The following is a 573,012-nucleotide window of genomic DNA, read 5'->3' as shown; positions in this document are numbered from 1 at the left end:
AACTGGTTTGGAGACAATTTCCTTGTCAGGTCTAACACTCTGTAAGGAACCTGCTTTGGAGAGCAAGGAAACTGTGCTCTTACTGTTTTCTTTTCCATCTTTGTGCCTCCACTAAAACTGACCCAGAAAGAATGCCATTTTAAAATTTCATCTCTGGTGTGCCTGGGTGGCTCAGAGGGTTAAACCTCTGCCTTCGGCTCCCGTCATGATCTCACAGTCCTGGGATGGAGTCCCTCATCGGGTTCTCTGTTCAGCAGGGAGCCTGCCTGCCTCTCTGCCTACTTGTGATCTCTGTCAAATAAATAAGTAAAATCTTTAAAAAAAAAAAGAAAAATCTTTAAAAAAATAAAATAAAATTTCATCCGTAATAATCAAGGGGAAAACACGCCCCCCATGTCATGAAAAAAAAAAAAAGTGAATAAACAAAAACACCATTTAATCTAACGTCAAAATTTCCATCTCACATGCAAATTTGTAACTTCTCCCTTTTCCCCAGTTTAGGTCTGATATGGGCTCTGAAACACAGAGCTGGGAAGAGGGGAAGTAATCCGCTCTTCACCTCTCTTTCATCTACTTCCTCTCCATATGGCTGCTTTCAACTACACAAAGCCATAAGAGTTAAAGGGGCAAGAAGCTACTTTAACTTAGCTGGTGCTGTCTGCAAATCTTTCTTGACTGCCCAATAGAATTGTCTCCTCCGACATGGAGGATGTCCAAAAAAAAAGCTATTCTTTTCTTTCCTAGAATGCTGGGGTGGTCAACTTTTTCTGTCCACTGTGCCTGGAAATTTGGTCAAGTGTTATTCTAGACGTTTCTGTGAAGTTTTTTTGGGATGAGATGAACATTTAAATCTGTGGACTCTGAATAAAGCTGATTACCTTCCACAGTATGGGGAAGACCCATTCAACCAGTTGAAGGCTTTAATAAAACAAAGACTGACATCCTCTGAGCAAGAAGGGATTCCGCCAGCTGACTGCCTTTGGACTCCTCCCTGAGTCTTCAGCCTGCTGGCCTACCCCATCCAAGTTTGGATATGTCAAGCCTCCACAATCATTGTGAGTCAATTTCTTAAGACAAATTTCTCTCTGTATACACATATCCTGTTGTCTCTATTTCTCTGGAGAATCCTAACTAATACAGACGCTTTTGCCAGTTTTTCAGAGACCTTCACTGAGAATCTCCACCATGCCCCATTTTGACCCTAAGCACTACTGCAGGGGTCCTATTTCTAGTAGGTTGCTGCTGAGGACCCTTTTGCCACCAAACAGCCCTGTTAGGCAACGTTCTGTCAGGACTAATGCTGCAATCCTCCAACTAGGCCAAAGGGGACAGAAACCCTGTCCTTCCATGGAGGGACGTGCAGCCCTTCCTCCTCACTCTACCATCCAGAGAGCTTCAGTGTCTGGTCATCAGACTTCTTCAGACACTACTTGGGCACAGGTTTTATGCACCCAGGTCCTTGGGGGCACACTGGCAAGTTCTGTCCCATGTTGGCTCCAAAGCAGGGTGGGGAGGCTCACTTGACCCAAACTTTAGGAATGACTTTAGGACTTGTCAAGGTCACCAGCCAGACCGCATATGGGAAAGGTTTCCCTGGTGGTGTGGTGACACCCACATTGAAAAGGTGGCTGTCTACTGTGAAAGCGATTTCTCTGTATATAACAAAGGAACCAGTTCAGTTTGGCAATGAAAACATGAGCTTTGGAGTCAGGCGGATCTAGCCTGACCTCACCTATCAGTGAGCAATAGGTGAAGCATGAAAAAACCAGAGAACACAGCATCTCTAATACTGGCTGGTTGGGTTGTAAATTAGATACTAAAACGTTCGCAAGGTTCCCAGGCACCCAGCAGGTACTTCATTCGCAGACAGACACTGAACTAAAACAAGACCAAGAATAGAAGGAAACGCGTCCCGGTGCACGAGCGAGCGCTGAGCGGGAATGCTGCACCGCGGGTTCACCAGCTCCACCGGATCCCTCAGCCCGGGAGGTGTTACCGCCAGCAGCCGCAGCGAATCACGCGGCGGCGTCTAGATGGGGGCGGGACTTCCTATCTCAGGGCGCGCGCGCGCGTGCGTGAGTGCGAGCCCCGCCCCGGAACTGCGGTCGACGCTGCAGCTGAGGGACTTTGCAGGAGGTGTGCGCGGCGGTTGGCAGGCGTATGAGGGAACCGTGACGGCGTCTCCACGCGGTGAGTACCGGAGCCGGAGCGGGGCTGGGGCCGGCCCCCGGGGCTCGCGTGGTGGGCCTGTCTAGGACATTGGCTTCAGTTCTCGGGTCCAGAGAGAACGGCCGGGGGCCCCTGCTGCGGGCGTCCAGGCCCGGTGGCGTCGCCTCTCAGCGTCGAGCGCCGGTTGGGCTTGAGGAGAGGCGCGGCTGCGGGCCTCTAGCCCCCGGTGCCTGACCACCCCCGCCGCGGTGGAAGCGGGTGGTTTGCCGTCGTGGTGGAGCTGGGGCCGGGGGTGAAGCCTCTTTGCGCGCTGACGTGCAGAGCCGGTGAGGCGCCATGCCCAGCGGGTTCTGAAGTGCGTCACCTTTTTGCGTCGGTGTAACGACCCCCTGGGACAGACACCTTCATCATCCCCATTTACAGGCGAGGAGACAGGGGTTCACAGGCTCAGACGCCCGCCACGGACCCGGAGCCGGTCCGCATTTGAACAGCCACGTTTTACTTTTGGGCTTCCCTCCCGGACCTGTTATTTTTCTTGGATTTTCTGGAAAGGGAGACCGCGGATGGAGTGCCACTCAAACGTCTCCGTTGAAATGGGTGTTAAATCGCTCAAAATGTCACGGAAAAGCTGGATGGGCCAAGGCCAGAATGGTGAAATAGGCGTTTGCCTTCTTGGGTCAAGGCTTGAGCCCTTGCAGTAAAGCTGGCCCCCTAACCCCCACCCCCAAACCAAAAAGAAAAAATAACAGCAACAGCACCCCTTCGCGTTCTTAATTTGGCCTTCAAAATGACTTGGGTATGGCAGGCTCCATGCTCCATGCTTTACATAATTTTATTTCTTTGCATAAAACATTTTGTGCCTTAGATTATTATTGGGACCCTCTCTCATTTAAAAGATGAGAGCGCTGAGGTTCAGGGGGGATTAAACACCACTGTCCAGTGACACCCACGCAGTAAGTATTGGGTCTGGAATCCCGCCCAGATCTAGCTTGTGTCTGTTCCCTTCCATGTCCAGTTTTCCCTCTGTTCCAGGCCAGGCGGCCTACTTTGTTGGTATATTTCTTCTCTTTGATCTTCAGGGTTCTCTGTGTCCTCACTTCTTTGCAGGGCCGATACTCTGTAAGCTGCTTAGAAAATACTTGTTGCCTCAGACCCCTGCGCTCTTCAGTTGCTAACCTAATGGAACGCTTGTCTCCTTTTCTTTTCAGCAACCATGAAGTTGAAGGAGACAAAATCAAGGCCAAAGGCACCAAGCTTTGGCAGATTTCAGACAAAGGGAATCAAAGTTGTGGGAAAATGGAAGCAAGTGGAGATTGACCCAAATATGTTTGCAGATGGACAGATGGATGATTTGGTGTGCTTTGAGGAACTGACAGATTACCAGTTGGTCTCCCCTGCCAAGAATTCCTCCAGCCTCTTCTCAAAGGAGGAGCCCAAGAAGAGAAAGGCACAAAGTGTTTCTGGAAAGGAAGAAGGAGAGTCTAGCTCCTCAAAGAAAAAGATGAAGTTCAAGAAGAATAAAGACATGGAAACTGAAGGAATCAGTGCCCAGGAAGAGTTCGAAGTCAAAGATGCTGAACCAGAGCCTCAGGGAGATGGCAGAGTTTGTCCTGATCCACAGGTAGAGGAGATGGTATCAGAAAGCTTAGCCCAGACTGTTCCAAAAAAGAAAAAAAAGAAAGGGAAAAAAAAATTGGAGCCTTCCCAGGGTACTACTCCAAAAGTGCCCAAGAAAGCAAAGACATGGGTTCCTGAAATGCATGACCAGAAGGCAGATGTAACAGCATGGAAAGATCTATTTGTACCCAAGCCAGTTCTCCGAGCACTCAGCTTTCTAGGCTTCTCTGCACCCACACCAATCCAAGCTCTCACCTTGGCACCTGCCATCCGTGACAGATTGGACATCCTTGGGGCTGCTGAGACAGGTAAGGGCGTCCTTAGCTGGCCAGGTAAGATTGCTTTTGGGTTGACCTTGTGGCTGCTAACAGTTTGGATGGCTTGGGGAGAGGGGAGTTTGAGAACCAAACCACAAATGCATTGTTGAATAAAGGTGTTTAGAAGTCATCTAGCTCTGAGTTCAGATCTGTTACTTTATGATTGGTATCCTGGACAGGTCGCTTTATCTCAGTGACACCTGTAGGTCCTGTTATAAAATGAAGATAACACCATTGCCTATACTATTTTTCCCCCTTCTTTATGGGTTAAATGTAAATGCTACAGTAAAGTTTACACAGTACATTGCAAGTCATTTGCAAATGGTAGTTTTTTCCTGTTCTTGAGCCTTCCTAAATGACTCAGAAGGGTAAAGTAGGACTAAGATTAGCCCTCTAAAGAGGTACATCTTCATTAATTCTCAAGAGTTGTCCAAAGATAAAAGGGCTGCTTTGGGAATTGCTGAGTTTATCATTATTGGAAGGATTTGAGTGTGCGATAGATAACCAATAGGCGGATTTTGTAGGAAGATGTTGGCATGAGGTGACTCTTGGGACTAGGCATTATTTAAAGATCTTTCATTCCCTGGGCCATTTTAAGACTTTGTGAAGCAATGACAGGTTGACTTTAAGTCACTGTTTGGAGGGAGGAACTTGTACTGCCTGGTACTAAAATCCAACTAGACCAGCAGTAACCGATAGAAATATATATATATAATGTGAGCCATGTAGGGATTTTAAATTTTCTAGGAGCCATATTTTAAAAAGGTAAAAAGAAAAGGTAAAAGTGAATTTTAATGCTGTATTTAATTAATTTGTAAAAATTTCAATATATAATTAAAATTATTGAGATTTTTACATTCTTTTACACTAAGTTTTCAAAATGTGACGTATTTTGAATTTGCAGCACATCATTTAGAGTAACCACATTTGAAGTGCTTGATAGCCATTCATGCATGGCTAGTGACTGTTAGATCGTATGACGTAGAAGTAGACGATGTAGACACTTTGTGCCTTGGGTTTCTGGAAAGGGTGATCCGGAAAATACGGGTGAGGTTCTGTAGAAGAGTCACGTAGATGGAAGAGTAAGGAAGCCTCAGGGGAGTGGAAATAATAATAGTAAGAACATTTTCTTCGCGTTTAAAATCTGTCCTGCACTGTGTTAAGTACATCATATTGATGAACTTGGTCCTCAAAATCACCCTGAAATAGGTTGCATTATTATTATCATCTTACTCATGAGTAAACACAGCCTCACAGACGACAGTATCCCTAAAACAGCAGCTGAAAAGTGGTAGTGCCTGGATTCTAGACTAGGTCTATGTGCTATTAAGCATTCTGCTGCTTAGATTTATTCAGCTGCATTGCTTTGTGCAAAGGCCTGGAAGTGGGTTTCTGGGAACAGAGCCAAGGTTGTATGAGCCACTGTGGCTAGAGCCCGACATTTGGATTCAAACCACTGCTCCTTTCAGGCTATCCCGGTGGAATGCTGTGAATCTGCAGGTCCAAGACTCAAAAAGACTTGTGGGGCTGTGGACAGACTGCCACCCATACAGTTTGAATATATCCATCAGCCCAAAAGATGCTTTGGGCCCCTTTTGAAATCTCTCCTGGGTCCCGCTCCTGTTCATCCCCAAGGCAACCTCTGATACGCTTTCTATTACTTTAGATTTTTGTTTTCCAGCATTTTATATAACAGAATCATACACTAGGTAGGTACTTTTGAGAGGGGTTGGGTGTTTGGCTCTTTCACTCAGCATGCTTTGAGATTCAACCATGTTACTGCAAGTACCAGTAGTTCATTGCTTTTTATTGATAGTTAATATTCTAGTGTATGGATATAATACAGTTTGTTTATTCATCTGTTGATGGATATTTTTGTTCTTTATAGTTTTTGGCTATACAAATAAAGCTGTTTATAGGGGCACCTGCTGACTCTATTCATTAAGCCTCTAACTCTTGATTTTAGCTCAGGTCATAATCTCCATGTCCTGTGATTTATCTTCATGTCAGGCTCTGCACTCAGCGTGGAGTCTGCTTAAGATTCTCTCTCCCTTGGGGCACCTGGGTGGCGCACTTGGTTGAGGATCTGCCTTTGGCTCAAGTCATGATCCTGGGGTTCTGGGATCGAGCCCCGCATCGGGCTCCCTGCTTAGCAGAGAGCCTGCTTCTCCTGCTCCCTCTGCTGCTCCCCCTGCTTGTTCTCCCTCTCTGTCAAATAAATAAATTAAATATAAAAAAAAAAAATTCTCTCTCCCTTTCCTTCTCCCTCCCTGGTGCCTGCTGCACACTGTTGCCCAGGAGGTCTTTGTCTCTTCCTCCCTCCCTCTCTCCACCCTCTTTCCCACCCACCCTTTCTCCCTCCCAAATAAATAAATAGATAAAATTTAAAAACAAAAGCTACTGTAAATATAGCTGTGTTAGTCTTTGTATGGGTATATGCTTCAGTTTCTGTTGGGTAAATACCTGTGGAATAGCTAAGTCCTAAGGTAAATGTAATTTTTTAGGAGTTTCCTAAAGTGATTATAGCATTTTACTTACCCACCCAGTTAGAGTTTGAATGGGTCTCTGTCCCTGCTGATACTTGGTATGTTCAGTCTTCATTTTAATTAATTAATTTTTTATTTTTTATTTTTTTAATCATTTATTTCACAGACCGAGATCCCAAGTAGGCAGAGAGGCAGGCAGAGAGAGAGGAAGGGAAGTAGGCTCCCTGCTGAGCAGAGAGCCTGATGCTGGGCTCCATCCCAGGACCCTGGGATCATGACCCGAGCTGAAGACAGAGGCTTAACCCACTGAGCCACCCAGGCGCCTGATATTGCAGCTTTAGAATAAATTTTAAATCAGGTAGAGTAAGTCCTCTTTGTTCTTCTTAAAAGTTATTTTGGCTATTCTAGGTCCTTTATGTTTCCATTTGAAATTTTTTTTTAAATAATTTATTTGACAGAGAGAAATCACAACTAGGCAAGAGAGGCAGGCAGAGAGAGAGGAGGAAGAAGGCTCCCTGCGGAGCAGAGAGCTTGATGTGGGGCTGGATCCCAGGACCCTGGGATCATGACCTGAGACGAAGGCAGAGGCTTTAACCCACTGAGCCACCCAGGTGCCCCTCCATTTGAATTTTTAAATCAACTTTTCAGTTTCTACAAAAAGCCAGATGGTATTTGGATTGAGACTGTATTGATTATAAAGCAAACTGAGGACAAATGACATCTGGATAATACAGAATATTCCCATGATTGTAGTATACCTCCATTTCTTAAGGTCTTTAATTTTTTTAGCAGTGTTTTGTAGTTTATACTGTATACACATTTATTATTAGATTTATCCTTAAATATTTCATATTTTTGATGCTACCGTAAATGATAACTTAAATTTTTCTATTTCAGATTGTTGCTAAATAAAAATAAATAGAAATATGTAGACTTCTGTATTGATTTTGTGGCCTGCAACTTGGTACCATCAAGTAGTTTTTTTTGTTTGTTTAAGATTTTTATTCTAATTTAGAGAGAGAAAGAATGCAAACAGGGGGAGGGGCAGAGGGAGAGAGAATTCCAGGCGCACTCTCCACTGAGCCTAGAGCCCAACACAGGTCTTGATCTCACAGCCCTGAAATCATGACCCACACCAAAACCGAGAGTCAGATGCTTAACTGACTAAACCATCCATAGGCCCCCCACCCCCCACACACTCTCATGAAGTAGTTTCTTAAAGATTATATCAGGTTTTATATAGTTATCATCCAGTCTAGATGCTTTTTGTTTATTTTTACCTTATTGCAATAAAACCTCCAATACAATTTTGAATTGAAGTGGTAGAGTGGACACCATTATTTTGTTCCTGATCTCTGGGGAATAGTACTCCGTTTTTCATCATTAAGTATGATGTTAGGTCTAGGTTTTTCATAGATGGCCCTTTATCCGATTGAGGAAGTTCTCTTCAGTTCCTAGTTTGCTGAACATTTTTATCAGGAATGTTGGTTTCTGAAATGCTTTTTATGCATTTATTAAGGTTTTTCATTTAGAGTCTGTTGATAATGGTGAATTACACTGATTCTGAAATACTAAACTAAATTTAACATTCCTGGGATAAACCAAATTTGGTTACAGTGCTCTTATTCCATTTATATATTGGATTTGATTTATTAAAGTTTTGTTGATAATTTTTGAATTTCTGTTCATGGGATAGTGGTTCGTAGTTTTTTTTTGTTTTTTTTTTAAGATTTTATTTATTTATTTGACAGACTTGAGATCACAAGCAGGCAAAGAGGTAGGCAGAGAGAGAAAGGGAGAAGCAGGCTCCTTGCTGAGCAGAGAGCCCGACATGGGGCTCGATCCCAGGACCCTGGGATCATGACCTGAGCTGAAGGCAGAAGCTCTAACCCACTGAGCCACCCAGGCGCCCCAGTGGTTTGTAGTTTTCTAGTCATGTCTTTGGTTTTTGGAATCAGAGTAATGCAAGCCTTGAAATGACTTTGAAGTATTCTCTTCAGTTTTCTGAAAGAGTTTGTATAGAATTGGTATTTTTTTTCTTCCTTAAATATTTGGTAGCCTTCATCTGTGCTTGGATACACTTGACTTTGTAGGGTGGGTTTTTTTTTTTTTTTTTTTTTTTTAAGATTTTTATTTCTTTGACAGACAGATCACAAGTAGGCAGAGAGGCAGGCAGAGAGAGAGGAAGGGAAGTAGGCTCCCTGCTGAGCAGAGAGCCGCATGTGGGGCTTGAGCTCAGGACCCTGGGATCATGACCTGAGCCGAAGACAGAGGCTTTAACCCTCTGAGCCACTCAGGCGCCCCTGTAGGGTGGGTTTTAACTTACAGATTTAATTGCTTCAATGTGTTAGAAGTATTTGTGTCACTTATTTTTTCTTGAGTGATAGGTTTCTTTGCAGTTCCACAAGTCCGTGTGTTTTGAAGCTCTGTTATATTTAGGTATATAAATGTTTAGGACTGTAGGAATAGTCATTCTCTAAATTCTATAAATTCTATAATAATTCATTCTCTAAATGAATTTATTCCTTTCATTATGAAAGGGCCTTCTTTATCCCCAAAGTATTTTTTTTCCTAAAATCTTATCAATCTGATATTAATGTATCTTTTCTAGCTTTATTTTGATTAATATTAGCATGGTATGTTTTGCATACTTACATTTTTTAAGATTATTTTTAAGTAATTTCTACACCCAGCATGGGGCTCAGATTTACAACCCTGAGATCAAAAGTCACATGCTCTATCAACTGAGCCAGCCAGATGCCCCTCATACTTGTACTTTTAACTTATTCATGTCATTGCATTTTAGGTGGGTTTCTTGGAGCTTCTTAGTTGGTGAACCCATCCTTGTGCTAGAGGGGTGGTATACCCCCAGTTCCACAGGGACAGAAGCCCTTGGAACCCTTCCAAACCTTGCCTTATGTACCTCTTCATCTGGCTTTTCATCTGTATCCTTTATCATATTTATTTTAAAGAGACTTATAAGGGGAAAAAATGGCATTCTTGTAGAGAGCATGTGTTGGGTCTTGCTGTTTAAGTCTGTCTTTTATTTGTTGAGGTCATATACATTTAATGTGGTTATTGATAATGGTTAAGTTGTAATTTGTTATTTTGTTATTTGCTATACTCTTTCTCCTTTTAACTTCTTTTAGACTGATTATTTTTTGTGATGGCATTTTATATCCTTTAATGATCTTATTAGCCGTAACTGTTGTGTTCTTTTAGTGGTTGCTTTTGGGTTTATAGTATATATCTTTATAGTCTATCTTCGAGTAATAATATACTATTTTTATATAGTACAAGAATCTTACAAGACTATATTTCCTTTTCTCCTTTACATTATTTTTTGTTTTACACTTTATATGTGTTAGAAATCCAAAATATGCATTTGACAAAGTACAGCATCCTCTCTTGATTAAAACTCTTAATAGTTTAGGGATAGAGGGCACATACCTCAATATCATCAAAGCCATCTATGAAAAACCCACAGCGAATATCATCCTCACTGGGAAAAAACTGAGAGCTTTTCCCCTGGGGTCAGGAACATCACAGGGATGTCCACTGTCACCACGGCTATTCATTATAGTACCAGAAATCCTAGGCTCAGCAATCAGACAAAAAGAAAGAAAAGGCATCCAAATCAGCAAAGAAGAATAAGTCAAGTTCTCACTCTTGGCAGGTGATAAGGTACTTTATGTGGAAAACCCAAAGACTCTGCCCCCAAACTGCTAGAACTATACAGGAATTCAGTAAAGTGTCAGGATATAAAATCGGTGCACAGAAAATAGTTGGCATTTCTATACACCAACAGTAAGAAGAAAGAGAAATTAAGGAGTCGATCCCATTTATAGTTGCACCCCAAACCATAAGATACCTAGGAATAAATCTAACCAAAGAGGCTAAGAATCTGTACTCAGAAAACTGTAGAATACTCATGAAAGAAATGGAGGAAGACACAGAGAAATGGAAAAACATTCCATGCTCCTGGATTGGATGAACAAATATTGTGAAAATCTGCAACAAATATTGTGAAAATCTAGAGCAATCTACACATTTAATGCAGTCCCTATCAAAATACCATCAGCTTTTTTCACAGAAATGGAACAAATAATCCTAAAATTTGTGTGGAACTAGAAAAGACCCTGAATAGCCAGAGGAATGTTGAAAAAGAAAAGCAAAGCTGATGGCATCACAGTTTCGGACTTCAAGCTCCATTACGAAGCTGTCATCATCAAGACAGTATGGCACTGGCACAAAAACAGACTCATAGATCAGTGGAACAGAATAGAGAGCCCAGAAATAGACCCTCAACTCTGTGGTCAGCTAATATTTGACAAAGCAGGAAAGAATGTCCAGTGGATAAAAGACAGTCTTTTCAACAAATGGTGTTGGGAAACTTGGACAGCGACATGTGGAAGAATGAGACGACTATTTCCTTATAGCACATACAGAAATAAGACTCAAAATGGACAAAAGACCTCAATGTGAGACAGGAATCCATCAAAATCCTTGAGGAGAATACAAGCAGCAACCCCTTCGACTTCAGTAACAGCAACTTCTTCCTAGACACATCGCCAAAGGCAAGGGAAGCAAGGATAAAATTAACTATTGGGACTTCATCAAGATTAAAAATTTGCACAGAAAGGAAACAAACCCAAAAGACAGCAGACAGAATGGGAGAAGATATTTGCAAGTGACATATCAGATAAAGGGCTAGTATCCAAAATCTGTAAAGAACTTAAGATACTCAATACTCAAAGAACAAATAATCCAATCAAGAAATGGGCAGAATGGGATGCCTGGGTGGCTCAGTCATTAAGTATCTGCCTTCAGCTCAGGTCATGATCCCAGGGTTCTGGAATTGAGGCCCTCATCAGGCTCCCTGCTCAGCGGGAGGCCTGCTTCTCCCTCTCCCACTCCCCCTGCTTGGGTTCCCCCTCTAACCCTTCTCTCTGTCCAATAAAAAAATCTTTTTTAAAAAAGTGGGCAGAACAGGGCGTCTGGGTGGCTCAGTGGTTTAAAGCCTCTGCCTTCGGCTCAGGTCGTGGTCCCAGGGTCCTGGGATCGAGCCCCACATTGGGCTCTCTGCTCAGCGGGGAGCCTGCTTCCTCCTCTCTCTCTGCTGCCTCTCTGACTACTTGCAGTCTCTGTCTATCAAATAAATAAATTAAATCTTTAAAAAAAATTTTTTAAAAAAAGTGGGCAGAAGACATGAACAGACATTTCTGCAAAGAAGACTTCCATATGGCCAACAGACACTTGAAAAAGTACTCAGCATCACTCAGCATTAGGGAAATACAAATCAAAACCACAGTGAGATACCACCTCACAGCAGTCAGGATGGCTAAAATCAAGTCAGGAAACAACGGATGTCGGTGGGGATGTCTGGAGAAAGGGGAACCTTCCTACACTGTTGGTGGGAATGCACACTGGTGCAACCACTCAGGAAAACAGTTTGGAGGTTCCTCAAAAAGTTGAAAACAGAGCTACCCTAAGACCCAGCAATTGCACTACTAGGTATTTACCCCAAAGATAGTGGTCCAAAGGGGCATCTGCACCCCAGTGTTTATAGCAGCAATGTCCACAATAGCCGAACTATGGAAAGAGCCTAGATGTCCATCAACAGATGAATGGATAAAGAAGACGTGGTGTATATATTCAGTGGACTATTACGCAGCCATCAAAAAACAGGTATCTTACCATTTGCAATGATGTGGGTGGAACTAGAGGGTGTTACGCTAAGCAAAATAAGTCAATCAGAGAAAGACGGTTACCATGTGACCTCACTAATATGTGGAATTTGAGAAGGCAGAGGTTGATAGGGGAAGAGAGGAAAAAATGAAGCAAGATGAAGCCAGAGAGGGAGACAAACCACAAGAGACTCAACTTCAGGAAACAAACTGAGGGTTGCTGGAGGGGAGGTGGGCAGGAAGGATAAAGAGGCTGGTGATGGACATTGGAGAGGTTATGTGCTATGGTGATTGCTGTGAATTTTTAAGACTGATGAATCACAGAGCTGTACCCCTGAAACAAATAATACATTGTATGTTAATAAATTTTTAAAAATCTAAAATACATTTTTATGTTTAATAATTTTTAGTTTGAACTTAAGTAATATGTTTAAGAAAAATCTTTCATATTTACCCATGTTACCATGACTTTCTGGTAGTCTTTATTTGTGCAGATCCAGAATTTCATCCGGTAGCATCTTTTGCATGGAAGACTCCCTGTAGTACTTCTTGTAGTTCAGGTTTACTGATGGATAAATTATTCAGCTTTTGGGTTCAGCCCAAAAGTTCAGCCCGAGTGTCTTTATTTTGCATTTGTTTTGAAAGGAATTTTTGCTAAGTAGACAGTTCTAGGTTGTCTTTCTCTCTCTCTCTTTTTTTTTTTTCAGGTCTTCAAATGAAGATGTAATACTGTCTTCTAGCTTTGATGGTTTTTTATAAAAAGTACTGCTTTATCTAAAGTGTTAAGGGGCTGTTTTGCTCTCTTTTTTTCTTATGCTTATTTTTTTGTGGGTTTTTTTTTTAACTGAGATCTCATTTTCCTTTGAAGATTATTTGTGAGAATTCTTTTTTTTAATAGGTTTTTTTTTTTAATTTGAGAGAGAGCGAGAGATCAAATTGGGGAAGAAGCAGGGGGAGAGGGAGAGAGAGGATCCTTTGAGTGGACCCTTTGCTGACTTGGGGCTCAATCCCATGAACCAGGCCAAAACCAAGAGTCAGGATGCTCAACAGACTGAGCCACCCAGGTGCCCTTTGTGAGAATTCTTTGAGGCCTATGATAAAGGGTTCTTCCTCCAGAGATCACTTACTTGCTTTTGTTGAGGACATAACTTTGGACCTACTATAAATTCTCGACTTGAACTGTTTTGTTTGTTTGTATTAACTGCCCAGAAGATGTGAATTTGGGTTTCGTATACATTCAGAGATTCAGTTTGAAAATGTTCAAGCATAGATAAATTTGTGCTAATTTTAAGTTTTCCCAAAAACTAAGAAAATTATTCTCTACTCCCATCTTCTCCACCTAAGGTCTTAGGAAATTAGAGATTTCCATTCTCTATACCCTAATGTGGTAGTGTATGTTACAGCAATGACAAAACACACAAAACTTGCTTATTTCTAGAGTTTCAGTGCTTGGATTTTGTGTGTAGCTCATATGGTGACATCAGGCCTCAGTGCTTGTCTGCTAGACTTTTTCTCAAGCTCTTAATTATAGATAACCGCTGTTTGCAGTGCTGTCGGGAAACCTGTGCTGAGTGTAGGAGCTTTGGGTTGTTTGGGGTAGCACTTGGCTATCAGGGTCCTTTATTCTGGGTAAAGAAAGAAACCCAAACAAAAAGTAAGTATATTTATTGATTCACACTGTTTTTGTTTTTTTTTTTACTTCTAAGGAAGTGGAAAAACTCTTGCCTTTGCCATTCCAATGATCCATGCGGTGCTCCAGTGGCAGATGAAGAAGAAGCCTACTCCAGCTCCAAGTGACACAGGAGCAGTACCTGGTGACACTAGAATGGAGGCGACAACTGAGTCTGGAGTCCCGCCTGATGAGATTGGAGTTGAGGGCGAAGTCCTGCCTAGTGAAGCTGGAGTGAAGGCTACAGCACCACCCAGCAAGGTCACGTCTGGAGTTGCTGTCTCTGACCAGGTGCTGCCCTCCTGTGATGATGATGCTGGTGAAGGACCTTCTTCTCTGATCAGGGAGAAGGCCATCCCCAAACAGGATGAAGACAAAGAGGAAAAGCTTGATGAAGAGGAGACTGGAAGGTTGAAGCAAGAGTTGGGTGGCAAAATTACCACCTGTAAAGCACATCCAAAGCGCCCTCTGCTTGGGCTGGTTCTGACTCCCACTAGGGAGCTCGCTGTCCAGGTCAAGCAACACATTGATGCTGTGGCCAAGTTTACAGGTGAGGTTTAATTCCATTTGATAAATACTTCTGAGAGGATCCTAGAACCTGGGGTGGCAAAGGTGAACAAGCTATGGCTCCTGCCCTCTAGGGGAAATCTCTCTCACCTGCCAGAGAATTAAGCCTTACAGAAAATTGTTTGAGTTAACACTTTCTCAGTTCTCCCAAGGATGGCGCATAGCTGGTGCCACTTGAGATGCGTAGGAAGTTAGTTTATTGGATATGGTGGATGCTTAAGGCAGGGGTTGGCAAAGTATCTCTTTTTGTAAATAAAGTGCAGCCTCACCCATTTGTTAACATAGTGTCTGAGGCTGCTTTTGCACTACCAAGGTAGAATGAAGTAAAGTTAGTAATTGTGACAGATTTAGCTCACAAGGCCAAAATGCTTACTATTTACCTTTAAGAAAGAGTGTGCCAACCTCTGCCTTGGGTACTAGAACTTACTGTCTCAGGGAATTCCTTTCGGGAAGGGCTGCACAGTGAGAATTTTATCTTTATAATAAAAGCAACAGTTACTTACCAGGCTCCTGCTGTGTGCCAGGCGCTTTGCTAAGCACTTTGCTGACATGATCCTGTGTTTTCTTTCCACATTGGATACCTTGAGAAATCCTCCACCAGAGAACAGAACAGACAGTAGGCATTAGAGGAGGTTCATCTTAATTCTCATTGAAGGAGATGGGCAGGGCTTTCTAGGGAGGTGTGTCACAGCTGCAGAGTGAGCTCATTCCCGGTATTGCTTAGTTTTCCTGGAACTTTGGGTAAACATGCCTGGGTTCAAATCCAGCTCTTCTGTTGTTGATAAAGGGGAGGGAGTAAGAAGAAATGAGGTTGGGGAAGTAGGCAAGGCCCAGATCTAGGAGTGGCACGGAGAATCAGTCTAGGCCCACTTTTTTAGCCTTCCACTCTGTCCCACCCTCACAAAGGGGAGCTGTCCTGGTGATTGATTGCCTTTGCCAATCTGGGGGCGCCTGTCCTAGTTGTGGCAGAAAATACACAGCCAGACTGGATAACAGGGTCTTTCATATTTTGTGTATCATAGGAATTAAAACTGCTATTTTGGTTGGTGGAATGTCCGCGCAGAAACAGCAGAGGATGCTAACCCGCCAGCCAGAGATTGTGGTTGCCACTCCGGGACGGCTGTGGGAGCTAATTAAAGAAAAGCACCCTCATTTGAGCAACCTTAGGCAGCTCAGGTAAGTGACAGTGCCTCCCCTTTCCCTCCCTTTTCTGTTGTGGGCCTGAGGTAGCACGGTAGCGTACGCACTGCCTTCTCCCTGTCACTAAGTGCATGGTGTGGAACCAGCTGGACTTTGGCCTCTAGAAAACTGGGCATGAGGGGATGGAGTCCCTGGTGGTGGTGGTGTGTGTATGTCTGTGTGTGTTGGGGGTGGAGCTGGTAGTTGAGTGTGCTGTGGAAATGACTCCTCAGGTTATGTGGGTCTCTCTGGATCTGCAGGTGCCTGGTGGTCGATGAGGCTGATCGGATGGTTGAGAAAGGCCACTTTGCTGAGCTCTCTCAGCTGCTAGAGATGCTCAGTGACTCCCAGTACAACCCAAAGAGACAGACGCTTATTTTTTCTGCCACACTGACCCTGGTACATCAAGCTCCTGCTCGAATCCTTCATAAGAAGCATACAAAGAAAATTGACAAAACAGCCAAACTTGACCTCCTCGTGCAGAAGGTTGGCCTGAGGGGCAAGCCCAAAGTCATTGACCTGACCAGAAGTGAGGCCACAGTGGAGACACTGACTGAGACCAAGATTCATTGTGAGACGGATGAGAAAGACTTGTATCTGTATTACTTCCTGATGCAGTATCCAGGCCGCACCTTAGTGTTTGCCAACAGTATCTCCTGCATCAAACGCCTCTCTGGGCTCCTCAAAGTTCTGGATATCATGCCACTGACCCTACATGCCTGCATGCACCAGAAGCAGAGGCTCAGAAACCTGGAGCAGTTTGCCCGTCTGGAAGAGTAAGTCAGGCCTGTACCCAGAGCCCAGTTTCTAGTCATTAGATCAAGGTTGCCAGGATGGGGAGATGATGGGAAGCTGCCTTCTGACCTGGAGGCCTTATCAGTAGATGGTAGCCCTTTTTCCCACATCCTGAAGTGGGCTTACTCTTACCTGATGCATTTGGTTGCTGATAATGCCCAACAGAAACGCTCTTAATAATGAGTAATGGTGACAATAAACATGTTGCTGTGGAAACACGGAACAAGAGTATCATGTTGACATTTTAGATACGTTATCACATTCATTCAGTTCTAACTTCTTTGAGAAGAAACAGAATAGATTTATTGTTAAGAACACAGACTGGGAGGGCCTGGGTGGCTCCGTGGGTTAAGGCCTCAGCTTTTGGCTCGGGTCATGATTCCGGGGTCGTGGGATCGAGCCCCGCGTCAGGCTCTTTGCTTGGCGGGGAGCCTGCTTCCCTTCCTCTCTCTCTGCCTGCCTCTGCCTACTTGTGATCTCTTGTCTGTCAAATAAATAAGCAAAATCTTAAAAAAGAAAAACGGACTAGAACCAGACTGCTTGAGATTAAGACCTTGGCTGTGCCACTTCTAGCTGGCCTAATTACTTCAGTGTGTTGCATTTTTCTCATAATTTGTGTAATAGAATGATAGTAGAAGCTAATCGAGAGGGTTAGTTAGAAAGATTAAGGGAATTTATACATATAAAGCATTTAGAACAAATGTTTAGCCCACAGTAGGTACTTGCTAAATGTTTTAATACCACATAGCATATATTGTCATTATTCCCATTTTATAGATTCATAAGATCAAGATCTAGAAAAGCTAATCAGCTTGCCCAAGATTTCTCAGCCGGAAAATGACAGAGCGCCCTCGGCCTCAGACCGATCAGACCCAGAGCTCGTGCTTTGTCCTACTGTGCTGCACTGCGCATCCCCTTTTGGGCGCAGTGATGCTTGCCAGTGTGCATATTGTCAGGATAGGGACTGGAAAAATTGAGGTCAAATCTAGATTGACTTTTGCCATGTGTTCTGTCAGGTTACAGAGTGATTAATTTCTAGAACAAATGTCTGGTTTACCTCCCTTGGAATATTGCTAGGTAGAAGTTAGTGGTTTATATGGCGTCTAAATGGCGGTGTTTGTCTGATTGGATGGGGGACCCCAAATGTGGGGCAATAGTCCGCTAGAAGCCAAGGCGCTGGCATTGAAAGAATTCACCTGAGGCAGAACAAAGGAGATGGAAGTTTATGAATATACCACAAGGGAGTGGGTAAGCAGGACAGCAGAGAAGAGGCTTTCTGCAGTGAGGCAGTGGATGGGGCCCTTTCTGAAGGGGGAAGATGAGGGAGTATGGCCATGTATGGAATTCTCCCTTTTTTGCTAACTGCCTAGTTGTAAGTAGCCTATTGGTCAGTTAGGGCCTGTGGATATTTTGAGGTGGGTTCCCTGATGGGCCTGTCTGTATTCAGCCAGGTGGTAGCTGTGGGCCCTTTCTTTCTATATTCCATTCCTCAAGTCTGTTTGCCTGCAAATGGCCTCTACATTTTATTCAATCTATTTTTTTTTTTTTAAGATTTTATTTATTTGTCAGAGAGACAGAGAGAGAAAGATCACAAGTAGGCAGAGAGGCAGGCAGAGGCAGAGGGAAAAGCAGGCTCCCTGCCGAGCAAGGAGCCCGATATGGAACTCGATCCCGGACGCTGGGATCATGACCTGAGTCGAAGGCAGCCGCTTAACCAACTGAGCCACCCAGGCGTCCCTACATTTTATTCAATCAGGAGATGGGAAACTATGGCCGGTGGGCTAAATCAAGTAGTTTTATTGGAAGACAGCAAGACCCATTTATGTATTGTCTGTGGCTACTTTTGCAGTAGCAGAGTTGAGTAGTTTCAACAGAAACTTAACCACCTGCAAAGCCCAAAATAATTTATAGTCTGGCCCTTTATAGAAAAAGTTACTACTTTTGACTTAGAGCAGTAGTTGAATATTTTACAAACTTGAATTTGCATCATTCTTCAGCCCTACCTCAGAACTACAGGGAGAAGGGATTCTGAAGAGCCCAGAATCTCAAGTTTTTAAGACACAGATCAGGTGCTTTTGACTTTCCTTGAACTACACATACATAAAGAAACTTACTGAGTGTTTACTGGAAACCAGGAACTGTTGTAGGTAATAGAACAGTAAGTAATGCAAAGTCCTTGCTGTTACAGGGTTTACATTCCAGTGGAGGGAGATCATAAATTGAAAAGCAAGTAATGTAGTTTGTCAAGTGGTGCTGAGTGCTGAGGAGTAAAGTTGTGCAGGGAGTTGTGCAAAAGCGGGGTCAGGGAGGTTTCCCTGAGAGGCAGGGGTTACAGCAGAGTGTGGATAAGGCAAGGAAACATGAATGTCTGAGGAAGACTTTGTAGGACCTGTGGTGTAGCAAGTGCAGAAGCTTAGAGGCCAGAGCATGTTTGACAAATTGGAAAGAAAGCGGGGATGTCTGTGTGACTGGAGGGAAGTAAGTGGGAGGGTGATAGAAAATGAGGTCACTGACGTAGCGTATGTATGGCCTCATTTAATTTACTGGAGGTGGTCTTTTATTATTGGCAGAGGGTGGCTGGTTGATTGTGGCCAATGAGACCCAGCTTTGGATCCTGGCTCCACAAGTGAATAGCCATGTTTGTGCCTTGGGAAGTTAATCTCTCTGAGCCTCAGTTGCTTCATCTGGCATACTCAAGAGGTGGTAAGAATCTGATTAATGATAGCTATTAGTTATTATTAATGAGCTTTGTCTCTCTACCACAGTTGTGTCCTCCTGGCAACAGATGTCGCAGCTCGGGGCCTGGATATTCCTAAAGTCCAGCATGTCATCCATTACCAGGTAGGAGCATCAGGGAATTTGTTTCATCGAATGGGGGATTTTTCAAGCAAATGTTTGGGGAGGGAGAAGAATTATTAGTCCCAGGGCCTCGTGCCGCAGAGTACCACTGGCATCTGGTGACTGACTGGCTGCTGCCACATTTGGAACATTCATGAGATTTATTCTCAGAAAACCTCTTAGCACTTCTGATTATCACTTAGCTCCTCTGTCTTTGATTTGGAAAAACTAATGGATGTTGCCGGTTAGAGTCTTATTTTCTTCCATGGAATGGGCATGTAAACTGGTTACCATGGTGTAGAGAAGTAGAAGAGTGTGGTGGTTAGGACCTGCCTGGGCTTAAATCCCAGCTGTGTAACCGTGAGCAAGCTCTTTAGTCTCTTTCTGCCTCAGTGTTTTTGTTGAATGGAAGTTATCACTGTATCTACTTTGTTAAGTTTTTATTAAGGCAGAGTAAGTTATTTCTGAAGAGTTTAGAAAGAGCCAGGGCATATTCTGAGCACTTACTAATTGTGAGCTGCCATTGATACTGAAATTAATATTAGTGCATGCCCCTGATAAGTTCTAGCGTAGAGTGGTGCTTAGGAGCTTCGGCTTCGGAGCCACCCTCGCAGGGTTCAGATGCTTGTGGTCTGCTTCAGAGTTATTTGTTAGCTTTGGGCCTGTTACTTACTATCTCTGGTTTCAGTGTCATTGTAAATTGGGAGTGATGATATTGCCTAACCCTATTACTGTGAGAATTAAATGAGCTCCTGCTGATGAAAACCCTAGCACGGTGTTAAATATTTAGTAAGGTATAGTTATTCTGACGTTATTATTTCATCTTTCCAATCTCTCATGCTTTAAAAAATCTTTCAGGGTGTAAGAGCGCCTGGGCAGCTCTGTCAGTTGGGCGTCCAACTCTTGGTTTTGGCTGATCTTATGGGTCATGAGATCAAGCCCAGTGGGGGGCCCTGAGCTCAGTGGGGAGTCTGCTTGAGGTTTCTTTCCCTCTACCCCACCCCCCAAGCACATTCTCTCTGTCTCTCCAATAAATAAATCTTCAAAAAAATCTTCCAGGGTACCAGTTCGGTTAGCAAATCTTTCTTCCTCTTCTTTTTGGAGAAGAGGCTGGGCCAGTATTTGTGGGAGATACCCACATGAACAAAATACAGTCTTAGCCCCTGAGAAGTAGCAGACCAACTAATGGAGATGAGATAACCACAGCCATCATTTAAGGCAGGAGATATTAGAAAGTTGCAAAATATAATGGGAGAGAGTGGTAACTTCTAGTTTGGGAAGTTGGAAAGGGCTTTCTAAAAGATGCTTTGCATATAAGGATGGGGAGGATCTGGGCATGTAGAGGTGGAAGGGAAGGAGGAGAGAATGTGGAAGTGGGCAGTTGGCTGCAGTGGGGGATTATGTGGGGAGAAGAAAGTGAAAAATGGCCAATAGACCGCATTTCTAGCACCATTATGAACAGGTAAGTACTTAGAGCTGCATTGGAAGTGGTCGTGTTAACCTGGGCTCAGTGGAAAAGACTGTTCTTGATTAGTGGCATGTGCCATGGGTGCAGGGGAGGGAGGGATTGTCAGCACCCACGCCACACCCGTGGATAATATATCCAGTATATCTTAGAGTAGAAGCAGTGGAGCCTAGGGGTTAGCATGGTCTTTGCAGCTGGACTGCTTCAGGTCAGATCTTGGCTCCACTATTTAGTTCCTCAACCTAGGGGGAATTGCTTAACATCTCTTGTATGTCAGTTTCTTTGTCCATAATGTGGATAATCATGAAAGCACTTCGTGTTGCTATTTGGGAGGAATAAGTGGGATAATACACGCAGAATGCTTGGAATTGCCTGGCCCATTGTAATCACTCAGTAAATGTTGGTTATAATTACCATGTTCAATCGTTCATGTAGAGTTAATGAATCAGTGGGGTTTCTTTAGTTAGAGTGGGAATTCCAGTCAGAGCTTCGACTCACAAAGATTGGAGTGGCAGCTTTGGGCTGGGTCAAGCAGAATGGGAAAGACTAGAGATAAAATAAGTGATTGTCACTGTTCTGTTGAACAGTGTTCTTCGGATACCTGGAGCTAGGGCAGGGGGCATGGGAGGGCAGACACTGCGCAGTGAGTGGGCTGAAGAATTAGGACTAAGGGAAAAGGGCTGGATCTGTCCACAGTGTTAGAGAGGTTTCTAGCTGCCCGACTCGGGGAAGCTGGTCCTGAGGGGAAGAATACTGTTGGGTGATAACCGTGTGTTGACGTCCTGGTTCCTCTGGCAGGTCCCTCGCACCTCTGAGATCTATGTGCACCGAAGTGGTCGAACGGCTCGTGCCACCAGTGAAGGCCTCAGCCTGATGCTCATTGGGCCTGAGGATGTGATCAACTTTAAGAAGATTTACAAAACCCTCAAGAAAGACGAGGACATCCCACTATTTCCTGTGCAGACAAAGTACATGGACGCAGTCAAGGTAAAAAGAAAAGTTAAAAATCTGGGTACTAATGAGGGAAGGGATCATGCTGTATCTTCAGACCTTGCTGTGAGGCTCTGGCAGTAGGACCCTTGGAAATTAAGGATTCTGCCAACAGCTAAATAGGGAGATTTGTTTTTTAAAAAAAAAGGTGGTTGGGGAGGGAGAAAAAAAGGAAGGGGAATGGGGGCACTGTAGGTGTTAGAAGGGAGAAAGGTGAGTGGTCAAAAACATGAGGAATTTCCTTCTTGAGCCCTTTCTTCACTGCCAGCCCTGGAGCCTCCACTACCACCATCCCCCTCCGCTGGACAAGGACAGTTAGTGTGGCTGCCTGGACATCGGTCGTTGTAGGGAAGTAAGGTCAGCTTGTCTGCTGAGGCAGATACTAAAGCTTTGTCACATCTCTGAAGCAAATGCCAGGAATTCTACCTTTGGGGTTTTGTTTTAACTCCGCAAGCATTCAGTGGAGTAGCTGCTGCTGACTATGGGCCACCATGTGTCAGGTACCAAAGCCAGGTGGGTTTTCCTCCATAGAGGTCCACTGGCTTGTGAGGGAGGCTGAGCCCATGCTGAATTTCAGGTACACAGAGCACCATGGGACTGGTGGGGATTATGCTTACATTGGTAGGAGGTGAGGTTTCCTCCAAGCTTCCTGCATATGGAGAGGTGGAGAGGAGATAGAATTCCAGGAACTGAGGGAGCAAAAGCATGGAACAGGTCAAGGACCCCTGGCTCCTCTGACTTGAAAGGAGTATTAGCCATGCGGGAAAACATGATGAGAGATGAGCTTGGAAGGATGGAGAGGACAGAGAATTCCTGTTAGTAAGGAGTGTTGGGAGGTACTCTCGCTTGTCATGGCTCCTTTCCCCACACTACAGTATCTCATCCATTTTGCCCGTGTTTCCTTTCATTGTGGTCTGACCCCAGCACCCTTGAGCAGGAGAGTTGAAATGTTTTTGGCAAGGACAACATGGAAGGAGAAGGAAGGTGGTTCTGTGAGTTTGTGGTCCCTGTGATCAGTCACAGTGTGACTCTAACTTAGGGCTGTTGGGGTGTGTCAGGGTCCCAGCTCAGCTATGGTAGCTATCTGTGGTGTCTAGGAAAAAGAGTTCTCTTCAGACACCTGTAGATTGGCAGTCCAACCAAGGTGGGCTTCCCACAGGTGGGGCTCTTCAGGTTTGTCATTTGGAAAGCTGGCTCTTGTGATTTCGTTTGTATATGCTCATGTAATGATTGTTCTCTGTGCTTTTATTCAGAGGCCTGAGCGCTTTCAAGGTAACACTCTATTCCCTTCCCTCAGGAACGAATCCATTTAGCTCGACAGATTGAGAAGGCCGAGTATCGGAACTTCCAGGCTTGTCTGCACAACTCTTGGATTGAACAGGCAGCAGCTGCCCTTGAGATTGAGCTGGAAGAAGAGATGTATAAGGGTGAGTGGGCTGGATTCCGGACTTGAAGAATACATTCAGCATTTTTCATTTGTTTTTTTTCCTTCAACGTTTATCCTCTTGGAACTTCGCCACTACCATGGGTCCTGTTAAAATCAGCAAGATGCCTTTTCCTTTGTGACAGGCCTTACACTTAGATGAGCCTACCATCTTTGACCTTTGTTCCCTCTGTCTTACTTGTTGGGAGCCTTTAGCTGCTTCCCTCATGTGGAAAGGTAGTGACATCAGGGGTAGGCTGTGCGGCCAGTGCTGGTCCATTCCCTTAACTGGCTGTGTGACCAGGTCAAGCTCCTTAATCTCGCTTTTATACCTAGGCTGTCATATAAAGATGCAGGTCATAATGTTCCTACCTCATGGGGTTATTGCAAAAGATGGCTTGAATTGATGTATATAAAGTGCCTTAATTGGTACCTGGCAAATGGAAGGATTTGATACATTGTAAGTTATTATTTATGATCATTATTGTTTCTACTACACCAGTCATCATCTCATCTGATTGCCATGGTCTCATGACATGAATGGAGCAGGAGTTATCATTCTTTTACATATGGAAACTAGGGTTCATGGAAGAGAAGCTGTTTGTGCAGGGAAATAGCTCCATTACCAGGCCTTTCCTGAGCCTGACTCTGAACCTGGGCAAGAGCCTAGGGATTCAGGGATGAATCTCTGTGGTCCCTGCTCAAGGAAGGCTCTTGAGTCTGAAAACTGGTGGAACCAGATCTTGAACTGATACCAGAGTAGATCCGGTATTCTTTCCAGCCCACCTGAGGTGTTGGCATCTCAGTGCCAGAGCCAACAAATTCAGATGCTGACAAGCTGTCTGCTCAGCATGGAAGCTGGGAACCAGGCCAGTGGGCGTGGTGACAATGAACTGTTCCCCCTGAGAGCTCAGGCTTGGGACCTGAGCTCCGCTTCCTGAGGACCGGCTGGCTTGGGGCCCTTTGGCTGTGCCTACCTATAGAGGTGCAGTCACAGTGCTGGTGGGGAGGGGTAGGAGAGCTGGGCTGCCAGATGGTGTTCACAGTCTCCTGGGGTCTTTGTACCTGTCGAGTCACCATACCCCAACTAGCAAGTAGCAGTTGGGTGGGTTGTAAAAGAAAAACCATCTTCCAGTCAGGAGCCTTGGATTCTAATCTGTTTGACAGCAAGTTAGCTAGCTCTGTGACCGTCAGCAAGTACCCTCGAGTAAAATGGGAGGTCATTCCTGTGTTAGAGGCTTTCTTTTGAGGAATGAAGGATATAATGGCCCTGAGTATCCCTTCCCAACTATGTTAGAAGTTAGCCAATACTAGCTTCTCTAGAGAACTTTTGAATCTTGATTCTTCAATAGTTCCAGAACGTTTTCCATCGCAAGTATCCATCAAGGGAAACAAAAAGTTTCTACAAATTATAGCGAATATGGTCTGTTCTGTATTGTCTCTTAAGGAAGAAAAACTGACCAACAAGAAGAGCGTAGGAGACAAAAGCAGATGAAGGTCCTGAAGAAGGAGCTGCGCCATTTACTGTCCCAGCCCTTGTTCAAAGAGGACCTGAAAACGAAGTATCCAACTCAGTCTGGCAAGCTGCCCACGCTCATGGCTACCCCAAGAAATGGTGAGTCTGCTTTGAGCTGCCTCGCCAAGCAGAAGAAGAAGACGAAGAAGAAGGCGCCGCCAAAAGAGCAGCAGCAGGAACAACCTCAGCCAAGTACAAGTGCAGATTAACTGCCCTCCAGGTCAGTCTGTTAGTGACTGCACATCGTTTCTGTTCTCTGGTTTTGTGGATAATCTTCTCACTTTGCCTTTCACTCCTCTGCCAATCCCAGTTACAAAAATCCTCTTCCATACCAGCCCCCATTGCGAGAGAGACCTCATGCACATTTGTGTTTTGGAGAAAGAATTCTATGCAGCAGCTTGTATCTTTCTGTATTCCAGTGTGTATAGGCTTCTTGTATGTTCACCTTGTTTTTGTTAATTAAAATTAGTCAGAACCAGCGTGTTAATCCCGAGTTTTTAGCCAGAATATAGCTGTCCTATCCTCTGGTGGCAGATTGCACGTGGGGTTGCACGTAGGGTACATCTCATCCCGTTGGATAGTGGGGATGGAGCATTGGGTCTTCCTCGCTTTTGTTCTGCTTTTCTCCACTGCACTCCACTCCACTCCACTCCACTGAAAGCTCTTTAGCTCTCTGCCATTCACGTTCTCTTGTCTGAGCCACGCTGCGGGGTGGGCAGGGAAGAGGTTGCCGTCCTTGGGTTCCAAGAGAACACCGGCTTCCTTAACATCAGAGCCATTTGTGAGGAAGCCAGTAACAGTGTGCAGAGTCTGGCATTGTGAGGCACTTGGGATCTGGTGCTAGCCAATTTCTGTCTCCTCTCCCGTCCTCTGTGTCCTGAAGTGGTTTTTGTCCACAGTCCCATGTGCTCTTTCTCTCGTCCTGAGCCTTTATACAAGCTTTCCCCTCTGCTTGCCTTTTTTCCCCATCCTTGAGCACGGCTCCGTATTCCCTAGGTTACCGAGCCTCCAGGAGGGCATAGTGTCCATAGTAGTTGTGCTTACCCTTGCTGTAGCACTTGGCAGACTGTGTTGTCTGCTAAGCTCCTTGACAGCATAGGCTGCTTTATTAGCCCTTGCAGCCCTTGGACTTAGGTCAGGGCATGATGTAAATACGTGCTGAGGGAATCAGTGACTCTTGGTGTCCCGTCTGCCCCCTCCTCCAACCCAGATTTCTCTAGGTTAGTCTAGGTGAGTAGCCACAATTGCTGGAGAAGCATACATTTCTTCACAGCTAAGTCTGGATTTCTAAACACATGTCCCCTTGACTTCATGGTTGGCAAGGTTGGCAGCTTGGCAGTTGTGTTCCCTCAGCCCCTCTGGGTAACTACAGTAGGACAGTTGGACAGAGTCAGGTTTCCTTGAGTGCTGATCAAGTACCAAGCACTGTTAGGCATTTTCATCTGTTTCATCATTTGGTTTCTAACAGGCCTCTGAGATATAAGTCCTAATACCTTTTTGTAGTTGAGAAAGTTGACACTGAGTGATTTAGACTTGGCTCAGATCACAGAGCGGCCAAGTGGCAGGCCTGGGATTAAAACCTTGGGTATTTCCTTGTGGGCATGTTCAGAAAACTGCTTCAGTCTTAAAAGGACAGCAGTGTTGTCAAGGAATGTCTCCCCAGGGTCACCAGTGACCCAGGGAGAATGCAGTAGAAAACAGCCCTAGTCTTTGAGATCATTTCTTGGGTGACAGCTGGTGGAGCTGCCGTGCTAGGGGACTCCATTATCCAGGTGATACAGTGGCAGTTTGAGCAACCCTAAGGAACCTTAGCAGTACCTGAGTCATGAGAAGCCTGAGGCTACTGGTCACCGGCCAGACAGACCCACTGATGTCTGTTGACATGCAGCCCTCGTCCTTTAACAGCAGATGCTCTTATTTTTTGTCAGGGTAAGTACTGTGTTAAGGAGAGTTAGTTTTAAAAGCTAAGGGTAGCATCCTAGGCAGTTCTGTTCTTTGACCTGATGATGTAAAGCTTTGGTGAGTCCTGTGGTTTCTTTGGCACCTTGAGCCCAAAGGCAGAAGTTCCTGAGTATCTGGAACTTCCACTAAATGAGAACCTGCTCTCTGCTAATCCACTCATACATATAAGCCCCATGGGAGAGTGGTGATCTTCAGTGCATGTCAGATACCAAATACTAAGAAACCAGGACAAAGGTTGTCATGGAAACCATTTTAATGCAGGAAAATGTTTCCACCAACTGCCAGGAGAAGCTGTAGGGCCTGCCCATCCCACTCCCCCTCCCCCCACCAGCTGCTCACTGAACCACAGCTGCTGCCCCCATTTTGCGCAGTGTGAGAACGGTTCTTAGACTTGTCTCATGGGTTCTGACACTTCCTTGTTGGGGAGCCAGAGTTTCCCTGCCAAGGAAGTACTTGCCCGCATTGCAGCACGTGTTCTGCTTCCCGGCTTGTAGAGCACTGGGTGTCTGGTCTCACACATAATCTTGTTCCACCAGTGATCCCGTGCTGCGTAGGTACGGTCTCCATTTCACTGATGTGGGAAATAGGGCTCAGAGATGAAGTTCTTGGCGGAGAGCTTGTGGAAAGGGAGATTCAAACCCAGGCGGGTCTGGCTCCAGAAGCCCTCTGTGCTTACAATAGGAACCCAGTCAAAAGCAAGGACAGTTTGTTCTTTTTGTTGCTAAACATTCCCATTTATAAAGTTCCCTTTGGAAAGAAAGTAATAAATGTGCAGTTATACAGACTCTCAAAGCAACTCTCCTGCCCCCTTCTGGTCTGGACAGAGAGGGGTTGGTGAGGTGGGTGCAGAACCGTCCAGGAGGTTTGAATGCCAGCATAACTGGCTGCTGCAGACAAGCAGAGTACCCTCCCCAGCTGGCTGGATTTGAACAAGTTCCTGAATTCTGCCACTCCCTTTTCAGCATCGGTGCTTGCCTCAGACCATCTGAGGACGGATGTGAGGGCAGAGAGCCATGGCTTGGATTAGACCAGTGGTTTTGTGGGAAAAGGGGGAAGCACATTGTAAGAACATGAGAATAATTTGCCTGTGGCATTCTGATTCGAAACTGATAAGAACTCTTCTGGAAGAGGGGCCCATGGAAGCACTGGTGGGCTTAGACCCGGAAGCACAGCATGGGAAGCCTGAGAGGGAATTTCTCCAGCCAGTCTGCCAAAGAGAAATCTCTATTTTTGTGAGCATGCCAAGAAGTGGCAGATGCTGCTTATGCCAGATGTGAGAGCCCAGTTGGAGGCGCGGACCGTCCCACAGACCCTCAGAGCAGCCACGGGCATTCAGCCTGGTGCCATGTTCATACCCTTTGGTTTGAAAATTGGGGATCCTGATCGTCACAAGTCACGTAACATTTCCCCCATTCTTCCAGTGTGTGTGTCGCAGATCCTAGCATTCCTACCCAGAGCAGGGTGGGACATCACCAATTCAGAGATCAAGGTCAGGTTTACATTCCTGTGGAAAGGTGACATGATCACTTAGTGTGAACCCTTGGGTTTAAGCTCCAGCTAATGCAGTAGGGGAACCTGGGTCCCTGCCTGGCATTAAAGACATGTGTCTTCACAAAGGTAGAAGAATGATACAAATCTGTTTGTATACAAGGCCTCAGCAGTCTGCTACCCAGTCCTTGTGTATGGTCTGGCTGCCAGCAGACATGAAGGGTGGATTCTCAGAAATCCCTGCAGAAGGGAACCTGCGAGAAAACACCCTGGATTAGGGGAGTACCCCATGGGCAGTTCCACACTTGCACGGTCTCCATTTCCTCCCACAGAGGAAGAGTGCTTGCTAGCAGTACCCCAGATCAGCTGGGCTCTTCAAGGTCCTTGGGGCAGCAAGGTGACAAGGCTAGTTACTAAGGGGAATGTCCAGGGGGACAAATGAAGGAGGCTGCCAGCCTGGACTCTTGGCTTCTAGGCAGTTTTCACAACAAATCTCCCTCATTGCCAGTTACCTCAGCTTGTCTGTTCTTTCCTACCTAAATTCCTGCCAGTCCACAACAGGAGCAGAAGGGGGAAAAGGGAAAGAAGCTGCAGGCAACCTTGCAAAACTTGTCTGCCCTGCCCAGCCGGAGTCTGTGGCTGCATGTACTGCTGCCTGGAGGATTACCTAGTTTCTACTTCCAGGCTGTTGGGGATGGCGAGACAGCTTCCTAGTCTCAGAGTGCCTTCCTTGAGCCTGTTAGGTGAGGCTAAGCTGCAGAATCCTGAAGGGCGTGCCCAAAAGCAAGCAGGTCTGGCCCTGGGGGGGGGGGGTGTGTGACACCACAACTTGAGCCTCATGTTGAAGGCCCCTTTTTAAACTTTGGCATAAAAATCCTTCTCCTTAGGTCAGGGTAAGAAAACACTCCCCTGGTGAATGTTTGGAACCATACTGAAGCCCTCACATTGGCCAGCTGGCCAACACTTAGTCAGCCATCCACCAAAGTCCAGTCTAACAGCTGATTGACTGGATTCTTTGCTGTAGAACTGGAAAGTCACTGAAGACAGCTGACCTGGAGCTTTTCCTCCCCATCAGAGAGGCACAGAAAGGAAACCAGAGGGCCCTGTTTTTTATAAAACAACAGAATGTCAGTACTGGCAAGAACCTTCTCCAGATGAAGAAATGGGTCCAGAGAGGGGAGGTGACCTGACCTGCCCAGGGTCTCAGGGAACTGGGAGCAGAGCCAGAGGTTCTGGCTTTGTAGCCCTGAGTTACAAAGCATTTGATCCTCCATGGAAATAAATATTAACAGTACCACTAAGTTACCACAGTCCATAATGGGTAGTCCTCATTCGCAGTGACTTTGCCCAAAAGGCTGTACATTTTCTAACTATAGTTTAAGTTGCTTAAAAAATTGAAAAGCCGGAATGTTCCATTGAGAATGCAGTCCCGTTAGGTGACAGGCTCCACTGCATGGCCTAAAATTAATCAACGTTTATCGGCTGCATAAAGGATGTTGTAGTGGGATGTTTTATAGAGCAGGTAAACGGAAGGGGTGGCAGCCTCGGGGAACACGTGGTGGTTCAGGGCCGTGTCCATCTCATCCACATACTCCACCTGCAGGGCGATGTTCAGTGCCTGAGACAGGGCTGTGATCTGGATGTGGTCACACTCCATGGCCATGGGCTCCACTTCCTGCAAAGGCCAAAACGAAAAAACAAACCCAGATTAGGGAGGGGGCCTGGCAGAGGACAAATGAGAAGTCCATCCCTGGCTTTCAGGGCCCTGGGTCTAAGCATCTGTGCTGGGAGATAATCTTCACAACAGCTCATCAGGTGGGTACTGCCATGCCTAGTTTCTAGAAGAGGAAACTGAGGAAGAGCAGCCGGAAACCCACTAGAACTGCAAGGCTTGAATCTAAATCTTTTAGATTCCAGACTCTAGTGGTATGTGAGAGGAGAACACTACTTTGAAGAATCGGGGTAGAGGTAGACAAGAATTTTTGAGCTTTAGCTTGGTAATGCACAGAACCAAAGAACTTCAGCAGACAAGGACGGTCATGAAAGGATTTCAGAGAGGGCTAGGCAAGTGAGTGAGTCTGAATGCTGAAGAGGCCACAGAGAGGCAGAGATGGTGGCAGGCTGGCAAGTTTGTCCCACCTAACAGGGGCGGCCGCCACTCCACTCCTGCTGGTTGCGGCCATGCAGAATAAGGCCCTGGGAGCTGGATCCCGAGAGAAATCCAGAGTCAGGAGAGCTGCCCAGGATTTAAATGTTGGCGGATCCGTTTAGATAAATACCCTCCATCATAAACAAAACACATCTTAAGACACACGTGACTCGGGGGCCCCTAACCCTGACCCTGACAATAACCCGAACCCTAACGTACGTGACTCGGGGGCTGCTACTCTCCAATTCTGTAAACAGGGCAGTCCAAGGCCCTCGGTTCTCAGATGAGAAATCTGAGGCCTGGATGGGGGAAGTAACTTGCCCAGAGCCACACGTTCAGGCAGTTTAAGTAGGATCTGTTTCCGGCTTGCTAATCTTGTTCTTCCAGTTACAAATGCAGATGCGACATCAAGTCCCCTGGCTAGGGATGATGGCACTCAAGTCTCCTGAGGGGAGAGGGGCTTTCACGGCACTTTCCCATGGCCCACACACTGACTGCCCTGTCCTCCCCAGTGTGTACAGTCCCAGGAGCTGGGTATTACACAGCAGGTCCCAGGGCTGGGGGCCCAGTCCCCAGAGCTTGAGACCCTGAGGACCTACATGAGTACAGAAATCCTTGATGTCCATCTCCTCATCAATGAAGTGTCGGAAGAATTCCGCGCGGTTCTTGATGAAGGCGGAGGTGAGCAGGCGCAGAAACTGCACGATTTGGTCCGAGGCGCTCTGGTCGTTGAACACCTTCAGCAGGCTGGACACTGAGCCGTCCTTCTCTACCAGCTCTACCACACTGTAAAACTGGACCCCGCCGGGCTGTCAGCTGGGAGGCACAGGCAAGACCGACCCTCCCCCACGGGACTCTCTGCATAGGACCCTCCCCCTCAATGTGTATTTCCATTTTTAAATCCTCAAATTGAGTTTTGGTCCCAGTCAGTCTGGGACCAAAGCTAAGTAGAGGGTGGAAATGTCCTGCAGTGTGTACCTTAGCCCAGAGTCCTGTCTAGGGGACAGCAATTGGGTCTCCTCCCGTCACTGTGGTGTCTGGGATTCTTATATATAATTTATAATTTAGCATCCCTCTTCACTAAGGGATCAGGAGTAAGGTGGAGAGGGAAAGGATGAGGGAGGCGGGGGGATGTTTCCAGCCTGAGAGCTACTGCCCCAAAGGAGGTACTTCCTTCCTATGGGAGGGCAGGGCCCTGGGTTCCCTGTCCCCGCACGCAGGAAGCAGCTGTCCTCCAAAGCCATGGGCTGTGGGGGGCTCCAGCCACTGCCCATTCCTCTCTGCTCTGCCAGCATAGAAGCACCTGGACCCTCAGCCGTCCTGCCCAGGTTAACTTACAGCATTAAAGAAGTTTCGGAACTTGTGCTCCTCAAACCCAGCAGCCAGAAGGTCATTTGGGGTCTGCAGGACACGTTCTTTGAACCTAAAGGGGGTAGACGGATGCTTACGGGGAAGTGATGATGGAGCACTGCTGTGACAGTGTCTTCCCACTCTCACCCAATGCTCCCGACACCTGAGGAGGGTGTGTCACAGGTGACTGCCTTCTCCCTTTCAGAGCACTTCCACACCACAATCTGGGTAACACACTGAGTTCTGTCCTCCCCAGCATATACAGTACCCATTTCACAGATTAGGAGATAGAGGTAGTCACTACCCACTCCGAGACATGTTGCTCCTAGCTTCCAAAGCTTCCTGAACTCTCTCTCTCCTTCCTGTCCCCATAGTTCTTGTCATATGACCACCATCTCTGGCCAGGGCCATGCCCAACCTTCCCATGCTCCCAGTCCCTTCACAGGGCCCTCCGGAGCGACCTAGCACAGCCTTCTCCCTCAGGACACAGCTCCTCAGCACAAATGTCCAAGGGAGGACCCCAGCCTAGCTCCCCAACCTCCTCTCCCTTCTCAACTTCCCTCCCACCCTAGGGCCACTCTCCATTTGCACTGCATTTCCTAGCACCCTGTTCCATCCACCAGCGGCCTGTACTTACTCTCAAGAGCTAATTGTTCAGTTTTCAAGATTTTTTCAGCCAGGTGTTAAAGACAAACATTACTTAAAGTATGCTATAACACAAAGATAAATATGCAAAACTCAGTTTCTTAACTATCTCTACCCTTGAGTTGCTGTTTGTCTGTTGTGTGTGGTGGTGGAGATAGGACTGGGCTGTGGGATGTGTTTATCTCTTCCTTGCTTCCTGCTCAGTGACCCCATGGTGGTAGCCTGAAAACCAGTCACGAAAGGAGTATTTATACCACAGAAAGGGTTAACACCACCACCAGTCAGGCCTCCCTGCCCCACGGCTGTGAAAGCTTTGTCGGCACTGGCCCCCTTTAAACCTGGCCCAGTGGCCCTTGCTGTCAGTGCTGGCTCATCCCTCTCTGCTCCCGGCGGGCCCCTCACAGTGCCGCCCCCTTCCGAGACCAGTGCTGGCACTTGGGGGCATGGCGAGGAGCCCTAGCAGCCCCTGGCCCCAGGACACGTGTAGCAGCAGACATGAGGTACAGAACAAGCGACTGGTCCGTGGAGGGAAGGGAACAGCCCGTGCTAGAGGAACCAAGCAGGAGGCTCTGGGGGGCCAGCTGGCACTGGCTGTAGTACAGTCTGTCCCCTCCCAGTGCGACAGGAAGGGGGTTTTCACAATGAACTAAAGGCCTGAGGGGGAGGCTCAGTTGTCTCGTTGCAGGGGAGGGGGCAGAGAGGAGAGGTGTGGCATGTGTGGAGCGCAAACATCTAAACCAGGAGGGGGAGGTCTGTGCTGTCCACAGTGGGTGGGGGGGACCCCCTGTGTTTGCATTTGGCAGCCCTGATGTTCAGCTGCCCTTGGGCTTTAGGCCCCTCCCTTACCCTCCCTGAACCCCCGCTGCATTCCCACATTGATTGCTCGCCTATGACTGCTGCCCCCTGTACCGAGGACTGATGAGTGCCACACAGGCCCAGCCAAGACCAGGCCAGGACTCCCACCCAGCAAGATGAGTGCGGGGAAGGAGGACGGCACTGGGACTTGGGCGAGGCTCTCTCTGCAGCACCACCAGCTTCACTGTGACCTCCCTGGGCAAGGCTTGTAACCTTCCCAAGGCTCTGTACTCTACCGTAAAATGGGGGTACCGCCACCCTGAACATCTCACTGCCCAGTGGACACTCCTGCGGGAAGGCTCGCAGACATTCTGGACTCGGCATCACCAAAATGGAGCTCCTAATCTTCCCGCCCCCTCTGCAACAAGTGGCTTTTCCATCCTGAGAACACTCTGGCAACACACTTAGCAGTCATCCTGGACTCCTCTGAGCTCGTGCACCCCACCTAACCATGAGCAAGTCCTGTTGACTACAGGAATCTGGAAACCAGCCCATCCCCTCCACCTGCCCATGCTGCCACTATCTTCTCCCTTCTCCGAGCACATCTCCCAGTCTGTCCTGTGGCTAGTGGCCAGCAGGCCAGGCGATGCTCTGGTCAGACCCTTAGAGGATCCATCTCATTCAGGCTGAAATTCAGGGTCTTTATAGAGGCCCAACGAGGCACTCCCCACTACCTCCAACCCCTACTTAAAACTGCAACACCCCCACTCCCCGCCTCCATCTTAACAACTTGGCCACCTTCCCCATCTGGTTTTTTCCTGTAACACTTCTTGCCATCTGACATCACATGCGGTCTGTTTTCTCCTGCTAGCTTGCCTGCTCCAGGCAGGAAGTTTCTCTCTTCTCTGCTGCATCCCCAGGGCCTACAGCGGGGTCTGTGTGTGGTGTCCTGCTAGGTGATGACTGCAGGGAGGGAGGGTGCCCTGGAAGGAGTGCGAGGGTGAAGCCCAGCATTCGGGGCTAGGCTTTGCAAGCATCACCGTGCTGAGCCCTCAAAACACCCTGAGTATGCAAGATTACCCACCTTCCACAGATGTGGAAACAGGCTTAGAGAGCTGCGGTTACTTGCCCAAAGTCACACAGCAAGTAAGGTAGAGGGAGGTCTGGCCTCAGAGCCCTGGAGGACACAGTAGGGAAAAAGCCCTGCACTGGACTGCACTGTCTTGACCTTGCAGAGCTGCAGGGAGATGGAGGAGGAAAGTGACTTGAGATAGGGGACTCCATCAAAAGGGACTCAGTCTGTCCAAGAATGACTCATTCCAAATAAAGAACAGGTGGCCTAATTTCTATCCCTTTTGAGGGAATCTATATTTTGACCAGGAGATGATTGTCTTAACCTAGTCATTCTCAATCAGGGTTGATTTTTCCTCAACCAAAGAGGTTTCTGATGGAGTCTGGAGACATTTTTGATGGTCATGGCTTGGGGAGGAAGGTGCTCTAGGGGCGCCTAGCGGGTGGATGCGAGGGATACTACTAACCACCCTATACTGCCCAGGACCACTCCACAAAAAGAATGATCTAGCCCGAAATACCAGAGGAGTGCTGCTGTTGAGAAAGCTGCCCTCACAAAGCAGGTCTGACACCAGGGTCCAAGGATCAAGCCTGAGTACTCTGACCTACGGCCACTCTGTGCCTGTGTGTGGTGGGGGAGTAGCTTCATCTGATCCTCTCAGGGCAGTGAGTTCCAAGATCAAGGTCTTTTAGCTCCTTGCTGTGTTCTGAGACCTGACATCGTCTACTGGGAGTTGGGGAGAAACAGAAGCCTGCCCTAGACGGACTGAATTGGTACCACATTTCAAAAGGTCCAAGCAGTTTGAGTAAATGGTGATGCAATAGAGGCCCTGACTTGAGCCTAGACACAAAGGTCTAAAGGGTGGCTCTTGGGAGCAGCTGCTGGACAGAGACCTTCCTCAGCATCAGGTCAAGACCCAAGGCCTGACTAGGTAGATACCTGGTTACACACCTTTAAGAACAGGGGCAGCTGAAATTACTCAGAATAGGCAAAGCGTTGTTTTCCTCTTGGAGTGAGTCTTCAGAAAGGCAACCAATGCAACCCACCTAGGCGGACTTAAGTCACTGGTTCCATCCCAGACCGCATGGCTGCCCCCACCCCGCCCCCACGGCAGCTCACTCTCCAGGTTTGGCAGGCCTGTGCCTAGGAAACCCCATCAGGGAGACCCAGGGCACCCAAGCCTGCCCAGCAGTCCCTACATCCACTCACTTGAGGACCTCCCTGCTCTTCCCCAGCAGGGACTCCAGGTAGGAATAGCCCAAGGCCCGGTAGAAGCAGTTCCCATCCCCCTTGGTCTTGCGGATCGCGGTGAACCTTTTGCTGAGTTCCTGTGGGGCAGAGAAGGAAATGTGGACGTCTGCACCACCATCACCCCTCCTGTCATGTCCTGTGGGGGCCAGGGCCCCTACCTCCCCCAGGTAGCACCTGCTGCCTCTCAGAGCCTTCACAGTCTCCCAGCTATCCTCCATCACACGGAAAGCCGTGCTGAGCCAGTCCTTGTGGCAGGCACCGAGTGATGAACGGGTCATGGCCCACCCTCCGGCAGCCTACAGTCTGGGGAATATGGACCATTACACAACTGACAGGACGAGAAGCTCGGGGGCGCGTCGGAGCAGTTGTATCAGAAGTCTAGGGAGGCTTCCTGGAGGAGTAGCACTGAGGAGCAGAAGTGGTGTGCATGGCACAGGGGAGGGATGGCTAAGCAAAGCCCTTTGGGGTGGGGTGGGGTGTAGCTGAGCAGTGAGCCAGGAGTTTGTAGAAAAGGCCGCCTCAGACGTAAGGAAGCAGTCTGGCCAGCCCTTCAAACAGGTCTCAAAAGGTGTGGCCCTCCCTAGGCCACCCACCTCCAGCTCTGCTCTGAGCTGCCAATTTCCCTCTGAAATGTCCTGGAGTCTCCTTGGGTGCCTCCTGGAGCTACAGGCGAGGTTTTTGATAGTAAAGCACGGTCTTCAAGGTGTCGGGGAGTCCCTACTCCCACCACAGCAGTGAGAAGGCTTGGGGTTGATGGGGCCCCTCTCAGCCCCACAGGGAAGGTCCTGCTCCCTGAGAACCGCATCTCATCTCCTGAGAGGGCTCCAGGGTACATGAGTCCCTGCGGCTGCAGGAGACAGTCCTCCCAGCGAGCAGAGAGAAGCAGAGGCATGCTGCCCCAGAGATGGACAGAGCCCAGGCTGCTGCTCCTGCCCTGGTTTTGTGAGCTGTGCCCCTGCACGCTTCTGGCAAACTCCTCTTCTGCAAAGCCCAACTGGAGTGGCCCTTTGCTGCTGAGATGCCCCAGCACTGTGGTTATGGATCCAGCTTATGAGATCCTTTTGAGATTCCTTTTCCGAATCCCACCTTCTCCACTGACTGGCTAGAGGACTGTGGGCCTGCCATTTAATATTTGTGCTCCCTTTCCTCAGCTGTAAAATGTGGATAATAAAAGTACTGGCTTTGCAACATTATAATGTCTCAGTAAGTAAAGCACTTAGGATAGTACCTAGCTTTAAAAAAATTTTAAAAATTGCTATATATACTGCAACCAAAAGATTTCTCACTGAGGCAAATGCCCAACATCAAAATATTCTGGGAGCCCTTGAATTTGCCTGGGAGCCTGGCCCCAAGACTAGGACATTCTGCTTTCAAAGTGGCACCTCGGACTCCAGTCCCAGCTCCAGCACATTAGCTCTAAGATCCTCTCCCCTGCAAACCTCTGTCTCACCTGGATTTTCCTCTGGTAAATCCTGTTTTCAGGATGATCCCGAAGAATTGATAGAATGTCACATTTTTCTGATATTAGGTTGAAAGGTGTTTCACTCTGAAAAAGAAGCAAAGCTGTGACAATTTCAAAGCCACTAACAGGCTTCCACCAAGTAGCTCCATAACATAGGGAATGGGACCTTGCCCCAAAAGGCACGTTACCAGTTATCTTGGATGTCAGTTCCCTGGACAGGGCGTCACGGTCGGCTCCATCGTGTATGGGTGTCCTGTAACTTCCGAATGGATTCATTTTAGAGTATAACCCCTTGACCTAGTGAGCCTTCATGCTGGAGTATGCGCTCTCCCCTTGTCACCTGTCCTTCCTGTCTCACTCACTCACTCTTTCATTAGCCACCAATTCCTGAACATCCAGCCTGCACTAAGCACTGTGGGATAAGCTGGAAATAGAGGTTAGAACATCCGGGTGTTCTACCTGCGGCACCACCTACCGGCGGAAGTCCATACTGCAGCCCAGCTGGAGTCTGGTCAGTTCCAACCCAGAGATAGCTTCCTGGCCCAGAGGCAGGGCTCTGGAGGGCTGAGAGGAAATCCACAGGGAGCAGGTAATGGCAGGAGGCGGCTTTGGAGCCGCCTTCGGAGCCAGGGAAAGTGCAGGAGGCATCTCTGTTCTAATAGTCAATTCCCTGCAGCCTCCTCTCTGTCTCAAGCTGTTTCTGCCCAGAGAAGTGGCAGATGCACCCCTGCCTCCAGCCCATCCCTAGACGTGCTCTGATTGCAGCATGAAAATAATGTACGAGGAATCGGTATTAAAGCCAATGACTCAGGTCATTTACTTTAAGAGAAGTGGCCCCGGTGCCCGGTGTTCAAGGGGACAGTTACACAATACTGCACAAGTGACCAGAGTTGGCCAACCAGATCATGACAAGTATTCTGGGGAGCTGAGGGAAGGCTTTCGGTTTTGGATAAAAGGAACAGAGACAGCATGTCCTGGTTCCTTCCTCCTCCTCCCTGCCTTCAATGCCTTCAATGCAGATGCGGTGTCTACATTACAGCAGCCATCCTGTGACCATGAGGCTGCAAGCTAGTATGTGGGAAACGGTTGGATGATCTGCTGCTATCCTAAGTCCAAGATGTAGAGAGTAACAGACGCCATGATTGTGCATCTCTGATGTGCCAAGCTCTGGGACAGAGACATACATACCCCATTATCTCATTTATTCCGCACTAGCAATTATACCCACTCTACTAACAAGGTCAGGTTCCTTGGGCCAGGAAGTGATTTAATCCAGATCTGGCTCTGAAACCCACGGGGATTCTACCAAGCCAAACTGCTAGGCAAACAGAGCTCAGAGTCTAGCTCTTGAGGCAACAAAGCTGCTAGAACTTACAGGAACACTATGTACAGGGCAGACTAGGGCCTCGGCATCATCAGGCCAGGTCCTAACCTCCTGCCCCTGTGGTCCCAGCCAGGCAGACAGCCTAGCTCTCTACCCAGCTCAGTGCCTAGAGCAGTGTCCCCAGTCTGAAGACACTTGTCACAGAGGGAACAAAAGATGGTTTACAGGTGATGTCTGGACATGTCAAAAGACGGGACATCTGGAGGAAAAGTTGTTCTCTTTTCAGTTTCCTTCAGTCTTTATAATAATCATGCCAAGGAGAAAGGCAGCTTCCAACATACCTTTAAATCCTTTCCGCACTGCTAGTGTCTTTCGGCCAGTGAGTATGGAGCCTAAAAGTGTTCCATTTTCTTTAAGCTCTACACCCAACATGGGACTTGAACTCACGACCCAGAGATCAAGAGTCACAACTTTACTGACTGAGCCATCCAGGTGCCCCAAAGGGTTCCATTTTCATTTGCAGTACTTTTTAAAATGTAAAACAAGTCAGCTTTGGGGGACACCCATCTGGCTCAGTCAGTAGAGCTGTGACTCTTGATCTCTGGGTCAGGAGTTCAAGCCCCTCATCGGGCACAGAGCTTACTTCAAAACAAAACAAAAAAGCCTGTTTTATTGACTTGGTTGGCATTTTTATGAGATGTGAACATGTTTTGATCTATTCTAAATCATGGAAGAGTTCCATTATTGGCATAACAACTGTTGCTGTGCGGTTCGTTTTGCACTCCTACTACTCTGTGCTGAAAAAGGACCCTGTAAGTTTCAGAATAAAAAAATCCACTTCTGCTGCCTTGAGGGAAAAGCAAGGTGACCCTCTGGTAGGTTTCAACACAGCCGGGGTGCCGGCCCTACAGCACCGTCTCCCTCACACTCTCGCTTCATTCCAGACTCCCATTACCCACCTCACTAACAAAAGGCTCGTTTCTAGAGACCGCGGACTTAAAACGTTGGCTCGGGTCTTTCTAAATGTGGGTTAAAAGCAGTACCACTGGTATTTAGTGCTGCTTCTGCCTGGCCTGCCCCAAGCAAAACCCCAGCAGACAACAGGTGGGGGAATGTGTAGTTGGCTGTATTTGGTCGTTTCTGGGAGGACAGTGACGGAGGCATGGAAAGGAGTGACAATGTAAAGATAAATAATGAAGACGGTAACAGTGCGCCATCAACAGTCAAAATGAGAATACAGCACTGGGTCAGGGAAAGGGACACGCACCCTGGACCAGGAAAGCTGATCCAGGTTTTCCACTGGCCATAACATAAACTTGGCCTGTGGGGCAAACTTCCTTAGGCTATTGAATTTAAAGGAAAAATATTAAAATAGCAGTTTGGGGCACGTCTTGGCCGCTGAGGATGGAGCCCATCACACTCGGGGTTTGAGAGTCCCACTGTCAACACTGGCTTCCCCTTCGTCCCTGTCCCATGCCCGCCTCATAGGTACTTCCTGTGGCACACGTTTCAATGAGTACCTTTTTATTGAGGGAAAGTATTTATAAAATATTCCCCCATAACCTCTTTTAAGTGTCCACCCATGGTTGTGCAGCTCTCACCCCCTTCCGTCCCCGGAACTTTTTCATGCTCCCCACCTGACACTCCACCCATTAAACACGAACTCCCCATCCCCGCTGCGGCCATCCGACCGTCTCTGAATCTGCCCAGCCCAGGGACCTCATGTAAGTGGGATCCATTGGTCTTAAAACTAGAGTTGTTTTATGTATGCCCATGTCTTTTTTTTTTTTTAATTTATTTGAGAGAGAGAGATCATAAGTAGGCAGAGAGGCAGGCAGAGAGACAGGGGGAAGCAGGCTCCCTGCCAAGCAGAGAGCCCGATGCGGGGCTCGATCCCAGGACCCTGAGATCATGACCTGGGCCGAAGGCAGAGGCTTAACCCACTGAGCCACCCAGGCGCCCCAGTATGCCCATGTCTTAAGTGTGCACAGATTATTCTACAGATACTGTGGCCTTTTTATTTTGCCTCACCCAATACTATTTTTTTTATTAATATATAATGTATTATTTGCTTCAGGGGTACAGGTCTGTGAATCATCAGTCTTACATAATTCACAGCACTCACCATAGCACACACCCTCCCCAGTATCCATCACCCAGCCACCCCCTCCCTCCCAGCCCCCTCCCCTCCAGGAACCCTCAGTTTGTTTCCTGAGATTAAGAGTCTCTATGGTTTGTCTCCCTCCCTGGTCCCATCTTATTTCATTTTTTTCCCCTCCCTTTCCCCCATGACCCCTGTTCCTCCCTGCCCTGCCTCTCATATTCCTCATATCAGGAAGATCATATGATAATTGTCTTTCTCTGACTGACTTAGTTCGCTTAGCATAAGACCCTCCATAAGACCTCAAATAGTCAGAGGAATGTTGAAAAAGAAAACCCAAGTTGGCAGCATCGCAATTCCGGACTTCAAGCTCCATTACAAAGCTGTCATTAAGACAGTATGGTACTGGGACAAAAACAGACACATAGATCAGCGGAACAGAATAGAGAGCCCAGAAATGGACCCTCAACTCTATGGTCAGCTAATCTTCGACAAAGCAGGAAAGAATGTCCAATGGAAAAAAGACAGTCTCTTCAACAAATGGTGTTGGGAAAACTGGACGGCTCCATCTAGAAGAATGAAACTGGACCGTTTCCTTACACCATACATAAAAACACACTCAATACTATTTTAAGATCTGCCCCTCCTGACAAACGGTTCACTGGTCGGTTTCCTCCACCACAGGTGATGGAGCCTTGGGTTAGCTCGGGCGCCCCCCTGTGGTCTCAGGTGGATTTATCGGGGCAGCGTGGGGCATGGGGTTTTCCAGAATGCCCCAAGTCTGAGGCCCCTGCCCACGACCCCTGCTCCCCGACCTGCCACCACCACCTCCCCACCTCCCCAGCTCTGGGGAAAAACAAGAGTCTCAAATGCCACGGAGAACTTGGGCATAGCCTCAAAGTACTAGCCCATATATCTGCCACAATGCTCTTTGGGTTTGACATTGGCTAACTCTTAATTGTTATTTTATTATATTCTAATCGTGGCTGAAAATTTCCAGGATGTTATGTTGAAAGGACAGGCCTGGCAATGTCCTGTCAGACCGAATCAGGACACCTGAAAGGATCTTAGCCTTTAATTGCTGGTGTGCGAATACATGCTAACTTAAGTCAGGCAGAGGGCAAGTGGGCTTGGAAACAGCGCTTAGCAGGTTAAGTCGAGGCCTGCATTTCAGAGTGAGAAAAGGACATTTCTGCCTGGGACCCAGCCCCGTGCACTTGGAAGTGGGCTCGGCATTCAGACCAGGTTTGAGTCCTCATTGGGAGCCTGGCCTCGGTCTCCCTGGCCTGGTTTCCTCCTGCAGCCTTAAAACCCCGGGGGGAAATCCAAGCACATGCCGTGGCAAAGTGGACCCCAGCCTGAGGCCACACCCCCTCCAAGCACGTGGAGGGTCAGATTCCCCATGTTCCTATTTTTTTCTCCAAAGCCTCTGCAGACCGAAAACCTTGCCATGTAACCCCAAGCACTGCTCCAGCAGCCTCAGACCAGCAAAAAGCCAGGCTCCTCCAGCCCTGCACCTGTAGCCCCATCCGTGCATCCAACCACTTTGGTTCAAAACCCTGAAAACTTCTGGTGAAAAGGCTTCCAAGTGGGGATAGGGAGCGGCCCCCGCGAGGGTGATGGGGAAGTTCCAGTCCCACAGCACTGCCTCCCTGCATGGAGGGAGCCCTCCCCACGTGGAGCCCCATGTGCCCTGCTGTTCAAGGATCTCCAGGTACCCTTGGGAGTACCTGGTGAGTACTGATGGGATGGGCTGACAGGCTGCAGGACAGGGAGGGGCAGAGCCAAAAGGAGTGGGCTCTGGTAGCTCAGTCCAGCTGGCCCTGAAGGCCTGTCTCATGAGATGACATGTGACCCCAAGCAAGACCCCTGCCCTCCCATGAGTTCTCAGTAGGCTCCTCTTGGAATACGTACAGCTCAAGGTCTGAATTCAGTCTCCCTGGGCTTTCATGAGAAGCAAAACAGGAGGACAAGAAAGCTCCAAAAGATTAGGGTCCTTGGTCCCTTTTGTTCAAGGTTGTACCCCAAGTCCTTGGAACATTCCAGCAGCTGGTGCCCAGCAGGTACTCAGTGATCACTTGCTGAATGAAATGAAACCACCGTTGCTGGGCATTCTCTATAGCAGGTGCTGTGGATTATCTGCTTTAGGCCTTGAAATATGGTTTACAAATGGACATGGAGGCACAGAGAGGTCAAGCCATCTGCCTGAGGTTACACAGTGAGGCAGTCTTTGGTAGGGACTTGGACCCTGCTCACCCAGCACATCGAAAGTATTCAACAAAGGGAACCTGGGGGGGGGGACTCAGCTGATAAATCATGTGACTCCTGATCTCCGCTCAGGTCTTGATCTCTCCGAGTTGAAAGTCCAAGCCCCGCATCGGGCTCCATGCTGGGCTTGGGGTGTACTTAAAAACAAAACAAGTATTCGACAGACCTGGGTGCCTTCCTGCACCTTCTTATCCTCCAGGAACAGAACCCACTTGACCCTCATGTGTGCCCTCTTGTCATTTCCTGCCACCTCCTCAATGGTCAGGACTCACACTTCTGCCTACAGAGCCTCTCTCAAGGTACCCTTTACTGCACAGCCCTGAGCCCAGGGCTCCGGGGTGCTGGTGGGCCCCAGTGGGCAATGCCAGCCCGCGGCCAGCCTGACTTTCTTCCGAGGCTGCTCAAAGGGCATGGCTGACCGCAGGCTGAGTCAGCCTCATTAACCAGGCTCCGTACCCCAGAAGCCACGACTCACAGCGTGGCCCGACCTCAAGCTATTGGCTCTTTCCCAGTAGAGGCCAGAGCTTCCGGGGGTCACCGGGACAGGGCTCAGAACCTGGCCAACCGCCCCCTCCTCTCAAAAGCTCTTTGTCACTTCCCAAGTCTCCCCGGGGCCCTAGCCCTGGTCTTGCTTGCCCTGGACTGGGGTCTCCCCAGTGGGCTGCCGCTGGAGCTACAAGGAAACTCCCTTTGGTCTACATTAGGACAGGATGGAGGATACATGAAGGTATAGAATAATCCATTTTTTAACTGATGAGTGATCACGGTGTTTGGAGGCAAAAGATCTAGGGAAGACCTAGTGTCCAGAACTGGCTTCCTGTTGTTGCTCTGGCAAGTGAGCAAATTCTGTGACTTAAGAACAACACAGATTTGTTAGCCTGCATTTCTGGGAGCTCTGGGGGAAAACCCATTTCCTTACCTTTTTCACTTCCTAGAAGCTACCTGCATTCCTTGGTTCATGATCCCTCTCCTTCCACTGCTCCTCTCGTGAGCCCTCGCGTGAACCCTCCTGCCTCTGCCCCCGGCCCTGTTATAAGGACCTTTGTGATGACATCACAGGCCTCACCTGGGTGATCCAGGGCCCTCTCCCAGCTCAGTACCCGTAACTTCACCACACCTGTGAGGCCCTTGTCGCCATGTGAGAGACCTTATTCACAGGTTCTGGGGATCAGGTGTGGAAATCCTCGGGGAGCTGTTACTCAGCCTGCCCCCTCACGTGCCCCTTTTGTGGTGTGCAGCTAAGGAAACAGGGAAGATCCTGCGTCGGGGTGCCCACCCGTCTTGGGTCACAGTTATTGGCTAGCCTTGCAGAGACCCTGAATTCAGATCCCAGCCAGTCTCTCATTTGACGCCTGGACTCACATCTCCTAAAGGAGCCTCCGATTTTCATCTCTGGCCCTGACCTCCCCCTGACGCTCTGTCTTCAAACAGCCAGGAGCCACCAGGATGTCTGGCCAGCATCCCTGAGCTACTGTGCCTCAACTTCTCTCTCGCTCCACACCTGCCTCCCCTCTGGGGTCCAGCTCCCCCAAAGGCCCCCTCCATCCAGCCGGAGCTCCCGCCAAACCCGGCACCCCTCTTGCTCTCCTTTTTTCCCCATCGGCTCTGCTCCTGGGTCAGGCCAGAGTTGCCACCATCTGCCTTCAGGAAGGCTGCAACAGCACCGGCTTCTGCTCCTGCCCCCCTTCCCCACCATCCTCCAGGCTGCTGCACATGCAAGCCAGAGAAGGGCACAACTGTCCTCAATTTCCTCCCGGGGCTCCCCTCATGCAAGAAAGGACTCAGCCTTTTTAGGACATCCTCCCAGGTCCAACAACAGCCAGTCTTGCTTCCCTCATGCTCCCAGGGATCCAGCCTCAGTGACCCTCTTTGTGTTCCTCCAACAAGACAAGCCCATTTCCACCTCAGGGCCTTTGCACATGCTATTCCTACTGCCCAGATGCTCCTCTTCTTAAGACTCAGGTGGCATCACCTCCTCAGAGAGGTCCTCCCTGGGCGCCCTGTGTCATGTCACCCCTCCCCCACCACCCTGACCTGCTTTATTTCTTCAGTGCACCGGCTACTACGTAGGTTCGCTCGTTTCCTTGCAATCTGTCTGTCCCTCTACTTAAATGTCAACAACAGGAGGGCAGGGATTTTGTATGCCTGTCAAGACCAGATCCCCAGTACTTGGCACACGGTCATGCTCTAGATGCGGACTGAGTGGGCGGGTGAACAAATGCCTGAGCTTTCAGCCCTGTGTCCGCCACACTGCCAGAGAGATGACCCAAGGCAGCCCCCTTGTACTTGCCCGAAGTATGTTACGGTTCTTGCCCCCTCCCTGTGGGCAGCATCCTGAAGGGGTGACCATCTCCCTGTGCAGACGCGGGAGGGAGGAGGCCAAGAAGAACCAGACACCTGGGCCCACCGACTTCCAGGACTCTGTTGTCAGAGGGACAGCTGCAGCTAGTACCTGGGCCAAGCGCCCCACGTGGGTCACCTCGCTGTCCTCACACTGCCCATTGTACAGACACACAAAGTACTGCTGGGTGAGGGGGAGCTGGGGGGCGGGAAGACCAACCAAAGCCTCTTGGCTTTCCGAGGGCTGGAGGAGGCATCTGAACTCAGAGCTGTGCGACCCCAAGCCACCATAATGGCCCCCAGCCCTCACACTCTACAGGTCCCCTGGAGCAGGGGGCTCAGGATTAAGGGATTTTAGACCATCCTCACACCTAATCCCCTGCAGACTGCCTGACCCCTCCCCCCATACTCTCGAAGGTGCACTGATGTAACACAAGGAGCACTGGACTGGGAGTCCAGAGGCTTGGGTTCAAGTCCCAGATCCACCACAATCAGTCCCAGTCCCTTCCTTACCTGGGCCTCAGTTTCCCCACCTACCCAAGTTCCAGGTTTGGCCTGGCTCAGGGTGTCTCTGGGGCCATTTCTGCTCCAACAGGACTCTGAATCAGGGGTTCCTCTTCGCTTTGCCTAGACCCCTAATTCATGTGCCTCACAACTTGAGGCAGCCTCTCCATGGGCGTCCTAATGCACACACCCTCTGTTGATCTGCGGGATGGAGAGCATGTATCGCGACAGCAGCTCCGGCACTTCCTAAGTCACTTGTGGGGCTGGGGGAGAGGGGAGGTCTCCGATGGCCAAAGTCCTGAGTGGGTGGCGCCCTGAGCTGCCCACTGTCCTGGAGCCTCCCAGTTCCTGTTCCCGTCGAGGGTGCCTACCTTGCGCCGTCGGGGCGGCACCCTCGGGGACACCGGGGACGAGAGCTCCAGGGACGGGGGTCCTAGAGGCCAGGCTGGGTCCCCTTCGCTGGACGTCCACGGGAGACGGCGGGGCCTTACAGGGCTTTCCCAGGAAGGACGGGGCCCCCCAGCATCCGTCCCGATTCACCCCTCCGAGGGGTCCGAACGCCGCGGGAACCGCGCTGGGGACTGAGCCTGACGCTCTTCCCCCGTCCCGCGAGCGCACATGCGCCCTGGCGGCGAGCCCGCCCACCGCGCCCCCCTTCCAGCTCCTCCTCCCCCGCTTCCCCCCACGACACTGACCATAGTGACCGGAGCCGTCGGGCCAGGTCCCGCCCCAGCAAGGAGCGATCCGGTGCGGGAGGGCGCCACGGAAGCCACGGGCTGGCTCCGCCGTTGGGTCGGGCGGCGGGGGCCTCGAGGGCGTGGGGGCGAGCGGAGAACACACCCGACCGCTCCGCAAACCACAGGTTAGACCTCCACTGTGTCCCAGCAAGACACACGCCCCGCGATTGACGTCTGAAGTGGGCAATCAGAAGTCGGGACACAGGACGTCACAGAAAGTGGGTGGGACTTCACGTGCCTTCAGCCTATGCTTTAGGGTTCATTTGACAGGGTGCCGCCCCCTTTTAAAGACACAGAAAGCTTTTAACTGGCAAAGGAGTTAGCCCAACCCAGAAAGACAGGTCTTCATTTGTAAAGGCTGATGGGCTTTTGACCCAAACTGCAAATTGAAGTCTTCTGAAAGATCAGTTGGCTCTCATTAATTCCTAAACAAGGCCACGTTTAAATATAGTTTGTTCAAGATCAGAGGACAGGTGCTTAGGGAACCACGTGCCCAATAACATTAAGTAAACTGCCTGCCCTTGTGTAGCTTCTAAATAATGTTTTACCCACTTCCAGCTCATGAATCAGTAGGTTACCAGGCACCCAATTAATGGTTGTTGAATGAATGAATTTTCAGGATCGTTGATGCTGTGCCTCTGAAATTGTATGGCTATCTATGTATGGCACAGACGTGAGTCAGGTTTGGTGACTCAGCCTGCATACAAGCTCATTATTACTGAACATCAAACACGGGAATATGTCTCATTCAAACATTCATTCAGCAGACCTCAACCCCTGGAGGAGATGCTGTGGTTGGGGGAGGGAGGGTTTCTGGGGAAGGGGGCACCTTTGCCCCCTTCAATCCAATGCCCATTGCATGTGCCCATTTTACAGGTGTTAATACTTCCAGGTGCGTGTATTAAGCAATTGCCCATTCCCACACTCGCTGTCCCGCCCCAGGCATCAGGCTTGACTCTTGGACGAATATCTGTCTTCCAAGTGCGTATCATTTACTATGATGGGGAATTTGGGGGTTAATCGTGGCTCAAGGAGCAAGAACAACAAAGACTAATTTTTATTGAGTACTCACTGTGTACTGAACACTGTCCTCAACTCTCGACCTGTATTATCCTACTTAATGTTCTCACAACTAATTTATGGGGATAGGTCCTATTATTATCATCCCTATTATCCCTGCTTTACAGATGAGGAAACTGAGGCACAGGACTATTAAGGTACTTGCCCAAATTCGCCTAGCATGCAGTGGGATTCAATCCCAGGCAGCCTGACTCTGGCAGAGTCTAGAGCTAGTCCGGGGCCCAGTGTTCCCTGTGAACCCCAGCTCAGTGCTCTTTTTTTTTTTTTTTTAAGATTTTAATTATTTATTTGAGAGAGAGAGAGAGAGACAGAGTGACAGAGAACACAGGAGCATAGGTAGGGAGGAGAGGGAGAAGCAGACTGACACTCACTGCTGTGTGGCCTAAGGTGACTTCCAGGCCCTCTCTGGGCCTCTGATTCCTCACTTATGGAGAGAGTTGGACAATCTGAGCAATTTCACCAAAAAAAAAAAAAGAGAGAGAGAGAGAGTGAGAAGATACTTTAAAAATATTTTTAGTAAATGAGCCTTTTAAACAAAAAAAATCTTACCCAGAATCTCAGTGTACGTGTAATGCACTCTTTTCCTTAACTGCCGCTGGAAAGAGCAGGGAAAACTGTCATCTCTTTGGTCTTAACAATCAGTCTTCTTCCTGAGCTCTCTGAGGGCTGCTTGGAAGAGAAAAACAGTCCAGTTGGTTTTCAGGCTGGGTCTGAGTTGGAACTGTGAACAGTCAGTCCTCTTAGGGCCTGCCCCACGGCTGGGTATAAACAAACATAATCTGGTTGGAATGGGCTCTCCTCTTCCCCGCACTGCTTTGACCCGGAGGCTGGCTGGGCTGTCTGGGTGGAGGGGTCTGGAGGAGGCTGCTACCGGGCCACAGGTTTGGAGATTAGGGTCTCAGCCTCCAGCAAAGTTGCTGGGCACATGGGCGCTGGACCCCCTCTCTCTCCCAGCATTTAGGGCTGGGCTCTGTGGCCCACGTGACTCACAGTTGAACTTCCCCAGGCTGGCCAGGCCCTGGGTGTGCTCCCAGGAGGACATTCCATACAGTGCGGCCCCAGCACACCTTTCTCATCCCCTCGCTCCCTCACTTTCCTGCTTACTTAAGTCATGAACTTAAGAGGATGGTTTCAAGTGCGAGAACCTTCCCTGTGCTTCCGCATCTCACAGCCTTTGTTCCTCGGGCGCTCCTATTTCCCAGGCTCTGTGTGAAGCCCTCCCAGATGGCTGGGCTGGACATGAATTCCTCTGAATGTCCTCCACTCTGTCCATTCTCCTTCTACGGTGTGGATCCCTCGTGGCTGTGACCTGGCAGGGCCAGGAGGATGTGATAATTATAGGTATGGGCAGTGGCATCAAGAATATTCGTGTCGTGATTCTCATGTAATAGCTCTTGGGAGAGCCACTCCTCCCTGCGCCTCAGTTTCCTTGTCTGTAAAGTGGGAGTGTTTGTACCCATCTCGAAGGTCAGTTGCAAAGACTAAATGTGAGACAAGGCCATCTGGAAGAGAGAGAAATTTATCAGGCTAGGTTAGCCCGCATCTCTGCTCACTTCTCAGATTAAACAGGACTCACAGACCCAGGAGAGTGATAGATGGCCCAGGGCTCTAGCCGACTGCCCCTCTGTGTGTTCCCCCAGGTCTGGGGTTTGAGAGCTAACATGTCTTCAGCTCGGAGAGCAAATGTTGGACCCCAGCAGCCCCCGAGGCCAGGGGGCGAATGCTATCGGGCTTCTACGGGAGGAGAGAGCAGTGGGTGTGGTTTACAGAAAGCTGAGGCCCAGGCAGGGTAGGGATCCTGGGCCTGGTGGGAGCGGCCAGTCCCGGCCCGGTCCTCGCCATGCGGATGTGGGGCAGAGAGTCCAGCTCCTGGACGGTGTGTCCCAGTTATGAGACTGGACTGAAGCCTCATGGACAGATGCGGAGCTGGATGCCTGCCCAGCCCTGCCCAGATGCCTGACCCCAGGAATAATAAGCAGGTAATAAATGTTCATTATTTCCAGTGAAATTTTGGGGTGATTTCTTACACAACCTCAGATGACTAAGACAGCCTTTCTTGCTCTCAGCCACAGTATGCTCCTCTGTGAAATGAGGTTAATGATACTTGTATCTCTGGGTTGCTGTGTGGGTAACCCCGGTTGCTTCTTCAGGCTCCCCCTGGAGACGCAGTAGGGGTTCCACCCCACCATCCTCAGTATTGCTGTAGTCAGACAAGATAATGTCTAATTGCAGATTCTGGCAAGTGCTAGGGAAAAAGCAGACAGGGTGTGGTGGGAGCCCATAACTGAGGGTCCTGGTCTCTTCTGGAGGGGAGGGAAGTCTTCTCAGAGGAGAAGGAGTTTTGGGCTGAAGTCTCAAGGGTGGGTTGGGGGAGGTGATGTTTGTCCCTCTCTTCCCTGCCCCCAGCACTCGGCTCTTTCTCAGCACTTCGTGATTCTGTCCTGCCGTGGATCACAGGGCATGATGACTGCTGTGTGCCTGCCTCGGGGCAGGTCCCAGAGCACAGGGACTAGGTGAGGACAGTGTGCTGAGATGGGGGCACGTAGCACGCGCTGCTGTGGTCTCTGGGCCAGAGCCTGGTGTGCAGGGATGAGGAGGGAGCGCGCAGAGCAGGGAAGTGTGCAGGGTCAGGGGAAGGCCACATGGGCACGACCTGGCAGCCGGCCGGGTGTGGAGTGGCAGGACAGAGGGTCTGGGGTGACGCTGAGATGTGCCCGTCCAGGGGAAGGAGCCATGGGGGAGTCAGCGCGGGACAGTACAGCCTCACTGAGCCCAAGCGGAGCTCAGGGCCTGAGAGAGTCCCATGAATGGCATCTCCCAGGACTTGAAGAATAGAAAAGCTCAGGGCTCTGTGATCCCTGGAAACCCTCTAGGCCTCTGGAGAGCCTGTGTTTACAGATAATGGAGCTCCTCTGCCCGGGCCCCAGGCCCCCCCCCACCCCCGCCCAAGCTCCGCCAGGCAGAACGCGAAGTGCAGCAGAAACACAGAGCAGCTTTCCTGGATCATCTGTTGTCCTCAAAGATTTTGGCAGGGAGAAAACATGCTTTTTTTTTTTTTTTTTTGGTACAAGAATAACATATTATGAAACATAAATGTGAATTAGCTTGTATAAAATTTCCCAATGAAACACAAATGTGCAAAGATGTTCGGTTCCCCTCAGGCCTGCGCACCAGGCCCCCCAAAAAAGTCTGGGTTCACGTTCCTCGGCCGTTAGAGGCATTTAGGGGAAAGTTCTAGAAACTTTATTCAGAAAAAGTACCCTAGTGCTGAGGTCAGCCAGACTTGGGCTCTGCCACCTGGGAGCTGTGTGACCTGGAATGAGTCACTGCGCCTCTCTGAGTTGAAGTATTCATTTCTTAGAAAAACCCTGTCCCTCCCAGAAGAACTTGGAGCCCAGGTTCCTCTCAGATTGGCTTTTCCACAAATGATTCTCGCTTCTCACCAATTGCTGAAGGAGAATTAAAATGGGTGCATATCTTCTAGGTGGCAGCATTTTGGCCAGAATAATTTCTTACATGAGATTACAGGGAAAAGGTGAAACCCAAGATGACAGGAATACGGGCGCACCCCTGTCCCCTACTGTGTCCTATCCAGGACTTGATAGTAAAATTCAATACAATAAGATAGTAAAAATCCTATAAAGGTCTTAGATCAACTTTCTGAAAACTTTTAAAATGATATGCTAATTCTTTTTTTTAAAAGATTTTTTTTATTTATTAGAGAGAAAGAGGGAGAGAGAGAGCACAAGCAGGGGGGAACAGCAGAGGGAGAGGAAGCAGGCTCCCCACTGAGCAGAGAGCCCAATGAGGGACTTGAACCCAGGACCCTGGGATCATGACCTGGGCTGAAGGCAGATAGATGTTTAACCAACTGAACCGTCAGGGCACCACAAACGATGTACTGTTCTATGTGGACGGCAAAAAAAAAGCCATTTGAGAGCCCCTGACCTCCATGAGCCAATTTTCTAGAGAGTGTAAGATCTTATTTTTAGTCAAATCTTCCCAAACCCATCCTCTAGGTAATCTATCCAGCCGTTTGTGAATACATTAGTAATGGACAGAAATGTAAACATTAAATTTAAATACGCACGTGCATACACACACACACACACACACACACACACGGGGTCCATCCCATTTTTCTATTCCCTTCCAACCCATCCATTCCAGTTCCATGTGTTAAGAGCCATGAGGTATGAAAAGCTTGAACAAGAGCAAGGTTCTGCTGGATCCCAGAGATGGGCGCCATCCTGGGTCTGGGGATGCTGGCGGCCCCCAGCTCCCTTTCCCCCTATTCCTTGGTAGTATCCCAGAGTGACTAGCCGCAGCATCATTGTGATCTGTGATGCTGTGGAGAGTGGGGACAGGGAGCTCTTCCCCGCACAGTTCCCCTGGAGAGCTCCTAAGCTCTTGGCCAGTTTATTAGGGCTCCCCCGGGAAGTAGTGGGCCCTGAGCAGAAGACACGATGACCCTGAGGGCCAAGTGGTAGCCAAGATTCCTCTGACCCCTGTGGACCTCTCACTTTTGTCTCCTCCCTGTTCCTTAAAAGTTTCACGTCGAGATTCAGTCCTTTGTTTAAGACACACATTCATTCATCATTACACTGAGTCTAGAAGGAGACCGTGCCAAGCTGCACACTGGGGCTGGGGCAGGTGGTGAGGGTGAAGCCCTGTCTGGCAGACCCAAAGCTAATATAATGTTATGTCACATCTACTTTAATAAAAGACACATAAAAACAAACATAGAAACAGAAAAAGATGAGCCTTTTCTCTTGAGAACGTCTCCTTCCAGTGGGGGAGTGTAAGCATAAAGGACTAAGCGACATCCACAAACAGGCAGGTGCAATAGAGAAATTTCTTCCAGTGGTTGGGAGGCCCGAGGTGGGCTCTGCTCTCTCTGCCTGTGGCAGGGGCAGCTGGGGAGGCTTCCTGGAGGAGGTGAGGCTGGAAGTGGCAGGGGCGAGGCAGAAGGGACCTTCCGCAGCAGAGCACATACTCAGATTGCAGCTTATCCCCCTTGACACCCCCCCCCCCCACCGGCAGCTTGAGCTTGGGGTTGCTCTGGCTGGAGGCATTGCTCCTCCCAGCTCACAGCCGAGCCCCTGGACGCTGAAAGCTGGGAGCCATCTCAGAGTCACATCCCCACATGAGGACGATGCCAAGCTCCGCTCAGAACAAACAAGACCAGCACTTCGCTGTGCACGGGATCCCCAGGGACCTTGCTAAAATGCCTTTCTCACAAGTCCCAGGGGATGCCCCGGTTGTAGATCCTTGGAGCACACTTGGGGTAGCAGGGGTCTGCACACACTCTCTCCATTCCCTCCGGAACTGTTAGAGATTGGAACATCGACTCCTGTTCTAGGTCTCAATTCTCGCTTATGTGTCCTTTAAGGAGACGGCTACGGGCCTTCTCCCCTGGGCTGTGCAACCTTAGGTGAGCGTTTCACCTCTCTGAGCCTGTCCCCTCGTCTGGAAAGAGGGGACTGTCGGTTGGAAGGCAGACCACCCACAGCCAGCATCCAGCACATGTTAGCTTCTGTTCTTCATGTTCTTTTTGTTACCAAACCATTTCCAGTTACAAGGACAGTTGTTCCATTTGGAGCCAATGAACTGGGGCTCCCAGCCTCACTCAACCACTAAGCGGCTGCGTGACCTTGGACCAGCCACATCCCCAAGGAGCTGCAGCTTCCCTTTCTGGAATACGGGACCCAGAAACTGATGCTTTCCAGTTCCTGACTTGTAGGGAGGACGTGGGGAGGTACAGTGTCCTGTAAGCAGCATTCTGGTTCTGCATTACCAGGTGCTCACTGCAGGCAGACCACGGGAGCCCAGCTCTCCTGATTCACTCATGCACCTCTCCCATCTCTGGCTCTGCACCAAGCCCAGCCAGGCATGGAGGCTGAGGAACCACAGAGTGGCAGCTCCGGCCCTCGTGTGTCCCCTTCCATGGTGCTGGAGAGCAGCTGGGAACCCAGGGCTCCCGCTGTCTGCACTCTGAATGCAGCGCCTACAGAGAACCCACGCAGCTGGTGGCCAGGGACAAGGGGGCACCAAAGGGCATGGAGATGCCTCATAACAGCAGTGGGGTGCATGCTGGAGCCAGGAACACAAGCCTTGAAGTAGCCCCGCTGTTCCCAGGCCAAGAGCAGGGCTGGGCAGGACATCCCTCCCCGGGTGGGGGGCTGGAAGTGAAGGCTGGAAGGTCCGGCGCCTTTGTAGCAGGGCCCGTGGCAAGATAGCTCCTTCCAGATGTTTCCCGTCATCCCCATCCGGCCAACTTCCTTACCTGGGGAATGGAACTCAGCAGAAGACACCACATTTTAAGGCTAGAGACCGATGGGGACTAATTCAGAGTCGAGCCAGAGTCCCTGAACTTGGAGGAAAGATGGTATTCAGGGAGCCAAGAACCCTGTCTTCAGTTTTTGAAGATGGTCCTGTAGGTGGGTGAGTTGACAGCCAGCCTTTTTCTCAGGGACACCGAAGGGAGGATCAGTGAGATGCCAAGAGAGTTAGTTTCCAAGTAGTCTTTCCATTTTTTCAGTAGAGCTTTCTTTCTCTAGTTATAAAAGTGAAACATGGGGGCGCCTGGATGGCTCAGTCTTAAGTGTCTGCCCTCGGTTGGGGTCCTGATCCTGGGGTCCTGGGATCGAGTCCTGCGTGGGGCTCCCTCCCTCTCTCTCTGTCAAATAAAAAAAGAAAATCTTAAAAGAAAAAAAAGTGAACCACGCTCATTGCAGAAGCTCCAGAAAATATACATACAAAAGCATAAAGAAGAAAACAAAAGATTAGAGTCCTGCGATCCAAAGCTAACCATGGTAAGCGTGGCAGAACAGAGCCCTCAGCCACTTCTGACTATCCTAGCACGCCTTAGGAACACAACTCATGCCCATCGGGTGGACCGGCTCCCCACACACTGGTGATCCTTGGGTTGTGGGGATCATGGAATTTGAAGGAGGAGCAGGTGTGTCCAGCAGCTGTTGCTATGATACTGTGTAACCAACGACTTTGGCTTCATTGGCTGGCAATTATAAGCTTTTATTTCTCATCCAGCGTTGGCTGAGGATTGAAGGGTTTGTGTGGAGCCAAACTGCGTGTTGGATCCGTGTCTGCTCCATGTGGCTCTCATCCCTCTGAAATCAAGGGGCTCCAGAGGTATAGTCTCTCCTTGGCAGAGCTCACTGGTGATAAGTCCCATTGGGGGTGAGGGTTGGAGGGGGGAGATCATGTTTTCAGCCTCTGATTATGTCATAATCCACTAATAGCCTATTGGCCAAAACAAGTCACATGGCCAACCTCCAATCAAGAGATGGAGAGGAGTCCTCGGCCCACCACGAGCCTCTGGCAAGCCCGTGGAAGGAGACACCACCGCGGGGGAGGAGACACCGGGGACCCCTGACTTGATGTCTTGCACTGGGTGGGTATTAACGCCCCCTCCTCCCGAGGGCATGACGCTCCCGCTCAGAAGCACTAGTTTAGTACATATCCTTCCACTCCTTTATACAGAGAACCTTAACCAAATTTGGCTTGGATTCAATTTTTTTTAAATCCCTATAGAATTTTTTACCGAATGGGCTTAGATTCTATTTTTTAAATCCCTCCTTTTTTTTCACTGAACTTTACATCCTATATTCATCCTTATACTATGTGTGAAAACATGTAACAATGGCTGCAGAATTATAAAATCACGACGTTTGGGCATAATTGGCCGAACTCTTCCTCTGAGATACTGAGGTTGTGCGCAGTTCGGTTACTTCAAGTAACTGCGGTGGACATCTTGGTCTAAACACTCCGCAGGCACCGGTAACAGGCGTTTCTGGGTTTGGCCCGCCCAGCGTCAGGTCCCACCTCCCGGTGATCACAGGGGCTTGGTGTCCCTTCGGGGGAGCCACATGTTTATAGCATTAGCACCGGCTCCAGCGGAAGGATTCTAGCCATAAATGATGTACCACCTCACTGAAACTCAAACATTTGACCCAGTCCTGGCCAATCAGAGGATGGATCTCCCCCTAGTTACAGAGATTAATTGAGGATTGGATGCATCGCCCAAGCCTGGCCAATCAGGGATTTGTTTATAGAGAGGCTCCTGACCCAAGGTGAGCCAATCAGAGTGAACCCTGGGATGTGTCCTCTCGTTCTTCCTCTGACCTTCACTTTGGAGAATGTGGAGCCGGGGTTGTTTACCTGGAACGGGAGAATGAAGCCAAGAGGTAGAACAGAACCCAGAGACAGAGACAGGATTCTGTTGACTTTGAGCCCTTGATCAAGCTGTGCCTGAAGCTAGAGTCCTTGGCCTTTCAGTTTTATAAGCCAGTGCATTCCCTTTTTGGTTTAAGTAAAGTTGAGTTGGGCTCTCTGTCAATTTTGAACCAAATAGCTCTGGTTTTTTTTAGATTAAATTTCTTGGCTTGGAATTTATGGAGCCAAAGGACATAAACATTTTTTTAAGCCCCTTGAGACCTCCAGTCAAACTGCTTTCCAGAAAGTTTATGCAAACAGTGTAAAGGTTTAGGGGCACCTGGGTGGCTCAGTGGTTTAAGCCGCTGCCTTCGGCTCAGGTCATGATCTCAGGATCCTGGGATCGAGTCCCGCATCGGGCTCTCTGCTCGGCGGGGAGCCTGCTTCCCTCTCACTCTCTCTGTCTGCCTCTCTGCCTACTTGTGATCTCTCTCTGTCAAATAAATAAATAAATAAATAATCTTAAAAAAAAAAAAAAAAACCAGTGTAAAGGTTTAGACACTAGCCTATCTTATAAGCATTAGCGTATTAGCTTATTTTTTTCTTAAGGGCAGAAATTATGTGATTTAATCTTATTTTTAGTGAGGTGAAAAAAATTTTTTTTATAGATTTTATTTGACAGACAGAGATCACAAGTGGGCAGAGAGGCAGGTGGAGACAGAGGGGGAAGCAGGCTCCCTGCTGAGCAGAGAGCCTGATGTGGGGCTCAGTCCCAGGACCCTGGGATCATGACCCCAGCCAAAGGCAGAAGCTTAATCCATTGAGCCACCCAGGCGCCCCAATGTTTCATGTTTATAGGCCATTTTTATTTTGTGATTTTCTGAATATGAACAATTGTTTTTTTTTTACTTTGTGAGCGCTCTTTAAATATCAAAATCATTGATCCTTTTCCAGATGTAGCACCATTTCCTCCCAGTTTATTGTCTTCAGATATTTTGATGTGTTCCAAGGTAGATGCATTTTTAATTTTTTAAAAGATTTTATTTATTTGACAGACAGAGATTACAAGTAGGCAGAGAGATAGGCAGGTGGCAGGGCAGAGGCAGGCTTCTGGCTGAGCAGAGAGCCCGATGCGGGGCTCCATCCCAGGACCCTGAGATCATGACCTGGGCCGAAGGCAGAGGCTCAACCCACTGAGCCACCCAGGCGCCCCACATTTTTAATTTTTTTAAAAATATTATTTATTTATTTATTTGACACAGAGAGAGGTCACAACTAGGCAGAGAGGCAGGCAGAGAGAGAGAGAGAGGAGGAAGCAGGCTCCCCACGGAGCAGAGAGCCCGATGTGGGGCTCAATCCCAGGACCCTGAGACCATGACCCGAGCTGAAGGCAGAGGCCTAAACCACTGAGCCACCCAGGCGCCCCCACATTTTTAATTTTTATGCAGTCAGATTATTTTCAGGTTTTCCTTCTGTGGCTTTTGTGCTTCCTGACTGAAGAGCAGGTCAACACAGACCAGATTTTCTTCTTTTTTGGCATTTACACACCCAGTATTTCTTACCCTGACCTGGGAGAGCCCTCTCATTGGAACTGCCCCAGTTCTTACTAAGAATGCAGATTCCTGGGCCCCCCACCCGGAATCAGCATCTCTGAAAACAGGCTCTAGGTATCTCCATGGTCAGCAAGTGTTGTGGTGGTTTTAAGGAACATGGAAGTTGGAAAGCAACCACCCAAAGGAACTGGAATGTCTTACTATGTACTTAAAGCTGAAGTCCGTTGACAGGTTATGAGCTCACGGTCTCACAGAGTGTCCAAGCCCTGGGCCACCTGGTGTCTTGGGGTCTCAGGGTCTAAGCGGGCAGTCAAATGAAGTGACATTTCATAAGATACTCAAACCCCTGCTTTTTTCTCCTTGAAGAGAAAAAAGACCTTGAAGGTCTCCTTGCAGCTAACACGGGAGCCAGGAGAAAGCAAAGGTACGAGGTCAAGGCTGAGACAGCTGTTGGACATTAAAGCCCGGAAAGCACGAACCCCGGTGTTGCGGGACATGCCTGCAGCAGCTCCGCTGCGCCCAGCGCCCCTTCTGTTGATTTCGTGGCCCAAGCCCCTCACGGGGAAGGCTGGGAGCTCCTAAAACATCGGGGTGCCCGTTGCAAATGCGGCCTGATGCCCAGGCCCCTGCCACCCCAGGCATCTGTTCTGCTCGCCCTCCTCCCTGAGGAGTGACACGGAACATCTGGAGCAGACCTACAAATGCACGACCGGTGCCCAGCATGCAGGGGACAGGCAGACAAGAACCCGACTGAAGAGCCATCCTCACAGGCAAAGCCAGGAAGCCAGAGAACCATGCCCTGGGCATATAGAAGGGTGTATGTCCAGTCCCTCCCGGGACGTTAGACAGGGTGGGGACTGTCACGTAGCCCCGTCATGCCGATGGGACACTGAAGTCCGGCCAGGGGGAGCTGGTGCTCGAGGAGGAGCAGAGCCAGCCTAGGCATGGAGAATTTGCCATTATTCTAAAGCAGGGGTTCCCAAAGTGTGGCCCTGGGCCCTGCGGCATCCGCCTCTCTTGGGAACATATTAAAGACGCAAATTCTAAGGCGTCTAAGACCCCAGACTCTGCCATCAAAAGCTCTGGGCGGCCACACTCTGTTTTCACAAGTCTTCCTGAGGATGGTTCGAATCTAAGAATCATTGAGTTGGCGTGTGTCCGCATTACAGGGAGAGTGATAGGTCACCTTAGATCTCTCTGGAAAGCCAATGTCGTGGCAAGAAGGAGAACTGAGAAACATTAAGAATGTGAGAGGCTCCTTGCAAGGGGCAGAATGAGTCCTCCCACCCCAGAGTCACTTGGTAAAATCCTAACCCCCAGTGTGTTAGGAGGGGAGGCCTCGGGGAGGGGAGGAGGTCACGAGGGCAGAGCCTCCACGAGTGGGATCAGTGCCCTGATAAGAATGAGCCCACAGAGCTGTGTTGCCCACCACGTGAGGGCACAAGAAGACGGCCGTCTGTGAGCAGGAATCAGACGCTCACCAGACCATCGATCTCCCTAAGTGTGAGAAATAAATGTCTGTTTAAGGCCCGAGTCTGGGCTCCTGGGATAGCCCAGGAGGACTGGGAGGAGGACCTGGGAGGACTAGGACATCCCTATGTGTGGCCTCTGGACCCAAGTCCAAACCTCGTAGCCCGGCCTGTGGACCCATGAGGGTCCTGCAGTCCACGTTCTCACCAGAACCGAAAGCTCCTCCCCCTCGTGTTCCCTTCTGTTTCTGAGCCCTCCCATGACCTTGGCCTTCTCAAACCCAACTCAAGCCTGACCTGAGATGTCCTCTTTGCTCCGGAGGCCTGTGAGATCAGAACTCGAAAGCATGCTCCCTCCTCGTTTCCTCTTTAAGCTGCTTGTAGGGACCTGACCACACTCAGCCTGAGGGTACGGAACTTCTTTCACTGATTCAGCAGCCAAATCTTTCTCATGCTCCCACCTTCCCTCCCTCAGAGCCTCCCGTCCCCTCTCCCAACAGCAGCTGGAAAACAGCGACCCTCGGTGTTCGTTGACCGCACGGCAGCATCTTTTCTGAAACTCTGAGAGTTAATTTGCGGACCACTGTCGCAGCTCGTTGGTTGCTCTTGGCCAACAACTTTTACCCAAACTGATAAACTGATGCAGACCTCCGGAGGTGAATTCTTTCCAGGGCTGTAGGGTTGCTAGGAGGATTCCACACCGTGACACAATAAGACCAAACCAGGGCATTCCAGGTAGACCAGGCTGTCCCCGCCCTGGCCTAAGAACGTCAGACTAGGGAGGGGTCCCCCGTAGACACACTCTCACCCAATCTTGCAGGTGGCAAAGCAGCCTGGAGAGGGCCTTTGCCTGGTCAAGGTGTCTCTGAGAGCAGCATTCGTTGCAGGCAGCTCTGGGACCCTTGGGAAGGCAGGAGGTCTGACTCGGTATTCAGCTTCTGAGAACCAGTGACGAGGTGCCCCCAAGAGACAAACCCAATACCCCCAGTCTTCTGTGCTCCCTGGTCTGCCATGCTCCCCGATCAGCTGTGGGCAAGAGGCGCTCCCATGCCCTCTACAGCCCTGGGTGGCTCTGTAGGAGAGTTCCTGTGATTCGGATATTCCTAAACATCTATCCCAAGTTCTTAGACAAATCCGCCGCTGGTTGTGAGCATGCAGCCTCCAACCGGGGACCTCCCCCCTGACTGCTGCTTGCAACCCAGGAACCGCTTCTCTTTTCCCCAGTCCCAGCCGCCACGCCTGCTAATCCCCCAGGATGGGGAACAGTGCCCCCATCCCCAGACTGCCTCCCACCCCCTTGGTGGGGGGGCTGTGGTAAGAAAAAGAGGCTGGACAGGAAGGAAGATGGTCTTGATGCTGGCGGGGCGTGCATGGCCGCTGGCTGGCTCAGCTCGAGCTGGAGCACTCTGAAGTCTGGGTGCCTGGAAGGGGAGTTCTGGGGACCGAATCTTGATCCCTTGGGCATTTCCTGAAGGAGCTGGGGTATCTTCTGGGGTTCTTGAGACGGTCCCCTGACCAGCATACTCCGGGTTCCATGAGCAGTGAGATAAATTTCACTGTCTCCATTTTGTCCAACATAAATTCCTGGGGGGAAAAAGAAATTTCTCTCACCTTCCGGTGCTTTGGCGCTCCCTTCCCAAGGACCAAAGCACCATCAGAGGCTACCTACACTTCCATTAACTCTCCCAAGTGCCCTGCAAAGGAGGTGGTATCAGTGACTCTTGGCCACTGTGCAAACTGAGGCTCAGAGAGGTTAAGTGACTTGCCTGGAGCTGCACAGCCCAGGGCTGGCAAAGCTGGACGACAGAGTCCAAGTCCTGCTGTGGCTTCCTGATTGCAGTTGCTCGCCTCTTTTCACTGCTTCCTCCGGGAAGCCCACCCTGTCTGCCCCTCTGAGAGGCATTCATTTCTTAAAGGCCTTCCACTTCCAGCTCTTTTCTCAGCACAACGCTGAGCACATGTGGGCGACTCAGTAAGTCTTGGTTGAGTGATTGTTGCAGGAGACCCCCGGCACCCCCTGACATCACCGTGTAATTTCTTCCTTTTTCTCGGGAGGAAGATGAAATTAACGCGGTGTGACTATTTAGACAAATGTGCCCTTATTGAAAACGAAACCATATCACAACGTGAATATGAATAACATGAGTTGTGCCCCAGGGGATGCCAACAGCGTGAATGGTGTCCCTGGAGCCGTGCCGCGGAGCAGCCCTGACGCTGTCTGAGAGCTCCTGAGAAGTCCTCGAACAGAGAGGCAGGCTTTCCAACTGTGGGCTGTTGCTATGGCAACCCCGGGGCAGGGACTCGCCCCTTTGGTGTTCCAGAGGAAAGGAGCATCTTGTGTTTGGACGTTCTCCCTGAGCCTGCCTCAAGTAAGGAGGGCTAGCTGTGACCTAGAGCGAGGCCAGTATTGAGGATGGCCCACAGCAGAGCGCGGAAAGGGTGAGTCCTGGCTGATCCAGGGAGCCTCGGGTCACACCATGCCTGAAGCCCACCCAGCCACGGAGCTTCGTGGTGATGCTTCACATGATCCAAACATGCTCCGTTAGAAGAGTCAAACCACCTCAAAAAAAGAACAAAGTTGGAGGACTCCCATCTCCTCATTCCAAAATTACAAATCATTACAAAGCTCCAGTAATCGAGACACTGTGGTATTGGCATAGGATAGACATCCAGACCAATGCAGTAGAATTGAGGGTCCAGAAATTTACCTTCATGTTTGTAGGCAATTGATTTTGACAAGGGAGAGGAGACAGTTCAAGGGGGGAACGATAGAGGGTCTTTTCCCAATAGATGGTATGGGGACTACGGAACATCTTTATGCAAAAGAATGAAATCGGACCCTATATCCCATACCGTATACCCAAGTTAACTAAAAATGGATCATAAGCCTAAATATTAGAGCAAAAACTATACATTTCTTATTAGAAAGCTTAGATGTAAATCTTCGTGACTTGGGATGAGAGTTTTTGCAATGTGCTGTGTTGTGCTGTCTAAAGACAAGTAGCCCAAGGGAAAAAAAAAATAGCTGAGCTGGATTTCATCCAAATTAAAAGCTCTTGTTCTTCAAAGAACACTATCAAATGAAAAGACAACCCACAGAAGGGGAGAAAATATTTGCAAACACATATATCTGATAAGGGACTTCTACCTAGAATGTATCTTAGAACGCAACAAATTAAAAAACCCCAAATAATCCGATTTAGAAATAGGCAACGGATCTGAGTAGATGTTTCTTCAAAGAAGAGATTTAAAAGCCAATAAGCGCGTGTAAGACACTCAGCCTCATCAGTCGCCAATGGCTCACGAAGCAAAATCCCAGTGAGATAGGGCTTCACACCCCATGGGATGGCTGAGTTACGAAAGACAGACCATACCGGGTGTGGACAGGATGTGGAGGAAGTGGAACCCCCGCGCGCTGATCGTGGGATCGTGGGATCTCGCAGCCGCTCTGGAAAACAGTTTGGCAGTTTCCCAATATGTTAAATATACAGTTACCATACGATTCAGCGATTCCACTCCGAGGTATCTAGCCAAGATAACGGAACGTACATGTCCACGCTAAAACCCGTATGTGAATGCTCACAGCAGCGTTATTCACAACAGCCAAAAAACCCGGACACAACCCAAAGGTCCCTCAGTGGATCTGGTCCACCCAGCGGCGTATTATCTAGCCCTAAAAAGGAATGAGGTATGGATTCGTACTATGATGGGGATCGACCTGGAAATCATTATGCTAAGGGAAAGAAACCGGGTGCAGAATGTATCCTTTTAGGGCGAAGAACTCTTCTGGGCAGTAGTGACGGTTGCCAGGCTCTGACTGAACTGAAAACCTGAAAGTGTGTGCTTTAAGGGGGAAGATGTTATGGCACGGGAATTGTGTCCCAGTAAAGGTATTATTGAAAAGAAAGGGGGCGCCTGGGTGGCTCAGTGGGTTAAAACCTCTGCCGTTGGCTCAGGTCATGTTTTCAGGGTCCTGGGATTGAGCCCCACATCTGCTGAGCAGAGAGCCTGCGTCCCCCCCCCCGCCCCTGCCTGCCTCTCTGCCTACTTTTGATCTCTGCCTGTCAAATAAATAAATAAAATCTTAGAAAAAAGAAAAGAAAAGAATGAAGACATGCTCTGTGCTCAGTAGAAGCCAGTCTGCCGACACACTCTCTGTACTGCAGCATAGGCGTCTGGCGGGCGGGGCCTGGTCCCGGGGCGGGGGTGGGGGGGGGGGGGGGAGGTCAGTGAAAAGGGGAAGCTCAGGGGACTTGATCCAGAGTCTGAGGCTTCCACTGAAGAGGCTCCCTTGGTCATTGAAATGTGTCCTCCCAGGGTGCAGGCGAGTGTGAATGTGTGACCACACCCCTGGGCATCTGTGTGTGTCTGCGGGTGTATCACGTGTAACGTTAGGCATGTAGAGAGCACATGAACGTCCGTGTGACTCTGTGTGTGTGTGTGTGTGTGTGTGTGTGACGTGCCAGGGTGGGGCCACAAAGAAAGACCAGGCAGAACTAGGAGTTCCTTTACAGCTGCCTCTGATCCTGCATCAAATGGGAGCTCGTTCCACGTTTGTTGAGTGACTAACGGACACCCCAAGACCCACTGCCGCAGGAGCCTGCATAGCCATGGACGGACGGGCGCACGGGGGCTAAACGTGATTGCACCATGAGCTGCGGCTCAGGAGGGACTCAGGTTGGAGACCAGCCTGGGGCGGCAGGGAGGCCTCACCCGAATCAGATTGAGCTTCGAGAAGAGGCCCATGCTCTCGGGCGCACGGTGGGCGGAGGGGGCGCACTGCCGGACCATGTTGTTGATGATCCTTTGCAGGTCGTTGAGCAGCTGGTTCTGCAGGAGGAGAAGGTGGAGGAGGACGAGGTTCTGGTCCTCTCCCAGCACCCCCCGCCCCCCGATCCCCAGCTCACTCTGGCCGGAAAAGCCACCTTCTCAGCCTGCTCTGTGCCCTACTCCCAGAGGGCCTTGCTTGCATCCCCCAACTCCAGGGCCCGAGCATCCTCCCCTGCCATGAGGGACATTGAACCAACTTCCCAGAGGGTCCTGCGGGCCACACCAGGGGCAGGGCCTGGGAAGGGTCATGAGGGAACCTGGAGCCCCTCAATCTGGGCAGCCCCAGAGTCCTAGACTTAAGGTCTTCAGGGCTGTAGCCAGCGGTGGTGGCCTTGCTTCCCATCTTAAAGAGAAGGATCCAGAAGGGGCTCGATAAACAGTAGGCAGTCTACTCCCTCTCTAACCCCCTTGGCTGAAGGTCAGCAGCGCGTAGATCCCAACCCTCATGTCTTCCAAATTAGGATCCCCTGGCGACTGAGAAGGCCCTGCATTTGCTGGCCACACTGTCCTGGTGGAGTGTGCCCCAGGCCTTGGTCCTGGTGTCTTCCCAGCAGCCCCTGAGGCTGGGAGGTCAGAGGCTCTGGTTTTAGTGAGGAAGGAGCCAGGGGCCAGAGGTTAACCAGTCCCCATTCCAAAGGCCAGGAAGGAATAGCTCAAGGGCTTAAGCCCAGAAATCCTGGCCCCTGGTCTTAGACTTTGGCCATGACTTACTCTTTCTGAACATTACTTTTCTTATCTGTGAAATAGACACAGGTAAGAATCCGCCAGCATTTAGGAGTGCCTGTCCCAGATGAGGTCTGTCCTGGGTTAGGGGCCTAAGCACTGCCTGGGACGACCATGGAGACGTAGGAATTACTGAAGATAGTGCCTAGTAACCACTCACTTAAATGCCACTGTTCTGTTATTAACCACAGGCTTTATACAGAAGGACTGGGCAAGCACCCAGCTTATGCCAAGCCCTGGGACTGGGCGGGGATCCCAGCTCTGGTTCTTGTCAGGGGTGTGAGTGTGTGTGTGTGGGGGGGCTGAGTGGGGGGGGGAGTGTGAGTGTGGGGTGTGTGAGTTTGTGGGGGGTGAGCTTATTGAGGAGACAGCAGCCCCCAGCCCTGCCCTCACCCCCATCCCGCAGATCAGACTCACATTATAGCTGTCCATGTCCTTCTGGGAGGTGACACGATGTCCCAACCCCCACAGCTTCCACTCATGATGACATCGCTTCTGCAGCTGACACAGCCGAATCTTGAGGCTCTGTGATGGGAGAGGCGTGTCACCCGGTGCAGCAAACTCTGCTGGGGCGTCTGCCCTGGGCTTGGTCCAGAGGTGCTCACAGCCCCGGCAGGGGGGAGGGGGATGGGGAAGGGGGGTGCTGACCCAGGGTGGGGGCGGGTGGAGGGGAAAGCTCTGGGCATCCCAGCTGTTCAAGGTACCAGGAAAGGCCCGAAAAGGCATGTCCAGGCTGACTGAGGTTTGAATGTGGACTCATGGCCCCCAGAGCCCCTTTTCCTCCAGTAACCAGAGCCAAGAGTCTGTGCGCTTGCGGCCCCGGGGGCTGCTAGGAGGGCATGCGGAGCAAGGCCGTGGTCGGCCTCCCGTGGCCCAGCCGGCTCCTGCTGCATTGGCCGCACCCTGCCGAGGCCCCGTGGGGCTTCAGTTCGGACCCGGGACATATGCAGGTATCCTCACTTCTCTGCATCTTAATCTCCTCCCATGGAAAGCGGAAAGAAGAGAGAAACTGGGTCTGAGATGCGAAATTTAAGGTGGTGGAGGAACACTCGGCGTATGCTTAAAATGAAGACAAATTAATGAAGATAAATAATATCTTAATCCAATGTTTTTAGAAAATCAAAGTTAATAAAAGTATCCACGATGGACAAAATATTAAAATTTTACATTAAGATGGGCTCCAATCAGCACCTGCTCACCTGACTCATCTCCCCTTGTCTCAGCCCTAGGAATTAAAGCACTTAGCTCCAGGTTCCAGCATGAGATTTAAATGAGATAAAGCGGGTAAACTGAGGCTAGCCCCGTCCTGCGCAATTCTAAAGGGTCTGGCTCTCCAGAAGGAAAAAGGTGCAAGGTGGTGTAGGTTTTCAGTGCGGCCACTAGAGGGCAGAGACTCTCTGCAAACGTCACACAGTGGTCCATTGCAAGAATCAACCCACCCTCTGCCTTCCTATCCAGGTCCCCTGCCCCTCCTGCGCGCCCCCCCCCGGGCCTCAGGATGCAAATTCATTCAGCCAGGCCTTTGCCTGGGCACTTTCTCCTGGCTGGAGTGCCTGGACCTCCTGGCCGAAGTTCTGTTTATTGTAAGATTAACCAAAAAGGAAAGAGAGGTGACTTCTTGGGGCACTTTGGCACCGTTCCGGGTCTCATAACAACTTATGAGCTAGGTTGCATCGCCATTTGACAGATAGAGAAACTGAAGCTCAGAGAGGGGCCACCCTTGCCCAGGGTTACGCAGCTAGTCAGAGACTGACGTGTAATTGGAACCTGGTCTGTCTGAGTCTAGAATTTTTCTTTTCTCCCACCAAGAACGCCTTTTGAACATAAGCCAAGCTTCAGGAAAGACCGAGTCAGCCAGCACAAGGGGAGAGAAAGGGATCCAGAGCAAGGCTCTGGAGTGACAGCGCCACCCAGACCCTCCCAGCAGCCCACCACTGCTCTGAGCCTTCCCCGGAGGTGCAGAAGGCAGGGGGACTCCTCTGCCCCCAGTCCTATGGGCTAAGGGCGACACACCAGGGTGCAGAGAGCTGTTACCGGGATAAGAGCCCTGTGGCTCTCCTCTAGAGACTCCAGCCTCTGGTGGAAGACCCGGCTCATCTCGGAGAAGGCTTCCAGATGCTCCTGGATGTCCTGGCTGATCGTGAAGAGCTGACCATAGTGCTCCACCATGGCCCCCACCAGGGCCTTGTCTGGTTCCTCTGGCTCCTCCTTGTGGAGGAGCACTTCATTGTGGCCTAGGGAGACAATGCCGTGGTGGGAGGAGCAGGTGCAGAGAGCCCAGCCCTCACCTGTCCCCTGCCGGGGCGATGCCACCAATGTGGCGGGAGTGGGGGCGGGGTTTCTGCCGAGGCCCTGCAATTCCAGTGGCAGCCCCACAGATGAGAGGCACCAGAAGAGCCCGTGCGGGGCTTAGCCCAGGACAGCAGGACGGGTCCAGCAACTGGCCAGCTCCCTCACCCATCGCCTGCCTGATCAAGAGATGCGTTAACATTTGAAAGGTGCCCTACCAGCCAAGAACCCAGATTCTGGAGCCAGGAGCCCCAGTGAGACAGGAGATGGTCTCCAAGGACCTGGAGCCTTCACCCTTCCTTGGCGCAGTGCTCAAAACTTTTTGGTGCTACTCCACCTTCCAGTCACATCTCCCAGCAGCCCCTGCCAAGTTCTGGTGCCGCAGCACACTGGAACGCACCATGCCCAAGTTCACCCTGCAGGGCTGTGGCTCCAGCCTACGTTCATGCTGTTCCCTCTGCCTGCAATGCTGTTCCCCGTTGCTGAACTCACTGGAGCCCCATGAGAGGCCACCTCTTCCGTGAAGCCTTCCCTGACATCCAGGACTGTTTGGGGGGGGCCTCTCACCGCTCCACAGCATTCAGTGCAGCGGCCCTGAAGTCAGACCAGAGTCCGAGACCCACCCCCACCACTTCCTGGCTGGGCATTTTGGGCAAGTTCCTTAACCTCTCTGAGCCTAGGTAACACAATTCTCAGATGCTCACACAGAGGGGTAAAAAAGTTTTCCAAAGAGGTGAGCACAAAGTTAGTTGATAGTCATTAATAAATGGTGGTAGTTAATAAATGGTAAGAATTATTCTTATTATTGGTGATGTTGAGATAATGATGATAAAAATATGTGTTTGATCGCCTTCCCTTTCCTAACAAGCTTCTGGCACTGACAACAACAGGCTCTGGTACTAATCAGGATAAAACAAAACACAAAGGCCACTTCTGGTGTCTGTGTAATTTTAGCGGATAATAGCAAAACAAACAACAAAAAAAGCCCCAAAACAAAGATACACAAAATAATAGCAATCCTAGCTAACATGGACTGGGTGTTCGCTGAATGCCAGGCTCTGGGCTACAGGCTCATGAAGGAAATGTTCATCTGATCTGCATAATGGGTGCTGCTCCCCTTGTACAGATCGAGAAACCAGGACCTTGGGGACACGTGGGTGGCTCAGTCAGTTAAGCGACTGCTTTCTGCTCAGGTTGTGATCCCAAGGTCCTGGGATCGAGCCCTGCTCTGCGGGGAGCCTGCTTCTCTCTCTCCTGCTGCTCCCCACTTGTGCTCTCTCCTTCTCTGTCAAATATATAAAATCTTTAAAAAGAAAGGAAGGAAAGAAGGGAGGGAGGGAGGGAGGAAAAGACCAGGACCTCGAGAACTTCCGCCCGCCACACCAGCAGCTCTGGTGGCGCTGGGGTTCACAGGGCAGGCTCACTCGGCACCTGTCCCCTTTCGTACCCCTGTGGCATCGGCTTTTGTGGGTCCTCCTTCTGCAGATGAGGTCAAGTCTCACAACGTGCCCTAGTCCCGAGGCTGGGAGGTGACCCCTGAGACGAACCCGGCATACATACCCTTAGGGATTATCTCAAGGACCTTAATCAGATAGTCTTCAAAAAGCTTGTGCTTCTCGACATCTCTCTTCAGCTTCCTCTGCCTGCAGAGACATTTCAGGGACAGCAAGACAGGGTTTAGAGTCCCCGAGGTCATGGCCTCTTGCAAGGCCATTCTGCGTGGATCTCTGGCTCGGACCCACACTGGGCGGGCTCGCCACCCCCACTCCCATCCGTGGGCGGCTGGCTTAAGCCTCCCCACCCCATGTCCTGATGAGAAACTGAGCCACAAGCAGTTCAAAGAACTGCCGTGGTCAGGCGTGAGGAAGGAGCACCAGGGAGAGGGGAGTCCGGTCTTCCTGGTGTGGAGTGGGGTCCTACAGAGCCTCCTTTAGAGGCCGGGCTGAGTCCCCCTGCGCCCCGCCCCCCAACCACCAGCTGGTGACCTGGCCAGGTGCTTCCGCTCTGTGCTTGGCTAGCCCATCTGTAGCGACGGTAACGCCAGCCCCTCCCACCCAGGCTGGCCGGGACCGGGGTGGGGTCCCCAGCACATGGCAAGTGAGAGACTGGGGACCCCAGCCCCCCCAGAGGGGAGACAACCACGTGCCGCTGCCCAGCCATGCTTGACTCTCAGGCGAGCCCCTGAGCAAGCTGAATCTCCAGTCTGTCGCCTGCTCTGTGCCCAGGCAAGGTCAGTGGTCAAGGGCAGAGGCAGCGTGGGACCTGCCCCAGTCAGAGGCAGAGCTTCCAGGGACTTCCCAGTCTCCGAATGACTGCTCGGGGACCCAGGGCAGGCCTCTCCGCCTCTCGGGCCTCACTTTCTCATCCATACGGTCCTGGAAAAGGCAGGGAAAAGCCATCTCTCCCTACAAATGCCGTGTGGACCCTGCACAACGTGGGGCTAACCCTTAGTGGGGTCGGGAAGCCCTGACAGGGTCTGACGGGAAGCTTGGAGCTTTGCTCCACAAACTCGCTCACAACCACGGCCTTTGCGTCTGATTCAGGCTTTCATGGGGCAGCCCGAAACTGATGGGCCGCCCCATAAAAGCCCCAGGGGTGAGGGCCAGGGTCACCCCATGAGGCGGTGGGGGGGGGGCGGCTGACAGCTTCAGTGGTTGACTTGAGAGGGGCTGAACTGACAGGTGCAGGGGATGGTCCCCCACAGCCCTGCTTCCGGGATGGGAGACTAAGCCCCGAGTGGGCCTGGGAGGGCCCAAGATCTGAGCTCCAAGGACCAGAGCCAAGCCCCCACCCCCTCCCCACCGCTGCCCCTCCTGTTTCCAGGGATTGCTCCCCGCCTTGTCCCTTCCCTGCTTGGCCCTGCTGTTCGCTTAGCCCCAGCCACCTAGCCTGGTGAGGGTGCTCCTGGGCATGGGCCGGGGCCCAGTGGGGCCTGAGACCTCTCGTACTTTGCCTGGAGCTGGCTGAGTTCCTGCAACAGCTCCTGCAGGCCCCTGTCCTTGTCGCGGGCAACGCTCGGGCCAGCCCCCTGGCTGGTGTCCCCGGCCACCAGCGTCGCCCCTCACCACTCTGGCTGCACAGGAGGACCAGGGTCACGTGGGCTAGGTGAGAAGACTGGTCAGCACTCTCTCTCCCGACCTTCCCAATGGCCTCCCGGAAGCCAGTCCACGTTCCCAGTTCGTGGAAAAGGAAACAGAGGCTCAGAAGGGGTCTGTGACCCGCTCAGGGACACACAGCGGGGCTGGATCTGAACTTGAGGCTCGTTGAAGCCGACGTCGGGGGTCTTCCAACAGGTGCCAGAGAGCGTTCCAGGGTGAGGGCTGGGTCTGGCTCAGAAGACAGTGTCACAGGGCGGGGACAACTTGGTGGCTTCTCCTACCCACCTGCCCCCACCCATTAATGCCTTCAGTGACATCACATATTCTGAGCGTGTGGAGGGCTCATCAAAGGAGAGTGGAGGCTGAGACAGACACTTTGAATGAGCTCATGGTCAGGCTGGGAAGGTGGCAGTTTCCACAAGGACTTGTGAAGATCTCCTGGACCATTTGCCCAAATCTTGTTCCCAGTTATGACCCAAAGGAGAAGAACGTCTCCTTAAGCCTGACATTCACTGGCCATCTGCTGGACCAGCCACAGCACAGGGGTCGGAGCAGGGAGAGAAGGGGCAGGGCTTCGTGGTGGGCCTTTCCAGCCCTGAGTATGACTCTGGGGTACAAGCAGCATGGGGAAGGAGGAGGGGGCCCAGCTGACTCCCTTAAGGCTCCAGGAGCTCCAAGCCATGGCCACCAGGCCGTGACATCATAATGCTAGTCTCTGTCCATTGCAGGACCCCCCTGTGGGTAAAGAGTCACCTTCTCCGTGGCCTACCCCTGCCTCCCTGGTTCAGTTCCCAAAGACAAGGGGGAGAGGCATTGGTGACCCCAGGGGGGACTCGAGATACTTTTTGTCCTTTCTTTCAGGCTGGTCATTCTTAAGACCCCTACTTGGTGGGCTCCCCAGATCCCAATGGCATGTCCCTGTGACCTCCTTCTGCCTGAGAGTGGACGGCTAGAGCTTGTGCCCTTCCCCAGCGAGGGCACTCAGCAGCCGGTAAAGGCTCAGCACCACAGCTGGCCCAGGGCAGGGCAGGGGGCAAGGTGAAGGAGGCTTCAGGTCCTCAACCTGGGACCTGCCCCCGCCTTGTGGCTTGGCCCTGGTACCTGCTGTTGGAGTCTGTGGGCCTGTGACCTTTGGGGGATCTGGGCCTGCTGCCCACCCCTGATGCTCCAACTAGCTGTCCAGGCCTTCCCCCAACAAAGGACCCCCGATCTGTCAGACCCAGGGCCTCCACAGAGGGCAGCCTGGGGAGTCACCGCGGGAGGATGGGGTTCACTGAGAAGAATGCTGGGAGGAGGGAGGGAGCAGGGTGAGGGCCAAGGCGGAGGGAGGAGCCCGGGCCGGGCTGGAGCGGAGACTAAGGCAGCGCCAGGGGCCTGGGGCACAGCTGAAAGGGCGCTGGGCAGGGCGGGGATGGGGACCTATGCGGGGGCACACACATCAGCGGGCGGCGGAGCCAGTCCCTGCCGGCCCGGAGCTCCTCCCTCCTTGACCTGAGCAGGTCTCAAGGGCGCGGTCTCTGTCGGCCTCCATGGTCCGAGAACCTCTGGGACATCTGAGGAGCTTCAGCGGAGGCAGGAAGGCTCGGGCCCCGCGTTCGCGCGTGGGGACAGCCGGTGCCCACAGAGGTCTGCGGCCCAGGGTCGTCCAGAGCCCGACGCGCCTGGGGAGGGGCAGGAGGGCTGGAGGAAGTCCTCCCGCGTCGACAATGCCGGAGGTGGTCCCCGAGGACAGGAAGAGCCGGGAAGGGAGGGGAAGGGTCCTCCCGGGAGAGGCAGCTGGGAACGTTCGGGGGCACAAACGGCGTCGCGGCCAGAGGAGAAGGTCAGGGAGAGGGGCTGTGGCGGCCACCGGAGAAGCCGTCCCGGTGCACCGGCCGGGCTCTCCGCGTGCCTGCGGCAGGAACCAACAGCTTCTCCGGGCAACGACGGCCGCGGGGCAGGTACGCCGGAGGCCACAGCATCAGCAGAGCCGAAGACCCAGGCCCGTGGAGCCCAAGGGCCCAGGGCAGCCCTGGAGATCCAGGCAGCGGGAACTCAGGGGGATGCCTCCCAAAGGAGCCCTCCCCTAGCCCCTTGCCATCCGCGCCTTCGTACCCAAGAAGCAAGGGCCTCAGAGAAGGCACCCGATTGGCTGAGCCTCGTCATGTGCCCGCCCCTCTGCTTGACGGACAGGCACATCATCGTAGGCGCTGCTTCGGCGGCTGGAAGTTGCCCAGAGCACATCCCCCCTTTGGCTGGAGGCTGGGAAGCGGGTGCGGAGCGGGTGCGCCGCACTCGGAGGCCCAGGGAGGCCCCGGGGAGTCTGGGCTCAGCTGAGGGAGTGGCCTGGTCAGATCGGCATTTTGGAGCGTGCCCGCGGGCTCGGAGTCGGGGTGAGCATTGTCAGGACACTTCTAAGTGCTTTCCATGCAGGGCCCAGTGTCAGGCAGCATGCCACGAGGCCAAGCGGTTCTTTCCCAGGGGAGAAACTGAGGCCCAGAGAGAAACTTGCCTGAGGCCTTGCTGTTGGGAAACTGCTGAGCTGAACTGTTCATCTAGAAAGTCTGGGAGGGTGGGCTGTTGGGACTCGGATGCTGATCCCATGGGGATCCCACAAGCGGGGACATAAGGTGAGGGGGGCTGCTCCCAGAGAGACTCCATTCGTGCCTCTGTCAAGGGCAGATGCCTGTGCCCCATCCCCCCCCCGGCCCTAAGCAGACACAGGAGCAGCCTGGTCTCTCTCTCTGGGATCGAAAACCCTAGGACCACATCTCCATCTCGTGTGGGCCCTAAACCAGTGGACCCACTATGGCCACAGGCAGGGGATTGTGGGTTTGGTGGAACAATTTACTTCCCAGGAAGGATTTTATTTTGGGCCCCAAGGGTCCCATACCCACACCAGGCTGGGAGACAAACTGTGGCAGTTCTGGAAATATGTCTCCCTACCAGGCCTTAAAGAGCGACTCTGCAGTTACCAGGGACTGACTGTGATCATCTCCTGCTGCCTGGCGCTTTACCTGGAGTCTCTCATTTACTTCTCGAGAAGTTCCTCCAAGTTCGTGGAAGCGTGGTTCCATTTTGCAGAGGAGAACACTGAGCGTCTACGGGGCAAAGGAACTTGCCAAGACACCGGGCTAATCTCTGGTGGCAGGACTGGCTCCGTAATTCATGGAGCTTAGTGCGACCTGAAAGGGAGGTGCTCCTGATTTTTAAAAATTAAGAATTTCAAGACAACAGTGGGAACCCAAAACTGGTAATGGACTCTTCTGAGCTCGGGCCCAGGGCCTAGCTGCTCTGCAGGGATTTGAACTCTTGCCTATAGATTCCAGAATCTGTTAACTCTACACCTTAGCCTGCCTCAGAGCCTCTGCTGGACTCTGACTCTTCCGCTTCCCCTCCCCACCCCTCTCCTCACCCAGCAAGCTTCAGACCTCGCCTCCCACCCCTGCTTCCTTGATGAGGGGAAAAGTTGGAGGCTGCGAGGAGCTTTCAACCAGATAAGAAGATCCAGGTGGAGAAAGGCTGGGGGATGCAGCTGGTGAGGGGCCAGGTCTCAGACCCCCCCAGATTTCCTCTCTCCCCTGGAATGTCGGGGAGGTAAATCCAAGACAAGGCTGTCTGTTCCAGACAACTGAGAACCTTGAAACCTGGGGGTACACTTCAAGGGCAGAGCCACAATTAAATGGTAATAGAGCCTCATGTTTTTAAGCCTTAACAAGGACTCCTGAGGCTGGAATTTGACCCCAGGGCTTGCATCTCCCAATGCAGCCAAATGGATAGCCAGATCAGGCCTCTGGCCTAGAGTTCCAACCCTGCCTGGCCTGCAACCCCAAATGTCCCCAAGGGGGACAAGACCAGCCCCCGGCCAGATGTAGGTGATGCTTAAGATGCAGAGTGAGGCCAAGCAGGGGTACCGCCTATGTGACCTTAGGAAAAGTGCATAACCGCTCTGAGCCTCCGGTTTAAATGGGACATGCAGGGGCGCCTGGGTGGCTCAGTCGGTTGAGCATCTGACTCTTGATTTCAGCTCAGGTCATGATCTCAGGGTCCTGAGTTCAAGCCTCCCATCGGGTTTCACACTCAGCATAGAATCTGGTTGAGATTCTCTCCCGCCATCTCTCTCTGCCCTGCTTCCCAACTTTGTGTCACGCACTCACTCTCTCTCTCTCAAAATAAACAAAATCTTTTAAAAAAGGTAAATAAGGAGGCCCTTGGGTGGCTCAGTTGGTTGAGCGTTTGCCTTTGGCTCAGGTCATGATCCCAGGGTCCTGGGATCAGGCCCTGCATCAGGCTCTCGGTTCAGCGGGGAGCCTGCTTCTCCCTCTCCCACTTGTGTTCCCTCTCTCTCCATCAAATAAATAAATAAAATCTTTAAAAAATAAAATGAAAAAATAAAAAAGAAAAGTAAATGTAAAGTGGAGATCATTACCACACCTATTATGAAATGATATAATCCACATAGAATGCTTAACCTCATCTATTTTTTATTTAAAAAAATCTCTGTTTGTGGGAGCGTGTGTATAGAAGAAAGTCTATGCGGGCCTTATTTTAGGGGCAAGAGGTGAGGGGAAACTTTTCTGCCACTGTAACTCTGAGGACAGCGAGCAGCCCAGAGCCTGGCACGTAGCTGGCATTCAGTCAGCCTTCGTTTTGATTCCTGTCCCTCCCTCCTCACTCCCTGAAGGGAGTTACAGTGGTGGGGACCCCCTGGGCCAGGACCCTGGCTAAGAGCCTTGCTTCTGGGGTTGGCTGGCGAAGCGACTTCAGGGAAGGGGTGAAGGGTGAGTGAAGGCTGGGCGTGGCTGTAAGCAGGGGTAGGGGGTGGGGGGGTCGTGGGTGGAGGTGGGTGCAAGGAAGCAGGCATGACCTATTAATTCTGCCTGGATTTTGCCAAGACCCCGCACTGCTTAACATCCCACGCCCTCATGGCGATGGGATCTCAGAACTCTGTTCCTATCCCCGCCTCCCGGCCGAGGTACTGAGGAGACAAAGAGCCAGAGAAGCCCAGGGCCCGGAAAGCAGGGCGATGACGCACCCTCTTCTGAGGCCCCCCAGCCTGGCTTCTGCCCTCCTCCTTGCCCGACAGCAGGGCGGGGTCCAGGTCCTCAGCGGGGGAATTACCCAGCAGGTCCTCAGACGCTCTGAGACCTTCTCTGGGGCAGCTCTCTGAAGGGTGGGTCCTCCTAGCAGGGAGCACCGAGACATTGGCCGTGACCCCAGGGTACCCAGTGGGAGCAGGACCTTCTTGAAGGATCTGCCCTCCTGAGAAGAGGTATGGGTTGGGGCTGCTCTGACCTGGGGCACTCAGGGCCGAGGCGAGGGGCGCATGCAGGGACGTCATGAACCTTCCCTCTCAGTCTCCATCAAGAATTTTCATGGCAACGTGGGGCAACACTGAGGCGCAGGGGACAGAATGGGCTTAGGAGCCCACAGACCTGCACTCAAATTACACCTCTCCCACGTTCCAGGAGCGCCACTGGCCATGCATCTCCTCGCCGTGGGCTTCAGTAAAGAAGGTCCGGTCAACGAGGCTTATTGGTTCTGCCTCCAAAATCACTCAAATCCGTTAACTGGCTCACCCCGGTCCAAACCCTCCTCTCTCCGACGTGGACCAACACAACCCCAACAGGCCGTTCTCCCCCAGCAGGGGGCTCTCCTTCAAAAGGAAACTTAACCTCCCTGCTTCTCAGCCCAAAACCAGTGCTATGCAGGTAAAAGTTGGGTGGTCGGCTGCCCTGGGGGGCAAAGCCAGGATTTGCGGTGCTTGCCAATTTCCAGGGCGTGACTACTCCCACTGTGGCTGATTTCAAGCTACTAATAGTTTATGGTCGCTGTTTACAAGAGTCCTGAAATTTAACAGGTGGTTTTCATGAGCAGCTGTTAGTGGCTGCCGCACCTGCTGTTTTAAACTCCTCCAGGGGCTCTTGGGTGGCGCAGGTGGTTAAGAGTCTGGCTCTTGGGTTCGACTCCGGTCATGATCTCAGGGTTGTGGGATCAAGCCCCGAGTTGGTTCCCATGCTCAGCACAGAGTCTTTACGTTTCTCCCTCTCCCTCTGCCCCTCTCCCCATGAGCTCTCTCTCTCAAGTAAATACATCTTTTTTTAAAAAGTCCTCCAATAATGACAAATGAAGTTTCAACTCTGGCTGGTCAGGTTCTCAATGGTCCACAGTGGCCATTCCTCCCACATTGGTCTTAGTCTTCCCCGATCCACCCCAGGGCCTTTGCACCTGTGCCTCCCTCTGCCCAGAGCACTGTTCTCCTAGCCCTTCACGGTGCTTTCTCCTCCTTGCCTTTCAGGTCTAGCTCAGGTGCCGCCATCTCAGAGTGACCTTCCCTGACCGTGTCGAACAACCCTGGTCTCCCCTCACTCTCGCTGAGTTCGATTTTAGTACTCATTGCTCAGGATTGTCTTCCTGGAGTGTGATCTCCACGAGGGCCGGGATTGGTATGAGAGCACCCCCACGGGAGTGTCAGCATCTAGAAGAAGAGTACTGGATGCCCAGCAGGTGCTCAGGAGACGCGTGGGCACAGGCAGAGCTCTGGAGATACACAACTCAGCGTGTGAGTCACACCTCCCACTAACCATCTGCAGAGCCCTCAAGGAGTCAATGTTCTCGAGCCTTGGTTTCCTCATCTGCAAATGGGGAGAGCAGTGCCTATGTGACACAGCTATTAGGATCCACAGACGGCTGAGCGTAGGGCACTCAGTACAGGCTCTGTTATTAGCAGAGCCTCAAAATGAGTGGTCTTTTCACTTGCATATATCCAACGACAGGCAGCTCATCCCTTCCCAAAGTAGCCTTGTTCACCTCTGGGTCACTCTGACCTCTAGAATATCTGCCCTTCCTTACGCAAGGGGCAGAAGTGTCTCCCATGGTGTCCTTCCTTTGGTCCTGCTTCAATGCCCCCTCCTCTTGCCCCAGTCTCTGGCTCTCACAAACACGTGATTAACATGGGAGCACAGATTGATGGAGCCTGTTTTGGTGCGGTAGGGACACAGAAAGCAGGCGTGATGTCCCTTGGCAGCCCTGCTCCAGGCATGAGTTGTCTGGCCTTCGGCGAGTCCCTTAACTTCATTGAGCCTCAGTTTCTTCCTCTGTAAAATGGGTTTAACAATAGTACCTCCCTCGTAAATACCATGGGCACTAAATTAGCGGGTAAACACATAGACTTACCACCTGGCACATAGGAAGTGCTCAAAAATCAGCCACTCCTATTCCTACTACTCTGTCCAGGGTCCGGCCCACAGTCTCCGGGTCCACAGCCATTTCTAGCGAAGGCCAGACCCTCTTCTTGAATGCTCTCCAGCCAAGCTGGAAAAAGGGCCAGTCTTTTTGGGTCACCCACCTAAAGCCATCAGACCCCTAGCCATCAGAACTGACCCACGGACAAGACTCAGCACTTTCCACAGTTCCCCCATGGGCTTATCTGACCCTGAGCGGTCACTCTATTTGCTGAACTCAGAGAGGAGGTCAAGGCCCCAAGTCTCTGGGACACGAGCCGCCTTGGAGACGAGTGTCCCCAGCTGGGGTGGCTGCTGCCAGCTCCCTGGGTGGCCTGGACACAGCCCTTTTTTAGTATCTTTTTTTAAGGGAGTCTCAGTGGTGCTGGATGAACATGGCAAAGTCCAAGCAGGGGTAGCCTCGAGAGGAAGACGAGAACCGAGCCGCATCCTGAAAGCATGGGGATGGTGACGGGGGGTGGGTGCCGAGTGGGAGACGAGACCAGATCTTGCTCGGACCCCACAGCCCGGGGCTGGGTCTGTGATGAGGATGGGCAGGCCCACCCGTGACTTTGCAGCTGTAGCTGAGGCTTTGGTCAGTGAAGGCCCCCAGGGGGCCTGATCTAATGGCAGGAGCCCTGGAAAACTTCTCTGGCCGGTAGAGGAAGAGGGATCCCAAGGGATTTGCCGTGGGACAGAGATTCAAGGTGAGGGAGGTCCTCACAGGCTGAGATGGAGGGGTCAGGGAGCAAAGACCGGGGAGCGCAGAACAGTCTCCGGCTGATAGGCGATGAGCAGATGGGGACCTCAGTCCTCTGGCTGCCCGAAGCTGTCCCTGCCAGCAACCCGAACAAGCCTGGAAGCAGATTCTCCCCCAGTAGCTGCAGAGAAGAACCTGGGCCTTGAGCTCGGCCTTAGGTAGACCCCGAGAACCCTGACGCCTGGATGGGGACAGGAAACGCTGTAAGAGACAGGCTAAGGACAGAGGCTGGATTGTGGGGGCATCCGCGACCTCCTGGGCATGAAGAGCAAGGTCAGAGCGAGATGGCCTTGGGACCATCACGAGACCTTCCGATTCTGAGCTCCCAAAGCCAGGAGAGCGTTTCTAGATGAAGTCCCGAGGGCTGCCTAGGAGGGCCATCCGTGAACCCCACTGAGCGTGCTGGAGGCACCAGAGGCTTCTGCACACACGGGTGTGCCATAGTGTGCGCAGCGTTTTCCCTGGGGGGGGCGGGGGGCGGGACTGGGCAGCTGGTCCTCAGGCCCTGAGAGGCCTTCCCAGTACTGGGTGTCCTTGGGCATCACCGAATGCAGTCTGTAATTCTCAGACAGCCTGCGCCTCCAGGTCCCGAGACTGCTGACCCCTCTGACCCGGGAACAGCATGGCTGGGCCTTGGCCAAGGTCAGAGGGGACCAGCTGGCCCTTTCTGAGGATGGACAGTCTGACTCAGTGCCTCTGGCCAGAGGATGGGGCTTGGACTTAGGGTGGCGGCCGTTTACCCCTGTGCTCCTTCAGACTCCCGCTGTCCTCAGTTGGTCACCACCTCTCCCACGGGCTCTGTCCTTCACAGTTTACAAAATCTCTTTTGCAGCAAGATCTCCCGGAGTTGTAGACCCATGAGGTCCCATACTCAGGAATGCTGAGTCTCGGGCTCTGACGCGGCTGCCTTGAAAGTCTCGATGATCTCTGAACAAGGGGCTTGCATTTTCATTTTGTACCAGGCCCTGCAAAATACGGAGGCATCCCACTATCTCCCCTCGCCTGAATCTCAGCCCAGGGGCAGCGAGCACACCCATCTTACAGGAGCAACCTGTGCGCGCCTCCGTCATCGGGAGCTCGCTGGCACGCACGCCCTCCCAGGAGCAGGCAAGGGACTGGGGAGAGGCTCTGCTGCCGGGAACAGAACTTGTCCTCCAAGGATGGATTGGGAGTATGCTCTGCTTTTCTGATCCCCTTACAGAGCTGTAAGTGCCTGTGAGCCCTGGAGGGCTGGGCTGCCTGTGTCCTCAGCTGTATCCTCAGGGCCCAGCCTGTTTAAGGTCCTACTCAGTCAGCGCCCCGTGAGTGTCATTAAGTGACCAGAGAATGGACTGGACCTAGAAGAGATGACATGCTTGCCCAAGGTCTCGAGCCAGGAAGCGGCTGAGCTGGGTTCCAGAGTGGGTCAGTGGACTCCCAGTCCAGTGCTCAGCTCTCGGCCACACAGCCTCCAGACTCTCTGCCCCCGCTTCTGGGAGCCATCGGACTGGTGTGTAGGGGATGGACATGGCTGCCAGATGGGAGCTGACCCTTGCCTGTCCCTTCAAGGGGCCATTTGAAAGGAAATCAAGTGTCCCTTGCAAACTTGCTGCGTACAGCGACATTGTGGGTGCCCTGCTTGGGTCTCCAGCCCTGATGACTCAGTGCCCGCCTTCAGCCCTCCACCTGCTAGCACCTGCGTGCTAGCCCCCCGTGGCGGGGCTCTCGCTCAAGCATCCTTTGCCACGTTAGAGGCCAGAAGTGCCAGGGAGTCTCTAGCCCTCAAACACGGACTGATGGGAGGAGCAGACACACCCCGCTCGGCCTCCTGGACGACTCTGAGGCTTCGATCCCATACTGGCTCCCAGAGTCCCGAGCAGCTGCCGCTGCCCACAGGGCTGACCGGCCCGAGAATATGCCCTTTGCTGAATTTCATCTCCTGTCTCACGTCTGCACCCCATGTTCTGTGCACTACCTCCCCACATACAGGCTAAACTCAAATTCTAGTCTCCTCCTGGGGGCCCCAAACGAAGAACACAGCCTCGTTTCTTTGGGGCTACCTTCCCATGGGGCCTCCCCGCAAACCCTCCTAGGTGCTGTCCGTTGTGTCATTTCTGGGGGCACGGAAGTGGGGCCAAGGCGGCTGGCCACCACGGAAACGGTTTCCCCTTCTTCCCGGGAACAGAGCCAGGAAATGTTCCCCAGCCTGTCCGAAGTTACTAGTGGCCGGGGACCACGAGCTGGTCGATGTAACAGGAAGAGTGTCTAGTCTTCCCAGGCCGGGCCGACAGAACGTTCTCTGTGTCCTCTTTCACACTCTCTCTCTGCTCGCCCCCGCGTGCACACGAGCGCGGAGGCCTGAGAAGGCACACGCGACGGTGGAGACACCCACAGACGCAGCCTGGGTCCCCATGTCACCTCGGTGCGGACAAGCCGTGAGCTGACGAAGACTAGCAGACTAGCAGCTGCCTGTAGATTTTCAAGAGTGGGAAACACACTGTTGTGTTGAGCCCTTGTAAATTTTGGGATTTGCTACAACAACAACTATTTCCTAAGTCAGAGGACGACAGGCTGGGCCTTGGGAGGCGGGCAAGCCTCAGTGTAGTCCCGAGCCTGTCGCTCACTGAGGAAGCTGAGGCCCAGAACCCCATGGTTAGGGAGTGAGAGAAAGGGCATTCGATCTGACTCCATACCCAGTTTGAAGTTCACAGGAGGACGTCAGATCTTTTGAATGCCCTCTCTCTCTCTCTCCAAATGTCCTTGTCCTGGTTGTCAGACGTGGCGGGGCTCTGCTATGGCCTCAAAGGTGCTGAGAATTGGGCCATGTCACTGCCAACGGCCAGGACCTGCTCGTGGGAGCAAGGACCCGGATGTCTCTGCGTGTGCTCCTGGGGACATTTTAGGAGCCGATGCCAGCAAGTGGGGAGATGTCTGGGTCAGTCTCATTTTTAGGCTACATTCTCGTCCCCAGGGTAGCTTCCCGCTGTCCCATCTTGAGAAAGAAGCAGCCTAGTGCTGTCTGTGCATGGGAACAGGTAAGGGGTTCAAACCCACCTGTCCTGGAAACACTCTATGACCCGCCGGACACGTTCGTATCTATCAAGGGCCCTGCAGCTAGGACTGTCAGGTATGGAAAGAAAAAGACAGGATATACAGTTGGATATGAATTTCAGATCAACAGCAAGGAATTGTTGAGTGTAAGTATGTCCCATGCCATACTGAGGATATACTTATACTTGCTTATCTGAAATTCAAAAGGAACCGGGTATCCTATATGTTATCTGACGACCCCAACCGCAAAACACCGCAGGCACACGCGTCAGGGAAATAAAGAGAAACAATGAACCGGTAGAGGTGTGGGCGGGGTCAAGGGCGCCGAGACCCAGCAGGGCATCCGGAGTCCAGCCGGACAGGTGCTGCGGCCATGGCGGACGGAGTCCAGGTCAGAACCGGGGTGCCAGGCAGGGGAGGAGCTGGAGAAATAAACACCCCTGGTTCCGCCCACTCGGCCTCCCATTGGCTGGACTCGTCAAAAGCCAGAGGGCGAGTCTCTCTGGCATAGCTCTGCGGCATAGAAGGGCTGGGAGCACCAGACAGCAAAGGAGGGGGCCAGCTCAGTCTAGAAAAGGAAACCGGGGTTTCTTAATCTCCCTCGGGCTCTGTCCCCTTGATCATGAGTACCGAGGATACTCCTTGCAAAGATGGGTAGGGACAGGGACGGAGTCGCAGATAGCCCTCAGGGCCCCCCAGTCCTCCGTTAAGAGGCTCTGTTAGGAGTCCAGCAAAAGGCGCAGAGCACAGGCCAGGCCGAGCGCTGGAGCCTGATGTCCACGGGGTCTCTCACCTGCGTGGCATTGCAGTGATGGGTTCCAAGCTCCTCAGGTCCCTGGGACCCTTGCGCCCAAAACTTCCCCTAAGATTTCTTCTGATGGGGGGGCCTGTGCTCTCCCGCCATCCAAGCCCCCTGCTGTCTCCACCCCGACTGGACCCTGCCCCCAGCGCACTGGCTGCTGTCCTCAGCAGCCACCGTCCAGCAGCCCAGCTGGCCTCCCTGGGAAGTGCAGGCAGGCGGGCAGTCACCTGCCTGGGCCTCCACACCACCTGCTCCCGCTGCCCTCCTCCCTGGGCCCACACTCTTCACTCTGTCCTGCAGAGCTCCTCCCGCTCCTCTGAGGGCCCTGAATGAGGTGGGAGTCACATCCACCCCCACACTTTCATCCAAGTATTTCCCAACACAGACACCTGGCTCCCTCCTCCCCCATCTGTCTCCCTCTCTCCCTCCCTCCTTCCTCGGCCTCCACCCCCAGTCCCTGGACCTTGCACTGGGCTGTAGAAATGAAAGAAAAGAGACCAATTCTGAACTGCTCAAAAACCTCCCTGAGCTGCTCTCGCCAAGAGAGGGTAAACCGAGAAGGCAGCCGTCTGCAAGCTGGGGTGGGCGCCCGCATAGACGTGGGGCTGGTCTTCCCAGCCTGCGGAGCTCTGCAACCTGTGGCAACCGCACCTCTAAACATGCGGACGGATGGACAGACGCACGGCCACAGGCTTTAAGGAATGGCTGGCCACCTGCGAACCCAGTTCGCCGACGGAGAAGCATAGCTCCCTGCCACCCTGGCGGGCTGGTCTCAGGCTGATACATGAGTCCGTGAGCAAGGTCTGCCTTTTGTAGGCCCCAAACACCCCAAAACCAAACCCCAAACCACCACACCCCCTTTTCTCTCCTCCGCACCCCCATACAGTCCAAGCCCTTGACATGACTCACAAAGCTCTCCCGATCCAACCCTGCCACCTGCTCAGGCCCACGTTTGCCCTCTGGCCACGCCCATCGCCTGTGGTTGCCAGGCGGGCCACCAGCCTCAGCGCTGTGGACCTTGGCTCCTGCTGTGCCCCCGGCCTGGGCTACCCAGCACCCACCTGTGCACCTACACACTCTTCCTCTGCCGAGACTCAGGGTGACCATAATCCCCTTTGCTGGAAGGCCTCCCCTCCTCCCTCCTCCCTGCCCCCACTCTTCCCTGATCCTATCCCTCTTCCCACCCCTCCTCCCTGCTCCCATCACTCCTCTCACTCCTCTCTGCCGCTGCCCATTCTGGTTTGAGGTTGTGCCTCCCCACGGGTAAGGCTCATACATCCCAGCAGCCCACACTGCTTCTGGCTCTTTGTAGGGCTCCTGGCCTTTAATTTGTGCCTTGAGGATGGAAATAGGAGTCACAGTTACTGAGCACTCGCCTCAGGCAGCCGCTGCCCTGGACTTTCCGGGTGCGTTACTCAGGTCAGCCCTATACCAGCCCCGTGAGGAAGGTGTTAGTTGTGACTCCGACAGACAGGTGAGAAGGGCCTGCTCCAAACTGGGGAAATCAGCTGCCTCGTGTACAAGACACTCAGTGGGAGCACCCCACCCCGTACACCCCTGCTCTGCAGAATCCACCCAAGGGCCCGAGGGAATGGGCGTTCGAGTCCAAGAGGGTCCAAGGGCCTGAGCATGCAGACAGGTGGAGCGAGGGTGGGGCATCGAGTGAAAAGAGGGACCGAGGAAGGAGTGCGGGGCTGGTCACGGGGGGACCTCGGAGACCCCATCAAGACGACTAAGCAACAAGCATGACCCTGGGCCCGTGTAGATTCTCCCAGGATCCGCCTTCCCCTGGGGGAGGCGGCAGCCCTCAGCCGGACAGGCCCCAGACTGCCCGGGTCATGAAGCCGGTCGCTGGGCACACAGCCCACTGAGGACTCTCTCCCAGGCCCCGCCGCACAGCAGACACCTGCTCCTGTCGGGGCTGGCCCTGCTGGCAAATATGGGCCCAGGGGCCTCGGCGGGAAGGGCGAGGACTGAGGGGCCACAGAACAGGCCCTGCACGGACAGAAAAGTCAGCGCCCATCCCAGGAGCCCTGCAGCTGGCAGCAGCACCAACCTGAGCAGAGCCCTGGCCGCGGCGGACGGCGGTGGTGGTGTGTGTGGGGGGGTGTTGTGCCTGGGTCACACGCTTTCCGACAGCCAGGCCAGGAGCTATGACAGTGCAGTTTAGAGCCGATGCTGGCCGGCATCAGCGTCCCCAGGAAAACTGGAAAGTGAAGGACAGAGGGAATGCACAGAGAGAGAAAGGAATTTTAAAGATCTAAACCCCGTACTAACTGAGTGAATTTGGAAATGCACCTTAAAGTCTCTGAGCCTCCATCTGCTTAATAAAATGGGGGAGTCACACCCCCACTCCCCAGGGTGTGAGACACATCCCACCCTCCTTCCCAGTGTCTACTCAAGGCAGGGTTCCCTGAGGCCTGGCGGGCTGGGGGGACAGGGTACAGGGGAACCAGCCTCCCTGGGTCACGTGCAACACGGCAAGCGTGCATGGGTGTGAGAGTGTCTCCGCGCACGAAGATCAGCGGCAAGCACGTGAACTAAATTGTGGCCAATAGCCATTATTTGGAAATTACATAGGATGAGAGGTTGGAGCCCAGGATTCAGGGACTCTTCCAAAATCATTCTTATCCCATTTTTTATTTCTGTTTTGAAAATATGTAGGGTAGGCTCGACTGGAATTCCAGCTGACGAGTAGGAATCCTGACCTCAGAGGACAAAGATTCGTGCGTGCGCTGACCTGTAGCTGCTCATTCCCATCTCACAGACACTCAGAGTTCTCAGAATAGCCCAGAATAGCCCATTCACCAGCTGGAGCGCCAACCGGTGGGGTAAACGCTCCTCTTTTCTTCACTTAAAGAGTGTGAGCTCTGTGCATGTGGTGTGTCTTTGCATGCCCGTGTCTGAGTGCACCAGCCGTCAGCAGGAGCCCGGCCCAGCAGAGGTGAGACCCACCGGGGATGGGGGCCCCTTTCCCGCTAAATGGAGAAACCCCAACCTTCACAATGACCACCAAGGCTGTTCCTTTTGCTTCGCTCAAACTGTGACTGCATTTCCCTCTGCCTGTGACCTTCAGGGCTGGTTTACGAGCCCCGTTCAAGGAGCCATTCCTATAACAGTCAAAGACATTTGAAATCCAGACACCTGGGCCCCATTGATGGCAGCTTTTCCTGAAGTCCGAAGCCACCCCAGGAGCGAAGGGGAGAGCCCTGCGTCTTCCCTCATTGGCTCAGGGCAGACCTCATTTTCTTCCCACCAGCCTTTCTCCCATGGCAAGCCAGGCTTCTCCCCCACAGCACTGCGGTCATCTGGGCTGTTAATTCCAACAGTTAACTCTGTGCTAATTCTATCCTGAGGAGGTGGTTCTCTGCTTTGTAGCGTGTTTGTGTGTTTCTCCTTTGTAGGATGTTTAGAACATCCCCGGCCTCTAGCCACTAGATGCCAGGAGCAACGCCCCTTCAGTTGTGGCTACCAAACATGTCTCCAGGAATTGTCAAATGTCCACTGGGAGGAAATTGTCCCAGTGAAGTAGTTTTTTCTCTGCCAATGCCCATCTCCTCTGTCTCTACAAGGAAGTTTGAGCTAATAACCACTACTAACATTTATAAGTCTTTATTCTAAGGAAGATATGGATCGGGGCGCCTGGGTGGCTCAGTGGGTTAAGGAAGATATGGATGCTTTCTTATGAGATCTGGGTACTGTCATTCTTCCTTCATTTTATATACCAGGAAGCCAAGGCTCAGAGAGGTTAAGGAGGTGGTCCAAGGTCACACAGTGAGCAAGTGGCAGGGCTGGTGGATGACTTCAGAGTCTGGATCCTTGGCCACTGGGCTCTGTACGGAGATCTGGTGCCTGGTCCTGTGCTGGGAGTGGCCCCAGCTTGACCTCTTGGAGTGGGAACAATGAGGCTCAATGACATTGACCCTCAAACTGCCTGTGAAGACTCCGGCCACTCACTAGGGCTTGCCGTCTATTATAAACCCCGTCCTCCCCACCCAAGCATCTCTGGGATTCACCAGGGGGTAGCAGGCATCTTGAATGCGCTCACGAGGAGGTCCAGCCCCGTTTTCTGGGCTCGTCTTCCTCTGCTGTGGTGGGCTTCCTGCCCATCTGCCCAACAGGCGGGAGGTAGGCTCCGCAGCACCCTGTGACTGTCCATCGCTAAGAGCGCACTGTTAGCATGGGAGGGGGCTGCGGAAAAGGCGGGAGTGGGTTTCTAGAAGCTGAGGCCTCCACAGAGACTGGCCAGCTCCTCTTGTTCCCGGCTCTGGTGCCCTGATCTCCAAGGAAGGCTGCTGGATCCTGCAAGCTCCTGCTCCCACATTCTTTGCTCTTCGGCTCTTGCAGTTCTGTGTGGGACAAAGGCTGCTGGGCAGATGTGTCACTGTCACCGAGGGCAGGCAAGTCCCAGGCGGGCCCCGGGGCCTCCACCTATAATAGTGGGGTGCTGACTCTCCTGTCGGGGGCAGCCATGCCGCAGGACCCCCAGGCCACCTCTCTGACCCATCACACCCAGGACCCAGGCCGTCCTCATCAGAGCAACCCAGGACCCTCCCCAGAGCGGCGGCGCTGGCTGACGCCTCTGCGAGGTCACATCGCTGGCCACTTTGGATGCCCCAGGAGCAGGGCCGGGGTGAAAGTTAAGCCTGGGAGCGGTCCACTGGCCTGGGGTGCCAAATCTGAGACAGCTGCGTGTCTGGAGTGAGCTCTGCCTCCAGAGCAGCGGGCCCAGGGCCTGCGTTCGAGAGGTACCTGCTTTACCCCCCGTTCACAGCAATTCCAGAGCCAATGGGTCCACGACTGCCCCGGCTCTAGCCGGATGGGGAGGGGTGAGCTGGGAGCGGCTACGTCCCATGGCCCTACGGCGTCCCACCCAGCCCATGGCTCCTCCCTGGGAAGGAGGCTGGGTGTGAGGGTCTGCATGCAAGGATCCTTTCTCTCCTGCCAAAGGGTAATAGGAAGCTCCTGGCCCCACCATGGACACTTCGATGTTCCTAGAAAACCCGTTCCCAACAGTTAACTTGGGTTGAACTTTGTTTCTGAGTCCCCAGGGATGACTCAGGCACAGTGAGATCAGGCCCTCCTGGAGGGGGCCAAGGGACCTGACCCACGGATAGGGCCAGCAGCCTCCAGGATGGGTCAGCCTCAGGCCCACCTGCTGCCTGAGCTCACCCGACCCACGGGAGACGCCTTTCCCTCCTCCACAACCCCCCGCGTGTGGCAGGTGCAAAGAAAGAAAACCCGAGGATGAGCGTCCCCTGAGTCAGGCTTTCTGAGCCCTGGGATCTTATCAAACCCCCTACGAGCCATTGGACGGAGGATGGTCACTCCCATTTTTCTCCAAAGATGAAACGGATTCGGCGAGGTGCGGGGCCGTGGCCAGGGCCCAGTGGCAAGGGAGGAACAGGCGGGGATTATCGGACCCGGTGGCCTCGCGGGAATCGGGACGGCGTGGCGCTCCCTGGGATTGCACGTGGGCAGTGTCTCCCAAAAAAGACGATATCATCTGCACAGGGCGGGCCAAGCATGTCCCAGCCATGTCCCTGCCAGGCCCAGGACACCCTCCAGGGGTGAGACAGCCACCGGCGGGAGTCAGAGCTCTCACAGATGGTCCTGGACTCCAGGGTTTCTGCTGGAGATGGGCCTTTCCCCAGGGCTCTGTGAGGTCGCTCAGCGCTGGCAGCCAAGGATGGTCGGTGGGATGTATGAGGGGTTTAGAGCGGGGAGCCATGAGGCCGGCTGAGCCCAGGGCCCTGCCATGTCTTTTTGTCCTGTGGCTCTGTCTAGGCTGCTCTTGTCTGGGGTCAGTTATGGCTGAGGAAGGCCCCAGCTGGCTCCAAGAGCCCCACGTCCCAGGATTGGGCTTCTACCTCGGATCTGCTCATTTGGGTGGTAACCCTTGTACGATCCCACCATTCCTCCCCTCGCGTGCATGTGGGGCATTGGAGAGAACAGAGCGGGACCAGGTGGCCCCTTGCCAGTCCCTAGGGCTCCTCCTCCTAGTAGGCGTCATCCCCACCTGTAGGCTGTTGGCAGGGCATGAGGCCGGCCTGCGCCTTTCTCCCGTCTGCGGGCTGAGCGCCGTGCGCCCACTCTGCTCTGTAGAAATGGGAAAGATCGGGGCGCCTGGGTGGCTCAGTGGTTTAAGCCGCTGCCTTCAGCTCAGGTCATGATCTCAGGGTCCTGGGATCGAGTCCCGCATGGGGCTCTCTGCTCGGCAGGGAGCCTGCTTCCCTCTCACTCTCTCTGCCTGCCTCTCTGCCTACTTATGATCTCTCTCTGTCAAATAAATCAATTAAAAAAAATCTTAAAAAAAAAAAAAAGAAATGGGAAAGATCGTCTGTCTTCTCTCCCTTGGCCCCCTGAGCTGGGAGGTTGAGGGGGTCCAGATTTTTCCAGAAGAAAGCATTGTTGGCTGCACCGCAGAGGACATAGTGTCCACTTTAAAGAAAGGAAGAGAAGGGGTGCCTGGGGAGCTGTCGGTTAAGTGTCTGCGTTTGGCTCAGATCATGATCCCAGGGTCCTGTGATCGAGCCCTGCATCCGGCTCCCTGCTCGATGGAGGGCCTGCTTCTCCCTCTCGCTCTGCCTGCTGCTTTTCTTGCTTGTGTTCTCTCTCTACTTCTCTGTGAAATAAATACACAAAATCTTAAAAATCTTGAAAAATCTTAAAATCTTAAAAAATCTTAAAAATCTTAAAAAAAAAAAAAAGGACGAGCGGCTGGGATTTGTCTCTGCTTCTCCTTGATCCCTTCTTTCCCTTTCCATAGATGCACCTTCCTCCCTCCCAGAACTCGGCCTTCGCGGGCACCTCCTCCCCCTGCCGTCTGTGCTCTGTCTACCCCCGTCCCCCACCCAGGAGGCTGTCCAGGGTGAGGACTGGACTCTTGTCTGTGCTTCATCTCTTGAAACCAAAATAAACTAATATCAAGAGGCAGCCAGGGCTGGGGGCCAGGATGCCAAGGCCACAGGGGTGCTTATTTTGGTGGCTGACATTCCATGGCTGGGTCAGAGCGGTCCCGGACTCGGCACTGACCCACATCTCAGCTCCCTCCTCCCTGCTTAGCTGGTGCTTCCTCTCCCCGCTCTCTTGCCCTCCTTCCTGGAAGAGGTGTCATTGTCCTAGGAAAATATGCAGGTGTTGGCATCCTCTCCGGGCCCTTCTGGGGTGTAGGGCTCTACGAACTGCCTCCCCATCACACGCGCATGCGCACACACACACACACACACACACACACACACACCCCTCCATTTATGGGAATTCAGATTAAAGTAAATGAGGAGGGAAGCCTGAAATTGATAGGCTAGGGGTGTGTGTGTGTGTGTGTGTGTGGCCAAGAATCAGGCTGTGGCTGGCAGGCAGGGCTGCAGCCCTCCCCCGTTCAGACCTAGAAGCTGTGTAGCTTGAATGTTAGCACAGACATTCAACACGTAGTGAGCCCTTACTACGTGCCAGGCACTGTTGTAGGCACTCACAGCCAGCAGTGAACAAGAAGACTATTTTAGATGGGAGAGATAAGCAATAAACAAATGACATAAATCTGTAATAAGAAAGGGGGGTATAAGGGTTATAGAGAAAAAGAAAACAGGTTAGGAGACTAGAGAGGGAGGGAGGGTGGGTTCTGTTTAGGATCAGAAAGTAGAAGCTTCCTGGCGCCATGTGTGGGCCCAGGGGGCTTTGTCTTGGGGGTCGTGTCCTTCCTGCTCCCTGCGGGTTGACCAGTTGTCTGCTTGTGGCCCCAGCAGGGGACCACCCCTCTTTTACCCCTTTTTGTCCCCATAAAAATGCTCCCTGGAGGGCTGTTCCAGGGGCCCACCTCTGGGGTCTTGGACAAAGTTGGTGACCCTGCAACGAAATGCCACCAAAGCCCATCAGAACAGATAATATAAAAAATGTCGGAATGACTGGAACTCTTATCTGCGCTGACGGGAATGCAAATTGGTACAACTTTGGAAAACTGATAGTTTTACTAAAGTTGAACACACGCCCATCCCAGGACCCAGAGACTCCCATCTGAGGTGCGTCCCCAACAGACATGGGGCATGCATACACCAAAGGACATGAGCTGGAATGTCCTTAGCTCTGCATTCCTCACTGTTGCAATGCCCACGTGGCCCTGCATCGTAGGGCAGAGAAGCTGGGGCGTAGTCTGGGTGCCAAACCGCATAGCCCTGAGAAGGAGTCTCGCCATGCACCATAGAACGAAAGAAGACACATGCTAATATCCTCCCTTTGCTGCAGAGGCTGGGTGTCTTCCGTTTGTGAGATTCCATTGAGCTGTCCACGTATGTGCACTTTTCACACGTACAGATGCTTTAATGAAAACTTGTAAGAAATCAGGGCTGTTCAGGCTTCAACTCAGATGAATTCATAAGGATGTCTGGGGTAGAGAGACGCCTGGGTGGCTCAGTTCATTAAGCGTCAGACTCTGGGGTTCGGCTCAGGTCATGACCTCAGGGTCGTGAGACTGAGCCCCCCATCGGGCTCCCTGCTGGGTGTGGAGTCTGCCTGAGATTCTCTTTCTCACTCTGCTTCTGTTCCACCCCCTTCACTTCACTCTCCTCTCTTTTTTTTTTTTTTAAGATTTATTCATTTATTTATTTGACAGAGAGATCACGAGTAAGCAGAGAGGCAGGCAGAGAGAGAGGAGGAAGCAGGCTCCCCGCTGAGCAGAGAGCCCGATGTGGGGCTCGATCCCAGGACCCTGAGATCATGACCTGAGCTGAAGGCAGAGGCTTAACCCACTGAGCCACCCAGGTGCCCCAGTTCACTCTCCTCTCTAAATAATAATAATAATAAGAAGAAAGAATCTCTGGGTAGAGTTGGGCATAGATAGGGTTAATGGGATTTCACTGCCGGGTCTGGAGGGAGCAGCCCATGATGTCAATAGACAAGTCTTGAATGTGGGCTTGACTGCAGGGTCAAGCCTCCCAACTGGGATGAGCAAGGACCAGGGGGAAAGCAAACATTCGCTAATGACTTTCATAACCTTGTGGGGTTCCTTGTTCTGCCCCAACGTTTGGATTCCCTGCTGCTTGGGGGAGGGCAGGGGACGGCAGGCAGAGCTGTGGCCGAAGCCCTGCTTTTTATGTCGGGCAGTTGATAGGATCTAAACCATCCCGTATACAGTTCCCCAACCCCCTGAGCCTCAGTTTCTGCATCTGTCAAGTGGGTGTGATGACAGCACCTGCCAGGAAGGTGGTGTGAGGACAGCAGGACGATGCCATTTACTTTTATTTTATTTTATTTTACTTAAATCTAATTCCTGAACATATAGTGTATCATTCGTTTTAGAGGCAGAGTTCGGGGATTCGTCGGTTGCATGCAACACCCAGGGCTCGTTCCATCCCGTGCCCTCCTTAATGCCCTTCAAAATGCCCTTCACCCAGTCACCCCAGCCCCGGCCGCACCGATGATGCCATTTGTTAGCGGACTCATGCCCCGGCCAGCCTCTCCCCCTGCGGGCCACCCCCAGAGCACTCTCTGTTCCCCGTGGCTCTTTACTCGCAATTGAGGCTCTGGGTTCTCAAAAGCAAAGCCAAGGCACGAGGTAACAGGATTGGGAGAGTGAGTTTCTCCAGCTCGCTCCACTGCGAGAGGTTTGGATTGGGAGCGAGAGGTAAGGCGGAAGGCCACTAGAAATGGGACGCTTGAGAAGGGTTAGAGAGCAGAGGGGCCTGTGCGCCACCCCTGAGGAGCCCATGGAAGAAGCAGGACCCCAGGGATGCCCTCTGTGGGCTCCGCTAGAACTTCTCCTGCCGAGGACAGTCCCCAAACAGAAAGAGGACTGGATGGCCCCTCACTGCCCTTCTCTCACTGCCTCCCCCGCATGTCCCAGGGGTCTGGGAGGGGCTGAGCGTGAGCTAACCTTGTGGGACCACCAACTACAGTAGCCTGGGGACAGGGCAGCCCCACCTGGGGTGATACATGATTTGGCAGGTGTCGGAGCCGAGTAGCTGGGGCACAGTCTGGGACTGACCGTGCAGGGACTAGTCCCTGCACCAGATCATACGTCCAGAACCTTAACCAGAACCCAGGGTACCCTGCATTCACTGAGATTTATTTCCAGGTGGAACATTCCAAGAGCCTTAAAGGCATCCTGAGGTTCTCTTGCATTTGACTCTGTAAGAAAGCTTCCTGGGAGATTGCAACTCCAGTATCCTCCAAGGGGAATGGGCCTTTGAAATTGACATTTTTTTCCATTTAGAAGAATAGACCAAGCGACACTTCCAGCCCCATCTCTCACTCCAGCCAGTGGGGAATGTAAGGGTTTGGCAGTGTGCCAGGAGCATCCTGGAGGCTCAGTGTGTGTGGCTGAGTTGAGGGCGGGGCTCGGGTTGAGTGTCCCAGGAACAGCGGCTTTCTTCCCCGGCTGGTGCTGGAGGGAGGCTGGTGCTGGAGGGAGGCTGGTGCTGGAGGGAGGCTGGTGCTGGAGGGAGGCTGGTGCACACGCTAGTTTGTTTGCTTGTTTGTTATCCTGCCCTTTGCAGCCCAGCCCAGCCCAAAGACAGCCTCGGCTGGATTCCTGAACCTCCAAGGCAGGCGCTGCCCCTGGGGCATGCTCAGCGGACTCTGCCAAGGCTGCTATCCCAAACCCAAGCACCCTTTCCTCCAGCTCTGTTCTGCTCCCACTCCGTTTCCTAGTTTGTCTTCTGCCTCCCCGCCTTCCCTCTGTGCTCCCTTCTTCCTCCCTGCCCTCTTCCCAGCCTCCCTGCCTCCCTGACCTTCCTTGTGCCCTCCCCCTTCAGTCCCTGCGCCCCCCACCGCTCTCTCCCTTTTAGTCTTCTGTCTTCCACACTCCCCTTTTCACCCCTGGATTAATCTCAGTGTCCCTCTCCCTTGCTTCCCTGTTTTCCCCAATTACCTCTTCCTTCTCCTCTCATGGATGCCTTATCCCCTCTCCTCCTGCTCCTTGTCCTTTCCTTCTTCCTCTCCATCACCTCTTTGTGTGTACTTCCCTCCCCTCTCCTGTCCCCTAGTGTCCCCTGCTCTGCTCTGTCTCCTAATCTCCCAGCTCCAGCTCCCCACCCTCTTTCCCTCTCTCTCTCTCTGTCTCTCACCCTCCCTGTCTCTCTCCTCTCTCGCTGCCTCCTGGGGAGTTCCAGAAACATACCCATATATGGCCTCCATGTCAAGGATCACAAATGACGACGTCATGTGAGGGCCAGTGCTCCGAGATGCTCTCTGCCTTGAGGTCCGTAATTGACGCACAGTGCAGGGACAGAAGGCGGGAGGGCAGCCTCCTCCGTGCGATCTTCGAACAGGACATCCGAGATGCACAACGTCTTATAGTTTGGCTGGCCATCGCGGGTCATGCGGTGGCCCCGAAATAAACTCCCTGCTTCAAAGGAAAGCGTTTCAGAACAGCCTGGCAGAGCAGCCAGGAGCTCGGGGCCAAGGCAGCAGGGAAACTCAGGGAGAATGTTCTGAATTCAGACACTCTCCAGAAAACCTCCTTTAGTCCCCCTGAATCGTGTGCCCCTGTTTCAGAGCCTGACAGGTAATGCATGCTTTCAACTTTCTTACACTGACGTCAAGAAAGATTGTTTGGCTAGGACTTGACCACCGAGCTCCTTGTTGGTGACTCCTTGTCATCAAGACTCCTGTCTGCGTCTCTCTCTCCTGTCTCTTGTGTTAACAAAGCATGCTGGGGACTCTGGCTTTGGATGTGGGGGAGAGAGAACCAGCCGTATGCATGCCCTGGTGCCTTCTCCACGGGACGCTCGCACAGAATATCCCTCCTCTGTGCACTTCTAAACATGGAAATGGAACAGGGTTATCCACGGAGCTCTTGTGGGTGCCCTGGACCTTTGGCAGGATCTGTGGGGGACAAATGACCTTCAGAAAGGCTTTTAGGTCAGGTGGGCAGATAGCTATGTTTATGCACGTGGTCATCAATGTCCATGGTGCTGAGGGAGGGTCTCTGTGGGCAGTTGTGCAGTTTCGGGGGGAGATAGCCGCCAGGGGCCGGGAGTTGTACTTGCAACGGCTTGGGGCTCAATGAAGGGATGTCTGATCTGCAGAGACTATGACACAATGTAACGAATGCGATGTTTGGTGAGATTTAACGGAGCGCCGTGGGATTGGAGAAATGCAGAGGACCTCGTGTGTGCGTGCCGGCTGTGCATGTGTGTGCACGTGTGTGTGTGTGTGTGTGTGTGTGTGTGAGCATGAGGACATATCCAGGGACGGGATAGCTTTCCAAAAGCTGGGTGGATGTCACCAGGCAGAGGGACAGGGAGAGAGACCTCCAGGCAGAGGGGCAGCTCCGGCAAAGGCAGACACGCCAAGGTGGGTCTGGGGTGTCAGCGGGAATGCAGAGTGGCTACAGCAAAGGGTCATGATGGGGAGAAATAGGGACAAAACTGGTGGGGAGGGGAGGGAAGCCAGAGTGAGATGTGGCTCCCACCAGGCCAGGCAAGAGGATGCAACATTTTCGGGTTGTTTTGGAGCAAAGAGGGTGTAGGTGGGATATGACTGCAGGGAGCTTCCCGGTAGCGGGGGCAAATGGCCTGGAATTGGGGCGGGGGTGGTGGAGAGCAGTGTCAAGTAGGGAGGCCAGGTAAACGACAGAAACATGAATCAGGGCAGAGGCCAGTCCACCCCCGTCCTCCTTGCACAGGAAGGATGGCAGGGGTCTCCTCACATAAGGGGCATGAGGCCAGGGTGGAGATGGCTCCAGGCCCCAGGCAGAGGCAGCTGGGACCAGCCTAGCAGCCACAGTCGGTGCCCTCTGCAGCGGAGGCTGGGGGCAGAGCACGGCGAAGCAGCCAGTGACAGATGCTCTTGTCCCTTCCAAAACAGTGGATGGGTCCCGACAGCTGGTGGCAGGCCTGTTTACAGCTTGGCTTCCTCTGGGAGCTGGCAGCAGCCCCCACCTGGCGCTGTTCTCCTTTGCATCATCCATTCTTTGCACAAACAGACCGGGCTGTGAGTGCGGGGGATCCTCCGCCCCCGGCGACCTTACAACAAACACAGCCATCCATATCCACGGGCGTCCGTGGAGCACTGACTGTGAGCCAGACCCTGGCCCAGGGCTTCGGGTGACTTCTCTCCTTGACTCTTCTCAAGGGCATCCTGCGTTAGAGGTGAACGTTACTCCCATTTCTCAGATGGGAAAACTGAGTTTCTGAGAGGTTCAGGGTCTTGCCTGGAGCCAGACAGCCAGGATGCGTTGGAGTTGGAAAGCCGATCCTGGCCTCTTGGCCTCCAGCGTCCACATTCAACGCCATGGCCTCCCTGGGGCCCAGCACAGCAGTAAACAGACCTGTCCCTGGCACAGTCAGCGTATCATAAGGTCCCCGTATATTGTGGACAGGCTAGATCCAAGAGAGTTTTCCCGAAGGAGGCACAAAAATATCTCTGGACCCGCCCAGTGTCCTTCCATTTGGGAGCCGCAGAGGGTCAGGCTGCCCAGAGGAGATGGTTGTCATGGGGCTGGCTTGTATCTTTTTTATCCTTAGCAGCATCTTTTGGACTAATTAGTGCCCAGGAATATCAAGGAAGCCCTTAAAAGCTTTGCAGCTGGGGGAGAGGTTTTGGAGAGCGGTAGTGATGTCAAAGTAAGGATTCTGCATTTGCCAGATTTTTTAAAGAAAGGGACACAAAGGAGAGGGGTAGACAAAAAGAGGAAACGTAGGGCAAGCCGAGAGGAGAAGAATGAAATGAAGGCCGGAGAGTGGGGGAGAAAAACAGAAAGGAGAAAGATTTTGGTGGGATCCTAATTCAAAAGATTTCCAGCCAGTCCTGGGGTTGGGCCTGGGTGAGACAAGCAGGGCTGGGAGGGCCCTCCTGTCCCGCACCCCACCCCAACCTTTCCACTGTGTGGCCTGGAGCTAGAGCTTCCAGAAGCCCCTGCTCCCCAGGGGCCAACTGAGGGCCCACGCTCTCCTGGAGCCCAGGACAGGGTTGGCAAGGTGGCGCTTGGGCTGCAGAGGGACAGAGCTGCCCCAGAAGCCCCGCCCCTCCTCACCCCTACTCCAGGCTGCCCGCAGAGGTGCAGAGGACTGCATTGGCTGAGCCCCAGGCAGAAACTGGATTGAGGCCTGGATTCTGCACCCAGACCTATATGTGGCCAAGTCCTGCTGATGGGCCTGGCTGCAGCAGGAGAAGGACAGGGAGGTGGACCAGGAGGGGTGTGGAGGGGCGGGCTGGGCAGGAGGGAAGAGAAGAGCCCTCCATTTGGGAGGCTGAGGCAAAGGCTTGCTGCCAGGGTCCTGGGGCGGCAGATTCAGGTCAGCAAGGCACATTCACCTCCCCTTCAGATGGGGCCCCCGTCTCCCCACAATCCATCCACTGGGCAGTGTCCGGGGTAAGGTAGGGTGGGAGCAGAGCCAGCTTCGGGCAGGTTCCAATCTCTGGTCCACCTCCCACCTGGCTGACCATGGCTGGTCCTGACCCCTCTCCTCTCCCCTCCCGGGGCCTCAGCTTCCCTTCCATACAATGGGGGAGAGTGTCCGTGTTGGGGGGTGGGGGTGGCTGGGGTCTGCTGCTGGGAGCAGTACCTCTCAGTAACTTCCAGCCCCGCCCGGCCCAATCTTGGAAGCCGGAAAGTCCTGGCCCAGGGGAAATCAGCAGCATCAAAGGGTTTGGGATTAGCAGAGTTGGGAGGGGCTTCTTAGAATCTTTAGAGTCTGAACAAAAGGTCCAAACTGCCATCAGCACTGCCCACCAGCAAAAACCCACCCTGGGGCTTTGACCTGCACCCCTCCTGGGGAGGGGGCCAAGCAAGGGGGCCTGGATTCCACTCCCCCCCCTCTCCAAGCCTGCTCACCTCTTCTCCAGAACGGAAACTTCCGGAGTGAGTGACCTCTGGGTGCTGCCCTGAATACTCATTGTTGGAGGATCCGGGGAAAAACGGGGCAGGCAGGCCTGTTCTCAACCCACTGTGCCGGCTGTAACTCAGTCTTCCCATCTGTACAATGGGAAGATCCCTACGCCGCCCCCACCAGGGACCGGAAAGGTGTGCATGAAAAAGACCTCCAGCCCCAGCTGTTTTTATGATTATGATTTTTATTTATTTACTTTTTATTTATTTATTTTAAATTTTATTTATTCATTTGAGAGAGAGAGAGCACCAACGGGGCAGAGGCAGAGGGAGAAGCAGACTCCTTGCTGGGCAAGGAGCCCAAGGTGGGACTCGAACCTAGGACCCTGGGATCATAACCTGAGCCGTAGGCAGACGGCCAACTGACTGAGCCCCCCAGGTGCCCATGACTGGGATTTTAAAGCAGTAGGACCCAGGAAGGGAAGAGAATATTTTAATGGTTCATGGCCACGAGCCCTCAAGCCGGAACTGTTGCCATAGCTTTTCTGGGGCCCCTCTGCAGCCTGGGGGAATGGTAGAGCAGAGAGAAGTTTCGACAGAAGATATTGAGCCCTACAAGGGGTGATAGGGTCAAGGACCCTGGGGGCAAGTTCCCACTTGCTGTCGGGATCACCTGGGGCCGAGGAGAGACCCTAAACGTTTGAAATTGGCAGAGGAGTGAAGCGCGAATTGCATGTACGCGTGTAAGGTGGATATGCCTGTATCCCCGTCTGAATACACACTCTGAGTGCTTCTGAATAGGCCTTTCCTCAAACCCACAGAACCCCTGGCCCCTGCTATTGGTTACATGGGGTGAGGACAAGGGTCAAGTCAGACTTGGCAGCCTCTAGTCTCTTCCTTGTCAGTTTTTCCCTGGTGCGCTTCAGTTTCCTCATCTGTAGAATGGAATCAATAGTCTTTTTTTTTTTTTTAAGATTTTATTTATTTATTTGACAGACAGAGATCACAAGCAGGCAGAGAGGCAGGCAGAGAGAGAGGAAGGGAAGCAGGCGGGGCTAGATCCCAGGACCGAAGGCAGAGGCTTTAACCCACTGAGCCACCCAGGTGCCCCTGGAACCAAGAGTCTTATCACAGATTTATCTCGTGGCTCAAACTAAGAACCCACGTGAGACCATAAATGAACCACAAGGGGAGGCATCACAGTGTTTGGCAAACCCCCGTTATGATCCGTGCTGAGGGACAGGTCAGAACGACAGCGCATCGTGCAGGAGCTAAGCTGAATGGTCCATGCTCCCTTCTAACACCCGAGAGACACGTGTGGACCCTAACTGGCATACCCGTGTGGGACCTACCGCGTGGCCGGCGCTGGTGAATGAGCTAAGTGCTCACCGAACACCCACATGGGTCACTGGCAGGCAGCCCCCTCAGACATAACTCAAGCCCGGGACTGAGAGGGGAGTGGACGGGCTGTAGCTCCTTCCAGAGCCCGGAGGACAGCAGGTGGTGTGAGCAGGAAGGGAGGAGGGGGCAGGAGGGGCCCTGGGGAGCGGAGGATGTGGTATTAGCGGGCAGCATCCATCCTGCACCCCGGCTGCTTTGGGGAGCGCCTGGAGACCTCCCTCCCTCCCCGGTGCTGACCCCATTACTGGCCCCTGGGCCCACTCATCGGGGCTCTGCAAGGGTCCTGGGGTGGGGGGCACAGCCAGCCTCACCTCCTGACCTAGAGAAAGGCCGGTTCACTGTTGCTGTCGCTGTCTTTAGATGGAGGAGACTGTCCAGACCCTTCCGAAGGAGCCTCCTTGATGCTGCTGGCAGGGAGCGAGGTCCAAGGTATAGCGCCCAGCAGGAATAAGTCAGAGTGGGGAATCCCAGCATCTTGGGAGCCACTGAATGACATTAGCTGATTTTCATGGGCCCCTGGCTGTGTGCCGGGCACTATTCTCCACGTGTCTCTGTGTTACATCATCCAGCTGACGACTTCCCCCGCTCTGTATGGTCTTCCCAGCCCCATTTTACGGATGGGCCAAGTGAGGCACCAGGGGTGGGAATAACCAGCTCCCCATCGCCTAGCCCATAAGCGGCAGAGCCAGGGTCGGACCCCGGCAGTGGGAGACCTGCGGCTGCCCCATCGGCCAGGCACGGGAATCTTCCCAAACGTAAATGTGCTTCCAAGGTTTGACTCATTCTTTCATTCTGCATCCAGCATGCCATACACATCTACTGTGTCTCTGGCCTTGGGTTATGTCCTTGGGGTCATGATATGAATGCGACACAGTCCTGCAATTTAGAAGTTTCTAGACTCCGTGGGAGGACAGGTCCAGAGCAGGCCGTTAGGGCCATGGAGGAAGCTCAGGATGCCTCAGACAGACATCAGATCAGGGAGGCCTCCTGGTGGAGGAGACGCTTGAACTGTATCTGGAAGGATGACGAACCAAGCCAGGAGACAGGCAAGAGGGACAGGAAGGTGGATGAGCAGGGCTCCATCTGCAAACAGCCTGGGGCCCAGAAGGAGCTTGTCCAGGCTCACACTCCTGACCCAGGTCCCTGGCTGAAGGGGAGCTTGGCGTGCCAGAGGATGGCTGTCAGTCCTGCTCCTTGCCCCTTGCCCTCCCGGCCATGCCCCCACCATCAGTCTTCCGATAAGACCTTCCAGGAGCCGCTCCTCCCATTGTGGCCCCTAAGTAGTCCAGAGACCCCACCCCGTGCACCGGATCCCGGGCCCCGCTGCCATTTCCCAGACAGATCAGCCAGCCCGGACTTGGGGGAAGGGAGGGAACAGGGTTGGAGGTGAGGGGAGATGGGGGAGAAGGACCACTTTTCTAATACTAAGCCTTGGCACAGCCCTGAAAGGCCCATGTTTCTATGCCCATTTCACAGATGTAGAAACTGAGGCCCAGCTTAGAGGAGCACTGACCACAGATGGATGGGGTTCTGCTCTGAGTGCTTTGGATGTGCTAACTCAAGGAATGGTCAGGAAGTCACTGTTGTCTCATTTTACAGATGCCCCCAGGGAGGGGGTTCCACTGGAAACAGTTTGCGGCTCTGCAAAGGGGTAAGGGAGGAGGAGGCCCCAGTGGTGGCCCTGGTCTCCCCGTTTCGAGCTGGCTGTGGACTGGCCGCCCTTGAACTCTACTCCCTCTGCAGGCCCCTCACTTGCCTGGGCAAAGCCACCAGCCTCCTGCTTTTCCTGGGAAAGGGCTATTTTTTTTTTTTTTTTTAAATCCCAATCAGCCTCCCAAAAGGTCCCTCCGGACTGCTGGCCTCTCTTCAGGACTCAGACCTAGAAGGTGGCCCAACCCCAGGTAGGGGCCTCAGAAATCAAACTAGGCAGTGTGCAGAGGTGGGAAACTGAGGCCGAAAGAAGGACAGGGCTTCCCGCAGGATCAACCCCTGCCTCTGACATGACACAGGTAATCTGACCACGTCCATTTAACAGAGGGACAATATGAGATTCGAAGAGACCACACAGCCAATAACCGGCAAAGCTGTGGCTCGAACCTGGTCTGAGCCCACCGGCTGCTTTATAACTGCCCCTTGGGCTGAGACCGAGCAGCCCCAGCGGCACTCCCCCGCCCCCACCGCCCCCCCAGGGCCTCTGTGTCCCTGGCAGGTGTGCCCGAGCCCTGATTCTAGTACCAACCCTTCCCCAGTATTTACCAGTGTCTGCATTTTGCATATGTGGGAACTAAAGGTACAGGACTTCCCCAAGGACCCCCGATGGCTGAGGACCTCAGTGGGAAAAACAAGAGAAGTCTGGGTTCACAGCAGGCGGGGGGAGTTCGCCCTCTCCAAGGCGGAGACACACTCGGTCAGTGTCCCTTCAAGGTCATCCCCCCCGCCCCTTACCTGCCTGGGTGCACCTTCCTTTGGGCCGGCCGGCCAAGACGCTGATGTGGGCCCCACGCACAGGTGCAGGTCAGGTGGCCCCGCTGGTTGAGGATGGCAATGTCACCCCTGCCCCTCAGAGCCCAGGTGCGAGCCAGTTACTTGGATCGTGCTCCTGGCATCCCCAGAAGGAGGGCTGGGGCTCCAAATCCCAGCTTTCCAGCTCTCTGTCCTTGTGCAGACCTTCCCTTTCCCTCCTTGAACCTTCATTGCCTCATCTGTAGAATGGGGAGCAATGATGCCGGGCCTTCAGGTCCTTTCAGAAGGAGTGGGGGGATAGAAGAATTGACATCAGTTCAGCAGAACAACGTTCCTACCTTCTCCAGCTGTTGTCAGGGCCCTGCCATGAAATGACTGAGAGGCAGGAAAGTCTCTGGATGCCACCAGACCTGCGGGGGGACGTCCTGGTGAGTCTGGAACTGGCTGTAGGAGACCGGTAGGTCCAACTGACTGTTATCTGGCCCCTCCCCCAGGCATCTGGTCAGTGAGGGGCAAGGTAGCCCGGGGAGCGCTGTTCCTGTGCCTCTGATCAGCCCATGCCAGCCTGCCTGGCCCGAGGCCACCTGGAGGTGAGGGGTGGGAGAGTTCCTGCCAAACGTTGCTTTAAGGCTTTTGTGGAGCCTCCGCCCCAGCGCACGGAGAGCCTCTACGATGTGGTGAAATGGGTTGTCTCACTCCCATCTTTACTGATAATAAAGGAAGGAAGACCAAGCAGGGGGAAGTGATTTAACCAAGGTTATGCAGCTTTTAAGTTGCAAATCGAAACTAGACCTCGGGTTCCTGACATGTGGATCTGAGATCCTGGTGCTCCCACGTGGTTCCTTATTTCCCCACAACTAATGCTAAGCTCTTTGCATAGGGTGGACCTATTAAGGTGGCCAGAGAGGACCATTTGGGACAGAGAGTTCAAGGTTTTATAGCACGAAGATAAACCAGATGTCTCACAGAGTTATAGAAGCTAAAGAACTAGAGAGCACTTGGAAACCCAAACCTCTTGGCAAGGGGACAACTGAGGCCCAGAGAGGGGTAGGGACTTAGCCAAGGTCACACAGCATTCTAGTATCAACATGGAGAACATAACCCAGGTCTCTGTCTCTCTCTGGTGTTCCCCTTGCCTCCTGGCCTGAAGCAGATGCCCTCAGATGGGGGTACCACAATGGGGGCCCTGGGGAAGCTGAGGGGGTCACCTCTCACTGGGAAGAGCCTACTCCCCATCCTCCTGAAGGCTGACCTGGGTCCAACCAGACCTCAGGCACAGAGAAGCAGGGAAGGGGGCCTAGGCCAGCTGGGACCCTGCGGGGCGGGAGGGTCAGAAGGCGTGCTCTAGGCCATGCTGACATTTAACGGATGGAAAAACCAAAAGCCTGGGAGAGTTAGAAAGGTGCTCACGGTGAGCTGGTCTGCGAACGGAAGTCTCCCGATTCCCAGTCTGTGTCTCTTTTTAAAATAAACAAAACTAACGCCGAAGTTCCTGCAGAAACAAGTAACACCCAAGTCAGGCACAAAATGACTTTTAGGTCACGGTGCCCCTTCCCCTCTTCTAGTGCGGGAAACTAGCATGGCCACCTGACATGTTGATCTAGAAAAGGGTTCTCAGCCCTGTCGACCCACTATAATTGTCAGGGAAGCCTTGAACTCCAGGGAAGCCTGGAGGCTTTGAGTCCATTGCTCTGGGGTGAGATCTGGGCCGCTCAAGATTCTTGACCAGACCTGAGACTCAGCATTAGGACGATTCTGATGGCATATGACAGAAAACCCAACCAACACTGGCTTAAACCAGAAGGATCTTCAGTCTCTACCTAACAAGCAGGCCAGGGTGGATGGACCCCAGTGGTTCAGCAGATCAACAATATAATGAAAGACCCAAGAAGGCCTATCATTCACTCTGTCAAACTCATTGTACCAGCACTGTTGCCCTCATGGTGACAAGATGCCTGCCCCTGCACCAACCATCAACTCCTCCAAGTTCAAAGCTGGGATGTAAGCAAGGAGTTATTGTCTTCACTGCTCTCTTTTTTATTAGGAAAAGGATAGTTGTTTCTAGGAGGCCCCAGCAGGGTTTTCTTTATGTGTCTTTGGACAAAGCTAGGCTTACATCCACCCTAAACTAGTCACTGGCCTGGTGACTAGTGTCACCACTAGGTGAGATTGTTCCAACGGGCTTGGAGCAATCATGATTCACCCGTGGGAGAGGGCACACCCTTGCCTGAACAAAGTCATGTTCTGCTGTCAGAGAAGCTGGGGGAACCAGCTGTTGGGTGGGCAGTCAAGGGGGTGCAGTAAACTTTAACAGGGCCTTCTCCTCCCACGGCCTTAGGAAGAGGACCCAGGGTCAAGTCCACACAGGAACTACTGACCACAGCCCGGAGGGAGAAGTTGTGGTAACAGAACACTTCTTGGAAGATGCAGGCACTTGCTCTGGGTCTCGAGGAGTGAGAAGGGATTCTGAGAGTGCAGAAGGGCAGGAGACAGGTCGACACAGAACAAGCAAGGGCACTGGGGTGGGGGCCGCAGGTGGGTTGGGGAAAGGTGTGTCTTCGCCTTACCTGGCAGAGCAGGTGTGCGGAGGGAGAGGGGGAAGGGAGAGCAAGAACTACATTCGAAGGGCCAGGAGGCCCGGGCCACGGGCACAGACAGAGAAGGGACTCGGGGGGGGGGGGGGTCTGCGGTGGGGGGGCTCAGAGAGGATGGTGGGTAGGTGGACGGGTCTAGGACAACACCACGAAGCCACTGCTGAGGCAGGCAGGAGAAGTCCAGGCCTGAGCCAGGCGGAATGGGCGCAGAGCCGCAGACAGAGGGCCGCGATAGATGACCAGCCAGACTGTGGCACAGAATCTTCCGTCCCAGACACCCTCGGGCCGCTACTCTGCTGTCTTCACGCCGGCAGCCTGCACTGGTTGTGATCGGAAAGCCCCAAAGCCCCGATCTGCTTAATAATAACTTTGCTGGTGTCTCACAGCACAAGAGTTGCTGGTCCTAGGGCTGTTGCAGGAATTAGAAGAGTCTCCACCAAGCACTTAGCCAGCTGTCCCTCGCCCACCCAACGGGCAGTGCCCTCTACTCCTGCTTTATGACTGATCCTTCCCCAAAGCGGTGGCTCCCCACGCCCTGCACCTGCGGAGGGTTTCAAAGAGGGCAGCTGGGTCCCACGCCCAGAGATTCTGACTTAATTGGTCTGAAACGGGGCCCAAGCACCAACACCCTTTAGAACCTTTTTATATACTTGTAAAAGTATAGACAAATATATACTTTTTAATTAATATTTTTCTTTTTAAAATTCCTCTTCCTCTTTTTTTTGCTTTTTAATTTTTTAATTTCTTTCTTTTTTTTTTAAGATTTTTATTTATTTATTTGACAGACAGAGATCATTCGTAGGCAGAGAGGCAGGCAGAGAGAGAGGAGGAAGCAGGCTCCCTGTGGAACAGAGAGCCCAATGCGGGGTTCGATCCCAGGACCCTGGGATCATGACCTGAGCTGAAGGCAGAGGCTTTAACCTACGGAGCCACCCAGGCACCCCTATTTCTTATTTTTTATAAACATATAATGTATTTTTATCCCCAGGGGTACAGGTCTGTGAATCGCCAGGTTTACACACTTCACAGCACTCTCCATAGCACATACCCTCCCCAATGTCCATAACCCCCCTCCCCACCTCCCAGCCCCCCCTCCCCCCAGCAATTCTCAGTTTGTTTTGTGAAATTAAGAGTCACTTATGGTTTGTCTCCCTCCCAATCCCATCTTGTTTCATTTATTCTTCTCCTACCCCCCTACCCCCCCATGTTGCATCTCCACGTCCTCATATCAGGGAGATCATATGATAGTTGTCTTTCTCCCATTGACTTATTTCACTAACCAAGATACCCTCTAGTTCCATCCACGTTGTCGCAAATGGCAAGATTTCATTTCTTTTGATGGCTGCATAGTATTCCATTGTGTATCTATACCACATCTTCTTTATCCATTCATCTGTTGATGGACATCTAGGTTCTTTCCATAGTTTGGCTATTGTAGACATTGCTGCTATAAACATTCGGGGGCACGTGCCCCTTCGGAGCACTACGTTTGTATCTTCAGGGTAAATACCCAGTAGTGCAATTGCTGGGTCATAGGGTAGTTCTATTTCCTCTTCTTCTTTTTATGTAGGTCCACACCCAATGTGGGGCCTTAACTCACAACGCCGAGATCAAGAGTCGCTCGCTCGACCGACTGAGCCAGCTGGGCGCCCCTACCCTTTAAGTAGAAGTGTCATTGCAGAATAATGTGGTTACAGAGGAGGGTACAGATCACACTTGAACAGGTTCCTTACGAAGGGAGCTGACCGATCCCGTAACCATTTAGGTCGAGAAATAGAGTGTGACTGGCTCCCCAGAAGCCTCCCTCATGTTTCCTCCCCAGTTAGTAACCAGCAACGGTCTGACTCCCATTCCCATAGCTTAGTCTGCCTGGAACTTTACATCAGTGGAATCATGGATCTATGTTCATTTTTGCTTGCTGTGGCTATGTGGGCTTCACCCTCTTGTGAGCGGTGGTGGTCTGTCTGTCTCACGGGTGCACGCTGTCTATCACGGAAATATCCCCCAGCACCAGTCCGCTCAAATGCTGACAGACGTTTGGGCAGTTCCACTCAGTTGTGTTATGAGTCATGCCGAGATGGATATTTTTGAACTTGTCTTATGGTGAATACATGGACACGGTTCTCTCGGCCATGGAGCTACGCGTGGAATTTTGGGGTCATGGGATGCGTTGGCTCAGGTTTAGCAAACACCAACGATTTTCCAAAGTGGTTTGACCATTCGACACTCCTTCCAGTGGTGGTGAGCGTTCCTGATGCCCCATGTCCTGCCCAACACTTGACAGTAGTCATCTTTTCCACTTGAGCCATTCTTTTTTTCCCTTTTCTTCTTCTTTTACTTAGAGAAAGAGAGAGCGCACAAGGGAGGGGCAGAGAGTGAGAGAGAATCTCAGGCAAGCACCATGCCAGCCAGGAGCTCAATGCGGGCCTTGATTTCATGATCCTGTGATCATGACCTGAGCCAAAATTGGGAATCAGAAGCTTAACCCCCGGCGCCTGCCTTCTTGAACCCCGCTGTTGGGTGGACGGTGGTACTGCATTAGGATCTTAATTGGAGTGTCCTCCCAAATGCTCAGAAAATCAAGCATCCTTACATTTGGTTTTTGGCCACTTGGATATCTTCTTTGGGATGTGCCTGGCCTAGTCTTTTGGGGGTCAGTTCATAGAGTCACAAGAATGCTGGGGAGCAAAGCACTCCACATAAGCATTGGTTCTCATGATCTGGGTCTACTGGTTGCTGCAGAGGGGCTGGCGTAGGCTGTAGGGCGCTGGGTCTGCTGGGTAGGGCCCCCCCCGGGCAGGTCGGGCTCAGGCTGCCCCAGGTTGGTCGGGTCACTCTGGGGCCCAGTGAACAGGCAGTGGCTCCCGGGGGGGCTCTTCTCCTGGCGATGCAGAAGGGAGCAAGCCCCACACCCAAGCACCTGTCAAGGGGCTGCTTTATCGTGCCCCCAACATTCATTGGCCAGAAGAAGTCACATGGCCAAGCCCACTCTCAGTGGAGAAGGGAGGGGGGATGCCCTGCCACCAAGGAGAGGGGAGGGAGTATTTGCCAAACAAACCAAATTATAACACTGGTATTTCGGATATTTTTTAAATGGCCTCATGTGGTTCTCGTGTCCTGCTAAGGCTAAGAACCATTGGCCTACAGCCACACTGCATGTCCAGCCAGTCAAAACAAAAAGCAGGCTCAGTGAGTTTACTTCATTTCCTAAAATCAGCTGATTCGACCAAAGTTCACTTCTCCCTGAGGCAATTTTTTGTAAGGTAGGGAGTCCTTGGAAGTCACAAGGCAAATGACTGCCGTGATTGATTTGAACTCGATCATACACGCCGAAGCAGCAGGCCCATGTCTGATCTGTCTCCAACATTCTCAGCCCTAGCACAGCACAGAGATGAGGAGAAATGCCAGCATGGGATGTTGTCGGATAACTGGAAGGAAGGGATGCAAGCCCTGCCGAGTGGGCTCCCCGAAGGCAGGCATTTCTGTCCGTTGGCAACATTGCTGTATCACCAGTACTTAGAGGAGAGCCTGACACAAAGTAGGTGCTCAACGAGTACTCTCTTGGTTAATGAAGCGTGCACGCACATGTGGACAAGCTGTCTGGAATGGAAAAATGATGGAGAGTGGATGAGTGGAGAGTTCATTGGGTAGATAGAGGTGTGAGTGGATGGATGGATGGATGGATGGATGGATGGTGGATGGGACAGTGGATGGATAAATGGACAGGTGAGTGGGCAGATAGATCATGGGATGGATAATGGTTGGATGAACCGATGATCAGGTTATTGGGTAAATGGACAGGTGTGGGTGGGTAAATGAGTAGATGGGAGACAGAAGGACACATGGGAGAACGAATAAATGGGACAGATGGGTGAATGGATGGATGGACCGTGAGAGAGGTGGGTGGATGGGTGAGTAGATGAGAGGATGGATAGATATATAGATGAATGGGTGTCTGGGTGGTTCAAAGGACATGAATGGATAGAAAATGTTTGTGAGCTTGCCAGAGGAAAGCACAGCCTTCGATGTTGGTGAACATTACTCTCTTGCAAAACTGTTAGTGACCAGGATGGTTTTGGTCTCCTCACAGGGCTTTCTGATTTGCTGCTTCCTCCTCCCCACGGAGTACCTCTCTTCTGGTGGCCGAGGTGAGAGGCGGGAGAGGATGACCACGGAGATCAGTGCTCGGGGCAGACAGCGTGCCATCGGGCATGAGGAGTACAGTCTGTATAGCAGCCTGAGCGAGGATGAGCTGGTCCAGATGGCCATTGAGCAGAGCCTGGCTGACAAGACTCGGGGCCCAACCACTGCCGAGGCCACCGCGTCCACGCGTGTCAACCGCCAACCTGCCCATTTCTACCCATGGACCAGGTGAGCAGGGCAAGGGCAACTGTAAGGGGCTGATCCCAAACTGTTCCTCCAAGACCAAAGTCTCCTGGTCTGTAAGGTGCATTTTTACACCTTAATGACTTCACATTTGTTATCTAAACCCTTCTGATCTTTGGGGGTGCCGAGCACTGTGGTAGGTATTCTACTCACTTCACCTCATTTAACCCTCTTGAGGACCTTCCAGGAGGCTCTACGCTATATTCCTATTTTACAGACGAGAAAACTGATGCTCAGGGGCAGTAACTAGTCCCCGGGTGCATAGCTGGTAGATGATGTTGCAGAGACCAGAGCGATCTGGTTACAAAGCACATGGTTTGGCTTGGTACCACTGGCTTTGTGTTTGAACGCCGTGAGGCTGGTGTTCTGAGTCCAAGCAGAGCTCCCAAACCCATCTATGCAACTTCGCTGGGAAAAAACATGTCTGAGAAGCAGGTGACATCTGCCCAGCAAAGCCACCCTACCTCCTCGTTCTGGCTCCCCCTCCCCAGCATGATGTCAACATCCCAGCGGCAGGACCACCCCACAGGGCAGCCCTGTGTTGTGCCCGTAGAAATAGGACATGAGCCACACCTGCAGTAACATATGCAATTTTGAATATCCTAATAGCCACACTAAAAAGTAAAGATGAACAGATGAAACTAATTTAGGTGTCAAATCATATTATCTCCACATGTCATTCGTATCTAGTCTTTGGAATCCAGTGTCTTTTGCACTCACAGAACACCTTGATTCAGCCTAGACATGTCTCAACGGCTCACTAGCCCCACGTGGGCAGTGGTTACCGTTCCAGACAGCGTACCTTCTTCGTAGGAGGAGGGAGCCCAGAGAGGTAATTGAGCATTGGATCTTAAAATGCTTTTAGAAAGGAAATATATAAAATTAAAAATGCTTTTGTTCATCACTGAGTCCAAGTCAAGTACGTATTTCGGGGTGGGAGACTGAGGGAGGGGGATTGCTGGATGATTGCGTTGTGTGGTCTTAGGACATGGGCCTCAAATCTCATTGTCTCCAGCCACCAACTGACTTGCTAGGTGGCCTTGGGCAAGTCCCTTAAGCCCTCTTGGTAACAGACAGAGACCATTTCTAATGTCCTGTCCCCTGAGGATACCCACCAGGTATTCCCCAAGTGACCTTGGCCCTTGCTGAGTCTGGACCTCCTCTGCCAGACAGATGGGGCAAAGGCCTGGGATGCCCCAGGCCACACTGAGCAGCCCCTTCTTTAAAGGGGAAGGCAGGTAGGTAGCCTCCTTGGGCGACTGAAGGAAGTAGGAAGGCTCCAGGTTACTGAGTTTCCCCTGAGAGGGTCCCATTCTGGAACCTAGCCTGAGAAACAGAAGCAAGGACCCAGAGCCAAGGACTCTTCATGGCCGGTGTTCGGGGAGGTCCTGGTTCCTCTTCCAGCTGGTTTAGCCTAAGTCAGACCACAAGTTCCTCTTTCTCAGGAGGAGATCAGATAGAGAGAAGAGCACCCCCCCCACCCCGGTGCATTTGCAGCCTTCGCTCCAGTGTGGGAGCCTCCCGGGGAGTCCTGGGGACACTTACAAGCATTAGCACTGAGTGGGCTCGTGAGGCCCAGGTCCTGACCTGGGTGCATGAGGAAGTAGAGACCCGCCATGGGATGCAAACTCTTACCAGCCTCCCAAGGAAAATGCTCTCACCGAGAAGGGAAGTGACTTACCCAGGGTCATGCAGCCCTCACCTAAATTCCAGGTACAGGTAACTTAGGGGACAAGGTTCAACGAGCATCTTCTCACTCTGGATGTGAGCTAAAACCTCCCAGATTCAGTTCTTCCCTTCCGTCTCTGGGAGAAGATGGGTCCTGCTGGGGGAGCTGAGCCCTCCATCCCCAGACGCACACCGAGGGCTTCCCATGTGCCCAGCACACAGCCACTCAGTTCATCCTTCCGGAAGCCATGCAAGGGTGCCGTTTCTGTGCCGGGTTTATGCACACGCGCCCCGCAGGGCCGGAAACGGAAGCGATGTCTGCCCTGCTTGGAAGTTCAGACACTAACCAGCTCTGCCCAAACTGCAAAGGCCTCTTTCTGTTCCTGTCCCCCCTCCACTTTGAGGTGGGCTTTGGGTCTCATTACAGCCATCTCGAGCCTACAGAGAGTCAGGGTCCCCAGCGACAAGAGACACCCAGCTCGTGCGCACATTCCCAGACGTGATTTCAGAAAGTACAGGACCCAATGGAGTCCTGTGTCCCTTTTATCCCCAAATATCACAGTTTCCACCCAAAGACCCAGAGCATCTTTGGGAACAGGACATCACAGGCGTCCCGGGGGCTGTCTCAGATTTCATGTCGCCTCCTCAGCAAAGCCCACCTCCCAGGTCAAGGAGGTCGCCCCCTTACTCGCTCTCTTGGCGAGCCGGTTTCCTTCATCACCCCGACTTACAGTTTCTCTGTATTTGTTTTGGCCTTGAGGGCAGGGGCCTCACCCATCTTCCTTCCTGAGAAGCCTCCCGTCTAGCGCACAGCGCGTGGCCCGAGGCAAACACCGAACAGCTCTCTGTGAGCGAATAATGAGGGCATAAAAGAATGTGAGCGAAGACGCAGCAGAGCACAGTGGAAAGAGAAGTGGGCTTGGAGGTTCGAACTCTTTCTCTGTCACTTACTGGCTGTGTGACCTCGGGCCACTTACTTAACTTTTCTGAGCCCCAACAGGCTTCTCCTTAAAATGGTGACGACAAAACCTAGCCTCGCCCAACTTGTAGGGTTCTTACGCAAAGCGAGTAAAACATTGGCACCTTCCTCACAACCCACAGCTGGAATCGACCTCCCCCAGCACCTCCCTGAGCACCTGCAGTGCTCACGTCATGACTGCCTCTGTTTCCTGGACGAGCTTCTGTGTCACTCTAGGAAGGCATTACCTCGCCTCCTGGGAGTGTCCCCAGCTACACTAGATGACCTCTTTGGGGACAGGGAACAGATATTGCTCATTTTATATCCCCAGTGCTCGGCCAAGAGCCTAGGTCACTGTAAGTACCCCAGAAATGTTTTTAGGCAAATAAGTGCATTTTGGGAAACCAATAAAATGCTCTACAAATAGACTTTATTGTTATCATCTCGTGACCAAAATGGCCGTGTAGACATAAAGGTCAACCGAGCCATGGGGATCCTAAACACGAAAGCAAGGTCAGCATCCTGGAGGAAATATAAGGCGCCCTTCTTAAAACTATTTTTTTTTTTAAGATTTTATTTATTTATTTCAGGGAGAGAGAAAGAGAACACGAGTTGGAGGTGGGAGCAGCAGAAGGATAGGGAGAAGCAGACTCCCTGCAGAGCAAGGAACCTGATGCAGGACTCGATCCCAGAACCCTGGGATCATAATCTGAGCCGAAGGCAAACACTCAACCCACTGAGCCACCCAGGTGCCCTTCTAAAGCCATTTTTTCCAACTTGCTTCTCTCCCATCGCAGTATAAGGGATGAAGTCAGAAGCATGCATAGGGACCATTGGCCAAGCCTTGGCCCACTGAGAACTCCCTGAAAGGCAGACCCAACTTCCCATCCCATAGAGAAGGAGGGTTTTATGCAATCAGGAAATAGGGAGCCCAAGGTTACAATGACGGACCAGCCAGACTGGGCCTAGGAAGCTGGGTCTTCCCAGTCTTTAAACCTCTGAATTTTTTTAAGGTTACATTTCTAAGAAGACAAAGGAGGAAAGCATGAAGTAGAAACTTGTCAAGTTGAGCTGCCCACACCTACCATGTTCTTATGATGAACAAATCGCTTTCCTGGCACCTGGATGTGAATGAGGCCTCACCCCTCCCCTCCCCATGTTTGCCATCTAACAAGGGTCCCAAATGTTCATAATGACCCATCAGGAAGGGTGCAGCGAAGAGGTTTGCCTCCGTTTCAGAGGGACACAGAGTGGGTCGTTCACTCAGTCAAGCAGGTGGGCTTTGTAGGATGAACAGGAGTTCGCTAAGCAGGCTAGAGGAAGCAGACAGCTGAGCCTCAGTTTTCTCTTCTGCAAAAGGGAGCCAATTATGCCTCCTTCACAGAATGGACCGGAGGATGAAAGGAGATGCTTTGTGCCACGTGTCTCTGTCACAAGGCCAAGCACGAGGCGAGCACTCAACAAATCCCCGGTGTGGACGGGAAGCAGAAGTTGCAGCTGTTTGGATTTCACGTTCTCCTCTACATGGGACTCCTCTCTGGCTGGCCCAGAAAGAATGAATTGGCCAGCAGGTGGGAGGCTGATTCCAGAGACCCGCGGGAAGGGTGGTAGAGGTGGCTTGACCACGTGAGCTCTTATTCTCTTTACCCTGGAGGGCTGGGGGCCGCCTCCCTGGGAACTTGAGGTCCTGCCATGGCACCGCACAAAACCAAGATTGCCATTTGGGATATTACCCCTTTAAAGACTTTTGTTTGTTTTGTTTCATTTATTTAAACGTATCAAGCACCTGGTGCGTGTCAGGCACTGTACCTGACTCCTGTATTGATGAAGGCTCAGTGTGAGGACCGGAGGAGAGGACAAATAGAGGGTAGTGGGCTTAGGGCAGACTCTTGTACTCTGTAGCTATCTCCCCCTCGAAGAGGCCTGCTTGTCTCTGCTGTTCAGCCAGGTCCAGCCCAATTCCACGCCCTTCCTGGGGCTGGCGGCTCACTGAGAAGTTAGGGGGCAGAAGCTGTCCTCGCAGCCTTGTTCTGTACCCACACCGAGCCTGACCTGTGTCTGAAGTTAGGGGCAGCTGGACTCCAGGACAGGGCCATCGGGAGCTGGGTGACAGTGATGCACTCCTGAGCCCCTCCCCCCGCCCCGACCTGCCCGCCCACGTGAAGGCCCGGGGCCCCACCTGGACCTCTTCTAGGGCATGACCTGCGCCCACATCCCGCCAGGTTCCTCTCACCTCTGATGACTCAGCCCCCGTGGTTTTCTCTGCTGGGAATTCCCCTGCTCAGGGCCGAGGGGAAGGGGAGCCTAGATGGGCCTCGTTCCCTCTCCAGCATGCCCATCCCTAAAGCCAAGTTAACGACCCCCTCCGGGGCTCCCAGGGGAGCTCCTGCTCTCTTTCCCCCCTTCCCAGTGGCCTGTGGCTGTTGAGGTCCTTGTTTCCCACCCCACTGGCCTCCAGACATCGTGGGGGTGCACACAAGTGTCCTACTGCCTAGCGTCTCCGGCGCTAGCACGAGGCTTGGGATGGACCGAGGAGGGACTGGGGAACTCTTGCTACAGGGCACTCAGTCTGCCTGCTTCCTCCTCCATGAAACGGGAACAACACAGCCCCCGCCTGCATCCAGAGGGTGGGGCGGCTGGAAGCAAGGCCCTGGCCTGCATAGTCTGGAGGGACACCCCCGTCGCCATCACTGTCACTCCCCCCAGCCTCGTGGCCCCATCTTGCTGCTGTCATTTTGCCATCAGAGATGGCCCTGGCTTTAGGGTGGCGTGGTGGGTTTTTTATCAGCACTTATCACCTTGCTAGAAACATCCTAACAACAGTAAGTGACGGGCCCCGGTGCGGGCGGCCAGAACTCTGGGATCCTGTGCGGACTGAGACCCAGAGTTTCGTCCAGACCACAGGCTGGGGGACTGCGAGCCGGGCCTGGTCCCGGGCTGCCTGCCACCAACCGCAGCGTGCATTCCTTTCCCTGGGGGGCGGGGTGGAGAGGCGGCCTCAGCAGGGGGCCCGGCTTTGCACCCCAGTCCCAGGATGTGGTCTCTTAGATCTGTCTGACATGCAGTTCCCATGTGAGCTATGGCGGCAAGGAAAACCCCGCTCTGGTCCTGCCCACGCACCTGGCAAATGGGGAAACCAAGGCACAGGGCTGGACAGGGCCTTGTGCAAAGTCGCAGGCCTGTTCGAGCAGGGGGGTGGGGGAGACTGAAGAGGCGAGAAGACCCCACCTCTGGGGAGCTCTGCACACGGACATGAGTCTGCCTCGGCTCGCCTCACTTCCCTGCTGCCGCCATGAGCCACCTCTCAGGGCCTCAGTTTCCCCGTCTCTGAAGGGTAGGGACAGTGGCCCCCACTCTAGAGGACTAACGAGTCAGTACTTGCGGGCACCGTACTCAAGCTAGCAGTGCTTGGGAGGAGTGGCTGGTGGCAGGAGACGGAGAGGGGGACAGAGAGGGGGAAAGAACACCATGAGGATGGTGAAGGTGGCCACCTGGTGGGCCCCCCGTCCCCAGGTGGCTGAAGCATAGGAGCAGGTTTTCCTTCCTTCTCTGCTCACTCACTCCTTCCCCTGTGACCTGGCCTTGCCGAGGGTGCCCACAAAATCTGCAGGTTCTGCTCCATCTTGAAAGAATGTGGGTCCTTGTCAAGGTCAAGGCAGCCCCTCCAAACACCAGCAGCAGTGTCCCCCTTGATCCCATGGGGCACCCCTGTGGGGCACAGGACACCAGGCCAGACCTGCTGTGGTGTCCGTGGCCCCAGGGCCCCGAGCTGTCACAGGTGTGGTCGGCACGGGCCACATGCCCTCTCCTCACGGTCACCCCCATGAGTCACATACGTGGAGTGGCCACCAGGCCTCCTTTCACCCTCTCATCCTCACCACAGCCCAAGGGGGGTGGGACACTGAGGCTCAAAGAAGCAAAAGAAAGTCAATTAAGGACGGATGCATGCCAAGCACCCCTGTGCCCGGATGCCAGCTGGGCTCACCGGCTCCAGCCTCCTCCGTCTTCCCACACTGGGCTCTGCAGGGAATAAAGCCCAGAAAAGTTCAACCTGTCTAATGTCCCATGGCCAGGATGTGCCAGAGCCTAGATCTGAACCCGTGTCAGTCTGACTCCATGCCCTGGCCGTGATGGCCTTTTGCACGAACTTCCCTACTGTTAGCTCCTGCCCCCAGGACGGCAGGAGCCTCTAACAAGGACCCAGCCGTGTGGAGGTGTGAGTACCGGGTCTGGCTTCCCAGCTATGCTCCCCCTGTCCCCTGCCCCTCCAAGAACCTCCTGCCTATCCCCACTGGGACCGAGCCTGGCCGGTGGGAGATGGAGCTCCTTTCCTCCCGGGACCTGCTGCTGACCCCTCTCGCATCCTCCCGGGTGAAGAATGTCACCTTGCTTCCTATCTGCCTCCCGCGTGGTTGGCTGGGGAGGGGGTCTGGGGGTGGGGATGAGGTTAACCTCATTGTTGTCTTATATGGTCATTTAAATCTCCCAGGACTTCCTCCAAGGGCCAAAAATAATCCAGAGACACAGCAGCTGTGTCCAGCACACGAAAGAGGACCGGCCATCTGCTTTGGTTCAGAGCTCTGTGTCTGTCCGTCAGTCTCTCCCCTCGCTAGCCCTCCATCCCCGCTCCTGCCTCCGGCCATGACCCGCTTCTCATATGCAGAATATTTTTCCCTCTTTCATTCCTGCCCTGCGCCCTCTAGGTCGACTGTGCCTCCAGAGAACCCGCCCGCCTCGGCCCCCAAGGGCCTGTTCCAAGGGGTCATGCAGAAGTACAAGAACTCCCAGCTGGCGTAAGTGGCCCCCTGCCCCCGAGAGCGGCCAAGTTCACCCTTCCAACTAGGGCTAGTGGGGGGCGGGGAGCGGGGAGCAGGCCTGCAGGCCGAAGGAAGGGGGGCGTTCGGGAGGGACCTCCCGGGCACGCCCCTCCCAGGTGTGCCCCCCTGAGCCCCAGCTGCCGCTGCTGAGCTGGACTTCGTGCTCACAGACTGTCAGCCTTGCCATGCCTGTGATTAATGCCTCCATGCCCCCAGAGTGGGCCCCGGGGGAAGGAGCAGCCCCCGGGGGACAGCCCTGGGATCCTAGAGACCCAGAGGAGCTCAGAGTGGAAGCTGATGAATTGGCCCTGCCTTCTATTCAGCCCAGTCTCCCCCACGTGTCACTGCGGGGATGTGGGAGCACATCCAATCCACAAGGCTCACACCCATGGGTTTTGTTTTGCTTCCTTGCCTCTATTTGCTCCATGGCAGGTGGTAAAATCCAGAATTAATCCGAGCTGTAGGAGGGGTTCTGTGCGCCTGGCCCAGGGTGCCGGGCTATGTGCGTCCCCCTTTTTTGCTCCCCCATATTGCCCCCAGAAGCAACTAAAAGCAAAAGAGGGGCCCCATCGTAGGAAGCCCTATTTCCTCGCTCCAGTTAATGTTGCAGAGAGGAGAGGAGGCAATTGGCCAGGGTTCTGTACCTCTTCTCAGCTCCTTCCAAACCCTGCCGTCCCCACTTTCATGGTGCCGTGGGGGGAATTCTAACCGTCTGGGCGATGGGGACCCGGGCTCTGCTCTCAGCACTGCTGCCCCTGTCTGTGTGGGTGACGGAGTCACCATCCCTCTCTGAATCTCCCCTCTCTGCGAGACAAGGTAGGAGATTGCAGAGTGCAATCCTTAGTCTCTGGCAGTCTGACGCCCCCAGCAGCCTCCCCTACCCTCGGGGCGGGGCTTGGGCTGAACTCCCAGAGCTGCGGGCACGTGCCCCAAGCGGGGCGGCAGGTCCCAGGAGTGTTCTCACGCATTGTGCACCCCCCAGGCCACAAGACCAGCCAGCCCTCCTCTCTTCCACTTCAGCCAGGGCCCCGCAGGAGACCTCCCAGGGGAGACAGGATACGTACCCCACTGGGGCTTCTCCTGACACCAGCAGGGGCTGCTCTGGCCGCTCGTAAGAAGGACCCAGCGAGGTGGTAGTGACGGCGTTGATGGGGACTTTGGGGCTTATCGGGTCGGTTACCCGTCGTGCTCGCGGGTCTGTCCCTTAACCAGCATCTGTGCTCTGACGCTATTAATAACCCAGAGAGACTGAGAGTCAGGAGGAAGTGCCGCGGGCCACGGAGGAAGCAGCTGGGAGGGTAAAGGGGCAGGCTCAGTAGACCCTCCGGGCTTATCCTGGCCCCTGACGTGGGTGAGGACCTTGGGGATAAGCCCAGCCACCAGTCTCACCTTCTCCATCTAGAAAATGGACCACTTAGGCAGAACAGTCCCCGGGAGTAGATCTGGGAATCACAGCAGTCCTGGGCCTCACTGATTCCAGGACGGAGGGAAGGGAGCTCAGTGAAGAAAGAATGAATGAACGAATGAATGAAGTCGCAAAGAAGTTTTCATTCACATTAGCCCTGAAATCTTCCCGATATTCGGAAGTTTTACACTGCGAAGGCTTCAGATTTATTAATCCTTCAAGTAATGTAAGTCCTTCAGCTGCTGAAGGTTCTGGGGGTGAGGATAAAGGATGAAGAGCAAAGTGGGGGTTGGAAAGACCCCCAGGAGATGCTCGCTGGAAAGAGCCCCCCTCGGAGGGACTCTGGTCTCAGAGCTGCTTAAAGGGTGAACTGGCCAAGGTTCTTGGTAAACGCTGGGGCGCTGGGCTGGACTCTGCCGCGGGGTTAGCTGTCCATCCCTTTGGCAGCTGCCAGTGTGTGCCTGCATCCTTGCGGTAGAAATGGTCTTGGTGTGACCTTGGAGGCAGCCCTGGAGGCCGCAGAGACAGAGGGGCTCCCTAATTCTCTTTTGGCCACCAACGAGCTCCATCTAACAGAGACCCCCGGTTTCCATCTGTGGAAGTGAATGAACTTGCCATGTTTCGGCCCATTTTTTGTAGACTTTCTCTGCAGGGTGCCCGCTCGGAGCCAAAGGCATGGAAGGGTCCCCAGATTCAGGGGTGCTCATGGGGGGCCAGACAAGGGTGATGCTTGATCAGAGCCCCCACAGTAACTTTTACAGGACAGTAAGTCCTCCAAACGCTCCAAGAAGGTGATTGCAAAGAATGTTTTGAGCAAGATATTTTATTTTCTTTAAAGAATTTATTTGTTTGAGAGAGAGAGAGAAATCATGAATTGGAGGGAGGGATAGAGGGAGAAGCAGTCCCCCTCCAGCAGGGAGTCCAACGCAGGACTCCATCCTAGGACCCTGGGATGACCTGAGCTGAAAGCAGACACTTAATCAACTGAGCCACCCAGGCGCTCCTGAGCAAGATATTTTAAAAATTCCCAAAGAAACAAGCGAAATGCTAATAGGGGAGAGGCCATCTTTTTTAAATAAAAGGAATGAAGAAGTGAAATAATTGTTGGGGTTCCTAAATTCTTAATTTTTCCCTCCCTCCCATCCCTCCTGCCTTCATCACTCCGTCCTTCCTTTTTCCACTTTCTCCCTCCCTCCCTTTCTTTCCTTCTCCCTCTTTCTTTCCTTCTTCCAACAAATATTTACTGAGCACCTATTACGAACCAGACACTGAGCTGGGCCCTGAGAGTGAAATCATGAGAGATGAAGGAAATAAAGACACTGTTTCTGTCTTCTTGGAACTCCAAGTCCAGTGGGGAGACAGACAGTAGTCAAACAACCATTCAAAGACATGCCAAGTCCAACGGTTACATGAGGGCTCATGACCGGAGGCGGGTAGAGACGCTGACCTGGGCCCCCAGGCCGAGGCTGACAGGCCTGAGGAAGCCGTGATGGATAGCGGATGGACGGATAAGCTGGAGGGTCCAAGGTCAGGGCCAAGGTCGGGGCTGAGTTCCAGGGCACACCCATGTGGGTTAGGAAGGATTATTCTCCTTTTTGAAGAGGATACTGGCCGCCGGAGGCCTGAGCACCCGTTCCAGACCAGCAGGGGCAAGCAAACCGAGTGGTCCCCTGGCCAGCACTGCCCCCGGCCACCCGTCGTCCTCTGGGAGAGAGGCCGCCCCGCCCCGCTTCTGCCCTGCCTCGGTCCTGAGGAATAACCCTTCCCTTCCTGTCACAGGCCTGTGGACCCTGTGCTGAAGGCCATCAAGGAAGGGGATGAAGAGGCCTTGAAGGCCATGATCAAGGCGGGGAAGAATCTCGCAGAGCCCAACAAGGAGGGCTGGCTGCCGCTGCACGAGGCGGCCTACTACGGCCAGCTCCGCTGCCTGAAGGCCCTGCAGCAAGGTGAGGCGGCAGCTCCAGGCGCAGCCGGCGGTGGGAGCAGGAATCCAGGGCAGAGAGTCCTTCCTTCTGGGGCTTCGTGTTCTTTGTTCCACAGATCTTGGCAGGGCTGGTGGAGCCAGGCAGGGTCATCACCCCCACTGCAGAGTCGAAATCACCAGGCTGGGAGACGAAAGTGGCTTGTCTCCCCCCCCCCCCGCCCAAGCTGCCACCTCTGCAGGCCTCTCGGGACAGGAGAGCCTAATTCCTAGAAAAGGAATGAGGGAGGGCTGACTTTTGGGGAGAGCCACTGCCAGCTTGTTCCAGAATGTTCCAAGGGCTGATCTAGTGTGAAAAATACCACAGCTGTGCCTAGGCCCCGCCAAGGCCATCCCTCACAGCTGTGGGAACCTGAACAAATCATGCCTCCTCTCTGAGCCTCAGCTTTCCCCCAAGCCAGATGCGTATCGGTAACACCTGCAGACAGGACTCAGCTCTGCCCTGAAGCAGCAGGAACCCTAGACAGCCCACCACCATATGCTAGGGCAGAAACAGCTGTCTGAGACAGAGCTTCTGGCCTTGGCTGGTGGGAGTATAAGGGAAGGACAAGGTCATTCAGAGAGGGAGGCGGCTCAACCAGGGAAGGCTTCCCAGAGGAGGCAGCATCTGAGCTGAGTTAATATGGCTGGGAAGCTGAAACAGCCCTGTGAAAGCAGTCAAGTCCAGGGCCAAGAGGATGGATGATAAATTTAGGTGGAGGTCACATGCGTCTGTCGTGGGAATTGGATGGAAATTGGGGTTATCTTTGTGCTGGGGAGGAGGGGGTATTTTTTCCTTTTGTGAACTTCCCACCTGTTCTCCCCAGCATACCCGGCCGTCATCGACCAGCGCACCTTGCAGGAGGAAACGGCCCTTTACCTGGCCACGTGCAGGGGACACCTGGACTGCCTCCAGTCTCTGCTCCAGGCTGGGGCTGAGCCTGACATTTCCAACAAGGCCCGAGAGACACCGCTCTACAAAGGTGAGCCCCCCAGGGTGGGCTTCCCCGGGGAAGGCTCGGGAGAGTAGGCAGGCAATCGGCAGCGCTGGGCCCAAAGTGCATCACCCTCTCGCTCCCCCCACTGCAGCCAGGGGTCTCCTTTGAAAGGACAGTCTCATTCAGGTGTAGGGTTTATATAATTGGGTCATTCATTCATGCACCTATTCAGGCCAAACGTCCCAAGTCCTCCCTTGGGCCAGGCTCACTGAGGAGCGCCGAGGGCCCAGCAATGAAAAGATATGATCCGTGCCCATGCGCTCTCCCAGCTCACTGAGCTTTAACACACAATGTAACAGCCAGCTAATGGCCTCAGAGAGCTCAGCCTGACCTCCTGGGAGCTTGGGGGAGGGCCCTAAGGCCGGCGGGGTGGGTGGGGGGTAAGCCCCCACAAAAAGGGGTGTTTGTGTCGAGTTGGAACAGGAGGGAGTTACCAGCTGGACAAACAGAGGGGACAGCAGAGGCAGAGGCAAAGAGGCATGAAAGAAAATGTGTACCTCTGGGATGTTTTTAGAAAAACCTAGAAACTCCTAACTCACTCAATATACCATCCAAGGACTTCGGCGTCTCTAGCAGTGCAGGGAGTCAAAATCCGAATGATCATAATAGCAGGCATTTACTGAGTGTTTACTATGTGCCAGGAGCTGTTCTTCCACTTAACCCTAATATCCATCTACGTATGAGACCAGCCCTACACGGGCGGTATCCCCATTTTACAGATAAGGACCCATGGCATAGAGACGTGGAACGAGGCCCCCAGGATTCTACATGTTCCAGCAAGGGCCGGACCTGGGATTTAAACTCACGGAGCTAGCTGCCAGCCCTATGCGCTGAGCTATGACATTTTGAAGCCTTCAGGTCATGCCTGCATGCTTAAGCAATCAGCCTCGGGGCTTACAAATATGATGGGACCTTTAACTTTGAAACACTACAGAAATCCCTGATTTTCCCATGTGCCTGGTATCTAGTACCTGGAACATTCCACGGGAAACAGGAACTGGGTAGCTGGTAACTGGGTCCCTTGTGCACCCATGGGGGACGTGTGTCTCAGAAGCCACATCTGCCTGGACACCAGAGCCGTGGCCTGGAGACGCAGCTGTCCCAGAGAGAACTCCCAAACACCGCAGTTCTCAGCCACGGCTGAGGCTCCGGGGCTGCATGCAATCCTCCACTGTTCTAGAACGTTCCATGCACCACCTCACCCAGGGCTCCCACAGGGTCCTCTCAGGAAGGTTTTGTGATCTCTGGTTTACAGGCGAGGAAACCAAGGCTTTGAGAGGTGGAGAGCTTTGTTTGGGGTCCCTTCTTACGCTCACCCCTGATCGACTCGAAGAAGTGGTTAATTTGGACGAGAGCCCAGCCTCCCTGGTGATAACCCTGCGCCGGAGCCGATGGTGCATTTAGGTTCTAGAAAGCAATGAGGCTGAATAAGGAGGTTTGAGCAGGTCGAGCAGACTTGAAGAGCTGTACTCAGGAGTCATATTTTACTTCAATTTAGGCGTTGGGTGGCTCAGTCAGTTAAGAGGCTGCCTTCGGCTCAGGTCATGATCCCAGGGTCCTGGGATCGAATCCCGCATCTGGCTCCTTCCTAGTGGGGAGCCTGCTTCCCCCTCTCCCTCTGCCTGCTGCTCCACCTACTTGTGCTCTCTTTCTCTGTTAAATAAATGAATGAACAATCTTTGCGTGAACAGCCTTGAGGAAGGGTTTCAAGCAGGAGTAGGACTGCACTCCTCCCCCTCTTCTGACCTTGGCAATGTGTAGGACTAAAGCAGGTGGCATTGCAGAGGGAAACAAGTTAGGGACACCCTGGAACCTCCCAAGGGACAGAGACTCTGGACCTGACTGCCTGAGCTTGAATCCCTGTTCTGCCACTTATCTGTGTGACCGTGGGCAAATCACTTAACTTCTCTGTGCCTCGTCTTTCTCCTCTGCGAAAAGGAATAATAACACGACATCCTTTAAGGGTGACCGGGAGAATCCTATTAGTTGGTCGTGTAAGGTGCTTGGAACAGAAGGCCTGGCCCATAATCAGTGCGCTGTGCATCAGCAAATAGTATTGCTACGAGGATCGCTATTATTTTAGGTATATTTCCTGGGTAAGAAGCAGGGAGGGACTGGACCCCAGTACAGACCTGGTGGGTATTCGTTGCGTGAGCAGCTGATGAATGAATGGGTGAATGGACAAATAAATGAGTGAGGTCTCGGCCGGCCAGGTCCTGCCAGGGCCCTGCTGACCTTCTGGCTTCTCCCTGGGCGCAGCCTGTGAGCGCAAGAACGTGGAGGCAGTGAGGGTCCTGGTGCAGTACCATGCAGACACCAACCACCGCTGCAACCGAGGCTGGACGGCCCTGCACGAGTCTGTTTCTCGCAACGACCTGGAGGTCATGGAGATCCTGGTGAGCAGAGGCGCCAAGGTGGAGTCCAAGAATGCCTACGGCATCACCCCCTTGTTCGTGGCAGCCCAGAGTGGGCAGCTGGAGGCCCTGCGGTTCCTGGCCAAGTACGGTGAGTGCTCAGGGCCCCCCCGGGTCACGCAGCACATCGGGAAGGGGCGCGGCCAGGAGGGACCTCCGGTGTCCAGGGGAAGGCGAGTTTAGGTGTCACCCTACGGACATGCTCTGATCCAGGGCTAGTGTCTTCTCGGAGCGCTGTGTCGAGAAGGACTCAGGGGCTGCGTCTGGGCTCGCTGGGAGACGTGAACCGAGCCACCGGGGACGCCTGCAATTAGGCACAAACCCGGGGTGGAGCGGGGAGTGGCCCACTACCACCTGTTTGTCATCTCTGATCTAGCCCAACATCCTCATTTTACAAATGAGGAATCTGAAGCCCAGAAAGGGGAAGTGACTTATTTACAGTCACTTCGTGAACTGGTGGTGGAAGGAGCCAGACTCTGGAGCTGCTGACCCTCCACCACTTCTGTCTCCACCATGTCACACTTCAAGGCCACAGGGAGCCTCGGACGACATTTAGCTCACCTCCTCATGTTATAGGTGATGGAACCAGGGACCGGGATGGGAAAGTGATTGGTCCAAGGTCACACCGCGAGTCGTAGAAGAGGTGGGATTTGAACTCGGGTCTTGGCACTCTTTGCCTGGGGACAATCTTAGTCACTGACCGGGAGAAAATAAAACACCGTGGCCCGTGTTAGGAACAGAAGACGCCCCGAGACGATGGCAGACATTCTTCTGGCCAAAGAGCATCATCGTTCTGTTCTTCCCCAAGAACGCCTTTGATTTCTTTTCTCTCCCTCCACGGAGGGCGAGACTCCCTCTCTAGCAACAGAGGAACCAGGAGTAAAGCCAGACAGACCCCTGGGCTTAGCTGAAGTGATTTGTTGAGGATGTGCTGTGTGTTAGACACTGTTGAACAGGAACACCGATCCGGGCAGCGGGGTTCTCTCCACAGCTGGGATGAGATGGCCGTGTCCTCCTCCCATTCGGCAGATGAGGAGACTGAGGCTCAGGGAGGTTAGAGAACCAGTCGTGGTCAGAGCCTGGATTCCGACTGCACGCCTCTTGGGCGCTGCCACACCCCCGTGGGTCTCGAGAGTTACTAGCATGAGACTCTGCTTGGATAAACCCCCGCTTCCCCAACACGTGCCAAAGCAGTTGGGAAAACAAACCTGGGGCATGTCCTTGAAACCGGGGACAAATCTGGACTGACCCGCTTGAGAACAAAGGGGCCCAGGCAGGGTCCTGGGAGCCCAAGCAAGGAGGCTGGGCAGAGGGCAGGGTGGTCAGCCGGCGGGGGGAACGGGTCGACTCCAAACATCTGTCCAGCTTCCCTGCCGGCAGTCTGAGTCAGGGGCTGCTCCCTGTGTGGGCTGCGTCCACTTTCGAATCCAAATATTTTTCTGGGGAGAGTGGGCGGCTTTGCTGGTGGGGTCCAGCTCCCAGGGAGCCGGACTTCAAGAGTCTGGACCTGTTGGGCGACTTGCCGCAGGGTGGAGAGCCGAACCAGCCCCTGGGCCCCAGTCCCTCCATCCTGGAGGACTGGCCTTTGCGGAGCACCTTCTCTGTCCGAGCCGCTGTAAGAGAGCGTCGTGGACTGTGGGCTTCCGGAGCACAGAGGGTTATTTCTCACAGTTCCAAAGCCTGTGAAGTCCAAGATCAAGGTGCCGGCAGGTTTGTTGTCTGAAGACTGGAGACAGGCTCTCCCCAGATGAGAAGTCAGGCTGGGTCTTCTCACTTGGTCGTCACATGGTGGAATGGGCCAGACGGGGCAGGGGGGGGGGTGCCTCTCTGGGAAGGGCACGAATCCCATCAGGAGCACAACTCCGCCCTCATCACCTTCGCACCCCCCAAAGCCCCCCCCCCGGAACACCACCGCACTGGGGATTAGGTTTCAACATATGCATTTTGAGGGGACACAACCAACCAGCCCCATAGCAGATATTTACTTATTTTATCTTATCTACTCCTGGAAGTCACCCTGATTAGTAGGCACTATTATTCCCAGTCAACAGACGGGAAAACTGAGGCCCCTGAAGGCTACACGAGGCCCCAGGCCTTTGCAAGCCACAAAACAGAAACTTCTGCTGATTCTCGTTTCTCACAAAAGCCTGTGCTCTTTCCCCTAGACCAGAAGTCAGTTACCAAAATTGAAAATCACCAGGAAGCCTGAGATAAGCAGAATGCTCAGGTGGGCGGCACTGTGGCTGACGGATGCTTCTGGTTTCAGTACTTGTGACACATAGCCGTGGTCTCAGCTCTGTCTCTCCCAGAACAAGGAGGGACTGGGGAAGGGGCTGTACTTCTTTTTGCAGAGAAGCCCATGGGTCTCTCCTCTACCAGCAGGAGATGGAGAAGATGTAGGAGATGAGGCTGATGGAGTCTGTCCTTGGCTTTATTCCTCACCTCCCAACATGCTCTCGTGCCCTCTGCAGAGGAGGCGAGAAGCAGTCCCTCTCTTATATTCTTTGCCACGGAAGGCGGAGAAGAACAAATCCCAATTAATTGAGTTCTTGGGGCCTTTCCTTATCAGGGGGCTCTGCACGCTCCTAGAGCCAAGGGGTTTCCTCGGGACCGGGCCTGGATCATTTTCACAGGGAGTGAGGGTGAAGAGCATGGCCTCTGCCGTCAGACTATCTGTCAGGGTCTCCACCATCAGACCATCAAGTTTTGTCTCTGCACCTAGGAGTTGGGTGGTCTGGGGCAAGTGGTGTCGGTCCTCTGCGCCTCCGTGTCCTTGTCTGCCACTTGCAGATGAGAGCTTGACCAATGGCACGAGCTGTGCTGTGGATTCAAAGAGAGAGCCCCTGTCATGCAGCGTGCTTCGCACAAAATAAGTGCTCATTAAACACCAGCATCATCGAGGCAGCTTTTCGCTTCTAAGAGGCCCCCCGGCTCTCACTGTTGCAGACAGGTGTTGTTAAGTGACCCCGTGTGTCACAGTGGTTGGCACATTGTATGACGGTGACCACCCAGCTCATGCTTCGATCTGCTTCTCTTTGGCCAGGCGCTGACATCAACACGCAGGCCAGTGACAACGCATCAGCCCTCTACGAGGCTTGCAAGAACGAGCACGAGGATGTGGTGGAGTTTCTGCTCTCGCAAGGCGCCGATGCCAACAAGGCCAACAAGGACGGCATGCTCCCGCTGCACATCGCCTCCAAGAAGGGCAACTACAGGTCAGCTCAGGCCCTGCCCCCCCGTGCTCCGTGGCTCCCCACCGCTGGAGCGGGGGCTCAAGTGTCCCACCTATGGGACTCGGGATGCCCAGGAGGGCTCGGGGTGGAGGGTACCTTCCAGGTAGAAAGGAGGAGGTCATCCCGCAGTTGGCAAACTAGAGCCGGTTCCGTTATCAACTTACTTCCCCCTCCCGATGGTTCTGTGGTTAACAGACTTTTATCAAATCTCTGGAGGTAGATACAATGATCTTCATGTTCTCAAATGAGGAAGCTTAGCACAGAGAGGTTGAGTGACTTACCCAAGGTCACACATCTCATAGATGGTCAGAGCCCAGATGCAACAAATGTCCCATCTACAGGCACAGGATAGGAGTCTGGCTATTTCTGTTGGGGATGCAAAGATAACCTCTCAGGCAATTAGGAAGCCTTCAGAGGATGCACAGAAGAATACAAGTAGTACCACAAAGAGTGCCCAGGATAATAGCTAGCCTTTCTTGAGCACTTGCTATGTGCCGGGCACTTGGAGCAAGACAAGAGAAGCCTGGTTTTCTTGAGGACGGATCTGGTGGGCAGGACACACACACACACACACGCACACACACAAAAGCATAACATAACGAAAGAGCATGAAGGCTGAGCTCCACAGCAGTCCTGGGCTGGAAGCAGGGGTGTGCTAGAATTAGCCCGTACCAGCTCACGGGGGCTGATTCTTCACGAGGGCAGCCTGAAATTTATACCACGGAAATGGGTGAATGCAAATTTCAGGGCCCCCTGTGCCCCCAAGGAGCCAGTGGTTAAACGTGCCTCAGCACCACCACTGGCTGGTGGGCTCAGGGAAGACTCCCCCAGCAGGCAGAACCCCCCAGCCGCTCTTGAAGGACGACGGGGTTCCGTGATATCCACCAGACCCGTGTTTTCCAAACTTGGACCATTCACAGACCTCCTTCCTGATTGTAGGCATCTGTACTCTCACTGCTGGGTAGATTTTCTTTTGAAGACATGTTTGCTTAAAATGAACTTGTTTTCAAAAGGAAACATTCATCACACTATTAAATCACTGAAATTGCCAATTTGCAATTAATAAAGAACACATTTAACATAAAATTCCATGGAGTGCACCCCAGAGGACACATTTTGGGCAACACCACCTGCCATCAGGCAGAGAGAAGGGGAAGAACACGTGGTGAACGTTGGGGGGTGTTGGCTGTGTTTGCGAAGGCAGACGGAAATGGGGATGAGAGTGGCATCCGGGGGAGCGGACTGGAGACAATGAGGCAGACCCCCAGAGCCCCAGGCCCTGCTCTGCAGGCTGTCTGCACATGTGGCCAATCAAAGATGCCCCCCCCCGTGATAAATGCGTGGAGGAAACCCCGCCTTCCCTGAACCCCAGAACGGGGTACAAGGCACACAGACTTGGGTTTGCCTTCCTGCTGAAGCTGTTGGTCATGGTGCTTAATCCTTCTGAGCCTCAGTTTCCTCTTCTGTAAAATGGGGGACAGTTACACCTGCTTTATGGTGTTGTTGTTAGGACTAATAAGGTGATAGGCACCACCTTATTATTTGTGGATTCAAAGAGAGAGCCCCTGTCACGCAGTGTGCTTCGCACATAGTAAGTGCTCATTAAACACCAGCATCATCTACATCTACCAGCTACAGAACGGGAGTAAAGCATGCCATAGAGTGCGGGGCACAGGTACTCCGCAATCGGCGTTCACGCTCTCCTAGGTGAGAAGAGCACGTACCGTCATTTTTCAATTCAGCCAGTAAAGGGAAGAAAGCACCAAGCCAGGCAGTGGCAATGGGCAAGACGGATGCTTTCTCTTCAGCCCCAGAAAGAACCAGCCTCAGTCAACAAACAAGGTTTATCTCAGATGTGACCCAGAGGGACAGATCCGAAGAATGAAGGAGACAGCACTTGGAAGTCTCCAGGCCCCCTGGCTCTCCACACCTCCTGGCACGGCACCGTCTCTCCGGGCTATTTGTTAAATGACACATCCCAGAACCACTAAACTAGAACATCCAGAACGTTCTGGGGGTGGACATCTAAGCCTCTACCTTTGAAAATCTCCCGAGCCAACCAGATATGGCCCATCACACCCTTGGAAGAATCACTGATCTAATACAAGGCCTGATTTTGCAGAGAAATGGGAAGCAGCTTGCCACAGAATGGCCGAGCTGGCTGGCACTGTCTCTTGGCATCCTTCCATCAGCCCCGGATCCCTCACATGGACCCCGGTGTTGGCAGTCTGACCCCAGCTGGAGGGGCAGTGCAAGGAGAACTGGCTGTGCCTAAGGATGACCAGGGAGCAAGGCCAGTCCCCTCTGAAACCATCTCTGTGAACAGCTTGTGTTCTCCCAAATCTGCTTTGGGCTCACGACTCTCAAAGCGATTTCCCTGGTCATCCTCCCCTCCCCCATTCCCAGGCCCCATTTCCCTCTGCTCTCCAAGACCTAGAGGGGCCAGGCCACTCTTGAGGGCTGCCCAACAAAGGATTAAAGCCGGGTTCCCAGCAGCTTCTGCCACCTGGCAGGGCCCATGGCCAGGCAAGTCCTGGGCCCTTCACTCCCGGGGCATGGGGCATTAATGGCCCTCTCCACGCCGACCTCCCACAGGCTGCTTGGGGATTTGGTGGGACATCCTATAGGCATTCGATGCATGGCCACCTGCCAAAACCCCAGGCGCATCTACCCAGCACGGAAAGAAGCGCTCTGTGTTCACCAGAGGGTGCCATCTCTACGTCACCTTTAACCAGAGGGTGTGACATTCAGGCATGGCTGAGAAAGGAGCCCACAGGATAAAGCATGTACCTAGTCCTTCATTTCCAGTTTAGCAAAGACACCTCATGAGATTAAAACTCAACACCTAGCAGACTTGTTAAGAAACGGCTGGTGTTGCATAAGACCAGATGGCCCAGGCATCCTTTAACCTGAGTTTAGGAAGCACCGAGACCGGGGTTCTCAGCCTTGGCTACACGCTGGCTCTGGAAGGCTCTAAAGTCCCGGATGTCCGGGCCTCACTCGTCCTCAGAGATTCTGATGGAAGCAGTCTGGGCCGGGCGGGGGGGGGGGGGGGCAGCTTGGGTATTTCTAGAAGGTGCCCAGATGATTTCACCGTTTGACCCTGTAGAGAATCAGGATCTTAGGGTCTATTTTGTGGCTGACACATAGCAGAGACTGGCCTTTTGGGCCTCACATCTGATGCCCTCGTTTTTAACTATTCTTTCTCTTCTATTTCTAATTTATATTACCTTGGCAACCTCCTTCACACTTGTTTGGGGAGGGCCTCCCTGGAACATTCCTGAGCTGGGTCTGCTGTGGTCTGGGGCTTGGGCTGGTAGGTGTGACCCTTCGCTGGGGAAGGGAGAAGAGGGAGCAGGGAACCTGGTCTCCCAAACACCAAAGGTTCTACGGGGCAGTGGGCACCCTTGTTCCTCTTCATGAGGTACACTTTGAGCCCTGTGGGCCCAAGACCTGCCTGTGGGAGGAGGAGGAAGGCTCCAGCCCTTCTCATGGGGTCCTGAGTGGGGCAGCACGGAAAGGCCAGCCCTGGGTCTTCCAGACGCCGACACTCTGCTCTGGCTTTGCCATCCACCTCCAATCCGACTTCATTCTCTTCCCCACCCCGTGCCTGGGCCTCAGTTTCATGTCCCATAAAATGAGAGGGCTGTCCCGCAGAGCACATTTACTTTCAGAGTGGCAGAGTCCCACAGAGGCGCACCAATGAGATGATTTTCCCACGTTAGTAACAGGACGATTCCCGGACCGTAGGCGGCTTCCAGCCACGTTCCCACATTCCGGCCACTTTCCCCTGCTTGGGCAGCGGGTCGCTGGAGGCCAGCCGCGACCTGCCAGCGCTACCACTCCCATCTGGCCGGCAGCCCCCGGGCAGTCGCTCTCGCTCTTCCTTCCCGAGCTCGGGCCTGCCACGGCTGTTAGGGAAGCATTTGTTGGCGATGGCTGTGGTCCAGGGCGAGGCCACAGCCCTGCCTTTGACCAGCACCTCTACGGAGTAAGGTCAGGCCTCCTATGCCTACACAAATAGAAATTAGGAGGCAATTAGCCCCCCTGGGTGTGTGAATTTCCTTTTGAGGTTTTAGAGGCAGATTTTAGGCAAACAGAGCGTCACTAACAATAATAAGACTTTCCACTGAGATCCTAGCAGGAGGCCACTGGCATGAGATTTCCAGGAAGCCATGAAGCCAGCATGCCAGAGAGGCATGGGAACAGGCCTGGTGGCACCTGCTTGCCCCACCATGGCCACCTCTTTGGAGCCCGAATGGGGCCTTGAGGTCACCCGCCAGCAAGGATTGGAAGGATTAGGGTCTGGGATCATGTCAATGGCAGGAGCTCCTTCTTGCTCGTGGGAGGGGTCTAGGGGAAGAGAGCAAAGACAAGGGGTCAAGAGCCCCTGGAAATGAGCCTCCCAAATTGCTTTTACGACCTTTGATGAGTTGCTGCCTCTCTCTGAGCCACGTCTGTTAAAAGGAAGGCCACAGAGCTACTCCGGCTACCCCACAGGGCTGCAGTGAAGGTAAAATGGGGTTGTCATGCAAAACCCTGCCTGCTACACAAGACACAGGGCAATGACCGAGAGTGTGGCCTGGGCCATCAGTCTCCTGAGATTCAAACCCGGGCCCCATCACTTACCGCCTGTGTGTCCTCGCGCAAGTTGCATACCGTCTCTGGACTTCACGTTTCTCATCTGGAAAAGCGGACAGTACAAGTCCTAGGGCTACTGGGAGGATATAATAAATGGGTGTAGATTAAGTCCCGAGAGCAGTGCCTGATTCAGCAGGAGAGATGAGATCCCGGGTTCCCAGGATCTCCAGCCTCAGCAGAGGCTGATCAACCCTCTCCAGGCCTCAGGCAAGGCAGAGGGCCTGGGGGAGGCTCGAGTCAGCCTTCAGGGAAAGAGGCAGTGAGACTCCTAGGAGAGGCGGGGGTACTCGTGGTCACCAAGAGCTGACAGGGGCCTAGAGCAGGAGTGGCTGGGCTGGATACATTTGTCCCCTCCTACCCCCCAGGACTTGGTAGCTCCACAGAGATGTAAAACAGCTCAGTCCTGGGGTAGGAGCAGGGTACATTTCTTGGTTTGCCTCTCCCGATACATGGCCTACACAAGTCCCTCCACCTCTCTGAGCCTTGACCTTTCTCATCTGCAAAATGGGGATGGCGAGACATACTTGATGGGTTGTTGAAAAGATTGAACCAAAATGTGTTTGTAAATCCCTTAGATGTCTCCTGGCATATTGTGAACTCTCAGATACAACTTTCACAGCCCCCCCAACCCCTTCCCCTCCTAGGCAGGGCAGGCGCCAAACTTTTGGCTCCAAACATCACCCAGGTTCCACTGCCTCCTGAGTTAGGTTTGTGGGCTTTCCAGTCAATTCCCTCAGATCACTGAGCTTGGAATGGGGAACACTCCTTAGCCTGATATAAGTCTGCAGGGATGTCTTGAAACCACAGTCCTGTCGGGCTGAGGTTTTGAGGAATTAGGACTCTGATGGTTACCGGTTCTGGGTCTGAAGCCCAGCTCCATCCCTTACTCGCTATGTAACTTTGGAAAGGTGGTTGAAGCTCTCTGAGCCTCAGTTTTCCTGATCTGTAAAATGGGGGATAGCAGCGACCCATCCTCCCCAAAGGGGTCATGGCGAGCAGGCTGGCTCCCCCGCGACCCCTGCTGGTGGGCACGTGCCACCCCACACGGCAGTCCTGAGCGGCCGGGGCCCGGGGCCGTCAGCGCCCCCTGCCGGCGGGGCCGCCCCGTGACCCTCGCTTGCCTGCCCCGCCCGCAGGATCGTGCAGATGCTGCTGCCCGTGACCAGCCGCACGCGCGTGCGCCGTAGCGGCATCAGCCCGCTGCACCTGGCCGCGGAGCGCAACCACGACGGGGTGCTTGAGGCGCTGCTGGGCGCGCGCTTCGACGTGAACGCGCCGCTGGCGCCCGAGCGCGCTCGCCTCTACGAGGACCGCCGCAGCTCCGCGCTCTACTTCGCGGTGGTCAACAACAACGTGTACGCCACCGAGCTGCTGCTGCTGGCCGGCGCCGACCCCAACCGCGACCTCATCAGCCCCCTGCTCGTGGCCATCCGCCAGGGCTGCCTGCGCACCATGCAGCTGCTGCTGGACCACGGCGCCGACATCAACGCCTACATCGCCACGCACCCCACCGCCTTCCCCGCCACCATCATGTTCGCCATGAAGTACCTGTCGCTGCTCAAGTTCCTCATGGACCTCGGCTGCGACGGCGAACCCTGCTTCTCGTGCCAGTACGGCAACGGCCCGCACCCGCCCGCCCCGTCGCGCTCCAGCCGGTTCAGCGACACGTCCGCCAGCGACAAGGAGCCCTCCGTGGTTCAGGTGGGCGGGGGCGCGCCTGGCGGGCGGGGCGGTTCGCGTGCCCAGGGCGCACGGGTGTGGACCGGTGGTGGATGCCCGCCCCTTCCCGGGCGGCCGGGCCGAGTGGCGTCGTAGGAGGCGCACTCTGGAGGCAGTGGAAGCCCGCGGCGAGCCTGCCTTAGAGGCTGCAGAACTCGGTTCACGGGAAACGTTACATCCTTTTTTTTTTGCTCTTCGGTCTTGGGGAGTGTAAGGAACGACAAGGGAGCAGGGGGTTGCTGGGGAGTGTGTCAAACTGAGGGGTCCGTCACTGGCAGCAAACCTGGAATCTGATGTCGCATGATCAGGATGGGGATGGATGGGAAGCTAAGGTAAGATGAAGGGCAGGATGGCCCAGAGGCAGGACCTGACTGCGGTTTTGGCTTCACAAGTGACAACTCTAATGGCTAATGGGAATCATTTACGGCCACCTGCTGTGTGCCAAGGAGTTTATATTCATATATTACCTTAATTCTCATTAAAAAAAAAAAAAAAAAACAACCTCCAGTTGTCATATTCCCATTTTCTAGATCAGGAAGTTGAGGCTTAAAGAGCTGATGGCCAAGCTGTCCCCCCTCCCACTTTTGGGAGCAGAGGCTGTGTTGATGAGGGGGGAGGGGATCGTTCAAGTAGATCATGCCACCAGTGCGCCCAGTGTCCGTCCTCGGATCCCTGCGCTGCCCTCCCTGCCCTCCCTGCCGTGACTTCCCTGACAGACATTCTCGCTGATGCACCGCCTCTGGTCCTGGGAGCCTGAGCCCCAGTGCGTGATCTCTTCCAGTTCTGTGAGATCCTGTCTGCCCCGGAGGTGAGCCGCTGGGCAGGGCCCATCATCGACATCCTCCTGGATTACGTAGGCAACGTGCAGCTCTGCTCACGGCTGAAGGAACACATCGAGAGCTTCGAGGACTGGGCCGTCATCAAGGAGAAGGCAGGTAGGGGCTGTCGCTGCGGCTACTGGCCGGCGACCCTGTTGATTCAGGCCCAGGACTCGGGGCATGGGACGGCGACTAACGTTTGATGAGCACCTACTGGGGGCAGAGCTCTGTGCCACATGTCACATTCGGTGTCTCTGTGACTCTCTCCTATAAAGGAGAAGACGGACCCTCTGAGAGGTGATGTCACCTGAGCCCAGCTCTCATGGCTAGTTAGTGGCAGAGCAGGGATTCAGACCTAGGTTTGACCAACCCGAGTCTCTCCGCCAAATCTTTCCAGGATGTTTTAAGTGGTTCCAGCTTGCTGAGGATTAGGGGGACTTTTGGAGTACGTTGCCCATGTTTGTGGGTCACTGAGAGGTAGTGTGGCGGGGTAGAGAAGAGATGGTGGTCTCGGACATTTCAAACTGCAAAGTACGTACAAAGCACCTGGGCATTTTGTTAAAAATACAGACTCTTAACTCGGCAGGCTTGGGGCAGGGCCTGAGAGTGCATTTCAGCATGCTCCCAGATACCGCCACGCTGCTGGCCCCCAGACCACACACTGGGAGCGGCACTGGTCGGGGAAGCCGGCCTCTGGAGCCAGGGGCTTGCTGGGTGACCATTCACGGGGTGGCTAACGCGAGGTTGTCTTGGAAAGGCAGACTCATCCCTGAAAGTGCTACGTCCTCACCTGTGAAATGGGTTTATACCTGCCTCATATACTTCCTTGGGCTACACAGATCAACGAGGGGCGACAAGAGGGAAGCCCCTTTGCCAGATCTTTTGAGTTGGCAGGAGCTGGGGTTATAGAGCACTGCCTCTGGTTTTGAAATATGCTACACGCTCAGCGTGGAGCCCAGCGTGGCTCTTGAACTCACCATCCTGAGACTGAGACCTGAGCCGAGATCAAGGGTCAGCCACTTGGAGTGCCTGAGTGGCTCAGTCATTAAGCATCTGCCTTCGGCTCAGGTCATGATCTCGGGGTCCTGGGATTGGGTCCCGCATCGGGCTCCCTGCTCCACAGGGAGCTTCTGCTTCTCCGTCTGCCTCTGCTGCTACCCTCTGCTCATGTTGCCTCTCCTCCCAAGATAAATAAATATTTGGAAAAAAAAAAAAAAGTCGCACACTTAACCCTCTGAGCCACCCAGGTGCCCTTCCAGCACCTGCCTCTTCTCCGGTCACATCGACCCGGTGTCTCCTACCTGCCAGCCGTCACAGATGCAAACTCCTTGCAGGTTGCTAACATCAGCATTTCTCTTTACTCTCCTCCCCCCAGAGCTTCCCAGACCCCTGGCTCACCTGTGCCGGCTGCGTGTGCGGAAGGCCGTGGGGAAACACCGGATAAAGCTGCTGGACGACCTGCCGCTCCCCGGCCGGCTGATCAGGTACCTGAAGTACGAGAGCACCCAGTAGCCGAGGCCGTGGACTGTTTCACTAAAGCCTCAGGGCGGCGGCGGCCCCGGATCCTGGGGGAAGGGACCCGGCAATGGATCGAGGCTGTGGGCGGTCTCCCGGCCAGCTGGGACCACCTCTGTGACCTCGCCAGGTCTCTGGGCCAGAGCTTTGCCCGGACCAGAGAACAGAATGTGTCAAGTAGGAGAAAAACTGTCTTCATTTTCAAAAACTGCTGAGTAGACCCTGGACCCTCTAGGCCATTGGGAATGGCGGAACCTCCATTCCTGGGGCTGGGGGGTTGGCAGGGGGGCAGGGCAGAACTTGGGGTGAGGGCAGCCTGGCCCCAACACTGGGCTGTGGCTGGAGCACTTTCAGGGATGACTCTGCTCTTCCAAGACAACCTTGCCACGGGGCTGTCCCTGTCCCCTCCCCCCTGTGCTCCACCGAACTCTCCACTTGACTTCTGAGCTTTCTTCCTGGAGCTGTGGTCTGGTGGGGGGTGGGTGGAGGCCCACCTTCAGTACAATAAACGTTGCACAGATGAGACCTTGCCCAGCGAAGTCCCTCTCATCAGACCCCCACCCCCATCCCAGGGCCTGGAGTCCTCAGCGCTGCTCCCTGCAGGAGTGGGAGCGGGGCAGGTGCGGGGACAGGGCGCTCAGACCCCTAGACATTCTCCCTTTGGTCTTCTGGAGGCCAGAGTGGAGCTGGTGGCCCAAGGAGAGGGGCGGCTTCCTGTCCTGTGAGCCCAGCGGTAGGGGTTTGGTTTCATTCTCCTGCTTCAATCACCATGGAAACGGGAGCTCCGTCACAAACAGGGCTTGGTGTCTACAAGTCTCCTGACACCTGGGATTGCCTTGCACACGCTTGTTTCCTGGCACTCCGTCTTCACGTCCTGCCTGCCCCTGTTTTGCTATAGAAGTCGAGATACTAGGGAGGAGGAGAAATGTGAATGCTGGCCACGTGAGCCACGGTACTGGAGCAGTGGCCGCTGTCATGGGGGCACGAAACCCTGCCCCTCCGCTGCTTTCGTGGGCCCTTGTGTGGCTCTGCGGGGGGTGCCCAGGCATTTTCTGGAGCTGCAGCCTGTGTTCAGGCAGGCGTGGTCATAGCACCTTCTTGGGCTGAGGCACCGGCACTGAAACCGGCTTGCCCAGTTTCCACGAAGCTGCACGCACCCACCAACATTCCCTCCGAAAGCGTGATGAAAGCCACGGGAGTCCAGGCCAGTCTGCGGGGAAACCAGAGCAGGTGACCTCGCCGGGAGCCCGCAACTGCCCTGCCCAGATTCTGGAAGCCTCTTAAGTGCAGTCAGATGTCACTTCTGGGCTTGGCAGGGTGAGCATCTGGCCGGTGGGGGAGCACAGCTAGAGGTCCAGCTCGGCCCTTGGCTTGTTCCTCTGGGGCCTCAGGGTCCCCATCGTCATGGTCCCCGGCGTCCTTGCCAACTCCTCCATGCTGGTTCTCCACAGAACCAGTAAGACCCGGTGTCTTCCCGAAGAGGAAAAGTCTGCCAAGCAGCACTTTCCAGCCACAGGTCAGAGGGGACCCGGCCGAGTCTCACCCATTCCTTCATAGTTCTGATAGAGAAACAGGACCAAAGAGGAAGGGAGACTTGTCCAGGCACACACAGCAAGTCCCTGAGGTTTTAACCCAACAGAGCCGTGCAGGCTTGCTCCAGGGGATCCTAAGGAAATCCCCACGGAAACCCGCATCCTCTCACACTGGAGATGTTCCACTCAGGGGCCCAGAGGCGTGGCCAGAGAGGACTCAGTGCATCGTCAGGGGAAAACCCTGACCAAAAATTGCCTTTGCCCTTTAGGCAGCCAGAGGGAGAGCCTTTAATCCTGGCTGGGGGCTCGGCAGTCCCTAATGAGTCAGAGCAGAAAGATGTGCGGGTTCACTGGGCTGCGACTGGGTATCAGGCAAACAAACTCCTTATAGCATTTCTCAGGTCCCCTGTACACCCTGAGTCCTAACAGGCAGTGACTGCAGGCACCAGGCCAGGTGGGGACTCCAGTCTGAGGGCGGTGCCTCCCGGAGGAGGGGAGGTTGAGAAGATAGGTGGAAGGGGCAGGAGTGCTCTCGGCCTCTGGAGTCAGCAGCCACGGACTGTGGGATTCTGGGTACCTGGGGCTGGGAAGCACCGGCGCCACACCGCGTCCTCAAAATACTGGTGCTCGTCCACACCGGGCCACAGGCGCTGGTCAGGGCCCCTCCTCCCCAAGCATCTTTCCCAATGTGGGCCTTCTCAGGTCCTGGGGGTGGGGGACCCCCACTTCTTTCCAACCCAGAAGCTGCAGGGTTAATCGTTAGTGCCTGGCCAGCGGGAGGGGGGCACACGCTGCTCCCAGGGGTCTGTTCTGATTGGTCAGTGCTCAGGCTGGGCTGCTGGTGTCATTTCTTGACCACCGCTGCTCCCCAGAGGACTTTAGAGCCAGGACCCTCTGCAGAAAACTCCTCCCCACCCCCAGACTTTGGCCTCAGAGGTGTCTCAACAGCATCAGCAAACATTCAAAATCCTGAAAGTGCTTCCGTTTCGTGGGCAAGACCACGTGCGAGCTAGTGCTGGAGATCCGAGGCTAGGAGGTGAGATCCCGTGTTTCCCTCTGGGCCAGCCCCGCTCATGACTCACTTGTAGGTCAGGGAGTCACCTGCTGCTGCTGTGGCTGCTCCCCCCGCCCCTTAAACTACAGCTTTCTTAGAGGTGTTTTTCCCCAACTTGCTTCTGCACGGGGAGTCACAGTGTCCTGGGCTTCTGTCCAGCCACTTCCTAGCAAAGGTTTCTGCTTCCAGAAGAAGCCTCCTTGTGTTTGAATTCATGCATCATTAGGTATCCCCTGGGAAAGGAGCCCAAGAGGGGCTATGGGGCCCCTGGCATGGTGCGCTGGGGAGCACTTGGAGAAAACATGCCCCTGGAACTCTGCTCCCCCAGGGAGCCAGGTGGCCCAGATGACCTAGAGAGGTGACTTTAGGTTGGCGCACTCTCCCTCGAGGGCTCATATCATCCTCACAACAACCTGTGAAGTTCTATTTTCAACCACATTCTTCTGATGAAGACATTTTGGCACAGAGAGGTTAAGTAACTTGCCCAAGGTCACACAGCTGGTAGGTGGCAAAGCCTGGATTGGAGCTTTTAACACCTTCTGTATAGCGCGGGGGGGCTGAGCCTCGTTGGAATGGATCTGGAAGGGCCTTCCTGATGTGCCAGAAGAGAGAAGGCACCTGCAGAGCAGACGAGAGCAGCGTGACGTGAGGGCTGGTCCTCAGGCCCTATCCTGGGTGCTACATAATTACTCCAAACAACCCTGCCGGTGTCACGTGGCTTCCGGGGCTCTCAAGTCCCCCAGGACCGGAAGATACAAACTGCCAGAAATCCACCGGCTTCCCGGTGAGCAAGCTGCCCTCTCATGGAGATGCCACACTCTACAGGAATCCTAGAGGAAAAGCAGGCAGGAAGGAGAAGGACCCTTAACAAGCACTAATCCTGGAGCTTTGGGTTAGGATTCTGAGGGCATATCTGGCCCCAAAAGAGACAGTCTCTGACTAGCAAAAGAACTGGTGGGTGCCTCTGTTTGCCATTGCTGGCCTAGTCCCCTGTTTCACGGAGGGGGAACCAAGGCACGGAGGGAGATTAATTTTCCAACATCGTGCTGCTAATTAGGGCACCATAGCCACCAGCTGGGGTAGCTCTGCTCCCGTTGCAGCTTTGAGAACGGGGCTCTGACGGAATGAGCAGCTTGGCGCCCCCTGCAGGTCATGTGCTCTCAGCCACGGAGCCACATCTGCGCACAGTAGGGCAAATCCCTGGTCATTATGGCGGTGCATGTCTCTCTCATGGCTGGGCCGGTTGGGCAGGATGAGGGCAAACCTAGGGCCACCCCGTGCCACCAGCACCCCCCTCTGGGCATTGTCGCAGACAGAGGCCCACATAATTCCATCAATGGGGCCCCTGATGGGTGCCAGGCACTGTACCAGGCCCAGGAATCAGGCCATCGGCAGGGCACCCAGGAATTGGAGTTAGCCCGATTTCCCCCGCCCCTCGGCTTGTCCACAAGGGGCCAAGATCCATTTTGTCCTGATTTCCCCTCTGACCAGGCTCAGGAGGGACTGCCTTGGCCCAGCCTCTGCTCTGAGGCCATAGGCAGAATGGAAGGCCCAGCAGAGGGGGACCATTCTTGCGCTGCCCCCCGAGCTGCAGGTGGGACAAGGAAGCTTCAGGGGGAAGGGGCAAGCCCCACATCCCATTGCAGGACCGGGACGGGTGCACCCTGGTACCAGCCTCCCTGTTCTCCAGAGCACTTTGGACTGTCTGGAGAACCAGGCCTCCCCCACACTCTGCTCTTGGACACGAGCAAGCAGAGCATCTCTCCCCGGGCGCTCCTCCCTGCTCCTCCTTCCTTTGCATTGAGCTGCTGGCCCACAGTGTCCATCGTCAGATGTCACAGAGCTCTCTGGGCCACTCCTAGCCTCCCCCACAGCCTCTGTGAGCTGCCCTCTGCCTGGACCCTGCCAGCATCTCATAGCCTGAGGACCATTCAACTCCATGACATCCAAGATGTGGAAACTGCAAAAGAAATGTCTTTATTCTTTTAACCTTCTTAATATTTACAAAAACCAAAACGAACAGAACTGAGATTGGCTTACACGGTGGGCGGCACGTGAACAGATGGGTAACCCTGGCTTCTGGAGCGGCAGGCAGGCCAGGGCAAAGCCCCACCACCCAAGACCGGCCCAAGGACAATGTGACAATCAGTCGGGCTCTGGTCTGGCTGGAGAGGGGCTGGCTGAGCCCAGCCCTCCAGCTCCCAAGGCTGTGGGAGCTGACTTGGAGACTGCCTTCGAGGTCCCTGCCCCAAACCCATCCTCCCCCCCATCCTGGACATACACAAAGGGAAGGCTCCCAGGAGGCCACACCACTGCCCAGCTCACTCTGCACGAGAAGTGCTCCCGGGAGGGGCCCCCAACATCTCTGCAGGCCAGAGGGGGGAGCCAAGGCCCTCCCAGCCCCGCTAGAGGTAGCCAAAAACATTGAAGATGGGCGGGGGCACAGCCGGCTTGGTAGGGATGGGCTTCAGAACCACGGGTCTGTACACTTTCTGCCCCGGCCCATCCACATCCTTGCAGAAGTGGGTCAGCTCCCCGTGGGACGCTGGACTTTTCCTCCACAGGCCCAGGCTGGGGACGGGGCTCTGCGGCAAGGCCCCTGGGGGGCCGGCGTAGATGGGCTGTCCATGGTACTGGAAGGGGCAGCAGCCCCAGGCATTGACACGGCCCACCAGGGAGACCCCAGACATCTTGAGTGGCTCCTTGCCAGCCGGTGCCCTTGGGGACGCAAGCACAGGGACCATCTCAGGATCCAAGGGCTCCAAGCCTTTGCAGTGTTTCTTACCCTCATAGGGAGATCCCTCCCTGGGGCCCAACTCCCCCTCCAGCCCCAGGGAGTAGCTGTGGGTGGGCCGAGGCTCTTCCCAGAAGGAAGCGGGCAGCTGTCTTTTCCTCATGGGCACCTGGCCAGGCCTGGCAGCTTCTGGATTCTGCCTCTGTAGGGTCTGCTCCTTAGAGAGACATTCCTCCCTGTAGGGGTTCCCCAGAGCCTTCTCCTTGCAGCCCCCCACCACGCCGGGACTGGAATCATGGCCAGGATCGAGGAGCAGCCTCCCGGGCGGGTCCTCGGGTCCCCTTCTCAGGTGAGGCTCGGTGCCCCTGCCGGGGAGGCCCCGAGGAAGCCGGGAATACTTCTGGGAGAAGCGTTTGAGCTGCTTCTGCAGGTACTTGCGATGGTCCACGGAGCGGCGGCAGGGCGCGGACTTGTCCAGGGCCGCCTTGATGTCACTGGACGCCAGGTTCACAAAGTTCAGGAGCATCTTCACGTCACTGTCGGATGCCATCACCAGGGGACCACGGCATGGGGCTTTCCATGAAGAGCGTGGGCTCTGCTGGTGGCCGGCAGCTCCAGGGACGGGCACAGAGCTGACCTAGGGTGCAGGGGACACGCCAGTTGTTGGCAGTCTCTCCAAACCCCTGAGCCCAGCCCTCCCCAAAGGCCCCAGGACCCCTCCAAGGGAAACAAAGTCCTGGGTCCGTGGGCCACCCTGTGAGGGCACAGGCAAACAGGCAGTCGGCCCAAGTCTGTGGCCCTCCGCTTGCCGCTGAGGCTCAGAGAGGTTGGGCGACTCGCCCAAGGGGACCCAGCTACAGGTGGCATCGCTGGGGACCGAGCACGAGTCTCCACCGGCCCAGCCCACCACGTCTCCCACACACCACGCTGCCAACGTGTACAAACTTGCCAGCGAGGTTTTTATTTTCTGAGCTCAGGCAACTGCTCCACTTTCAAGCAACGCCAAGCCCCCTCTCTCCCTGGTGGTGCCCTCCTCTTTCCACCCCCGCCCCCAGCCCGGCTCACACCAGCCCCCCTCCCCGGGTCCCCACGCTCCACCCACAGCGCTCACGCAGGACCCCTGTCTGGCACTCGCGCCTCGGCCTGCCTGGCGGGCTGATCTCAGACTGCAGGCAGCAGGACGCCCCCGTAGAAGCATCTGCAGCAATTTCATGCCTCCTGGGCCACCACCCGAGGCACCTCGCCCCTCCCTCAGGCCCCGGCCAGCCCCACGCCCCCACCGGGTTGGCTGGAGCCGCCGGAGCCTCCACACTGACCGAGGGTGCGGGCCGGCCCCGGGCCTTGCCGCCGCCGCCGCCGCCACCGCCGCCGCCGCCGTGGCCTGGCAGGTTCCCCGCCGCAGACCTGGGCCAGGCCCGGCGTGGCCGGCGAGCTCCGTGCGTCCGGCTGGAAACAGTCGTGCAGCCCTCGAGTGGGCTGGATGGAGGACGAGTCCCCGGAGCTGGGGGGCCCCTCAGGCCAATCAGGAGCGCCTCTCCAGATACAAAGCATCCCAATCAGGCGGCAGCGCCCCGTTCCCACATTCTTTGCCGTCACAAATTGTCACCATGGGGACCATCACAAAAAAGACAGCTCCCAAATGCAATCATTTCCCGGTAAATTTCTACCCTTCAGCCCCTCCTCCCCTTGACCTCGGTTCCCTGGTTTCTTGAGGGGGCACTGTGTGTGTGTGTGTGTGTGTGTGTGTGTGTGTGTGTGTGTGTGTGTGGTGTGTGTGTTTAAAAAGTCCAGGATCGAGGAGGGGCTGGACCCAGAAGAGATGGGCTTGCATACCTCCCCCAAAGGCTCCAGGCCTCCAGCCTCCAGCTGCCATGCTCCAGTGCGGACAGACAATCCCACGGGGTAAGCCGGGGCGGGCTGCTTCCCCCTCTGTCCTTGAGTGTTGAGTGTCTCTCCCTCTCTCTCCCCCCTCTCTCCCCCTCTCTGCCCCTCTCTCTGTCTCTGTCTGTCTCTCCCTCTTCCCAGCCCCTGCTCCCCCCTCCCCGAGGCACCAAGCCCGGGCCAGCCTGGGAGGGCCAGCAGCGCACTTATGCCGGGGAGAAAGGTAGCGGGGAAGGACTCTGTAACGAGGTGCCGGGATATCCATGGGAAGGGAGCCGGAGCTCTCAGGAATCTTGTCTTTATGTTTGCTTCCTCAATTGAGCTGCACAAAGCCTGAATTGCCCATTCAGCGCGGCCGGACAAAAGGCTGGAGTTGCACGGTCCCCTCGCATTTGTAGTCAAACAGTTAGGGACTTAAATCGAGTCGTCATGATGGAGAAAGAGGTGGACAAAGCCCATAGAATTGCCATCAGCAAACATTTTCCTGTGTCATATTAGCCAGTCTCCATGGCTCCCCCTGGCCTGGGGACAATGGCACAAGTTTGCACACTTGGCTACTGTCACCGTGCCAACGCCGGCGGGGTTGCAAGCGGGCTGCTCAGAGCAAGGGAGCCCTGAGCCGGCCGCTGGCCCTGCCCACTGACTGGCGGAGGGAAGGTGAGGCCGCAGCGCTGGGAGGGTGTCTGGGGGAATGCTGATGGGCGCGGCCTCGGTGGTGGCCCGCACCTCCTGCCTTTCTCCCCCCATGCTCTGCTCAGCCTCTGCTTTCCTGTCCTCTCCTTCCTCTTGCATTCTTCCTGCCCCCACTTGCTCTGCCGCCTTCTCCTGACCGCCGGTGGCCTATACCCCTACCACACCTTTGCATGACAATCTAAAATGCCAAGGACTCCTCTCCAGGTCCCCCGCCTGGAGTAGCAGGGGCGGGGCGCTCTGGGGACTCACCCAGGAGGATGGTCCCACCCCCTCCTGCCGGCCAATAGCGGCAGCTGCTGCCGGCACACCTTAGCCTGGCTTCAAGCCACCTCCCTCTCTGGCCTGAGGGTCCCTGCAGGCACAACAAGGGCTTGGAGGAGAGGGCCCTGCGCCCACCAGCTGTCACTCAGTTGCAGCACTTAGGATCCAGTGCGATATTCTCCACTGAGAGAGCTAGGGGAGCATGACTGACACGGAGGTGGCCTCGGGCTGGAGCACCCTGGACCAAGGGCCATCCCAGGCCCTGGAGAGTGACCCCCATCTGCCGAGCAGTGGGACCCCTAAATCACGGCGGGTTGTCTCTACGGTGGGACCTAGCCCAGCTGACTGGGAGGGTTGGGAAACATCCTTTTTGCTTCAAACCAGCCTTTACACAAGGCTACTCCGAGGTCACCAGCTTGGATTCCCTGCTGCCTACTACCTGGGGGGCAGGGGGCGCAGCTTGGCCAGGGTTTGAATCCCTCCATAACCTAGCACCGGCCCACTCAACCCTGTTCTGCATCACTCTCTGCTGGGGCACCGGCCTCATCCCCACCCATTCCCACCTCAGCCTCTTGCATGCTCTGTGTCTGCTTATGTGCCGTGGCCACGGGGCCTTGCTTGCTGCTAACATCGTTCCCTCACGGCTCAGACAATGGCAAAGGTCGGTGAGCTCTGTGCGCTCCAAGTCCATATTGTAAAAAATCATTCCATAGCTCTTAATATGGGCTGTTCTTCTCGGGTGTTTTTCCCATGATTTAAAGAAGGAAGGAAGAAGGGAGGGTGGAAGCCCTTAAGTCTCATACATGCCACGAGCTGCAGTCATGGATCACACGTGGAAGATCCCACCTGACTCCGTGACAGCTCAATACAGGGACGGTGGCTGCCACTTACGCACGAGGAGTGTGAGGTCGAACTGCTTTCCCAAGGCCTCACGGCCGGGAAGTGGCAACATGAACTTGAAGCCAGGCCAGTCTGCGGGCAAAGCCTGGGTCGGTCCCACCGTGTGTTGCTTCCCTGAGCGCCGACCCAGCATGAGACACTGATGAAGGGCTCTTGGGCTTGAAAGCATCGGAAACCAGATTTCATACGTCAGTCTTTCATGTCTTCCGTCCATCTGTCAGAATGAGACTCTTCGGGTGTGTGGAAGCTGCAGCTTGGGGACATTAGTCAAGGTGACAGGCAACAGCCGTGAAGAACTGTGGCCTGAGACAGATCCATGGCCCTACAGTGACCTGGCCACACCCGGGCTCTTGGTGCCTGCCACCCAGGCTGCGGAAGGCTCCTCTGTGTTCTTCTGTCCATAGGTCATACTGGCAGGTGGGAGACCTCCATAATACTGACTCTGCCTTATGCTAGAAAGACTTCCTTTCACAGTGCTTCTCCCATACGGTCCTGCATCTGGACAGGGAGAGACTGTTTTCCTTGTGTACATTTGGTGACATACCCAGAGACAAGCTTCCCAGCTCAAGACTGACTTAGCCAACCCTGTCCTCTCCGCATTCTTCAAGGCCCAGGTCAAACATCCCCTCCTCCAGGAAGCCTTCCATCAACTCTCAGCATTACCAGTGTCACCCTCTCCCATCCCTATGCGCATAGATTCAAAATGAATTCTAACCTCCTTGGTTTAACACAGAGGCCCTTAGTAATCTGACCATCAAACAGAGCCTGGCACAGAGTAGTTTCTCACTAAATGTTTCATGAGTTAACTATTTTGCCCATTCCACTGAATAGAATTTATCCTGCGGACTGGAAACACAGCTTCCTGCAACAGTTTGTTTACTGTTTGCCCCACCTCCACCCCTCCTGGGTGACCTCCATGAGAGCAGGGCACAACGGCTGATTCATCTCTGTACGTCCATGGACTAGAATGGCCATGGCATAGATCAGGACTCATTCAAAGACACTTGTGATCGCTGTGGTTGAACTTGACCACGAATCCTCTGTGTTCCTTTGGGACTGTGGGTGACTTGAAAGCAGGAACACTCTGTTCACCACCGCATCTCCCTGCACCAGAGAGGGACTCCCAAGTATCCGTTAAAGGCAAGTGAGCAGTGCTGGCTGAACTTAACAGTCCTTCCTGACCCTCTACTGTCACAGGTACCGGTCTCTGACCTCCCGGCTGTGCGGACCCCTCCTCAAGATTATTTACATGGTTCAGGGTCAGGGATCCCCAGCTTCAAGCAACTCCATTCAGCACCTACTGCGTGCTTGGGGACCAGAGGGCACAGCTTGCTCCTGTCCCCGATGAAGCTCCCTGGAGGGGAGATCAACTCTGTTCGGACGACGCAACAGCCATCTTCCATCTCCCCATCACTGAGAGGCACACCCTAACTTTCCCGGGTTTCTCAAACGGCTGGGAACCACCATCTAGAAAGTCTGGATGTCATCTGACATAACCCACTCCTAGAATTTAGCCAACACAGCTGCAGATCGTAACCGAAAGAGAGAGGGGACAGTTGACAATGACATGCACTGACCTGGAGGGGACCCAGGCCGTCATCTGAGGCAGCGGGCTCTCAAGCTGCGTTTACACAGAGAAGCCCAGTACCTAGAACAGCGATGCAGATGGGCTAGTTCAGATCTATTCACACACGGGAATGCATACTTCTGCTTATTTTGCAAACAGTGGCTTCCGATGAGGAGGAGGTTTTAATGACCTACGACTTTGGAATCAGGGGTTGTGGCTTACAGGTCTGGCATCCACCATCTTTGGCTTTGGTTGCGGAACCCATAGAAATCTTGACTTAGATAAGCAGCTAGAATGGGAACTTGTTCGGTCTACCTTGCGATCTCAGGATCGTCATCCAGCGAAAACCGTTCACCCAAGAAACTTCATCATCTAGTCCCCCGAGGCGTCATTAACCGGTTAACCGCCCAGGTTTACCAGTCACCAGCCTCATGTGTTAGCCTGTGAGCTAGACCTCGTTTGAGTATGTGTTTATTAGTATGGTGTTTAGAATATGGTATTTTAAGTTGCCAAAAATAACTTTGAAAGGAAGCTTTACTTTTCCACACCTGGGTAGAAGAGCTCGGTTCCAGAAGATGGGCCATCTTCTCATTTTGGCAGCAGAGTCAACAAGGCCCAGGCTGGGGACATTGTTCACCCAAGACGGCTGAGCCGGGTAGGAGCAGGATGAAGGTGGCCACTCTGTCCCGCAGCCTGCCACCCAGTCAGAGCCCGCCCTAGCCAGCACTCACCACTCCATCCCGGGAGGTAACACGTACTAAGCCACTTGCTCAGGGGATAAGGTGACTGGTCCGAAGTCCTCTGGTCAGTAAATGGCAGAGCAGGGATTGGGATGTGGGCATCTAGGTCCAGACGCTTGATGGTCACTGTTGTACGGTACGGCTCCCTAATGGCCCTAGGGGCTTCGCTAACCCAGAGACCCAGACGTGCCCCTCCTGACCCTGCAGAGTTAGGTCTGATCCCCTCAACCCAGGAAACATACAAATGCCACCTCGGAGGCCCAGCGGTGGGGCCAGCACCTCCTGGACGTGTGACAGACATCACAAGGTGATTTATGTAACCCCCTTACATAACGGGAGCATTTCTATCAAAGAGTGGCCGGAGGGAAGCTGTCAACCACAATCAGAATAGACAGGCTTTCCACTGTCTCAGAATGGAAGGCATCGGGTTGAAATAAGCCCCTTTGGGGCTTCCTGGCCAGGGGCTTGCTGCCCTGGCGACCTCCCCTCACAGCCCAGGCTGAGCACCAGCCAGGCGGGACCCTCAGGGCAGCTGGAGACCTCAGGATGCTCCCAAAGAAGTCACAGCTCAGCTCGCCAGTTCCTGCACCCCCAGTGGCAGCCCGACCGCAGTGACAAGTGTCAGTGTGACCATCTTGAAGGCTTGCTGGCAGAGCGGATCATGAGGATTAAGAGAAGGCGTCTGTGACAAAGACCAGTACAGTGCCCGGCTCAGAGTCCATGCCCTTCCCCCAGCTCGTCCCCCTCTGTGCTGGGGCCACAGCCACCCAGGGCAGCCCAGCCTGGGCGCGTCTCACCTATAAAGAGGGGCTGATGTGACAGGAATGACGTGGCAGTTGTGCCCCCGTGTCCCTGTCGGGCGAACCCCAGCGACCACCACCCCCTCCCCCTGATCCCCGCTACCGTGCCATGCGTTCATCACCTGGACTGTATCTCCAGGAGCCTCTCTGGTGTGTCTCTTCACCCCACCCAGGGCACAGGCGGAATGAAAAGTCCGTTTAATCTTAACTGCCAACTCGGATTTGATTGGTGATGGCTGGCAGGTGCTGGTGGAAAGATTCCGAGCCTCCCCCCTCCCACCCGCCCTGATGGGACTCAACAGTTCGAATGCCCTGATCAGCTAGTCATGTCTTCCGTGGACATGGATGTGGATGGAGATGGGCTGGGGGCCTGCACCCAGTTCCCAATCACAGGCTGCAAAGCCAGGGGTGCAAAGCCTGGCGTTCTGTCAGCCCAACCCCTGGAATTTTAATCAAGGGAACAGAGTCCTAGAAGAGGACCGGACTCCTCCAAGTCCTCCAGGGCTCCCCTTTCCTGCATCAAAGATCCTGGACTCAGTTCAAAGAACCAAGACCAGAGAATGGAGAATTTTGGAGAATGGAGGCAGTAAGAAGTTTAGGATAAGCAGGGCGGGGGACGTTGCCATGGGGAGGGTCCAGATAAAGTTAGGAAGAAAGGCTGAATCCCCCTTGGATTTTTGCATGCTGGAGGCACATAATAAATGCTGTTGAATAGAGGAATAAACCAAACACAGGGAACAAAATGACTGTCTGGTTTCTGGGCCACCATGGGGGCTCCTATAGCCAGTCACACAGCGTCCTGGGGACAGCAGATGCTTCTCAGCCCTCCTGGCCACTGCTGTCCCTCGGCTGCTCCGCATACACGAATGACATGCTGGACCGTCAGGGAGGAGAGGAGTCCTCGCCTCCCCGAGCCGGATTTCATAAGAGAAAGGTGAGGGGGCAGGGTCCCCTCGAATAGCATGATATGCCTAGCACTTTAGATCTGCTCTCATTTCCTCATCGGTGATAAATCCATGACTGAATACACAAAACTTTTGGCGGGGGGGAGTGTCATCCTTCTCCTTTGACGGATTAAGAAACTGAGGCTAGGGGAGGTAGAAAAGCTCTCCCTGACCACTGAGCGCGGTGGTGGAGGACCTGGGGTTTGGACTCAGTCTGTGCCTACACCACAGCACGCCTCAGAGAAGGCAGGGGACACGTGGTCCCTTCTGGTGTGTCCCCTCTACCCACTCCCTGGGTCACCTGTGCCAGTTCAGTAAGATACGGGGGGCTCCCTTTCATCATCTACTTTTTCTTTCCTGACCTCTGATCACAACTGTGGTCTGTAGCCCAAGTCCAGTCCAAAACACACATTTTAAAAATTCTCTGAATAAAGTCTTGCCGAGAGAGAGGGATGTCTGTGCGATCAGCAGCTCCCAGGCTCCCCCACATGGTCCTGGTCAGGTCGGAGGAGTCGCCACAGTGAAGTCAGCAGCCCCCCAGCAGCCCCCTCTCCTCCACCTAAGCAGACAGACTGAGCTCCATGGGCCAGGGTCATCAAACATCACCCCCGTGGATGGCCTTCCGGTGCTTGGCACGTGGTATGTACTCCTTGGGGGCACACATGGGCCCTGGAAGCAGAGGTACTGAATGTATCTTAAGAGTCAGGCCACGGGGCGCCTGGGTGGCTCAGTGGGTTAAGCCTCTGCCTTCAGCTCAGGTCATGATCTCAGGGTCCTGGGATCGAGCCCCGTATCGGGCTCTCTGCTTGGCAGGGAGCCTGCTTCCTCCCCTCTCTGGCTGCTGCTCTGCCTACTTGTAATCTCTCTCTCTCTCTCTCAATCTGTAAAAAAGAAAAAAAAAAAAAATTTAAAAAAAAAAAAAAAAAAAAAGAGTCAGGCCACGGCATTCCGGTCCTGCCTCTGTTAATCTTGGGCAAATAATTTCACCTCTCTGGACCTCATTTTTCTCATCTGTAAGATGGGGGCGATTCTACATTCTACTTCCTCTGCCGGCTTGCTGGGACCATGGAGAAAGACTTGGGTCTGACCAGACTGTAAGATGTACCAAGGGGTGGTGGAGGGGGAGAGAGAAACACCCATCGTGCCCAAGGGCTTGACCATATGTAGTTCCATGTTCAAAGACATCTGTCTGTGAGGGGCTGGCAGTGACCGTTCCCATCAGACTCTGAATGAGGACCAGTGGTTCTGGATGATAAGGGGGATGGAAAGAGGGCCCCAGTTCCACAGGCTAAAGGATGACGGGCGTGACTCTAGCTCTGCTGAGATGGAGTGAGGGGACTCTAGCGAGGGAGAGTGTAGGTGGAGGAGGAAGGGAAGAAGCATCAGACGCGGGCTTCCGGGCAGGTCCCTGCTCATTCTGTCCAGAGCAAGAAGCCAGGCAGTGGACGTGGGCTCAGCATGTGTCCACTGAAGCCTAGAGCTGGGTCCTTGGCCACAGCTCCGGGATCGGGAGTGGTGGGGGCCCTTCTCTCCTCTTCTGCACGTGCTGCCCGGAAAACCCGGTGGATCGCATGAACTTCCAGTCCATCATGCTCATTCCCAGTTTCCATCTCCAGCCCGGACCTCTCCTCTCAACTCCAGGATCCTACCCAGCGGCAACCTTGCCATTTCTCCAAGGCCCTTCAAGATTCTCCAGCTTTCCATGTCCCAAACTGAGCTCTGGGATTTCTCCCCAAGTCTGCTCCTCCCACGGCTTTTCCATCCCAAGTAATGGCGGCTCTATCCTTCCAGGCGCTCAGGCCAGGCCTCAGAGTCATCCCTGACACCACTCTCATCCTCCTCCATCAGCACACCCTCCGGACTCTGCCTGCAAACGACCTCCAGAATCTGACCACTTCTCCCCAGCTCCCCTACTCTACCCTGGGCCCATCACCCACCATCTCTCACCTTACTTGCATGGTTTCAGGGCCTCCTAACTGGGCTCTTTGTCCCCCTCCCCACACACAGAAAAGTTTTGCCAATATTTGCCCTAGATATTTGTCCTGAATATAACGTTAATTCTTTTTTAAGATTTTATTTATCTGTTTGACACGCAGAGAGAGATCACAAGTAGGCAGAGAGGCAGGCAGAGAGAGATGCAGGACTCGATCCCAGGACCCTGAGATCATGACCTGAGCCGAAGGCAGAGGTTTAACCCACTGAGCCACCCAGGCGCCCATATAATGTTAACTTAAATATTAATTAACAGGGGCACTTGGATGGTTCAGCCGGTTCAGCATCCAACTCTTGATTTCGGCTCAGGTCATGATCTCAGGGTTGTGAGATCGAGCCCCGCAGCGGGATCCATGCTCCGTGCAGAGTCTGCTGGAGGCTATCTCTCCCTCTGCCCCTCCCCCTGCTTGCACACTCTCGCTCTCTCTCTAAAATAAATAAATAGAATCTTTAAGAATAAATAAATAAATATTAATGAATAAAACCCAGGAGGACCCAAGTGAACATCGGAGAGTCACTATTCCCCCCCCCCCCTTCAATTCTGTCAAATTATTATCTCACTTGGAGGGAACATCCAAAGTCTGGTCCAAAAGAAAAAAAGAGTACAAAACTTCGAGAGAGGGGCAGGCTTCTAACTCCCAGGGAGAGTATCCTGGAGGAGGGCAGGAAAGCATCTGACGTAGCCTCATCCCTCCCCTCCCCGCTCCCACCAGGCCCTGCCCCAGCCGGCTCCTAGGAGCTCCTGCCCAACACCCCACATTGGGTGCTGCTGCTCTCTGAGACCAGTAAGTAGTGGCCAGGGTCTTAGATGCTGCCGAGAGACACAGGGGAGCTCCAGGCTCCTCTCCAAATCCTCCAGCCGTACCATGGCGCTCCTCTGAATGACCCTGTTTCACAGAGGAGGAAACTGAGTCACATGACAATTTGCCCAGGTTCACTCGGCTAGGAACCGGCACACCTGAGATCTGAACCCAGGGCTGAGTTGGGAGTCTCCTTACCTCTTCTCATTGGTTTCTTCCTGAGGACTAGTCCTACAGAGATGTGCCAGCGCAAGGAACAAGGGACAGAGTCGTATATGAGCTTCTCAGACATGCCCAAATCATCCCACAAGGGCCCCATCACCTCAGCCAGACCGAGAGGTAGCTATGTCAGGTAAACTGAGGCAGCATGCGGCTCTGGATAAGAGCTGAGCCCTGGGGCCAGCCTCCTGCTCCTGCTTCGGCAGTTGGCCCAGAGAACGCTGTTGTGATGGCTAATTGAGCGGTGGCCTAATTGTTTCCCCGGCAAAGGCTACATTTTGTGTATGGGGTCGCTCTCGGCCTGGATGCCCAGTCAGCTGACTCTTCCTTCCAGTCTTGGCCGTCTGCAAGGACCTTAATGGCTCGCTTAATGAATGAGAATCTCTTCTCTCCAGCAGGCCCCCTGAACCACAGCAGAGGCCGGGGGGGATCTTGGAGACCCTGAAAAACAGCAGGGAGTCGGAGGAGGGGACACACTTTGGGATTACAGACCTGGCTTCGGGTCCCACTGCTGACGCTTACCAGCTGAGTGAGCAAGGACGGGTCGCTTATCCTCTCTGGGCTTCCGTTTCCTCCCGTGTCAGGCAGCACCCACCTGCCACATCCTTAGAGGAGGTCGAGGCAGCACGCAGGAGTAGTTCCTGCTCCCCAACTCACACGCTCACCTGTGGTCAGCATTTCCATCTGTGGGCGCCATTCATTTCACTGATTCCCTATTATCAAATGAAGAAACTGAGGCTGAGGTTGCCCAAGCAACCTGGTGAGTTAGTGGCCCAGTCGGGACAAAAGTCCTGACCCGGAGACCACGGGTCCCACCCTTTCTTTTCACAGGCACGCTTGGCTCTGAGGAAAAGGCAGAATTGTCCTCTGAACGCTCAGCCTTTGCCTCAAACGGCCACCAGAGGGCGCCCTGGGAGTGGCTCAGGGTCTCCTCTGTCGCCCATAGAAGGAGCCCTTCAGTCTGACTCAACCCTCCGGACCTCCCAGGGCTGGAGCCTGTGCTTCCCGCCCGGCAAGAGCCCCCCTCCCCAGCCCAGCACCTTGGAGGTGTTCCAGAGCCCCGGGTCTTTCTCCTCCCCTGTCTCCGCCCTCCATGTCCCATCTCAGAATTATCTCTCCTCCTTTTCCGGAGTAGATGTGGGATCCTTGAAAACCCCACATTGTTTTTGTCAAGCGGGTGGTTCACACTGGGCTTCGCGGTCTCCTCACACTCGCATCCATCCATCCACAAACACCTGCTCAGCACCTGCCACGTGGGGGAGGGCAGCGGGGACCCATTGCACACAACCCCTGACTCATGGAGGGCGCCGTCCAGGGGGAGAAGGCGTTACTAGGTTAGCCTGTTAGCCAGGGTTAGCATGTTAGCATGGTTAGCAGAAGGTTAGCATGTTAGTAGAAGGGCTGAGGGCAGGAGCCCCAGAGCTGGCTTCTGGCGGGTGTCGGCCCTGGCTGCAGGCCTCAGGGAAGCGAAGGAGTTGGCCAAAGAAAGCCCACAGTTCCAAAGAAGGAGCCCCTCCCCTAGTGCTGGACACAGTCTCCGCATCTATAAAATGGGAAGAACCCCTGCTCTTTTATTCCCTCGTGGAGTGCAAGAACAGACAAGTGGGTACAAATGGAAACAGGTGGGGGACTGGGACACCACGTGAGCACAGGGGGCTGTGTGTCTCCGCACGGGCTTTCTTGTCTCATCCCGGCCTTGCTTGGCCTGGGGCTTCTGCTCCCCGCAGGCACGCTCCCTCACTCGGCCAGCTTGCAGGAGCCCCTTGCAAGACCACTCAGGCGCCTTGGTCGCTAATGAGAGTCCCCAGGGACGCTCGTGCTGCTGACCCTGCTGCAGCCACCCTCCCCTCATCCTTACCTTGCTTTGCCTTCATGACAAGGTCCCGGTGTGAGGCCCGTCACAATCAAAGCCGGAGGGAAGGAAGGCAAGACAGGCGGCCCTGGAGGCCATCTCGGATGGAGCTCCTGGAAGATGAAAGTCTGCGGAAGGGACCCCAGGGGGCCGTGGCTCACGAGGGTGCTGGCCAGGAGGATCTCTGAGTCCGGGGTGAAGAGCATCATTGGGACGTTGGCACCACCCGGTCGCCCCTTCTCTGTCTTTTTAGACAACACAAATGACGAGCTCTTTCCAAGTTCATTCTCCCAACAGGGTCCTCCCGGTCTGGGGTGAGGGTGGAGTGAGAGGCCGACCCCTGCGTGCTCCAGCAGCCCCTCCGCAGCCCGGGGAGATGGCGCTAAACATCGCAGACAGCACGCTGATGTCCCCACACCTGTGGTTCTGGCGGGACATACACTCCGTTCTGTATTCCCTGCTCGCCTCACTGTGCGGAACCAGATTTGTCCCTCTGGTTCTCCCGAACACACTCATCCTCCAGAGAGCGTTCTTCTAAGGCAGGGGGAAGATGCTGCGGCTTCCTAAACACAGCTCAGCTCCTGCAGACTCTCTGGGGGGCTCTGGTTCAGTCCAGGAGCCCCGCTGCTCCCATGCCTGGGCTCTGCGTCCAGGATCAAGGGCTCAGAAGGTTTGGCCCCTTGGTGAGTGGAACTGTCCCTCCTAAGCCAAGGAGAGGGATGTGGGGCAACCAACTACAGCTCCGAGGCTGAAGTCTCACGCGCCTACCGTGCTCCTTTTCCAGTGACAGGTGCCCTAAAGACCCCCTTTAGGCTGACTCCAGCTGGATTCGAAGGTTGAGAGCATCAGGCCTGTCAGAATTGTCTGCTAACACCCAGGGCTGTCATGGATGTGGAGAGATACACTTAAGCACTGTGGCTCTGAGTACACATTGTATCAACTTTTTGGAGAGTATTTTGGCAGGATCTATTATAACACGAAAGAGATCTGCCCTTAGACACCGCCCTCCCACTTCCAGGAGTCAATTCTACAGGAATTTGCACACATGGGCACAAGGCGTTGTGCCTGGGGACGTTTGCAGAACTGTTATTTGCAACAGCAACAGACAAACAAAAAGACAAAGACCTGAAACACAAACAGTGTGGCAGGTAGTACAGAAAGTTCTGGAGGCACTAGAAAGACTGTCATGCTCTTGGGGGTGCTGACTTAGCGGGACCTCAAGATGGAAAAAAAATAAAGTTCAGAGTTATGTGTCTAGTAGGACCCCCTTTATGTTACAAAAAAAAAAAGAAAGAAAGAAAAGGTAAAACAAAGTAAAAGGGAATGCTTGTGGAAAGCCTGGGAGGAAGGCACCGCAAGCAGATAACTGTACTGATTTAGGAAAGGTTGTAGGATGGGTGAGGTTTGAAAGGCATTTCATTTTTTTCAGTTTATAAAAACTTACATTTTTTGGAATTTTTTTTCTCAATGAACATATATGTACATAAAATGCTTCGTCTCATATATATTTGGTTTTGCTCCAGAATGCCCACCTCAGAGTAGTCCTGCTCAGAACCTCTTCAGTAGGTGATGGTAAAATCATTTGATCAACAAACATTTCCCATGTGAGCCTCTGCTCCAGAAGCTCTGAGCTGGGTCCCCTGGACAGGAGACACCGTGCGTACAGAGAAAGACACCTCAATGGACAACGACCTCCCAGCACGACAAAAGCTGCGATGGGGTTTTCACAGGGACAGTGGGAACAGGAAGCAGGTGTGATCAGTTTCCTTGGGTGAAATCAAGGGAGGCTTCTTGGAGGAAGTGGTGCCTTGCATTCTTAGAGATGACTGGGGCATATCAGATGCATCAGTGGGAGGAAAGTGGGGGAGTCTTGTGGGGAGAAGCATTTCTGGAGGGGAGATGTGAATGTCTAGTGCATTCAAGGGATCACACTGGGACGGTGACAGGCATGACAAGGGGCAGGGAAGAGGAGGCGGGGCTGGCCTTTCAGCCGGTTGTCACTCTGATGTGCAGGGGACTCAGCCAGCTGCCAGCAGGGGGCGCTCGAATCTCTTCAAACTACGGAATCTAGAGCCCACTGAAGGAGTTGGTCCCCAGGCTTCCTGGGACCTGGGGTGGACGCTGGGCTCTTGGGCTTCCAGGCTGGATGCTGAAGACAGGCGGGTGGACAGGAAACGCCACCGCAGACAGTGAGGAGAGACGGATGCGAGGGTGGGAGGGCGCCTGCCTGGCCCCCTGAGGGACCATGGGGCCACTGGTGGTGTCCTACGGGGCCACTCCGGAGCCCCTGGCTTCCGCAGCCCACCACAGCGACTGCAGGAATTTTGCTGCTTTCCCTTCCAAATGCATGTATTTGGGTTTAATAAGAAAGTCCGCTTCCAGGAGAGTGTGAGTTCATGGTGTCCCCGGAAACTACAGCCACAGGCAATGAATGACAGGGGGTCAAGGACAGCAGACAGGGCACCCAGAGGTCTGGGGTGTCTGTGGTGTGGCTGAGCCAGGTCCGTCCGCCACCCTGTCCTTGTTCTCTCTCTGCTCTTTGCTGTGCTCCTCCCAAGCCCGCACTCCTGGAGTCTTGGCTCCCACTCCTGAGCACCCCGAGGTCTTTCCCCTGACCTCCTGCAGACCCCCTGGAGCACTGCTCTGCACCCGGTCTTCTTGGGGACATGGGGCCACCGCAGGAGCCCAGGATGGCTGCGTGCAAGAGACAGACATTGAGCACGGCACAGCTTCGACAGCAATGGTCCCCCGCGGGAAGCAAAACAGGGCCACAGGCAGGTCGGCAAGAGCCTTTCTGGGGAAGGGACCTAAATTGAGACCTGAATGTCCAGTGAAGCCAAACATGAGAGTAGGAATGTCCCAGAGAGAGCCCCCGAGGCAGGAATGAGTGTGTGGCTTTCAAGACAAAGGGCGAGATTGGAGACCACCCCCAGACTTGTGACCTGGGCAACGAGCTGAGTGGCAGGTGGCGGAAGAGGTGACTTTGTGGGACACCCAGCGTTAGACGTGCAGGGGGAGTGCCCCCCCCCCCCCCGGCAGCTGGAAATAGGAGTTTGGTTCTCAGGGAGAGCCCAGGGGAGGGGCTCCGTGGTGGGCAGGTACGCAATGCCCGGAACTAGGTGAGGTTGCTGCCTGGTCTGGATTTATAAAGGTGACCGAGTGGTGACACAGAGGCCAACGCCATTGAAAGGCAGTGTCAGCTTCACTCCCTAGAAGCGGGAGGCCCCATGTGCCCTGCAGGACCACGGGGTGGGGGCGGGCACCAGGCTGGGGAGGAGGCCAGAGTGGGCGTCACAGCCTTTACCGGGGTCTCCTCGGTAAAGGCAAGGCTTGCAGTCACGCAGGTCGGGATATGAGACTGAATACTTGGGGCGGGCTGGGGACACAGGGTGGTTACCAGCTGTCGGGCTGTGGGGGACCAGTCAGGGTGTGGACTCCGGAGCAGTTGGAGGGTTTGTGCTGCGGTGTCCTCGCACCCAGGAATGCCGGACGGCGGGGAGTTGTAAACAACTTGCTGTTCATCTGGCCCTGTGATTGACAGATGTCACAAAATCTAAGGGAACACAGGACAGTGGCCCAGAGGACAAGGGACAAGAGGGGCTGGACCCCAGCCCTGGGGCCGACAATGTGAGTGAGAGGAGGAGGAAGGGAAGGAGAATGGAGAGCCCCCCAAGGTAAGGAAGGTATCCAGTTCAGAGGCGTGACCCCCAAAGATGCAAAAGAACAAAGAGTAAAAAGTGACTCTCACCCAGTCCCCCTCCCTGCGTCAGCCTCCTGGGTCTTCTCCCTGGAGGCAGCTGTCATTTCCAGCTCCTGGTGGCTCCTTCCAGAGATGGTCCAAGCAACGAACTCAAGGCTGCTGGAGGGAGACACAGCTCCAACACCTACCATTGTGTGTACGCTTGTACGCGGATGGTAGCAGGCTCCATCGGGCCACAGGACCAAGGGATCAGTCCACGCCAGTGTGCAAGTGAGCTCCTCATTCTCTTTATCGCTTGCATAAAGGCAGGCCCTTAACTGGCATCCCCAATTCTGGTCTCCCCCACCCAAAGCCAGACTGGTGTTTTCAGAGCTGTCTTTCAATGCCCGCGTGAAGCTCTCCTCCTTGGGAAGTGTGTCATCAGTTCATGGTAGCTACTAGTACTTAAAGCACCAGAGTTTGTGAATGATTTCATTCTTTTTCTGAAGGAATGACAGCGCCTGTAATGCTATCCATGTATTGGCTCTGGGTAGCTGAGAAGTGGAGAGTAGAGTCAGCTGCAGGTTTGGCTGGATCCAGGATTCAGACAATGTCATCAGGACCAGGTTGGTCTCTAGTTCTTCCACTTCCTCCCCTCTCCAGGTGTAAGCCCCAAGATTCACTTGGAACACTATGGGCACCAATCTGGTCCCTGTCCTAACTTTCAGGTCTAGGAAGTAAGATAAGAATCTCTTTCCCAGAAGTCTAAGTGAAAGTCTTACTTTATCTCTGTAACAGTTAGGCAAGGCTAAGCTGCAATGACCAAGAGACCCCCAAATTATGTTATATTATCTTGTGTTATTATATATGTCACATTATTATATCATTTTATATACGTTATGTAATATAATTTTGTTATATAAACTATAAAACTCTATTTCACTCTCTTGTAATTTCCATGGTGGACATTCCTGATCAGGTTGTTCAAGGATTCTGACCCTTTCCATCCTGGGGTTCCACCACCCTCTAGGGCAGGGGTCTGTAACTTTTTCTGTAAAGGGGCCAGATGGTAAATATTTTAGGCTTTGAGGGTCTCTGTCACACAGACATTGTCTTCTTCTTCTAATTCTCCTTCTCGTTCTTCTTCTTCTCCTTCCTCCTCCTCCTCCTCCTCCTCCCTCTCCTCTTTCTCCTGTCTCCTCCTCCTCCTCCTCCTTCTTTACAACCTTGAACAATATAAAAACCGGGGGCACCTGGCTGGGCTCAGTCAGAGGCACGTGCGACTCTTGACCTTGGGGTTCTGAGTGTGAGCCCCATGTTGGGTGTAGAGATTATGTAAATAAATACTTTTTTAAAAAACTATAAAACCCATTCTTACCTTGTGGGTTCGGCAAAAGCCATCCCACAGACCACACGCGGCCTACAGGCCTTGGCTGGCTGCCCTCTACGCTGAGCCTTGTCATCTGCCCCTCGGCCGCAGAAGGGAAAGGAAAACCAGCAGACAGCGCTCCTCCTTCTAAGCCCTGGCCAGGCAGCCGCAGGCATCTCTTCACCTCCTGCTCTATTACGTAGCCCCAGGCACACGACCAGGCCAAGCTCAGTCTGCATTGGAAGGACAGGAACCAGGTTCCTGTCTCAGTGATACGGGCCTCACTGGCTCTTGTAAAGGTCACAAGCTTACCACTTACTGAATCTGTGAACGTACAGTTAGTTTGAGCTGCATAACAAGCCGTCTTGGTCTCCCCAGGGCACCAAAACAAGGAACCCCCTACTGGGTGGTTCAAAACCACAGAGACGTAGCCTCTCATCATTCTGGAGGCCAGACGTCTGCCACCAAGAGGCCAGCAGAGCCTTGCTCCCTCTGAAAGCTTGGGAGGACACCCTCTCCTCTCCTAGCTTCTGGGGGCCACCTGCAGTGCTGGGCATTCTTTAACTTGTGGCCATATCACTCTGCCTCCGTCTTCACGTGTCTCTCTCCCTGTGCCTCCCCCATGCATCCTATCCGGAGCTCCCTCTCCTTTCTCATGAGGACCTCCGTCCCCAGACTTGAAGCCCGCCCTCCTCTGAGGGGACCTCATCTGAACTTGATCATGTCCCCAGAGACCCTGTTTTGGAATAGGATCACATTCACAGGTCCTGAGGACGAGAACTTCAAGATACCTTCTTGCGAGACACAATTCAACCCGCTACACGCGCCACTGAGTCTTCTCACTCCAGAGTGCACCATCCCACGGTGTGGGCACCGGGCTGGCTGATCCCTGACCGCGGCAGGGAGCCATGTGGGTCTCAGTGACAGAGTCCATGGGTTGCACCTGATCCTAGGGACTGAGCACTCTGTCCTGGGAGGTGTGAAAGCCAAACTGGGTTTGAAAGCGACTCAACTGAAGGAACTTAATTCACGTCCATTAACACACGAGCTCTCTCCTGGGCTGGGTGTCTCCTGGGCTGGCTCTCACTGTCGGCTGAGTGCCAGGAATGAAGGTGATCGCAGTCCTTGGGGGAGATAAATGAAAAAACAATTGGGAGTGCAACCCTAGAAGGGGCTGAGCACAAAAGGCTAATACGAAGCCAGAGGTGGGAGAGAGAAGGGGGTTGGGGAAGGCTTTCTAGGTGAGTAGGTAGAGTTGAGTCCATCAGATGGGAGAGCTGAGAGGCGGGTCTGGACAGACGGACTCAGATGGACACGTTCATCACTCAGGAGCCGTGGCAAAGGTCCAGGGAGTGGGCAGGCCCTGAGGGAAGTGGGGGCAGATCGAGAGAGAGAGAGAGAGAGAGAGAGGCAGGAAAGGTGAAAGGGGAGGGGAGGGGCAGGAGGGGGAGGGAAGGCAAAGGGAAGGAGAGGCAGAATGAGCTAACGGAACAGGGTTCAAGACAGAACAAAGCAAGCTGAGGAGGACAAGCCCAGTCTGACAGAAATGCCGCACAAATGAAGCCACTTGTTTTCAGTGAATTCAGAATTATATGGAAATACATTTTCAGATGGACTCGGAGAACCCAGGACAAGCTGCCAACGGTGGGCAGTGGCGGGGCGGGTCCCAGGAGTAGACGGGGGTGGGCAAGGGCGAGTCCAACTGGCACTGAGGTGACATGTCCCTGATTTTGTGAAAGTGAATATATGTGTATACTGTGTCTCTTCTTTGATGTAACACAGAGCAAAAGCACTGAGAGCCAATACGCAAAAAAGGCAGCGGCGGCCAGTTCTGGGTAGTGCGAGGAGATGGTGGTGGTTTAATCTTTACTCTTAAAATGAGCATGTACCATTTTTAATTTTTTAATTAAAAAAAAAGGGGGAGCACCTGGGTGGCTCAGTGGGTTAAGCGCCCGCCTTCAGCTCAGGTCATGACCCCACAGTCCTGGGGTCGAGTCCTGCATTGGGCTCCCTGCTCAGCGGGGCGCCTGCTTCCTCCTCTCTCTCCGCCTGCCTTCCTCTCTGCCTACTTGTGATCTCTCTATCTCTTCACCAAATAAATAAATAAAATCTTAAAAATAAAAAAAGAGGAGAGTGTTTTTTCTTAAAAACAAAAACCAAAAAAAACTCTGAAAGGAAAAATGCCCAAATGTCCATATTAACAGTGGTTCATTCTGAGTCGTGGGGCATAGGCTGTTCTCATTCTTCTATGAATCCAATTTCCCCAAATTAAAATGAGGCACAGGACGAGGGCCAGAACCTGAGGACCCCAGCCCCGGGGAGCCGGCCGAGCCCCCGGCAGCCCTATTACCCGGACTCGGGAGCCCCCCAGCCAGAGTCTTGTTGAAAACACACCAACCCTTCTTCCCAAGCCCCACACCAGTGCGGCTTTTTCCTTCTCGAGGCTTTTAGAAGAAAGAAGAAAAAAATCCATCTTCCATATGTTTATCTCACTCCAGGGAGTTCTCTGGAACAGAGAAAAGAACCCAAGGGGCATTTGTCTGCAGGGAAAAAGAGAAGAAAAGCGCTGTCAGCTGGAAAGTGTCTTCTACCCAGGGAAGGGCCCTCTCCTGCCCGGCCTGTTATGAATACGGACGTAATGACATTAGGCCGCCCATTAAGTCAGCAGCCCTGGGTCCCGCCACCCTTTATCCTGCAGTTACTGCCTCGTTTTTTCAATCACACTTTAATTTGAACATCTTCCAAAAATGCCTGGTGAACACAAGAGTCCAGGAGGAGAACCAAGCACGTTTCAGCCTGTCTTGTTTCTTTCCCCCGGAAGCCGACGGAGCGTGTTGCCGCTCAAGGAGTCTGCGATCGCTCCCCAAAGCCTGACACTCCGTCTCGAGGAAGAATCCTGGGAGCCCCATCAGCATGTCACCAGCTGTCCCTCATAATAACATAGAAGATGTATAGAGCTGAGAGGATCTCCCAGATCTAATCCCAGCCTCTTCACTGATGATCGGGAGAAACTGAGGCCCAAAGGGGCCCTAACTCGCTTGGAACGGAGCCAGACCCAACTCAGAGACTCAGATTTCCAAGCCTGAATCAAAACAGCAAAGACCTCAAATGGATATTGGTGCCTCTGTGGCGCCATCCCATCACTATAATAAATGGAGGGACCTTTGCCACCCAAAAGGCCTCACAGAGGTGAGGGGGATGAGGGCGGGGGGACTGGGGACAGCGGAAGGCGCGTGGGGCAGGTCCTGGGTACCTGCTTGCAGTTCCCAGAGTCGCCACCAGGTGGCCCCTGACATCGCCAACAGCAGCTTCCGGGTTCAAGCAACCTGGCTCCTCGCCCAGGGGCAGGAGGAGTGCAGAATGCTCAGGGTCCCCCCCCCCACCGTCCCCCTCACTGCAAATCTGACCAGATAAACACTGAGAAGTGAAGGTCTTCAAGTTTTGGGAGGTGCAGGAGCACCTGAGCATCTCGTCTCCTATCTCTGAGCCTTGCCTTACTCACCTGTGAACAGGTGTGTTACTAGCCACCTGCTCCATAGAGTTAGGATGGTGATAATGGGCACAAGGCCCATTTGGCTTTCCGGAAGTTTCCAAATTTCCGACTGCAAAGCAGATCCCCTGGGAGCTTGTTAATAAGCATCATCCAGGGTCCACCCCTACAGAGTTGAATGGAGAAGGTTCGGAGCTGGCAAGTCCATAGTGAGGCCCCTCCCTCCTCGCAGGCACGGGGCAATGCAACTGTGTCTACCATCTTCACACAGGATACTGGCGAGGGGAGCATGTGTCCTGACCCTCCGCCCTGGCCCAGAGCCCTCCCCACTGCACCACAGCTGTCTGCCCACCAAGCCACTTGCCACACCAGGGAGCCTGCCTGGAAAGGGGTGATCTGGCAGTGGGATGGGGCACGCTGGGATGCTGTCCCTTGGTGAGGGGTGTGGCAAGGCACCTGTGACCAGCCATGGCCCAGAGGTTGGCACTTGACGGTGACTGACTCTACAAATGTAAGAGGGTTTCAAGTTATTCCTATACTAACATCTAGGTCTCATCTAGGATTTCTAGAATGTTCTGGGGTACGGTTCGTACCACCATGCAGAGATCTGGGTCTGACCCATGCACTTGCGTCCTGCTGAGGCTGCCCTGGGAAAGCACAGAGACGGATTCTTTGTGCTTCGGGGGTGTAGGGATGGCGCTTGGTGAAGAGGGCATTTGAGCCGGGTCTTTGAGGAGGTGAGAGGATGACTCCAGGAAGTGAGGGTGTGTGGGAAAAGGGACAGAGGTCTGCCAAAGGCTGCTATTTTGACAGGGCTGGAGAGAAGGCACTGGGCAGTGGGTGATGGGGTGGGCGTTCTGTAGGGATTGTTCTGGAAGCCTTGTGCCTTGGTGACCAGAGCTCAAGGACAGCCCTCCGGGAAGGTGAGCCTGGAGCAGCTGGTCAGGGAAAGGCCTGGGAGGGGAGCCAGACAAATGGTAGGTGTCTGCTCTCTGGGACGGTTCCCTCCATGACACACAGGATAGATGGGAGAGGAACAGGTGAGGAGGCAGGCACAGGCTGTGAGTGCAGGGAGCACAGGTGGCTCTGGTGTGAGTGAAACCACAGACAGGTTCTCTGGAACTCCAGGACCACAGAGGGGTCGGGGGAGCAGGCAGTGAAACGAAATTGGGACCAATTCACTTTGTGACTGGGAACAAGTCTCTTCTCTCTCAGCTTTAGTTTCCTTATTTATGTAGTAAAAAATAACAAAAAAAAAAAAAGAAAAGAAAAGAAAACAAACAGACAAATAAAAATGTGGGTGAGGTGGCCTCAAAAGACCCTTCCAGTATGGACCTTCCAGAGTTGTCTAACAAGGGCATATCTTCATTCCCTCAGGAAAACACCAGCTAACAAGAATGAAAGAGACATCTACGCCACATATAGGTCGCTTCTGGACATGCCCTTGACCCTGAAGACTCTGAAGAGTCTATTTCATGTGAGTTCCAGCAAGGGCTGCTGCATATGGTTGCACAGGTTGCACACTGCACAACTCCAGGCACTGCTATAACTTTAGACCAGAGTATGATGGAGCCATGCTGTCTGCTGAGAGCATCCTGGCTGTTGCATGGACATGCCACACACAGACCACCTGAAATGCCTAGTCCCAGGATCCTGGATTCTAGACTGTGTCACATGGCAAAACCATCTCCTCTCTGCACCTCTGTCCCTTTCTCCATAAAGTAACTGGAATGAGCAGCCTCTGAGGCCCTGTCCAGCAGCTATGCTCACACTGAGAGGACCACTCATCCCTGAGGAATGCGCAGCAGCCCCCATGGCTGATACAGAGGTCATGACCATGGCCCAGAATCTTGACAGACTCCAACATTGAAAGGGCCACGTGGCCTCTCCTGGATGGCCCCTCTCTGCCAATCCTGGGAGCCTCCTGGGAGCCCCAGGGGACTCATTCTGTGCATCGGCTGCTTCCTCCTGGCCACGGCCGTGACCCAGGGCTTCATGACTGCCTTGGCTGCCAGGCCACCATTACACAACCGGGCTGAGCGTTTGCTCACAGCGGCACCTGACAGCTGGGGGGTTCTTACTCAAGTGGTCATTATCTCCTTTAAATAAAACATCTGGATTTGCTGCTGAGGAAAGCAAACAGGACATTCATTTCAGGGACTCTAGCCCACGGACAGGGTTGATGGGATTCGTTGCCTTGCAGGAACCTGGCCCATTACGGAGCATAAGTAACATAATGAGCAGCATTTCCTCCATGCCTCAGTCTGTGAAGTTCCTTTCACTCATTAAGTCATTCAGCAAACACTGGGGGCCGGCTCTGAGCTAGCTCATAGGGGTTGTGGACCGGAATCAGCTCCAGGTTTTGCTCAGAACTGCTCACAGCCTGCCTGGCTCCTAGTTCATTTGATTCTTATAATCACCTTGTGAGACAGGAATTACGCTCATCCCCGTTTTGCAGAGTGGAAAACAGGACAGGAAGATGAGGGGGCTTATCCAAGATCCCAGAGCTAAAGGCCAAGCTAAGCCCCGAAGGCAAGCAAGAGACGCCAGCCCCCACTTTCTTTGCCCCCCCCCAGGTGCTATGGCCTGGGGCCAACACTTTCCCTGTCCTCCGGTGTCCCTGTCTGTACAGAGAAAGAGCCCTGGGTGATGACGTGCACGGATCCTTTGATCCCACGTCTTGCGCAGATTTGGCAAACAAGGGAGTTTGCTTCAAAACTCAAGTTGGCAGATGTAGAGCTCTAAATCAGAGTAGCCCCTGCCTGACGAGCCAGTTGGGCAAGCAGGTGTTTGGGCCAAGTTGGAAATACGCACAACTCACCCTTATAAGCTATAAACACATCGCGATCCGAGTTCGTTCTGTCCATCATCCCACCTGGGAGTTGACGTCCACAGTTTCTGAGCCAAGTTTCAGCCCAGAAGCAGAAGTTCATTTCTCCCGCAGGGTCCCACGTTGTAAATCAGGTGCTGTGCAGGGAGAAAGGAGTGAGGGGCGGGGCCGCCGAGGACTGCGGGGTGGGGCGGGGTGTGGGGGAGGTGGCCACAGCCCACCAGTGAGCCTCCACAACACTGAGGGAGCTCAAGCTGCCCCATCCACCTGGTCAGCTGACCTTGACCGCGGAGCCTAAGCTCGGAGCACTGTGGTCAGGTGCAGGAGCGGTGGAGTAGAAGCCGCCTTGGGAATACTGGCCCTACAGTGGCAGGCAGCTTGCCCCTAGCCCCGCCCCCAGCCCCACCCCCACTCTCTAGCTGTTCTGTGTCCCTGGAGGCCCATCACTGCTTCTCAGTGGTTTCGCACAATGGTAGGCACCTGCATAGGATCAGGGTGCCGGAAAGTGAGGCTGGGCTGTCTATTCCCTGGCTCTTTCCCCACCAGTCAGGCTGCTCTCTCCCGCAGCCTCTGCTGGGGTTTTGGCAACCTCTCACCCTCCTTGCCCTTCAGGTCCAGAGGTGGCCATGGCTCGGAGGGTTTGTCAGCCCTAAGACACTGCACTGTCCCTTGTTGATTTCCCTTAGCCCCGCCCGTGACTTTGTGAATGTCCCCTTTCTCAGACTTGCAGCATTTCTCCCAGGATGCTGGCAATGCAACCATTTCTGTGCATCAGAGAATCTAGAACATCAGCCTTGAGATGCATTAACATTTCTATCTCCCACTAAGAATAAACCTCTGCCACAACAGTGACACAAACGAGACCCTTAAATAGTGACATTTCTGGGACGCCTGGGTGGCTCAGTGGGTCAAGCCTCTGCCTTCGGCTCAGGTCATGATCCCCGGGTCCTGGGACTGAGCCCCACCTTGGGCTCCCTGCTCATGGGGAGCCTGCCTCTCCCCCTCCCTCTGCCTGCTGCTCCCCCTGCTTGTGCTGTCTCTCCGTCAAATAAATAAAATCTTTAAAAATAAATAAATTCAAAATAAAATAAATAAAATAAATTTAAAAAACCAGTGACACTTCCCTGTCGCTTTAAACTTTTTAATTCCATATTTATTTTAAAAAACCCCGTTTTAGATTTATTTAGACCCGGTTTTTAAATCTTTAAATTTTATTTATTTATTTATTTATTTATAGAAAGAGAGTGTGCAGGAGGTGGGGGAAGGGGCAGAGGGAGAGGGAAAATTTTTTTGATTTAATCTTATTTTAATATTTTATTTATTTATTTGACACAGAGAGAGTGCACGAGAGTTGGGGGGAGGGGCAGAGGGACAAGAAGACTCCACACTGAGCTCAGAGCCTGGTACGGGGGCTTCCTCTCAGGACTCTGAGAGGGTGACCCAAGCTGAAACCAGGTCTTCACATCCATGTTGGTCCACACGGAACCAGCTCTGGACCATCACGAGCACTGGCGATGCAACGTTTCTTACAGAAGTGCTCCACTCTTGTCTCTGGGATTTTTTTCCCAAGCCACTGCCCACATTCTGCAGATTCTTGTATGCAGGCGTGGGCAATGCCAACTCCACAATGACTATCAACCGTCAGCAGCAACTGTAAAGCATGCCTCCGTTTCAGAGATGAAATAATGTGTGTGTCAGAATCAACGAAATATGAGTTTTAATTCCATTTGCCCCTCAGGGATTTTGTGGTTTCATCTGGAACAAGGTATCGTTGCTCAAATTGATTGACAGATTTGACGTCATCCCCCACCAAAACTGCAGCAAGTTATCTTGAGGATATCAACAAACCAGTTCTAAAATTTATTTGCAAAGATAAGAGACCAAGAATAGCCAATGCCACCCCGGAGAAGAACAAAGAGAACGGATACTACCCAACATCAAGCAACATCAAGATTGCTGTAGATCTACAACAATCAAGGTGGCGTGGAACAGGTGAAAAAAAAAAATAGATGGATCAAAGGAACAGAATAAAGAGCCCAGAAGTAGACCCACACATACAGTCAACTGCTCTTCAAAGGAGCAAGGACAACACAATGAGGCAAGGAGAGTCTCTTTAACATATGTCGCCAGAACAAGCAGACATCCACACGCAAAAAAAAAAAAGAAAAAGGAAAAAAAGAAAAGAAAAGGATCTAGACACTGAGCTTACCCCTTCTGTAAACACTACCACAAAATGGATCAAGACTTACTATAAAACTCAAAACTATAAAACCTCTAGAAGATAACATAGATGACCTTGGGTCTGGCTGTGAGTTTTTAGATTCAACACTATCCATGAAAGAAACAACGGGTAAGTTGGACTTCAGTAAAATAAAAAACTACTCTGTGAAAAAACAGTTGAGAGAACAAAAACACAGGCTATAGACGAAGGGAAAGCACTCACAAAACATGTGTCTGATAAAGGACTTGTATCCACAGTATATAAAGAACGCTAAGAATGCAATACTTAAGGAAACAAACAACCCAGTTTAAGAAATGGGCAAAGGGTCTGAGCAGACATCTCTCCAAAGAAGGTACTCAGACAGCAAACAAGCCTACGGAAAGAAGCTTCATGTAGTGCGTCATTAGGGCAATGCAAATGAAAACAACAAGAGATGCCATCACTCACCTATCAGAATGGCCCAAATCTGGACCATAAAAATCTGACAACATCAAATGCTGGCAAGGATGTGGAGCAACAGGAACTCATTCATTCATTGGAAATGGCAAACAGTCACTTTGGAAGACAGTATCGTGGTTTCTTACAAAACTGAACAAACAGGAGGATGGTTTAAGGCAGTACAACTCTTTCATATGATCCTATAACGGGGGATACGTTATATTATATGCTTGTCAAAACCCATAGAATATACAGTGGAGTGAGCCCCAATATCAGCTACAGGCTCTAGTTCATGGTGACGTGTCTAAATCAGCTCACTGGTCCCAGCAAGCGTACCACACTAATGCAACATGTTTAGATTAGGGGACAAGGTGCGTGCAAGGAGGGCATATGGGAAATCTCCGTACCACCTCCTCAATTTTCTCTAAACCCAAACCATTCTAAAAAAATGAAGTCCATTTGAAAAACAAGGAGGCACATTGATGTCTTCCTCCTTGGGCTGCTGTGAGGTTTGAACAAAGTGACGAGGGGCAAGCATGTGTAAAAGTCACCAACACCTGCCAACAGCTGAGGGTGCTGTCACATTGTCGGGTGGGCTGGGCTGGATTCTATCTCACAGGCAGCTGAGTGCCGAAGACCAGGGGAGCTTCTGAGTTTACGCAGACAGGGTCTAAATTTCTTCTTCTTCTTCTTCCTTTTTTTTTTTTTTTAAGATTTTATTTATTTATTAACAGAGAGAGATCACAAATAGGCAGAGAGGCAGGCAGAGAGAGAGGGGGGAAGCAGGCTCGCTGCTGAGCAGAGAGCCCGATGTGGGGCTCGATCCCAGGACCCTGGGATCATGACCTGAGCTGAAGGCAGAGGCTTTTTAACCCACTGAGCCACCCAGGTGCCTCCAGGGTCTGAATTTCAAAGAGCACTCAGTTTAGTAAGACGGAAGAGATGAACACAACTCACCTTAGGCGTAAGAGGCAGATGTCATGAGGAAATGGCCCAAGCACGAAGAAGTAGGAGACGCGGGACAGAACTGGGTCAGGGAGAGCTAGCCCCGGCAGCTCCAACACCATTGATAGAATTCGATAGAAGTTGTATGGTTTTTTAAATGGGAAAGATTTTTTCAAAGATTCATTTATTTATTTGAGAGAGAGAGAGAGAGAATGTGCGCGCAGTGGGAAGGGGCAGAGGAAGAGGGAGAGAGAACCTCAAGCAGACTCTACGCTGAACGCAGAGCCCATCTCAGGACTCAATGTCATGACCCTGAGATCACGACCTGAACCAAAACCAAGAGTCGGATGCCAACCAACAGCGCCAGCCAGGTGCCCCCATGGGAAAGATTTTTTTTAAATGAAGCGGGAGAAAACCAGCCATGCCAAGTGCTGGGATGAGGGGCCTTCTCAGCTCAGAAGCTTTAGATCCACCAGAGAAAAGGGCTAGAGTTCATGGGCTGGGTTCCCCTACCCCTCCATCCTCCTCCCGGCATGCCAGTGGTGGTAGGAGTGTGTTTCTCCTCCGTTCTAGAATGCCATGGCTGGCACCGCGTCCCTTCTGCTCTTGGCTTCGAAAGTTGCAGATCACGGCCTCCTAGGACGCAAGCTCCTTCCTTTAGTTCCTGCCCTTCCAAGAAGGCTTTGAGGTCTTGCGGTAGTTGGAAGGAGGCCGAGGAAGGAAGTATAGAACAAGAATAAGCAGGACAACTGGCAAGAGGGAGGAAGATGGCCGTGAGGGTTCACGGCCAACCGCCCTGTCAGTGGAGCAGGGACCTGCAAATGCCAAGCCAGAGGCAGCAGTCCTCTGGGCCTTCCAAGGGAGCCTCTGACTCAGCTGGGCTTCGAAGAAGACTGGGGTCTTTCCCTCTCGAGTAGCATTTCAGTGATGCAGTCAACTCTCTCCCAATCCTGTCTGCGCCGTAGGAGTATGACTCCGCGCTGGCCGTGTCACTTGCTTCCAAACAGGCTGTGGTGAGAGTGACCGTAGCAGCTCTGACCCTAGACCTCGACAGCTCCTGGGGCCTTTGGCTTTCTCCTCGGACCACCATCAGCACCCCAGGCCTGCGCGTCACAGGCTGGTAGGTGACCGCAGGCAGCAGAGGACGCCCAGCCACCTATCCAGAAATCAGCCAAGACTGGCTCATATCAACACAACAGCCCAGCCAACACGTACATAGACTGGGGAGAAAGAAAAATGGTTGCTTTAATCTCCTGAAATCAGGGCTATTTTATGCCTCTATAGCTAATTAACACAGATATGTTTTCTTTAATATTTTCCTATGGGTTTCTTTGCATAGCTATGATGATATATATTTGGGCATATAATTAGGTAGGCAGGGATTTTTCATTTTGTTTTATAGTCTAAGTATGTTTCCACATAACTACATGCAACTGAGGCGGGGGATTGGCAAACCATGGCCGGAGGGGCAAATTCAGTCCATCACCTCTTCTTACTAATAAAGTTTTATTGGAACACAGCCTTGCTCGTTAACGTATACATCGTCTGTGGCTGCTTTCAAACTACAACAGGGGGTTGAGAAGTTGCAACAGAGACCCTATGGTTCAGTAAGCCAGAACGATTTACCATCCAGCCCTTTGCAGATAACATTTGCCAACCCCTGTTTTAAACATGCTTTTGCCTAATTCTTTTCAAAATGATCGTCCGAGAAGAACTTTCTATATTCAGGACAGCACCCCATGTCTGCTTTTTGTTTTAATCTTTGTCCATTTTAAAGATGAGAAGCATAGTAACTTGTTTAATTTGGGTGTCTTAGATTACTCGTAAGCCCAAGTATTTTTTCCATGCTTTATTTACTTCCTGGATCATTTCTTTTGTGAATTCCCTTTTGCTCACAATCAGCTGGAGGATTGTGCTTATTTTGTTGACTGATTTATGTAAGCTCTTTGTGTCATTAAAATAATGATTTTTAAAAGCCCAAAGACCAGCTATTAGCCAATAAACAAGTAAATAAACTTTCAACCCACCGCTGTCATTACATGTCAAAAAGCCATAAACACAAAAGCCTTTGCAGAGGCACTTCCAGTCCCAAACCTATGTAATGCCCTCGAGCTCCCGAGCTCAGTTTCCTCCTCCACAAGACAAAACACAGAGTAATTTTTTTTAGGGTGTTCTCCTGGAAACTGAGTGAGAGCTGAGAACCACTCAAGAAGAGAGAGGGGTTGTTGCTATCCGTACTACCTGCTCAAACCAGCCAGCAGAAGTTAAAGCATCAAATATGTTCCGCCTGACCGTTTAAGGATGACATGGAGCCGTGGGGTTAAACCACGCTTGTGGCCCCAAGCCCCAAAGTCAAGATTCTCTCAGTTATGAGTGAGAAAAGGCCAGCTCAAACAGGTGTAAGCCAAGCAGGACATCCGTTGTCTCCAGTAACTGCAAAGTTCAGGGCTGCAGGTACAGCTGGATCCAGAAGCCCAGACAATATCACGAGCCCTCACTGACTTTTGCTCCATCTCCTGAGTCCGCCATCCTCTGATTTGCTTTGTTATTGGGAAGGCTGTCTCCTGTGGATGCCCATAGATCCTGGCTTACACTCAAGCAGCCCGGCCACCCCAGAACGAAGAGCAGACTTCCTATTCAGTGCTTCTAGGAAACATTCCAAGGCCAGACTCCAGATGAGGCTCACGTGTCCTTCCCGAACCAATCACTATGACCAGGGTGTGGCACCGGCTGAGGGGCTAGGTTCGCAGATGGACTCCCTGCCTGAGCATGGGCGAGGGTGGTTCCCCAGAGGAAAAGGAGGGGCTGTTGCCAGACCACAGGCACAAACCAGGGATCTCTGCAGGTGTCTGAGGGCCGACGCAGGGAGCCAGGGTGGGGGGGGTCAAGCGGTGAAGGAATGAAGGGACATTGCTTCAGGCACACCACCGGCCTGGTTATCCATTTTGTAGACTGGGCCTGCTGCAAGATTGTGTTTGGGGAACAGCTGCCCCTGCTAAGTGAGTTTGGACCTTCTTGATGTAGGCAGAGGGAAGCATATCCAGAGAAAAGGCTGAGCCTGTGTCCCATCCCGCTTTTCACCAGTGGCTAGTGAGGAATCAGTGGCATGGAGACACTGAGGATGTGAGCATCGCACTCCCAGAAGGGGCATTTATTGGGCACCTACTGTGTGCTGGACTTGGGATAACAGCAGGAACAAGACACAGACCTATCCCTGGGGGGCTCACATTCAAACTGGGCAGACAGCAACAGGAAAAGAAGAAAATGCCGTGCTGCCTTATTTTGTAGTCAGATGGGAAAACGCGAGAGTTAGGGTACACCTCAGCAAGCATGGCCAGAGAGCGCTTCTTGGAGAAAGTGATGCTAAGCTGAGATCCTTGAGAAGGAAACTCACAAAAGGAGCATCCTGGCAGAGGGAACGGCAGGTGCAAAGGTCCCAGGGTGGGACGGTGCTTTGTGCATTGGAGAAACAGATGCCAGCAGCTTTGGAGCAGAGCAAGTAAGCGGGAGAGCAGCTGAGGGTGAGCAAGGGGCCGGGTGGTGCAGTATGTCACAGGCCTTGGCAAGGAGGTCGGAGCCCTGGTCAGGTGCAGGGAGGAAATAGTCGAGGAAGACATGGCAAGCGGGTTCTACGAAGCTCAAGGGTGTGGCGATGACAGGGATAGGAAGAGAGTTTCAATTCCAGCTCACTTAGAAAGAAGACTTTTCCATCAGTCAGTGGTGTCCTACTGTGGAATCGGTAGCCTGGAGGTAGTGAGATCTCTGTCCCCAGAGGTATGCAACCAGGATACAATGACAGAACAGGTTAGAATGCTGGGAGTGGACGGCTCTGTGAGATCTGCGGAGGAAAACAGAACCAAACAGGATAATAATGCTTAGCAAAGTTTACAGTGGCCAAGGACCCACTTAAAACATTTTAGCAGCAGCCTGCTGTGATCAGAGCAATCGCTGGAAATGATTTATTTACATATAAAAATGAGACATTTCCCAACAGCCTCGAGACAGCCCCTGGGGCGCAGCTCTCATTGGACAGCGCCTCCCCCGGGGCCAGGATGCTCGGGCCTGCTCGCCTCCAGCCTTGGCGGGGGGCTGATTGCCTCTCCGAGGGGAGGCGGGGGCGCCGCCCTGCCAGCATTCTGGAGAGATACTTCTCCAAAATAAAACTCGCATAAGCATTTAAATGTGCGGCTGAGCATGAATTTCAGTCAACAATTTTATTCCAAGAATGCAAATGAGTCCCTGAGGGGCCAGGAAGAGACAAAATGCCCTGGTCCAGAAGCACTTTTTTTTTTTAAAGTCTTGAGTAGGGCATAGCAAATTCCACCCTCTCAAACCAGAATTGGGGAAACTGGGGCTCGGGGGTCAGATCAAGCTCAAAGATCGAGGAAAGGGCTGAGTGGGCTAGAATGAGCTTTATTCCTGTGGGCTGAGCATAGTCCCTGATGTAGGCAAGTAGCCCTGGGAAGGTCAGGTAATTCAGTCATTCCGTGGAACGGAATCGCTCAGTGAACTTGCGTGGAGTCCATACTGGGCACCAATGACCTGGGGGCAGGGGGGCGGGCAGGGATCTCAGCTGCCCTGGCAGCAGTATCTGGCACGGTATCTGGACCCCCTCTGGATGCCGCAGTCTGGCCTGGGTCCCTCCCCACCCTAGGCTCCTCCTGGAAACCCCAGGGGCCTGCCTACCTCCCCAACCTAGTGCTGATTAGCCCCGGGACCCAAGAGGTAGGGGCGCTGGGCTTTCCTTTCTCTGCTGGAGCAAACTGCCTGGTTGCCCGTTCCCTGGAGAATTATCACTCACTTGAAACAAGAAGGCGGATGGTTTCGTGGCTGCCTCCCCCAGCCTGGCAGTTTAACACCACCTGACTTCCAATTAGCATCATCAAGTTTCCCCTGACACCCACCCCCTTCCAGGCGCAAAAAAGTTTGCTCAAGGGCAAGGCACATTTTTGCACATTCGTGAGCCCATTGATTGAATATACATTTATCACCACCCACTCCGTGCCCGCTTCCTATAATGATAACAGTTATGGGGCGCAGGCGGGGGGTGGGGTGGGGGTTGGGGGGGGCAGGCAGCCGTGACGTCCCTACCGCGCACAAGGAGACCAGGCTCTAGAAAGCTCAGTGATCTGGGCATGGCTGCCTGCCCTGCAAGCCTTGGAGATGACGTTTAACCCAAGACTGATCTCAGAGCCTGGTTGCAGCAAGGGCATTCTCTGGGGGTTAGAAGAGAGGTTAGAAGAGAGGATCTGTGGAGGAACAGCTGGTAAGTGCTACTGAACTCGACAGATGTCGGCTCCCTCTGTTACTGGAGGTGCAGGCGAAGAGGTGCTGAGTCACCCAGGTGACGTCCCTCCAGAGCTTAGAGAGTGACGTGGAAGCGATGCCGTGGCCCCATGGACTCCACCATAAGGGAGGCACAGCTAGCCCTGGGGATTAGAGGAAGTGTGCATCCTGCCAGCAGAGGGAATCCAGGAAGGCTGCATGGAGAAGGGGGCTTGGGCTAGCCTGGAAGGATGGGAGAATTTCCATGGGAACAATTCCTGCCTAATCTACTAAGGTGCTGGCATTCTCTCTCCCAGGCTTCTTCCTTTCAGTGGGCAGAGCCTGCCACCTTGGTGGCCCTGGGTTCAATCCCCCAGACAGTACCAGTGCGCTCCAGGGGCCCGACTGCCTGGTCTCTGCTCTTTCCTTGAGTGCCCCTTAGGTACTCCCCTCTTCTAGGCTTCTGTGCCATTGATTGTGAGCCTCCCGAGGGCAAGGACGGGTCTCGCCTAGTACTGCAGGTGCCCAGTGGCCTTTACACGGTTACCCCTCCTCCTTCCTGCTAACCATGCCCCCACCCACAGACCCAAACCCTTTATGACCCTGAGTCCAAGCCAAAGAAAGGGTTCTGGAATTGGAGCAAGTCCCACTGCAGCTGGGAGCCTCAGTTCATCTGTAGACAGGGAGAAAACCTGTCTTCCCTGGACCGTCTTTCCTCCAGAGCCCCTGGAAAAGTCAGGTGAGATGACTCGGGTGGGATACCCTCTGAAAAGTATGGGGTCCTCTCGGACACCCCATAGGTGCACACACAGGAAATGGTGTTTTTTGTTTTTTTTTTTAAGAGGGGGGAGGGGCAAAGGGAAAGGGAGAGAGAGAACACTAAGCAGGCTCCAGCCCCAGCAAGGAGTGGACCCAGGGCTGGATTTCCCAACACTGAGATCGCTGAGATCGTGTGTGAGCTGAGCTGAAATCAAGAGTCGGATGCTTAACCGACTGAGCCAGCCAGGTGTCCCCAGGAAATTCTGTTTGCTTGTTTGTTTGTTTGTTTTTTTTTAATGAACTTTAAAATATTGGAAATCTTTGCTTGCGTTTTACCTATGGAAAGTTTTTTGTTTTACCAAATCCTCCAGCGCATGACCTCTAAATTATCTGTTCACTTAAAAATTGATTATTAATTATCAACCAAAAGCCTTGATGAAGTATTACCTATGCATGCCCCGTCCTCGGGGAATTCAGCCTTGTCCCCTTTGAGGAGCTCGCCATCCCAAGGGGAGGGGACAGCTAGCTATGGGGTCAGAGAAGAGGCTGTCACTCAGCCTAAGGGTGAGGGAAGGCATCCTGGGACCAAGGACATCCAGGCTGAGACTCAGAGGGGGAGTAGGAGCTACTGGGAGGGAGAGGAAACAGAGGGACAGTTTGCACAAAGCCCGGAGGAGTGCGGGAGAGCGGGCGGGGCTGCCCTTTGTAATATTTGTCAGCCAATAAATCTATACAATCGTATCGAATTTTCTATTCAGGATTTTGTTTCTTTCCTTAAAGGAATTCCCCAGGCTGAGTACATTTCCAGTCCCCCCACTTTCCTAGATGCATGTGCGGACCGCCCTTCTGCGCAGAAACTTCGCACCCCACCAGGAACCTGGGCTTGGGTGACGGGGGCTGCCAGACCTCAGGAGTCATCCCTATGCCCCGCCCTCCACCCCACACCCCCGCCCTCCTCTGCACAGAAAACCACCAGAAAGTCTTGTCTGTTCTGCATTCCAGAATTGCCCAGTCCGTCTACCCCGAGCATCCCCACACCTCTGCACCACACCCGTGTGCCCACCTCGCTTCCTCCAGCATCTGACCTGTCTGGATTTCTCCCCTAAGCTTCTGCCACCGCCTCTGTGGCCACAGCCCACCTCCCTTCCTGCCTCTGGCTGAGACTCTATTACGAACAAGCCATTCAGCAAAAAAGCCAAAGCATCACCCATCCAGCCACGTGGCTTCTTCCCCACCCCTGCCCACCTGCCCCCCAACAGGGACCATCACCTCTGGGGCAGAAGACACCGGGCTGCATCCCCCAGAGTCCTGCCACCTGTCTGCAGACAAGGGACTTCCAATCAGACTCATCTCCCTCATCAGCACCGGAGGGAGAATCACCTCCCTGCCCTTCCTGTTGTCCGGACGTAAAATGAGGTAACGGTTATAAACTTGATGGTTCAAGGTCTGCGGATATAAGAGATCGAGACCCTGAAACACCGAAGAAGGCTGCGGAACACAAACCTGGTCACCTAAGCCCTCTGCTGGCAGCAGCCATGTGGATGGTGATGGTGGTAGAAGCTGCTGAGCCCACTGTTTGCCAGGCCGGGTGCCGGACCAGGTAGTGGGGACCCACGACGAGGAAGGCAAATCCCCTCTCTCGAGACTCCTAGGTGGCAGGACAGAGCTTGCACTTGGAGGCGGAAGTGGCCGGCTCTAAATATATCCCAGCCTGGAAGGGGCAGCTCTTTGCGGGATTGAAGCCCCCTACAGAGCGTAAGTGACTCATCTCGGCCATCTGCACTCGCCTGCCGCCTCCTGAAGTCCCTTCCAGCCCAGCTGCCCCATATTTAACAGGAAGAGATGGGGAAGCAGTCCAGGATGGCGGGTGGGCGCGCACACGTCCCCACTCCCCTCAGTCCTCTGCCTCGAGGAGCCCGTCCTCCCAGCTCTCTCTTCGTGCCTGCAGGGTCGGGGTTGGTGGCTCCAGCGAGGACGCCTTCTTCACTTCACTGCCCACCCCCCGGGCTCCACCTCCTCTCTTGCAAGCACCCCCTGCCTACCGCACCGGTCCTCAGGGAGGCCATCGCTGGTCTCCGAGTGGGCTGACCTTCCTCCGTGCTCCCATGAGCCTTCCCATCCTAAGTTACAATTTCTTGGTGTACTTGTCGACTCATGCCCGGGACGAGCACAAGGGAAAGACCTACGTCACCTTCGAGTCTCTAACACCAAACAGAGCCAGGCATGTCGTAGGTGCTCAGTGACCGTTTGGTGAATAGGGGAATGGATGGGGACACATCCCCATCAGCTCTGTGTGGGTCTGTCCTGTCTTGATACTACCGCACCCATCTCAGGTGGGGAACTACGTTTCCCAGAATCCTCTCTGTCGTGGGTTAAATTGTGTCTCCCCAAATCCACATGTCAAAGTCCTAACCCCAAGTATCTCGGAAGGTGACCTTCGGTGGGACTAGAGTCTTTGCAGATGTAATTGGTTACGATGAGGTCGTGCTGGACTAGGGCGGGTCCCTAATCCATTAGGACCCATGTCCTTCTGAGAAGGGTACTTTTGGGCATAGACACGCGCACAGGGAGAACGTGCTATGAAAACAAAGGCGGGAATCAGGGTGATGCCTTGACAGCCAGTGACAGCCAGTGATGCCAGAGATCGCCAGCAAACCCCCAGCAGCTCGGGGAGAGGCCTGGAGAAGGTTGTCCTGTCCAGCCTCAGAAGGAACCAGTCCCGCCACTGGCACCTAGATCTCCAACTTCTGGCCTCCATGACCTCGGGACAATCCATTTCTGTTGTTTAAGTCCCCCAGCCTGGAGCTGTTCCCGAAACCTAGGGAACCAGGCAGCTTCTGGTTCGGGCTCTCCAGTGAGACAAGCTCCCTTGAGACCGGAAGGTTGGTTCAGTTAGTCGCGGGAGGCTGTGGAGGTTAGAAACAACCACTCCCTTAGATGTGGGATAAGCTCTGTCAGTGGGGACCCCCGGCCCCTAGTCGCTTCCCTGTTCTGGGGCCTTGGGCTGAGGTTTGGTGACTGTTTCTCTGGGCCTCCAGGCCCCCGTTCTCCTCGCACTCTGCAAACCTGCCCTCCTCCATTGCAGCCCTATTCTCGTGTCACTTGCAGTGGCTGTTTCCCTGATCAAACGTCGACAGATCCAAACTTCAGGATGCCGTGATGCGGGCACTGTGGCTGGACCAGATACCGGCCAAATGCCGCCCTCGCTCTTCAAGGTGATGTGGTCTGCATCCACAAGGCAAATGAACGGCCCACCACGAGCATTCGCTCATGGTGACAGTCATGGTGACCGGCGCATTGATGGATGAGTTTTCATCTCTCAGCGGTTATGGTGACCCCTGGTCCTGCCCACCCGAGACAGCCCCCATTTCTGGGGCGACCCCGTCACTCGCCCAGCAGAAGCAGGTGCTGCATCCTGAAACCACAGTTTGCTGCTTGCAAAGCCGGAAGGGCTGAGGAAGCTTTCCTAGGAATGTGTGGGGACCAGCTGCGGAGGCCATGTGGGCTTGAGGGTGGCATGCACAGCGACCTCCCATCAGATCGCAAGCACACACACTTACCCCAACTAGTCATCCTGGAAGAAGGTTCCAAGAACCGAGCCATCAGGCATGTCTCCTTGCAAGGAAGGGACAGTGTGTAAATTTCAGCAGATGCCTGGAAGGCCTAGAAACACAGAAAGAGCCTAATGAATCCAACACAAAGCCTGTGAGGGATCCTCAGACTCTGAAAGCATCTTCTCTCCACCTGCAGGGCATCTCCAGCTCGTGGTACCCAAGCACTTATCCCTCCCCTGCCTCCACACCTTGGCACTCAAGTTTCTAATCGCCTTGTTGAGCCAAGGGCCAAGAGGCAAATAGTATCATTCCCTACTTCCTACACACTCCAAAGGCACATTCTGACTGAGCCCACTTTGTTGTGATGGTTCAAATCCCGAGTCCTTCACTCCCCAGCCCGAAGACACTGAATGAGACATTTAACCTCTTCTTGTCCTGATTTTCTCATCTGTAAAATGGGGAGCATGCTGGCACCTGCTTCAGAGCTGTTAGGAATCCGAGATGAGCTCATTTACAGGAAATGCTTGGAACAATGCCCATGTGGTAAGCTTTTGATAGATATTAGCTGTCTTTAGTATTACAACCATTCGTGCGGTTCTTATTATGGGGGAACTATTCCACGTGCGTCTGCTTTGTCCACACAATGAGATTCTAAACTTCTGAAGCAGGCAGACCTTAGCACGGGCTGGGATATGCAGTAGATAATAAAAACTCATAGTGTATAAATTAATCATTAAATGCACAAGTAATCGCATCTTGTGATTAATATATGAGGGAATAGACCATAATGATCAGAGCAACAGCACTAAATAATAGTATTATTGATCATCTGTTGATCGCTTGATACATACCAGGATTCCATTTCTCATTGCAATGAGAAAATCGAAGCACAAAGAACTTAAGGAATTTGCTCATGTTCTTGAGCTACTAAGGACTCAAGCTGGTATTTTACTCTACTTTTTCTAGCACAAGAACTCACGCTCTTCTTCTTCTTCTTTTTTTTTAAGATTTATGTTAGAGAGAGAGTGTGTGCGTGCGCAGGAGTCAGGGGGCAGAGGCAGAAGGAGACAAGCAGACTCCCCGCTGATGGGGAGCCGGACGCGTGGCTCTATCCCACGACCGTGAGATCATGACCTGAGCTGAAACCAAGAATCAGAGACTCAACCGACAGAGCCACCCAGACACCCTGAATGCAGCTTTTCTTAACCACAACACTGTGTTTGTTTTCTCTTACTAAACCAAAGTTGCTAGCCGGAAGTTAGTGGAAAAGTTGCTAGAAGTCACTTGCTAGCCTCTCCAAGAGAGTAACTGAATCTTTTTCAACTTTATTTCCCTAGTGCCAGGCAAAGGACTTTACACAGACCCTCGAGGAAATGAGTATTGGCTGTGTTTGCATGGATGGATGAGTGCATGGGTGGGGAGATGCGTGTGTGTGAACGGAGGGATGGATGGGGAGGGTGATGAGCGGATGGGTGATGGGTGGAGAGAGCCAGTGGGTGAGTGAGTGCATTTCCAGTTGTTAGGGTGGCTGAGTGGTGGTGCGTGTGGGCGATGAGTAAGTTCCTGGAAGGGAGGTGAAGGCGGGAAGACACATCTGGGTGACAGGAAGAGGTGGCCCCTCGTTCAGCATCTTTAGTCTAGAAGGGCCAGGGCTCTGCACTGAAGGCATTAATTGGATTTCATTAACACGAAATGGATTTCCTAGCGCGGGAAGAGCTGGTTCATGAATTTCACACGTGCTCTCCTGGAGGAAGATGAGGTCATCCAGGGAGAGAGTAGGAAAAGTGGGGCATCTTAGTTCTTTCTTCCTCTCAGAGCAAGAATTCCTTCCACGGTATCACTGACAGGTGTCTACCCAGCCCCTGCTCCCATGTTCCAATAACAGGAAGCTCATAACCAGCCAAGCCAGTCCTTTCTACTTCTGGGAGTTCTGGTTATTAGTACATTCTTTTGTGTGTGGGCCAAAACCTCCCTCCTGATTTGTACTCCTTGTCCTGGCTCTGTCTTCTGGAGACCAGCCCATCTTGGTCAGCTCCTTCTTTGCCCTGATTTCTAGAATCAACCAATGTGGTTCACCACATCTGACAGCAGGACCCCGGGTACCATGTGGTACCATGCATTCCCCACTGCTGTCTCCGATCTTAGGAAGTGACAGGTCTTATTTTAACTTCTGAACTTCTGAACTTGGTGACAAGAGGAGGGACACTTCAAAATAAGAGACTTCCCCGCTCTAAACCTTCAATGAAGGACCCCCAGTTCCTCCTGCCACTCAGCTGTCTGAGGAGCTGCCCGGGCTTGTATGTTTTGTCTCCGGCTGCGGGTCTCTATGCTGAAGGTCCTCACATGAAAACATCAGCCATGCCAGGGGTCCCCCAGTGGCAGTCCTGCCATTCATCTCAGCCCTCCCAGTTTGTCCCTCACCTCCCACAAACTCTATGACAACAGCATAGGACCGAGCGGGACGCCCCTCCTTGAATGGATGGCTTTGGCCCTCTGGTGGCTTGTCGGCTCTCAGTCTTCCCTCGGTATCATGCAGCATCTTTCTCCTGCCAGCCACAACCCCGAGAGCTTCATGCCAGCCAGGCCAGCTTCTCTCCTGCTTCCTCTCTCCGCCCAGTGTTACCAAGCGGGGAAAGACACAGACTCTCTGGGTTCTCTGTGTATTCTGCTGTGTGTAAAGGACTGTCCCCGCAGGTCTGGGCTGTCCACATGCTGCATATTCCAAAAGGAGGTCTGGCCCTTGACGCGGCTCCTGAGAGAAATCTTCTGAGCTCATGGACTCTTCGTCCTGATAGGAGTGTCTTTGGGCCATGCCCAATAGCCCACACAAACAGTAGGACTTACGATCAGGGGCTCTGGGCCACCTAGTACTTGTCTGACATCTGGAGGGGCTGGGGACTGAGTAAGGTCAGTCATATTGTGGTTGGCCACACCTACATGCTGACCCAGACACCAAGGCTCAGGTGAGCTTCTCGCTGTCACACATTGCTGCCACACAGAATCAGGCAGTCTGTAAGTCTCCACATGGAAGCTGCTGCTCGGTGTCCCCTGGATCCCGCCCTACGCACCTTCACCCCTTGCTTAATCTGTGTCCTTTTGCCGTTATAAACCATAACCATGAGTACAATAGCTCTCTGAGCCACGCGGGTCCTTCCAGCAAACCATCAAACCTAGCAGGGCCTCAGGACTCTCCATCACACCTGCTGTCACAGAATCCCTCCTGTTTCACTACATGTTTGTGCCCCCATCCCCACTACCCCCCAGGCTATGATCCAGGATCCCAGGTATCCAGGTTTCACCCCAATTCCCTACCATCCACACCGCTCCCTGTTCCATGAGCTGGATACAACAGGCGAGGCTCTAGTTACCGTATGCATTTGGTTCCAGTTGCCCTAGACTGCCTTCTGATTTTTACTTGACAAATGACAAATGCGAACCTGGGTTTCTCAGGCCAATGCTGTATATGAGGGGCAAGAAACTCAAACATAACAGTCCCTTTGTAGACCATGGTCTATTTTCTGTCCGGGACAACAGAGTTATTTACACTTTTAGGGATCACTCCTTGGTCTTGGGTTCTGGATGGAAATCCACAGTAAGCCAAGCTGCGCAAGATCAGCAGAGCCTTGGAAGGCCACACCAGCATCCTCAGTAAAAACCAGTCCCATCTGCTCACTGCTGACTGAGCTACTTTGCTTCACCTCCCTGCTCTAATCCCTGAGAAAGGCAAGGAAGGTTTCTCTCAGGAGCCTGTCAAGGCCCCAGGAGCTCCAAGTGGCACTCATATCCCAGGCTATGGAGGGCCCGAGGTGACCATGGCCATGTCAACATGGCGGCCCCTGGGTACCACCAAGAGAAAGACCAGCTCTCTCCTCTGAGGGATAGAAAGGGTGCAGAATCTTCCCAAGAGCTTGTTTCCTTGGCAAGATATTAAAACAATGGAAAACAGCCAAGTCTGAGAGCAAAGAAAATCCTATTTGGTGACTTCATAGCTGGGTCTGAGCCTGGCTGATCTGCTGGAAAGGACAACTGTCCTCATGACCCATGGATATGAAGAAGCCATCTCCTCCCTAGCCCCATCCTCACACTCTCTCCTCCATGTCCCTAACCTCAGTCTTATGGCTGGCCTGAGAAGGTCTGGTGTGCCTGGGGTTGAGGGAGTCCTGGGGATAAGAGAGGGAAAAATTTAGGCCCTCTTATTTTATTGTTCTGGATAAGCGAATGCCTCAGACTCTAAAAGCAAGACTAGAGTCCAAGTATCTATTTGGTGCTTCTTGGTTTGTAAAACGCTTTTCTAATCATTAGCCCTCCAGGTCCTCGTAATGATCCTGGGAACTTGGCAGGGCAGGAATCAGTCCCCCACCCCCCTTCCCTGCTTTCCCAGACTAGAAACAGAATCAGAGAGATCATGTGGCTGGGAGGACAGAGGTGCTCCAGAATTGCGGTGTCTTCATGGCGAACACTGTCCCCCAGCTGTGTGGGCTCCAAGAGGAAGGGAGCTGGGTGGGAAGATAAGTCACAGCCCCCCAGAGTGGCTCTGGGCTCCCTGGGCATGAAGCATTTGCTCATGCTGTCCCCTCTGCAAGGAACCTTCTCCCTTGCTACTGGTCGGCTTCTTGCTCCTACCGCAGAGCCCCTCCTAAATGCTACCCTCTTGACAAAAATTTCAGGATGTTTGCCTGCCAGCCAGATGATGTGATTCCCTGGGCCATCGCAGCTTCCGGAACCACTTCATCACCCTCCTTGTCATTCTGGCTTTGCCATATACCTTCCTTATTGGATCCTATGCTCCCTGGGGACATGGGCTCCGTCTGTCACGCCTGAAGCTCTGGCTCTTAGCACAGGGCCTGTCTCAGAGGACACATACTCTTTAATGATCATTGGCTGAATGAACGAATGAATCGATCCGTCAAATCCAGCTGCCACCCTGTGTGTTTATTATCCACAAAGCAGCTGTCCCTTTTCTTTTTATTTTCTTATGCATTTTTCTTCGCTCAAGAAGCACACGATTACATGTTTACTGTAAGCTGTTCAAGCACTACAGGGAAATCCCAGCTCCCCCCGCCCCACCCATCCCCACCCCTACCCATTGCCCTCTGCCCCTTTCACTCCAGTCCTTCCCCTGAAGGGAGCCCAGGCCCATCAACAGTTTGGGGCCTCTCCCTCCAGACCTCTGGACATGCACTGACACACACTTAAAGCTCTACATGGAAACAGAAGGCTTGGCATTTTGTGGATCTTTTAATGTCAACGATTTCCCATGGTGCAGCTCACTCTGCAACTTCTTGCTTTGACCACAGATCGATGGGTCTTGGACTTCTCCCCTTGTCAGTCTCGGAGAGCTCCCTGGGTCTTCTTAGTTGCTGATCTGTTGTTTGTTTATCTAGATTCTTCTTGATGGGCACCGAGGCTTTCCCCAAATCTTCCTGCCCTCAAATGCTGTTGTGGTCTGTACCCATCAGATAATTTCCTTTCCTCGGTGAGCACTTGCCAGATCCCTGTTGGAGCCGCAGGGAAATTCTGGAATCCCTCTAGACAACGGGCACAGCAGAGGCCTGGGCTTTGGTCACACCGCTGGTCTGAGATGTCCAGAATCTTCCTGAGACCAAAGGCATTTTGTCCCACGCTTGTCTGCAACCAAGGCACGGCCTCAACAGTGCTTCTCACCCTCGGGTTGGGGGACCCCCTTCGAGGGACGGTGAACAGAGCTTGCGTTCTGATACTCCTGGTTTGGGGGCCTTGAGGCCTTGGGGTCTAAGCCTCCGATTCCTCTTCTCTAGATCAGGAATAGCAGCCCTTGCCACCAGGGCTTCTGGGAGGGTTAAATGAGATGGGACAGCGTGTGGGCCTGGCCCAGTGCCAGCTCTTCATGGGCGCTCGGGACCTTGGCTGTTGGCATCGGCTCCCCCCTTCCGAGGCTGGCCACTGTCGGGTACACCTCGAGCCCCCTTCCTTCTCGGCCTCTCCGGCTCCCCACGTGTCCTCATTTTGCCCCTCCTAATGACAGGTCACCGTTGAGGAACGGTTTTCTGGTATGTTTAGAAATACGAACTTGGTGTTTCCTTATGTAAGACAGGACTGGAAATTCACCTGCTGCCAAAGTCGCTGATGGTCAGCGTTCCAGAATCCAAAATAATTTGTATCCGGGCCAGCTCCTTCTCTGCAGCTCCTCCTGGCACAACAGAGCCGAGGCTGGAAGGGAAGAAGACAGATCAGCAGAGGGCTGAGGTGCCCAGCCTCCAACGCAGTGCAGGGGGTCAGCAGGCCTGGGTCAGGGAGCCCGCAAAGCCCAAGGGGCTGTGGTGTCCCCTGGGGTAGGTATTGTTCTGCCCAGAGCCACACAGTAAAGAGGGCCGGAGCCAGAAGGAAGGGGAAGGAAATGGCGTGTTCCTGGGAAAGACCCCTCTGGAGGAGTGCACGGGGCCCATGAGGTGGGGCAAGGTGGACTTGCCTTGATGGACTTGAGCTTCACGTATTTACTGTGTGATGCTGGGCAAGTCACTCGCCCTGTCCAGTGTCCTCATCTGTGAAATGGGAACGCGGCTGCTCCCTGTCCGGGTTGTTGGCACAGCTCACGGAGAAGTTCTGGGTAACATCTCCAGTCTGAGGCATCGGGCACACACCAGGCCTTCCTCTTAGGACCCTCTCGGAGAGCAGAGATAGGTAACGGCTTGCTCAGAAGCCCAAGAGAAAGGAAGTAAGCCTCAGGCCCGAGCTAAGGAGAGGTGCCACAGCGCAAGCGAAGGAGACACAGGAGGAAAAGCAAGGACAGGAAGAAACAGGAGCGCAGTGTGTTTTCCAAAAGCCCATTTCCATGCCTCTCCCCCTTGTATTTACTTCCTAAGAGTTCTCGGCCCTGGGTGGCCCGGGCTGATCTCCGGCAGTGCCGTGGAAGTCAGCGGGGCTCAGGCATGTCGTCCCCGCCGTCCTGCGGCAAGCTGGCCCCGCGCCCCTGGGCCCGCACCTGCCACCCAGCACTTGGAGGCACTCGCAGAGTCTGCAGCGCGGTGATCCTCTGGCTCTCTTCCTCTGCCGGTGGAAAAGCACTCTCACTCCGCCTCAGTCTGGCCCACATAGCTCACCATTCGCCCCCCTCCCTCCAGCACCCCTGCTCCTGGGAAAGGCCAAGGGGTCCCCACCTACCCTGGGCCTCCGGCCAAGGCTGTCCCTGGGTGTCGCAGAAATGCGAGACAGAGAAACCGAGAGAGAAGAACACACAGATCTACAGAGAGCTCGAGTCAGTGACAGCCAGAGGAAGAGGGGAGAAAACCTCCCTGAGACCTCCAGGGACGAGCTCCCCAAACCCAGAGACAGAGCCACATGAGGGGGCGGATGAGGACTCAGGAAAGGAGAGAGAGACTCAGAGATGCGGAGAAGAGAGAGAGAGAGAGAGAACTGGGCAGACAGACAGGGAGCAGGACCAAGGCACAGAGCAGAGAGCTAAGATTATTTCACAGGATGTCAGCAGGTGTCGTGGGGAGGAGCGGAGAAGAAATGGTCCTTGTTGTCAGACAAATCAGGGGGAAAGCACAGGGTACAACAGGACCGGGAAAGGTGGTTTTTCTATAGGCGGGTCTGTGCCTTTGACACGCTAGCGTGGGCGTGCACTCCGGGACTCTCGGTAGGTTTCCCGGTGAATGTTGTCACTGCCGCAGCCACCAAAGATCCGCCGAGGAGAACCTGGCACTCTGAGATACGCTGACAGAGAGATTCGGGGGCAAACGTGGACACAGAGACAGAGGCCTGGAGATGCAGGGAGAGGCGGACAGACAGAAGGACAGGGAGGGGCAGACAGAAAGAGGGCGGGGCGCACAGGGAGATGGAGAACTTAATTCAACGGGAGAGGCAGGAAAGCGGAGCCCAAAGGCAGGATGCAGGAAGAGAGGCAGAACCCCAGGGCCTGGAACAGTAAGAGACACACAGAGACGCAGACAGAGAACCAACTAACAGCGCTGACGCGGGCAACAAAGGCGGGAGAAAAATTATTAAATATCCTTAGTACCTACAGCCATTGACGAGTCCTTGAAACAGGCAAAGTGAACTTCCTCTAAGAAATCAGCTGCCTCGATGTTAATACTTTGCTAAAGGCAACAGGCAAGCTTAGCCCGACCCCAAGGGCCCTGTAAGTCCACTTCAACATTTAAGAATTGGAAACTTCCTTTAGCTGTAACCTCTCAAGATACACGTTAGCAATCATCCTCCAAGCCTATGACCGACCCATAGATATCTGAAGGGTCTCATGACAGAGGGTTTACTAAACAGTCATAAATGACCCTTCCTCACAATAGCAAGCCTCCTCAGGGTCCTGGAAATCTTGTTTCCAAAATATCTGGGAGGCTTACCCTCTCCCTAACCCCTTCCCAACTTGAGTATATAATGGGCTGCTCCTCACGACCCCGGGGCAGCCTTTTCTGCCCACGGGTCTTGTCCCCGTGCCTTAATCAAACCACCTTATTGCATCAAAGATGTCTTAAGAGTTCCTTCTTGGCCATCAGCTTCGAACCCTAATGTCTGTCCTCTCCCAGTGCCGCCCCGAGCCTAAAGCCAGGAATGTTCTTGCTCGTGGGGATGTGTAGAGCCCAGTGGGTCCGCCTTGTCCTGCGCCGGACAGACGCACCTCCTCCCCCCGGGGCAGCGGACTGTGCCAAACCCTGAGGACACACATCCTGGGAAGAGACACTTAACCGGCTGTGACACGGAATTGGTGACCCCTCTGGGGAGTGCCTGGAATGGACACTGAGCAGGCAGGAGCATTGTTCCCTGCTGCCCTCTGCTTTGGAAAACCGAGACCATGTGTCAAGCGTTGTCACCACGGCTCCGGCTTGGCTTCCAGCAGGCGAGGCTGACATTAATCTCCAAGACTTAACTGTTTTTAAAAGATTTGCCATTAATTTTCAGATTCTGCAGGAGCTTTCAGGTGGGGGGATCAGCAAAGGACTTCAGAGCCCGCACGTTCCAGTGTTACTGCTGACTCAACCCAGCGGGCCACCGGCCCCTCTAATCCCTGGGATTCCTGCCTCTCCCGACCAACCGCGGTCCTAGGGGACGTCTCTGGAAACATGTACATCCCTGCCAGGGTGGATCTCTTTGTATCTTTGTCTCTAGCGCTCTCGTCTTGATTTGTGCTCCAGCCAAGATGTCCCAGAAGGCTCAGAGTCCTTCATTTGCTTCCCCGGTGGGGGACGGGGCAGTGACCGCTCATGGTGGTCACACGGCTGCTTGCTTCTCCTCATGAGATCTTCCCAAAGCCCAGATATGAGTGACTTCTCTCCTGCTCAAATGTCTTTCATGGCTCCCACAGGCCACGTTGTCCATCCAGTCATGCTCAGCCCTGGGGATACGTTTAAGCAGACTTCTTCACCAGGTTCTCTGGCATACTCTGGGGCTGTCTCCTATGCTCTCCCAGGATCTCTGGATCTTTATTCTGTGCTGGCTTCCCATTCTGTGTTGTGGGGTGACTTATGTACACCCCAGAATTCACATAGTAAAGTCCTAAATTCCAGTACCTCAGAGTGTGACCTTATTTGGAGAGGAGTCTTTATAGACATAATCCAAGTAAAATGAGGTCACCGGGGTGCACCCTAATGCAATCTGTCCTTCTGGAAAGGAAAACTTTGGACCCAGAGACAGGTGCAGAGGGAACACAGGTGTGAGGAGACACAGGATGGAGATGGCCTTCCACGAGCCAAGGAGAGTGGAACCAACCCTACCAGCATCCTGAGTTTGGGCTTCCAGCCTCCAGAGCTGTGAGTGCATCAACTCATGTTAAGGCCACCTGTCCACAGGACTTTGTCACACGAGCCAAAGGAAACTCATGTACTCTGCTTGGCCAGCTCTGCCCTTGAACGCACAACTGAGCTGTACCCTACTGCTCACATCAGCCCATGACCTGGTCACGCTTAGTGTCTTTCCCAACACTCCGGACGTGGCCATCGGCCGGCCCCAGGCAGTGCTGAGAGACACAGCTAGGAAGGGTCTGTTGCATTCTGTGGCTTTTCCTTTCCTTCTCTGAGGAAAGACGACTCGAACACAGAAAGGATTTCCAGCCTTCCACCCCATGGAGGCCGCTCCCTGCCTGACAAGGCCACCATGGGATGCGACAGGAACTTGAAACTTAGCAAACTCAAAATCAAACTCATGATCTCCTTCCTTTCCCCATTCTGTTCCCATGTCCCCCCGAATCTGGATTAATGCATGCATCAGCTCCCCTGTCCCCATTCAGAGTGCCCGGAGCCGTCCCCACTCCCTACATCCCCTTGGTCATCAGTTCCAGTCTGTCCCATGTAAGAAATTTCTCTCATGCCTGTATACTTTCCATGGCTACCGCCAGTTCCCGATCTCAGGTCTCATTCCCATGCTGGGCTCGTTCCAAAAACTCCTAACTGGCCTTCCTGCCTCCGATCTTCCCCTCACCAACCTACATCCTCGTCTTTATAGAGCTGATCATGTCATCATCTAGTCTGGAGACCTCAGGCTGATAAAACCCATACCCCTGAATGCGACCCGCACCACCCCAGACTCATCTCTCAGCCCTGCCCCTGCTCTGTCACCGCACGGTTTCTCAGACCTCCTGGGCCCTCTTGCCTTTAGGACATCACGCGTGACATTCCCCCTGTTGGGGTCCCCTCCCCGCCCCCCAGCATTGTGTCTGCCTCTCTTTGTTCATACCTCTTGTTAGCACTAATATCACATTGTTGTTAGTTTGTACATTTCTCTTCCATCAGCCTGGAAACCCCTTGAGATACCTGCCCGAGCCCAGCTCTGTAAACATTTGTTGAGTGAACGCTGGGAGGGATCCACGCATGGATGCATGGATGGATGGATGGACAAGTAATTATCGGTTGCGGGCCATGTGTTGAGGCTGGACAGATCACTGCAGCGGCTGCTCACCTGCCTGCAGAGGCCGGGGAGAGCGGACAGCAGCCAGACGGTAAAACCCAGCTCCTGGCTCCCGGGTGGGGCTTGGCTTCTCCCAGATGTCAACTCAGTAATAAGTAGGAGCTCTTCATCTGGGGGTCTATGGACCCCTAGGTGCTATGGAGCTGGAATTTGGGGGAGTCCATGAACTTGGATGAGAAAAATTAGGTCACAGACAACAAACCTCAGTAATGCTAGCAGTACTTTGAAACCAAGAAGAGTCACAGACATTTTTGTACCCTGTTACGGTTGTCACAGACATCTCGAAATAGCATTTCTTTTTTTTTTTTTTTTTTTTTTTTTTTTAAAGATTTTATTTATTTATTTGACAGAGAGATCACAAGTAGACAGAGAGGCAGGCAGAGAGAGAGGGGGAAAGCAGGCTCCCTGCCGAGCAGAGAGCCCGATGCGGGACTCGATCCCAGGACCCCGAGATCATGACCCGAGCCGAAGGCAGCGGCTTAACCCACTGAGCCACCCAGGCGCCCTCGAAATAGCATTTCTGTTCATCACTTTGCTATTATGACCGTTACGAGATCCATATTAGAAATAGATCACCTTTGCCCAGTCTTAGTATTAAATTATTAAAGAAACACAGATAGTTCTATGTCACAAAATGGGCTTTTACAATATCTTGACAGGTTTATTCTAATATTATTATTTTCCTGTGTTTTATCACACGCACTTACAAACGTGACTCTGAGAAGGGCTGAACCACGTTACACTCAGCAGTCCACGCACAGAAGTGGTTAAGAACATCTGCATGGTAGCAGAAGTCAAGGGCAACCCCCGAGGGTGTGGGGAGCCCAGGGAGAGAGCAAAGCCTCTGGTTTGGATGGCCCAGGCCTGACCGCCTCTCACCCGTGCTCCTCTGAGCCCCGAGCATAGATGTCCGCTCTCCCTCGTCCGCTCTCCCTCGGGGAGGGGTGGAAGGAGAGGCCAGACCACCGCTGAGAGCCGCCCAGCCGGGCCAGGCTCCCTCCTTAGCATCCGCCTACACCAGCAGCAGGTTTCAGACAGGAATCCTTCGGGTGGAAATTTGGAGGGATCTGATGTCCGAAAGAAAGTTTCCTCCTAAGCCCAAAAGGCTCATTCCTTAGTATTTATGTCTCTTGGAGCTCCGGGCACAAGCTTGCCCCAGGTGCCAAGGAAGAGACACAAAGACAGAAAGGTGCATGTCCTCGAGGGCAGTCAAGCTTGGAATTAGCCTTCACGGCAGTGTGCCTCCTCCCAGACGCCCCTGCGGGCCCCAGCACTTCCCCCCTACCCCCCAACCCCCTCTCCAGCCCCAGCTGCCGGGACTTCTGACCGCTTGGTGCTCACAGCTGAGCCCCTCCCTGCAAGTGCCTTCAGTGGAAGGGAGCTGAGTCCCTGAGGCCTTTCCTCATCCCCAGACAGCCTGTCTCCCATGAAGGTCACTGTGGGGAATGCAAAGGCCCAACCTCTGGCCTTAATCTGGAACCCTAGGAGGGCTGCCCTGCTCTGGAGTCCCCGGGGCACTAACCGGTCGGGGCCTCTACTGCCCCATTTTCTCCACCCATCCTGCCGTGAGACACTGGACCTGGCGTTAGGGCGGCATCTCTTAGCCAAGTGGGCCACCATTAAAGATGGCGTCCGTAATGCACGGGCCTGTCTGTGACTCGGGAAGGACACAACAAAACCACAGACACCAGGCCGTGATTTGGTGAAGACTACAGACCCCCTTCTCTGTATAATGTTTGCAAAGGCAAACACTAAAATGCAGAGAATTACGATTTTGCCTTTGGGTGGGTAGCCAGCAGATACATCCTAGAGCCCACAGCTCACAAGGGCCTGGAGCCTGCTGGGCTGTGCTAGCTCCGACACAGGAGGGAGACGGTGGCGGGGACTTGACTGCCCGCAGTAGCTCCCCTAACAGAATCACCAGGCTCCCCTAAACTGGGAACAAGGCCGCCCGGGGAAGGGGCTCTGTCAGTCGGCTTGGGCTGCCATAGCAAAGCACTACAGAGCGAGCTGCTTAAGGAACAAAAACATATTCTCTCACCGTTCCCGAAGCTGGAAGTCCGAGACCACGGCGCTCACAGGGTCGATCTCCTCTGAGGCCTGCCTCCTCGGCTTGTAGATGACCGTCCTCCCGCTGTGTCCTCCCACAGTCTTCCCTCAGTACGTGTCTGGGTCCTAACCTTGGCAGTCATATTGGATCAGGGCCCACCTGTATGACCTCATTTTAACTTGATTACCTTCTCAGAGACCCTAACTCCACACACAGTCCCATTCTGAGGCTCTGGAGGTTAGGACTTCAAGGTATCAACTTAGGGGAAGATGGTTCAGCCCATAGCAAGCCCATATCCCCCAGCCTCCTTGCAGGCCACGTGGCTGGGCTCAGTCCCTTGAGTTGATGCGCAGCAGTGCTCTGTCTGGACAGCTGCCGGGTCAGTTCCCTGATGTCAAGCCACGCACCCTGCCCGTCTTTGCTTTCCTCCTCCTACTGGCTTAGTGGTTGCCGTGGACACGGACAGGAGTCACGCGTTAGAGCAGCAGACTTGACCACTAACCTGGGTCCACGAACCCCTTCATGAAGCACAGCTGCGTGCCCGTTCTGGACTGTCGCCGTAAGAACCGCAGAGTCTGTGCAGCCCACACCACCGGCAGGCAATTCACTCACACGTCTGCGGGCTCAGCTGGGTGGCCGAGCGTCCATCTGGGTCTCTGCTTTCTCTCATCCTCCTTGGTTAGCTGGGGATGGTTCCCCCAAGACAAAAAGCAGGAGAACCAGAGGGACAAATGGAAACACGGAAGCCTTCTGAGAGCCTGGTTTCGCCGGGACATTCCCACTTCTGCCCACATGCCGCGGGCTTTGGCAAGTCAAATCATTGAGCCTTACGTGATGTCACAGGCAAGTGCCTAACACCTCTAATGGGAGAAAATATAAAGACACACGGCAAGGCTGAGAATCTACAAAGGAGTGATGAGAGGGACCAATCATTTACCACGCCCGCCCACATTTAGACATTGATGCGAGAAAGAAAGAAAGCCTTATCTATGTGACCCCCTTATTTTGGGATTCTTTGTTACAGGGGCTCAGTCTGTACCGTACCCTACCACAAGACCTAGGGCATACCCTGCCCAGGGCAGCCAGCACTGGGAGGAACGGAAGGATGACTCTGCAGTCCATGGGCAAAAAGCTGACGCCATCACTGTATCCAAGAGGCAACTGAAGCCAGCCCCAGAGGGCCAGCCTGCGAGGATCAGAAACCAAGGAATGGGCGTAGAAGCCAGGCAAGTGGGCTTGTTTGGACTCCGAGAGGGCGTGGGAGAGGTGGAGGGTAGTGAACCTGGCTGCGGAACCATAAGGAGAAAGAAGAGAGGTGGGAGAGGGCTCAGCATCAATCTCCGCGTTCAGCAAACACGGATGGAGCCCTACTGTGTGTCAGGCGCTCTGCCAGGTGCTAGAGATAGAGAGGACAGAGTCCCTGCCGCTGGGGATGCAATACTGCCTCCAAAGGACGGCCACCCTCAAGCACCTGTTGAGCTTTACAGCCGAGCTGGGGTGGGGCTGTCTGGGGTCCAGGGGCCCATGGGAGACAAAGGTACCGGTGGGAGGTATCGATGTCTCCCTGCCTGTAGGTACACACACGAAGCAAACATTCACCTTTCGTTGTGGGGCCGCCGAGAACATGCGTGTGGGCTTTGGAGCCAGACTCTCTGGGTCCCAGTGCTGGCACCACCCCGTGCTAGCTGGGTCACCCGATGGAAGTTAGTGGCCTCCTTTGTTCTCTTGTGTCTCCTTTTCCGTGGGGGCTGCTGTGAGGATGCAGTGAGTAAATACACGTGACGTGCTTAGGACAGAGACCCATGCACAGATGGCGCTACGGTCCTTATGCCTTCCGGCCTCCGTGACTTGGTCCAGGCTGTACCCACAAAGACTTTGACGACCCACAAGGAAGCACAGGCAGCGGCCTGTTGTTGGAACCTGAACTGTTGCTGGAGGAGTGCTGACCTAATAGCAAATCCAAGACAGCGGAATCCTAAGTCAGCCCTAGAGACGGTCAAAAAACAACCCAGTTTATACTACTGATACTCCCTCAAAAGATCAAAATCCCAGCAGCTACGGATGCTTTAGGAAGTAGGGTGACACGGGGTTAAAAAAGAGAAGGGGCAGCCCTGCCCACCTTGGCAGAGGGCTGGGGGTTTGTTCTCCAAAGAGGACTGGACTGGGGGCACCAGGGACAGTTAGGGATGGCTAAAGTACACTCTGCTTAAGGCAGGCCCACCTGGCTCCCAGAGTCCTGGGCAACTAGCATTCACTTTCTGGTAAGGGATGGGGAATTTGAGGGGACCCAGAGAAAATACCTGAAAGTACCCGGATGGAACACCTTGACCAATCATAGTGAAGCCTGCAGGGACAAGCCCCTCCCACTGATCCTAAGTTCCAATTAGCTTCGTTCCCATGCTGAGGTGGGAGCGTCCAGCCAGTGACCACCGGCCATTTGACAGAAGCCAAAACCAACAGAAAAAAGGAAACTGGGGCAACGAGGACTACACGGGGAGGAGAGAACCCTGAAAAAAACCACACAAACTATTATTAACATCCTAAGAATGATGAAAGAAAGATAATACTAACAATTTTACCCAACACAGTACACACATTTAATCTTTACAAAAACAGTATGAGGTCAGCTGAGTGAGTATACTTGTGTCCCTCCAAAAGACACAGTCAACCCCTAAGTTCTTATTTGGAAATACATTCTTTGTAGTTGGAAGCAAGTTGAGAGGAGGTCACATGAGAGGAGCGCGGGCTCTCATGCAATGATTGGTGTCTTTATAACAGGAAGGAAATTGGACTGGGATACAGAAGATGGGAAGAACTCCATGTGAGGGACGTGCCTTCAGGCCGAGGACTGCGGGCACCCACCAGAGACCAGCAGGCGGCTTGCAACAGCTTCTTCTTTCAAGACTCCGGGAGGAACCAACCCTACTCACACCTTGATTTCAGAAGTCTGGCCTCCAGAAGTGAGAGAATAAATTCCTGTCCATTTAAGATGCCCACTTTGTGGCACTTTGTCATGGCAGCCTGAGAAGAGGAGCATAGTAGGTATTATTGTTTTAATCCCCATTTGATGGATGGAAGAACTGAGGCCCCGAGGGGTTAAATACCTTCCCTGGGTTGTACAGCTACTAACTGGGAGCCCCGAGCCCCTGTAGCAGACTTGCCGTTCTGAAACAAGAGCAGGATATGCTGCTTTCTTTTCTTTCTTTTTCACTTTACTTACTTAATTAACTAAATTATTAGAGAGGGTGGGAGGGGCACAGGGAAAGGGAGAGAGAGAAAATCTTAAGCAGGTTCCACGTCCAGTGCAGAGCCTGACACAGGGCTTGATCTCATGACCCTGAGATCATGACCTGAGCCAAAATCAAGAGTCAGGGGCTCAAGCCACACACATGCCCCAGGATGCTGTTTTCTTAAAAAAAGGAACAGCTGGGGGAAAAGTCAGAGTGCTTGGAAATAAAAACATGAGAATTTAACAGAAAGGTGGGAAGATTAACTGAAGACGATCTCCCAGATTTTATTTTTTAAGTAATCTCTACACCCAACGAGGGGCTTGAACCTAAGATCAAGAGCCCCAAGATCAAGAGTTGCATACTCTACCGTCTGAGCCAACCAGGCACCAAGAAGCTCTCTCAGAAAGTGGAGAAAAAGGCAAAGAAATTAAAAATAAGAAGATTCAAGCTTCCATAACCAAATGATAGGAGAGGAAGGCAGGCCAGAGAAAGTGGAAGAGGGCAGTGAACAGGAAGAAGCAATAGATGTGGGGTCCGGACTGAAGGGTCTGCCGAGTGTCCAGCACCATCGACAGAAGTAATCCCACACCAAGACCCCACATGAGCTGGTGAAATTCCAGGATACAGGGGGCAAAGAGAAGATGGGAAAAGAGAGAAAATGATGGGGGTGCTGGGTCACTTGGTCAGTCGGTTAAGCGTCCAGCTCATGCTTTCTGCTCAGGTCATGATCTCACTGTCATGAGCTTGAGCCCCGCATGGGGCTCCGTGCTCCGTAGGGAGCCTACCCGTCCTCCTCCTACTACTCATTCTGAAAAACACGTTTTGCATGGAGCACTGGGTGTTGTGCAAAAACAATGAATACTGTTTTGCTGAAAAAAATTAATTAATTAATAATAATAAAAAAAAGGCAGTCCCTCATCTGAGAACATCTACAACTTATCTGGACAAACACAGCCAAAGCAGAGGAACCTTATTGCAGCTTAACGTGCCCTCCCTATTACCCACCACCTGTTCCCCCAACCTCCCACCCCTGACCCTTCAAAACCCTCAGGTTGTTTTTCAGAGTCCATAGTCTCTTATGGTTCGCCTCACATGGAATTCTTTATGAGCGACATGACATAAAGTTTGCCAGTTCCTTTAACATAAAAGGTGGGTGCGGGGTGGGAAGAAAACCAGTGTGGCCAAGTTTTGATAGCAGATTGCTGTCGTCTCTACTCTAGCGTTTGGGCATTTCATCATAAAAATTTAAAATAAGTGAAAAAGAAATTTCTAAGTAAATGACAAAATCGCCTCCTAGGGAAGCTGCCTCCTCAGGTTCTGTCTGTAGAGTTAGTGATGGAAACAGAGGGTGCTAAAAATAGCCAAGAGATTTATTTGGTCTCTCCACATGACATCTCTGATAATTTATCATCGAAGCCCACGTTCACCCCGGTTGCTCTCTCGATGTCCTGGATGGAGCCTTGTTTCAAGAGGGAGGAAGAAATGTCCCCCCACCCTTCCACAAGTACATGCTCTTTCGACTCGAGGGGCAGTCTTGGAAGGAAGTGCCTTTCCCTGCCCCTACCCCCACTGTTGGCCTCAGTTTCCCCATAGGACATTAAGCACAAGGCTCCCCGCTTTGACTCCCTTATAGGGTTCTTGCCACGGTCAGAGAAAATGCTGGAACTGAGAACACATCTTTTTAAAGCTTTCATTTTCTTGTTCAACAGTGAGACACATGCTCATTCTAGGATATTTAGAAACAAGGTAATTAAAGAAAATCAAAGCCACTCACAATGCTTCCCCTGCCCATCAGCTTATAACTGACGTCATTGTTGCTGTGTATGACGTTACAGATTGTCGTTGACCACACATACATTTTTGTTGCTGCTGTTAATTTACAAGAACGGGTTTAAATTACGTAAAAGGTTATGTCTTACCTTAACACGTTGCATCCCATTGTCCTATCATTACCAGTTCTTGATATTTTAATCATTGCTGGTTTCCACTCTGGGATAATACTCTGACTTAGTCAGCCAGGGTCCTTGTCCCACTTGCTTAGAGCCGCCGTAACAAAGTGCCACCAACAGGGGGCTTAAAGCAAAGGACCTGTGTGTCATGGTTCTGGGTGCCGGAAGTTGAAACTCAAGGGTTGATTCCTTCCTGACGGTTCAAAGGGAGAATCTGCTTCACATATTCCTCTCCTAGATTCTGGTGCTTACAGGCTATCCTTGGCATCCTTGGCTGGTGGTGACATCACTCCAAACTCCGCCCCTGTCCTCCCACAGTTGTTGTCCCTGTGCATCTCTGTGTCTCTTCTCCTTTTCTTGTAAGGACGTGGGTCATTCTGGATTAAGGATTTACCCTGCTCCCCTATGACCTCATCTCAGCTAATACATCTGCAGTGACCCCTCTTCTCAGTAAATTCACACCGTGCTGTTGGAAGAGTTACAACTTCAACAGTCAAAACTTTCTTTTGGGGGGGGGCATGGATCAACCCATGGCACCCTCTTGGAGGGGCCATACTTGCCCTCTGAAGGATCACCAGCAGCCTGGCCTGCAGACTGCCAGCTAGCTGGTCCTCCTCCAGAGGGTACAAAGCACACGGTTGCTGCTGGAGGGCGGCAGACCTCAGCTGGACACCGAAAGACAGTCCTGTATCTTCTCGTGTCTTCCAGATTCCACCCGTGCCTCCCATTGGCCAACCACAAGCCAACAAGGTGTCTAAAAATGTAGCTTGCATTATAGAGTAGAGATGGGGGGAGAAGGAAACAGAATTGATGAGCTATACATAAATGGCTGTCCTAAAGGCTTTCACTTTGTATTCTTCCATCATTTCCAGAAAGTTTCTATCAACTTCCACTACAAGTCACTGCTAGTAGAGCGTGGAAACATCTAGTCCCCAAAGTTTCCCAACACTGGATGTCATCCTTTAAAGCTTCAACCTCAAAGAATTCTTCCTTGTCTTCTTTTGCATTTCTTTGAATTTCAGGGATGCTGAATATATTTCTTATGTTTTTGGCCATCGTGTTTATTACTTGTTTTATGAGTTGTTGAAATATAAAGCTAATAATGAAAATGTCAGATTTCATGTTCCTTGCCCATTTTTATTATGATATTTGCCTTTTTCTTATCAATTCATAACACTACTTTATGCATTAAGGATATTAATACTTGCTTTACCATACATGCTGCAAATAATATTTTCTCATTGTGATTTGACATTTAGCTTTATTTATAGCATTTTTGATGTCAGGCTTTTCAATTTACATTTGGTCAAATCTATTAATCTTTTCTTTCATGCACTTGCCTTTGGTTTTATGCTTAGAAAGCTCTTCCCCGCGCCAAAATTACATAGATGTTTCTATTTTCCCTAAGGTTTCTACATTTTTTACATTTGTTTTACATTTTACATTTACATTTTAACGTTTGTTTTACGTTTCAATTTTTATATGGAATTTACTTGAAGATATAGGATAAAATTAGAAATCATTGAATAATTAATTTTTCCTCTATATTTGGAAGTCATCTTTATCTTTTATTAAATTCGTATACATGTGCACATTTCTGTATGGTTATGAATATATGGAGATAAATCTCCATCTATTTCTGAACTATTTCTTTTACTCCACGAGTCTATCTGATCATCACATTGTATCACATTCTCACAAAAAAGTAAGTCCGAGGGCAGTTGCTTCCACACCGCCAGTGTCTAGAAAGGTGCCTCACACAGTAAGTCCTCAAGAAATAAATGCTGAGTGGTAGAATGGTCCCTTCCTTCCTTCCTCTCTCTCTCTCTCTCTTCCTTCCTTTCTTTCTAAGATTTTATTTTTTCATTTGAGAGAAGGGAACCTGGGTGGCTCTGTTGGTTAAACATCTGCCTTTGGCTCAGGTCATGATTGCAGTGTCCTGGGATCAAGCCCTGCATTGGGCTTCCTGCTCAGTGGGGAGTCTGCTTCTCCCTCTCCCCCTGCTGTTTCCCCCTGCTTGTCTGTGCACTCTCTCTCTCTCTCTCTCACTCTCCCTCTCATATAAATAAATAAAATCTTTAAAAATTGTTTATTTATTCATTTGACAGAGAAAGAGAGCAAGATCGGAAGAGGCAGAGGGAGAGGGAGAAGCAGACTGCCCTGCTGAGCAGGGAGCCTGACATGGGACTTGATCCCAGGACCCTGGGATCATGACATGAGCTGAAGGTAAAAGCTTAACTGACTGAGCCCCCCAGGCATCCCTGGACTATTTCTGTGCCAGAACCATGTTTTGGATCTGTTTTTAAGTCAGATTTATTAAGGTATAATTCACGTACGGTAAAATTTCTCCCTCTTCTAGCGTCCAGTCCATACAGTCAGGGAATCCCCATCATAATCAAGATATACAATAGTCTCATCACCGCAAAGAACTCGATCATGCCTTTTATTAAATCCATTTTTCAGTTTAAATTGTGTTCTTTAAAAGAAACCCATAATATAAAATGTACCATCTTAACCATTTTTTAAATTAAGTTTTTAAAATTTTAATTCCAGTAGAGTCAACATACAGTGCCGTGTTAGCTTCAGGAGCACAACATAGTGATGGGACAATGCTTTCTGTTGCTCAGTGCTCATCACCTTAAGTGCACTCTTCACAGCTTAACCATTTTCAGTGTGACATTAAGTCACATTGTTGCTCAGGGATCACCAGGCCTTTTACGCCTTGCAAAACTAGAACTCGGGACCCATGAAACAGCAACTCTCCCGCCCCCTGTCAGCCCGAGCCATCCGTCATCCTACTCTCTATTTCTATGAGTTTACTCCTTTCAACCTCATATAAATAAGATTGCATAGCATTTCTCTTTTTGTGACCGGCTTACCTCCCTTAGTGTAATGTCCTCCAAGTGCATTCACGCTGTAGAATTTATCAGATTTCCTTCCTTTTCAAGGCTGAATAATATTCCATTGTATCTAGCATATGCTTTTGTGGTCCACCCCTACCCCTCTCCAAGGTCCTGATGTATCTTGTCGCTGCGGGTTTGCCTCTTCCAGAATGTCATATTAATGAATCAAATGGTCCACAGCCCTTTGAGTCCCGCTGCTTTCACTCAGCGTAATGTATTTGAGGTTCATCTGTGTCGTTTGAAGCATCAGTAGGCGATTCGGTCCTTCTTACGGTTGTATAATAATATTTCATTGTGCAAGTAATACTTCATAGTATGGATGTGTCACAGTTTACCCATTTCCCAGCTGGAAATAAATTTGGATTGTTCCCAGTTTTAATTTCTGCAGCTTCATAAAGCATTTCTATAGAGAAACCATCCAGCAAGCTGCCAAATTTACACCAGCTGTAGCCAGAACGAGAGGAACACTAGGCATGCCTGGGAATGTGGAGGTAAGAGTCCCCCCGGGAGTGAGCGCAGGAGGGACCCACACCAAGCAGATGTGGAGGTCCTGAGTGATATCAGAAGGCTTGTGGGAGAGCCAGGTCCTGCCAATCACCCTGGGCCAACCGGGCTCGCAGGCAGTGTGGTCGGGGGGTAAGGCAGTAAGGGTGTGGGCTCTGCAGACAAGGAACTCGGGGTGTGGGTCTTTCCTCTGAGGCTTCCTTCCTGGGTGACTGGGGCAACCTCGTGGCCAACTGGCAGCCTCGGTTTCCCATCTGTAAAATGGGGACCTGAGCCTGCATTCCTTACCTGAAATAGTCAAGGCAGCGGCTAATCCAAAGTGAGTGCTTCATATCTGCTACTTTTCATCAACCACTCTCTGGAGAAAGTGAGGCCAGGTCTTGAAAAAGAAAGCCGTGTGTGGATTCACTCCGCTGTGGCTTTCTGAAGGATAAAACAACGCGGGTGGTGATGGGAGTTCTGAAACGTGCCTGCAAATTCTCCAACATTCTTCTTTTCAAGAGATGGGCTCATACCCTCTCCCTTTGAATCTGGGGGTCTTGGGACCACTTCCACCAATAGAGCGGGGCAGAAGTGAGACCACGTGTCTTTGGAGTCAGCCTCTGCCTCACCTGCAGGGCCTCCTGCCTTTCTAGACCTGAGCCACTATTAATCAGCTGTTTGATTCTGCTGATGCTTGAAGTTCTGGTCGTTCTACCAGCTGGGGAATCTTGAGACCACATAGAAAGAGAGAGGTCCAGGGACACCTGGGTGGCTCAGTCATTAAGCATCTGCCTTTGGCTCAGGTCATGACCCCAGGGTCCTGGGATAGAGTCCCACACCAGGCTCCCTGCTCAGCAGAAAGCCAGCTCTTCCTCTCCCACTCCCCCTGCTTTTGTTCCTGCTCTCACTGTCTGTCAAATAAATAAATAAAATGTTTGAAAAAAAAGAGAGAGAGAGAGAGAGGTCCAAGTAGGCATCTTAGCCAGGGCACCACAGGTATGAGTATAGAAGTTTCCAGATGATGCCAATCCCCAGGCATTTGAGTCATCTGCAGCTTCTGGGCGTTTCCAACTGAGGTTCCCTACTAAGACATCATGCAGACAAGCCATCCTCCATCTAAATCCTTGGCTCCCAGTATTTGTGCATGCAAAAAAAAAAAAAAAAAATGGTGGGTATTTTATGTCACTGAGTTGGGGGTTATTTGTTATAAAGCAATAAATAAGCAAAATGGTGATCCAGAAGGAATTGAGAGTGAGAAAGAAAAGAAAGCCAAATAGGGAAGATGTACCTATTTCCCTAGTAGCTAGTAGAAGCCACCATCCACCTCCCTCAGTGAGGAGCCATGCACAGGGTTGGGAGAAGTGGCCTCAGTGAAATATCCCCCAAGAATGCACAAGTTTGCTTCCTCTGCTTTTGTGCCTTCAGAAATACCAGTGAATAACTAACTCAGCCATGATGGCCAGGAACATTCCAGACACCAGAGAAGTCATCCATGTTGCAAACCAATACCCCTACTTTCTGGTTTGTACATCGATCTCTTATGACTTAGATAGGTGTGACTCAGGCCCCGTTGAACTTCCTCTGCAGTACAGAGGAATGATCACGGGATAAATCTCAGCCCAAGACCTAAATCTTTGCCACCATGTAGGACTCTGGCAAGGCATTGGGCCTTGAGTCTCTTGTCCATACACTTGGTCAAGGATGTCTCCTTCACACAACTGTCACAGGGGTTAAATGAGATAGAGTCTGTGAGGGGTCTAACACAGAGTGTGACTCATAATAAACCGACCACTGATATTGTTTCATTCTCTCCCCTCCTCCAGCACCTTGGGGAGCAGGTACTAGACAGAGGAGTCTCCCTCCCCAACTCCAGCACCACCCTCAGAAAACCTGGCCATGGGAGGCCAGCAGAGGTTCTCTCTGCCCACCCCATACCCCCTGCTATAGTGACACCCACGTAAGCAGAAACCGTTGGCCAGGCTGTCAGCTCGGGCTGGCTTCTGCTTGGACCTGCAGACATCTCTTGCCTCTGCTCCTCCCCCTCCCCCCACCCCCACCCCGGGCTCCAACTCAAGAGGCCGAGAAGAGCAAATCAAATGGAAGCCGACAGAGGACACATCGCTGGGATGACAGAGTGCAATCCCTGAAGGTAAACAGCCCTGCCCCATCAATTCGCAGGACAGGAGAGAAGACAGGGCTTGGGAAATTACAGCCCCATCAGGCTCCCATCATCTCCTTCCTGCAGCTCGTGAAAGTGATCAACAGCCCTTCGCCTCTCATTTTCAAGATTAAATGGGAGGAAGCATGACTCCATCGGATCTCAGCCCAAGCCACTGGCGGCCCTGAGTGCCAGAAAGCGTGATGGATTGAGTGCCTGAGACACAGGAAGATAACCTGAACCTCCATATTTCACGGGAAGAACCAGTCAGGTCCAAGGAGACGCATGGTCCCCTGTGCTCCCGTGAGCATTGAGCCCCAGGCTCTGGAGCCTCGTTTTTGGGACAGCAGGGGCCAAGTTTTGGTTCAGCACACACTAGGCACTCAGTAAACACTGGTTGAATGACTAAATGGATGAATGACTCTTTGCTCTTTTTAGCCATGAAGTCTTAGGGAGGTCACTTTGGACAAACCAAATGGCCCATCTTGGCCTCAGTTTCCTCATCTGTAAAATGGGACTGGGAAAATCTACCTCGCTGGGGTTGTTATGAACATGAAATGGCATCTTACAAGGAAAATACGGTAGCTGGCTCGTGATACAAAGTGCCCAGACAAGGGCCAGGCCAGGTGAGAGAGCCAGGTCTGAGCCCAAGGCCAGAGGGCTAGGATGAGAGCCAGGAGGGCAGGCAGGGCGAGGGCTGGCTCTGAGGGACACAGTCCAGAGGCGTTAGGGGGCAAAGATGGTTCAGCTCACGCTCACCGTTTTCACCCTCTGCCGTGCTCGCTTGTCTGTGTCCTGTGAGCCTCAGAGGAATCATGCAGAAGTTTGTGACCAGTGCTTAGACATGGCATGTGGATGGTACTCACAAAGGATTCAGAGAAGGGAAATCACTTTGTCAGGAATGGTTCGGAAGGTGTCATGGGTGGGGGGGGGGGGCATTTGTACGAAGGCAAAGAGGACAAGAGAACAGGGCACAGCTGGTGGGGCAGGGTCCCAGGCGGTTTATGGACAGGGTGCACAGTCTAGGGAGACCCCAAAGGCCAGCTGAGGACTTCACACTTAATCATCAAGGCACTGGTACTGGGGAGCTATGGACAGTTCTAGAGCAGGAGAGTGACTACTCCAAAAAAAAAAAAAAAAAAGCCTTAGCTTTGTTAAATTGGTGTTTTGACTTCTCCTCAAGAAGGGGTCAGCAGTTCAACCGTTGGTCGGTAGAGCGGAAATGCGGGAGAAAATAGCAGGGATGCGGTGGGGTGAGTCAGGTGCTCTGGTGCAAGCCCGAGCTCTCCCCTTCAAGGGCACCAGGCCCCAGGTGAGCCACCTCACTGCTCCAAGCTTTAGTCTCCTCTGCCAGGCACCGGGTGCAGGAGCAAGCACATTTGAGTGGATTTCATTCGTATTTGGGTTAAAATAGAGAAGGCGTGGGAAACCCGGTCAAAGAAGTGGTTATGAAGGGTGAGAGGGGCAGGGAGGTGGCCAGACGGTGAAGTTCAGGCTGTCACAGCTGGCCGTCACCGCATGTCCTTGGGGGAGTGCTCTGTGGGTGCTGCCTCCGCAGACTAACCTGCCTTCCGTGGGCCCCGGGGTTCTTCTCGGCCCCTCCAAATTCTCCAAGGCCCCCGAGGCCTGGGGGCCGAAAGAGGTGGGGTAAGGATGTCTTTTATTGGGAGCAGTTGGGAGCAGCGTCTGGCCAAGGCTGTCTGGCTGCAGATCCAGTCTGCACGAGGGTCCCAGAGACGCCCCCTCCCCCCAGGGCCCGGATGGCATCGGGGTCCTAAAATCCTTCTGTTTCTCCAAAGATGACCAGCGGGCAGAGAGATGGGAGTGAGGAGGACACCCCCAGCCTGGGGACTGGGATCAGGGGGTGGGACGCAGCATGTTGGCAGGAGGTCCTCAGTGCAGAAAGCACGCTCTGCAGCTTGGCAGCCGCTGGCCTTGGCAGTGGTCCCAGGTCCCAAGAGTCCTGGCTCCGACTGCCTTTCTGCTTAAAGAGGCTGGGCCTTCCCAGAACAGGCAGAGGCCTCCGAGCCCAGGGTCCACCTGAACGTAGTCACGCCAAGAGTCCCCCACCAAAGTTGAGACGCCAGAGGGGCCACGTGGTGGGCAGGTGGGGGGTGTGTGTGTGCGTGCGTGCGCGTGTGCATGTGGGTGTGTGCATGTGTGTGTGCGTGCATGCGTGTGTGTGTGTGTGTGTTTAAGGGAAGCCCAGGGGACAGGAATATCCCAGCAGGGCAAGTTTAAGTCAAGTTACAGAGCATTAGCTGTGAAAGAGACCTCAGACCATCCAGTCCAAGCCTTTAGACAGAAGGAGCCTTGGAGAGGGGCTGGATTTCCAGCTAGAAACCATGGGAATCATTATTTAATTCCTCCAATCATGTGGTCACTTGTTATTTCAAAGATTCCGCAGCCTTATCAGGCCCCTGTTAGATCCCAGCCTTCACGCCAGACTGTGGGCCCCCAGGGCTGAAGAAGAGAAGGCCCCAGCTCCCAGGAGGCTGAGATCACATGGGGAGGGGCAAGGGCTAGACTGGAGGTCATCCTGAGCAGAGGAGGGCGTGGAGGCCCGGCTAGCGGTGGCAAGGTGGATGGACAAGGAGTAATCCTGGAAGGCTTCCCAGGGGAGGTGATGTCTGGTCTGGGTGTGAGAAATGTGTAGGAATTTTGCAGAGGATCAAAGCAGGGTTAACATGTCACCTACATGTGGACTCCCTGCCCAGCGTTCTTCCCCACCCACTGTGCGTTGCAGCATTTTACCATGCCAGCGCCGCCTGGAGGTAACTGGAAGAAATGGGCCCTCTGTCACCTTGGCTTGGCCCTGCCCCCACAGAGCCACAGGCCCCAAGGCCACTGAGGCACTGTGAGGACTGCATGACTGGAGAGGCCCAGTGTGACCCCAAGGGAGTCCCTGCGGGGAGACAGACACCAAGGGCAACTCTGGGGCAGGCCCCATGTTCAATGATCGACCTCACACAGCAAGTGTGACTCACGGAGTAGAGATTTAAGGGTTCATTGGGACATTTTACAGATAAGAAAGCCGAGGCCTGGTCTGGGAGAGCCTCCTGCCCCAGGCCACACAGCAATCCAGTGTCTGAGCTGCGATCAGGCCAGCGTGCTCCCTTGGGTGGCAGTCAAAGAAAGCTCATTCCCTCCGGAACCCTGGAGCTATCATAACACGATATTTTAAACTTTATAAAACTCATAGAAACAAACAAAAAATATCAAGAGCTCGATAAGAACCATCATCAAGAAGAAACACGGAGGTTACAACTTGTGAAGGTCTGTTCTTGAGTGTATCCTGTGGTGAGGTTCAACTGGTTCCCCTTCCAGGATGCCTTCCCTGACTGCTCTCCGGCCACACAGGCGCCTCCAGGGAGCAACCCTGTTGCTCTGTACCCTGTATCTTCATCTATTTAACTCAACAGACCTCTTCTCCATGGACTGGAAGCTACTTGAAGGCAGAAGTGGTGTCTCCCTTATTGCCCTGTTCCAATTACCCAGCGCATGGTAGATGCCCAGAAAACAGGTGTGAAGTTAATGACTGCAGGATCAAAGAGCTGTGCCTATTCCTGAAGACTCGGCAAAGGAAAAGAGAGCATGGCCTCCCCCATCCAGCCACCCAACCCTCCCTCCTCCCATCCATACCTCTTTCCATCCATCATTCCCTCTCTCCTTGTCCCGCTCCCTCTCTCTCTCCATCATCCATCCATCCATCCATCCATCCATCCATCCATTGATGCATCCAGAAACATGTCTTGAGCACCACCATGGGCAGGCCTCTGATTTAAACAAAGGGGAATGGGGCCTGGTCTCTGACTGTTGGCAGGGGCTGACTGTTGGCAGGGGCCTTCTTGGAAAACGATCATCAATGTTTGGGAGAAAACAGCAGAGCAATTTCGAGATGTGATTTAATCAATATTTCCTGGTCCCTGAAATCCATCTCTGTTATAGGACCAGCAAAAGACAGAGGCCAGGGAAAGACAAGACTGGAGAAAACGCAGTGTGACATCTGAGCAGGGAGAGACCCACCTGCCGGAACCACCAGGAATCTTTCCGTTATTAGTGATCTCAGCCCTGGGGCTCCTGATCATCGATGTCTTGTCCTCCCACACCTGAGGCTCTGATGCAAACTGTGACAGTGGGCCTCAGATAGCGGTATGACAAATCCAAGGGGTTTGTGACACGTCCAAGGAAGCCTTGGCCCCAGCTCGCCTCTGTTCAGTCTGCTGCATGGGCCATGGCCATCGAAGACCCTGCTGCCCCCAGAGGACCTGACCATGGGCAGCAGGAACGCCGGGAACTGCCTTCGCTTGGCCGCAGGTCATGCCTTCACGTTCTTTTGTCCTTTGAGCCCTTGGAAGATCCCGACTGCCAAGTACCATTCTTCCCCTTTCCCAGATAAGAAAACGGAGGCTCAGGAGGGTGAGCCAAACTGACAAGTTGATAAAGTTTGCAACTGTCAGCAGGAAGGCAAGCTCGGTTCCCTGCCTCACTGATCCCCTAACAAGGCCTTTCAGGGACGTGACTCAGGATTGGGACATAATTAAAATCGTACATGACATCTTCCAGTTTCCAGCCCGAGTGAGAACAGCCCCGTGCTGGCCCGGGGAATCTGGAACACCATCAGGACTTGGGATTAACCCCCCAGCATGGTCTTCCAGTAAGTACCCGAGCCAAGGATCCAGGCGATGTCCCCTGAGCCAGGGATGGTTTTTCGAGTCCCATCTTAGAGTTCTGCATCATTCGACTCAAAGCAAAAAGGCATTCCTGAGGGCCACCAGCTGTCATTTCTGTAATGAAATGAAATTCGCTTTCAGAGCCCGAGGCCATGCTAATGACAAAACAAAGCAAACAGGGGAGAAGCAGGCTCGGGCAAGGCGGGCACGGCAGGGGAGGGAAATGCCAGGAAACCTCACACAGGTCGGAGTCCCAGAGACCAACCAAGGACCCATATGCCTCCGCTGGGCACGCATCACATACACACCACCGGGAGGCTCTGGAAATCAGGAATGTCGAGGAACAGAGATTCAGGGGGCACTTGAGAACTGGAAATATTTTAAGGGAGTGTTATGTGGGGAAAAAAATCGAAATTAATTTGAGTAACAGTCATCCCTCTCTAAGCGCCTAGCATGTACCAAGCCCTGCACCTGAGGCCCACCCTCTTCTCATTCAACCCTCACAGCAAACTCAAGAGCAGTCCTACCTACTCTCATTCTACAGATGACAAAGGAGAGGTTCACACACGGCCTCCCTCGCCCGAAATCAGAGTTCTGGTAAGGAAGGGAGGCGGGATTTGAAGGCAGACCTGTCTAACCTCTCTACTGCTCTCCTTCCCTGCAGTTAAAAAATAAAAATAAAGGGGCGCCTGGGTGGCTCAGTCGGTTGAGGCTCTGACTCTTGATCCGAGCTCAGGTCTCAATCTCAGGATCTTGAGTTCGAGTCCCATGTGGGCTCCATGCTGGCCGTGGCGCCTGCTAAAATCAATCAATCGATCGATCGATCAAAAGGTGGGTGGCTCCCCAGGACAGAACGGAATCTGATAGAGAGAAGTCACAGAGAGGAAACCTGTCTCAATTTAAGGAAGAACTGAATGCCAGGGTTGACATCAAGTGGAGCCAGTAGTGAGACCCGTGCCCCAGGAGGTATGCAAAAAGCAGCAGAAACGGATCACCGCGGATGACCTGATGGTCACTTGGCTCCTGTGTCTGAAGCAGCAGAGCTATTTTTCAGACCCCACGAAGCACACACCCCACACACGCACGCCCCAATGCTGACAAGCCCCGTGGTGATGGCCGTGCTGTGAGCTCCCAGGCGGGGACCTCGCCCACTCCTGGTTCGGCAGCGCTCAGTGGGCAGCCACGTGACAGCCCCACCCCCGCGGGCCCCAAGCGGATGGGTCGAGAGCCCCCACGCTCCCAGCTGGGGGTACTCACGCCGGCTGCAGGGGGTAGCTGAGTCAGGAGCTGCCTTGCTGTCACCACCGCCCTACAGCCCAGCCTGTGGCAGGTGCTGGGGGGAAACCGCCGCCCTGCCCGCCGCCTCTGAGTGTCACGGTGCCACCCTCGTGTGCTCTGCTCCAGGTGCCGGCTTTCATCTTGGCTGCCCTGGAGCACCTTCTAAGGGCCTGCTGTGTACCGGGCGGCCTTCAAGAAGCCAGCCTTGGAGTCCAACAGTGCATTTGTCTGGCTTGCCCTCCTACCCCACCCCACCCACGCCACACCCCCGTGCCTCAGTTTCCTCGGCAGCAGGACTCAGTCATCACAGCCACAGCCCTGCTGGCAGGGGGACTAGAGGAGCCGATGGACATAAAGGGCGCAGAAGGGTCCTGGCACGCACCGGAGAGCGGTGACTACCGCAGCTCAGTGAGCAGCCAAAGGTGATGCTGCTTGAGGAACCGAGGCTCAGAGAGGCAAAACCACTTGCTCGAGGTCACAGGGCTGGCGGTGGCAGAGCCTGGGCTGGAACCCACGAAGTGAGATACCAAGTCCAGGTTGCTGACCCTCGCCCCTCCGCTTCAGCCAGCAGCGCCCCTCCCCCATGCTGTGTGCTCACACACGTTTGCGGGAGGAGGGGGTGTGTGATCCTAAGGGCCTTCCCCCCCTTCCTGCTCCCAGCATGGAGTAGGGGGGGAGCTGGGGGCAGGGCTCTCAAGGAAAGGAGGCTTGCAAGGTTATGATACAGCCTGTAAGGGGATGACTATGCGGGCTTCTTGGGAAACCGTGTGGGCGGGTGGAGCCAGAGAACCTTGGAATTCTGACCCGTCTGAGTTGGCATCTGCAGCTTCTCCGCCCATGACCTTGAGCAAGTTTACCTGCCCTGCTGCCGGATGAGGCACTGTCATCCTGCCCATCTCACCTGGGTTCCTGGAGGGATTAAAGGAGATGATGGGGAAGAAGTCACCCCAAGTGGTCACCAGGCTTTGGAGAAGAGGGAATCCCACTGCATTGCTGATGGGACCGAAACCCGGAGTAGCTGAGAAAGGGAGACCGTTTTGCAGCCCCTCGGAAGGTTAACCCAGAATTCCATGCGACCCAGCATCTCCACTCCTGGTATCCGACCAGAAGACTGCAAAAGAGAGTCCAGCCAAGTACAAATACACACAGGGTCCCCACGCCTGGCCGGTGCAGCCGGTAAGCCACAGCCTCTTGATTTCGGCTCAGGTAATGATCTCAGGGCGGTGAGATCCAGACCCCGTGGGGCCCTGTGCTCAGCAGGGTTCTGGCTGGGACTCCCTCTCCTCTGCCCCCCGTCCTCTCTTTCTAAAATAAACTAATAAATCTTTAGAAAAAAAAATACACACTTTTGTAGTAGTTATATTCACAACAGCTAAAAGGTAGAGACAATCCAGATGTCCACCAAAGGATGCGCAGGTAAAGAAGCGGTGCTCTCTTCACACGTAGAACATTAGTCAGCCAGAAAAGGGATAAAGTCCTGGTGCATGCTACAAGACCCGTGAACTTAGGAAATGAAATGGAAGCGGCTGGACACAAATGGTCACATATCCTATGACTCCACTTACACGAAATGTTTGCAATGGGTAAGTCTGTGGAGACAGAAAACAGATTAGTGGCTGCCTAGAGCTGGGGAGAGGGGAGAATGGGGAGTGACTGCCTAATGAGTTTGGGGGTTTTATTGGGGGTGAGGAAAATGCTTTGGAAGTAGGTAGAGGGAGTGGTCACGTCACATTGTAAATCAGCTAAATACCATCAAGTTTTTCTCTTGAAAATGTTGACTTTAAGTCGTGTTGAGTTTCGCCTCATTAAAAACAAACAGGGACTTGCCCACTCTTGCTGGAGTCACACAGTTGCCTTCAGGTCCTGGCTCCGTTGAGCTTTCCAGATTGTTCTGTCCTGAACAGGAGCAGAGAAATGGGCGCCCCTGGAGGGGATGTGGGGTCAGAGGAGGACATTTTTTTCCCAAAGATTTTATTTATTTGACACACAGAGATAGAGATCACATATAGGCAGAGAGGCAGGCAGAGAGAGAGGGGGAAACAGGTTACCTGCTGAGCAGAGAGCCTGATGCAGGGCTCGATCCCAGGACCCTGAGATCATGACCTGAGCCGGAGGCAGATGCCTAACCCATTGAGCCACCCAGGCACCCCCAGAGGAGGACATTTTAAATCTTGGGGATGTTCGCAAAGTCCTTGACAGGTGAGAGGGTAGGGGACCCAGCACGAGACAGGGACCCTTGCTTTGTGGTCGCTGGAGGGCAGGAAAAGAGTTTGGGTAGTGAGTACACAGCTGGTTGCTTGGAAGGCAAGACAGGGAAGGCAGGTGCGTCCCCTTGATTCCTGGGTGAGGCGAGGCCACCGACAGAGCGAGAGACCAAAAAAACATATGGGACAGAGGGCAAGTGTGACATTGTTGACTCAGCCTAGAGGAGTGTGGGAGCACTGGTTGGGGCCAGGGTAGAAGGGTCCAGGGCACCCAGAGGCTTGGGCGAGCAGCCAGGCTGCAGACCAAAGATCTCTGCTTGGTGACACGAAGCCATTTTTATCTCATGCATGCCGGTTTCTCAGAACTGAGAAACTGAGTCCTTGATGTGAGTGCGGATCGAGGTATAGGAACCTATTCAAATGACGCCGGAAGCATATTGTGAAGTTGCTCTCCCAAAACAGCTGTCCCAGCTGCTGCCACCCCCACAACCTCAGAGAGAGGCTTCTTGTCCCCGTGCGCCATCACCAGAATGCTGGCATGTCATTAAAAAAAAAAAAAAAATCCTTCCTAATTCAATAGGAAAGAGGAGTATTTCATTATTGTGCTTAGAGCTTTTCCATTTCTTTGATTCATGGTGGAGTGAAACATGTTTTCATAAGCTTATTAGCTATTTGTCTTTTCTCTTATTATAGATTGCCCTTTCGTGGCATATTTAGAGAGTCTGCAAGTAAATCTCAGTGTAACAATGGCCATGGAGCCCATCAGGAGGGAAGCTGAGAGCAAGCTTGCAGAAAGCAAGCCTGTGGCTCTTTCCTTTCCTGGCAGCAGTGATAGCGTGAGGAAACAAAAAGCCGGGAAACTGAGTCAGGACCGTAAGGCAGCCTATTTTTAAGCTAATTTAAGATCGAAGGCTTTGTGTAAACGGTCACCTCTTCCCTTCTGACATACACACAGACAAACACAAACACATGCCAACAACAGTGAGGAATTATTTACGGGGTTCTATCTCAGCTGAGCTTTTTGTGATGACTTTTATTAATTATTGAATAACTCAATAAATAATTCATGATTTTCCTGCTGGTGAGGGCATGATCAAAACCTCATGAGTACAAGTCAAGTCAGACCCCTGAAGCTGGGATAAACCCTGATCGTATTTCCACGCATGTGTGAATGAGGGCATGAGCATGCGTGTGTCTCTGTGCGTGCGTACATCCCGTGTGTGCACACACCTGTGCATATGCTGGCATGTGTGGAAGCCTGTGTGTAAACAAGTGCGTGAGTGAGTGTGCATATGAATGCATGTTGGGCGTGCGATGTGAGTGTGCAAGGGAAGGAATATATCCTGGAAGGAGTGAGTGGAAAAGGTATTTCTCTGCGGACTTTATAATCTGCCCATTGCTCTAATTTCTTTGGTCTCTGGTGATGAGACTGGTAGGTCTTTTCTCATTATCTGTACAGATGATTCTTAATAAAAACATCCAGATTTCAGATTAAAATTTAAAAAAATATGCATGCATTGGAGACTGGTAAGGAGCAGGGCAGGGGACAATAGGGAAAGATAAGGAACATCACTTCCTTTTTCCCCTTTATTTCCCAAGCTGGGCTTCTTAGAGCTGGGTGCCTGATATTGCTGGGTCAGATCATTGAAGAATACAAAAGATCAGGAGGAGAAGCAGCTCTTGTGAAAAGGAAGGCTAAGCAGACCATTGACCTTGACCTTGCCACATTAGCAGGGTTTCTTTCCCACCCCTTCCAGGGAGGGGCCTGGGGCTCAGCCTGAGGATGTGATGGCTCTCCTGGCCAATTTGAATACCCTGTGTCCTGTTTGGTAGCTAGTGTTTCTGGGCTTCTAGATATAAAATCTTCATAGTAAATCCCTCCCTGACAATTACTGGGGGCCATCATTAGAGCTTTGAAGATAAGTGAGTGCTGTGGGCCCAGGGTCACCAGGGCGTCACAGGAGGTGGAAAGAACAGGAGATAGGGATAGATCTCAATTCCCATCTGGTCTCTACTATTCGCTAGTTGTACAACAGGGCCCAGTTGCCTTATTTCTCCTAGGCTCAGTTTCCTCGAGTGGAAGTGGGACACTATTAACTGTGATGCAGGAACAAACGAACCAGCAGGATCTTGGGGGGAGAATTCGGTGAGCTGACCCTGACATAGTAGCTGGTACCTGCCTGGGTCAGAATAATAGTTGACTCATCCCCTGCTCATCCCAAGGGGCAGCATATAGACATTCCCCAGGTTCTCCAGTGCCACAGATTGGCATCTGGTTGTATTATCAATTTCCGAGAAACACGTGTTAAAATCTCCAACTCTGATTGCAAATGTAATACTTCTGCATTTAGTTCTCTGTTCTGGCTTCCCACATTTTGAAGCCACCATGTGTCATCACATTTATGATTGTTCTATCTTTCTGTTATATAGCCCACTGGATCATTATGAAATGTACCTCTTTCTTTCTCCCAAATGATGCTCTTTGCTCTGAAGTTTACTTTGTCTAATATTAACACAGTCACATATCAGCTTTCCTTGGGTTAGCTTATATGTGGTATATCTTTTCCCTCCTTTAACTTTCAACCACTGTCTCTATAGTTAAAGTGAATTTCTTACAGCCAGCATGTAGTTGTGTCTTGCTGTTCTGTCCAGCCTGACAATCTCTGCTTTTTAATTCAAGTGTTTGATCCATTTAAATTTAGTGTAATTATTGTTATGGTTGAGTCTAAGCTTATGATCTTGCTAATTTTTTCTACTTAGCTCAGCTTTTTTGCTTTTCTGTTTCTCTTATGCTGCTTTCTTTTGCACTGATTTTATTTATTAACATTCTATTTTATTTCCTCTACTGCCTTTTTAGCTATATTTTTTGTCTTTATTGTTATGGGCTGTTCTGTCAATTCTGATATACAAACTTCACTTCCTGCAGTCCCCTTAGAATCAATATTGCACCACTTCATATTTTGCTCTTCCCATTTCTTAAATTTAAAAACATTACAGGGGCGCCTGGGTGGCTCAGTGGGTTCAAGTCTCTGCCTTCAGTTCAGGTCATGATCCCAGGGTTCTGGGATTAAGCCTGGCATCGGGCTCTCTGCTCAGCAGAGAGACTGCTTTCCTTCCTCTCTCTCTCTCTGCCTGCCTCTCTGCCTACTTGTGATCTCTGTCTGTCAAATAAACCAATAAAATCTTTAAAAAATTTTTTAATTAAAAAAATAAAAACATCACAGGAGTCCAATTATATTTGCTTTCTTATCCTTCATGATATTATTGCCATGGACTTTACTTTGACATACATAAACCTGATATTACAATGATACTATTTTTGCCTTAAACTGTGATGTGTCTCTCTCTCTCTCTCTTTTAAAGATTTTATTTATTTATTTGAGAGAGAGAGCACACGAGCAGAGGGAAGGGGCAGAGGAAGAAGCAGACTCCCTGAAGAGCAGGGAGTACAACACGGGGCTCAATCCTAGGACCCTGAGATCATGACCTGAGCCAAATTCAGATGCTTAACCAGCTGAGCCACCTAGGTGTTCCACTATGATGTGTCTTTTAATATTAACAGAAGTAAAAACTAGTCTGTGATATTTTCCTACACCTCTAGCATTTCTTTCTTTCTTTCTTTTTTTTTTTTAAGATTTTCAGTTATTTATTTTAAAGAGTGAGAGCCTGAGGGAGGGGCTGTGAGAGGAAGAAAGAGTCTTAAGCAGACTCTGCACTGAGCATGGAGCCCCATGTGGGGCCCAATCCCATGACTCCAAGGTCATGATGGAAGCAGAAACTGAGAGTTGGCCACTCAAAGGTCTGTGCCTCCCAGGTGCCTCTACATCTCTATCATTTCTGATACTCACCTTTTTATCTTCAGATCAGAATTGCCCTGTAGATTCACTTCCATTCAGCCTAAAGAACTTCCTTTAGTATTTCTTGCCACACAGGTCTGGTGGGGACAAACTCTCTCAGCTTTCATCTATCTGAAAATATCTTTATTTTCCCCTTGTTTTTAACAGTTTTATTGATATTTAATTCACATACCACATGATTCACTCATTTAAATTACACAGTGATTTTTGGTCTTTCACATTACTGATTTTTTAAACTGTGGTAAATAGTTATATAACTTTCTGTTTTAGCCATTTTTTTTATGTACAACTCAGTGATATTAATGACATCCACAACGTTGTGCAACCATCACCACTATTTCCATCACCCCAAACAGAAAATGTAACAGTTAAGCAATAATTACCCATGTTTTCTACTGGCTGCCAGCCCCTCTAGTTTCCTTTCTGTCTCTATCAATTTGCCCAGTCTAGGTACCTCATATAAGTGGAATCATAAAACATTTGTCCTTTTGCATGTGCCTTATCTTACTTTGAGTTCATCCATATGGAAGATATAGAATTCTGTGTCGATGCATTATTTTTTTTTTCTCTGCCTTAAGGATTCTATTCCATTTTCCTTTGGGTCCCCACTGTTTCTGATGAGAAGCAGCCTTGATTTTTGTTGTTCCTCTGTGTGTGATATGTTGTTTTTGTCTGGCTGCTTTTAAGATTTTTGTCTTTATCTTCACTTTTCTAAAGTTTGAGTAAGTTGTTTCTAGGTGTTGTTTTCAAGGTCTTCCTGAGCTTCTTGTATCTCTCAATTAATGTTTTTCATCAAATTTGGGAATTTTCAACTATAATTTCTTTTTAAAAAATTGTATTTATTTATTGGACACAGAGAGAGAGAGAGAAAGAGAGACCATAAGCAGGGGGAGGGACAGGGGTAGAGGGAGAAGCAGGCTCCTGGCTGAGCAAGGAGCCTGATGCAGGGCTTGATCCCAATTGCGGGATCACGACCTGAGCAAAGACAGATGCTTAACTGACTAACACCCAGGTACCCCTCAACTATTATTTCTTCAAATATTTTTCTGCCTCAGTTTCTCTCTTGGTGCCTTTTAGAACTCTAAATACATGCGTATTACACTGCTTGATATTGGCTCAGAAGTCACTGAAGCCCTGTTCATTTGTTTTAAATCTTTTTTTTTTCTCTTTGTTCTTCAAATAGGATATTTTTTGTGGACTGAATTCAAGTTCACTGACTTGCTGATCTGATGTTGAAGAGCAAATGTGAATATGTCATTTCATTTCAACCTGTATTTTTCAGTTCCAAAACATTTATATGGTTCTTTGTTTCCATTTCTGCTGAGTTTCTTATCTGTTTACTCAATCAGACCATCTTTTCCTTTGTGTCTTTGAAAATATTTATAATAGCTTCTCTAATGCACTTGACTGCTAATTCTAACATCTAGGTGTCTCTGGGTCTGTTCCTACTGACTTCTTTTTTTTTTTTTTTCTTAATTATTGGGCACACAGGGAATCAAATCACATCTCCTTCACTTTTCATCTACAGACCAGGAGTGAGCCAAGCAAAGAAGGGGGTAGAAGAAATATCTAGGCTTAGGGACAAGGAATAGCCAGCCCATTGGGGAGCTACAAATTAATGAATCTCTCTGGGCCTCAGTTCTTTCATCTGTGAAATTAGAATAATAGTTAGCCCAAAGGATGGCTGTGAATACTGAGGGGAGATAATGTAAGTCAGCTGCTTCGTGTGTGCTCTGTTCCAAATGGTCCCCAACAAGTGACATTTTTCATTATAATTCTCATGTGGATCAGCCCTCAACCCCTCCAGATATCCTGGGTTACCCCACACACCTTATTCATCCACTCTATCAAAGAAAGTCACATTCCTTTTATTAAAAACATTCCTGCTCAGAGCTTCATGAACCATGAGCACTTGGATGTGACTGCTGGGGTCGGGCAGAGGCACCTGTCTGTGGAGCTGGAAAAGCTGAGCACCACGAGCAATCAGCTGAAAGAAGCGCTAGGCAAAGAGTCTGCAAGACCGGGCTTTCCTATGACCTTGGGCAAGCCCATCATCTCCCTGAGCCCCCACAGTCCTCTACTGTTAAACGAGAATAGTGACACCTACCTCTCGGGGTGATAAGGATTAAACAGAATAATGTGCATAGTGTCTGGAGTACATAGTAATCCCTTGGTCCACTAGCTTTAGTCTTTATCATTCTGATTATCATCATCTTCACCATCACTGATATCTGCCTCCCAAGCTGTACAGGCTATATCACTCTCCTGGTTTCTCGGAGAAGGGCTGCTTCTGTTGAGTGCACGAGATGCACCTTGGGGATCTACCGTGAGCCAGGGATGTGGTAATGAGCATAACCTGTCCCTACTTTGGAGGACTCACAAACTAGCAGGGGAGTCTGGGATGAGCAAATAATACCATAATGGGTGATTGAGAGGTAAGCCCAAGATATTGAAGGGGCAACCAATTGAGATGGAGTTATCAGAAAGAGCTTCTTGTGAGAGAGGTGTCTCATGAGCTTAATCTTGAAGGTCAATAATAGTCACTTTTCAGTCACTAAACACCTACTGCATGCCAGGCTCTTCACAGGCTTATTTGATCCACATGACAATCTTGCAGAGTAGCTGTTATCATTCTTTTTATGTAGAAGAGGAAACAACTCCAAAAGATGTTAACTTGCTTTACATAGGTAAATATCATTTCATATGATTGATCCCAACACAAGTTTGAAGAGTAGGGCCTGATCCTAGGAAACTGGTTCCTTTGGTGGAGGCCCTGAGACCCTCACTCTAGATGCTGTATCCATCACAGAACACCTGGGATCTTATCCAACTGAAGCTGTCAATTTCCCAGTTTCAACCACCAACCTGAATTCTCTCAGGCATCGACACTGGCCCACATTGGGTCCAGGTGCATTCTAACACCTGGAAGCTGGGTGTGACTATAGGTCCAACAGGTCAAAACAGTTTTACCATCAACCCCTTCCTCAAATTTATGTCTGAGTACCCAGCCTGTCTTGTGACCAAGAGAGGGTTAGAACATGAATTCTTCATTTGACCACCCACGGTGACCAATTCTATCAATAAATGATTAATTGCCTACTTTAATTGGCTCGGTGACTACCACCATCTTGGGCTTCTCCCCCCTGCCCCAGTTTTTTCTTCCCACTCTCCTCTTAGTTTTCATAAAAGGTAAGACTACTTGGAAACATCAGGAGTATGACTCTTACTGAGGTTGAGAAAGACCATGTAGAGACATGCCTAACTTGTTAAAGCTACAAGAGGAAACCTATGCTCTTTCGAGAGAAGTTGAGGACCCCCCATGGAGAGGATGGCATTCCTGTTACTACGGCTGGAAATCAAAGCATGGCAGCATAAGACAGTCCTTTGCTCATAGATTCTGTAAATCAGGACTTTAGGAAGAACTCAGTTGCAGTCCTTGGCTGGACTCGCTCATGAAGGTGCAGCCAGATGTTGATTGCTGCTGCCATCTGAAGGCTTGATGGGGGCTGGAGGATCCTTTTCCAAAGTGGATGAGCCATGTGGCTAGCAAGTTGGTACTTGTTTTGACCAAGAGCCTTGGTTTCTCTCCACGTTGGCCTCTCCATGAAGCTGCTTGAGTGCTCTCATGGCATGGCAGCTGGCTTCCTCCAGGGTAAGATATCCAAGAGGCCAAGTTGGAAGCTGTGAGATAAAGGCTACCTTTCATGGTCTAGTCTTGGAGGTCACATGTAGTCACATCCACCATATTCTAAGGGTGACGCAGGCCAGCCCCTGATCCACGGTGGGAAGAGGCTACACAAGCACGTGAATACCAGGAGGCAGTAATCACTGGGGCCATCTTGGATTTTGGTTTCCATAGATGGCATTCCCAAGAAGTAAGAGGGTCCCCTGGGGGGGAATAAAATCGGTCCCCAAACAGAAGATATCGTATCCCTCCCTAGGGTTTAGGGATGCTCTTCTAAACTATGGCTGCTGCAGTACGCTCACTACATGAAGTCAGACTGGGGACTGATGTCAGATGAAGCCGTGGGGAGCCACTTCTGGGCAGGCTGCAGAGTCCCACCTCCAGGGCCAGCTACATTTTGTCACCCTGCCTGCTGCCTGCTGAGTCGTAGGAGTGCAGGGGGGTTAACCCTTACCAACAGGGGATGGGAGTCAATGGATCCAAACCCGCCCCCCAGTACCAGAAACAATTCTGAGGCTCGTTCTACTCAGTTTCTTGAGGGGTGCCTCATGGATAGGAGCTCCAGTTGCCCACAGAAGCTCAATAATGTCCTCATGACTGCCTTTGTTCTTGTCTGTCTCTCCCTGTTCTGTCGCTTTCAGAATCATCTCCATTCTCCCAACTGTTTGCCCCAGACTCTACTTTCAGGGGAACCCAAACTAAGACAATCAGCTTCACCTCCTGTCCCTTGTGGGTCCCATTTTCTAAATTTACAATGTTCTCTGCTGCTTCTCCTCTTCAGCAGACACATTTTAAGGACTTGGTCTGCACCAGGCACTGGGACTCAAAGACAAACCAGACATGATGTCAGCCCCAAAGACCTCAGCCTCATGCACGGCAGCCCTAGACTGAGGAATGGAAGATTAGAGCACAGACCCAGTGTCCCAGGCAAGGACTTGATGTCCCAGCATGTGACAGGAGCCCAGAAAAGCGATCTCTAAATCAGACAGGGGTCTGGGATGTTTTCTTAGATCATTTATATTTGAGCTGAGTTGTACAGAGAATAAAAAGTTGTTAATGAGAAAAAGCAAAGGGTGGGATTGGTTGGGGCCAAGGGAAGTCCTCAAGAAAAGCACAAGGGAACAGTACCCTTCTGGAGAGTTCTTCCAAATGCCCAGCCCTCCACGGATTATTTTAGGTAATCCTCATAATTTTGTGCCATATGCATAATTATCCCCATTTTATAGATGAGAAAATGTAGGTAAGGGTTAAATAGCTTGCCCGTGGTTACCCAGCTAGCAAAGGGCAGAACTATACAGGTCAGTTTGACTCCAGATCCCAAGGTCTTAAGCCCAGAGTGCACCTGCCTCTACAGTATGAGGGGAAGGTCCTTATCCGTCCTGGGCCTAGAGGGGTAAAGGGCAAGCAGCACCCCCAGAAGGGTTGGCAGTGGTTATTAACACTGTCCCCCTCCCGAGCCATGACGACTTCCTCCCCACAAAGCTCAGCAGCAGCCCCACGGCCTCAAACCACGGCCCCCCTCGCACACGAACCTTCCAGAGTGTAGGATTTTATCAAGGACAGTGACATTTTCTTTCAGCTTTATCCCTCTTGGAAAGCATAACAAGCATCCCCTAATGAGCAACGAGGGCCTCTAGGGTGCAATGAGACACCCGGTGACCATTTTTGACTCACTCTGCTCTTTTCCAGAACAATCTTAATTAAGTGGAAGGTGCCAGTAGCTCTGGAAGAATTTACCAACTGCCTCTCAAAGTAACTCTGATTAATAGCAAAGGCACAAAAGTGTCGCCATAACCAGGTCACGTGACATAATACAAATGACTGTCTGTTGCTATTTTTAAGTAATGTTTATTAGAATCCCTTGGCACATAATAAATTTAATTTACGGCCCCGCACAGCCCGACTTACACATGGCCTCCTGTGGCTTAGCTCATTAACACACTCAGGGAAGAAATGAGTTTTCTCTTCAATTCTCCTGGTCTGCTTCTCCTTTGTAATAAGGCCAGACTGTGAAACTCTTTGGGAGAGAATTTTTCCATCGTCCCCAGAAAAAATCGTCTTAAATGCTCAATTTTTTTTAATCGTCACAGAGGCACACCACCCAAATTCATGTTCAATGGCTCAGGGCGGAGCTGGAGAAAGAGACGGTGAATCATCCATGCCTACGTGAGTGAGCGTGAGCCCCCAGGACGGGCGGGGTTGGGGTGGGAGGCCTGGAGATGCTTGTGGGTGCCAGAAACCTTCCAGCTGGAGAGGTGGAGAGAAATGCAACTATTGTCATTGGCCTGTCCAGAGAGCCGTAGGAGAGCTCCCGGTTAGGGGACCAGAGACTCAGATTCTGTTTCTGAGGTTGGATTAGAAGCCCTGGGAGCGCCTTTCACGCTGTTGACAGTCTGATCCCTTCCATGTCTTGGCCCACAGACCAAATTCAAAGATCAAACTAGCACACGGAACAGGAATCAAGAAACTTGGTCCGTAAAGGGCCACAGAGTAAATATTTCAGGCTTTGCAGGCCGAGAGGGAACACCGGGGGTATAATACAGGTACTTACATAGTAAGAAGGGAACTCCTTTTCATAAATTATTATTGATGAAATACAAAGTGTAAGAATTAAATACACTATTTTGTCATTTAGGTCTGCGAAGGAGAAGGACGGAATTCCTCTCATGGGATAGCATCGGTTTAATTGGGGTTGGTTCAAAGGTAATGTTACCTGCATGACACTGATTGAAAATATTCATCCGTAATACCTATTCTTAGCACGCAGACTGCGCAGACAGGCAGAGGACAGGATTTGGCCCGCAGGCTGTCGTTTGCCAACCCCTGGCATCGAGGAGTGTCTGAGTGTAAAACCCGCCGTCGAACTACCCGGGTTGAACCCCTGGCCATTCCAGTGATTCGCTGGGAAGCCCTGTCATCTCCTCTACCCGCGATCGACCATGACAATAAGGCCGCTGACCCTCAGTGGTGGACACTGAGAACTATTTGCTGAGCTCCTGAATCTGCGGGACCCCTTGATCTGGGCGGGGCTCCGCAGATCCTGGGGAGCCGGCTCACACCCCGCAGGCAGTTACAGATGGACCAAGCAGCGCTGCTGATCTTGGCTGGGCTTGCCCGCCAGCTTGAGGCTGTTGGCTGAACCAGGGTGGCCTCTGCTGGGATGGCCTGAGCAGCTCGACCCTGTTCCACGGGTCTTTCACCTTTCAACACACGACGTAGGCCATGGGGAGAGAAGCTAACGCAAGCAAGCCCAGTCACACAGCACCCTCCAAGCTTCTGCTTGCCCCACAGTCTCCAGCGTCCCATGGATCCAGAGTGGGGTTCAGGGGCCCAGACTCAGAGCGGGAGGGCAGAACCAAAGTCACAGGGTGGAGGGCGTGGGTGCGGTGAGGGCGGGACCCACAGATGCCGACTCATCATTCTTTGCCTGTGTCCTTATTTATAAAATGGTGACAACAGTGGTAGCTACCTTCTAAGGTAGGGAGGAGGGATCCTCCCCCGACACGAGGCTGTAATGAAAAGTCTGTGACCTTGAAGAGAGCTCTTAGAAGCTCACCACGCTGGTGCTGTGATCCCGGACTTTCCGCTTCCAGAACGTTCATCAGATGACAAATGTCTTCTGATAGGAGTCTTATGCCTTGCCAAGATTGCTCTGTGAGTTCCCCAGGATGGTCCTTCATGCATCAAAAACATGTTGAAATGTCAGAGCTCCAAGAAAACAATGCATCTCTCGATTTTCAGTTTGCGGAAGATTTCCTAGGAATGAACGTTCTCGTTCTAGATAACCAGGGAAACCCGTCCATGAGAGCGTCGAGCCTCCCTAGGGAGAAAGCACACAACCCAGAGAGAAAAGCAAAGCCGGGGGGTGGGGAAAGACAGAGTCCTCATTTTAACCTGGGCGCCAGGTTTTTTTAAATTTTACAAGTCAATAAATTCTCTTCTTTGGCTGAAACCAATATGTTAGTGTCCATGCGATAATTCTAATTTTAGGAGATGTCCAGAAGCAGAAGTGTATTATCAGATTGCTTTCCCCAGAAGCTGTGTCCACCTGGCCAGCTGCTGCCATGGGGGCACTGAGCCCCCCGCCTCCCCGGCCTGAGGCTGTTATCTGTTCTGTTCACCATCACTGTATCAATGGCCTAGAACTTCCCAAGCCTCCCCTAAGGAGGTAAGATGCCTCTTTCTCCTTGGAATATGACCCCCAAAAGGGCCCACATTATGGGAGGAAAGGGAAACCTTTGAGCCTCTTACGTAACATAATTAAGCATCCTTCCTGCAACTGTACCTCTGGGGTTGCTCTTTCTTGTCCAATGTCCTACAGGTGATGCACATTCCACTTTCAAGAAAAACTAGCTTGTGAAACTCTGTCACGCAAATCATTAAAAAGATGTGAGAGAAATTGCTAGTTGTCTCCCAAGAGCAATTTGCCTGTTAATCATTCATAAGGGACTTTCTGATATTCAGCTGGGCACATGGCTGATCTAAATAAGAAATGTGTTTTCCAGCCTCTCTTGCAGTTAGGTGTGAGCATGTGATTATGCCCAGGTCAGTAGAATATGAGCAGAAGTGTCATTTGCTACTTCCAGAAGGTGCGCTTAAAGGAAGGAACATACCCTTCTTTTTCTCTGCCTTTTTCCTGCTGGCTGGAATGTGGATCTGATGGCTGGCATGTGAGCAGCCACACTGGACCATGAGGTGAAAAGAAACCTACAAGCTGAAAATGGCAGCTCAAGAAGCTAGAGAAAGCCTGGACCTTGCTCTGTGGAGCACCATACTAGCCCCAGACCTTTTACCAGAATAAACTTCTATCATGGTTAAGCTTCTGATTATTGATCATTTCTAGGCTTTACATGGCACTTTAGAGTTGACAAAACCCATTCCCGTGTGTATTCTCTTGTGATCTTCCCAGGCAAAGAGAATAATACTATTCTTCCCATTTTACAGATGAGGAGATTGAGGCTCAGGGAGTTTAGACAATTGTTTAAGATCATGCAGCTAGGTAAAAGCTGTTCTTCCAATGTAGACTGGGTGACTCAAGGGGCAGGCCCTCAGCCCGCACTTGGCTTGTCTGCCTTCCATCTGCCCACCCCGTACCCACGTCCCTCCTCCCAGGGAGTGCACGATGCCATTCTCTTTCTTGAAACCATTCAGTGCTTTCCCAAGGCCCCCAGAGCGAATTCCAGATGTCTCAGCAGAGCTCGCAGGTCCCACCATGGTGGAGCCTTTCCCTTCCGCAGCCTTGTCTCTTGTTCTCTGCCCCCTCCTTCCAGAACATAGGCGGGAAACAGCTCTCCTGAGATTCAAACCCAGAGTCAGTATGCTTTCCTCCTAAATCAAGACTTTCCCCACGACTCATGACTCACCCAAGAGGGTAAAAGGGCAGCTCTGCAGATCCCTATAATGCAGGATGGATGGGCTCAGTGGGAGCTGACACCAGGGAGGGGATATTTCCTGGGAAAAGCGATGTCAGCTGGGATCTGAAGGGCGAAGTTAGGACTTTGCCAGGAAGGCAGAGGGAAGGGTTCCCCTCAGGGGAAACTGCCCCTGCAAAGGCAGGGAGGCACACACAGCAAGTGTGTGCAGGAAACCAGTCTGGTGAATCTAGGGCGGAAAGTATAGTTGTGCCGAGACACGGACGCACCGGATTCGTCTGCAAGTCTGCAGCCTGTGGTCCCCTGTAGCACAGTCCTTCCCACACCGCGTCTGTCATTGCCTCTTCCCTTCTCTGCCCCGCCCCCAACAGCCCCAGAGCTCCTGGAGGGAGGGCAAGGACCCTGTGTTGGGCAATTCTGATCCCCGGTGCCCAAGCCTGACACGGAATCTGCGTTCCGTGCACGTTCGATGAGTGCCCAAAGAAGGACAGGTTCCCTCAACCATATTTCAGGGACTGAATCCTCCTACATCGTACTCCGGGCTAGGCAAGGAGCTGAGGGCTGGGCTGGTCAGCCCAGGGGTTAGCAGGAGCTCCTCAAGCTCCCGGATGGCTTCTGACATTTCTGACTAAAGTAAATGGCAAAATCCTCATTCCCCGAAAAATCTACAAAGCTCGGAGACAGACAGGTTTCCAGTCAGAAGCCATTCTGTGAAAATCCTAATGTAAACAGCAAGCAGCCGAGTTCGGAGAGCTCTCCCCATGATGAAAAATCACCCATACGCTTTATCCTAAGACAAGATGCAATAAAGCTTGGTAAATTGTTTCTCTTTTCATTCATTCATTCATTCATGCGTTCATTCACTCAAAAATATGTACCAGGTCGGGGCGGGGTGGGGGGTGGTTCTTAGTTGGGGTTCTCCCAAAGCAGAACAAGGATGAGGACTCAGGGAGGTAATCTGTTTGGGAGGTGAGCCCAGAAGGAGGCAGGAGTTGCTGGTTAAGTTGTTAACATTGTGGGTGACAGGGCCTCAGTCCACTGGGCACTCGTCCGCCAAGACACTGTATAGAATGAGCCTGAGAACTGTTCCCAAAGGGGTGCCTTGGTGGCCCTGTGGGTTAAGCACCTGCCTTTGGCTAGGGTCATGATCCTGGGGTCCTGGGATCGAATCCCACATTGGGCTCCTTGCTCGGGGGGACCCTGTTCTCCCTCTGCCTGCCACTCCCCCTGCTTGTTCTTGCTCTCTGTCTCACACACAAATAAATGAATAAAACCTTAAAAAAAAAAAAGAAAAGAAATGAACTGTTCCAAAGAAGAAGTGAGGGCGTGTGTCCGCACTCTGCCCTTATGGTCCAGGTCCTTCCGGAGGCATCAATCCCTCGCACTCGGGGTTTGGCCTGCTGGGTGGGCTGCCTCAGCTCTCAGGCAGGAAAGCAGAGAGCAGCAACTCATTATGGAGAGGAGAGGGAGGGGGAAGACCCCAGCGTGAGGACAAACTCTTCCTCCAGGCTGTTCTGAAACCAGGAATGGGCTGGGGGAGGTGGTGCACGATGCACAAAGTGTCTGCTCCAGGACCCACACCCTGCCCTCTGGAAGCTTCTAGAAGAGATGCTTACTAACCAAAGGAAAGAGAACAACGTGTGTGTTAGAAGGCACTGAATCCGGGGTGCCTGGGTGGCTCAGTGGATTAAGCCGCTGCCTTCGGCTCAGGTCATGATCTCAGGGTCCTGGGATCGAGCCCCGCATCGGGCTCTCTGCTCCGCGGGGAGCCTGCTTCCTCCTCTCTCTCTCTGCCTGCCTCTCTGCTTACTTATGATCTCTCTCTCTTTCAAATAAATAAAAAAAATAAATAAAATCTTAAAAAAAAAAAAAAAAAGAAGGCACTGAATCCTAGGGAGAAAAAAATAGCTAAGGACAATGGGCACAGCCAGCAGGCATGTGGGATAAAATGTTACACAGGGCGGTCGCAGGGGGTCTAGTTAAAAAAGTGACATGAGAGCAAAGACTCGAAAGGGGCGGGCCCTGCAGACGGGGCGGGGGAAGAATCTTCTAGGCCTCGGGACCAGCTAGGGGGGTGCCCCAGGGTTTGAGACACAGAGAGGCCGGAGAAAGGACGGGTAATACCAGAAATGAGAAGGTAAGTTCTGGAGGTGAGGGGGACCCTTCCCCAGAGGCCCGGTGACACTTGGTTTGTGAGTCACTCTCCAGTATTTATGGAACTCCTACTACATGTGGGGGTACTGCCAGGTGTCTGAACTCAGAGATGACTAAATCAGAGTCCCAGCCCGTCCCCCATGCATACAGGGAGGAGAGGAGGCAGCCTGTTAGATGGGGTTCCTGGGAAGCCTGCCCCATGCCAGCATGGGGGACCAAGGCTTTGCACACTTTCTTTCCAGTATTCCGCACTACAGCTCAGCGAGGTGAATAGCAGCATCCTTGTTTTAGAGTCGGGGAGGCTGAGGCTCAGAGAGGCTACGGGAACTTTCCAGATTGCATGCAGATTCAAGTAACCCCCAAATCAATGTTCCTTCCACGAAGCCCATATCCTGCACATCTCTGACTCTGCATGTCCTACGGGTCCAGTAGGATAGGGACCATGATGGTGGGGTACATAAGACCGAGAGAAGGGAGACAAAGCAGGACGGTGTGGAAATTAGCCAAGCAGACTGGAGGGATGGGCGTTCTGGGTAGATGAAACAGCCGTGGTGAGCAGGACAGGGAGACGTGAAACAGCAGGACGGGTCCCAGGGCACTGCAAAGACAAAGTACAGAGTGGCCAAACGAGGGGGGGATGGCTTGCAGGAAGGGCCAAGGGCTGCAGGGTGGTTGGTGCTATGTTGGGGAGTCTTCTGGTAAGTTTTAAGCAAGGAGGAGAGATGACCTATTTACACTTAAAAGATATGTGTATTTCTCCTCCCTCTTACACAGTGTGAGACCTTGGACAATAGGACCTCGCTCCTTTATGCTGTTGGCTCCTGCACGGCCCAGCATAGGTTGTTGCTCAGCTGATGAAGAGATGGAATCAGATCTCCTGGCTGGGCTGGCATTTTGATTTGACTGGTCTGGCCGAAGAGGTGGCCCACCAGGCAAATGTCCTCTAGAGTTATTTCTGTTTAGCACCTCCGTTGACATAGGGAAATGGCACTGGGCCAGGCTGGGCTACCAAGCATACCCAGTCCGGACAGTTTTTTCCAAAACTTTAGTCTTTTCTTAGGATTTAAGAAAAGACGACAAGGGAGGGAAGATGCAGATGGTTTTAAAGTCAAGTTCAAAATCTGGGCTTCTTTCTGATTCTCCTCCAAGTCCAAACGTCTAGCTTCAAGAGATTTGGACCAAAATATTCTTGGAGGAAGAGTTCATTCAGAGTTTGGAGCAAGACAAATCTCCCCACCTAACCCGATGTAATGAATCCTGCTGGCTGGGGTGTGGGACCAACCTCAGAAGGCCTGGTGAGGTCTTGGACAAAGTCTATGGGAGAGTGGGTTCCCCTTCCCCCACTAGTCGATCAGAAAGCCATCCTGTCTGGACAGACTCAGAGCCGACCCATAAAACCTGACATTGACAATTACATATTTAATTCAAGCTGAAGTAATGAACAATTTGGACAATCCTGATGTCTTTTTCAATAATTGTTTGTTTATCTGCAGCATTTCCAAACATAATTAGCCTGCATGATTTCATGGTTCAGTAATGAGTACTCGTAAAGCATTTCCTCTGTTTTCTTTGTGTTTTACGAAAAAAAAAAAAAAATCCTTGATGCCAGTGAGCCTTCTTACAAAAGGACAGCATCTTTGCCCCTCTATCCTTCCAAATAATTAGAGGTGTCCTTTCTTGAGTAGTTACTATGTGCCAGGCTCGGTGTTTAGATGAATTCTTTCAGTTACTTCTTCCTAGAACCCTGCAATCTAATTAGATTTGACCCTTGAACAACTTGGGTTTGAACTGCACGGATGCACTTATACATGGATTTCTTTAGATAAATACGGTATGATACTATAAATGCATTTTCTCTCCTTTATGCTTTTCTTAATAACATTTTCTTTGTTCTAGCTTCCTTCATTGTAAGAATAGAGTACACAGTGCCTGTAACACATGAAGTATGTGCTGACTGACTATTGATGTTATCAGTAAGGCTTCTGGTCAACAGTCAGTTATTAGAAGTTAAATTTGGAGGATTTTTGGCTGCACAGGGTTGGAGCCCTTAACCCTCCTGTTGCTCAAGGGTCAACTGTAAATCTGACCAGCATTATGATTCCTCAAAGACAAGGGGAAACAGCTAGCTTTAAGAGTTAAGAAATCCGGGGCACCTGAGTGGCTCAGTGGGTTAAAGCCTCTGCCTTCGGCTCAGATGATGATCTCAATGTCCCAGGATTGAGCCCGGCATTGGGCTCTCTGCTCAGTGGGGAGCCTGCTTCCCCTTCTCTCTCTCTGCCTGCCTCTCTGCCTACTTGTGATCTCTGTCTGTCAAATAAATAAATAAAATCTTAAAAAAAAAGTTAAGAAATCCTTCAGGGGCACCTGGATGGCTCAGTGGGTTAAACATCTGACTCTTGGGCTCAGCTCAGGTCTTGAGCTCAGGGTCATGAGTTGAAGCCCCGCATTGGGCTCCACACTTAAAATAATAATAACAATAACAATAATAATAAAAGTTAGGAAATCCTTCAAAGATTAGACTGTAGAGAAGAGTAGGCAATTTCCCTCCAGAGTCTGTGCCCATGGTCGGCATCAGCCCTTCCCTTCTAGAACGTTCCTGGATTCCTAGGAGAGTGGCAGCCTGAGGAAACTCATCTGCTTACTTAAGGAACCACTCTTTTTAATTCTCCACAGTTCTACAGATGTTCCAGATGTAAAATATGCTGGTTGCTACAGTGTTCTGCCTTATTTGGTACATGTGGCCTCAACCTCTAGAGGCCAAGGTCTAGGTGCCCCAGAGAGAGAGAGCGCTGAAGCAAAGAGCAGATAGTATCACATTTTGGGGGGTGCTATCCCAGGTCAGAAACAGTGAGATAGGCAGGCGGGCAGGCAGGGAAGGAAGGATGGGAAGGAAATCGAATGCGGTGTGTCCCCTCAGCTGGTCACAGCTTTGCCAAGGAATACAGCCAACTGCTCCACCATACCAGATAGATTTGAGAAAGCCACATGGAACCATGAATGGGGAAAAAGAGATGGATTATCTCGCAGGTCTTTCCAGACCCTGGTCTCTCCTTGATCAAAGTTCATACCACAGGGGGTTACCTCCACACACATGTAAGTTATGTGCCTGGGCCCCTCCCGACAGCTGCAGGGGGCATCCGATCCCACCCGGCACTGCTTGGGTCTCCATCTGGGTATGGGATTGGAGGTAGGAGCGAAACCTCTGGGAGTCTGGTCAGGCTGGGCTTGGCCTCCATGACTGCTGGGGCCCCACCCAAGGCGGACATGAGAGAGACCACATCGCAGTCCAGCTCTACCTAGAGGGAGACAGATAGTCATCGGTGTTAGGACAAGGGACGATGGCGGCAATGACCACCCTCTCCACTGAGCTGAGGTGGGGGAACCGAGCAAATACAGGGAAGTATGTGAACAGCATCCAAGACAGCCTGCCCTTGTGTTACTCGGAGTTACTCACTTCCTCCTATGATGCTGGGATCTAACTTGAGAACAAAATGCTATTGGTTTGAGAGGCAAGGTCTGCATTCAAGTTTTGAAGTCATTCATTGTAACACCCTAAAAAAACACAGAGGATTAGCAAACCAACTGTGGTCCCACTGCCGGAGCTGGTCTTAGGGCGGTAATTGACATTCGTCATCTCCCTCCACCCACGTTTCCCATTCCAGATGTCTATGGCTGACTCTTCAGGTGGTCTGGGCTTCTTCTCTGGAGGCTTTGTGCGTGTGCATGTGGCAATTGTCCAACCATGGTCATCTCTGAGGATAGAAGTTCTAGCAGTTTGGGCTGCCGAAACCAAATACCACGGTTGGGGTAGCTTCAAGAACAGAAATTAGGGGCACCTGGGTGGCTCAGTGGGTTGAGGCCTCTGCCTTCAGCTCCGGTCATGATCCCAGGGTCATCAGGCTCTCTGCTCAGCGGGGAGCCTGCTTCTCCCTCTCTCTCTGCCTGCCTCTCTGCCTACTTGTGATCTCTGTCTGTCAAATAAATAAATAATATCTTTAAAAAAAAAGAACAGAAATTAATTTTCTCACCATTCTGAAGGCTGGAAGTCCCAAGATACAGGCTCATCAGAGTCATTTTCTGGTGAGCTCTCCTCTTGACTTGTGGATGGGCGCTTTGCCTTCCTGTGGCCTTTCCTATGAATAGGGGGAGAGAGAGAGAGGAATGAAAGCTCTGATTTCTCTTCCTCTTCTTATAAAGACCTGAATCCTATTAGATTAGAGTCCCATCCTTATGATCTCATTTAACCTTGATTTTCTCCCCAAAGTCCTATCTCCAAATACAGTCAAAATAGGGAGTAGAGCTTCAACCGACAAATTTGGGAGAACACTTTCAGTCTGCATCACCGTTCATACTCTGCCCCAAGCCCCCTAGATCCTCATGGCGATCAAGGACAATGAGCAGCTCGTCTCTGACAGCTACCTTTGGCACGTCGAGCCCAAGATTCCTGGTAGTAGTTCCAGCTTCCAGTCTAGGGGAATGCTCACTGTGTTCAGAGCAGAAACAGAAGCACAGAGTGGCAGTTGGACTCCAAGGGGCCTATCCTACTTCCGCTCCCAGATTTGTGTGTTCGAGCTATTGAAGACACGTCTGTGGGCTTCCACTTCATCCAGAAGAATAACACCCCAACTGTGCCAAACCACTGTCTCCACAGTGATGTCATGGCTGAAGCTTGAGCAGACCATGTCATCATTCCAGAACACTAGGCTGGCCAGAGAGAGAGGCTGGTTGACCTCCACAGCATGCATCGTTCTGTCCAACTAATTGCCAGGAGCCTCCTTGACAATGATGCTGTCCAATGAGTATTACTGTGGGGCATTGTCTATTCCCATGTGTCTACTCCCATGCGTTCATGCCTTCATTGTCTACCTGATCTCCATGCGCACGGATTTCTACTCTCATTCTTTGCACGCTCCTCAACACTTAGCCTTGCACAGGAGCCAGGGTATGTCTGCACTTCTGACTCCTCTCTTTCTACCCTTAAATAGGGAGGTAATACAATGGTGCTGTTCCCAACTAGCACCAACATATTGCATTGACCTGCATGTAAATGGGGCCCTGGTCCTTTCTTCCTCCAACCGACTGGCATAGGAAAGCTCCCCTTTGAGACTCTGGGTACAAGTGAAGGAAGAACTTCCACAGAGATGGGTGAGAGAAGGATCTGGGGCATGTGTTTAGGTAATTTACCGGTTCCTTCTGGACCTGTTAGAGCCTTCCTAAGACTACCACACCTGTCAAATGTCAGATCTTAGCACTCGGTGGCATTTGTGTGCCTTTCAGAGGAACCCAGCCTCCTTTTCAAGCAATGGTCTCCGTGCTGTGAAAAAAACCAGAAAATTTTCCATCATGGTAGCTGATGTCATCTTTTTGCTCTAACGCTCTTGGTTATTTTAAAGACAATTCATACAAATTGAGCCATAACCTTGTCAACTCTCTGTCGATCTCATCCCTAGCGACACCATAACCTACTAACCATTGACATAGACAATGATGACTCAAGACACCCTAACTGCCACTCCAGCTTTGCTTCCCGCTTGGTAATTGGGTTCTCTTTGCCTCTTGTGACCTACTAGGCCAGCCAACCTTTGATGGCCACAAGTCGGTGTCGCCGCCATGTCCCATCATTGAAGGCAGCCTTTAGAAGATTGCCATCCCTGAGCTTCTCAAAGATGCTGGTGCTTCCCACACTCCCACCAGGCCTCTTCTTTCTAGCTCAATGAAGGGAATGTCCTTGGGGCCATCCCAGGAAACATAGCCAAATGGTAGATCCTCAGGTCTGATGATTCTAATATTCCCAGCTCTCTCTGGGCCTTCTGTTCCTTTTTCAATAGCTTGCCAAAGAAGTTCTGGCATCTCCCCTTTGTCCTATAGGCTCTTGTCATGAGAACGAGCACCATGTCGCAAGGCAACTGCTGCAATTAGGTCATTGCTTGCTCTCCAGGCCAGGAGGAGCTGTTTCATTCTGACAGAGGGGGTGAGAGGTGCTTGTACGAGCCAGCACAAATAGGGAGATTTGGGAGGTCAAGATTTTTAGAGCTTGACACCCTAATGTCTCACTCCAGATCACAAGGTCTGACTTCTTCCCTATCAGAGCCCTCACATGGACCCAGGACACCTGCATGGCTACAAGCTTGGTCTCCCTAGGCCACCAGACAACCAGCTCCTGGAGGCTGATTTTCAGCAAGGCCATTTTGTGGCTGTCAAGAGATAAGAGCGACCACAAAGCATTCACCAGCATGCCTTCGGTTGGCAAATGGCTTCTGTGAGCCTATCATCATCCTCTCCAAAAAACCTCCAGTACCGTCAGAAGCCATCCAACCTCACGATCCTAATGAAGATCGTTTTCCTGACATTGGTCAAGTGCGGCAGTTATGTTACCGCCCAGAGCCTCGTCTCCTAGCTGCATCTCATTCTCAGTAACCACAGGTGAAGCGTTCGAAATTGTGACGTCACTATATGCCATGCAGGACCCTGTTCGCCATCAGTGATGGGGTCCCTATTCCCTTCAGACAGTTGGGAAACCCGGCTCCCACATCCCAGCCTGAAGATCCACTTTCTGGGGCCACCTGTGGTCCCAATTGTACCACAAGCATGAAGTGATGTTTGCAGGCTGATACTTTTTTGAGGGATACAGCCCTCAGGTTACAACAATAAGGAGGCAAGGGGAGGGAAGCAAGCAAGAAGGGAAGGAAACACAAGGGTGTGTGCTTTTGAGCAGACCGGGTCTTCAGAAGAAAACACTGCTAGTCATGCCTCCCAGCCAGCCCCTCACAGGCCAAAGGAGGCCACTGCGATCCAGAGACCGGGTCTGTCCTCTTGTCTTTCATTGGTCAAAATTTTCCCTGAGGTTCAACTCCCCTGCATTTCTGAGGAGAGTTACCTGGGCCCCTGTAGGCACATGCCAGGTACTGTGCCGTGGGTTGCCTCTGAGTCTAGAAAGGGTGAGAGGAGCCGGACCACCCACCCCCAACTGTGGTCCTGCTGGAGCTTGAGGGGGTCCATGACAGAACCCGGTCTTGCCCAAAAGGCTGTGATATTCTACCGTGTTAGGAGAAGCAGGAGGCTATGGGGCCCAGTGATACCCCAGAGGTACACAGATTGGGTCCAGTCCAGGAGCACTGAAGACCAGAATGTACGATACAGGCTTTTCAACACGTAAAACTTGCCCGGGCCCTCTCATAGAAGTTTGTGAGGGCTCGGGACTCCTGAATCCCAGGGGAGCCCTGGTGTCCTCCCGGGCGAGCTCCTCACGTCTCTGAAACTGTCAAATGCAGCAATTACCTTTACCTCAAAGAGTTGTGAGAAGGGCATTAAAATATGACATAAAGAACATTTTTTAAAAAAGACTTATTCTTGGGTGCCTGGGGGGCTCAGTGGGTTAAAGCCTCTGCCTTCGGCTCTGGTCATGATCCCAGGGTCCTGGGATCGAGCCCCGCATCGGGCTCTCTGCTTGGCGGGGAGTCTGCTTCCTCCTCTCTCTCTGCCTGCCTCTCTGCCTACTTGTGATCCCTATCTGTCAAACCAATAAATAAAAAATCTTAAAAAAAAAAGACTTATTCTTATTTTTTTGAGGGGGGGAGGGGCAGAAGACAGGAATCTCAGGTAGATTCCCCGCACTCCCGCTTCGCTCTCACGACCCTGAGACCGTAACCTGAACCCAAATCAAGAGTTGGTTGCTTCACTGACTGTGCCACCCAGGCGCCCCAAGGACATTTTTTAAGTGGTAAAGAGTTCCATATATAAACATGTCAGGTTGTTGTCACATCTAAAGATTGAGATCGTGAATTGAACAAAATCCCCTGATGGGCTTAAGTAGAAAGGCATTAAGATAATCAGTGTTCTTTTGACCTCAGCTGACAAATAGTGGCTCTGTTTTGTGACTCATTCTCTTGCTTCAGACTCTTTCTCCTGAGAGAAAGTCACCCGGGAAGCCCCCTCTCCAGCGTTTTCTTCCCACACCTCCTCCCTCTAGGAGGGTCCCTCCGTGATGGCTCCCTGCTGTATCCCGGCCTCAGACGCTCTGTCAGGCCCTTCGTAGGTGCTCACAGACACCATGTATGGGATGAATGAATGAATGAATAAGTATCTCCACATCTTTGCCCAAGGGGTCCTCAACACTTGAAATACTCCCTCAGTCCCCACAGGTCATTGAACCCTGGAAGCCTTGGCTGCCCCCTCCCTTGTCTTCTGGCCTGCCCCTTGCTTCAGTGCAGGCCCCTTTCTCACACCACAGTCCTGGAGGGCAGCGAGGCTGATTTGGTGATCTGTCTCCCTGACTGTTCCCCCAGGTTTTGTTCAAAGGCACGGAGTCCCCCATTCACAGTTGTCCCCCTGTCTCCCCGGCTCAGAAGTGGCTCACGGAATTTACACAGAGAGCCGTCTGGGTCAGCACTCTGCACGGAGTGGTCCCTGGGAAACTGGTCAGAAACCTGGCTGCAGAGCTGTTGATATTAGCTTGTTTATGTCGCTCAGGGTGCCCACAGACACTGAGAACAGAACTAAATAAATGTTTCTTCCGGGCATAAACTATGGTGTCTGACTCTGCTCTTAGTCCCCAGTCCCTGGTTCCCTCCCTCACTCAACCTAAAAATAGGACTGTCCATGCCTCCGGGGCATTCTGGAAGGCCACTCCATCTGTCAAAGTGCTTCCCAAGCGCTGACACCCCAGGCGCCCAGCGGTTGCGCGTCCCTGCGGGGGGCGGTCTAGGAGGCCAGGGGCCGCGGGTTTGGGAGAAGCGCGGCAGGCTCCTTCGGACCGACTTGTTGATAATCTTGCCTCCAGCAGAGGAGTTGGACATGGTTGAGGTGTTTTGGTCCTCCCCGGGGCCCTAGGCAGCTCCCTCCAAGAAGCAGCGTGTGGCTGGGGAGGTCCCCCCCCCCCCCCCCGGGCTGAGACCACGGAAGGGAGGACAGGGCCCTTGGCCCCGGGTGAGGCGGCTTGCACCTTGGAGCCCCGACACCCACGCGAGTCTGCCGTTCCGAATGGGGCGGGGGAGTGGAGACAGTCCGCAGGGACCGAGCGCAGAAGGGGGTCTCCACGAGTCGGTCCTTGCCCCCTTCCCGTCGCCGCGGAGAAACTTGGAGCGGGGAGGGCAAGCGTGGAGCAAGACCCCCCGGAGCTGGGAGTCTTCTTCCTCGCGGGTGAATAAATAAATTATTAAGCGCCCAATACACAATAGCCTCGCTAGATGGAGACGAGGAATCACTGCAGCGGCGCTGGCGGCGGCGGCGGGGAGCGCGGGCGGGAGCGCAGCCCGGGGCGGGAGGCGGGCGAGGCTCTGGCGAGGCTCACGTCTGTTTTCCTTTTTCGTGCATTATTTATTTCGCCTCCGCCCGCAGCCCTGCTGCCCGAGCGGGCGCTCCCGCGCAGCGCCTCTCGCGGGCCGGCGTGACGGGCGGGGAGAGCTCGGGCACCCCCGCGCCCCGGGCAGCCGCGCGGCGCCACCGGGAAGGGCGGGGATCCGGGGAGGCTTGGGCCGGCGGCTCCAGGCGGCTCGGAGGCGACTTTCCCCGCCCTCTCCCTCCGCCTCCGGCCCCCGCGCGGGGTGCCGCCCCTCCCGGCCCGCGCGCGGCCGGGAGCAGCCCGGAGCCGCCGCTCCCTGCGCCCCGTGCGGGCGCCCCGCGCCCGGCCCCCGCTCGGCAGCCCGCTCGGCCCCAGCCGCGCGCAAACTTTTGCTCCAGTGCCCGGCGCTCCTCCCCGGCATGTGAAGCCCCCGGGCACCCGCGCAGTCGCCAGGGTGAGGACCGAGGCCCCGCCTAGAGGGCGGGGGACCGGGGAGGCGGCTGGCTTTAAATGGGGGCCGTCCGGCGGCTTGGGACCAGTCTGCCGCGGGGGGAGCGCGGACCTCCCTTCCCCGCGCCGAGGATCGGCGGGGGCCGCCGCCAGGCAAGGTGGCGTGAGGCACTGGAGGGGTGCGGGCAGAGAGGGAGATCGGGGGTGGGGTGGGGTGGGGTGGGGTGGGGGAGACTCACGCCCTGAAGCGGGAGGCCCGGGCTCGGGAGAGCGCGTGAGGGCAAATGGGGTGCGCACGGAGGTGCCCATGTTGCAGTGTGCGCAGTGAGGGCCGGCGGGGCAGGGAGGGTGCACGCAGCTTGTGATTTCCTGGTGCTGTGCATGCGGGCTCAGCGACTGAGCAGGCAGGGGTCGGTGGGTGTGCACGGCCGTTTCCGTGGGTGTGTAGGCAGGGTGAGAGGGGCCCGCCGGGTTTGAAATGTGCTCATAGTGGGAGTGAGTTGTGCACGGCTGGGGAGGTTTCTGGGGAGATGCACTGGGCTCCGTTAAGTGTGCTTGGCTTTTTCTGGAGGTGTGCACGGAGCCAAAGTGTGCACGCAAGATTCTGGGGGTGTGCCCGGGGCCAAGGGATACACATAAGGTTCGGGGAGTGTGCGCCAGGGTTCGGGGTTCCGGATGCCGGCTTCTGTGAGTGTGCACGAAGGGTCAGCGAATGTGCAAGCTGGAGGGAAGGGGCGGACTTGCTTTATGAGGGTGCCCCAGGGTGCGAGGCATGCCCGCCCAACCCGAACCGCTACGTGTGCGGGTGCGCGCAGGCGTTGGTGCCCGCGCGGTGCCCGCCTGACCCCGGCTTTTGCTCCCCCGACAGTTCGCCCCCGAGAGCCCTGGTGCCGCGGCCGAGATGCTCCTCCGGGACTTGGTGCTGCGCCGGGGCTGCTGCTGGTCCTCACTGCTGCTGCACTGCGCGCTCCACCCGCTCTGGGGCTTCGTGCAGGTGAGCGGCGGTGGCCTGACGGTGTGGGATGCCGGGCTGGACGACTTCCTCCCGGGCAGGACTGGGGGAGGGGGTGTGGTACTTCACTCCCACGACCCTGGCTTCCTGCAGCCCCCCCTCTGGTTGCTCCGCGGGAGAGTTTAGGAAAAGAAAAGGTGCCTGCTCTCCCACTCTCTCTATCGCCCATTCTCTGGCCCTGGAAAGATAGGAGGGTTGGGGTGGGGGAGCTCCCCAGTAGGCCTCAATCCTGGCCTGCTAAGACCTGCAGGACAGGGCCGTGGCGCAGAAAGGGCCGGGGAGTGCCTTCCTGATGGTAACATTCTGTTGCAAAAATGTGGGGAAAGAAACCTTAGAGCTTCTACAAACTTAAAATGATCCTAAGAATTAGACATTCTTTATTTCCCACCAGAATCACTAGTAAACTTCTACCTCACTTAAGAAGGTAAGCCTTCTTAAACTGGGCTTACCGCAGCTGGCACTGTGTTTCCTGTAGGCCACGGAGTTGGGGGTGTGGGTGGTGGCCCCCGTGGAGATGTGGGAAGGAACTAGCCATCTGTGAGGATTGCCTGGCCTGGAGCCCTCACCGTGGGCCCCTGAGACCCCAGGGCACAGGCCAGGTAGCCACCAGCTGCAGTGACTTCTGTTAGGCTCAGGGAGAAGCATGGCCCCTGGTACCTTCCAGAATGTCCACGGTCAGTGGTACAGTGGAGTGGCGAGGTGAACTCGGGTCAGCTCTGCATTTTGAGCCCCAGCTCTGCTCCTCACTGGTTCAGGACCTCAGGCAGTGCCTCTCTGAGCCTTGCTTTCTTGTTCCTTACGGAGCTATTGTTAAGTACTTGATGAACCACGCCAGTAAAGGTCATTTAGTGTAGCGCCTGGACCGCCCAGTGGTGGCTGTGACTTACAGTAGCCATAGTAGTAGCGGTCATGCCGCTCTTCCCTCTGGATGGCCAGCCACTCTCTTGATCACGACAGAGTCTGGTGGACATTTTTGAATTTTCAGCGGATCCACAGATGCTAGAGGACATTTTTGCTGTTTTGAGCATTGAAATCCCCAACTCTGGAGGTTTTGCGGCTGTATGTGGTTCTGGTGGCCTTTGGGGGCGTTTGGGATCTTTCGGATGGTTGCCCCAAGTGGGGGACGATCAACCAAAGAAGAGGGGATGGGGTGAGACCCCTTGCTGGTCTGCCGCGGGCCTTAAGCTGCCCCATGCCATGGGGCCCCGCTGGGAGCCAGCTGTCCGTCGAGCTCGGATGGTGGGCTTGGTGACCATCAGGGAGCACCAGAGGCTCTCAGACTATGGAAGGAGCGTGCTGCTTGAGCAGGTGGATGGGCTGGGATCTCCCCTCCCCACCCCCCAGCCCTAGCCGCAGCCCCAGGCTCATCTCCTGCCCTGGCTTCTCCAGCTTGCCTCTGTCTCCCTCACGATTGTTTTCCTTCCGGAATCGACAGCTTTGTCTAATGTGTGAAACGGCAGTTATTAAACTCAGCTGTGCCTCCTCAGGATTCAGGATTTTGTCACTTCTAAACACTTGGGTGGCTCGGGACCAGCTTCCGTTGTGCAACTTTTAGTTGAACCTCGGATGTGAAATTCACTGCATTTTTCTATTCGTCTGTTGATGGTTTTCCCTAACACTCCTAGAAAGCCACGCGATTTTGTCTGTCTCCGAGGCTGGCATTCTGTGGCGTGAACTAGCAGGATTCCAACAGCAGACCCGCCACCTCCCCACCGTCACCACCAAAAGAAATAATTTTGTGACCACAGCTCAGTTTTTTAGCAATGTCCTTCAGCCAGGCAGTGCTCACCCAAGCGCGCACGCACGCCTCTGTGTGTGTGTGTGTGTGTGTGTGCGCGCGCGCGCGCACGCGCGTGCGTGTGTGTTTCAGATGCTGTTACTCAATATAAATCAATTTTCGTGAAAATCAATTAGAAAAGGAGTCCTCCAGACAAGTAAAATGGGCAAACTGTTGGCAGGAGGCTCTGGAAAAATTAATCTACAAATGAAAAGGGCCTGAGAAGCCAAGGGAAGAGGGGCTTTGGAATGGATGGCTCTGATTTCTAAGGGAAAGAGCTGAGTCCGGAAGAACAGAGGGGAGAAGAGAAAGATATAAGTGCACGAGGGCCATGTAGTTCCCTCTAAGCGGAGAGACTGAAATCTGCCACATCATAGGAGTTTCTTGAATATAGAGAAAGAGCTCGGAGCTGTCTGTGCTTTCATAAGCATTTTGCTAGAAGAATCCCCCAAAGTTGTAAACAGTTGACCAGCATATCAAAGAGCTGTAATTAATAGGCTAATTGGTGAAGGAGGAGACCTGTGGTTCCCACCTTAGGTTCCACCAGGTTCCCACCTTAAAATCAGCCTGAAGCCTCTGACTGCCGCCCAGAGGGTAAGAAACATAACCATTAAAGTTGGATGACATTTAAATTGCCACAAGGTTGGTGGGGGCATTCCCTAGCCTTCCCCCGTTCTTTAATATGTCTAGAGTTGAGATCGTAGGCTTTTGTGATTCAGGGTTCTTCTAAGTTCACTTCCAGATGATTCCTTTTTTGCAAGCCAAGAGGATGACAGGCTGGCAAATTTATTAGGTGTGACAGGAGTGTGTCTCATCAAGTTAGTGTGATGCTGGCCTGTCTCCATAAAAGATGCCAGAAGCCATCATCTTTGTGGGCGTCCTCTAGGGAGACAGGCTCTGATCCGGGCCAGCAGTCTCTGTGCGCTGAAGGGGACCCACCAGCAGCGCCGAGCTCCTCCTGTGATCGGTCACTACACCTTGGCTTATCTCATCAGCAGCATTTATTGGGCACCTACTGTTTGCTAGGGCTTTTGTGAAGTGCAAGGAGGGAGCGGTCCCTGGCCTCTCGGCACTGACAGTCTGGCGCTGGAGAGAAAATTAAGTAATCAGAGGCAAGAGAACTCAGCAGGAGCAGACGGCTTAGGGACCAGACCTGGTGGAAGAACCCGAGGAGGCTCGCAGAGGCAGTGCTGCGGCTGAAGCGTGAACGAGGACAAGATAGGAGCAGGATGTGGGCACGGACAAAGTGCCCAGGCAGAGGGAGTAGCCCTGAGGCCAGAGGGGAGAATGGGGCATTGGAGGAACATAGGGGAGGGAAGTCCCAGGTAAGGCCACTGTTAAAAGCTACTAACATGATGCCTTACAGTTTGGACACGGTCCTGAGGGCTGCGGGAGCCGTTGAGGTTTTAAGCAAGAAATGACACAGTCTCAGACCGGCATTTTAGAAATCTTGGTCCAGGCCCAGCAAAAAGATGGATTTGGGGATACGGGAGGTGACACAAGGGGGCAAAGACACTGGGGAGGGGAGGCTTGCCAGATTTAGGCAGGTAGAACTATAGGACATCCAGTTAAATTTGAATTTCAAATAAATAACACCTCATGCTTTAGTGTAAGTATATCCCGTCCAATATTTGGGATATACTTATACTAAAAATTGTTGTTAATTTAAAATTTAACAAGATGTCCTCTTTTTAAAATCTCATTCTCCTAGGTAAGAGGCAGGTGCTGCCCAGTGGAGATATGATGGTGTCCTGGTTCAGGGTAGCAATGGGCATGGGGAGAAACTGATAGGCACAGGGGCTATTTGGGACATGACATCCACTGAACCAGATGCACGGACTGGTCAGGAGTAAGTGGGAACACGGAGCACCATGGCTCCTGGACCACAGTGGCAGGTCCTAAACCCAGGTGACTGCAGGACTTACCTGTGCCTTAGCCCACTCTCCACAACAGCAACAGCAACAAGATTCTGGCCCCAGGGCAATGCTGCAGAGCAGGGGTGGGAAGGCAGGGGATAGCAAAACTGGACAAAAAGTGGTCTCAGGAAGTCATGATGCCAACTTCTGTTCTGTGGGCTTTAGGCAAGTCATTGGCCTCTCTGAGCCCCTGCTCCTGCTTAGTCAAGTCCAGCCAAGAACAGGTGGCTTCAGGGAAAGTTCCTTCTCCCCGTGGGACTCCCCAAGATACAAACCAAGCAAGCCAGGCATTAAGACGGGCTCTCAATGCTGAGGTCTCCTATCAGCTGGTCCAAATACAATACCACCACCAAGCACAGAACCCCCAGGTGGACCCAGAGCTGGGAGCAGAATAGATCCTGTGTTTGTCCACTGGTGGGAGGACCATCCCCCAACACATCTTTTCATTGTGTGCCAACTGAATGCAGGGCTGTGAAATCTTAGTACATTCCTTAGCCTCGCGGGACTTGTCCTCCCCCACTCCCCATAAGCATCAATGACAGCGCTGGCCTCTCCCACTTACCCTCGTGGTGAAACGAGAGCCGTGGCTCACACTCGGTAGGGCTCAGAGGCACACACTGCGTTAGGACTCAGGAAGCACAGACCCACCTGCCCGCCCGCCCCGAGATGCTCACGGCTCCGTGCGGGGAGCAGACATAATAAAACAGTGGGCAGGGTGCCCCACAGTGCCCCCAGGGAGAAGCAGCAGCCTTGGGCATGTGCAGCCAGCATGATGGGTGGGGGTGGGGAACGTGGGGTCCCGGAAGTTGGCCAGCGGATCAAGGTCAGAGTAACCAGGTGTCAGTTAAGAGTGGCTCAGTGGCCACAGGCTTGTGCTGGACCAAACTCCAGCGAAGGACCCCAAGTGGGGCCCCCCTTCAGGGAGAAGCACAAAAGTTTGTGAGCAGTTGTGCGCACTCCCATTCCAGGGGGGCCATTAGCAGAGAGACCAAGGAACCATAGATTTTTATTTTTAAATGCCAGGCACACTCCTTTGTTCCCTCCCCCTTAAGCCTTGAAACTTGGCCCCGGCTTCCCTGCCAATAACTTTATCGCATTAAGCTCTCATATATATCTGTGCCCTTACAGCTGCTCACAAAAATGGGTCATCGTGTTGGGCCAGGTCAAGCAGACGTGCTCCTCTCGAACTCTCGCGTAAAGCGCCCCTCGGAGAGTAGGAGAGTCCTTGCTTTGGCAGTGGCCTTGCGTGATGTTTGCACACTGTGGCGTCCAGCAGAGAAGCGACCTGGGAGGCCAGGGCTGGTCGGAACCGGGAGGAGGGCAGCTCGATGACCATGGCAGAGCCCACAGGGGCGCTGCTGGAGAAGCCGGTGGAGGTACCATGGCTGCGCCGGGAGTTAGGGATCCCCACCAGCTAACTGGGAAAGGTTCCTCATCCAAGGATCTGCTCTTCCTGGTGGGAGATGAGATTGCCTTTGGAGTTTGAAACGTGGTCAGTGGCCCTTTAAGAACACTAAAAGGTGGTGAGCAGCTGCTTCCTGGCCTCGTAGATATTAAGTTAGGGCTGTAAATCAGCCCAGCTCTCACTGCCATCACCCAGTGGTCATCACCCAGCTTGTTCACAGCCACCAAGTGTGAAGGGAGCATCGGAGTCCCAGAGCTCTCCCTGCTGGCCCGGGACACGCGTGGTAGAATTGGCCTCCAAAGGCCGTCTATAGAATGTTCTTACCAGTGGCAGGCCGCAGCTGGCTACCTGCAGAGAAACTGGGGTTCTGGGTTTCTACTCCCCTGAGAGCACAGCCAGAGAAGTTACTGTGGGCTTCACTGACGCAGGATGCCCACCAACTCCTTCCCTTAGTGCCTTTAAATCCCCTCGTTCCCTGGGCCAGGCACAGAACCCTAGGCTCGCGGGTTAGGGCGGGACGCTGGTTTGTGTAAACCAGCAGTGCTCACGCGGGCTGGCCAGTCGAAGTCTAGTCTGGGCAAATGACACAAAACAGCCATGCCCAGTTCCACCTGCAGAAACTTTGATTTAATCAGTCTTGGGAAAGGGTCGGGTGTGAGTATTTTTTAAAGCTCCCTGGGAGGTTCTCATGTGCACGCAGGGCTGGGAACTGCTGGTCAAGCCTGCCCCCATCCTGGCTGACAGGTGCAGAGCTAAAGACCGGTTTGGGAAAAACACCAGGCCCGGAGTCCAGAGGCATAGATTCTGGTCAAGTTTTTAATACTCGTTCATTGATTCAGCAAATACTTATTGGATGCCAGACATTCCCTTAGTGAGAGAAAATAAAAGGCCGGGTCCCTACCCCTGTAGAGCCTCTAGTCCAAAGATAGGTAGGAATCAGGTAATCACCCAAATGGAGATTTTTGCCCCACAGAGAGCAGCCTGGTGCCCAGAGAGCCTTTAAAAGGAGCTCTGACCTGGTCAGAGGGGTTTGCCTGAGAAGCTGATAGCCAAGCTGAGTCATGGACCAAGTCTGAGAAAGGTGTGGGAGAACATTCTGGAACATTGGAGCAGCGTATATAAAGGGGAGGGTGGTACGTGGCCAGGGTCCAGGGACTAGAGGAAGGCATTGAGAGCAGAACAGAAGCTGTGAGCATGGAGTGAGGTGGGGCTGGAAACATCGTCAGGGGCCTCTGGAGCAGAGCCGTGTGGCCCAGTGAGCTCCCGAGCTGTGGACAGGCGCCCAGGGATTGTTAGGAGCATGGGGATGGTTTGGCTCGCTGTGTTTCCCACAAGACCCCTCAGGCTGCCTTTGCTCACATGGCCGGGCTGGGTAAGGTTCCTCCCTCCAGATGGGGGGCACCTTGGCCCTGTGAGGACATAGGAAGGCTGTCAGGACCTGCGGGCAGAGAGAAGGGGAGGGCTTGGCCTTGTGCTGTACGGAGGAAGGCTGCAGGAATGGTTGGCTCAGGTTACTGATGAGGTCAAATCGGTGTGGGAACCTCGGGCAGCCTGGGCCTCAGTTCCCTCATTTGTGCGGCAGGGAAATTCTAAGAGTCAACCATCAAATCCTCGTCTCCCCGTCAATAGCCAGGTCACGTGCTGCGGTCTCACAACTGGTCCCCTGGCAGAGCTGGGAGTAAAAGCTTGGTCTCTAAACCCACCAGGCCGGCTGCCCACAACACCGAGAGCCACCCCAACTCCTGCCTTCTGCCCGTGGTGGTCTGGGGGCAGGATCCCGAGTTCCAGCCTGGCTCACCCCTGGGTGGGGTAGGTGCGTTTTGGCCCCCAGTGGCCTCATGGTCTTCTCTTGGGCACCTGCCTGTTTCTGCAGGTGACTCACGGGGAGCCCCAGAAGTCCTGCTCCAAGGTGACCGACAGCTGTCAACACATCTGCCAGTGCCGGCCCCCTCCCTTGCTGCCCCCGCCACCCCCGCCCCCACCGCCTCCCCGACTCCTCTCCGCCCCAGGTAAGTAAAGGCTCGCCTGTTTCCGGGGTTCTCTTTGTGTTTTCCGGGCCCAGGAAGAACCGGTGAGCAGAGCGAAGGACAGCCTTCCTTCCTTTGTAATTTTCCACTGGCCGAGCAGGAGGGAAGCCAAGGCCCGACTTCTCCCTGCAGTCTGCAGAACGCCTTTCCCACAGAACGTTCCGCGGGATGGAAGAGGATGTCTCTCCATCGGTTAATCAGATAAAAGTCAATCTCCATTTGATGAGTGGCTCAGCCTGGATTGTTCTGAAGGCCAGAGCTTGGAAGGGGGGCAGCCTCCGGGCTGGTCTTAAAGACCCCACCGGTGCACATGCTTTCGCGTCTCTGTTTTAATTCGCTCATCAGGAAGCGATCGGTAGCGAACCCAAGTGTTGGCCAGAGGCGATCGGTAGGGAACCCGAGTGTTGGCCAGAAGCGATCTCGGTAGCGAACCCAAGTGTTGGCCAGAGGCGATCGGTAGCAAACCCAAGTGTTGGTCCTTACAGCCCTTTTGCCGCAAGGTCTGCTGGAAACCTCCCTTTCCTTGGCTGGTCTTGATTTCATCCACCAACAATGTGACGGCCTGGTCATCCAAACAAAGGAGGGTTTCTTTAGCCAGAAGTGGCCTCCTCCTGACTCGGAGGGGTTAAGTTTCCTGCTCACAATTGCTAGTTGAGAAGGTCTCTCACAAGAGATTCTGTATTTTGGGTGGATGGCTCCGGGGCTGGCCTGTAATGCTGCCTGTGATCGTGTGCGTGGCTCTCCTTCATGAAACACATCTCCGTTGAATTATTTGGGGGCATATTTTAAATAACCTTGAAAACGCTCCTTCTTGGGTCGACTGGGTCTTTAGGCTCTTGGTGTCCAGACGGTGATGCGATGCTGGGGAGGCTTTGCTGTTCGGACGTATTTCTACATTTTGTCTGCTAGGCCCTTACCTGTCTGTGTTCGTACCTGACACCTGCGGCCCAGTGCTTCCCAGAGTGTGGCCCTCGGCATCCCTTGAGCCATTCCTTTTTTCATTTATTTATTTTAGAGAGAGAGAGAGAGAGAGAACATGTGACTATGCAAGAGAGAGTGTGGAGGGAGGAGCAGAGGGAGAAAGAGAATCTTCCGGCAGACTGCCCCGTGGGTGCCGAGCCCCACACGGGCCGATCTCAGGACCCTGAGATCATGACCTGAGCTACAACCAGGAGCCGTCTGCTCAACCACCTGAACCACCCAGATGCCCCAAGGCATTCCTTTTAAAGTGTAGCTCAGGACCCACTTCAAACCTACGAGTCAGCCTTTGGGGTAAGGCTTAGGAATTGGCATTACAAGTTCAAAGGTGATCCAAATGCAAGTTAAAGTCAAGAAACTTGGCCTGCCAGGCCCTGTGTTCCAGGCCTCTGCAGGACCTGGTAGCCTGGGATGCTCACGTCCTCCTCTTTCCAGAGGGAATCCCTGGGCTGTGTCACGCGGCCCAGATTCGGGCACCTACATCTGGAGATCACTCCTTCCCCCTTCCCTTCCATGAGTAATCCTCCCCTGGTTGCTGTTTGGGCTCTGGGTCTGAGTGGTCCCCCGACATGCTTGTGTCTGATGGACCCACACCCCCCTCTATGGGAGTCCCTTCCATGCACCCCGTGCTAACAAAGCTTCCGTGCCAGACACAGAGATGAAAGGACTGTTCCGGTCTCCTGGGGTCTCTCAGCCTCACAGGGAAGGCCTTGGTGTCAGCAATCCCCAAAAGGTGGCCCGAGAGAACACAGGTGGCCGTGAGATCTTTGAATAGTTGGGCTACAGTAGACAGCAACGTTCACCTGGGTCTCCAGGAGAAAACAAGATTGTTCTAGGTCAAGAAGGAGGGTGTGAGGGAAGGACATCAGGCAGAAGGAACAAAGTTATGACTTTGTGAGCCTCATCGTGGGAGTCCTGAACCCTTCGGTGGGTTTGAAGGAGCGGTCAAGTGGCAGCCCGTGAGGGCCTCGTGTGCCCCGCGGAGGAGATCACACAGCATATTCTGTGAATCACTGTTTGCCAAACGTGATTCACCATCTCTGAATACATCCTGTTGTTTGCCTTCGTTTTTCTTTAAATAGACTCACTTTGGTGTTTATACAAATTAATTTCCAAAGAAAACTTTATGTAACGACCGTCAATGAAAAATCGGTGTCATTTGCATACACAGAAGGTGACCCTAAAAACAGACGCAACGGGCACAAAACATATTCCAAAGTTCTAGCTTGTTGCAGAAGGTGCCGAGCTCAAGGCTTTACCTCTTTTTGAAAGGGAGAGAAGCATGTGGTAGAGAGATATCAGGGCCCTGGTAGGACCCCAGAGAGATTTTTCTCCATAAAGAAATCAGGAGGTTTGTAAGAGGACCAGAGGGGGCCGAAGCTTTCTCGTTCTGCCTCCGTGTATTAGCGTGCTGGGTCCGCGTGCCATCTGCGGTCAGCTTACTTACCTGCGTGGACGGCCCCCCACGCTTCAGGAATCGCCGTGGAGAGCCGCGAGCTCACAAAGGTGTGCCTCGGGGAGCTGGCCTGATTCTCTATTGTCTCCTTCAGAAAGATCCGTCCTCCTGACCATGTGGAGGGTGGTGAGCTGCTAGACTGGAGTCCAGTGCAGACCTTGTAAGAGGCTTCAAGCCCTAGACCATCCAGAAGGGCCTGGAGCCAAGCTGGGAGCTGCAGAGAAGGGGAGGCAGCCAGGGAGTGCCTCGTGTTGGGTTTGGAACCTGAGGGCTTCTGGGGCTGAGGAGAGCAGGTGTCGCTTGGTCCTGTGGTTGGGGGGAGGGGGCTCCTTTGGTTACACGGAGCACTCAGAGACACATCTCGAAGCAGCTCAGGCCATACTAAAACTAGGGTGAGAGATGTTAGTTTCTTGGCTCGCGTGTCAGGATATTCCAACGGCAGGCCCCGAACCATGATAGTGTTGGATTTCTGCCTCTGTCTCTCTGTCTTCTGGTTTCCCCTGGGTTGTCCCTTCTCTCAGGCCTGCCCAGGCCCTGAAGACTCTAGGCTCCCAGATTCCATCAACCTTCCTGTCAGTAATCTTCCTAAAAAGGGAACTTCTCTTTCTGAATCTTTCAACTCAAGTCCTGGGGCTGACTTTCAGCCGGCCAGCTTGGGTCACGTGTCTGTCCTTGGGTCAGTGGTGGTCAGTCCCACGGGATGGAATGAGCTGAGCGGTCAGGCCTGGGCCATGTGACCACCCTTGTCATTGGCATGCAGGAATGGAGGTTAAAGGAGTGGTGGATTTCCAAGGGAAAAGCCAGGTAGAGGACATGGACACGGGGCAGGGATGGGACAGAGGATGCCCCCCTGGCCATGGCCTGCCTGGGGCTATGATATGAGGCGACGAGACCAGTGGCAGAGAAAAGATTCTGTACGTTCTTTCCGTCCTTGCTGAGCTCAGTCCAGACCCTGCATACAAGCTGTGTGCAATATATGTCAGACAGAACCACATCCACGACTTGAGCCTGTTCTCTAGTCCCCAAGGAATCAGCCTCTCCCACGGGCACGGGGCTTCATTCACGAGGCGTGCGTGGAGCTCAGCAGGTGCCAGGCTAGGAAGTCAGCGGTGAGCGAGAGAGGGACGGCTCCTGCCATCACGAAATGTTTGCAGAAGGAGTGTCCTTTCCTGCCGTGTTTCCGGAGATGCTCTCTCTGGACGTGTGTCCGCCTTTTGCCCATTTGTCCCATGGATGTGCCTCACATCCCTTCCACTCACAAGGGCCTCTCCTCTGCTGGCCAGCGTTGGCCGAGTTCCCGCAGTGGGCAATGGGCAGGCCGGCAGCCCCAGGGCCACCCAGGGCCTTGACCTCCCCGACAGCGGCTGGAAGGGAGGGCCTGGGATGGCGTGAAAGAATTCTCCAGTAGCTGCTGGCCAGCGGCAGCACAGGGACCCGTGGAACCCTTCAGCCCTGGGCTGACTGAGACAGCCAGTCTCCCTTTTGCCGGGCTGCTCTTCTAACAAAGGCAAGGTGGTTTTTCAGGTGTTGATCTGTTTGGTTTGGGTGTGTTCGTTTTGTTTTGTTTTATCATGAAACTTTGAAGGACACTGGCCCACCGCCGGTCTCCATCTGGAGCTCATTGCTCACGGGGACAGCTCAGCTGTGTGTTCCTGTGGGGGGGGCCCAGCCCCGCGCCACCCTTCCCGGAAGCCCTGGGAAGTCTGTGGAGGGAGCCCTGCCTGAGTCCCACCTGCCACGGGGAAGGCGCATCGAAGAGCATCTCCCCCATCTGCCCTTTGTTTCTCAAGCACAGGTTTTCATCACCCTTAAAATGAAGGGGCAACTTCACCTTGTAGACTTGGGCAAGCTGCGGGTTGTCGGGAGATACTGGACCAGGGGTTCTGAAACTCGAGTGTGGTCAGAAGCCCCTGGAAGGCTTGTTTCCACCCAGGTTACTGGGCCCCATCCCCAGAATTCCTGGCTCAGTAGGTCTGGGGTAGGGCCTGAGGATTTGCGTTTCTCATACATTCTCAGCTGCTGCCACCGCTGGCCCAGGGTACACACTTTGAGAACCGGCATTCTAGAGCATGACAGAGATGTTAGAGGCAGACCCGGCCCTTCCACTCCCTAGTCCTGTGATGCTGGGCACGTCACATTCCCTCTTAGGCCTCAGTTCCCTCATCTATAAAGTGGGGCTGGGGGTACCCCCTGGGAAAAGGGGTTGCTGGGAAGACTGGAGAAGACATAGACTGAATGAGGCAGAAACTCCATGCTTGAGAAGCCCTGTGGCAGCCCAGCTGTCCTGTCCTCCAGACCTGGTGCCAAATCTTGCTCATTAGCTAAGGGCTTCGGGCAAGCTATCCTTAACTGTCTGGGACCTCAGTTGCTGCATCCGTAAAATGGGGCCAGTGACAACACCGGCCACATGTGGATGGTTGGGGAGATCTGGTGCCGTAAAGTTAACACAGTGCAGAACCCAGAGCCCAAGTCGTACAATGAATGGCAGCTAATAGGTATTAATGGTCACAGGGGTAAAAGGTCACAGGGATAAAAGGTCACTGGCCTCCAGGTTAAGGGTTACTCAGACAGTGGTGCTGGCGAAGGAGCATCAGGTTAGAAACTTAAGGATGAAGTTGGCTCTTTAAGGATGTGTCGGCTGTCCCGGATTTTCAACAGAAAGGGAAAGGTTTTCGGAGAGTCCCGCCCAGGGTCCCTTTCCGGGGAGCCCTTGCTGGGCTCACGGTCAGTCGGGGCTCCCCAGGCCCGCGTATTTCTGGGAGGCGTGGGCAGGGGTGAATCCTGGCAGAGACAAAGGCACACTCCAGGGGCCCGAGCAGCAAGCCCACGGCAGCCGCCGGAGCTCAGGACCTGGGCTCACTCGGTAAATGTCAGCGGTGCCCACTCGTCCCCGCGTGTGACTCAGACACGGCTGAGGCCAGGGAAGGAGACGCGTACCAGCCCTCAAGGAAAAGCACGTACACCCCTCCGTGAGACCTGCTTCTGAGGCTGATTGGGCCCAAAATAGCTGTGGCAGAACAGAGGCGTGAGCCTGCATTTCCATAGTGCCTGTCTTCACGGAGTCAAGTCACTGATAGAGGTTTTATTTTTGCATTTGTTTTATTCTTAGAAAAACCAGAGGAGAGGTTAAGTGACTCCCCAGAGGTCGCCCAACGGTGGTGGAGCCAGCATGGGGTCACCTGGCTCCACATCCCGAGTGCCAAGGGCCAAGTTTTAACAAAGAGAAACACACAGGACTGTGGAAGTTCTAGAATGCCTTTTTTTTCACTCATCCAGAACACTAGAAGGAAAACGATATTTAGTTCCCGGTACTGAGGTGGAGGCTTGCCTCAGCTCATTTAAACCTCAGCCACTCCTCTGTATTATCCCCAATTTCTGTGCGGAGCCGAGGGCTCAGAGAGGGTGAGTTACTGGTCTCAGGCTGTCCAGCTGGTAAGAAGGGGCGGTCATTCCTGCTTCCTGCTGCCGGCTTTGCCTACCTCTGCCCCTCCACTGCGGACAGCCAGTGTCAGGTGTATCCTGAGGAAAGGTATCCTTTCCTTGAACGTGCCTTGCTCTTCTCCTCTCAGAGCCTTCGAACGTGTGAGTCCTTCCCTGGGCCAGGCTCCCCCTCAAAGGAGTTGACCTTAAGTCACGCAGACCTCAGCTCGAATATCCTCCCGGAAAACCCTTCCTGATTTCCGCAGAGGTCACACCATTCCCAGTTCTATCTATGGCTAAGAGTTTGGGAATCATGCCAAAATTCATGGTGAAATCAACCACCCACCCGTTCTCCTGTCCTCTCGTGGGCGTGGGGTTCACGGGGGCCCAGCAGGAGGCTCCAGCTGGAGGTCTGTCCTGCGGTTGTGGTCAGTTGGCTGGGGCTGGCTGCACCTTGACGGCTTCACTGCTCACATCTGGTGGTTGGTGCTGGCTGTCGTCTGGGTCCCCAGCTGACCGGGTCCCCCAGACCCGCGTGCTGTCTCCTTGGGGCTCAGGCTTCCTTGCAGTTTGGCGGCCGCGGGCTGAGCCCCAGGAGCAGGTGGAAGCCAGCTGAGGGGGTGACGCATCACGGCTGCTGTATTGGATCTTGGAATCACAGGTCCAGGGCTGCTCGCATTGCAGGAGTGGGACTCAGCCCCCGCCTCTTGATAGAGGAGTGTCAGAGAAACGGCCCACATTTTTAAAAGCTCGCCACCCTCCATCTTTACAAACTCTTTGAACTTTTTCCTTTATAACAATCATCCTGCCCTGTAAGAACTGTCCTTTTCCTTTATAGCAATCATCCTACCCTTTAAGTATCAAATTTGATCTTTAGCAATTAGTTAATTAATTGATTAATGCCTGGATCCTTCACTGGATGTAGCAAAGTTCCTTAGCAGGTCCTCAGTAGCTACTCGTCCGTGGGGTTTGTAAATAATTTTGACTGTCTGCTCTTGCCAGGCCCTGGGCTAGGTTCTGGGAATGTAGCCGTGAACTTGACAGAAGGACCCCTGCAGTGACAAAGTTGACATTTTATTGTGTATTGGTTCCAGCAGCCCAGAGGATCCTGGGACAGAAAATAAACTGAAACCATCACCAGTAGAGGGAAACGTGTGCTACAAAGGTCGCTAAAATCTTGGGGTCTGATGGGGGCATCACTGGGCGGTCACTTAGATCGCGTGCTCTGGGGACAGGAAGTGATGTTTCAGCTGGGAGCTGGTGGAAGGGAATTAGTGGGGGAGGGGGGGACGACCCCAGGCGAAGAGCGTTCTCAGTGCAGGGGACAGCCAGGGTGGCGCTTGGGGTGTGTGAAGGGCCAGGTGGCTCTGGCTGCTCCATGAAGAAGGACAGGAGGGGGCGAGGCCCAGAGGGAGGCAGCACCCAGACAGCGCAGGGCCCCGGAGTCTAGGGAAGAGGGTGGGGTTTTATCTTAAGCGCACCTAGAAACCTCTGGAGCAGAGGTGTGGCGTGGCCTTTACACCTTACAGAGACCAGGTCCCCAGTGAGGGGGCTGTCACTTGGGTCCAGGCCACAGGTGGCGGTGGGGTAGTCAGTGGTGTGGCCTGGAATGGGGGGAGGGGGCCACAAGGGAGAGAAGGTGGGGTCAAGCCCCAGTTTGACTGAAGACGGTTTGGAGGCAGGGGTGATGGGACGTGGCTGTGGTTGTAGGGGAGGGTCGGGAGGCAGGGATGCCACTGGGTTTTGTGGGATCAAGGAGCAGAGAAGCCACCGGACGTCACCCACACCGCTCCTCCCCTTGGTCCTCAGTGTCACTGATGTCGCTGATCTCGGTGGCGGGGTCGTCAGGCAGACTCCGACAGCACGTGAAGGGTTAGCAGAGGCTCAGCTGTCCCTCCACTTCAGCAGCTGTCATTTTAAGGACACAACCTCTGGGGCTTTAGCACAAATCCAAGGTTTAACAACCTTTTGTTGCATCAGAGAAGCCAACGAGATTTTCTTCCGGGGTGTAAGGAGTTTGGAGCCAGCAGAGGAGGCCGTCAGAGGCCTCTAAAGCTAAGGACAGGTGCGGAGGGTGAGGCCGACCCCTGGGACCGGCTTCCACAAGCGGCCGGGCTCCTTACAAAAGTGTGTGACCACAGTGCGCTGTCCCGGCTGAGAGCAAGACCTGATGAGGGACCAGAGGCACCAAACAGGAGCCGTGTCGCTTCGCAGGGGTCTTGCTTCCTGGGCTGCCCTGGTGACGCCGGTCTCCGCGATCACTATGGTTTTGGACATTAGGGTATCAGCCATTCATCATTTGCTGGATGTGGTTTCCATCCTGTCATCTTTGAGCCACCTGCGGGCCTGGGAGCAGGAGGGCCCGGGCGCTGGGCCCTGCTCTGGCCCTTAGCATCTGGGCGCTGGTCCCTGCCCCCTCTCTGAGCTTCCATTCGCTCATCTGCCAAAGCGGGAGGCTGTTCTCCGAAGGAGAGCCTGGCAGTGAGGCCAGGTCTGGCAGCTGGTGCATCCCACTCCCAGTAAACGGGGTCTCTTGTCCGCATAATCCTGGTTGAGCAAATCTCTTATCCAGATTGGCCTCAACTCCCCCATCCACAGAATGGGCTGGCTCTTTACTGAGCAGAGTGCGCACGGGAGCACGACTCCTGTCCCTGGACTTGACCCTCTGGTATCCCGAAGAATGTACCAGTTTTGGGCGCGTTCTTTTTTTTTTTTTTTTTGGTTGGAAAAGGAAGGGTTACTTTAGTAGCTTTTACATATAATTGTGGATATTCTTTTTTTTTAATAACTTTTTTATTAACATATAATATATTATTTGCTCCAGGGGTACAGGTCTGTGAATCATCAGTCTTACACACTTCACAGCACTCACCATAGCACATACACTCCCCAGTATCCATCACCCACCCACCCCATCCCTCCCCCCAAACCCCCCCAGCAACCCTCAGTTTGTTTCCTGAGATTAAGATTCTCTTATGGTTTGCCTCCCTCCCAATCCCATCTTGTTTCATTTTTTCCTTCTTTACCCCCCACAGACCCCTACATTGCCTCTCAACTTCCTCATATCAGGGAGATCATATGATAATTGTCTTTCTCTGATTGACTTATTTCACTCAGCATAATACCCTCTAGTTCCATCCACGTCTTTGCCAATGTCAAGATTTCATTTCTTTTGATGATTGCATAGTATTCCATTGTAGAAATATACCACATCTTCTTTATCTATTCATCTGTTGGTGGACATCTAGGTTCTTTCCATAGTTCAGCTATTGTGGACATTGCTGCTATAAATATTCGGGTGCACGTACCCCTTTGGATCACTACGTTTGTATCTTTAGGGTAAATACCCAGTAGTGCGATTCCTGGGTCGTAGGGTAGCTCTATTTTCAACTTTTTGAGGAACCTCCATGCTGTCTTCCAGAGTGGTTGCACCAGCTTGCATTCCCACCAACAGTGTAGGAGGGTTCCCCTTTCTCCGCATCCTCGCCAGCATCTGTCGTTTCCTGACTTGTTCATTTCAGCCATTCTGACTGGTGTGAGGTGGTATCTCATTGTGGTTTTGATTTGTATTTCCCTGATGCCGAGTGATGTGGAGCGCTTTTTCATGTGTCTGTTGGCCATTTGGATGTCTTCTTTGCAGAAATATCTGTTCATGTCCTCTGCCCATTTCTTGATTGGATTATTTGTTCTTTGGGTGTTAAGTTTGATAAGTTCTTTATAGATTTTGGATACTAGCCCTTTATCTGATATGTCATTTGTGAATATCTTCTCCCATTCTGTCAGTTGTCTTTTGGTTTTGTCAACTGTTTCCTTTGCTGTGCAGAAGCTTTTGATCTTGATGAAGTCCGAATAGTTCATTTTTGCCCTTGCTTCCCTTGCCTTTGGCGATGTTTCTAGGAAGAAGTTGCTGCGGCTGAGGTCGAAGAGGTTGCTGTGTTGGCGCGTTCTTTTAAGTGATTTTATTTAATTTTTTTAAGTACCAAATTTTCTTCTCCCAATTCAATAAATGGAATTGTTTGTCTCCCGTTCATTTGCTGGTATCCAGCAAATAAAACATGACACGTTTATGTGGACTCTAATTTGCTCAACCGCCCTTTATTTGTTGATTTACGAAGCAAACATGCGCCAAGAGCCTGGGCCTCGGCGGGTCCCAGGGGCTGCATAAATGAGTCGTACACGACTCCCTTCCTCTAGCTGGATGCCTGAGCTCTGGCTCCTGGGAGGTGTTGGCATCACTTGGGACTTCTAAAAAATGACCTATGCCCCGCCCTACTTGGAGGGAGGTGACTCTTGCCCCAACCAAGGCGGAAACCCTCGGCTGTCACCAGAGGTGGGTGGCAGGGAGGGGTCTGTGCCACGGGAAGACAACAGCTGTGTGCCTTGGCACCTGGGAGCCAGAGGCCAGTGAGATTCGCACACCCGTGAGTGACATCTCGGTGCCACCATGGGCGCCGGGAGATCCCAAGGATCAGGGCCACCCTGGACCCTGACCCTCTGGGAATCCGGAGTCTGGGGAGGAGCCCGGACTCAGCACAGAGGCTGGAGATGGACAAACATGCCTGTTGGCCAGACTGCACCTCCAGCCCGCTTCCAGGGTGCTCTAAGTCTGTCTGATAGAAAGCTCACCGTTTGGAAGTGTTCTGTTCTGTGCTGTGTTCAGTACGTTCACTGTGTCGTGCACCTGTCACTCCCGAATCTAATGGCAGGGGGTTTTCGTCACCCCGAAAGGAAACCCCATACCCTCTCGTCGTCCCTATTCTGGACATTTCACATAAACCTGGGTGCTCTGAAGCAGTGTGAGCCAGTTTCCTCCTCATGGGGAGGAGGCCCCCTCCCGAAGTGTGGGCATGGGGGGAGGAATCCTGAGGCACTGTGCAGGCTTGGCCCCCTGAGCAGGACAGGCGCTCAGAGCTGGTGACCCCGTAATGGAAAGGGATCCTGCAGGGTGGGGGACATGATCCTGGCTGAAAGCCCCCCCTACCTGTTGTAGTGGGATCAAGAGCTGGTCTGGCACCCCATAACTCTGTTCTGGTGTGAACCTCATTTCCCTCATGGGTCTGTTGAGTGGGTCATATGGCCTCATGCCCTGGTGCTTGGGAACAGTGCCAGTCCCTGGGATCACCCTGTCAATGCTGGCGAGTTCATATTATTGTAGAACTCACGTAGGACGTCCTACTCGTGCGCAGGACAAAGCATTTGGTCTGACCTATTTTCTGCGGGTCCCTGAGGACTAGGACCATTGATTCCTCTTCATCCCCTGAGACAGCTCCGAGCCTGACCCATGCAAGGTGCGCCTGAATGTTTGCACAAACGCATGACTGATGGGGAAGACAGTAGAAGCTCTCCGGGAGCAAGGGGGCGGGGAGGGGACTCCCAGTTTTGAGCCTGCCATTCGCCAGGGAGCATCTGGGACCATGTCTCAGTCTGGGCTTCAGAAATAGGTACTGAGACAAAAATTCTGGGACAGGTGGCTATTTGGGAGTTGATCTCAGAAAACACCAATAAGGAGTGAGTGGGAGTGGGAGACAGGACAAGCCAGTCATCCCTGTGGGCAGCTGCAGGCAACTCAGTCCTGCTGGGGAGCCCTGGGAAATGGTGTGGGACCGCAGCACCGAGTGACCTGACCTGTGCGCTGAGGGAGCTGGGGTCACAGTTAAGAGCTGATTCCAAGGGGAGTGGGGGACCCACCTTCCCGGGCAGAGATGCGGCACTGACCGTTGGCGGCTGAGCCGGTGTCCCCAGAAGGACACCAGCTACAGGCTACGGGCTGTCACCTGACTCCCCTGGGATCCCCACGGGTGACCTTCACCCCTGGTCAGACCCAGATGGGTCTACACCTTCCAAGATGCACACCCCTCTTTCTCACTCCAGAAAGCGCATCAGCACTCCTGCGGGTGCTCTCCTACCCTTGGGGTAGTTGATCCCTATATTTAAAGAGCAGTAAACCTCTCACAGACATTTACTCCTTCAACAAATGTGTGTGGATCTCTCCATCCTGGCCAGAGCCCGAGGACAGCCCAGCGGGTAGGACAGGGAGACCCCCAGGGAAGGCTCATGGGAGAGGATCAGGGTTCTGCTTTGTGTCGTGTGGAGGTTGGGATGCATGCGGACAACTTGCGGAGGCAGGACACGGGGACCGCAGACTAAACGGAGCACCGAGAATTCCCAGACAGTCCGCTGAGTGGAGAGTGTCTGACCCAGAGCAGGTGCCCTGCAGGAGGCGATGGGGGGCTGAGCGGAGGGGCGGTGATTCTCCAGGTGAAGGCTGGGAGTGGAAATGGGAAACGGGGTGTATCCCTGACCGAAAGTACGGCAGAGGCTGGAGGCCACAGAGAGTCTGTCCACCCCAGGACGGCAAGTGCATGAGGGACACGAGAGGTGAGTTAGAGGAGTGGGGGCAAGGCACAGCGTGCCGGAATCCTGGACTGGAGCCCCGGGCAGTGCAGAGCGTCGGGGGGTCTGCGTGGAGAGCTTCTGGCTAAGCTGTCTTCAGACGGTTCAGTGGCAGGAGACCAAAGGCAGATAGCAGGGAGAGGGTGGTGGTCCAGAGGAGAGAATGGTGGTCTGGGCCAGGTGGCACTGTGAGCAAGGGGGTCGTGCCCCAGGGAATGAAGGAGGGTAAGTACTTAGAGCTGAAACAGTTGGGTGGTCCCCACTTAGTGACCCCAGGAAGGCAGGCAGAGATATGAACCAGGATCCTTGAGGGGGTCCCCAGGGAGCAGGCAGAGCTCACTGTGGGCCTGGAAGGTGGGGAGTGGTGCGACTGGCCTTGCAGAGTGGGGAGGCCATGAGTAACGCAAGGGAGCCGGCTGCACGTGGCTGGGAGCAACCGAGGGCCCGCAGTGAAGGTGTGCGTTGTCACAGGCGTGTGTGCTGATGGAGGGTCAGAGACAGAGTGTCCAGGGTGCTCAGAGTGAAGCTGGGAAAGGTGATGATGGCAAGACAGGCAGCCCTTTATTCATTCAGACATTTCTGGAGCATTCCTACGTTCTAGGAGCTTGGGATACGCTGTGGAACAAAATAATGCGGCGCGTACATCCCAGCAGGGGAGAGAGATCAGAGAGGAGGAGGCAGGGCGCGCCTGTGAGCTGGACTCTGTGCTAGAAACCGTGGGTGCTGGGGACGTGGGGCGTGAACTAGAGCACATCGGGGCTGGCCCGGGCTGCAGTCTGGGGGAGGACGGCATGGGACCACGGGCTCGTGTTGGAGAGGAAGCGAAGTCCGCTGGCACCCGGCAGCCCGTCCCAGGACTGTCCCGGGGGGAGGGCAGAGTCAGGCTGGGACCCGGGTCAGGGACTTGCCCGGGGTAGTGGGGGATCAGCCAGGGGCCCGTGCGGCTGGAGCGGAGTAAAGGGAAGGGGGTAGGAAATGAAAATGGGGAGCAGCAGAGTGGATCCTATGGGCCCAGGGTGAGTGGGTCACAGAGGAGGGGCGTAACAGGACTTGTTCCCGATAGGATCGCTGGGGTTGCTGTGTAGACCAGACTCTGGGAGCCCGGGCAGAAGCTGGGAGACCAGTCCAGGTGAGGGGTGGTGGCCACTGGGAGCAGATGGCACCGGCTGGATGGTGACATGGCTGGAGCGCACTGCACTTCGGAATGAGCCAGGACCTGAAGGGCGGTGTCCTGCGGGAGCGGGACGAGGGGCAGAGAGGGGAGGCAGGACCCTGCCGTCACTCCAAGGCGAGCAGCAGCTGCGGCGTCTTCCCTGGAGTGGCCTAGGGATGGTGGACAGCCATGTGGCCTCATGTCCCAGACAGCCCCTGGCTGACAACTCTGATCCCTGCAGGGTTCTGAGGAAGCGGCCTTGCGAGGGGCCTGGTGTTGGTATCATTAAAAGGAGACATGAATTCCGCATCTGCTGGACGGGGGAGGGCACCTGCCACCTGGAGCCTGCAGGTGGGCAGCCCAGAGGCCCCCACGGCTGTTGTGAGGGCTGGGACCAGGCCATGCGGCCTGGATCGGCTCCGCATCTGCCCTCACAGGCCCCGGGGCTGGCGTTCCCAGAGCTGCCTCCATCCTGGCATGCAGGGCAGGCCCAGGACAGAGGCACATCATCGAGGGACTGTCCTGGGAGGCTGTTCCTGTGGCTACTGGGAGAGAGTTGATGTCTGTCGGAAACACGGGGACGTTTCTCTATAAAGTCAGTCAATGCTGACAAATGAACAGAGCCATAAAGAGGCCACGTATGCATGCTCAGATGTAAGAAGCCATTCTTGGTTTCTGCTAAAAAAAAAAAAAAAAAAAAAATCACAACGCGAGGGCGCCCGGGGGGGCTCAGTCGGTGAAGCGTCTGACTCTTGATCTCAGCCCAGGTCTTGATCTCAAGGTCGTGAGTTAAGTCTTACATCAGACTCCATGCTGGGCTTGGAGCCTACTAAAAAAAAAAAAAAAAAAAAAAGTTTACAACCCAAAACTCTCCTAACTTTGTTAGTCAAGAAGCAAATGAAACTAGAATCGGGAAAGCACCACAGGTGTTCAAGAGGACCATTCGCTCACTCACTCATTCATTCACTCAGCAAACACCTGCTGAACATTGACTCTGGGCCAGATGCTGGGGCAGGAGCGGGGGATGTGAGCTGTACCAGTGGTTCCAGGAAGAAGTGGAGGCTACAGGGGGGCTCCACCTTGGACAGCATGGCCAAGGAAGGCCTTTCAGGCTGCCTGATACTTGAAGGAGGCGCCTTGCGCAGACTAGGGAGGACACGCTATGTGGAAGTGCAGCATATGCAAAGGTCCTGTGGTGGGACTGCTGGGCTGGGGACAGTGATCAAGGGGGAGCCTGGGGAGGGTAGTGCGAAATCACTCGGGGCCTTATAAACCCCACTTCCCATAGTACAGAGCTGGATTTTTTTCCCTCCCAAGGTGCCATTGAAGAGGCTTGGGCCACAGAGGTTCGTTCACAAAAGGATTTAGTTTTTAAGACAGTCACTGGCAGCTGAGAGGAGACTGGGTTGGAGCAGCAAGAGGTTTGTGGGGAAGATGAATCAGGAAGCTACAGCAGTTGTCCAGATCATAGAAAACAGGGGCCAAGACTGGGACAGTGGAGAGCCAGCAGGATGGGATGGGGGAGGACAGGGAAGGAAAGGAAGGAGTCAAGGGAGGAGGTCCGAGGATGAGTTGATGCCAAGTAGTGTCTGCCAAGAGTGTGGTGGCCCTGGGATCATCTGCTGAGCAAGGACTCTGATTTACCCGGCTAGTGTGAACTGAGCACCCCCCATGTTCTGGGCTCTGGCTCGTGCAACCCAGAGATGAGTAAGAACTCCTCCGGGCCCTGGTTGAGCTCGCTGCCCAGGAGAGGGGAAATGGGAAGTTGTCATCCAGCACAGAGGGCAACGGGTACAAAGTGCTACAGGAGGACAGAGACCGCGAGCCCTGAGCCATCAGGGATGACTGCTTGGAGGAGGGGGCATTGAACTGTCTCAGAGAGCAGTTAGGATTTGGAAAGGCAGATGCAGGGAAGGATATAAAGGTGGATGGGAGAGATGCTCCTAGGGGAAGGAATGGCCTGAGCAAAGGCGGGGAGTCAAGTCTCAGATGTTTTGGGAACCTGCGATTCTCCTTTTCAGGAGTGTAGGATACCAGGGAGGGTGACGGGAGTGGAAGTGTCTCAGGGTGGGTGGCCTGAGGAGTTTGGATGTGATTCTAGAGTAGTCAAAGGTTTTGAGCAGCTAAGTTAACCTAAGTGGAGTTTTCAGACCATTAATCTTACAGAGAGGGGAAGGAGGCGGGGTCCACGGCACATCTGTGTGCCTGTTGGGTTTCTGTCTGTGGCAACCATCTCTTTCCAAGATGACACCAAGATGTTGGTCTTGCTTTGTTCCCCCTCACAGATCAGTTGATGGGGATGGACTTAGGTTGCCTCTCTGCCCCGTTTCTCTCTCTGAATATGGTTAGGTTGCACATGGGGATGATGTCTGTTTGTCCTGCAGCGTGGGCCTTCCTGCAGCTTATCAAGACTGGTCATGACCTCGCAGTGATCTCTGTGCTGCTCTTTGCCCTTTGGCCTCTGGAGAAGGAACACTTATCAGTAGAAGTTCAAGGTGTCTTGGACCAACATCTCTGGGAAGCTTCCAGACTGTGTGTCCACGCTGGGGCCTCTGCCGACCTCAGAGCGCGGGATAACCCCTAGTCCTTCTTCTTGGTCACTCCTTCTCCAGGAAGGCCTCCCTTCCCTGACATGTGGAGCTTGAGATTAGGAATGGGACTGCGGTTGGGGTGTTGGGCTGTTGAGGGGCAGAGCAGCTCCTTCCCTTCCTACTCCGTCCACTCCACCAGGAGAATGACTGGGTTTGAGAGATTCTAAACTTGGTGCTGGAAATGGGAAGTTACCTTGAGTACACAGGGGGTGTTTTAATTCCTTCTCCTCCTCCTCCCCTTCAAACCCTTTCTCTCAGCCACCAGGTTCATACTTCTTCAAGGTCAGATGAATATCCTGCCACACACACACACACACACACACACACACACACACACACACTGGCAGGGAAACAGGAGGAAAGGATGAGGACAGGCCATACTCAACAAGACTTGAGGTCACGGAGCTGTTACGTACATTTGTTCCCGTATTCAAGATGGCATCTGTCCGGTTCACACACTCTTTCCCTGGCTCGCCTTGAGCTGACTTATCCTACCTGTGATTCCGGATCAGGGTAAAAACAGCTGCATTTGGAAATGTGGGGGTATTCGTATTCTGTTGCCATAATGATTGGGGGGGTGCTACCTGCTCTGAGTAAACAGGGGTCCAGGGGTGATGAGTGTCGTGCGAGGGATGGTTTTACGCCATGAAGGCCCTCCCCTTTCTGCTGATAGAGGCCCTACTGAGAGTCTGCTTAGCCATTAAGCCTTGTTTCAAACCAGCCAAGGTTCAAGTCCTAACCTGTTGTCCCAAGGAGAGCATATTCTTTCCATTTTTTTGAAAACTCGGCGACCCGCCTTGTTACCGTGGGAGACCGTTCCTGTGTCTCTGGATGATTCTCTTTCACTCTTGCATGATGTTGGACTAGTCCACATTCATTTATAAGGCACCGACAAAACACCTTGCCAGCAGCAGAAAAGCCAAATATCTAAGACCTGGTCCAGTCCTCAGAGGGCTCGTGATTCACATCAGAGAATCACTAGTCATCTTTGGGGACCCACCAATTTGCAAGCCCCAGGGAGTCAGAGAATGAGTCCACTCCATCCCTGTGTCCACCCCGGTGCGCCTACACCATGCTCTCTTGCTCACAGAACACTCAGTAAGTTTGGGTGTGTTGAATTGACCCAAGGACTGCAGTCATGGCTGTTGACTCTGGGTGGCTGGAGGACAGGGCTCTTATTCTACTCGATGCTTTTGAATGCTGTAACGTGAAATTGAACTTGTACACATAGTCTTTTGAGGTCAGGTACTTTACTGGGCTATATCTTGACAGACTTTGTGTTCTTCCTGATTTTCCTGAGTCATGCTGACTTAGATTCAGTGCCCCGGAAGCAGAGCCTGAGGCAAGGATTCAGGTGTGTGTCATTATAGAAGGAGTGCTTTCAGCAGGAAGTGGAAGGGAAGTGAGGGAAGCAGGACAGGAAAAGGGAAGGAGTCCAGTACAGGTACGACTTCAGCTGGAAGCTAGCTTCAGGAGAGCCCATAGGGAGCACTGGATTGAGGCGAGGGGTAGCTGTTGATGCCTCCATGTCAGTGAGGCGCCAGTGACCTGCGGGGTGGGGGGGGCTGGGCAGTAGCAGCTACTGCACATCATCTTAGATGCGAGGAGAGCCTGGATAAGGCAGTATCCAGCTGTGCTCTCAGAGGCTTGGCCCCGCTACAGCCCCGTCCACCGCTCTGAAGACCTACCACATTTCATCTTCCTGCTTTCACAAGGTCTGCTCCTCTCCCCTCTGGCTCCTTTCATTCCCTCTTTGTCCCATTTCTGCTGAATTCCTGCTTCCACCAAGCCAGAGCCCGGCGCCCCGATGCGCCCTACGGAAGAGGAAGTTGGGTAACCGGGGCTGGTTTGCAGAACCCCGCTGCTCCCCGCCCCCCCCCCCCGCTCCCCGCCCCCCGCCCCCCGCCACCCCTCCCCCACCTCCAGGCTGGAACCCTGCATTCCGGCACAGTCAGAAATACACAAAGGATTTAAGTCTCATCTCTGAGAACATTCAGGACCTTATACCCAGCAAGGCAGTTTATCTCCTTACTCAACTCTAAGATGTTTTCCGCCGGCCTCTTAAAGCCCTGTGGGATTAGCCGGCTCTGCCTCGTCCCCCCCTAGCCGCTCCTCTCCCACGGAAGCCCAGCAGGAGCACGAGCCCAGGCTGACGTTTATCAAGTGTTCCCGCCACGGAGGCACAGCCACTGAGAAGGACGGCTAATTCCCGTCTTGCTTGCTTTTTTTTTCCCCCTTCCTTTCTAACACACATCCCACAACTTATCCATCCTCCCCTTGGAAGGCATCCCACTAAGTGCCGGCCCTGGCAGTTCTGTCCCAGCCTGGAAAGTTTCTAGATTCTTCCCTACAAGGGTTGGAACTGGCCAAAATGGAGAGTGAAGTTTAGCAAAGACCATGGTGAAAGGATTGGATTTTTTTCTACATTTGGTAAGACACCGGTGAAGGGGGTCGCGCAGGAGTGTCGAATGATCTGATTTATATTTTCCAGGGAACTTTCTGGCGGCTGTGCGGAGAATGGGCTAGGAGCAGGGAGGGTGCAGCTAGATGGCTCTTGTCCAGGGGAAGGTGCCGGTGAAGGGGGAGGAAGGGACAGGGCAGTGGCGGGGGGGAGGGGGGTGGGGCAGAGACCAAATCCAAAGGCAGAACAGACAAGACACATTGGCTTGGACAGAGGGGCCAGTGAGGGAGGTTGCTGGGAAGGACTCCCCTCGTCTCTGCGTTGAGCCACTGGGTAAATGGGCGATTGCGAGGGGAGGAGGTTGAGAGGTGGGAAATGAGGAGTCCCGTTTGGGGCCTGTGAAGTCTGAGCCAGCCTGTGGATGGTCCAAGTGGAGACACTGAGTCACGGCTGAACGTACGGATCAGCAGCTGATGCTCTAAATACGGGAGCTCTTGGCAGCTGGCTGGCCTTTGAAGCCAGGAGACTGGAGAGAGCTTCTGGGGAAAGAGTACGGCTAGAGATGGGGACCGGGGCCGCAACTGCAGGACCTTTGCCCCCGCTACCCTCAGCTAAGAAGCTAAGGTCGGCCAGGTCAAGGCCAAGTGCAACTTTAGGACCTAAGAACACTGCATGCGCTTTTCCTCCCATTTTTCTAGATGACAGCTTCCTTTTCCTCCTTTATTCCCCAAGAGCTAGATTAAAGCTGATCCCTTTCCCGGGTCACTGCCTGCCCCCCGCCAGACATACGGGAACGGCAGCTATCGCGGATGCCATGCCAGTGGGCCGTGGCCACAACCAGGGTCTGAAAAGAACAAGAAAGAAACAATATTTAACCATCAAAGATCCCTCCCATTTTGAAAATCCTGATTCCTGTATTCTCTTTTAAGAATCCGCATCGTGAAATGTTGAAAGGGAAGGCTGAGCCAGGGGCCGAGTGGGGTTCCTCAAGGTGACAGGAGGAGTCTGGGGCTGGGTCGGGCCCAGGAGGGGAGGAGCTGAGACGGTGGCCTTTGGGGGCAGGGGAGGAGGACGGGGTGCCGGGAGGACTTGAGATGGTTTCTCTTCTCTGCTTTGCTGGGTGCTCCCTTCCTTGTGTGGCCCCCAAGAAACCTGCAGCAAGTGTCCACTTTCTCATCCCTGCAAATCGGCATTTTCCAAATGCTTCCGATTTTGGAGAAGCAGTATCATGTATATATTGTGGTTAAAAAGGAGACCAAATCCCATCGAGACCATCAAAAGCCCCGCGTCCTCGCTGCTCAGGTTTTGCTCCCAAATTACTTTGGCTGGCAAACTCCCTTTCGGGTTGAGAAATGACAAAGCCAAAGTCGAGGTCCTTGCATTTGAAGGGCTGTGTCTCCTGAGCTGGTTCGATAAACAGGGCGTACAGTGGCATTCCATTACACTCTTTAAAAAAAAAAAAAAGAAAAGGGAAAAAAGACAGCTCAGTTCATACCGATGTGTAAGCTTTGCCAAAATATATTAAGTCGAATATACATTCTATATCCCCAATGAGAGCAGCCCCAATGTGTGTGGGGACAGGTGCTGGTCTTGGTCTCGGAGCGTGCTGTAACAAAATGTCATAGACTGGGGGGCTTATAAACAACAGAAATTTAATTCTCACAGATTTGGAGGCTGGGAAGTCCAAGACCAAGGCTCAGGCAGATTTGGTCTCTGACGTGGGGCCCCCTTTCCTGCTTCATGGATGTTCTCTTCTTGCTCGCAGGGCACAGGGAGAGATCTCTCTGAGGTCTCTTTTATGAGGTCACTAATCCCATTCATGGGATCCCCACCCTCATGACCTAAACACCTCTCAAAGACCCCACCTCCTCATCAGTTTAGGGGTTAGGTTTCAACATATGAATTCTGGTGGGGGGAGATTAGAGGGGTTCTCACTTGGAATACATAAAAATACCTGTAGGCCCCCTCTCTCAAAGGAAACATCAGACATTGGTTTCAGTCCTGGTGGCTTCTGGGGAGAGGATGGTCCCCGAGCTAACCCCTGGGCCTCCTTTCCTGTCACTGACCAATTTCTGGAAGTCTCGAGAACCTTCAGGGTTATCGATCATATTTTACGGTTCAGAAGATTCCCCAGAATTGGAAGAGCTTTTGAGACGTCACCCTGTCTGTGTGAGGCGGCCCTCACCTCCAAGGCCCCATTAATGTCGCTGTCAAAGGAAGATGATGGGACGGTTGATTATGGTGACCTGTCTGGCCAGCTGTCAGGAAAAAGAAAGAGTAGACAGCGGCAAGGATCTCAAGATGCTCTATGTCCATTGGATTTTAGAACAATATGTCCAGGGAGCTCATGACTATAAGGAACTAAAGGAGGGGAGAATTTATCCTGTAGGTGATCTAAAAGGTTTCTTCCTAATTTCTCCCTTGTGGGGAATTTTATGTCCCTTTCTCCTCACTCCTGGGGTGATGAGCAAATGTCTGCTGCTCATCCCTACAAACTGGCATTTTTCAAATCCTTCCGATTTGGGGAAAGCAGTATCACGTATATAGTGTGGATAAAAAGGAGACCAAATCCCACTGAGACCATCAAAGGCCCCGTGTCCTCGCTGCTCAGGTTTTGCTGCGAAATTACTTTGGGTGGCAAACTCCCTTTCGGGTTTACTTTGAAGCAAACTTTGCTTGAAGCAAACTTTGCACTCCTAGGTCTCCCCGGAGACTTTCGTGGACTAAGTCCCGCCCTCTGCCCTCAAGAGGAGGAAGTAAGGGGCTGCAGGAGGCTGGGAGTGTGGCGAGGGGCACCGTCATGGAGGCCACAGGTCAGAGGTCACAGCCTCTCCGGGCAACGTTAAAAATCTGTTCTTCCGGCCGGACTGAGGTGCTCTGCCGGAAAAATCTGGTCTCCGCTGGATTGGCAATAGGATCTGGTAGAAGGATGGACTTGGGCATCAGATGTCCTGGAATGCTGGGGTCTCTGTTGATTTTTTCCTCCCAGGGCCTGTCCCCGCTTCTGTTAATGGGGACAGTGACACCCATGTCTCCTGATGGATCAGGAGACTTAATCAGGTAGTAGAAACCCATGCAGTGTGGCTGAACAGGTACCTAGCAAGGGGGAGGCTGCTCTTACCACCGTTATATTCTTATTAAGCTCCTTGAAACATTTTGAAAGGATAAAGATACTCCTCTATACAGTTCTCTCTCTTTTTTTTTTTTTTAAGATTATTTATTTATTTATTTGACAGAGATCACAAGTGGGCAGAGAGGCAGGCAGGGGGGCGGGAAGCAGGCTCCCTGCTGAGCAGAGACCCCGATGGGGGGCTCGATCCCAGGACCCTGAGATCACGATCTGAGCCGAAGACAGAGGCTTTAGCCCACTGAGCCACCCAGGCGTCCCTCTACACAGTTTCCTGAAACCTTAGCCAATTGCTTGTCTGCGCCCAGATGACAAATAACAGACACCAGTGAAAGTTCAGAAACAGCCCGGCAGGCCCAGGCCAGAGGTTTGCACGGACAGGGGTGACAGTGGCCTGAGCACGTAGGTGGCGAGATCTTGCATCTTTTTTATGATGGCAAAGACGTTCCACGCTCACACTATGGACTTTAATGCATCGTGGTGATTGGCGTCCTACCTTCGGATTTGGGGATGGGTCAAAGCAGCCGGGCTCCCAAGTGCTTTCCGTGTATCGAGGGACAAGAGGAAAGATCATTGCTCCAGTCAGGTTCCACTCGCCTTCGAGAAGGACCCCTCTGGGTGGGACGTCCCCCTGGGAGCGATGACAAAGTTCTGCCAGGCGGGTCAGGGAGGAGCATCTCTGGTGTGTGGTCCCTTCTTCCACCGGAGCAAACAGGACAACCGAGCAGCGCCTGTTCTCAGCTCCTAAGTTTCTGCGTCACCCTTGCCAGCCCCCCAGGCCAAAGGCCACCATTTCCTGGCAGATACGGTGGCCTGGCCCCTGCCCCTCCGGAGAGTAAACGGGCTCCTTGTTCTCAGCTCTAGAATGAACTGGCCTGTGGGTGGCAGAGACACATTGTCTCCTGTCCTGGCAGAGAGAATAACGGATGCCTCGGAAAATGAGGCATTTCACTCTTTTTGGACCCTGTTCCAGGCTGTTCCGCTGCGGAGACTCTGCGTAGAGGGAGGTCATCGTGGAGGCAGCTGGCTCGGAATTCTAGGTTCCCGCTGGAAAGCCATCGAGCTTAACCCCTGGCATCGCCAGCCAGGCTCGGCAAAGGTGCACTCTGGGAGGCTGAGTCAGGTCTGCGCTGCCGGCCATGCCCCTGGGGGAGGCATCTGTCTCTGCACCAAGTGTAGGAGCCAGGGGAGAGTCCTGGAGACCTCCCAGGCCCCCCCGTTTTCCAGCCGGGAGATTGTGTTGCCCCGGGGAACATGTGGGCATCACAGTTGGAGGGGGAGCTCCTGGCATCTAGAGGGTGGAAGCCAGGAATAGGGCTAAACCCGCCATAGCCCACAGTGGCCACAATCCAGCCCCGACGGTTAGTGGCGCCCCGGCTGAGGGACCCCGCTGCTCTAGGTTAAGGTCGGCTCTTTCGTTTGGCCGACGGGCATTTGAGGTCCAGATTGATGAAGTGTTTGCAAAAGTTCAAAGGGTTTCCAAGACGGTGTCAGAAGCCAGGTGGCCTGGCTCTTAGAGTGAGCCACGTGGCTAGAAAGAGAAGGAAATTCCCAGGCAGGAGCTTGTTGCCAAGTTGGGACCTTCTGCCCAGTCTCGCTCAGCATGCCCTGTCCCTTGGCCAGGCCAGTGTCCCAGACGTTGTCCGTGGATAGTGAGCCCGCGGGGGTCTTTCAGCCACAGACTTGGCCCCATTTCGCGGCAATGCCACACCACTGATCCTCAGGGGTGCAACCTGCCCCGGCCTTCCGCTTTGTTATCTGCTCAAGAAGGGTCCGTCTAGTCCCCAGGCCTGGCGGCTGTCAAATGAGTGAGCGTGTGCGCCAAGTGTGGCACCAGAATCTGTCCCCACACACTTGGGGACTGTCCCAGCAGCGGCTTTGGAAGCTTTGACCCGCTTTTTTAGCAGTTCTGTCACTTGGCTTCTTTGGCCCTTAGGAATCCTCAGTGTCCTTACCTATGAAATGGTAATAATCCCCGCCTCACCTGTGTCCGCAGGAGGGGACCTGGGAATAAAAGAATGGAAGAGGGGTGCCTGGGTGGCACAGTCGGTCAAGCCTCTGACTCTTGGTTTCCGCTCAGGTCATGATCACAGGGTCAGGGGATCACCCCCTGCCCCTCCCCACATCGTCTGGCCTGAGTCCGCTTGAGATTCCCTCTCCCTCTGCCCCTCCCCGCTCAAATAAATAAATGAATAAATCTTTTTAAAAAAATGAGTGTAAGAAGAAGGTGCTCCGGAAACTGCCGTTAGAGGGGCTCGAAACGACTCTTGCTGCCTTTTTGGAAAAGGAAGCCAAGCAGGTAGTTCACCTCTCATCGCCCTGGACCAGCGCCAACCTAGGAATTTCCGGCCATGATGGAAGTGGTCTCTGTCTGTGCTGTCCGATGTGGTAGCCATTAGGCACGTGCGGCTATTGGATTTTTAATTAATTTTGCTGTAATTAATTTAAATGTAAGTAGTCACAGGTTCTATATATATCAGAGTGCAGCCATGGACCATTAGCAGGGGCTTTTTTCCCCTCTTTAATACTATGGGGTTTTTTTTCCCCAAAGCCACTGACATTTCAGACATTCTTTATTTTTTATTTTAACAAAGACAACAAAACGGTACTGATTTTTCTCATCTGTGTCACCAGCCCTTGGTGTTCACAACCTGGACAAAAGTCATTCACGGCTTAAGCCAACAGGGACCTTTAAACGGGACCCAGCCCAGGCTAGAGAACTAGCGAAGGGGGATTCTGGGAAGGAATCTGGAACACAGGAGACTCACACGAATCTCGCTGGGCGGTGATGTCATTGATGACGCTTGAGAAGGCGGGCCAGGATCTTTCCACACCCTGGCTACCTGCTGTCTGGGGTTCTTGCGGTCGAACCTGCCCTCCGAGCCAGAGACAAGGGTTCTTAAAGGACATGTGCCCAGGGGGGACTGGAGGGTGGGATGGGGGAGGGGAGGAAGCTGAGGGAGAGTCTAGGAGACGTGAGCCCATCCTCTGGGGGACTCTGGAGGATTCCTTATGTCCTACCATTGGTCCCGGCGGGCGGCAGGGGGCTAGACAGTGCCACCTAGCCCCTGTCGGTCACCGCTCATGGACTCTCTGAGGTGTGGGGGAGTCAGTTTCCAGGCTCCCCGCCTCATGCATATCCATGCCAGCAGCCGGAGGTTAGTCTTGCAAAGAAGGTACTCCGTGTGCCCCGCACCCCAGCACAGATGGGAAGCACCCCACCTTATAGAGCGCACCTCCATAGCCAAGACTGAGTCAGGTGGCTGCGGAAGTTGCTGTCTGGGTGTCAAACAAGCGAAAAGACCCCACGAAGTACCAGGAGGGATGGGGGAGAAAGGAGGGGCCAGCGGTGCTCAGGTGTGCTTGAAACTGCCAGGTGAGGGATGGGACGGCGCAGCCTGTCCTACCTCACAGCTAAGCTGACAGTAATTTTCTCATTGGACTGGGAGCCAGAAAGAGCCTTGGGGGCTGGCCTCAAAGTGGGGGGCTACACCTGCCTTAGAAACCAGCCTGCTCCATCGTCCGGCAGTTAAGAAGATGTTAGTCCTGAACCTGCCCAAATGTCCTTGCCTCTGCGGCTGGGGACCACTGAATGCGCTCTTGTGTGACCTGCAGGAGCAGATGTGACATGTTACCGTGGTCGATCCTCTCCACCAATATTCCAGGAAAGGGATGAGGCGTTTGTATCCTTCCAGTGCTCTGTCTAGAGTCGCTTAGCACGAGTGGTGTGCCCCAGGCAAGATCCAGACGCAGGTCAGTCTGTCCTCCCGGCTTCTGCTGTGTCTTCACACTGTCATTGTTCAAGTTCTTGGGCTGGACAGAACCTGAGCCCCATGCCTAGAGCCCTCCCACCAGAGCACTGCTGTGACATTTGGAGCGAAGCACCCGTCTGAGAAATAATACAGAAAGAGTGGAATGTTTACTTGCAAAATAGAAATTTGGGCTGTGATTTCAGGACGCTCTAGATCACTGTCCCAAGCTTGTCGAACAGTCTCAAGTTAAGATCCCCCAAGTTTGGTAGGGATAGATAGACAAATTCTTTCTGTCCAAGGCTGGAGAGTAAACAGTTCAGGCTTTGCAGGCCCATTCTATCTCTGATGCAGCTGCTCAGCCTGGTGGACACATCCAGAAAGTGGCCATGACCATAGAGGAACGAATGACTGTTCCGATAAGACTTTATTTACAAAAACAGGTGGTGGGCCAGATCTGGCCTAGGGATCAGAGCATGTCGACTGTTGGTCCAAGCTGAACCCCTGTTCAACATGGTTACTACTGTTTAGGCAGAGCAGATTCTACCTGGCAAGGCACTCGTGAGGCCCGATCAGGTATTAAATGCCTTCTGGAAGGGAAGAAAGCAATTCAGCATCTCTCCAGTATCAACTGGGTACCAGGGTTCTGCTGAGCATTTAATATATATACTCTTGGGAGCATTTTCCCATCCTGAGGTCGTGAGTGTCTCACAAACAAAAGATAAGCTCATTGTTCTGGGTCAACCAATGTGGGCTCGCACGTTCAGCATGTTATTGTGTCTTGTTTTTTGGTCTCCTGCTGTTGGTCCATAAGGCACGTGCACAGCTAAGTGTGTTGGGGAGACAGGAGTCAGTCAGCATTTGTCCAGCGATTCCTGAGTCAGTGTCCATTCTCCAGTGGACTGTAAGCATCATGAAGGCGGGTCCCTGTCCGTTTCACTGACCCTCATGTCCTGGTACGTAGCGTAGGGTCTTCCCAGCACGGAGCAGGCTCCTAGGAGATATGGGTGAGTGAGTGGATTGGCGCACGAATGAGGGGGCGTCAGGGCCGGGAAGGTGGGCTCAAGTGGTCCCCCAGGCCTTTCCCGATGTGGCACCGTCCTGTCACTGCTGCGCTGTTCTGATGCTGTCAAGAGCGGACCTTCTGGGCAGCAGTGCTCTGTGGTCCTGGGTGGGAACAGAAGCCTCAGGGGACCTGAGGAGGGTCCCCAGGGCAAGGGACAGAGAAAGGAAGGATTGCAGCTACGGAGAGGGAGGAGTGCTGTTGAGTGATGAGTCCTGGCCTTCAGGAGCCCCACAAAGAGGGCTGTTTGGGTGAGGAACAAGGGGAGGCGTGGTCTGCAGTCGCCACCAGAAGCATAATGAATTGCACCAGGCAGCGGCCTGCTGTTCTCGGCTCCCCGGGCCTCCGCCCAGATCTTTCCTTCGCATCAGGAAAAGCCCTGGCTGCCCCCACCATGGAGACTGAAACCCAATTCATAATTTTCCTTTCCTAATTAGGCATGGGAATGATGGAGACAATTATTAATAATGTATTGGGTTTTTTTAATGCCCCCCTCAGGAGCCGGGCCTGAGAACGGTGTCTTGACGACAAGCAACCACACTGCCATCACGCTGGGCGCAGGGCCCAGGACGCCAGGCAGGAATAAATAAATCAGAGAAGCGAGTGTCCCGTGGGGCTCGGGCAACGGGCTGGGAGTCCGAGATGGAAGGGCATGGAGCCCCTCACCAGGGCTTCAGCAGGGGGGTCCCGGACACCAGCGGGCGGAGGGAGGGGGGTGGAGGGGAGAGAAGCTTGGGTGCCAGCCGCTGGTGCCCCCGTTCCTAACCCTGATGACCTAGGCCAACCCACATAGGGCCTTTCCATAGTGATTTGCCTCTCCCCCACGCTGCAGGGCTCAGCGTCCATCTCACCTCCGCGAAGAGGCTTTCCTGACGCCCGGGGTGACACCGATGTCCCCTTTCCCACACGGCCTCAATCCCTGCACACCGCTCCGTCTCCTTTGGTCCAAAGTGTATCCTCCGGCATGTCTGGATTTGCTGGCTTGTTTCTGTCTGCCCTGGAGCTAGCTGTCGGGGTCACACCCCAGCTCCCCCGCCTGCCCCAGTGAGGTCTGGCACCTTCAGAGCACTGTGTTCGCCCCTGGGCGCACCCTCGGGCCCCGGCCCTGCGCTCCATTCAGACCGCCGTCCAAGACACAGGGTGGAGGAGCGCGGGGCGAAATGGCCGGCCCTGCACGGGCCTCACCTGCAGTTCCCTGCCCTGCCGGACGCCCAGCAGCTCCCCCATCTGTGCAGGGGGCCCATCCCCTGTCCTGAGTCACACTCAGCACGCACGCACACACGTGCGTGCACACACACTCCATCTCCTGTCTTATGAGACTTCCCCGGCCACCACCTCCCCCACCCCAGCGGGGGCTCCCTGTTCCTGCTCCCCTTTGCAACAAAACTCCGCCACTGAGCTCTGCATACTTGCTATTTCCATTTCATCTCTCGCATTCGCTCTTAAATGGCCACACTCAGGCTCCCTCCACCACTCCCTTGTCCCTGCACCGGTCCCGGTCACGGTGACTGCCATGCTGCTCGGCCGGTGGCCGGCTCTCAGCCCCATCAAGCTCGCCTGTCGGCTGCGGTGGTCACAGCTGACCGCCTCCTCTTCCCTGTCCTTCCCTGACAGGACTCCACGTTGCCTGTCCCCCTCCAGTGCTCACTGTCCTCTCCTCCTTGCTTCCTCTCTCCTTGGTCTCTTCGCACAGAGGCGCCTCAGGGCTCAGGCCCGACCCTCTGCCCGACTCTGTCCGAGCTCCTGCACTTGATCTCGGGCCTGGCTGCTGACAGCTCCAGCTCGTGCTCACTTCTGAGCTCAGAGTCTCGATCCAGCGGCTCACTCGCCATCTCTCGTGGGGTGTGATGGGATGGCCGGACCTCGCTCCCCACCTGCACACCCAGAAGCCTGCCCGGGCCCTGCCTTCCCCGTCGTTGATGGCAGCTCGATCCTGCCGCGTGCTCAGAGTCCCTGTAACTCTTCTCTGACTCTCAGGCACACACGTCCATACGTCCGTGAACTTGACCGTCCAGATGTATCCGGAATCTGCCCTTTTACTCCCACCTCCACTGCTGAGCCCCATCAGAGCCACTGTCCTGTCCGTCTTGGGCCATTGGCAATGACCCCCCAGCTTCCCACACTCTCCCCCACCCTGCCACACACACACGCGCGCACACACACACACACGCACACACACAGTCTACTCTAAACATAGAGCAGTTAAGCCAAAGTGATGTCAGACCATCCCTTCTCCAGACTCTCCAACGACACCTCATTTCTCCGTATAAAAGCCCAAAGGGCTCTCATCTCCCCTGTCTTTCCCTTGTCTGCTTCACCCCGGTCACGAGGGCCTCCTTGCTGTTCCTCGAACATGCCCTGTCCCCGCTGACCTCAGGGCCTTGGCTTTGGCTCTTCCTCCAAGCACCTGCATGACGAACCCTTTTACCAGATCCCAGTCTTTGCTCGCATGTTGTCCCTTGAAGCCACCATGGCTGCCCTCGTTCACATTGCCACCCACCCACTCTGTACCCCAGCACCCTCAGCCCCCCAAAGCTGCTCTGTGGAGGGGTAAAAAAGGACATGGCAGTGTCCACGAGGGAAAAAGCTCTTTCTATTTCCATGCTTCTCCCGTAACAGCAAGGAGACAGTTCTGGAAGCCCCCAGCAGTCTTTTCCTCATGTGTCACTGGCCAGAGCTGTATGATGTGCTCCCTCTGAACCGGTTCGGGGCCGAAGCACTGGAACGGGAACTACCATGCTGGGCCGACAACACGGAAAATCTACTTCCTGGGCTGGACACGCCTCCCCAAGGCCTGAGCCCTGCGGGGGGTGGGGGGACACAGGAACCTCTGGCCTGGGTGGTGGGCGGAATTGGGGAAACATCACTGAGGGCGATTCTGTCCTGTACCCAAAGCCTGAGCCAGATTCCCACGGGCGGAGAAGGGGTGGGAGCCTCACCCTCCGCTGAAATGCACGTGCTTGCTGTTTTCATGCGGTCGGGGCTCGGGAGGAGAATTTTCTGTCTGGAAATGCGGCTTGTTTCAGAGGTTTGCATAGAGTGCCAGGGTCTGACCTCGTATCTGCGGTTGTAAAGTCCGGCCACACACACCCTGGCCCCTTCGGGGTGGGAGATGAGTGAGCGGTCCACCCCCAAGCGGGCCCACAGGGGAGGGCGGATGCCCCTGGCACAGGCCTCTCCATGGGCGCCCTATGCCCGTGAATGGATGGCAGTGGGCCCAGTCGGGAACAATGGGCTCTTGTGGGGGCGGGGGGTGGGGGAGGAGGCTGCCCCACACCCCTCCTTCCGCAGTGGTGCTGGGGACACCAAGGCAGAGGCAGGGACAGGGCCATCAGCCGTGCAGGAACTTCTGAGAACCTACAGCCTTCTGGGTCCTGGGGGGAGAACGTAAGGCAGGGCTGAGACGTGAGAACAAGTCCGCTGCTGAACTCCTCCCTTCCTCTGAGCCCCAGCCCCCTCCTTTGACCAAAGGTCCTTCAAACAGGTTCTGTTGCCGCACGAATGTTTGAGCCCCAAGGACCCGGCCATGTCACCAGGCCCTGACCAGCTTCTGACTGGTTTCCCACAGTCAGGGCTGAATGTGTCCTCTGGTCGGGGAGTACCTTCCTGGGCATCAGCCCCTCACAGGAAGCTGGGCGCCGCTCGGGGGGCCTTCCACAGGCCGGCGTTCCGTGGTTGTGACCCACTGATGGGCCACGAGCGGGACTGCCAGGGGTAGATCGTGGAGATCTACCCGGAGATCTAAGAGCGGGCCCATCTCCTGCCCACACTATCAAGGCCAGCTTGGCGTGCGGCCCTTCCAGTCAGGAGTCGGTCAGGCAACGGGCAACCTTGGCGTGAGTCACCAAAGACTTTGAAAGTAGGGAGAGAAGTCTCATGAGCCCCCAGGGGTCCACTGAATACCTCTGATGTCACTGGCAGGGCCTGGCACTCGGGCTGCCCTCCAGAAACCGGGAGCTGTGGGGTAAGTGGCTGTCCCCGCCAGGAGGCCACACTCAGGGTTGAGCCTCCTTCACAACCTGATAACATGATAAGACCATGTTAAAACAAAGGACAAGGCTATAACTCCCTTCTAGGAACCACTGAAAAATATCTTGCAAAACCGAATTGTTTCCCCCCCCTGCTTGCTGTCCCCTTGATTCATCCACGCCCCGCCCCGGGGACACTCCTGTCCATCCAGCATCTCCTGCGTGCAGCCGGCCGGGAGATGCAAATGGCAGGTCCCCGGTCGCACATTAGTACCTGTTGAGTTGGCCGTGAGTGCTGTTGCAAGCACACCTGGGTTCAAATCTTGGTTGTTCCGCTGACTGTGCGGCCTCAGTTTCCCCACATGCAAAAGAGGGTATCAGTGGGCTCCGTACCGCCGTGACTAGTCGTGTGCCTCGGAACTGGGGCTCAGCAGATGATGGTTGCTTCTCTTGGTGCCCTCAAGAACCTTGCCTCTGCTGTCCCATCTCATGATCACAGAAACCCGAGAGGAATACAGGGAAGGCTGTGGTCACTGAGAGCACCTGGGGGGACCTGCCCCATGTCTACAGCTCCCCTGGGGCACCGGGCCACCAGCCCATAGGAATCTCGCTGGTCTGCTCAGGCTCCTTGATTCTGTTCAGACAGGCCCATTCACAGCACCCCTGTCCACAGCTGCTCCATTTCCAGACACTTCTACAAGGTGTGGGGGAATCTTGACCTCTTTTTTCATCTCTTTTCTAGCACTTGCCACTCTTGGAATTATATAATCGCTGGTGGATTTCCTGATAGGCTCTTGGTTTCCCCCCCTTGGGAGGGACCTCACTCCTTGGACTTGCGCACTCCCTGGAATCTAGGCTCCATCTCCCAGACTTCACCCAGTGGGCTGGGCCCTGCTGGCTTCTCCCTTCCGCTGTTGGCAAACTCTAAGGCAGTAAGCTGGGGCAGCCAGAACTCCCCTCCTTTGTTTCTTGTCCAGAGATCTGCACGCTTTGCTGCCCTGAGGTCTGCTATTTTGAAAACCGTATTTTGTGGATGTTTCAGGCATGCGGAAGACAGCGAATCTGGCCTGGTTACTACATCTTAGCTGGAAGCAGAAGTCCTCAAACTAAGGGTTTTGTTAGTTTGTTTGTTTAAAGATTGATTTATTTTAAAGAAAGAGCGTGAACAGGGGCGGGGGGGCAGAGGAAGAGAGATTCCCAAGTGGACTCCGCGCTGAGTGAGGAGCCCGACTGGGGCTCGATCCCACGACCCTGAGATCATGACCTGAGCCAAAACCAAGGGTTGGACGCCCCACCAACTGAGCCACCCCGAGCGTCCCCCAACTAGAAGTTTAAATGATGCATTTCTTGACTGGAAAGAAAGCAGCGCCTTTGATAAAGCAAAACTGAGCCCGGGTGGTTCTACGTCGTGCTCTCTGGTTGTCACTTTTATCATCTTTACGGACGTCAAGAGAGTTTAATGAATACAGCAGGCTGAGCCTTATTGAGTCCCAGGAGACAGGGTGTTACAACCCCTGAGTCGTCAGGACTGAGGTCAGGACAGCTCCTGTCTTTCTGTCAGTGTTTGCTGAATCTTGGCACCGAGGAAGGGGGGCGGGCGGAGGGGCAGGGGGAGCGCCAGCAGCCTCCAGTCTGGGACTTCCCACCCTGCTTGCCTCAGCCTTCCCCCTCTGACCACCTGCCTCTCGCGGACATCGCCTTACCCCTTATCCTTAGCACAGAGTGGCCTCCTCCCCTCAGCCGCAATGACCTTCACCTGGCACGTTAGCAAATCCGCACGTCTTGGCTGTTGGAGCCTGCTGGCTCCTTGAGCAAGTCGGCCAGGTTCTGGCCAGCCCCGCAATGATCCGTGGGCAGCTGGTTCCAGACCTGGTAAGGGCACCGTTTCTAGCGAATCCGTCTTTGCACTCCCAGATCCCGGCATGGTGCCAGGGATGCAGGTGCTCAGTAAATGACTGGGGGATGCAGGAATGAATGAACGAACGAATGAATGAATGAATGAATGAGCACCTTGATGATGCTACCTTCTCAGATATGCACCATCGGTCTGATCACGTGCTAAACCTATCACATCTGCAAGGGAGTACTGGCCACACCATAGGAAGGAAGTTCAGGCAGAGCTTGGTATCCCAACCCTGCTCCTGCGAAAGATGTTTCTTAATCCCCAGCGTCCCTGTTTGTCCTTTTTCTGAAATGACACTTCTTGGCCTTCCTCCAACTCCAACAGTCCCTGATCCTTCCTGATGCACAAAGAATGACTGGAGCTAGGATAAAGAAGGGTGCATTCTCTGAACACAAGAGCTGTTTTCTTGGCAAAATCCAAGATTTATGCCCTGGATTAGATCCACAAAATTCCTCTCTCTTTTCATATGCATTAGCTTCCTGCCTTGAGTAGCTTCCCACATGCGTGTGCTGAGCAGTGCACCGCCGCATCGTATCGGGGCCCCGAAGCAGAAATCAGACTCCCCTCTTTCTGTATCTATTGTGTCTGAAAAAACCGCAAGCAAGAAGGAAATCCCCCCTCATTACCAATGGATGTAAAGGCCATCACAAGAGGCGCTCTGAGATTGAGTGTCAAATTCCAGACGCGGGTTAGAATCAACCCTCTGTTTCCAGTTGATGGGATTTCTCAACAAAGGCCCTGGTGGCATTTTTGGAGGGACAGTGCTACCTTGTAGGAATATCCAGGTCACTGTTGTTTTCGGGAGCTCTTGGGCTTGCTTACTGTGGCAACCAGAGACAGCCCTTGACCCCATATTTCCAAGTGCCCTCTGGAGGGGGACTGCCCCTGGCTGAGGATAAACACTGGGGATGTGAGCCCCAGCCACCTGTGGGCCATTGGTGGGCAGGTGTGAAGGTCCCCTTGAGACTTGGCCCAGAAGTGTTAGAGCCTGGGATGGAATCGACAGAAACCAAAATTACTTCCCTTTGCAATGAGAACAAGGAGGCAAGCCTGTTGGGGTTGGGACCCCATGAATTCAACCCCTGTTGCATTTCAGACTGTCCTGCAGTGATCACTGTAGGGAAGATGGGGTCTGGATTTACTTGGCTAAGCCAGGGACACCCCAAAAAGAGTAAGTAGGCGAGGAGGAGGGAGGGAACCAGGCTTCTCTTGGTGGGGAAAGGAAGGTTTGTGTTTAATATTTCACAAACAAAATAAAACAAAACAAAACCCTGAAGAAGTTCATCATGACAAAAATGAGAATCCTCTTGAATCTCCTTTCCTTTGTTTTAGAGTTTGTTCCTATTTTAAATTTCCTATTCCATATCTTCTCAAGTGTTGGGATTCCTAAAGGCCTGATCTTGCCCTGGCTGAGTGGCTGGTGATATCCCTGTCCTGGGCATCTCTCGGGAAGCATTTCCGAATCTGCTTGGTTGTGTGCTGAGCTGAGCGCCACATCTGGGGACCTTGGCTTTGTTAGCGGGGCTTTAGCACCTGTTCCTTGCAAAGCCCACCACGGCTTTCTGCGTCTCCCCGTCCAGCTCGCACCGATGCCACAGTCTGGTAACAACTCCATAACCCATAACCACACGCCCTGCCGGTTCCTCCTTCCTCATTCCCGGCAGGCACGTGCAAGGGAAAAAGCACTTGGGAAAACAAGCATGGCAGCTCCTTATAAAGTTACTCGCACACACCCCCTAGGACCCGGCCAGCCCCCACTCCCAGATGTTTAGCCAAGAAAAACATGAAGACACGTCAATGCCACGTACGCAATTGTTTCTAGCAGCTTTCGCCACAGAAGTCAAAACCTGAAAATAGCCTAGGGATCCACAACAAATTGTGGTTTATTCACAGATGGGAATACCACTCCGCAATTAAAAAAGAAAGAAAGAAAGAAAGAACTACAGAAATTTGTGGATGAATCTCAAAAACATTTTGCTGAACCAAGGGAGCAAAAAAATACACACTGCCTGGTTCCGTTTTCTGACTTTCAAGAACACGCAAATCTAATCGATGATTTAAGAAAGCAGAGTAGGGGTGGCCTGTGGGCAGGGACTGACTAGAAGGAGGCCCAGGGGAAGTTTCTGGGGTGATGGAAATATTCTATGTCATGATAGCGGTGTGGCTCAGGCAGGTGGATGCGTTTGTCCAAGCCGATCAGACTACACACTTCCAAAGTGTAAGAGTCCCCTATGGGATTTGCATCTTGATGATTATGGCAACAACAACGTCCATGACAAGAATGACGATGGAGATGATGGGAAATCATTCATTTATTCCCCACGTGTTGTGGTGCCCCTGAAGGTGTCTGTCATTCAGTGCTCACAGAGCCTGGGGCATGGTTTGGATCCTTGACATACAATCACTGGTCTTGAAGACATGCCCAGAGCTAGTAGGTGTCTATCTGTCCATCCATCTGTCCCTCACTTCCTCACAAGCCCCCTCTCCCTTTTCCTCCCTCCCGCTTCTCCCTTCTTTTTCTCCTTCCTCCCCCGCCCCCAAATTTCTTTTGTAATTCGTGGCACTTGTTTCCAGTTGTGTCCGGATCTTTCAGAGCCTCTGGGATGAGGCTGCATGATGTCACTGCTTTTCTCAGAAGAGTGAAGCAGGGGGAGGACAGGTTCACCCCCCCCCCCAGAGACTCCATGGATTGAGTAATGCCCAAAGGGCCCAATGGCATCCAGGATCAGATGCTTTGTCAGTGACAGACTTTTCCAGATTTTGGCCACCTGTGCAAACGGAGGCAGCGGTGGGTCCTCACTGCGTGGGCCAGATCCAAGAAGGGAGAGAGCCTGCCTCTTAGAAGGAATCGGCTTCCCACACTTTCTCTCCTTCCTCCTGCCCGGTGCGTCCTGGGAGCCCTGCTCCCCACCCCCACCCTGGGAGGAAGTGGATTTAATGCCTCAACTGAGAGAATGAGATGTTCTGTTATTTTTCATGGGAAATTAAACCTGACCCTGCTGTCAGTTAGCTCATGCCAAGGAAGGATGGATGGCCCGGGCCTCGGCGCTTCACCCCTGCTCGGAGCACGTGTCTGGCGGGGGGCCAGCCATGATGTCACCTGCCGCCGGGTGGGGGTGGAGACAGCGGGACAGGTCCCAGAGCCTTCATCCTGGAAAGGCGGAGGATGGGTGAGGGGGAGGCCACACCCTCGGTGTTACCCACAACGGTCCCCCTCTGACGCAGCCATCACCTGCTCCTCCCATCCCGGGGAGATTCAGCACGGTACTGTCTTTCAGCCCCCAACTCTACCTCGTGCCCCGCGGAGGAAAGCTGGTGGTCGGGGCTGGCCATCGTCATCGCGGTATGTTGCGCTTCCCTGGTGTTTCTCACCGTGCTCGTCATCGTTTGCTACAAAGCCATCAAAAGGTGAGTGCTCACAGAGCTCTGAGCCTGGAGGGGGCTCTGCCCGGGCCGGGGGCCGCTCTGCCCACCCCCACATGTTTCTTCAAGCCCTGAACATTGTTAAGCATTTAATAAGCAGTGAATAGTGAATGTCTATCTGTCTATCTACCGTCTATAGTGACCCCACCTGGAAGTAACAGGCCCTGCCTTGGGGAGCTCACTCTAGGCACCTAGGACCCGGGAGTCCCCATATCCTTGCAGGGTGGGGGATGGAGCCACTGGAGGGAGGCGCCCTATTGGTTTGGCATCGAACTGGTTTGGCATTGGTTTTGGAGTCGGATTTAAATGCAGACACTGGTTCAGAACAAAAAAGGACCAACTCACTCTGCCTTTCAAAAATGATCACAGTCACCACCTGCCTTGTAGAGCTGGGGTCTGCAGCCGAGTGTGGCTGCCGTTGGGGTCTGAGGAGGTTTAAGCTGTATCTGGGGCCCCTAAGGCTGGTAGAATGGGCCATGGGATGAACACCTCCTCCCCGCCCCCTGCACAGCAGCTCCCCCATAGGTCCCCTAACCTCCAGGCTGCCCGGCCTCCAAAAATGCCCCCCTCTCCCCAGCTTCCCCGGAACTTGGGGGAAGATAGAGTCAAAAGACGAACAAAAATGTTGCAAAACACCTAAAGGTCTTAGGCATTGTTCATTATATTTCTAATAAAGGTTTTGAAATTTCCCGGAGGCCCAAAGTTAGGGGGTCTCTATTAAGAACAATCCTAACATCTAAACTATTTCACTTTATCCTTTTGATTCATTGTTCTATGTGATTTCACTTGAATAATTCAAAAGCAGAAAGAGTAAAGCATCAGGTTAAAAGTCTGACAACGAGGCACGGAGGGGGACCGGCCAGATGGCAAGACACAAGGAGGACAGGGCCCAGGCACGGCAGCTCCAGGTGGACCGGCCAAGCCCTGGGGATCTCCGTCCTGGCCAAGAGCCCCTTCTGCCCCCTGCTCTCAAGCTGCCAGATAATGTCCAAAAACCATGACAAGTCTCAAGGGAGTAGCTGTGGCCCAGGGTCTCCAGCAAGTGGGGGAGGGGCAGGGGGCCTTCTGGGCCCCCTAACATTCCCTTAGTTCATCTTTGTCGCAACTTTTTCCAATCTGCTGCATTTTACAGACGAGGAACCAGGTTCAAAGGGGGTGAAGGGAACTGCCCAGGATGGTTCAACCAGGGAACAGTGGACTCCAGATTTGAACATGACTCCAAAGCCCAGCCCTGACCGTGCCTCCGTATCACTTGTACTGAGCAAAGAACAGACCTCATTATTCTCGTCTGCCCTTCCTCAAGGGCGCCCGGGTACCTGGGGTGTGGCTGTGCTCCTTAGAGGATAGGAGGATGGGGACAGAAAGGCCCGAGTCTCCCAGACCCTGAAGTTCAGGGGGAGGCCTGGCCTTGGAAACCAAGGTAGATGCATTGGGAGACTCCCTGGCGATACAGCCAGCCCGATTCCCACCCAGGTGGTTCACTGGCACCTACTGTGTGCCTGGCTCTCTGAGGACAGAGACAGATAAGATCCAGACTGTGCCTGTGGGCAGCTCACCGGACTGAAGGGCGGTGGGGGGTGGAGACGCATATGGCCATGACCGCGGTACAAGGCAGGCGGCGAGGAGGCTGTGGGAGGCTTGCTGGCAGCCTATGGCAGTGCTCAGAAGAGTCATGGCTAACTCGGACCCAGATGATAGAGCGTTTGAGCCGAGAGCCTGCTGCTGTGGGAGGAGGCTTTTGAGAAGCAGAGCAGGGAGGCTTTCCAGACCAAGGCACCAGTGTGAGCAAAGGCGCCAGGACACCAGGAAGCTCCTGGACCGTGGGAGATGAGGTTGGAGGGTGTGCCTGGTGGGGGAGGGGCTTGGCCCGCCAAGGTGAGCAGCTTTTTGGGACTCGGTGGGCACAGGGAGCTCCTGGAGGTTTGCCAGGAAGAGCATCCAAGACTCATCAGTAGCCCTGCCAGGGAGGGGGCCACTGTCACTTCAAGGACACCCCTCCCACTGGCCTTCCCCTCAGAGACAGGCAGCATTCTCGGGCCACTTCCCTGTCTGCCCCAGACTTCTGAAGAAACGTACCGTCTGTTCCGACATCAGGAGGGCAAGAGAAGAGCCAACTCACGTCACTACGACTGTGGCCGTGGTGGGCTTGCTTTCAGCGGAGCTGGGGGTCTCCCAGGAGGGCGTGTGCGGGTGCACCATCACCTCCCCTCAGAGCAGCCTTAGGGGCCTCCTGTCTGCCCTCTGTCCCCTTTCACAGGCTCTGAGCTCTTGGTTCCGGGATCTGTCAATGGCCTGGAAAGACACAGAACTCAGGCCCCATGGCTCAGTGGATCCCTTCCAGGGGTGTGGGCATGGCTCCTATCCAGGGGGGTGTGGGCGGGGCGTCCTCCAGGGTGTGGGCGGAGCTCCCTCCAGGAGTGTGGGCTGGGCTCTTTCCCTGGGTGTGGGCGTGGCTCCCATCCAGGGGGTGTGGGCGGGGCTTCCTCCAGGAGTTTGGGCTGGTCCTGGGAGTAAAGGGGATGGGTGAAGCACTCGAGGACCTGTAGCAGTGGGGGCCATCAGCGTCCCGAGGACCAGGACAAGGGGAGGAAATGATGCCACAGGAACTAGAGAGCCTGGAGAACCTGAGACTCAAGAGGGGCCACTCAGCAGGAGCTGTGGTTGGAACAGATGGAGATGAGCCCCCAGACAGGAAAGGTAGGGGAGACACAGCCCACCCTCTCCACCCTCCCTCATCTCCTGAGGGTGCTTCTCACTGGCCAAACCTGAGGAACTGGGGCACCCAGGACACGCAGTGGTAGGCATCGGCCTCCCAGGGCACAGGGCAGGGGGAGGACGAAGTGGGTGCCCGGGGGTAGACGTAAAGATGAGGACACCGAGCACGGTGTCTGCTCCTCCACAGCCCCCGGGGTCCCTGGGACAGGGGAAGAAGACCCAGCCCTCGTCATCCCAGCCCACAAGGACAGACAGTCAGTGACTGGAGGGGGCTCGTTCAGGGTCAAGTGGAGGCCAAGAAACAGAGACCAACACTCCCAGAACTGGCCTGAAAGGAAGCCTGTGTGGGAGAGGCTTAACCCCTCGGGAGAGGGAGAAGGGGGCAGCCCAAGTTAGAGCTGTGTCGGGGAGCAGATGGCCCCTGCCGCTGCCCGGGCTGACCTCTGCCAGGGGCGGTAAGAGATAGCATCTTGCCAGCCAGCTGTCTGTCTGCATTTGTCTCCAGAGTCAATGGAGGATTTCTTGCTCACGGCCAATTCTTTTTGGTTAATAATTCATTTGAAACATGCCTCTTCTCTCAGGAAACAAAAGCATTTCATGTCACTGTAAAACCATTAAAAGGAAAAGTCAGTGATAAACCCGGGTCTTTTTTTAACTCTCACAGCCTGGAGTCCTAGGGGAGGATTTTCGAGAGATCCTTGTGAATGACCCCAACACAGCCTTTGGGAGCCAGATTGCTGGGAGGATGGTTCTAGAACCAGTGGGGTAGCATGGTGGCTCTGGAGACTCCAGCTTGGCTTGGCAGCTGGGGTTCAGGCTGCAGGGTCCACAGGCCTCCCCAGGAACGGGAGGAGGCAGGGACAGGTGCAGAAGAGACACCCTGTGGTGCTCTCACTGGCCATGACCTTGGGAGGTGGGGTGGAACAAGCACTTCCTCCTCATAGACTCAGTGAATCAAACTGCAGCCTGTGAGTCAGCGAATGCACCCAGAGTCCCCGCTCTGAGCTGGGTGATGTGGTGCTTGGGGGTCGGGGGTGCTCTAAAGCGGGGAGCCCAAGGAGGGGCACCTCCCCCAGACTCAGGGCACTGAGAGGTTTCTTGGAAGGGGAAGGGAGTGAATCAGACCAAGGGGCTCAGAAGGGGAGCTGCTCACCCTGGGACTAGCTCATGCAGTGGCCCCCACATCCCCTGCCAGTGACCCCAAACTCTGCCGGGTGCCGGGCCATGGGAACCCACACAGCTCACCCTTCAGTGGCCTCCCTGCCATGAGCATTCTGTGAGCAGCTTCTTTTTTTCTTTTTAAGATTTATTTGTTTATTTGAGAGAGAGTCCCAAGCAGATTCCGAGCTGAACATTGAGCCCGACGTGGGATTAGATCCCAAGACCCTGAGATCATGACCCGAGCTGAAACCAAGAGTCAGGTGCTTAACGGATTGTGCCCTCAGGCTCCTTCATTCCCAGCTGCAAGGGTGATGGAGCCCCAAAGCCTTTGGGTGCTCTGTACCCTCGTGCCTCCCCTCAGGCCTCCTCCCCACCCCCAGGCCTGGCACGCACATGGCCTCAGAGAGCCGGGAGTTGTTACAAGAACCTGGGACTGGGAGTCCAGACCTCTGAGCTCCGTTCCCAGCTGCCTCCCAGCTCAGTGAGTGTCGCTGCCCTCCCCTGTTTCCTTACCCGGAAAACGAGGGTCCTCTCAGTCTCTGTCCAGCTCCTGAGCCTTTGTGTCCATCCCTAGATGGCCGGAGGACTGCCAGTAGGAGATTTCACTGCTCAGAGGTATAAATGCTGATGGAAATGCTTGCCAAGGTCTAGGCCAGGCAGTGGGGTTGTGCTTGGCATGGGGGCACCCGTCATGGGTGCTTTGGGCACAGTCCCTGCCGTCTAGATGCACACCTCGTAGCGGGGAGCAGTCGGTGTTGAACAGACCACCCTCGGGAGAGGAGTATCCAGAGGGACAACCAAGGGGAAATCATGGAAAGCAGACACAAGGAAAGAAGATGTTGGTCCGGGACAAGGTGGAGACCTCCAATAAGCAGTGATTGGTGGGAGTCACCAAGACAAAACGCCAGGGCACAGGGAGGAGGCCCAAGCCTCAGAGCCCTGTTAGGTCAGTGGGAGGAAGATCACAGGCCCATGGACTCTGTCCTGGGGCACATTTGCACCTTCTCTGACAGCCGCCTCGTTGGTGCAGAGAACACTTAGGCTGCAGAGAGATGACTCCCATCCCCACCAGGCCTCCCGCCTTGAGTCACGCCCGCACCCCAGGCGCACCAAGAGCACCTTTCCTCCTCCTCCGGGCATCCGTGTGTGGCATGGACCTTCACCTTCTGCCATCAATTTGCCGTTAAGCCTCTTGATGGCCGTCTTGCTCTGATTTACAGGGTACTGGTGGACAGGAGATAAGAGGCTGCAGATGGGCTGTGGCCAATCCCACAAACCGTTGCTAGCAGGCAGGGGGCAAGCGTGCTGCTCGTGGGAGTGAGCTCCACTCCGAGGGTGCCCGGGGAACGCACACTGTTGCGGGGCCTTGGTGCTCCTCGGCTTGGTCTCCAAACACATATGGAGCGCCTACCATATGCTGGGGACTAGACTAGGTGCGAGGGATGTAGAGATACACGGGAGAGACCTCACCCCTTCCCTGGTGGAGTATGTGGATTAATGCACACACATGCACACGCGCGCGCACGCGTGCGGATTTGGGTGGCTCAGTCCAGTAGGCCTCTGCCTTCAGGTCAGGTCCCGATTCCAGGGTCTTTGGATCAAGCCCTGCGTCCCACTCCTGGCTGAGCGGGGAGTCCGCTTCTCTCCCTCCATCGCCCCTGCCCCAGCTCAGGCTCTCTCTCACTCTCTCTCAAAATAAGTAAAATCTTTTTTTAAAAATAGCTGCTACGCAAATAAATAAATAAATAAGGTGCTTTTAAAACCTGAGTGCTATGAAGGAGGGCGAAAATCCGAGAGAACTGGAGGAAAGAGAAGAGCTTGGGAGAGGGGGTGCTCCTGCACCCCAGGAGTCAGAGTGCTGTGCCTGCCTCCTGACGCAGCTTTATGGTTCGAAAGAAAGGTTAGGGCTTCCTACATCCACAACCACCTTTTAAAATTTTTATTGCGGTAATACACACGTGGTTCAAAACATCAAACGTGCTACAAGCCTGTTAAGAAAGACGATAGTCTCCCGGCTGTCCCCCTCTCTCCCTGCAGCCGCATTCTTGGGAGACAAGGGCTTCTGGGTGTCAGCTGTGTACGACTATGAGGATTTTCTTCCCATTTCGCACCTTATCTGTTGACTTTCCAAGAAGAGAGGCTCAGCAGCCTCCCTCGGCCCACAGACGTGTAGAACAGTGCCCCGTCCCTGTCCTCCTCCCCTGCCCACAGAGGCCTCCCAGGTGGGGGGTCCCACAGACGTGTAGAACAGTGCCCCGTCCCTGTCCTCCTCCCCTGCCCACAGGGGCCTCCCAGGTGGGGGTCGTGACTAGCAGCTACCTTAGCACAACAGCGAACTGTCTGCAGCCCCGTCCCCTCGTGCGCGGCCATGTGCTTGCTGCCCTGAAGTCAGCGACACCTCCTCTCCCTGGGCGCTGCTACTTCAGGTGATCCATCCCGAGGTGCCGGGTCTGCCTGGAGGGCCACAGAGTGGGGGAAGCGAGTTTCCTATGGGGTCTGAGCCAGAATGAGTCAGACCGTCTGTGTCACGGGAGGAAACTGAGTCCCGGCCGGGGAAGAGAGCTGGCTGAGGTCCCAGCCCCCACGGTGCTCCTCGAGCCCGCAGGGAGCTCCCTCGAGCCACACGCCGCTGCCACTCCTGTCGCAGCTCAGCCCTCGCTGCTCCTCACTCGGGCCCCAGCTCAGACGCCACCTCCTCTGACAGCATCGCAGGCCGCTCTAGATCCTTCTTCCCTGCCCCCGCCCTGCGGCTGGAGCTTTCCAGTTTACGATTCTGCTTTCTGCTCTAGGCAGGTTAACGTTGGTGTTTGCGCGTGCATGTGTGAAGGCCCCGCGTGTGTGTGAGGGCCGTGTGCACGAGCACGTGCACACTTGCACACACATCAGAGCAGGGAGCCGCCGTCTTGTCTCCCTCATCTCGCTGCCCTATGGCCTCTGGTGCACAGTCGCTCTTCCATGACCTTCGGTGGCTTGAATGGAGGCTTGTTGATAGAGACTTGCCAGATTCTTCCTTCTATCTATCTATTTATTTATTAAGAGAGAGCCCAAGCTGGGGCGGAGGGGAGGGGCAGAAGGAGAGAGAATCCTAAGCAGACTCCCCGCTGAGCACAGAGTGGGGGGGGTGTCGATTTCCCAGCCCTGAGATCATGATCTGAGCTGAATCAGGAGTTGGATGCTTAACTGACTGAGCCACCCAGGGGCCCCCAGACCCTACCTTTTAGATGAGCAAACACTATGGAGAATTTCAGTGGACTCGGTTTTTTTCTCTCCGCCTGGGTTAGGGCGGAGACAGCAGGCCCGGGTTTTAACTGCTTGGCCCCTCCCCTCCGCCGGTTTGGGCTTCCTCCCCCGCCCCGCGCACTCCGCTCCGCTCCCTCTAAGCCCCGGTAGTGCCTTTTGCCTTCTTGCTGTCCTCGGGCTTCTTGCTAGCCTCTGGCTGGGGGCTGGCGTGCGTGGGCAGTGACTCAGCGCCCCCTCCTCATGCCCCGAGTGACCTGCCTCCCACCCCCGGGGCCTGACATACTCGGGCAGTTCTTCCCCCCACCTCGCCATCTGCTGCCTCCCCTTCCTCCCCGGCCCCGGTGCACACACCACCGGCCCGGCCCTCTCCCCCTGGCCCCTGCAGGCCTGCACAGTCAGGATCAGAGCGGGGCAGGAGGAAGACGAGGCAGGGCCCAGGGACTGGGACGGGAGTGGGACATCCTCATCCGGCCGCATCTCCCATGAACTCCCGGAAGCGAGACGTTCACCTTGAAGGCACCTCGGATCCCCGGAGTCTTGAGACTGGAGCTCTCTCTGCCCAAATCTCTTGGGCCGGCGGGGCCCACGACAGTGACTGGACACTGAGGTCTCGGCTGTTCCCATCTGTCACTGCTCCCTGCTGCCTCTGTACATTCCTGTGACGACAGCAACCCCCAGGCTCCAAATCCAGCCTCTCCGGCTGGCCATCAAGAACACCGCGTCTGACCGTCCTGTGAGTTGAGTCAAAGCTGGTGTGTTTCGAGGAGGGACCACCTCCGCCGAGTGCTGCGCACGGATATGTGACCGTGACCGCTCTGAGACCATCTTACCTCCTTCGCGACCTGGCTGGATTCAGGCAGTGGAGTCTTGGGCTTTGTTGCAGGACCAAGACTCAGTCTTCCAACTCCGGAGCTGGTGGTCTTTCCTCCGGGGCCCACCGTCACCCTCCAGGTGGCCCAGGGCTTGCTTTTCCCCAGTGGTGGGGTCAACACCCAGGCTTCTCTGGAGTCCCGCAGGTGACGGTATCTCTCATCCTTACCACTTGCACAGTCCGCCCTCCAAGGGGAAGAGATGGGGCCCGGAAGGGCGAGGGCCCCGTGTGTCCCCATCTGCCCGGGGCTGAGATGCTCGTCTGGGCTCATCTATGCCCCTTCGCCCTGCCACCAACAGGGGACCCACCTGCTGTTATGGGAGATCGAGGTCCTGATGGTGGGAGGCCGGCAGCAGGGGTTGGCAGCTTTGTATGGTGGGGGTGGGTGGGCACGAGGGGGACATGTGGCACTGTAGGCCAATCATGGCCAGAAAGGCAGGCGGACAGGGCACACTCAGTGCCCGTGGTTGGGAGAGCCAGAGCGGTCCCTGCTTCTCGGGGCCCTTTTGTCTCCAGGAAGCTCCATCCCTCCCTGAATTCATCGCTGTAGACATGCTGGCTGGAGGTCGTGGGACCGGACGAGGGGTAAGGCAGGAGTTCTCGGTTTTAAGGAGTCCTCGGATGGCTCCGCACCACCCTTGGAGTGAGAACCAAATGCCCAGCCCGTGAGCCTCATCATCACCTGCCTTCAGCTTGCTCAGCCAGACATGGTTAATCGAGGAAGCCGCGGGGAGGTGGTCCAACCCGGGGCTCGGTCGGAGGGTGAGGACGCCCATCTGCTGCAGCCTGACTCACCTTCACACAGGGGAGGAGGGGAGGAGATGAGCTGGGTTAAGAAATGAGGCCGCTGCTCCTTACGGTCAGCAGCTACCCTGGGTGGCCCGCGAAGGCTTTTTCTGGCTTCTTGACCCAGGCTTGGAGAAGCCTGCGGGCGACAAGGCATCTCGTCGTGGAAGGGGGTGTGTGTGTGAAGGGTGTGAGTGGGTATGAGTGTGCGGGCACTCTCGTATGTGTGTGTGTGTGTGTCGTGGTGGGGGGTGTGTGTGCGGGTGGGTGGGTTCGTTTGAGCATGTGCTTCGGGGGTCCGTGCGGGGGCGGATGGATGCTTTCAGAAGAGGGAGTCAGAGACCTCTAAACCTCACGGAAAACAGACCCTTCCGTGGGGCGCGTGAGACAAGGAGCGAGCGGGCAACCCTTCGTTGTCGGGCTCCTCCAAGCTGTCTTTGTTTCCAGCTCCCCCAGCAGGAGCAGCCGGCTGGTGGTGGGATGTGTCATATCACTGTCAGCAGGACCGGGGAGGGGCGCCTGGGTCCCGGGCCTCCCTGCCCAGGCCAGACCGTGCGGGCGGTCGTGTCTTCTGCAGAGGCCATGGTTCAGGCCTGAGTGCCCCGGGCTGTCAGCGTGGCGCCCAGGGGCTGCTGCTGCCCAGCCCAGAGCAAGGGAAAGAAGGGGTCTCAGAGTGGAGGACCCTCCCTCTGCCAGGCAGGAATCCTGGGCATGGCCAAGGAAAAGCTCACTCCCCTTTCTCTTGGTTTTAGGAACCAGGCCTTGTAGGGCATCATCTGTGGCCATCCCTTCCTGCACCAGGGTGCAGATGGCCTTCTTTGGCTTAGCAGGATCAGCCCTGGCTGGCTCACGGCGCTGCAGACCCAGGCTGGGTCTAGTGAGCCTCTCTGGCATTTCTGGAGCCCCACGGGCCACCCATTAGGTAGGAGGTCTGTGCCGACTGGAGAGCGCTGGCTGCCGCCAATCCCCTCTCCCCTACCTGGGACAGCTCCCCGCTGACAGCTTTCCAACAGCAGTACTGAGAGCTAACAAACACTTATGGAGCCCTTGCTATATGCCAGATGCCCATTTAAGTGCTTAACCCACGTTAACGTATTTCATCCTCCCCACAAGCCTATGAAATGGACACCATTCTTGTGCCCATTTTGTAGACCAGGAAACTGATGCAGAGAGGGGTTAAGTGGCTTGCCCAGGATCACACAGCTGGAAGTGGTGGGGCCTGGGTTTACTGAGCTGGGATATCCCGGCGCTGGGGCAGCGTCACCATGAAGTCCCCTGCTAGGGGAAGGACAGTGCGGGAAGGGGCAAGGCAGAGCCATCTCCCGCTGTAGCTAAAACCCCAGATTCCACCGGGCTTCTGTGCATCCCAGAAGGGCTTTGGGAGTGGGCTGGGGCAGCAGCCCAGAGAGTACAGTGGTTGGGGGCTCTGCTGGTGGAGGAGGGGAACAGACCAGGTCCATTTCTCAGGACACTCCTTGGGACAGTGACCCCCCCTCCCCCGCTCCCCTTGCAGTGCCCAGACTCTTGGAATGCTCCTGGGGTGGGGGTGGGGGAGGGGTGCTGCAGCAGTCACAGGTGCCACTTTGCTGGGTGAAGCCCGTGCCCAGACCCCCTTTGTCCTTTCCTGCCTGGGAAGTGGCCGGAGCCATTGAGAAGGCTGTGGGGCTGTCTCCTTGCCTTGTCCTCAGTGTCCCTCCAGCCAGGCTTGCTTCCTGCCAGGCCCTCTCTGCCAACCTTTTCCTCCAAGGCCCTGGGGAACACAAAGAGGTCTCCTAGCCAGCAGCTGGCTTTAGAAATTCCACCTCTTCTCCTGGCGGAAGAAATCCTGCTGATTGTCTACCCTCATCCGAAACAGGCGGAAACTCTGTACCCTCCATACCTTGTCCATTTCCATGGGAGTGCCAGACCCCTTTCTTCATCTCTCCATTATCCACTCTGGAAAGCCCTTCAGCCTCATTGCCCCTGAGCTGGACCTACTCTGGTTGACTTTTTTTTTAGACCAAGCCCAAGATTGATCATTTATTGGGGAGAAAAGCAGTGTGGGTTTGGGCTCCGAGATTTTTGTCTGTCCCTATTTCCTGGAATCCTGATTCTGATGTCCGTCCTCCCCTTTGTAGATGGATGACAAATGGAAATGCACATCCAGCCCAATTTCCCAGGCCATGCAAATTCAGAGTCGGGAACGAAGCCCACACAGCAAAGTCAGAGCTGCTCGAAGCCCCTGGAAAGGGGTGGGTGGCCCAGGAGAGAGAGGAAGGAGACGGAGGAGAAACAGGCCCAGGGACAGAGGCTGTCATTTCCACAAGCCCATCACAAACAAGGCAACTGTCTGACCCCTACAAACCTGGGGGTTCTGGAGAGTGTCCCTGAGCGCCTCCAAAAATGGGGTTCTTGGGATGTGCTGGGTTCAAGCAAAATGAGAGCTCTTGGAGGCTCTTGAGAATTTTTGGAGTGCTCCAGGAGGAAGGTGGAAGATGGCTTCCTGAGCTGATGGGGCCCCCCTGTGTTGGGGGCAAGGCCTGCTGGGAATGCTGACTTAATGGGAAGATGTCTGGACCAGGTTATGGTAGGAGCAGGGGGTGGTCCAGGCCCTGACACCCGTCAGCTGGGGGTCCTTGGGCAAGTCACAGCTCTCCTTAAGCATCAGTGTCCCCATGAAATGAATCCCTTAACCCCAGGCCTAGCTCCTTCTGGGGGCCACTGTGAGAAGGGACAAGAAAGTCTGTAACCGAGAGTGCTTTGCACAAAGGGCGATGGGCCCCAGGAAGAAGTGCTGTTTTGTAGCTCTCATTTCTAGAAGCCACCGTGGCTAAGCCTGACACCCAGAGTGAGTGCGCTTTGGGTTTCTCTCTGGGTTTTGAGAGCTAACTCTCCTGCAAGACAATAGGGAACAGGTCATAGATGTGATCTCGAGGTGTCGCCTCCGAGCAGGCCTGATAATCCCACCCATGACACTACCCATAACCTCCCTTCACCCTGCCTCCCCTAAACTAATCCACCCAAGATTCATCCCACAGGCACCCAGCTGGTCACCGAGTACCGTCCTCTGCAGCCTGGGTTTGGGGAGGCTCTAGGGACGTTTGAGAAGGCAGAAGCAACCAAACGCCAGGCTTTCAAAGATGGCCAGGGACGTTCAATTTAGACAACACACAACAAAGGCCAGGTCAGGCTCAGCCCTAGCGGTCGTGGGGACACAGGAGGTGACTAAGCTTACGACCCCGTGGGCCTCAGAGTCCCCCAGGAGACAACAGTATTGCAACATGGGATTGGGCTCCGTGGCCTGCGTGGCCGGGATCGGGAGGCTGAAGCCAGCGGGCCTAGCGCCGGGGGCCGGGGCCCTCCTGAACCGGGCCGGAGAGCAGGTGGGCTTGAAGCCAGGCCAGAGAGTAGGACCGCCGCTGCGGAACCTCCGCGTGCGAGCAAGAGCCTTCTCAAAGCCTCCCTCCCAGCCTTCCTGAGCCGCGCACGGTTAAGAGAACAGGCGCTCGGGGTTAGACAGCCTCTGGAATGAGCTTCAAGGGGCCCAGCGTGGAGCGTTTGAGGAGCGCTAGCGCGCGCCCATTGACTCCGGACCTTCCCTGCCGCCGCCTCTGCCCCCATCAACACAACCACCCTCACCGCCTCTGCCGTCGCCAGGGCTCCTGACATCAGCCGCGTGGCCACCGCCATTCCCGGAACCACCAGCACCACAACCGGCACCGCCACCATTGTCTCCACCATTCCTACCACGACCACCAACCAACACGACCACCATTTCACCGCCCCCCTCGCCATCACGCCCCCCACCCGCTCCACCATAAACACCAGCCTCACCATCATCACCACTTCCACACCGACTCCACTCACAGTACTGTTCCCGCCACCTCAACCGCCCATCACCACCCCCGGCCTCACCTTCACCACCATCCTCTTCATCACATTCTCCACGTTCCTCTGACCACGTAGAGGCCGGGCTGCGAAATCCAACCTCTGGCCCCTCTCCTCTTTTCACCCTGCACCCCCAGATAATCGTCTTCACATCTGCTTGCTCATAATCAAAGAGATCGATCAAAGCCTGACAACGTCCTACTAGGCTGACTGTACATTCTCCATTCTCATTTGTCCGGAACAGTCCCAATTCACACCTGCTGTTCCCGCTTCCTTATGAAAAGTGCCCATTTCCCTCTCAACTATGCCCTGGTGTGCGTCACTCGTGATGTGGTCACCTTCGCTGAGACCACCTCCAGCTTCTGATTGGCCCCCGCCAGGACCAGCTGCCCAAGGATGCTAACCCAGATCAGAGGACATGGTCCCCCCCCTCCCCCCAGTCACTGGTCATTCATGCCTGTCCCTGCCTCCCCTCCCAGGAAACCACTGAGAAAAGAGGAGAATGGTACCAGTGTTGCTGAGTATCCCATGACCTCCTCGCAGAGCAGCAAAGGGGTGGATGTGAACAGCGCCGTGGTGTGAGTCTACAGACCCTGGACCCGCTGGCCAGAGGGGCACATTGGTGGCGCTGGTGGCATTAGTGGACCCGGGAAAGCAAGTGGACCCGACCTGACGCTGGGCTTGTCCAGGACTTCCAAAGGAGAAACCATCCTCTTCCCAGCCTTGACCCCGGTTACCTCGCGAGCAAGGCAGCGCAGACACCGGGCTGAGCCAGGATCCCCTGTACGCAGCCCCTGGGGACAGCTCCGCACCCCAGGCACATCTCCTTCCCCATCTTGTCTTTGATTTCCCATCTCCCGGCCGTGCTCTGACAAAGGCAGTGGGGGGAGTCTGTCTGTCTGTCTGTCTGTGCTGGGCCAGGGAGGCATCCTGCTTTGGCCAAGAGAAAGGTGATCTGGGGCCACTCCCCTGCCAGAAAACCTCGCCTCCTCCCCAGCAAGCCCGTCCACTTCTCCATTCACCATGCGTCAACAGAAGCCATCGGCAGAGCCACGAGACGTCCCCTTCCAAAGGTGCTTCCCACACATCTGTCTGTCACTGCATCTGCCACTCTCTTCAGTCTTCGGGGCCTGCCTCCTTCCTCCCCTTCGCACCCACATCCAGGGCCCCTGGCTCGGGACCCCTGTCCCCCTGCCGTGGAGGGCTGTGAGCCTGGCCAGCAGAGGCCCCTCCTGGCAGCAGACAGAGGAGCTCTTTTAGTGTCTGACCTTTCAGGGGCAAAGCAGCTCGCTGAGCACCAGGCCAGGGAGCCAGGAAGGACAGAGGCTCCTCGGCCGGTCCTCAGACTCATCCCCGCAGCTGAGCCTCATAGCACCTGCCGCGTGTGAGCCAGGCCCCGCCCTCACCCGGCGGAGGCCGCCACTGTGCCAAGCCCCTGTGGGCGCTCCGGGCTGGGCTGCCCTGCCCTGGCACTGGGTCCTCTGACAACCAACCCCCCCCACCACACCCCGAAAGCCCTGACCAGGTACAGACCCTCTCCTGAGAGCCCCCGGCCCCCCTCCCCCACAGGGAGGTAGTGTTCTCCCAGTGCTCCCCTTTGAATGTCTCTTCCCAAGGTCTTGTGTTTAAAACATGCTGAAACCTCCGGAGGGGTTGGTGGATGAAGGGAAGGAAGAGGATGGAAGGGGACGATCTTCTAGGCCTGGTAATCCTGGTCCACTGGCCTGTGTCCCGGGTGGCCACGGGCCCTGTGGGCACACGACTAACCCCGTGGAGACAGTGGCCTGTGGCTCGGCCTCCCCCGGCGGACTGGGAGAACACTCCCGACCCCGTGGTTCCCTCACGTCCCACACAGTTGCTCAGAAGGAATTGGACACATGTCGTGGTCCTCCTCTCTCTGCATGGGGACTTAGCTGAGTAGACCCTCTCCACCTTCCAGACCATCAAGCCATAATTCCCTGGAGGGTGTTTGGGCCACGGTGAGAATTTCCCATCCAGGTAAGCCTCACAGAAAACAAGTCCCCGTTCAGGCTGAACCTTGGAACTCCATCGTCCTGGAACCCTTGTGCCCACAGAGTGGTCTGTGGTCCATTGTGTTTTGGAGGGCAGAGGGGAGAAAGTGAGTTTGCTGGGACCCTAACCCGGGTCCTCCCCCTGCCAGGTCAGCAGGGACAGGCTGAGGACAGGCCCAGGCCCTCCCAGAAAGTGTTTGTTCTTTTCAGTTTCCTTGGGTGTGAGGACCTGTTTTGGGTTTGGGTTAGGGTTTGGCTCCCCCTGCCTGCGTGAGCATGGCACCCTGCCGCCAGTGGCCGTGGTCAGTGCCCCCAGCCAGTGGGCACTGGGCAGTCCTCTCTGCCCACGCCTCCCACTCCCCCAAGGGATGCAGAGCCGGTGACAAGAGCCCCAAGGGTGTGGGAGGCGCTTTCTCTGACGGTCTCCAGCCTCACGCTGAGTCCCCAGCTTGTGCCCAGAGCAGATACCCAGGCAGGACCCCCGCCACCAGCATGTGCCACCCTGGACTCAGGGGGGATGGGCAGGCCCCCTCTGTCAGAGGGGAAAATCCCAGCTAAGGGGCCATGGAGGGGTGGATGGCCAGCCCGGAAAGACATCAGGGAGGCAGGGCATAGGCCTGCTTTGCACAATCCCACTTGTCCCACCTTTCCTGACCCTGGCTTCAACCTGGGAGGTTTTACAACTAGCCAAATCCTTCCGCCCCTGGCAAGGTCCCCCCACCCCCGTGAGAACCTTGACACCTACCCATGGTGCCCTGCGGCCCCTGTCCCCTTCCTGGGGGATACAAGCGGAGCTCTGGGAAGAGATAACATTTGTGCATAAATTCCCCCAAATCGCATTTGTAAAGTCTCTCCTCGCTCAGTTAGTGAAAACCAAGAGAAGAACAGACCTAGTTCTTAAAAAAGAATCGATGTGAGAAGTCAACCCACCAGACCTAGAAGCGGCTGTTTGGAAACCCTCACACGTGGCATCAAGGGAACCTTACCGGAGTTTTGGCTAAAGTGACAAGAAAAAAAAAAAAAAGAAGAAAAGAAAACAACCACACGGCCTGGTATTTGAGCTCACAACTTTTATTTAAGGAATGTATCTGCAGCCCGTTAACACAGACCAATCCTCAGACTAGCCCAAACTTGGAGGTCGAGAACGAAATGCACATTTCTTCTCCGCCTTTTCTCAAATAGATATTTTTTAACCGTCTCTTAGTCGAGCCCAACTTAGAATGGCCTACAGGATCTCCCAGAGTTTTTAGGTGTTCCTTAGAAGCTTCTAAAGCAAGTTTTGGAAGAAAGACTAATAGCTGTAAAAATATAGACATATATATTATATATCGTTATATATATATATTTAAAGAGATCTCTATTATATAAAATCACTGTACTCTGCGAATCTGTACAAAGTCTGATTCCAACAGCCCAGGTCGTGCGCGCTCTCTAACGCATGAATGTGCATTTCTTGAGATCTGCCTTCCTGACGTGTGCCCAGCGCACACGGGGACAGGGCTCTCGCCCGCAGGAGCTCTGTCTCCGTGGACAAGCGTGAAGTCCGGGCCGTCTTGTCCACCAGCGAGCCGCTCCTGTGGATTTTGCGCGGAGACCACCTCGGGAGCAGGACCGGCGGTGCCGGGGTGGAGAGGCAGGCTGGATGCTCTTTACAAGGAAGAAAGTACCATGCCTTTTTTTATTTTCAGTAAAAACGTACCTTTAAAGAGGACTGTCTGTTGTCTTCTATGGCGGGGGGTGGGGGGCGTGGGAAGGAGAGATCGGGCTGAGTGGGGGGGGCTGTGCCCTTTTCTTGACGTTTTGCTATAAACCCAGGGCTGGGCTCGGGGACTCGCTGGCCTTATTTCCATATGGCTTTATCAGAATACCCCAAGGCCGGCACTGATGGGGACCCTAGGGTACCAATCAGCCCCTGCTCCCCCCAGGCAGCCATCTTGATCCTTGACTCAGTTGACAAGAGAGTGACCAGTTGGCCCAGGGGGCCAGGCAGACGGGACAGGCCGGTTACCCTAACTTGCCGAGGGCTCACGGGAATCACAGGGACCAGAAGCGGTGGGCTGCGCCGGAGGGGAGATGGGTCAGGCCTGCAGCCTCCTACTCGGTCGTTGTCCCCGCAGCGGCCGTGTCCCCCGTGGAGGGGTGAAGAGACGGGCTGGAGTGGAGCGTGGCGGCCAAGGGTGCGCAGACATCAGGGAGCGGAGGGGCAGGAGTCTGAGCCCAGACAGGCGTCTCTAGCCACCAGCCACTGAGGCAGATGCCAGCCCAGGCCGTTCCCCTTGGCGGGGGTAGTGCCGGGCCCCGTCCCCCTCCCCCGGGCTTTCCAGGTTTCAGCCTTATCTCAGTGGCAGCAACCAGGAGGACCCTGTGTGCCCAGAGCTGGGGCAGCCAGCCCAGAGGGTGGTCAGCTGAGGGTAGGGCTCTGGGGACAGGACAGGAGGGGACAGGGCTCCGCAGAGGGGAGCCACGGAAGCACCGTCCGAGACACAGGCGTGCCCAGCCACGCCCCAGCCTGGGATTCCCTGAACTGCCATTTGCCGAAACTTAACACGGGTCCTGGCACACAGCCGGGGGTGGCCGCGAAGGCTCCTACTGTCACCGCTGTCATTCAGAAAAGGCTGCCATCAGCCTGGAGAAACCCTGTGCCCAGTGGCCGCCCGCCCGGGTCCCCTCTGAGAGGGGCACCTCAGACCCTGGACATGCTCATGTGTGCTCCGGCCTGGCCGCAGCCACAGCAGTAAGGCCAAGGTCCCCAGGGCACGAGACGGGGAGCCACAGGCCAGGCCCTGAGCCCCGCAGGCAGCTTGGGGACAGAGCAGGGCCCGCCTGCCAGGGGCCGAGGGGAAGGGCAAGTACAGGACCCCGGGGAGCAGCACCGACCCCTGCTGGGGGCCGCCTCCCAGACCAGCTCGAATCTCTGGGGCTCCTGTCTGCTTGTTCCGGCTCTGGTATCCAGTCCGGCCCCCTGCCAGCCTCCCACCTCCTCCCCCTCTGTGTCCTGCTGCTGCCACCGAGGCGGTGGGATCCGCTGTGTCCCTGTTCACTGCCCCCGCCCTGGGGTGGAGGAAAGGCTCTTCTCCTTCCCTCCCTGCACCGTGAAGGGAGAAACACCTGGAACACAGTCCCGTGAGGAGGCTTAAGCAGCTGCGCTCGGTCCCACATGGTGGCCTGGCTCGTGACCCGCCCCCCGGACCACTCATCTCCCCCCACCCCGCCCCCTTCCCCTGCCCGGCGCCAACATCAGCGCCAAGGAAAGTACCAGACAAATTCCTTGACGCCGGTCTGCGGCAGGCTCTCCGTCCCCGGCACCAGCACAGCCACCCGGCCCGGGCTGCACACACCACTGCGCCCTGCTCCTATGTGGCCACGTCTCCCCTGCTCTCTCTCAGAGGCTGCCTCCTCCTAGAACACATGGAACACAAGCCACACGTGCACGGAGCCGGGTGGCTTTGCCTGGCTCGGTGCCCCCAGCCCTGCACGTGTAGCTCCTACTCGCTTCTACGGAGACTTCCGGTTGCTTTCTGCTCTGCTGTCTGAACCCTTGAGCCCCTGGAGAGCCTGCGTCCACTCAGACCATAGGCGTTGACCAAGCTGTCTCTTGGGGACTCAGAGAAACAAGATGGGGCCCTGCCTCACAGAAGCAGTTTGGTGGTAGGGATGGACCCGAGATGTGCACGTGCACAGTGACCCCAGTGCGGAGACCGAGGGACACCCCAGGGCACCTACTCGGTGCTTCCGAGGCATTACCTCCTTTTACTCGCCCTGCAAGCCTGCGAGACATGTAGGTTGTCCCCATTTTACAGGTAAGTAAACTGAGGTTCAGACAGGTTAAGTGACTTTACCAAGGGTCAAAAAGCTGTCTGGGGCAGAGCTGATACTCAAATCCAGTTCTCTGTGGCTACAAGTTCTAGGCCTTTCCAGCCCAGACAGGCCCTCAAATTTCAAATGGTCCTTTCCATCTTGATTTACACCCAATGATTTTCCCAGCCTGTGGGAAGCAAACAGGACACTCGGGCTCCCCTGCCCCTGGGAGCCAGAGACAAGGATAGATAGATCTGACATGAGTCAGTTCCTATGTGCCATCCGGTAAGTGCCTTCCCCTCCGGGAGCCCTGGTTTTCGTTCCTAGAGAATGGACATGATACGTCCTGGCTGGCCGCCTCCCTAGGATGTGCACGTGGAAGGGACTGGAGTGGCCCCAGCATGACCAGATCATCCTTCTGTCTGTGGGTGGCCATCAGGCACCACGAGGGTCTTCCTGGAATGGCTTCTCCAAAGGCGGGGACCGGAAGCAGAATCCTGCACCCCTAAGCTTGTTCCCGTCATTCCAGCTGCCTTTTGGGCCCTGTCACTATTGCCTTGGCTGTCATGGTTGGTCATTCAGAGTCATTCCCTTGACACAAGTCCCTGGCTTCCCGCCCCCATGCCATACCCCTATTTCTCCCAGCAAGTGTCCTCACAGGTCCTTTGTATCAACAAACCTCAGCCAGGGATCATCTCAGGCCAACAGAGAGGTTCTTCCAATGGTGAACCCCAAAAGGAATGGGGTCCAGGCTTCTTCTCTCTCCTCGCAAGAACTTCTTGAGTGAAAGCATCCTCCTTTCCTTGTCAAGGCAAACTCGGAAACCTTGTCCCATCCTTTCCCTAAGGCATTAAGTGTCTACCTAACTCACAGCTAGAGGGACACTCGGCAGTTCTTCCTGGAGCCAAGACCTGCTCTGAGGTCACTTGCCTCCTCTACCATTGAAACTAGAAGATACTGGAAACTTTTCTGTGTTGCTCCATGCAGCCGCACCCTACACCTCTTAATTTAAAAACAAACATCCTCCTTTCTGGACTCTCAGACACACAGGGATCATGACATTCTGAACAGAGGTTCCTAGAAGGGCCAGGCCCTGCCCCCCAAGAGAGGGGCTCCGATGGAGGTCTTCCAGGCTGGGGATCCTCTGCTCACATGAGGCTGCTGCCAGAGCAAGCCCAGCCCCAGGAAGGGCACGCCCTGCCCAGGGACACGGAGGGGTCCTAAGGGTGGTGACCACACAGCCACTGCGCAGCCATCGGTGAGGTCGCTCGGAAGCTGTCCTCCAAGGGCAGGGCTGAGGACGGTCCGGTGCTGGGGCACGTGTGCTGTGAACTTCCAGGCGAGGCCAGTTTAAAGGCCACTGACTTCTGCCTGGAGGTTTGACCTTAACCTTTCGAGCAGGACGTATTCTCAGGGGTTTGCGTCTTCTTTAGGAGAACTTAATTTTTCTATTTCACTTTTTGTGTCAAACTTCAAAAAAGGAGTAGATCCTGGGACTGCAGACTGAGGGGTTCAGAGCGCACATTTGGGTTCACAGCCCGTTGATGACCAATGGCACTACGGGCACCATCGCGGGTGGTGAGAAGGAAGGTGCTGGGCACCACGGCTGACTTGCCTCCCCTCTGCCTGGACTCTGACTCGGTCAGTCTCCCTTCTCTGTCTCCCCACACTCCCCCAGCAAGCTCTTCCAGGCCTGGGGCTGCCAATCCCCCCATAGGCGCCTGATGCCAGGCGTGCACGTCCAGCCTCAACTTCCCTGCTCATCTCCTGTGGCTCCCTTCCTGTGCCCAGGTCTCTCGTCGCAGCCACACATGACCCTTCCCTCTCCCTCCACCGCCCCGCAGCATCCCATCTTCCTCATCTCCGCCGCTGGCCTCATGGACCACCTCCACTTAGCACAAACCCTGACGGTCAGGTTTCCACCTCCGTGCCTTGGACCCGTGGCCGATACATCAGTAAGTCCTACCATGTCCATTTCTGAGGCTCCGAGCTTAACTCTGAGCTTATCAAGCTTAACTCCGCTCCGCACCCCCAGTCTGAGCACCCCCCCTTCCACCTGGATGCCAGGGAAAGTCCCGCCTTTGGCTCCCTGTTTCCGCCCCTGCGGCTCCCGCAAAAGCTAGGGTGAGTTAGAGCTCAGGTGAGTTAAAAACCTGCCTGCAACTTCTTCCACAATTGCAATAAAACCCACACTCCTTCCCCTGGCTCACGAGGTCCTCCACCTGGTACGGGCTTCTCCCCCAACCCTAACCCCTAACCCCTTCTGCTGGTCCCCTGCCCCTCCGCTCAGCCACCCTGGCCTTCCTGCTGCTCCTGGCGTGCCAGCTGATGGCCTTACCGTCACTTTCCCCAGCGGTCACTGTGTGGCTTTCTTGAGCCCCCTGCTCATTGTCCCTTCTACGGCCTCAGTTCATTTCCGTATAGAAGTTCTTAGCCCAGGGGCCCGTGCTGACCCCTGGGTTTACTGCCTTTCTCCGCCCATTAGAACGAAGGTGCCTGACCAGGGCCCTCCCTGCTGTCTAGTCTTATTCGTGGCCAAATCTCCAGCCCCTCAAACATTGCCTGGCACAAGAAATATTTGTGGAATTAATTAACTGAGTAATGGTGGGTTGTGAATTTAACACCATAGATGGAGCATAAGGAAAAAATATAGCCCTTTATTGCACATAACTCTTCAGAGTCCCCCCTCCCCCCATTGGGGGTCGGGGTGGGAGAGGTAGAAAAACCCAGATTTGCAAACTGATGGCATTCAGGCCTCTTCCTGTTGAGCTAGTCTCTTCGAGAGGACTCTGTCTTCTGGACGGATGGTCAGTCTTCGAGCCAACTTGCCAGGCCTGCTCCCTTCTAGAAGACACCCAGGCGGACCCCGGAGCAGGTGTCTGGGGTCTCTCGGGCTGAGGGAGCCAAACTCAGATGGGGCAGTTGAAGTCCTGGCGGGTCTGGGGGCCATCCTGGGCTGCTTCCCCAACAGACGACCGCAGGGCTGTACCGGGCCCTTGTAGTCTCTGGGGGTGAGCACTCTGTCCCTCCACGGCTCCAGAGGCAAATGCCTGGACCGCAGCAATCTCTTCTGACCACAGGGACTCTGGAGTCTGCACCCGCGGACAGGGGGTGAGAGGGCTGGGAGGCCGGGGGGTCAGGTTCTGATAGGAACTTCTCTGCAGCCGAGCCTCCTCCTGGCCCACGTTTTCCACGGTGCCAGGCTGGGAAATGTGGTTTCCTGGAGAAGAATAAAGAACATATCCATTGATTATTTTCAAACTAAGATCTCCCTTACAACACAAGGATGTATTCTTACCATGTGAGATTCGGAGGATGACCAGGATCTGCCGTGGGGAGGACTTCCCCCATCGCTCATTCAAGCCGAGAAGCGAGGAGGGAGCCTTGAGTCACCGCGCGAAGCCCGGCAGCGCGGGGACGCCCGCACTCAGAACTGGAGGCGAACTCCCATTGCGAGCTGTGATTTCGTTCCAGCAAAACAGCAGCTGTCACGTGGCATTACAGTCAGAAGGCTGCGAGGCTGCGAGAGAGTTGGGTGCTGAGCACAGAGCCCGGCACGCCTAGGAGTGGCGAGTGTTCCCTTGAAGGTTAGCCGCCATCCTGGCTTAGAGCTGGCTCTCTGCGCTAGGTCCCCGACACGCGTCACCTCACTTGCTCTCTATAAACCGGCTGCAAGGAAGGCATTACCATCTCCGTCGGGCTCTTGATGAAACTGAGGCTTAGCAAAATCAAGTGACGTGTACGGGGTCAGAGGACGGGTCCATGGCCAAGTCGCCAACCGACCTGGCTGTCGAGGCCTGTCCTGTGTCCCCGTCCTTGACATCCACCCGGCCCGGCCCTCAGCCCCATGGTGAGCCCTCTGGGCGGCAGGCTCTGGGTACGCCCCACTGTCTGGAGTGGGCTCGATCCCCCTCTGCAGAGCACCCTCCCCCCTCCGTGCACCCCTGGCTCAGCGGCGTGATTGTCCTCACCTGGAGTGTTTCTGTCCTTCACGCTTGATTACTTGCTGGTTCCTTTCTTTTCCAAGTGGCCACTTGAAGGAGAGGAAATCAGGGCGTCTGCCAGGCAGCCCCGGGAGGCTCCCCTCTCCACCGGCCTGCTGGTGGGGGCCTGTCTGGACTGCATAATTAAGAAGCTAGCTCTTTGTTCAGCCAAATCTGCGGCTTCTGCCAACGTCCTGCTCGTCCTGCCTTGAAGAGCTGGAACCAGGGGCTCACCTGGCACCACCTGCTGACCTCCGATTCTCGGGGGCCGGAAGAAACTGGGGGGCAGCAGGCGGGGGAGTCTAGCCCTGACCCAAAATGAGGTCAAGCGGATACGTGGGCATGTGGACGGGCAGGAGCCCCAGCCAGTGGCCGTGCAGGTGGGGGCAGAGGAATGACACCGGAGGGGAGGGGGCAGCAAGGCTGCTAGGGGCTTAGAGAACAGCCCCAAGTCCTACTTCGCTGCTGGCTTGCAGATGGAGCCCATAAAACGGGAAGTCAGTCTTAACCAGGTGGCAAACTCACACGCCCGCCCGGCAGGCAAATGTGGGAAGCCAGCAAGGCCTTGCTGATGAACGTAGAGGCAACAGGATTTTGCTGAAAGGATTTTGGGGTCTTCCTGCTTGGGAGGTGGAGATCAGTAGCGGGACCTGTGTGCGCCATCACAGAGATTTCAAACCAAAACGAGAAAGAAAAGTTGAAGCTCATCCAATTAAACATGCTGTGGGCCAAGGTCAACCAGTAGCCTGCCAGGTGGTGACTTCGGGTCCGCAGTATTCTACCTTGTCCGTCAGGTGAGTAAGCAAAGGACTCTACCTGTCTTTAACTCTCCGATTATGTATTAGAAGGGACTAGGGGTTTTGGAGGTATTTTGTTCTACCTCTTACTGAGTGACTTTTGTTAAGTATTGACTCTCTGTGCCTCAGTTTTCTCATCTGTAACATGGGGCTGATAATGGAAGAGCCTTCCTCCCATCACTTTGTGACGATGATATGAGATGCTCTATCTACAGCCCTCCTACGTGGCAGCGAGGGTTACAACGACCTGGGGACGAGTGTCTGCAGGGCTGAGCCAGCTCCTGGCAGACCCCTAATCTAACGATTCATCACCATACTCTTCAATTCATACATTTTTATTCTTTGCCATAGAACTATTATGTTAAGTGGAAAACTAAATGAATTCCCCCAAAGCAAAGGAGAAAATGTCTTATCAGAAGCTGATGCTGGCTTGATGGGGATTTATGATAAATGATCACTAAACAGAAACATCAGATGGAGCTGCTCCCAAGAAAGCCCTCAGACTTCTCCACCCCACACTCTTGGCCCATGTCAGTCCAAAGAGCCCAGAAAAAGCAAAGAGACACCAACGTTTACTCAGGGGAGCGCTGACATGATGTCAGACGCTGTCTGGTCCTAATGCTAGTATGGTCAGTTGCATGACCTTGGAGAAGTCATATAACCTCTGGGCCTCAGTGGCCCCATCTACAAATTGGGAATCACAATGTAGGGGGCGCCACGAGGAGAAAGAGTAACCTATGTGAAGTACTCAGGACTTCGTAGACACTCGATCCATGATGGCTCTCCGGGCTTCTCTCAAACCCTCTTCAAGAGGCTTCCTGCGTGTCGCTCCTGTCAGTGAAATGAACTGACCAGCCTTTTAAGAATAAGACTTCAGCCACCTCCCAAAGGGATCAGCTTTTACGAAAACACGGTCTGGTACTAGTCCGCTGAGCTCCAACCACTTCCATTACTGTCAAAACACTCCATCTGCCCAATATACACATTTGCAAATTAATTCTACTAAAGGAGTAACGCGACATGATCTGTGCTGTCCAGCTATCCCCAGAAGCCCTTCAGCCCCAGCCCAGGAGAAAGTCTTGGTCTTCTCCAGTCTAATCCAATCCTTATTTGGTCTGCTGTAGCTTCGAAATGGAGTTGTTGAAAGCACTTGACCTCAGATGAAACCCTCTGGGAAGAGATTCGGTGAAAACATCCCGGCGACGGGCAGAAGGACAGGGTTGCAAAGAGAGGATTCCTGCATGGTGAAGACGGGCCATCCTTGGCTATCGATCACGTTTGCCTCTATGGCCTTGTAGGTCTTGCTTCCAAGGGACCAACTGGAGAAAAAAACCGGGTGAGTCTGCAGCTGTGAGCTGTCCCCTTGAGTGGTCTTCCTAAGGCGACCCTGGTCTTCCGGGCAGCCTACAGATCCTGGCAGTCTCCCAGTGCCTTCACAGTCTTCCACCCATGCGAGCTTTCCATCACCTGGGGGCTGGGTAGATGGCTCCATTTACAGATAAGGAAAAGCAGATGTCCAGAGGTTGAAGAACTTGTCCGAGGTCACCCAACTAGTAAGAGGCATGTCCATTGCACACAATCAGAGAATCTACACATTTGCAGATTTTGGCTCAGTCTCCCCTTGGGCATCTCAGAATGTTCCGTTCGCACTCTGAAGTCAGCAGGATTCCGCAGCCAATGGAGAACTGAGCCTACGCCTTGGCCCTTCTCCAAGCCAATGATCCATACTGGCCAACTCTGGATCAGGCAAAATTTGTTGGAGTCTCTGTGCCCTCTGCTGCCGTCAGGCTGCCACGTGGGGCTGGGCTGTGGTGGGCAGTGGTTGAGAGCAGAGTCGTTGGGGTTAGATGCTCTGTGGTCAAGTTCCAGCTCTGCCTCTCACTAGCCCTGTGACCTTGGGCAAGTAGATTTACCGCCCAGGCTTTAACACATGAAAAATAGGAAGTCATCACTTTCCCTGCTCACCATGCTCCAGGCATTGCTCTTTCCTCGCATTCTTTTATCCCTCAACAACCCTATGAAGTCGAATAAGTCCTTGTCCCCACTGTACCGATGAGGAAGTATTAGTGAAATTTCAAATGCTCTGAGGTGGCGGAAAGCTATGGCCACGCGAGGGTTCGACGCGGTTTCCCTCCATGGCCGTCAACCAGGCCAGGGGTGGCAGACTTTTTCCGTAAAGGGGCAGATGGTCAATAGTTTTGGGCTTCAGAACCACACATCTCTGTCCCAGCTCTTTCACTCTGCCTTTGTAGCACAAACGGGTCACAGACCCCACGTACATGGTGGGTGTGGCCAGTTCTGATAAAACCTTACGAAAACCGGTGGGCTGACCCCTGATCTAGGTGAATGGCTTCTCCTCTGATTCATGAGGGCCAATCCTGCTCAAATGCCATCTGTCGCCACTTGTCCCTAACTCTTCTTCTAAGAGCCTGAGTCTGACTTGCTGGGGGGTGGGGAGGGTGGCTGACACAAGGCCAGAAGAAGATGACCACCCTGGGGGATGGGCCCGAGGACAGTGTAGGCCAGAGAAGAAGCATACTGGTCTGGATAAAGCAGGAAAGTGGCAGGGTCCCAGAAGACCCAGTATTTGGGTCCGCTTGGCAGGACAGCGGGTCACAGTTCTCAGGGGCAAGGAGACAGATGTGCCTGGGTCTGGCCAAGACCCCAGATTGTGACTGGGGTAAAGGAAACATTCGGGGGACCAGACAAGAGGGCTGAGTTGAGGGGTCCTCTCCAGCGCTTTGTGGGGGATGCAAATATAAAGAGAAACTGAGGCAGCAGTCTGTTGAAAGAGCCGGGGTTGGAGAAGAGCTTGTGGAGGACTGCGGACCTTGTCTATCGACTGGAAGGATGGGGCTGCCTGCAGCAGGACTCAGGATGAATGAAGAGCGGCGTCAGTCAAACCCCCCACACGGAAAGAAGCCAACGCCTCCACCCCTGGCCTGTTTCCACTACCCGCTCCAGGAATCGCTGCTGAAAAAGAAAAGGTCACAGTTCAGCCCTTACTGAGCCCACTGGAGAGCTCAGGAAGACCTGTTGCTTAATCGAATCCATTCTGTTCAAGAGACGTTAATTAAACTGGTGGTGAGTGCCAGACCCTGGGGATACAGAGACAGGACATAACCTCTAAGCTGTCACAGTTTACACGTGAGATAAAGACACACACAACTTTTATAGAAGTCAGAACGTTGACGGAAGCATAACCAAGCACAACGGGGAGCATCCTAGCCAGGGGGGAGGCCTGTCGGAAGAGCTCCTACGTCAAACAGGAAGAATGATCATTTCTACATCCTTTATCTAGGGACCGACTGGTTCTCTGCAAGTTCTCATAGGGGTGAAGCTCTACCACCCAGACATTCTAGAACTCCCGTGAAACAAACATTTGAGGACTTGTTTTCCCCTGAGAAGCATGAAGGTATCAGATTTCCCAGCAGAAAAGAGTCCTCTTCATAATAACCAACATAAAAGAAAGAAAGAAGAAATGCCCTCATGCCCTCAAGGTCCTTCCTGGAGAACAGACTTCAAATAAATTGTGTATCTCTCTTACCAGATGACCAGAAAAAAAGCCTTTTCCTCTCAATAACTGTACTCTAGTTTTCAAGGAAGTTAGAAGTTTTAAAATTTACAAGCCACGTATAAACTGATTTTTAAAAAACCCCAGGCTCACAAAGATAATAAAAAAGTGCATTTAATAGCATGTCAATATACAGCTTAAATGTATAGTAAGTCTTCTTGTCATCAGTGCATTACAGGACAGAGAAGAGAAGTATGATGTGTGAACGCACAGTCAAATGCTAAGTAGAAGTGCTCAGAAACCTTGGTGCTCTTACACTATTAAAATCCCGTTTTGTGAAACAGAACTCCAGGCGCCGTGCTCTGTGCCAGCGCGGGGGGTCGTCTGGTCCAGTGCGCAATCTACAGTTCTAAATGGAAGTGTATACAAGTGTTAACAAAAGAATAAAATTTATTATTCACAAAACTAAAGTGGTTCTCATTAAGCTTACAAGAAAGTACAGCCTAGAACGAATGAGTTGAAAAATTGGTTTTAAAAATAATAAAACTTACTGGACGGTTTTGGAAAATGATATTATAAAACAAAGAAAAAAACAATTGGCACAGTTTAATCACCTAATTTCTAAGTGCACTTTGTAATGGTCCTTGCAACCTGCCACTTTTCCCAGGATAATGACAAAAAGCTTCAGTCAAGTGTCACTGGCTTATGGTGACGGTTTTTTTTTTTTTTATTGCATTGCCAAGAGTGGATTTTAAGAAAAAACACTACAAAGGTTTCAAAAACCCTATTTATTCTCTATCATCAAAAATAGCAACGGGGGACTTATACAACTTTTCTGTGAGTACCCACCAGTCTGTTGTTTTGTTTTTTTTTTTCTTAAAAAAAATAGAAGTTAGTTAAAGAAAAATGATTTGGTTTCTTAAAAAATAATGTAAGGAAACACTTAATCAGATATAGCCCAAGGAGTCATCAGAAAGATGTGTAGCAAGAAAGCTTCATTTTTTTTGGCCCTCTCCGGCCTTTGCACGTCTTTTTTTTTTTTTTTTTTTTTTTTTTACTAAACTAGAAAGAGAATGTACAGTACCGATATGTTCCCCAACCTGCTTGGATCAAATTGTTTTGTTTTTTTTTTGAAACCCATTATTGCTAAACCAGAGTGTTGCCACTGAGAGCCGAGGAGTCCGCTCACAGAGGATAAAACTGAGAGGCGGCGTCCGAAGACTGGATCTCCACCTGGGCCATTTTGAACTGGGTACACCGGAGCCACTTGCGGAGGGCCACGAGGCCCGCGCTGCTCGGGGCCGAGCCGGGCAGTGTCCTCAGGCTGTGGAGGTTCACGTTGTTCTGAATGGCCTGGAGGCGAAGCTGCAGTCCGGCCGATAAGTGCTGTTGAGGAAGGGCGAGACAGCGGGTTTAGTTTCTCTCACTTGACGGTCCGGGCTCCACCCAAGGGAGCACCAGCCCGGGCTTCTCCTGCAGGCAGAGCCCTCCCGTGGGGCTCCAGGGCCATCGGGCCTCAGCACAGAGGCCAGCTCTCACATCTGGCTGTGGACAGGGTGGGGGACGCGGACCAGGGCCAGGGACTCTCAAGTCACTCCGGCCCAGATCCATCCACGTAGTGCCATTCCCATCCCGACCCATTTGCTGCAAGGGGGACGTAAAGCTGACAAGCTGGGTGGGGACGGACACACACACACACACACACACACACACACACACGCGCGTGCGCCATCCCCCAGGAGCCGGGCACCACGCAGGCTCTGCCGCCAGCTCCCAGGTCCGGGCTCCTCTGTGGACAACTCTGGGAACAAGGTATTTCCGTCTGTGTTTGACTTTTCTCCTGGGCAAACTGGGGACAGTAACACCTCGTGGGGTTTTCCTTTAAGGGTGAGTTAATGGAGGGCTTAGAACCAAAGTGGGCACATAATCGTTCTTCTTTGCATTTTAATCACGATTACGGTCTCTCTGTTCTCACAGTACTGCCCGAGAAGAGGCTAGGTTATAAGCTCTGTTGGCCTCGGGTTTCGATTTCCTGAAGGCGGAGTGGGGGGGACAAGGGCAATCTGGACCGAGCCACCGTTTTCACAGGTTTTCAGCAGTGCAGGCGCCCCCCACCTGTGGCCACAAACGGCACCAACACCACGACCCCGACTCAGAGCCTGCAAGTCCCTGTTGATGGCTGCACTTCTGTCTTGGTGTCTGCGGACCTTGAGGTCAGCCCCCTTCTATCCACCGACATCCCTCCCCGATGCTGAGAAGAAAACCAGCAAGAAGGTTTGCATCTCTGCCCCCTGCTTGCCCTGTGCTCCCAGCGCCGTAGACAGAGCCCAGTTCCGGGTGGAGCAGGGGCCTTGCTCCGCCATCTTCCTGTCAGGCCCCGGGGACCCCGACTAGTCATGGAGGACGTCCGGCCCAACAATGACCATGCGGCACTCCAGCTGGGGCCTGGAGATGGGAAAGACACTCGGATAGAGTCTCTCCTTCCTGGCTGTGGGGCCCCCGGCTAACTGACTCTTCTATCTGATTCCACGTTTCCTCATAGGTAGCACAAGGGGGCAGGTCCCTTCCCTTCTGGCTCAGTTCTGTCATTCATTCAATGTTAGCGTTTCTTAATAGAATCCTTCCTGTCACAAAAAATCCATTTTTCTTTAAAGTTTATTTAATTTATTTGAAGTCATCTGACCTCCAGCGTGGGGCTTGAACTCACGACCCTGAGATCAAGTCGCATAGTCTATCGACCGAGCCAGCCAAGCGCCCCACGGAAAGTGACCAGGAGAGAGCACTGAACATGCCTGGGCTCAGACGCGCAGGGGTGTCCTCGGAAGGTGGGACAGGCCTGTATTCCAGTCAGGAAGCGAGCCTCGCTCAGACTCGGGTCCCCCCTCCACTCACAGCCTCATCCACAGCGGATAATACGACCGTGGCTCCTGCTGTTCCCTCCGCCTGCATGCCCGTTCCCTGGCCCACAGAGCCCGTGCCGTGCCAGCCCTCTGAGGCCGGGAGCAGGGTGAATTCACCTTTCTCAGGGAGCCCTGTTCACGGCCTGACCCTGTCTGCAGGGAACTGAACTTCTGGTCCACTCAGGGATGACTTACCTTGATATTTGACTGAATCATTGGCAACCACATAGGTATCAGCTGTGTGGAGAAACACAGAAGCCGTGTTATTCGAATTCTCCATCCCCGCCCCCAGCAGCTTTGGCTACCACTCGGGAAGGCTGGGCACACAGAACCCCTCTAACATCACCAAAGGGATGGGCCCCTGCTGCGGAGTTATCCATTATCGGAAAAACATCTTTCTGAGGCCAGACCCTGCTGAGCCAGTGGCACTGGGAGGTTAATGAGTGCCCCTGCGAGTGCCCGGAACACATGCTCTAGAGTAAATGACTGATTGTCTCTTGAAAGCTACCACACACGGGAAATGAAATGTGTATTTATTTAATTAAATCCTCACTTTCTTGAAATAGCATTTCCTCCACGGGGATCTTTAAACTTGAGTCCCCCGAGTAGGACGGCGACTCTATTTGCCCGTAGTTGTTAAGGAAATCTCCCTGGGAGGTGGCTGAAAAGCTTCAGCGGTATAAAAAAAAGCACACCCCGAGGTCGCCTGGCTCTGATCTGGAAGGTGGGGGGCAGCAAGAGGGACTTGTCCAGAGGTGTGGACAGTGCGGCCACAGGCAGGCGAGCAGAGGGTCCCCACTGCCACAGGGAGCAAGGCATTCAAACTGCAGGTGTGTGGGAGCCTTGCCCTCCTCCAGCCCCTCTGGTCCACCTGACCCCCTTTGCTGTGTCCTCCCTTGGAGCTCACAGGATGTCCAGCCCAAGGGCCTCCAGCAGTGGCTCTCCTCTCCTTGCTCTGGTCTCTCAGCCATGGTTCAGCCCTCTGGACCGTAAGGTCACGTAAATCCGGAAGTCTGGGACGGAGCAGTGTTTCCCAGAGGGTGCTCCCCAGCTCTCTGACTGGTGGGTTTAAATGGGGCGGGGGGTGCGCTGGTTCCGGTACATTTGGAAAGGCTAGACATAGCACTGCTCAGATCTCTAACACCCGAATATGCGTCTTATCTCTCCACTTTGTGTTCCTTCCAACCTCTACTCCTGTTCAGTAGAGGAGTACAGTGGCCATGCGCTCAACCGTGCCCTCCCCAGACAGATGCTGTAGTCCCTACCCACACTGCCTCAGAATGTGACCTTATTTGGAAGAGAGATCGATGCAGATGTAATGAGTTAAGATGAGGTCATTCTACGGTAGGGTGGGCCCCTCATCCAATATGACTGATGCTCTTAGGGAAAGGGGAAAATCTGGACACAGGTCCGCCCACCAGCAGAGCCCCATGCAAAGATGAAGGCAGAGGTCTACAAGCCAGAGAACGCCAAAGATTGCCCACCAATCCCCAAAGTGAGTTCGGGGGAGGATGGAACAGGTTCTCCCTCACAGCCCTCAAAAGGAACAACTCTGCTGACCCCTTAAGCTTGGACTTCTGGCTTCCAGAACTGTGGGGTAAGAAGTTTCTGTGTTTCAGCTGCCTAGGCCATGGGACCGTCCCAGCAGCTCTAGCCACGAAAACAAGGGCACACTCCAGGAAGTGAGGCCCACAGGTGGCGGAGTGCAGGGGGAGGTGGAGGTGGGAGGGATTCAGGTGATGCTGAAGCCTGAGGTTCTCAGGAGGGGGGTCACGAGAAACAAGTTTAGCAAAGTGGAAGGGAGGCCCTTCACCACCCACCCATGATGACCTGGGATTGTTTCCAAATCTAGTATAACTTCTGAAGAGGGGAGCCCCGTTCACTGCTAGCGGAACTGGGCTCCAGAAAGATCATCATGGCAGCAATCTGCAGACTAGGGAGAGGACAGGTGTGGAGAGTGGAGGCTGGGGGCCGGGGGGTGGGGTGGGTGGGTGGAGCACGCTGCCCCGATGGTCCAGGTAAGACCAGGGGTGGCTTTGGAGAGGAAGAAGGGTGATGCCTGCAGACACAATCTGAGAGACCCCAAGTCTGCTCTTTGGAGCGAGGAAAAGAGCAGAAGCTGAGGTTTCCATCCTGGGCAAACTGGAGGAGCTGTGCCCTGAGGAAAATGAAAGAACCAGCAGGAGGCCTGCTGGGATGGGGGACAGTGTACCAATAACCTCTCTGTTCACTAGTCACGGCCACGGGCTGCCACACTCATTTAGCTCATCAACACACACACACACGCACACCCGCACGCATGCACACACACACACACGTACACACAACTTGATGAAGTGAGAAACTACATTTCTCTCTATGCTTTTCCTCCCAAGACTCAATCTGGCTATTGTTTTGCTTTGAGCATTCTGTCGAGATGTACAGTTTGCTCATTTCACTGGCACTGATGCTCACTCATAAACACAGTGCTCATCTTGGAGCCATGCAGGACTTCTCTAGCACGAATGTTGTGTTTGGAATAGCGTACAGTGTAATTGGACTAAAACTCAAAATATCAGAAAATACAATTTTTTTTTTTTAATCAGAAAGCAACATTTTCTCCCTGCTTCCTCCAACCACCAACCCTTATAACAAACTGTGGGATTACAAAGGTCAGTGGCAGATAAAGCTATGCTCTCTGGCCATTAGCAGGACTGGCTCACGCAAACATTCTGATTGGGAAAAAATAAACTAGTCTGACCACTTCCTCTCCAATGTCTATAAAACAAAAAAACCCAAAAAACAAACAAACAAAAAAACACCAAAAACAAAACCAAAGCAAAACAAATCTAAGGGTCCTAGTGTCTACAAACTTTTGTTGAGTTTTGACCTATTTAATAAGGAGCAGGGCCATATGCTTCCAGGTATTTAGGAAAGACCCAAACTAAGCTCCTGTTAAGATCCTGAGGGACTGAGCAGGGTAGGAGCCAGGAAGCACTGAGCACTCTGACCCTGGGTGGACACCTTTCCCAGAGCTATTCTTGGAGCTCAAAGACTATATGAGGCAATCAAGGGGAATAGTGAGGTTGGTTTTTGCTATTAGCCCATTTATGAAACATGTGACCATATCATGCTAATATGTATCTGCAAAGGACCTTCAGGTTTGTCATTTATGAATCTCATGACTAAAGCTTTCAAGTTAAATCTCATTATTGATAGCATTATATAATCTAACAGTCATCCTATTTCAGGAATGCTAATTTGACTTACTGAGTAACATTCATTTCCATTCCCTTTTGCTAGTGGCTCCTACAAAGCTGTCAGTAAGAATTAGATGTTATTTATTCTGGGTTCTGTAATGTGATAATAAAGTTGGCTGGGGTTTTTTTTTTTTTTTCCTCTCCAGAAATGATATCTAGAAAACTGAAGGACATTAAAAAAAAAAGGTTGTTTTTCACCAAAATAAAAGTAATACTTTTCCTCTTATCTTGGTTTACTCTACAGAATAAAGATTTTCTGCTCAGGTAAATTGCATTCATTTCACTCCATGCTTGCTCCAGTTCTCAAAACTAAAATTAGGTGTGAAACTTTCTTCTTCAGCAAAGATGGAGTAACAAAGACCAGATTTACCCTCCTGCCTGCAACAATTAAAATTTCAGATAGAGTATATGAAACAGTGGTTTTTAGATCCTGGGCATCAGGGCAGTTCAGTGATCCCCAAGGGAGAGGAAACAAGGTAAGCCCTACAATTATCCTAGCTTACTGCCTAGAAAGCTTGCAGGACCTGGACAGAGCCTGACTGTCTTTCTGAGTTAAAGAGACGGATCGGGGAGCCCAGGGAGGCCGAGGTGTGTAGTTTGTCAGGCAGAGTACTGGAGAGGAGGGAGCTGCACAGAAAGAGAGAAAGACAGCAAGAGGGAACTCTGAAGATCTGTAAAAGGTCCCCCTTGAGTCGTCAGCTACACACTGATCAGTGCACACATGTGAGAAAACTACCCAAGGCTGAAGAAAAAACAACCCAAAAAGATTAGAGCGGCAACCACACAGTGCCAGCAACCGTTGGTATTCCCACAAACTAGTGAGAGTGGGCAATTTTTTTTTTAATTTGAATTCTTTCTTTTTTAAAAGATTTTATTTATTTGTTTGACAGAGAGAGACACAGCGAGAGACAGAACACAAGCAGGGGGAGTGGGAGAGGGAGAAGCAGGCTTCCCGTGTAGCAGGGAGCCTGATGTGGGGCTCGATCCCTGGACCGCAGGACCATGACCTGAGCCAAAGGCAGATGCCCAACAACTGAGCCACCCAGGTGCCCCGACTTTAAATTCTTTAACTAACAGAGTATCAAGTACAATACTCAAAAGGCTATTACTTAGTGGTGAAGAAACATTAGCTCTAGATGAAATGCAGCTCTGATCACCTGACAAGGCTTAAAAGCAAATATCAAAAGGAAAAAACTACCAAAATAATTTCACAATATCACAGAACACAGCTCAAAAATTATTTTTTAGAGATACAAAAATATCCAGCACCCAAGAAAGTAAATTCAAAATGTCAAGAATGTAATAAAAAAATCACCAGGCATGCAAAGAAGCAGGAAAAGATGACCTATAATGAGAATAAAAATCAATCAATTGGAGGGGCACCTGGGTGGCTTAGTTGGTTAAGCACCCAACTCTTGATTTCAGCTCAGGTCATAATCTCAGGGTTGTGAGATCAAGTCCCACCCTGGGCTCCGCACTGGGCATGGAGCCTACTTAAGATTGTCTCTCTGCTTCTTCCTCTGCTAGCCCCACCCCTCCAAAATAAATAAAAAGAAAAAAAACAAAAAAGAAAAAAATCAATCAATTGGAAAAGACCTCAAAATGATACATATAACAGAATTAGTAGAGAAGGACATTAGAACAGTTATTATAACTATATTCAATATGGTCAAGAAGGTAAAGGAAATACTTAGTATGTCAAGTAGAGGCATAGAAGGAAATATTTAAAGAAACAATAGTTGATATTTTCCAAATATAAAGAAAACTAAATCCATAGATCCAAGAAGCCCCACAAACCCAAGCATAAGAAACATGAAGAAAACTATACTCGGGTGTTTCATCATCAAATTACTTAACAATAATGGTAAAGAGAAAATCTTAAAAGAAGCAAAAAAAAAAAAAAAAAAAAAGAAAAGAAAAAAGGACATATTACATACAGAAGAAAAAAATTAGAATAATAGAGATTTCTTGTTGGAAACTATGAAAGCAAGAAGACCGTAAAGAGCAACATCTTTGAAGCACTGAAAAAAAAAATCCAACCTTTGAATCTAGAATTCAATACCCAGTGAAAATACCTTCCAAAAACAAAGGCAAAGTACATACTTTCTCACATAAAAGAGCAAAGGAATCAATCACCAGCAGACCTGTGTAAGAAATGGTAAAGGAGGATGCCTGGGTGGCTCAGTTGGCTAAGGGACTGCCTTCAGCTCAGGTCATGATCCCAGAGTCCTGGGATGAAGTCCCTCATTGGACTCCCTGCTTAGTGGGGAGTCTCCTCTCTCTGACCTTTTCCCCTTTCATACTCTCTCTCAAATAAATAAAATCTTTTTAAAAAATAGTAAAGGAAGTCCTTTGAACAGAAGAAAGAGCGAAGTTAGATCTATATAAGGAGAGAAAAAGACTGAAAATGGCAAGTATAAATATGGCAATAATAGCAAATATAAATAAATAGTGAAAAAAATGCTAAGTCTTTAAGAGACAATTGACTGCTTAAAGCAAAAACAGTAAGAGCGTGTGGTTTGGTTTATAACATATGTGGGAGTAAAACAGATGACAGTAAGAGCACAAAGCCGAGGCTGGAAATCCACCTACATACACAAAGTGGTATATTACTGGAAGGTAGAGGGTGATAATTTAAAAATGTATACCATGAACTCCAAATCAGCCACACAAAAAACCAACTAAAACATACAGCTAATAAGATAACTAAAGAACACATGTCTACTTCTAAATAACTTGTGGGAAAAGAAGAAACCAAAAGGAAAATTAGTAAATATTTTGAATTGAATGGAAATGAGAATATCTGGAAGAATGCAGCTAAAGGAAAAAATTTAGAGCACTAAACATTGACAATAGTACAGAAGTTTCTCAGAATAACAACCTTAGCTTCCTTTTCCTTTGAAGAGGAAATTATAGCCAAAACTTAATTGCTAACATCTCAATCCAACAGAAAGCAAATGAAAAAAAAAAACAACAGGAGACAAAGAACAGATGGAAAATATAGAAAACAAATTGTAAGATGATAGTGTTAGACCCAACAATGGCACAAAACACATTAAATGAAGACAGTTTAGACACCCCCAATTAAAAGGAAGCGATTGTCAGACTGGACTTAAAAGAAATGCAACATCTAGCTACGCACTGTCTGTAAGAAATATACTGTAAACATAAAGTTTAAATAAGTTAAAAATAAAAGGATAGAAAAAGATATACCATCCATTTCTTTGACCATAGTCAAAGAAAACCTGCACTGCCTTTATTAACATCAAAGTGCTGTTCACAGCAGAGATGATTACTGAGGATAAAGACAGCCCCTGAAGAATTCATTTCATCAGGAAGACCTAATAATCTTAAACATTTATACATCTAATAACAGAGATTCAAAATACATGAAGCAAAAACTGGTAAACCTGAAAAGATGAATAAACAAATCCACAAGAGATTTTCAGATACCCCTTTCAATAGAGATATTTCAATACCTCTTTCTCAGTAATTGATAGAATAAGCAGATAGAAGGAAAGATATCGAAGACTTGGACAACACGACCAATGACCTTGAACCAAGCAGCATAGGACACTATACCCAACAACAGCAGAAGACACATTCTTTCCAGTGCACACAGGGCATTTACCAACATAGCCTATAAAATCAGTCTCAATAAATTAAAATGACTGAAATTATATATAGTATGTTCTCGGACCACAAATAGGAACTAAAAACCCATTAACTAGAAAATTTCCAAATATTTGGAAACTGCCTAATATGTTTCTAAGTAACCAAAAATGAGTCAAGAAAATAAAGTGAAAGGAATTTTAAAAGTATTTTAAGCTGAATGTAAATGAGAACACAACATACCGCATTGTGGGATGCCACTAAACCAGTGCTTAGAGGGAAACTTATAATAGATGAGAGTGAATTAAAGCTGAAGTCATCAGAAGGGAGAATATAATAAATAGAAGTCAATGAAACAAAACACAGAAAATCAATGAAAACAACTCAAAAGCTGGTTATTGTTTTTCAATCAAAAACTCACTGGAATTCACATGTCTCTATACAGACTGACCGGAAAAAAATAAAAAGCCACAAATCACCAATGTCAGGAATTAAAGAGGTAGCATAACGACTGATTCTACAGCTCTTGAAAGTATATTATGAACAACTTCATGCCAATAAAATTGACTACTTTGATGAAATGGACAAATTCTTTGAAAGACATACACTACCCCAAGGATCACTCAAGAATAAGCAGAAAACCTAAACAGCCTTATATCTATTAAAGAAATTGGATCTATAAATTTAAAACCCTTCTGCAAAGAAAATTTTAAGCCCAATTCTATCAAATATTCAAGGGAAAAAATAACACCAAATCTATACAAAACTTTTTTACAAAACAGAAAAGGAGGGATACTTCCCAAATCACTCTGTGAGGTTATCATTACCCTGATACCAAAACCTAAAATATTTATTGCTAGAAAAGAAAAACTACAGTCCAACATCCCTTATGAACACCAATGTAAAAAGTTATTTTAAAATGTTAGCAAACAGAATTCAGAAAAGGATAGGTAATACACATCACACCCAAGTATGGTTTGTCCCAGGAATACAAGATTGGTTTAATATACAAAAATCAATCCATAAAATTTACCTTGTTAACAGCCAAGAAAGAATAGTCTAACAACCATCTCCATAAATGTAAGAAAAGTATTTGAAAAGTCCTACATTTATTCCTGACAAAAATTCATAGCTGACCAGGAATTGAAGGGAACCTTGTTCAGTTTCACAAAGAATACCTAGGAAAACTGATAGCTAATATTTAATGAGGAAAGATGGATGCATTTTTCTTCAGATCAGGAACAAGGCAAGGTTTCCCACTCTAATGACTTCTATTCAACGTGTACTAGAGGATCTAGCCACAGCAATGTGACAAGATAAAGAAATAAAAGGTATAAAGACTGGAAAGGAAGAAAGAGAATTGCCTTTACTTATACATGACACAATTGTCTATACAGAGAAGCTGATGAAATCTGCAAAAAAGGTACTAGCACTAATAAATGAGTTTAACAGCTAGCAGGGTAAAAGATCAATATAAAATCAGTTGTATTTCTAAATACTAGCAATGAACAATCAGCAATTTAGATTAAAAAAATACTACTCATAATACCCTAAAACTATTATATACGTAGGGGTGAATTTGACAAAAATATGCTAGTTCTGTATATGGAAAACTACAACATATTACTGGAAAAAAGTTAACAAAAGCATTTAAAAAATAGGTACACTGTGTTCATAGATCAGAAGACTCAATATTGTTAAGATCTCAGTTCTCCTTGGATTAGGCAAGGATCTTTTAAAATACAACATTAAAGCATGATCCATAAAAGAAACATTTGATAAATGGTATTTCATCAAAATTAAGACCATCTATACTTCACAAGACACTGCTAAGATAATGAAAAGACAACTGCAGAGAAAATCTTTGCAAATCCCATCTCTGATAAGGGATATATGTCTTAAAATTCAATTATAAGAAAAAAATCCATCCCAACTAAAAAAAAGTTGGTAAATAGTTTTAACAGACACATCACCAAGCAGATACGCAGATAGCAAGTAAGCACATGAAAAGATGTTTAATGTCACCTGTCAACAGGGACATGCAATTTAAACCCATGGTGAGATCCCAGGACACAATCTGTAGGGTGACTAAAATGGAAGACTGACTACATGGAAGTACTGACTAAAATGGAAATGTTGACAAAGGTGTGTAGCAACTGAAATGCTCACACACTGCTGCTATGAACGCAACAGGGCACAATCACTTAGGAAAACAGGTTGTCAGTTTCTTGAAAAGTTATACACATATCATACGGCCTGGCCAGTCTGCTCCTCGGCGTTCATCCAACATACGTGAAAGCATACATCTACACAAACACTTGTATGTCAATATTCACAGCAGCTTTCTTTGTGATAACCCCAAACTGAAAAGAGCCCAGATGTCCACTAACTGATGAATGGATACACAAAACGTGATACAGCCACATCGTGGAAAGCTACCCAGAGAGAAAAAGAAATGATCTGCTGATACATGCAACCAAATGGATTAATTGTAATAGATTTCTGAATGAGAGAAGGCAGCAGGGAGAAAGCTTAAGTATTCTCTAAGTCCACTTACATAAAATTCTAGAAAATGCAAACTAGCTAATAGTGACAGAAAAGAGACCAACAGTTGCCTGCGGATGGGGAGGTAGGATACAGGAATGGTGGCAAAGACAGACTAGAAAGATGAAAGGATATGGGAAAACTTTGGGGGGGGGAGGGATATGTTCATTACCTTGATTATGGTGATGTTTTCATGGGTGTAATAAATGTGAAGACTTACCAAATTGTACATTTTAAATATATATAGTTTACTGCATCAAAATTATACTTTTGATAAATTCATAAAAAATAAAGTCACGTATGGTCATCTGAGTGTCAGTCATAGAGTTTCCCTCATGGTGTCAACTTTTGCTGTGGACCAGCAAGCTCTATCTAGCCCATTTGAACCAGGTGCTTTGCAGTGTTCTGATGACAGTCAGGTTTTCCCTGAAAATGGGTTGCTTTTCTTCAGCATTATGGGAGTTAACTTGACAAGTGAACTTTATCCAAGAATAGGGTCAACCAAGGCACGAAACAGCAAGTTATAAGGTCCCAGACTGATGCCCTCTGTGTGGTGGAGGTTGGTAATGGTGGTGGAGAGAACAGAAAATGCACACACAGGTAAACAGCTGGTGGAACAGGTAGAGGAGGGGGAAGAATCAGTGAGAAGAGACGGAAGGACAGGAAGGAAAGGAAGAAGAGGGGAAGTAAAAAAGAAAAGATAGAGAAACCAAAGTTCTTCTTTAGTCTAATTTTTTTACCATGTATGCCTCCGATGTCCTTGGGCAGGTGACAAATACTTAAATTACTTTCATACACTAAACAGTGATTTAGTATGGTAATATTAGAAACGAAATTAATTTACCTTAGAGAAAAACACTAGCTACCCAAGTTCAACAATGACAGACTATTTTCCTTGGTTTTCTGGATATCCTGCAAGGTGAGGCACCCCCAACCAATTTTTATAAGGTCATTTTCAGATCAATGTTGTCCAGTACTATTTTCATGACTTGTCTTAACATGCATTCATGGTCCAGCATCTCTAACCCAGCTAGAGTCAGTCACAGTGGTAAAGAGCGAGCAAAAATATCATGATAACCATTTGGGGAAGGGCGGTTACATGAGCCTGAAACCTCCAGCCCCTGACTCTGAAAGTCAAAATCAAATCAGTTTTATTTTCCTCTTCAAAGGCACATTCCAAGTAAATCCACATTTGTTTTTAGGAGCAAGAAATGGTCTATAAAAATCGTAAGATTTTCCTACCTTGACAAAAATTGTTGAATTGCATTCTTGCAATGCCTCCATCAAACTGATCACATGGAGACACACCATTTCTACCATCTGAAACAACAAATATGAAAATCAATTCCATTCCCAGTGATCCACACACCTTGAAACCTCGTCTATAGCCATAGGCAACCCATGTCCTGTGTCCATGAGGCTTTTGGGTACAATGACCGAAGGGGACCCCAAGGAATGGTGTTTATTCACCCCTAGAACTTTAACTAAAAACCAACTTTAAAATCTCCAGAGGTTTTATAATTATCATGCCCTCCTTACCTGACTCAGGGCTGCCAGTGGAATTTGGGGATTGATTTCACTCATCTCTACTGCATGTGATTCATACCAGGGGATACATGCCTTCTCCTCCCCTCCTTCCAACTACAGAACTTGGCCCTGGGTCCTCTTCTCCATCTTGACCCTTTCTCCCCAGTTTCTTCACCCGAAGTGACTGTTTAACTTATTACACACCTGTCTGTGCGGCTTTGTTCTCTACAGAACAAGGTGGCCATGTTGACGACAGTTTGAAAACACAGAGGATGGCCCTCCTCAGAAATTCCTGAGGCTGGATTTTGAACCATCCCAGGGGGGGTTTTACTGGGCCGGCACATAGCGTTTAACAAATTTTTCAGGATAAAATTAATTCAAACTCAGTAGCATTTTTGGTATAAAATTCATTTGTAACAGATTTAATTCTAACATTTGTATATCAAAGAGATTTGGAGAGGAGGTAAAATGACAACAGAAGGACACCAAATCTCTACTTAAGGTTCCATTTCATTGTCTGTAAAGTAACAGAGCAGAATGCTTGATCTCTAAGTTCTCCTTAGACAGTCTCAGACTCCATGATCCAAGAAATGTTTATCTCAGAACTGTCTGTGCACCCTAAAATTGTCACATAAATTTCCTTTAAACTGAACTAGAATACCTCTCTCCATACAAATTGCTTTATAACATCTGCTTCTCTAAAGACAAGGAAGTGCTTCACTGAAGGAGACGTAGAATCCCCTTTCCAATTACAGCTGAGCGAAAATGTTTCTTAGACTATTATCAATCAATCAAAAGTCATTTCCGGAATGCCTTTTGTGGACAGTGCATTGTTGGGTTCTGGGCACACTGGTATCATCATTATGACATTCTTCAGATCCCCTGCCCCTCACAGATGAGAATTCGCCTGATAAAGCCCCCATAACCAAGATACTAACTGCCGCTAAGAATTCTCCAAAGTGACAATCTGAACCAAAGGACTTTCTGGTCCATTCCTTCTACCCACCCTCCAATCTTAACTTCATAGGACAAATCCAAGCTTGTTCAATGAACTGGGCTCATGCCAACAATACCCCAGATACTTCCCAGTGAGGTTCTGAGCAGCCCCTCTCTTGGCGAGCCATCGGAGTTAAAACTGAGCTGGATTTGAAGATTGGGGGCGCTGAGGTCCTCGTAGGGTGACTCAAAACAAGGAGGCTCTTTCCAGGTTTTGAGCCCTGAGTAGAATGAACATGTGTGGTTGGTCTGCTCTTAAATACCACAGAAGGATGACCCAGTGGGCGAGGGTTTTTCCAAATTGCCTGAGAATTCAAAAATCATAGCGATCTCCTTCTGACTTTATAGCACATAACAACCCTTCAAGGTAGATGTTTCACAGAAATTTTCTTTGGACTCAGCAGAGCGATCAAAAGTTGTTTTTACTAGATTTACTTGCTTTGTGTTTCCATCAAAATTATCATGCAAACAGAAAATCCCGCTTATCACCTAGAAATCCACCCAACCATTGATCTAGTATTACAACTGAGATCCTTAAAGAACAGGGCATGTGAGGACTGGGAGCAGCTCACGCCTTTTCATCCGAGAGGGGAAACTTATTCGTGGACTCACCACTTTGTTATGGGCCATCAGCTGAAGGATGCTGGGTGTCACCCTGCTCCAAAACTCTAGCGCGGTCAGTATCGCCGTGAAGCTGAATTCATTCTGACTTTGGACGTTTGTCGCTACAGCGCTTTGCTCACAATACACAGTCCAGAGCTGAGCAAAGATAAATGCGTGGAAGAGGGAACACATGTGCAGCACGGAGGTCTGGAAAGGAGGAGACAGGAGCTGTTACCTCTCTGTGGGCTGTGGTGCTCCCCGGGACGCGCCCTGCACAGCCTCAGCCTCCTGCGGACCACAGCCGAGGCACGGCGACCGCCAGTGATTCAAGCCTGAAGGAGTGATCTCAAAACCTGTGATCCACCACCTTAAGATGATCTGCTTTGGGATGCCTGGGTGGCTCAGTCAGTGAAGCACCTGCCTTCAGCTCAGGTCACGATCCCGGGGTCCTGGGATCAAGCCCCACGTCAGGCTCCCTGCTCCAAGGGAGCCTGCTTCTCTCTCTCCCTCTGCCTGCCACTCCCCCGCTTGTGCTCCCACCCTCTCTGTCCAATAAATACAGCCTTTAAAAAGAAGAAAAAAAAAGAGACAACCTGCTTTTTGCATGGTCAGTGGGAGTCCATGGAGAGAATGGAGCATCTTTTCAAAGAGAAGAGACCTCGGTTTGCAGAACACGTGGACCCATTTGCCTTGCCCATCAATGACCCCAAAATTCTCCTCTCTAAACTAGAATGGGAAGAAGAACCATTCCACCATCTTCAGCGGTTTCCTCATCTGTAACATGGGCGTAACCGAACTCTCCTTCCTCCAAGAGCTGTAGTAGAAGGAATGAGGCCGTGCCTCTGATCCCACTGGCCAGTACTTACCTATGACATGACCACTAGTAGGAGAAACGGCAGCTTCAAGGACAGTATTGCTACCAGCGGTAAGCACTGACCGCGTGAGCACCTACAATGTCCCAGACGCCAGGCTAATGACTTTATCAAAGATCACTTCCTTAATTCTCAAACCGTCCCCTCATCTATTTCACCCATGAAACACAAGCTCTGAGAGGCTAAGTCACTTTTTTGAGGTCACTAATTACAAAGTACTGACGTTAGCAAATGAAACACAGATCTGGCTCAAAATACTAGGAATGGACTGCCTGATTCTTTCTGTAAACATCACGGACCGTTTGGACGGTGCTCTATTTTATCCCACCATCGGCTTGCCCTGGCCGACGTCCCAGCGGCTCCCAAACCTACTGTGACTTCCCAGAACTTGCCTAAGCTTGCGAAGGGCCCTTGGCTTCTCTTAGCTGGTTAGTACCCATGGGTCTGGTTGGCTGACATTGGCTCACGAGGGATGCCTGCCTCAGGCTCACTTTATTCCCTTAAGCATATCATCTGTCTCTACAATTTACCAAGTTCTCCCGTGTAGGTGATTCCGGCGTGGACTTTAGTGAGTTCCCAATTGGCCTTCTTCTTTTCATTCTGTGTCTTTATAATCTATCTCTAGAGACGTGAGTTGAAAAGATACTGCATGAAAAATGAGAGCATGACTTTGCCTCCAAATCATATTCGGTTCCAAAAACTTGATCATAGGATTTTTATTATGTAGCTCGTCTCTTATTTATCTTCATTACTTTGAGACAGAAACGCCTAGGAAGCTAACTCTTGCTTGCCTCCATAATTTATCTTCATAAAAGGAAACCGAAAGACAGTTTAAGGAGGAAGCAAAGATAGTGCAGGAATTTAAACCACTCTAAATAAGGCATTAGCAGAAAGCTGCTTTCCTAACATCCACAGGAGGGCCAGTGATAAGATGCATTCTCTTCTCAGAAGAAACATAATTGGCTGATACGGGTTTCCATTAGCCCTTTGGATGCCTATGGTCTTAAGCTTGCAGAAATCACTTACCTTTGATTGCTCTGGAAACCCAATCAGGATAACAATGAGATGGTCTGCGATGTGAGAGCCTGCATCGAGAGGTATGGGCAGGCACGGAGAGGAGGCATTTGGACACACTGCGTTGTGAGTGAGGGAGCCCAAGAGCAGCCAGGACAGCAGACGGATGCGGGAGACACACTCGATGAATTCTTTTGGCCTAGCAGGTAGATGGAAGTGTTCAAGGCGGTTTTACGGCTTCTGTCTTGTTGGGCCCTCACCAACTGCTTATTGATGGAGGGCGTTACAAGTGCGGTTTTATAGGCAATTACATACAATAAAACACCAGGGGGACAGAGGGCCAACAAAACAATGGGTCTGTTTTTCTGGTTTCCAGCTCTGATCCCGGACCTTAGCTGCCTGAGGAAAGAGCAGCTTCTGGGGACACGGGATTAACAGCCACTCTTCTGCCAACTTGGATGCCTTTCCAACTCGCTGCTTCTGAACTCTTTCTTCTCATTGGAGGGTTGGACATCCCCACTAGAGGGGAAGGCATCGAGGTAAACACCTAACACACAGCCACCCGTCTTTCCTGCCCTCCTGTCATTTCCTCCCACTGCCCTCCAGCCCTCCTCACCCCGAATGCCAGCCTTTCCTCCAGCCAGGAAGCTGACTGTGCAAAAGGACAGCCTCAGACCAGCCCACACGCCCCTCCCCCTTCTGTGTCTCCTTGCGCTCCATCCCCTCTCCACTATGGATTTTGTTCTAGCGGCAATCCAACACGCTCCTTCAAGGCAGGAGCTATGGAAGTCACCATCCATTAATACCTATGCATTTATGTAACTAGTTGGAATTACGAGGTGAAACTGCACCTCTAAGCTCCAAATTTTCACCATCCGTCAGGATATGGCTGAGGTTCTTGTTTGAGGGCAAGTTCCTTTTACTGGCAACATACCAGGCAGCGCTCGTGTTAAAAAATGCTGCCAGGTCAGCAAGTTTGGAGGGGAGGCTCGGTTCCCATCTTCCCAGCCAATCACTTCCCACTCCCATAAATCTTGGATGCGTCCATTAGCCCTCGTGGCTGAACTGATAAGGGCCTTACCCTTGCTGCATGGCAGAAGGGGGATGATAGAGCCAAGGCAGATAGCGAATCACAGCTTTGTTATCTCTGTGGTTACCCCGTGAGATTTCCATGGCTGCAATCTGAGCCAGCCCAACTTTGAGATGTCCACCAAAGGTATCTTCATGCAGAGGCTGAGAACATGTCTTCATGTGGCTCTGCAAAAGCAAATGGTATTTCATGACTTTGGCAGAGCACCTGGGAATCTTCCAGGCCACTTGCTTAAAAGACCGGGTTGTCATTCCCTCACCCTCTGAGCCACTGCTCCCAAGCATACAACCCATTTAAACTTCTTCAGTGGCTTCCCATTTTCTTAGGAACAATGCGGGGTGGGGAATTCCTTAGCATGGACCAAAATGCCTGGGATGATCTAGCTTACCCCTGTCTTATCCCTTCATCCCAGCTATGTTGGCTCCCTCCCATCCCTGGCTTTTGCTCATGCTGGTCTCTCTACCCAAAACACTGTTCCTGCCTCTCTTCACCTAATTAAGTGCTGTTCATCATTCAGATTTTAGCTCAAGTGTCACTTCCTCCAGGAAGCCTTCCTTGACTTCCCTGGCTAGGTCATATCATCCTATGAGAAGTTTCTATATCACTATTTTATCCTCCTGCATAGCAGTTGTGAAAGTCACACTTTTCCTTTATCTTATATGAAATTTTCATTAAAATTGGCCCCCATAGCAGTCTATAAATTAAACGAGTATAGCTACTATGTCTTTTTGCTCACAGTCGCATCCCTACATGCCTAGACAATGCCAGGCCCATGACAGGTGCTCCATACGTATTTGTTGAGTTAATGTAGAAAAAGTCCTTTTCTCAGTGTGGCTTAGTGGAAAGACTATTGAACTGGAAACTGAGACATGGGTTCCAGGCCCAGTTCTACCCTAATTAGTCACATGGCCTTAGTCAAGCTACTTGGCCTTTCTGATCTGCCTCCTAATCTATGTCAAATTAGAGGGTTGAATTATATCTCTAGTCCCCAGCCTTTTGATCATCATGGATCCCTCTCAGTGTTTTTCTCTGTATTTTGAAAGTGGCTATACAACTAGCTAACATGTTTTCTCTTCTTTATACTTGATATTAAAGTCATCTGAGTGCGCACAATCAGACACAGCAGTCAGTTACCGGTGTGAGGTCCAGCTAGGGGAGCCTGCTTAGGAATGCCTGGGTTCAGATACCATGAGAAGTAAGCAGTTTAAATTCTGGTTCTACTTTCCACCTAGAATTTGCAAATCCATCTCTATCCCAAGAAACCCTTGGATCATCTGAGCCAAGTCTGGAAATGCAGTTGGGCAAAGAAGGAACCGCGTTTGTAGCTGATGACTTTCTGGGACGATTAGAGACTGTTTATCATATAGGAATAATTTACTGCCAGCTTGCAATCTGGCTGCTCCTGGGCGGTGTTTGGATCCCCTTCTGCCCTCTGTCCAGGGCCTTCCCCGAATCTCTGAGATTATCATTCTTTTAGCTCTAGTCGACTCATGGCGGGGAAGCTGACTTGTATCTGCCTGCAAAGGAATCACTCAAGAAGAACCTTGACAACTTCGCTGGGATTGTGTCCATATGCAAATCAGATTTTGTTCTATCCCCTGTCTTTAATTATTTCCTTGAAGAGGAGAGCTTTGATGCAGATAACCATGAAAGGCTTATGTTTGCATAATGTGTTACGGTTCACAAAAGTCTCTTCCCACGCACAATGCCACGTCAAACCTCGTAGCCATCGGCAAAGGTAGATGTTAGGCTTGTCTTGCAAAGGACGGAACGGAGGCTCAAGGGAGTTAAGTGACACTACACGGTGTAGTGAAAGGAGAATGGCCGGGAGCCACTGGAGCCTTGGGTCATCCCTGACTCCACCGCTTAGCAACAGGGCCACCTGGAGCAAATTACTGTACCGCTCTGGGCCTCAGTCTCTACATCTATAAAATGGGGACCATGCTTTAACCAGGGGCATCGTGAGAACCGAATCAGTGGCAAAATGAAAGCTGGGCACATCACTCCTGCCAGCAAAACAGCCTTTCCAGTCTCTCTTCCCTCTGCACAGGCTGAAAACCCGTGCTTCAGACTCCCAGGAGTCTGGGTTTATTAGGGCCACGGCTGCCAGTGGAAGCCTCTTACCTTGAGTTTGGTGAGCGTGTGCATGTCGGCCATGAAGTCCAGCACCTCGCTGATGTACTGTCGCACACACTCCATCGCGGCCGTCCCGCACTGAAAAACAAGGATAGTGCTGGGGGCGCCCTGCGAGTCACAGCCATCACCATGGCCCTGACTGCAGTCACTCTCTTATTCTGACTTCACACTGCTTGCTAATGAGCTGTTTCAGTTTCTGGGGCTCTGACTCACTCCATTACTCTCCAGAGTCTGTGACTGTCTGCCCACAGCTTGGACAAAAAATGATATAAGTTTGGTGGTAAAGTGCTAAGAAATGGGGACAGCGCAGGGGAGACAGGGGTTAACCTGCTTTTTCCTCCACTGGGGCGATTGAACCAGGTTTTGTGTGCTTGTTTTTAAACTGGCCTGGATACACAGACTGATCCTATGTAAAAGCCCTTAGGATCAGAGTCTTTATGACATGAATCAGACCTGAAACTACACTACCCCTTACCACTCTGGGGAGGCTCAGATACGTGCCACCGAATTCTAACACCAGAAGCTCGGACCTTTCCCCATCAAAAAATGAAAAGGCTAGAAACAAACATCATGTGTGCTCCAAGAGTCCAAAATTCTTATATTCGAGTCACTTGTGATTTAACGCCTTATGCACGGTAGGCATGCTATGAAATAGATGATAATGTATGCTTGCCATGTTCTTGCTAGGGATAAAGAGAGAGGGAGAGAAGGGAAATGATCCTCTTCCCCCCCACACCAGCAGCCTGTTTGGGAAGTTTTCAAGGAAAAGAAAGCATACTTGTGTCCCCCATTATTAAATGGCATAAACCTGCCCAGGGCAATGCAGTGAATTTAGGATTATAAGCAAAGAAAAGGCAAATGAACAGACAAGCTGCTCCATCAAAGCTCTACGAGCAAGCCCACACATCAGGCTGGGCATAATGGGGATCAAAAGCAGGCCGTCTTTGAAGCCATCTGAATACTACGCTAAGGCCTTTCTTGGCTTTCTTTCGGAAAATCTGGAACATTAGAGACTTAACTAGCTCCCCCAGTGGTGCTCATTTTCCCATATGCATGTAAATTTGCACAGCCCTGAACTATATCACCTTCTATCTCTTCTAGAATGTTACGCCTGTCAGTTCCTCTGACACGATAACAAACAGTGAAATAAGGTCATTGGCAGTGCTGTCAGAGTGTTTTCCAAGCATTTCATACGTTCTAAGGTTTTCTTCTTTTAATTTAAATCAAGGGAAGGAATTAGAAAAGGTTATTGTGTTCCTGCTTTTGGAATATTAATCCTTCAGCGCAAGAAGGGATTTCCCCCCGATTTATTCCATTTTCTCTGACCTTTCACATGTCATGCAAATAGGAGTATATACTCTGTTCTTTAATTTCGTGAAAGGGATTTGTTTCTTTCATTGGCAATATTTTATACCATTTCAACGAGGCAAATGTCAAAGAAAATAATTACGAGGAGCATTATTCAATATTTGTCTTCTCACTTTGAATTTCAAAAAATGACAGTGAAGAATTTACTAATATCCAGTTACTTTTGCTCTAGAGACAGCACCTACATCTAACAAAAGCCTTAAAATACAGGATCATCTTAGCCATCTACACTTGTAAAACAAAGCATATCATTTCCAATACCCCCACACACCATTTTTTAAAATTGCTTTGCAAAACATAAGCATAACCTTAGGTGTGCTGTTTTTTTGTTTTTAAAGTGAAAAACGTAAAGAGTCAAGTTCTACTTGTTTCCGAAGGTCCATGTTTATTTCAATAGGGAAACTGATGATAAGGAGTTGAAAAAGCAGTCTAGACTCAAAAACACGAAAGAAAGGGGATCATACCCAATTTTTCTTTGAAACTCATCTCTCATTTCCAAGTTCTCATTCTTAAATTATAAAAGTAACACACGTTCAATGTGAAAAACTTGGAAAACAGTCATTAACAAAAAAAGAAAAGAATCGCACACCCCTAATTCTTGACCTCCACTCGTGAGGCCGTCACTATTGGTATTTCCTTCCAATGTTTTTTCGAACACATTAAACATATACACACATATATATAATTTTTATAAGACTGAGATCATTTTTTCTAGCTTGTTTTTAAATTAAATCCATCATAAGCATTTTCCAATTAATTATTCTTTGAAAATGTGATTTGGTAACCACACAATCATCTGTTTTGTAGAGGCACCTTAAGTTATTTAAACAATACACTAATATTAGTCAACACACATACACACACACATACACAAAACACTCTGATTAAAAAATGGGCAGAAAATATGAATAGATATTTCCAAAGAAGATACCCAGACAGCCAACAGACACATGAAAAGATGCTCAACATTGCTCATCATCAGGGAAACACAAATCAAAACCACAATGAGATACCACCTCACACCTTTCAGAATGGCTAAAATAAAAAAACAAAAATGAAACAAATAAACAAAAAGAAAGAAATAACAAGTGTTGGTGAGGATGTGGAGAAAAAGGAATCCTTGTACAATGTTGGTGGGAATGTAAACTGATATAGCTACTGTGAAACAGTATGGAGGGTCCTCAAAAAATTAAATATAGAAACATTGGCTATTTACCCAAAGAAAACAAAAACACTAACTCTAAGAGATACATGCACCCCTATGTTTACAGCAGAATTATTTATAGTAGCCAACATGTGAAAGCAATTTAAACATTCACCAATGGGTCGGAATGGATAAGGAAGATGTGATGTGTATATGTATTTATAATGGAATATTACTCAGCCATAAAAAGGAAGAGATTGTGCCATTTGAGACAAAATGGACAGACCTAGAAGTAATATGGTAAGTGAAATACAGCAGACTGAGAAAGACAAATACCATATGATTCCATTCATAAGTGGAATCTTAAAAAACCCAGGGAGTAAACAAACAAACAAAAAGCAGAATCAGACCTATAAACACGGAGAACGACAGATGGTAGCCCGAGGCGGGGGGTAGGAGTGGGCAAAATGAGTGAAGAGGAGTCAAGATAGAGCTTTCCAGTAATGAAATGAGTAAGTCACAGAAATGAAAGGCACAGCCTAGGGAATATAGTCAGTGATAGTGTAATAACCTTGTGTGGGGACAGACAGTAACTACACTAGCTGTGAGCACAGCATAACATATAAACTTGGGAAATCATCATGTTCTCCACCAGAAACTGACGTAACATCTTGTGTCAACGATACTCAAGGTAAAGGTTTAAAAAATCAATATGCTCACATTACATATTACTTTTATTTCCATATTTTTACTATTTTAAAGGTTATTTTAATAAATATATTCCTTATGTGCATATTCAATTATTTTCTCCAACCCAGTACTAGAAGTAAATTGTCAAACTGTTCTTTGGCAAGGTTGTACCATTTTCCGCTACCACCAGCAGCTTTTAAGTATGCTTGTTTCACATCATCAATAAGTTTAATCATTAAGAAAGACCTGCTGATTTGTTAGCTGATTTCAATGTTTACGTTTTTAAGTGTTTTGAGACTCTGTATTAATTTATAATTCACCGATTGTTAATGAGGGTAAAAAGGCATATTTTGAAAGGCTTATTGGGCCCTGGAAAAGGGCCTATATATATTCTATATATGGATCCTAGAACTCTTCTTGCTTTTCTGTTGTTATTGGAATGTTTTTCTTTTACTTGTTGATTTCAACAGTTTTTATTTATTAGGGATATTATTTTTTAAGCTATCACGTAGGTAGTAAATACTGAGTTTTAAAGAATTAAACAATAAGGAAACCAGTGAGAAGGCAGCAGAAACTGGCTCAGTCCTCACAGAACTGCTTCTTTTCTTCCCTCATGTGCAACTAGACCAAATTTCCCACTAGCCCTTGCACTCAGGCATGGCCATAAGACAGTTCTAGCCGGGGCACCTGGGTGGCTCAGTGGGTTAAAGCCTCTGCCTTTGGCTCAGGTCATGATCCCAGGGTCCTGGGATCGAGCCCCGTGTCCGGCTCTCTGCTCAGCAGGGAGCCTGCTTCCTCCTCTCTCTCTCTGCCTGCCTCTCTGCCTACTTGTGCTCTCTGTCTGTCAAATAAATAAATAAAATCCATTAAAAAAAAAAAAAAAAAGACAGTTCAGCCAAGGGAGGGTGAGTAGAGAAATATACATCATTCAGACCTGGCCTGTGAAAACCTTCCATGTACCATACTCTCTTCTCTTTCTCAACCCCCGCCCCTTCTCTGCACAGCACAGAAGGAACATGATCCTCTAACTTTCATGAGAAAATCCTCCTCCTTCTACTAATTAGGACACCTATTTAGCCTTGATATGACCAAATGAGCAACGTTCCATGTGTTAGGTGGCCTGAGACTTCATCTCACGGCATCTTCCAACACCCTAACTACTCTTAAGAACTCCTTTAAAAAACAACAGTTTAGTAATTCTACTCTCAAAAATCTACTGTAAAGAAGTAGTCTCAAATATGGACAAAGATTTAAGCACAAAGATGTTTCTCACATAGTTGTTACAATTACAGAATACTGAAAATAATGAAAATATGCCAAAATAATTAATGTTTGTTAATATGTATAATAGTTAATATTTACTTAACACTACTGAAGGTCTGGCCTCAGGCTAATAAGCTTTCCATGCATTATCTCACTCAGTCCCCAAACTAGATATTGGGTCCTATTATATCCCATTCTATAGATAATGCAAATCAAAGAACCCTAGGTTAAATAACACAGCCACAGGTCTGAACGGCAGACCTCAGACTCTGGTGTGTGTCTAACCCACGTGCACTTAAGCACTCTTCTATGGTGCGTTAACATGAGGTAATAACTACAGCCACCAAACTCTGGGGCTAATGCTTAGGACGTTCAAAGCCAAAGCCACATCTAGAGCATAATTTCACTAGGTTTAAAAATATGCTTAGGAAAAGTGAAAGAAAATACATTAATCTGTTGGCTATAAAACTATCTCTGGGCTGAGTGATTGTTACTTTTCCTCTGTCATAAAATTTCTCTGTATCAAAAAAAAAAAAGTTAAATAACCAGAATTTTAAAAATTATGTTTAGCATTGTGGGAAAAACTGGTATACTTATACATGTAAATTAATTAAATGTTTTTAGAAAACAATATGAGACTCATACCATTAAGACATTCCTACTTTCTCAGGAATTTATGCCAAGGATATAATTCAAAATAAACACGGGGATGTATCTCTATCTATATATCTATACATACATATATATGGAATTAAAATAGAAAATCAATACATTTCCAACAATATGGAAATAAGCAAATTAGCATATTGAATAGATCGAAATATGAAAGAAATTTTCTAAAACAACAGTGTTCTAATTGTGAGGCAGAGGGACTATAGGTGATCTTTTTTCTTTAAAATTTTCTCTACTGAAAATTTAAATAATTTTCTTCAATGAACAATATCGCAAAAGTTTCAAGGTTTTGTTGCAGTCAACTCGCTCTCAACGTTATTGTGGTTTCTCATCTTCAGTCCCATCAGTGAGACTTTTAAAGCCCTTTTACCAAATAGTTCACTAGTTAGTTGGTAATAATGTAATTTTTTTTTTTAATTTTCAGAGGAAAAATTACAAAGGAAACCAAAGTATCACAATGTTTATTTCTTTCCAGCAGTAGTTCAACTGAATTGGTTCACAGGAGCTAGTCTAAGAAAACAGATTCTGGGAAAAATTGAACTGTAATCAAATGTATTTTGTACGTCTGGTCATTTCTTTCTTCCTCTTCATTGGCTGCTTCAGTTTTACTCATGTCTCCTGGAATTAAAAGTTTCCAGGGGCTGGGATTAATTTAAATTTTCACCAGGCTCTTTTAAAAAATGCTAATGTATTCTTCATTTTATAGTGTTTATTCCAGCAAGAGTGAACCGGGACACAGGTCCCAAAATACCTCTTTACTAAATGGGGACATGAGACGAGATAGGAAACGTAGACAATGAATTCAGTCAGGACTTACTCCAGGTACAGAGGCGATCATTTGCTTGCTCAGGATTGTTGACTCAGCTAGTTTGGTCCCAGCATCCGCACAAATAAACTAATAAGAAATTGAAAGCATAATTACTTTTAAGAGCACTCGGACAGTAATCAGTTATTTATAGTTTTATTAACTCGGCTTAAATTCATTAGTGTTTACTCTCATGACAATCTGCTCTGGGTATATGGGGCTTGCTAACCATGACAGTCTGTTCCTGTCAGAAGTTCAGGCGCGTAGGACCGAGAAGAACAGAGATTCGTACTTTACCCAGACAGCTAAGTGGTACTGGAACGGTGCATTCAATTGAGGGAGAAAGGAAAGATGTCAACACGGTCAGATTTATTCTGAAGTTAGTTATTCTATTTATTCTTTAGTACTTCTTGACAGTTCCTGAATTCACATAGATTTTTCCAGACTTCATCATTATGTTACACATTTAAAATGAAGACAGAAAACAATCCACTTCACTGTGAATATTCTGTTTCTTCCCATCCGAGGCCTCCCAGTCGCTGGCTCTCTCATTCACCCACATGGATCCTCTGTGCTGAAAATGACCCCCACCCCTGTCCTTGCCTCACGGAACCTGCACCCACTCCCACTGGGACAGTCATGACACTAGACTGCAGGGACCTACGGGTATATGTTGCATCCTCCTACGGGCTCTCCAAGAGTCTTACGGGCCCCCTGCACTTGCCTTCCAGCACTGGCTTTCAGCCTGACGTCACGGAGGGGCTCAGCAAAACCGTGTGAAGTGAACCAATGAATCAATTATGACAAGATCTTGATGGGGATGGATTTGCCAGGTTATGATTTCATTTGCTTCATTACAGGTGTTTGTAGGTATTTCCCACTTAATACAACACCCAACTGGGTATTAATGGTTTCAGAAAAAAAGTTAAACATGAAGTCTGCAGAGTTTTCTATGTGCGATAAGGCCTGCTTAATTTCCCTTCCCTGGCCTCTGGTCAGTGGCCCCAACAACTTTGGCTTCAGTGGCTCTGGAAGAAGCTTGGACACTGACAGCCCTTCCTTCTTATTCCACTCTCACACTGGAAGGAAAGTTAGGTAGTTAAAATGATGGGTCCCTGGCAAACTGCGGAGAAGTAATAAAGCTTTGGGTCATAGAGAAAAAATACAAGAAGGCTTTACAGAAAACAGAAACCAGCATACTGTCAGGCTCATCAGGGCTCAGAATCAGAGCATTAATAGGTTTTGGCTAACAACACAGAGATTTCGGCCAAAGACTTTCCAAGGGCTCCCTGAGACTCCTTGTTCAAGGCCTTGTTCAAGAGCTGGCCTTCAAGCGCCGTCCTCCAGGAGAAGTATTTCATCACAGAACTGAGCTGGGGGCCAGAGGAGAGTGAGCAGAGCTATCACTGACAGCCGTGTGCCTGGAGTAGATACATATCTCTACTTCATGTTCACACACAATCATCTCCATTTGCCTCAAATAGAGTTACAGAAAGCTAAAGAATCCATTTGGCCATTAACTTTCACTCTGGCAAAGAAAGTACCAGCTAGTAACATCCAGGGAACACCTAAAATTTTCCATTATTTTATTCAGGATAGCTTACCACTTGGACTCATCCCTAATATAAGAAAAAGGAAATAAATCAGGATTTTTTTTTAAAAAAGGAAAGCCTAGAACTTTTGCCAGAACCTATCAGTAAAACAGCAATGTATCAGATGGAAGTACATGGTCAAAAGAAGAAAGAGTCCCAACCTCTGGCAGACACTGCCTGTTCTCCCATAAAATGTGTCTTCAAAAGTTATCTGAGTCTGCAATCTAAGACAAACTACTTAGAACTAAGTTTCAAAACCTCCGTCAGGATACCAACATTTTAATTTCTTTACATGAGAGCCAAGAGCCAAGGGGAGGCCAGAAGGGCATACAAGTGTGAGGGAGGGGAGGCTCAGACAGAGAAGATATTCTGCAGGGGTTTCAAATCGAAGGCCCCCTAATCTGTGCTTCCATGGCCTGGCTGCTCTTGAGAGCTACAGAAGATCCCTGGAGAAGCAAAACTTCAATGTCTCTATCTCCCTTCACAAGAAACCTTTCTCGCCTCCCATACTCAGCAAATCAGAACAAGCAGCATCATAGAAGTAGGTTGTCAGTCATATCACGTCAATGATGGGATGCCAGATTAAAATGTCTGCTTTGTGATAACTCTTACAAGTCAGAATTAATAAAAAATCACCCTAAAGTTTATGGGAGTACCACAGAGAGCCTTGTGTATCAATGAGTATAAAAGTGGACAAGCCTCTAAAACCATCCACCATTTATTTTTTATCAATGCATTTCAACCCAGTGTAATTTGGGGGGTACCTGGCTGGCTCAGGTGGCAGAGTCTGTAACTCTTGATCTCGGGGTTGTGAGCTGAAGCCCCATGTGTGGTGTAGAGTTTACTCAAAATTTAAAAACATTTTTTAAAAAATAAACATAAATAAATCCAGTGTAATTTTCACATAATATGTACAACTAAAACCTTAATCAACGCTTCTGTCTTGTTACGCAGCTGCCAACCATGACCTGCAAAACCCCATTATGATTGTCCAGAATTGCTCACGATATAAAGATATAACTAAAACCAGAGAGGGAAAGGATGTTTGCCACAGAAGGAAGAATTCCATACTTTGTGACGGAAAGATGCCTAATGAACCGTGCACTCCCGCACGAACACAAAAGAATACAAAAGAAACACGACATCCATTATGTGTCACTGCTAAATTCATCATCAAAACGAGACTCAAAATAATGTCTCCACCTCTCACCCAGAGAGTGATCAGATTATTAGGAACTTAACTAATAATAATAACCCCACTTCAATAGTATCTGTGACTTAAAGACAACAGCCATCCCTCTGCCAAGTCTTTGTCCTCCAACCCACCATTAACCTATCTTTAAAAGCGAATGTTTCACCCACACGGTTTCTCACACGAGTCTATGCAGGTATAACCCACACAGTGGGAGAGCCACATGCAAATTAGCAGAATGTCTACTCTTGACACATAATGGGAGCTGAGGAAATGCTTTTTGATTTGGGCTTATATAGCCTTTATGGAGGCTTTTAATGAGTTATCACTCTGTTATGAAGACTCTGCTTTAATCCAGCGAGAGAATACTTATAATAACCTATTACACACAAGCTATCTACAGCAGACCAGCCGAAGAGAAGCGGTTGCCAGTGAAAGCAAAACTGTCCCCAGGTCTGAATGATAACAAGGTAGGGCATCTGTCCAAAGTGCTGAAGGACTACGTCCTGCTGGTCGACAATCTAGATTCTGAAGAACACACGTAACTTTTTCAATTTGGCAAATTCTTTCCTATCTCCGATCCTCTTTTCTTGAAAAAGTAAAGAATCCACTTGCACATCTGAGGACTCCTGACTTGATATGCAAGTCAGAACAAGTACTAGCAGCCATGGCTAGATGACCACAGTGAACAGTGGGAGGCTTCCCATGATAATGGGCCTCCAGAAGGAATTTTTAAGAATTAAAAAACCAATTGGTACCTATCTTACCTTGAAACATTTAAAACTTGGGTGGCCCCACATCCCTTGGGGAAATGTTCCATTGTTCTTTTAGGGCAGAGTATGTGGTAAACAACGAAGATACCATCTATCTATGAGAAGAATGTGAATGGCTCCATGTTTGTGGACTCATTTACCCAGTCCATGATTAGGAAAGTAGTAACGGAGATACCCTAGTGATCCCTGTGGGAGGAAAGAATGAAGGGAAAATCCAAGGTCTGAGTCACTGACTCTCTTGTCACTAAAGGATCCAGGGTCATTCACGGTGGATCACTAGCGGTTTCTCCTTCCAATGAATGCTTTCCTTTCTGTTTCCAAGTTGCATTTTCAGTTAAACAAAGCCTTCCCCACTGCCATCAGGTGATGGTCGCTGATATTTGTGGAAGTCACTGTCATCCCCAGACAGATTATCTGTCCGTACTGTGAGCCTGGTCCCCCAGGTGCCAGGAACTGACACTCCATCAGTAAGGAGGAAAGCGTCTCTTGGACTCAGACTAGATTCTCTGGTCTAAGAGAAGCGACCAGACAACAGGCTATCGCCTCTGCCGTCTTTCAGGGAGACCCGCAGGAAGCCTGCAGTCAAAGGCAAGAGAAAAAAGAACTGGGAAAACATCAGAAAGATGTCCTATTCATGGAGAGAGATGGTAGATGCCTCTCCCTCAGCCTATGAGAAGCCTCATGGAGGACCTCCCTCCATGGCTTAGAAGGAACAACTGGGCAGATAAGGAAACTATCTCTGTTTTTCTTAAGCATGCTTAACTTTTTTTTCTCTCGGTAATAAAAATGGTTTGTTCTAAGAGTACATAGAACAAAGATATATTACTTCAAAATGGTGCACTGTTTAAAATTTTTTCATCAGGAAGATGGAAACATTATCCTTAAGTCATTTTTCATGGACATGACCCCAAAGTGTCTCTGAAGTACCTTCTCCAACATAATTTTACGACTTGATTCTTAACATTTAATGATTCCATGACAAATACACCCTTGTTCTAAAAAGATGAAGATGCTATTTATTTGAAATGGTATAGGAAAATCCAAAAAACACATTCAGAACAACTTACTCTTTGGAGCTTCTTTATTCCTAAAGCTAATTTGTTTTTGTTATTTATTCACCTAGCGGTGATGCAATAATCACTGTTTTCATGGTTTCCTTAAGCACCGGGCAATTTAAACTGTCAGTGTTCTTTTGCTGTCTTGTGACAAGTGCTTATTATGGTTGACTAACATACTTCACAGAAAACCAGCCCCCAGCAGCAGTCATGGCATGGGGTGCTAGACCCCAAGAAGATCAGCCACATGGATCAGTTCTGCTCAAGACTGAGGGCAATGAAGGGAATGTTCTCTGACCGGAGCAGGAAAATACCTTTAGGGCCTGGAGACCTAGGCTGTTTGGAGGTGGCAGGTCCTCAACCAGAACACCATCAGAAGCCAGTGACTCTCATTTACTGTCAACCTGATAGCTTAAATCCCTCATGGACCTTTCCCCTAAGCCCAGTCCACCTGCCCTCTTCTGCAAGCTAGTATGGATCCCATTCATTCCTTATGGTCAGTTTGTGTCCAAGTTGTTTTTACTCAAAAGCAGTGAAGCTGCTTCAGCAGAAGTAGGAGGGGCTGGCCAACAGGGCTGGCAATCCACCAGAAGAGAGTCCAAGTCACCCCCTCCTTAGGAACTTGGGTACTTCCTGGCTGTGACTTGTCTCCTGTCTTCCTCTTGGGTTGTCTAGCGTCCTGGTACAATGTGAGCTATTTTGTTTTGACTACAGTGTGCCCGACATTCATTGGTGGCATCGGCCAGTGATCACTGCTCTCAGAGGGCTTCAAGGCACCCCAGAAAACCAGACCATGGCTTACTGAGAGCACACCAACTTCTCACTAAATCTCATGCCTTTGAGAATCATTCCATTCTGGGTCTAAGGATTAAGAGGGGAGCAGGGAGACCAGTGGTGGATATTAAATTGCTAAGTGAGAGCTGTTGTTCCTCCTCGTCTCCCAGGGAAACTCCTGAACTTCTGCACATATCTCAAGACCCACGCGGTCCCTCTTCCACACTGCTTCTCATTCAGTGTGCACCCTATCACCCTGTGTTGGAAATGTCTGCCTACATGTCCACCCACTGGATAGTAAACTCCCAGGAGGAAGGGGCCATGGCTTATTCATTTCCCCAGTGCCTGGGCCAAGTCAGGCACTTGATTGGCTTACTGAGCCTTCCTCTGTCTCCCAGGCTGAGCCAGCCACTCCCTCCTCTCTAGTACTTTACATATTGTACACATTTCCGGTAGAGTGGTTAGCCTAGGGTTTATGCCTATCACACTGCCATATCTCCAGAACCTAGCCTGATAGAGGTGGTTGGTAAATACGTGTAATGGGAGATACTACTGAACAGTCAATGTGGCTATCTGTCAATGGTCAATGGGGCCAGGTGACAGAAGACCTCATAGCGCAGGTCAGTGCAAGTTTTCAGCACAGGGAGTGATCTGATAAGAAGGAGAGTTTGAGCAAAACTCCTTTAGTCAACCTGAGGCCAGAGGGCTGCATTTGTGTGGAGAGAGGGGAAGGCAGTGCAAACAGCTAGGAGCTGTTAAGGTGAGAGGGGCAAGTGAGGCCAGGAGCCTGACAGGGCTGTGTTCCACACTGAGTAGACCCTGGTCACCACTGATGCCAGCTGTGTGGTCTTGGGCAAGTCACTGAACCCTGCTGAGCCCAGTCTCTCAGCTGTGACACAGAACTAATATCTCCCACTGCTGTAAGGATTAAGTGAGGGGAGGATTAAAGCACCCAGCACACTGCGGGCACACGACAGGTGCTTATGATGTTTCCTTGTCCCTCATCTCTCCCACTGGCACCCCAGGTACCTAAGATTCAGGGACACTTGTCTAGTTCTTTGATATCAAGATCCCATTGTCCCCTACTCATTTAACCTCAACCTTGTAGGTCCAGATTCTGACATGGTCTTCATGCTCATTGGGAAGAAATAAAACAGCTGTGACTTGTTTCTTGAGCACTTTGCACAAAGGCAGTCTGAATGATAACCGGTCCCAGGTGTAGCAGAGGTCCACGTCTTTAAGTCTAGCCTTGGTATGTGAGGTGGGGTCCCAGTCTACCTGATCCCCTGCCAACTCCTCTCATGTAGCCAGCCTGCTTTCCTCAACTTCATCCTCAGGCCATTCTCTCTAAATTTAGTTCACCTTCTTATTAATGCCTCCCCCCATTGCTTGAAGCCAGTCAGCCCCTGGTGCTGAACCCCAACCTCATAGAAAGACTTCTGGCTGCACCCACCAGTCCTTTGTGGCCTACGTCACATGCCACCTCTTTCATGAAGCCTTCCCTTATTTCACATCATAGGACATGGATTGCCTCCTGCTCTTAACGCACCCCAGGACTTTGTTTATATATATATCTCCTCCCACAGTACTGGTGAGAACCTATCTTCTGTGTTAAAAACCTGCATACTTGTCTAAGATGCTGAGCTAAGGATGCCAGGGATGGAGGGCCTCAGCCCCTCATTAGCAACCCTACAGACAAGAGCATCAACTCAGTAAGTTTCTCCAGAATCTTCCTTGTACGCATTCAAGCCCCTCTGCCTCAGGGCTCCCAAGGGTGCTGGTGCTTTTCACCTCCACCTGCCACCCCAGCTGGGCTCCATACGTCCTGCCACTTGACTGTGGCCCACCCTCTCCTTCAATTCTGCTTCACAGACCCACCCATATGCACGTGACTCTGCAACCAGATCTCAGCCTGGTCCCTCACTTGTGGCTTCGTCAGTCCCCTGCCAGGTCCGGTAGCTGTTCGCAAGCTGCCCTCTGACCTACCCAGCTGCAAATTTCTTGAGGGTAGAAATTAGTGTTCCCATCTTCTTTGGGTCCCTCACAGTACTAGTTCCACTACAGGAACAAAATAACTGGGCCCTTTCTGTCTTGTTTACCCAGCGGGAGTGCCAAGTGCATAGTATTACTTAGGTCACGGCTCATAGAAGATAGATTAGTTCTCACTTCTGGGCAGAGTTCATTGATCTGCGCATATGCCCCACACCTTCCTTAATTTTTCCAAACATGGTGGATCTCATGGAAAGTATTACAAAAAACGCAGAAGCCCACCTGGACAAGCAGGAGGAGGTTTGTATCTGGTAAAGGGGATTTGAGCTTCAGGGCCTGCAGGAGTTCCAGAACAACACTACGAGACAAGTAGAATTTATCCCGCTCCTAAACAGAACAAAAGAGAAGAAGGTAAGCTAGTGTAAAAACTCAGAACAGATCTATGTCAAAAGAGCTTCCAGGAAATTCACAGGTTGGAAATGAAAACCAGTATTTGACAATGCATAATGAACGGTCCTTAAGAAATAAAATTCAAACGAAAAAGAAAAAATTTAAAGGGCATTTTTGTGTGCATAACAAGTTTACAGAAGCGCCGAGAACACATAATTCAATAGATAAGAAAAAGACAGGATATCTCTTAAACACTGAACCTACTGGATTAGGTTCTTGTTCACAGGAAATGATAAGTTCCAAGAAATGCAGAAGTTAAATCGAAAAGCATTATTCCCAAAAGGAAATGATTTATTTAGAGAGGAACTTATACAGCAATTTTCAGGGTCTTGTGGCCTCTCTAAAGAACTTTCTTTTTAAATGGGCTGCTTAAGCACACAGAAAAACAGATGGAATGTACCATGAACTACCACTTTTCTTGGCCACATCACGACATTTTGCTCTATTTAACGTCTTTCAGGATAAATAAAGCATCCCAGATGGGCGCCTGGGTGGCTCAGTTGGTCAAGCATCTGACTCTTGGTATCCACTCAGACCACGATCTCAGGGTTGTGAGATCGAGCCCCACAACAGGCTCTGTGCTGGGCACGGAGCCTACTTAAGATTCTCTCTCCCTCTACCTCTGCCCCTCCCCCCAACTCATGCACACACTCCTTTAAAAAAAAAAAAAATCACAGAAACTGTTGAAACTACCTATATAGTGTTCTCTTTTCTTTCTCCCTTCCTTGAAGTAGCCACTATTTTGAACCTGGTGCTCATGATTTCACATATGTTTTTACTACCTATGCATGCCTTCATTGCAAGACGTAATACTATTTTTCATGTCTTTGTAACTTTCTATGATAGTGTCATACTGCACATCTCTTTCTGCAACTTATAGTTTCTCACTACTTTATATTTTTGAAATTAGTTCCTACTGTTACATGTAGCTCTAGTTCTTTCAAATAAATGGCTTAATTATATTTTATTATATGAACATACCGAAATTCATTGATCTGTTCTCCTGTTAATAGAACACGAGATCATTTTCAATTTTTTACGTTTTTTTTTAATTGCCAACGACAACACACATGCAGAAACGTACATAGGACATAAATGTGCAGATGAAATGGATTTGTGTAGACTGAATGCCAAGGTCAAAGTGCCAGCACCTCAGAAGCCTGTTGTGTGTCCTTTCCTGATCATCACCAAGTAACCAGAGACCCCATGGGTCTGCATCCACTTTTTTTTCTTTCCCCTCATTTTTATTCATGGTATCCTGCTTCCTTGTATGTCCGATGAGCTGTGCATGCTGAATGGTGTATTTAAAAAGTTATTTCTAGAAATCATTCGAGGACTGAAATGTTCTCTTCATCCAAAGAACTCTCTGTTTCCTTTTTGCCAGCTCCCTGTTGGCACTAGCCTGGTCCAGGTTACCTGAACAGACACACAAGCCCTGTAATATCTTATCTTGGGCCACCAGAAGGTGTGACACTGAGCTCAATTGCTGTAAGGATGATTTTACCTCTGGGTTATCTTTACTTTGTTGTCCTGACCAAACTGGGGTTGCGGGAGTTGCAGAATCAGACCAAGTCCCTGTTCTTGGAAGGTCCTGGATTCTGACTCTTGTTCCCTTCCTGGATCTTCTGGAATTGCAACTCAGCCTCTTAGTCACATCTCCGCACTTCTATGCTCTCCCTGATCTTAGCCTGGTGATTCATCTAATATCTGGTTAGCATTTTGATGCACTGAAGTTTTCAAAGAATATTCTGTTCGCTTCTTTTTTAACTTTTTAAGTGGGAAGATAGGTTCAAATGATCTAAGCCATTATTATCTGGAGAGAAGTCTTAACTTTTTATTGAAATTACACTAAATCTATAGGTTATATTGTGAGAATTAACTGTCTTTATTATGCTGGGTCCTCAACCATGATCACGAGATCTATCTCTATTTATTTAACATTGTTGAGTAAAACTTTCTGGTTATCTCCATAGAGTTCTAGCACATTTTTGTTAGGTTTATTCTCTGTTGACACAATAACTGTCATTTTCAAAGTACATTTTGTGATCATTTGTAGCTGAATATTAAAGGTGGATGATTCCTGGGTACTCACTTGTAAGCAGCATCCTTGCTGAACTCTCTCACAGAAGTTATAAAAAGGTGTCTACAACTATATTTTCTTCAGTTTGTTTGTAATTACATCATCTGTGGAAAGTGAGTTTTATTTTTCCTTTCCAGTCCTTATACATTTGATTTCTTCCTCCTATCTTACTGAATTGAGTGGGACCTCCTGGACCATAATGAACAGGAGAAATGATAGTGGACATTCTCGTCTTACTTAGTATTTTGAAAGCACTACATTGGCATTCACCAGGAAGTATAACATTTCCTAGAGGTTTCTGGTAGGCACCCTATGACAAGCTAAGTAAGTTCCTTTCTATTCCTAGTTTGACAAAAGTTGTTACAAGTGGATGTTGAGTTATATAGAATGCTTCTTTGGAATCTGCTGAGATAATGATACACATTTGTCACCTTTAACCTGGTAACTTGGTGACATAAATCAATATTCTAATGTTTAAAACCATTCTTATATTCCAAGCAAATCCTCACTGGGCCAGGAGGCTTTATTTTTAACATATTAATTTACTATTATTCATCCAGAATTTTTATACCTTTGAAGTAAAATTGGCCTGTAATTTTCCTTTCTCCCACTACCCTTGTCTGGTTGGTATCACAATTCTACTGGCTTCATAAAAGATGTTGGAAGTATTCCTTTCTTTCGATCCTCTGTATTAGTTTGCACAAAGTGGAGCTCAATCTGTTCCTTTGGTGTTTAATAGTAAAGTTGTCTTTAAAACTGGGACAGTTTCTCATTAATGATTCCATTTCTTTAATCATTGAGGTCCAGCCATTTTTTTCTTAGTTATCATACGTTACAGTTTTCTAGAAAATTGTCCCTATGGTCCAAGATTCCAAATTTATGAGCACAGAGTTGTTCGTTTCAAAGTCTCTAATACATCTAGAGTTATATTCCCTCTCGCATTGCAGATATGCTTTATCCGTGCCTTTTCTCTGCTTCCCTTAATCAGTCTTGCCAAAGTTCTGCCAGTGTTCTTGTTCTAATCCGGGAGCCCCCTTCTGGCTGTACGGATCTTCCACTAAAGTCATGTTTTCCATTTCGTTAATTCCTGCTCTTCTCTCTATTATTTCCTTCCTTTAGATTATCTTATGGTTACTCTGTTTATTTTAACTTGAAATGTTAGCTCATTTCATTTCTCCTTTTTTCCAGCAGAAGTATTGAAGACTATACATATTCTTCTAAATATCTCTGTAGCTATAGATCCCAACATTTAGAATGTAGTATTTTCATATTTGTGTGGTTCTAAATATTTTTCTAAATTCTCTTATCTCCTTTGATGTATGAATCAATTAAAAGTGTATTTCAAATTTCCAAATATAGCAAGTCCTAGATGCCGTTAATCCAGTAAGTACCTTCGAATGAATTTGAAACAGTGTACGCACACACACAGAACAAACACATAGACATATGAACACATCCTGCAAACCTGAAAAACGCTGTGTACTTCCAGAGCCGCGCTCTGGGTAGACCTGGCTGCATGCATGCCATGCCCCGTCACTCACTCACGCAAGCCCTAGGCACCACACACGTACACATTCTATACACACTGCACCCCTGCAAAGGGACCTGGTCAGGGTCTGAATCTGGCAGGGGACCGGGACTTAGACATCTGACAAAAGGGGACAGTCAAGAGAAGAATCTCTAAGGCCCCTGGGTGGTAGCTGGGACAGGGCCCAGCCACCTACATGTGTGTGTGCCAGGAATGTGTGCACGCATGCTGTTCACCCTCTGCGCTGGTGCCGCTTTATGCAGGGGGTGACTATCCCAGCTGCTCGAGGACTTGACCAGGAGGCCCCAAATCTCAGTACAAACCTGCCTCAATAGTCACATAAAAGGTAGTCTGTCTAAGATGTGCGTCGTCTCCCCTTAGATATGGAGCTTTTCTCTCGGTCACCCTTGAATATCTCTGTGCAGTTACGACTTTGTTATTGATCTATAACTTAACTGCATTGTGATTAAAGAACTTGGTGTCTTTGAAACAGATTCCCCAGTGTGTGTTAAGACTTTATTTGTGGCCTGCGGCTCCTGGATAGCTCAGTCGGTTGAGTGTCTGACTCTTGATTTCAGCTCAGGTCTTGATCTCAGTGTCATGATTTCAAGTCCTGTATTGGGCTCCACACTCGGTGTAGAGCCTACTGAAATGAAATGAAATGAAATGAAATGAAATGAAATGAAATGAAATGAAATACTTTATTTGTGGTCTATTACCTGTCCTATGTTTACAAATGTTATGTATATGCTTTTTCTTTTCCTTTTTTTATTATGTTATGTTAGTCACCATACAGCACCTCATTAGTTATTGATGTAGTGTTCTATAATTCATTGTTTGTGTATAACACCCAGTGCTCCATGCAAAACATGCCCTCCTTAATACCCATCACCAGGCTCGCCCACCCCGCACACCCTTCCCCTCTGAAACCCTCAGTCTATTTCCCAGAGTCCATAGTCACTCATTATTCTACTCCCTCCCCAATTTTCCCCACTTCTGTTTTCCCTTCCTTCTTCTAATGTCCTCCATGTTATTCCTTCTGTTCCACAAATAAGTGAAACCATATGACAACTGACTTTCTCTGCTTGGCTTATTTTACTCAGCATAATCTCCTCCAGTCCCATCCATGTTGATGTAAAGTTGGGTGTTCATCCTTTCTGATGGCTGAGTAATATTCCATTGTATATATGGCCATATCTTCTTTATCCATTCATCTGTTGAAGGGCATCTCAGCTCCTTCCACAGTTTGGCTACTGTGGACATTGCTGGTATGAACATTGGGGTGCATGTGGCCCTTCTTTTCACTACATCTGTATCATTGGGGTAAATACCCAGTAGTGTAATTGCTGAGTCATAGGGTAGCTCTATTTTTAACTTTTTTTTTTTTAACTTTTTGAGGAACCTCTATACTGTTTTCCAAAGCTCTATTTAGAAGAGTGAAATTCAACCATTCTCTTACACCATACACAAAGATAAACTCTAAATGGATGAAAGACCTCGATGTGAGACAGGAATCCATCAAAATCCTAGAGGAAAACATAGGCGGTAACCTCTTTGACATCCGCCACAGTAACTCCTTTCAAGACACGTCCCCAAAGGCAAGAGAAACAAAAGCAAAATGAACTTTTGGGACTTCATCAAGATAAAAAAGCTTCTGGACAGCAAAGGAAACAGTCAACAGGACAAAGAGGCAACCCAAAGAATGGGAGAAGATATTTGCAAATGACACAACAGATAAAGGGCTGGTATCTAAGATCTATAAAGAACTTCTCACCCCAAAAGCAAGTCAAAAAATAGGCAGAAGACATGAGCAGAAACTTCTCCAAGGAAGACATATGAATGGCTAAAAGACACATGAAAAAATGTTCAACATCATTAGCCATCAGGGAGATTCAAATCAAAACCACACTGAGATACCACCTTACACCAGTTACAATGGCAAAAATTGACAAGGCAAAAACAACAAATGCTGGAGAGGATGTGGAGAAAGGGGAACCCTCTTACACTGCTGGTGGGAATGCAAGCTGGTACAGCTACTTTGTATATGCTCTTTCTAAAATACATTCTCAAATTGGTGAATTCAAGATTCTTTATATGTCTATTGGATTCAATTTGCTCCTTACATTGTTCAAATCTAGTAAGTCTTATTCATTTTTTATCTGCTTGATCTATTAATTACTAAAAGAGATGTGTCAAAATCTCCCATTGAGTATGAATTTGGCAACTTCTCTTTGTAATTCTATTCATTTTGTTTATATATATTAAGCCTGTATTATTAACTACACAAGTTTTAGAACAGTCACATTTTTCTAAAGAACTATTCCTTTTATCAATACAGGGCAACCTTTTTTATAAAAATACTTTTTAACTTAGATACTGTTTACTGGTTTCAGCTTTATTTTAATTAGTATTTGCCTGGTATATTTTTAAACTATTTTTCTTTCACACTTTCAACACTGTCTTTAGATGTGTTTCAGAGGTATCTCTTACAAATAACACATAGCTGGATTTAAAAAATCAAATCCAAAAATTTCTGGGACATCTGGGTGACTCAGTTGGCTAAGCCTCTGACTCGGTTTCAGCTCAGGTCATGATCTCAGTGTCTTGAGACTGAGCCCTGAGATGGGCTCTGTGCTCAGCATGGGATCTGCTTCAGAATCTCTTTCTTTCCCTCTGCTCCTCTCCCCCTGCCTCTCTCTCACTCTCTCTAAAATATATAAATCTTTTGTAAAAATCCAAAAATTCCTTATATTCATTGTGATTATTAGATTATTGGATTCATTTCTACTCTAGCTCATGGTGGATTATTTCTTTATATGTTTTATAATTTTAGTCTGTAAATTCGTGTTCATCAGGACTGTAATTCTAGAAATTCTGTTAGGTCTAGACTGAAGTCATACCCATCCAGAGTGGTTTGAGGATAGGTTTTGAGCTTACTTCTACCAAACACTCCAATGTTATTACCTGCTCTGTACCAATGTTACTTGACTTTTCATTCTGGGGGCTCACAGAGTACGTAGGTATCTTAAATTCACACTCTAAATATGTTCAAAGATAGGTTCATGTTTACTAATTCTCAAAGGAAACTATAAATCTTTCTTGGTTCCTAGGCTTAGATTCTATTCTTTGTCACCTCTATATAGGAATATATTCTTTCCAAATCACCCATCTACCCTTTTGAGGGTTCTGACTTTCTACTGGGGATGACTCAGAGCCAACTCCAAGCCTGAAACAGTCCCAAGACCTTCTCCGTGTGGGCTTTAAACCACAAGCCACTAAAGTTAATTGGTGCAGACACTGTAGAACTGAGTATGGTGCTTCCTCAAAAAATTAAAAATAGAAATACCATACAATTCAATAATTCCACTACTGGGTATTTACCCAAAGAAAACAAAAACACTAATTCAAAAAGATATATGCACCCTTATATTTACTGCAGTATTATCTACAGTAGGCAAGATATGGAGCAACACAAGTGTCCACTGAAAAATGAATGGATAAAGAAGATGCATCCACACTGGAATATTACTCAGCCATGAAAAAGAATGGAATCTTGCCATTTGAGCCTACACAGATGGACCTAATAGGTATTAGGCTAAGTGAAACATGTCAGGCAGAGATAGAAGTGCCCCATAATTTCCCTTATATGTGGAATCTGAAAAACAAAACTTTCAAAAAACAGACTCTTAAATACAGTGAATAATCTGCTGGTTGCCAGAGGAGAGAAGGGTAAGGGGATGCATGAAACAAATAAAGGAGATTAAAAGATATAAATTTCCAGTTATATAAATAAGTAATATGTGGAGGTGAAAAGTACAGCATTGAGAAGAGAGTCGATAATATTGTTGTTATAATTGTAATGATGTTATTATAATCATGTTATTGTAATGATGTATGATGACAGATATATTTATCATGGTGAGCATTAAGTAATGTATAGAATTGTTCAATCAATATGGTGTACACCTGAAATTAACATAACATTGTATGTTGATTAAAATAAATGTAAATAAACTAAAACTAAAAATATATAACTCAACTAAAAATAAATAAATAAAATAAAATTAGGTACCTGCAAATCTAAACAAAACTTGAGCCACTAACCTCCTAAGACAAGTAACTCCCCCATCTCAAGACTACTATGGTATTGGCTTATATGCTTACCACTCTGGTTCTCAATTTCTTCCCCAATTTTTTACCTTTCACTTTTACAATCATGTTCATTACATTTTGTCCAGCACTTCTATCCTTTTAAGTGGGACAATTTTCAACTATCTAGATGGCCAGATTGCCAGGAAGAAAAGTCTCCAAAGCCCTTACCTTTCCATGCCTTTTCTCTTGATTAAATGATGGAGAAGGCTCAATTAGACAGTGTTCTTTCTTAAACTATTTCCAATAGCTTCCCATTACCCATGAAGAAGATGGGAACACTCTAAGACTGAAGCTTTCTACCAAAAATAGTCATTTGAGTTGGACAACTGGGAATGCGTAGATGACAAGAGCAAGTCAGGAGGCCACTAACATGATGATTGGTTAGGAAGGCACATAATGTATAATGAATGTTCAAAACTAGGAATATCTTGACTTCAAAATAATGGAAGATCCTCTGTAATTAATCTCTATAGCGCACAGCATGGGAAACACACACTTACTATGGTTTTTCCTCTAAAAAATGTACAATTTAAATATACCAAGCAAAAAGAAATTTAAGAAATAAAGTGACTTCTTTTCACTGTATTCGTATATGTCTTCATTGTTTCTGGTACTGTGCCCTGATCTACTGTTGTAAATCACCAAAAAAAAAAAAAAGGAGTAAGTTCTTTTCAGGGAAGATTTGAAAGAAGAAAAAATGCTGATTTTTTGGATACTTAGAAAACATATTGTTCCGGGCAGAGTAATAATTTCTAATCAGAAAGACTAAAGAGAGGATTATCATGGAACACTTAACATGGTAGAATGGACACAAGATCGTAAGAAAAAAGACAAAAGTGTTTTAAATAGAATGAAAGCCTTAATATAAAATTAGATTTTCTTTAAATGGGGGAAAATAAAAGGCTTATATAAGTGGACAACATGAGTAAAGGAATATTCTGAATGTTCAAGGAGGAACAACAGGAACAGACCCCAGTGAAAATAAAGTTGGAACATTTGGAAATTGGAAGAGGAATATTGCATACTGTTCTTAAGGACAGAGACGCTCCCAGTTGGCCCTGCCTTTCCGTAAGGATAGCGTCTCCCAGCTCCAACCAGGCTGCTATGTGCATGGGGCTAGCAGTACTTTTCCACTTCCTCGGTAGTGGGCCAGGGGAAACGAAAGATAATGCAATAGAGAAACCATTATGAAGGCAAGATGACAAAAGATGAGATTACAATCTCAGAGGCCAAGAACCCAGAACTGGGGAGACAGACAAGTGATGAGAATTAAGGAGCACTCTAAGGGATTTTACAAATGACAAGCTGATATTTTTCTACTTTGGGTATGAAAATGACATGCCGTGATGGCTTGCCCACTAATCATGAGATGGTGAACTTGAAAAGGACCTTCAGAGGTCATTTAGACCACCAGCTCATTTCATTTACAGTATCTCTTCTCTTCTAAACCATATGACCCTCCTTTCTCCAAATGTGCATATGTGAAGTAGAGTATATATATATATATATATATATATATATATATATATTTGCATAGAGCGTTTCCTTCCAATGATACTTATTAGACCTCAGTAAACTGCTCAGGTTTAACTATATTGAGGCGATTAACCTAACAAGCATTGACACTGTTTAGAAACAATGTTCCTGACAGTTTCCAGTTTCCCGGGAAAAAACCCGTAGGCAAGCTTACCTTCGTGAAAGCTCGGTAACAGAGACCACACACCTCTACCAGGTAGGCCAGAGTGAAGACAGAGTTCTGAATCACAAAGCTGAGCAGTTTTGAAAATGGCTCCAACAGACTCTGCAATGAGATTGGAGCCAAATAAAATCAATTGTTGATTCTTTCATTAAAAAAAAAAAGTCTTAAAATCTTCTGGTACTTTAATTAATGGGATCATTCTTTCATTTAAAATCTGCTTCCTGATAGCTATGGAGCAACTCTGTTGGTCTAACAAGAACAGAACCGGACCCTCAATGCCTTAAAGAGCATGATTTAATCATTTTATTTCTCCAAAAAGAAATCCATTTTCCCAGGTGGCATCCTTTTATAAACCTTATCACCGTCAATCCTATCCTCATGTCCACCCCCAGCAATCAAGACTCTGTGAGATTTGTATGAGGATTTTCCATTCTCTTTCTCAGAATCTGTAGGTTTCAATGGGCTCATCCATCCGGCTCCTCCGAAACCTGTCATCTCAGTACAATAGCACAAACCATCCTGCATGTATGTACGAAGCACAATTAGCTTAGATAAAACTTATCCGGACCCAGCTTCCTGCCAGTGTTTATCAGGAAGGCCCAACTTTGGTTTCTGCATCTGAATCCCACCCATAAAGGATCAGTTTTAGATCCATCTGCTCTCTAAGGTCGTTTAGAAACATTCACTGAGCACCTACTAAGTATCAGGCAGAGTTGGGTGCTTTTATATAGTTTATCTTGTTCAAATTTCTTATGACAATTCTGGAGAGACAGTTTGTTATAACAGCTAATGACACAAGCTAATGATTCCACACAATTATTTTCAAACTCTAGCTCTCAGTGACCTGGAATAAGTGATTCAGCCTCTCTGCACTTAGTTCACTCCTCTGTAAAAACAAGGCTAAGCAGGACCTCCACCCCATTAGTGCTGCTGTGGGAAATCGGGGAGGTAATGTAGGTAAAGCACTTGGCCGCAGTGAGTGCTCCCTCTGACCTGCATCAAAACTCTGGAGCTCACCTAAGGCCATACTGCTATTGAATAGAATTCAAATCCAAATTCCAGGACAATTTTCCAAAGGCAGAACTGCTCTTTAGGGAAGACAGAATTTTAATTGGGCTCCAAAAGATTTCCATGCCATGATTTCCACTACTTCTCGAACTCCGCAGTCCTAATGGTCTGGATTATAAAAGTAAATATGCTCAGCGTGCAAAGGCTGGATCTACAGGAAAGTACGGATAAGGAAGTAAAAGTCTGTCACCCCACCACCTCGTGATAGCAATTTACATATCTCCCTTCCTGCTGCACTCCAGTTTACCTCGTTGAAATTGTGTACATACGTAATCCTACATTTTGTCAATTTCATTTTGTTAATACAATAATATAAGAAATCTCCAAAATGATTTAATTCTTCATCATCATCCATTTTAATAGCCACAAATGTCACATTTCATTATAAATAACATCCTAATAAATATGTTTTGTCTGAAATTCGCATTTTCATTTTCTTTAGAAGATATCCCAGAAAAAGAATGATTAAATCAAAGGATGTGAAAATTGAGGGGGGGGGGGTCCTTTTTCCTTACTGATCCAAAAATGAACTTGTTACATGTTAGTCGTGCCTGAGAATAAGAATTCTGTACTTTGTTTCTATTCCCAACAGAAACCTGTGTAGCGTTTTCTATATAGAAACTCTTAAAGGAAACCTTCGAAATAGTACTGCTGATTCAGTATTCTTTGTTTTATATAAACATTGTTGCCTTGAAATATTGATGATGGATGAATGGCGACAGGACTGTATCTCCAGTTGGTTATATAATGTATCTTTATTCATTAAAAAAAGGAACCTGGATTCACACCCATATAGAAACTTGTTCTTCTATCCAGCAAAGCAACATAGTGATGGGGCAATATGGTACAACAGAAAAATCAGGGAACTTGGAGTCAAAGGATCTACGTTCAAGTCTCAAACCTTCCACTAACAAGCTGTGTAATCTTGGCCAAGACAATTTATCTCTCTGAGTCTGTGTCCTTAGCTTTAAATGATCAGATTAGACCAAATGATCTCTTTGCAACTATCCTGCATAAACTATTCATTTATAAAAGCACCGTCAAGGTATAAAGTTATTGGGGATGTGGCTTCTTGGTATTGAACTAGCAGTTATAAGCTACTGCTATACAGACTATTACATCGTTGTATATAATGCAGCCCAGAAACACTGTATATAACGCAGCCCAAGAATGAGGTGAATGAGACCCAGAGCTGGCCTTCATGAAACTCGCAGTCTCACTGGGGAGACTTTCATACAACGTAAGTGTTAGTATAGAGAGCTCTATCAAGTATTGTGGGGTCTGATATAGCAGAAAGTTGCTGCAGAGCATTCCAATTCACTTTTTAAAATTTAAATGGGATTCAGATTCTCATCTTGAAGAATGAGAAAGAGTTCACCTCAGCAACAAGAGCATAAAGCATTTCAGGCAGAGGAAATGGCTGAAGCCAAGGCAAGGAAATATGAAATTAAATAAGATTATAAACATAAAGCAGTTAGCATAATGCCTGCCATATGGTAAGTGCTCAACAAAGAGCGGTTGTTGTTTTGATGATAATAGGATGATTCCGGAAGAAGGCAGGAGGCATGGGGGATGGGACAAGTAGCCAAAGCCGACATTAGAAAGGTAGGCCGGCAAATAAATGAAGTACCTTCTTGTATGGCACATTAAGGAATTTGGACACTCTCCTAAAAGAAATGAGAGGTGATCAAAGATGTTTAAGCAAGGAACCAAGGCAGGAAGGTCTGTGTTTGGAAGGATCACCTAGATCATAGAGGATACACTGGTGACCACGGCCCAGGACAAAGAGGGCCCATTGTAAAAAATGAGATTGTGATATATTAGAACTCTTCGTACTAGACACTTTCACCATGTTCAAAAGGAAACATTCAGTACACAATAACTATTTCTTCAGTATTACTACACGCCTGTGTTTTTAGTTTAAAAAATAACCAAATAAGCAATGGGTTGTTTTTCTGGAACATACAATACATACCCTTGTGGCATTGGTGGAGGGTATCTTCAAGAGGCAAATCATAATTCTCAAGCTGGAATCTAAAGAACACTGCAAACAAATATGAAGAAAGTAAAAGTCAGTACCCTTCTTAATACGTCTTTTACTTCATGTATTTTTTAAAAGATTTTATTTATGTAGTTGACAGAGATCACAAGTAGGCAGAGCAGCAGGCAGAGAGAGAGGGGGAAACAGGCTCCCTGCTGAGCAGAGGCTCAATCCCAGGACGCTGGGATCATGACCTGAGCCGAAGGCAGAGGCTTTAACCCACTGAGTCACCCAGGCACCCTGCTTCATGTATTTTTTATAAGCATTTATTTTAGGGGGAAAAAATCTGAAATATAGCTGCCTCCTTAGTTTTCTATGCCATATATTGATGTTGAAAAAAAAATCATTCTCAGGTTTAAAAAACTTAATTAAACTGTTAATTAAATAATATTAAATAACTAAATAATTAAGTATAGCACCTAAACCATTTCTCAGATATATTCTTAAAATTAAATCAGACGGAGAGATGGATAAAGAATTGACTGGATGGATGATGGATGGATGGATGGATGGACGGACAGACTGACAGATAGATGGGTAAGTGGATATCAACTATGTCCAACTCTAAAGAGATACACTAATTTATCAAAGGCCATGTTCCAGGGGGGAAAAAAACTACTCAGATCTATTTAAAACCATTAGGCTTATTAGTCCAAATAAGAACCAGTTTCATCTGCCCTTCCTTTGCTACTGAAAGACATGACAAAAACCTGCAAAAAAAAAAAAAAAAGCAGTAAAACTTCTACAAGAAAAAAATCATGCCTCTCAAATCTGTTAGAGTTGTATGTGGGCAAGTTCTACATCAAATGCACTTTTTAAATTGAGTGTACTGGTGGTGGCGGGGCGGGGGGGGGTGTTACAACAAAAATAAGCAACATTATTTAACATTGTAAACATATCACAATAGCAGGTTATAGTTGATTCCCTGCAGCTGTGCACCATACTAACTTTTGAAGATAACAAATGAAGCTAGTGGTTCTCCAAGTATAACCCGTGAACCCGCAGCTTGAATTACTTAGAAATTTGTCAGAACGCAGATCCTCAGGCTAAAGCCCCAGTGCATCAGAAACTCTCAGTATCAGGCCCAGGAATCCTGCTTTCAGCAAGTCCTGCCAGAGCACTGACCCACACTGGAGTCTGAGAGCCAATTCTCTGAACTGATGAGAACAAACCACAGAAGGCTTTTCAACGGCTCCCTGCTTTCCCCAGAGAGTAAAAACAAAGCAGAAGACGATCAGAGGCAGTGCCCAGATTGGATCTAGCAGGGCGAGTTTTTACGTGAATTCTGAAAGCGTTTTACAGGTAGCTTGTAAGTGTACTCTTGGTCTATTTAATCTGTTCAAGACCCGCCAGAGTTCATGTGACATTTACATTGCTTTAAACCAGGGGCTGAAGACTGGCTGTTTGTCGGGTCCCCACGGTATTTTAAAAATCAGGAAATATCATCTTCAAAACCATGGGAAGAGCAACCATAGTCGTACAGGGCCTGCATTCTCACACAATTGGTCGTTATGCTGTAGCAGCTGGACTCGTTAGAAGGGACTGGTGCTTCCCGTTTCTCAAGGGTCTCAGTTCTCTGGATTATCTTAAATCACTCCACTCATTAAACATGCAGTCAAGGTCCCTATGGGCAGGGCTGATCGTCACAAATGAGGCTTACCAGTTGTTTGCTGGTGGCAAGGGTTCCAACTGGCCAGTGATCAAGTTAAATATTTTGGTTCTAGCATCCACCTATAGGTATTTGAAACTGCCATGCCTGACCTACCTTCTCCCCAAATGTGTGGTGTTAAGCAGTGAGTAGCTCTGAGTGGCTCTTGGTTGGAGGGAGGTTCTATGGGGCCATGTTAAAACGTATCATTTGATTTCCGGCAGGTACATATACGGTATCTATATACATACATGGTTTCTAAGTACGGTGCTAAACCTCTTTCTTTGGACTTATTCAGCGACTCTAGCTTTGCAAGCAGACACGATCACGGAATGTGAGAGACAGTAAAGATCTCAGTATTCCCACTTCTCGTGGGAACTTTAAACTCCAAGAAAACAGCACACACCAAGCTAAGGGTCCCTGAATTACCCTTACAGACCTTATTTTGGGGTCATATATTCCAAATCTGCTTACTTGAAAAAGGACATTATCAAGGGTGGTTCGCCTTTATAAAACATTTTTCATACACCCAATACTCATTTTAGAAATGGTGCTGCCAACATGTAACTTCACTCGTGAGATCAACAAGTGATTGATTTTATTGTGAGTTGATTATTTCTGCAAACTGCATAAAGCACAAAAAGCTTGTGGAGCAAATGAGGCTCAGAGACATAGAAATGGCCACTACCAGTCACCTCCTTTCTCCCTACCACGAGACCGAATGCCTTCAATTTACCCCTACTGTAGAAGGACTGTAGGAGTCTGTCAGTGGAACAGATACCGAACCGTGAGTCAAGAGACTTGAGTTCTAATCCTCATACCACCATCACCTCTGAATTTGCAGCCCCCCATCTGGAAAATGGGGGCATTGGAATGGGATGGTTTTTTATAGGTCTCTTCCAGCTTTTATAGTATAGAGTTCTGCTTCTGCATTCAATGGGCTCGTGTTGAAAATGTTCCTTAGGTTACCAGATTCACAGCTAGGTAATTCGTATGTATTCTTGGAGGATGGCAGGGTGGCTACGGGGCGGGGGGAGGGGATGGTGATGGTAAAGCAGCCACACAGAAATATATTATCATCTTGGTCTTTCAAGTACTTTATTCACAAACACATAAACATTCACCTCCCTTTAGATAGTTCTCTGAAACTTAGCTTTACATGGTATGTCTAGCCTCCTTTTAGACAAAACTATGCTTTTATTTACTCAGACAATTATTGAGAAACATTTCCATAATCTACTAATATCTAATTTTTAAAAATCAACTGAAAAACGTGAAATCACTATGTCAAAATGCCTACTGCATACTGCTGTAGGTTTGTACCATTTGGAGAGCACAACCTACACAGTACTCTGTCCTTCGTGCCTAACAGATTCTGTAAGCTCTTTATCAAACACTGAATCTCTCTGAGCAGATGGTTGGCAAAACGTAAGATCCTAATCGAAATCGAAATCCCGGACTCAGCTTACCTTCAAGGGCAAAACACAAGGCAACTTGGCAAAAAATGTCTGAAACTGGTTGCTGATCGTGGTCCAGAGGCTGCTCGGCGAATCCATGGGCAAAGCTTCCATGAAGGTAGCAATGTTTTCCAAACAGCGTATCATAGCACCCCCTGCTGGTAAATTCTTTTTGTTATTTAGACCCTAGAAACACAAAAGCATAGGCAATCAACTGCTGAAACAACGTGGGGATTCAGAGAGCTATTTGTCGAAGATCAGTCTTAAAAATCACATATTCATGGTTTAAACATGTGTCGTGTGTCTATATACGCTATTCATTGTAACTGGCAGGAAGAGTACAGAGAAGAATCAACAAATTCAGCCAGACTTGGGAAAAACTGTGACCTTTAATTCCGTGAGAGAAGGAGAAATGCGAGCAAGAAATAAGGAACATCTTTTAAGGATCTGCAGTTAGCGTGGTTAGTGGCTAAGAAGACACAATGAATGATGCTTGTTGGAAACTCTGCTGGCCAAAGCCTGAGCATAATGCCTACAGAAGCAGGAAAGTCTCTAGGGCCACCTGCCAACCCTCCGAGCTAAGTGACAGAGATAATAAGCATGGGACTGAACACATGAACCCAAGCATTGTGACACAATGAATAAGCAATGGACCGAGAACTGAATTCAAGTCTCATGATGGAGCAAAGATGCAGGATTCAAATCCAATCCTCATGATACAAGAAATAAGCAGGGAAGCTGAGACTTGATTCCAAGTCTCGTGATACAGTGTGCACCGCTCTACCCACAGCAACTTCTGAAAGCCTGAATGTTCAATGGAAGTGAGTGTGCTTAGCAGTTGCCTATCCACCCCTGAGTTGAGGGAGTCCAGAAGCTTTAAATAAATAGTAAATCCACACAAAACAGCCATGTCCAGCGAACACGCTTCCGTGCAGTGGCAATTTTTATTTTAAATTAATTTTAAGCTTTTAAATTATTTGAGATGAATTTGACATCTTTGTATGTAACATAAATTTAGTTTTTAAATTAAATGACTGAATTAATTCCTCAGCCGTGACTTCGGGAGGGGCAGGGCTTAGAGGTGTCCTCAAAGCGAACCTACCTCCAGGAGCTGACTGAGAGCAGCAATAGAGCTCAGTTCATTGAAGTCCATCAGAGACGTGGCTAAGGTCCGTAAAAAAGTCCCATCTGGAAAGTCAACAGTCAGATTTAGTAGTGTTTGGGCTTCAGCAAGCAGGCACGTTTGTGGTGGCTGGATCCCCGTGGAGGAATTACCTTTGATAGTGCTCTGGAACAGCTGTGGGAAGATGCCGTTGGGGGCCAGCTGATGGAAGATGCAGCGCAGGAACTGCTTGGCCACCCCTGCGGCGTTGCCAGGAACCATCATGCTGGGGTCGCACAGGGAGAGAAAAGACAGGGACTCATAGAGCACCCAGCATGAGTTTAGGTTTTTCTGGACCTCCTTTTTTAGAGGTCAGGCATTGACACATCGATCCTCTTAGGGAAGATCTCCCTGTCATTTTCATCAGTGAGATGAAATATTGTAGTTACACGGAGTCTCTGTTAACAATAAGTTTCTAGAAAGAGAGAACCAGGACATGTCAGAGTGGCCCCTGACTAATGAATTCCAGCCACCCCAGAGTACAGATGAGCCTTCTGAGGTTCAGATGGAAAAGGTGACCTGTGAAGGCTCCAAGTCCAGAACATGGTAGAGTCAGGACAAAACCCAGGATGAGATTATCAGCAAGACCCTCCCAGAAAGTGTCATTAGCTAAGAGAGAGCTGATCTGGGGGGAGGGAGATATTCATGGCTATTGGGAGATAGAACTCTTCTTGGAGCACCTTGAGCCAGTACTTGTAGAAAGGAGAAGGCTTTCATCTATGCAGTTCCACACCATCTCTGCTGGTCAAATGAGGGAGCCAAGAAATGATTATGCCCCCCGAGACCAAAGTATCAGGAAGGACGTTCCAGAGGTGATCAGGGAGTGAATTAACAGGAAGAAAGCAGAAATCAAAAAGCCCAAATAGGTGAGTGGCAGGAAGTCCTCCTACCTAGACCATCTGACTATGTTTTGTCTACCTTGAAATGCTGATTCCAAACTGTTGGTCAAAAACATTTCTTCATGCAACTATGACACCAAACTCACACAAACTCTTTCAAAAACTAGGGAAGGAGGGAACTCTTCCCACCTTATTTTATGATGCTAGCATAGCCCTAAAACTAACATCGGATAAAGTCAAAACAAAAAACATAAAGTCACAATAAAACCAAAGCAAGAGGGAACAAAAAAGAAGTGAAAACAAAAACAAGACAAACCAGCAGTCCTCATGGACACTGAATTCAACTATAGATAAAAAGGATGATCGTCCATGACTGAATAGAGTTTATCCCAGGAACATAAGAATACTTAATATTCAAAATCCCATGAATAGAATTCAATATATTAAATAATAAAGGGAAAAACCATACAGTTATTTCAATACATGCAGAAAATGCATCTAATAAATTTTACATCCATTCATAGTAAAATTACTCTCAGCAAACCAGAAACAGAAGAAAACATCCTCAGTCTCTCAAATTCAGTCCAGTAGAGAATCTATGAACACCTACAGCAAGCAAAATTAATGGTGAAATACTAAAGACTTTTCGGTAGCATCTCTATGATTGTACTAGAGGTCCTAGCCATTGCAATATGACAATAAAAAAACATAAAAATCAGAGAGAAGGGAAACTCACTATTTACAGAAATGATTTTTTTACATACAAATGCTTTTAGATTCCAAGAAATCTTTAAAAGCAACTACTACAACTAGTAAGTGAACCCAGCTTATTACAATATTAATATAGAAATTCAATTGCATGTTCATATTCCAGCAGCAGAAAGTTAGAAAATGAAATTTTTAAAAATTCACTTACAGGGGCGCCTGGGTGGCTCAGTGGGTTAAGCCTCTGCCTTCGGCTCAGGTCATGATCTCAGGGTCCTGGGATTGAGCCCCACATCGGGCTCCCTGCTCGGCGGGGAGCCTGCTTCCCCCTCCCCCTCTGCCTGCCTCTCTGCCTACTTGTGATCTCTCTCTCTCTCTCTCTCTGTCAAATAAATAAAATATTTAAAAAAAAAAATTCACTTACATTGGCATTAAGACACCCAAAATTCTTGGGAATAAATTTAATAAAAGATGTACAAGACCTCTATACTAAAAACCACAGAACACTGCTGAGAGCATCAACAATACCAAAAATGGAATGAAACGAGAATATATACCATATTCATGAATTGAAAGATTCAGTATTTTGATGCTGTTGACTATGCCCAATATTGTCTCAGTACAATCCCAACAGGCTCCCTGCCCAAACAGAGAAGCTTATTCTAAAATGTATATGGAAATTTGGTAAATCTAGAATATCTAAATCCATCTTCTTAGAAAAAAATGAGCAAATTTGGAAGATTCATAATCTTGGACCTGAAGACTTATTATATAGCTACAGTAATCAAGACAATGTGGTGCCAGCTTATGGATCAACATATTGATCAATGGAACAGGATAGAGAGCCCCAAAATAGATCAACCCAAATAACATTATTTGATTTTAACATACAACAAAGTGATCCAGTGGGGAAAGGGAAAGTCATTTTTTTCTTAACGGTGCTGAAATAACTAGGTTTCCACATGGGTAAAAAGGAACTTCAACCCCTACTCTCACACCGTACATAAAAATTTGAGATGGATCATATAAATGCTAAATATAAATAAACTTGTAGAGGAAAACACTGGAGTATATCTTCTTGATTTGAGGATGGCTGACAACAACAGGAAGAAATAGTCATAAATTAAAAAAAAATTTTAAAACATTATGGGGTACATCAGTGGCTCAGTTGGTTAAACAAATGCCTTCGGTTCAGGTCATGATCTCAGGATCAAGTCCCACATCAGGCTGCCTGCTCAGCGGTGAGCCTGCTTCTCCCTCTCCCTCTGCCCTTCCTTGTCCTACTCCCCTGCACGTGTGGCTCTTTCTCTGTCTCTTTTGCTCCTTCTCTCAAATAAATAAAATATTAAAAAAAATTTTTAAACATTAGGTTTCATCTAAATTAAAAACATCTCATCAAAATATATATTAACAAGAGGAACAGGTAAGTCCCATCTAGGTGAAAATATTCTCAAGATATATTTAATAAAGGACTAATATTCAGGCAATATAAAGAAGTCCTGCAACTCAACCCAGATAAAAATGTGCAAAAGATTTGAACAGACACTTCACAAAAGAAGATTTAGAGAGGGTCTTAAAGATCACATGAAAAAATACTCAACAGCATTAGTCACCAGGGCAATGCAAATTTAAACTCTCCTGAGACACCCACCAGGAGGGCTAAAATTAAAGAGACCAACACCACCAAATTTTGGCAAGGATGTGGAACCACCGAAGTCTCATGCATTACTGGTGGGGAATGCCACATGGCACAACCACTTTAAAGAGAAGTTCTGTTAGTGTCTTACAAAATCAAACACACACCTATCCTGTAATGCCACAGTTCCATCCCTCGCTATTTATCTAAGACAAATAAAAACACTGGTTTACAAATAGGCTTATAGAAGAATGGTCCTAACAGTTTTATCTATAATCACCCCAAACTGGAAACAATGCAAATGTCCATCAACATGAGAATAAATAAACTATGGGATAGTACACAGCTCTAAAAAGGAAACAAACTATTGATAATGTGCAATGACATGAACAAATTTCAAAAACATTATGCTGAGTACAAGACATCAGACACCCAGGAGCACATACAGTACCATTCCATTTATATGAAGCTCTATGGTTGAAAGAGAAAATCAGGCTAGTATTTGCCTATGTGGGTGGAGCTTGAGAAGATGCATGAGGAAATCTTCTGGGGGTGATGGTAATCTTCTTTATCTTGACAGGGGTTTGGGTCATGCAGGGGTACACATTTGTCAGAAATCAGTGAACATAATACACATAAGGTATGTGTATTCTCTAGTATGGAAACTATGCCTCAAAGGAAAAAAAGGCTTAAACAAAATCAAACTTTAGTGAATAGATTTACTGAAGAATATAGGAAGTATGCTAATATCTGAAATTTACTTTGAAATGCATCCAAAACTAAACTGGAATGATGGGGAGGCAGAAAGATGGAGAAAGGGTTGGATAGGTGATAAAGCAATTAAAATGTTCACTGTAGGATCTAGGTGACAGGAATCTAAGTGTTCGCCATAAAGTCCTTCCAACTTCACAGTATATTTAATCTTTTATAATAAAATGTTAAGGGAAGTGCTCGCTTTGGCAGCACATATACTAAAATGTTAAGGGAAAGAGTCTAAAAATTTTTCTATAAATGAACATTAAAAAAAGGAGCAAATACTCCTAAAACAAAAGTTACGGTGGAAAGTTACGGGGGAGGGGGGCGCGCCTGGGTGGCTCATTAAAGCCTCTGCCTTCGGCCTAGATCATGATCCCAGGATCCTGGGATCGAGTCCCGCATTGGGCTCTCTGCTCGGCAGGGAGCCTGCTTCCCCCTCTCTCTCTGCTTGCCTGTCTGCCTGCTTGTGATCTCTCTCTCTCTCTCTCTCTCTCTCTCTCTGTCAAATAAAAATCTTGAGAAAAAAAAAAAAGTTACAGACGTGCAGTGACAACAGCGCCACCTTATGTTTGTAGTCGCTGCTACAGCTCCGCTGCCACAGATACCCAACCCCTTGGACCTCCCAGCAAGTACCCCCGCGGCACAAGAAGACTACGCGGTTTCCCTCTCTTCTAAATGAGAAAACTAAAGCAGAGAGATAAATGTGCCCAATGTCCCAGCCAGTGCCCATTCCTGCTCTCCTCTGGCCTCTTCTCCCCACTGCAGCCAGAGTCACCTTTCTATGATGCTACACACACACCCGTTGTGGCTTAAAAATCTTTCAACAGCTTCCCGCGGCTGCTAGAAAGCCCCAAAGATTTAATATGGCTTATAGGCCCTGTATCACCTGGCAAGCCCGCCTTGCATCTCTGTGCTCTAGAAACACTGGTCTTTTGGTCCTTCCTCCTACACAATCTGTTCTTTCTCACCTCGAGACCTGGACAGAGGCTTTTCCAGAGCTATTTGCACCCTTAAGTTCAAGTGGTATCTTTCAGGTCTTCGTGTAAATATCGCTTCTTTGGGGAAGGCTTTCTGTCCTTCCTCCTTGTTCCCACCACCCAGAGGACACCAGACCCGCCGGCTCTCATCCGGGTCTCCCCATCTCAGTAAGTGGCACAGCCGTCCACCCAGCTGTTCAGGCCAAATCCTGGGCGTCATGCTTGCCTTATGTCTTTCTCCCACACCCAACATCCAATCCATTTGCAAATTCTGTTGGCTCGGTTTTAACAATGCTTTCTGAATAGATCCTTAATGGGACCACTTCTCACTCCGTTAAACCAAGTCTTTATTAATTTCTATCTGCCACTGAACTGGTCTCCACGCTGGCTTCCCTGTTTCTGCCCTGACCTGCTTTCCTGCATGACCTATTTCCAACACAGAAGCCGAGGGATCTTTTCAAAACACAAAGGAAGTCATGTCGCTCCTCACTCCCTGCCTCCCTCAGTAAAAGCCCAACTCTGTATAATGACTTCCCCGGGCCCTACCTGGCCTGCCTCACCCTCACCTTGTCCACTCCTCTCCTGCCCTTTTCCCCACTCCTTCTGCCCCAGCCTGCCTTAGTCTTACTCCCCAAATATCCTGGGCACCCTCCTGACTTACGCCTTTGCATTTGCTTTCCCTCTGGTTGGAACCTCCTTTCTATAAATTGCCACATGGATCACTCTCCCCCCTTTTCAAGTTTTGTTCAAAAACCACCTCCTCAGAGAGGCTGTCCTTGACCATTATTACTTCCAAAATACCCCCTCCAGCTGTTCCGTATCTGCTGGATGTCCCTGATTATTTTGCGTAGCATTTAGCACTGAATGATATTAAATGACATTACCGGTTCTCTCATTTGTTAACTTGCTTACTGTCTGCTTCCGCAACTGGAATTTAAGCTCCAGGAGAGTCCGGACTGGCTACTTTGTTAATTAGTATCCTCAGTCCCTAGTGGTCACTCCAACAATAATTGTTGAATAAATGAATGTTATGGTCTCCCAACACATTGTGTCCAGGGCATTAAGCACTGTTTACAATGATAATTTTGTGCATACATTTTCTTCCCGTTGGCCTCCCAGATAGACTGTAGGCCCCTTGAGGGCAGGAATCATGTCCCTTTTGCCACCAATTGAAACCTAAGCACCTAGTACAGTACCTGCTACAGAGTGGGCCTAAAATAAGTACTTGATGACTAAAACAAGTGAATGCATGAAAAAATAAAAAATTAAAAGTTAATGAGTGACAGCAGGCATGAATGAACAGAAAATGATGGGACGTTCTCTGGAACTGCAATTGAACTTAAGAACATTCCTTCCACAGTCCACACTCTGATGATTTAGAAACAGGATGAACATGCTCAGGGGACAAAAAGAAAGTGGGTTCGGACCCACTTTAGGACCTTACCTTTCTGCTTGATTAGAGAAAGTGGTGCTGGAGGCCAATCTAGGAAAAGTAAACAGAGTTACATGAGTATGTACTCATGTACATACTCATACATGAGTATCTTGAGTTTTCCCAAAGAAATGCATGAATACTGCACTGGGAGCCCCCGTGGCCCCAGCTCAGATGGGGAGACAAGGAAAACCACTGACAATTCCACTGATTAGGGACAGAGGGTCCACTTGGTGATCGGTCTCCAGGGTTCAACTTAGGCCAGGTCCTGAGATCTGCTTTCTGCATCAAACCAGATGCTTCCACAGAGACACACACAGTTAACGGGGTTTAACGGATCATCCGGCCAAGCCACAGACTGGCCACTGCAGAGGTTAGACAGAGAACAGAGCAGTGTTTGACCCAGTCTGTGTCTTTACATATGAACTCAACTCAAAATTCATTTCTTTGTACTCCACCTCTGAAATGTAACCACAAACTGCAAAAGCCTCTGTAAGACAGTAAAATAGGTAAGAAGGGTGCTTGTCAACTAATCTGTCAACAAATTGAGATAACATATTAGGAAGAGAAATGTATTAAGTAATCATTGTATAAAGTACTTTTTAACAATTATATGGTTCATACACATGGAAATATTCTATAAGTATAGTAAGAAAGAGAATGTCTAAACCCGTTAAATGGGTGGGTTTAGAAAAACATGTCTTGATCAATAAGATATTGAAGAAACAAATAAGGGGAATGCTCAAGTTCATTGACCTAAGACCACAAGCACGCACCAAGCCAAGAACTCTACATCTGGAGAGGAATGGAGGGTCCAGCGACTGCTAACACAAGACACCATTCCCAGTTGCTTTGGTTAATGACACTACAATGAATCAATAAGCATTGATTGGCAAGTGAAATAAACCGTCATTAAGGGAGGAGCCAATGCAATCTTGATGGCTATAGCTACAAAACGGGCTGGATAAATTTTAAGAGGGATATAATTAGAGAGCAAAGTACAAAATCACAGAAAGGCTTGGGTGATAAATGCTGAGCTCACATATGCTTAGAACACCCTGGAAAATTGTTCCTGTGGGACTAACATAAATAAACTCAGTCTTTGTAAATCCACATTACCTCATCTGGAACTGATTCAGGGCAAGGGAGCCCTGAATCAGGTGACTGCTGAACCTGTTTCCTGGTAGGTCTGGTAGGTCTGGTGATCGGGCTTGGGTTGCTAAGGGCTCTGGCAGCTACTTTAGAACCCCGCACCCCAACCCTCCCGCCTCCCCATCTCTTGCCAGTCTAGCCAAAGGAGGTAGAGATTTAAATATATGTATATGTAAGCAGGCAAAAATACATCTGCTACTGTTTTGCCTTTACTTATCTTCAAAACTCACACCTTTTCATCCTAACAGCTAGAAATGACTGAACACAGTTTCTTCTTGCTTATGTTAAACAAAAACAAAATAAAACCCCTCTCTATAGCGACTACAACTTAGATCAGCTCTTTCAAGGAGATGGTAACAGATCAGAACAATAATTCTATCTGTCCTGAATCTGAAAAGTATTGACGGTAAGAATTGTGGCCTTGCATTAATAAAAACTCTCAGTTCCACAAGCTGGTCCGTGTACTCCATGATTGCTATGATTAGGTTAAAATCTAGGACTGAAATGAAATATTTCATCTTTTCTTCTCTCTCCATCACTGATCATCCCTGTTCATCCCTGCACACTGGCTATTTCTAGGTATTCAAGGTATTCAAGGTGGTAGAGTTATACCCTGGCTCTGTGCTGGGACAGATGGAAGGAAGCCCATTCATGTGGAATTTCATCCAGTCCTCTCCTATAAGTTATGCACATCAGGACTACAGTTTGTTACTGAATTTGAACTTTACATATACCCATGAAATATATCACTTTCTTTCTCATGTCCTATCCACTAAATGGAATTTTCTTAACGTGAAGTAGCTAAGTTTAATCTCCCCTCAGTCTGGCTTAAAGCCCTGTTCCCAAAATAGGTCTGCCCTTTCCTTTTCTGAGTCAGAAGTGTGAAACTATACTCCATCTTCCCCTCCCAGGACAATGCCTCAAGACTGTAAGATGCTTTGAGAATCTATCTTAAAACCAGTAAAGAGAGATAATAATATCTAAATCTTATAAATAATAGTATCTAGAAATAACACCTAAAATTTGTAAACCGTTGAACTATGAAAGGTGTACCGTTCTGAGTACTGCCCCACACATTAGCCCAAGTAATAACTGAGAGGAACCAAGAATAGTTTTTGTAGTGCGGTTTCCTCTAGCTTCAATCTGACACTGTGACCTTGTGACCCGTGACCTGACACAGCTGGGGAATTCAACCTGAAGTTTGGCCCATTCCATTTTTAAAATGAGTCTGAGTTGATCCCACAAATATCAAACATCTATAAGGTTACAGAATGTTTTACTTTTGAACCGATAGCTTTTATGTCAAGATAGAGAATGAATAAGCCTCCTCCTTCCTTCCAAACAGAACCAAAGCGCTACTCACCTTCCCACGGACTGCATAATATCCAGCAGCAGCGGGGCTGCCAGGTCCGGGCTTAAGTGAATGAACGTGGAGAGGACCACGATGGCCAGCCCCAGGGTTTCCTCATCATATTCTTCAAGAATGGCCCCACAGTCATGGCATCTGCAAAGAAAACAGAGGAATGCTGTCCATGAAACCACGAATGGTTTCAAGATATAACAAAGTATATAAAGCCAATTCTCAGGAGTCTTGGAAAAGTCCCCTGAAGGAGGTCAGTGGCCCCACTCTCACAGTACCTAGGGGACTACAAAGTCACCCTCCCCCTAGACACAGAAACAGCACAGAGGGCAGAGATCAGGAAGGTTCTTTAAGTCACCGAAAACGCCCAACTCACAACTGTCTGGCCTCTATGGACATGAATCATTGGTCCCTTTTACAGCGAGTGCCAGTTGGACTCACAGTTTAAAACTTCTGGTTAAGGGATTTTAGGCATGTAAAATTATTGCTAGGGATAGTCACTAGATTTTTTTTTTCATTTGTTGAACTTAAACATGAAAAATGCCTAGACACAAATGGAAGCGTTCCTATGCTCTCGGATTGAAAAGTATCCTATTGGTGGGTGAGACATGGGGTACTTCAGCCAAGAGAACACTCTACAAAGCCTGGAGTGTCTGGATCCCAGTCTCTTCCCGCCCACTCACTCAGATCAGAATTAGGAACTCACCGCACCTACTGAGTGTGATAGGTAAAGACGGAGTGGCACCTGTTCTTATGTAACTTTCAACTTACTGCTCTTGGTAGTATCTAATATAAGTTCAACTTTATTCATCTCAACTGAAGCCACTGCCCTTCTACTCAGCCACAGCCAGACAGCTTTATAAAGTGAAGGGGTGGGGCGCCTGGGTGGCTCAGTCATTAAAGCGTCTGCCTTTGGCTCGGGTCATGAACCCGGAGTCCCGGGATTGAGCCCCGCATTGGGCTCCCTGCCTGGTGGAGAGCATGTTTCTCTCTCTCCACTCCTCCTGCTTGTGTTCCCTCTCTCACTGTGTCTCTCTCTGTGAAATGAATAGATAAAATCTTCTTAAAAAAAAAAAAAAATAAAGTGAAGGGGAAGTCTACCAGGAATACGGAGGGAACTAGAGCTAAGATCACTATTGAGAACTTTCTGTCTGGAAACTTCCCAAACACAAACTCTACATATGAAATCCCTGACAAATTCACCTTTTTAAAAAAAATACAGGATTCACATCTGTAAATAAAAAAGAAGAGAAATGGAGCATATACAAAGATTGGGACTTAAAGGAGGACACAAAATGGGGACATTGTACTGAAGGGGGAGCCAAGAAGAGGCCCCCCCACACAGCTCAGTGCTCCCCACGTGGAATTTCCACAGTAGGGATGTCTTCAAGTTCGGCTCCTTCACTTCTTCAGGAATGACTTCTGCTGGGGGCCCGCGGTACAGATCCTCCCACCAGCCCCTCGCACCTTTATCACCAGCCTACCCTCCGTGTCACCAGGAAGCCTCCCTGGCCCAAAGAGATCTCTCCCAACTAGAAATCTCACAAATCTTATTTGTTATTATACTCAGTACCCAAGCATTTGTGTGCCAGGCAATGTACAGGGAACTCCGAGTATAAAAGACAGAAGAAAGGGTCCCAGTCCCTAAGGAACTCACAACCTGTATGTATAAACAATGACACAATTAAAATACAATGTGTCGGTGGTAGAACACAAAGACATAGTAAATACTATGGAAACTTGGTGTATGGTATGACTAATTCGGCCTTGTGTGTACTCAGGGAAAATTTGCCTTCAGCTGGGTCCTGAAGCCTGACTAGGAGTTTGCCAAGCAGAGAAAGTGCAGAGAGAAGGGCACCTATAAAATCACAGAAGAGAGAACACAGGCATGTTCTGGAGAAGGTGCAGGCGCTGGGGCCAGAGCTCCTGGTGAGGAGAGGTAAGGCCATACCTTCACAAGCTAAAGGGCCTTTTATCATGAGCAAAGGCTTCTGGACTTTATCCTATAAGAAACCTGGGGATACCGAAGGCTGACAAACCTCAAAGTGACATAACCAGTTTGAGACTCAGAGAAAGGGTTCTGCTGGCAGGATGGGAATGAGAATCAAGTCTCCATACTTAATTCCATCCTCACGATTTGAAGCTTCTAATAATCAGTGAGTGGCTATGATTTGCATTTGTCCAAACTGAGAAAGGAATGTGCTTTGGCATAAACAGAAGCTGGCCATATAAGGATATGACGTTTCTTTTCCATTTTTTAAAAAGATTTTATTTATCTATTTGACAGAGAAAGAGAGATCACAAGTAGGCAGAGCAGCAGGCCGAGAGAGGGGCTCCCTGCTGAGCAAAGAGCCCGATTCGGGGCTCGATCCCAGGATACTGAGACCATAACCTTAGCCAAAGGCAGAGACTTAACCCACTGGGCCACCCAGGCTCCCCTGATACAACATTTCTAAGACTTTCTAAGAAAAGTCTACCTACACTTAGGGCCATGGTCCCTTGACGAACAAGTTATGACTTAAAGCATAACACGTGCTGAGCAAACACTCAAATTCTGTAACTCTGGTGAAGAAAAGAACCATGTGAGCTTACTTGTCCGTCATCACCGTCGGCTGCTCGTCTGTGAATTCTTCCGGGGCCGGCACAAACATGCTCACGATGCTGGGTGCGGACAGCAGGCTGGATTTCGTGGCACCTGTGTAAACAGCAGGGAGACACCTGGTGAAGAAAGGTCTGTTTCTGGGGGCCAGGAAAAGCCCCATTCTCCTCTCATAAACCTTCCCAAGATCACACTCACAGGATGTGATGGGATCAGCTCCACAGCATTGTGAAAAACCGTCAAGGGTCAAAGGAATTCAAGAAAGACTTACTGGTTTCAAGGATAAAATGAATTCAAGAAAGACTGTGATTTGTTTCTGTTTGTGTGGTTTTTAAGAGTTGGACTCCCTTTGCTTCTTGACTTCAAAAAAAAAAAATCAGAAAGAGTTCACTGTGCCAAAAGGGGACGAAGACAAAAGAAAAAGGGGGAAACATATCCAAGAGCATCCTTAAGTGAGCTTACAGTGCTTGTCTGCTAGGCATACATGGGAGCCGTCCTTAGGGTCTCACATTTCTAAAATCATAAATGCCTACCGACCCTAAAATGCTGCTAAATTGAGGTGGGAATAAGAGCCCAAACTCTATACACTTAAGCAAGGGGAGGGGTTTGAGCTAAGAAATATCACAACAGCTTTATACCTTGGAGATTAATATCATAAGCCCAAAGCAAAAGACTTTGTTTTTCAAACTGAAATACTTATGAATGAAAGATCAAGTGTTTTGAAGGAATCACCAGCAACTTCAGCCAATCGACATCACAGAGTTTAAAACTTTGGGTTTTGACGGCTTCAGAGAAACCTAAGGCAGGAATCTTGGCGACATGCTCTGGCAATGAGTAAACCTAGAGAACCAGGGGATTGTTCTCTACCAAGAAAACCACCTGTGCCAGCTGGAGTCAGGAAAGAAGGCAGAAAAACTCAGTGGTCATTGAAGAGTCTGTTCTCATCAAGGAACGGGAAATTTAGTGTGAAAAAACAAAATAAAATTATATGATCTTTCTTTAAATAAGAGAAAGATAAGATTCAGATTCAGAAAACCGGTTTTAAAAGGAAGTAACATCAAAATTTAGAAACCTAGCAAAGTGGGCAATGTGTTTCACTCTGACGGAGAAAAAAATTGTATTGAAGCCTTTCAAGAATCAAGATACCGCCAGACTATATATTCCCTTGACAGATCAAAGGCTCCAGCGTGTGTTTATGAGAAGCAGGAGATCTGCAGACTCAAACAGCAAGGAAAGTATCTAAAAATATCTTTATGTCACTTCCTAAGATCCCCAGTGGGTATCTATATTCTACTACAATATTTACCAGCTATCTCTCAGTAACACTCGTTCCTACCTGTACCCCAGTTTATCACTAACAAGGATCTCCAACTGTTTCATCAAGATGATGCTTTGAGTGGAAGCAACAGTATTTATTACAAGCATAACTATACTTTGATTAATAATAGAAAAGGCAAGAACTGGGCCAAGATAAAGGAGACATGTTTAATTATTAAACACTAAGGTAAACAACATGAAGTTCCTTCAAGTAACCAAAACACAAAGTTTAAATCTAATATTCCACATTTCTTGAACATTGACAGACCATGTCTACCAGATGCCAAAATGTCTATGCTGAAAGTGGAAAAAGTCAGCCCAAAAGATGATGGTATATATACAGTCTTACTGGAAACAAGACACTGAAAGGAAAAAAAAATATTCTTGAGTTAAATCTTTCAGAAGATGATCACCAATTACTATTAAACAGAATTCACAATTCAAGTCAAGAAAAAGGAAGGAATCGAAGTCATTTGGGTGGTTTCAAGCCAATAATTACCCAATACAAATGCCAAGAAACAGGTATTTTTGACAATAATAGTACTGTGGAGTTGTTTAGTCACATGACAACACAAAACGTGTCATGCAGTATTTAAGGCAATCCTCTATAAAAGTTGGGGGGTGCTGCTCCCCATGGCAACATTAGCTGAATTGCTGGATTTCTGAATATGGAGAATCATTTGGGAGAAGAGCGATGCAGACGAAGAGGGTGGGAAATGCAAAAGGAATCTATACACTTCAGCTACCTCTTGTTCTCACTGAGCTACAACATTAAAAGCAGTCCCATTATCCCCCAGTTGTGGGCAATCCTTCTGACGGCACCACTACCCCAAGTGTACTCTGTGTGGAACCAGGAACAGAAATAGAAGGTTCTTAGAAGCTTGGATAAAGAGGGGACCTTCTCCAAAATCCAGCTCCAAAGCCAGAGATTTTGACCAAAGGCCCTTTGGGAATCTTAGAGATAGGAGGCACTGTAAATGTTTTGGTTTGTTCAAAGGATGCGAGCGCCCATCTGTCCCTTAGCTGCTTCAGTGGACTTCCTCACAGTTTACTGTGAAAGCGACTTTGTCTTTCTGCTTTTGTTCCCTTTGCCTGATTCCATTTCTGTGGCTACTAACTTAGTCACTGGCTCGTGGATAAGCGAGCACCAGAGTTGTTTGACCACTGACTTCTGCTCATAAAAGCTTTTCCTTGGCCCATAAGTGAGAAGAGTCTCATCATCTACAGGGGTTAAAACTGCTACTCATTGCCCAGTAAACGTCAGCAAAAGCTGAAGATAAATATCTCCTCATTTCCGAGGAAAATCAGAAGAGCAATAAGGTCCTAAATAGTAAGTCTGTTTGATTGAGGGAAGTAGCTAAAACAGGCGGTCATATTTCATTTTTGCTTTTTGTTTTTTGTGTTTGTTTTTGTTTTTTTACCAAGGATAGCTGAAGCTCCTTTCTGAATTAAAAAAGAACAAAAGTAATGACTAGCCATGAGATGAATTTTGGAAAATACATATTCTGATGGTCTTGGTACAGATTTATACTCAGCTTACTCTAATGGGCGGCATAATCCATGAGTATACTTTGTGCAGTTTCAGAATTTAGATTTCAAAGAAGGTATTCATCTATGATACCAACATTCTAGAATGAACACAGATAAGCTGGACCATGTTCAGAGAAGATACACAATAATATGGATGGCTGATAAGTATTAAGAGGTATGTCAAAGGACCCAGGGACATATGGTCTTGAGGAAATAAACAAAATGTGGCTATTTTCGAACATCTAAAAAATTAGGTGAGAGGCTAGACTCGTTTTAGGTGGTCCCAAACAGAAAGTCACAATAAGGAAGAACTTTCTGTTGATAATGTACAAAGAGGAGATGTCATGCATTCCTAGCCCTTGGAGGTATTTGAGCAGAGGTTAGATCCACTTCACGGAGCTGCTCAAGAAGCGATTTCAGCAGCTGCTGGGAGACCAGATGACTGACATATACAGTGTCTCTCAGCTCACGCAGTCTGAGATTGCACGACACAACTCACCTCTCATTCTCAACGGCTGCCCCTCCAGGTCAGGGTTTAGGCACATGGGCACATTGCACTGCCGTTTCCCGGGCTGTATCTGTTCTGTGGATAAAGAGAGCATTTCAGTCTTCAATGTGGTCAATTTAGCACAAGTCACAATACAAAGAATTTAACCAATAACCTCGTGGGGCCATTTTGGGGGGTCACTGTTATTGTTGATTATTAATACGTATAGCAAACATCCTAGATTTTTGGGTAGGGTTGTCTGGGGTTTCACTACAAACCTGCCAGTCAGGTATATGCAATGTAATTAAAAGCAGGAGAGCATGAGAGTGTCTAAAACTGTCAAAAAAAAAAAAAAAAAAGTGTGGATTCTCTATCTCCCCACCGAGAAAGCTCAAATACCATTGTCTCTTGATATGAAATGAAAAAACTGAAAGGCTAATGTCACAGCCATGAAATAAATGTTTTATGCACATCAGTAAATTAAGCAATCATTTGGGGCAATAGCCAGAGAGGTCCTACAGAAAACAGGTGGAACTTGTGGCAAGGAAATGGCAGGTGTCTCGCTGAGGGCTGGGGGACAGGGGTGAGGTCAGCCACTGAGAGCTGAAGGACAGGGGTGAGGGACAGGGGAAGACATGGAGGAGTGGGGCTTCTGGAACATCTGCTTCCTATGAAAGATGAGACGGAGAAGCAGCCATCAGATGAGCATGGATGGAGAAGAGGTAGGTATTCGGCGAGCAAGCAGGTGCGTGCTGAGGTGAATCGATCATAACCCGTGTTTTAGAGTGCCTCTCTCAGTGTCAACACAATTAGATTTGTCCCTTTGGAGACCATGAGTCACCAAATCGACATAAGTGCTCTAACGCGTCATGCCACCTAACACTGACTTACGCATTCATCGACTTTCCTGTGGTCTTAGATTTGGGGAGAATATTCGTGGCACTAATCAAACCTAGGGTATTGAGATGAAGCTCTAGGACTTGGTGACTAGAGAACCAACTCGGAGAATGGAAAACAAGCCCAGGAAAATAGGTAAAAGATAACTACACAGTATGTAAATGTCAAGTATTAAGTGAGAAACCAGAGCGACATTAACGAGTTTGGCTGAATGTGAAAAATTCAGTTAAATGGGTTATTTGGCATCATGTAGACTCCGTTTTTAGATTAAAATTTGGTTTGGAAATTGAGATCTATTTGCCTTTTTATAACTCTACTGAGTCAATCAAACTAGTTTGCAATCATAATCCAAATCTGAAATGGTTAGCTTAGGCTGAGCTACTTGCTATAGAAAACAATCTTCGGAGCCCCAGGTCAACCTAACCAAAGGTGGGCATTTAATTATCAGAGAACTAACCAAACAAAGGCTCTCACCCTTCATTCCTCACATAGCTTCATCACTAGAGAAACAGAGTCAGCCCTCTTTTGTGTGGATGGAACGACTCCACCCAGACCCCTCAGCTGTTGAGGCTGGTTACCCTGTCTTTCTCCTTGACCCTTGCCTGTTGGCTTTCGGACGTTCCATTATTCACTGCAGCTTATCACCAAAAGGAAAACACAACATGAAACCTTTAAAGCATTAAGAACCCTTGTAAAGGCTGGAGAGTTGAAAATATCTGTCAAACATAGGATTGGGTATTTTTGTGTGGGATTTAATTATCTAGCTCTCCTTTTTTGAAAAAAACAATGGATGGGGGAAGATAAGATAAAATGTACATCAATATTATGGTTTTGAAAAAATAAGTCTGTCGATAGTTTGGTTTTGTGGACGTCACAATTCCTGGTCATAAGGAAAGATATTACAGTGACAACCTCATAGAACTATGGCCAGAAAGTACTAACCAAGATACCGAAATAATCTGATCCAAGTGTTGGCCGCTAGAGCCTATCACAGTAACAAACCGTGGCATTTTCATAGCGCACGTGTGTTGCAAAGGGCTTCTGCATGTGTAATCTTGCAACTCAAATGACCCATTTAATTACAAAAGAAAAAGAAAAAAGAAAAACCAAACGCGAAAGGCAATCATTCCAGAGAACAGCATTGTGGCAGGACTACCGGCTCGGAAAGGAGTACGTGTGCAGAACACGGGAACAAGGTTCAGAAAATGGGGAGTGATCATGTTTAAAATAGACATGTCATGGTGATAAAGTCTTACTTTAAAACTGAGGTAAGATGCAGTTCCACTGTATGAGCATGAGGGTGTGCGGCTGCAAGCTGGTCACCCTGCTAACTAAAACACAGAGCTCATATTCCCAAACCTACCGGCAGATCACGACATCACTAAGCTGCAATCGTTAGTATTACTATTAAATGCCCTTATCTGGGGGGATGCTTCACCAAACAGAGACTATTGATAATCTGGTGTTTTTTATTTTGTTTCTGGTTTTTAATTTGCATCATGAAATTATAGATCCATTCCCTCCTTATGCATTGACCCCAGAGAGATAACCTAGCCTCTGGAATCTGGGTCTTAGACGACAAAGACTTGGACCAGCCCCAGTGGACAAAGAGGTGACTCTTGAACACTTGGAAAGTTTAAAGAGACTTACTCATCACCTTCAGGTTTTGTTTTTTTAATTACTTGAACCACAGAACACAAGAGAAAATCTAATCCTTCACACGAGAGCAGAGGGGACACAAAGAAAGTGGCATTTAGCTAATCTGAGAGGTAAAACAAGAAGAAAAACTTGACCCACCAGTGTCCCAGTTGCTGATGTTATGGGGGGCGCTAGACTGATGTTCCAGCTGTCGCTTCATTAACTGGCTCATTGTCAGAGCTCCCAGGGATCCCCTTTTCATCTGCCTATACTGAGCTATATGGAGGAAATTAGGACATGATTACTAGGGGGAATAAATTTCCACTGCACACAAAGGCTCTACAAATCCATAAAGAATCTTAGGTGAACCTTCATTGGCTATTTGTAATTGCTCAGTAAATTGTATGCTCCCGTCCAAGGGGAAAACTAAGGCACACTGCCCTTCCAGGTGCCTTTCTTCCCTTAGTAAAGAATGAAAGTGTGCCTATGAGCACTTATCTGTACCCTGTAAATATTTACTCCAGTTACAACAATATGATTACTTCCATTTACTTTTTAAAATTTATATACTTTATCTCATTCCAAAAAGGATTCAAGGTATATAATACTAGCTTAACTTTTTTTAATGGAGCTTGTGCATACATAGTTTCAGGCTTCATTATATCCCCATGAGGGGTGTGTGTGTGTGTGTGTGTGTGTGTGTGTGTATTTTGGAGTAAAATGACACATATCAACCCCAATTTTTTGACAGAGAAATTAAAGCAGGTGATATGGTATTACTTGGGAACCAACTAGCAAATGAGGTGGGCACAGAAACCGAAACATGCTGAAGACTCCAATGTCAATACTATTTTTAATCTCTATTTGAGCCTCTGCCTACTGTTTGGGAAATGCGAATTGAATCACCTTCCACAAGTGTGTTCTAGTACAAATCTTTGTTTTAGAGAGCAGTGGTAACATCTTATTCTGCAATTAAGCGTTGACAAATATCCCACCAATGAAATGTCAAGTTATGAGCATTTCCAAACCAGAAAAATAGTTTAAAAAAAAAAAAAAACACTTCTGCCAGTAGACCATTGGGTAAAAAAGCAACCTGTCTCCTATCCTCCTATTCCTCTGCGGAAGAGTCCAATCAGTCCCTGCCCCCAGCCCAGTGAGAAAAGCAGAGAATCACTAACGTGACTTTCCTGCATGATCCCAAACTCCTGGACACTGGAGAGCGTGTGGTTATTCACTCTTCTTAGGAGGACAATTTCAGAAACTGAAGTTCTTTAAGTACACGCTCCATGAGGGGATGGTAGAAACCCGATGATTGTATGGCCCCTGGAAAGTCTTAAATGTTATATATAGGTTTCACAATCACTGTACCAAGACTGTAACTCGGCGAGATGTGAAATCAATTATAACATTTTTAATGTAATTAGCATGCTGTTTGATTCATGGTAGTCACGGCATGGTTAGCTACAAAACGATCAGCTAGCAAACTGATCCAAAGAGGGGAGTGTGAGGGGAATTCTTGTGTCTTGGAGTCCATGTCGACTAAATTCACGATAATGGGTATGCCAACCAACACAGAAGATCTCTGATTCTTGTTGACTGGTGAAATTTACAGTGTTATGACTCACTTGAAACAGTGCAACTTCAGGTCAAATGCAAAAGCAGAAATCTTGTATGAGACTCAACCAATTTAAAATGAGTATGCTCAAAGGAGGATTTAAAACCTCTAGTGATTCATAATTTCTCCGATTCTCAGTTGTGTGTAAAGACAGCACAGTTCCCTGAGAGTAAAGACCCATAACCTTCAGCTCAGCGTGTGAGGTGCCTGGCATGATGCCTCCAAGAACACACCACCAACAGCCATCCAATGCATGCTTTTAATGGAGGAGGAGGAAGGTGGAAATCTAATGATGTACTCTGCTGACTCCAGAAAAGCAAGAATCATGAGTCCAGGATCATGAGACATTGGATATGCTTATTTCATGACACTTTTAACTAGCACTGAAGTCGGGCTGACTTAGTCACCCTATCTCAAATTACACCCAACTTGGAATTCTGATTAGAATTCACTATCTTCCCATTTTGGGGGACGATTCATATAAATAAGGAGGAGAAAATATACTTTCATGATTCTAGTATGGGGGCTTACCAATGGGCGTTCTATCATGTTATTAAACAGATTTTTATGATACAAGAACAATTAAATCCAAAACTAGCTGTTCTTCTTTGCTACCAAAAGGGCAAGTAACTCTCACTTGAAAACGCTTTCTTAGAATTTCTATAATCTCAGGGCGCCTGGGTGGCTCAGTGGGTTAAAGCCTCTGCCTTCGGCTCAGGTCATGATCTCAGGGTCCTGGGATCGAGCCCCGCATCAGGCTCTCTGCTCAGTGGAGGACCTGCTTCCCCCTCTCTCTCTGCCTGCCTCTCTGCCTACTTGTGATCTTTGTCTGTCAAATAAATAAAATAAAAATCTAAAAAAAAAAAAAAGAATTTCTATAATCTCTATTATAAGTGAATTTGAGTTATTCTAAGGCAATGTGCGACACCAAAAGAAGAGCTCCAATTTGCCAATCAAACAGACCTGGTATCAATCCCTGTCTCTGTCACTTAGTAGCTACCCAACCTTAGGCGAGTCATTTAGCCTCTCCAACCTCTGTTTCCTAGTCTATAAAACGGGGTCACTAATATTTGCCATGCAGGGCCGATGTCGGGACTGAGTAAAAGAACATGTGTGTAACCATTTGGCACAGTGCCCAGCACGTGGTGTCAAACAAATGGGAACTATTATTAACTATTATGACTAGGAGCTCCTCAAACAAGGGGTATCTCTTATTTTCTCACCTCAGATCCCCAGTGGCAAGCACAGTGCCCGGCACCCGGCAGACACTTAACAAATAGTTGCTGAATGAATGAAAGCATGAATGAATGAATCATGAAGATGATGATGTTGTTCCATACTACCAGTCCAGCATTTGAGCTAAGATCTTTATCTGGTTTTTGGAATCATCCTCATTTGAAACGATGGTCAAATGAAAACTAACTAGCTCCTCATGCAGCGCCTACAGGGAGCACAAAGCAGACCAGCAGGCAGCATGAGGCCTTGCAGGAGCTGTGCCTCCGTATCACTGACTCCTGCTGAGAACTTCCCAAGCTAAGGTCTCTCAACGGGTCCACCGAGGCAGGTGGACACCCTTACCTTCACCTCAACAGAACTCACGCTCCTCAAGGACAAAATCTAGGACCCAACCACAGAAGGCAGTTTCAAAATAGTTGCCCCCTACAGATCCTGTAAAATTTCACGCCATTTTTATTTTCAGATCCAAAAGGGCTGGATTCCATCATGACTCTGGGATCATGACCTATCTGTTATATTTATTTTGAGATAACCTAAATAAGGTTTTTTCACTGATGGAAGTGATTCACATGAAACAAAGGGGTTCAATGTAAAATTCTGCCGTGAACAATGCTTTTCACTTGTCCCAGAACTAGTTCCAAGCCTTATGTTTAAGCTACTCGTCGACAACTCTTACTTTTTTGGAATTATGAAATTCAGTGATTATTCCTTCATAGATTGGGATTCTTGGCCAATCAGTAATGGTACTGATGTATCAAACACTTGAGATGTCGACAGAACTGAGCCTATGCCTCAGGATCCCTGAGATCTTACTGGCCAAGTGTCCCCCAGGAAGGTAGCAGGCGTATATAAAGAAAAAACCCTGACCCCGGGAGTGTGAACACTGCAAACAACGTGGCACATATTGTTCCAAAATCAATGTAAAGGTGAAAAGGTCACCGAAGGAATTCTTACTTGATATTGAGGAGTGGCTGCTTGTTTCTGGCACACCAGCTTCTAATGTGGGGGCAGACGAGGATTCCCGTGGCATTTCCAAAGTTGAAAGTCCTTTAGTAGAGGGATCTACAAACGGAAATATTATTTAAATCTCAGGACATAGATGACAAACAAGTTCAAGAACCTTCTCCATATCTTTTGCTTCCCGACTAATAAACCCATTCAAGTCATTCCGTATGTTCTGGCCCTACCAATTACTTTAATGGAATTATAATACACGCTGGTTTCCAAATTCCATCAGAGGTGTTTCCCCATTACATTCTGTATCTGGAGCTATGCCTCTCGGAGATTAACAAAAGCACAGTTATTTACAGAGCTAAAACCTGGAGCCGGGTGCTTCACCTTTCCAGAACTGAATTTCTTTTCATCTGTTACCTAAAGATGTTTACAGTTCATTCCACCTACATCATTCCACCACTCCACCTCTTCCTGGCAACTTGTCACTCATTAATTATATCTCAATTATACAGACAGTTCCTCCTCCAGAAGGTCTTCAAAGAACCCCCCCTTCCCCCCAAAAAATATAAACGAAAAAATGGGTCATGTGACCCTCTTATGTAATCCCAGGACACCTTGTCCGTAACCTCTCCCAAACTCAACACACTCTAATGTAATTATCTATTGGCTTGTCTAGAACCTGTGCTAAGCCATAAGTAATTTAGGAGCAGGGGCTCTTTCTAACTTGGAATAAATACAATGAATGCAGATTTTTATTATATTAGGTGAGCAAGAAATAGACTGTATCATTTGCTCCTTCTATTTGGCAAATGTATCTAAGAGAAAATATTTTCTGCATATACAATTGTCTTATGAATTCATCAGTAATGGGAAACAAGCTGTCCCACACTATTCTAGGTAAAGATTATCCTTTAAAACTCTGAGAAGCAAACAGAGTTTTGGAGGGAAGGGGGGTGGAGGGGGGTTGGGTGAGCCTGGTGGTGGGTATTAAGGAGGGCACGTACTGCATGGAGCACTGGGTGTGGTGCATAAACAATGAATTTTGGAACACTGAAAAAAAATTAAACTAAATTGAAAAAAAAAACTTTTGCAAATTTAATGGTTTATCATAGCATTCCCCTGCCCCCAAATTCTTCACAAATCTCCTGGCCATCTTAAGCAATACTATACACTGAACAGATTGAGGTGCCTGGAGTTACACTACAGGTGTCCACGAATGTCCTATGCTATAATTTAGGGACACCTCCCTAAATGGCTTCAAGTTCTCAAGCTTCATGATGATTCTGTCTCATCCTTTTCCTATTGTCAATTATTTTCCTGTCACAGAACAAGTCACCATACATTCATGCATACATACAAATTGAAGTATGTAGATGTTATTCTGTCCTTGGATGATCACTAAACTTGTCAGAAATAAAAGTAAAATCAACCTTAAATGAGAGGCTGGGAGGAAAGCTTTCAAGCACTGAAGCTGGAACATCCAGTTTTGATTCTGAATGGATACGGTTGCCAGAATAACCATTTTTTGATGGAAAAAAAAGTATAACTGTTTCCTGGATGCTCTTGAGTAAGCACAAAATAGCACCTGTTTTAAATTACCTTAGTCACTAAGATATCAGAGGTTAGGCTATTACTTTTCTCTTAGGTATTGTCCCCAAACCACTAGTTCAAAACATACACAGTCCAAAAAAAAAATTAGGATTAAAAAAAATAAAAACGTGCACAAATCACCTCTCTTCACCCTCACCTGCCTCTGTTTCATGTACGTCACTCCTAGGGCATAATACTCTCACCAATAATGTAGAATGAGAAAGCTTGAGGCTCGTTTTCTAGAATTCTTTGAAAGATCATTGAGATTTTTAGAGTTTTGCTAGGCTTACTAAAATCTTTGCTGTATATTTAATTTTAAAGAAATGCCATTACTATAAGGTACTTGGTAATAATCATTATTGTACAAAGATTCCATATGCCAGGCAATTGTTGCTCAGTCTTAAATCATTCTATGAAACCTTCCATTTGTATACAGTTTAAGACAAAAATTGGAATAAACTTATACCTTAGCTTAAAATACTTTTATTCAGTTTTTATAGTGATGTGCAGAAAATGTTATAATCATTCATTCATTCATCTGATATTTGCCAAAACTCTTCTAGGCACTTGGGATACAATTAGTGAACAAACTAGGCAAGAATCCTTTCATTTTAGTGGGGAGAGACAGACAATAACACACATAAAAGTAAAATTGTACTTTAGAAGAGTAATTCTTTGTAGAACAGAGACAAGAAGGGATTCCAAGATGCCAGATGGGGTGAAAAGTTGGGGTGTGGTCCAGGTCTTACTGGGAATCTGGTGTTTGATCAAAGGATCAACAGAAGGGAGAGAGGGAACAGGTGGCCAGGTGGGGAAAACAGTTTCGGGCTGAAGGAGCAGCCAGTGCAAAGGCCCTCAGGTGGAACCTTGTGGGGAGTGTTCAAGAAATGGCAGGGGCCACCACAGCTGTGGAGAAGCAATGAGGCGAAAGGAGTACACAATGAAGTCTGAGAGCTAATGAGAATCAAGACCACAGAGCACTCCAGAAATATCAAGGACCTGCACTTTTACTATGAAAGAAATGGGGAACCAATTGGGAGTTTTAATCAGAGGAATGCTATCGTCTCATGTCTTAAAGGGTCACTCTAGCTGCTGTGTGGGGAAGATAGGAAGGCAATAAGGGTCGAAGGCAGGGGACCAGTTAGGAAGCTACACTCACTGACCCGGTGAGAGGTGTGGGGCTCAGAGCAGAGTGGAAGCAGGAGATAAAGTAGGAGGGGATCAGATTCTGGAATATTTTGAAGGTAGATTAAGGTGACCAGATGAAATGGAGGATGCCCAGTTAAAACCTAATTTCAGATAAACAGCAGATAACTTTTTATTATGAGCTCATCCCACGCAATACTTTATAGACGCAGCTCCAATTCTTCACCCCTCCCCGAATCCATGCCCTTTGCACGTGACCTAGAAGTTCCCCTCTCATAAGAGGCAGGGTATATTTCCCTCTTGACTTTGCGTTTGGCCAGGTGATTTGTTTTGGCTAAGGAAATGTTTACAGGCATACCACGACCAAAGGCTTGAAAAGTGCCTGTGCGATTAGACTTGCTCTCTGTGCCTTTGCCATCACCATGAGAAGATATTCCCAGGCTTTAGAGATCCTAGAAGACTGGCCACCCATCCCAGCTCAGCCTGGATTAGCCAATCCAGTGACCAAATGGACTTACCATTACATATTGTTGAGATGTGCTTATTTGTTACACAGCATTATTCTAGCAGTAGGCAACTGAGTGAGTTGTCTCAGCATACAGACAATATGTAAAATAATAAATCCAGATGAGATCACCCAGACAGTGAGTGTAGACAGAGGGATGAGACCCTAGGACACTCTCCCTCCTTAGGGAGAGAAGGAGGAACCAACAAGAGATGGAGAAAGAGTGATCACTGAATGAGCAGTAAGCCAAGATTGTATGGTATCCAGGAAGCCAAGCAAAGTGTGGAGATAAGAGCTAAGAACTGACGGCTGGAGGTCATTGGTCACCTTGACAAGTGATGTTTGGGCAAACCACTGGAGATGAAAACTTTTAGGAATGATGAATTCTTTTTAGAAAGAATAGAATGGGAGAAAATTGGAGATATTGATTGTATAGGCAACTGTTTAATACGTTTTGCCAAGAGGGGAGGAGCAAAATGAGATAACTGGAAGAATAGGATCTAGAACTTTTTTTAAAGAGAGAAATAAAATTATGTTAATATGCTCGAGTCAAGAATACCTTGGTTGCGGGGTGGGGGGAATAACAGCGAGTTGGGAGAAAAAGAAGGGAGAACTTCTGGGCCTATATCCCTGAGTAGGTAGGAGAAATGGAATCTTGTCAACGTGTGGAAAAGCTGGCTGTAAACAGTAAAACTAGACAATTCACCTGTAGCCCCAGCCATGAAGGCCAGGTGTACAAGTGCAGATACTGGAAGGCAGGCAGGAAGGTAGGAGGCTGTGGAAATTTCTGCTGATTATGTCAAACAGGAAGAGTTATCAGAAGTTTAGAAAGACAAGTAGCCATGAAACAGTCACTCAGGAGAATAGAAATGGGACTGGACCAGGGAAATATAGTATTGTGGCCAGGTAGTTTAAGGACCCAGCTGAGATTTATGGTCACGAATTTCAAATGAGATCAGGTAATACTGTTATGTGATTTTCTCCAGTCACACTCACTGGATTGGCACAGGTGCGGGTAGATGGAAAGATGGATCTGACAAGGGGTGTGTTTAGCCAAGCAAGTCTGAAAGAGCAAAGGCCAACAGGGTGCAGGGAGGGAGGGCTACACTCATTGACGAGTAAGGAAGAGGAGAGAAAAAGCGAAGTAGGGAAGCTCATGAAAGGACCAATACAGAGCTGTCCCGAGAGAGAGGAAATGGAAATCAGAGGATGGGAGGCACGAGAACGACATTGTGGAAAGGCTGCCGTTGTTGCTAAAGACAAGGTCTGTGTTACCACCATGGGAATCAATCACGGAGCTAGGGTGAAGGATAAAAACAAAGTCACCAGAGAAGATGAGTTCAAGGAACAGAGAAGCTGGAGCTTCAGAAGGGTCATTCTATTCTAATACCGGAATCAGAATTCAGGCAGAAACAGTTTAGACAAGAATGAAAAAAGAGCCAGGAGTCAAACTGTCACCAGATAATTGTCCTCAGGGGTCAGTAGTATGAGGTTCAGAGCTGGATGTTTTTAGAGACAAGGTGGGAATGGTCTCAAAGGGCAGCGGTGAGCAAGGAAGGGGCCTACCCCTCACCCAAGCCCAAGGGCACCAGGCAGTGAGGAAAACAGTGTCCTTGGGGGAGAGCCGAGTTTCCGCTAGACTAGGGTGTGAACGGAGTCGTCAGATGAGAGAGCATATATGGGATTTTGCTCATCAGGGACGGAGGAAGATTTTAGTAGTTAGCGTAAAGTAGGACGAGTTCAGAACAGAAGATGTGCAGAACCTTAGAGAAGTTAGAAGAATGACCTGGGTCTGCCTTCAGGGACTGACATGAACAGAGGGAAGTGCACAGTGTAATTGGACCTCGTGGCTCAAGGCAATCAGCAGCAGCGAGGCTCTGAGTTTGGAAGGACCAGAAGCCGTAGCTGTCTGGGCCTCCCTTTATGCTAGCGATAGAGGCAAGAGGGTCTAGAGACGCCTGTGTCTTCCTCTGAGCCCAGGCCTTCTTCCAGCCCCAGTGAGGGAGGGATGGTAGGTCAATGTGTCTGTGAGAGCTGGGCCACAACACAGATACAAAACTATTCTGACAGTATCACATATATCATAAACATTTTAAAGACATATTATCATAATTATCAGATGCTTTCCTCTTGTTCTGATAGCAAGAGTATTAATAGGAAACCAATCTTTTCCCTGGTAGCCTGGGGAACAATCTGACATAGGATGAATAAAGGAAGCAACGCACGCGTGTGTGCACGTGCACACACACACACACACACTATGACCTATATACCGTGCACACCCACTCTGTAGACCTTGGATGGTTTCTTATGTATCCACCCTCCAGACCTCTAGAGTCTCGAGGTCAGTGCTCTCCTCCATCTATACGTAGACATTTTCCTGGCTCTAAACCATAAAAAGGTATTTCGGTTTCCCTAGAAACTTTCTTAAACTTTGTTATCACCAGGTTCTCCTTCTCCCACCTGCCTGGCTAGAGCACGACCCTTTCCAAATATACTAACATCCATTCAGCAGATTTTTCCGGAACACCTGCAAGGAACACAGCCCAATGCTAGGAGGGAGAGAGCAGCTGAAACTCTCAGGGAATGCCTGGGGCAGGGAAAAGATCTGAATCCCTTGTCTTGGGAGTTGCTTTTGTGTGGAGCGGTGGGAGAGGAATGACTAGAATCAGGACAATCGTCCTGGCCCTTTGTCTGGTCATGGGACCCGGGCACATCACTTCCTTAGAGCGTCTGCCTCTTCTCACAGAAAAGGACGGGTTTTCCACTACAGGCCTCCAAGTCTCCAAGATCTTTGCCAGTCCTCAGCAGCCCACAGGCTATGAATCTACTACACTGATCATTTCAAGACAATTACATTTTTTCTAAAGAGTCACAGTCTTAACTATCATATGATCTCCCTGATATGAGGAAGTGGAGATACAACGTAGGGGACTTGGGGGGGTAGGAAAAGAATAAATGAAACAGGATGGGATCGGGAGGGAGACAAACCATAAGAGACTCACAAAACAAACTGAGGGTTGCCAGGGGGAGGGGGGTCGGGAAAGGGGGGTGGGGTTATGGACACTGGGGAGGTATGTGCTATGGTGAGTGCTGTGAAATGTGTAAACCTGGTGATTCACAGACCTGTACCCCTGGGGCTAATAATACAGTATATGTTTATAAAAAAATTAAAAAAAATAATTTAAAAAAAAAGAGTCACAGTCTTCTTTTTCTTTAGATCTGAGCTGAGACACAAAGTGTTAAGCTCAGCGTCATGGGAATACTGCAAAAGACCATTTCAGGATGAGGTGGGCTATCGGCTTGCTGCTTTTTCAAATTATCTTTTTTAAAAACCGTGCCTCCAAGGGAAGGTGAGAAATGAGAGCTGAGGCAGGAAATCCATGAGCTGTGACAACCTCACCATCAGGCGGTGCCCATGGATAAGGGTCTAGGTGGAAACTAGGGTTTTTTGGACACACAATGTCCACCAGACTGCTGACATTCATTTAGATTCTGTCATCTGCTGTGGACCCTACAGGATTATAGTCAATTCTTAACCATTCCAAGCAATTTTTGCTTTATTTTAGCCCTTCATGTTTGTTCCCTTCTTTGGACAATGTATCAAAGTTGGCTAAAGTGTGGAAAAACAAAGAAGGCAGAAAGAGTTCAAATTAATGACTTTGCTGTTTGAGGAGGGCTGAGATGGTATCTGGGCTAGCTTGATGTGAATTAACTACCGCCTTGTCCTGCCTAGGATGGTCAAGAATGGACCGTTAAAAGTTGCAAAACAATAAACACGGAAACGTTTATGGAACCCGTAGAACCACATCTGAATCCAGCACGCTGCGGTAAGCGGGGAGGGTTCGGAGTGACTCTGAGGCAATTATAATGTCACTCTCTGACATTATAAGATAGAGAGCGCGATGCATACTCAGTGCTGAGACCTGCATGAGAAAGATGCACAAACCTGCGCGTGAGGCTGGGAGGAGTAAGGGGGATGAGCTTACCTGGGTCCTTCTGTTCTCCCAGCTTGTCCAGAATGTTGAAGGAGATGTCCAGATACTCTCTCTGGATGGCACTGACAGCAATCTTGCGCTGTTTCCTCTGCCTGGGGACAATCTGGATCTTGAATTCGGATTCCTCAGCTCCCTCCTCTTCCGCCTTCCTCTCGGGATTCTGTTCTGTGTCGGACTCGGCGCTGGTATCGGGCTTCTCACTTTCCGCTGGGTTCTCGGCATCCTCGGGGACTTTGAGGAGGACAGTTTTTGCCCCTGAACTTGGCACCGGCCCGCTGGGCTTCTCCTCGGTGCTGGGCTCGGGGTTGTCGTCCAGTGACTCCTCCGGGAGGGCACAGGACTTCTGGAGGAGGTCTCGCTTTTGTTTAAGCGTGAGCGGGCTGCCACAGGAGAAGTCCTGGGACTCCTCCGGCCGCGAACGTTCTTCGGAGTCTGCAGGATCTTCCAGAACAACACGGGCGGAGCCCATGGCACCTGCTGACTGGTTATTTCCTGAGTCCTTGGAAGAGAAGTCTTTGGAACAATCCTCCACACTTACTTGCACGAGGGGAGTCATGCTGAGGCTGAGGACAGAGGGGGGGCTGCGGAGGGCGGGGGAGGAGGGAGCGTTTTTACCAGAGGCCCCAGCACTTGCAGGCTCCCCGGTCTCCTCTTCCTCGTCGCTCTCTACTATGCGGAGCGGGGGAAGAGACTCGAACACAAGAGAGTCGCTGTCAGACGTGGAGAGCACCGAGTGCTTTTCAGGCCCAGAGGTGGAGTCGGAGGACAAATCTATCAGGTCTAAATCCTCCTTGGGAGCAGGCTTGAGTGGAGAATCCACTTTGACCTCAAACGTCTCCATGCAGTTTAACCTGACTTCGGGGATCACAGGCCTGCGGGTTTCTTGGAAACTTTCCGCCGCTGGGTTCTCGGGGCCTTCGGGGTCATCAGGCCTCGCAGCAGAGTTCTGTCTGGGACGTCCATGGTCATGTCTCTGCATGACATAAGCAGCATGGGCAGGAGGCTTATCTAGGTCACACCGGTCTATGCAGGACTTCCTTCGGTGCTCGTCTAATGTAAACAAGAGGGAGTCTGCATTCCCTATATCAAGAGATTTTTGTTTTAAAGACCGCAGCTTTTTTTTCTGAACGCTTTCTTCTCTCACACAGTGTAGAATGCTGTCTTGTAATGCACCCGTCTCTCTATAATCAGCCGGCTCTATCTCACCTGATTGAAACAGAAAGAGCTAGTACTATTTTACTTGGAGATGCCACCACGTTTTCCCCCCTCCTACTTGGGCATACGACTGGCATAAATCATGATCACAATCCCAGCTCCAACAGGAGGGAAGAATGACTCTCTGGCCAAGCATTTTGGAAAGTTCCTTCTCATTTCAAAAACCCAGAAAACTCTGGAATGAGAGAACCCGAAATGGCAGTTTAAGATCATATTTCCAAAATCAGGCTTCGGGATAATTCCTCAGCTCTATACACGTGTGCACGGGAGAGGGGGACCACTTTGGGGCTGAGGCAGATCTGGGAAACTGTATTCAAATCGTGTGGAAGAGAAGCAAACATTTTGCAACAAATCAAATCAAGCAATGGCCCTCTCAGACGATCATGACGTTAATGATGTATCTGTCAAGTCACGTATATATATAAGTGTGGATATATATATACTGTTTGTGCATACATATATATAAAATCAACGGTATTAAAATGTGTAGTAACATAATAAAATCAAGATTTCACCCCAAACAAACGGTAGAGTACAACATTTCTGCATAAAACTACTAAGAGGAAAAAATTCATACTTCTCTGCACATTCATCTCAACCGGCTGATATTTCACGGTTTTGCTGCCGCCTATCCTTTTCAATCTTGCAAAAAAAGTTTGAGACTCTTTATTGCAGGGTCCAGTAGGTGTATCATGAATATCAGATTCATCAAAAACACTATCTTCTTCTAATTGGGGAGAGAAAGTCAAAATTACACTTGGGAGGTTACTCTCTCTTAGGCTGTGTCTACACAAGCATTTCAGTGAAAGCGTGAGGGAACACAGTCTGGGCTGGTTTCTACCCAGCTCAAGTTCTTGCCATGGCTTTGGTATTTCATCCGGTTGTCCAATGTTGACAGAGCAACCTGTTATGAGGCTGCCTCTCGTTTTCTGTGTGACCACTGGCAGCATTTTCAAGAGAGGCATCTCGATATTCCAAGAGGGCCTCTGGGAGTGTTGGGGGAATTTTTCCAGTGCTCTTAAAATCGGATAACACACACGTTTCGGGGATCTGCTGCATGTTCCTTGAACATGCCCGCTTTGGGTCAATTTTCAGGCTAATTTGGCAAGAGAAAACTAAACAAAATGAGTCATTCTTGCCCTTTCCATAAATAGACATATACCTTCCTGGGACGTGAGAACTGGCATAGACACAGCCTAACAGTACATGCACCTTATACTTTGTGAATGCAAAATACTGTACTCTACATTTGGTAATGAAACACACAACACACAGAAAAAGCTTAGAAAAGCCACTGGTCGTTTCAAAAGCTCCACAAATGATTATGGACTGAAAGAGTAAACGAAGGAAAAAGAAAACAGAAAATAACGTTCTCTCCTATTAGAGTTAAGACCCTCCTCTGTGGAGTTTGCTGTGTGCAGCTATCATGCACCCCAGAAAGATTCTCTGACTCTGAGGGTCCCGAAGCTCTGTACACAAGCCCGTCACATAGAGTGCCTAGTGAGATTCCTGCTGTGTGCTCTTTTATCTCAATTTGGGCCACTTTTAAATCAAAGATAAACCCAAAACACATTCATGGGGAAGAGATTGCTATATTGCAACCCACGGAGGTCACTTAATAAATGTTTTCCTCTCATCCTTTGGAAAGACCAAAGCCCTATACAAAGCAGCCAAAAAAAAAAAAAAAAAATAGGCTACAGAAATGCACTTCATACCACAGTAAATGGAATTAACTTATTATTCAAGGTGACTATCACTGAAATCATTTGGCCTATTAGATGTCTACCTATACGACAAAATGACGCTCAGGCATGATGACAGCTACGTAAGGTTTCTTGAGTACTCAGGGAGTACAAGGGAAGAGCCAAATTTCAAGGACTGATCTCCTAAACACAAGACTCTAAACTAAGTGAAATCTGAAGCAGCAGTTGATAGATAAAGTGATCCTACTAATCTTTTCTTAGTCAAATTAAAAAAAAAAAACAAAAACGAGTGTTAATGATCAAAATGATACAAAACCCTGGTGAACTTTTGCAAAGATGACAAAACCTATCAAGTTCCCATGTTTCTAGGGAGATACAACATAGTAATGTTTCCTTTCTTTATGTCCTTAAAAAAAGGAAATAGTCCCTTTTGAAAAATAGTTTTTCAAAGAAAAGAGTTACGTGACTTCCATGACATGACTTTGAAATAATTCTCAAAATGTCCCGAAGGAGAGAGGGAAGGACTTCAAGATGGCTCCGCCCCTTCAGAAAGGCTCATCTGAGACTAGCCCAGACACTGAGCCCGGACCGAGGACATCTAGAGTTTAACGGAATCTATCCCATTTTCCAAAAACTAGGACCTAAGCTGGAAGACAAGATACTCTTCAGAAAGGATCTGAATGGTACCAGAACTTACAGTTCCATCTATGGCCAGATTCTTGGACCTTTTAGAACTAAATGAACACTAGCTCCAATCCATCCTAGTGAGGTATCTCCAGAGCAGTCCTACCAAGTCAGAAACTGCGAACACCACAAAGGGTCATGGGGTGTTTGGCTTTCTCCCAGCACTGGATTAGATGATGTCACCTTTTACAAGTCTAGACTTGTGACTTACACTAAAGATACACACCTTGGTATTCAGCTCTCACCTGAAAACATCCAGGCTGGGATTTTACTCTATCTAAAGTTTTATTCACCCGTCTCCTTTGCAGAAAAGCTATCGATATAAAAAGTGTTGATACTGGAAATAATTTAAACCTATGCAGAAAAAAAATGTCATCTCAGTTGCCTTAAATCATTTTCTTATTGACCAAGGAAGCTAAGAAGAGGCAATTCAGCAAATTTGGACTCCACACCAAGTTCAGGAGCAAACTAGAGACGACAAGATCATGGCTCCACCGAGGGCCGACCAAGACTTTACTTCATCGCCCAAAGCAAGATGCTTCCAACACACAGGGAAAAGCTTACAAAGACTCCTTAACCAAACAGCACACAATTTTTTTTTTTTTACAAAACATTTCTTATGAAATGGGTTCAGAAGCATATCAACTATTTCTCTAGAATGCTTATTTAAAAAGTTAAGGCAGTGGCATTCATGGGAAAGTTGGAACATTAATGAAGCCGGAGTTGATTTTTTTGATTCCAGAATGATATCTGGGGGCAACAAAAACATCGTCCAGAAATGGATTATGTATTATGTATTCAAGCTAAGTTCGGGATGGAATTGAGGCATGTAAAGTACCTTTTTCTTTCTCGCTGTATCTGCTTACATTACTGTTGTCACTGTACAGAGGCCCCGCCGCGGCATGGGGCTTGCAGCTGTGATACTGGGCGTTGAGTGTGTTGACGGTGATGTGAATCAGGTGCAGCAGGACCTTGCTGATGTCACAGTCTCGGTACGGATACTGCTCACGGAGATGGACGGAGAAAAATACACACGGTTATTTTGAAGGGTAAGTTTTTCCACATGATCTTGCTAGATACTTTCCTTGGTATTTCTTGCAGATGAAGAGAATATACATAGAAGCAAAACCATAGATCTTTATCATGGCCTTATTGGGACAAGGGACTGCGGTCCCTTCCTCTTGCACCAAACCACGGACGGCAAGGAATGCCCAGTTCACGGTTACAATTCCTTTTAAGAAAATTACCTGGCATAAACATCTGGCACAGGAATATAATTTTAAATATCTTCTTTGCTTTCTGACATTATAATTCATACATAGATAAAATATGAGATGCTGAGCATGAACACAGATTGTTGATCTCAATCTCCTACAGCTCATAACATACGCTGGAGTGGTCTCTGTTGCTGTTGATTTTCCAATGGCCCTTTACTTCTCAATGCTAATTTTACATATCCTGATTTATCCCATGAAGGTCAGGTTACTCTCCTAGAAAATTCTCAATTTAGATCCCTTAAGTGTTCTCCTCTCTAAGAGAATGATTCTAGCCCAAAAGGAGTGACCGCTGGAACTCACCTTGTAAAGGATGACAAGCAAGGCCTTTAACCACATCTGCCGGATGTGAGGTTTTAGGGACCAGAGGGAACAACGAGGTGGCTGTTGGAAATAATGCCGTAGTTGAGGACAAGAGCAGTATTTGAGCACCTGAACCACCAAGGGGAGAAGGTGTTTTCCAAGGTTAATGTTATAGTCCATTACCTGAAATAGGAAAAATATTAGTAACTGAAGGAAAACTACAGAGAACACCCATAAGCCTGGAAAATGTGACCCATCCAAACAACAGGCAAAAGCTGGAAAAGGCATCTCACAAAATGTGAACAGTAATGGCCAGTGACCCTAAAGGGGGAAAAGTTAAACTTTACAAGAAATTAGAGGAACCTTGCCAATTAAAATCATTTTATCCACTTAATTATCTAATTATTTGATGTATCTACTAAATTATCCATGGGGAACAATATTTTACTAAAATGTTCTATTGAACTAGTAACTAGAATTAAACTAGAATCAATGAAAACACCTACCATTGGTCATCACTGGGGGAAATGGGCATTCTCCAATGCCACTGGCAAGAGTATTACTCAACACATCCTTTCAGGAGGGCAATTCACTAATATCTATTCAGAAGTGAGGAAAAGTACATAGCCTACAGTACAGCAACTAAAGGTACCCTAAGGAAAAAATCAGACGACTGTTCCAAGATGTATACATAAAGATATCCAGCCTTATAGTCACCCCAATTTGAAAATAACCTCCATGTTCAACAATATAAGTTAAATGAAAGATTATTTGTATAATACGATACTATGTAGCCATTAAATGGGATATGATACAAATTTATTAACATGATTGACTTCATAATCAATTTTAGGCTTAAAAAATGTTACCTGTATTTATCAAATATAATGCAATCCCATTACTACAGAAAATGTGTGCACACGCATACACCTGTATATATGTACAAATGAATGTAATCAATTTGGAGCCAGCAATAACATACTGACACCAAAATGTTAGTCACTCATTTTGTGGGTTTCGTGGAGATTTGAATTTAATTTTTTGCTTTATTAAATAAATATGCATAATGTAAATATAGAAAGAGAGAGGTGAGGAGACAAAGGAGGAAGGGAGGGAAGTTTGGTATCTGAGATGGCGCGTCGTCTCTTCATCACAAGCAGCTGAGTGTTGGTGGTAAACCCTCCAGCACCAGCACCAGCAAAAGACTGCTATGTACAGACTGCTCCTACTTGGCTTAGCTGTGTTCATTATGTTATAATCTATTTGCGCAAGTTGGTAACAGAGACCCTCACTGAGCTCCTCCCATGAGACAGGCACTGATTAAAAGCTCGGCAATGTGTCATCTCTAATCTTTCAAAACAAAAGTCTTTACCAAAGAGCAAAGAAGCAGAGAATACTTAAGGCCACAACAGATGATAACAATGGCAGAGTTGAAATTCATATCGATTTCTCTCTAGCCTAAAGTTCCACACCCTTTGAAGACTGGCATAGCGCTGGTCCAGTTAGCCATACAGAAACCCAATAACTCATTACTTCTGCTCTTGCGTTCATATCTCAAATGAATTCTCACAGTGCTGGGGAGGGGGCAGGATGTTCATTGCTGAGCTGTCTGGAGTGGTAAGAAGCTGGGACCAAGCAACATGCATGTCCACCACGGGGGCAATTAAGAGTTAAAGCATGGTAAGTGCACACCGCGCTGTCAACGACAGCGGCTGGGAGAAAAAAAACACGTACGAAGCCAATGACGATAACATGATATGAAGAAAGTTGTACAATCAGCTCAGCTCTCCACTTGAAACCAAAAAGGAGAAAAGATTAAAAAAAAAAATCCCATAAACAAAAGTTCTACACTCTGTTATTGTTTAATGGGCAGAGTTTCAGTTTAGGATAATGAAAAATTCTAGAGATGGATAATGATTCCGGTTACATAATAATGCAGATATACCTACCGCCACTGAATTACATACTTAAAAATGGTTAAAATGGTAAACTTCATGTCAGGTATATTCTACTCACAACCCCCTACCCCAAAGCCCTATATTCCCTATTGGTCTTCCTCATGTTATACTCCCTTCCGCATGAGCCGTCCTAATAAAGTCACTCGCACAAACCTTTACACAGAACCTAGGTTGGCTAAATGGAATTTAATGACTTACTTCTACCAAAACCTTAACGATCTGACTCCTGGAAGCTTACACTTACTTGGGCAATTCCTGCGATAAATGCATTAAAGCAAGTTGACAGGCGCATTTTTTGAGGTGCAATCATGAAGCAACCTTCCTGTTGGTCATAGCCGAGCAAGACGTACAGGTGCCGCTTGACCGTGTTGAAGGCCTTCGCGCTGCTGATGTCTGACTCAGCGCTGCTCTCATCCTTGGCCATAAACTTCATGAGCACTGTAATCAGCTGGTGGACGGTCTGGTGGTCAATCCCAGCATCTTCTGGGAGCAGGTCCTTGATGGTGTTGTCATTCTCGGGAGACTGTTGTCCTGTCAGTACAAGAAAGGTCATCAGTGGGTGGCTCCCTCCCAAGGACGCTCACAAGGAAATCTCACTTATCGATAAAACACCATCCCTTCGGCTTCCACTAAATATTTAGAGGGTCTGTTCTGGACCAACGTGAAGGCAAAATATGGTCTACTCAGCACAGCATTAGTTCAGGGGTGAACGTTATTTCATCAACAACCAACTAATTTGGGAGTAATAAGAGAATAGAAAATTTAAAAGGCACTATAAAGCAAGGTTCTCTTTGGAAGGCAAGAAAAATACCTAAATCTGTACTTAGCGATTTTTAAAATATCTTGGAAAAGTTTTATCCTCAATGAAAAAGAGAAGTTTCCCTTCCAGCTTTGTCAAATAAACACATAAAAATAACCACAAAAATAATATTCTAACATCCACTGAGCACAAAAGCATCCACTGACTTCTTGTGCCAAAATCTCTCTCTCAGTTTAGGGGCGTCTAGGTGGCTTAGTCAGTTAAGCATCTGCCTTCGGCTCAGGTCATGATCACAGGGTCCTGGGATGGAGCCCCGTATCAGGCTCCCTGCTCATCAGGGAGTCTGCTTCTTCCTCTCCCTCTGCCTGTTGCTCCCCCTGCTTGTGCTCACATGTTTTCTCTCTCTGTCAAATAAGTAAATAAAACTTTAAAAAATATATATTAGTTCAGTTATGTTCATAAATCAGCTGGTGGAAAATAATGTAAAATTTTCTTTTCCAAATCCTGAGATATTAGCAATGAGTACTCTATGAAAGATAGAGTCAAAATTACAAATAGCAAATCATAAGTCCTGCTGTATGTAATGAGAAACATATAAGGGAGGGGACAGACAGAAAGAAAGAAGCATGAGCTCTTAAAAACAGAAAAATACCACATGAAGGTGAGCTGAAAGTTTACATGGACAGAAAAGAATACCTTAGTCCTTGATTTATTCGTAACCTAACAAATAATTGTATCACAGCATAATTTCTGACTCTGACAAATAGCAGAGAGAAAGCCAAAGACAGAAATTATACCCTGTCTCTGTTTGTTTTTTGCTTCTGATCTGGTTTAGTTTAGAACCCTTGCTGAAGGAAAGGGGAGATCTGCTCTTCTCTGTTTATGTCTGGGGACTTATTCCAAATACCCTTCCATCCTAGTCCCTTCTTTGACAGGCGACCTCACACTTTCTAAATGGAAAACAAGATTTTTGCCTGGTGGCTAAGATGAAGCACCCAGGGTTCTCATCGCTCACTCTGCAAGGAAAATTTCTGCTAAACGATGACCGGCTCTGCTTACCAACCATTATAAACCAAACCGGGACCGTATCATATCATGCATCATATAATATCATGTAATTATGGCATGAAAGATACGAGAAGGAGATAGGTAGTAATTTATATCCATTAACTCAATTAATTTGGCAAAACCCCAGTTTTCCAGGACACAGCCAAGAGAAGCGGGATAGAAGAAATGCTTCTGGGGACTGTGGAAATTAACTGTCTCAAGGCCAAACAATTTTCTCTGGAGCAGTGGCACAAAGGTAATGCCAAATTCAGAACTTACTAGTTTCGAACAGTATGTGAGGTAACAAGCTTGGTTGTCTAGTTCTCCCCAGATGCTCCGATTAATGTCTGTCTGTGCAAACGTGATAGGCTGAGGAGGGATCATTATCCATCTCTAGAGCAACAGAGTCAACTAAGTCTCAGGGCCTCTCATTTAGGGGAAAGTGTCTGATGAACTTCAATACTACCCTAGAACATTCACATTTTCTGTCTCCTAGAGTCCCTGTATGAGGAGTAAATGTGGGCAACGTACTCTAGGGTAGCTTTCACCCCAAATCATTCATATAAAGCCTAAGGACTTGTTTATTACAGTGTTCCACATGCATGGATGAGAGCGATCAACAAATTGAAAATACTGTTACTTATGAGGCGTGTATCAGCCATCAAGAGAAAAAGCAATTTATGTGGAACACCCTGTTTCGCCAAGAGGCCAGAAATGTGAAGCACTGCTGTATATTATAATTAAATTAAATGTTTGGGATAGAAGATCAGGCCAACAGCAATACCTATATAAATCCTCATAACATAAAATTTTAAAAAGTTTAGAGTACTATTTTTCCAGCATTGAGAAATATTCAGTCTTGATTTCTTTCTTCTCCAGAGTATTACTGTACAGCTACAAGGAGTTATTGCTTTGGGCAAGCCTGGGCCAAGAATGTGACAAGTGTGAGAATGCAGGCTCCCTGCAGGGTTCAATGTTATTGCAGCAGCAAGGGATCGCTGTTACAATGTAGCTTCATTCCTCAATGTGTCTCTGCTCGGGGTGGCAAGGTTGAACAGACCTGGCAGCCCTGTCCTGCTCAGCCACCGCCAAGTTCAGACTGGCTAGTTTCCAAGGTCCCCACGTGAAAAATGGAACTAGGGAGCATTTGGGAAGGAGCTGCCCCTTTATTTTATAGCCCAAGAATCCAGGGGCCTCAATACAGAAGAAGGGAGCTCCAAAAAAAAGCTCCCTTTTCATTGGCTCCTCATTTCATTCTATCCTAGTTCAGGTCTAGAAAATAAATGATCAGACTTCATCTTTAAATACTTCAAAATTCTTCTTCCCATTGCAAGTAGATGTTTGTTTAAAAAGTATATCCTGGGGCGTCTGGGTGGCTCAGTGAGTTAAGCATCTGCCTCTTGATTTCAACTCAGGTCATAATCTCAGTGTCCTGAGACTGACTCCCGCATCAGGCTCTGCACTGCATGTGGAGCCTACTTGAGATTCTCTCTCTCTCTCTCCTCTTTGGCCTGCCTCCCCCACCTCAAAATAATAATAATAATAATAATAATAATAATAATAATAAGAAGAAGAAGAAGAAGAAGAAGAAGAAGAAGAAGAAGAAGAAGAAGATAAAGCATGTAACCTAACTTTTCCCATCAAATCTTAGTTTCCTAATGATTAAGTACCATTTCACAAATGCTCTATTTTCATTTGAAATACATTTTCACTGATCTCCAGTGAGCTTTAAGTTTGCTGCTCCTTCCTTTGTTTTCCCTGAATGGGGAATAATGAGTGATCCTTAACAAACCATTAAATGTACTGAAAAAAAAAAGAACTAGTTGGTGAAACTTTTTGTATAAAGTGAAAAAAATCTTTGTTCCAAAAACTTACTTCTCTAGTTGCAGGCTTTGCAAGTCTATCGCTTGTCTATTGGCTTTCTTTAAAACAGCATATGCTTTTCACTGGTATACTCTTCATAAAGGAAATTTCCTTCATCAAATCCCTAAGAAAAATTAGCTTAGAAAAGCTAGAATTTTATTAATAAAGACAATACTACTGCTTTATCTACAAAGGGCACGACGTTTCCATTTTAAAACTGAATGCCTCTGATATTTCCTCTAAGATGTGACAATTAAAACACTTTTGAATTCTAGTTTTGAATGCTAGCCTATGAAATTCCTCTACGTTTTAACCATAGAGATTTAACTTGTTAAAATTTTTGATTTTATCACTTCGCTAATGAAAACTGTAAGCAACTTCAGAATCACGAGGCAGGGTGATTCCTCCCCTACCTTTATCAAGGGCTGAGTCCGTCGCAGTCTATTCACAGAGTGGTACAACTGACTGAAACTCCAAAGGGTCATACAATTTTATTTATTTGATGATTGGAAACCAGGCAGGATCAGGATCTGCTTTTCCAGACTTATCTCTTCTTATTCATCCCCGATGCTCAACATTCTTGCCAGCTGGGCTACTCCTAGGTCTCAGAACGTAGCCAACACTTTCCCACCTTTGTGTCTTGCTCAGGGTGATATACCCCTCAGCACCCCAACCCCCAGCCAATCTCGTCCCATAAATCCCAGTCCTCAGGACCCATTCTTCCCACCTATGCCCCTGCTTCTCTCAGCAACTGGATGTGATCTCTAACTTCTGCAAATCCCCAAGGACAAGAGAGGGAGTATGGGAGGGAGGAATGGAGGAAAATTTCCTTTACCATTTCCTAAAATGGGGCAAATTGCAAGGCAGAATTTATTTACTCGTTTGTCAATTTCCCCTAGGAGAACAAAAGCTGCTTGAAGGTGAGTACTGTCTCACCCATTTTTATACCCCTCAAGAATATGAGGCAGTGTCTGACATAGACTAGACGCTTATTCTTCAGAAGTGTCTAAGTACAGTGAATTCAAATAAATATCTCAGATAAATATTTCTTCTACACAGGAGGAAAAACTGGTGAGGCCCCCAAAGAGCAAGGAAATAGGGAATATTCCTCTGTGTAAGCTGACCTCTGTCTAACCAACAAGAGACTATCAGGTACAGGGAGGAAGCCCTGCTTCTTCCTCTGCATTTATTCCAAAGAACCCAATGATCAAGCACTATAAATGAGTTTGCTTTACGTTGCTAGTTCTTTTTTTTAAATAATTTTTTAATTATATTATGCTAGTCAACATACAATACATATTAGTTTTTGACATAGTGTTCTATGATTCATTGTTTGCATATAACACCCAGAGCTCCACGCAAAACATGCCCTCCTTAATACCCATCACTGGGCTCACCTATCCTCCCACCCCTCTTCTCTGAAACCCTCATTCTGGTTCCCAGAGTCCATAGTCTCTCATGGTTCATCTCTCCCTCCGATTACCCCCCACCATTTTCCCCTTCCGGCTCCTAATGTCCTCCATGCTAATCCTTCTGTTTCACAAATAACTGAAACCATATATGATAATTGTCTTTCTCTGTTTGACTTATTTCACTCAGCATAATCTCCTCCAGTTCCATCCATGTTGATACAAATGTTAGGTATTCATCCTTTCTGATGGCTGAGTGATATTCCACTATGGACCACATCTTTATCCATTCATCTGTTGAAGGGCATCTCAGCTCCTACCACAGTTTGGCTATTGTGGACATTGCTGCAATGAACACTGGGGTGCACATGCCTCTTCTTTTCACTACATCTGTATCTTTGGGGTAAACATCCAGTATGTTGCTAATTCTAATTATACCACCTCACTGATCTCCTAGCCCATTAACCCAACATCACAGCAGGTGTGTTGTGTGTGCCCACAGCAGAAGGGCTATAAAGTTGGGGCCAGTGACTAACACCACACTGACCTATGCTCCCCATCCCTGCCTTTGCCTCTTCCTATCTCACATCCGGGCCTTTACATCCTATCCACCACTCAAGGTCTGGCTGGAAAACCGCCTCTCCACCAGACCATCCTTGCTACCCCCAACTCTCCTCCTGCTGCACCTGACAGGAACCATCCCATGGCACTGGCACGCTCACTCGAGAGGAGAGTTTGCCTGTGTTCACACTGTATCTCCCTTCCTTGACTATTTAAAAGCTGATGGAGAGTATAAGAATTTCTGATGTATCTTTGCACTCTTTGTATTTCCTAGTATTGAAGGTGCCCAGTAAATGTTCGACAGAAACTGCCACTTCCCAAAACTATTCTTTCCAACAAGGGCATTCCTTTTAAAATAACTGTTCTCTTGGAGTTATGGGGTCTTAATGATGAACAGGCATTTTGCAAGTTAGTGAAGGATGTGAGTTGTTAACCACCTCTAGAAAGAAAGAGAGAGCCCAAAGAGAAGTCATTCGGGGTTTTAGGCTGGGACACTAATGGGGGGTGGTGCAAGGGGATGGTGGGAGAGGGCTATACAAGAAAGTTTTACCAGTGCTCCCTAGCACTGGACACCTTCTCTTGATACAAATTCAGACCAAGAGATCTCGAGATTTCTCTGCCAGCTGGAGTAGAATTGACTGTATCCATGTTGCTTTAGGGATTAGGACATTTCTAGATCAATCTGTGGGTCCTAAATGGGAAGGTCTCTTGGTGTGGATGTTCATGAGCTTAAGGCACGCTGTAGTAGACATGAATGCCCAGGTTAGCTTTATAACCAGACTGGTGTCTTCATGTGCTGCAGGGCGGGAACCCCCTAAGACCAATGCATCAATGGGTAGTTAGAGTGGAAAGAAAGAAAATCAAGTCTTCTGCACTCAAGCATTAGTCCCCAACTAGTTAGTTATAAGTGATCTTGAGCAAATGATCTAAGCAAAATTAATTAATCCTTGAGGACCTCAGTTTTCCTGTCCATATGTAAAGCAAAAAAAAAAAAAATTGTAATAATACTTCACATATATCCAGAGTCATTAGGAAATCAAAATTAGATTATTTGCATTAAAAACACTCTTAATAGATAGAGAGGTACTGTACCTATATGAAGTGCTGTTATTCTTATTATTATATACCTACCACTGTTTAGTCATTCATTCCAGGGGATGAGGAACAAGGTTGAATTAAGTTCCCCATGACCATGTTTGGTAGATAGCAGTTTTTCAGTGTTGTGTTATGAAAACCTATCAAAATTATTACCCTCAATTAATATTCAGCAGGTATTCTGAATCACCAAATATAATTCCTAGTTTTCACAGAATCGGTGAAAAGATACCTTATAAATAATTATAATTTTACCAACTTCAGATTTGCAGGTGAAACTATGTATTTCATCAATTAGGATTAAATAAAGGTTCTGAGCACTTACTGGCATTCACCACAAATGCCTTGTACGAGATCAAAAAGCCTAGGCTTGAGACCCAAATCTGTCACCAACAAGCTTGTGAAACAGGTTCCTTTCTGGAAACTTCAGTTTCCTCTTCTATAAAATGAGAACGTTAACATATCTCTAATATTCCAGTTGTAATTTCCTATGAATTTCATTCACATGAACTAAGGTCCTTGATCCGACTCACGAAAGTCATAAAGGAACGCAGCTCTCCCGTAGCCTTGTGGAATATACCTTCTCTGCAAGTGTATTTCTGGTGCAACATTTGCTGTGGGTAATATGTAAAAGCTAAGATCAGAAAGCCGGCCGTTCTGAATCCCATGCCAAGAAAACTCAGCCTAAACAGCAATTAAAGTGAACTCTTGCTGCATAATTATAGGACAGATGGTTTGTTTCAGGCCCGATCAATAAGAGGTCTTGCACAGAGAAGCTCAAGACTTGTGCCAAATGAAAGGATGTTCAGTAAGTAGCAAGTCCTTCAGCTTCCATGTAATTACTATCTTAAACCATCCTGTACAATCTTAGGATTATCCTGGTATGTCTTTGTTCCCAAGTTTAAAAATTTACTGTCTAGTAAATAATAATGCAAAAACGAGAAACTAGTTTGAAAGGGCCTTATAAGGTAAGCCAGCTGCTTCCAAGTCTGTGCAAGTTTTTATTATGGTGTGTTGTGTAAATTATCTTTTCAGAAGCTTTAACATTATATTTAATATACACAATGCCCACAGTCGGCCCCATTTCCATCTGGTCCCTTTTGGTAAGACAAGTAGAAGCCTAAAGATTTTTTTTTTTTAACTTCAGGAAACATATGTATCCATTTTCCCAAAGAGATGTGAGAAGACTCTTTTAGATTGTGAAAATGGTAAATAAGAATAAGTAAAGACTTTAATTGAGTAATTAATTCAAATAAGCCTTAGGACAAAAAGAAAAGATGGGGTAAAATAAAGATAATTTGTGAAATTGCTTAAGATCATCTCAAAAAGACCTCACTGAAGGGGACCTAGATGGACTTCACATTGTAATGGAGCTCAGGATCAGAAGTTCTTACTTTTACTCCCCTTTCAATCCCAGTACAGTTGAGGCCTGAGTGATGCAGAAAACAGGGCAGAGGGACTTGGCCAAAGGTTTGCTAATCCTCCTGTCTCAACAATTTTAGAAGAGAAAATACACTCTGGCCAACACCTGCCATTGGCATCCATAATCTTTGGGGCCTTCTCTTCTCCCCACTCCCACCCCTAGCTACTGCTATTTCTGGGCGTCGTGTTTGATCTCAAAAACCTCCTTACTTGAAATTCTCCTTCTGAGGCCATTCTTAAAACTGTTCTTAGATAAAAACCAAATGTTCTATAGCATGATACACAGGTGGTAGTTAGCAAGTTTGTTGTCGACAAATAAGCACCTATTCAGAACCCTTCACAATCTCCCAACGCACCATGCCGCCATTTGTGCAGCTAACGTTCGGTCTGTGACAGCCTTGCCTGTGTCCCTTCAACCCTTAGGATCCTTCATGATAAACTACAATCTCTCATGGGATATCGCATGGTAGTTACACTGTAGCGAGTCGAGTATGATCCTGTGGTCCTCCAAACAATCGAAATCCTCCTTTCTCTGAGACACAGAAATGCATGTAGAGTTGCAAAGAATCAAGAATGGCTACGGGGATGAGTGAATGATGGTGGCTCAAATGTATAACCTTTGAAAATGTCAATGAAATGTATGTTTTTCCTATAGCGGATATATATGAACATAATATTTCTATGTGTAAAGACACATATTCAGGTAACATGATACCTCTTACTGGACCAAAAGTTAATGGGATCCAAAGTCATCTGCCCCTAGTAAGATAGAAAGAATTGCTAGGTCAGGGGCTCAAATGCTTGAGCATCTGGGGTAGGATCCTTCAAGTTTGCAAGTCCTAAATATAGCACTCTGGCCCAGTTAGAGACACTGCATTCTTCACCTTGACCACTTGGGATAGACACTTGCACACAGCCCTTCCACGTCAGAAGTACCCACCTGGTGTCTGTTCGGGTGTCCCACCGAGAGCTGGAGCAGACTGCTCATGCCTGGTCAACCTCATAGCTTAAAAATCAACAACAACTCTATTTAAATAAGCATTAAAAACAACTTGAGCCTAGAAAAGACACTCAGTGCTAACTCACTGGATAGTAGGGACAGGTTTAAGTTTAGTTTTCCTACTGGTCATTAACATCGCATAAAAGATGTTTGCGTCACAAAAGCTTTGTGGTTTTATGTGAATCTCAAGAACACTCTTAAGTGTTATTTCCATTCTTAATCTTCAAAATTGTCGTGTGAATCAATTAGCGAGAAAGAACAATAAGTAAACTTGATATCCCAAAGTAGCTGGTTAAGTTATAAAAGAGCTGGGAAATTCATAGAAATTGCAATTTATTTCATCTAGATATTGGTTTCTAGGATCTGATTCGGTCTTCTCTGGGGCCTAGCACTCCTATGGGTTATCTTAAATGACCACTTGCTAGAATCTTTGTTCCCTGAAAAATTGAGTTACTGATCGCTTAAAGGGCTTTCATTGACTTCTCCCAAAGTTCGCAATACCACATTTTCATAGCTTGTCTAAAATAGAGAAAAAATGCGATAAAAAAAATCAAATCATATTTGTGATTAAAAATGATTGTCATACAAGGCTGTCTTCCAATAAATGCCAATGAAAAAAGCAAACCTTTCCACTTCCGACAGGACAAGAGGTATGTTTTAGAGTGTTATGTGATGAATTTCACAGCAGTTATTTAAAAATTAAATCACTTGACAAATTTCACAAGTAAGTACCATATTTAAATATACTCATTTCACTAACATGGTGATTTAGTTATGAATTTTTAATTATTTGCCATTCATAATCCATTGCTGATCATTAGAGTTCATTTAGTCATCTGGTAATTTAGGGAAAATTGTGCTCTCTTTCAAAGTGCCATATAAAGAAAGACCTTTACAAAACAAGCATACAGGGTCTTTTTTTTTTTTTTTAATTGGCAATGAAGCTTATTTTTATTTATAAATAATCTGGTGAAGCTGCACAGAAATTCAACTTCTCCTCAGCCTGGTGTTTTCTTTTCAAAAGCAACCATTATTTTTGATTTGTCTGGGAGCTTGTTCGGCTGTTCCATCATACTTGAAAAGCAAATGTACTCCACACTTCCACTCTGTCACCTCGGCTGCCATGGGGTCTGGCCTGTCCCGGTCTTTTCCAGGAAGCTCTCAGGTTCTAGGGCTGGTGGTACCCCCCTTCCTATCCTAGGACTCAGGAGCAAAGAGGCTGCGTCTACGTTTCTGGCCAGGCACGAGTGGATTTGCTGCCTTCTACTGCTGGACCAGGGCTTTGCTTCACCCACACACTGGACAAAGCCCCCCACCAGGGCACTGACATTCTTGGGGCGACCCTCTAGGGAATCTGAAGCCCAAACCTAGTGAAGGAGCTCCGTTGACTAAATAAGTTACTCTATGAACATTCAACAGGACAAGTCAGCCTCAGAAAGACATTAAACAGATTTAAAGGAAGGAGGGAAGAAGATACTCAACGAATTTTGGAGGTTAAGGTCTCGGGGAGAGAGAGTGCCCTCTTGGATTCCACGGGCCCCTTCACGCTGTCTCTCAGAGAACGCACACTCTTCTGGCGGTTCCTCGCAAAACGAGCCCTCTTGATCTTCCACAATGCTGCGTCACTGAGGTTAGCGACATTGGTCCTTACAGCCGTGATAGCTTTGCAAAAGGAATCAGACGTTATTTTCTTCAATGGGCACAACGAGTTTGAAATAACCCAGCTGTGTATATTTTCAGGATTAAAGTACATCTTTCGTGGACACGTGAATCACTCGTGGTGAGTCATAGAAAAAAATTGTCACTACTGTCTATCACAACTATTGCCTGTGAGTCTTCTACTTAGACCGTAAGATTACATTGTCTAAGTTTTTATTATCACTGGATACACAGTTGACTGACCCACTTTTCCCATCTATTCAGAGCTGTAGGTAACTAACAAGCATGCAAGGGTGAATTTGCAAGGTGCAAATGTATCCCACAAAATTGCTCACGAACACTGTAAACGTGTTTATACTGAATCATATTTAAGGAACTGAATCATATTTAAGGAACACGCAGCCACAAAGGGTCACCATAGGTCCTCAAGGAAATGCAAAGGGTTTTGCTTTTGGAATGCCAGAAATCAGTTGATCTACAGATTACTACAGAGTTACTCAATACATATGTAATAAACTGAGTTCATGAAGTAAGAGCCTCCTCCATAATAGGAAATTAGGCTACATGCAGAGTATGGTCTGCTTATCTAGCAGATGTAAGAATAGGAACTATGGCTGTTTAAAGCAAGTTCTTTGTTTTGCTTACTTGTAGGAAAAGGAAATTCTTTGTTACAATCCAAATGTAGCTGAGCTTCCAAAGAAAGGGTCTCAAATCTGTTGACAAAGAACTCCCAGCTCAAGGCAGGAATATCTTGCTTAAGAAAATGCAGGAGTAAAAGTTTGCTCAGTATTGTGGGTCTGTCTTTAACCACAGTATCGAACTGGAAATCAAGACAGAGACACAGACCCTGGGGCAGAGAGGGGGAAGAAAGTTTAAGTCAGACATAAACATCTAAGTTCCTTCAAAGCAAATATATTAAGCAAAGTCAGTGAAACAAGACAAAACCTCCTCACTCCATACGTATAATGTGGAATGATCTGATTGAAATTTTCTTTGATTGCAAGTTTGGTAGAAATAAAATGCAGAAGAGGAACTTCTCCCAATTGTAGAAAAACTCTTGAATTCTAGTTCAGAAATCTACACTACATGTTATTGGTTTTCAGATGCATTCATTAATAACCATTTAATCCAAATGCTCTCAAACCAATGTTTCTTTTTTCGATGTCTGTAGTTTCTATTAAAAGAAGCATACTTCCAAAGCTTCTCGTATTGAGAATACACAATATGAGTTTCTAATTTCCTTTCAATGCTAAATGCCAATGTTCTAAAAAAAAATAAACTCATTTTGTCTTCTTGGAACATGAGTGGCACACAGAATCTTAAAAAATCAAGTTGGACTGACTGAGCATCCGTTTCTCCAGTGTATGACTCTGCTTACCATTCCCCCTTTCCTAACTGAATGAAACCTAAAAACCGTAATTCATGCAAGCATTCTATTAATTCATTCAACTCTCAACTACTGAGTGCCTCCTATGTTCCAGGCACTGGGCTGGAAGACTACCTATTCTTTAAGACCCACAGAGTATCCAAAAGACAACTGGGAATTTTTATAAGGGAGGCTGTGGGTCCACAGTCAGCCAAACCACCAAATTTCCCAGATCCTGCACTTTCTTCTTGGCCTCTTTTAGAGGAAGCAGGGTATAGACACAGATACAGTCAAGAATGTGGACTTTATTATGACTCACAACCTGAGTCTGTTCTGCCATATAGTAAACACGTGACCCTGAAAAAGCTATCTACCTTACCCCTTCCAACCCTCAGCTTCTCTGTCTGTAAAAAGGGAATCCACAAGGTTATCGTGGGGATTAAATGAGACAATGGAGATGAGACACTTAACCCACTGTCCTGGAAAGACAGTATCTGTTTGACAAATTTTAGCTCTTGCCATTATTATTAGTTTTCATTATAACGACGCTATAATAAACCAGGAGCCAATGTGGGAAATCAGGAGATCAGGACTTCAGAGGCTCTATTCTCAATTCTTCCACTAACTCACTCTCTGTCCTTTGACGAGTCACATTATCTCTCTGAGACTTGGTTTCTTCAATTATAAAATTAAGGTGCCAAATAAAATAAATAAGCAGCTCTCTCCAGATCTCGTATTTCATGTCGCTTTGACTTTCATTTTAGTAGGTGTATTTGCCTTCTCAGATCTTGCTTTGATTTATATTATAATTTGTCACAGAGATGATTTCTCTTAGTGTCTAGCCTCTAATGACAAGAGCTCCAGCCCAGGGACCAACTAAATAGTACAAGATAAACCAGCCAAGTTCACAAATCTGCCACACAAAAAAACATTATACAATTCCTGTCTCTGTCAAAAGTGGTTTCATCATATGGATGAAGACTAAAAAGAAAGTAGTAAGAAATAAGAACAAGGGTCCTTTAATAAGGTGTGTTTCTGGGATTTTTCCCCATTTAAAAACTCCCCCATTCTTGCCGTCCTCATCATCAGTCCTATATATGCTCAGCGGAGCACACAACACACATCCAAGGGACATCACCTGCAATGCTGGCCTCTTTATGGTGTCAAGCAGGAGACCGGCCCTGGTAGCCACCGCTGGGTTGACGTCCTCCACAGCTGTGAGAAAGCAGCAGAAGGCATGTGCCAGGGAGTACTTCAGCAGGTGGTTTTTGGTCACTGAGTGAATATCCAAAAACCTACAAATTACAGCCACTTTTTCCACTGCAGTGTAAAAGGAGAGGACAAAAAAATGGACACTTACTTTGACAAGAACGGAACCCACAAAGAAAAAGTCAACTCTGGGTTCCCCACACCCTGCTATGAGAAACCAAAAGGAAATTCTTCTTTTTTTTTTTTTTAAGATTTCTTTTTTTATTTGTTCATTTGACAGAGAGAGATCACAAGTAATTAGAGAGGCAGGCAGGGAGAGGGGGAAGCGGGCTCCCCACTGAGCAGAGAGCCCGATGTGGGACTCAATCCCAGGACCCTGAGATCATGACCTGAACCAAAGGCAGAAACTTAACCCACTGAGCCACCCAGGCGCCCCCCAAAAGGAAATTCTGATGCCGCCTTCTTGAATGTCCCATTTCATCTAGTGACAGAGACCGTTTCTATCTGGTATAGTACTTTTCTGCTGGGCAGCCTTGATTTAACTGTGGGTTGTCTTTTTTTTTTTTTAAATGGTCTTCCTCATTGTTTAACTCAAACTATATTTCAAAATACTCAAAATGCCTCCATGCTCATTTCTTTGTCCATTCCAGGCCCTTCTGCAGACCACACAGGGAGACAGGAGGTACCCACTAGACCTGGCTTTAGATTCTGGACCTCCTAATACCCTGAGGAACCATATGCTCCTGGCACCTTGATCTTGGACTTCCCAGCACCCAGAAAATAAATGTCTGTCGTTTAAGTCCCCCCAGACAGTGGTATTAGTGAATGTGTAATTGTTAACCCACCTAATGGAACTTCCATTCCTTGGTCACATTTTGGAGACACTGAAACACAGAGAACCATTCTGAACACCATGGCATCGCGGGCCCTCCTTGCTGCACCCAAGGATGGGAGTCCTAGCAGACTGAGGTGACAGTGAAGGCATCCGATGCAAGGCTAAGAGAACATGCTCAGGTTCCTTCCTTACCATATTCCTCTGAGAACTTGCCATTCTCAGCACCAGGAAATCATACCCATCACTGCCCCAGACTTGATCCCTGATGCTTCAGCGGAAAGGGTCTAACAGCAGAGATTCTCAAACATCACTGAATTACCTGGAGACCTTGTTAAAAATGTGCTTTCCTGGCCTTACCCCATAAGATTCTAATTCAGTAGGTCTAGGAATGGGGCCCAACCACCCGTGTGTTTAAGGAACATTCCCAGTTACTTTGATACAAGTAACTTATTGCATTATGTCATATTATATATTATATCGACTACATAATATCATGTATCATGTTAACTGTATAATTTATCATTCAAGCCAGGACACATTTGAAAGTAAACAAGCATACAATTAATAAATACACCTGGACAACAGGCATAAACTAGGACTATCCTAGGCAGACCTGAATAGGGCCATCCTACCTGAGGACCACTCTGCAAAATATTATTATAAAGCAAGCTCAGTTAAGTAGAATCACCAAAGAACACTAGAAAGGAAGGCAGTACTCTTTAAAAAGAAAGGAGGAGGGGGCGCCTGGGTGGCTCAGTGGGTTAAAGCCTCTGCCTTCGGCTCAGGTCATGATCTCAGGGTCCTGGGATCGAGCCCCACATTGGGCTCTCTGCTCAGCAGGCAGCCTGTTCCTTTCTCTCTCTCTGCCTACTTGTGATCTCTCTCTCTGTCAAATAAATAAAATCTTAAAAAAAAAAAAAGAAAAGAAAAAGAAAGGAGGAGGGACACCTGGGTGGCTCAGTCAGTTGAGCATCCAACTCTTAATTTTGGCTCAGGTCATGATCTCAGTGTCATGAGATCAAGCTATGCATCGGGCTCTGCAATCAGCACAGAGTCTACTTGAGATTCTCTCTCCCTCCCTGTGTCTTCCTACTTGTGTGCAGGCTCTCCCTCTCTCCCTCTAAATAAATAAATAAATTTTTTAAAAGAAAATATAGAAAGAAAGGAGGGTCAACAAGAGACATCATGACTGGACATCTGGTTTACCTTGTGACCCCCAGAGAATTTTTAAGCTAATACAGAGGTACCTGCTTCAAACCTCATCTTCCAGTCTTTGCTGTTGAAATTGCCATTTATGATTGTCCAGAAGATGTCAGCACCATGAGGAAGTGACAAAGCATGGAGAAGCAGAGGAACTGCCAATGAAGACAGTTGGGAGAACTCAGATTTGACGACTCTCCACAGGCTGAGGAAGCAAGAAGCAAAGTGGTTACAGTTACAATAACCTTTCTAGAAAGCAAACACAATTATCTCAGTTTATGGGATCTGTCATTAACAGACAGCTGGTAGGGATGCTTTTTGATATTCATCCACAAGACTATAAACCTCCGATAAATCTTTCCTAAATCTGTTCTGTTCATTTTCTTAAAGAAATTGCTTTTATGTAACAACACAGAAAAACACTACTTAATACTACATTTTAATAGAAAAAATAAAATTATGTATTAAAAATTCAAGTATATAAATGAGCAATGACTTAAAAATATACAAAATTGGTATTAGTTCTATTAAGATGATATGCTTAAAAAGCGATTTTTAAAAAATTTTCTTATAGTGAATATCTGAAGAAATTTGTTGAGTTTGCCTGCCCAGCAGCCTTTCCTCCTTATTCTAGCAAAGAACAACTCTATTTCTATTAAGAACAGCCTCTCTATCAATTGGCAGGGCTGTCAGTCAAGGTCCTCCCCTTCCTTATCATAAGAGTGAACACAAAACTGGGCTGATCAAGGTAGTTGTAGGAAGCAAACTATATGCAGCACTGCTAGAAAACCATCCCAGTGGCAAAAAAGCCTGGATTTCACCAGTTCCCTAGGGCTTTCCCAATTCTCTAGGGCAGCCTTCTTTGAAATCAGGAAGATAGTGTCCTTCCCCAGATCCCTTGATTTTTCATCATGGCTTTTGTGTCAGGGTGGTACCTTGAGGAAAAAACTGGGTTATGTAGCCCAAAGGCTGAGCTAGAGATCCCACAGCACCCGCAATCCATGGGGACTGGGGAAATGTCCTGTAGAGGTTGCCTTTATTTACTTGTTTGTTTGTTTGTTTGTTTGTTTGGGGGGGCGGGGCAGAGGGACAGAAAGAGAGAATCTCAAGCAGGCTCCATGCTCAATGAGCCACCCAATACAGGGCTTGATCTCAAGACCCTGATGAGATCATGACCTGAGCTGAAATCAAGAGTCAGACACTTGAAAGAAGTTCCTGCGGCTGATGTTAAAGAGGTTACTGCTTATGTTCTCCTCTAGGATTTTGACAGATTCCTGCCTCACATTTGATGTCTTTTATCCATTTCGTTTATCTTTGTGTATGGTGAAGGAGAAGGAAACAAAAGTGAAAATGAACTTTTGGGACTTCATCAAGATCAGAAGCTTCTGCACAGCAAAGGAAACAGTCAACAAAACAAAGAGGCAACCCACGGAATGGGAGAAGATATTCACAAATGACACTACAGACAAAGGGCTGATATCCAAGATCATAAAGAACTCCTCAAACTCAACACACACAAAACAGATAATCACATCAAAAAATGGGCAGAAGACATGAACAGACACTTCTTCAAAGAAGAGACATACAAATGGTTATCAGACACATGAAAAAATGTTCATCATCATTAGCCATCAGGGAGATTCAAATCAAAACCACATTGAGATATCACCTTACACCAGTTAGAATGGCCAAAATTCACAAGACAGTAAGCAACAACTGTTGGAGAAGATATGGAGAAAGGGGAACCCTCTTACACTGTTGGGGGAGTGCAAGTTGGTGCAGCCACTTTGGAAAACAGTGTGGGGATTTCTTAAGAAATTAAAAACAGAGCTACCTTATGGCCCGGCAATTGCACTACTGGGTACTTAACCCAAAGATACAGATGTAGTGAAAAGAAGGGCCATCTGTACCCCAGTGTTCATAGCAGCAACAGCCACAGTTGCCAAAGAAACTTTCAAAGAAACAGTTGCCGAACTTTCTTGTGGAAAGAACCAAGATGCCCTTCAACGGATGAATGGATAAGGAAGATGTGGTCCATATACACTATGGAGTATTATGCCTCCATTAGGAAGGATGATACCCAACTTTTGTATCAACATGGACAGGACTGGAAGAGATTATTCTGAGTGAAATAAGTCAAGAAAAGAGAGTCAATTATCATATGGTTTCACTTACTTGTGGAGCATAAGGAATAACACAGAGGACATTAGGAGATGGAGAGGATAAGTGAGTTGGGGGAAATCGGAGGGAGAGACAAACCATGAGAGACTGTGGACTCTGAGAAACAAAATGAGGGTTTTGGAGGGGAGGGAGGTGAGGGATTGGATGAGCCTGGTGGTGGGTATCATGGAGGGTATGTATTGCATGGAGCAGTGGGTATGGCGCATAAAAAAATGAATTTTGGAACACTGAAAAAAAAATTTTTTTTTTAAATCTTTTTTAATTAAAAAAAAAAAAGAGTCAGACACTTAACGAACTGAGCCACCCTGGCGCCCCCTATAGAGGCTGTTTTAACAACAAAAGTTGGCCTACTTAGTAGTCCCACTCCAGAGAGCGAAGAGAGCTTCTGCCTAACTCCCAATCCTACTCCTTCATGGCTTTTGCCTGGACTTGTTCATCTACCTGTTCAGATCAGTCCTACTCTTCCCCACATCCAAGTCAGCCGGGCCTACCCTTCCACCAGCTCCTCCTGTTCCACCTGTAGATCCCATTTTATTGTGAGGAAACTTTTGCAGACTCTCCACTTTTCCCATTCTATGTTCTGTACTGGGTTGAACAGTGTCCCCACCCAAGATACTCCTAATCCTGACTAAGACTTCTTTTCCCTCTTTTTCATATTCTTCTTCCAAACATCAATCCTTTTCTGATTTCATTTGCCTCCCATCTTAGACTGGATCTCAGAGGCAACCATTTCCTCCCTGCAAAATTCCTCATCCCCAATTCCACCATAATCAAATCACAAATTCCTACTCCTGAATAAACCCACATCGCCCCCTTTTTCTCATCCACTCCCAGGCCCCAGAACTAACTTGGTCCTACTAATTCCTACTAACTTCCACCACAAGCTGGTGCTAGCTAAGCTCAGCTTGACACGGCAGCAGGCCAGTCTTAGATTACTTCTGATGACACACTACTGATTTCCTCCATGAGCGATTCCATACATTTTTCCATGTTCCTTGAGCTCCCAACCTAATCTCTAATCTCTTCCCTCTCAGGAAAATACATCGGGATGCACTACTCTTAAGGTTCAGTAATGAGTTTCCCTTGATACTTTATTTCTCTTTTCCTCAAAATATATCTCCTTTCAAAGAAAAGAGCCTCCCTCCTCTCTTCCACCCAGCCTTCGTTCTTGATCACATATTCTTGTCTTCCAGGACCTCGCTCCACCAGCTACTCCCTTTCCTCTGATCCCTTTCACTGACCATAAATATTTTCAGGTCTTTAGCCTAAAAATCCTTGACATCCTCTCAATGTCCATCCAAATGGACATTGAAACCAAGTATCTTGGTTTATCTGAGATCTTAGTCTACATTATACTAATTGAGGTTATTATGAAGAGCACCCCTTCTCACTCTCAAAAGTAAATATTGCGAAGAATTAATCATGTGGTCACCTTCATTATCAATAACATTCACCCTCTTCCAAACTAGACTGAAAATTCCCAAAGTACCTAGGATAATAATATATATAGCAAGCCCCCAGTGATATCTATTGAATGAATGAATAAACAAAGGGAAAAAATGTGTGAAAAGACAGAGCCTTAAGTTGGTTTTGTCACCAAGTTAACCAAGCCAGCCTCTTCTTTCTTCTTATCACCTCATTCTCTTACATTCAAATGAGGATACTATTTTTCTGACTTACCTTCAGGAAGACTCTAATAGTTATTTTGAGTTATTTTCTTCTCAAGCAGAAAAACATTATCTAAATCCAGGACAGTATTTTATTATTTTTCTCAAAATGCTTCTGCAGTCTCTAAAAATACTGTATCAGACAATATGTGGAGAGGTTTTTGTTGTCTATTGGAAGTTCTACTTCAAGTAAGAAATCAAGTAAGTCTTTGGTATTAATATTATACTAGATGATACAACACAAGTAGTGATTTAGTAATGTCGACATTTTTCTAAGGGACACTACACCGTGAAGATGTCCAACAACTGATAAACAAATAATCCTTATTTTGCCTTCTCGATTTCTACAGTGTCTAGCAAAACAAATTACTATTCTTCATGTTGACATACTTAAACGTTAGACTTGGCAAAAGAAATGAAAGTTATTCCCAGAGCCAGTTTGTCCTGGCTAAGAGAAGTGACCCAAATGAGTTGGTAAGTCTTGTCCTGACTTTGATTTTCACAGCTAAAGCCGAAAATATAAAGAGCAGCAACAAACACCTGCTAGGATGACATACCTTGCAATCAACATATGATCCTGAATGTAGGCTAAAAATTGAGGATGGTCTTTTCTAGCAATGTATAAACACTCTCCATGTAGACACAGAATCTTCAGGCAATTGAGCATATTAAAAAGAATGTCTGGCTCTTCAAATTTTGCCATTTCCTACGCGAAGAAACACGTGGTTAACACTGAGTTATCTAAAAGAGCAATGCTACTGTACCAAACACTTAAATACGTCAAAAAAATATACCTGGAAAATGGTGTATATTAGCCTCAAAGTTACAGGAAGCTGCTGGTAGCAAAACTTTCTCTCAGTGTCATTCTTTATTGCTGGAAAGAAATAATTACACGAGGGTTAGCCTAGTTTCTCCTTTACCCCACCACTCATGACCTGATCAAGACCATAAAACCAAAAGGGCTGAAAATAAAAAGGCATTTTGTGCATTTTGTGCAATATTTTTATTTGCTTCTCCAAGGTGCCATATATCCCTTCTGTGATGCCAGTGCAGGAAACCTTCTAGATTCAGGGCTCTCAGCCTCCATGTAGCCCACCATATATATTCAGATGTCCTTGGCTCCCTAAAGCAACCCCAGCCTGGTCCTATGCTCCTGTGGGCAGGGAGTTCTGTTGCCACCTGAAGGGGCCCGGCCTTTGGCTAGGTACACCTTTCTTATTGAAAGGGAGAAAAGAACATCTTAAGGAGATGTTCAAGTTGTAATAGCACCTAAGGAAGAATTTATCCCATGGAATCATGCCAAAGGGACTGTCTGAAAGAAGCCAGGCATATTCAAATCAGAACAACTACTCATGGTTTTAATCTTCTTGTGAGTCTCTCTAATACCTTTGCCCCTACAGGTAGGATAGCAATACATGGTACCTGAGGCATGCTAGAGAAAAGAATTCACAAGGTAGACAGATGTAGACACTAGTGTAAAACATTTTCAAATCACCGTTCTAAGTTTCGGCAATCCCTGGAACCAGAGACAACGGGAGTCGAACTCTCTTGGAGTATATACTATTCAGTTCACTGGTGATCTTCCGCTTTCATATATTTTAAATACTTGTTATCGACCCTTGAGTCTATTTTTTCTAGAAAGTGTGAGAGTTTTAAAAGTATTTTTAGTGGAAGATATATCTAAGAGCTATAAGAAATAGGCACCAGGCCACAAATGCAGAAACAGGAAACAGTCTGAAAGGAAGGAGGAATCACAGAACACATGTTGATCAAACGCGTTTGCTCTGACAGAGGAGCTCAAGACCATGGCCTTAAGGCTCACAGAGCAGAAGCGGGACTGGGCTCAGAGCAGCAGGGAAGGCTGGTCTTGGAGGAAAATTAAGGCAGAGACAATTTATAACCGTGACCTGCAACACAGCAGGGAAAAAAAGCAGGAAAATATACCAGAGGCCCAAGTTGCATTTGAGGAAGATGAACAGAGCAGATGTTTCAGCAAGGAGAAGAGTCATTCATACAAAAAAATTGCTTTATTTTAATGACTGTTCATATAAAACGCTCTGAATAAATAAAAGTGATTTGTGTGCCATCTTAGGTTTAAAAATATATTTGTATATAAAGAGTACAGGTTATTGGATCCTAAGTGACATCCTTGCTTCCTTTAGGCATTAATGCCTGACAGAAACAAGCCCTAGGCCTGGGTCTCAGAAAGGCATTAATTCCAAGTTATCCAGGACACCCAAATTCAAGTCTCAATCCTGCCACCAACTAGTTGTTCAGTATTTGGAGTTCCAGCTCCCAGATCTCTGCCCCAGCTACACTCAGAACAGGGGGTGGAGGGTGGAGCTCATTCATTCTGTGTTTCAACTCCTCAGACAGTCCCGATGTTCCATTACAGCCTGGGGCCACACATAAGCCTAAAGCGTAAATCAGGAAGGAGAACTACAAGCTGCACCACCAGGGCACGTTTAACCCACTTGGGATGTCTTTTCCTCAGGTGCAAAGTGAGACGACTGAATTAGATCAACAGGTTTCCAAGTTTTATTCTATGGGCAATTTGGGTTAAAGAAACTCACTTAGAACTCCAACGTATGAGATAGAGCAGGTCAGCACACTCGGGGTGAAGAGGGTGGGCAGCCGGGGCTGTTCGTCAGGACTTGCACCTGTCTTCCCACCCTTCACCACCCCAAATAAGGAAGGTCCAAAGGAAACAACACGGAGGTTGCACAACCCCAAGGTCATGCTGAGAACCAATGAAGTAGGTCATCTCAGGGGTTCTTTCCATTTTTAGGTTTCTGTGGTTCTAAACAGAGTGATCCAAGATATTCACACTCAGCTGGTCACGTGCACAACTAACACAGAAGTGGTTAGTTCTGACCAAGCATTTCATACTAATGAGACTAATGTCTTATTCAGACCCAGAGCTGTAATGGAGCCCAGAGTCACTGTTTGCTGTTTGCTGAGGGAATGACAGAAAGCCCAGGAATCCCAAACTTTGGTTCTGGGGGTGAGCTACCTGGTTCAGGGTAATGGAAGCAGGAAGATAAAAAATGAGTCGTGTTTATGCCAGGTCCTGTACAAATTCCCAAATTGCCACAGTGCAGATCTAGAAGTCAAGCTTTCCCAAAGGCACATGGGGTCACATATGAAATTGCCCAAACTCCTTCAGACCATGAAGAGCTAGAGTATGATTCCCAGCCTGCCTGCCATGTTGCAGCCCCTAATTAGCGCACACATAGCCTGCAAGCAAACCAGAAAGAGGCCATCCTTCCTCTAGCTCTGCACAAAGCCAACCAGCCTCAGAGTACAAAGCATCCAGCTAGACAGTGTGAGCCTGTCAAGAGACTGTGTTGAGCCCCTAGGGCACAGAAGCTGCATGAGGTCAAGCTCCTTCGGCTCTATCCCAAAACACTCTGCCTTGGCCAAACGGCCTAACTGGCCATCCAGAGTGCAAGCACCCTCTGCTCAGTCGTCCAGCCTGGTTCATAGCAACTTCTCCACGAGAACCTGCTACACCGTAAGGAGAAGGTGCTGCTCACATGGTGGGTCTGTTGATAAGAAGCACGTGCTGCATGGAGCACTGGGTGTGATGCCAAAACAATGAACACTGTTATGCTGTAAATAAACAAATAACGAATTAAAAAAAAAAAAAAAAAGAAGAAGCACGTGCTGCCAGAAAGCAGCTCAGTGACCCCTGCTCTGCTAGAAGTAACATCCTGGGAAATGGGTCACTAGCACCAGTCTCCACTCAAGAAGCCAAACCTGAGCTAGCCCAAGTCGACAGTGATCTAAAAAAAACCAGGGTTCTGAACATCAATATCATGCTAACTGGCATAGTCCAGAGTTCACCTACCAGCATGTTCCGTGGGCTCGGTGCAATCGCCTGGGTTCTCCCCATGCCTGGTTGCTGGATTCTCCTCCTCCTCACCTTCAGGGCCTATAATAAACTCTGGTCTGGAAGAAAGGAGGCTATCCTCAAGGCTGTCTGTGGGCTCCTGAAACAAAGAGGACAAGCATCCAGGTGAGCAGCCTGCTGGGGATGTCAATGGTTCTGCTCAGCTCCACAAAGATCCGCTGAGTGCCTGCTGTGTCCCAGTCCTGCGCTGAGCCCTAAAGGACAAAGGCACCTGCCTCAGAAGAAATGTGAGCTCACTTCCATAATAATTACAGGGACTTTGAATCAGCTGTCACTAAAACATTTTCATTCCGTTGAAAGAATTATGGAAAAATCTCAAAAACATTACATCGCCCTAGGCCTGCCTTCCTTATGATCATGTCCCATTTACCAAGTGATTCTAATCCATGCACATTTTGTTCAGTAACAGTACTTAACTAGCAGGGAATAATATGGGGTTCACCGCAATATATTGGGATACACACACTGATGGGGCACCTGGGTGGCTCAGTGGGTTAAGCCTCTGCCTTCAGCTCAGATCATGATCTCAGGGTCCTGGGATCGAGCCCCGCATCGGGCTCTCTGCTCTGCGGGGAGCCTGCTTCCCCCTCTCTCTCTGCCTGCCTCACTGCCTACTTATGATCTCTGTCAAATAAATAAATAAATAAATAAATAAATAAATAAAATCTTAATTAAAAAAAAAAGATACACACACTGGTTATCTGAAGACGTCAAATTTTTAGGAGCCAGAAATCACTGTAATTATGCTTTAAAGAGAGCTAGGTATGGCAAGCCAGGTGTCTGTTGACACATGAACAGAGAGACAAACTGTGTTATATACATGCAGTAAAACATTAGTCAGCCTTACAAAGGAAGGAAGTCTGACGTCTGCTACGTGAGTGACCCTTTAGGACATAGTGCTAAGTAAAACAAGCCTGTCCTAAAAAGAACAACTGTTGCATGATTCCAGAGAAGTGAGGGGTTTACAGTAGTCAAATTCAAAGGTGCAGAAAGCAGCATGGAGGTGTTTGGGTTTGAGCGGGGGGAGGAGGGAAACAGGAGGTTGTGTTTAGTGAGTACAGAATTTCAGTTTTGCAAGATGACAAAGTTCTGGAGATGGGTTGCACCACGTGACTACACTATGCACGATGTATTTATAGACAACACATGTCAGATATAATACATATGTATAAAACCAGCTGCAGAAATAGGTGAAATTGGGAAGATTAAAAGAGAGAAAGAGAGCACAAGTTACGGCTGCCGCTTAAAATATCCATCTTCAGTTAAGCTCCAATTCCAGCCTTTTTCTTTCCTTCAAGTCCCACTTCAAATATCCTCTTCTAAAATCATACTCTTTTAGCTAACACTTTAACCAGTACACGTTTTTTTCAAGAATTATTTGACAGCCAGCTCAAGACTGATGGAGCGCTAGAGGGACACGGGGGCTGCGAGGGCCCTGGAGAGTATCTCTGCCAAGTTCCCAGTTTTGCTCAGCCTGACCCTTTCCCTAGGTCACTCATGAGTAAGGCACAAAATCATATTGTACAGTGAGCTTCACACAGTTCGCTATGGTAAAGTCTTCCCTGCTGATAACCCACGGTCTGGAACCATCCTCCCAAACAGCAGGGACTGGTGTCGCCCATCTCGAGCTCAAGCCTCCTGCTAGCCCCTCCGCCCCACTGTCGCCCACTTGTCCCAGGAAGAGAACCGAAGAGCAAAGGAGGCTGACCCGCACAGTGGACACCACCCAAAAGTTTGGGATGTTCTACGGCATAGCCCTCTTTTACTGATGAGCATCTCTCCCATAAACCTTTGGGAGAGGAAAACGGAATCCTTCTGTTTCACCTCCAAATGTGTTATTCTCAGCCCGTGACAAGTGCATGACAAAGCATCATGCACACGGGAGACTGGTTTCATGGCTCAGTTTCTCTATGTTTACTCCTCCCTGTTTCCCAGGATGGTGCTGGGAAGACAGACACAAAACAGAAAGCCCTCGGGGGACAGGACAGGGTTAGGGCCTCTGCCTCCATCTCTTTACCCTCTCATGCCCTCCCTGAACCAGAAGTCTGCACCTGACACAGCCGCATCCTCAGCTGATCCTGTTCTTAAACCACAGGCTATGGGTACCCACGGTTACTGCCATCCCCAAGGGCACAGGTGACCCTCCCTCTTGGGATCCCCTGACCACATTTCAGTCCTGTATCTTTCCTCTCTCCTCCTGACAGGATCGGCTATTCCTTCCTTTTCTAAACTGCCTTCTTCCTTAGTTTTGGAGTTCTTGCTCCTTCTCATTTTGTCCCCCATGTCTCTGGCCTCATCTCAATTTATTTCTAAGTCTTCGGTTCCCCTGTTTTCCCTCTTAAGAGCTGGTCCTTCCCAGAACGCTAGCCGTGCCTAGCTAGCATTTCTCTTCTCATTCCACACATCCCAGCACAATATGTGGGCAGCTCCAAACTACTCCTGACCTTCCTCCAAAAAACCAGATCCACATACCTGACAGGGCAGGACATCCCCCACTGGATATCTAAAAGGCATCTCAACCCGCTATGTCTGACTGTGCCTGCATCATACCGACTTCTGCTACTCTAATACTCGTCTATAAATAGCAATGTTATCCGCTCCCATGCCAGAAAACAGGGGTTTGCCCTCCACTTTCCCATACCTCAACCCCAGCTAAACACCAGACGCTGCTGACCTTCCTCCCTAAAAACCTGCCAGGCCTGCCTCTGCTCTGATCGCCACCACCATTGCTTTCATTCAGACTTCGCATCTCCATCCTGAGTGACCACACTAGCCTCCTTGACTACACACCTGTCCCCGGGTGTCCCCAAACTCTCTTTTCTCTAATTCATCACATTGTAGCTGCACCCTGATTAAATCCTCAGGATTTAACCACACTTGTGGTTTCCTGAGGGTCTCATTCCCTGCTTTCCTCTGGATCACTGACACAGAGAGTTTTCTGGGTCTCAAAAGTCCTTCTACTCCATTGCCTTCGTTTCATTAACTCCACTCCTGCAAATATGAGCCTGGGAGCTCTCTTTCCTTCCCATCACACCTCCAAGCTGGAACTGCTGTCCTTCCTCTGCCCCCATAGCTCCCTTGCTCAGACCTCTCCCGTCATGCTTATCACGCTAATGGTTTTTCATTTATTTAAACATCTCCCTGATTAGACTCTTAAGCGTCTTGATTTTATTTGAGGTCGCTAGGACCAGGACTGTTTTGTAGTGAGGTTACCCAATGACAACGCGGGAAGACCACAGTCCAGGGAGGTTATTTTGCAACATCTGGGACGAACAAGTTTCGTGGGCAGAAAGGTATTAAAAATGAAGAAATGCTTTACTGCAGGTATGTTATACCTCAAGAAAACTTTTTTAAGAAGTCACTTTCTACTTAGGGGTAGAAAAGTGTGGTTCAGTCAGTTAAGCAGCTAATTGTGGCTCAGGTCATGATCTCCAAGTCCTGGGATCGAGCCCCACATGGAGCTCTGCCCTCAGCAGGCATCCGCTTCTCCCTCTCCCTTTGCCCTTCTGCCCTTGGTCATGCTCCCTCTCTCTCTCTCAAATAAATAAAATCTTGAAGAAAAAAAAAAAAGAAGTCACTTTCTACTTAGATAAACATTAGGGGAAAGGAAGAAATAGAGAAGATAGCAAACACTGGCCCAAATAATTCAGATTCACCTCCTTCTGATGGCATGAGGGTATTTTGGTGATATGTGTATGTGCCTTAAATGAAAACTGGCTAAGCAGGAAATAACTAACGTATGGAGTAGCTAATGTGTGGTATATATTAGTTGTTCTCTACTGAAACCATTTTCTTGGAAAACAGAAAATAAAACGAAGCCTTTACTGGTTGTTGATGAAATCAATGGGTTTTATAAACTGGGGTTACCCAGGAATTCGTGATCTGTTTCCAATCTACTTACTTGATATTTGACATGTGTATTTTGTAGTATTTACTGTTATCTGAACTTTGTAATAAAAGTTATTTTAAGAATACCAGTAATGCTTCGTGTTTATGAAAATTATATGAATGGATGCACAACAACGGTATACTCAAGACTCAAGAATTCTGGATAATGTAGCTCCAGCTCATATCCCTTCCCGGGAGAATTAGTTGGTAGAAGAAACAGGTAAACTTTCTTTTTAACAGTCTCACATATAGCCCAGCATGGAGCATACAACGATACTGGAGGAAGACCCCATTATACCAGCTACAGATATGAGTCCTCTCATTTCTTTGACTTCTTACCACAAGCCGGCTTTCTTCTTTAGGAGCTAGTCTCTCCAGGAGTTCACAAGCAAGCTGATAGCAGAGAATACTTGACTGGCATAAGTTACACTCAATTGCTTTTTCCTCCTTCTGGCAGGTGTGGGAGCCCCCCCAGGGGGCTTGGAAGACATTGTTTATAATGGAAATGATGTCCTTTGATAAGCTGTGCTCTAAACCCATCGTGATCCCATCATCTTGTAACTCCATCTGAAAAACATCAAAATGAAGGCAAAAAAAAAAAAAAAAGAGAGAGAAGAGAAAGAAAAAGAAACAAAGGGAAAAGAAAGAGAAAAGAGAAAAGAAGGAATTTGGTTCTTTGTCCAATATTCCATTAGTATATTAATTAGGGATAATTTTTACTATCTGACAATTATACTATTTAAAGGTAATAAGGATTTTAGACCATGAATATATATTATTTTCCACAGATTTTTTTTAAAAGAATATAAACATAAGACAAACAGTGGGAATTATTTTTAAAATCATATAGGACATTTAAAAGAGAGTTTTTTCTTAAACTTATCATTTTGTGAGATTTTACACATTTTAAAAAATGCTGCTCCTCACCTAGTGTCCAGATCTTGGTTTCTAAATACCATTATCCATTATCCACTAAGAGGAACCAGGGCTCCTTGGAGAAATGGCTGATTTCAAGGTTGGGACTAGGAAAATATAAAATGAGCCTGGAACATCTTATCATACTAGAAATTAAGGAAGTGTTCAAAGAGTGATGAGGAATATGTCAAAAGAACAAAGGAAGGGACTCCCACTAGTCAAATATGGAACAACATGAGCATCAAAATACAAGTAGTCATAATAGTAGATTTTAACTCACTGAATAAAAGAAGAATTCATGAGTACATGCAGGTATAAGAAAATGAACAAATAAAAATGGAAATGGGAGAGAAAGGAAACTATTTCTTCGGTAGAATGCCAGCTAATAAATTAAAAGGTAATGAAATTTAAAAATTATCATTTTGTTAACCAGGATCACTATAATTGATCCAGGCATGAATCATCCCTGGATGCTACAACTAGTAAGTAAAAGTCTGATGAGAACAGGAAATCTCAGCCTGCCAGTTACTTACTAATTACAAAGGGAAAAATAGTGATTTTGGAGTAGAGAAATATGGTAGAAATCACCTTAACCAAGTTATCACCACTAGTAAGGCAACAGTATCATGCCATGTGCCTCCTGATATGATACACTGGAAAGGATATAACATCACATCAGTGGCGTTACTGCCAAAAAATGTTTAACCCAAATAGATTGGTGACATCAGACAAACTCAAATTGAGGGACATTCTAAAAAATAACTGGACTGCAGTCTTCAAAAATATCAAGAACATGAAGGATGAACAAAGACTGAAGAACTGTCTGGATGAAAGAAGACCAAGGAGACAGGACAAATACTTGCAATGAGTGATGCTGGACTGTTTCCTAGATCAAAACCATCTTTTTGTTTTACTATAAAGATATAATTATATCAATTTAAAAAAATGATTAACTTCTGTGGGCCAGATAATAGATAATAGTATTATAACAATATTAATTTCTTGACTTTGATTCTGATTTTGTACTTGGTTATATATGAAAATGTCCTTATTCTTCAGGAAATACATACTGAAGTATTTGAGGCCAAGGGGGCATCACATCTGCAACTTACCTTCAAGTGTTTATTTTAAAATTTCTACAATTCATACATACATATACAGATAGAGAGAGAGAAAGAAATTTAATAAATATTAATATCTGGACAATCTGGGGGAGGAGTATTCTGGAATTCCCTGTACATTTCTAGCAACTCTTCCATAAGTCTGAAATTATTTCAAACAAAAAGTTAAGAAGAAGAAATGTTCTCCTGATCAAAGACTTTTATATGTCTCTTCTGAAATTACCTTCAAAAATCAACTTATGCAATATATTTAAATCAGCCCATCACTATAGAGCTGCACCTTGCCCTTCCCAACAATAGCATCACTCAGTTCACCAAATCTGTTCAACAGAATCAACTCTAATGACGCTAGAGTGTTTCTAAAATTCACATCCATTCTCATATGTCAACATCATTGCAGATATTCATACAATGTTTTTCAGACTCCCTAGGGAATCCTGGAAGGAGTTTTCAGAATGTCTTGAGTGATGTTGCATCATTTCATAAGTAAGCGTCCAATACATAGCAAGAATCACTGTACAATGCATTCCCTTATTCTTCACCTCAGAACTAAAGGAAGCTCATGCTTCAGCTACCTGCTTCAGGAGAAGATCAAACATGAGGATGAAACAATTTAGATTCATTTCATCATCTTCACAATCAAAGTCAATAGTCCTTCCTCCTGGGTGTCCAAAATTCTTGAAAGGGCTACGAAATGGACTACGCATAGGACTCCGAAATGGACTCTGGAAAGGGCTATGAAATGGACTCAGCATATTGTGCTGAACTCGCCGGCCAGGATCAGAGGCAACACTCACCTAGAAGAAAGAACATCAACACATGTAAGGGAACTCACAGAAGCCAAAAGGGCTAGATAAAATATCTGGGGTCTCGTGGAAGGTATTTCCAGCTGTCACACTGATTTCCTTCCTTAGTCAATAACATTAGTACTTCCAAATAGTATAGATCTTCTCAAAATATAAAAATAAGAAATAAAATCACTGACATGAGGGCTCATGTCTATTAAAAAAAAAGGAAATAAAATCATCTAAACTTTGTGACTAATTGTCAGGTGAACGAAATATCAGCACCTTGAAGAATGAAGGTAGCTGTCGTTACCATTATATTGTTCATCCCATCCACATTTCCAATTAAACTAAATTGAACTACCTAAAATCATAACCTGAAAAACGAGACCTTACAAAAATATTATAAGATCAGTTTTAGAATCATGAGCACAAAATCTGTTTAATGTGATTGGTTAAAGAAGAATGGCTGGATATTATAATTATTAAACTACCATGGGTAAACAGTAGATGTCAAACCTGTTGTACTGGTTATTGTCCATTTGCCTAATTCAAGCCCCTCACTGCCTTCCTCTGCCCTGCTCTATGCCTAAGGATGCCAAGGTCAGAATATCTCCTGGCTTTCTTGCTAGCTGGCTTCTAGTTAGTCTCAGTCAATGGGGGCACCAGTAGAAGCCCTGCAGCTGAAGGGGAGAGGGGTGGAAGTATATGTCCACCCCCTGCCTACTTTGATGCTACAGCCTTGGCAGTTCTCCATCATTCTTCCAGCCTGTCCTTCCTTAACATTTCAGCTCTTAATGGGCTCTAGGAACTCTTTTCCTTGTTCCTTCCACCCTGGGGCTATAATGGCTTCCCACTGAGCTGTTACTGCCATCTAGATGCCTCACCAACCCTTACTGCTCCCTTAACCTTCCCCATAACTCTATAGGAAGAATCTCCATGAAAGTCTTTCATTTGAACCAACTGGGATATGTTCTGTAGCAGGATATTTACTGACATATCTGTACTATACATCTCTCTGAAATTTTCTCTCTTAAAAATCTCTTTAGGGGTGCCTGATTGGCTCATTTCGTTGGGCGACTGCCTTCAGCTCAGGTCATGATCCTGGAGTCCCAGGATCGAGTCCCGCATCGGGCTCCCTGCTCAGTGGGGAGTCTGCTTCTCCCTCTGACCTTCTCCCCTCTCATGTTCTCTCTCTTTCTCTCTCAAGTAAATAAATAAAATCTTTAAAAAAAAAATCTCTTTAACAACTAGCAAGTTCCCTGAGCACCATATTTGAGTAAAAAAATAAAAAATAAAAAAAGAGAACCCCATCAAGAACCAGAGTACCTGGATATTGACAGTGTTATCTAGGGCAAATCACTTCAGCCCACTGAACCTCAGGTTAAGTATTGATAAAATGAGGATAATGAGTTCTTCTCCAAATGCCTCACACCGTTCTGTGATAACGGGTCATTGTGAACACATTGCCCAGTAGAAGGTACCAACTAGTCAACTAAAGGTTACAGAAAAAAGAAACAAAATATAAATGTTTGCCAGCTGGTTCCTATGAGGCAGATGAGAAAAAAGGTAATGATGAAAATCAAAAGAAAGCACTGGATGCAAACTATGATCTCATGACTTTTACATATTTCCTAATCCCTAGATATCAGGTAGGAATGACAGGAGGAAAATGATATGGAGAGGCTGCTAAGGGCAAGTTGAGCATAGTCCCTTCTTACCATCCCATGGCAGTGAACCTGGCCAGAACTGATCCTTATCTGGGAATATCAACACAACAACAGAAGCTCTCTGAGGTGCTCCAACATATCAAACAGTCCCAATAGTTTTCCTACACTTTAGCCCAGACTATGTTGGCTTTTCTCATTCACAAAGTACAAAAGGGTCCAAAAAAATGGGCTCAATGGGTTCTCAGTGACAGCATCACTCACAGTCACCATCAGACAATCACATCTTCTCAAATTATGATAGAACAAGACATCCCAACTTCTCATCCCCAAAGTGAAGCACTCATCTGCCAAATAGCTGGTAAAGAATTCTTGTTCACCAGGAGACCAAAAGAAAAAAAAAAAAAAGGAATAATACTTCCAAGTTAACTCTTTTTGCTTTTATCAAGAGTTAAGAGATAGCTAACAATTATGGGCAGGAGAAAAACTCAATAATTTATTGACCATGATTACATGAAACATATCTTAAACAATGATTTCTATGATTTAATGTATTTAAAAAATTAACAGAGTGAGATGGGATTAAAGAGAATTTTCAGAGAAGTTTATTATGATGCTACTTTTGGAGCCAGTAGAATTGACAAAATCTTAACAAATAAAACAAGAACAGTTGTGGCAATAATTACCCTTCGAGCTGCAAGGTTCCCTGCCAGTTCACTGACTCTTGATTTTCTTTGATTTGCCAGTTCTTTAACAGAATTAACTCCATCAGAAAACATACTTATCAATAGTTGAAGTGGAACCATGATGTCTAACTCTGATAAGACCTGGGGAAAAAAGGCATATATCCCCCCCCAAAAAATATAAACTTTAAAACTCAAAGTAAAACTGCATTTACCATTTTTTTCCCAAAGCAAACAATTGAACATGAGGATACTTAGCCTTATGCACATTCTACCAGCACAGCAACCCTCAATTTTTCATACTAAAAAATCAAAGTTATTATTGAACCTGCCAGCTTCCCCACTCTCCACATCCCATAATCGCCATGTTATTTCTATTAAAACTTCAAAGTATCTCTTGACACCGTCTCCTCCTTCCCATAGAATAGTGGCTTAGTTCACGACCTCCCTTCTGGAGTGTGGAACTTGCATGCAGTCCTCCTCCAGGCCATACCCCCCTTGGACCTGACTGCCCCATCTCATCAGCTCACGTATCTTGCCAAAATCTAGCAACTCTCTCTCTGTAACGAGTTTTTGGAAGTCAATGCGTCCTTCCTTCAGACAGAACTAATCCACCCCTCTTCTCTGCTTCCTTGGATAGAACTCTGTATACACATTTATTAGAGCAATTGTTGTTTTTCATCATATTTGATTGTTTGATACCATCTCTCCCCCTGTGAGCTCCCTGAAGAAAGGAAGTATAAAGAAAGGACCATTTCTTATCCCATTTTCATTGCAGTGCCAAACAGTGCCTGGCACAGAGGAAGTCTATAAATGTTTCCACAGTTAATTAATAAATGAGTCAACGCCAATCACTATTCTGTTCACACTATTCCCTAAAAGTTTAGACCAGTGGTTTAAAACCTTCAGCCGCAGCACCCTGTCTTCAAACCAGCACTCTGGGAAAGCACTTTAAAACACAGCTGTGATTGCTCTCATCATGGTGAGGCCAGAGGGTGACGGCCCTGTGCAGTCACCCCTACATAACTCAGCCTAAAGTGCGGGTGACTGAGTGACAACACCCAGCCATCTGTGGAAGGACTGGCTTTCCTAAAATGAGAAATTATCTTGCAGAGATCTACCAGGGTATGAAAAGTGTCCAAAAGGTGACTTAAAAAAAAAAAATGGTCCCTTTGCTCTTTATCAGTTATGGAAGACGTCGTTCCTCAATGTAGAACCCAAAAAGGTATCCTCATGACCTGAAAAGCTCTTGGTATCACACCCGTCTGTGATCCAGCAATGTAACAGCACCCATGGCTAATCTAAACACTGACTCTGACCTCCTGTTTGGAAACTGCCCACACTTCTTGTTGCGCACTCGACTTGATTTAATAAATGTTTAGGAACATGCACTAAATAAATACGAGGCATGGGCCAGATGCCGAGAGGAGAGGGTGAAGGGAGGCATGAATTCAAACATGAAAAGGTCTGCCTGGTTCCTATCCTCCAGGCATCTGCCATCAGGAGAAGAGACAAAAATGAACTGAATATTAGACGGAATAACATTTGCACAAAGAGCCTATGTGAATACTGGGGGGAAGCAATAATGAATTCTGAAGGGAAAATGGGGGTGTGAAACAGCAGCAGACTTCATAGATGAGATCATTTTTCAGTTGGGCTTTAAGGATAAGCTGGATTACAAATGCAGACCAGAGAGAAAAGTATTCCAAGCTTGGGGAGCAGCAAGAATGCCTCCCTAAGTCGGTAGCTGTCAACCTTTCCAAGTAAAGGACGTATTTAATATGAAACGATTTATTAGGACGCCCACAAGACAGCCATGGTACCTTTAGAGTCTATTGATGGAAAAACACATAAGGACCAAAGCTATTATGAATTCAGTAACAGTATTGTATAAATCTGTATTTTGTTAACCATAACTACAGCCACGTATATTTGAAATCTAGGTATTCATCTGTGCAGTGAGTTATTAGTCTATAGACAGTCCTCAGCAAACATGTGAATTTATGGACTCTTTGCAATAACTTCCCGCTCCTCTGCCCAGGGATCTCAAATTTCCAGGCTAAGAACTATAGTCCCAAATGATGAAAAGTATCATTTACTTACATGAAGCCACAGTAAAGCTTGTTCCTGAACAGAGGAAGGGTATCCTGTGAACCGACAACTAATAAAGCCAAACATTTCTTCCAATGAAAAAGGTAGAGGACAGAGCTCAATGTCAAACATTTTGCTGGAAAGCAGAGCCAACAGAAGTAAATGACCAATGGGCATGGATGAGGGTCTCCCGTTGCATTTTTAACCTATACCTTACCTGGGGGACCCAAACACTTCTGGTTGGTCTGTGTTCTGAATGGTAATAACATGTTTCATTTTACTATAATAGTTGATGTCATTAGAATAGTTATGAAGAATTCATATGGTTGTTAACATCAGCGTTTGTACTCATCCTAGGCTCAACAGAAGGAACTGCATTTCTAAGGAATTAGAGTTACTCCCCAGCATCTAAGAACATTTTCCCCACTTTATCCAAATCATAACTATATTTAAAAATAAGCAAACAATATGGTGTATCTATTATTCCACAGAACAAAATCTTTTCTGAACAATTCCAAGTCATCTCAACCCAACTGATAGCAACTGCTTTGTTTTGCACCTCAAATTTCTCTAAAGGTCTGTTAAAAAATAAACAAGATTTTTTAAAATTTATTTATTTTTTTTTCAGCGTAACAGTATTCATTGTTTTTGCACAACACCCAGTGCTCCATGCAATACGTGCCCTCACTATTACCCACCATCTGGTTCCCCCAACCTCCCACCCCCGCCCCTTCAAAACCCTCAGATTGTTTTTCAGAGTCCATAGTCTCTTATGGTTTGCCTCCCCTTCCAAAATAAAAAAAAAAAAAGAAATGAAGATCAATATGAAAAATACAAACAAAAATAAATAACCTTTTTGCATGTTATTTTAAGCTTTGCAAGATACTTCTGTAATTACTAACTATTGCCCTCCTTTGGAGATACAGTATAATTGCTAAATAATCATTTAATTAAAACTGAGAAATTGGACAATGTATCTATAAAAAAAAATAAAATAAATAAACAAGATTACATGAGATGCTTAACAAAGTGCCTGGCACACATTACATGCTCAATAAATGTTAGACATCATTATAATTATGGTGACTTCATTAAACTACTTACCCACCTTAATACTTCCCTGAATTCTTTTAACTGGTTATCTGGGACTTCTGTTCTGATGGCTTCCAGCCACTCCGGCATAATACACTCCCACACAGACTGACTGATCACATTGTAGGGGATCAGGCAGAGGATTCGGTTGAGCCCTTCCTTCAACTGAGTCACTGTGCTGCAGGATTTATCCCAGTATCCACCGACCTGATGGCATTTCCACAGCCACAGGGGAGAAGAGCAAAACGCACCTGTTAGGATTATACTCTAAGGACTTCCTAAAGGAAATGGGTACGGAGAAAGACCACAATCCATTACATCTGAATCCTGGACCAAGTATTTCAGTGTGAGATCTATAAGAATCAGTAAACCACCAGGATCCATTAGTTACAAAAAAAGGAACCATCATCATAAATAGGTCCAAATATCAATTCCAGACTGAATTTGAACTATTCTACTGCCGTCTTTCCAGATCACACATGAATTAAAATTCCCAAGATTTATTCATAACAGGGTGAGCATACTATACAATACTATACTATTGGAGCATTATTATTTCTAAAGTTGGACAAACCCATTACAAATATGTGTAGTCACACCTGTGCTTCAGAAGAATATAGATTTCTACTACTGGACACTTTTCAGTGAATATTTTTCATTATGGAAAACAAAGTGGCAGAGAGCACTCTTTTTCCCTCTGCTGCATATCATGCCACAATTTTTTTCCTAAAAATACTCTAAGACATTTTCGTGTGTGGTGTAAGGAAGTGGCACAGCCATTCTGGAAAACAGCATGGAGGTTCCTCAAAATGTTGAAAATAGAACTACCCTATGACCCAGCAATTGCACTACTGGGTATTTACCCTAAAGATACAAATATAGTGATCCGAAGGGGCACGTGCACCTGAATGTTTATAGCAGCAATGTCTACAATAGCAAAACTATGGAAAGAAACGAGATGTCCATCAACAGATGAATGGATAAAGAAGATGTGGTTTATATACACAATGGAATACTATGCAGCCATCAAAAGAAATGGAATTGTGCCATTTGCGACAATGTGGATGGAACTAGAGGGTATCATGCTTAGTGAAATAAATCAATGGGAGAAAGACAACTATCATATGATCTCCCTGATATGAGGAAATGGAGATGCAACATGGGGGGTTAGGGGGATAGGAGAAGAATAAATGAAACAAGATGGGATTGGGAGGGAGACAAACCATAAGTGACTCTTAATCTCACAAAACAAACTGAGGGTTGCTGGGGAGAGGGGGGGGTTGGGAGAGGGGGAGTGGGGTTATGGACATTGGGGAGGGTATGTGCTATGGTGAGTGCTGTGAAGTGGGTAAACCTGGCGATTCACAGACCTGTACCCCTGGGGATAAAAATACATTATATGTTTATAAAAAAATAAGAAATAAATTTAAAAAAATTTTTAAATGCTCTAAGACAGATTGAATTCATGAACAAAAAAGACATACTTTTTTTTTTAAGCAAAGGAAACAGTTAACAAAAAGACATACTTTTTACTAAGTAAGGTAGTATATTAATTTTCCAGTGCAGAAAAAACTCAAGTCACAAATTTGGGTTCTGTTTGTAATTTTAATTTTAGGTGAAGATCTTATATTCTTATTAAATGTATCAAAGTAATAGAGGCTCAGATATCTACTTGGTGTCATATTGTCCAAAATCCTAGATGACTGACTGGGTATTTTCAGGAAGCGACTACATTTCCAGGGTTGTCACTGTTGTTGTTAGTTACAGAGACTCAGAAGAGCTAATGCTGACAATGTTGGCAGGGTGGTGTCTATCCTTGCTGAGACTCCTTTGGCCATGTAATGTATGGGTGAGCCACGTAAAGCCCTATTGGTTTTGAGTCACATTTTGGAACAAGTATCTCCGTGGTGTTCCTAAGTTGTCAACAGCCAGACAATGGAGCCTTTGACTTGGCCAGCTGGTATATTTAAAAAGATTTCTAGAACGTTCTCACCCTAAACAAATGTCCTATTACCAATATGGGAGGATCAAATTGATAAGAGACGCACAAAAGATTACAGCCAGTCCTAAAAGACTTCCTTAGCAAAATTCTAAAACAGAAATCAGATTTAGAACAAGAACAAGAATTAAAATTTGCCCCCACCATGAACTCCCCTCCGCCTCCTCCTTTTGTGAATGACCCGGCTGGAGACCCATATTCAGAGCCTGATAGGAGCTATTATAGAGGCCTTCCCTCCAAAATTTTATTGGGCTAAAGTGTACTCAGAGGGAAGGGGAACATCCTAACGCCTTTGCCAAACAATTTATAAAAATATTGCAAAGGCACATGCTCCAAATCTACATGTCTTAGAACATGGGAATCTTCTGTTTTACCCCCTTAGCTGGACATCTTCTCTCATTGATATAAAGAATTGAAATGAACGCAGTTGATCGGGCAGGCCAACTCCTTCAATAATGTTATTAGCAAGACTGTTATCTCATTCTTTGAAGAATTAAAAATAACTGTCCTCGTCTTACTAATTGGATCTTTGCAGAATAATCGTGGGTCCAGAAGTATCCCAAAGCCCATCCATGCTTATTATCAATCCCAAAGCCTCCCCTCTTCATCTCAAGATTCCTGCAGATACTATAAACAGTCAGGACATTGGAAAAGAGGGTCCCTGCACTGAAGAAACACTCCAGGAGTGACCATCTCGGGCCTCTGCCTCCTCAAGCCCACTCCTCTGAGCCCTCCTCTCCACTCAGACCTCCACCCGGACACGCTCAAGACTTCAGGCTCAGCACAAATAATGTTGTCCACCTCCCACGCCTCTCCTGCCTTGAGCTGCCTGCTCGTAAAAGTTCCATGCCACAGGAGAATGTATTATTTGCTCCAATCAAAACCTAATAGATAAATACATCCCTGAGCCCTCCCGGACCAGTGACTAAAAGCTTGCATCTTTTCCCTCCCCTTTAAGATGTAAATCTCCTACCACCCAGAACTATCTCTCTGAGATGCAAACATCTAAGAAAATAACTCCGGGGGCGCCTGGGTGGCTCAGTGGTTTAAGCCTCTGCCTTTTGCTCAGGTCATGATCTCAGGGTCCTGGGATCGAGCACCACATCGGGCTCTCTGCTCAGTGGGGAGCCTGTTTCTCCTCTCTCTGCTTACTTGTGACCTCTCTCTCTGTCAAATAAATAAATAAAATATTTAAAAAAAAAAAAAAAAAAGAAAAGAACTCCTGCTCTCAGCCCCGTGGGTGCCTCGCTTTCACTTGTACTATTGCCTACTGTCCTAAAACAGGAGACATTTACTCCTCCACCCAAGAAGCTCCAATTAACAACTCCCTTAGCAAACCTCCATTGTCGTTGTCCTTAGCATATCCCAGCCTTCACGAAGTTAACTTCTTGGGGCGCTTGGGTGGCTCAGTTGGCTAAGCATCTGCCTTTGGCTCGGGTCATGATTTCAGGGTCCTGGGATTGAGCCCCATAGCAGGCTCCCTGCTCAGTGAGAAATCTGTTTCTCCTTCTCCCTCTGTGCTCTCTCTCCCTCTCTCTCTCTCAAATAAATGAATAAAATCTTAAAAAAAAAAAAAAGTTAACTTCTTAGCCGACTGAAATAAGTAACTGCCTGAGGTTGAACCCCAGCCTTCATTAGATTCCATATCAGAACCAATAAATAGATTGTGAAGGTCTCCTCCACACATACTGATAAAAATCTTTAGCCTTTACGCTGAACAGGTCATCCACTTCTTCCATTTGTTAGAGACACAATTTAAATAACAGTGAGGATGAAAAGTGCATATAAGCACCAACTCTTATAAAAACTAGCAAGTTTTATATTTCTATGACAGTCTCCTATTCAGGTCAACAAATCTTCCTCAACTCATAATTGCACTACGGCCCAATAAGCCCATTTTAGGTTGAAAAATCATGTAAGCTGAAAACACACTTCATACACCTAACCCACCAAATAGCACAGTTTAGCCTAGCACACCTTACGTGTGCTCAGGACAATCACATGGGCCTACAGTTGGGAAAAATCATCTAACACAGCGTCTATTTTATAATGAAGTGCTAAATATCTTATGTAATGTTCTGAACCATGGGGACTGCAAGTGAAAAACAGAATGGTTGCCTGGGTACAGAACGGCTGTCAGTGTAGTGGTTGTTTACCCCGTGATCACGTGGTTGGCTGGGAGGTCACACTCAGTGCCCTTACCCAGCATCAAAGAGAGAGGATCATACTGCATATCTCTAGCCCAGGGAAAGATCAAAATTCAAATTCTGAAGTAAGGTTTCTATTGAATGTGTATCGTTTTCGCACCATTGTGAAGTCAAAAAAATCATGAGTTGGGGACCACTTGTATTCGTGTCTGCCTGTATGTTTGTATAGGTATATTATGTATATATGTGATATTTTCTTACCTCTGAATGGTACTAACAAATCAGTCTATAAAATCCATTAAAATATCTCTATTCCAAATGAGCTTTAAAAACATAAGAGTTGGGGTGCCTGGCTGGCTCAGTTGGTTGAACATCTGCCTTGGGTTCAGGTCATGATCCCAGGATCCTGTGATCAAGCTCTACATTGGGCTCTCTGTTCAGCGGGACCCTGCTTCTCCATCTCCCACTCCCCCTGCTTATATTCCCTCTCTCAGTATGTCTCTCTTTGCCAAATAAATAAGATCTTTAAAAAAAAAAAAGAGCTTATATAAGTTAAATATTCCCCAAACTCTCAGAAATACAGAAAGTAACCCAAATGTTTATCAAGTTCATACGATTTGGGTCAATCTTTGATAAATAAGACTAAGTTTACATTGTTGGTCTAATAAAAACAGTTGTGTCTTCTGAGTTATCAGCACTGAATATGGTATGATTATTAATTTTATTCTACACAGGGTTACTAGTCAAATAAGCTAATACTATATTTACTAGATGTTTAAGATTATAAAACTAATAGATTTCATTTTAATTAAGTTAAATGATTATTCTTTTTCTTAAATTTTATTTATTTGACACTAGAGAGAGAGCACAAGCAGGCAGAGTAGCAGGCAAAGGGAGAGGGAGAAGCAGGCTCCCTGCTGAGTAAGGAGCCTGACACAGTGACCTGAGCCAAAGGCAGTTGCTTAACCAACTGAGCCATCCAGGTGCCCCAAGTTAAATTATTATTCTGACAAGCTTTATTTCAACAATAGTTGTGTTTTATAATATATTTGTTTAGAAGTAATTTCCAGGGGCATCTGGGTGTCTCACTTGGTTGAGTGGTCAACTCTTGGTTTTGGCTCAGGTCATGATCTCAAGGTCCTGGGATCCAGTCCCGTGTTGGGCTCCACACTCACCTGGTGGGGGAAATGGTGTTCTCTCCCTCTCCTTCTGTCCTTCTCCCCACTCATGCTCTCTGTCTCACTCTAAAATGAATTTAAAAAAAATAAAAAATAAAATAAAATGAATAAATAATCTTCAAAAAAAAAAAAAGAAGTAGCATCCAAAATCTTTTTGATTTGAAATAGAGTTAAACTAATATGTGTGAAATGATCTAGATATTTGAAGCATTAATTATTGAATATAAGTTCATCTACCTTGGGATCCTTATTTTGACAGAGAGACTAAAGATACTTTGATCCGTTAAAAAAAATGTTCTTTTTGCCATACAGAGAAAGTATACTATGAAGCATATAGCTCAGAAATTATAAGGTAGGGGCGCCTGGGTGGCTCAGTGGGTTAAAGCCTCTGCCTTCGGCTCAGGTCATGATCCCAGGGTCCTGAGATTGAGCCCCACATCAGGCTCTCTGCTCGGCAGGGAGCCTGCTTCCCTTCCTCTCTCTCTGCCTGCCTCTCTGCCTGCTTGTGCTCTCTATCAAATAAATAAATAAAATCTTTTTTTTTTTTAAAGAAATTATAAGGTAGTATATTCATAAAATTTGCCAATATGCTACAAAATACTGGTCGGTGACAGGCAATTCACAAACTGTCTACCTCCCGGTTTTCTCTGAAAAACAGAGGTTAGTAAGTGTTGAAAAGCATCATCAATATATGTAAGCGAATCCATCAGAAATAATGAGTGAAGAAAAAACTCTGTTTGCAAATTATTCAAGGAATGTACAAATTACATTCGGTCCCAACGTCATTGTTTAGAGGTTGTGTGAGGATCTCCAGATTAAAAAAGAGGAAAGTGGGCGCCTGGGTGGCTCAGTGGGTTGAGTCTCTGCCTTCAGCTCAGGTCATGATCTCAGGGTCCTGGGATGGAGCCCCGCATCGGGCTCTCTACTCAGCAGGGAGCTCGCTTCCCCCTCTCTCTCTGCCTGCCTCTCTGCCTACTTGGGACCTCTCTCTGTCTGTCAAATAAATAAATAAAATCTTTAAAAAAAAAAAATTAAAAAGAGGAAAGTGAAGGACAAAAACCTGAATGGAAATAAAAGGTTGTAAGGGATGGTGTGGAGAGCAGGGACAGGGAAGAGAGAATCTTAGCTTGTGTAGTCAAACTGGCCAAGATGGAATGGATTAATTACAAGGTTTTTAAAATGAGCTTTAATATTAATCGTATAACAGTATACAACTTGACTTTGGCTTTCTTTCTCTAAAAAGGACAAAGTTTCTTGGATTATTGGTCTGGTCTTAATAAGAAATTGCAAAAGGTTTTTCTTTACCTTTTCAGTAATGTGTCTAGGAAACAAAGATTCTGTGTCTTACCAGAATTCCTGTGACTTATGTTGTCTTTATCATGTCCTCAATTACTTAAGAGAACCAAGTCTTCTCAATTGGAAAAAAAATAAAATAAAAGCTGACTTTTTTTATAATCATGTTACAAACTATATTTACTTTGGAAATTTTGTCATTTTGGTTACATGGATAACTAAATATTATTTTACAGTAACCCCATGATCCTGGTCAAGCAAGTGTTTAAACCTTTTAACACTTTTGACAACTTTCGTATTTCACCTTTCCAAAATCAAATCCTAAATTAAGTCCTGATCTCAAACTGACTTTCAAATTTCTGACAGGGCCCCTAGAAAAATCTCAAAGAATCTACTTTTCTAGTAAAAAAATCAAAAAACATTAAACTAACCAGGCTTATTTGATATGTTGAATTGCACAAAAAGCATCTTCAAATACAAAAAGATGTTTAACCTTCCCTAGCTTATATTTGTATAGGTAAATGTTTTTAATACAAACACTTCAGGAGTTCTGTGAAACTTCTAGAAATTTGTCAGTGCCCTTCCTGCTCAAGACACATCCTCATGCTGCTTTGCCCGATAGCTGACAACAACAGCAGAATGTGATCGTAATTCCAGTTACTCTCATCAGATCTTTGATTATAGCCATTTTAAGTCTTTTTTCATTTACAGATTGTTACTGTTTTATTTTGATGCTTTCCTGAAAGCTCTTGCAATCAGCCACTAGACAGAATGCTTAACTTCAGTAAAAAGGACTGTCTCTGAGACCCATGTAAAGGACTGACAGGCAATATGATGGCTTTGCATGCCACTGGCCTGAGCCAGGATTCCAGAATTCTGGTAGAGAAGCTCATGGGTTCATACAACTGCTAACCCAAGATCAAGCCAAATAAAAATTAACTACATGGGGCTGAATGAACTTATGAAGAATGATGATCACTTTTATTTTTATTTATTTTTTTTATTTTTTATTTTTTTTATTTTTATTTTATTTTTTGTTTTTTTAGTGTGGAGCATTGCTGTTTCTTTACTGTTCTATTTTCTGGAGAGAAGATTTTTCTTAAGTTATCTATAGTTTATAACAATCTAGTAGATTACATCTTTGTAAACAACAATGAAACACTTGTCTTTTTTTGTCCCCCCATCTGATCCCTCCAAGTTTCAGAAACTCTTGGTGAGTATTCTTATTCTCATGCAGAAGTTTAAGAAGAATCTGTTCTCCTTATATTAGAGCATAATTGGAAAAACTAGTTATATCACCAAGACTTTGACCTGAGTGTCGTATTTTAGAAGTATGTGCATAGAATCAGATATGGCTAAGCAGTTTTAAGGAAGGAGCTAATGCTTACAAAGCCCTCTTGGAAGAACCAGTCTGGTACCTGGCTTATGGGAATCCCAGCCTTTAAGCAAATAAGACACATCTCTTCCTGGCCAGCCCAGGAAGCTTAGAATATTTTGGTGACCTCAAAGAGAGAGAAATTTACCCAAATCTATAGGCACTACAAATGAAGTATGACGACAAGTTACTGACTTGGCATCCTGACCTCTAGAGGTTTATAAAAGCCCCATCTGAGATTCTCCATAAAAACTCCAGCAAAGTGAACATCGAAAAGTTCTATTTGGTCAATTACCATTCTCACTGCATTTACAGAAATAATTAGGCCAAATTTAATAAGACTAGACTTACTCTGTGAAAAAGTAATCTTATTTTGGTTATCTTTGATCAAAATGAGGGTGATTGGAAAGAGAGATTTTATGTTTCAGTGGAAAACTATAACCCACCCTTGTGAGTTATCAGATTCTAGTCCTGTTCATTGTCTTTGAGCTATTTTTCACCTCTTCATAAACTGAATCTGGCTGTCTTACACACTTTTAAATTTTTTATTTAAATTCAGTTTAATTAACATATACTGTATTATTAGTTTCAGAGGCAGAATTTAGTGATTCATCAGTTGCATAGAGCACCTTGTGCTCATTCCGTCACATGCCCTTCTTAACGCCTGTCACCGAGGTTCCCCATTTCCCAAGCCCCTTCCCCTCCAGCAACCCTCAGTTTGTTTCCTATGATTAAGAGTTTCTTATGGCATCTTATTTTATTTTTCCTTCCTTTTCCCTACTTTCATGTTTTGTTTCTTAAATTCCACATATGAGTGAAATCACATTTATCATGCACATTTTTTCAGTAACTAATGTTTCCAATTTTTCTCCCACCCTTCCAACTTGGTATCACTGAAAACTAAAACCTGACCCTCCAAATCCTTAACTGAGATTTAGATTGTCTTGTTCCAAAACCCCACCAGCTAGAGCAAGATGACTTGCTAAGAACTTCAAAGGATTTACTGGGGCAACAGCCTCGGCCAGTCAGGAAGCTCACCGAACACCCGCATCTGCCGTGCTCTGCTCCAGGGACACTGATGTCCTCCATCATCTAAAGGCGTGTTGAGCCCAACATCTACAGATCTTGACTGGCTGCCCTGTGGCCTCAGAAACTACTCTCACCATTAACCTCAGTTTTGTTTGCCTGTTTGTTCCTTGTCCTAATCTACGCCCTCGCTTCCTTTACAGATCTCTCCCTTCCAAGTTCCTAACCTGAATCCACAGCAATCAACCGTGCCTCCTTTTTGAAACTTCGGGAGAAGTTTGGGAGAAATGGTGGGAACCACTTAGACCCCCAGACTTGGTGTAAAGATTATTTTAGTAGAACACTGGAGCGAAAAGAAGATGCAGAGAGAAACCTTACTCCAACTTCCCTTGTCTGACTGAAGCAGGGCTTCTGGAAAACATCACTTCCATTAAAAGGAGTTGCCTGTGAATTCCACTCCTGTGGAGACAGACTGCCCAGTGCCGCTTACATCAAAAAGTCCGAGAGAACCTTTTGTATCTTCTCATTCCAGCCCTTACACCCCCCACCCAACACATACACCTTTTATCTCTGGCTACTGAGGGATTACCCATCACCGAGTATTCAGTGATGAACTGAGTACTGAACGTAAGTGTAAATAAACTTTGTCTTTTCTCTCCTGACTTGGTCTGTTGCTGATTAATACGCAGGCCCTCAGCCACTGGACCCATGTTGGAAGGGGAAAAATTTTCCTCCCAATTCTTCTTATCTTCCAAGTTCAGAGCAAACCAATCCTTTACTATTCCAAAAGAAACAAAGGAAAGCATATCAACGCAGTCGAAAAATGCCATGAAATAGGAATTTCCAGTATGCAAAAATTCATTTTATTTGTGAGTCAGTAGGTGGCAGCAAAGAAGAAAGAAGCGTATCTTAATAAACAGAACTGCTCCGTGTCCCAGAAATCTAATAAAAGCCACTCTTTTAAAGGTTCTGTGCTCTATTTTATCCTGAAATGTCTTATTCAGACTGAAAAATTCTTCAATATCTCACTGAAAGCACCCTAAAAAATCATAAATAAAATTCAGAAAATACCTTGAAAAAATTTCATATATTCCTGCCAAAAACTGGTTGTGGACATCCACCTTGCTAGGTTGGACACAAATTATATTGGTTTCAAAAAATATGGGGTCTTACTAGCCAAAAATCTGGAGCCTATAATCCACGGAGGCAGAAGCAAAGGGATGAGCTCAGAGAAACTCGTCCTCAAAGTCAGAAGAAAAGGAGCATTTTGGCACTTCCTAGTAAGCCTTTTTTGGCATTCCAAATGGGAGGGCGGGGATTTCTACCATTCATCTCTAGAAATATATGTGAAACCACAGAAATTGCTCCTAGCCAAATGTTAGCCTTTCCACAGACAGTAGACCAGAAAAGGACTGAGCTCTAGCAATCTCAGGGAGAAACTTTTTTTTCCCCATTACTTAATTTAAAAACATGTTCAGCAATGTCAGAAAGAATCCTCCCTTAAATTCTTAAAGATACTTCACACATTCATCTTGCCATTCTTCCCCATCCCAAACCAACATCAGAGCAGCCCATCGCCTAAAATGTAGTTGCTCAACCAACCTCGTTCAGCTGTATTAACTAAAATAAGGAGAGATGCTCCCTCTTCTACAGACACTGATAACACACTAATGAATGACTAAGGGCAAAGATTCTCCCAATGTCTCTCCAACAAGGTCCGGGTTGTGGGCCTCCACTTACCCTGGCGAATTCCATTGGTTTGGGAAGAAGGCACATGACCATGACATCAAAGCGAACATCACATACTGTCTTCAACCACTTGGTGACAAACTGAGGCTTCAGTTTTTCCACCAAACTCCCAACTTCATCATCCATCATATAGGCTGTGGAGTGAAACCACTGAAACACCATGGCCACCAGCCTGGCCAAGCTTTCCGTAGGTGTATTCTCACTGGGTGTACAGAGGCTCACCTGCAAATGGTCAGAGTAGACTCTGCTTCAGCCTCTATCCATTTCTACACAATTATTACACATTCGTTTAAAAGCCAAAAAAAAAAAAAAAATTCCAGTAATCCATTCGAAATAAGCAGTTTTATAAATGATGGAGAATCGGTTAACCTAGAAACTGTGTTCCTTGCCAAAAAGATGGATTGCAACAGTAATTTCCCCTGGAAACTGCACCTTTCGATAAGCCTTTTCCCCTATAAGAAATGTATTTTGTAATCTACACTAGATAAATGCTTTTTAAAAAGTTAAGTCTGCAAAGTGAAATTTCACAAATACCTTCAGTGAAAAAATAATCTACCTACATTTCCATTCTAAAAGTATCAGATTTAGCTAAGGACTTTCTATCTGTAATAATTCTGAAAGCTTAGAGCCCCCTAATTTACCACATTATAAACAGGCTTTTAAAAACAGCTCATCATTTATTCATTATTCATTCTGTAATAACCTTTTATTAAGCACTCTAGTAGGGGTCAGGAATGTACAAAATAAAGAAAATGCTACCCTTGCCTTCCAAGAGTTCACAATAGCAATCATTGTATCATTAGATAATAAGTTCTAGGAGCAAAACATGTGAAATTAACAATTAAATACCAATTTGGTAAGACAAAACAAAACATGACTTTTTCAGATAACCATGTGAAAGCATAAAAGAGATGTATTCCTATGGAGACTTAATCTGTCTCCAATGGGCAAAAACAAAAGCCTGCTTCTCTACATAACTGGCAAGTTCAGCTTGTGCAGAATTTGGAAACATAATGTTTGATCTTTACTGAATGAATGTTGCCAGTGAATCAGTCAAAAACAGTCAACTTCCTTGTGTTAATATGGCTCTAATTTTTCTGGCTATATGCAGACTTGCCATAATTATACAAAAAGTACCACAGAGACTGAACTTTCAGGAAAAAATGTCATGTATATAAATGGGATGTGAATGATCTGTAAATTATATTGACTCCAAGGTTTCAGAACATACCCTAGCAACTTTCCCATTCGTTATCCGCCAAAGGTGCATTTCAAACAGTCCAGGGTCTGACCAATAGGCTTGACACTGGCTATTCATTAGAATCAACTGGGGAGGTTTTAAAAAGTTCCCAAGATTCTGGGGTGGGATCTGGGTATTCTTTAAAAGCTTTCCTGGGGAAATCTACTAGGCAACCCAGCATTGAGAGTCACTATCCTGGAATATAGAGTACCACTGCTACGGTTAATTTTTCACTATTTACTATTTGCTTCTTTTTAAAAAGAAGGGAATATTCCTCATCAGTGCAATGCTGTCATGAGAAATAAGAAAGTGGGGAATTATTTTCTTACTAAAAACCATATTCCAAATTGACTGAGTAGCCGCTGGTCGTGTTTATCATCGTCCTTGTTGTCAAAGTCAGTGTTATCCAGGGAATGATGGGAAGAGGAAAGGCCCAGCTGCCGCCGGCGGTTCAGTTCATATTCCCGCTGCTCTGCATGAAACTCGGCTTCTTTCAACAAGCTGCCAAAGATGAGCAATGTCAGGTCAGGCCACCGGAATACACATTCTAGGTGATGACCCATTCAGAGCTACTGCTTCATGAGTACTCACTCAAGCATTCCTCATCGCTCTCCTTTCAGGCAGGATTTACTCCAACAGGCCTAACTTCCTTTCCTTCCTTGTACCCCATTCCCGTTTCAAAAATGAACAGATTGAGGCTCAAAGAGTCTGCTTCCTCCTATCAGTTAGAATCAAGCAGGACTGATGTGCTCTGGCTTCCAGTCCACAGTCCGCCCCACTAGACATCAGTACTTCCCCTGTGTCTAATCTGAAGTTCGGTGGACATAGATGCGTGGTACAAGGAGGGACTGAGGAATTTATACCCAAATGGAAAAATATTCAATACCTAATATTCAAAGATTTGAAAACGAGCAACAAAGACTCCTTTTTTAATCTGCTAAACAAGTCATAATTTTAAGAAATGAAACCCAGGGTTGCCTGGGTGGCTCAGTGGGTTAAATCCTCTGCCTTTAGCTCAGGTCATGATCCCAGGGTCCTCAGATCAAATCCCGCATCGGGCTCTCTGCTCAGTGGGGAGCCTGCTTTCCCGTCTCTCTCTGCCTGCCTCTCTGCCTACTTGTGATCTGTCTTTCTGTCAAATAAATAAATAAAACCTTAAAAAATATAAAACCCAGTGGGGACACCTGTGTGGCTCAGCAGGTGAAGCATATGACTTCCACTCAGGTCGTGATCTCAGGGGTCCTGGGATAGAGCTCTGTGTTAGGTTCCCCACTCAGCAAGGAGTCTGCTTGTCCCTCTGCCCCTCCCCTGCTTGTATACACGCTCCCAAAGAAATAAAATCTTTTTTTAAAAAAGAAAAATTTAAAAAAAAAACAGTGTTGGCAAGGATGTAGCAAAAACTAGCCATTTCATGCAGTGCTGTTGGCATTATAAATTCATATACACACTCTGAAAATCATTTTGGTGATGTATCAATAGCCATGAAATTATTCATACCCTTTGACCCAGCCAGCCATATCTGTCATCTACCCTAAGAAAATTAAAAATACAAAAACAGCACTGTTCACAAAAATATTTATCAAGAGCAATTTATAATAGTAAAGAATGGAAGCAAGCTAGAAATCTAAGGGTGGGGGAAATAATCTAGATGAAAATTATGTTTCCACTAAAAATGGTAAACATGGAAACTGTATAATGACATGCAAAAGAGCTCATGGTATAATGTTACACCAAAAAGAATTGCAGATACACTGTGATTACAGTCACATAAATAAGACGTATATTTGAATACAACCAGAAGAACACGTGCAAAACTGACCATGATGATAGCAGTATGGGTGACTATTTTTTTCGCTTTCCAAACTTTCCATAATGTTCCATGTGACAAACACTTATTGCATTTCTACACCTGTCAGCCACTGGAATAAGAGACACAGAAGAGTCCCTACTCCTACAACTGACATTCTAATATTATTTCTTCAATTTTTAAAAATCTTGCCTCGATGAATATTATACAAAAAGAGAACAAGTCTGGAAGTTATCATTTCCAAAGCTCCTTTTACTGTCACATGATAGGAAGGAAAGCTCCCATTCTGCAGAACCTGACCCTGCACTCCCGGCAGAGACTGCTGGTTTACCCCAGTACCAAATTACCTCGAGTTCTCCCACACTTCACTGCGTGCGGTGGGTGGGAGGTACCCCTCTTCCCACCCCTCGCTCTGATGGGTGCCTGCCCTCCATTTCCCCAAGACCCTCGGCTCTGTACTCCCACGGGACTTCCCACAGTGGATGGCAACTGCGTGCTTCGGTGGTTATAGTCCCTCCAAGGGTAACCTGAAGGCACAGACTCCATTGTATTCTCTCCTGTCTCTCAAGCACCTAACACACACCTGGTACAATCGATAAAATAAATACGGGATGCATGAATCAATGAAAACATCATCACTGCAAGATGGCAGGTGAGAGGCTGGGCTGGGGGCCCCTGAAGTTGAATTAAGTTTACACATCTCGGGGCGCGCAGGGTAGCTCAAAGTCAAGGTGGTGTTTGGGGCGGGCCCTGAAACCCGCTGCCCCCCATTACCTGATCACGGCCTCCACGGCGCAGACCAGCTCCTCGGCGCCGCATTCCCGAGTGTTGATGGGAGGAGGGGAGGTCTGATACAGGTGCGTCTCCGAGGCAGCCCCCACTTCATTGCTATGATGATTCGAGTGGCATCTTTTGCAGTACCGAACAGGCCGGTTTCCGTGACGGCCACAGCACCCCGCTGAAAAGCAGGTGACCACCGCTCTTCTTACATGAGAACTGCAGTTCTAGAGGCAAAAAAAAAAAAAAAAAAAAAAAAGCAAAATCAGCCAACACTGATCAATGAGGTCAAGGTGGCAAATGGAAAGCTAAGGGGCCACCGGAAGTGGCCGCACATTTCTAAACTTTGTACAAGACAGGTTGTCTCTAACCAAGTTAGGTCCCAGGCAGAGTTAAAAATAAAGATCAGAAGTGGGTTCTACTCCTGAGTGGCAGGAACATCCTAAATGTGAGTGGAACTGTGTTGGGAAGCCCTCTGTAAAGTTACCTCAGTCATGGGGTGGGGCTGGAGTGCTTTCTGGATTATTTCAAGTTAGTGTTTCAAGAGTTTTCAGCAGAAATATGGAGGAAAAAGCCCCTGAAACTGTGACCCAGAGAGAGTGCATCACAGCACACCTGAACAGGAAAGGAATAGTTTTAACCCCCAGATTAAACATTCAATATTATTTTATCCACCCCTGGCAGAGCAGATTTCCACCACAGCTCCTCTGGCCTTGCTGTGTGACAGGTAGGGGGCCTGGGTTGCATGAGCTGATGGCCCCAAGCAGGCCGCCCACTCCCACCAGCGCTCTTTCCCTCAAGACCTAAGAATACGACAAACACCTTGACTGACACCACGGGAACATAGCAAAACACAGCGAGAACCATTCACAGAATCAGCGGCTGACATCAGCTACAGGCAAGGAATCCACAGAGGAAAGGATGCCAATGAGAAAAGTAGGGGTGCAGAGAGAATCCGGAGTCCAGAAGGGCTACTCAGAGCTGCCCTGACAAAAGGCAGAGCAGACAGGCTCCGTCATGAAGCCATCTGAGGAGCTGTCAGGGAAAATTCCTGACCTCCACAGAAATGTGTGTCCTGAGCTTGTCAGAGATGCCACACCACATACTCAATGTCTTGTGTCCTGAGAGCTTTTCAGTCTTTCAGTGGAGCTTATAAAGACATGAGCAGCTCTAGGGGATGTCATACCCTAGGCCATTATGAACGCTTGGTGAAGATTTGAGAGCCCCCCCCTCCCATGACAGATCTTTTGATCTTTTGACAGATCTTTTGAGACAGAAGAAGGAAGGAGGCACAAAACCTACATCAACCACTGACGACCTATTGAACTGGCTATCGGAATGACCACTTCAAAGGAAGGTTTCTTCCACTTCGATTTTAGCATGAGGCCCTGGGTCCTAGTGCTGAGAAATCGCATCTTCTGAATAGGACACAGGCCAATGAATCACAAAAGCAAGTTTAAAATTTCTGTAATCTTTTTTTCTCTTTATTAATAAGGTTTTTTTAAAATTATTTGTTAAAGTACAGTATGTTTCTTCTGCAACTCAGGCCCAAGTCTTGTGAGCATCCAGGTCAGTCCTGACTTCAGCATGTGGTATATTTTCCCTGTTGTGTCCTTTCTTTCTTTTTCATACACTAACTTTTATTCTGGAAGCACATGAATCCTTATTGGTTTGGGGCTTCTGCTCCCCACCAATCCAATACCACACCTAGCTGTGTGGTTTATAGCATATGAGCATACTAGCGGTGTGGTATATAGCAGAGTATATTCTTAGTGTTTCATTTCTTCCTCTAGGTTATACTTCGTCCTTGTTCCTCTAGGATTCCCACTATTCTATAAACAATAGGATGGGGATATGGGTTTAGTGGGAAGTTATTCACTATAAGAAAGTCCTGAAGTTTAAGGCCTGCAGTTTACCCTCATATTTTCTGGTTGCAAATCATTTACATTCTTCCCACATGCCAATTCTTGGCTGGAGATTCAAGGTCTTGTCATCTAAATCAAGTTCAGCTGTGGATGAGGCTCTTTGGCTTGGCTTCCTTGGGTATGCACCCATTTTCCTTGAATCTAAATGGGCTGCTTCAACCAATAAAGCATGGCAGAAGTGATGCCTATATGACTTCTGAGGTGAGATTTCCAAAAGACATGCAGCTTTCACTGGCCATCTTGAAATGTTCTCTTCTCAGACGGTTCCTCACTGGGATACTCAGAACTCTACCATGGCCAAACCATGTAGAGAGGCAATGTGTACCTAACTAAATCTCTTGACAACAGTGCTGGCTAAGCCCAGCCTTCAAGGCATCCCATCCCAGAGCCCAGACACATGATCTGGAAGCTTCTAGATAATTCCAGCCCCCAATTATTCAAGTCTTCCCAGATGAGGCCTCAAACATCATCAACTAGAGACAGGCTATGGACTGTGCCCTGTCCAAATCCCTGGCAAACACAATCTATGAGCATCATTAAATGGTGGTTGTTTAATACTGCCACCTTTTGAGTGATTTCTGACACAGTTATCTGGATATGTTGCATATATTAACATCTGGAACATCAATCAAGAGTCGACCTGCTTCATCACCATGTGCACTCAATTCTAAGTAATATCAGCAATAAAATACTTTACCCCAAAATAGCATTTGGTTGGTTCCGGTTCCAAACAATTGTTGTGGTTCCCACTAAGTTTTAGTAATGTATTTCGAAGCCACAGTCAGTCTTCAACCCATGTGGACTCCACTATATGCATTCCTTTCGAAAGCCAACTAGAGAGACTCCCCTTAGATTCAGATTCCGCAGAGCCTGGTTTTCCCCAGGCACTCTGTTTCACTACTTTGAATTTTAAACATGAAAAAAAAAAAAAAAAACCCTCTAACCTGGCTCATAGAATGACAGAACTGAAATAAATCAAAGTCTGTCTCTTTACCTTTACAATCTTGATGCTTATTTCAAACCCCCTGTGCAAATGCAGGACTATGTCCTTCAAAAGAGGCCAACACAAACTGTACCCAAAGCAAGCTTAAACAATTCTGAACCATTATGAATTTAATGAATGTTCTCCAGATATAAAATACAACATGTATTAAAGGATAATAAAAATGTGCTAATTTGAAGCTTATTACTAAAAATAATTTTGCTGTAAAAAGGAGGGCAGTGTTAAGAAAAAAAAAAAAAAAAGAATCCACCCTGGTGTCAAATATGTTAGGTATAACAGCAGACCTGCTCATTTGGAATATAAAACTGTTTCTCATTCTTGTCTCTCTGGCTTATAAAAAGATTCTCAAAGTAGGAAATAGCCTCAGGATAAAAATCAAATCAAAAGTATGCTGACTGGCTGCACGATCCTTTGTTAAAACTTCAGAAGGATATAAGGCGATGCCTAGTTGAGCCTTTCAGATAGAACAGGGCTTCTAATAATTTTAAGGGCAGACCAAAATGCCCAAAGTATAGAAAGGACTGTCCCCAAAAGAATTACAGATGTAGTTTGGGGGCACTGAACTCCAACGAGATTTACTGAAAACCCAGAGTTTTACAGTAAGTCTTCCTAGCAAAAGGGTCACCAACTTAGACTAAAGGGGACAGACATCATTCAACATGAGAGGAAGTCTATGGGATACATGCAGGGGACAAGCTAAGAGAGTCCCACAGCTGCAACATACACCATTCTTCTTGGAAAAGAAAGATGTCTCAGAGAATAGAGCAAACAATTCAGGAGAACAACAATGAGGATACTACTCCCAGAAAGTAGAACAAGATCCTCGTCAAGGTACATTTGCCAGCCTTGGAGAACCAATGAAGAACCATTGACATATTCGTGGCTGGAACATCTATCAACCGCAGATAGCGATGTGCTTCCCCTTCTTCCTCTGAACAGAGGCCCACAGCTGTTATCTTCTCCCTATCTCACCACTGTGTGTAGGGTGGGGGACGGGGTTGGGGAGGGAGATAACTTGCCTTTTTAGTTCACAGGTCTCTGGAGCAAGAGAATTTTCACCCAAGGAGTTTCATCAGGGACCAGACCATATGCAGATCACAAGATGGTGGACTGAAGCCATAAATGGATTTAAGACTTCAGGAGGTCTGAGGTGGTGGAACAATTTTACACATGGAAGCTACGCAAGTAATTACGTCCAGAGGGTGGACTGTGGTAGCATAAATGTGACCACAGAATTCTCGTCACTCCTTCTATAAAGGGGAGAAGTCTATTTTCCTCTCCTTGAATCTAGGCTGGCCTGGGGACTTGCTTTGGCCGGTGGAAGGCAGCAGATAGGGGAATGAAGTCATCGGGGACCAGCCAATCCCTAGACTACCAAGCAGCTGACTGCAGGCTCACTGTGAGCCTAGAGGAGTTTATCAAAAGCACGGCCTAGCTGAGCACAGGCCAAACTGTCAATTCACAGAATTAGCAACAAATATCTGTTGTTACTAAGCCACAACATTTTAGGATTAGTATGTGCAACAGTTAACTGAAATAGCCCTCTAAAGGTCCCCACTCATGATCAAGTCCTAAAATGCTTAAATGACTTGTATATAGTCTCATAGGTAGATAGGGACAGAGTCAGCCAGAAACCAAGGGTTTCAACCAACTAATCCAAAGTCCTCTGTATATATGTTCAACTATATGTTCAACTAGAAAAAGAAAGAGGATGGAAATGGCTTAGGTAAACTTTCATAAAAAGTGGCTAAAGAAAATTTAAAAGTGGAATCTTTAACTAGAGATACCATTCAGCTTACATATAAATAAATACTTTCTATCTATTGTCAATCTGGGTATGTTCGACACACATGTATCGGACTATTGGCACTCCAATAGAAAGATTTTGAGCATACAAGATATATCCTTTACCAAAGTTATGTTGTATGTTCTACATGGTCATTCAAAGCTTTTTGTGATTAGAGCTACATGTATGCTTTTGTTTCAGATTACTCATCAAAAACACTGTGCAGAAGATGGGTGAGCAAAAGCAGAAATGAAAACAGAGAGCATTCAGACATAGCAATCTTGCATGCTAAATCATTTCTTTTCCCCCTTCGCGAATACAGTGACATGGACGTACTGGGAAACCAGGGGGCAGAAATGAGGCAGATGTCAATGAATGAATTTACATACACACAGCACGTCATGCCCCACCACACAGATGGTTTGCTCTTACCTTCTTCTGACATATAGCAGATATTTCAGCTGTAAGGGGAAGGTACACAACATATCAACAAAGAAAGACAGCCCATTTTAAATAAGGGCAGCCACACAGGGGAGTAAAAACAAGCTTGGTGACACAACCTCTAGACTTGGCCCAAATAGCTTCTCTCCTGTCTTATTAATGGTCGTCTGCCCGTGTTTGATGAGGTCAGGAACACCTGCGTGCTCAAATACTTCACCTATTCTTACAAGTAGTTCAACCTCCTTGGACATGACTTAGAATTCAGATGATGTCAAAACCAAAGCAAAGTAACATTCATCTCATCTCCTCGTTTGACAGAACAAAACTGAGAATTGCACGACTTCCTTTTTTTTTTAAGATTTTATTGATTTTATTTATTTGCCAGAGAGAGAGAGAGAGAAGGAAAGCTGCAGGAGGAAGGAGAAGCAGGCTTCCCGCTGAGCAAGGAGCCTGATGCGGGACTCAATCCCAGCACCCTGGGATCATGACCTGAGCCGAAGGCAGATGTTTAACCAACTGAGCCTCCCAGGCACCCCTTTGCATGGCTTCTTCAGCATCCCACAGGCTATCAATGATAAAGGCAGATTTCGAGACAACGCCTCTGGATTCCGTGTTTATTGCTCTTCCGTTATACTATGACACTGACTTGATGTGATATATTTAGAGCTTCACCATGGAGATGATTTGCTATTTCAAAACTGGAGAAAAAACTTACTAACTTGGATTACTCAGGCTTGAACTATTGATTTATATCAGTCCTTAACTAGTGTAAAACCAGCTGCATGTCATTTCAGAGCAAGCAATTTTCAAACCCAACTGGCCAGTTGGAGTTAGGCTGTCAAACCACGGTCTACTCCAGGATTGACCTTAACAAATGGATACAAACTCTTTATAGTGGGTATACCAAGTATTTCCATGAAAACTAATGCTCGAGAATACTTGAAACTAATTTTTCCAAATATATGTTAACATTCCCCTGAAATAGTAAGTGTTCCAAAAATGAACTAGTGCATTACTTACAGTATAGTCTATGTTACAATTTATTAAAAAGATCAAAGGCAAATGTCCCCCAAACTGTCTGGAAATTATGAATTGGTGGTTGCCAAATCATAGAAACTTACAACTCAGTTTTAAAAATTGGTTTTTTATAATTAATGGTCATTTAACAGTTTGATATCTTAGAGTTTATCTTAACCTGAGATCAGTGTCACATCTCTAGAAAAATAATTGTAAGTTACTATAAGTTTGCTTCCAGAGATGAATATCATCTGGAAAAGGTGACCAGAATTCACCAACATTTCTGATATTTAAAAATGTAGTTTAGAACCTGACTATGGGCTTCACCTCAGAGCACTGTAAGTTCATTAATAGGGTAGCCTAATTTAAGGGGGAAAATTTTGCCTTTACCCATACAAGCCCAGATCTTTTTACAGATATTCTTATGAAATTTTTCTGAATGTGTCTTTGAAGGATCTACAGGCAACATTACTGATTCATTTTATAGATGTAAAGTACTCACTAAGGTAATTTATTTCTTAAGGGTGACATGACCTAATATTAAAAGTTAGACCATAGGGGGAACCTGGGTAGATTAGCTGGTTAAGCATCTGCCTTCAGCTCAGGTCATGATCTCAGGGTCCTGGGATCAAGTCCTGCATCAGGCTCCCTGCTCTGTGGGGAGTCTGTTTCTCCTTCTCCCTCTGCCCCTCTTCCCCGCTCATGTGCGCTCTCTCTCTCTCTCTCTCAAATAAATAAATAAATGAAATCTTTTTTTTTAAAAAACGAGGACTACAAAGAAATAGTGTAATTATCATCAAGAAAATCACTTTACTTTTTTTTTAATGTTCACAGAATTTAGTTAACATAAGGTTTTTACATTTCTTTTTAAATATGGTCTTTCATAGAAAGTCTTTTATTATCTACCTCTGAAGTCCTCCTGTTTGCCTGATGTGTGCTCAGTATGTCCCCAGCTTCTCTCACCTTCCGTCTTTCCTCTGCTTAATACTTCCCCTGGTCACTTCAGCCACCAATTAAGCAGCTGGAATACCTGCTTCCAGATGTGTAAAGGAATGCTCTGTCTGGGACCTGCCAACTTATCAGACATAGCCTTCAGAACTCTAACAAACTACAAGCACTACCCCATCCTATCTTTTCATTGAGGAGAGTCACATATACTTTATGCCCACTTTACTGGGGAGACTGGGTCTCTGAGCAATTAAATGATTTTCCCTAAAAATGCAAAACTACTAATAGTGGTAGGAGAAAGACTTATTTAATGTTCTTCCCGCTTATCTTCCCTATTCTCTTTCTGACGGGGCACAGCAAACACCATTAGCAATGCCTGTTATATACAGGAAAATCTCCCAAGACATAATTCAGCAAGGTTTCTGTCATACGGAATCCTAACTCCAACATCTACTCTTAATTTTGGTTGAGATGATGAACCTCTTTTTTCCAAATGTGTGGGTATAAGCAAGACACTGATAGAATGCTTCACTGCAATGACTATTCATAGAATATAATACTTGGGTTACCGTCTTTGTAAAATAATACAGTACAAAAGGAGAGAAACCAAGCATGCCATTAGTCATACGTATTATTCATCCTTTCTGAAGTAAACCATACCTTGTGGAAGAAGAACATCAATCAACCATTCACTGTGGTCCCTATAAAGAAAAACAAAATTCATTTTTGAGCTTCTTTGCAATGTTACCCTTCCACGTGAATGTTTATAAGCTGTACACTATTGCTAGAAGGCTTTCAGTAGAAAGGAAATGTAATTAAGAGCCCTATCATAATAAACTTTTTGAATGTCTAATGCATTTTAGCTAAATTATAAATTATAGGCATTTCATCATATTCAGTTATCTTTAAATGATACTTTCCAGATGCGAATTAAGCGAACCCAAGTACAGCATGATTTGTACAATGCTCAGTGTGGTTCTGTGAAACTAACAAACAGAGAGAATCCGTTTGAATTACACCTCATATTTGAAAGCCATGGTCTTCCTTTATTTTTCTCTGTGGCCTTTTTTTAACAGGGTCGCTTGAAATTTGGAGCTGTTTTATTCCATGGAATTGCTTTTTCTTTTCCCACGGAGAGAAATATTGCAACTTTTCAAAGCTGAAATCTCTCAAATGAAAGTTTGCTGTTTGTCAGATATCTGACAAAGGAACCTTTCAAAAACAAAAAGGCTAGTGGGAAATGTGAGTGATGTGACCAATTTAAGTCCAACTGATTGTTCTTATCTTCTTTTGTTGCCCTATTTCCTTTTCTGGGAGGACCCATATACCTACCCTGCAATCCTCTGGCTGCATTCTTCACAGAGATACAATGGGGGTGGTTTATCCCCCAGAGCTACAGACAGGGAAGGGTCTATACACATCTGAAACACATGAAAAAGCAGAATGAACTCTCTTATCCTGTTTATCACATCCCCCATATCATGAGCACAAAGGTTTTGATTGTGACAGATTTTCAACAGCAAAGCGGAATAAATAATTTCAGTAAAACCCACTTAACCTATATATAGCACAGCCGCTTTTCCTGCCCTGGCTGATGAGTCCACACTGGACATTTAAATGTGCCTACTGTGGTTTTTCATTTCTTCTGTTATCTGCAATTGAGTACCAGCTAGTGTCAGCAAATCTACCCTCATTCCACAAAGAGAAGAAATCCTGTTCAATGATGGCTCAAATTGCCTGTATATTCCTCGTACATTCATTCCTGCTTGAAAGTGGTAGTAAACACAGCAATCTCTCTTTAGGAAGAGGAAAATATATTAAAATTTTAAAAATCATAACTGTAACCAAAATTCTGGCAGTAGAAAATTTTGCTTCTTAAAAGAAACCTCAATTCAGAAAATGTCATGTGAAATCTAACACTGAGCAATTCGCTTTCTTATTCTGGAATCTAAATTCTAAATCAATCAGCCAATGTCACATTTTTAGGTATTTTTCCCTTCCACACATGACCTGTGGTTCATTTAACACGGTGTGCCCTGTTCACTTTTGAATTATTTATGGCTGAATTTTCATGAGCTGAAGCACAGAGATGAAAAGTGTTCACTTTGCTGTTGGTCATCGGGATATTTCAAATATCTGGATGTTTAAAATCAAGGAAACACGACTTGCTGAATCTTGTATGTTGCAGCAGGTTAAATTTCTATACGTTACCAAAGTCATTCTGTTTTCTGTTCCTGTCCAGCAAGAAATAATCAATCCACGCTATAGCTGATTGTGCACTTAATATGCCTAGGACACAGATTTTTCTGGAACTCCACTCTTCCTTTTTAGTTGTTTTTTACTGATTAGGGAGGAAAAATGAACCAACTTATAACCCAATCAGCCTATCATTTAAAGTTAAAACCCTGAAAAGTTTCACGTGTCATCCTTCCACAGAGGCCCTGTAGATCTTTTCTAGATCATTCCAATTTCAGTATATGTGCTGCTGAAGTGAGCACAATACTGAAGAGTTTCAATGATGGGGGAAACAAGAGCTGGAATTCCTAAATTTCAATCGTTATACCGACAAAATCTGTAAACTATATATTCCCTCATGCTAAAGGCCTAGTATGAAAATTTTCCTTAGATAAATTTCATGCTTCCTTTGATGTGATGAATAACTACTTTTTGGTGTGTTAAATGAGGGACTAGCAAACTTTCTGTAAATGACCAGAGAGTCAATAGTTCAGGCTTTGTGGACATGCGCTCTCTGTCACAACTACTCAACTCTGCTGTTGTAGCATGAAAGCAGCCGTAGACAGATACAAAAGCAAATGAGCACAGCTGTGTTCCAATAAAACTTTATTGACAAAACAGTCAGCAGGCCAGATTTGGCTGGGGGCCATATTTAGGTGACTCCTGTGTTAGAGAATTATCTGGGCTCTAATGTATTTCATAAATTGATCTGCAAACAGAACCAAGTAAAACCAAAAGCAGAGTGTTATATAATGAACTCTAAGTTCCAGCATCTTTTCATTTTGAATTCTGTTGCAGCTCTTGGCTCTTGCCTTAAAAAGTACGTTTTTGCAGTGTATTGCAACAAAAATAGATAATACTTTTCTATTTGGCAAATCATCACTGCCTAGTGGTAAAGTTCATAAATATGGAGATGATAGACTTTTTGTGAGGATAAATCCACTTTTCCCTGGGTTTTTCCCAAGTGCCCGATGTAGACCTGTTCTTCCATTAGTTACTTCCCTTTCATTTCTAATGAGTTATTGATACTCCTGTCAGGTAAAGATATTTTTTTCATTCGACTCAAAGGGATAAACCCCTATGAGGTTGGAACTATAATCATTACAGATTAGCTAGGTGACCTCTAACATGGTAAATGAATTAGGTCATATGACCCATCACCTTTGTGGACAGTAGGGTCAATTCCATTTGCTCTAAACATGTCAGTTTACATCTGTATTAATATGTTCATATCTGACTGCTACATTAAAAAATAGTTATTTTCCATTTATAAACACAATTATGCCCAATGTAGAGGCTTAGGAAAATGGAGAAAAGAAGAAAATTTAAATAACTCATTAACCCGCCATCTCAATGCAACCAATAACAACATTCTGATGAGCATGAATATGAGTATAAATATACATATATGTGATTTTAAATTAAATTGGCATTACACATACTATAAAGGATGACTTCCTTTTCGTGGAACATTATTCTCTAAGTATCTGGATGTTGGGTACCCTCGACCTATATGTCACATGGTCATACTCACCTGGGTTTGGGGAACGCTCGTATTGCAATGAAAAAACAATACTGAGCCAGATCTGTTGTCCTGCAAAAACAGCCCCAGCACAGGCAGCATTAACAAGAATGCTGCCTTTCCAGGGAAGCAGAGTAAAAATACAAAAGAAAACTCTTTAGGAATGCTGGAGTTCAGGAAATAAAATTCGGAGGGGGTGCTGATAAAAATATTTAGGAGCTAGATAGAGGTGGCGGCACAGCGTCGTGAAGGTGCTAAACGTCCCTGAATCGGTCACTTCAAAGCGGTTAAACTGATGGTATGTGAATATCAGCTCACCTAAAAATGGAAGAGAAAGTAGGACGGTTTGGCATGTCCTGCAGGACTGGCTACAAGGAATAGCCAGCAAGCAAGGCAAAGGCCAGCCAGAGGGGTGGACTAAGCTGTTTGCCGAGAAGAATGGGAGAAAATCTAATCTGTGATGACTTTGGGGAGTGGGAAACCAAAAATCATTAGTAATTATGAAGTCAGAGGACTCCTGAGAATGGAATCTGACATAAGGTCAAAGAAAAAAAAAATAAGTGGAAAAACCTGACAACAAGTACCTCCTTCCTGTTGGTGTCTGAGTGAACCAAAAGAGGGCATTGTAACATAAGCCGGAAGAGGAAAGGCCAGGTAAAGAAACTAAAGTAAGAGAGCTGCGTGATTCTCACCACCGGAAGAATTAAGCTAAAATCCAGGGATAACATATGAGCGTCACACGTGTTTGTCTCAGAACGTCCTTGCACTGAAGAAAAGTACCCTGGAGTCCCAAATGTCTGTGGAAGTTCAGAGGAGGGGTGCTCAGAGCAGAATGGGTGAGACTGAGCCTCCACGGCTGGATTTCCCTCATTTGCTCTTTCTCAACATAAATTCATTCAACTTGACTTTATCAAAAACAGAGATGAAACATAATACAAGAAGGTCCTCTGCTAGTAAGATACATCTGGATGACTATGTTATTATTGGCACTCCTCTGACTTTTCTGATATATGAAACACATTTTGGTCCATTTGTACTTCTTTTTGATTCCATTTGTATTTATATTTCTTCTATCTCATGTTACCTCTTCTACTCTGCTTCTATAACATGATACTATCATGTTTCTATTATTTGGCAATCTTCACAATCTTCCTGTGTATAGAAGAATGGAGGCAAACTCTCAGGATACTAGGTTCTAATAGGTATCTGTGAATTCTAACGACTTGATGTTACTTCTACTCTTCTTATTATAAAAAATTAATCCTTGCAAATCCAGACACAGGTCTCTCCAGCCAAGTACTGAACCAAGAGATATACCATAAGTAATTTTGTTAAAAGGTGTGATTGTTTTTCTTAACATTCGACTTCAAAGATTCAGGGTTATAACAAGACAGGGAAATTTGTGGTGGTAGAACAAGAATAAGGCTTAGAGTCAAGCTACCTGGTTCTGGCTTAGGAAAGTGTCTTGCCTCTCTAAATCCCTGTTCCCTTGGGACACCTGGGTGGCTCAGTGGGTTAAAGCCTCTGCCTTTGGCTCAGGTCATGATCCCAGGGTCCTGAAATCAAGCCCTGCATCAGGCTCTCTGCCTGCCTCTCTGCCTACTTGTGATCTCTGTCTGCCAAATAAATAAAAATTTAAAAATCTAAAAAATTAAAATTAAAAACTAAAAAAAATTTTTTAAAAACCCTGTTCCCTTACCTCTAAAATACTTTTCCATGTGTTTGCTCCCCAACTACCCCTAAGTCATCTTGACTAAGTCATATCTATGATCTGGGCCAAAATTTAACCATTTTATTCATTTTGGTCATATGACTCTTGAATTTGCAGTTATATACCAAACTCTCATAATCTGAAATGAGTGAAACAGGGGCAAAGTATATTTCCTTGAGTTTATTAAAAAAGAGAGAAGCCAAGTAGGACTATGTAAGAGTTCCACCAGGATTATTCTAATAATTACTCATTGCTACACACCACTTGACCAAGAACTCATAGCCAAACCCTTCAGTCACCACTGTTCATTGCTCTGTCTTCAACCAATCCACCAAAGCACGGTCAGATGGAACACAGAAGTGCTTGAGTTTACCACAGAGCGTAGGCCTCTCTGCTTTATGGAGAAGGATGCAGTCTACTCCATTTCATTCAGCTCCTGATAATCTGACCACCGACAATACAATACGGCATCATATTTATCTAATAAAACAGTACCTTCACAGCTGGCTTGTTAATTGCGTTGTGGCATTCAATGTGCTGGCAGTGGATGGGATTCCAAGCTGTAAAGCAAAGCATAGTTGATCAACACTCCTCACTGGAGTTATTAGTGCTAGTAAAAGCATAGCAGATATTACACTAGGTTTCTTCTTCCTAAGCAGAATCATCATCAGAATGCTTCCTAAGATAATCATTTTTAAATCTAAGACAAATTTAAAAATTGAACAAAGATACCATAACTCCATCTATTTTTCCATAGAAGAGACAAGATAAGGTGAAATCCACAGTGCCATTATATTACTTCCCAATGATATACTACTATTAGTAAGTTCTCCAAGGCTTGTACATATCTATGGTTTCATTTCATTCTGCCAGCAGCCCTGTGGAATAGGTATAGCAGATTATAAATCTCATTTCCTATATTAGTAAGTGGAAGTTACAAAGGTTAAGTAGCCCACTGGGGTCACAGAGTTAATAAATGACAACTTGAGACTAAAACCTCTATTTCTTAGTTCTTAACACCAGTCTTTCCATTGTAGTACATATTAAGCTGAGCATCCTAGATATCTGGCACCAGGAAGTATTTCAAACTCATAATAACTGAAATGAATGGTAAGGCAACCTCCACTATCCCATGTCCCACCCCATTCTCACCAAATGTAGAGAATGGAAAATGAATTTCTTGCCCAAATGAAATATACATATATATCTCTCTCATACCACACACTGTGACCCACAGACTAACCTCTGCTAATTTGCTAATACCCACTCCTTAACACAGTATCACACAGAATGAAGATAAGACCAAGTGATCTGGGATAGATCAGAATGAAAGTCACAACAAGTAATTATCTTCATCTAGATTATTTGGTAGTTCAAAGCACTTAGCTAACAATATTCCATCATTTAAAAATGCAATAAAGGGGTGCCTGGGTGCCTCAGTCAGTTAAGTGGCTGCCTTCGGCTCAGGTCATGATCCCAGGGTCCTGGGATGAAGCCCCACATTGGGCTCCTGCTCAATGGAGAGACTGCTTCTCCTTCTCCCTCTGCCTGCCACTCTGCCTACTTATGCTCTCTATCTCTCTGTCAAATAAATAAATAAATATTTTTTTAAAATAAATAAAAATAAAAATTCAATAAAATTGCATGTTTGAAAGTAGGAAATTTTTCTAAATTGTCAAATTCTAATCTTATAGGAGTATAATTGGTTTAATATACTAGAATTGGCAGATGAGAGGATATTTTTACTTAGTTATATGTCCAATTATAATTCAAAAATATGCATTATTATTCCAGACCATACAAAGTTTTCTATCCAGGGGTGTTCCAGCTTCAAATCGTCTAGCCTATGGTTAGACAAGATATGTGTCTGATTTGAAATTTAGGAAAATAAGGTCAACAGAGCCATTGACTTGAAAAAATACACAATGAGTCAATTTATTTAAAATAAGACAAGAAATACAGAACAAAAACCACTACTCTAAAAAGCACAGTATCATATTGATTATAATTTTAGGGAGAACAAAAGAATAAATAAATCAGGAAAGAATGGATAAATGAAGAAATAATTTGAATACAGACATTCCATAACTATAAAATGTTTCCTACATGTGGAAAAGTCAAGATGAATATAGATAGCAGCAACAAGTTTTCTTCTGTAATTACAGAAACCTTTCAGAAAAGACTGCCTTTAACCAGTATATGAGTTGCAAATACATAGGACATGTGTCTTTTCCTCCAATCCCAAACTCATGACAGATGTCACTAATCCATAAGAACAATCCTTCCTGCTGAGTCCAGAAGTGGCCTTAAAATCCTTCTCAACACAGAGGTCCACAGAATTACCACTAATAAAACAGAGTTGGCGCACAAGATAAAATCTGCTAGCCCTTACTGAATCCCTGTATTATGAGAATATTTGCAGATCACTTTATAAATATGAAGAAGCCTTGACACTTATAGATAGAAGTAATAGTCAAGATATATAACAACTACTATAGCAAAGGCACAAGGAAATAAGAATGCACAACAGCCACAGCACTTGATCAGGGCTCTAAAGACTCCTGCTTTGCCAGGAATTAATGCTTTACAAGTAGATGGTGGGGATATCCTGGAGGTCCTACTCCTCTAATATTTTATTTCATTTTTACAGAGTGTCACCCAGTTAAGAATAGATTGTAGGATAACTCACTTAGTTTACCGAAGTCACACTAAGCTTTAAACTTACCAGAATAGGGACTATTAGTTTTTCTTGGGCATCAAAAATCACTTGTCAAGATTTCAAAAATATGATGCCTGAAACTCATGTTAAGTCTGCTGAATCAAAATCCTTAAGGGTAGAGAACAGGTATTTTTTTAACTGGGAAAACCACTACAACCGATTCTGATATAGGATCAATCTACATACCTTACTGTATGATAAATTCAGTCATGATAGATCTCCCTTTCTTTGAAAATAAAAATAAAAAATATATAATCTAAAAACATGGCAGATAAGAAATCTGCTTCTAACTACAACAGAGTAACTGGTATTAGTCTGGCCTTCCCATCATAAACAATTATAAAACTCAAAAATATATACAAAACAACTGTTTTCAGAAATTGGACAATAGGTAGTGTAGAACAATAATCCTTGAGAGACGAGAAACAATTAAGTCAGCCCTGCAATCACCCTGGCTTTCTTCCTGGAAGCAATTTCTGGACCTTGGATATGGAAGGAGAAAGATCAGCACAGTTGGGTAGTTTCATTGAATTGAGGGGACAAAACCTCGAGTATAAAGAAGCAAGGTGACTTATATTTGCTACATAGTAGAGCAAAGAAGAGGGAGTTATGCTAAGAAAGAGCTCCAGAAATCTGAGTAAGAATCTTTTTAGGTCTTTGGCTTTATAATAAGCAGAACATGTATAAGACAAAACTCCATAGGCTACTTAGAGGACAACTATGCAGGATCTGTAAGCAGAATAATTCCTACATCTCATCTGAGAGATATTCAAGTTCCAACTGACCAGAGTGAAGGGAACTGAGTGAAAACCTGGAACATTCAATAGAGACTCTAGGAGGTCATACCTTAGCAGTATGGCTACACTAACATTAGGGAAAAAGTTATTCCAGTCTCCCCCTAACAAAGCATAAGGACAAGCCCTAAAAGGGTCAAGCTGATCCACCAGTAACTTGAAAGCCAAAACAAACCTCAAAACACTATAATGGAAGAAAACAAAATCCAGATACTAAATAACGTAATACTCATAAAGTCCAACATCCAGTAAAAATTATTCAATATTTGAAAAAGAAAGAAAATATTACCCATAATCAGAGGGAAAAAAACTGACCAACAGAAATAAATCCAGAAATTATAGAAGATGAGGTAGTTAGCAAACAAGAACTTAAAAACAGCTATTATAAACACATTCAAAGGAAAATATGAACACAATGAGAATAGAGATGAAAAATACATAAAAGAACCAAGTGGACTTTCTAGAATTAAAAATGTAATATAGAGCATGGAAAATTCACTGAATGGGCTTAATGGTAGATTAGGCAATGCACAGGGAAAGATAGTGAATTAGAAGACATAGCAGCAGGAACTACTGAAACTGAAGAAATGGAAGAAAAATAAAAGAGCTTCAGTGAGCTGTGGGAAAATATTAGGCAGTATAAAGCACATCTGGCTAAAAGTCCAAAGGAGGAGGAGGGATATATTTGAAAAAGCAATGAAAAATTTTTTTAATTTGATAAAAACTATAAGCCCACAGATCCAAGCTCAATGAATCTTAGGCAAAATAAAAGCTAAGAAAATCACACCAAAACTCATTATAATCAAGCTGATGAAAAACCATGATAATGAGAAACTCTTAACAGCAGACAGAAAGAAAAAAAAAAACAAAAAACAGACACATTACTTACAGGGGAACAAAGATAAGAATGATCGCTGATTTCTCGTCAGAAACAATGCAACCCAGAAGACAATGGAACGACATCTTTATTAGGCTGAAAGAAAAAAACTGTCAACCTATAATTCTATAGCCAGTGAAAATTTCCTTCAAAACTGAATATAAAATAAAGACTAATGGAAGACAAACACAAGATAAGAGAAATCATTGCCAGCTGAGCTCCACAACAAGAAACGTAAAAGAAAGCCTGAAGGAAAATGATACCAGATGGAAGCTAGGACCTACACTAGACATAGTGTTCTGCACATGGCAAATATGATGAACAAAGGACTTTCTACCTATATTTGTGTAATGTTAAAAAATGATTTACTGTTTAAAACAATAACAGCCATGTATTGTGAAACTAAAAATATATATGGAAGTAAATATTTGATAACAAGAACAGAAATGATGGGAGTGAGGAAATGAAAGTGCCCAGGGTTCTTATATTACATGTAAACTAGTATAATATTATTTGAAGGTAGACTGTGAAGTTAAAAGTACATATTGTAAACCCTAGAGCAATTCTTCTTAAAAATGGTATAGCTGATAATTCAATGCAGAGATGAAATACTAAAAACAATTAACCAAAAAGACAAGATATTAAAAAAAAAGGGGGGGGGCAAAGAATAGATGGAACAAATAGAAAACAAGTGTAAGATGACAGACTTCAGCCCAACCATATGTAATTACATTAAATGTAAATGACTTACACAATAATTACATGGCATGTAAACAATAATAGGCAGAGATTGTAAAAAAGGATTTAATTTTTTCAAAAAAAAATTACCCAAATATATTCTACCTGTGAGAAACACACTTGGAAATATAAAGATAGATAAGTTAAAAGTGAACAGAGGTGGACCTGGCTGACTCAGTCAGAAGGGCATGCAACTCTTGATCTCAGGATTGGGAACTTGAGCTCCACATTGGGTGTAGAGATTACTCAAATAAATAAATATTTTTAAAAGAGTAAACAGGAAAAAAAAATACACCACACTAATATAATGCTACTTACAAGAAAGCTGGAGTGTCTATATAAATATGAGAGAAGTAGACTCTAGAACAAATAATATTACTAGTAATAAAGAAGAATATTTCATGATGAAAGAGTCAATTCATCAAAATGACATAATAATCATAAATATGTGTACATCTAATGATAGAGTTTCAAATTAAATGAAACAAACTGACAGAACTGAAAGAGAAATAAGTCTGTAATTAATGCTGTAAATTTCAACAATCCTCTCTCAGTCTTGAGACAATATTCTGGTCCATAAAATAAGGTTGAAAAATTTAGATGGAATGAAATCATAAAGTAAATTTCCTGACCACAATGAAATTAAACTAAAAATGAACAAAAAGATATCTGAAGAGTCACAAAATATTTGTGCACTTAAAAAACACACCTCTAAACAACGCATAAAACAAAAGAAAAATGGAAAGAAATATTAGAAAATATACTGCATTGAAATTCAATGAAATCACAGCATATCAAATTTGTGGAATGAGACTAAAACAATGTTTAAAGATAAATTTATGGCTTTAAATTCTTGAACTGGATCATATAAAATGTCTAAAATAAAAAATTTATGCTTCTATCTTAATAAGACAGAAAAAGAACAAGTTAAACTCAATGTTAACAGAAGGAATAATAAAGATAGAGGCAGAAATCAATGAAATTGGGAATAAGAAACCAATAGAGAAAATCATAAAACCAAGTACTGATTCTTTGGAAAGTTCAATAAAATTGAAAAGCCACCTAGCTAGCCTGATGAAAAAAAAAACAGAGAAAAAAACAAATTATCAGTATCAAGAGTGAAAGCTAGGTCAGCACCACAGATCCTACAGATATGCCGATAAATGTGGTCAGTTGGACAAAACGCATAAATTGTTTATTCCTCAAAAAACAGGTAACAAAATTACAAGCATGATTGAATAAAAAGTAGAAAACTTAAATGCCCCATAACATTAAATTGAATCAATAATGTGAAACCTTCCTACAGAGAATACCTCAAGTCCAGATGGAGTCACCAGTGAATTCTATTAACTGTTTAAGGAATAAATAATACAAATTCTACAAAAACTCTTTAAGAAAAAGAACAGGAGGAAACTCTTCCCAACCCATTTTATGAGGTCAGCATTACTCTATAAACAAAACAGATGACAATTATAATAAAAGAAAACTAGATCAATGCCCCTCATAAATGTAGGAACAAGAAAACTTAAAAAACTAGCAAATTGAGTTTGGCAACATAATATAGCTGACAATATGGACCTTACCCCAGTTAATATAAGGTTGGATTCACAACACAAAGCATATCAATGTACTTTTTACTGTATCAATAAAATAAAGAAGTCATGTGATCATCTCACTAGAAGAAAATGTATTTAACTAAAATTGACATTTACTGATGATAAAAACTCTCAGTAAACTAAGAATAAAGAGGAACTTCCTCACTTTGATACAAAGCATCTGTGGAAAGCCTACAACAAACATCAGATTTAATGCCAAAAGTCTGAATATAAGCCTCTTAGGAACTGGGGGAGAAAGCAAAGATATACACTTGCAGCACTTTTATTCAACACTGAACTGGAAATATGAGTCAGAGCAATGAGAAAAAAAAAGAAAGAAAGGAAGGAGGATAGCTGGGAAAGAAGTAAAGAAGGGAGAGAGGGAGGGAGGGATGAAAGGAGGCAGGCAGGCAAATCAGAAAGACAAACAAATTAGGAAGGAAGAAGAAAAAAATTCGATTATATTTATCTGCAAGAGAGGATAATCATGTACCCAGAAAATCTTAAGAAACTTACAAATAAGCTACAAAAACCAAGAGAGTTTAGCAAGGTCATTGGATATAAAGTAAAAATACAAAAATCAATTACATTTTTATGTAATTATTTATTATGCAATAAACAAGTAGAATATTAAATTCTTAAATACTATTTACAATAGCATCCAAACCCATGAGGTATTCAGGAATAACTTTAACAAATATCTATAAGACCTATACACTGGAAACTAGAAAACACTGCTGAGAAAAATTAAACAAGGCCTAAATAAATGGTTAGATATGCCATATTCATGGATCAGAAGATTCAATATTGAGTCTTTTCGCAAGATGTCAAATTATCTCTATTTCTCCTTTGAAGTAGCTATACTGGATTTTCCCATGATATGTACCGATAAACTTCTTTTTGTTAACTAAGTTTTAAATGTTTTGTCATTTTGGGGGCACCTGGGCGGCTCAGTGGGTTAAGCCTCTGCCTTCAGCTCAGATCATGGTCTCAGGGCCCCGGGATCGAGCCCTGCATTGGGCTCCCTGTTCAGCGGGGAGTCTGCTTCTCCCTCTCTCTCTGCCTGCCTCTCTGCCTACTTGTGATATCTCTCTCTGTCAAAGAAATAAATAAAACCTTTAAAAAGATAAATAGATAAATAAATAAATAAATGATACAACCCTTCAAAAAAAATAAATGTTTTGTCATTTTCAACACAAAGGAATCCTAACTGACACATGTTCAGAAGAGAAAAAAAAATTCAGAATTCTTCTTGCCAAAGTAATTTTGATGATTTGAAGTTTATATGCAATAATGATGTTTTAGTCTCTCAGGGCTGCTGTAACAACCTACCACAGACTGTATAGCTTCCCACATTTATTACATTTATAGGGTTTATTACCAGTACACACTGATTAAGATAAGAACTACTACTGAAGGCATTTCCACGTTCATGGTTTCTCTCTAATTTGAGTTCTCTGGTGTTTAATGAGATACATTTTCCTACTAAATGGTGGAATTCTACTACTGGTGGAATTGGCATTCATAGTATTATGAGATCTCATTTTTCTAGTAAAGGATGATTGATCAGTAAAGACTTTCCCACACTCATTATATCCATAGGGTTTCTCTCCAGGATGGATGTCCTAGTGTCCAATCAGATATGACTTCTGACTAAACATGTTCCCACATTCATAGGTTTTCCTACCTGTATGAATTTTGTTATGCTTCATTTGAAATTAATTATAACTGAATGATTTTTCATCTCCATCATATTCGTAAAGGCTCTTTCTTCTAAATTAAGTAAATCTAAGTTATCTTTTAAACTTCTTCCACCTAAGACACATTCATGGAGTTTTTGTCTTGATGGGAAAAATTACATTTACAAATGAGATAAAATGAAATACGTTTGCAAAATCTTCATACCCATATAGCCTTTCTGCTCAGTAGGTATTTTATCATAGATGCAATTCATTTGATTCAAAAGTCACTCTTTATATTCTTGGTGTATTTCTATTTGATTACCAGTTCCCCAGTTATCTCCTAAACAACCTGGAGGGAGTGTTCTTCTGCCACCATCCATAGCTATTCTCCTGGCTCCAATTTGAAGATCGTATCTGACATGGAAACAGGGCATCCCACTGAGGTGAAGTTCCTATCTTTTTCTAGCATCACATCCCTGAAGACAGTCCTCTAAGCAGAATCAAGCTGCTGCTACTCTTCCAGAGTTAAAAGTCCATGGCCATATCCTCAAAGGTCACAGATCCAGCACAGAGAGCTTAAGTAACTTGATGAGGTCATGCAGCAAGGTCATGCTGGATCCAGGATGGAACCCATGCAGCCTGGCTCAAGTCTTTGCAGACATGTGGAATGAAAATAGCAATTAGGCCACACAACAATCTAGTTAATACTGCAGAGGTGGCCAGTGGTCCAGTTGCTTGGCCACTGCCTCCTCATTCACACAGATGAGGTTCTCTTAAGTGAACACACAGGTGCATCTGGTCAAAGAGGCCCAACACTTCTGGCCTGGCTCAGGCCTCTGCACCCTCAGGATGAAAAGATGGAAACCAGGTACAAGATGGTCCCCACTGATGAGACTTCAGTCCTGGTTCAGACTCACCTGGCTGCTACATGAGCCAGGACAGTGCCACCATGGGGCATAATCCAGACCACTTGGCCACTAATGGGACCAGCAAAATTGATTTTAAAAGAAAAAAATGAAAGGCTAACCAAATAGATACTTCAAAGGAAAGACTATCAAGCTGACACCCGAGAAAAACTATCTAGTCTATGAATCAAAATATTTTAGGAAGGTATTATAGCATCTGCAACTTGATGTGAGAACACATGGCCTCTATAAAAACAGGAGTAGAAAGTCAAAGAAATTCATGGTGAGATGGGAAGCTAACAGAATGAGATAAAAATGAATCTGGACAAGAGATATGATAAGTATAATTAAACTAAAAATAAAAGAGTAAAATTAGAAACCCAGATTCAAAGCAATAAATAGAGCTGATTTGGGGGAAAAGTCATGTAAGTTATACAGAAAACCAAACAGAGAAGTCAAGAATATAGAAGATAAAAATATGGAAAATAGTGGTTAGAATATCTTCATAGCATAGAAAATGAAAATCTGACCTATGAATTATGGGTATTCCTGAGAAACATACCAAAACAATTTGAAGAAAGCAATAATTTAAAATTTCATTAATGAGAAGTTTCCTTAAAAAGATTGAAAAAGGGCCTGAATTTCCAGATTGAAAGCACTCTTAATGTTATAGGCAAAAGTCAATAAAAATATGCTCATATATTAAAAAAATTTAAGAAAGGGGCACCAGGGTAGCATAGTCAATTAAGCCTCCAATGCTTGGCTTCAGCTCAGGTTGTGATCTCAGTGTCGTGAGATCAGGCCCTGAGCTGGGCTCCTTCCTCAGTGTGGAGTCTTCTTGATTCTCTCTCCTACTCCCTCTACCCATTCCATTCATTCTCTCTCTCACTCTCTTTCTCTCAAATAAAGAAATAAATCCTTTAAAATGTATATATTTAAGAAAAGTTTTTAAAATAAGTAAATCTCTAAGAACTAAGAGCAACCAAAATGATTTCTGTAACAGACAAATCACACTGGTTTAAGATCTGTCTTCTATAATTCTAAATGCCAGAAAACAATGAAACAATATTTACATATTTTTCACAGTGAAGTAGTTTCCTTCCATGTGTGAAGAAATATATATTCTTACATATGCTGAACTAAAAATATATATATAACTTATATTCCACTCTTGACAATATTACAGAAAAAGAGTTTAGGTTCCATTTCCTCACAAATTACAGACAAATTAATACAAGCTGATTGTCCTATTGAGAACAATTAGAAAACTGGACAAGAGTAAAAGCAAAACAAACCAACCAAAACCAAAGCAACACAAAACACAGGGGGCACCTGGGTGGCTCAGTGGGTTAAGCCGCTGCCTTCGGCTCAGGTCATGATCTCAGGGTCCTGGGATCGAGTCCCACATCGGGCTCTCTGCTCAGCGGAGAGCCTGCTTCCCTTCCTCTCTCTCTGCCTGCCTCTCTGTGATTTCTCTCTGTCAAATAAATAAAATCTTAAAAAAAAAAAAAAAAACCACCAGAGAACATTATGGGGGAACTATTGGGCCATGATTCAAAAAAAAAAAAAAGAAAGAATCATCAAAAGGTGAAAATGGCATTTAAGGCCTTGCTTCCTCCTTTGCCTATTTCTCTATCTGCCAATTCCATATGATGAGCAGATTTCAACTCTTTGAAGTAGGGGAACAAAAATTGAAATTTGGGGACAATCAAGGAGTGGAAGACCTAAAAATCTCCCTAGACATTGTAGGCAGACGTCCCAAAATGCCATACTACAGAGTAAAGGGAAACAGAGTTAGACCAACCCTCAAAGGGACTGAAGACCAGCTTCAAATCATCTCAAGAAAGTACGATACGTCTTTTTTTTGAGCTGCATTAAGGTGACCTGGATTGCCAATGTCCATAGCCTCAAAATTTCCAGAGGCAAAAGCAAACCCTATCTGATGAAATATAACAATCTAAACCTCAAATGAACTTTATAGTTTTTCTACTTATTGTTTTTCATAAAATTTAAAAATACATAAAAATGTAAGACAAGTAAACAAAAGAAATGATAACAAAATCAGAATTTCCAGAGATTCATAAAATTGAATTACCTGAAATAAATTTTAAAATAACTATGTCTAATATGTTCTATAAAGTAAAAGACAAGTTAGAAAATAATCTTCAAGGGGCGCCTGGGTGGCTCAGTGGGTTAAGCCACTGCCTTCGGCTCAGGTCATGATCTCAGGGTCCTGGGATCGAGTCCCGCATCGGGCTCTCTGCTCAGCAGCAGCCTGCTTCCCTGTCTCTCTCTCTGCCTGCCTCTCTGTTTACTTGTGATCCCTCTCTGTCAAATAAATAAATAAATAATCAAAAAAAAAAAAAGAAAATAATCTTCAAGGAACTCGCATTTCTTCTTTAAATCACCAAATGGAAATTCTAGAATTTAAAAATGTAATTAACAAAACTAAGAATACAACTGGGAAGCTAAAGAATTAGTGAGCAGGAAAATAATTTGGAAAAAAAGGTTCAGCATGAAGCACAGAAAGATGAAATTAGGGAAGAGAATACAAAAATTATTCATAGGAGACATGGAAGAAAGGTCTACCATATGTGTCATTGGAATTTCAGAAAGAGGGATAAGAAAAACAAAACCAAACAAACACCATATACACACATATATAATTAAATAAACTTTAAAAAAAAATATTGGACATAAACAGCAGAAGAAAGAATTCATAACGTGAAGACAGGTTAATATAAACCCAACTAAAATACAGATAAACTTCTTTTTTTTTTTTAAACACGGACTGGGGGAGTACCACCTCTGAAACAATAACAAATATTTTTTTTAAATCTCAAGAGGAGAGGAGGAAAAGAAAGGGGCAGAGTAAATACCTAGAAAGGATAACACCCCACATTTTTTCCAACACTGATGATGAACATGAAACCAAAAATCCAAGAAGCTTGACAAACCTCAGGCAGAATGAACATAAACATCACTACACATAAGCAGATCATAATGAAACTAAACTACGACTACTAAATACCAAAATAAGGAGAGAATCTTTAAAAGAGTCAGACAGAAAATATCCTATTACATTTTGGAATAAAATCATAAGAATGATGTAAAATTTCTGTCTTATAATTTGTTTCATTATCAGAAACAATGGCATGATATCCTTGAAGTATTAAAAAATTCACTGGTTCACAATCACACAAAACAAACTGGGGGTTGCTGGGGGAGGGGGGTTGGGAGAGGGGGAGGGGGGTTATGGACATTGGGGAGGGTATGTGCTATGGTAAGTGCTGTGAAGTGTGTAAACCTGGCGATTCACAGACCTGTACCCCTGGGGATAAAAATACATTATATGTTTATAAAAAATAAAAAAATAAAAAAGAAATCTGTTTTCAAAAAAAAAAAATTCACTGATTCAGAGGAGGAGTCAAGATGGCGGAGAAGTAGCAGCCTGAGACTACATCAGGTGGCAGGAGATCAGCTCGATAGCTTATCTAAACATTGCAAACACCTACAAATCCAACGGGAGAGCGAAGAGAAGAAGAACAGCAACTCTAGAAACAGAAAATCAACCACTTTCTGAAAGGTAGGACTGGCGGAGAAGTGAATCTAAAACGACGGGAAGATAGACCGCGGGGGGAGGGGCCGGCTCCCGGCAAGCGGCGGAGGAACGGAGCACAAAATCAGGACTTTTAAAAGTCTGTTCCACTGAGGGACATTGCTCCAGAGGCTAAACCAGGGTGAAGCCCACGCGGGGTCAGCGTGGCCCCAGGCCCCGCAGGGTCACAGAAGGATCGGGGGTGTCAGAGTGTCGGAGAGCTCGCAGGTATTAGAACGGAGAAGCCGGCTGCAGAGACAGAGCCGAGGACTGAACTCTCAGCTCGGGGTTACCTTGAACTGGTCGCGGGCTGGGTGAGCTTGGAGCGCGGCTAGAGGCTGGGGATACGGGAGTGATTGGGTGCTGTCCTCTGGGGGCACACTGAGGAGTGGGGCCCCAGGCTCTCGGCTCCTCCGGGACGGAGACTGGGAGGCCGCCATTTTCATTCCCGTCCTCCGGAACTCTACGGAAAGCATTCAGGGAACAGAAGCTCCCAAAAGCGAACCCGAGCCGATTACTTAGTCCGGCCGCCGGTAAGGGCGGTGCAATCCCGCCTCGGGCAAAGACACTTGAGAGTCACTACAACAGGCCCCTCCCCCAGAAGATCAACAAAATATCCAGCCAGGACGAACTTCATCTATCAAGGAGAAAGCAGGTTCAATTCCTGACAGCAGAGCAATTCCAGAGGAGGAGAAAGCAAAGCACGGAACTCATGGCTTTCTCCCCATGATTCTTTAGTCTTGCGGCTACTTCAATTTTTTTTTCTTTTTTCAATTTTTTTTTCTTTTTTCTTTTTTCTTCTTCTGCTAAATTTTTTTAAAACTTTTACCCTTTTTTTTAACGTTTTTTGACTAGTTCATCTAAATATATATATTTTTTCTTTCTTTTTTATATTTTTTTATTTTTTAAATTTTTTTCTTTTTTATTCCCTTTTTTTTTTTTTTCAGAACCTGTTTTTATCCCCTTTCTCCCCCCCACAATTAGGGGTCTCTTCTGATTTGGTTACAGCGCATTTCTCTGGGGTCTTTGCCACCCTTTTAGTAGTTTATTTGCTCCTTCTTATCCTCTTATCTGGACAAAATGACAAGGCGGAAAAAATCACCACAAACAAAAGAACAAGAGACAGTACCGAAGGCTAGGGACCTAATCAACACAGACATTGGTAATATGTCAGATCAAGAGTTCAGAATGACGATTCTGAACATTCTAGCCGGGCTCGAAAAAGGCATGGAAGATATTAGAGAAACCCTCTCTGGAGATATTAAAGCCCTTTCTGGAGAAATTAAAGAACTAAAATCTAACCAAGTTGAAATCAAAAAAGCTATTAATGAGGTGCAATAAAAAATGGAGGCTCTCACTGCTAGGATAAATGAGGCAGAAGAAAGAATTAGTGATATAGAAGACCAAATGACAGAGAATAAGGAAGCCGAACAAAAGAGGGACAAACAGCTACTGGACCATGAGGGGAGAATTCGAGAGATAAGTGACACCATAAGACGAAACAACATTAGAATAATTGGGATTCCAGAAGAAGAAGAAACCGAGAGGGGAGCAGAAGGTCTATTGGAGAGAATCATTGGAGAGAATTTCCCTAATATGGCAAAGGGAACAAGCATCAAAATCCAGGAGATGCAGAGAACCCCCCTCAAAGTCAACAAGAATAGGTCCACACCCCGTCACCTAATAGTAAAATTGACAAGTCTTAGTGACAAAGAAAAAATCCTGAAAGCAGCCCGAGAAAAGAAGTCTGTAACATACAATGGTAAAAATATTAGATTGGCAGCAGACTTATCCACAGAGACCTGGCAGGCCAGAAAGAGCTGGCATGATATATTCAGAGCACTCAACGAGAAAAACATGTAGCCAAGAATACTCTATCCAGCTAGGCTATCATTGAAAATAGAAGGAGAGATCAAAAGCTTCCAAGACAAACAAAAACTGAAAGAATTTGCAAACACCAAACCAACTCTACAGGAAATATTGAAAGGGGTCCTCTAAGCAAAGAGAGAGCCTAAAAGTAGTAGAACAGAAAGGTACAGAGACAATATACAGTAACAGTCACCTTACAGGCTAATAATGGCACTAAATTCATATCTCTCAATAGTTACCCTGAATGTTAATGGGCTAAATGCCCCAATCAAAAGACACAGGGTATCAGAATGGATAAAAAAACAAAACCCATCAGTATGTTGCCTACAAGAAACTCATTTTAGACGCGAAGACACCTCCAGATTTAAAGTGAGGGGGTGGAAAACAATTTACCATGCTAATGGGCATCAGAAGAAAGCTGGGGTGGCAATCCTTATATCAGATCAATTAGATTTTAAGCCAAAGACTATAATAAGAGATGAGGAAGGACACTATATCCTACTCAAAGGGTCTTTCCAACAAGAAGATCTAACAATTTTAAATATCTATGCCCCTAACGTGGGAGCAGCCAACTATATCAACCAATTAATAACAAAATCAAAGAAACACATCAATAATAATACAATAATAGTAGGGGACTTTAACACTCCCCTCACTGAAATGGACAGATCATCCAAGCCAAAGATCAACAAGGAAATAAAGGCCTTAAATGACACACTGGACCAGATGGACATCACAGATATATTCAGAACATTTCATCCCAAAGCAACAGAATGCATATTCTTCTCTAGTGCACATGGAACCTTCTCCAGAATAGATCACATCCTGGGTCACAAATCAGGTCTCAACCGGTATCAAAAGATTGGGATTATTCCCTGCATATTTTCAGACCATAATGCTCTGAAGCTAGAACTCAATCACAAGAGGAAAGCTGGAAAGAACCCAAATACATGGAGACTAAACAGCATCCTTCTAAAGAATGAATGGGTTAACCAGGAAATTAAAGAAGAATTGAAAAAATTCATGGAAACAAATGATAATGAAAACACAACAGTTCAAAATCTGTGGGACACAGCAAAGGCAGTCCTGAGAGGAAAATATATAGCGGTACAAGCCTTTCTCAAGAAACAAGAAAGGTCTCAAGTACACAACCTAACCCTACGCGTAAAGGAGCTGGAGAAAGAACAAGTAAGAAACCCTAAACCCAGCAGGAGAAGAGAAATCATAAAGATCAGAGCAGAAATCAATGAAATAGAAAAAAAAAAAAAACGATAGAAAAAGTCAATGAAACTAGGAGCTGGTTCTTTGAAAGAATCAATAAGATTGATAAACCCCTGGCCAGACTCATCAAAAAGAAAAGAGAAAGGACCCAAATAAATAAAATCATGAATGAAAGAGGAGAGATCACAACTAACACCAAAGAAATACAGACAATTATAAGAACATACTATGAGCAACTCTACGCCAACAAATTGGACAATCTGGAAGAAATGGATGCATTCCTAGAGACATATAAACTACCACAACTGAACCAGGAAGAAATAGAAAACCTGAACAGGCCCATAACCAGTAAGGAGATTGAAACAGTCATCAAAAATCTCCAAACAAACAAAAGCCCAGGGCCAGACGGCTTCCCAGGGGAATTCTACCAAACATTTAAAGAAGAACTCATTCCTATTCTCCTGAAACTGTTCCAAAAAATAGAAATGGAAGGAAAACTTCCAAACTCATTTTATGAGGCCAGCATCACCTTGATCCCAAAACCAGACAAGGATCCCACCAAAAAAGAGAACTACAGACCAATATCCTTGATGAACACAGACGCAAAAATTCTCGCCAAAATACTAGCCAATAGGATTCAACAGTACATTAAAAGGATTATTCACCACGATCAAGTGGGATTTATTCCAGGGCTGCAGGGTTGGTTCAACATCCGCAAATCAATCAATGTGATAGAACACATTAATAAAAGAAAGAACAAGAACCATATGATACTCTCCATAGATGCTGAAAAAGCATTTGACAAAGTACAGCATCCCTTCCTGATCAAAACTCTTCAAAGTGTGGGGATAGAGGGCACATACCTCAATATTATCAAAGCCATCTATGAAAAACCCACCGCAAATATCATTCTCAATGGAGAAAAACTGAAAGCTTTTCCGTTAAGGTCAGGAACACGGCAGGGATGTCCATTATCACCACTGCTATTCAACATAGTACTAGAAGTCCTAGCCTCAGCAATCAGACAACAAAAAGAAATTAAAGGCATCCAAATCGGTAAAGAAGAAGTCAAACTATCACTCTTCGCAGATGATATGATACTATATGTGGAAAACCCAAAAGACTCCACTCCAAAACTGCTAGAACTTGTACAGGAATTCAGTAAAGTGTCAGGATATAAAATCAATGCACAGAAATCAGTTGCATTTCTGTACACCAACAACAAGACTGAAGAAAGAGAAATTAAGGAGTCAATCCCATTTACAATTGTACCCAAAACTATAAGATACCTAGGAATAAACCTAACCAAAGAGACTAAGAATCTATACACAGAAAATTATAAAGTACTCATGAAAGAAATTGAGGAAGACACAAAGAAATGGAAAAATGTTCCATGCTCCTGGATTGGAAGAATAAATATTGTGAAAATGTCTATGCTACCTAAAGCAATCTACACATTTAATGCAATCCCTATCAAAATACCATCCATTTTTTTCAAAGAAATGGAACAAATAATCCTAAAATTTATATGGAACCAGAAAAGACCTCGAATAGCCAAAGGAATATTGAGAAAGAAAGCCAAAGTTGGTGGCATCACAATTCCGGACTTCAAGCTCTATTACAAAGCTGTCATCATCAAGACAGCATGGTACTGGCACAAAAACAGACACATAGATCAGTGGAACAGAATAGAGAGCCCAGAAATCGACCCTCAACTCTATGGTCAACTAATCTTTGACAAAGCAGGAAAGAATGTCCAATGGAAAAAAGACAGCCTCTTCAATAAATGGTGCTGGGAAAATTGGACAGCCACATGCAGAAAAATGAAATTGGACCACTTCCTTACACCACACACGAAAATAAACTCCAAATGGATGAAGGACCTCAATGTGAGAAAGGAATCCATCAAAATCCTTGAGGAGAACGCAGGCAGCAACCTCTTCGACCTCAGCCGTAGCAACATCTTCCTAGGAACAACGGCAAAGGCAAGGGAAGCGAGGGCAAAAATGAACTATTGGGATTTCATCAAGATCAAAAGCTTTTGCACAGCAAAGGAAACAGTTAACAAAACCAAAAGACAACTGACAGAATGGGAGAAGATATTTGCAAACGACATATCAGATAAAGGGCTAGTATCCAAAATCTATAAGGAACTTAGCAAACTCAACACCCAAAGAACAAACAATCCAATCAAGAAATGGGCAGAGGACATGAACAGACATTTCTGCAAAGAAGACATCCAGATGGCCAACAGACACATGAAAAAGTGCTCCACATCACTTGGCATCAGGGAAATACAAATCAAAACCACAATGAGATATCACCTCACACCAGTCAGAATGGCTAAAATTAACAAGTCAGGAAATGACAGATGCTGGCGAGGATGTGGAGAAAGGGGAACCCTCCTCCACTGTTGGTGGGAATGTAAGCTGGTGCAACCACTCTGGAAAACAGCATGGAGGTTCCTCAAAATGTTGAAAATAGAACTACCCTATGACCCAGCAATTGCACTACTGGGTATTTACCCTAAAGATACAAACATAGTGATCCGAAGGGGCACGTGTACCTGAATGTTTATAGCAGCAATGTCTACAATAGCCAAACTATGGAAAGAACCTAGATGTCCATCAACAGATGAATGGATACAGAAGATGTGGTATATATACACAATGGAATACTATGCAGCCATCAAAAGAAATGAAATCATGCCATTTGCGACGACGTGGATGGAACTAGAGCGTATCATGCTTAGTGAAATAAGTCAATCGGAGAAAGACAACTATCATATGATCTCCCTGATATGAGGACATGGAGAAGCAACATGGGGGGGTAGGGGGATAGGAGAAGAATAAATGAAACAAGATGGGATTGGGAGGGAGACAAACCATAAATGACTCTTAATCTCACAAAACAAACTGGGGGTTGCTGGGGGGAGGTGGGATTGGGATAGGGGGAGGGGGCTATGGACATTGGGGAGGGTAAGTGCTATCGTGAGTGCTGTGAATTGTGTAAACCTGGCGATTCACAGACCTGTACCCCTGGGGATAAAAATACATTATATGTTTATTAAAAAAAAAAAATTTGGAAGGGGAGGCGAACTATAAGAGACTATGGACTCTGAAAAACAACCTGAGGGTTTTGAGGGGTCAGGGGTGGGAGGTTGGGGGAACAGGTGATGGGTAATGGGGAGGGCACGTTTTGCATGGAGCACTGGGTGTTGTGCAAAAAGAATGAATACTGTTACGCTGAAAAAATAAATAAAATGGAAAAAAAATTCACTGATTCACAATGAATTACAGTAGAAATCAAAACAAAAAATTACTAGAACCCAAATATTTGGAAATCAAACAACATCCTCATAAATAACACAGGCAAAGATTATCTAGCACTAAAAATTGTTTTAATACTTTTAAATGAATGAGAGTGAAAACACAACAAATCAAAATTTGTGTGATACAGCTAATGTAGAGTTTAGAAGGGAAGTGGTAAACTTAAATGGATAATTACCACCAGCGTTTCTCACAGAGATAGAACAAACAATCCTAAGATTTGTATGGAACCAGAAAAGACCCCAAAGAGCCAAAGCAATTCTGAAAAAGAAAAGCAAAGTTGGAGGTATCATTAAGTCCAGACTTCAAGCTATATTACAAAGCTGTAGTCATCAAGACAGTATAGTACTGGCACAAAAACAGAAACATAGATCAATGGAACAGAATAGAAAACCCAAAAATGGACCCACAGCTATATGGTCAACTAATCTTTGACAAAGCAGAAAAGAATATTGAATGGAAAAAAGACAGTCTCTTCAACAAATGGTGTTGGGAAAACTGGACAGCAACATACAGAAGAATGAAACTGGACCACTTTCTTTCACCAACACCAACACCAATCACGAATATTACTCAGCCATCAAAAAGAATGAAATCTTGCCACTTGCAGTGACATGGATGGAGCTAGAGTGTATTATGGTAAGTTCCATAAGTCAAAGAGGAAAACAAATACCATATGATTTTACTCATATATGGAATTTAAGAAATAAAACAGATGAACATATGGGAAGGAAAAAAAGAACATATGGGAAGGAAAAAAAGACAGAGTGAAGTAAACCCTGAGACTCTTAATGATAGAGAACCAACTGAGAATTGATAGAGGGAAATGGGTGGGGGATGGGCTAAATTGATAATGGGGATTAAGGAGGACACTTTTTATTATGAGCGCTGGGTGTTATATGTAAGTGATGTATCACTACCTGAAACCAATATTACACTATATGCTAACTAACTAGAATTTAAATAAAAATCTGAAGGAAAAAAATGGGTAATTAGAAAAAATTTTAGTGTTGAAAGTCAACAATCTAAGCCTTCACTTCAAGAACATAGAGGGGAAAGGAGTGAAAATTAAACTCAAGAAAAGAAAAGGAAGAAAATAGCAAAGATACAGGCAGAAAACAATGAAATACATAAATCATTTTCTTATCTGTTGTTGATTTAGTTTATCCAAGTATTTGAAAAAGTTTAACATCTATTTGCGATAAAAGCCTTTAGTCAATTGAAAATGAAACCAAAACTTCCTCAAACTGACAGTAAAGGATATCTGCAAAACCCTAAAGCTAAAAACCACTTAATGGTGAATATTCTCTCAAGTTAGGAACCAAACAATGATGGCCATTCTTACACCACTTCTATTCAGCATTATTCTGAAAGTACTAGGCAATGAGACAAAAAAGTAAACAAACAATAAATGGTATAAAAATTGGAAAGAAAGTAGCAAATTTGTCTTTATCTACAGATGACACCATTGTTTATATAGAAAATCCAAGGAATCAATCAACTACTAGAACTAACTGAATTTAGCAAAATCATGGAATAAAGATAAATATGCAAAAACCAACTAAATATCTGCATACTATCAATAAACAATTGGAAATTGAATTTTTAGATAATGCCATTTACAACAGCATCAAAATAATCAAATATCTAGGAATTAATTTAGCAAAAGAAATACAAAAATTCTATACCAAAAACTACAGAACACTGTTGAGAGAAATTTTAAAAGACCTATATAATGAAGAGATATATCATGTTCATGGATTAGAAAACAATATTTTGATGCGTTAGTCCTTTCCAAATAGAATTATAGATTTTACATGATCCAGATCAAATCCCAGCAGGATTATTTTTGTAGAAATAAAGCCTGATACTGAAGTTTATTTATATGGAAATGAATTAGACCTAAAATAGGCAAAGAAAAACAGTCAGAACTTGCACTATCTGATTTCAAGACTATAAAGCCAAATTATTTAAGACAGTTTGTACTGGTATTCAGATCAATGAAACAAAATACAGTCCACAAATATGCTCACATATGTATGACCAAGAAGCCAATACAAGTCAGAGAGAGGATAAACTTTTCAACAAAGGGTGCTGGAACAAACAAATAAATGAGCCATACCTATCACACACAAAAATTAAACTAAACACTTAAATGTGTGAGCTAAACTATAAAGCTTCCAAAAGAAAACAAGGAAGACTATCTTCATGATCTTAGAGAAGGAAAAATTTCTTAGGACATAAAAGGTGCTAACCATAAATGAAAAAATAATAACTTTTAGTTTATTAAAATTAAAAAGTCATGCTCATCAAAAGACTTTTAGGAAAGTGTAAAACAACAATCCTATATTGAAAGAAAATATTTGTAATATATAAATCTAACAAATGACTCCTACCAGACTACATAAAAAACAACTGTAAAACAATAATCAAGAAGTTTAAAATTGAGCTACCCTATGACCCTGCAATTACATTACTGGGTATTTACCCCAAAGATACAGATGTAGTGAAAAGAAAGGCCACATGCACCCCAATGTTCATAGCAGCAGTGTCCACAATATCCAACATGTGAAAGGAGCTGAGATATCCTTCAATAGCTAAAAGGATAAAGAAGATGTGGTTCATATATGCAATGGAATATTACTCAGCTGTCAGAAAGAATGAATACCTACAATTTGTATCAACATGGATGGAACTGGAGGGCATTACGCTAAGTGAAATAAGTCAGTCAGAGAAAGACAATTGTCATCTGGTTTCACTCACATGTGGAAAATAAGAAATAGCACAGAGGGTCCTCTGTGGGAAGGGGGAAAGAGGAAGGGAGGGAAAACTGAATGGGAAGAAATCAGAGAGAGAGAGACAAACCATGAGAGACTCTTGACTCTGAGAGATAAACTGAAGGCTGCAGAATGGATGAAGGAGAGATGAGGTGATTGGATAACAGGCATGAAGGGGGTATGATCTGATGAACACTGGGTGTTATATGCAATTAATGAATCATTGAACACTACAGCAAAATCTAATGATGTACGTATGTTGGCTAACTGAATTTAAATTTTAAAAAAGCAAATAATCCAATTAATGCCTATGGGAAAGATTTATCAGGTACTTCATAAAACATCTGAATGACCAACAAGTATTTGAAAAATACTCAACATCAGTCATCCAGGAAATGCAGATTAAAACCACAATGAGATACACACCCACCAGAATAGCTAAAATTCAAAACACTGACAGTTGCGAGTGTTAGCAACATTGTATAGCAACTGAAACTCTTATACATTATTGGATGAAATGTTAAATGGCATAAACACTTTATAGAGCTATTTAGAATTTTCTTACAAACTCTGCGACCCAGCAATTACACTTCTAGGTGTATACCCAAAGGAAATGAATGCATATGCCCACACAAGGTTTGTATAAAATGTTCTTGGCAGTTTCATGTATATTGGCCATAAACTGTAAACAAACCCAGGTGTACATCAATATCAGAGTTGAAAAAAAACTATAGTATATTCATGGAGTAGAATTCTTACTTAGCAATTAAAAGAACTACTAATATCCTCAACTTAGATTAATCTGAGTAACATTATGTGAGTGAAGAAGTCAAACACAAAACCTTTGATCAGACACAAACATACTTTGATCTCTACTTATATCAATCTCTGAGTTATACAAATATAGGAAATATATATTAACAGGAGCATTGGCTACATCAGGGTAGAAAAGGGGGCACTGATTGGAAAGAGTCATGCCATTACTTTCTGGGGGTGATGGAAACATGCTACTATCCTTATCTGGGTAATGATTAAAAGAGCATTATACATTTGTCACAAATGATCCAGCCATATCTTGATCCTGGTGTATCTTGCTATATATAAAATATGCCTTAATAAAGTACTGTTATCACTAATAAAATAGAGATAATGCTTGACAATTTCCCAAAACTGACAAGAGACATCAAACCATGAAGTCCTATGAACGCCCCCCCACGAGGAAAAGACAAACATAAATAATATCACAACCAGATATACCATTGTAGAACTGCTGAAAAATCAAAAAATAAAGAAAACCTACTCTCCACAATGGGTACATCACCCAGACAGAATCCATAAGGAAACAGCAGATTTGAATACTACAGACCAAATGACATGACGAACATATACGGAACATTCTATCCAACAACAGTATAATACATGTTCTTCTCAAGCACACATGGAATATTTTCTGAAACAGACCATATATATAGGGCACACATATATATAGGCCACAAAACAAGTCTTAGCAAATTCAAGGAAACTGAAATCATACCACATATCTCCTCTAACCACAATGGCATGAAACTAGAATAAAAAGAATAAACATCAATAAAAGGAAGAATAATGGAAAATTCATGAACACATAGAAATTAAACAACACTCTCTTAAACAACCAATGGGTCACAGAAGAAATTGAAGAGGAAATAAAAAAGTTTCCTGAGACAAACAAAAATGGAAACATACCTGTAGGATGTGGTAAAAGCAGTCCCGAGAGGGAAGTTCATACCAATAGATGACTACATTAAGATGCAAGAAAAATCCCAAATAAACAACCTAACTCCACACCATAAGGAACTAAAAAGAACAAACTGAGTCCAAAGTCTGAAGAAGAAAGGAAATAATTAAGATTAGAGCAGAATAAGTGAAATAAAGAACAGAAAAACAATAAAAAAAGATTAACCAAACTAAGAATTGGTTCTTTGAAAAATTGGCAAATCCTTAGCTAGACTAACCAAAGAAAAAGAGAAGACCCAAATCAACAAAAGTGTCAGTGAAAAAGGAGACATTACAACTAATATCACAGAAATACAAAAGATCCTAAGAGGCTACTGTGAACAACCATATGCCAACAAACTGGACAACACAGAAAAAAATGGAATAATTTTTAGAAACATACAACTTACCAAGACTGAATCAGAAAGAAATAGAAAATCTGTATAGACTGATTACTAGTCAGGAGATTGAACAGTAATCAAAAACCTCCCAAGGAGCAAAAGTGCAGAACCAAATAACTTCACTGATGACTTTTACCAAACATTTACAGAAGAGAATACCAATCCTTCTCAAACACTTCCAAAAAACCAAAGAGGTTGGAACACTCCCAAACTCATTTTATTAGGCCAGCATTATCGTAATACCAAAACCAAAAAAATATACTATCAGAAAAGAAAACTATAGGCCAATATCCCTAATTAATATAGATGTAAAAACTCTCAGTAAAATACTAGCAAACCAAATTCAGCAGCACATAGAAGTATTATTCACCATGATCAAATTAGATTTGTCCCTGGAACACAAGGATCACTCAACATATGCAAATCATTTAATGTAATACATCACACTAATAGAATGAAAGAAAAGAATCGTATGATCATTTCGATAGGCACAGAAAAAGTTCTTGACAAAATTCAACATTTATTCATGAAAAAAACTCAAACTAGGCACACAAGGAACATATCTCAACATACTAAAGGTCACATATGACAAGCCTACAGTTAACAACATACTCAACATTCAAGAGTTGAAAACCTTTCCATTGGGTTCAGGAACAAGACAGGAGTGCCCATTCTCAGCACTCCTATTCAACACAGTACTGGAAGTTCTAGCTAGAGCAATCGGGTAAGAAAAAGAAATAAAATGTATCTGAATTGGAAAGGAAGAAGTAAAATTATCTCTATTTGCATATAACATGATTTTAGATAGAAAATCCTAAAGATATAACCAAAAATCTTTTAGGTCTTATCAGTGAATTCAATAAAGTTGCTGGACACAAAATTAACATAAAAATCAGTAGCATTTCTATAAATTAACAATGAATTTTCTGAAAAAGAAATTTAAAAAATTGATCCCATCTACAATAACATCAAAAACAATAAAATACTTAGAAATAAATGTAACAAGAGAGGTGAAAAATCTCTATTCTGAAAACTGTAAGACATTAGTGAAAGAAATCAAAGACACAAATAAATAGAAAGGTATTGCATGTCCATAGAGCAGAATAATTAATATTATTAAAATGTCAATACTACCAAAAACCACCTATGGATTCAATGCAATCTATCAAGATTCCAATGGCATTTTCTACAGAAATAGAAGAAAACACACCTAAAATGTACATGGAACCATAAAAGACCACAGATATCCAAAGAAATCCTAGGATGGGAGAACAAAACAGAAGGCATTACACTCCCTGATTTCAAACTATACTATAAAGCTATAGTAAACAAAATAGTACGGTACTGCATAGAAACAGAAAAATAGACCAATGAAACAGAATCAAAACCTAAGAAATAAATTAAGTATATATAGCCAAGTAAATATTTGACAAGGGAGTCAAGAATACTTCAATGGATAAAAGAGAGTTTCTTCAATAAATGGTGCTGGTATAATTTAATTATTTGTATGTAAAAGAATGAACATGAACCACTACCTTATACCACTCACAAAAAATTAATTCAAAATTGATTAAGGACTTAAATATAAGACCTGAAACCATGGAAGTCTTATTAGAAGACACAGAAATAAAGCTCCATAATGTGGGTGTTGGTAATGGTGTTTTGGATACAACACCTAGAGCATAGGCAACAAAATCAAAACTAAACAAGTGGGACTATATCAAACTAAAAAGCCTCTGTACAGCAAAAGAAACAACAAAGTGAAAAGACAACACACAGAATGGAAAAAAATATTTGCAAACCATATATCTGATAAGGGATTAATATCCAAAATATATAAAGAGTTCATAGAACTTAACAGCAAAAATACAAATAACTCAATTTTAAAAATGGGCAAAGGACTTGAATAGATAAATAGATATTTTTTTAAAAGCAGATATACAAAAGGCAAACAGGCACATGAAGAGATGTTCAACATTACTAGTCATTGGGGAAATGCAAATTAAAACCACAGTGAGATATCCTCTCACACCTATTAGAATGGCCATGATCAAACAGACAAGAAAAAACAAATGCTAGCAGGGATGTCGAGAAAAGGTATTCCTTGTGCGCTGTTGGTGGGACTGTAAATTGGCAGAGTCACTAAGAAAAACAGTATGGAGTAGCCTTGACAAATTAAAAATAAAACTACTGGGGCGCCTGGGTGGCTCATTGGGTTAAGCCTCTGCCTTCGTCGCAGGTCAGGATCTAGGGTGCTGGGATCGAGCCCCACATCGGTCTCTCTGCCAGCGGGAAGCCTGCTTTCCCCTCTCTCTCTCTGTCTGCCCCTCTGCCTACTTGTGATCCCTCTCTCTCTGTCAAATAAAAAAAAATTTAAAAAATAAATTAAAAAAAATAAAACTACCATACAAACTAGCAATTCCACTTCTGGGAATATATCCAAAGAAAATTAAAACATTAACTCAAAAAGATATCTGCATCCCCCACATTTACTGCGGCATTATTTACAATAGCAAAGACATGGAAACAACTTAAGTATACAGCGTGGATGAATGACTAAAGAAGTTGTGATAAGTACACACAATGGAATATTATTTAGCCAAGGAAAATGAGGAAATCCTATCATTTGCAACAACATGGATGGACCTTGAAGGCATTATGCTAAGTGAAAAAAGGCAGAAAGAGAAAGACAAATACTGTATGATCTTACTTAAAAAAACAAAAACCAAACTCATAGAAAGAGAGATCAGATGTGGTTACCAGAGGTGGAAGGTGGAGGTAGGGGAAATTAGAGAAAGGTGGTCAAAAGGTACAGATTTTCAGTTATAAGACAAATAAATACTAGGGATGTGATGTACAACATGATGACTACAGTTCACACTCCATATGATATATAGGAAAGTTGTTAAGAGTGTAAATCCTAAGCATTCTCAACACAAGAAGAAATTTTTTTCTCTTCGCTTTTCTTTATCTTGTGTCTATATGGGAGGATGGATGTTAGCTGAAGCTATCATGATAATTGCAATAAATATAAATCAAATCATGCTATGTGGCTTAAACAGTGATATATGTCAATTATTTCTCAATTAAACTAGAAAAAGATACTTTTTAAAATTTCAACCAAACAGAAAAAAATTAAAGAAAAAATTTCAAAATAAAGAAAGGCAGTTTACCTTCAAAAGAGCAACAGTGACAGCTAACTTCTCAATGGAAACAATGAAAATGAAAAGATCATGAAATACCTTCAAAGTGTGAAAAGAAAATCACTGCCATAGAATTCTATATACTGAGAAAATAGCTTTAAAAAATCAAGCCAAATATGGTGACTAATATAACACAATAAAAAAATAAAATAAAATAAAAAATAAAGTCAAAATAAAAGGTATTTTCAAACTAACATTGAGAAAATTTATCCCCAGTAGAAGGGGACTAAAGTAAATATAGGAAGTTTATTATTAAGGAAAAAATAAAGCAAGCCCAGATGGGAGCTTAGAAATATAAAAAGAAAAAAAAGCCAGAAAAAAGAAAATTGAATGAATAATGACTTCAAATAATAATAATTACATGTTTTAAATTATAAAAAATAGAGCACAAAGCATAACATGGAAGTTTGGAGGGGGCAAAAAAAGAAGTTATAATCTTCTGTTATTTTACAGGAAAGGGTAATAGTACTATTTTACATTAGACACTGATAAGTCAAGAACACATAGTATAATCTCTAGGATAATGGTTAAAAGAATACAGAAGACTGAGTAACTCAATAAGACAGAATACTAAATATGCCCAATCAGTGCATGAGAGGGCAAAAGGAGAGATAAAAGGGAACACAAAAGAGGCAGGAGAAATAAAAAGCAAATAGAAAAATGGGGGATTTAAAATCAAATATGCCAATAATTTGGTAAATAGGTAGATGTGAACTAAGTGCTCCAAATAAAAGGCAAAAATTATGAAAATTGACATTAAAATATAGAACTGCATGCTGCTTACAAGACACACATGAAATATAAGAAAATAAAATAGGTGAAAATAAAAGGATGGAAATTTACACTATGCAAACACTTGTGAAAGCTGGTATAGCTATATTAGTCTAAGACAAAGTAGAGTTTAACACAAATAAACATTACTAGAGATAAAATCATGCATTTCATAATGGTAAAAGTTTCAATTCACCAGAAAGATGTTGCATTCTAAATTTTTATGCAGCCTTCAAATTTATACAGCAAAAACACAGAACTACAAGGAGAAATACACAAATTCACAATCATAGCAGGAGATTTTTAAATTCTATTCTTGGTAACCAATAGAAGAAAAAGACAAAAATACAGTAAAGATAAAGAAAATTTGAACTACATGATTAGGAAATTTTATTTGACATATCGAGAACACAGTATCCAACAACTGCCAAATACAAGGGGTTTTTTTTAAGCACACGGTACATTACAAAATGACCGTAGTCTCAACCTAAAGAAGTGTAAAAACCATAAAAGGGATAAAATAATCCAAAATATGTTGTCTGGCCACAGAGGCATCAAGCTAATCAATACAAAACTTCACGAGGAAAATCCGCCTATGTTTAGAAATCAATCATTACCCTTCTAAATGGGTCAAAGAAGAAACCATGAAAGAACTTAAAACTCAGCATAGCACAAGTTTTAACCACTGCAATAAGTTGATAGACATAAAAGACTACAGGACTGAAGAGAAGACATTAAACTGCTATTGTTCAGCAATAATATAATTGCACACATGAAATTTTTTTAAAACTTTAAATAAATGATTAGAATTAAAAAGTGATTTAGCAAGGTTGCTGGATATAAGACAAATACACAAGAATTAATTGCACATCTACATATGAGCAATGAAGAGTTAGAAAATGTATAGGGAGGGCACGTACTGCATGGAGCACTGGGTGTGATGCCAAAACAATGAACACTGTTATGCTGTAAATAAACAAATAAAAATAAATATTTAAAAAAAAAAAAGAACAACAACAAAAAAGATATATCATTGACAATAATATCAAAAAATAAATACCTAGGAACACACTACATGAGATATAAGCAAGCCACCTACACAGAAAACTATGATGCAGCACTGAAGGAAACTAAAAAAAGTCTAAAACACAAGATATACTTCTAGAACATGGATTGGAAGACTCAACATTATAATGATGTCAGTTCCCCAAACTGATCTATAGATTCAAAGCAATCTCAGCCAAAATCTTAATAGTTTAGGGGTGTGTTTGTGTGTGTGTTTAACTTAACAGACTCTTTAACTTAGCAAATAGCTAGGAATAATCTTGGAAAAGGAAGAAAATAAGGGGGAAAGGAGAAAGACTAGAAAGAAGAGAATGTAGGGGGAGACAATGAAGAGAACAGCAACTACAAGGTATAAAGACTTGTACTGAAGGATATAAAAGTTTTATTATTAAACTACATTAATTTAGACAGTGTGGTTTTGGGAAAAGGAAAAATATGCCAATTAAACTAAATAATGACTCCAGAAAGAGAACCATCCTTAAACATAACAAAAATCCTATAACAAAAATGGTACTACAGAGCAGTAAGAAAAGGGCAATCTTTTCAATAAATGATGTTGTCTATTGCTTATCCATAGAGAAAAAAAAATGATTCTTACCTCACAACAGACAGAAAAATTAATTTCAGATATATCTAAATGTACAAGGTAAAAAACAAATATTCTAGAAGATAACAATGAAAACAGCAAAACTAGTATGGGGAAAGGTTTTCTTAGGATATAAGGAAAAAGATTGCTAATCTGATTACATTAAAATAAGAACTTCAGCTAATCAAAAGTCATCATTTACAGAGTAAAAAAAGATAAGAAAAGATACTTTGCAACATACTTTACTGACAAAGACTATATAAAGAGGATACCCAAATAGCCAATAAATATATGAAAAATTGTCCAACTTCATTATTAATCAGGGAAATGCAAATTATAACCACAGTAAGATATTTCTACGTCCCTTGAAAATGGCTAAAATTTTGAAAACAAAATAAAGTATTGCCCTAAATGTGGAATATAGACAAAACAAACTCTCACATACTGGTAACAGGAGTATAAATTAGTACAACTCTTTTTGGAAAACTGTTTGCAAATAAAATTAGATATACGTAGGGGAAGGGAAGATGAAAAAAATCAGATATATGCATACCCTCTGATCCAGCAATCTTACCCTAGGTGTATACCTAACAGAAATGTGTGCATGCTTGCACCAAAAGATATATAGAAGGACGTTCATAGCAGCTACTTTTAATAGTCAAAGAGCAGGAACTGCCCAAATATCCATTAGTAGCAAACCAACACATACACTGCAGTACATTCATTTTGTACAATATATATACAGCAATAAAAATAAATGAAACACAATTATGCTCAACCCACAGACAAATCACACACAAGCACATACACACACACGCACATATACACACAAATAAATAATGTATGATTCCATTTATATACAACTCACAATAGGCAACACTAATCTTTGATGCTGGAAGTCAATTTAGTGGCTATCTTTGGGATAGAAGGAGTGGGTAATCATGGTGGCAAACGTGGTGGGGGATGTTCCCTGTACACTTGCAATTTGTATGTTTTTCCACTTGTGTATAATGTAACAAATATAAAAGATTTAAAACATTTCTTAAAGTTTGTGGAGATAAAATAACAAGATAAACAAGAACTCAATAATAGAGAAGTTACAACATAAAAGGTTGACTTTCCTGTACTTGTATACAACTCAAGAATCCAATGGTACTAATATAAAGGTAGATATCTGGTAGCCTAGACCAAAGTCTATCCTTGTAGGGCTTATCTTTAGTTATTCTCTGCCATGTTTGCAAAGAACTCTGTCTTGGAAACGCCTATCTTGTGCCACATCTTTTGTTCCCTAATTCAGACAGAAACTACACAACTGGTGCTGATCTAAATTATTTATGAGTTGAAACACAGTTACCAAAAAAAGGCTAAATAATTTCTTTCTCCCCAACAGAAACAGCTTCATAGAATGACAGAATGACTATTTCCACTGCCAAGAAACGTCCCTGTAATTTTTGTATCTTTAAGACTTGTAATTAATGACCAAAACAACTGAAGCAGTTTTTGTTCTTGACAAATAGCAATAAGCCCAAAAGAAGCAAACAATGTAGATTACCAAATCTTCACTGATCTTCTTCATATGAGCTGTTAATTATTCCTATGTTACTATGCTTAAAAAGCAATAGATAATTTATATACATATACATGTACAGTTAAACTAATGATTAATTTCCTAATAATTACTAAATCTACATGGTTATAAGTGGGTTCATAGTATTATTCTTTAAACTTTTCTGTGTTTTCAAAGTGTCCCAATAAAAGCTTGGGAGGGAAACCTTATATAATTATATATAATAGGAACTCAATTTGCCTTAAAATATGCACCCCCCCCAAAAAAAAAAACTAGACAAAAATATACCAAAATGTTAACACTGGTCATTTCTAGGTAGTAGCATTTTTTTCCTTCTTAAATATTTCTCTAATTTTTCTAAAAGCAAAGGTTCTTTTTAAAAACTTAATTTCACTTTTTAAAAAAGAAATAAATCACTCAGAAAGCATACAAAAGTTATTGGTCCCTAAGACAGTATTTTATCTTTGAGTTTCCAAGCCCATAAAATTCTGTATCCATATAATTTTTATTATTAAGAATAATGAATATTTAGAGTTGGAGTGCCATCTAAATACTGATGATACCCTTCAGTGCATCTTTCATCATGGCAGACATTGTAGATAATTTCTAATGCTCCAGCTAAAGTTTAACTAAAGAACTGAATTGAGAGAAGTGATGTCATACTGTCAGAATAAAAAAATGTGGGTTTTCAGTGAAGATACTCTAAGTTCAAACTCAAGCTGTGCTCCCTAATTATCTGTGTGAATGTCGCCAGACTCTGTGTCCCACTCATCACCTGTAACACTGAAATAACAAAACCTACCTCTCAAGGTTTTTTAAGGATTGAGAAAATGTCTACAAAACCCAATAGGATGCTTGGTCTATAATTGCGTTCAGTTGGGAGAAGGCTAAAATATTAGGTGAGATGGAAGCAACTAGAACAATGTCTGACAAAGAGCTAGCGCTAGATAAATAGTAATATATGGACCAGAACGATTGCTTTCCCCCCCCCCCCCAAGGATCTCTTTTGTTTCCTGTACAGAACGCTATGGTCCACCGGAATGGGGGTTCCAAGAGAGTTGCTTCCCCAGGACCTCGCACAGTGCCTGGCAGGTAGCAGGCACATAATGCCACACGGTTGAAAGACTAGAAGGGGGAAGTGGGTAGACACGTGTGATCACAGGAACGGACAGAAGGATGGATGCCAGTAGACACAGACATCTTGTCCAGGTAGGCCAAGAGAAGATGAAAGAATCGCTCTGATCTTAGTAGACGCAGATGGAACCATTCTGGGGAGACAGGTTCAGCTGGCTCTTCCCGGGGGGTACAGTCACAGAAAGAAATGGAATCCACTGTCAGTTTGTAAGGCTTCTGGGATATTCGAACAGAGAAATCTCATCATGTTGGCTTCTCCCTGTAAAACCTGTCCGTGGTTTCCCTTTGCTGTTAGGATAAAATCCCAACTCCTTTGCAGGCCCGGCCAGGCTTTCTGCTTATCTCTAGCTGCTCTCCTCCTGTCACTCCACTGTCTGATACACATAACCTTTTCCAGTTCCTAAATACGATCATGATATATCACGCCTTCAAGTCTGAACCCATGCTATTCCTTCTGCCTCAAATCTACATTTTATCCATTCATGATTCACTCTCCCTTTGACATCCAGGGTGTGCATTATCTTTCAGGTATTGGCTTACCTGTCACTCACTTGAGAATCTTCCTTGACAACTTAACCCTCCCCAAACCTGCCCACCATCAGGGTGAGTTTCAGAGGCCCCTGCTGCATAGTTCCACAGCTCTCTGTATTTGCGCTACCTTAATACTTACTACACTGTAAAGTGGTTTCCTGCTCTTTCCAGAAACTGGAATGTATGTGCCAAGACATTAGTGATTTTAGTCTGCTTTTTTCATTCCTTGACTACTCAGTGTTTAGAATAACACATGGCTAATAGTAGACACCCTATAAATACTTGTTGAATTTCCATCTCCAAACTGCATTAAGCTCCATGGGGTCTGGCTCTGAATCGGTTCTTACATCATCAGGAAATAGTGCCTGGCACAGATAGTAATTCTTCAAATATTTATCGAGTAAATAAATTTCATTTGATACCAGTTCCCCATTCATACATCATGTAAAGGCTTACTTCAGGTATCTACCGAGAAGAAGCTGAGTATTTCAGTCATTTCATCTATTTCATTAATGCTTCCAGCTTTCTTCCTGTTTTTACAAATTATCCACTCAGCAACACTTAAGCATTCTCTACTATCCTTGATTTAAAATGCCAGTGATACCAATCTCCATGTTTTAAAAAGATACTATTTGCCTTCATTGCTTTAATTAATATTATTGCTCCCACTAAAGCCAGTATTATTTGTTCTGAATTTAGAATAAGCCCACCAAAGATCATTAAAGCCCAAAAAGCAGGTGTTAATATCTCTAACATTTGGTTAGAGATAACATTTGGTTATCAGACACCCGAATTAAATTAAATGCCCTTTGAACTGCCTCAAATCACCTTTAGAAAGACAAGTCATACCAAGAAAGAAGGAAAGTCTGAGCATCAGAATACAATCTCACAATAACTCAAATAAAAGCTAAGTTTGCCAAAATACCCCCTCACTTATTTTCATAAAAATATGCAGACAGCTAGGTTGGGAGGAAGTTAGGCAGGGGCATCAGAAACTTCGTTTCAGCCATAGGTTCCTTCTTTGATTTTACATCATGTCAACATAAACAACACATAGGACCTGACGCGTGTTTGTTTTTTGGTAAGTATAAGCCTTTCCATTCAAATTCAATGTCTATTTCTTGGTTATTAGTTATACAAATATTCACTGATCGTTGACTCTTCCTGTCAAGTGCGACTCATGGGATCACTTAGTTTTTATTTAGCATATGAACTGGTAATGCTGAAAACGCAAGTCTTCTTGTCTGAGCAGAATTAGCCAGTTGGGGGTTTGCCCAATGGTGGGCACATCTGCAGCAATCGTCATCACTCACACCTCTGATCACAGATAGCGATAGTGAGGATCCCAGGCCAAGTGTACCGTGAGTGAGACCGAGACTTGGCCAATTTGCCAGGGTGTCATGGAGGCTCTTGGAATTAATTTTCATCCATGTATTTTATACTATCCACTTTCAGAAAGGGTTAGTGACAATATCCAAAGGCACATAAATATAATCCAGCCAGATTTTTAAAAAATAATAATAAGTCAGTGAGGCAAATGGGGCATAAGAGAAATAAAAATGGGGCATGACACGGTTCTTGCCTTCTTACCTGTATACTGCAAGCCCCTGTATTCACTTATTGCCCCAGGAGGCTTTAAATTGGGCCAGTAATGGAACAGCATTTGCACAGCAGGAGGTTTCACCTGTGAAGGCCCATAGGCTATCACATACAAAAGATCCTAAAGAAAACAGGAAGCGTACTTTGACTTAGCATCATCAAATAAAGATGAGACTAGCTCATTCAATATTACCAAAGCAGTGCAAAATCCAATAGAAGAGTTGGGTTGTTCCTCCCCCACCTCCTCACCCCTTCCCTCCATTCCCTCCCTCCCTCCTCCCATCCCCCCACCCCCGCCACTGTGATCTCATCGTGGAGGTATGCTTCTCAGATGAGATCATATTAAAACATTATTTTTTATTATTTATTTATGGGTCCTGTAAATAATCACCTCCCCTCCCCTCCAGCTAAAGATCCAAACTACACTGTCTTTTAATAAATTCTTCTCTACTCAGGATAATGTTAAAGGAAGACTTTAGAACAGCATGAATCAGTTTGTCAAACACTGTGTTTTTCAAATATTTTCCTAAAATCCATTTCTTAACAATCCACATTTCCTATTTGAAAGAATACAGGTTTTCAAGCAACATGTCAAATGAAATAAAATTGCCAAGTAATATAACATTTGCTGAATTCTGATAATAAGAACTAGCCAATTACTTTTTCTGTCTGGCCACTGTGTTCTTCAAGTATCGTTTCAGCCTTAATTAATAAACTAACCAGGAAGGAAAGAATTCCAGGTTCTGCCACACCAAAATAATAAGACACCAATAAATCTGACCTGTTTTAATAGGCAAAATAGTTGTACTCCATTATACAAATTGAGTTTGTGGCTATGAGTTAAATTTGGCCCAAAACTTACTTTCCAGACTTCTTGCTTATATTTCATGAGGCATTCCAATAATTGACAATGATACACTGTAAGGAAGAAAATAAAATTTGAACACAAATTGTAAACATCTGATAAAATATCCTTTTAGATATAATAAAATGTATTAGTATGACTTTTCATCTAATCATTAAATTAGAAGTTATTTACTTCCAAAAGAATGAAACCGGACTGCTATCTTACTCATACTTAAGAATAAATTCAAATGGATTAAAGACCTACATGTGAGACCTAAAACCATAAAATTCCAAAAGAAAACATAAGTAGGAATATCTTGGACATGGGCCTGTGCCACATATTTATAGAAAGGTCTCCTCAGGAGGAAAAAATAAAAGCAAAAAATAAGCTATTGGGGCCACACCAAAATAAAAAGCTTTTGCACAGCAAAGGAAACCATCAATAGAACAAAAAGGCAACCTACCAAATAAGAGAAGATATTTGCAAGTAATATCTCTGATAAGGAGGTAATACTCAGAACATATAAAGAATTTACACAATTCAACACCAAAAAAACCACAAATAATCTGATTAAAATATGGGCAGAGGATTGAACAGACATCTAAATGGCCAACAGACACAGGAAAAGATGCTTAACATCACTCATCATCAGGGAAATACAAATCAAAACCACAATGAGATATGACCTCACACCTGTCAGAATGGCTAGTGTCAAAAAGGCAGGAAATGACAAGTATTGTTAAGAATGTAGAGAAAGAGGCACCTAGGTGGCTCAGTCAGTTAAGTTTCTGCCTTTGGCTCAGGTCCTGATCCCAGGATCCTGGGATCAATCCCACATCAGGCTCCTTGCTTAGCAGGGAGACTGCTTCTCCATCTGCCTGCTGCTCCCCCGCTTGTGGACAGTCTCTCTCTCTCTGACAAATAAATAAACAAAATCTTAAAAAAAAAATGTAGAGAAAAAGGAATACTTCTGTACTGTTGGTGAGAATGTAAATTGTACAATCCCTGTAGAAAACAATATGGAGTTTCCTCCAAAAATTAAAAATAGAATACCATATAATCTAGTAATTCCACTACTGGATATGTACCCAAAGAAAACAAAAACACTAATTCAAAAAGACATGTGCAGCCCTGTGTTTATTGCAACAGTATTTACAACAGCCAAAGTATGGAAGCAATCTAAATGTCCATCAATAGCTGAATGAATAAAGAAAATGTGGTATATAATATATATAGTGGAACACTAGTCATAAAAAAGAATGCAGTCTTGCCATTTATGACAACATGGATAGACCCAGAGGATATTACACTAAGTGAAATAACTCAGAAAGGGAAAGACAAATACCATATGATTTCACTGATGTGTAGAATCTAAAAATCAAAGCCAACAAACAGAAACAGATTCATGAATACAGAGGATAAACTGGTGAGTGCCAGAGAGAAGGAGGGCGAAGGATGGGCAAAACAGGTGAAGTAGATTAAGAGGCAGAAACTTCCAGTTATAAAATAAATAAGTCATGGAGATGAAAAGTACAAGATAGGGTATATAGTCAATAATATGGTAATGATATTGTATGGTGATCATACTTATCACAGTGAGCACTGAATAATGTACAGGATTGTCAAATGATTGTGTCATATACCTGAAACTAATATAATTGTATGTCAGCTATACTTCAAAAATAAAATTTTTTAAATAACAAAAAATTTTAATAAAATAAAAAATTACTCATTTCCTTTAAGTATTCATACATTTCAAAAATCATGTGAGCCCTTGACTTTATCAAGCTTTTTACTAAGATCCTTCATCCTATTAATAAAAGAAATATTAAGGACAAGCCCTAGTAATAGTAATTATATAATATAAATTTACATCAATGTACTCAAGAACTACACAAGAACAAAAATTGCCTTAGAGGAACACTTACTGGGTGTTCATTATGTGTCAGGTATTGTGCTAAGAGCCTTACACATATTATCTCATAACCACCATGTTGCAGTGAGGAAACTGACTTAGCTTAGATTCCTATCTTGCCCGAGTCTGGAGATAGATAGCAAATGACAAACTGATGGATTAGCAAGGGAGTCTTTCATCACTCAGGCACCAAGTCCACCTCATTGAGGAATTCTTAGGAGCTATGAAACAGCAAGCTTCTTTGGTTTGCCCATGTTTAGTTGGGAAAAGAAAAATACCTCCCCCTAGTCAGAGACCTGTTTCATATCCTCCCGAATCTGTCATCCAACCCTGTCATAGCCTGAAGTTGGTTTCACCTTGATGACCTCTATGTCATTCAATTCAATGGTTGTACTTCAGTCTGCCTCTTACTTGACCTTCAGCAGCATTCAGTGCTACTGACCCTTGTCTTCTTTTCAAAACACTCTCTTCCCTCGACTTCACGACTAGTCCTCTCCTATTACCTGTGGCAGACACTGTTGTTGCTACTCAACTAGTATCAACAACCCTTTCTTCCTTGTCCATCCCCTAATGCACAGACTACAAAGCAAGATACTTCCCCAGAGTCCCTTAGAGCTAGGGATGGCCATGTGACTCAGTTCTGGCCAGTAAGACCTAAGAGAGAATCTGCTGGGAAGGGGGGGGGGGGCTCCTGAAATACTTTCTCCCTGTGAAAAAAGAGGCACAACAGGAGGCCTTTCTCTAATTACCCTGATTGTTCCTGTTACCTGTTTGTGGATGTGATTGTGTGGGAATAAAACAACCCCCACTGGGGCAGCCATCTTGCAAACCTGAGGGGAAGTCCAAGAAAAGCACAATGGCACCATCTCAGGCCCCTGATACTGTGGCGCTGTCTGTAAGACTTCCTACTAAGTAAACAAAATAAACAACAAACGTTCTTGTAGTTCAAAACTTCTGTTAGTCACCCAAACACATCCTAACAGATACAACCTCTCTGCCTGCTTGACAAGCTCATCATCTCCCACTGGACCATTATCCACTGCAGTTCCTGAAAGCCTATCATAAGCCCACTCCACTTTTCCTTCTGTGCTCTCTCCTAAGCAATCCCACATTCATATACAACTTCAGGTACCATCTATATGCAATTTAATAAAGGCCATTGGACACTTATGTGTAGGTTCAAAGTTCATTACCGCAAGCCCAGAGTTCTATGCAGAGTTCTGGGCTCATAATACAAATCATCGTTGCCTCTTTTTTTTTTTTTTTTTAAGGAAGCTGATTTATTTGCATTTTTGTGTTTTGGACATATAAAATTGAGATGATGTGTGAGGTTTTTTTCCCAATTTGAGATAAAATTGACATAGAACACTGCATTAGTCTAAGTTATGCCATCTCCTCTTAAACATTTCAGAGATAGCTCGAACATGATGTCCAAAACAGATTCGAAAGGATCCCTCAGGGGCACCTGGGTGGCTCAGTGGGTTAAAGCCTCTGCCTTCGGCTCAGGTCATGATCCCAGGGTCCTGGGATCAAACCCCGCATCGGGCTCTCTGCTCAACAGGGAGCCTGCTTCCTCCTCTCTCTCTGCCTGCCTCTCTGCCTACTTAAGATCTCTGTCTGTCAAATAAATAAATAAAATATTTTAAAAAAAAAGAAAAAAAAAAAAAAAAAGAAAGGATCCCTCAGAAGCCTGGCTTTCTTCGTCCAGTGTCTCCTTTCTCAATGAATAGAACCACCATGTATTTCGTTTTGCAAGCCAAAAATTCTGATGTCACCAAATCCCATCAATTTTACTTTCTAGATACTTTTTCACAGTCTCAATTGCCCCTGTCTTCTTTACATGCCCAGATAAATGGCATGGCTCCTTCTGGATCAATCTATATCGACTCTTCGTAATCCATTCTCAACTATAGTCAGGGTCACACACACACGGCCATCCCAAGTCCTCCAGTACCTTTCCACTGGATGCGGATAAACACAGGACTCCCAAACAGAGCCCACACATCCCGCGTGTTCTGGCCCACAGACGCCCCCAGTCTCACCTCCCATGAGACAGCCCTCACTCCGAGTTCCAGCAATGCCAATCTCTCAGTCCCACCTGCTTGCCAGGCTTCCCGCTGACACATGAGACTCTCTACCTGAATCCCCCACCCCCTGTAGGCCTTGTTAATGGTACTCATCCTTCAGTCCTGGGAGAAAAGGCTACTTCCCCAGAGAAGCCCTCTCTGACCTCTTCCATAAAAGGATATCTCCTTTTTTAGGGGCTCATTGAGCTAAGTACATCTTTCCAAGAACTTTGTCACAGCTGAAACTTTACATTTGGTTTTCTTTTCTTTCTTTCTTTCTTTCTTTCTTTCTTTCTTTCTTTCTTTCTTTCTTTTTTTAGAGAGGGAGAAAGACATGGGGGTAAAGGGCAGAGGGAAAGAGAGAATCTTAAACACGCACCATGCCCAGAGAGGAGCTGTATGCAGGGTTTGATCTCATGACCTTGAGATCATGACCTGAGCTGAAATCAAGAGCCAATCACTTAACTACGAACTGAGCCCTCCAGGCACCCCTTCACATTTGCTTTTGTAATTACTGAATTCTAGTCTTCTCCCACCACTACCATGTAAGTTTCATGAGGCAGGGGCAGAGATCAGTTCTGTTTTGCTAACCATGATGTCTCCAGTGTCTGGCACAGACAAGCTATTCAGTGACTATTTATTGAATATATAAATAGTCCTGTAGAACTGGAATTTTGTTCTTCAGCCATCAGTGTGTTCTCAAGGACAGATGTTCCTTTCTCTATATGTCTGTCCCATGAACCCGGTTCAGAGCTGTCCCCTGACTGCCTCATGAACAGACCTAGAAAGTCCCTTTGTGTAAATTTCTTCAATCAAAACTTTATCCATATTTTAAGACCCATACTTTGCTCAAGTGGCACGAAGATTTCCCTGATCATTTCAATCCATAGAGTTCTCTCCCTCTGATGAATTAATACTACCCACAGTATTTATTTTGTACTTTTCATATACTATCTTGTATTATAAATTAATGATTTCTGTGAATATGCCTAATATTTCCAATGAGTCATATGCTCCATAGAAAGCCCCATATCTTACACTTCTGGGTAGTTTTCACAATGTCTAGCTCAGAGTTGTGAACAAAGAACTTACTCGGTTAGTTGAACGAGGCCTATGCTGTACCTTTGATACACCATGGGCTACAAGGACCTAGCTGCCACTTGCTGCTTCCCCCAGAAAAATTAAACAAAATGAAGCCCTACCACTGGGTCCCTGTGAGCCCTCTCGTGGGTATCACCTCAGTCTTAACCCTTTCCCCACAACACAAGACCAGCTCACCTCAGTCTTAACCCTTTCCCCACAACACAAGACCAGCTATAGGTCCTGACTGTCATTTTTAGCATGGAATAGCAGGCGCAGACATTCCCCATGAACAGATGAAGATACAGATTTGGAAATTACAGAAGTAATGTAGTCAGATCATAATGGTTTCCCAGCAGAACATCCAACTCCAAGAAGAAAATGGCGGATTGCCGTGGTTTGCACTCTGCCCTTGACTGAGCAATTTACAATGTGCCCGTCCCTGTGTGAGGCAAGCACTTCACATACAAAGGCTTACGACATTTTAAGGCACTGTAGGAATAGTTATTCCCACTTTAGAAATGAGGAAACTTGACCTTAGGGAAGTTAAAAAAAACTTGCGCTACGTTAACACTAACTGGCAATTTACTGGGGAGCTCAGAGATGAACCCACAGACCTCTAACCTCAAAGCACACGATTTTAGGCCCCCTGCTTTACTGCTTCCCAACTTAGAAACTAGGACCAAAGCCTCAGGAGATTTCAACGTACTAGACTCCGAATGAAGGGTGTTTTCAGAATATAATATATAATAAATATAAGTGACATTTTGAGGGTCCTCTAAGCAAGAGTGAGATAGGAGATAGAACTTCCAAAAAATTATACATTTGAATTACTCATACAATGACTCAATTACTCAAGGTGTTTCATATTTAAAGGGTAACACTCCAAACGAAGAAGCATTAAGATTTAAACATGAAACATTTTTTTCTGAGCACCTGAGAGGCTCAGACTCTTGGTTTTGGCTCCGGTCATGATCTCGGGATTGTGGGATCGAGCTCTGCCAGGGGCTCTGGGCTCAGCACAGAGTCTGCTTGAGATTCTCTCTCCCTCTCCCTCTGCCCCTCTGACCCCCTTACTCTTGCTCTCTGTCAAATAATCTTCTTTTTAAAAATAAAACATCTTGAAGGGTCAGGGGTGGGAGGTTGGGGAACAGGTGGTGGGTAATAGGGAGGGCACGTTTTGCATGGAGCACTGGGTGTTGTGCAAAAACAATGAATACTGTTATGCTGAAAAAAATAAATAAAATGGGAAAAAAAATAAAAAATAAATAAATAAAAATAAAACATCTTTTCTTCATCCTGCATCAAAAACTTACTATTTACAAGGAAATTAAGTAGAAGGTTGAAAACAGTGCCACCAAGTTGGTTCACTTTCCAAGTCAACAATAAATGAAAATTAAAACTGAGTTCACATCTTAGTATGTGATGCCAATAGTCAGCCCCTTTTCACGTCAGTTTCCCAAATTTCATATGTAGTTATACTGACGAACAGAAACGGAACCTATCTAACATCACTACGTATTAAAGAAAATACAAGTCAAAACAATGAGATACTATTTTTTGTCTGTCTAACAGAATACAAAGTGTACATTATTCAATGACAGGTTACAGTGTACTCTCATACATAGTTAGTGACACTACTAAAATTTTTTCAAGCCCTTTAATTCATTAATCCCTCTTTTATGAATTTATTCTAAGGAAATAATCAGAAACATAGTAAAAAAAATTATGTTCAAGGATACCTGTGTGGCATTAGAGTAGAAAATTCACAAAATATTAACAGTAGTTATCTTCAGTCATTTAAATCGCAGTGATTTTTACAGTCCTAACTTAATTTATTCCTATAGAATTGTATTCAATTTCCAGTCAATGTCCTACGATTGTGTCCCCAAACGCTCTAAAAATAATCACTAGCCAGCAAGATTACTGCTAATAACAAAGACAAGAGGAAGTTATTTCAACTCAGAAGTCTGTCTTGTAACACATCTCCAGTTTTCTATCCACCAAGAGGTGAGCTCACATGAGACTTTCTAGCCTTCTCGTTTCATATCTCGTTTAACAATTGTTTTTTAATTCAGTCAAGCCACTCGAATTTCCACTGACCTGGGTTGGATGTGTATTGCATCGCAATCATAAGCATGGATGATGCAGACAGATTAACATGGGCAGGAACGCCTTCTCTCCTTGAGGAACCCACTGAAACAAAACATTATTTCATTAGGTACAATTAATCTCTATGTATACTTCTTATTTTACATATAGTGTGAGAGCTGAGAAGACAGTTGTTTTTTTTTTAAAGTCTCAACCCATTCTTTGGATGCTTTGCACAAATAAAACCACAAAACATCTGTCCTAGCATACAAATGCTATGATTGTCATCATCAACAGCAAACATTTTGTGAAAATCTACAAGGAGCAGAAACAGTGCCACAGTGTGAGGCAATGGCTTTATCGGAGAGGTACTTAGGTGTGATCTCTGATCCCAGGATGTTTATATATCTAGGTGGGAGAGAAAGAAAAAACAAAATCTTCCACATGCCCAAATATAAAGGCATGTCAAAGGTTATCCCAATAAAAGTAAAAATAAAAGGTTTATTTATTTTGAAACAACTCGAATGGGTTAACTTTTGGAGATGCAGATGAAATAACAGTCAGCTTATAATGGGGCCCCTATTAATTCCGTCACACACGCCAAATTCAAATAGCATAGTATAAAAAATTACATATTAACTTTAACATCTTTATTTTTCTTTCAGAAAAATCACATATTGACTTAAAAATTATTTTCAACTCTCACAGATCATGAAACAATTTTACTCAAATCTTCACATGTAAGTCATCAGCAGTACCTCCGTCACCATGAGAATAACTTTTTTAGCTTTTCAGAGCTTACCATCTCCATATCCAACCAAGCTGTTTGGAAGAAAGCACTTTTTGAATCTGTGAGGACCACTGTCACTGAACATTTTATCCTGTGCCACAAGTATTCAGTCACAAAGCAAGCTGGTTTCTTCAAAACTCATCTCACAGCTGTATCCGTGGTCTCCACACGATAACCACTTACATCCTGCTTTTAAGACATCTTTAAGTGGCTTGTTTACAATGACATCCAATATATTATATTTCTTTCTCTCTCTTTTCTAGTGGCATAATAGGTACTCAAAGTAGCATTCAAAACTAGCACTGATGGGGGTCATTCAAGATAATACTCCAAAGAATTGTTTTCTCCAAAGAGTACTCTATTATTCTAACCAGTAATTGAGAGAGGGCTCCCATAGGAGAAACTTCGAAAGGACTCAAATAGGGGCACCTGGGTGGCTCAGTCCGTTGAGGGTCTGACTTCTGCTCAGATCATGGTCCTAGGGTCCTGGGATCGAGCCCCACATCGGGGTCCCTGCTCAGTGGGAAGCCTGTTTCTCCCTCTCCCACTCCCCTGCTTATGTTCCCTCTCTCGCCATCTCTCTCTCTCTCTGTCAAATAAGTAAAAAAAATCTTTAAAAAAAAAAGGACTCAAATATAAAAGGAATTCCTTTTCTCAGGGACAATTGAAGAAGCAGGGGAAATCTTTCCTTACAGTTAGGCTTGAGTGACCAACTGTCAAGAAAGCATGAACAGAACGGCTTCCGGTGAGTATGACAACCTCCATCAGCCAGCTCTCAATTTCCTACACACAATGGAGAAAAGCACTAATGTGGGCAACAACAAAAAAGCAGATGACCCACAAATCTGCTTTATTTTATTTTATATTAAAGTGCAGTGTGTGGAAATCTCACCTCCATCCATAAAGAATAAGGCAACTTATAAAAAAAACCACACATGTATGAAACAGCCATTAAAACACAAATATAAGATTTGTCATGGAATGGAGAACACAGAGAAAATTTAACATGATTCTATTCTTTTCGTTGGATGGAAGACTTTGAGCACAACACTGGATGGCGACATTTACAATAGCTTTACAGAAATAAGCAAGCAAACAAAACAGATGTATCCTTAGTTTCATTCAGGTTCCATTTACCTGAATTTGCTTTTATTAATCACTTGCAGCTGGGCTCCTGCTTCGTCACCAAGCAGGCCAGAGTCTGGGAGATAAACTAGTTTGGCTGTGCGATATAAATGAATATTAATAATTACACAAAGATATGCAGATCAGGTCAACGCTCTTGGAGGGTAAAGCTGGTCAATCAAGTGTTATTAATCAAGGAAAGAACTTTGAGCCAAATCAAATCAAGGAAAGAAATTTGAGCCAAATGCGGTCGCTCTCAGACTTTAGCCAGGGAGCTTGTTCAGATTCAGCTTTGGGGCCCATATCTAGAGTCTGACTCCTTCAGCTTGGAAGCAGAAAAGCTTTAATAAGCACATCAAGTGGTTTGTTGTTGTTGTTGTTGTTGTTGTTGTTTAATGTATTTGACAGAGAAAGAGAGCAGAAGCAGGGGGGAGTGGCAGAGGGAGAAGGAGGCTCCCTGCTGAGCCAAGGACCCCATGTGCAGCTCCATCCCAGGACCCTGGGATCATGACCTGAGCCAAAGTCAGCCACTTAACTGACTGAGCTAGCCAGGTACCCCACATCAAGTGTTTTGATCCAGGAGGGCCCTGATCCTTGTGGCAGGAGCATTACTAGAGGAGAAATAAGAAAGGTGTGCAGGTGTGCAAGGGAGAACTGGGTGGCCCTAGGCCCTTCGTTTAAGGGGGAGTGGAGGGTGGGGAAGGTAATTCTTGGCTCTGACATACTCGTGGAAAAATAATTACATATATTTAAATAATTACATATATACATACATATGGTCCTTTTGGGACAAGGGTTTTCACCACTGTTGAAATTCACCTGAAATTTTTAATACTAAACGTTTCTTAAAAAAATAAATAAACAAAGACTACTACAAAGGGAGCTTGTGAATCCCTGTGCCTGGAGGCCTTTAAAAATGGGAGAGATGCCCAAAATGTCTCAATGATTTAGGTGAGGTCTATTTGGAGAAGAGCCCAACTGGCTCGATGACCTTTGGCTGTCCCTTTTACCCCTACAAATACATGCTCTCCCTCAAGTGTGGTCAACCACAAAGCCAAAAGCATTCCCCTGGCTCAAGTCCTAGGAAACTGGCTCCAGCACCTTGATAAACAGACACTGCCTTGCAGTTCTTAGCCTTATAACGGACTGGATAAAATCACCGCAATTCTAATTAATAAACGTGCACAGGCACACATCATTTATTTAATCTTGGTAAAAAGGCATGCATGATGTAAACAGATGTACGGCTTGTATGGCTTGTCCCCATGAGGGTATATAAAGCCAAAGCTCCACACAGCGGAAGGAAGAAGAGAATTAATCAAAATAAGAAAATTTTACATCTAATATTGTGCTCAGGAAATACAATTGCAAGTTCTAAGGCCTATTTCCTGATCCTCCCGGCACCACCAGAATAACGGTTACCAGTATCCCTTTCCTCTATGAGCAATAACAATTCCTTACTCTGTTCCTGCATTTTATAGTTCCTAATATACTATCACATATAGCTCTTATATGATTCTCACCAAAAAGAAATAAATAAGTAGGGACACCTGGGTGACTCAGTCGATGACATGTACAACTCTTGATTTCACTCAGGTCATGATCTCAGAGTTGTGAGACCCAGCCCGTGTCCAGGCTGTGTGCTGTGTGTGGAGCTGCTGAAGATTTTCTCTCTATCCCTCTCCCTTCCCCCTCCCCACCGCCACTTGTACTCTCTCCCTCTCAAATAAATAAATAAAACTTAAATAAATAAATATATTGGGGAAGCCATTTTATAAAGAGAATCGGACTACTTGCATGAGAGCACCAACTTAATTATTAGCCCAAGTCACTTGACTTCACAGGCAATGCTCTAGTGACTTATTCATTCAAAATTCATTTAAAAATTCAAAAAGTATTTTTTCATACCCCTACATACCGGCATTTTTCTAACCCTAGAGACACAGCCATAAACAAGACAGGCAAGCCTTATGGAGCTTAGATGCTCAAGCAGTACCATCCAATATGGTAGCTACCGGCCACATGTGGCTATTTAAATTTAAATGAATTAAACGTCAATGAAATTACAAAGTCAGTCTCATTAGATACATTTCAAGTGATCAGTTGCTGCATGTGGCTAGTGTGTTCACATGGAATCTTATAAAACTTTTCCATCATTGCAGAAAGTTCCATGGACAATGCTGTTCTAGAGGAACAAGCAAACAAATACCCATGAAGAAATAAAGCAGGGCACAGGAATAGGTAGAAAGTGAATGAAGGTCTTGTGTTAGCTTGAGGGTAAGGAAAGGCATCTTGAAAGGTGAGACATTTGAGGTGAGACCTAAGGAGGGTGAGGAAGAATCATATGACCATTTGGGAGAAGGACTACCGAGACAGAACAAAAGCCTCATGTCTTTATGGAACTGCAGAATGGCTAATGAGGACGGCACAGGGTGAACACACAAGAGGCAGTAATGACATAGTAAGGTGGCAGCAGTGGCCAGAGCACAGAGGGCCTTGTGGGCTAGGAAAGGACATTGAATGTGATTGGTCAGAGTGATGGAACGTGATGAAGGAAGTGACGTGGTCTGGTTTATGTGTTTGGAGCATAGCTCTGGCTGTTGGGTGGAAAACCATTGTAGGGTTGCTAAGAATAGAAGCAGGGAGATCAGTTCAGAAACTACTGGATGGGTCCGGGTGAGAGATGGTAGTAAGGAGTAGTCTGAATTGGAATATATTTAAATAAACCCCATTAACCTTATACTTTTGTAAGGGGTAAAGGTAAGAGAATCGTCTGGGAAGAAGAAACACAGTCTGGTGCCATACAGTAGAACCATTTCCTGTGCTCTGCCAGATTGCACTGCTCACATTAGCAAGTGTCTTGTTTCTGTAAGCAGAGGGATTTGTGTTCCATGAGTTAGGGTTTGAGCACAAGATACTTATGCCTTCAGAAGGGCATATCAATTCAACGTAAGAGGAAGACTGAGACACCATGACCCGAAAGTCAGCGCAGCATTAAAAGATGTGCAGACTGCTAGATAAATGAAAATCACAGAGATAAGATTGCCCATCAACAACTCCGAGGTGGGGGAACCTGGCTGGCTCAGTCAGCAGAGCACGCAACTCTTGATCTCAGGGTTATAAGTTTGAGACCCATGATGGGTGTAAAGATTAGTTTAAAAAAAAAATTGCAGAAATGCTCTGTCAGATCCTATGAGACCAAGGCCTATTATAGCCATTATTGTTTATTATACAACAAATTCAAGGGGGAAAAAATCCCAAGCCCCAGAGGCTGGCCCCTTTTCTCAAGCAGTATTTAGGACAATAAAACTTCAGGACATGTGAATTTGAGCAGAATACTGGCATTAGTTGCAATGGTATTTGACCCATCTGTCATATGTCTATGGGCTTGGTCTGTTCTACATTTGTCCAACGTGATACAATAGCCAAAGGCCATTCCTGTATGTTATCTCATGTCTTCACAGCAAACACAGGGTGTAGGCGGGAGAGATCATGATTACTCACAATTCTACAGCTAAGGAAACTAAAGTTTGATGAAGTTAAGAGATCTGCCAGGAATCGAAGGACTAAACAATTTAGCTTTTCTGTTTCTATTCCAAAACATTTCCACCGACTGAATAATAAAGCTCTTATAGTATAGTAAGGCCTACTTTATAAAAATGATCATTAGCTAATAAAGGAGGGACCTAAAATTAAAATGGTGAAAAATGATCACTAGGAATGGAATATGACTAATAAAAGTGTTTAAATGGAACAAGAGTTGAGGGAAGGAGAGACATAAACTAACACTTAGCACTTAGCACTTAATAAATCTTAAATTTAGCTAATATATATATAATATATATTTTATATATATATTTATATATATAAAATATATATTATATATATAAATTATATATATATAATTTATATATAGAAGGCTATTAAAATATCATCAATATGTTTGTTGGGTTCTTTTTTTCCTATATATTTATTGGTTTTTGGAGGATCACAGGAACATCACACACATCCTCTGTAGGAGTAGTAACTGTAGAACAAATGGTCCTAGAACCAGATACTCAATTCAACCACATGATTGCTTTTAAGTCAATGCAAAGATCTGAATGAACCTCTGTTTTTCCAAAGGGCAGGTGACTTTGTGGAAATTTGAGTTGCATGACACTGCACAGTCTAGGCTACCACGATACACCAGAAGGGTCTTTTACTGATATCGTTGCTCAGGCTTATTACCATCTTAGAAATAACATAGCCTACATCAGTTACTGTCCATTTGGGATCAGCTTTTCTCTTCTCTGCCAACATCCGTATCATCTGCCCAACATCCATATTTCAATTTGGTCCACAAATTACAAATTTCTTATTGGAAAAAGAGAGGTTTCCATGGTGAAATGCTAATGACTTTTTCAATTCTTAGTAATCCATATATATATATATACATACATATATATGTATGTATGTATTTTAAATAAAGCCTATTGCACACACTTGGAATACAGAGAAGAATATCTGTTTATGGAAGGAGTTAAAAAGCAAAGGTTATGTCAAAGGAAATTTTTATAATGAATTGCAGTTTCCTGTGCAGCACCTCAAAAGGAGTTATTTAAAACAAAGGCATACTTGGTTCATTGACAAAAATGACGGGAAGGGTGTAAGGGAGAAACATGCACCGCCCTTACAAAGACAGAGCTGTGATGCTCCGTTAGACGCAGCTCAGAGTTCAGAGCTTCATATTCTAGGTTCTTAATGATTCAAACATTTAACACCTGAAAAACTGTCCACATTGACATTTGACCTGGCAAACACCACACCAAGGAGAGAAAAGCCTTCTTGTCTTGAGGACTTTTGTCAAGTACTCAGAAAATGCAACCTCCTTCACCCTAACCTCTCAGTCCTGAAATAAAAACATTCTGGAAGAAGTGAAATGCCCCTCTCTCTGTCTTGTTTTGGTCGGGATTTCTAGACACGGAAACAACTTCCAAAGACAGAAACAACATGGACGCCAGCAACAGACACACATTCTCAACGTCTGTCCATTTTCATGTCATTAATCTAGGACCCCCTCCCCTTTCTCTTTGAGTCTGTGTCCTTGCAAAAAAACAAATACAAAAGAAGTACCTGAATCGTATAATAGAATGTGCCTTTAATATTACTACCGTTTACTTTCAAAGATTTAAAGGTGCCGAAAACTGGCTATTCCTCAGCCCATTGGCCTGGTGAGGCGAAGTGGAAGTCAGGAGTAAGAAACCAAAACCCAAGCGACGAGGTAAGTGAACTAGATCAACAACCGGGTTAGAGGGATATATGTGCCTCTTACATAAAACAAGACTGGTGTTATTTAACCTAGAATTAGTAAGCCGGAAATAACCTTACAGATGGAACATGTTTTCCAAACCCCTCCTTTACAGCTGGCAAAACAATGGAGTCCCAGAGACATAAACAGCTTGTTCATAATTTAAATGAGCACCAAGTCGCTCTACTAATTAAGTATTAAAATTCACGCAAATGTTGTAAACTCAACTTACTATTTTATTCCCCTCGGTTGCCAAGGCTCACACATTTAAATAAATAAGGATTCTAATGGGAGTATAAGGCATGTTTTGGGGTCTGTGCTTTAATTAAGGAGAAATTAATGATTAAAGATAAATAACTAGCCAGTTGTCACAATGTTTGATCTGTGTGAAGCATAACTTCGGGGACCTGAAAGAGTCAGTGACTTTCCCTAAACTATTAACTTATTCCTAAGAAGGAGGGTACAGGGAATTAGATTAATGATAACAAAGGTACACCTCACCTGTAATTCTTTAAAAAAATAAATAAAAACAAAACAAGGATTCCTATGCCTAAATTTAACAGTGAATACAACTAAACAATTCTGAGATCCGTAAACATGAGTGAAGTCCTTGTCAGGTCACACAGAACAAAAACAAAAAGAGAGAGGGAGACAATGATCAAATATTCTATTACTTGAACCATATAATCAGTCTGCTTATTTTTTGAATTGCTATATAATTTAGATAGCTGTCAGACTCTTTGCTGAAAAGACATGAAAATTACAACTCCAGAGCTAAAATTAAGCTTAGCTGTAAACCAAGTAATGGAGCTTAAAGGTACCTATGTTTACCAATTATTTTTCCATAGCAACAAGCAGCAAGTTAAATAAGATCAAAGGGACCTAAAATTAAAATGGTGAAAAATGATCACTAGGAATGGACTATGACTAATAAAAGTGTTTAAATGGAATAAGAGTTGAGGGAAGGAAAGACATAAACTAACACTTAGCACTTAGCACCGTGTCCCAGGTGAATCAGAAACCTGAACCAGGTATCCCAACAACCCAGGCAACTAGTATTATTATGCTCATTTTACAGGAAAGAAACAGAAAGGTTAGGTAACTTGCCTAGGGCCACACAGCTAGTTTGGTAGCACAGCCGTTGATACGAATCTAGATGTGTTTGACTCGCTAATCCACATGTTTTCAGGTTACCCCCTGAAGCATAGATGGATTCATAACTAATTTCCTTAAAAAATACTTTAAAAGGATGGTGGTCATAAAGACCACAACCCAATCTGTTTTTTCTCTTTGCTCATGTCCAGAAAGACTACAGAATTAAATCTATAAAAGTGAAATAGAATTCAAGTCAGCTCCGCATTTATAACAGAATGGGTCGCAAGCCTTAGCTTCTTTCAAAGTGTTTTCATAAGTTTGGACTCACTTCATCATCACAAATCCCTGTGAGGGGAAGCTCCTGCTGACATCATTCCCCTGATGAGGCGTCAGCCACGTTAGCTGCCTGACACCACACAGTACATTTACCGACGGAGCTTAAACTAGTATCTGTATATCCTGACTCTGTCTGTTCCTCTTCCCATCATACCCTTCTGCCTTCAGATGCAAAAGATAAGAATTTCTATACCTGAGACAACACTCTCTCCACCTTTTGTCCTTAAGTGACAAAAATACCATAATTTCTATGTAGGTAATATAGACTTAACCTTGATATGTGTTCTTCCTATTCCATAAGACCAAATTATGCAAATAAAACAATTTCAAGGTATCATCATCCTTCATTGCTTTGATTCACACCATAATAATCATGCTGAAATGACAATTTAAATCATACCACCTGTATACGGCAAGTGATTCCATTATAATCTTAAAAATCTAAAGCCTAAATCAGCAAAAGCAATTTCTGTTCGTCCAATACATTAAAAGAATCTAGTATTAGGTAAGATGGAACTTACATATAGCCATTGGTAGAAAAGATGTGCTAAGATATTCAATAATATCCTTGTGCAGAAATGGAGGAAAGGTAGCTAACGTTGATATCATCGTGTAGGGCAAAGTACTCAGAATATCATCATTGAGAAAGGGTAGCAAACATGTAGTTGTATAAAATATCGATTGTCCAAGATCTACAAAACAAAAGTGAGTAATCAGTCACGGAATATTTCACCACTTAACAAAATATGCTAATTGTACATTTTAAATTCTTACGAACTGGCTTAAATGATAACCAACTATCCCTCCCTTCCTTCTTAATGAGCTCTGAGACGTGACGCCCAGTGACGTGCATACACAGAATCTGCCCGATGAGTGACTGCATTAAGAAAGATAAATACCTACATCATGAGCTTCTCCTCAACCCTTTATCAATCTTCAGTAACACGTGGTGTTCATATTATTCCTGGGTTTCAGAAACTAAAAGTGCATTCCATGTGATCATGAACCCTGAAAAATCCTCTAGCATTCTTACTTCCATTACATTTTACACATGATAACTATGGTACAAAGCTGCTAAATTATTTTCCCACTGGAAGTTTTAGAGAAGTCGAGGGAAGGACTGGAAATGAAACCAGGCTATCTCTGCTCCATCAACCAAAGCACACTCTTCCTACATCTGGAGTCTTGGGCAATGAGGCAACATGTGCCTTCCAGCACAACAGCCTAAAGGAAGCTGTAAATGACTCTCCGGTCCCCTGTGCATCTCATTATGAATTATCAGGGAAGGACGTGCCACCTAATGATAATCTTTCCACCAATACATAAATGGGGATAGGAACAGTACCTACCTCTCTTCTAGAAGGACTGTTAACAAGGCTTAAATGAGATTAACATATGCTTAACACAGCACATAATGTGTGCTCCACAAGTATTAGTCATTTTTATTAATACGAATAATGTTGCTATTATTACCTGCACAAGGAATAAAAATAGAGGACATTCACCCAAAAAAAAAAAAAAAAAAAAAGAAAGAAAAAAAAAAAACCTCATAACTAGTTAGCTTTAAAATGCATCTATACCAAATCTTATTATACTAAATATATCTTTTGATAGTTCTGGACCTCCCACTATAGGGGTTACCAGTCAAGACTTGACAATGAAGACTTTGATCATCTTGCTATCCATTCTAAAAGAAAACTATTAGATTTGTTGGTTTTGCAGCTCCTTTACCTTCTTCATGCAATTCTGATGCCTGATGTTATTTCTGATTAGAATTAACATGCCGTCTCAACAGTCACATCGACTGACAACACAGAGGAGGAGGCCACAGGACTCCCTGGCGAGCAAAGGTCACTTAAGCTTGGGTTCAAGTTGATGAGACGTAAAATTCACAGGTGTTTTGCTAAGAACTAACTGAGGCTATGCATCAAGGACACCCAGCTACACTGTAGTCTCGTTACAGAACACTGGTGCAGAAAGGGGCCTGGGAGCTAGAATATTTTTCAAACGAGGAAACCAAGGCCCAGAGAAAGAACATGATTGCCCAAGATCACCTGACAGGTGGTACCTGAACTGTGACAAGAATGCAGCCCTCGACAGTGCCCCGCACTGCCCCCCATGAGGACACAGCCTCCATCCCTGGGGCAGTGGTTCTCAAACTCAGGATACGAAATAATCACCCAGGGAGCTCATCAAAAATCTCCATCCGTGGCGCCTGGGTGGCTCAGTGGGTTAAAGCCTCTGCCTTCGGCTCAGGTCATGATCCCAGGGTCCTGGGATCAAGCCCCGCATCGGGCTCTCTGCTCAGCAGGGAGCCTGCTTCCTCCTCTCTCTCTGCCTGCCTCTCTGCCTACTTGAGATCTCTGTCTGTCAAATAAATAAATTTAAAAAATAAAATAAAATAAAATCTTAAAAAAAAAAAACTCCATCCTCAGGACACACCCCTCAGCGATTCTCAGTCCTAATCCCGGTTTGGGACCCAGAATTAATTCCATGTTCAAGCTCCCTCGGGGATTCTGACATGGTGGAGAAACCTGCTGTAAACTTTAAGGGATAGTCTAGTGGGTTTTTTTCCTCTCCTTTAAGTTCTGTTATGCAGAACAAGAACACAGTATATAGATAATAGTGGAGAATAAAGTCACAACACAATTGTGTATATAAAAGCAAATATACAAACCGTAAGTGACTCTTAATCTCACAAAACAAACTGGGGGTTGCTGGGGGGAGGTGGGGTTGGGAGAGGGGGAGGGGGTTATGGACATTGGGGAGGGTATGTGCTATGGTGAGTGCTGTGAAGTGTGTAAACCTAGCGATTCACAGACCTGTACCCCTCGGGATAAAAATACATTATATGTTTATAAAAAAAAAAAAGAAAGGATGAATACCCAACTTTTCTAGCAACATGGACAAGACTGGAAGTGATTATGCTGAGTGAAATAAGCAGAGAGAGTCAAGTATCATATGCTTTCACTTATTTGTGGAGCATAACAAATGACATGGAGGACATTGGGAGATGGAGAGGAGAAGGAAGTTGAGGGAAATTGGAAGGGGAGGCGAACCATAAGAGACTATGGACTCTGAAAAACAACCTGAGGGTTTTGAAGGGGCGGGGGGTGGGAGGTTGGGGGAACCAGGTGGTGGGTAATAGGAAGGGCACGTATTGCATGGAGTATTGGGTGTGGTGCAAAAACAATGAATACTGTTACGCTGAAAAAATAAATTAAAAAAAATTGAAAAGCAAATATATAAATCATGCCTCCTGAAATTGTCATAACTTAACATATTAATTGCAGTTAAATGGGTTGTGAGAGTTACCAAACTGAATGCTTTTATCTTAATCCAGGGGCTCTCACACAGTGGCCCAACCCAGGACCAGGCAGGTCTAGAGTGACCTCAGGACTGGTTGTCCCAAAGGTAAGGTACTGACAGGCCCACAACCACCGTGGTAGGCTCTGCCAGTCTTATGTTCAAAGAGTCGTCTCCTTTAAGTTCTGAGAGGGGATGGGATCCCAGTGAAAGTGACGAGGCTTAAACAGCTACAAAATGATACAACAAGCAAATTTACAAATTTGTACACTTTTAAATATTCACTATAAGATAGAACTATAAATATAAGAAGAAACAAATTGAGTAGCATTATGTCATCATTTTTATAAAAGTATATTTTTTAAAAAATTTTTTCATGAGGAACACATCTTACTAAATAAACCATTACGCATTCTCTTAGGAGAGTTAGCTACAATTCAAAGGTAAAATCACCACCACAATCCACCCACTTCCCAAATTCCAAATTTTCTATGCAGTGAATCTTTGGTTATCGTATTTCCAGAGACACAATTATCAGCGCTTTAAAATTAGAACAAGTGATGTTTTAAACGTTCATTCTCTGCAAAAATCCTTTCGCTTATTGCATGGGTTTTCCATGTGATTCTCAAAAATATAATACTGAATAGTTAAACAAGAAACATTATGATATTATTGTACTCCTTTTTATGAGTTAGAAGAATCTGGTAAGCAAGCAACATAATGACATTGGCTAAAACACACTGTAGAAAGGGAAAGCATTAAGAAAAGAAGCATGCTTTTCATGGGAGCACCACTCATACTGTATAGTAGGTACCATATACAGCTTAGAGCATCACTATACACTCTACCAAGGGCCAACATTTTGTAAGTATCGATGGCTAACAAAATTTAGAAGTGTTCTTAGAGATTTCTCCTTATTGAAACTCCCGGGTAAAAAAAAAAAAAAAAAAAAAAAAAAAAAAACAGGAAAAATAAGTCCCAAGGAGATTCTGTGATTTGCCCCCCAAAAATCACAGAATTAGTCAGTGGATTTGACCTGTTCTCCTTACATTTTATTGGGGAGGGGGGCAAGTTTCTAAATCTTAGCCATAATTTCAACAAGAATCTCCATGACAAGCAGATCAAAAGAGGTAAATTTCCATCAGAGCCTGACTCCTCTTTCCAGCCTATTTCCCCTAAATGTAGGCCCACCTGGGTAACATCCCTCTGACCATAAAAGAGAAAAAAAAAAAAAAAGGCAGGATGGGAAACACCATAATTAAGTTTCTGTGTAAGACAGGCTTTAGCCACACAAGGACCTTTAAAGCAGTCTATTCCAGTAACAAGTCTCCAGCACCCATAAACATACATAGACATTCCCAAAGGCTCTGATTAAATGCTCACCGTGTTGGCCATGCTGTAGTAAAGGAACTAGATCCAGGAGAGTCACCAAAGTCACGTAGAGGCCTTGATAGTCCAAAGAAGGGTAGTCTGACAAGTGAGCATCACGACTCTGCAGGCCGCGTTCAGAGGGGGCCTCTCGCAGGACGCTGTAAAGGAGGGAGCGAGTAACAGTAGGGTTGATGGAACTGACCTGCGGTCTTAGAGATGGGGTGAGTGGGAATGGCACAGGAAAAAGACACATGGTCATGGGCACTGTCAAATTGGAGGCATCTTGGTTTTCCTTCTTCCCTGTGCGGGACAAAATGCTGTTGGGGGGACAAGGAAAAAAAAGAGACAACAAAGACACAAAGAACAGCACATTACATTGAAATGACACTCTAAAACAAATAATAAAACTCCAGATACATCCCACATAAGATGCAATGGCTCCACCAGCCGTGTGTGCAAATCGAGTCCGGGTCGCACAGCTTCGTGCTCACAGAGGTAACCAATAGCTCGAGGGTTCGTTTGTGGAAGTTGCATTGCATCTCATGTGTTATCTGGTTAGTAAGGAGCAAAAATATAAAAATGCATGTTTCAGTGCCAAACCCATGTTTTACAGTTTGTCAAGCTGGTGAAGGAGAGGTTTCCTCGAAGGAAAACCAATGGCTTCATCTAATGAGTCAGGGCTTCTATTACTAATGAAAACGAGCTTTCAAAACAAAGGAAGTTTTCAGCGAGACTGTCTTAATCACGTAAGTAAAAACCTGCAAAATATAGGTATGGCACTTGCAGAAACATGTTTTAGCAAAGAATAAACATGTGTGTTTATTAAGAAGGTCTTAAAAATCACATGTTTATTGCATCAAAATAATGTCTATATGTATATTATGATACTGTTTCATGACATTCTGTCAGTATCATTTGAGATAATGAAGTTTAAACAGGCATATGAATTTAGAAATAATACATATTTCTAAAATGTTAGCTAAACTACATTGGAAAAGCTATAAAATAATATATAGTAGATGGTCTGTAGCATATGTTTGTGAACTAATGATAATGGTTATTTATGTGTGTGGGGTTTTTTTAATTTTGCATGTTGGGGAGGAAACATTTTATTCTACGAATACAAAGAGTGGCTTATTAAACAGTTACCTTCGAAATTCTAAAGACTAGGCAAGCAGTATCTGTCATAAAGCTGCACATCATACAATAAGATCTCATGTGTTACTGCTGCTACTTACGTTATTATTCAACAAAACTCACTAAACATTAAAGGAAAGATAATTTAGAGAGTTAAAAAAAAGTTTAATGGGAATAAAAATAAACTCTGGAAATAAATTGGCTTTCTTTTAGCCTTCCTTTTTAAACGAAAACGTTTTAGTCAAAGCGATACAGCAGAAGAATTGTTAATTTAAAAATAGAAGACGTGACTGCTTTGGCCAGATGTTTAGTGTTTTTAAGTTAGGTTATACTATTTATCATTAAAGACAATCGCTATACATTATAATGATAGTATCTGCTGCACTTACAAAACGTTTTTATATAGTACACCTATATGTTATTCAAAATGGATAGCAATTTATAAATGTTTCATTACATAAAAATAACCTTGTTTTACACTTATCTCTATATGCATCAAACATTACTAAGTTCTTAGTTAATGATACTACATTTACCATTTTTACAGTGGTATCAAGAACTGGTTAGTGTCAGGCATGCTTGCTATTTCAAGTTTACATTTATTTCTATTTACTCTTAGTGCAAAATATGTTACAATGTAAGAAAAATGACTACATGCTTATTATTTTCCATGTGCCTAATTTACCTCGATTTCCTTTGTCTTCTGTTACCCAATGTCCAGGGAAAAACAATTAATAATAATAAAGATAATTTCAGAATAGTTATGTAATACTTCTTAGCAAGAAATACCTTAAGATTTAGTGTAATTTTTTTTTTTACTTTTAAAGGGATTAAATTTACCTTTTTTGGTGTGTGATGTATTTAACTTAAAGTAAGCTTATACTTTACAATGGGATAATATCAACATTCCAGTACCATCAGATTTTCCTTCAAACTTTATACTTTCCTCATATAACTTGATTACGCCTAGAAGTACCACCTTTAAATGTTATATTCTTGCTAAACCCAGTCACCAAAAATCTGTTTTAATAGAATTCGATCCCACTGAAAATTCCCTTAGAATCACAACAGATGTAAGTCAGAAATATTATTTCCCAAATTTCAGCCCTAAGTTAGCCTACTACCAGCATCATTTCAAAGTTACAAGATGCGGATCTTAGAAAAGTGATATAGAAGAACAACATTTTGCCTTAAAGAATAAAATCAGCTATATATCATATTAATGCTGTCCTTTAAATTAAGCACAGTTCTGTCATCAGACTTTTCCTTGGTGGGGGAAATATAGTACATTATTTTTTTCCAAGTATATTTTAGTATTGTTCCAAAGTTTGATATAATTTAACAGACATTAGTCAAATCGACTTTGGAGACTCTGTTTTGGTATTTTTCCCTTCCTGTATACATAGGGTTCCCAAATGATAGCAGCAACAAGTTCATACATGCAGGGAGGGAGAATGTCAGCATTGAAACAGTAAAACTTCTCTCTCACTGCCTCTGGATTTAATAAGTAGGTGAAGTTGAGAAAAAAAATGGCTGAAGATGAGTTATCCATGAAACCAGTTTTAAATCACCATTCATGTTTCAATGTAAGGAAATGTTTTCATTTGTGGAAAAACTAAAGAAGGGCTCATGAATCAATGTATAATGCATTGTGATTTTATGATGTCTTGTGAAATTTATTCAGAAAAAAAAAAAAACTTATTTCCCCAACCAAACTGTCTAACTTGGGAATGATAAAATCATCTACCCCATCTAAAGTTCTTCCCCAGAAGTCTGTACACCCAACCAAAAAGAATATGAAGAATGCCCTGCTCAGAAGAGTTTGACCCAGCAACCAACTTTTCACCTTTCCTTTTCCCTCCTGAGATCCTCTTTATCAAATATTTACTTCCAACATCAAGAGGAACCAAGAGAAGAAGACCCCTGTGGGTACAGAGAAAGATGAGAAGTTGTCCTGAGGTATTATAGCACAGAAAATTAATACATAAAATAAACTTTCTATAAGATTATGAATTTTGACATTTGGATTGAATCTCTCTACACTAAACAAAATTTATTTGACCAAGCTATGCTCTAAAGCTACTCTGTAGACCTCAAATCAATAAATAACTGGAAGGCCTATGTTTTCTTCCTAAGCAATTAAAAATTACAATTCAATTAAGATTTTTGAACTGAGACTAGAATCCCTTTTCAAAATGTATCAAACATTTTCCAAAGAGTTAGCGACAAGTAGCTTTCCTCAAACTTAATGATTTTTAAAAAGACTTCATGTGCTAGTACCTTGAATGGCACCAGCAGAAGATCTGGGGGAAGGAATTCCAAAAGGCTGTATGACCTAGGAAGACTACAAACCTTTAAATATTCTGCCCGGTAGGGGAAAAGATTCCTAAAGAAGACCTTAGATTTTAAATATGGCCCCAGAATGCTTCCAGTCTACAATGGACAGACTCCCCTGTAGTGAAGGGGGATTAAAGTAGACGATCTTCATAGGTCCTTCTAATACTAAAAGCAAACAGAAAACTAAACTCTGAAGTTCTGTATAAAGTGCATTATCTGTTCCCATACTTAGGTCCCTGCTAAATGAAAATGAGTACAACTCAGCACTCAGACAGAATTTTACCTGGTACCCCAGGTCACCGTTAGATGAAGTAAATGCTCTAGAAAGATTGCTGCAATGGACAACACTTGGACAAAGTCAACACAGTTCAACAAACATTTGCTGATCCTCTTCTAAGAACCAAACTCTGCTCTATGCTCAAGGGCTAGTAAGATGAAAAACACACAGGTCTCACCTTCTACTAACTGAATCCCATGAACTTTATTGTGAGTCTAATTAAGGGCTAAGTGGACATATGTGGATTACTCAATGCTGATACAGTCAATTATGGTAACACAATCTCTCCTCTCCTGTGCATTAGATTAACTGGAGTTAAACACCTATACTAATCTCTGCCTTTGGGAAAATGTACAAAACTCTACTGAAATCAGTAAGAGTTATGTGCCATGCATGAAAACCACAAGACTATTACTCTAAAAATGCAATCTTGACTCAAATGAAGCAGCCAGTACTTCATTTTGCAGATTTTTATAGAAATAATAATAATTCTGGGGCACCTGGGTGGCTCAGTGGATTAAGCCGCTGCCTTCGGCTCAGGTCATGATCTCAGGGTCCTAGGATCGAGCCCCACATCGGGCTATCTGCTCAGTGGGGAGCCTGCTTCCCCCTCTCTCTCTGCCTGACTCTCTGCCTACTTGTGATCTCTGTCAAATAAATAAATAAAATCTTAAAAAAGAAAAAAAGAAAGAATAATAATTCTGACTTCCTTGAGAATATCCAAACAGGAAGTCAGAGGGTTACTCTGTGAGAATTCATTTCTAATTCTTTCTTCATGTTTCATTCCAAGAATCTGGATTCTGAAAGTGAGAAGTGTTTCTGAATGTAAAAATCAACGAAATGCGGGGCGCCTGGGTGGCTCAGTGGTTTAAGCCTCTGCCTTCGGCTCAGGTCATGATCTCAGGGTCCTAGGATCGAGCCCCGCATCGGGCTCTCTGCTCAGTGGGGAGCCTGCTTCCCCCTCTCTCTCTGCCTGACTCTCTGCCTACTTGTGATCTCTGTCTGTCAAATAAATAAATAAAATCTTAAAAAAGAAAAAAAGAAAGAATAATAATTCTGACTTCCTTGAGAATATCCAAACAGGAAGTAAGAGGGTTACTCTGTGAGAATTCATTTCTAATTCTTTCTTCATGTTTCATTCCAAGAATCTGGATTCTGAAAGTGAGAAGTGTTTCTGAATGTAAAAATCAACGAAATGCGGGGTGCCTGGGTGGCTCACTGGGTTAAGCCTCTGCCTTCGGCTCAGGTCATGATCTCAGGGTCCTGGGATCGAGCCCCGCATCGGACTCTCTGCTCAGTGGGGAGCCTGTTTCTCCCTCTCTCTGCCTGCCTCTCTGCCTACTTGTGACCTCTCTCTCTGTCAAATAAATAAATAAAATATAAAAAAAAAAAAAATCAACGAAATGCAAAGGGAGCCATCTTGTTAGTAAGTAGAAAATCTTACTACACCAAATACCCAGCCATCTCATTAGTCTTGAACTAACAGTGTAAGTAAAATAAAGAAATATAGATATGATTGGTATGGATATATAAACCACTAGTGAAAGTGGTCTATCATAACTCAGACCAATATACAGGACAATAGTTTTAAGTTCTATATTTCTAGTAAGCAAAAGAAACGAAAGAGTTTTGAATTGCTCCTTTGTTGTTGTTGTTGTTGTTTTTAATGCTGAGGTAGGCAAAGAGAAGAATGAAACTGCGTTGGGTTCAGCCCAAGAGTTGAACCTATAAGTACTAAAGTCCAACCCATGACATGTTACCCTGCTTGGGTTTTCACTCTTCCTCTTACTACATGTAAATGTGTCCCACAGGCTGTCAACTCCACTCTGACCTGCCGCTATCCACAACAAATTGCTAAATGAGAGAAAGAGCTAAAACATCTGGGAATTGAAATGCTGTCCATGTGACACTTCAAGAAAAGCTCAATTTAACTTACAAAAAATTGGCAAGTCTTTGCACGAAGCCTTTCCCTTCCTCCCTTAATCTCAGGGACAGCGGAAACTAGACCTTGCTCTCAGAAGGGAGGCTGGTATTCCCAAAGGCTAAACCCAAGTTTTTACGAAGAGAAGCGTCTCCATACCAGGATAACCAGTAGTACTTGGGAGAAGCAGTGTCGTGTAATTACTGAGTGTGTGTGCTGTGGATGAGGACTACCAGTGTCCAATGCTGGTTCCAACACTTACTAGATGTGTAACTGTGAGCAGTTTATGAAACCACTCTATGCTTTAGTTTCGTTTGTAAAATGGGTATAAGACTACACTCATTTCATAGAATTATTAAAAGGGATTACACGAGATGACATGTAAAGTGCTTAGAACAGTGCTCGACACCTATAATTGCTGGTATTATCACACACTATGGCTATGATAATGGCAGCCATTTTGTTACTATGACCAGTAGGAGTCGTTGCTGATACGGTCTCCTGCTGAAAAGGGACTCCGCTCAATTGCATAGACTCTACTCCAACAGCTACTTGAACAAATTACCTCCATCCCAGTTTTACCATTTAAATGTTATCACCCATGATCATATCCTAACGATCCATCGCTCAAGAAAATGGAAATTTCATGTCTTGCGAACATGACTTCAGTATCCCAAATTTCCAAAATTTCTGATAAAATGACGAAGATTTAAGTAGTAGGCTTTAAAGTGCCAATGGGAACGTCAGTTTCTTGGCAAAGTGAATTCAGATTTTCCTTCCTACTGAAAAAGGCTCTCACTTTGTGAACTCCCAGAATTTGTGATATAGGAAAGTGCTTGCCATTGAGAACTCTGACCTCAACAACAAAAAAGAGAATTCAAAAGAGCAGAGTCAGATGCTTGGTGTATAAACTTAAACTGATTATCACTATGAAAATTGAAAAATGCTTCCCCCGCAACGTGAAAAGAAGGGAAGTCGCCCCTAACAAGGTCCTCGACTCGGCAAGAATGAAATACTTCTGCAAGTATGACATCCATGAATTTGATACACAGAATCCCTTTAAAAGAGAACAGGGGCACTAAGTGATCTAAAGAAGACAAGGCATTCCGAAGAACAAGAACAAAGATCAGGGCTGAGAAGACCAGTAGCTGACTTGATTACAGGAAGCCTCTTCTGCAAAGCGTTCAGTCTGCCCATGGCTGAGCCCTGACTGCTGGGACCTCCAACACCAAGGCCACGCCCCTCATTCCCCACTGGTGTTCTGTTCCTAATTCCGATCTCACAAAAATGTTGCTAAAAGAAACAGTAGCAAGTCATTTTGCATGTTTCCAAAAATCAGATCTGTAGGGCAAAGATCATGGTCACTAAGGGAGAGACTGAGCCTTAGAATTTAATGGAAAGGAAAGGGCTCCCCTCCCTTCGTGACTGTGATTTCCCAAACACCTGAGGGGTTCCCTCCAACTGCCTGTTTTTCCTGTTCCTAATGAGAACTGTAAAGGAGGTAAGTGCCTTCTGTCTCTATGTCACAGTCAAAGCAGCCAATGCTTCCCGCTCCTTGTCCCCCCGAGAGTGTCCACATCAATTGTCAAACATGCTGAATGCAGATGGTTATTCCCAGATCGTACTTCAAGTAATAGGATATATTATAGATAATCTAAAATGCTACTTAATTCTGCTTTTGTTGAAGACAGTCTCCAATTCTTAATTTTAGCAACATAAATTCTCCTTTCCACCCCAGTCTACATTAGTGCCAGACACAGAACCTTTTACCACTATACAAATCTCTTGAGAAGATGTAAAATGGGGGGAAGCAGGCTGTAGCCATGCAACCCATTTGTTTTTATCCACTTAGGTCTGTGATCTGATCTGCTATATACTCCCAGAGAACCTGAGTCCAGACTCTTCTGGCAGGGCACAAGAAAACAGAAGGCCCTTCAAAACTTTCAATTCAATAAAAGCTTAGGTCCCAATCAATTCAGCAGTACTACCTAATAATTCTTTCAAAGTAGAGGATATTTTAAAGCTTACCTTAACAAGGTCTGAGAAAAGTATTTCAGGGTGTTTGCAATATCTGTCCCTGAAGGTACAGGATAAATGTTGTGAAGAACCCGGTTATGATATTCTTGTAAGTACCGAATCTTGGAAGCAACTAGATAAAAGCAAAACAAAACAAAACAAAACAAAAAAAGAAAGAAAAATCATCTTGTAATATGTATTAGGTACACAGTTTTTTGTTTTTGTTTTTTTAATGATTAGGTATGGAATTTAATGAATATTTTAAGGAAAATATGTTAAATTTTTACTGGAATTCCATGTTAGAAACCATTTAAAAGAACTTTAATTTCTTATCATTATATTCAGCACACAAATTTTTTTTTTTAGTTATCTGGCTTAATATCCTATTCATTATCTGTTATCTTTTTATCACTAAGAAAAGCAGTATTCCAAATCATTTTATAATCACCCCCAGTTAGCTTATTGTTAGCAAAATAATAATAGATATAATCTCTGCCATTAGAGAATTATATTTAAGATTGCTGAACTAAAACTGAAGGAGAAAACTCAAAGGTCTTTCAACAACACTTCAAAAATCCTAAAATATAGGGAGTCTCTTGCACAATGGCATCAGTCAAAACCAGATTTTTAATTCAATCCGTGATCGTTAAGACATGTAACGTGTTTAGTGAATGTTTGAACAGCGAGAATATGTTACGAGGAGAGTAACTTGGTGAGTATTGAGTAAGAATATAATAACTGGGTGGTAATAAAAATATAAAAAATGAATGTCACATTTTTCTTCCAAGGACTTTCATAAATTAGGAGACTTCCTAATAGCTTTTCTGAGCATGGCTGCTCACATCTTCAAGATTCAGGAGGGACTAAATGGGCTTATTTACCCTCCTACACCTACCTGGAGTCACCAGCATTGTCCACATTCCTGACCTGACCTTTGACCTGGCTGCAGTGAATGGCCCAGTTCTAGTCATTCCTCTTTGCAAATCCCAAGGGGCCATGATGATCACCGTCTCTCAGGTCTCCTCTTCCACAGAGCTCTCAACACTGTCCATTTGTCCTTTCAATCTTTACGGCTACCAAGGGAGCCTTTTAGGTGGTATGGCTCACTGTCAGCAGTTAACAGAAGACATATCAAGTCCTGGAGAAGCAAGATCTTGCTGTTCCCAACAGCCCACGGATACAAGCTCCTGGACGCATTCTAACTGAAATGCTGGTGTAAGCAACTTAAGAAAAGTCAAAATGCTTTTGACAGGCGTGGGACGTAGAATCACAGAATGACGACATATCACAACTGGAGGGACCTTAGGGACCTTTTCCCAAAACCATTTCATTTTAAAGATGAGGAAAATGAGGCACATAAGTAGTCAATGGCAGAGCTAGATCAGAACTTATACCCCTGGCCCCCATCCTGCGCTCTTTCCACTGTGACATACTCTAGAACACGACTCTGAGAGGAAGTCAATATGCAGATAGTGGGTGTTCGCTGCATGATATCAAAGCAATTCCCAGCTGTTTTTAGGTTAATCATTGATTCTAAATCCCACATATACCATTGATCAAATCTGCTTTTTCTCCCTCCTACTACCTGTACTATTTCCATAATATGGTTAGCATTTCCCCACAAAAATAAGTCTGCATTGCAGATAATAATACCTTGACTTTATATAGGACATCACCTCTGAAGAAAGCAACAAGTTTATATCCATTGTCTCAAGGCACCCCAAAAGTATTTGGTTGTAAATAACTTTTTTCCTGAGGTAAGGTAAAAAGAAGTGATACTTAAAGCTCCTACATAATTTACAAAAACCCATTTCATTCTTGGTGTTTTTGATCTCAGTGTGTTCACCACCTTTTTAAAATCCTGTGACAGGAACCCCCCCCCCCCCACATTAATACATAGTTTCAAGTCCCAGATATTTGAGATGAGTGCTCAGCAGCATGTGTTTTCTGCTCATCTACCATCACAGTAAAGCTTTGTTACTATGACTTCTCCCAGCTTTAATATTCAGCAGGTTTCGGTCAAGTATTTCAGGAATACCATTAATCATTCCACCACCTAAAAAGGTGTTGATGGGGCAGGTTGTGGACAATAAACTCATGTGAAGAGAAAAGCCAAAGATCCCAAACTCAACGCTTGCTCATAATTTAAGAGCTACAAAACTGTCACTACACAACAAAGACAAGCATTCAAAACTGTGTGTGGAATGAATGAATATTCTTTTTAAAGTTCCTTTTGTTAAAATGCAGCCGTGGCTCCTTTCAACAGGTTTCCAAACATGCAAGGGAGAGCAAAGAAAAGAATCCCTCCCTACTTGGAGACCTCTTACTGTTTTACAAATGTCACATTGCGTTGTCTTTATTTACTTACCTGTTTGTTTTCTATGCCAGGTTGTAAGTTTCTTGAAGGTAGAAAGCATGTCTGACTCCTGTCTCTATCCCAAGCCTAACACACTACCTGCCACTTGGTAAGCAGTTGAACATTTGCAGGATAAATGAACAAATGAATTATCATCATCACTTTGATAATATCCCCTATCATTTGGGGGTGTTGGTTCTGTAATATATACCTGTCTTTCTCCCATACTAGATTGCTGCCTCTTTTTATTGCTAGCACCAGACCTCTAGGAGGTGGCCAAAAAAATAACCGATGAGTGAAGATGGAAACAGGGAAGAAAGAAAGAAGGGGAGAGAAAGAAGAACAAAGATAGTGGTGAGTAATCATGAAGGACAACTTCTAGAACTGGCTGGAAAAATGGTCACACTAATTTTCACATTGGTGAATGCAACAAAATCTTAGCGGTGGTAGATTTATTTAACGTTCATGTTTTCAACTATTGGAAAACACCCAGAAAGGTCCCTGACATATAGTGATTTGTAATTGTGCTGAGGATGTGACTAGAACACATTAACCTTTCAACTTTATGCACACACACAAAAAAAAAAGGTCGTTTGGCTGGCTGCTAAGCCCACGTGAGCCACCAGCAGCCTCACCGCAGCACAGAGTCTTACTCTTTACTCAACCATGTAGCTGAATATTGCTGCAGAAACTCAGATAGTTGAGATATATGGAAACGACCTCCAAACTCAACTGACCCTCAGACTACATTTCTCCAGTAAGCTGCTTCTTCTACCTTCTTCAATCACTGTTTCATCCCTCCGTGTTTTCCAAAACTCCCCCACACCCACTCTTTTCCTTATACTTTTAAGTAAACAGAAGCCATCTGTTATAGACTGCATGGTACCCTCCACCCCCAAAATCATATATTGAAGGCTTAATGTCAAAATGTGACTGTATTTGGAGATAAGGCCTTAAAGTGGTGATTAAGTCCAAATTAAGACCCTTAGAGTAGGCTCTAATCCAGTCTGCCTGGTGCCCTTCTAAGAAGAGGACAGTAGGATATGAGACAGACACCAGGGATACATGTGCACAGAGAAAAGGCCATGTGAGGACAGGAAGAAGGCGGCCATCTGCAGCACAAGGAGACAGGCCTCAGGAGAAACTAAACCTGCTGACACCTTGATCTTGGACTTCTGGCCTCCCGGACAGTGAGAAAATTAATTCCTGTTATTTATGCCACCCAGTTTGTGATGGCAGCCTAGCAAACTGACTAATACACCACCACAGAGGAAATCCTCCAAGAGCGTAAGTCAGAGCTAAGAGTCCAAGCTCTGAAATCAAACAGTTCTGGATCAAGACTTTGGCTCTACCTCTACTCACCCCCCATTTCCTCATCTGTAAAATAGGGATAATCATACCAACCTCATGGAGCTATTGTGAATTTTAAGTCCTTGTGCCAACCACTTAGCATCTTACCTAGTACCTACTCAACACAGAGCAGACAGCAAAGCCTACCCACATCTCCTTCTTTCCTTTTCCAATCAAACATCATCAATAGGATCACTAGTGTTCCCCTCCTACTAAGTCATTTCCATTAGCATTCAAATAAACTCTAGAATGTCCCTTGTTAAAAGGAAACAAAAAATCTATCCCTGACTTGACATTCCCATCCAGCCCTGACCTCTCTCTTCAGAGCCAAGATTACGAGTTGTGTACACTCTCTCATCTCTCCATCACTTCCAATTCTATTCACTCCAGTCGGCCATGCACCTGCACCACTGCACTGTATCCCCTTCTGCCACCATCATACGGAGCCTCTACGTTGCCAGATCCAATGGACACTTTCTAGTCATCATTTTAGCAGACCTTTTAGCATATTCCATACAGCCAATCCCTTCCTCCTTGACACTCACTCCCACTGGCTTTGCAGTGACCCCACATTCTCCTAGCCTTCCCCCTCACTGCTCCATCGCATCCTCTGAGGGAGCTCTGCCACTTTCCCCATTGCTTGATGTTTCGTGTCAGATTTCCTCAGGGCTCAGCCCTAGACTCTCTGTTCCACTGTCTCCAGATTCTCTCCACCGCGAATCCCATCCATCCATAGTGCCTACAGCATGATCTGGGCCAACAACTCTTAAATGTGTATCTCTGTCCCAGACTTGTAGCTCTTCTGGGTAACAGACCTCATCTATTCAACATCTTCCCTTAGTAGTCTTACAGATATTGCAAGGTAAACATGCTCCATGCTGAACATTTATCTCATCCCCTACTCCTCAAAAAACCTACTCCACCATCTATGCAATATACGAAGTCACCCCAACAATCATCCCTAACAGCTCCTGTTCCCTCTCCCTCACACCCTCAATCCAACCTGTCACTAAATCCTGTCAATGCTATCACCGGAATATACCTCCAATGTCTCTTCTGTTCTTTATCTTCACTGTCGTAACTGGGCACCATCATCTCCCAATCAATTGTGAAAGCCTCCTTACTCATCTCCCTGGTTCTCTCTTGCCTCTTTCCAGTTCTTCCTCCTCAGAGCAGTTCAAGAGAGCTTTTCAAAATATAAACTATTTCATGCAAATCCTTCAGTGGCTGCCCATGACCATCAGAACAAAATCCAAAATCCTTACCATATTATACAAGGTCCCTGCCTACTTTCCGACTTCATGTCGTACTTTTAGAGCCAGATACATTGGTTCTTGCTTCAGTTTTCTGAACTGGTTAAAGCCACTTTTTTGCCTAAAAACCTCTATAATGCTTGTCACTCTTCCTAGAATGTTTTTCCCTCCACGTTTATCTGGCTAACTCCTACTGCTACTCCAAGGCTGACTTAAAATATCACTTCCTTAGCAAGGTCTTTGCTGACTTCCCTGTCTAAACGGATTCTCTTTTCTCCACCTTCATTTTTTTTTAAGATTTTATTTATTTATTTGACACAGAGAGAGAGATCACAAGTAGGCAGAGAGGCAGGCAGAAGGGGGGGGGGTGGGAAGCAGGCTCCCCGCTGAGCAGAGAGTCCGATATGGGGCTTGATCCCAGGACCCTGAGATCATGACCTGAGCTGAAGGCAGAGGCTTAACCCACTGAGCCAACCAGGTGCCCCTCTCCACCTTCATTTTGCTTTATCATAACACCCTATTCTTTTCTCTTCCAGAGTAGTTAGCACAATTTTTAATAGTCATTTGGATGATGTTTTACTGTCTCTCGCAAGTGAACTGTAGGCTCCAAGAACTACATCTCTTGCTCTCCATTCTATACCCTCAGTGCCCAGTGGATGCTGAATTTGCTAGGTCCTAGAAAGGATGGAAGGAAAGAAGGGAGGGAGAGGGTCAGTGGCTTTTCCCAGTGATCAAATTTATTTCTTTATGAAATTGGCCGCGAAAGCCAACTGTTAAAGCTATGATGAAAATAAAGAAAACACGAAAAGGAATCTGAGAAGGTGATGAATTTTACCAAGGCATACACCCAGTCTCTGCTCTGCTGCTTCATTACTTCCCATTCCCACCATTCCCTAGAAGCTTTGCTACATGCTGAGAGAAAGAACCATGAAAGGAAAATTTGGTCATTCATTTTAGGCATGGATATGAAAATACTTTAACAAAACTGGGATCCTATATTAGTTTTAAATCATTTTTTCTTTAAATCTCAAGCATTTTCCTATGTCACTATTTTTAATAACAATCCATTCCTATGTTTAAATTTGTATCAGTCTTTGCTTATTATCATATAAAGGTAAAAAATTTAGATAAGTCCAATGAAAAAAAATAAAAATTATCTAAAGACCCACTACTCAGAGAGATCTATAGCTACATTTTTGTGTTTTATCCTTCTAGGAAATTTTCTCTGCAAAAATATACATTTACAAAATTGGGATTAGACTGCATATAGTTCTAGAATCTGCTTTCCTTCCTTCCCATATCAGACTACATTTCTGCATTTTCATTTTAATGGACATACATTTTATCTATGTAAGTAAATTGTAAATTTTTTCACCAATCATCTGAGATTTGGGGTTATCTTTCAATCTTCTAGTCAATGTTGCACAGAATATCCTTTCAAACATGTGCACACTTATTTAGCTATTTCCTTAGAATACATTTTCAGTCACAGAGTTGCAGAGTCAAACAAGAAATACGCAGTTCTAAGCATTTGAGAGGGGCTGCCTGGGTGGCAGAGTCAGTTAAGCACCCAACTCTTGGTTTCAACTCAGGTCCTGATCTCAGGGTGGTGAGATGGAGCCCTGTATCAGTCTTCATGGTCAGCGGCACAGTCTGCTTGAGAGTCTCTCTCCCTCTGTCGCCCCCCACCCCGCCACTCATGTTCTCTCTCTCAAATAAATTAAAAAAAAAAAAAAGCTGCTAAGGGGAGCTTAAGTAGGTGCCTCAGTTGGTTGAGAGTGTCTGTCTTCAGCTCAGGTCATGATCCCGGGATCCTGGGATTCAAACCCCGCATCGGGCTCTCCCCTCAGAGGTGAGTCTGCTTTTCCCTCTCCCTCTGTGATCTCTTTCACTTTCACTCTCTCTCAAATAAATAAAATCTTTTTTAAAATAAATAAATAATTTTAAAAGCTGTTGATAGGAACAGAGATTCTTTCCTTCAGAAACACTCTTTCTCTTGATATACCAGTCACATACATATGAATAATAATGAACAGTGTTTACTGAATGTCCGCTATTCATCAGATGTTCCATACACATTATTTTTAATCTTCACAATAACCTTTGGAGTAGGTTTTATCATTTCCATTTACAGCTGAATAAACCAAAACTCAAAAGTAATTGACTTAACCAAAGGCACAAAGCTACTAAGTAGTAAACCAGATAGTTTCACTGGCTATAAGCCATGTATTTCCACTGGGCCCTGCTGCTCTTTAATTACTTTTACAAGCTTAGTAATATTTAATTGTATGATATAGCATGAAATATTAATCAGGTCCCTATTTCACTTTTTTTTTTTCACTTTTTGATGACTAGGTATTTGATGACTACTACTTCTGTAAGGAATACTGCAGTGAACAGATGAAATATTAACCTAAATGTGTTATTAAAGACACACACACAAAACAGAACTTGTTTACTTCATTGGTCCCACAATTTTCTCCTTGAAAAATCAAATCCCTTTAATCCTTCAGTCATACCACCCATGAAGTCTTCTTCAAGAAAAAGAAGGCTTCTTCTTCTTCTTGACTATAGCCATTATCACCACTCCCTTTTCTGACTGCTCAGAGCACTCCTTATCTGCCTCAAAAATTTTATCACTTCATTATATAAATTTGTCACTAATGATAAACTGTTCCAGATGGTTCTAAATTAGTTTCATGCTTGCAAACTTAGTAACTCTAACAATACCTTAAGAACTTTGAGGATACCAAAAACAAAAACCAAAAAACAAAAACAAAACTTTGAGGATACAATTGTGTTAAATATCATTTCAAATTCCCTTAGAATCTGTCACAATGCTAGGTGCACCGCAGATGGTCAACCTTAACACAGTGCAGTGGTTAAAATGGATTAAAACCTTAAATGTTAACTATGTTATATCTTATTAATGCTCTCTAAATTCATTAAAATTTTAATGTCATGTGTACAAATAAGTAATTTCTAGGTAAAATGTGTTTGTGTAAAATAATGCAGAAATTTTTTCATGATTTTTTTCTCCCATCTCTCATTCAGTACAACTCCAAATAATCATTTCCCTTGATATAGTCCAAAAATTTTTAAAGGTTCTTCATTATCATTTGCAGAACTTACTCATTTTTTTCTTCAAAAATTTTTCCTTTTTGTGACTTGGACCCTAAACATTGTGGGTACCTGTCATGGAGCCATCACAGGATCCTGCAGAGAGATCTGGAATGCAGTGTCAGTCCCCACCTGCAGCTATGTGTGACCTCAGGCAAACCATTAATATCTCTGAGCCTCAGGGGTTCTTATTTGTTTGCTTTGATTTGTTCTCCTCTGGTTTCACCAAATGAGAAATTAAAATAAGCTTTGCGCAGTGGCAGTATCGTAGCCAATGAGGTTTATCCGAGGCGCGATTATTGCTAATTGAGAAATTAAAATAATACTTCCCTACGTTCTTTACAAAAGCTAGTGATTAATATTCTAGATTTGAAAGCATACTCCCTACTTCCATCTTATTTTTTATTGGTTTCTTCTTCCACTACATAAAGTGAAAGACTTTATGGATTTGCTGTCATTGCTCCCTTTTAAATGATTCATCTTCTTTTCGGCTAAGCTTTCACTGAGAAATGACAGACATAAACAAAGAGGTCTGTACATACTTCACAAATTCGGAATATTGTAAATATTTACCATGATGGTTAAAGTAAAAAATTATGCTTGTGCCTTTTTCATGTCTTCTCTTGATTAGACAATCAGTAAGGAATCAGACATCCTTCTTAATCATCTTGCATATCTTAATCCACCATTTTTGCGTCTTCCAGGTCCAGAAGATTCTACTTGTTGGTGCATATGGTTCTATCTATAAGTCATCTCTAAATAAAATCTACCCTCTTCTCCAACCACACTGACATCACCTTAATTTAAGCCTGCAAAATCTCTTTCCTAGATTATTGCTCTGACATCCAGACTGAAACCCTTATGGTCCCTTTTCACATGATCTTCAAGAGTCATCTTTCTAAAATGCAAATCTTCCCCATTTCCTGCTGGTTGAAATCCAAACAATTAGCTAGAAGAGTCTAACATGAACAAATCCCTGCTCATCTGTCAAGCTTCATCTGTCTTTTCCATATGTATCATGGATCAGCCATAAACGACTTGCAAAAACCCCAATTCATAATGCTCTTTCCCTTCCATGGTTTTTGCCCACTATTCTCTCTACAGGAATGCAATCCATACTTGACTGCTTGGCCAACTCCTAATAATTCTTCAAAGTTTAGCTGTAACATTTCCACTGTAGATAAGTAACTTACCCTACCACAAGATGCATCTCCTTGGTGCTTTCCTAACACACAGGTCTTCCCTCTATCATAGCACTCACCACTATACGCTATAGTCGTTATCCCAGTGTCTCTTTCACTAGGCTATCAGGTCCTGGAGATCAGAAACCGACTCTTTTATTTTTACATACCCAGAATTTAGTAAGTGTCTAGTTCTAAATGAGTGTCTGATGAAAGAGAATGAATGAATGAATTCACATATCACAGGATTCTTGGTCTAGCAGAGCTGTTTAGAATTTACATTCCCTTCATTGACTGGTTTTGGATCTTGGCTATGACACTAATTCCCTCCCCCTTTCCTTCCAATTTCTTGTAAGAAGGACAATTTGTATCACAAGAACTATTGATCACTTCCTCCCAAAGTCCCCAATTTCACCACTAGCCATCTGGGGTCTGGTTGAAAGCTGACTGAAGGACTGAGGATGGGCTTGTGTCTATAAAGACGGAGAGAGGGTAAAAGAGTGAGAAGGGCAGACAGAGAGCCCCACTCCAAAGAATTAACTGCATGAGAAACCAGTATGACCTTACAGTCACAGAACAATGTGTGCCCTACTCTCACCTGACCAGCTCAGGACACAGACTCCGGGCTGAGCAATATAAATGGTCCTCATCCTCTGCATCAGTTTCAACTGAAGATTAGAACTATGCACCTCTGGGTGCAGGAAAGTGAAACACCTTCACACAGGCATACCCTTATGAAGGATAATTGGGGAAAATAACTTTAGGAGGAGAAGTGGAAAATATACAGGGCCTGGCACAGCTAAAATTGGACCCACTCTATTCAGATGAGTTAGACTCCCTTTCTCTGCTGCATAAGGACCACAGAGAACTCCCGAGGGCAGAGGTGCCCAGGCTACCCCATGTGAAGACACAATTTGAACCTCTGATACGGGTTAAGAATTCAAACTGACAGAACTTTGGTTGGAAGATAAGGTTATGTCAACATATCAGAATTTGGAGCCTTGTCTACTGCCCATTGAGCATAAATTTAGCCCAATCACATTTAAAAGTCCTCATTAGTATCTAACCTCTGTCTGTTCTTTATTTTTACATGGAGCTGTTGGAGGGTATGGTTTGGTTTTGGCCTTTTTATTTGTTTACTTTTTACTACCAAAATTTTAAAACACATAGAAGTAGAGAGAAAAATAAAATGAAGCCATGTATCACTAAACCTATCGCATTTGGTTTTTCATCAGATCATTTCACTTATAAACACATAAGTAGGGGCGCCTCGGTGGCTCAGTGGGTTAAAGCCTCTGCCGTCAGCTCAGGTCATGATCCCAGGGTCCTAAGACCAAGCCCTGCATCGGGCTCTCTGCTCCACGGGGAGCCTGCTTCCTCCTCTCTCTGCCTGCCTCTCTGACTACTTGTGATCTCTGTCTGTCAAATAAATAAATAAAATCTCTAAAAAAAATTAAAAAATAAACACGTAACTATAATCTCCAACTAGGAAGAGGCTTATAATCACAATACTACTATCACATCTAATAAAATTAATAAATAAATTCCTTAATATCAGAAGCCAAACAAGATTTACAAAGGACATTTCACAAATTGCATCTGCACCTTTTCCTCATTCCCTTCTGGTATCACAACTGCAAAGTGCACTCACCAGCTCCTAAGGAAGGCTTGAGAACACAGAGAATATGGGTGTGTGGTCTCTTTATTCCATTTCTGCCCCACATCCCAGCTCCTCTAAGCCTCTCATTATTTCACAACACATACGTAATTTTCTGCAGCTACTACAAGAGTCAACTCAACCCACTTCCTCACCTCACCCCCAACAACTGGAGTTTGTCGCATAGAAAAAAAAAAAGTTCATTTCGCAGACAGAAAGATGGAAGAAACAAGAGTTTAAAACATATAGAAAATTAGGGCCAACTAAAACTAAAACCCAGCTGTCATTTTAATTTGGGCTCTTCTACTTCTAGCTATGAAAAACTCAGGTAAAGTAATGGACTTCTCTGAACCTGGATTTCCTAACCTATAAAATGGGGATAATGATATCTATCACTCAGGATTGCTATAAGGATCTTTAAATATTACATAAATAAACTATTCAACACAATGACTGGCACATAGCAGATAATAAATCGCTACTATATTAGCAGTTACATGTGTGATCCTTCTCCTTTCCCTTTCCCAGTCCAACCAATACCCTGAACCTTAAAAATGAAATAACCTGTGGAGTAAGGAATACACAGCAGTGATCTTCTATCAACAAAAATCAAACATAACCTCCTACACACACACACACACACACACACACACACTATTACTGCATTTGGCACTAAAATCCAGTTTTATATTCAGAGACTTATCTTTTTTAAAGGATAAAAAATAAGTCTAGCTAATAATAAAGACATTCCAAAATGGAGATGTGGGGAGAACAATTGTTTGGGAGATCTAGCAAGAAATCAGGGTTCTTCACAAATCCTTGATCGAAGAATGATCCTTCTTCTTTGAGGAAGAGAAGGTCATCCTCTTCAACTGAAAGCAAAATGTCATAGAAGATACAAACGAAGGGTGGGGAAAAGGATATACCTATTTAGAGAGCTAAAAGAGCCAAATCTCCCCTCAAAAGCAAAAAGATGTCAGATGTCACAAATTTCATTGTCAATTTGTCCAAGTATTCATATACTTACATATATGGACTTCCGTTGGGTTTGGTTCCAGGTGACAAACTTTACCTGGACCTTTCAGCAGACAGGGGAGATCAGTGAAGAGCACTCCCATTCTTTGGCAAGTGATGCCAACACCATCAGCATCATTACATTGTAGACCATCACATTATCATCATCAATTACCTTTAGCATAGCCATTTACATTTTTCAAAGCATTTCCACAGACATTATTCAGTTACATTTTTGAGCAGCTAACTTGGGAGAAACAATATATCAGGAGCTGTAGGGAATTTAGACATCAAGTAAAAGTCAAGCAGCAAAGGGGAAGGCAAATGTATCAGTACTCTCACTTGTTCGTTTATCAGATACTGATTGAACACTCGCTATGTCCAGGCAGGATAAATCAACAATAAAAAAGTCATAATCCTCATTCCACTGGTGACAACAATCCCAATAATAATTCTAAATTCTAAGCATTTACTTTGTGACATAAACACAAAAATAATAGTTATATTATTTTTTAATTATCATTATTCTCATATTACTGATGAGAAAAGCAAGGCTTTGGAGAGGTTAAGTAACTTGCCTAAGATCACATAGGAGATAAATGACAAAACCACTTTCTGACATGTCACCTATAAAGAGAAACAACTAAACTAGTTGTGGCCCACCGTATATCTTTTAGCACATTTAAAAAAAAAACCACACATAGATACATAAAATCATGCTTTTACACACAAGTTAGTGAGACCTATCCACTTGCCAACTGGAAAGTCTTTTTTTTTTCCCCTCCTGGAAAAAGTCTAACATGGAAGTATTTCGTTTTCCAGAAGTGGGACAATTAGAATGAAGAAAAGGGGGAAAACAATTTATTTGAGTCAAAAGAGAACACTACTGTTCTAGTTTCTATTGCACTACTGGCCAGGAGAGCTTGTTCTAGGAACCATGAAAGTCCAATTTCATGATGTGATGGGGAAAATCAGATGCTTCACACTGAGTGTTTCATGGTATTAGCAATGGTTTGACATGGAATATGGAGCTCTATTTTATTTTAATGCAATCAAGTTAGGTTACAGAAGTTTGTTCTTTAAAGTTTCTGGGGTAACCTCCTCGGATCAAGATTTCAAAACTGAAGAACCAAAGAGGCCAAATTTTAAGGACTTCCTACCCGATCCAAAGAGTGACTCACAAACTTACACCTTCCTTCTGGTGTGACAAGACATCCAAAGACTGTACTTGAAACTGCAAGGATCGGGGTGGGGAGAAACAGGAGTATTACTGATTTGTTCAAGGAAGTATAAATCCAAACACAGATTTAGCAGATGAAAACTAGAGAATGTTTTAATCTCTCACTGCTAAACTGCACTGAGTTCTCTATAATCATAGATTTTTCAGGAACGGAGGAGCTATTCAGTAGAAATTAAATAATTTCAGAGATATAAACAGAGGCTGATGACTATGAATCATACTTTAAGTTTCTACATCTAAGTGCAATACTAAGACACATCTGAATTGTCAACCATCTATCCAATCAATGTGGCTCCATTTCAAAGAAAAATGATTGCACCGAAAATAAATGATACTGCCTGAGAAGATACAGATATCTCAGAATTGCCTAAAGAAGATGATGAATTATAGACAGCACTGTCTTGAAATGCAAATATCTGGTTATGTGGGACAAACTTGGAACTACCTAGGATCCTGCTTTCCTGTTAAAGTACATTGTCTTCCATGACAGCTCTAAGTCCAAGCTGAGATTCATGACCGATCAGGAGTTCAAATTCAGACAAGCTATGACTCTGAATATATGATATAATACTCAAGAATAATTCACTCCACCATGCAACACTTGCTCTAACTTAACTAAAACTAAACAATTAAATATAAAATCGTAACTCTTTAGAGACTCTTTCAGAACATGACAGGCACCATTCTAAGCATCTTAACCTTTTAACTTTTGTAAACCTCACAAGCCGATAAGATATGTACTATTTTATTCACCCTGCCCTTCTTTTTCTACGTATGAAAAAAAAAGAATTTATCATCAATTCTTTTAAATCATGCTGTCTACATATTATTTGTTCCTTTACTCATTCAGCAAATATTCCTTGGGGGTCAATGATGTGCCAAATCCTGGGGATCTAACAGTACATGAAACAGCTACTCTGATCTCATGATGCTTATAGTAAAGTGTGAAAGATAAATCAGGAGGGCAAAACATTGTTCCAAACATCTAGAAAGAAACACACACACACACACACACACACACACACACACAAAAGAAACACACAAGGAAAAAAGAAACATACAAGGAGCTACAACAGAGAACAAAGAAGGCGACAGGAATGCTTTCCTTACGTAGGGTGGTTTGGGAGGGCCTCTCAGAAAAGATTATATGTAAGTTAAGATATAAGAATGAGAAGATGCTGGACATGAAAAAATGGGAGGAAGTTTCTGGGTTAAGACCACAAAGTGAACGCAACCATCCAAATCATAATACCTGGAATGCCACCAAACTAATGTAAAAGGATTTTTTAAAGATTTATTTATTTATGAGACATAAAGAGAGCAAGCAGTGGGGAGAGGCAGAGGGGGAGAGAGAGAGAATCCTGAGGCAAACTCAGCACTGGGCACAGAACCTGACACGGGGCTCAATCTACCACCCTAAGATCATCCATGACCTCAGCTGAAACCAACAGTCAGAGACACTTAACCAACTGCACCGCTCAAGTGCCCCTAAAAGGATTGTTTAAAGACAAGAAGAAAGGGACAATACACAACAAGACACACAGCAACGTAATTCTGGAAGCTTGAAAGCCAGTAGACAGGTAACAATGGACTTGGCAGAATTCCAGTCCAGCAGCAAGGGAAGCTGAGGTCCAGTGATGTGCATCTCAGAATTCTCAAAAGGCTGGAATTGGCAGTACCAGGCGGCTCAGGCACTGCAGACATGGGGCGGGAATGGGAGCTATAACTAGAGGGAGTGGCTGAAGGCTATTTAAGAAGCACCTGGGTCCTTACATTTTCTCCCCTACTTCATCCCAGAGAGAGTACCTCTCCCCAACTCAGTAGATCTGAAAGTATATTATCCAAAGAGAATATATACCAGAGGGTCTCTGGAATGGAAGAAACCAAACCCAGTTGAAGACCAGAGCAACAGAACTATCCCTAGGAAATGTGGTGGCTATATGAAGTGTGAATACAGAACATAAAACCAAACCAACCCCTACTCCCTGACACCTAGCAGTCAGACCCTCACTCTTCAGGCTGGAGGAATGGAAACCTCTTCTTCTTCCTCCTTCCTTCTGTGAATCTGATCAATCAAAGAGGAAAGACCTGAAGAAAGACTGTGATATGAGGGGTTCCCCCAATAAATAGCTCACCAACATACACAGGTTAGCTTTGTAGTCCCAGCTCTTAACCATGAGTAGATAGCAAAGAATGGCCAACCATCTAACATGGAAGACATACCAGAAAGAACAAAAAACCAACTTGGAGAAAGAGAAACTATGTAGAAGAAGAAAATCTTTAAGACTTTTTTTTTTTAAGATTTATTTATTATTTATTTATTTGAGAGAGAGAGCATGAGCAGGGGTTGGGGGGAACAGAGGGAGAGCGGGAAGCAGACTCCATGCTGAGTGTGGAAGTGGATGTGGGGCTCAATCCCAGGACCCTGGATTCATGACCTGAGCGAAAAGCACACACTTAACCCACTGAGCCACGAAGTGGCCCAGAGAAGAAAAACTTTGAAAAACAACAACAACAACAAAAACTTATTACTATCAGAAAGATGAGAGGCTCTACCCATGAATGAATGCTGAGGTGCTATAAAAAAAAACAACAACATACACAGAACAGAACAAAATAGAGTTCTTATAAATTAAAAAACACAATCTAGGAAAGAAATAATTATTAACAGAAGGGCTAGAAGATAGAGTTGAGAAAATTTTTCCAAAGTATAGCAGAAAGAGACAAAATAAGAGAAAAATGATTAATCCAGGAGGTCCAACATCAGAATAAAGGAAATCCAGGAAAAGGCAATAGCAAAATCAGATGGGTTTAAAATCATTAACAATATTAGTTAAGCAAATTTTAGAAAATGACAGATTAAAAAGACCCATGACAATAAATAAAAATAGGCACATCACAAGGCATATCATAGGGAAATGTCGGAAACTGGTGACAGGTGAAATATCTTACAGACTTTTAAAGATTTTTTTAAATTCGTATCATATCAGAAGAGCTTTGGATTTCTCAAAAGCAATACTGGAAGCAAGACAAATAATGAAGCAAAGCCTTCAAAACTCTGAAAAAAAAATACTTGCAAAGTAGAGCAAACTATAAATCAATAATTAAGTATATTTAGACAATCGTTGTTTCAAAAAATGTATTTCCCATACATCTTTTCTCCTGGGAAAGACCTGGTTGTGCATGAGCACAAAGGGCCATCAGTCAGTATGAAAGCACTGTATGTTGTTCAAGAGATAGACTGTTCAAAGATGTCATCACCAAGAGCCCCACAGCCCAAATACAGGATTTTTGACCCGAAGCAGAATGCCTGAGGGACTATAGCCCAGATTCTCTTTGTTCTTGAGTCAATGAAGTTCCTATTCTCTTCCACAGTCTCCTGAAACAGCTAAGGACGCTCATTTTATTCCCAAAGAAGTGTTCTTCCTCGACCTACTCCTGAGAACTAGCGAGAGACATATTGATCTTAAGTAAAAAATACAGAGTAACTCACTCCCTCATCACATTTTTGCCAAAAGTCCAGTACTTGGCACACACTGCTATATCCAAATTTCCAACGATGGTAAGTTCTGCTTTCCTTGGACGAGATCTCTCCTGACCTTGCTCAGTGATGTCCCCAGGAGGGCCTCTCAAGGATACCAAAATCACACTGTGTCCCAGACACTCTGTTTGGTTTATCTTCATGATATGAGAGACGGTGCAGAATTCTGTATATGATTTCAAATGAATAATATATACTCATGTACATACCACCCAGATTAAAAGGCAGTACATTCCTTGTACTTTCCTGTATCCAGCTCTAATTTCATCCCCCTCACTCATCACAGAGGTCAATACTTTTCCAACACTTCTGTTAGATAGTCTCTTGGCTTTGGTTATAATTTTATCCCCTGAATATGTGTATAGTGTATATAAACACTATATTATTTAATTTCAAAAACTTGAAGAGCAAACACAAACGTACTGGTAAAAGGAAAATACAATACTGCCATTGATTTGGACATTCCCATATTTACAGGTTTTGGTCATCTCTTAATGGCAACAAGGAAAAAGAAAGAGTAAACAGGTTCTTGAAACTTCATTTTGACATAGGCGTAGAAAGTGGATGAACAGTCACAGCCTGGTTCTAAAAGTAACAGGTATTTTTTCAAGGAATGGATTTTAATACCAGAAAACAGGGTTTAGAAAAAAAAAAGTCAGGTGGGCCTCACCACCTGGGTGGCTGAGTCAATTAAGCATCCAATTCTTGATTTCAGCTCAGGTCATGTCTCACAGTTGTGGGATCAAGCCCCACAGCAGACTCTGTGCTGAGTGTGTTGTCTGCTTGAGATTCTCTCTTTCCTGCTGCGTCTGCCCCTCCTCCTACCTGTGTGCATGCTCTCTCTTTATAAATAAATAAAATCTTATAAATAAATAAAATCTTTTTTAAAAATCGGTTAAGTAAAAAAAAAAAAATCGGTTAAGTATGCCAAAAGAGGAAGATTCTGGGAAGAATGCAGTAACAACCCAAGTCGTTGAATCAACCCAAGTCTCTCCATTAAAAGCAGGCAGATCAATGAGGATGACAAACCCACAGACTGGCTCACAAAATCTACAACAAAACTGGGTGGCAAGGTGGCCCCATGAAGCAAGTCGGACAGCTACATGCCCATATGGATTGGCATCCATACTGGAGGACCCGAAAGAAACGTCTGAAAGTCCTCTGGACATGAGAACTCCCAAACTGTCCAGAGATACTCACTAGAAAGTGTGATGGCCCAATCTGAAAACTGAAGTCAAAGCAAGAAGGGTGTTTGGGCTTCAGGTGATAAGATCTGACGGTGATGATGGGACAGAGTTGCAGTTCTAAACACTAACAAACCAAGGCTACCTTCAAGATAAATCTCTGTGCTCAGGAGAAACTGCGAGGAATAGAATTCCAACTGAACACTGCAAAGCTATGAGATGCAGAGATGCAAAACAAAAGAGAAAGAAAGTCCAAATAAAAGTGGGGATAGGAACCAAGCAAAGAAGTTCTCAGAAAGTACATGGGGATATTTTATATCACTTTGCAAAAGCAAAACAACACAAAACAAAAACAAGAGCCCTAAAGTTATCCTGACCCCTCCTCTCCCTCCTGAAATTATACAAATAATATGCTTAAAAAATGAACAACAGAAAATTCCATATGAATTTATCATAGGAAAAGAGAAGAAGGACCAGAAACATATGCACTAAAGAGATAAAAACTGTAATCCAATATTTCAAAATAAGCTAAAGGAAATTGAGCTGTGTTATTGAACACAATGAAATTAGGTGATTAGAAAAAAGAGAGATTCTGAAAATGGTGAAAGAACTCTAGAGAGAATTAGAAATAAAATATTTTTGTATCTGTATTTTTTTAAGATTTAATTATTTATTTTAGAGAGATAGCACGTGTGCACAATCTGGGTTAGGGGCAGAGGAAAGAGAGAGAGAGAAGCAGACTCCCCGCTGAGCGCAGAGCCCCACAATGGGCTCAATCTCAAGACCCTAAGATCATGACCTGAGCCGAAATCAAGAGTTGGAGATGCTTAACCTACTGAGCCGCTCAGGCACCCAAAAGAAAAGACATTTTAAAAATGAAGACTAAACCAGTAGAAACACAGAAATAAACACAGACAATGGATAATACATAGAAAATAAAACATGGAAAGGATTCTCAAAAATTAAAAAGAAATGAAGTGGCTTTAGGTTGTGATAAAATAAACCTCTACCAACAATTCCTCTTCCTCTCACAGAAAACAACTACAAAGCTTAGACATAATGGGGGAAAAAACTGCCTGAAGGTACAGGAGAATGGACAGACTCAGACACAGTCTGCTAGGGATTACCAGCTGCCAAGACAAGAAGACAAGAAGACAGGCAGCTAAACCAGTAAGCTAAACCAGTAAGTTCCCATCGTCTTGGCTTTTAGCCTAGGGCTCAGTGTAGTCCATGTAGCTTGCACAGTGGTGAAGGGAGACATAGAAAACTCACAATCTTTCTTACCTGGGGAACCAGAGAAGAAAAGAAATACTGGCAAACCGTGAATTGTGGTGAAGCAAGGAGGAGAGCCCCACCAGAGAAAGAGCTAGACAGGGAACCTGCAAACTCCATATATTCACCTCCCTGACTAACACCTGAACCACAGATACAAAGCAGACTCAAAGCAGCGTACTTAGAGGCAAAAGACCTGAACAGAATAAGAAGTTACTGCATAAGCAACACAGTCTGCAGTCGAAGCCCAGCCAAGAAAAGGACCCACTAAAATTTAAAAAAACAAAACAAAACGCTATTCATCAGTGGGAAATGACAGAATCCAAAGTACCCACAACTGAACATTTATAATGTCCAGGATACAATCCAAAATAATCCTACGTATGAAGAACCAAGAAAATGAAACACGTTCTGAGAAGAAAAGAAAATCAGTCTAGTTCTATCATGAAATGAAACAGATGTTGGAACTAACAGGCAAGGTATATGCAACCGTTTTATAACTATCCTCGATGAAGTAAAACAAAACATGCTTTCAATGCATGAAGCTCTCATCAGAGAAATAAGAAGTCCCAGCAGAAAAATAAAAACAATTAAAAAAAAAAAGACGGAAATCCTAGAACTGAAAAATAGAATTTCTGAAATAAAACAATTCACTGGGTAGACTTCACAGCCAAATGGACATGACAAAGGGGAGAACGTGAACTTGAAAATTGATCAACAGACAGGGCAAGTTTGAAGAACGGAGAAAATAAAGAAAAATAAAAGACTGGAGGAAAAAATGAACAGAGCCTCAGAGACCTATTAGATAATATTACACTGTATAATTATGAATGTGTAATTGGAAGGAGAGGACAGAAAGAATGGGGCATAAAAATATATGAAGAAATAACAGCCAAAGATTTCCCATGGCAGTAGGAACCTGTATGACATTCAAACTGTTGAAAGCCAAAGATAAAAAATGTTGTATCTTGAAAGCAGGAAGAGAACAATATATTACGTACATAATAATATAGACCTGTTGGGATTGATGGCTAAATCCCCCTCTGAAACATGAAGGCCAGATGAAATATTATCCTTAAAGTACTGAAAGAAAAAAAAAACTGTCAGATCAGAAGTTTATATTCAATAAAAATATTATTCAAGAATGAAGACAAAATAAAGGCATTTTCAGGCAAAAGAAATCTAAGAAATTTTGTCACAAGCAAACTTGCAGTACAAAAAGAGCTAAAGGAAGCTTTGGGACTGAAGAGAAATGATACCAAATAGAAACCTGACTCTTCTGGGGGCGCCTGGGTGGCTCAGTGGTTTAAGCCGCTGCCTTCGGCTCAGGTCATGATCTCAGGGTCCTGGGATCGAGTCCCACGTCGGGCTCTCTGCACTGAAGGGAGCCTGCTTCCCTCTCACTCTCTCTGCCTGCCTCTCTGCCTACTTGTGATCTCTCTCTGTCAAAATTAATAAATAAAAATCTTTAAAAAAAAAAAAAAAAAAAAAAGAAACCTGACTCTTCAGAAAATAGTAAAGAGCATCAGACATAGCAAAACTCTTGGTAAATGCAAAAGAGTGCATTTTCTTTTTCTTCCTGATTTCTTTATTAACCAAAGAACTTTAAAAGTAAAATCATAACATTGCCTTATGGGGCATATAACATATGTAGATGTACTACCTATAATAACCATAAAATAAAGAATGATATAAGCTTCTAAGGTTGCAAGATTTCTATATATTAAGTAATGGTGTACATAACTATATGTTAACTGTGAAAAATTAAGGATGTACATTCTAAACTTTTTTTTAAGATTTTATTTTTAAGTCATCTTTACACCCAACATGAGACTTAAACTTAAAACCTGGAGATCAAGAGTCACACACCCCACCCACTGATCCGGCCAGGGACCCCCTACATTCTAATCACTAGGGCAAACTTTACTTAAAAATGTGAAAGACGATACTTAAGAAGCTAAAGGAAAATTTTAAAAGACTGTAAGGAAAGGAATGGGAAATAAATGCCACACAAACAGTAAATAGAAGTAGGCTGGAGTAGCATTATTAAAATCAGATAAATAGATTTCAAGACAAAATATATTAATAAAAATAAAGAAGATACTTTATAATGACAAAATACATTCAACAAGAAAACATAATCATAAATAAGTACGAACCCAATAATAGAGCTTCAAAATACATGAAGCAAAAACTGACTGATTTAAGGAGAAAAAATAGACAATTTCATAATCATAATTAAAAACTGCAATATGCTTTTACCAGCAACTGATACAAAACAGACAAACAGCAAGGGCATAGATTTGAACACATCACTCAACTTGCAGAATATTCATTCTTCTCAAGTACACATGGAATATTTACAGTATGGACCACATTTTGGACCATAAAACAAGTCTTAATTAGTGCCAAAAGATTGAAATTATATAGATTATGTTCTCTGACAAAAATAGAATTAAGTTAGGACTCAAAAATAATAACTAAGAAAACCAGCAATAATCCCAAATATTTGGAGATTAACACAATACTAAAGAAATTTGGGTTCAAAGAAAAATTACAATATAAGATAGAGAATATTTTGAACTGAATAATTATGAAAATATAACCTATCGTAATTTGTGGAGTGTAGCTGAAGCAAAGTATACAAAGAAATCTGTGGCTTTATGTGCCTATGTTAGAACAGCAGAAAGGTCTCAAATCAATAACACAAGCTCTCACTCTAAGAAACTAGAAAAAGAAGAGCAAATTAAATCCAAAGCAAATAAAAGGAAGGAAACCGCATAGATTAAGTGCAGAAATCAATAAAATAGAAAATAGAAAAACATTAGAGAAAATAAAGCCAAATGCCGGTTCTTTGAAAAGATCAATGAAATTGATAAACCCCTAACCACACAAGTCAAGAAAAACAACAGAGATATAAATTGCCAATATCAGAAATGTAAGACAGATATAAAAAAGGATAAAGGGATAAAAGGGACTGTTAAAATAACTTTATGCCAATAAACGGACTACTAACAAATTTAACAAACGGACAAAACGGACATATTCCTTAAGAGACACAAAGAACAAAACTGTAAAAAAGAACAACAATTATAAAAAACTTGAACACCTTCAAATCAATTAAAGTGCATTTAAAATTTGAAACTTTCCCACAAAAAGAGAAAAGAAAAACATCCTTCAGGCCCAGTGGCTTCAGTTGTGGATTTTATCAAAAATTTAAGGAAAAATGAGTATCAATTCTATACAAACTCTTTCAAAAAAATATGGAAAAGGAGAACACTTCCCAATTCATTTTATGAGGGCAATTTTAATGCTTCCAAAACCAAACAAATACTACAAGAAAAGAAAACTATAGACCAACATCCATCATGAACATAGAAAAACCCTTAACAAAATATTAGCAAATGGAATACAACATTTTTTAAAGATATACATAATGACCAGATGTGATTTATTTCAGGAAAGCAAGGCTGGTTTAATGCTGTAAAAGGCTAGGGGCAACTGGGTGGCTCCATCAGTTAAGTGGCTGCCTTCAGCTCAGGTCACGATCCCAGGGTCATGGGATCGAAACCCATGATGGGCTGGCTCCCTTCTCAACGGAGAGTCTGCTTTTCCCTCTCCCTCTGCCTGCCACTCTGCTTACTTGTGCTCTCTATCTCTGTCAAATAAATAAATAAAATCTTAAATATGTATATATATATATATATATATATATATATATATATATATACACACAAACATGGAGTGAAAGGTTCAAAGCTTTCTACCTAAGACCAATAACAAAGCAAAGATGTCTACTCATGTAGTTTTCATTTACATTGTTCTGGATATCCTAGCCAGTGCAATAAGACAATAAGAAATAAAACGCATAATGGTGTGTGTTGAAAACCTTAAGTAACCCTCCCAAAAAAGTTATCAGACTAATAACTAATGAGCATTGCAGCAGTGTAGAATATAAGATCAACATAGAAAAAGTAACTGTGTTCCTCTACACTAACCACCAGATAATTAGAAAATAAAACAACTCAATAAAAATACTGAGGAATAAATTTAATGAATGTGACTATCACCAAAACATTACAAAGGGAAATTAAACAATGCCTTAAAAAGTGCACATACACATGATTCCATACATATGATCAGAAAATCCAGTGTTCCAAGAATAGTAATCCCCCTCAAACTGAGCTATAGGCCAAAATTCAAATAAGTTTCTTTTGAAAAAAATGACATGTTGGTTTTTAAATTTACATAGAAAGAAAAGGGCCTAAAATAACTAAAATACTTTGTAAGAATATGAATAAAGTTGGAAGACTTATACTACTTGACTTCAAACCTTGCTATAAACTTACAGTAACAGGGTACGTCACCGGCATAAGGATAGACATATAAGTGAATAAACAGAATAAACTCTAGAACAGACCTAATCACATAGGACCAGTTGATTTTCAACAAAAGTACCAACATAATTCAATGGAAACAAGATGATTTTTACAACAAATGGTGCTAGAAGAATTGGATATTGTATATGGAAATAATGAACCTCATACCTTACCTCTTGCCAAAAGTAAGGATTGACTCAAAATGTTCACAGACCTAAATGCTGGAAATTAAACTATTATATTTCTAGGAGAAACCCTTTGGGTCATTCAGGGAGGCCAATATTTCTTAAACAGGATACTAAAAGCACAAATGATGAAAGAAACTGATTAAATGCTCTTCATGATTTGAAAGTTTCACTTCTCAAAAGTCACAGTTAAGAACACACAAAGGTAAGGCACAAACTGGAAGCAAAATATTTCAAGACAAAGAGCTTGTACAAAGACTATATAAACAACTCCTATAACTCAATAAAAAGACCAAAAATCTAATAAAAAGTGACAAAAGATTGAAAGAGACATGTCCCATAAGAAGATATACAAATGGTCAAAAGCCCCATAAGAGCTGTTCAACATTACTAGTCTTCAGATAAATGCTAATGGAGACCCCAGTGAGGTACCACTACAAACACCCATTGAAAAAACTCAAGTTAATACCAAAGCAATACCAAGTGTTGGTGAGGATGTGGGACAAAAGGAACTCCTTCCTACATTACTGGTGGGAATGCAAAAATATTACAGCCACTTTGAAAAACAATATGGCAATATCTTACAACATTAAATATTCGTTTACCATACTGTCAAGCATTTCTACTCCTACATATTCAATCTAGAGAAATTAAAAAAAAAATGCCCCCATGAAAATAAGTATGCAAGTACTATTAGCAACATTATTTGTAATGGCCAAAACCTGAAAACAACCAAATGCTATATGCATATCATGGAATACTACAGAGCAATAAAAAGGAGCAAAATATTAATATATACAACACGAATTAACCTCAAAAACATTATGCTGAATAAAACAAGTCAAGCAGAAGACTATGTTCTGAATTATTCCATTTATATACATTCTAGAAGACCCAATGCTACAGCAACAGAAAGCAGACGAGTGTCTGCCTGGGACCAGGCATAGAAGAAGGGGGTCAAAAGTAAAGGTGCAGAAAAATTGGTGCAGCCACTATGGAAAACAGTACCGGAAATTCCTCAAAAATAGAAATATCATATGGTCCAGTAATTCCACTACCAGTTATTTACCCAAAGGAAACAAAAACAGTAATTCAAAATGATATATTCACTCCATATTTTTGCAGCACTATTTACAATAGACAAGATATGGAAGCAGCTCAAATGTCCATCAATAGAAGAATGGATTAAAGACGATGTGAATATACATACACACACACGCGTGCACACACAATATGGAATATCATGCAGCCATCAAAAAATGAAATCTTGCCACTTGCAATGACATGGTTGGAATTAGAGGGTATTATGCTAATCAAAATAAGTCAGTCATAAAAGACAATTATCATATGATCTCACTGATATGTGGAATTTAAGAAACAAGGCCGAGGATCATAGGGGAAGAGAGGAAAAATGAAACAAGATGAAACCAGAGAGGGAGACAAACCATAAGAGTCTCTTAATCTCGGGAAACAAACTAAGGGTTGCTAGAGTGGAGGGGGGTGGGAGGGATGGGGTGGCTGGGTGATGGACATTGGGGAGGGTATGTGCTATGGTGAGCACTGTGAATTGTGTAAGACTGATGAATCACAGACCTGTACCCCTGAAACAAATAATACATTATATGTTAATAAAAATTTTTAATTTAATTTTTAAAAAGAAGATGCCACACACACACACACACACACACACACACACACACACACACTGGAATATTCCTCAGTGATATAAAAGGATGAGATCTTGCCATTTGTGACAACATTAATGGACCTCAAGGGTATTATGCTAAATAAATTGAGTCAGACTGAGAAAGAAAAATACCGTATGATTTCACTAATACATGGAATTTTTAAATCAAAACAAACAAACAAAAGGCACAAATAGGCCCACAGATACAGAGAACAAGCTGATGGTTGCCTGAAGGAAGGGGAAGAGGGGAGATGGGCAAAACGAGTGAAGGGAAGTAGGAGATAAAGGCTTTCACTTATGGTATGAATAAGTCAGGAGAATAAAAGGGACAGCATGGGGAGTATAGTCAGCGGTACTGTAATAGCATTACACGGTGACAGATGGCAGTGACACTGGAGGTGAGCACAGCGTCACATAAAAACTTGTCAAATCACTATGTTGTACACCTGAAACTAATGTAATGCGGTGTGTCAACTAAAATTTAATTTAAAAAAAAAGAGCAAAGGCACACAAGGAACCTTTTTAAGATAAGGGGACTGTTCTTTATTCTGGTTAGGGTGGTGGTTATACTATTGTACATACTTAGGAAAATTCAGTAAACTATGCCTTGAAAATGGGTGAAAATTTCTATATATAAGTATTTCCATGAAAAACAAAAAGGAGAAAATAACATGTATTCCTATACATAGGTACATCAGCATGTTTACACTAGAAGGCTATAATGACAGAGTCAGGTGCCCGTACTTATTTATAATGCATAAGTTTGAATTTATGAGAAATAAGATAATATTCAACTGAATAGTTTCAATTTTTTATGTATATTTGACATTTCAAATTAAGGGTTAAATAAATGTATTTCTATACACATGAGGAATCACCATGAATGGGCTGGTTCACGTATAGAATAATAAAAGTGTATCGTATGGGTGATTCTTAAAAAACTCAAAAGAAATGAAGAAAGAGATTTTAAAATATTCAACAGAAAGTTATCCATATAGAAGATAAGCAAAAAAAAAAAAAAGGTACCACAAAGAATGTCAAACAATAGAATAAAATAAATACTAAAACTATAATTCTGAACACTTTCCTAAAATTCAAAAAAAAAATCTTAAAATTACATATTGAAAAGATACACCACAATCATTTCAGCATGGCCAAACTGAATCATATTGAAGTTAAACGTACTTTAAAGGAAAATTTTAAAAACCCTGGGCAACCAGGAAAAAAGGCTAAGGGATTCATAAGGAAAAGAAATCAAGACTGTCACCAGACTTTTCAACAATTCTTAATGCCCACCTCCCCCCTGCAAAAAAACAGTGTAACAAATTTAAAATACTGAAGGAGAGGAAATATGAGTCAAGGATTTTGTATCTAACCAAAACGATCTCCAAGTACAAACTACAAACTACTATAAACTTGCCAAACTTTGGGGTACATTGATCCTGTGAGCCCTTCCTAAAGAATCTATTAGAAAAGGACATTCAGACAACTAAAAAACTGAGAGACAGTAACATATAATTGAGTGGTGGTCATCAGATATAAAAATACTTGTAGAACAAAACTAAACTGTGGTTATAAAGGAGAGAATGTGGTAGATGTAGGATAATTATCAACAGTTGGGGTGGAGAAATAAAGAGTGCAAATGGATACGATTGTCTAATAGGCATTAATTGGAAATAAAAGGATATTACTTTAGATTAGATCGTGGAGTAGGAGTAAGGAAGAAGAGGTTATCAGATAATTTCAGTGTTGTTTAATGTAGGTACCCAGTAAGTACCCCCCCCCCAAAATGGATTAATGGTATATAAAGGAATTAGTAAAAAGTTAACCAATGAAACAAACAAGCAGATAAAACCCACTGCATGATGAAAAAGCGTAGATACAAAAGACATAAAAATAAAACAATATGGGCGCCTGGGTGGCTCAGTGGGTTAAACCGCTACCTTCGGCTCAGGTCATGATCTCAGGGTCCTGGGATTGAGTCCCACATCGGGCTCTCTGCTCTCTGCTCGGCAGGGAGCCTGCTTCCCTCTCTCTCTCTGCCTGCCTCTCTGCCTACTTGTGATCTCTCTCTCTCTCTCTCGCTGTCAAATAAATAAATAAAATAAAATCTTAAAAAAATAAAATAAAATAAAATAAATAAGAAAATAAAACAATATGATAGAACTGAGGGCAAATATATTAATAATAACAATAGATGTAAATGGGCTTAACTCACCTATTGAAAGAAAAGGATTTTCAGATTGGTTAATAAAGCAAAATCCAACACTATGCAGAATACAAGAGACACACCTAAAACAAAAAGATTCAAAAGAGTTAAAAATAAAAGGATGGAGAAAGATATTTCAGGCAAACACAAATAAAAAGGAAACAAGGTTCATAATCTTGATACCTGACAGAGTGGAATTGAGACCCAAAAGCATTAAAATATATAAAGAAGGACTCTTTATAATGCTTAAGCCTACAATTCACAATGAAAATATTACAGTTATTAATATTTATGTACCCAACAACACAGCAATAGCCATTATTAAACAGCAACCTACAGGAGATGCAAGGAGAAACAGACAAAAACACATTAATAATAGACTTTAACATACCTCTCCCAATCCAAGATCAGGCAGACTAACAATTAATAAAGGTACAGAAGATCTAAACAACATAAACAAAGTAGATCTTATAGATCTATATCAATATCTGAATCCCAGAAATAGAGATTACAATTTCTTTTCAAGTACACATAGAACATTCACAAAAACTGACTAAATCTTGGCCGCAGAGAAAACCTTAGTAAGTTCCAAAGAACAGAAATAATGCAAGTGTCATCCTCAGATTATAATGTAATAAAAACAAAGTTGGTAACAAAATTAAAAAGAAAAAACAAAAATTTCCTTCCACTTGAGACAACTCTTGGATCAAAGGCAAAATACAAAATTAAACTGCAGAATTTCTTGACAATAATAATAAATGCCTGATGTTACCAGAATCCGTAGGCTATAGCTACAGAAAGAGTCAAAGAAAAACAGATTGCATAAAATGCCTATATCAAAAATATTAAAATAAATAAACACCCAACTCAAAAAGCTTTCTAGGGAACACCAAAATAAAACAGAGAAATCAAGAAAAAGGAGAATTAATCATAAGTGGCAGAAATTAATTCAGAAACAAAGAAAAAAAAAAGTAGAATACATAAATCCAAAACTAGTTCCTTAGAAAAGAAATCAACAATGGACAAAATGCTAACTCACTCAATCAAGAAAAACGAAGGTGGGGGTGGGTAGGGGGTGAGAAAACATAAATATACAGCATTAAAATTTAGGCACAATATTAGCAATGACAAGGAAGTCAAAATAGAGAAAATGTTTAAAGTTCTAAAAGACTCTTGCATAATTCTGTATAAATTTGAAAACTTAAATGAAATGAATAATGTTTTAGAGAATTATAACTTACCAAAATTGACCCCAGTAGAAAGAGAAATTCCAAACAGAACAAGGGTCATAGAAGGAATACAGAAAGAAGTTAAAGAGTTCCACTACAAAAGAGAACCATGCTAGACAGTTTCACAGGCAAACTTAAACTTAACTTCAGTGTTATTTTAATCACTCCAGAGCATAAAAAAGAAGGAAAACTTCCAAACTCATTTTCCATAGTGAATATAACATTGTTCTTGGGTCCTCACTAGAACTACACCCAACCTCTGCCCCCTACATAGACAGATAAATAGATAGGCAGACAGACATACAGATGTTTTTTTTTTAAACTGTGGACCAATCTAACCCATGAATATCAATGCAAAAATTATTAATCAAATATAAAATCCAATTCAGCATATTAATAAAATTAAAAGAAGTCATATAGTTTCCATAGATACAGAAAATTCAGCACCAGTCAGATTTTTTTAAAGATTCAATAACATAGAAATAGATGGATACTTCCTTAATATATTACCTCAGGCCCAAATAATACCTTACTTAATAGAAAAGTACTACAGGTTCTCTTACCAAAATTAAAAACAAGGCAAGAATACTCACTATGCCATATTTAACATGGTACTGGAGATATTCACCAATGCAATTGGGAAAGAGAAAGCAATTTGAGACATAAGAATTGGATACAAAAGAAAGGATAAAACTTCCTATTTGCAGATTATATATCTGGAAAACCCCCAAAATAAATGGTAAACCACTACAGAAAGAAAGCAATTTAATAAAGTAAGGTTACAAAATTGGCATACAAAAGTCAGTAGCCTTCATGTAAAAATATAAAAAAGATGGAAGACAGACTCCAATTGTGACAGAAAAAAAAAGATAAAATACTAAACATAAGCTTAACAAAAAATTCTAAAAAGTACTCCCTGAACAAAGGCATGAAAAAACTTGAACGAACAAAGGAGACATACCATGTTCTTAGCCAGTAAAATTCAATATCCCAAAGATTTTAGTTCTCCCTAAATAAGTTATTTTCTAATTTTAATGTGATACTCATAAAAATGCCATCAGGCTTTTCATTGAGATATATAACTTGAACATAAAATTAATTTGGAAGAATGAAAAAGAATAACCAGAAAAACCTGAAAAATAAGAACAATGTTGAGTGGGGGAGGGGGATTCTAACAAGATTTTCTAGAAAAATTTAAGCCTTCAGAAAGGAAAAAAAAAATAACCAACAATTACAAGGAGCAAGTACTGGCTTTCTATGAATAAGTCATAACAAATTCACTTCAATTTCCTATTGTTTTTAGAGACCTAAATAGCATATCAAAGGAGAGCTGATAAGAGAATATTTACATCTCAGCAAAGTATGATCCCCCTGGGTACTTAAATATTAGCTCCTCCAGAGCCTACTACATAGCCTGACACATTGTAAACTCCCAATAAGTATTTGCTGAATAAGTGAATGGACAAGTTGATGAAATACAGATTGCTTGGTACTGCAAAAGAAGAAAAAAAAAAACAAGACAAATATAACATATGAATTGAAAAAAGCTAAAAATTCTAAATAAAATGGTTGAGTTTTTTTACACTACAAAAAGCAAGCTTATTGTTAAGGATACATTTTGTTTAATGTACTTCTTCGTGCAATAAACATCTCATTTCTAAGCCAATATATATGCCCATTTACACACAGCTATCCATATATTTTCAGAATATAAGCAATAAATGCATATGGGTTTGCAACACAATACTACAAAATGAAAATCCCAACTTAAAGCCTACTTACTGGTTGAGTTATCAATACATAAAACTTGAACAAATGTATTTCAAAGGATCCACATCAAATTATAGCATAAAAAGTCCCTGACTTCAAATATATTCATATTCTATTTCATAAGAAAAACAGTTGGCTGTGTGTCTACAAATTAAGAATCATAAGTATTATGCTGAATATAATAACAGAAAATTTTAGCTGAGAAACAAAACACAATGTTCAGAAAAAGGGCAACTTGTTATATAAATACTATAAAATTTGATTTAACAAATGTTTTACATACTTTTAAAGTGTATTTTTATTCACTTGTAAATCCATTTGTTGAAAAGCATGCATTCTATACAGTTTATGTTCATATTGTATTAATGCAGAACCTCCCACTAACAGAAATTTGAAATCTTCAAATTAATGATATCCAAAAATTGGATATGTAATTCTTCTTCATAAAAGACATTAATTCACCCTCAATCATTTTTACTTTCAAGAAACAGTTTTTTTGCATATACACTGTACACTAGATGATGGTGTTTGCACACTGGAGACACAGAGATGAACATAATACAGTCTACAACACGAAGTAAATGAGGACACCTGACAAGAAAACAAATTATTCAATACAGTGTGAGCACATGAGTGGAGCCTACAAGAGAAGACTGGCAGTCAGGCAGGGCTTCCAAGTTAAATACTGAACAAAAGAAAGGCAAAGAAGAGGACATGGAGGAAAAGAAACCTGTATCCCTGAAACAAATGATATGTTATACGTTAATTTAAAAAGAAAAAAAAAGGAACATGGTACATTGGAGGAACTAAAAAAAATCCAGTGTAACTAGATCAAAGAGTTGGGCAGCAATTTAGTTGCATGGACTAGAATCACCAATGGTTAGTGAGTTGTTGCATAGCGGTAACAGTAGGAGAAGTTTAAGAAGACTCCCAATTTTTTTTTACTTGGGTGAATGGGTAGATGGTGGTGCTATTCATTAAAATGAGTCATACATAAAGGAGTACAAGCTTGAGGCGGCAGACAGTGAGTTTGGGTTTGAAATGCTTCCGGGATCCCAGGATAGAGATAGAGGCTTTGGTTCAAGACACATGTTTAGACTAGAAAATTGTATTTGGGTGCCATCTACAGAGAGGTGATAACTGATACCATGAAAGTAAAATAAATCAGGAATCTTCACGATTTAAAAAAGGGAGAAGGCAACTACTGATAGAATCCTGTTCATAAAGGGTGAAGAGAAGAAAGTAGCCCTAAGGGAAAAAATCTGAGTAGGAACAGCCACAAAAGAGCGAAGAAAAGGAGAGCTTAAATAAAAAAATGTGACAGCTACTGTCAAATGATGCAGAGAAATCACGTAAGAGAAGAGCTAAAGCCATGTGTTCTTTTTGCTACCACAAATACAATTAATAACCTACTCTAATTTTTGCATATATGAATAAAACTAGTTTTCCTATATAAGAAGTTAGCAATGTCTTTGTGCCAAGATTTCTAAATGACTGCAGGTTGCAGTGCTACTCAAAGTGCTTTTCTATTATATTAGTAATATAGTGATATTCTATATATAATGATATAATGTGCATAAATATTTTTTAAAACTATTTCTCTAAACATGGCTCTTAAAGATGCATGAGAAAGGGGGCGCCTGCGTGGCTCAGTGGTTTAAGCCTCTGCCTTCAGCTCAGGTCATGATCTCAGGGTCCTGGGATGGAGCCCCGCATCGGGCTCTCTGCTTGGCGGGGAGCCTGCTTCCCCCTCTCTCTCTGCCTGCCTCTCTGCCTACTTGTGACCTCTCTCTCTGTCAAATAAATAAATAAAATTAAAAAAAAATTCTAAAAAGATGCATGAGAAAGAACTAAGTTCAACTTCAAATCATAGTGCTAATTATTTCTACTCTTAAAAGTGTTTGTTCTTCATATAATCAAAAGGATTTTTAGTTACTGAGATAAAATATTGAATAGGATAAATGCATTAAAATAGTATATATTTGCATTTCTATAATTAGGCATTTTGAGCTTATACTCAAACCTCGAGGTTAATTTCTAAATTTGACAACCATTTTGATGGATATATATATAAGTGATTTGTGTTTATCAACTGCTACACTGTCATTAAACTACAAAAGGTGATGGATAGGCACATCTTGCTTTAGAAATATTCTGTTTGGGTGATTAGCCAGTGCCTTGCTAGATACACAAAGCCAAGGAATTGCCATGCAGATTCCTTCCCACCTAAAATGGGTTAGGCTGATTGCTGGAAAGGACTCAGAGACAAGGAAAGGAGAAAAAAATATATAATCCAATGGCCCATATCCCATTTAAGTAATATCATGGTAATTTTTTTTTCTGCTACACTCTGGGGGGCTAGATCCAAGTTTATAATTATCCTCATTTTAGCAGCAAGCACAAGATTTTATACTTGATAATGATGATAATAATAGTTATTAACCCCCCCATTAGGTGCCAGAATTCTGTGCTATGCACTTTTCATGGATTATCTCATTTAATCTTCACCGCTAGGACTATCCCCATTTTATAGATAATGCAGTCAAGGCTTAGAGAGGTTCGGTTAACTTGTCCAAGGTCACGGAAATTGCAAGAAGCAGAGCCAGGATTCTATCTAGACAGCAGTCTGATTCTAGAACCCCCAATCTTAACTTCTGCTTTTATTAAAAATAAGCTTTTTTTGAAAGAATGCATAGAAATTACTCTGGATTATTTAATTTTAACTCTCAGAAGACAGAGGAAGGGAAAGGAGGTAGACTTCTCACAACTCCAAATAAAAGAATGACAAATTCTTATTCTTTTCATTTCAGATTCTATATCAACTACAAAAACATTCTCACTACAGTGAACTTTATAAGAAAAAGAAGCATTTGGAGGGAAAAAGTTTTAGCTCTGTGCAATTGCCTAAGAAATTGCTAGGAAGCTTTCACCTTCTGTTATGATGTTCTGCACATAAGACAAGAAGCAGACTGAATGTATAAAAACAACTCCAAATTATAATTTAGCTAAAACTAACCTCTCTTTCATTATTGCTACTTATTTCATACAAGAAAATACCACTACATAATAATAAAACCATTTTTCACATATCTGTGACACTTTAGATTTCAAAGGTAAATCACGTAATCTGTTTGGGTTGAAATGCAAGTGCTTCCTCTTGCTGGTTCAACCAAACTATGTCCACTTCCTGCAGCAGTGAAATCTTTACCTACATCAAGAGTCCTCAGGAAGAAGTATAATAGAAATAATACTTTGACATTAAATTAAACCTAATTCTCCCTGCTTGGTCCTTAGGAAAGTGGTATTGTGCATACTCCTGAATGCAGAGGATAAACGAACTCTCTAGTTCTCTCCCGTTCTGGTGGTCTCCACATCCAGTGGAGAAAAATCTCGTGGCCTTCCCTCCTCTTTCTCCTTCCTCCTAACCATATTCCTACCAAGTCCAAAGATAAAATATCACAGATCTGCAACTTCTCTTTATTAAAAAGTATTCACCCTTCATGAACATCAACCATGCAGCTTTTTATGTCTTTGCTCTATTTTCAGGTATATAATGTGTACTAGAGTGACAATCCGTTCATGTTAGTGCATATAAGAGAGAGAAAAAAAGAAATTCTTAACTTCACTCTAAATAAAGACACCTAAAAACACTCAAAGCATCCCTATCCTTTTCACAGTCTACTCCCATTTACCTCCTTTGCCCTCCACAACACAGGATTAAGCAAAAACAACTAACACTATTATTCCTTATTTCATAGATGGAAACTCTGAGGCACAAAAGTATTAAGTTAATTGCCCAATGTCACACAATTAATCAGAAGGGCATACAAAACACAAATCCACATGTTTTAGCTTCAAATGTGGTATCTTTCCCATCACCTACAGAGGGGGAAAAAAATCAGTTTTACAAACAATTCTAAAATAGTTTCTTTACTACACACTACCTGCACTACACAACCAAATCTACTTGTAGGTTTTATTCACCCTGGCAATAACTGCCCAAGAAAGAGACAAGACAAAGCATCCAGTGAATCTCAAAATATAACAAGGAAGAGAAAACACAGAATGAAGACAGTAACACTCACTGGTTTTAACCTGAAGTTATGTAATATATAACTATAAAATCAAATGACAGGTGGTGGTTTTTTTAACAACACACTATAATAAAACCTTCAAGGGTATGATATTCTCAAGTGGGAAGTTCACAATGATTCCAACTATGTTACCATTTCTCAGAATATAATGCATTCCATTTATGTGAAAGCCTCTGTAGAAGCAAAATTTATCTTTGAGGTTTAGATTTAACTTTTGAAAAAGGTCCCCCCAAATCACAAAAGACCTTTCTAACTATTTAGAAGAGACAGACTATTAGGAGGGAAATAACTATCATTTATTGAATACTTGCAATGGGCTAGGCTCACTACCCATTCTTCTGTGTGTATCCCTTCATTTATAATCACAACAACCCCATCAGCACTATTAACCCAGGTTTCCAGATGAGGAAATAAAGTTTCAAGAAGTCAGTTATCCTGCTCAAGGTCAAACAGTAAATGGCAGAACTAGGATTCAAACTCAGGTGTTCCAGATTCCAAAAATAACACTATAAAGAGGTACAAGCCCTGGATGGTAGGTGGGCACAATCTCTAATGAACCATCAACCTGGGAATTCTATGAGCCTTCAGTTCATGTCATCCATCTGGTGAATAAGTAACACACTGCTTATACATATTCTATTAAACATACTGCCCCAAAATAATGAGACTACTGTTTTGGGTGTCTCACAAAATGGCTTTAATAGCTATTCCAAAGAAGAATTACAAATACTTTTAAGTAGTGACGGGAGGGCATTATCAACATAACCGTGTACTTCTTTGAAAGAAACAAGAGTCAATTAGATGAATAAGTTCTGGCATATTTGTTAAAAATTCAAACTTATTGCTTAATAAAAACATCTTTTATTTACAAACATAAGTTTAATTTCCTGGATGCCTCAAGAGCACTCAGGAAAATGTTTCACATTAATCAAACTACCAACTACATACCAATGGCCTACAAATGCGCACTACAATAAGAGAGGCTATAGGAAGCATATTAGAAACTTCCTCTGTCTACAAGGAGTTTGCAGGTTGTTTCCAACCAAACACACAGTCAGTCATTACTAGGACAACTAAAACCCTCCTGTTATTTGTTATAGTTTGTGTCAGCTGCCCTACAAAGGAAACCTCTTTGGAAGAATAATTAGATCATTTTCCCTGAGCCCCTTTCACCTTCATGCAAAGCACCAACTCTTGCTTTAACCTACGGTTGTGTTTAGTTTTGCATTAGTGTGGGTATTCGGGAGTTGATTTTCCTCAGAATTCTGCCTGACTCCCGGCTCCCTCCCCCTTCTCTCCTTTCTCGCCTCTCCAACCCGAAGTGGAAACTGCGGACTCAAACTCCCCTATGGTTCCAGCACCTAGAACTGGGCATGCTCAGAAGGCCAGGCAGGCTTTGGTTGCACTGACAGTTCCCCGCCCCTGATTTGCCGCTGCCCCCCTTCCCCCACTCCCAACAAGAGATACTGAAATGTTTATCTGAAAGATATGAGGCCTCTTTTTCCCGAGAATGACCCCATTTTAATTTCATTTCCCAGGGTCTCTCAGTCTTGCGAAACCCCACCACTAGCCCGAGGAAGACCGCATTATTTTTCAGCACCAGGGACAGCGCCGCGATGACATTAACGTCCACCCTCCCCCACCTTCTCTTCCGCCCCCCACCCCCCACCCGCCCCAACCTCAGCCCCCACCCCCGCACCAGCACGATGCCAAGGTCTCCCGGCAGCCGCAAACGCCGCAACTGCAATAGCTCCCAGCCGGAGGCCAGGCCGGAACGCCGGGCCGGCTGCTACTTACACTGCTCCGCTTTGGTGGACATGGTGCTGTCCAGATGGAAAGGCTTTGCCCCAAAATCTGTGTCGTGTGAGCTCCCTCGCTCCGCCAGCGATGTTGCGAGGAAAAGAGCGCATACCCCCCACCCCCCACCCCCTCGCTTTCCCCCTCCCTTAGGCCCGTGTCGCTACCATTCGGACAAAACGCACATCAAATTGCAGAATTCGGTCCCGGAAGGTTAGGAAATCGCCCCCGGAGAAATGGGTGGGATTTAATAGGCGGCCAAAGGCTTCCTGTCCGTCCCCTCCTGGAGCTGCCCGCGTTGATGTGGGCGGGGAGACCGAAAGGAGAGAGCAAGCTGCGGCTCCTGGTGAAATGGGAAAATGGGCTCGACCGGGGGAGGAGTATTTCCATTCATAAGGCGCTCGGAGGGGACGGGTGTTTCCCAGAGAAAAGCCTCTTAAAGTGCCGGAGTCCCCGACCATTTGGATCTCCCATTGGCGTTCTCCGGGCCTGTAAATCCTGCTCCGGGAGCAGCCCCCGATGCCTCAACGGGGCGACTGGAGAGGGACACAGGTGCGTCCCACGCTTGGTTTCAACCTCCCGGAGGAAGGCGGGGGAGGCGGATCCGGGGCGGGCTGGAGACAGCCGGGGCCGGAGGGCGGCGAGGACGCTCCTGAGGATCGCGAGGAAGGAAATGCAGAAGTAACCCTCAGCATGGCTTCCCGGCGTGCTGTGGTCCGTGCCCTCTGCCTCCCCTCTCTGATGGGCTCTCCTCCTGATGATTAGGATGGGAGGTCCCACTACCTGGGGGCTGGGAGAAGACTTTGGAAGTTGAGGCTAGGGAAGGAGATTTCCATGGAGGGTGAAGCTGGAAGGGCCACAGAAAAGAAAAATGAAAGACGAGACAGAAGGAAGCCAGGTGTGCTCCCTTGCAACCACCCAGGATGGAAAGAGAAATGTTAGGAAGCCCCTCTGCTGGAAAACCAAACGAAGCCAACCAACGGAAAGGGGCATCATGCATATTAATAGGAAAATGCTTAAAAGAATCAACAGCAGAGTGAACGGATGTTCTGAGCCTGGACTTGGGAGGCAAGAAGAACCAGATTCAAGACCCAGTTCCAGTACTTACTGATTTTAAGACCAATCTTTTAATCTCCCCGAGCCTCGGGTTCTTCATCTGTAAAATGAGAATAAAACCTGTTTTGTCACTTAAAGAATTATTGGACAGATCAAATGGCATCGTGGATGCAAAAGTCCTGTTAAAATTAAAGTACTGTACATTTATCAACCATTATGATACTCAATTCAAATAACCTAAATAGTTTGTGAAAGGTAACAGTGATCAAAGCAAGTTGATTTTGCAAAAGCTATGGAAATAACACTGTAAGAGTTGACCAATTATTTTAATACAAATAACTGCGCTGACTAAATAATGTTTTTCCATCTTACCCAAAAATAATAATTCCTGGGGCGCCTGGCGGGCTCAGTCAGGAAGAGCATGTGACTCTTGATCTGGGAGTCCTGAGTTCAAGCCCCATACTGGGTGTAGAGGTGACTTAAATAAATAAAATTTAAAAAAAAATAAAGAAAAAACAATACTTGTTTTAGAGAAAGGATGTTAAATTGTACATGATATGTACAAGACATTCAAAAGAAATCTTTGACAATTAAAAAAAATCTGTGACCACATAGCAAGAAAATATGTTTCTTAGCCTAAAAAAGTCTTTAGACAGCAAGGAAACTGCCCATTATAACATAAAAAGTGGCCAAGCTTCATAATATTGGCCAAAATGTTCATAAAATGTTAGTGATTTAGCTGTTTGGGGTGTATACACAACTGGACTCACTGATTGACAGGTTGGTCTGGCTAACCAGGCTGATCATCTTATACCATTGCTCATTCCCAAAAATACATCTCAAAGAGAGATTCATTCTTCAATCAAAGATAAGTGATGATGTAAAGAATGATGGTGAAGAGTTAATTTTGGGTAAAAAGTTGGAATCATTCTGAAAGAAAATATGAATATAATATAAATCTCTGAAGATGTCAAACATTCTGTGTGATTAAAAGAAAGCTCAGGGGGGCGCCTGGGTAGCTCAATGGGTAAAGACTCTGCCTTCGGCTCAGGTCATGATCCCGGGTCCTGGGACCGAGCCCCAGGTTGGGCTCTCTGCTCAGCAGGGAGCCTGCTTCCCCCTCTCTGACTGCTGCTCTGCCTACTTGTGATCTCTGTCTGTCAAATAAATAAATAAATAAAAATTTTTAAAAAATAATAAAAGAAAGCTCAGGGGCACCTGGGTAGTTCAGTCAGTTGAGCATCTGACTCTTGATTTTGGCTCTGGTCCCGAGATCAAGCCCCACATGGACTCCTTGCTCATGGGAGTGGGGAGGGTTCTGCTTGGTATTCTCTCTCTCTCTCTCTGCCCCCCAACTCCACTCTCCTCTCTCTCTCAAATAAGTAAATCTTAAAAAAGAAAAGAAAATTCAACAATTTATTCAGAAATATCTGGGAGGCTTGAGACTTTGATAAAGAAAACAGTAATTGGAAAAAAAAAAATTGATGGTGTCTTGGATAACCCAGAAACAAGCAACAAAGCATGGGTTGGAAACTACTCTCTCCAGTCTAACGCTCTCCCAACTGAGTTATTTCAGCTGTTCATTGGAAACTACTCTCTCATGGCCTGCTTACCAAAATTGCTATTTGTCATCAATTAAACCTCCTACTACCCCAGTGAAAGAGTATAACATTGTTAAGGGATATGGACTCAGGAGTTAGATAGCCTTAGTTTGAATTCCAGTTCTGCCTCGATGTGACCTTGAGTAAATTACTTCTATATGTCTCAATTTCCTCACCTGCAAAATGCTCATAATAATATAGCTACCTCAGAGATTGTTGACAGGATCAAATGAGTTTGTATAAAGAATCTAGAAAAATTCCCTAACACATTTTAAATGACATAAGAATCTAGAATAATCCCTGGTACATAGGAGTGTTTGCTTTTAGTATTACAGTTCAAACCATTCAAATGCACCCATTCTGTTGAGGTTAGTTCTGACTATTTCAAACTCTTCAAAGACTGAAATCACCCATATAATTGATACCCTAAATTAACAACCTAGGTTCTTACAACCTCAATCTTCTAACATGTCCATTGAGCTAATTCACTAACCTGGATCATATCCATTACCCAGTTTCTCCACTCCAACAGATGACCTAAATTACTACTTCAAAGAAACAAAGATGAACGTCTCCTTCTTTTTGTCTCCACCTACCTGTGTCAACCTTTCTTTCTTTTGTTCTATTACAAAAGGAGTCACTGCGAAGTGAGATGCCCTTTTCTTCCAACACTATACCTGTAATTAAAAGTGCTCCCATGAATTGTCCTTTCTTTCCAGCTTTTTAAGTCTCTATCTTTTCACTGGATTCTTCCATTCTGCTCACAAACATAAATCCTGGGAAAGCTGTACTTGTCTTAATACTAAATAAGTGATCTCCATTTCTCCACCTACTGCCTTTATATCTTCAGCATTCCACCTATTAGCAAGTCCTTGCTGAAACAGTTCCTCTCAATAGTCACTAATAATTTCCCAATAGTCTACTACAATTACCTTATCTCCTGGTAACCAATTCCAGCATTTCAAATATTTCCCTATTCATTTTTAAAACTCCTTCATCCTTTGAGTTCTATGCTACAATGTTCTGAAGAAATCTTCCCCAAACCTTTTAATGTTTTGTTTAATGAAGTATTTCCCACATAAAAATATTAAAAAATAGTATCATAACCAGATCTTAATATTTTGTCATAGTTTCATTAGATACTTTATTATTTTTTAAAAGATTTTATTTATTTATTTGACAGAGAGAGATCACAAGCAGGCAGAGAGGCAGGCAGAGAGAGTGGAGCAGCAGGCTCCCTGCTGAGCAGAGAGCCCCATGCGGGACTGGATCCCAGGACCTGAGATCATGACCTGAGCCAAAGGCAGAGGCTTTAACCCACTGAGCCACCCAGGCGTCCCAGATACTTTATTTTTAAGAAATAAAACATTTTAGCTTCAAGAGAAGCCCCCATAAAACTTATCTAAATTTGTGGTTAATCAAGCCTTCATATATTTATTCTATTCATTTATTTATTCAGCAAATACCTATTATATATATCCTGAATACCTATTATATATATCCCTGGGGATACTACAGTGAACAAAGAAACACCCATCTCTGCCTTTATGGAGCTAATAGTCTGGTGGAGAAGACAAAAAAAAAAAAATTAAATGAATAAAACATGTAGTACATTATACACTGATAATTACATAAAAGAAAAGAATACCAAACCAGGGGAAAGAGATGGGAAGTATGGAAAGAGATTGGAATTTTAGATAGGACAAAATTTTGCATAGGGTAACTAAAGACACACTATAAATATATCTCAAACAATATGTATTATTTCACATATTTTTTAACTTTATATAATATCATACATATCTTTCTGATACTTACACTTTTTTTTAAGATTTTATTTATTTATTTGGCAGACAGAGATCAGAAGCAGGCAGAGAGGTAGGCAGAGAGAGAGGAGGAAGCAGGCTTCCTGCTGAGCAGAGAGCCCAATGCGGGGCTCGATCCCAGGCCCCAATCCCAGGACCCCGGGATCATGACCTGAGCCGAAGGCAGAGGCTTTAACCCACTGAGACACCCAGGCGCCCCTGATACTTACACTTTTTACTCAACATCACATTTTGACTTAATCACTTTGGCATATACAACATTAATTTATTTGTCTTTACTACTGTATAGCATTTTATTTTATAAGTATCCCACGATTTATTTACCTCCCGTCTTATTGATGAACATGTTGTTATTTGCAATTTTAACCTATTACCAAAAAGATTGCAGTGTTCAGTCTTACACATCTGTGTATGCACAAAATTGCTCTAGGATAGTCTCAACTTCAACTTTCACTAGATATTGCCAATTGCTTACTAAAATCACTGAGTCAACCTATACTCCCTCCAGGTTCCACTTCCAGTATAGCCATCAATAAATGACTCCTGGAGTCCTCTCAAAGATAACAGCTACAAACTAAATAAAATAAAAAACAAACAAAATAAAACATAACCTACCTGGAGCCCAGTTGGGGACTAACCAAAAGCAGATAGATTCTGGAGAGGTGTTAACCCTTAGAGGAAGTGAATGGCACAAGAATATGGGTTTCCATACTTTATTGCTTTTAGCCTGAGAGATGATGGCTTTAGTTTGTGCAACACAGTATGGTTAAAATTCCAATAGCTTGCTCACAGAATTTTCTGTCTGAATTACCAAAGCACATAGTTTAAAACAACCATATCTATTGGAAATGGAAAGGGGAACCATTAGAAAGAGAGAGCCAGAGAGGAGGAAATGTAAATTATGTTGCTCTGTACAAATCACTAGCTTAATCCCAAACCATGCAGTTGCAGGACTATGTCCACACAACAACAGTGCAGTAGGGATAAGTGAACTACACTCAGATTTAAGCAACCACCCAAGAGTCCTTACCTACTAAAACAAAAAACCAGCAGCTTTTAGAGGAAAATAACAAAACATAGAGTCTTCACAGCATAACATTCACAGCACCCAGAACAAAATTCAAACTTACTTGACACAGAAATAGGATCTTTTCTTAAGAAAAAAAAAAAACAAAAAACAGAAAACAACAAGATCCAGAGTTGGAATTAGCAAAGATTTGAAAGCCTAATTCTGCTCAGTGAGGTAAAAGAAAATATGCTCATAATGAGTGAAAAGATAAGAATACTAGCAGAGAAACAGAAATTTTTGTTTTGTTTTGTTTTTTAAGAGCCAGCTGGAAATTTGGAACATAAAAATATGGTTTTCAAATCAAAATTTCACTGGGTGGGCTTAATGGAAGTAAACAGATGAAAAAGTCAGTAAACTTGAATATAAATCTCTGGAAATTATCCAATATGAAGAACAGAGAGAGGAGAAAGATGGAACAAAACAAACAGAGCCTTGGGACCTTTGGGTCAGTGGCAAACTGTCTAACATATGTGTTATATTGGTCATAGAAGGAAAGCATAGAAAACAAGAAAGAAAAGAAAGAAAGAAAGAAATGATGGCTGCGGGGGTGGGGCACCTGTGTGGCTCAGTGGGTTAAGTGTCTGCCTTCAGCTCAGGGCATGATCTCAAGGTCTTGGAATTGAGCCCCATGATGGGCTCCCTGCTCATAAAGGAGTTTGCTTCTCCCTCTGCCCCTCCCACCTGCTTGCTCATTCTCTCTCTCTCTCTCTCTCTCAAATAAATAGAAAAGGCTGAAAAAGGCTGAAAAAAAACCACACCAATTTGGTGAAATGAAATTTACAGATTAAAAAAGCCTTTCGAACATCTAAACAGGAGAAACACAAAAAAAATCACGTCCAGGCACCTCAGATTCCAACAGACAAAAACCAAAGGAAAAAGGAAGCAACCAGAGAAAAATGACAATTGCATACAGGAAAATATCTGGTTGTTGGAAGCAACCAGAGAAAAATGACAATTGCATATAGAAAAATATCAATTCTATCAGCCACTGGTTTCTAATCAGAAATTATGGAGGTCATAAAATAATGAATCACATCTTTAAAGTATTGAAAGGAAAAAGTAAACTGTCAGTGCAGTAGTCTATATCCAGAAATATCCTTCAAAGATGAACACAAAGCAGAAACATTTCAGATTATAGAAAACTAAACGAATTTGTCAACAGATCTGCACTCTAAGAAACGTTGAAAGAAATTCTTCAGACTCATGAAAAATGATACAAGATGAAAACTCAGATCTCCTCCCAGGCTGCAGCTTGGTTTTTGTTTGATTATTTATTTATAGTCTATTTAACACAAATTTTAAAATGCAGGGGATCCTGGGTGGCTCAGTTGGTTAAGCATCTGCCTTTGGCTTTGGTCATGATCCCAGAGTCCTGGGATTGAGTCCCGCATGGAGACAAGCAGGGAGCCTTCTTTGCCTTCCCCCCACTCTTATGCTTTCTCTCACCATCTCTCTCTCTCAAATAAATTAATAAAATATTTTTAATGCAAATGTAGCCAAATTTATCAATGTTCTTCTTCATAATGTGTGCTTTTTGTATTTCAAGAAATTCTTTCCTATTCCCCAAGGTTGTAAGATACTCCTATATTTCATTCTAAAGGTTCTAAAGTTTTACATTTAAGTGTTTATTATAAATTAAATTTATTTTTTGTATACAGTGAGCTAGGGTCTACTTTTTCCATATGGATAAGTATCATGCTTAATAACATTTATTAAATTCTTCCCTAACAATTTCTAATCCCATGCCAACTTTGTCATAAGTCAATTTTTTATATATGCACAAGACTGTCAAAAATTTTTCTCCTTTTCTCCCACCTTATTTTAATAAAAAAAAATTCTGGGGTACCTGGGTGGCTCAGGCAGTTAAGTCTTCATCTCGGATCCTGGTCCCAGGGTCCTGGGATGGAGCCCCACATTAGGCTCCCTGCTCAGCAGGGAGTCTCCTTCTTCCTCTCCCTCTGCTGATACCCCTGCTTGTGCTCTCTCTCTCAAATAAATAAAATCTTAAAAATAAAAAAAAAATTTATCTCTCTGCTCATAGACTGTGCTTTTAGTCTCTTAGTTTTATAGATTTTAAAATAAAATGTAGAACTATGATTTTTTCTAACAAACTCAAACTATCAATATTTATATCATCTTTGCAATTGAACATGATTCCCCATTTTGTTATTGTTGTTCAGAGCGTCAGTTTGCCTTTTAAAATAAAACTTATTCATTTCATCAATATATTTTATCAATTGCTGTGCTCACAATTATTTCTTGTATGCCATACCTTACTTCTGAGTTCTCTTTTCTTTCTTACTGAAGAACATTCTTCTTTTTTTTTTTAAGATTTATTTATTTATTTGAGATAGAGAGAAAGAGAGGGAGAGTACAAGAGAGAGCAGGGAGAGGGTTTAGGGGGAGGGACAAGAAGACTCTGGGCGGAGCATGGAGCCCAACAGGGGCTTCAGTCTCATGACCATGAGATCATGACCTGAACCAAAATCAAGAATCAGATGCTTAACAGTCTGAGCCACCCAGGCACCCCACTGAAGTACAGTCTTTATTTTTTTTTAAGTATGTAGCTAGAGAATTTCCATAGTCTGGAGTGTTTCTCTTTTGACCCACACTCTCGTGTGTATTTAGCTGGGTACCATAAGAGACTCTTAATCTCAGGAAACAAACTGAGGGTTGCTGGCGGGAAGGAGGGTGGGAGGGATGGGGTGGCTGGGTGATGGGCATTGGGGAGGGTATGTGCTATGGTGAACACTGTGAATTGTGTAAGACTTATGATTCACAGACCTGTACCCCTGAAACAAATAATACATTATACATTAATTTTTTTAAAAGATTAATTGTTCTCTCAATATTTTGAAAATAATATTTCACTGCTTTCTGGTACCCTCTATTGATGAAAAGTTTGCTTTCACTCCCATTGCCCTTTATTAAATAATCCACTTTTTCCTCTTGGTAACAAGACATTATTTTGATCATCAGTGTTCTGCAGATCCACTACGATGTGTCTACATATAAATTTATTTTATCCTGTTTGGTATCAGGAGTACACTTTCTATCTGACAAGTCATGACATCTGACAAAATTGTCTGCCATTTTCTCTTAAATATTTCTTCTCTACTGCCTCTTCCCTTTTCTTGTTGTGAAACTTTTTTTCTTTTAATATTTATTTACAATAATAAATGCCCATTTGAGAGAGAGAGAGAATGAGCAGGGGATGGGCAGAGGGAGAGGGACAGAATCCTCAAGCAGACTCCCCACTGAGTATGGAGCTCAACACGGGGCTCAATCCCAGAACCCCGAGATCATGACCTGAGTTGAAACCAAGAGTTGAACACCAAACCAACTGAGCCACCCTGGAACCCCCTTGTTATAGAACTTCCATTTGATGTTTTATAACTTCTCATTCTACTCATTTCTTCTCATTACAGGTTCATATTCCTTGTCTTTTTACCTCTCATGGTACAGTCTGAGTTAATTTCTCAGAATTATCTTTTTTTTTAAATTATTTCTTTCTTTCTTATTTTTTTATAAACATATAATGTCTTTTTATCCCCAGGGGTACAGGTCTGTGAATCGCCAGGTTTACACATTTCACAGCACTCACCATAGCACATACCCTCCCCAATGTCCATAACCTCACTCCCCCTCTCCCAACCCCTCCTCCCCCCAGCAACCCTCAGTTTGTTTTGTGAGATTAAGAGTCACTTATGGTTTGTCTCCCTCCCACTCCCATCTTGTTTCATTTATTCTTCTCCTATCCCCCCTAACCCCCATGTTGCATCTCCACTTCCTCATATCAGGGAGATCATATGATAGCTGTCTTTCTCTGATTGACTTATTTCACTAAGCATGATACCTCTAGTTCCATCCACGTCGTCGCAAATGGCAAGATTTCATTTCCTTTGATGGCTGCATAGTCCTCAGAATTATCTTTTAATTCACTGTTTGCCTTTGTGTCCAATCTGGTGTATGTCCCAACTATTGAGATTTTAAATTCAATGATGTAAATTTTTCATTTTCATTCATTTAATTGTATTATTCATATCCACCTGTTCTCATTTCATGTATGTTTGATTTTTGTTCATAATTTTTCCTCTCTATGAATTTTAGTCCTTCATTTAATCCTACACATACTTGTTTTAAGGTTTTGACAGCTTGTTCCCTAAAAAATAATTTTATTTATATTTAATTCATCTTATAATTTTTTTCTTGGCCATGTTTCCTGCCATTAGATTTCTTTGTAGAATCTTTGTTCCAGTATATCTTGTGTATGAGGTTTTTGTTCTTATTTTTATTCTTCTTTCTCTTTTCCTCTGTGTTAAACCCTTCCTATCTAGCAATAGGTACTTTGTTTCTACCTAACTCCCTGGACAGCCAGTCATGAACCAGCTCTTATACCAGCAGATAAGATTATTAAATACAGATATCACAAATCCAGCCACAAGTGATTAGGCAGTTTTGATTCAGTCCAAGACTCAACGCTATATCAATATCTTCCTGAATCTCTATGCTTACAGTGTACTCTAAGCTGTATGTATCCCAAGCAGGAGCCAACAGTTTCCCAGACTCTTTTCTTGAGGTGGAGTAGGGCTGGGAAAAGCAGGAGACTTCAAGTAGTAAGTGTAGTTCTAGCTGTCTTTTTTTAAAATATTTTTTTAAAGATTTTATTTATTTATTTGACAGATAGAGATCACAAGTAGGCTCAGAGAAGAGGCAGGCAGAGAGAGAAGAAAGCAGGCTCCCTGTGGAGCAGAGAACCCGACACGGGGTTCCATCCCAGGACCCTGGGATCATGACCTGAGCCGAAGGCAGAGGCTAAACCACTGAGCCACCCAGGCGCCCCTAGTTCTCACTGTCTTACAGGAAACCCTTTAACCCCCATTACCCTACAAGAACAGGAAAAGTATCATTATCTACTTTCAGCCTAGAGCCCTATTCACAAATTTGCATTTCAGTTGTTTCCAATACAAATTGTTATTCATCTTGTTTTGAGCTCAGCCATGCTTTATCTATCATTACTTTAAGTTTAGATCCAATTCATAAATATATTACCACAATGACCAAGTAGAATCTGACTACTCCATTGACTCTGCCATCTTCTGCATCCTGCCCCTTCTCTCCAAATGGGACTCATTTCTGGAAGCATTGGCTTTGGAATTCTTATCTTTCTTCTAAATCTCTCTTTCCTTCAGCTATATCATCTACTCTCATGCTTCAACTACAAATAGTTGAATATTCTCAAATCTCTCTTTCTTTTCCTCCAGCCAATCTGCCAAGATTCACGCTCATATTTTTAACTGTTTGATAGATATTTATTTCTGGATGTTCCATAAGTACCTTAAATTCAAAATACATAAACCACACATTGTTTTTCTACCCTATCAACACCTCTTCTGATTTATTTTCACTGTTGTCTAGACTTGAAATCTTAATGTTTTCTTATTCTCCATTATACCTCATCCATATACCTTAATCAGGCTTTGCTATAGACTGAATGCTGTCCCCACCAAAATTCATATGTTAAAGCCCTAACCCCCAATGTGATGGTACTGGGAAGTGGAGCCTCTGGGAGGTAATTAAGATTAGATGAAGCCATGTGGATGGGACTTTCATAATAATATTAGTGTTCTTATAAGAACAAGAAGAGACCAGAGCTTGATCTCTTTCACTCTCTCTTTCTCTCTCTCACATGTGAGGACACTGAGAAAGTGGTCATCTCCAGCCACGCTCATCAGGGAACTAAATTGCCCAACACCTTGATCTTGGACTTCCCAGCCTCCAGAACTGTGAGAAATAAATGCCTCTTGTTTAAGCCACTAGTCTATGGCATTCTATATTATTAGCAGACTAATACGGCTTTAAGTCACATCATTTCTCTTTCAGAATCATCCTTGAGTTCAATTCTTTCTTGCCATATTTTTTTACCTTAACACTGATCTATTTCTTCTTGATCTCACATCTGAATCATTGAAACTTCTTCCTTAGTAGTTCCCTTAATGTTACTCTCACTCTACTCTAATCCATTCTTCATCCTGCTCCCAGACTAATCATCCTAAAGAAGAATGTACCATAGATTCCAGTACCCTATCCTACAGTCAAATTGATCCTTGTGACTTCTCATCATTAAGCCTTTATTCATGTCATTCCCTTTGCCTGGAATACTTTTCTGTACATTCCTACATATTAAAAGCCTAACTCTGCTGTTCAATTGCTTATTTTAGCCATAAATCCTCCGCATTCACTAAGAAAATAATTCTCCTTCATCTGAACTCCCAGAATGCTCTGCCTGTGCTATTCATATGGCACTTATCTGGTCACTTATTCTATATACTTATACCACCTAATTACTGTTAGTTCCAGGGAAGGGGTCATTTACATACCCAAGTCAAACCTAAAAAAATGCTTACCCACAAGAACAGTAAAAAGAATATAACCTTTGAATAAATTAGCATTCAAATGCAGGTTCTGCCAGTGCTTGACTTTGGGCATATTAAATTTCTCTAAGTACTTAATCTGTCAAATACCTTGCCAGATACACCAGAAGCTTCTTAGGTATATTGGCCCAAAAGAGCCTCTCCTGAAAGAGTTTAAGACATTCCTTCCAAAAAGATTCCCCCTCACAGAAAGGTAAACAAAAAGTTTAAAAGACCAACAAGTTAGTCATGGAAAGTAAAGAGCACAATACAAACATAGGCAAGAAGGGATCCCTGAGATAGGTCAATGACAGACCACCACACAAAGACCCACGGACTCTGCTTCTAAGGACCCTAAAACTCCCAAGAATTATAAATGATCATCTCATTCCAGGCTCTATCTCAGCTTGTTATGGTTCCCATTCTTCCCGAGGCCTAGTAATTTAGTTTTTCCCCAGACAATCATTAACTAAGATTCCTGCTTCCTACACATAGACACACACACACGCATGCACATACACACATACACACACACATTCCCTTTATTTAATATAATAATATTTGCATATCTTCTTATAGGTGCCTATTATATTATATATAATATTATATTATTATATTAAACTATTAACATTATGACATAATATATTATTGTATTTCATATTAAAAAGTGGAGCTACAATTCCCTTAAGAGGTCAATTATATTACTGTCATCTAAATATTCTGACAAGTGCTTGGTAAAACAAAGTCTTATAGATTTTGGTGTGGAGAGAACTATTCTGTCATGGATAAAAGGAATTTTCCTGTTATTCATGACAAAGAGGGAAAAGAGAAGAAAAATGTGGAGAAAGAAAAATGATAGGAGTTTGTCCAAAAAATAAATAAAGTCAGTCCAGTGCTTGGTCTCTTTTCTGTTCTCCTCTGCATCTTCAATAAAGTTAGCCAAAAAGTAAAAGTCTTGATGCAAGCGGATATTTTGTGGAAAGAAGAGTCTGGGCTTTGGGTTCAGGATAAGAGGAAGTAAAACTATATTATAGTTTTATGTATGTCAGAGATGTATGGGTAGAGGCTGAGAGAAGAACCAGTAAGTACCAAAGAAAGGCTAATTTGGCCAATTTAACCAGATCTCTATGGCAAAGAAAGACCCCAGCTAACATCTGGATTGCCCCACAGTAAAACTTCGACTACTTGTCATAAATCTTGGATCCATGGAAACAAAGGGCACACCAGATTCCTTATATCTATAAAACAGGTAATGATAACTACCTCAAAAGGTCATATGTGAGGATTAAATATGAAATACACATGTAAAGTGCTTAGCACCATGTTTGGCATATATGAAGTGTCTAATAAAATTAGGCCTCTCTTTTTCAAGAGAATTTCAACTTCAATTTTTACAAGAATTGTAAGAGGTGAATAGAAAAAAATAGCAAAAAAAAAATTATTGTACAGAATAGACCTACCATTAATTCATGTTGTCTAATTTAAATAGGGCCTAGCAAGCATTTCACATATTTCTTTTTGATTCCCTAATAGCCTTTCATTATTCTGTTCTAGATAATTTCCTACTTTAAAACTTTCTTATACTATTTCACCAAGAAATATGATGTAACCCAAAATGAGTTCCCATTTTTACCTCAACATGTACCTTCCATTTCGTATTCATTTCTACCTTTACGTCTGTGGGTACATGAAATAATTCCTTAACTTCTTGCCTTTCCAAACCCTATTATTCAAAGGGCAGTTTTCACTCCTACATGAAGACCCTCCTGCCTATTGCAGGTATTATTTATTTCCCTCTCCTCTAAAACCCTTCAATATTTATATACTAAAAAATTCAGGAATCCGAAGCTATCTTGACATTATTCAATGCTTTGTTATGGTTTTGCCTTAACAGTTGAACTATAAGTGATTGACCTGGTGCAACTCCTATGAGCCACAATACCTGTACCACACTGCCCCAGGAACAGGCAATGAACATCAGGTACACAGAGCTCTCTAATCCAGTCTGCTACTCAACATCTCAGACTTAAACTAATCACTGGGCCTGCTTATGTGATTAGGTGCTACCAGTTATGTGAGATGTTCTTCTACTTCTGCCCACATTTCCAAGTTTATGTGTAAAACTTATGTGTCCTTCCAAATCTATGTGCAATGTTATAATTTAGGCCCCAACTTTGACTCTTCCCCATAATGTTGCTGCTTCACTATCCTGGATTACCTCGGCTTACTATAGCCCTCTAGTTACACTCAATCTTGTGTCTGGGGCAACAATCCACCTAACTCATTTATCCCAAACTGGTAGATAGCACCAAATCACAAGATTCCCATGGCACACAAAAATATGTATCTTATGTTTCTATGTACCCACATCATGTAAAACAGAGTAGCTAAGATCTTCATAGTTACAGAGGAGATGTCAGTGAAAAGAGGGAGTAAGAACTTCTGAAAATTCTTTATAAAAACAAGAAGAAAACTAGCAAAAATTGTTGGGATCATTTTCTAGACTCTGGAAATTAACTAAATCCAGGCAGCATTTTAAAACAAAAACAAACAAACACAAACAAAAACTGAGTCTCATTAAGAACAAAGCTTTGTGGCATTTTAACTTCCCCTAGTCACATCCTCCACTTGTGTTGAAAACTAACAGACCGCAATTGCCGTGAAAACTAGCAGCTGGCAGCTACTAGATGGGGCTGAATCAGCTTGGGGTTTCTTCAAAGCCCAATTCAAAGAGAATTTTCATTATTTTATTTGCCTGATGGTTTCCTGAAAGATCACACTTACAAGGTTGTCTGTATTTGACATGACTTGGAACTCACCCAAGTACAAGTTCAGAAAGACTTTTCCTGAATCATTTGTAAAAAACAATCTTTGGAAATTGTTTAACTTCACAGCTGCCTGAAGGGGTATATAACATTTGGGGCAAACAAGAGACTACCTAGGGGCACCTGGATGGCTTTATCATTAAGCGTCTGTCTTCGGCTCGGGTCGTGATCTCAGGGTCCTGGGTTCAAGCCCTGCATCAGGCTCCCTGCTTGGCGGGAAGCCAGCTTCTCCCTCTCCCAGTCTCCCTGCTTGTGTTCCCTCTCTAGCTGTCTCTCTCTGTCAATTAAATAAATAAAATCTTAAAAAAAAATAGACTATCTAAAATGTTTAAATGAAAAGATAGAGAATGAAGTGTTGTAGGGGCTTTGAAAAGCTCCAAACTCTTCATAAGAATCTATAAGGCATGGGGCACCTGGGTGGCTTAGTGGGTTGAAGTCTCTGCCTTCAGCTCCTGTCATGATTCCAGGGTACTGGGATGGAGCCCCACATCGGGTTCTCTGCTCAGCAGGGAGCCTGCTTCCTCCTCTCCTCTCTCTCTGCCTGCCTCGCTGCCTACTTGAAATCTCTGTCTGTCAAATAAATAAATAAAATCTTAAAAAAAAAAGAATCTATAAGGCCATTCACACATAAAGGGATGTGCATATACACACAGGTGTACACATGCTCAGGAAATATCTAAGAAGGCCCTAATCTCTAATCTCTGGCTGACCATAAGACATTATATAGGAAGTGAAGGCTAAGATAGTTTTCAACTGCCAGACTGAGAGTTCAAGGTACACCCCCATACATACACAGACACACAGACACACACACATGCGCGCGTGCGCACACACACACATCTTCAGCAAAGACTGGAGGCTTATTGGTTCCAAACAGTTAAATCTCCATCCAATAATAAGCTGACCACTAAGCTAACCAGAGACTTCAGTGGCCACACACAACAAAGAATACAGACTTTACAAATTAATTAATAAAACTCATTAAGTAAATAACTATAATAAACAATAACAAAAACAAACCCTGGAAAAGAAGAAAAATCTGATTTCCAGAGTTACTACATTATGTTATTTTAAATGTCCAATTTTCAATAAAAAAAACTATGATACAGTCCAAAAAACAAGAATGTATGACCCATACACAAGAAAAAAAAAGCAACCAATAAAAACCGGCCCTGAAATACAAAGGCAATGTACAGAAATCAGTGGCTTTCTTATACACTAACAATGAAAATACAGAAAGGGAAATTAGAGAATCGATTCCATTTACTATAGCACCAAGAACCATAAGATACCTGGGAATAAACCTAACCAAAGAGGTAAAAGATCTGTATTCGAGGAACTACAGAACACTCATGAAAGAAATTGAAGAAGACACAAAAGATGGAAGACCATTCCATGCTCTTGGATCGGAAGAATAAACATTGTTAAAATGTCTATACGGTCCAGAGCAATCTATACTTTTAATGCCATTCCGATCAAAATTCCACTGGTATTTTTCAAAGAGCTGGAGCAAATAATCCTAAAATTTGTATGGAATCAGAAGAGACTCTGAATTGCTAAGGAAATGTTGAAAAACAAAAACAAAACTGGCAGCATCACGTTACCTGATTTCAAGCTTTACTACAAAGCTGTGATCACCAAGACAGCGTGGTACTGGCATAAAAACAGACACATAGACCAGTGGAACAGAGTAGAGAGCCCAGACATGGACCCTCAACTCTATGGTCAAATAATCTTCGACAAAACAGGAAAAAATGTACAGTGGAAAAAAGACAGTCTCTTCAATAAATGGTGCTGGGAAAACTGGACAGCTATATGTAGAAGAATGAAACTCGACCATTCTCTTACACCGTACACAAAGATAAAATTGAAATGGATAAAAGACCTCAATGTGAGACAGGAATCCATCAGAATCTAGAGGAGAACATAGGCAGTAACCTCTTCGATATCAGCCACAGCAATTTCTTTCAAGATATGTCTCCAAAGGCAAAGGAAACAAAAGCGAAAATGAACTTTTGGGACTTCATCAAGATCAAAAGCTTCTGCACAGCAAAGGAAACAGTCAACAAAACAAAAAGGCAACCCACGGAATGGGAGAAGATATTTGCCAATGACACTACAGACAAAAGGGTGATATCCAGGATCTATAAAGAACTCCTCAAACTCAACACACAAAACAGATAATCATATCAAAAAATGGGCAGAAGATATGAACAGACACTTCTCCAATGAAAACAGACAAATGGCTATCAGACACATGAAAAAATGCTCATCATCACTAGCCATCAGGGAGATTCAAATTAAAACCACATTGAGATATCACCAGTTAGAATGGCCAAAATTAGCAAGACAGGAAACAACGTGTGTTGGAGAGGATGTGGATAAAGGGGAGCCCTCTTACACTGTTGGTGGGAATGCAAGTTGGTGCAGCCACTTTGGAAAACAGTGGAGATTGGGAGGGAGACAAACCATAAATGACTATTAATCTCACAAAACAAACTGGGGGTTGCTAGGGGGAGGTGGGGTTGGGAGAGGGGGAGGGGGTTATGGACATTGGGGAGGGTATGTGCTATCGTGAGTGCTGTGAAGTGTAAACCTGGCGATTCACAGACCTGTACCCCTGGGGATAAAAATACATTATATGTTTATAAAAAAAAAAATTGGAAGGGGAGGCAAACCATAAGAGACTATGGACTCTGAAAAACAACCTGAGGGTTTTGAAGGGTCGGGGGTGGGAGGCTGGGGGAACAGGTGGTGGGTAATAGGGAGGGCACATACTGCATGGAGCACTGGGTGTTGTGCAAAAACAATGAATACTGTTATGCTGAAAAAATAAATAAATTTAAATACTAAAAAAGAAAAGAAAAGTAGATGTTTTGTTAAAAACAGAAAAAAAAAAATAGAACTATCCTATGACCCTGCAATTGCACTACTGGGTATTTACCCCAAAGACACAGATGTAGTGAAAAGAAAAGCCACCTGTACCCCAATGTTTATAGCAGCAATGGCTACGGTCGCCAAACTGTGGAAAGAACCAAGATACCCTTCAACAGACGAATGGATAAGGAAGATGTACATATGTACACAAGATGGTACATATACACGATGGAGTATTATGTCTCCATCAGAAAGGATGAATACCCAACTTTTGTAGCAACATGGATGGGACTGGAAGAGATTATGCTGAGTGAAATAAGTCAAGCAGAGAGAGTCAAGTATCATATAGTTTCACTTATTTGTGGAGCATAACAAATAACATGGAGGACATGGGGAGATGGAGAGGAGAAGGGAGCTGAGGGAAATTGGAAGGGGAGATGAACCATGAGAGACTATGGACTCTGAAAAACAACCTGAAGGTTTTGAAAGGGCAGGGGGTGGGAGGTTGGGGAACCAGGTGGTGGGTAATAGGGAGGGCACGTGTTGCATGAAGCACTGGGTGTGGTGCAAAAACAATGAATACTGTTACGCTGAAAAGAAATAAAAAAAAAAAACAAAACTGGCCCTGAGAAAGCCCAATGTCTGGACAAAGACTTAAATCAACTATTTTAAATATGTTCAAAGAACTAAGGAAACCACATCTACAGGACTAAAGGAAAATATGAGAACAATGTCTCACCAATCAGAAAATCGCAATAAAAAGGAAAACTTTTAAAGAGCCAAAGAGAAATTTTAGAGTTGAAAATGACAGTTTAACAAGGGCACCTGGGTGGCTCAGCTGGTTAAGTGTCTGACTCTTGATTTCAGCTCAGGTCCTGATCTCAGAGTTGTGAGATCTAACATCCTACCCACCTCACCCCACACCATTCCATGCCCCATCGGGCTCTGCGCTCAACAGGGAGTCTGGTTGAGATTTTTTCTCTCCGTCTCTTGCTGCCCCTCCCCCATCATGTGCTCTAAATAAATAAATAAATAAAATCTTTTTTTTTTAATGACAGTAACAAATGAAAAACTCACTAGACAGCCTCAAGGAAAGATTTAGACAGACAGAAGAAAAACATCAGGTAGCTTGAAGACAGCTCAATTAGGAGTGTCCATTATGGGGAACAACAACAAAAAGGAATCTTAAAACCTGAACACTGCCTCAGAGACTTGTGGGATATCACTGAACATACCAACATACGCATAGTGGAAGTCTCAAAAGAGAAGAGAGAAAGATACAGAAGTATTTGAAGAAATAATGGTTAAAAACTTTCAAAATCAGATATAAAATATTAATCTACACATCCAAGAAATTCAACAGATGCCTAGTGGGATAAATTCAGAAAGATCCACACCTAGACATATACATCACAGTCAAACTATCAAAAGTCAAAGATAAACAGAATTTATATATATATATATATATATATATATATATTTACTTATTTATTTGACAGAAGAAAGAGAGATCACAAGCAGGGGAAGCAGCAGGCAGAGGGAGAGAAAGAAGCAGGCTCCTTGCTTAGCAGGGAGCCTGACATGGGGCTCAATCTCAGGACTCCAGGATCATGGCCTGAGCCAAAGACAGCCACTTAACCGACTAAGCCGCCCAGGTTCCCCAATAGAATCTTGAAAGCAGCAAGAGAAAAGCAACTCATCACTTATATGTGAGCCTCAATAACATTTACAGCTGATTTCTCATCATAAACCATATATATCAGAAACTGTGGGATGATATTTCCAAAGTACTGAAAGAAACAAAACAAACCCTGTGAACCAAAAATCTATATCCAGAAAAGCTATGTTCAAAATTGGAGGCAAGAGGTACTTCAGTGGCTAAGTCAGTTAGGCTTCTGACTCTGGCTCGGGTCATGATCTCGAGGTCCTGGGGCAGAGCCCTGTGGCAAGGTGTCTGCTTATCCTTCTTCCTCTACTTATGCCCCTCCCCTGGCTCATGCTCACTCTCTCTCAAATAAATAAATATAATCTTTTTTAAGATTAAGATTATATTATATTATATATTATAATATATAATATAATATATATTATATATTATAAATAAATATAATCTTTTTTAAGATTAAGATTATATTTTTAAATTTTATTATATTTTTAAGATTATATTTATTTCAGAGAAGGAGAGAGTGCACAAGCAGGGGGAGAAAAAGAGGGAGAGGGAGAAGCAGGCTCCCTGTTGAGCATCCACAAGGCTCAATTCCAGGACCTTGAGATCATGACCTGAGCTGAAGGCAGATAGATGCTTAACTGACTGAGCCACCCAGGTGCCCCAAATAAATAAAATCTTTTTTTTTTAAATGAAGGTGAAATGAGAATTCATCACGAGCAGGTCCCAAAAAGAAATTTTAAAGAGAGTCCCTGAAAACGAAATGAAGGTACTCAAATCCGCAAGAAGAAATACAGTACTGTCAAGGTAATTACACAGATAAATACAAGTTTAGCAAACTGCATTTTTTGTTTGTAACTCTTTTTTATCTTATATAATTTAAGATGCAGCTGAGTAAACCAATAATCATCAATCTGTGTTGATATAAAGATAAAATGAGTTAATACAAGTAACACACCTATTAAGTATCATTATTATTCCTTATTATTCCAGTGTATGTGAAACTGCAGTGGAAATAACCACCTAGCTAGTGAAAGTTAAGCAAACCTGATGATCAATGAGATAATAGATTTCACAGCCAAATAGCCTTCGTTTCTCTTTAGCATAGTAGAACTATTGGTGGAAACTGGAGGTTTAAAAGAAGTTAGTCACAGGTTCTAAGAATTCTGTTTAGAAGACATTTCGCTTGAAGTAATGATGGAAGAGAACATTCACACATCCCAAAGAAATCTAAAAAAGAAAAGACTGGAATTTGAATGGGAGATAAAGCCTAAAAGTTATCATCATAAAAGTGATGGTTGAAATAAAAGAATAATAGTAGTTCCCTAGGTGAAATAGCATACATTGAGAATACCAGAGGACCAAGAATTGAAACTTTAAAGAAAACTGAAGAATGGGGGGAAACCCAGGCAAAGTATAAATATTTTCTAGGGAGAAACTAGCCAATCACACAACCAAAAGAAAAAGAATTCTTGAATTTCTAATAATAATGTGGCTTTTAAAAATTGGTTCAATTTGGGGCACCTGGTGGCTGAGTGGGTTAAAGCCTCTGCCTTTGGCTTAGGTCATGATCTGGGATGGAGCCCTGCACCAGGCTCCCTGCTCTGTGGGA

General features: G+C 46.8%; 7 protein-coding genes and 2 non-coding genes across 26 annotated transcripts; 4 read left to right on the top strand and 5 right to left on the bottom strand.

The window, feature by feature from the left end:
* Positions 1-2,099: 2,099 nt before the first annotated feature.
* Positions 2,100-25,196, top strand: DDX24 (DEAD-box helicase 24). The gene is made up of 9 exons (XM_046007745.1): positions 2,100-2,190; positions 3,378-4,094; positions 13,983-14,495; positions 15,535-15,688; positions 15,952-16,467; positions 19,252-19,327; positions 21,588-21,776; positions 23,077-23,206; positions 24,650-25,196. The coding sequence occupies exons 2-9, from the start codon at positions 3,383-3,385 to the stop codon at positions 24,925-24,927; spliced, it is 2,568 nt and encodes an 855-aa protein (XP_045863701.1). The 5' UTR covers positions 2,100-2,190; positions 3,378-3,382; the 3' UTR covers positions 24,928-25,196.
* Positions 25,197-25,336: 140 nt separating this feature from the next.
* OTUB2 (OTU deubiquitinase, ubiquitin aldehyde binding 2) lies at positions 25,337-46,319 on the bottom strand. 2 transcript variants are annotated; one of them, XM_046007747.1, is made up of 6 exons: positions 46,125-46,319; positions 36,881-36,976; positions 35,389-35,507; positions 31,656-31,740; positions 30,917-31,111; positions 25,337-29,843 (listed from the first exon to the last, which is right to left on the bottom strand). In XM_046007747.1, the coding sequence occupies exons 1-6, from the start codon at positions 46,125-46,127 to the stop codon at positions 29,637-29,639; spliced, it is 705 nt and encodes a 234-aa protein (XP_045863703.1). In that variant the 5' UTR covers positions 46,128-46,319; the 3' UTR covers positions 25,337-29,636. The 2 variants fall into 2 exon arrangements, with proteins under 2 accessions (XP_045863703.1, XP_045863702.1); XM_046007746.1 differs by lacking the exons at positions 36,881-36,976; positions 46,125-46,319 and having other exon boundaries at positions 35,389-36,850.
* Positions 46,320-59,829: 13,510 nt separating this feature from the next.
* Positions 59,830-74,703, bottom strand: CCDC197 (coiled-coil domain containing 197). Its single transcript, XM_046007898.1, has 7 exons — positions 74,398-74,703; positions 69,234-69,313; positions 67,829-67,928; positions 66,031-66,204; positions 64,414-64,521; positions 63,157-63,273; positions 59,830-60,027 (listed from the first exon to the last, which is right to left on the bottom strand). Exons 1-7 carry the CDS (start codon positions 74,701-74,703, stop codon positions 59,830-59,832), a joined length of 1,083 nt encoding a protein of 360 aa, XP_045863854.1.
* Positions 74,704-92,363: 17,660 nt separating this feature from the next.
* ASB2 (ankyrin repeat and SOCS box containing 2) lies at positions 92,364-133,459 on the top strand. Of its 4 annotated transcripts, XM_046009447.1 has the most exons (11): positions 92,364-92,677; positions 105,776-105,940; positions 106,493-106,773; positions 114,118-114,207; positions 117,416-117,582; positions 118,424-118,579; positions 120,854-121,099; positions 124,052-124,223; positions 130,019-130,583; positions 131,383-131,536; positions 132,795-133,459. In XM_046009447.1, the coding sequence occupies exons 3-11, from the start codon at positions 106,568-106,570 to the stop codon at positions 132,929-132,931; spliced, it is 1,893 nt and encodes a 630-aa protein (XP_045865403.1). In that variant the 5' UTR covers positions 92,364-92,677; positions 105,776-105,940; positions 106,493-106,567; the 3' UTR covers positions 132,932-133,459. The 4 variants fall into 4 exon arrangements, with proteins under 4 accessions (XP_045865403.1, XP_045865402.1, XP_045865400.1 ...); XM_046009446.1 differs by lacking the exon at positions 105,776-105,940 and having other exon boundaries at positions 92,365-92,677; XM_046009444.1 differs by lacking the exons at positions 92,364-92,677; positions 105,776-105,940; positions 106,493-106,773 and having other exon boundaries at positions 113,386-114,207; positions 131,383-131,532.
* A 4,019-nt stretch (positions 133,460-137,478) lies between these two features.
* On the bottom strand, positions 137,479-140,168 carry FAM181A (family with sequence similarity 181 member A). 2 transcript variants are annotated; one of them, XM_046009627.1, is made up of 2 exons: positions 140,088-140,168; positions 137,479-138,891 (listed from the first exon to the last, which is right to left on the bottom strand). In XM_046009627.1, exon 2 carries the CDS (start codon positions 138,802-138,804, stop codon positions 137,926-137,928), a length of 879 nt encoding a protein of 292 aa, XP_045865583.1. In that variant the 5' UTR covers positions 138,805-138,891; positions 140,088-140,168; the 3' UTR covers positions 137,479-137,925. The 2 variants fall into 2 exon arrangements, with proteins under 2 accessions (XP_045865583.1, XP_045865581.1); XM_046009625.1 differs by lacking the exon at positions 140,088-140,168 and adding an exon at positions 139,571-139,745.
* A 91,583-nt stretch (positions 140,169-231,751) lies between these two features.
* Positions 231,752-292,185, top strand: PRIMA1 (proline rich membrane anchor 1). Of its 4 annotated transcripts, XR_006818752.1 has the most exons (6): positions 232,094-232,236; positions 232,947-233,072; positions 240,062-240,197; positions 275,696-275,825; positions 285,366-285,535; positions 288,960-292,185. XR_006818752.1 is itself a non-coding variant. In XM_046009052.1 (5 exons), the coding sequence occupies exons 2-5, from the start codon at positions 232,980-232,982 to the stop codon at positions 289,060-289,062; spliced, it is 462 nt and encodes a 153-aa protein (XP_045865008.1). In that variant the 5' UTR covers positions 231,752-232,082; positions 232,947-232,979; the 3' UTR covers positions 289,063-292,185. The 4 variants fall into 4 exon arrangements, 3 of the variants coding, with proteins under 3 accessions (XP_045865008.1, XP_045865005.1, XP_045865007.1); XM_046009052.1 differs by lacking the exons at positions 232,094-232,236; positions 285,366-285,535 and adding an exon at positions 231,752-232,082; XM_046009049.1 differs by lacking the exon at positions 285,366-285,535.
* Positions 292,186-303,591: 11,406 nt separating this feature from the next.
* On the bottom strand, positions 303,592-552,137 carry UNC79 (unc-79 homolog, NALCN channel complex subunit). 10 transcript variants are annotated; one of them, XM_046010109.1, is made up of 52 exons: positions 552,068-552,137; positions 515,562-515,682; positions 507,874-508,178; positions 503,706-503,876; positions 494,561-494,653; positions 487,412-487,467; positions 486,541-486,670; positions 452,329-452,393; positions 447,698-447,786; positions 447,026-447,066; positions 444,392-444,420; positions 439,243-439,472; positions 436,991-437,162; positions 435,413-435,643; positions 424,671-424,861; positions 423,575-423,698; positions 421,475-421,615; positions 418,912-419,133; positions 416,640-416,867; positions 412,350-412,491; positions 409,294-409,373; positions 409,057-409,205; positions 404,699-404,856; positions 402,546-402,727; positions 400,687-400,888; positions 399,865-400,044; positions 398,323-398,388; positions 389,470-389,756; positions 387,268-387,450; positions 386,529-386,691; positions 383,881-384,030; positions 382,080-383,294; positions 374,850-374,957; positions 371,204-371,320; positions 368,522-368,605; positions 365,169-365,271; positions 362,580-362,720; positions 360,077-360,115; positions 353,833-353,945; positions 353,660-353,745; positions 352,570-352,743; positions 349,387-349,455; positions 346,335-346,445; positions 336,717-336,821; positions 329,072-329,149; positions 323,106-323,195; positions 320,973-321,148; positions 319,904-320,090; positions 318,015-318,212; positions 316,122-316,199; positions 305,680-305,721; positions 303,592-303,970 (listed from the first exon to the last, which is right to left on the bottom strand). In XM_046010109.1, exons 1-52 carry the CDS (start codon positions 552,087-552,089, stop codon positions 303,770-303,772), a joined length of 8,118 nt encoding a protein of 2,705 aa, XP_045866065.1. In that variant the 5' UTR covers positions 552,090-552,137; the 3' UTR covers positions 303,592-303,769. The 10 variants fall into 10 exon arrangements, with proteins under 10 accessions (XP_045866065.1, XP_045866068.1, XP_045866070.1 ...); XM_046010112.1 differs by having other exon boundaries at positions 382,080-383,168; XM_046010114.1 differs by having other exon boundaries at positions 507,874-508,019.
* Positions 448,756-448,863, bottom strand: LOC123945370. The gene has a single exon (XR_006819203.1). It is a non-coding gene; the product is annotated as a U6 spliceosomal RNA (small nuclear RNA).
* On the top strand, positions 523,874-524,008 carry LOC123945250. The gene has a single exon (XR_006819134.1). It is a non-coding gene; the product is annotated as a U4 spliceosomal RNA (small nuclear RNA).
* Positions 552,138-573,012: the final 20,875 nt, after the last annotated feature.

This window comes from Meles meles, chromosome 6 (assembly GCF_922984935.1).
Source record: "Meles meles chromosome 6, mMelMel3.1 paternal haplotype, whole genome shotgun sequence".
In the NCBI taxonomy this organism is placed as follows: Eukaryota; Metazoa; Chordata; class Mammalia; order Carnivora; family Mustelidae; genus Meles; species Meles meles.
This window is presented reverse-complemented; position numbering and strand designations above follow the sequence as displayed.

Excerpts from the sequence above, each read along its gene's own strand:
- DDX24 (XM_046007745.1), top strand. The coding sequence starts at position 3,383 with ATGAAGTTGAAGGAGACAAAATCAAGGCCAAAGGCACCAAGCTTTGGC. Across the intron at positions 4,095-13,982 it reads CCTTGGGGCTGCTGAGACAG|GAAGTGGAAAAACTCTTGCC; the intron begins GTAAGGGCGTCC and ends TTTACTTCTAAG. Across the intron at positions 14,496-15,534 it reads TGCTGTGGCCAAGTTTACAG|GAATTAAAACTGCTATTTTG; the intron begins GTGAGGTTTAAT and ends TGTGTATCATAG.
- OTUB2 (XM_046007746.1), bottom strand. The coding sequence starts at position 35,708 with ATGACCCGTTCATCACTCGGTGCCTGCCACAAGGACTGGCTCAGCACG. Across the intron at positions 31,112-31,655 it reads TCCGAAACTTCTTTAATGCT|TTTTACAGTGTGGTAGAGCT; the intron begins GTAAGTTAACCT and ends GGCGGGGTCCAG. Across the intron at positions 29,844-30,916 it reads TCAAGGATTTCTGTACTCAT|GAAGTGGAGCCCATGGCCAT; the intron begins GTAGGTCCTCAG and ends TGGCCTTTGCAG.
- CCDC197 (XM_046007898.1), bottom strand. The coding sequence starts at position 74,703 with ATGACGTCCCTGCATGCGCCCCTCGCCTCGGCCCTGAGTGCCCCAGGT. Across the intron at positions 69,314-74,397 it reads CTGGGGGGCCTCAGAAGAGG|GGGGCTGGCCCGAGCGTTGC; the intron begins GTGCGTCATCGC and ends GACACCAGCCAG. Across the intron at positions 67,929-69,233 it reads CTCAGCCAGCTCCAGGCAAA|GCAGAGGAAGCTGAAGAGAG; the intron begins GTACGAGAGGTC and ends ATGTCTCTGCAG.
- ASB2 (XM_046009443.1), top strand. The coding sequence starts at position 113,732 with ATGGAGCTCCTTTCCTCCCGGGACCTGCTGCTGACCCCTCTCGCATCC. Across the intron at positions 118,580-120,853 it reads AGAGACACCGCTCTACAAAG|CCTGTGAGCGCAAGAACGTG; the intron begins GTGAGCCCCCCA and ends CCCTGGGCGCAG. Across the intron at positions 130,584-131,382 it reads AGGAGCCCTCCGTGGTTCAG|TTCTGTGAGATCCTGTCTGC; the intron begins GTGGGCGGGGGC and ends GATCTCTTCCAG.
- FAM181A (XM_046009627.1), bottom strand. The coding sequence starts at position 138,804 with ATGGCATCCGACAGTGACGTGAAGATGCTCCTGAACTTTGTGAACCTG.
- PRIMA1 (XM_046009052.1), top strand. The coding sequence starts at position 232,980 with ATGCTCCTCCGGGACTTGGTGCTGCGCCGGGGCTGCTGCTGGTCCTCA. Across the intron at positions 233,073-240,061 it reads CGCTCTGGGGCTTCGTGCAG|GTGACTCACGGGGAGCCCCA; the intron begins GTGAGCGGCGGT and ends CTGTTTCTGCAG. Across the intron at positions 275,826-288,959 it reads TGCTACAAAGCCATCAAAAG|GAAACCACTGAGAAAAGAGG; the intron begins GTGAGTGCTCAC and ends CTCCCCTCCCAG.
- UNC79 (XM_046010109.1), bottom strand. The coding sequence starts at position 552,089 with ATGTCCACCAAAGCGGAGCAGT. Across the intron at positions 444,421-447,025 it reads TGATGTTCTTCTTCCACAAG|CTGAAATATCTGCTATATGT; the intron begins GTATGGTTTACT and ends TTCCCCTTACAG. Across the intron at positions 384,031-386,528 it reads ATACAGCGAGAAAGAAAAAG|AAGAAGATAGTGTTTTTGAT; the intron begins GTACTTTACATG and ends CTCCCCAATTAG.